This window comes from Mobula birostris, chromosome 6 (genome assembly GCF_030028105.1).
Source record: "Mobula birostris isolate sMobBir1 chromosome 6, sMobBir1.hap1, whole genome shotgun sequence".
Lineage (NCBI taxonomy): Eukaryota > Metazoa > Chordata > Chondrichthyes > Myliobatiformes > Myliobatidae > Mobula > Mobula birostris.
This window is the reverse complement of record NC_092375.1, coordinates 114,424,293-114,959,517: the sequence shown is the minus strand read 5'-3', so window position 1 is coordinate 114,959,517 and position 535,225 is coordinate 114,424,293. Positions and strand designations below refer to the sequence as shown.

General features: G+C 43.1%; 8 protein-coding genes across 21 annotated transcripts; 2 read left to right on the top strand and 6 right to left on the bottom strand.

The window, feature by feature from the left end:
- Positions 1-974: 974 nt before the first annotated feature.
- On the top strand, positions 975-37,428 carry ercc3 (excision repair cross-complementation group 3). Of its 3 annotated transcripts, none has more exons than XM_072261076.1 (15): positions 975-1,045; positions 14,546-14,754; positions 15,595-15,831; positions 17,200-17,249; positions 18,590-18,731; positions 20,096-20,263; positions 22,878-23,082; positions 23,897-24,211; positions 27,068-27,252; positions 27,920-28,122; positions 29,429-29,525; positions 31,916-32,033; positions 32,709-32,827; positions 33,718-33,867; positions 37,172-37,428. In XM_072261076.1, exons 2-15 carry the CDS (start codon positions 14,608-14,610, stop codon positions 37,295-37,297), a joined length of 2,262 nt encoding a protein of 753 aa, XP_072117177.1. In that variant the 5' UTR covers positions 975-1,045; positions 14,546-14,607; the 3' UTR covers positions 37,298-37,428. The 3 variants fall into 3 exon arrangements, with proteins under 3 accessions (XP_072117177.1, XP_072117176.1, XP_072117179.1); XM_072261075.1 differs by lacking the exon at positions 975-1,045 and adding an exon at positions 12,420-12,505; XM_072261078.1 differs by lacking the exons at positions 975-1,045; positions 31,916-32,033; positions 37,172-37,428 and adding an exon at positions 12,420-12,505 and having other exon boundaries at positions 33,718-33,807.
- A 4,664-nt stretch (positions 37,429-42,092) lies between these two features.
- Positions 42,093-62,819, bottom strand: pecr (peroxisomal trans-2-enoyl-CoA reductase). Its single transcript, XM_072261081.1, has 8 exons — positions 62,688-62,819; positions 61,941-62,074; positions 60,453-60,618; positions 58,798-58,879; positions 56,336-56,432; positions 50,012-50,122; positions 44,960-45,071; positions 42,093-42,564 (listed from the first exon to the last, which is right to left on the bottom strand). The coding sequence occupies exons 1-8, from the start codon at positions 62,806-62,808 to the stop codon at positions 42,476-42,478; spliced, it is 912 nt and encodes a 303-aa protein (XP_072117182.1). The 5' UTR covers positions 62,809-62,819; the 3' UTR covers positions 42,093-42,475.
- A 2,271-nt stretch (positions 62,820-65,090) lies between these two features.
- On the bottom strand, positions 65,091-130,894 carry LOC140199280 (glial fibrillary acidic protein-like). Its single transcript, XM_072261073.1, has 9 exons — positions 130,385-130,894; positions 119,232-119,292; positions 99,710-99,805; positions 85,054-85,212; positions 83,607-83,693; positions 69,458-69,651; positions 67,235-67,269; positions 65,684-65,748; positions 65,091-65,306 (listed from the first exon to the last, which is right to left on the bottom strand). Exons 1-9 carry the CDS (start codon positions 130,711-130,713, stop codon positions 65,271-65,273), a joined length of 1,062 nt encoding a protein of 353 aa, XP_072117174.1. The 5' UTR covers positions 130,714-130,894; the 3' UTR covers positions 65,091-65,270.
- Positions 130,895-134,267: 3,373 nt separating this feature from the next.
- Positions 134,268-165,548, bottom strand: LOC140199281 (peroxisomal trans-2-enoyl-CoA reductase-like). Of its 7 annotated transcripts, none has more exons than XR_011886391.1 (4): positions 164,688-165,548; positions 163,200-163,395; positions 155,844-155,925; positions 136,610-136,892 (listed from the first exon to the last, which is right to left on the bottom strand). XR_011886391.1 is itself a non-coding variant. In XM_072261074.1 (4 exons), exons 2-4 carry the CDS (start codon positions 163,351-163,353, stop codon positions 146,240-146,242), a joined length of 276 nt encoding a protein of 91 aa, XP_072117175.1. In that variant the 5' UTR covers positions 163,354-163,395; positions 164,688-165,548; the 3' UTR covers positions 146,160-146,239. The 7 variants fall into 7 exon arrangements, 1 of the variants encoding a protein (XP_072117175.1); XM_072261074.1 differs by lacking the exon at positions 136,610-136,892 and adding an exon at positions 146,160-146,279; XR_011886392.1 differs by lacking the exons at positions 136,610-136,892; positions 155,844-155,925 and adding an exon at positions 134,268-135,329.
- Positions 165,549-167,815: 2,267 nt separating this feature from the next.
- Positions 167,816-207,616, bottom strand: LOC140199870 (glial fibrillary acidic protein-like). The gene is made up of 9 exons (XM_072262381.1): positions 207,107-207,616; positions 205,555-205,615; positions 190,506-190,601; positions 183,030-183,188; positions 181,172-181,258; positions 172,350-172,543; positions 170,096-170,130; positions 168,425-168,489; positions 167,816-168,046 (listed from the first exon to the last, which is right to left on the bottom strand). Exons 1-9 carry the CDS (start codon positions 207,433-207,435, stop codon positions 168,011-168,013), a joined length of 1,062 nt encoding a protein of 353 aa, XP_072118482.1. The 5' UTR covers positions 207,436-207,616; the 3' UTR covers positions 167,816-168,010.
- A 522-nt stretch (positions 207,617-208,138) lies between these two features.
- LOC140199279 (ATP-binding cassette sub-family B member 6-like) lies at positions 208,139-473,223 on the top strand. 5 transcript variants are annotated; one of them, XM_072261069.1, is made up of 20 exons: positions 208,139-208,155; positions 237,175-237,706; positions 260,521-260,658; positions 276,691-276,877; positions 294,805-294,897; positions 296,821-297,013; positions 305,458-305,579; positions 318,983-319,092; positions 323,068-323,133; positions 331,744-331,869; positions 333,781-333,857; positions 337,141-337,204; positions 340,076-340,161; positions 358,034-358,091; positions 360,139-360,243; positions 404,976-405,150; positions 409,821-409,933; positions 411,785-411,879; positions 451,667-451,735; positions 469,312-473,223. In XM_072261069.1, the coding sequence occupies exons 2-20, from the start codon at positions 237,191-237,193 to the stop codon at positions 469,469-469,471; spliced, it is 2,553 nt and encodes an 850-aa protein (XP_072117170.1). In that variant the 5' UTR covers positions 208,139-208,155; positions 237,175-237,190; the 3' UTR covers positions 469,472-473,223. The 5 variants fall into 5 exon arrangements, with proteins under 5 accessions (XP_072117170.1, XP_072117171.1, XP_072117173.1 ...); XM_072261067.1 differs by lacking the exon at positions 208,139-208,155 and adding an exon at positions 232,218-232,518; XM_072261068.1 differs by lacking the exon at positions 208,139-208,155 and adding an exon at positions 234,485-234,500.
- A 6,218-nt stretch (positions 473,224-479,441) lies between these two features.
- Positions 479,442-509,612, bottom strand: LOC140199869 (uncharacterized). The gene is made up of 7 exons (XM_072262380.1): positions 507,861-509,612; positions 499,322-499,594; positions 493,207-493,377; positions 491,313-491,444; positions 489,431-489,603; positions 482,493-482,747; positions 479,442-480,759 (listed from the first exon to the last, which is right to left on the bottom strand). The coding sequence occupies exons 1-7, from the start codon at positions 508,267-508,269 to the stop codon at positions 480,559-480,561; spliced, it is 1,614 nt and encodes a 537-aa protein (XP_072118481.1). The 5' UTR covers positions 508,270-509,612; the 3' UTR covers positions 479,442-480,558.
- Positions 509,613-515,270: 5,658 nt separating this feature from the next.
- bcs1l (BC1 (ubiquinol-cytochrome c reductase) synthesis-like) lies at positions 515,271-533,350 on the bottom strand. 2 transcript variants are annotated; one of them, XM_072261065.1, is made up of 6 exons: positions 533,181-533,350; positions 530,009-530,203; positions 527,558-527,621; positions 525,320-525,489; positions 517,504-517,621; positions 515,271-515,628 (listed from the first exon to the last, which is right to left on the bottom strand). In XM_072261065.1, the coding sequence occupies exons 1-6, from the start codon at positions 533,272-533,274 to the stop codon at positions 515,376-515,378; spliced, it is 894 nt and encodes a 297-aa protein (XP_072117166.1). In that variant the 5' UTR covers positions 533,275-533,350; the 3' UTR covers positions 515,271-515,375. The 2 variants fall into 2 exon arrangements, with proteins under 2 accessions (XP_072117166.1, XP_072117167.1); XM_072261066.1 differs by having other exon boundaries at positions 530,009-530,199; positions 533,181-533,261.
- Between the last annotated feature and the right edge of the window lie 1,875 nt (positions 533,351-535,225).

Here is a 535,225-nt window from a genome sequence, read left to right as displayed (position 1 = left end):
GCCCAGTCCCATTGACCTGCACCTAGAATATAGTCCTCCACACCCCCATCCATGTAGCTTCAAAATTCTGTTCAATGTTGCAATCAAACCCACATCCACTACTTCTGCTGGCAGCTTGTTCCACACTTGCACCAGCTTCTGAGTGAAGATGTTCTCCCTCAGGTTCCCCTTAAACATTTCAGCTTTCACCCTTAACTCATGACTTCTAGTTTTAGTCAAACCCAATCTCAGTGGAAAAAGCTTGTTTAGATTTACCTCTCTCTGCCCCTCATAATTTTGTATACCTCTGTCAAATCTCCCCTCATTCTCCTGTGCTCCAAGGAGTAAAGTCCTAACCTGTTCAACCTTTCTCTATAACTCAGAGCCTCAAGTCCTGGCAACATCCTTATAAATTTTCTCTGCACTCTTTCAATCTTTCGGATCTCTTTCCTGTAGGTAAATGACCAGAACTGCACACAATACTCCAAATTACGCCTTACCAACATATTATACAATTTCAAAATAACATCCCAACCCCTGTACTCAATATTTTGATTTATGAAGGCCAATGTGCAAAAAGCTGTCTTTGCAACCCTATCTAACTGTGACACCACTTTCAAGGAATTATGGATCTGTATTCTCAGATCCCTCTGTACTTGTGCCTCTCATAATTTTGTATGCCTCTTTCAAATCTCCCCTCATTACTGGTGCATCTGTGGTATGTTTGACAATGCAGATTCATCTGATTACTCTTTTACTTTATGTGTTGACTGTTGAACAGCATCTTGTAGTGTTCCCTCATGCTGAGGAGTCAATATAATCTCCAAGAGTCTGTGCTGGTCCAAAGAGGTGACACTTTTCCTGGAGGAAATCTAAAGATCAAGCAGCATCTCTGGTGGAAGGAAATTGTCAGTGCTTCAGGTTGCAACCCAAGACTTCAACAGTTTCTCCCTCTGAAACCCAACTTCCTGCAGCTGCTTCTTGACCTGCTGAGTTCCTCAAGCAGACTGTGTGTGGCTCCAGATTCCAGTGCCTGGAGTATCTCATGGCTGTATTTCATGACAAGGTACTGACTTGTGGTTTTGTTTGCCTTCCCCTTGTTTGGGAATTGGTACCCTGATTTAGAACATAGAACTGTACAGCACAGCTCAGTGCATGTCATTCAGCCCATGATGTTGTGCTGACCTTGTAATCAACTCTAAGATCAATCAACCCTTTCCTCCCATATAGCCCTCCATTTTTCTATCACCCATGTGCCAATCTAAATGTCCCTAATCTATCTGCCTCTATCACCACTCGTGACACCCACCACTCTTTGTGTTAAAAACCTACCTCTGACAATCCCCTATACTTTTACTCCAATCGCCTTAAAATTATACCCTATGTATCAGCAATTCAGCCCTGGAAACTGGTCCCTGGCTGTCCACTTGATTTTTGCCTCTTATCTTGTACACCTCTGTTTCACCATCTCTCATCCTCATTTGCTCCAAAGAGAAAAGCCTTAGTTCTCTCAGTCTATCCTCATAAACCATGCTCTCCAATCTAGGCAGTATCCTGATAAATCTGTGCAACATCTTCTCTCAAGCTTCCACATCCTTCCTATGCTGAGGCAACCAGAACTGAACACAATACTCCAAGTGTGGTCTAACTAGGGTTTTATAGAGCGATAACATTACCTTGAGGCTCTCAAACTTATTCTTGTGACTATTGAAGGCCAAAACACCGTATGCCCTATCAACTTGTGCGGTAACATTGAGCTATTTATGTTCTTTTTGCCTCCTTTTCGTCCTAAAGATTGTGCAGTGGGAGTTCTGGAGGGTTATTGTCTATCTGGGAGGGTTTTGCAGATTGGAGTTGGGGCGATGAGGGTTGTATGTAGCAGTAGTTGGTTGTATTTCGGGTTAGTTGGGGTTTACATTCAATTTCAAGTTTGTCGCCTGACTGAACATATATACGACCAACTGAAACCGTGTTCCATAACAATGCTGCACCCACGAAACGTATATCACACAGCACAAAAGGCAAAATATTACCACAGATAAGTTAATAAAAATATAATTCAACAGGCATGTAGAATTATATTATCAGCTGTGACGTAATTGAGATGAATAGGGGGGGTAGGAGGATTGACCCTGTTGGGATCTTGCAATCATTAAGACAGCTGATTCCCTTCTCTTCCAAAACATTCCAGCTTAACTAGGTTTCCTTGAATTGTTTACTTCTCTGCACCCAACAACCCCCTGTCATACTCCCTCCACCCATGTTTAATTCAAACACTTAAATTTAATGCTATAAGAAAATAGCTTTTTTTTGTTGTTGGGAGGATAAAGTTTGCAATGAAGGCTGAGTGCATTTCTGGTATGGAAAGAGTTGCCCCTCCAAGGGAAGGACAGTTAATTGTGCCGTATCCTGGAGCCCAATTTGATTAGTGCACAGAAAAGTGTGTGTGTGTGTGTGTGTGTGTGTGTACACGTGTGTAACAGTACCGATGAAGACACTCAGCCCAAACCTTTGACTGTTTATTCATAGATGCTGCCTGACCTACTGAGTTCCTCCAGCATTTTGTGTGTGTTGCTCTAGATTTACAGCATCTGCAGAATCTCTTGTGTTTGTGTGTGTGTGAATGTGTATATGTGTGCGTGTTGTGTATGTCTGGAACTTACTGAGTGATCTCCATGTCTAATGACTAGAGTCCAAATGTCTCCATTCATTTAGTAGAGAGAGGATTCTTAGACAAGCCCTTGTTTAGCATGAGGGTGTGGCTCACAGTAATTCTTTTTGTTTTGTTCAGTATGGAGAGAAGTTTTGCCTCACGAGCCTGCGAATAAAACACAGGCTCAATCCAAATATTTCTTCTCTTGACAAGGTGTAGGACAGAAATGGATGGTCTGATACACGATGGCATTGAATGCTTCTTCGAGACCAGCTGTCAAACGCCACACATATACAGTGTCAGGCCAAAATCGTTGGCTGGTTGTACATTTTGACTGTATTACATTTAATTGTATAGGTGTATAAAATGTTTGGGATTTTTATTTGTAATTATTCCCGATTGTATTTACCCTCACTGCTATCTGGTTCTTTGTAAAAGAAAGCCATGTTTATATTCGGTTTGTTACCAATAATCCTGTTTCTATGAAATCTGTATATCGATGGTACGCGTTCTTGTTCCAGTCTGATTCTGCATGAGTTCAGTGGGACTAGTTCACAAGAGATTGCCTTTTATGTAGTCCGTGCTATTGGTTTGAAGTGCACAGATCGCTGCTCTGAACTGGATTCTTTCTAGGTCGGAGTCCATGGTATTCAGCACTTTGCAGATCGTTAATAAAACTATTTATTTCACAGCTTTCTGCATTTGTTTGCTTAATAAGACCATAAGACGTAGGAGCAGAATTAAGCTATTCAGCCCTTCGAGTCTGCTCTGCCATTCCATCATAGCTGATTTATTCTCCCTTTCAACCCAATTCTCCTGCCTTCTCCCTATAACCTTTGATGCCCTGACAATTCAAGAACCTATCAATTTGTGCTTTAAATATACCCAATGACTTGGCCTCCACAGCCGTCTGTGGCAATGAATTCCAAAGATTCCCCACATTCCGTCTTAATAGCTTTCCAGTTGTATGATCCTCTGGGTCGGTAAAGGATAACAGCAGGAGGCAGCAGCAACCACCAAGACTGCTGCATCTTTCATTTAGAACTGGTTCCATCCAAACTCCATCTGCTCTTGTTTCCCTAATCCGAACTCTTACAGAACATAGAACATCACAGCACAGCCCAGCCCAGGCCCTTGAGGCCGCGATGTGCCGACCTTTTAAACTACTCTAGTCAAGCAGCTAGAGTAGAGTAAATCTCTGCATCCTCTCTACAGCTTCCACATCCTCCCTATAATGTTAATACAGAACATAGAACATTACAGCATAGTACAGGCTCTTTGTCCATGATGTTATGTCAGTCTTTTAACCTACTCAAAGATAAATCCAACCCTTTCCTCCTCCATAACCCAACACTTTTCTATAATCCATGTGCCTATCTAAGAGTCTCTAAATGTCCCTAAGGTATGTGCCTCTACCTTCACCCCTGGCAATATGTTCCACACGCCCACCATTCTGTGTTTTAAAAAAAAGAACTACCTCTGACATCTCCCCAATACTTTACTCCCAACCTCCTTTAAATTATACCTCCTGGTATCAGCCATTTCTGCTCTGGGAAAAAGTCTCTGGCTATCCACTCGATCTATGCCTCTTATCATCTTATACAGCTCTATCAAATCACTTCTCATCCTCCTTTGCTCCAAAGAGAAGCCCTAGCTCATTCAACTTGTCCTCATAGGAAATGCCCTCTAATCCAGGCAACATCCTGGTAAATCTCCTCTGCACGCCCTCTAAAGATTCCACATCCTTCCTATAATGTTCTCAGTACTACTTATGTATTTATTTTCATGTGAAAAGTATGTCATCTTATGTACATTGGTTGTTTGTCAGTCATAGAACACAACAGCAAAGAAGCAGGCCCACCTAGTCGGTGCCAGACTATTTATCTGCCTAGTCCCATTGACCTGCACCCAGACCATAGTCCTCTATAACCCCTCCAATCCACTTACTTACCCAAACTTCTGTTAAATGTTGCAATTTAATCTGCGTCCACCACTTCCACTGGCAGCTCATTCCACACCCTCACCACCCTCCTCATTTTCCCTCTTAAACATTTCACCTTTTACCCTTAAACTATGATCTCTAGTTCTAGTTTTCACCTAACCTCTGGAAACAAACCCGCTTACATTTTCCCTGTCTATACCCCTTTATGTATACTTCTATCATTTCTCCCCTCATTCTCCTACACTGCTGCGAATAAAGTATTAACGTGTTCAATCTTCCACAGAAACTGCATTGTGGTGAACAGGAAGGCTCTTCAATGGGTAGTCAAAACTGCCCAACACATCACCGACACCATCTTACCTGCCGTCTGGGACATACATACAGAAAAGGGCCAGTAATGTTATGAAGGATCCCACCCACCCACCCTGCTGATGGACTGTTTGTCCCACTCCCACCAGGGAGGAGACCATGTAACATCCACGCCAGGACCACCAGACACAAAGACAGTTACTTTCCCCAAGATCAACCCCCCCCACCCACATCTCCATAACCCCAACCACCACTACTTCATCATATCCTGACAGAGTCGCCTTACGTACCGATACTCCTGTGCCTAGCATCAGTTTATTGACATACAATCAATGTATATAAGCTATCTTATGCATTTATATTTATCGTGTTTTTTTATTATTATGTTTTTGTGCTGCATTGGGTCCAGAGTAACAGTTATGTTGTTCTCCTTTACACTTGTGTACTGAAAATGACATTAAACAATCTTAACTCTTTCCCTATAACTCAGGTCCTCAAGTCCTGGCAACATCTTTGTCTTGTTTATGTATAGTTCTTCTTACTTCTATTGTATTTCTTTCTTTTCCTGTGAATGCCTGCAAGAAATTGAATCTCAGGGTAATATATTGTGTCATATACGTACTTCAATAATAAATTTACTTTGAATTTTGACTTCTAGTCCATTAGAAGTCCATGATCCCTGCTAGACTCCTAAGTAAAACCAGGCATCCTAGCTACTCTGCATTGACTTCCCGTGTCACCTAGAATTGATGTTGAAGTTCTCTTACTTGTTTTTAAAGCTCTCGGTGGTCTGGGGATCAGAGGACATCACGTTATCGTTTTCATTTTATAATCCTGCTCGAGCTCTCGGGTCTTCTTCTGCCGTACTCTTAAATTTAAATAATATCCCTCAATTTGTACCGCTGTACCGCTATTTGAACTATGTTCCTAATCTGTGGATTTTAATAGCTAAAACCAGGGGTCCCCAACCTTTTTTGCACTGCGGACTGGTTTAATATTAACAATATTCTTGCAGACCAGCCGACCGTTTTGGGGGGGTTAGGGTTGCTAACAGACAACAGTAGCTGTCAAATAAAACTATAAGGGATGCAGACTCAGTTGATACTTTTAAGCACTGGTTCAAAACCTATTTATTTAACCTTGCTTTTAACCAACATCGTTTTGCCTTTTATTTTCATGTTTGCACTTTATCCCATTATAAGGCACTACATCATTTATATGAAAAGTGCTCCATTAATGTTGTTGTTATTACTTTTTAACTGACCTCCAGCCTCAGCAGCACACAGGGGAGAACTCTGAATTCCCACTACTCTGTGAAGAGATGCTTCCTGGCAGTACTTCTGAATGGCCTGATGCTGACTTTAAGTCTACACTTTCTTGCTCTCAACTCCCTCCTCGAGTCATAGTCAGGTAGTACGGGAACAGGCCTTTTGGCTCAACTCGTCCATATTGACCAAGATGTCCATTAAAGCTGAAACCCATCTGACCATCTTTCGTCCAAATCCCTCTAAATCTTTCCTTAATGTGTACCTATCCATGTGCCTTTTAAGTGTTGTTAATGTACCTGCCTTAATGAGATTGGCAGCTCATTCTATATGTCTACTCCCCTGTGTGAAGAATTTGCCCCTCAGGTCTTGTTTAAATCTTTCCCCTTTCACCTTAAACTTATGCCATCTAGATTGTGATCCCCTTTCCCGGGGAAAAAGACTGTGTTCTTGCACCTTATCTATGCCCCTCGTGATTTTAAGTACCGCTATAAAGCTACTCCTCCAAGAAATGAAATCCAAGCTTGCCCCACCTCTTCCTAATAACTCAGGCCCACTTGTCCTGGCAACACTCTTGTAAACCCTCTTTGCACTCCTTCCAGCTTAATGACATCTTTATCTTTGTCACACGCACATCAAAAAACAGTGAAATACGACGTTTGCGTCAAACAATCATCACAGTCTAAGGATGTGTTGTGCCCCCAACTATCACCATGCTTCTGGCAGCAAGGTAGTACGTCCTCGACTTACTAACCCTAACCTGTACCCTTCTGCAAAGTGAAAGAAAACCAGAGCACCTGTTGGAAACTCGTACAGTCATGAAGAGAATATCCAAATTCCTTATGGACAGTGGCAGATATTGAACCCTGATTGCTGATACTGTAAACATTACACAAATCGCTATATTACTGTGCCATACCTTTCCTGCAACAAATTGAATAAATTTATATACAGTGTTCCTAACCATAAGAAATCCTCTCCCCCCTTTTAATTGTATTAGCCCCTTAAAACATCTTGGATACCTCAATAACTGCTGAATTCAGATATGGAATTCAAAGTTAACTTCAGCAACTGTTTTCTCCACAGGTGTAATTATTGCACCACTCCAATCTTTCCTGACTGACCTGTTGATTAATGTCCTACCTTTTATCATAAGTTCTCCCTGTGGCCAAGTGGTTTCATCCTGGTGCTCTGGACTCCTCCCACAGTCGAAAGACGCACAGGTTGGTAAATGAATTGGTCACTGTAAAGTGTCCTGTGATTATGGTAGGGTTAAATAGGTGGGTTGCTGGGTGGTGTAGCTCACTGGGTTGAAAGGTCTGTGCACTCCGTTTCGCAACATCAAATAAATAGAATTAGGCTATTCGGCCCATTGAGCCTTCTTCACCATTATGGCTGATTTATTTTCCCTCTCAACCCCATTCTTCTGCCTTTACCCCGTAACCATTGACACTCTTACTGATCAAGAACCTGTCAACCTCCGCTTTAAGTACACCCAACAAGTTGGCCTCCGCAGCCATCTGTGGCAATGAATTCCACAGATTCACAACCTTCTGGCTAAAGAAATTCTTTCTCATCTCCATTTTATTTCCCTGAGTGATCTCAACCAAGTCAACAGTGTACAAGTACAAAAGTATAACTGCAGTGTTGAATCATAGCAAGGAGGCAACTCTCACACACCTCAAGTATCTGCCTCACTTTCCCAGTTTCTGTTTACTGTAGTCACTGGGATATACTTTCTGCTTTGCATACAATCAAAAGTTACAGAGCATCAATTAGTTACATAGATACATAGCATCAGGTAAACAGCATTCACCAGATAAACAAATATAAATTATAAATTACAACATTTTACAAGAAAGTGACTGTGGGGCTAAGCACAGCTCCAAAGCGATATTCAAGTTTGCTGACAACACCACTGTTGTTCACTGAATCAAAGCTGGTGACAAATTGGCATTTAGGAGGGAGACCAAAAATCTGGTCTCGTTGTCCCGGCCACAACAAAAACTTCCCACTCAGTGTTAACGAAACCAAGTAGCTGATTATCGACTACAGGAGGAGGAAACCAGAGGTCCGTGAGCCAGTGCTCTTCAGGGGATCAGAGGTGGAGAGTGTCAGTAACTTTAAATTCCCCAACTGTACATAAATAATAGATATGAAAAACAAGACAAACTGTGCAAATACAAAATAAAATTAAATTTAGTCATAGGTAACAGTGAAAACAGATTTCTTGATTGTGAATCCATAACTTGTGGATTCAGTGTTGAGGCGAGTGAAGTTATCCACGCTGGTTTAGGAACCTGATAGTTGAAGGGAAGTAACTGTTCCTAACATGGTGGTGTGGGACTAAGGCTCGTGTACCTCCCTCCTGATGGCAGCAGTGAGAAGAGCGCCTAGCCTGGGTGGAGGGGGTCCCTGATGATGAATGCTAGTTTTTGTAGCAGCACTCCTTGTAGTTGTGTTCAATAGCAGGGAGTGCTTTTCCTGTGATGGACTGGGCTGTATCCACTAATATTTGTAAGCTTTTCTGTTCATGGACATTGGTGTTTCCATAACAGGCTGAAATCATTCCTAATCAAGAACATCTGCTTTAAAAATACTCAATGACTTGGCCTCCATAGCCATCTGTGACAATGAATTTCACAGATCCACCACCCTCTGGCTAAAGATATTCCTGCTCATCTCAGTTCGAGATGAACCTCCCTCTATTCTGAGACTGTGCCCACTAGCCCTAGACTCACTCATTATAGGAAACATTCTCTTTACATCCACTCTACTTCAATATTCAAAGCTTTCAATGCGATCTCTCCTCATTCTTCAAAACTGCAATGACTGCAGGACCAGAGCCATCACGTGCTCCTCATATGTTAATCCTTTCAATCACTGAAATCATTCTCGTGAACCTCCTCTGGACCCTCTCCAATGCCAGCACATCTTTTCTAAGATAAGGAGCCCAAAACTGCTCACAATACTCCAAGTGTGGTGTGACCAGTGCCTTATAAAGCCTTAGCATTACATACTTGTTCTTATATTCTAGTCCTCTAGAAATAAATGCTAATATTGCACTTGCCTTCCTTACCACTGAATCAACCTGCAGGTTAACCTTCAGGGAATCTTGCACAAGGACCCCAAGTTCCTCTGCACCTCTGATTTTTGAATGTTTTCCCTGTTTAGAAAAGTCTACACCTTTATTCTTCTGCCGAAGTGCGTACCGTACATTTCCCGACAGTATATTCCATCAGCCACTTCTTTGCCTATTCTCCTGATCTGTCTAAGTCCTCTGCAGACTCCCTCCTTCCTCAACACTATCTGTCCCTCCACTTACCTCTGTATCATCTGCAAACTTGGCCACAAAGCCATCAATTCTGAATAAACTTTTGGTTTCCATATTGATATTATTGGCTAGCTTCCCTTCATGTATTTTTTCTCTCCTTATGGCTTTTTTAGTTGCTTTCTGTTGGTTTTTAAAAGCTTCTCAGTCCCCTAACTTCCAACTAATTTTTGCTATATTTTATGCCCTCTCTTTTGCTTTAATGCTGTCTTTCATTTCCCTTGTAAGCAAGTTACCTCATCCTCCCTTTAGAATACCTCTTCATCTTTGGAATGTATCTATCCTGCATCTTCTGAATTGTTCCCAGAAGCTCCAACCGTTGCTGTTCTGCCGTCATCCCGCTAGTGTTCCCTTCCAATAAACTTTGGTCAGCTCCTCTTTCATGCCTCTGTAAATCCCTTTACTCCACTCTAATACTGATACTTCTGACTTTATCTTCTCTGTCTCTAACTGCAAAGGGTGTTCAATCATATTATGATTACTGATTCCCAAGGTTTCCTTTATCTTAAGCTCCCTAATCGAATCTAGTTCATTACACAACACCCAATCCAGAATAGATTTTCCCCTAGTGGACTCAACCCACACGGTGCTCTAAAAAGCCATCTCGTAGATATTCTACTAATTCCCTCTCTTGGGATCCAGCACCAACCTGATTTTCCCAATCTATGTGCATACTGAAACTCCCCATGACTATTGTAATATTGCTCTTTTTACATGCCTTTTGTCCTATTGTAATTTATAATCCACATCTTGGCTACTGTTTGAAGGCACATATCTAACTCACTTCAGGGTCTTTTTACCTTTGCAATTTTTAAATTCTATCCACAAGGATTCCACGTCTTCCAACCTTATGTCACCCTTAAGGATTTGATTTCATTTTTTTTAACCAACAGAGCCACCCCACTCCCTCTGCCTACCTGCCTATCCTTTTGATACAATGTGTATCCTTGGATGTTGAGTTCCCAACTATGATCATCTTTCAGCCACGACTCAGTGATGCCCACAATGTCATACCAGCCAATCTGAGACTGTGCTACAAGATCATCTACCTCATTCCATATTGTGTACATTCAAATATAACACCTTCAGTCCTGTATTCATCACCCATTTCAATTTTGCCTCATGTTACAATTTAACTCATTCCACTGACTGCAATTTTGCCCTATCATCTGCCTGTCTCAGCTTTCTCAGTCTCACTACAACAGCTTGTATACCAACTGCCCCATCCTCACCCCATCACTCCAGTTCCCATCCCTCTGCCAAATTAGTTTAAACTTTCCCCAACAGCTCATTGATTGATGCTGTTTTGTTTCTTTGTACCTACTGTGAATGCCCATCAGAAAATAAATCTTAGGGTAGGATATGACAATCTTGATAATAAATTTAATTTGAACTTTGAAATTTTGAAGAACACAATTAGAACAAAAACTCAAATACATTTTAGTGCAAGGTGATCAAAGTGGTCATAGCATTGTTGAAGTGTCATGCTTAGGGTTTTACCAGGTGGTTCAAGAATCAGATGGCTGAAGTAGCTGTTCTTAACACCACACACAAAAATGCTGGAGGACCTCAGCAGGCCAGGCAGCATCTATGGAAAAGAGTAAACAGTCGATGTTTCAGGCCGAGACCTTTCATCAGGACAGGAAAAAAAAGATGAGAAGTAGAGGAACAAGGTGGGGGAGGGGAGGAAGAAGTACAAGGTGATAGGTAAAACCAAGAGAGGGGAAGTTAGTTGGTGAAAGAAATAAAGGATGGAAAAAAGGGGGAATCCGAGACGAGAGGATAGAAGACCATGGAAGAAGGGGAAATAGAAGGAGCATCAGAGGGAGGTGATAGGGAGGGATGGAGATAAGGTGAGGGAGGGAAACTGGAATGGTGAAGAGGACAATTACCAGAACTTCGAGAAATCAATGTTCAACACATCTGAGTAGCCTCCAACCTGATGGTATGAACATCGATTTCTCAAAATTCCGATAATAGCCCCCCCCCACCTTTCATCATTCCCATTTCCCTCTCTCAGTTTACCTCCTTACCTGCCCTTCACCTCCCTCTGATGCTCTTCCCCCTTCCCTTTCCTCCATGGTATTCTACCCTCTCTCTGATCAGATGCCCCTTTTCATCAATCCTTTATCTCTGTCATCAACTAACTTCCCAGCTCTTTGCTTCACCCCTCTCCCGGTTTCACCTATCACCTACTACCTTGTAATTCTTCCTCTCCTCCCACCTTCTTACTCTGACTCCTCTTGTTTCTCCAGACCTGATGAAGGGTTTCGGTCCGATACGTCGACTGTTAACTCTTTTCTGTAGACGCTGCCTGGCCTGCTGAGTTCCTCCAGCATCTGCAGACTTTCTCATGTTTGCGTAGCTGTTCTTAGACCCGGCGATGAGGGACTTGAGGTTTTTGTAGCCCCTGCCCGATGGGAGCTGGGAAAAGATGCCATGAAATACGATTATAGGGAACGTGCTCCAGCGTCTTTACTTTCTAATGACGATAAGGGGGTTCGGCTTTCAATCTTTGACAGGTGAAGGCTCAACTCTGGAATGCTGCGTGAATCTGGAACATAACAGCCTTCGGGCCAGCTAGTCGTCCAGATCAACCACCACCCATTTACACTGATCCTATTTTATTCTCTGCACATTCTCATCAATCCCCTCCCCAGATTCTACCTATGCCCAAGGGACAATTTACAGCGGCCAAATAAACCACCAACAGGAGAGGGAGAAAGCTACTCATTCCACGCCGGAGTCCGGTACCGAACCTGCGGCATTGGCCTAGGATCCCTGCTACGCCATCTAGTATCGCGATGATATGCGCAGCCCACGGCCGAAGACAGTGGTGTTGTAGAGGCTACCGGCAACCGACGGCTTCGCACATGCTCAGAGACATAACAGCGGCTGCCGGCAGCAGAGGTTTGAGCATGCTCGATGGGTTTACCTCAACTACCGGCCGCTGAAGCGTCGCGCATGCGCGGTGGCTTTGCTGTGGTCGCCGGGCGCCATGGGCAAAAAAGACAAGGGGGAGCGAGGTGAGGTTCAGCGCCGTTTCCGCCGATAGCCCCCCATTGCCGTGTGCACAGCACCGAGCTCACAGACAGCCCCAGCCACGGTTCAGGGTCCGGGCCTCACCCCGGGTTTTTGCTCTGCGTACCCGGCCACAGGCTCCAGTCTCTGCCCAGCACCCGGCCTGTTCCCCACCCAACCCACGGTCTCAGTTGGGGTCTGGACCCGAAACCTCGACTGTCCGTTTCCCTTCATAGATCATAAACGCAAGAGATTCTGCAGGCGCTGGAAATCTTGAGCATCACACACAAAATGCTGGAGGAGCGCAGCAGGTCAGGCAGCATCTATGGATGAGAATAAACGTTGGACAATTCGGCCAAGCCCCCTTCGACCCCGGAGCCTCAAGCTGAAACGTCAACTACCCATTTCCTTCCGCGAGAGTTCCTCCAATGATTTGGGTGTTGGCCCGGGACTCATCCTGGTCCATGACCAACTCCATCCTCCTTCCCATTCCCCTGAAAGCCCCTTACTCCAACCTTTGTGGGCCTGACCCTAACCTCTCCGTTTCCCTGTCCTGATGTTGGTGTATTTGGAACAAGTAATGCCCCCTCATCCCTGAAGATTAATTTACAGGTTGAGGAAGGTAATGCAATGTTGCGTTCACTTCAAGAGGAGGAGGATATAAAAGCAAGGGTGTAAAGCTGAGGTTTTATAAGGCATTGGTCAGTCTACATTTGGAGTATTGTGAAGGGTTTTGAGCCCTTATCTAAGAAAGGATGTGCTGGCATTGGAGAGGGTCGGGAGGAGATTTACCAGAACGATCCTGGAATGAAAGGGTTAATGTTAGAGGTGCGTTTGTTGGTCACTGGAAGAAGAATGTGGGCAATCTCATTGATACCTACTGAATGGCGTGGATATTGATAGGATATTGCCTGCGGGGGGACAATCTAGGAACAGAGGGTGATGAATCTGGAATTTATTGGCATAGATGGCTGTAAGGCCATGTCATTGAGTATATTGAAAGCAGAGATGGATAGATTCTTAATTAATCATGGCGTCAATGATTGTGGGGAGAATGCAGCAAGCAGGGTTGAAAAGGAAAGTAAATCAGCCATGATGGAATGACAGCAGATTTGATGGGCTGAATGGCCCGATTCTAGTCCTATATCTTATGGTCTTCTAACTGATACCAGTGTTTTATTTAATCCATTGATGCAGTGTTTCGACCCAAAACGTTAACAATTTCTATCTTCCCACTGATACTGCTCAGCCCTCTGAGTCCCTCCAGCAGATTGTTTGTTACTCTAGGTTCCTATTCCAGATTTATTTAGTTGAACATAGAACAGTACAGGCCCTTCAACACATGATGTTATGCCGACCTCTTAACCTACACCAAGATCAATCTAACTCTTCCCTTACACATAACACTCCACTTTCTCTCATTCATGTGCCTATCGAAGAGTCTCTTAAATGCCCCTAATGTATCTGCCTCTATCATCACCCCTGGCAGGGTGTTCCACACACCCACCACACTGTGTAATGAAATTTACCTTTGACATCTCTCCTATACTTTCCTCCAATCACCTTAAAATTATGCCCCCTTGCATTAGCCATTTACCTCTCATCCTCCTTCACTCCAGAGAGAAAAACTCTAGCATACTCAACCTATCCTATTTAAATATCTCACCTACGATCCAGGTCTCTGAATCTCTCATTGTATAACACAATCACTGAGCCACAGTTCCTAGTGAAGTTGGATGATCTGTGGGTTAAAGTGGGCTTCCTGTCAGTCACCTTATGTACAGGCACTCTTGTACCTAGCATCACTTATACGTATGCAAGCTTATAGCGATTGTGTTTTTTAAAATTATTATTGTGTTATTTATTGTCTTTTTTGTGCTGCATCAGATCCAGAGTAACAATGATTTTGTTCTCCTTTACACCTGTGTACTGGAAATGACATTAAACAATCCTGATGAATCTTACTGAGTTAGCAGGGTAGGCATTTCGTGACAGTATGCACATGTTGTAAATCCATTACCGATTTTGTTCGATTATTTCCACAGACAAGAAGAAGTCGAAGAAGCGTCGTAATGACGATGAGGAGGAGGAGGACGAAGAGCTGGCTATGGGAGCAGACTCTGAGGAAGCAGTTCCCTCCGCTGCTGGCAAGCAAGTGGAACAGGCTGTGGTTAAGGAGGATGAGTATGGAGCCAAGGACTACAGGACCCAGATGACACTGAAGGATGATCACTCCTCTAGGCCTCTCTGGGTGGTAGGTCATGGCACAGGGTAAAGATTGACTGACTAATGTATCCAAGCTCAAGTGGTTATGGACTTAAGGGTAGCATGGTAATGTAACACCTTTTCGCATCTTGAAGGTTGCTCTCTCTTTGTGAACTCCTGGTGGAGTAGTGTGTTTGAAGGGATTAACAATTAAAGATTAGTTGTATTTGTAACATGTAGATTGAAACATCAAAACAATGAAATGCTTCCCTAAGACATAGGAGCAGAATGAGGCCATTCAGCCCATCGAATCTGCTCCACCTTTCTGTCATGGCTGATTTATTATGCCTCTCACCCCATTTTCCTGCCTTCTCCCTGTAACCTATGATGCCCTGACTAATGAAGAACCTATCAACCTTTGCTCTAAGTATACTCAATGACTTGGCCCTCACAGCCATCTTCCACAGATTTACCACCCTCTGGCTACATAAATTCCTTCTCATCTCTGTTCTAAAGGGACGTCCTTGTACCTTGAGGATGTGCCCTCTGCCTTCTGGGCCTAGACACCCTCACTATAAGAAACCTTGCCATGTCCAAGGATGTCTATCAAGTTACCTCTCATCCCTCTTTGCTCCAAAGGGAGAAGCCTGAGCTCGCTCAACCTTTCCTCATAAGACATACTCTAATACAGGCAGCATCCATGTAAATCTCCTTTGTACCCTCTCTAACACTTCCACATCCCCTACTGGACTAAATGCCTGCTTAGCCGTATCATTCCCCATCCATTTCTATGTTGATTTACATATTTTGCTTACCTTACTGCTTTACTGAACATTTTCTGCTTTTTTAAACTTTGAACTTACTGAAATGTTTTATTTCATGTCTACAGGCTCCTGATGGACACATTTTCCTTGAAGCCTTCTCTCCGATATATAAGTACGCACAGGACTTCCTGGTGGCCATTGCTGAGCCTGTTTGCAGACCAACGCACACCCATGAGTACAAACTGACTGCCTACTCTCTGTACGCGGCCGTAAGTGTCGGGCTACAGACGACTGACATCATCGAGTATCTGCAGAAATTGAGCAAGACGTCCATTCCCGATGGCATCTTGCAGTTCATTAAGGTAATGTTTTTCAAGACTTGTCCTTGTGGTGTAAGGGAACTTAAAGATTAAACAATTAACTTTGCTTGTCACACGTATATCGAAACATACAGGGAAATGTGTAATTTGCATCAACGGCTATCAGGGTCTGAGGATGTGCTGGCAGGTCGCCATGCTTCCAGAGCCAACATAGCATGCCCACAACTGACTAACCCTAGCCTTAACCATACATCTCTAGAATATGGGAGGGCACCAGAGCACCCACGCGGTCATGGGGAGAACGTACAAATTGCTGAGAGACAGTGGTGGGAATTGAACCCCTGATCACTGGCATTGTAAAGCGTTTCGCTAATTTCTGTGCTACTGTGCCGCTCATAAAGTTGTGCATTCGATAAAGTAATTAAGTTATTAAAAGGCAGAGCATTGAAATTGGCACTTCAACCCGTGAAGTCCACGTCAACCATCAAGCACCCATTTTCACACCAATCCCACTCCTTCCTATTTTATTCTCCCCTCATCAGCTCTTCTTCCCCCTCCCCCCTGCATTGTTGCTGTACTCGTTGTACCACCTCAATGCACTATATAATGATTTGATTTGTATTAACAGTGTGCAAGATAAGCTTTTCACTGTATCATGGTACATTTGACAATACAGACATTTAAGAGACTTTCAGATGGGCATATGGATGAAAGAAAATTAGAGGGTTCTGTGGGAGGGAGGAGTTTGTTTGATTTTAGGGCAGGTTAAAAGGTTGGCATAACATGGGAGCTGAAGGGCCTATACTGTGTAATCCTATTGTTATAAGACTATTGAATGGCCCTTAGTGCCATAAAATGTACTCTTAACCTCACAATCTACCTCACTATGATCTAGCACCATATTGTCTGCCCTTTCTCCATAACTAACACTTTATTCTGCATTGTTCTACCTCAATGCACTGTGTAATGATTTGATCTGTGTAAACAATATAGAAGACCAGCTTTTCACCATACCTCAGTGCATGTGATAACAATAAACCAATTCCACTTCCAGTCAACCCAGTTCCACCACTCTCAATGGCCAATTAACTGACCAACCCACTTGCCCTGGGTAAAAACACAAGTTTTCCACAAAGCCACACAAATAGAACAGAAATGTTCATTTTGTTTCAATATGTTCATAGTCTTGCTAAACCATAGCAATTAATGTTATGCAGGAAGGTTCAGGAATGGAATGGTTGAAGGGATGTAGCTGTTCTTGAACCTGGTGGTGTGGAATTTCAAGCATCTGTGATGGTATGGCTTGGGTGGTGGGGATCTTTGAAGGATGTTGCCTTCTTGAATGGAAAATAATTAAATTATCTTCAACTTAAAGTGAAATGTGTTTGAATATCGTCTTTGTTTCTGCAGCTCTGCACTGTTAGTTATGGGAAGTTGAAGTTGGTCCTTAAGCATAACAGGTAGGGAAACTGATCTTTGTGTTCTCTTTGATTGTTTAGTCAATGTGATCTTAATTTTTGAAGAAGTCAGAAGACACTCGGGGTTGGGATCTTGGGTCATTCCAAAGCACTTAACAAAGCAATTCAAGTTCCTCATAAATTTTCCCTCTCACCTTAAACCTTCTCATTCTTGATTGGCCAGTCCTTGGGGAAAAGGCTGACTCCATTCGCTGCATCTGTGCCCCTCATGATTTTATACACCTCTATAAGACATTACCCTTCTACATTCCAAGGAATAAAGTCCACCTTCTCAATTTCTCCCTACTCCTCTATCCCTGATGGCCCTGGTTGCGAGGGGTCCTTCAACCAGCAGGCACCTGAACCAGTGTGAGTAATCTCAACTCTGAACTGATTTCACAGCCTATGGACTCACTTTCAAAGACTCTGTGATTCTTTGAATATGACCCTGTTACATTGTATTTGTCCTACTGTGCATGCCTATTAAGAAAATGACTCTCAAAGTAGTATTTGGTGACATATACATAGTTTGATAATAAATTTACTTTGAACTTTGACTTAGATGAACGGCTGAGTTGGTGCTGTACGCAGCAGTGACATTCTGTGTTTTGACTGCTGTCCTGCAAGTACTTTGTGGAGAGCACTGCCAGGCGACGTCCCATTACTTGTCCTTTGTGGAAGAATTATTCCAAGCAAACACCTGCTCACCCCTATTAGAGTACTTCCCTTTTAGACTCCCAAGGAATAAAGTCCAAGGCTGCCCAGTGTCTTCCTGCTCCAACCTCTTATGTTCATGGTGACATAAGACCTAAGAGCAGTATTGGATCATTTGGCCCATTGAGTCTGCTCTGCCATTCCACATGGCTAATTCATTATCTCTATCAACTTCATTCTCCTGCCTTGTCCCTGTAACCTTTGATGCCCTTACTAATCAAGAACATTTCAACCTGCACTTTAAATATACCCAGTGATTTGACCTCCGCAACCGTCTGTGGCAATGAATTCCACAGCTCCACCATCCTCTGGCTATAGAAATTCCTCCTCATCTCTATTCTAAAGGGATATCCCTCTGTGCTCTCTTGGCATAGACTGTCTCACTATAGGAAACATCCTTTCCCCTCTATCTGGACTCTTCAGTATTCAATAGGATTCATTGAGAGTCCACCATTATTCCAAACTTCAGTAAGTACAGGCCCAGAGCCTTCAAATGCTCCTCGTGTGTTAATCCTTTCATCCTGGGATCTCTCCAAAGCCATCACAAGCTTTCAGACTGGGGGGCAGCTGGTCTGTTGCTCTACACTGTGGTGATGTTCTGTGATTTGAGTGCACTCCCGTTTCTGCAGGTACTTTGTGGAGAGCACGCACCCTGATGTGATTCAGAAGCTGCTGCAAGACAAGGTCATAAAGCAGTGCCGTCTGCGGACAACTGAAGGGGATGACACCGAGCTCATCATGGGCACCATCTCCAGTAAATCTGCCATGTTGGTAAGTCAGTGTCCTTAGCTTGGAGATGGAAATACAGCCCAGTCCATCATGCAAACGAGCCTCTGAAGGAGCTTTAAATTCCTTGGCATTAGAATATCAAAGGATCTGTCTTGGGGTCAGTGCAAAAGTGCCATCACAAAGAAGGCACACCAGCACCCCTACTTTTTCAGATGTTTGCATAGATTTGCTTGTCACCTAAAACCTTGACAGACTTCTACAGATAAGCAGTGGTGAGTATCCTGACTGATTGCGTCTCAGACTAGTATGGAAGCACTAATGTCCAGGAACGGAAATGGCTACAGAAAGTGATGGATAAAGCTGAGTCCATCAGAGGCAAAGCCCTCTCCAACATGGTGCACATTTACAAGGGCCGCTGCCACAAGAAAGCAGCATCCATCATCAAGGACCCCCCAAGCTCTTGTCTCGCTACCATCGGGCTAGAGGTATAGAAACCGTAGGTCCCAGGCAACCAGCTTCAGGAACAGTCATTACTCTGCAATTCGGGCTTCTGAACCAGTGTGGACATCTTCACTCACCACAGCTCTGGACTGATTCCACAACTCATGTTCTCAGTATTAATTTGTTTTTTGTACATTTGTTGTTTGTCTTTATTTTTTCTGTCATTACCTTGTACTACCTCAATGCACTGTGTAATGATTGGATCTGGATGAACAATATGCAAGACAAGCTTTTCACTGTATCTCGGTGCAGGTGACAATAATAAACCAACTCCAATTTCATATCCCACCGTAACAGGCTCTTTCTTGAATGGACCTGTTGTACACTGAAGATGGGCTCTTGATCTCCCAGTCAATTCCCCTCCATAGATGCTGCCTGACCTGCTAAATTCAAGTTTATTGTCATCTGACTGTGAATGCCACCAAATGAAACAATCTTCCTTCGGACCACAGTGCACCCACAGAACACGTATCACCCACAGCATATAAAACAAATTATTACCACAAATAAGTCAATAGAATTCAAATATGTCTGTAGTGCACAGCACAAATAAACAGTATAGTGAACAGTAAACAGCTCGCTGTCCTAATGATGAGATTTAAGCAGTGGCAGGGTATTCATTAGTCTCACAGTCTGAAGGAAGAGCTGGCAGGACTAGCCTTGAAGACTCTACCTCCTTCCTGCTGGTAGTGGGTCAAAGAGGTTGTGGGATGGGTGGTAGGGATCCTCAACAATGCTTTGGGTCCTTTGTCTACAGTGCTCCTGGTAAATATCACAAGTGGTAGGGGGAAGATCCTGGTGATCTTCTCGACTGTTTTTCCTCCGGCAATTTGTGTGTATTGGTCACGATTCAGTGTTCTGGAGTTTATTCCCTGGCTAGGTCACAAATGGTCGTCTTTCCACAGATGCCCAAATCCTCACAGAGTAATGGAGCGGCATCAACATCGCGGGGTGGAGAGCCTGTGCCCCTTAAGGCGGATGTCCCCACGGACCTGTTTGATTTCTACCAGCAGATGGACAAGGAGGAGGAAGAGGAGGAGGAGCTTCACACTGTCTCCTTTGAAGTCAAGCAGGTGACCATTTCCACTCATAAACCCAGCGGTTTGGGAGACACTTCGGAGCTCAGAGTGCTGAGAGTTTCACCACCATGTTTCACAATTACAGTTTGTGACTTAAAATTTAACTGAGAACTTTAGAAGCTGAGAGGTCTACAAACTTAGAATAGTACAGATCCTTTGATCCATGATGTAATCTACTCTATGATCAATCCAACTCTTTCCTCCCACATAGCCCTACATTTTTCTGTCATCCATGTGCCTAAAAGTCTGTTAAATATCCCTATCATTTCTGGCGCTCCACTTGATCGATGCTTCTTGTCATTTTGTACACCTTTATCAAGTCACCTCTCATCTTCCTTCTCTCCAAAGAGAAAAGCCCTAGTTTGCTCAGCCTGTCCATATAAAACATGCTGTCTAATCCAGAGATTACGCAGTGCCTATCAAAAATATTCAACTTCTTGGATGTTTTCATGTTTTTTTGTTTTACAACATTGAATCACAGTGGATTTAATTTGACGTTTTTGACACTGATCAGAAGTGATAAAGTGAAAACAAATCGCTACAGAGTGATCTAAATTAATTACAAATATAAAACACAAAATAATTGATTGCATAAATATTCACCTCCTTCAAGTCAGTATTTAGTAGATGCACCATTGGCAGCAATCACAGCTTTGAGTCTGTGTGGATAGGTCTCTATCGGTTTTGTATATCTGGACACTGCAATTTTTCCCCATTCTTTATAAAACTGCTCAAGCTCTGTCAGGTTGCATAGAGATTGTGAGTGAACAGCCCTTTTCAAGTCCAGCCACAAATTCTCAATTGGATTGAAATCTGGATTCTAACTTGGCCACTCCAGACATTAAGTTTGTTGTTTTTAAGCCATTCCTGTGTAGCTTTGGCTTTATGCTTGGGATCATTGTCTTGCTGGAAAACAAATCTTCTCCCAAGTCACAGTTCTCTTGCAGACTGCATCAGGTTTTCCTCCAGGATCTCCCTGTATTTTGCTGCATTCATTTTACCCTCTACCTTCAGAAGCCTTTCAGGGTCTGCTGTAGTGAACCATCCCTCACAGCATGATCCAGCCACTACCATGCTTCACGGTAGGGATGTTGTGTTTTTGATGATGTGCGGTGTTTGGCTTATGTTAAACATAGCATTTAGTTTGATGGCCAAAAAGCTCAATTTCATCAGACCATAGAACCTTCTTTCAGCTGACTTTAGAGTCTCCCACATGCCTTCTGGCAAACTCTAGCTGAGACTTCATGTGTGTTTTATTTCAACAGTGGCTTTCTCTTTGCCACTCTCCCATAAAGCTGTGACTGGTGAAGCACCCGGGCAACAGTTGTATGTGCAGTCTCTCCCATCTCAGCCACTGAAGCTTGTAACTCCTTCAGAGTTGTCATAGGTCTCTTCGCGGCCTCCCTCACCAGTCCCCTTTGTGCACAGTCACTCAGTTTTTGAGGACGGCTTGCTCTAGGCAGATATACAGTTGTACCATCTTCTTTCCATTTCTTGCTGATTGACTTAACTGTACTCCAAGGGACATTCAGTGACTTGGAACTTTTCTTGTATCCATCTCCTGACTTGTGCTATTCAATAACCTTTTTTGCAGAGTTGCTTGGAGTGTTCTTTTGTTTGCATGGTGAAGTTTTTGCCAGGATACTGACTCACCAGCAGTTGGACCTTCCAGCTACCTGTGTATTTTTGCTACAATCAATTGAAACACTTTGATTACACACAGGTCTGCAAAGTCAAATCTCCATTATGTGACTTCTGAAACCAGTGATGATTTGGTGTGTCATATCAAGGAGGGGGTATGAATACTTATGCAATCAATTCTTTTGTATTTTATATTTGTAATTAATTTAGATTACTTTGTAGAGATCTGTTTTCACTTTGACACGAAAGAGTCTTTTTCTGTGGATCAGTGTCAAAAAAGCCAAATTAAATCCACTGTGATTCAATGTTGTAAAACAATAAAACATGGAAACTTTTTATAGGCACTGTATGTCTATATGTCGTGAAATTTGTTGTTTTGTGGCAGCAGTACAGTACAAGACATAAGAATATCCTGATGAAGTCCAAAAAAGTCAGCTGTTTTTCCTTCGCTATAGATGCTGCCTAACCTGCTGAGTTCCTCCAGCATTTTGTGTGTGTTGCTCTGGATTTCCAGCATTTGCTGAATCTCTTCCTGTCACAGAAACAGGCCATTCGGCCCATCTAGTGTGTGCCAAACTATTAAACTGCCTAGTCCCATCGACTTGCACCCAGACCATAGCCCTTCATGCCCCCCCATTCCTGTACTTATCCAAACTTCTCTTATATGTTGAAGAATTTCTCTTAAATATTCCACTACCAGTTCATTCCACACTCTCACCACCCTTTGAGTGAGAATTCCCCCTCAAGTTCCCTTAAAACAGTTCACCTTTCACCCATGATCTGTAGTTTTAGTCTCACCCAACCTCAGCGGAAAAAGCCTGTTTGCACTTATCCTATCTATACCCCTCATAGTGTTTACGAAAATAGACAGATACTTTATTGATCCCAAAGGAAATAACTATAAATTACAATATAAATATTATTAAAGAGGAACAGTGCGGTGGTGTTGATGGATTGCCTCCCGCAGGAAATGATCGAGGAGCTGCAGAAGCGTTGCATTCAGATGGAGTACCCTTTGCTGGCGGAGTATGATTTCAGGAATGATACAGTCAACCCTGATGTTAACATTGACCTGAAGCCCACTGCTGTGCTGCGGCCCTACCAGGAAAAGAGCCTCCGGAAGATGTTTGGGAATGGCCGGGCCAGGTCGGGAGTTATTGTCCTTCCCTGCGGTAGGTGTCTGCAGTTAGATGTGATGAGAATTCCATACTTTAATGCTCAATCTTATGTGCGTTACAAGACTGCAGTCAGGAGTCCACTGTAGAGCACTTATCTGGAATGCCCCACCCTCAGTTCCTCTGCCACAGTATTACTCTCCCACTATACCACCGTTCCCACAGTGTGAAACTCCCTCTTACCTGTCCCTCCACAATGTAAACCTCCAGTGCTGACCTCCTCAGTACTGCCCTTTTTTTAAAAACAATATACAAATCTTTTTTTCAAATACAGAAGAAATACAAAAGTTAGGTATTACTAAACACAGTGATTTCAAATAAAAATAGTTATTACCTTCTATAATACTACTAAACACTTAGTGATTTCAAATTAAAATAGTTATTACTATCTATAATACTCTCAATTCCTGGGAGAGGGGCACTGTTCACAGAAATACCCTACTGTACCCATAATGATCACATGTTCCCTCTTCAAAGACACCCGGGCACAAATGTAGCCCTGGAAGAGGGGCAGATAGTCGGCTTGGGCAGAGCACTCGACAGCCCACTGCCTGGACCCTCGAATGGCCATCTTGACCTGAGAGACCTGCACCCCCACCCCCCTTACTGGGTGCTCATAAACCAGAAAGCAAGTGGCATTCCACAGTCAACCCGTCCAACCCTGGGGACTTGCTTTCTCAAAGCTGGTTGAGGGCATCCTCCCTCAACAGGGGAGAGTTCAGCTGCAGGACAGCCAGGGACATTTAGGAGGTTTAGATATGCACGTGGATAATGGAAGCTTTCTCCTTGTTGTTGGGTTTGGTTTCTCCAGGTGCTGGCAAGTCCTTGGTGGGTGTGACAGCTGCCTGCACTGTGCGGAAGCGATGTCTGGTGTTGTGTACGTCGGCCGTGTCTGTCGAGCAGTGGAAGTCGCAGTTCAAGATGTGGTCAACCATCGATGATAGCCAGATCTGCCGATTCACTTCGGACGCCAAAGATAAACCAATAGGCTGCTCCATCGCCATCAGCACCTACTCAATGCTGGGGCACACGACCAAGCGTTCATGGGAGGCCGAGAGGGTGATGGAATGGCTAAAGAGCCAGGAATGGGGGCTGATGCTGCTCGATGAGGTGCACACCATTCCCGGTAATGCTCACTGCTATGCCTGACAGACCAGCCCCTGCCGAAGTCAAGCTGATGATACTCAAATACTGAAAAGCCTAAATAGAGTGGACATGGAGAGATGTTTCCTGTAGTGGGGGAGAGGGCACAGCCTTGGAATAGAAGGACATTCCTTTAGAACAGAGATGAGAAATTTCCTTAGCCAGAGGATATTGAATCTATGGAACTGATTGCCAGAGATGGCTGTGGAGGCCAAGTCATTATGTATATTTAAAGCAGAGGTTGATAGGTTCTTGATTAGCAAGGAGGTCAAAACTTACAGGGAGAAGGCTGCTGAATGGTGTTGAGAGGGGTAATAAATCAGCCATGGTAGAATGATGGAGCAGACTTGATGGGCTGAGTGGCCTAATTCTCCTATGTCTTGAAATCAAATGGCACTGAATCAGAATCAGGTTTATCAGCACTGATGTATCTCCTGAAATTTGTTGCATTCGAACCTACATTCATCACTTCCGCTGGCATCTTGTTCCACATTCGCACATTCACTCCTTAAATATTTCACCTTTCTCCCTTAAACTATGACCTTCAGTTCTAGTTTCACCCAACCTCAGTGGAAAAAGCCTGCTTGCATGTACCCTATCCATACCCCTCATAATTTTTGTATACTTCTATCCAATCTCCTTCATTCTACGCTCCAGGCCATAAAGTCCTGACCTGTTCAACCTTTCCCTGTAGCTGAGGTCCTCAAGTTCTGGTAAATTTTCTCTGTACTGTTTTCACTGGTATTGATATTGTTCCTGTAGGTAGGTGACCAGAACTGCTGACAATATTCCACGTTTTGCCTCACCAAAGCAAATTACAATGTATTAAAAAATCAGTAAGGCAAAAATGGTTAACGTTCACAGGTTCATAGACTGTTGATAAATCTGATGGTGGAGGGGAAGAAGCTGTTCCTTTAAATGTTGTGTGCGTCTGCAGGCTCCTGTACCTCCTCCCTAATAATAGTATTAATGAGAAGAGGGCATGTCCTGGCTGGTGTGGGGCCTTAATGATGGCATCATCGTTTGAAGATGACCTCAATGATGAGAAGGCAGTGCCCATGACTGAGTTTACAATCCTCTACAGCTTTATCCAATCCTGTGCAATGGCGTCTCCATACCAGGTGGTGATGCAACCATTCCGAATCCTCTCCATGGTACATCTGTAAAAATTTGCTAGAGTCTTTGGTCACTTACCAATTCGCCTCAAACTCATGATGAATTGCAGCCGCTGGCATGCAATCTTGGTAACTGCATTAACATGTTGAGCCCATGATAGATGTTCAGAGATGTTGACATCCAGGAACTTGGAAGCTGCTCACCCTTTCCACTGCTGATTCCTTCAGGTGTGTATTCTCCCAACTTTCCCTTCCTGAAGTCCACAATAAGTTCTCTGGTCTTACTGACGCTGAGTGCAAGGTCGTTGTTGCGACACCACTCAACCAGCTGATCTGTCTCACTCCTGTATGCCTCCTGCTCACCATCTCAGATTTTGGGAACAGTTGTGTTATCACTGATGGCATATGACTCCACACAGTCATGGGCATTGTATGTCAATGTTAGACACTCAGTTGAGTAACAGAGAAAGACTTGATTGCCATGGGCATTACAGCTTGGGGCGATGGAGTTCAGAGTTCAGTCATCATGTCCTCTGTAAGGAGTTTGTAAGTCTTCCCCATGGAACTCGTGAGTTTTCTCTGGGTGCTCTGGTTTCCTTCCTCAGTCCAAAGACATACTGGTTACTAGGTTAATTGGTTATTGTAAATTGCACTGTGATTAGGCTAAGGTTTCATAGGTGGGTTGCTGGCAGCACAGTCAAAGGGAGGAAGGGCCTATTCCCTGCTGTATCTCTAAATAAAGTAAAATAATGCATGACAGTGTAGAATTGGTATTGGTTTATTACTGTCACTTGTATGAAGCTACAGTGAAATACTTGGCATTTATACTCTTCATACAGATCAGATCATTACACAGTCCATTGGGGGGTATAAGAAGGTAAAACAGTAATAATGCAGAATAGTGTTACAGTTACAGAGAAAGTGCTGTGCAGGCAAAAGTGGGGTAGTTGATGAGGTCTAGAGTCTACCTTATGTATAAGGGACCTTTCAATAGTGGGGAGAAAGTATTCCTGAACTTGGTGGCGGGTACTTTCAAGCGGAGACTCTCATCACTTAAGAATTGCCTCCATAAGCATTTGATGGAGTCACTGTGAATCAGGTTTGCTGGTACAGCTGAGTGTTTGGGAGTGCTGTATTACTAGATGCCCTGTAAGTTGATCTGTATCTAAGCAGGAAGAACCTGATGGTGTTTGGTCAGACAGTGTAGGGCGGGAAGGTAGTGTAGCGGCTAGCATGACACTGTTACAGTGCCAGCAACCTGTGTCCAATTCCTGCCACTATCTGTAAGGAGTTTGTATGTTCTCCCTGTGACTGCATGGGTTTCCTCCCATATTTCAAAGATGTACAGGTTAGTTTGTTTAGTTTGTTAATTGATCATGTGGGTGTAAATGGGCCGAGTGGTCTTATTGGCCTGAAAGGACCTGTTGCTGTTCTGTGTCTTCTGTTTGAATAGGCAAGACACAGTTGCCTGTGGACCAGGTGTTGGTAAAGGGGATTAATACAGATGCAGGCTTAATAGTGCCTGTGAAGATTTGCTCTGCATCTAACCAGGAAGCTTCTGATGGTGTTTGGTCACAGTGTAGAGGCAACTGTATTCTGTACCTAAAATATGGTGTCACCAACACAATGCTCCTTGTCGACTCTGTGTGGTCCGATTCTTTAGCATTGTGAAACATGTACTTGGTTGTGTCAGTGGCAGTGACCCAGTCCTGTGTTCTGTCCAGCGAAGATGTTCCGCCGTGTCCTCACCATCGTCCAGGCACATTGCAAGCTGGGGCTGACAGCCACCCTGGTCCGGGAAGATGACAAGATTGTGGACCTCAACTTCCTCATTGGGCCCAAGCTATTTGAGGCGAATTGGATGGAGCTTCAGAATAGTGGATACATCGCCAAGGTGCAGTGTGCCGAGGTGAGTCTTACACGGGGGATATCTGCACAGCCTTCCATTTCTCTTCCATCCACGTCCCTGTCTAAGAGTCTCTTGAATGTCCCTAATGTATCTGCCTCTCTCAGCACCATCCTTGGCAGTGCATTGCACACACCCACCACCCTCTATGTTATACTTTCCTCTGATCACCTTAAAATAATGCCCTCTCATATTTGCTGTTTACACACTGAGTAAAAGTCTCTGGCTATCCACTCTCTCTATGCCTGTTATACACCTCTGTCACGTCACCTCTTATCCTCCTTAGTTTCAAAGAGGAAGCTCCAACTTGCTCAACCGATCCTCTTAAGACATGGTTTCTCATCCAGGCAGCATCCTGGCAGATCTCCTCTGCACTCTCACTAAACCTTCCACATCTTTCCAATTTTAAGATTTTAAATAATGTTTAAGAATGACGTGATCAAAACTGAACACTATACTCTGAGTGTGGTCTCACCAGGGTTTTCTGAGCTGCAACATTGTGCTGTGGCTCTTAAGCTCAATCCCTGGCTAATGCCTTGGTAAGGTTCTCTCCCAGCACCAGTAAACGCCACATTTGCTTACTCTCTATGACATGCTGCTTGCCTTCAATGCATCTTGCTTCCAGGGAGAGATGCTCAAATGCCTTGGTAATCCCTGGTTTGTCATGCAGGTCTGGTGCCCGATGTCGCCAGAATTTTACCGAGAGTACGTTGCCATCAAGACGAAAAAGCGGATGCTGCTGTATGTGATGAATCCCAACAAGTTCAGAGCTTGTCAGTTCCTGATTCGCTTCCACGAGCGGAGGAGCGATAAGATCATCGTGTTTGCTGACAATGTGTTCGCACTGAAGGAGTACGCGATCAGGCTCAACAAGTAAGGCACAGAGATTCTCCAGATGCCGGAAATCCAGAGTAATACACACTGGGGGAACTCAGCAGGTCAAGCAGTGTCCATGGAGGGGAATAAAACATCAGTGTTTCAGACTGGAAAGGAAGGGGGCAGATCCAAAATAAGGTGGAGAGAGGGGGAGGAGGACTAGCTAGCAAGGTGTGACCGGGGAGGGGCAAAGAGGTGAAAAGGTGGGTGGTGATAGGTGGAATAGGGAAAAGGACTAAGGAAGAAGGAATCTGAAAGGAAAGTGGAGCATGGGTGAAAGGGAAGGAGGAAGGGAACCAGAGGGAAGTGATGGGCAGATGAGAAAAAGAGAAGGTGTGAGGGAGGAACCAGAATGGGGAATGATAAATGAGAGAAGGGGGAGGGGGAGAAATTGCCAAAATTAGAGAAATTGATGTCCATGCCATCAGGTTAGAGATGGAATATGAGGTGTTGCTCCTCCAACCTGAGCGTGGCCTCATTGTGGCAGTAGAAGTGGCCATGAACCAACATGTCGGAATGGGAATGGGAAGTAGAATTAAAATGGGTGCCCACCACAACAGCCCAGATGGAGTGAAGGTGTCCAATGAAGCGGTCCCCCAATCTATGTTGGGTCTCACTGATATTGCAGAGGTTGTACTGGTAGTAGATGACCCTGACAGACTTGCAGGAAAAGTACTGTGTAATGAGTAGGGCGTTTGCTGTCCCTTGTACACACCAGGGCTTTAGTGAAGCTGAGACTGATGACAGTGGGGTTGGTTACAGTAGGTGTTCGGATTTGACCGGTGCTTTTGGTGATGGTGAGGGCAGGGCGAGGTGCTGGGAAGGAAGGAAACTGTCTGAATGTATGAATATATACAGCAGCTCATAGAAAAAATACAGCACAGTTCAGACCCTTTGACTCACAATGTTGTGCTGACTTTTTTACCTAGGGGTAGATGTATTATGTTCATAAATTTTCAGTTGGGCACAAGGATGATAGAGAAATGGAATACTATGTAGGAGGGAAGGGTAAGATTGATCTTAGAGTAGGTTATAAAGTCACCATAACATTGTGGATTGAGGGCCTTTACTGTGCTGTAATGTTGTATGTTGAGAAATACTGCAAATGCTGGTTTACTTCAGCAACAAACAAAGTACTGAAGGGACTCAGTAAGTCAGGTGGCATCTGTGGAAATTCCTCCAGTATTTTGTGTGTGTTACCTTTTGAATTGGGCTGTTGTGTATAGTGGCTGGACTCCAGGATTATTGGAGTTAGGTTGAGTTTTTATGTAACACCGTTCATTGAGGGTTTCCTTCATTTCAGGCCATATATTTATGGTCCCACGTCCCAGGGAGAGAGGATGCAGATTCTCCAAAACTTTACTCACAACCCTAAGATCAACACCATTTTCATATCCAAGGTAAATGGAAATTGCTTTATTACCGTTACATGTACTAAAAAGCTTTTGTTTACATGCCATCCAGACAATCCATACATAAGAAAGCAGGCCATTGTCTATAACTCATGAGGAGACTTGGTCTGTCAGCAAAGACACTAGCAAGTTTCTGTAGATTTCGGTGCGGAACACTCTATCTGGTTGCATCACTGTCTGGTATGGAGGCACCAATGCACAGGATTGGAAAGAACTGCGGAGTGCTCACAGGCACTAGCCTCCCCTCACATCTTCAAATAGTGATGCCTCAGGGAGGCAGCGTCTATCATGAAAGACCCTCATCACCTAGCGTATGTCCTCTCCTCGTTGCTGCCATCAGGGAGGAGGTGCAGGAGCCTGAAGGTCCACAGTCAGCATTTTAGGACCAGCTTCTTCCCCTCTGCCATCAGATTTGGGAATGTTCCGTGAACACTACTTTGCTATTTGTGTTATATTTGGACTAATTTTTACTGGAAAAGCAATAACAGAGTGCAGAATAATGTGTTACAATTATAGAGAAAGTGCAGTGCGGGTGTCAAATATGGTATAAGGGCTACAGCAAGGTAGTTTGAGTTCTTCCACTCTACCTGCAGTCTGGATGAACAGAAGGATCTTGAGGTCCACAGCTATTAATCTCTCAAAGTTGCAATCCAAGTTGATAAGGGTGGTTAAGAAAGCGTATGGTGTGTGGTCTTTGCTAATCGACGGATTGAGTTTAAGAGGAGCTGGTAGTATTGCAGTATTGATAGGGCTATACAAAATTAAGAATGTGTGGGGTAGATGTGTGCAGCTTTTTTCCACTGAGGTTGGATGAGACTAGAGCTAGAGGTCATAGGTTTAGGGTGAAAGGTAAAATATTTAGGGGGAACTTCACTCAAAGGGTGGTGTGAGTGTGGAATGAGCTGCCAACAGAAGTGGTGGATCCAGGTTTGATTGCAGCATCTAAGAGAAGTTTTGTATAAGTACATGGATGGGAGGGTCATGGGGCATGTGGTTCAGGTGCGAGTCAATGGGACTAGGCAGACTAACACTTCGGCATGGACTTAGATGGGCTGAAGGGTCTGATTCAGTAGCGTCTATAAAACCCTGGTTAGACACACTTGGAAAATTGTATTCAGTTCTGGTCACCTTATTATAGGATGGATGTGGAGACTTTAGAGAGGGTGCGGAAGAGATTTTAGCGGCGTTCTGCCTGGATTAGAGAGCATGTCTTATGAGGATAGGCTGAGTGAGCTAAGGCTTTTCTCTTTAGAGTGAAGGAGGATAAGAGATGACTTAATAGAAGTGTATGAGAAGCATAGATTGAGTGGCTAGTCAGTCTTTTTCCCAGGGTGGCAATGGGAGAGGGCATAATTTTAAGGTGATTGGAAGAAAGTATGGGGGGGGTGGAATGTCAGAGGTAGTTTTTTTCTACACAGAGTGGAATGTGCTGCCAGAGGTGGTGGTAGAGGCAAATACATTAGGGAAGATACATAGGCACATGAATGAATGAAAAAAGGAGGGTTCTGCGAGGGAAGGGTTAGATTGATCTTTGATTAGGCTCAGAGGCTGACACAACATCGTGAAGGGCCCATATTGTGCTGTTCTGTTCTGTTCCAAGCATTCACTGTTATCAACCGTTAAAAAGGCGTATAGAAGCTGACTTGGTCGTACATATTCTCAAGCTTTTTATATCTTCTGCCTGATTGGAAAGATGGTGCGGCGAGAAGAGAGAATGACTGAGGTGAGAGGGGTTCTTGATAATATTGAGGGAGGGGAAGTTGGTGTTCGTTATGGAGAACTAGGAGGTTCAATAAAATGAGCTGTGTCAGTCTCAGGTGTGTTGTAAGTGGTGAAGTGAAGACACTCTAGAATCGAATTTAATATCACTGGCCTGTGCCATGAAATATGTTGTTTAGCGGCAGTAGTACATTGCAATACAGAATGATAGAAAAACACTGTACATTACAACAAGTATATCAAAAAAAATAGTGCAAAAAGAGGAAAAAGTAGTGAGCTGGTGTTCATAGGGTTATTGTCCGTTCAGAAATCTGATGGCAGAGGGAAGAAGCTGATCCTGAAATGTGTGTGTGACTTTGGGCTCCTGTACCACCACCTCGATGGTGGCAATGAGGAGGGCAGGTCCTTGCTGATGGACGTCTTTAATGATGGGTGCTGCATTTTTGAGGTATCGCCTTTTGAAGATGTCCTCAATGCTGAGGAAGCTAGTACTTGGGGAGGGGTGTGCAGGATGCAGTGTATGTATGTTGGCTGTGTGTGAGAGTGGGGCTGTTGTGTAGTGGTTGGAGCCAGGTCAACTGTTCTTTCACCTGGCTTGGGCTGCGGTCGGAGGGGCTGGGGAGAGAGGGTGGCAGAGCTGACACTCTGATTTCTGGCAGGTGGGTGACACCTCGTTCGATCTCCCCGAGGCCAACGTCTTGATCCAGATCTCCTCACATGGCGGTTCCCGAAGGCAGGAAGCCCAGCGACTGGGCAGGGTGCTGCGGGCAAAGAAAGGTGGGCGAGGGAGGCTGTGTGGTCGGGGAAATGGGGTTGGTGAGAGCGCTGGGGTGAGTGTGGTGGGTTAAAGACTGTGATGTGCTGAGACGGGAGGTTTTGTGTGGGGGTGGGTGAAGTGGAAATGGTGACGTGTGGGGAGACAGAGTGGAGTGAGGCATGGTGGTGGTAGAGTATGTGGGATGTGGAGAGGATGGTGCATATGTGGGTGGTTGGATGTGAAGAGGGTAATGTGTGGGGTTGAGTAGTTTGGTGTGGGAGGGGGCAGTATGTGGGGAGGACGGTGGCAAGTTGGGAAGGAGAATGGGTTGTAATGAGGGTTGGGTACATGAGAGTGGGGAGAGTGGGTTGTGGCGTTGGGGATGCAGAGTAGGGGTGAGGTTTAGAGAGGCTGTTGGGAGGGTGATGTGAGGTGTGAGGAAGTAGGATGTGTGGATGTTGGAGTATTTGAGTGTGGAGAGGGTGGTGTGTGGGGTATGTGCCGAGTCAGTTGTGGGGAAGGCGCACTCTTTCACAACTCTCCTCAATGGATTACTTCGATACCTTTCACCACTGGCCTCGAGTGGGATCATGTTGGAATCTGTTTCCGTGCTCTGATCCCAAAGCCTGAATGGGTTCTATCTCCCTCAACACAGACTCCAACTCTCAAATGTTTGGTCATTGCCTCTTTCACAGGAATGGTGGCTGAGGAGTACAATGCCTTCTTCTACTCACTGGTATCCCAGGATACCCAGGAGATGGCTTACTCTGCTAAAAGGCAAAGGTTCCTGGTGGACCAGGGCTACAGCTTTAAGGTAAGCTGCTCTGAGAGATGGGCAGTCACATTTAGAGTTTAGGAAGGGTTGTGGGGTTGGAATCTACTTTCCTCTTTCTTTTAATCGTTATGTATCTGAAAAAAGACTTGTGGTATCCGACTGGATAGCTTACCTCCATATTTCTTCTTTTCTCTCCTTACTGCTTTTTGTTGCCTTCTGTTGGTTTTTAAGAGCTTCCTAATGCTCTATCTTACAAATATTTTGCTATATTACATGCCCTCTCTTTTGCTTTTATGCTGTCTTTGATTTCCCTTGTCAGCTACAATTGCTTCATCCTCTCTTTAGAATACTTACTTCTTCATCTTTGGGATATATCTATCCTGCATATTCTGAATTGCCTTCAGAAACTCCAGATATGCTGTTTTGCTGTTTTGCTATCATCCCTGCTCGTGTCCCCTTCCAATCAACTTTGGCCAGCTCCTTTCTCATGCCTCTGTAAATCCCTTTCCTGATACATCCAATTTTAACTTCTACCCCTCAAACTGCATATTATGATCACTGCTTCCTTAAAGTTCCTTTACCTTAAGCTCCCTAATGGAATCTGGTTGATTACACAACATCCAATACAGAATTGCTTTTTCCCTAGTGTGCTCAACCTATTTATGGTAACGTATACATGTTTCAATAATAAATTTTACTTTGACTTTATTGTCTACCTGCATTGCACTTCCTCTGTTATTGTAACACTTTATTTTGCATTCTGCTGTTGTATTCCCGCGTACAATTTCAATGCACTGTTGTGATGAATTGATCTGAATGAATGGTATGCACACGGCCCTCTGCTGTATCTCTGGAACACAAGGGGCTTTATGCTTGTCCTTTGCCTGTCACCAATGGCCTAAGGCTGAACGAGAACCGTGTCTGTGCAGGTGATCACGAAGCTGGCCGGAATGGATGAGGAAGATCTGTCCTTTGGTACCAAGGAGGAGCAGCAACAACTACTGCAGAAGGTCCTTGCTGCCTCTGACCTAGACGCAGAGGAGGAGGTGGTGCTTGGGGAGTTCGGCTCCAAGGGGCAGGTAAGGAGTTCTGTTCCAAGCCCTGGGCTACTAAAGGGGATTGTGAAGCTACAGGAACAGCACAGAGGCACAGCGGGTGGTTGTGCTGCCTCGCCACACCAGAGAGTGAATTTTATTTCCCATTCTCGTTCCGACATGTTGGTATATGGCCACTACTGTCACAATGAGGCCACTCTCAGGTTGGAGGAGCAACACCTCATATTCGTCTGGGTAGCCTCCAGTCTGACACATGAACATTGATTTCTCAAACTTACGGTAATTTCTCCACTCCTCCCTCTTCTCTCTTTTTCCATTTCCATTCTGGCCCCCGTCTTATCCCTTCTCTTCTCCTCACCTGCCCATTACCTTTCTCTAGTGTCTCTCCTCCTTCCTTTTCTCCTATGGTCCACTCTCCTATCAGATTCCTCCTTCGGCCCTTTTTTTTTTCCACTTATTCCCTCCCTGCTTCTTATTTCATCCACCTTCCCCCTCACCTGTTACCTGCCAGCTTGTACTCTTTCCCTTCCCTCCATCTTTTAATTCTGGCTTCTGCTCCCTTTCTTTTCAGTCTTGATAAGACGGTAAGACATGGGAGCCATTTGGTCCAATGAGTCTGCTCTGCCATTTCATCATGGCTGATCCATTTCCCTATCAACCTCCACCGTAAATACACCCAATGACCTCCACAGCCTCCTGTGGCAATGAATTCCACAGATTCCACCCTCTGGCTAAAGAAATTCCTCAGTTCCTTACTAAATGGATATTTCTTTATTCTGAGGCTGTGCCCTCTGGTTCTAGTCTCCCCACCATAGAAAATATCTTCTCCACATCCACTCTATTGAGTGGTTTCACGTTCGATAGGTTTTATTGAGATCTCCCCTCATCTTCTAAATTCCAGCAATTACAGGCCCAGAGCCATCAAATGCTCTTTATATGATAATCCTTTTATTCCTGGAATCATTCTCGTGAACCTCCTCTGAATCCTCTGCAGTATCAGCACATCCTTTCTTAAATGAGAGACCCAAAACTGCTCACAGTACTTCAAGGCCTCATCAGCATTACATCCTTGCTTTTATATCCTAGTCCTTTCAAAATGAATGCTAACATTGCATTTGCCTTCCTCATCACCAATTCAACTTGCAAATTAGGGAATCCTGCACGAGGACTCCCAAGTTCCTTTGCACCTGGATTTTCGAATTTTCTCCCCATTTAGAAAATAGTCTACACTTTTATTCCTTCTATCAAAGTGCATGACCATCACTTCCTGATACTGTATTCCATCTGCTGCTTCTTTGCTCATTCTCCCAATCTGTCTTTTTGCAGCCTCCCTGCTTCCTCAACACTACCTGTCCCTTCATCTATCTTTGTTTCAACCGCAAACTTGGCTACAACTCCGTCAATTCCCTCATCCAAGTCATTAAAATACAATGTAAAAAGAAGCAGTCCCACCACCGACTCCTGTGGAACGCCACTAGTCAGTGGCAGCCAATCTTTGCCTCCTGCAATTCAGCCAATGCCCTATCCATTCTGTAATATCTTGGGTTCTTACCTTGTTTAAGCAGCTTCACATGCAGCATCTTGTCCAAGACCTTCTGAAAATCCAAGTACACAAAATTCACCAATTCTCCTTTGTCTCTCTTGCTCATTGCTTCCTTACAGAATTTCGACAGATTTATCAGGCAAGATTTTCCCTTGAGGAAATCATGCTGACTTTCGCGTATTTTATCATGTGCCTCCACATACCCCAAAATCACATCCTTAACAATCGACTCCAACATTTTCCCAACCACTGAGGTCAAGGCTAACTGGGCTTTAATTTCCTTTCTGCTGCGTCCCTTCCTTGTTGAAGGGTGGAGTGAAATGCTCAATTTTCCAATCCTCCTGAACCAGGATGCTTCCTACTGCTGCCTGTAAGGAGTTTGTATGTTCTCCCCATGATCATGTGGGTTTCCTCCGAGTGCTCCCATTTCCTTCCACTTTCCAGTGATATACGGGTTAGTAAGGTTTAGCAGGGTGTGGGCATGCTTTGTTGGAGCTGGGAGTGTGGCAACATGTGCGGGCTGCCCCCAGCACATCCTTGGACTGTGTTGGTTGTTGATGTGGACAATGTATTTTATTGTATGTTTTGATATTCATATAGTTATTGAGCACAGAAACAAGCCCTTTGGTCCACCTAGTTTGCCGAACTATTAATTTGCCTGGTCGCATTGACCTTCACCTGGACCATAGCCCTCTATACCCATCCATTACTTATCAGAACTTCTCTTGAACGTTGAGATTGAACCCACATCCACTGCTTCCACTGGCAGCTCATTCCACACATTCATTACCTCCTGAATGAAGAAGTTCCCCTTCAGATTCCCCTTAAACATTTCACCTTTCATCCTTTTAACCTCTAGTTCTAGTCTTAGTGTAGGCACGTGGCCAAGTGGTTAAGACTTTTGTCTAGTGATTTGAAAGTTGCCAGTTCGAGCCTTAGCTGAGGCAGCGTGTTGTGTCCTTGAGCAAGGCACTTAACCACACATTGCTCTATGTCTGTGTGAGGAGTGGCGTCCCACAGTCTTTCGTTCCGCACCTTGTAAGCCAAGAAAATGCCCAACGCTGGCCTCTTAGGCCTGAGTCAACGATCCCTCTCCTCCCTCTAGTCTCATCCAACCTCAGTGGGAAAATGCCTGCTTGCATTTTTCCACAGACGTGTCAAGTAAAGGTAACCTTTAAGATATTTAATCTTTAAATCTAAACTTGAGCCTGGGTTATTTCTATATATTTTAGTAAATAGCCAATGATGCCAACTGCTTGGGCATCATGGTAACGTAGTGGTTAGCGCTTCAATATTGCAGCCTGGGGCAACGGATTTCAGGGTTCAATTTGGACATTGTCTGTATGTCCTCCCCATGAACGTGTGGAGGGTGCTGTGGTTTCCTCCCACAGTCCAAAGTCATGCCAGTTAGTAGGTTAATTGGTCATTGTAAATTTTCTTGTGATTTGGCTGGGGTTAAATAGGTGGTTTCCTGGTGGCGTGGCTCAAAAGGCCAGAAGGGCCTGTTCCACACTGTATCTGTAAAAAAAATAAATAAAGTGAAAGGTAACAAGTTGGACTCAGGAGCAACAGCACACACAAAATGCTGGAGGACCTCAGCAGGCCAAGCAGCAGTTGTGATGAAGGGGCTTAGCACAAAATGTCGATGGTTTACTCTTTTACATAGATACTGCCTGGCCTGTTGAGTTCCTCCATTTTGTGTGTGTTGCTTTGGGTTTCAAATCAGCATCAGCAAATTTTTCTCTTGTTTAAGCTGGCTCTCACCCTGCTGTGTTGCCCCTGCAGGTGATGCGACGCGCTGGCACGATGAGCTCCATGTCAGGAGCGGACGACACCGTTTACCTGGAATACCAGCGGAGCAAGAGCCTGGGAAAGAACATCCATCCTCTCTTCAAACGCTTCAGGAAGTGAGCGCCGTGGGCCCACACTGCTGCTCGGGACTGTGGTTTTCACATTGAAAATACGCGGACAATGTTTGGGATATTTATTATCTTTGCTCTCAGTTGGAGAGATGTTGGAATAAATAATTATTTTCTTTTAAATGTCTATATAACCATATAACAATTACAGCACAGAAACAGGCCATCTCAGCCCTTCTAATCCATGCCAAACGTTTACTCTCACCTAGGCCCACTAACCTGCACTCAGCCCATAACCCTCCATTCCTTTCCTGTCCATATAGCTATCCAATTTTACTTTAAATGACAATATTGAACCAGCCTCAACCACTTATGCTGGAAGCTCGTTCCATGCAGCTACCACTCTCCGAGTAAAGAAGTTCCCCCTCATGTTGCCCCTAAACCTTTGCCCTTTAACTCTCAACTCATGTCCTCTTGTTTGAATCTCCCCCACTCTCAGTAGAAAAAGCCTATCCATGTTAACTCCATCTATCCCCCTCAAAATTTTAAATACCTCTATCAAGTCCCCCCTCAACCTTCTACGCTCCAAAGAATAAAGACCCAACTTGTTCAACCTTTCTCTGTAACTTTGGTGATGAAACCCAGGTAACATTCTAGTAAATCTTCTCCGTACTCTCTCTATTTTGTTGACATCTTTCCTATAATTTGGTGACCAAAACTGTACACAATACTCCAAATTTGGCCTCACCAATGTCTTGTACAATTTTAACATTACATCCCAACTCCTATACTCAATGCTCTGATTTATAAAGGCCAGCATACCAAAAGCTTTCTTCACCACCCTATCCATGTGAGATTCCACCTTCAGGAAACTATGCACCATTATTCCTAGCTCCCTCTGTTCTACTGCAATCTTCAATGCTCTACCACTTACCATGTATGCCCTATTTTGATTAGTCCTACCAAAATGTAGCACCTCATGTTTATCAGCATTAAACTCCATCTGCCATCTTTCAGCCCACTCTTCTAACTGTCCTAAATCTCTCCGCAACCTTTGAAAACCTACTTCATTATCCACAACTCCACCTATCTTAGTATCATCTGCATACTTACTTATCCAATTTACCACCCCATCATCCAGATCATTAATGTATATGACAAACAACATTGGACCCAGTACAGATCCCTGAGGCATACCACTAGTCACCGGCCTCCAACCTGACGAACAGTTATCTACCACTACTCTCTGGTGTCTCCCATCCAGCCACTGCTGAATCCATTTTACTACTTCAATATTAATACCTAACGGTTAAACCTTCCATGTGGAACCTTGTCAAAGGCCTTACTGAAGTCCATATAGACAACATCCACCACTTTACCCTCGTCAACTTTCCTAGTAACCTCTTCAAAAAATTAAATAAGATTTGTCGAGCATGACCTTCCACGCACAAATCCATGTTGACTGTTCCTAATCAGACCCTGTCTATCCAGATAATTATATATGCCATCTCTAAGAATACTTTCCATCAAATTACCCACCACTGACGTCAAACTCGCAGGCTGATAATTACTAGGTTTACTCTTAGAACCCTTTCTAAACAATGGAACAACATGAGCAATACGCCAATCCTCCGGCACCATCCCCGTTTCTAATGACATTTGAAATATTTCTGTCAGAGCCCCTGCTATTTCCCCACTAACTTCAAGGTCCCAGGGAATATCCTGTCAGGACCCTGAGACTTATTCACTTTTATATTCCTTAAAAGCACCAGTACTTTCTCTTCTTTAATCATCATAGTTTCCATAATTTCCCTACCTGTTTCCCTTACACAATTCAATATCCTTCTCCTTGGTGAATACCGAAGAAAAGAAATTGTTCAAAATCTCCCCCATCTCTTTTGGCTGCACACACAGCTGTCCACTCTGATTCCCTAAGGGACCAATTTTATCCCTCACTATCCTTTTGCTATCAATATAACTATGGAAACCCTTTGGATTTAGTTTCACCTTACTTGCCAAAGCAACCTTGTATCTTCTTTTAGCTTTTCTAATTTCTTTCTTAAGATTCTTTTTACATTCTTTATATTCCTCAAGCACCTCATTTACTCCATGTTGCCTATATTTATTGTAGATATCTCTCTTTTTCCAAACCAATATCTCTTGAAGACCATGGCTCTCTCTCAAACTTTTAACCTTTCCTTTCAACCTAACAGGAACATAAAGATTCTGTACCCTCAAAATTTCACCTTCAAATTACCTCCATTTCTCTACTACATCGTTCCCATAAAACAAATTGTCCAAATCCACTCCTTTTAAATCCTTTCGCATCTCCTTAAAGTTAGCCATTCTCCAATCAAAAATCTCAACCTGGGTCCAGACCTATCCTTCTCCATAATTATATTGAAACTAATGGCATTGTGATCACTGGACCTGAAGTGCTCCCCAACACAAACCTCTGTCACCTGATCTATCTCATTCCCTAACAGGAGATCCAACACTGCCCCTTCTCCAGTTGGTACCTCTATGTATTGCTGCAAAAAACTATCCTGCACACATTTTACAAACTCCAAACCATCCAGCCCTTTTACAGTATGGGCTTCCCAGTCTGTGTGTGGAAAATTAAAATCTCCCACAATCACAACCTTGTGCTTACTACAAATATCTGCTATCTCCTTATAAATTTGCTCCTCCAATTCTCGCTCCCCATTTGGTGGTCTATAATACATCCCCATAAGTGTTACTACACCTTTTCCATTCCTCAATTCCACCCAAATAGCCTCCCTAGACGAGCCTTCTAATCTATCCTGCCAGAGCACGGCTTTAATATTTTCTCTGACACGCAATGAAATCCAGGAATATTTAGTTGCCAATCACACCCGTCCTGTAACCATGTTTCACTAAGAGCTACCACATCATACTTCCATGTATCAATCCATGCTTTAAGCTCATCCACCTTTCTTATAATGCTCCTAGCATTAAAATAAATGCATTTAAGAAATTTTCCACTTACTGTCTGTTTATCACTAACGGTGCAAACAACTTTACTATTTTCTTTTTCTTCCTTCTCCCCTACATCTGTTCCTACACTGGTTACCCTCCCCCCTTGTATCTAGTTTAAATCCACTGGAGCCTCTCTAGCAAACCTACCTGCAAGAATATTTGTCCCCCTCCAGTTCAGATGTAAACCGTCCCACTGGAACAGGTCCCACCTTCCCTGGAAAACTGCCCAATTACCTATAAATCTGAAGCCCTCCCTCCTGCACCATGTCTTCAGCCACGTGTTGATCTGCGCTATCTTACTATTTCTAAACCCGCCTGCACGTGGCACTGGTAGCAATCCTGAGATTGCTATCCTGGAGGTCCTGTCCTTTAACTTGGCGCCTAACTTCCTAAACTCGCCTTTCAGGCCTTCCTCACTCTTCCTACCCACGTCATTGGTCCCTACATGGACCATGACATCCGGCTGCTCATCCTCCCTCTTGAGAAAACTGAGAACTCGATTCGAGATATCGCGGACCTTGGCACCAGGGAGGCAACGGACCATCCAGGATTCTCTATCTCTTCCACAGAACCTCTTACCTGTCCCCCTATCGAATCCCCTATCACTACTGCTCTCCTCTTCTCCCTCCTTCTTGGTGCCAGAGACGCGACCACTGCAACTTGTCCCTTTGTCCCTGGTATGTCGTACCCATCAACAGTATCCAAAATGATATACTTATTATTGGTGGGAATGGCCATGGGGTGCTCTGCTCATTCTGTGTATTCCCCTTCCCTCTCCTGACAGTCACCCAGCTACCTGTCTCCTGACTCCTAGGGGTGACTATCTCCCGAATGATCTGAAGTTCTTCCAGCTCCAGCTCCAGACAATGTCTGTCTATTACATTCAGAACAGTGAACAATACAGCACAGGGCAGGCCATTTGGCCCACAATGTTATGCCATTCCAGATGCTGATTTGCACTAAATATCCCCTCCTGCGTCGGGCAGATGGGGCTCTTCAGCCACGGTTGGCAGCTCATCTGGGAGAAGCTAATTGAACCTCTGCTGCCTTGCAGTTATACACTCATGGGGAAAGCTTTTGGAGTAAACCCTGAGGAAAAAAATCTGGAGCTGGAGGCCCTAAGGCAGTCCTACTTTGAGTTCAACACTGACTGACAATTGTTGTGACATTGCTGGTGCCAAACTGTTTTGATCTCCGAGGTTCCTTTGAATTCATCAGCTGTGTGGGGCGGTGGGGGCTGCCCAATGGGCAACAGCTAAGATTCAACATCCATGGTTGATGCTATCAGGGTCTCAGTACGCCTCCTATCATCTATATCCCTCCATTCCCTCCGTATTCACGTTATCTATCTAAGCCTCCTAACCTCCACCAGACCTCTACCCTTGATATCCCATTCCAGGTACCTACCAGTCTGTTTAAAAAAGAAATTCCCTTTACATCATCTTCAAACTCCCCACTTCTAACCTTAAAAATATGTCCTCTTGTAAGCATTTGACATTTCTACCCTGGGGAAAGATTCTGCCAGTCTGCTCTATATATGCCTCTCAGAACTTTAGAAACTTCTCCGGTCTCCCCTTTGGCCTCGAGTGCTCTAGAACAACCCAAGCTTGTCCAACCTCTTCCCCCTTCCTTCTGGAGGTGGATGGCTGACATGATCCGTCATACAGATGCAGAGACTCAGGTTCTTGAGAACCAATTCAATTATAAAATTTTCAGCTATCTGGGATCCATTTCTTGACTACCTGGACGAGGCCGGGGGCAGATGAACAATTTCCCCCCAGCTGATCTCTCACAGTCCGCATTCGAGACTTAATTTTGAGCACTCTGTACAACAGGCATCCCTCTAATGTTATGTCCCCTTTTTTTGGCTTATTTTATTTTTACACACGTCTGAGCTTACATGTTCCTGTTGATTTTGTTCTTTGAAAATAAAATATTTTTTAAAAAACCCACACCAATGAAAGCAAACATGCCATATGCCTTGCCCTCTTGTCTAGCCATTTGTCACTGGACTGTTCTTCCTGCCCTGTGACCATTTGGTGGGAATGTAGTCCACATTCAGAATCCAGGACAGGGTAAAGGGAACTTTGTTAAAGAGTCATCAACTGACTGGGCATTCATTTATTGGAAATAATTATCTTCAATCCATTCTCCAACCCCCAATCAATGCAATTACTGCAAAGTGATCACACTAAGAGTGTCGTCTGCCCTGTGGAAATTCCTTGCACTGCTACAGTTTTGAGGATGGTTTTCCAGAGAGGAAAGCAGCCATAAGTTCAGAATTCCTGCTTTCTGGAGCTGACGGCCAGCGGTCATGGTCTGAGGAAATGTAAACACAAAAATGAGAGCAGTTATAGAGTTGTACAGCAGGAAAACACCATTCAGCCCACCTCATCCATACTGATCAGTGGGCATCATCTGTGTTACTCCCACCTCCCAGCACTGGTATGTTCCATCCCTGGACGATTCCTTTACTTCTGTAGACATGTCATAGGGTCATACACACAGATACAGGCACTTCAGCTCAAGCCAATTTCCTGCAATCAGGTAATATCCCTCCATGTACCGATTCAAATGTTTTGTAACCACTTTCTCTGGTAACTCACTCCATATACACCCTCTGTATAAAAGTTACCTCTGAAATACGTATTAAGTCTTACCCCTTTCAACATAAAACAATGCCCCCTAGTTTTGGACTGTCCTACCCTGGGGAAAAGATTATTACTGTCAACCTTATCTATGCCTCTCAAATTTTTAAACATTTCTGTAAGGTCACCCTGCCTGCCAATCTCTCCCTATGAACTCAGGTCCTCTAGCCTGGCAACACCCTCAAAATCTTCTCTGCACTCTTTCCAGTTTAACCATGTTGTTCCTGTACAGAGTCACAAAAACTTGTACAAGGTACTCCAAGTGTGACCGCACCAATGACAACATAGGGTCTGGGCCCAAAATGTGGACTGTATTCCTCTCCATAGATGCTGCCTGCCTTGCTGAGTTCCTCCAGCATTTTGTGGGTTGCTCAAGACTTCCAGCACCTGCAGGATCTTTTGAATTTATAATGTCCCAACTCTCATAATGTCCTGAAACACCATCAGCAACTCTGCTTCCATCGTTCTCTCTGGCACCATGCTCCAGGCACTCACTCCTCTCTGGGTAAAGAAGGCTCAGATCTGCTCTATAACTCATTACCCCTTTCCTTAAATCTTCCCTAAATTGTTAAATTGGTGAAGAACTTCCACACCCAGTCCAAAGCCTCCACATCCTTTAATGTGGTGACCAGAACTGCATACATTACTCCATTTGTGACTGAACCAACACTTCCTGCAGCTGTGACACGCCTTCCCCACTATTATAGAACATTGCAGTATAGCGCAAGTCCTTCAGTTCATGGTGTGCTGACCTTTTAACCTACTCCAAGATCAATCTAACCCTCCTCTCCTCCATTTTTCTATCATCCACCTGCCTATCTAAGAGTCCTTAAATGTCCCTAATATATCTGCTTCTACTACCAAGCCCTGGCAGCAGGTTCCACCACCCACACTCTCTGTGTAAAAAAAACTTGCCTCTGACATCTCTCCTATATTTCTGTCAATCACATTATGCCTCATGTATTAACCAGTTGTGGCCTTGGAAAAAGTCTCTGCTGTCTGCTCGTTCTATGTCTATCATCTTGTACACCTCTATCACGTCACCTCTCATCCTCCTGCACACCAAAGAGAAAAGACCTAGCTTGCTCAGCCAATCCTGATGAGACAATCTAGACAGCATCCTGGTAAATCTCTGCACCCTCTGAAACTTCCACATCCTTCCTAAAATGAGGTGACCAGAACCAAACACAAGGTTCCAAGTGTAGTTTAAGCAGGGTTTTACATGGTTCTTGAACTCAATCCCCCCAACTATTGAAAGCCAACACCTCACATGCTGCCTTAAGGATGCTATCAACTTGCATGGCAACTTTGGAGGGATCCATGGACATGGGCCCCAAGATCCCTCTGTTCCTCACTAGTTGTCAACACTACTAAGAGCTCTGCCATTAACTCTGTATCTACCTTCAAGTTTGACCTTCCAAAGTGAATCACTACATACTTTTTGGCCCAACTCTGCATCCTGTCAATGTCCCACTGTAACCTACAATAATCTTCACTGCCCCCACCACCAACCTTTGTGTCATCTGCAAACTTACTAAGACACCCTTCCACTTTTTTCATGCAAGTGATTTATTAAAAATCACAAAGAGCAGGCGCCCCAGAACAGATCCGTGTGGTCACCAAGCTCCAGTCAGAAAAGGCTCCGTCTACTATCACTCTCTGCCCTCCGTGGACAAGCCAATTCTGTACTCACACAGCCACGTCTTCTGACTTCATGAATAAGCCAAACAAGGCAGATCTTGTTACCTCAGTAAAATCCATATACACCATGCCCACTGCTTGGCCTTCATTAACTTGTTTTGTCACATTTTCTCATAGAATTCAATCAGGCTCATGAGGCACAACCTGCCCCTCACAAAGCCATGTTGACTATCTCAAATCAGACTATGACCCGTAAACAATACTTCATTAGTGATGTAACTGATGCAATTATGGCATCATAACTAATACAGTCGTGATATGATTTTCCTATTTTTACACTGGAGAGCCTTCTGCTCTCCTGGTTGATGTACATGACTCAGGAGGGATGGGAGTCTCTGAAGAGGGTGAGAAAGCCGAATCCTTACCAGGAATCTCCCAGGGGCTCTGGTAGAGACTTTGTCCTGCATCAACCTTCACAGTCTCACCAGTGATGAAGGAGGCAGCCGGTGAAAGCAGGAAGCAAACAACAGGAGCGACCTGAAGTTGAGGAGAAGAGGTGGTCAGGGTTGTTGGTCAGCTGAAGGGTAGAGGATCAACTTTATTCACCACATAGGGTTACATGTATTCAGAATTTGCTGTAGTGTGCTGGTAAGAGCACAGTATGCAACAAAAAAACAGCAATTACAAAGAATTACATAAAACATAAACTTAAGAGGTTAAAGTATGGATAAAGTGTACTAAATTCACAAATACCAGCATGTATTTACAATGAAGACAGCGTGATAAAAAGTGGTTGAAAGTGTTTACAGTGCAGTGCAGTGATGGTAATAGAGGGGGTGGGGTGGCTAACTAAAATGGTTAACTAGATTAACTGCCTGGAGAAAGAAACTTTTAAAATACTGTGTAATTTTTGTTCCAACAGCCCAATAGCACTTTCTTTCAGGTTGTCACAGCTGGGGGGTTGGGAGTGGGGGTGGGGTAGCGGGGATGAGCTTCCATTACCTATTAAGTGTTCCCAATAGTGTGTCTCAGATAGCCTCTAACCACCAAGACCAGCTCACAGCCTTCACATGTGGCTAAGCCCAGTGGAACTCTTCCTACTGACAGGAGAAGAGGCAAAGGCAGGTTACTGGTGTCTTAAAACCAGTCACTCCAGCAAACAGGGCTCATCAGCCGTGGCTGGCAGCTCATCTAGAAGGAAAACTCTTGATCTCAAAACTCAGCTGCCTTGTGGCTCTGCCCACTCATGAGGAAGGCATCAGGAGTAAACCCTGAGGAAAAATCTAGAGCTGGAGTCACTAAGACAATCCTAGGTTGAGTTCAATGCTGACTGGCAACTCCCTTGATACCACTGGTGCCAAACAGTATCAGTCTCTGCCATTCTTTTGGATTCATCAGCTGTGTGGAGAGGGGGAGCCTGTTGTAGGGACAACACCTTGCTCTCCATATTGCACACTGGCTGATGGCACTGCAACTATAACGTAGACAGCTAGGACACAACATCCATGGCCGACCCTGACCAACGGAGGGATTTGTAGCATGCTCTGGAAGGGAGCTTTTGGAAAAGGCAGTTCGTAAGGTGGGTACTGAACCAGGCATGGGTTGACGTGAAAACCATCTGACAACCTGAAATCAGGACCCCTACACGTCTGCACAGTGTGATGCTTTATTATTTATTTATTCACTGGGTAGTGCCAACAGTTTATTGTAAAATTCTTCATTAAAAATGTTTTGTGATATCTGCCAGTGATATTAAACCTGGTACTGATTCTGATTCCAGGATCTGTCGGAACTGGGAAAGAGAGAAAGAATGATTCAAAAAATTAGCTTTATTTGTTAAATAAAGATAGTTAAAAAGATTAAAACATAGAGTGAAATGTGTAATTTGCATCAATTACCAATACCGTCCGGGAATTGTGCTGGGGACAGCCTGTAAGTGCTGCTACACTTCCAGCATGACCACAACTTATGAAGCTGTACACCTTTGGGATGAGGGAGGAATGTGGAGTACCCGAAGGAAACCCATCCGGTCACGGGGAGAAGTCTCCTCACAGTGTTGGAATTGAATCTGGATTGCTGGCACAACCGCTACACTACGGTTAAGGAGATGAAAAGGAGGGTATTAAGCAGATAATATTAGTTGTCTTTAAGAAGATCCAAAACATTGTACAGGTTAGGGTTAGTAAATTGTGAGCATGTTACATTGGCACTGGAAATGTGCTGACACTGGTGGGCAGCCACACACAGACTGCTTTGGTCACTGATGAAAACAACGCACATCACTATGTTTCAATGTAAGTGTAACAAATAAAGCTAACCTTTAATCTTTGCTTTTTTTTCAAACATACTGCTCCACCAAAAGTTTATGGTCAAAAACTGACCTTCAAGATGTGAAAAGGTGGATGTTGGCATTGAGGTTGAATCCCACCGGGACAGGCAGGATGGACTATGAGAGGGTGCAGAGGAGATTTACCAGGACGCTGCTTGGATTAGTGAGCATTTCTTATGAGGTTAGATTGAGTGAGCTAGGGCTTTTACCTTTGGAGTGAAGGAGGATTAGTGGTCTGCAAGATGATAAAGGGCATAGATTGAGTGGACAGCTATTGAATTTTTTCCCAGGGCAGAAATGGCAAATACCAGGGAGCATAATTTTAAGGTGGTTAGAGGGAAGTACAGGGGGATGTCACAGGTAGGTTTTTTAATACAGAGAGTGGTGGGTGCATGGAACTCACTGCCAGCAGTGGTGGTAGAAGCAGATACATTAGGGACATTTAAGTTCAAATTAATTATCGAAGTACATATGTAACTGTATACAACCCTGAGATTCATTTTCTTGCAGGCATTCACAGTAAATTCAAGAAACATGATAGATTCAGTGAAAGACCATACCCAACAGGACGGACAAAGAACCAATGTGCAAAAGATATCTGTGCAAATACAAAGGAAACAAAGAAATAATAGTAAGTAACCAAGCAATAAATATCGAGAACGAGATTAAAAGTCCTTGAAAGTGAGTCCATAGTTTGTGCAAACAGTTCAGTGATGTGAAAAGTTATCCCCAATGGTTCAAGAGTCCGATGGTTGAGGGGAAATAACTGTTCCTGGGACTGATGGTATGGGTCCTGAGGCTCCTGTCCCTTCTTCCTGATGGCAGCAGTGAGAAGAGATCATGGCCTTGATGGTGGATGCTGTTTTCCTGCTGTGCCTTCTTAATAATTGCACTTCCATGCTGGCCCCAGGACAGATCCTCTGAAATGTTAACACCAAGGAATTTAAAGTTGCTGACCCTCTCCACCTCTGATCCCCTATGAGGACTGGCTCATGGACCTCTGATTTCCTCCTCCTGTGGTCAATAATCAGCTCCTTGGTTTTGCTGACACTGAGTGAGAGGTTGTTATTGTGGCAACACTCAGCCAGGTTTTTGTCACCACCTTTGATTCGGCCAAACACAGTGATGTTGTCAGCAAATTTAAATATGGCACTGGAGCTGTACTTAGCCTCATAGTCATAAGTACTGTTGGCCAGAAACAATGACAGTCAATGAACAGGCTATTTTGTAAACTGTTCGATGAACTGATTTTTGCTCTGGGATAACTTAATCAGAGCAATTGAATGTGGACACAAGGAGTTTCAGCTAATGACCTGTTAAACCCGAGACCGTTCTCAGACAAGTATTTGTAAGAACCAATGAGGTGTCCCAGGTGGGTCAGGCAACCTTGAGCCAGAAGGATGAAAATGCATCATTTGAATTGATGAGGAACACTATAAGAGTTAGAAGCTTCAAATGCAAAGTGTTGACAACTCTCCAGAGAACAACCATTGTGGATGTGGATAACCTCACGGACCCTTAAGAGAATGAGTGGGACCATGAGGAATGCCTAGCCAGCGTAGACTCCTTTTCCCGGATAATACTTATTTTCTACATTGACAGTTCATGGAAGGCCAAGGTATCCCAGTACGTGTGCACACAGGTAGTTAATTTGTGAACCGAGATGCTTAGTAGGTGAGATAATAAAGGATACTTGTCAGAAATACAGATTCTCTCTGTGCCTCTCCGATCATTATTACTAAGGGGTAAATCCTTATAACAGTACAAAGTGAGTAGAGCATGGGGCTAAGCACACAGCCTTGTGATACGCCTGTGCTGATGGAGATCGTGGAGATGTTGTTGCCAATTTGAATTGACTTGGCCTGCAAGTGAGGAAACTGAGGATCCAATTGCACAAGAAGGTATTGAGAACAAGGTCTTGAAGCTCATTGATTAGTTTTGAAGGGATGATGATACTGAATGCTGAGCAGTAGTCAGTGAAGACCATTTGGACCTATTATTCTGGTAGGCAAATTGAAGTAGATTCAAGTCGCTTCTCAGGCAGGAGTTGATATATTTCATCACCAACCTCTCAAAGCACTTCATCACAGTGGATGTAGGTGCTACTGGACGATAGTTATTGAGGCAGGGTACCATGTTCTTCTGAGGCACCAGTAAAATTGAGGCCAGCTTGAAGCAGGTGGGTAGCTCAGAATGCTGAAGCATTCCAATCAGTTGATCAGCACAGGTCTTTAGTACTCCGGCAGGTACACTGTCTAGCCCAGATGCTTTCCATCGGCTCACCCTCTTAAAGGATGCTCTCAGACTGGCCTCAGAAACAGAAATCACAAGGTCATTGGGGGTTGTGGCAGTTTGTGCTTTCACATTTTGATGGTCAAAGCGAGCATAAACTGCATTGAACTCATCTGGGAGTGAAACCTTGTAACCAAAGTCACTTGGTTTCACTTTGAAGTAGGTGACGGCATTCAAAATATGCCTGAGCTGTTGAGTATCGTTCTGTGGTTCAAGTTTGGTCTGGAATGGCCACTTCACATGTGTGATGGCTTTCTGGAGATCATACCTGGACCTCTTGTATTTTACATGATCACCAGACCTGAAAGCCACGTATCTGGCCTTCAACAGATTGCGGATCTCATGGTTCATCCACAGCTCCTGGGTTAGGAAGACTCTGAATGATTTTGTGGGACATACTCACCTACGACTGTTTTTATAAAGTCTGTGACAACCATGCACGTCATATCCTCTGGGGACTTGAACAGAGCTCAGTCCACCAACTTGAAACAATCCCATAGCAGGTTCTTTGCCTCCAGCTGTCCTTATCCCTGGAGCCTTGCCCTTTAGTCTCTACCTATGTGCAGGTGGTAAGAGGAGGACTGTCAAATGATCAGATTTCCCAAAATGCGGTCTAGGGATTAAATGGTAGGCATTCCATATGGTAGCGTTGCAGCGGTCAAGTGTGTTAAGACAGGTGACACGGGTGATATTTAAGACACTTAGATGATAGAGAAAAGGAGGGCCATGTAGAGGAGAAGGGTTAGATTGACCTTGGAGAAGGTTAAAAGCTCAGCATAGCATCATGGGCCAACGGGATGTATTGTGTTGAAATGGTCACTCTGGCAACAGTACAGTCCAAATGGTGGGAGCTCACCTCCTCTGGAACACCCAGTCTCTTGGCAGGAATTCTTGGGACATAACTTCTGAACATTTGGGGTCCATGCTCCTTGTAGTTGGCCACAGCTGATTCTGAAAAAATCGTTCCCTGTGTAGCACAAAAAATGTTAAATATTCAGATGCTGAATTTAATTTAATAATTTAAAGGTTGGAATGAGGTGGTGGTGGAAGGGGAACTGAACTAACTCAATCGGGGTGACAGTAGCGTTACACTATTAGAGTGCCAGTGACCATTTCAATTCCCACCACTGTCTGTAAGGAGCTTGTACCATCTCCTCATGACCACCTGGGTTTCCACCGGATGCTAACAGAGATGGTGTGCAGGCATACTGCATACATCCAGGCTGAACACAACCCCTGAAAGCCTAACTCTCCTTTGTATAGACTTTCTCTCAACCAAGGTTACCAAAAATACCAACACGATGCAAACGAACTCCAGGGCAATACTTACAATCGTACACTTATTTTACAAATTGTCACATGTTGTTGGCCTTTACTCGTAGATTATGATTTGTACTTAAGTGATGGGATTGAGAAGTACACAAAGTTTCCAATAGTTCAATATTTTCTTCAGATACATAAAATGTAAAAGAGATGCGAGAGTGGATATTGGACTGCAGGAAAATGATGCTGGAGAGGTAGCAATGGGGAAAGAAGGAAATGATGGATGAACTAAATAAGTATTTTGCATCAGGCTTCATTGTGGAAGACATGAGCAGTAAGATGGAAGTCCAAAAGTGTCAGGGGCAGAAGTGTGTGAAGTGTGAAGTTGTCATTGCTAGGGAGAAGATTATTGGGAAACTGAAAGGTCTGAATGCGATCTGGACCAGATGGGATACACCCTGGGGTTCTGAGAATGGTAGCTGAAGAGATTGTGGAAGTATTAGTAATGATCTTTCATGAGTCACTGAATTCTGGAAAGGCTCTGGAGGACTGGAAAATTGCAAATGTCACTCCACTCTTTGACGGGAACATGCTGGAGTCGAACTTTAAGGATGTGATTTTGGTGTAGAGGAACATGATAAAATAGGCCATAGTCAGCATAGTTTCCTCTTGCCTGACAAATCTATTGGAATTATTTGGAGAAACGACAAGCAGAATAGACTAAGAAGAATTGGTGGGTGTTGTGTACTTGGATTTTCAGAAGGCCTTTGACAAGGTGCCACACATGAGGCTGTTTAAGAAGTTAAGAGCCCATGGTATTACAGGAAAGATACTAGCATGGCTAAAGCAGTGACTGATTGGCAGGAGGCAAAGAGTGGGAAGAAAGGGAGCCTATTCTGGTTGCTGCTGGTGACTAGTGGTGTTCCACAGGGGTCTGTGTAGGGAGCGCTTTTTATGTTATATGTCAATGACTTGGAATGTGGAATTGATGGCTTTGTTGTAAACTTTGGAGATGATACAGAGATAGGTGGAGGGGCAGGTAGCTTTAAAGAAGTAGAAAGGCTACAGAAAGACAAGAGAGATTAGGAGAATGAGCTAAAGTGACAGATGAAATACAAGTGTCAGGAAGTAGATGGTCATGCACTTTGGGAGAAAAAAATAAAAGGGTAAAAATCTGAGGTGCAAAGGCACTTGAGAATTTTTTGTGCAGGATTCCTTAAAGGCGAATTTGCAGGTTGAGTTGATGGTGATATTAACATTCATTTCAAGAGGACCAGAATATAAGAGTAAGGATGTAACACTGACACTTCATAAAGCACTGGTGAGGCCTCACTTGGACATTGGAGAGGGTTCAAAGGAGGTTTACGAAATTCTTGTCATATGAAGAGTGTTTAATGACTCCTGGCCTGTATTCATTGGAAATCAGAGGAATCAGGGGTGACCTAATTGAAACGTATCGAATGTTGAAAGGCCTTGTGAAAGTGAATGTGGAGACGATGTTTCCTATGCTGGGAGAGCCTAAGGCCAGAGGACACAGCCTCAGAATAGAGGGGCATCTTTTTAGAACAGAGGTGCGGAGGAATTTCTTTAGCCAGAGAAAGGTGAATTTGTGGAATTCATTGTCACGGGTGGCTGTGGAGGCCAAGTCTTCATGAATATTTAAGGCATAGGTTGATAGGTTCTTGATTAGTCAGGGCAGGAAGGGATTTGGGGAGAACGCAGAGACTGGGGTTGAGAGGGAAAATGGATCAGCCATGATGAAATGGAAAAAATAACCTAATTCTGCTCCTATATCCTATGGTTTTATTATGTACACAAATGGCATTTCTTTGTTTGAACTTCAGAGCAGTGTGGTGATAGGGACTGAGCTGTTCTCCTTGTGCCCAAGTAAAGTGTGATTGAGACATGAGTGCAAGTTGTCAGAGTCCAATTAACCAGCAATGACAACAGTTGTTCAAATAATCGTGAATTATTAAAACAAGCTCCTCAAAGGAAGTAGACATTGAAAACATAAGATGGGATGAAGAAACACAAAACACTCATTTGGTCAGTCACCGAGTACAAACTATTGAGGGTGACCTGCCAACAGAGAGCTGCCGGTGAATCTAAAGTTCAAAATTCAAAAGTATGTTTCTGTCACTATGTACTACTCTGAGATTCACTTTCTTGCAGGCATTCACAGTAGAACAAAGAAATACAATAGAATCAATGAAAAATTACACACAATCAAAGATTGACAAACAACCAATGAGCAAAGGATGAACTGCATATATAAGAAAACAGATAATAATAATCAAAAATAAATAATACTCAGAACATGAGTTGTCGAGTCCTTAAGTTGTGGAATCAGTGCAGTGTTGAGGAGAGTGAAGTTATCCATGCTGGTTCAGAAGCCTGGTGGCTGTAGGGCAATAACTGTTGTTGGGCCTGGTGATGAGGGACCCAAGGTCCCTGTATTTCCTGCCCAGTGGCAGTAGCTAGAAGTGATCATGCTGGGGGTCCTTGAAGATGGATGCTGCTTTCTTGTGGTTGTGCTGCTTGGAGACGTGCTCAGTAGTGGCGAGGGCTTTGCCTATGATGTGCTGGGATGTATCCACCACTTCTTGCTGGCTTTTCCATTCTTGGCCATCGGTATCTACCTGATCACCTGTATCCATCTGAGGAGATCAGACTTGCAGCTTGTCTCTGACCTACGCACTGCAGGTTGGGGATGATCCAGCTCATCAGCTGAATTTCTGCAGGGATGGAAAAGCCACCGACAACCTCAGAGCACAGTAGCATAGCAGTTTGTGTAACGATTGACAGCCCCAACAACACAAGTTCAATTCCTCCACTGACTGCATGCTCCTTGTGGCGTATCTGGTAGGGCTCTGAAAACCTGTGCCAATCAACTAGTGGCTGTGTTCGGAGACATTTTCAATCTCTCACTGCTGAAGTCAGAAGCTCCCACCTGCTTCAAAAAGGCAGCAACCATACCAGTGCCCAAGAGGAGCAGGGTGAACCGCCTTAATGACAATCGTCCAACAGCATTCACTACTACGGTACTTTGAGAGGTTGGTTATGGCTAAAATCAGCTGTCTAAGCAAGGACTTGGAACCACTGCAATTTGCCTTTTGCCACAGGAGGTCTCTGCATGTAGCCTTGAGTCACCTGGACAATGGTAATACCTAAATCGGGCGCTTTTTACTGATTACAGCTCAGCGTTCAATACACTCATTTCCTACAGTCTTGATCAAAAAGCTCCAAAACCTGGGCCTCTGTACTTTCCTCTGCAACTGGATCTTCACCTTCCTCATTGGAAGACCAGTCTGTGCAGATTGGAAATAACATCTCCACCTCACTGATAATCAGCACTGGTGCACGTCAAGGGTGTGTGCTTGGCCCACTGCTCTACTCGCTCTACTCCCACGACTGTGTGGCTGGGAGCAGCTCAAACGCCATCTATAAATTTGCTGATGAACACGTCTATCGTTGGCAGAATTCCAAGTGCTGACAGAAGGGCGTACAGGAACAAGACAGATCAGCTGGTAGAGTGGTGTCGCAGCAACACCCTTGCACTCAACATCAGTAAGACCAAAGAATTGACTGTGGACTTCAGAAAGGATAAGACAAAGGAACACATTTCAGTCCTCAACAAGAGATCAGAAGTGGAAAGGGTGAGCAGTTTCAAGTTCCTGGGCCCAACAGATCAATGCAGTTACAAAGAAGGCCTGACAGTGGCTATATTTCATGAGGAGTTTGAGGAGATTTGACATGTCACCAAAGAGACTCACAAATTTCTATCAATGTACTGTGGAGATCACTCTAACTGGCTGTATCACCGTCTGGTATGGGTGAGGGTGAAACTGCACAGAATTGAAATAAGTTGCAGAAATTTGTAAGCTCAGTCAGCTCCATCATGGGCACTAGCCTCCCCAATATCTAGGACATCTTCAAGGAGCAATGCCTCAGAAAGATGGCATCCATCATTAAGGACCCCCATCACCCAGGATTTCTCATTGCTATCATCAGGGAGGAGATACAGAAGCCCAAAGACACGGAGTCAACGATTCAGGAACAGCTTCTTCCCCTCTGCCATCAGATTTCTGAATGGACATTGAGCCCCTGAACACTACCTCACTACCTTTTTTCTCCCTTTTTGCACAACTTATTTAACTTTTATATATTCTTCTTACAGTAGTTCACAGTTTTTATTATAATGTATTGTAATGTACTGCTGCTGCATAACAAATTTTATGACCTATGCCAGTAATAATAAACCTGATTCTGATTGTGTGGGTTTCCTCCGGGTGTTCTGTTTTCCTGTCACATTTCAAAGACGTACAGATTCGGGCCAGTAACATGCTGTGTTGGTGCTGGAAGCACGGCATCACTTGCGTTCTGCTCCCAGCACATCCTCGAACTGTGTTGGTCACTGACGCAAATGACACATTTCACTATATGTTTCAATGCACGTGTAAAATAAAGATAAACTTATCTTAATGACAGCTTCTACCCTGCTGTTATAAAAGGAAGGGTGAGACTAGAACTGCAGGTCATAGGTTTAGGGTGAAAGGTGAAATATTTAAGGGAAACGTGAGCATGGTGAAAGTGTGAAACAAGCTGCCAGCGGAAGTCGTGGATGCAGGATTGATTTCAACACTTAAGAGAAGTTTGGATAAGTACGAGGATGGGAAGGAGATGGAGGGCTGCCTTGATGGGACCAGGCAGAATAATGGTTCGGCATAGACTAGAGGCCTGCTGTAGTGCTCTGTGTCTCCAGTGAATGGCCCCTGTTATGCTCTGTAACTCCAAAACATAAAACTAATCAAAAAAAAACACAATGCCAAGAATGTGTATACTCTAGTTTAGTCATTGTTACTTTTACAGAGGCACTCACACACGATGTGGTGATGTAATGACGTATGCCATTCATGTACTTTTACATATAACTCATAATGAATTATGTACACAACAAAGAATGCTGAATCAAACAATATATTTACAATATTATTCAAGTATTTATAGGCATCTGTTAGTCTCGTGAGACCATGGATTTGCGCCTTGGAAGGTTTCCAGAGCACAGACCTGGGCAAGGTTGTATGGAAGACTGGCAGTTGCCCACGCTGCAAGTCTCCCCTCTCCACGACACTGGTGTTGTAAAAGCTGTCTCATCAATTTGAAAGCTGTTGTAGGTGTCCAAAGCATCTTCACCAATTACGTGCAGAAAACTAGAACTTTCAATCTTTCATCAGCCCCTCCTGCTCTGCTGGCAGCCAAATATACACTGAATCACTGTTTGAAGTATTTCCAGTTATCCATTAGATTGCCGGTAAACTGCATAGGTGCCGAAGGACTTAGCTTATTCATGTCGGGAACTCTTGGCCTCTCTCCTGAATTTCTTGGTGAATCTGATGAACTTCAGGACAGAACGTGCTCTCTCGCCTCATTTGATTGCAGATTGCAAGGATGTACGGTTTTGTAGGTTAATTGGCCACATGGATATAATTGGGCAGCGTGGGCTTGTCGCGCTGGAAGGACCTGTTACTGTACTGATATTGACTGTCTGTTCAAGATTCCAGATTGTTTAATGTCATTTCTAGCACACAAGTGTAAAGGAGAACGAAATAATTATTACTCTGGATCCGGTAAAGCACAAATGCAAACACAGTTAGAAAAAGAATACAATAAGTAAAAAAAAAATCAATATAAATATGTAAATAGATTGATTCTATGTCCATAAAGTGATGCGAGGTACAGGAGTGTCTGGACATAAGGTGGCTCTGAGGTGTTGATCAGCTTTACTGCTTGGGGGAAGTAACTGTTTTTGAGTCTGGTGGACCTGGCATGGATGCTACGTGGATGGGAGTGGGACAAACAGTCCATGAGCAAGGCAGGGTGGGATTATCGCTCAGTAAATAAATAAATAAACACTCACAGGAGCCACTGAGTTCACCCGTACCCCACTGTCGGCCCACTCGATGGCCAGACTCTTGGTGAGGTTGTCCACAGCTGCTCTCGCTGCTCCTGTGTGTCTTGGGAAGAAAAAACAATAGTTAATATCAGCATCATGAAGGACAATCAACACCAGCACGGCCCGGCTTGAGGGGCGATCAACACCAGCACAGACCAGCACGAGGGACAATCAACTCCAGCACAGACCAGCACGAGTGGCGATCAACACCAGCACAGACCAGCTCGAGGGACGACCAACACCAGCACAGACCAGCACGAGGGACAATCAACACCAGCACAGACCAGCACGAGGGATGATCAACACCAGCACAGACCAGCACAAGGGATGGTCAACACCAGCACAGCCCAGCACAAGGGACGATCAACACCAGCACAGACCAGCACGAGGGACAATCAACACCAGCACACACCAGCACGAGGGGCGATCAACACCAGCACAGACCAGCACGAGGGATGGTCAACACCAGCACAGACCAGCACGAGTGGCGATCAACACCAGCACAGACTAGCATGAGGGACGATCAACTCCAGCACAGACCAGCACGAGTGGCGATCAACACCAGCACAGACCAGCACGAGGGATGGTCAAGACCAGCACGAGGGATGGTCAACACCAGCACAGACCAGCTCGAGGGATGATCAACACCAGCACAGACCAGCACGAGGGATGGTCGCTGTGAGCATTGGTTTCTCGGCTGTCCATGACTCACACCCTGGTCCTGATTCCACAGATGCATAGCTTCATAAATTGCATCCAGTTCAATATGCTTGTTAATAGAGGCTTCTGTTCAGAGACAATGAACAATGATGAAATAATGGTCACATTTGGTGTCACTGTATTCTTCAGGTCAATCGATCATAAACTGGCAAAAGAAATGATGTGACTTGCTGAACTTGTGCTTAACAATATACTTCAGATATAATGGACAACTCTTATGAACAGCTGAAAGGAACACTAATGGGATCTCCTATATCTGGTCTCATCACAGAAGCTGTTCTGCAAAATCTGGAGAGGACAGTATTACCAAAATTAGACCTCACCTATGGGTGCACTCTGTCAATGACACATTGGTCATATTCAAATGAAATCAAACAAAAGAGGTGCAAAACCCAATCAACAATGCATTCAACGGTATTAACTTCACCATGGCAGTCGGAGCAAACAGCCAACTCCCATTTCTAGACGTGCTGATCAGGAGGCATGCAGACAGAAGTTTCGAAACATCATTTTAGAGGAAGAAATGAATATGGACTAAATTGTCAATTGTCACAGCAATTGTCCCAATGGCCACAAACAAAATTGCATCCAAATGCTTTTCAACCGAGTGGAGCTCAAGAAGAAAGAAAAAAATCACCATTTCAAAGTACTCACATGCAATGGCTACCCAAAAAACTTCATCAGAAGGGGTCTCATCCAGAGAAACAAACTTTAACTCCAATTGAATAGACAAGAGAGAGGTTAACCCTACCCATGTATCAGGAATATTTCCAAAATGACGACAAGACTCCAACCACACAGAACAATGGTGGCACACAAGCCCAGCACAACCATCAGAACGCTCATCTCGAGATCCAAAGATCCAACAGTCCATGTTTTGAGAGCAAACGTAATATACCAAATCCAATGCGGAGACAGCCCCAAACACAGGGAGAAAACTACCCACAAGACTACATGAACATCAGCTAGCCGTAAAAAGACACGACCCTCTGTAGCTCATCTGAGTACATGTAGACCAAGAAGAACACAAGTTCATCTGGGAAACTACAAAAGTCTTGGCAGAAATAAAAAACAAGAAATCAAGAGAATTCATAGAAGACTGACTCTCAGTGTAAGACTCTATTAACAAGCGTATTGAACTGGTTGGAATTTACGAATCTATGCACCTGCTGGATCAGGGCTGAGGGGCGAGTCTTGGACACTCGAGGAACCAATGCTCACAACAACCGATAACCAGTGGCATGGGCCAGCAGAGTGGCTGGGACAGAACAGAGACGAGTGGCCAGTGTGACAACTAACCAAAGAGAACAACGAGTCGGACCAATATAAACACGAGCATTCAGCAGAAACAACACTCAACTGGGCACTGATGATGTCACCTCTACAGGTGATGAAACGTCTGCAACCCTAGCCAGGCTTGGTGCACAACCCCACAGACAAGCAGCCAAACCGAGCTACCAATCTTCTCTTATCAGGGTCTTGCCATTACTTGTGTCCTTCCCCTTTACATTAGATACCCCAGGCGCAATATTTCACATTTGGCCAGATTAAACCCCATGTCTGGAAGGAGGTAGAGTGAACCTACAGGTCGGAGACAGAGTTCCAAGTACACGGGGCACTGGGAGACATTGGTCCACATGCACAAGGAGCCGGGATGTAATCATCTCTCCCTGAACCACAGACCTTGGGAAGAAATGGACACTCACGATACTCCCGGGAATCCTTTCCACATGTCTGCCACAATGTTGACGATGGCCCCGCCATTCTCTTTCATCCAGGAGCAATATGCTGAAAGAGGAAAGGTGAGGGAGGGAGTGAGCATGGTGGGGGGATGAGGAAAGGAAGGAGGGGGAAACTGTTCCTGATCCAAAATTCCGACTTTAGTAGCTTGAGCTCTACCTGAGATAACACAGAGTTGTGGACACAGCTCAGCACATCACATAAACCAGCCTTCCTCCATGGAGTCTGTCTGCACTTCTCACTGCCTCAGTAAAGCAGCCAACATAATCTAAAACCCCACTGGCTCTGGACATTCTCACTTGTCTTGTCCCATCGGGCAGAATTTTTTTTCACGGTAAAAAGACTGTGTTTTCAGTGAGTAATGCACAAAATCAGATTCCAATCTAACAAATGACTTTTTTCTTACTGACGTATTGTTTCCTGTCCTTCTTCTTCACTCTCCTCACTCCTCTTGTTTTATCTTGGACTAGAAGCTCGCTCTGTCTTTTGATTTCCTCTCTTGTGAGAACACCATCGTTGCCGGTTATTATGTAGTCAAAGTCATCTTGCATATCATAACAGATGATACAAAAGCACATACCACCAGGCTTAAGGACAGCTTCCACCTCACTGTTATAAGACCACTGAATGATTCCCCAGTATGATGGGATGGACTCTGACCTCACAATCTACCTCATTATGACCTTGCACATTATCTGTCTGTACTGCATTGTTTCTGTAGCTGTTACGCTTTATTCTGCATTCTGTTACATCTCACACAAAGTGCTAGAGGAACTCAGCAGGTCAGGCAGCATCAGTGGAGATAAGGAATAAATAGTTTCCATCAGAGCTGCACTGAACATCAGTGAGACCAAACAACCAATTGTAGGCTTCAGAAAGGGCAAGATGAGGAAACACATACCGGTCCTCACCGAGGGATCAGAAGTGGAAAGGGTGAGCAATTTTAAGTTCCAGGGTGTCAACCTCTCTGAGGCTCAACATATCGATGCAGTTACAAAGAAGACCTCACAGCGGCTATATTTCATTTGGAGTTTCAGGGGGCTCGGCATGTCAGCAAAGACAGTTGCAAATTTCTACAGATGTACAGTGGAGAACATTCTAACTGGCCACATCTCCATCTGGTATGTGGGGAAGCACTGCACAGGATTGAAATAAGCTGCAGAAAGTTGTAAACTCAGTCAGACCCATCATGGGCGTGAGCCTTCCCAGCATCAAAGATACCTTCAAGGAGCAACGCCTCATAAAGGTGGCATCCATTATTAATGATCCCACCATCCAGACATGCCCTCTTCTCGTCACTACCATCAGAGAGGAGATACAAGAGCCTGAAGACCCACACTCAGCCTTTTCGGAACAGCTTCTACCCCTCTGCCATCAGATTTCTGATTGGTCCATGAACACTACCTCACCATTTTGTTCCCTTTTTACACTGTTTTTAAAATATGTTTTATTGTAACATATTAATTTTTTATGCATCACACTGTACTGCTGCCACAAAATAAGTTTCACATCACACGTCAGTGATAATAAATGTGATTCTAATTCTCCCCTCCTCCCTACCACTGAACTGACCACCCCCCGCTCCCCCTCCATACCCCTGTCCTCTTCCTGTTGTCTGTACCTTCTCGGCAGCAGAGGAACGTTCCCGTCAAGTTGGTGTCGATCACAGCGTTCCAGCCTTTGGTGGAGATGTGTTCAGCTGGACTGATGAACTGACCCCCTCCATTATTGACCAGGTAATCAATGCGACCATGGAACTCCAAGACCTTCTGCATCAAGTTCCTCACCTACCAAGAACAGGACACCAGGACAAGTGACTGCGGGCAGAGAATGGCTCAGTTAGACTACCACTGAGTATATTTACATGTTACCAAAAACTCTGATGAAATTCTACAGATGCACGGTGGAGAGTATCCTAACTTGTTGCATCACGACCTGGTATTGAAACACCAATGCCCAGGAATGGAAAGGGCTACAGTAAGTGGAGGACACAGCCCAATCCATCTCAGGCAGAACCCTCACAACACGAAGCACAATTACATGGAATGCTGCCACAAGAACGTAGCATCCATCATCAAAAACATCGACCATCCAGTCCATGCTCTCTTCTCACTGCTACCATTGGGCAGGAGGTACAGGAGTCTCAGATCACACATCACCGGGTTCAAGAACAACCATTACTCTATAACTATTAATCTCCTGTATGGAGAGCTTTACTCATAACCCTGAACTGCTTCTACAACCAAGGATTCACTTACAAGGACTCTACGACTGGTGTTCTCAGTATTATTGTTTCTTTTTATTTACACAACTTGTCTAATTTCCCAGGCTACAGCCTGGATTAGAGCATGTCTTATGAGGAAAGGTTGAGCAAGTTAGGAGTCTTCACTTTGGTACAAAGGAGGATGAGAGATGACTTAATAGAGGTGAAAATAATAAGAAGCGTAGATAGAGTGGACAGTCAGAGACTTTTTCCCAGGGCGGAAATGTATATGGGAAGGCATAATTTTAATGCAATTGAAGGAAAATATTGGGGATATGTCAGAGATAAGTTTCTTACACAGATAGAATGCTGGGTACATGGAACAGCCTGCCAGGGGTGGTGGTAGAGGCAGATACATTACGAGCATTTAAAAAACTCTTAGATGGGCACATGTATGATGGGAAAATGGAGGGCTATGTAAGACAGAAGGATGACGTTATTCTTAGATTAGCTTAAAAGGTTGGTACAACATCGTTGGCCAAAGGACCTGTACTGTGCTGTGCTGTAATGTTTGAAGTTTTATTTTGTCTTATTCTGCACCCTGGTTGCTTGTCAGTCTTTTTATGTATCATTTTTTTCATAAATTCCATTCTATTTCTTTCTTTTCCTATAAATGTCGACAAGGAAATGAATCTCAGTGGTGACATATACAGACTTTGATAATAAATTTACTTTGATCCAGCCATGTTTATGTCATGGCCAAAACAGCTCGCCAGTGCATCTATGTACATGTCAATGAACTGAATATCTGCACTGAGCATGATGCCAGTCCAGCTAATCCTGGTCCATATCCCTCCATTCCCTGCCTATCGATCATTGAGAACTGGAAACAATTGCAGTCCTTACGTCATCCTCCTTACGAATGTTACACTGAATCGGCGTCACTTTTGCAGGATTGGAGTCCACCAGTGCCGCTGAAAGTTGTTCTGCAGCTTCACGCAGTCGCTCGATTTTACGGGACGCAATCACAACATTACATTCTGGTCAATTTAAAAGGCAACAATTTACACCAGGACAGCCCAACAGGCAACATCACACTGGGCAACAGTTAAACTGAAGGAGGGGTGGTACTGAGGGAGGGGTAGTACTTCCCCTCAAGAGGGTATCTATCATTAAGGACCCTCACCATCCATGCCCTTTTCTCATTAGTATTATCAGGAAGATGGCAAAGGAGTCTGAAGACACACCCTGTACGTTTTAGAAACAGCTTCTTCTGTTATCAGATTTCTGAATGGTCCATAAGCACATCTGTTCCTCTTCTGCACTACAGTAAAATGTTACGCTAGTGATAGTAAAGCTGATTCTGACTGCCACACTGTGGGAGGGGCGGACCTAAGGGAGTGCCTCACCGCGAAGGGGGCAACAGTGAGGGAGCGCTGCACCGTGGGAAGGAGCTGAGGCCATGCCGCACCAAGAGGGGCGGTACTTAGGGAGTGTCACACACCATGGTAAGGGGCGGATATGAAGGACATCGCAACGTGGGAAAGGCGGTCATTAATTTCAGAGGTTAATAGGCACAGTTCAGGTGCTCCGACTCCAAGCCTCCCGCCTCCGGATTTGGGCCCTGGCTTCCCCAGGCTCTAGGGTTCGCACCTAGCGCCAACAGTTCGGCAGCCACGGCGGCGCCAATGCCGCTCCCTCCGCCGGTCACAACCGCCACCCGGTCCCGGAAAAGGGCCGCGCGGAACAGGCTTCGCGTCGCCATCTTGTACATCACGTGACGCTGTCATCTGACCGAGTCACGTGTGTTACCCAGACTTGGGCCATGACCTTCGACGGCGTTACGTATTGTTGGGGGATCTATTTCCTTTTTCTCGTCACAGGTCACTTCATAATTACGGATTCCCTCCGATGAGGTTCCAGGTCACCCTATAATTAGGGATTTATTCAAACATACATGATCATTCGTGAATACAGCTAAACGAAACAGCATAACTCCGGGGTCAGGACTTAAAAACACCAAAAGTCACAGTATCAAAAGCTTATGATCCCACTCCTGTTTATTGTCATAGTTCACTCTATACTTAGATTCCCTCCGATAAAGTCACAGGTCATTTTGGTTCCCTCTGGATAGGTTGACTAAGATGTGGCAAACTATACATGGAGACACGATACTGCAGTTGATGGAAACCAGCGCAAATTGCTGGAGGTGCTCAGAGGGTCAGGTAGCATCTGTGAAGGCACATGGACACAATGTTTCAATTTGAGACCTTTCATCTGGACTGAAAGATAGAGGGGAGATGGTCAGTATAAAGAGGTGAGGCAAGAGCTGGATCTGATAGATGGATCCAGGTGAGGAGGAGTGATACGTGGAAATGTAGAGGGTGGAAACAGTGACAGGGACTCGGAGGTGATAGTAGAGGCGACGAAGGTTCGCAGCTGATATAATCTGATAATAGGAAGTTCACTGGATTGATTTCTGTAAGAGACTGAATTTTGAACATTGAGAATGCCTCATATTGATACAATTCCGGGGGGGGGGGGTAATAGGGCAGATGCTGAAATGGCAGTGCAACACACAAAAAATGTTCCAGTCATTGTACCTGCATACAATGCTCCTTTGGTCAACATCTTCTGGATAGATCATTTCCTTTATGTCATTTATATTTGTTTCTTGTATTGAATGGGATTCTGGAACCTTTGGTGCCTGTGGTTTGCTGTTTAGAGATCGTTTGGGTGTTCTCCCACTCTGAACAGGAGGGGGGATTTGGGGGGTTCATTATCGTGCTGCCTTTCATTTCTTTCTTGGTTTCATGGTTACCCAGTGAACTGAAGAATTTCAGAGTTGTGTACATTGATAATAAATGAACTTGTGAAATTCCAGAGGAACAAAACATGCCAGGCAGCATTTATGTAAGGGAATAAAACAGTCGATGTTTCTGGCTGATACCCTTCATCAGGACTGGAAAGTAAGAGGGAAGAAGCCAGAATAAAAAGGTTGGGGAGGGGAAGGAGCACAAGGTAGAAGGTGACAGGTACAGCTGGATGGATGTGGGTGGGGGGATGAATTAAGAAGCTGGGAATTGCTGGGTGGAAAAGCTAAAGTGCTGGAGAAGGACGAATCTGATAGGAGAGAAGAGGAGATTGGTAGAAAGCAAAGGAAGTGTACCAGGGAGAGGTGAGAGGCAGGTGAGGAGAAGAGATAAGAGGCCAGGTGGGGCATAGAAGTGGGGGGGGGGGGAGAAATTACCTGAAGGAGAAATCGATGTTCATGCCATCAGGTTGGAGGCTACCTAGACGGAATAAGAGGTGTAGCTCCACCACCGAGGGTGGCCTCATTGTGGCAGAGGAGGCAGCCATGGACCGACATGTCAGAATGAGAACGGGGTAGGAATTACAATGGTTGGCACTCAGGAAATTCCACTTCTTGCAGATTGAGCGGAGGTGTTCGACAAAGCAGTTCCCCAATTTGTTTGATCTCAAGGTTGCATCGGGAATACTGGATACAGGAGATGATCCCAATTTGTAGATGAAGTGTTGCATCAACTGGGATAGCAGGACATTGTCTTGGCACAAAGGGGCACTCATTGACTGATGAGGAATTTCTTTTCTCAGAGGCACACAAACTTTGGAAATATTCTACCCTGGTGAGTTGTGGAGCAGTATTATTTAATAGATTCAGAAGCAAGGGAAGTACATTATAGATAGGTCAAAGGTCCAATCAGGTTTAAGGAGCATTGCAGTCCAATGAATGTTTCTCTATGGTCTACAGCATAAATTATGGGCATTTATTGAATTAAGAATCTGCTTTACCATTACCTGACATTTGTCGGAGTTTCATAGTCATAGAGCCCTAAGGCACAAGGTGGGGTAAAGGGTGGAAACACCAGTATTCAGCATACTCCAAACACGTGGCAATATTTGCCACCAGAAAGTCTGGAAGTTAAATTTTTGCTCAACTGCATCAAGTCAACTTTTGAAAATGTGTAAACAACATGAATGTATTGCTAGTAAGCACAAACAATAAAGCTCTTACATTAAATTTTATTTCCCAGATAATCCACGTGTGAAACAAGCAGAATTAGTGAACCTTCATACACGTTTACTAAAATAATGTAAATTGCAACATGTCATTTTTTTGGTGATGTGTTTAAGGCTTCGATCTCTTCTTATAGGTGAGAATGTTGAGTAGATGGGACTCCGATCTGCAGCCATTTTGTTTTCAACAGACCAGCTTTAGTCTTGATCCAGAGCACACAGATCTTCATTGTCCTACAGAAAATATTTTGATTGAATATACTATTAATAATCCAGTGATTCCCAAACATTTCTGGGTTATTGCCCCCTTAGCTCCCAAGACCACATTCCCAGCACCCTTCTCCTTTTCTAGCCATATATAAAAAATAAGACATTTTGATTTGCGCTGCAGTGAAAGACAAAAGGAACAATAATGTTCAATAAATCAAAGACTTTGATTCATAAAGACTCTGGAGCACACTGGCTGTTAACTTTCCTGACATGAGTATAGCTCAAAAACTGGATGCATCTTTGCAGGCAGATCTGTAGCCACACTAGAATTTACTAATCCCTTTCTTTAATAAATAAAATTTCTATCCCAGATTTTAAAATTCATGTATTATTAATCTTACCTCAGATTCCCTGTCTTCATCAGATGAAGATATTAGACATGTGTCATTTGTATCTCTTGCCTCTTCTAAAAGAAAAGCAATCCTTACTTTTTGGCTCAAATAAAACTTAATTACTTTTATAGAAATATGCATCTGGTTTCTGGATATAGATTTCAGACAGCCATCTTTGCCAAGAGTCATGCTATATGCTTTATGGATTTAAAAGTACTTCCAAGTTAAAATATTTGTTACTTTGTGACAATTCAATGGGGTGGAAATTCTTTCACACAGTGCAATGCTATATACAGTGGATTCTGGTTAATTGGGCCATTGGTTAATCAGAGCAGCTGCTTATTTGGGACAACCCTTACAGAACAAAAACAAATTGAGAAAATAGCTGGGATTTCCTTTTTTAAATTTGTGACACTATGCTACATAATTAAGACCGGAGGCTGTTGTCGAACAGTTCTAACTAGCATCTGTCATGTGCATTTGCATCCTGATACACTACACTGCTAAGAGTGAGCAGTTTATCATAGCATCAGATGTGCCTCTGTTTAAAGAGCAGTGATTTTTGTCACTGCTATTTGGCAAGAAATAAACAGTAAAACAATTCAGAACTGTTTTGCTCACTGCGATTTCAAGCATTCAGGCTTGGAGATGCCAGAAAAGGCTGGGAGTGAAAATTAAGTGAATTCACCAAGTTAGGAACTACAAAGAATTGAGGCATTGACAATCATCTTCAATGTTACAATGAAAATGAAGATTTGGAGGATACAGTTTTTGAAAGGGTTGTATGAAGGCAGTCCTGTATCTACATTAGGTGACTGCACTTTTTGTTCATTTACAGTCAAAAGAACATGGCAGTGTACACTGGATAAACTCATGTCAATAAACATTAAGAACTAATAGTTTTATAGAACTGTATTAGTACAGATAGTGTTCTAATTCATTCTGAACTTCATTTAAATACATATTTTGTTACTGTTAAATCGCAGTTTTGATTTTTATATACCTTTTTAAACTATTTCCATGAAACTTCAGCTAATTGGGGCAGCCGCTCAATTAGCCAAACTTTACAGGTCCTGATGTGTCCCAATTAACCAGAATCCACAGTATTGTAATGTGAATGTTGGAAGTATGACAGGTAAATTGCTGATGATGTAATCCATGTGGAAGGTTATCTAACATTGCAGCAGGATACAGATGAGATGGAAAGGTGGGCACTTCAATAAGCAAAGTACAGAACCTAACATAGGCAAATGGGATTAGTGTAGATAGATACATGGGTGTTGTGGGTTGAAGGGCCTGTTTCTGTACTGGTTACCTCTATGTTTTGTAGTGGGGAGAAAGGCTAAACATAATTTGAGTTCATGGGCAATGCAGCAAGGAAAAAGTTATGTGCGCATTACTCCTTATTCTGGATGTCACCATCATCTGTGCCATGCTGCTGCTTTCATCATCACAACTAGAATCTAGGTGAATCTCAGAAACATCTATCGCAAACAGAGAATACAAAGTTAGCACTGTCCATAATATTAACAACATCAAATGGACTAATAGTATACACACCTTTTTTAGTTATTGCTGGCTGAGACGAGTAGTCCCTGGAAAGCAATAATATAGTAATTTTTATTTACTTGTTTTATTTGATAAAATATCACTGATTTCTAAGTTTTGCTTTACTCCTTCAAATTGTTGCTTCATTACACCACAAGCAACTCTAACGATGTATCAGGTCTCTAGCTACCTAATTCCTCATCGGGGATAAACTATTAGGCCAATTTCTATTTTCACCACATACCCAGCAATATTAAGATTTTAAAAAAAAGAGTAAAGATTAGCTTTATTTGTCACATATACATCAATACATACAATGAAATGTATCATTTTGACCATTAGACATAGGAGCAGAAGTAGGCTATTTGGCTCATCAGTAATCTGCTCCACCATTTAATCATGGCTGATCCTTTCTTTACCCCTTCCTCAACCCCACTCCCCGTAATCTTTGATGCCACGGCCAATCAAGAACTTATCAATCTCCACCTTAAGTGCACCCAACGACCTGGCCTCCACAGCAGCCTGTGGTAACAAATTCACCACCCTCTGGCTAAAGAAATTTCTCAGCATCTGTTTTAAATGTGTGCCCCTCTATCCTGAGGTAGTGCCCTCTTGTCCTAGACTCCCCCACCATGGGAAACATCCTTTTCACATCTACTGTCTAGACCTTTCAACATTCCAAAGGTTTTAATGAGATTCCACCTCATCCTTCTAAATTCCAGTAAGTACATGCCCAGAGCTAAATGTTCCTTATTGGGATAACCCTTTCACCCCTGTGAACCACTTTTGAATCGTATCCAATGTCAGCATATCTTTTCTTTGATGAGGAGCCCAAAACTATTCACAATACTAAAGGTGAACCTTCACCTGTGCCTTATAAAGCCTCAGCATCACATTCCTGCTCTTTTATTCTGGACTTCTTGAAATGAACACTAACATGGCATTTGCCTTCCTCACCACTGACTAATCTTTAGAATGATCTGCACAAGGACTCCCAAGTCCCTTTGCATCTCAGATCTTTTGGGTTACTTGTATACCTTTTGGTCTTTCAGCTTTTTGAGCACCTTCTCCCTTGTAATAGTAACTGCACTCACTTCTCTTCCCTCATGGCCTTCAACACTTGGCACACTGCTAGTGTCTTCCACAGTGAAGACTGATTGCCTCATTTAGTTCATCTGCCATTTCCTTGTCCCCGTCATTACTTCTCCAGCCAACAGTTAGCAACTGTTTGCATCAGCAACCAGCGGTCTGAGGATTGCTGGGGCCAGCCTGCAAATGCTGCCATGCTTCCAGCACCAAAATCATATGCCCACAACTAATTAATCCTCACTGGTATATCTTTGGAATGTGGAAGGAAACCAGAGCACCCAGAGGAAACCCACATAGTCATGGAGAGAATATACAAATGCCTTACAGACAGTGGTGGGAACTGAACACTGATCACTCGTACTGTAATAGTGTTACGTTAACCACTACACTGCTATAGAGCACTGCAACTGGAATTTACTTGCATCTTTAAAGGTCCACAGCTTTCAACAAAAATATTAACCAATAAATTACATTTGATTAATTTTAATAAGTTCCAGTGTAGCTTCAGTTTCCACACATCACAAATAACCAGTCACTGGAGGTTTTCTGTAAACCCTCAGGGCTTCTTCGAAGGAAACTTTTGTCTCGTCTATTGGAGTAGGAAAAGGCCATATTGCCCTTGAGCCTGCCTCACTGTTCAGTGAGATCACCACTGACTTAATTTTGGCCTTTAACTCCACTTTCCTACCTGTTCCCATTAACCAGGGATTCCCTGTACTCCAAAATCCATCTGTCTCTGTCATGAATTTAGCTGCAGGGCAGTCAATCTATTGAATTCATTGCCACAGATGGCTGTGGAGGCCAGGTCATTGGGTATATTTAAAGTGGAGGTTGACAGGTTTTGATTAGTAAGGCTATCAAAGTTTATGGGGAGATGGCTGGAGAATCGGCCATGATGCAACAGCAGAGGAGACTCGATGAGCTGAATGGCTTCATTCTGCTCCTAAGCCTTATATACTCATTGGTTCGGTCTGAACAAGTCTCTAGGATTAAGAAATTGAAAATATCACGAGCTGGGCTGTTCAGCAGTTTCTGATGTGTCCCGTATGTTTGTTTCAGATTACAGAGACTACTTTCACCGCTTCAAAGTAATGAAATAAATTGCAAATAATGCAGTTTCCTAGATCTGCTATGGATAGTACTGACCTTGCTTTCCGTTCCACTTGACCCAGTAAATTTTTGTAAGTGACAATCTCTTGCTCTAGCTGTGTCTTTATATTTAACAGTTCCTGATATTCATTTGTGTGACGGACAATCCTTTTCTCCAGAACCTTACTGCATTCTCTCTGTCTGAATATATCTTTGTCCTTTTCTAACAGCGAGTTCTTCATTAGTTCATCCTTTCAAGAAAATAACTTCATATTTAACAGCTGTAAACATGTTACACAGGTTAAAAGCTATGCTACATCTTATTAATCTCTGCAGAAAAAGAATAATTGAATACTACTGACAGAAAGAAACCAACATAGATGACTGGTTGAGTAGAACTTTGACAAAATGGAGACCTTGACAACAAGAATGCCTTATATTTATACATTGTCCATTTGAAATAGCCAAGGAGAATATCCAGGATTCTTTAGAGGGGCAGTATGAAACAAAATTTGCATTACATAAAGTTCATCAGTGCCTCCTCTTTCTGAGGCTGAAGAGAGTTGGACTACGCACATCTCTGTTGATGTCATTCTACAGGCATGCAGTACAGTATCCTAACAAACTGCATCACAGCTTGGTATGGAAACTGCACTGTGGCATACAGGAAGGCTCTACAACAGGTCGTCAAAACTGCCCAATGCAAGACCAGCCTACCCATCAACAAGGACGTGTATACAGTGAGATGACAGAAAAGGGCCAGTAACATCATGAAGGATCCCACCCACCCTGCTCATGGACTGTTTGTCCACTCCCACTAAGGAGGAGGATACGTAGCATCCACACCAGGACCACCAGATCAAACACAGTTAGTTTCCCCAAACAACAAGGCTGATCAACACCTCCACCCACTAACTCCCCTACCACTTCATTTCCTGTCAGTGATCTCATGTGTAACCTAGTGTCACTTTATAGACATTCAATCATTGTATACAAGCTGTCTGATGCATTTTTATTTATTGTGTTCTTTATTTTTGTGAATTTTGAGCTGCATTGGATCTGGAGTAACAAGTTTCATTCTCCTTTATGTTTGTACAGGAAATGACATAAGCAATCTTGAAAATATTATGGCAGATAACCAAAACTTCCGTCAACAAAAAACCTCCCACTCAATATCTGCAAGACCAAGGAACTGAATGTGACTTCATACTGGCAGAGTGCAGATAAACGTGAAGTTTTGGACTTTGGTAGGACCAACCAGGGTAGGTTTTACACAATGAATGGTAGGGCACTGACGACTATGGTAGAACAGAGAGATCTCGGAATACAGGTACATAGCTCATTGAAAGTAGCATCACAGGAAGATAGGGTCATAAAGAAAACTTTTGGCACATTGGCCTTCATAAATTAATGCACTGAGTTCAGAAGATGAGAGGTGATGTTGAAGTTGTACAGGACATTGGTGAGGCCTAATTTGGAATCTTGTGTGCAATTTTGGTCACCTATCTACAGGAAAGATATAAACAAGTTTGAAAGAGTCAGAGAAAATTTACAAGGATGTTGCCGGGACTGGAGGACCTGAATTATGAGGAAAGATTGAACAGGTTAAGACTGTATTCTTCAGAACGTAGAAGATTGAGAGGAGATTTGCTAAAGGTATACAAAATCATGTGGGGTATAGGTCGAGTAAATGCAAGGAGGCTTTTTCCATTGAAGTTGGGTGGGACTACAATCAGAAGTCATGACTTAAGGGTGAAAGGTGAGAAGTTTAAGACGAACATGAGGGGAAACTTCTTCATTCAGAGGGTTGTGAGAATGTCGAATGAGCTGCCAGTACAAGTGGTCCATATGAGCTCAATTTCAACATTTAAGAGAAGTTTGGATAGGTACATGGATAGTAGGGATATGGAGGGTGATGGCCCCAGTGCAGGTCATTGGGAATAAGCAGTATAAATGGTTTTGGAATGGACTTGATGGGCCAAAGGGTCTGTTTCTGTGCTGTACTTCTCTATGACTGTCTTCATCGAAAAGTCAGCAGTGGAAAGGGAGAGCAACTTTAAATTCCTAGGTTTCAACATCCCTGATGAGGAAATTTTGTGTGATCTACGGCTTTTCTCTTTGGAATGCAGAAGGACAAGAGCAGATTTAGACCATAAGACACAGAAGCAAAATTAGGCCATTCATCCCATGGAGTCAACTCCGCCATTTCATCACGGCTGCTCCTGGATCTCATTCAACCCTGTACGCCTGCTCTCTCATCATATCCCTTTTAATAGGGGTTGCGAACCTGTCAATCGCGATCGACCAGTTGATCTTTCAGACTTTCCCAGTAGATCCCGAAGAAAAATCAAAAATAAATACACAAATAGTGCTGTAATGTGAGCATTATAAAAGTAAGTAATACTAATTAGGATAATGGTAATATAGCAATATTTTCGCTAAAAAGCTGTTTTTAAAGAGAGATTGTTTCCGGGTTGCGGGGGTTTAGTTCCATTCTTTCTGCCCAGTGCACATGTGTGCAGTTCCCCCCGCCATGCACCGCATTTTCAGCGTAGCCTGTGCTGCAAAGTGACCAAACAGATTAGATAAGAGTACTGACTGTCGCAAACATCAATATACGGCAGTGTCCCCACCCTCCGGGCCGCGAAGCATGCAGTGGTGCAGCGGTAGTCGGAATGCACACAGCACATTTTTAAGAAAAAAAGCTGAAATAAACAAGCTAATTAATTAGGTGCTGCCCAGCACATAAATGCCGGCTCAGATCAGAGGCGACGTAATCGGCAATCGCTCGTGAGATCCTGATAGCATAGCGGAAGCTCTACGAAAGAAGGTGAAAACACAAATTTCATCCAGAATGGGAAGAGGAATTTTTATTTACCTTGGTGAAAGACAAGCATGTATGTATGTTGTGCCATCAAACACAAGCACTGACTAAAAGATGGAATCTGGAGCGGCACCGCAACACCAACCACCAGGAATTTAAAGACACCTACTCCCCAAAGAGCACAATTTGTGCCTGGAAAGTTTGAGCTGAAATTGGGGTTGAGGGCCCAGCAATCGTTTTTCACAAAACATGCTGCTTAAAATAAGGTTGCTATTGAAGCATCGTTTTGTGTAAGTCACCTTTTGGCTAAACACAAGAAGCCTTTTACAGATGGTGATTTATTCAAGGAAGCAATGGTCATTACCGCAGAGACTGTTTTTAATGACTTTAAAAACAAAAATGGCATCACAACCGCAATATGTAATATACTGCTTGGCCCTGCAACAGTGACAAGGAGGGTAGAGTCACCATCAGAGGACGTGAATATTTTTCACTACAGTTCGATGAATCCCTGGATGTAATGCAAACAGCTCAGCTTGTTGTATTTGTCAGAATGGCTTTCCAGAATTTTACAACAAAGGAGGGCTTCCTCACTCTTTTGCAATTAAAGGAAAGAACGAGAGGTGAGGATATTTACAATGAGTTTAAAAAAAAGTCCGTGAAAATGACATCCCCATTCATAAACTGGTGGCAATTACTACTGACGGGGCTGAGCAATGCGCAGTGTCGCGTTGGTTTTATACCACCAGAAGTCCGTGCCTACTTCGGGTCAACTTATCTATGTGAAATTGCATTTTCACATATGAAAATTATTAAATCTAAGTACAGGTGCTGATTTACTAACAGACACCTCAGTAGGGTTACCAACTTTCTCACTCCCAAATAACGGACAAAAGTAGCAGTCAAATCCCGGGACGATTGTGTCTACCCCGAGAAAGACTACCATGACCATGAAGCCTTGCGCAGGCACCTGTGTGCGCATGCGCGTACGTGCCGATTTCTTTTCTTTACCCCACCAAATCGGTTTTGGCTTAATTTTTACTATTTCTACTTTATATAGGCTGTGTATTTATCATATAATTCCTGCTTTTACTATAAGTTAGTGTTATTTTAGGTTTTATGTGTTATTTGGTATGATTTGGTAGGTTATTTTTTTGGGTCTGGGAGCACTCAATTTTTTTCCATATAAATTAATGGTAATTGCTTCTTTGGCGTAAAGCATTTCGGCACAAAAGGTTTTATAGGAATGTTCTACCTTAGCGGGGGGAATACGGGACAGTCAGCAAACCTACACCTCACAGACTGTCTCAGACTGGCTGGCTGTAGTTATGAGCCAAATTTCAGGGAACTAGCAGAAAGTATTCAGCCCCAGTCATCACACTGAGTACAACAGTCAATTTTTATTCATTTATTTTTTGTTGAAATAAAATTAAATAATGAAACTTAGAATTAAAGGTGTGAAGTATTGTAATATCCTTAAAGAAAGACAGCTATGGCCTGTTTGATATGCTAGTTACAGTGTTTTCTTGTTTGAATTAATTTGAAAGTTTGCCAAAGGTATTTTGTGCAATTCAAATACAATTCGCCCAAATAAAAGGCCTCAAATTGGAAGTACAAACTGAGCTGCCTTTTCTCTAAACGATTTAGTAGGTAGATTTTGTCTTTCACTGAGGTCGAGGTAGGGGATCTTCTGCTTAAAAAGGTTGGTGACCACTACCTTTTAATATGCCCATGCACTTGGCCTCCACCGCAGTCTGTGGTACAGCATTCCACAGATTCACCACTCTGACCAAAAAATTCCTCCTTACTTGTGTTCTAAAAGGTCACCCCTCAATTTTGAGGCTGTGCCCTTTAGTCCTGGATACCCCCACCAGAGGAAACATCCTCCTCACATCCACTTTATCTATCCCTTTCATTATTCGGTAGGTTTCAGTGAGATCACCGCATTCTTCTAAATTCCAGTGAGTACAAGCCCAAATCTGCCAAATGGTCCTCATATGTTAACCCTTTCATTCCTGGAATCCTTGTGAACCTCCTCTTGACTCTCTCCAATGACAATGCACATTATCTCCTTGCTTTTATAATTCTATTCCCCTTAAAATAAATGCCAACATTTCATTTGCCTTCTTTACCAAACTCAACCTGTGAACTAACCTTCCTGGAATCTTGCATGAGGACTCCCAAGTCCTTTTGCACCTATGCCGTTTGAATTTTCTCCCCATTTCGATAATAGTCTGCACTATTGTCCCTTTTACCAAAATGCATTATCATACATTTCCGAACACTGTATTCCATCTGCCACTTTTGCCATTCTTCCAATTTGTCTTGGTCCTAATGGAATCGCATTGCTTCCTCAGCACTACTTACCCATCCCCCTATCTTCATATCATCTGCAAACTTTGCCACAAAGCCATCAATTCCACTGTCTCAATCATTGACAAACAACGTGAAAAGAAGTGGTCCCAATACTGACCCCTAAGGAACACCACTCTTCACTGGCAGCCAACCAGAAAAGGCCCCCTTTATTCCCACTTGCTGCCTACTCTATCAGCCATTCCTCTATCCATGCCACTATATTTCCCGTAACGCCACAGGATTTTATCTTATTAAGCAGCCTCATGTGACGCACCTTATCAAATGCCTTCTGAAAATTGAAGTAAATGATATCCACTGTCTCTCCTTTATCTACCCTGCTTGTTACTTCCTTGAATAATTCTAACAGATTTGTCAAGCAAGTTTTCCCTTCACAGAAACCACGCTGACTTTGACTTATCTGATCATTAGTCTCCAAGTACCCCAAAAGCTCACCCTTAATAATGGAATCCAACACTTTCCGAACCACTGAGGTTAGGCCAACTGGCGTATAATTTCCGTTCCTTTTGTTTTCCTCGCTTCTAAAGAGTTGAATGACGTGCAATTTTCCAGTCCTCTGAGACCATGGCAGAATCAGGTGATTCTTGAAAGATCATGCCCAATGCATCTGTTATCTCTTCAGGAATCTCCTTCAGAACTCTGGGATGTGGTCCAGTTGGGCCAGCTGACTCACCCACCTTAAGACCTTTGAGTTTGCCCCGCCATATTCCTTTGTAATAGCAATGGCACTCACTCTTACTCCCTGACGCTTACGGGCCTCTAGAATACAGCTAGTATCTTTCACAAAGTACTTAAAGTTCATCTGCCATTTCTTTGTCCCCCATTACTACCCCACCAGCATCATTTTCAGTGGTCCAACATCAACTCTCACCTCCCTTTGATTCGTTATATAACTGAAAAGACGTTTAGTAAACTGCTTTATATTATCACCTAGTTTGCCCTCATTTCATCTTTTCCCTTCTTGTAGCTTTTTAGTTGCCTTTTGTTGGATTTAGAAGCTACCCAATCATCCAACTTCCAACTCACTTTTGCTACCTTATATGCCTTTTCCTTGGCTTTCACACAGTCCTTAACTTCCCTTGTCAGCCATGGTTGCATACCCCTGCCATTTGAAAACTTTTCTGTGGGATATATCTGTCCTGCACCTTGTGAACTATTCCCAGAAACTTCAGCCACCTGTGTTCTGCTGTCATCCCCACCAGTATCCCCCTCTAATCAACCTGGGCAAGCTCCTCTCATGCTTCTATAATTCCCTTCATTCCATTGCGATACCGATAGACGTGACTTATGCTTCTCCCTCTCAAATTGCAGTATAATTTCAATCATGCATGCTATGATCACTGCCTAAGGCTTCCTTTACGTTAAGCTGACTAATAAAATCTGGGTTATCACACAACACCCAATCTAAGATGCCTTTCTCCTAATAGGCTCGGGCACAAGCTGCTCCAAAAAGCTATTTCGTGGCCATTCAACAAATTCCCTCTTCCCATCTGACACCAACCTGATTTTCCCAATCTCCTTGCATATTGAAATCCCCATTACAATTACCCTAGTACATGCCTTTTCCAGCTCCCTTTGCAATCTCAACTCCACATCCTGGCTACTATTTGGAAGCCTACATATGATTCCCATAATTTTTTTTTTTTTTTATATAAAAAACTTTGCAGTTTCTTAGCTCCACAAACAATGATTCAACATTCTCTGACCCTATGTCACCTCCTTCTAAAAATGCAATTCCACCTCTTACCAACAGAGCCACCCTACTGCCTATGTCTTCCTACCTGTCCTTTTGATACAAAGTATATCCTTTGATGTTAAACTCCCAATTATGACATTATTTCAGCCATGACTCAGTGATGCGCACAACTTCATACTGACCAATCTTTAATTGTGCCACGAGTTCATCCACCTTATTCTGAATTTGATAGATAAGATGATTGAGAGGCATATATAGAGTGGACAGCCAGAGACTTTTTCCACAGGCTGGCAATGCCTAATACAAGAGGGCATACTTTCAAGTGATTGGAGGAAAGTATGGGGGAGATGCAAGAGTAAGTACATGGAAGTAATAAAACACATTAATGAAGGTAGAGCTGTGGATATAGTGTATATGGATTTCAGTAAGGCATTTGATAAGGTTGCCCATGCAAGTCTCCTTCAGAAAGTAAGGGGGCATTGGATCCAAGGAGACCTTTCAGTAAATGGAACCACCATGCTGTGCCTCCTGCATACAAACAGATCCTGAAACAGTAGGATCCAGTACAGAAAGTCCTACAATACTGGTCTGAAGAAGTAGATGAGCTTCTATATATAGGCTGAGTCAGTAGACCGGTCTATGTTCAAAAATTCAACTACTGGCCGAGATGAGTACATCTCCACCATCACAGATGCATCAGCAAGTGTACTGAGGCACGTATACCAAAAAGTCCTTACTGTTCTAGGTCTGCAGCATTCAAATTAGGTGACCAACCTTTGCAAGAAATTGAGATATGACCTCTGGAAAGTTATCAGGGATGCCAAGGGGCAGTATCAAGCCAGCAGTCAGTTATGGCAGGTTTACATCTACAATAGGCATCATCACTAACAATTGCACTTCCTCTCCTGGTGACCTTAACGCATTCTATGCAGGTTTCGATAGACGGGGATTGGTATGTCACCATCCACCCAATAGCCTCCAAGACACTTGGACCCACCGTCAAGGATGTAAACATTAGATCAGTCTTCCAAAGAGTGAGCCCACAGGACTCATCTGGACTGGACACTGTCCCTGACCATATCCTTAGATCCTGTGCAGATCAACTGGAGAGAGTACATACAGACATTTTTAACTTCTCCCTGCTTCAACCTGTGGTCCCCTCCTGTCTTAGCGCCACTATTATCCCCGTACCCAAGAAAAACAAGGTTAATGTGCCTTAATGACTACCGCCTACTGACCCTGATATCCACCATTATGAAATGCTTCAAGAGGCTGGACATGGCATGCATTAACTCTAGCCTCTAAGGCAATCTGACCCACTGCAATTCACCTATCACTGAAACAGGTCTACAGTGATGGCATTTCCCTTGCCCTACACTAATCTGAAGCATTTAGACAATAAAGAAAAATACAGTAGACTGTCCATTGACTACAGCTCTGCCTTCAATACTATACTTCCAAGCAAACATCTCACCAAACTCTGGACCCTGGGTGTCAACACCTCTGCTGAAACTGTAACCTTCACATCTGACCAAAAGACTACAAGAATAGTATGGATAGGCAGCAACACCTCCACCATGATCATCCTCAACACTGGCATCCCACAAGGTTGGACCTGTGCACTCTCTGACTATATAGCCAAATTCTGCTTTTACACTTATTTTAGATATGGCTCACTACAATAGTAGACAATGTCAAAGTACGGAAAGAAGATAGAGAGCCTAGCGACATGGTGTCATGTTAACAACCTTTCCCTCATTGTCAGCAAAATAAGAGAGCTGGTCATTGACTTTAGAAAGGCATGCTCCTGTCTGCATCAATGGTGTTGAGGTCAAGAGTGTTGGGAGTTACAAGTTCCTAGGAATGAACATCACCAAAAGCCTGTCACCCATGTAGATGCCATGGCCAAGGAAGCTTCTATTTCCTCAGGAGACTAAAGAAATTTGGTGTGTTCCCATCAACCCTGAATTTTTATCAATGCACCACAGAAGCACCCTATCTGGAAATATCATAGCTTGGTATGGTAATTGCTCTGCATGTGACCGCAAGAAACTGCAAAGAGTTATGGATACGACTCAGTGCATCAGAATCTAGCCACCCCTCCATCAGCTCCGTTTAGAGTTCTTGCTTCTTCCATAAAACAGCCAGCATATTCAAAGACCTTACCCACACAGGCCACTCTTCTTCTCTCTCCCCCATTGGGCAGAAGATAAAGGCCTGAAAGCACGTACCACCAGGAAAAGGACAGCTGCAGCTGTTATAAGACTACTGAATGGTTACCTATTATGCCAAGATGGACTCTTGACCTCATATTCTACCTCATTATGACTTTGCACCTTATTGTATACCTGCACTGTACATTCTCTAACAGTTTATTCTGCATTCTGTGATTGTTTTCCCTTGTACTACCTCAATACACTGTAATAAATTGATCAGTATGAACAGTATGCGACAGGCTTTTCACTGTATTTCAGGACGTGATAATGACAAATGGGTGACACGGTAGTATAGCGGTGCCAGTGACAGATTCAATTCTGATGCTGTCTGGAAGGAATTTGTGGCTGTGTAGGTTTCCTCCAGCTGCTCCATTCTCCTCCCATATTCCAAAGATGTACGGGTTAGTAGGTCACGAGGTAAGTCACATGGGGTAGCATGGGATTGTTTGGCTGGAAGGACCATACTTCTAAATAAACCATCACCATCCAGGACATGCCCCCTCCTCATTAGCGAGGAGATACAGGAACCTGAATGTCCAAACTCTTAACCATATAACAATTACAGCACGGAAACAGGCCATCTCAGCCCTTCTAGTCCGTGCCGAACTCTTACTCTCACCTAGTCCCACCGACCTGCACTCAGCCCATAACCCTCTGTTCCTTTCCTGTCCATATAGCTGTCCAGTTTAACTTTAAACAACATCATCGAACCTGCCTCAACCACTTCTGCTGGAAGCTCGTTCCACACAGTCACCACTCTGAGCAAAGAAGTCCCCCCTCATGTTACCCCTAAACTTTTGCCCTTTAACTCTCAACTCATGTCCTCTTGTTTGAATCTCCCTCATTCTTAATGGAAAAAGCCTATCCACGTCAACTCTATCTATCCCTCTCATAATCTTAAATACCTCTATCAAGTCCCCCCTCAACCTTCTACATTCCGAAGAATAAAGACCCAACTTGTTCAACCTTTCTCTGTAACTTAGGTGCTGAAACCCAGGTAACATTCTAGTAAACTTTCTCTGTACTAGAGATCTTGTTGACACCTTTCCTACAATTTAGTGACCAAAACTGTACACAATACTCCAAATTTGGCCTCACCAATGCCTTGTACAATTTCAACATTGCATCCCAACTCCTATACTCAATGCTCTGAATTATAAAGGCCAGCATACCAAAAGCTTTCTTCACCACCCTATCCACATGAGATTCCACCTTCAGGGAACTATGCACCATTATTCCTAGATCCCTCTGTTCTACTGCATTCTTCAATGCCCTACCATTTACCATGTATGTCCTATTTTGATTAGTCCTACCAAAGTGTTGTACCTCACATTTATCAGCATTAAGTTCCATCTGCCATCTTTCAGCCCACTCTTGTAACTGGCCTAAATCTTTCTGCAAGCTTTGAAAACCTACTTCATTATCCACAACTCCACCTATCTTAGTATCATCTGCATACTTACTAATCCAATTTACCACCCCATCATCCAGATCATTAATGTACAGGTGTCCCCCGCTTCTCAAACGTTCGCTTTACGAAACCTCACTGTTACGAAAGATCTACATTAGTACCCTGTTTTCGCTTTCAGGTGTTTTCACTGTTACGAAGAAAGGCAGCGCTCGTTAAAAAATCAGCGTGCGATAAACGGCAGCGCGCGCCCCGAGCAGCTGCTCTTCCCCGGATTCGGAACAGCATTGCTTTAATACGTTGCACTGAGCAGCCGTTAGCAAGATGAGTTCTAAGTGTCGGAAAAGCCTGAAAGAGTAAGGGTGTTTCACTTAGCGTAAAACTAGACATAATTAAGCGTTTCGACCGTGGTGAACGAAGGACAAAGTGAGTTTGGCTTGTGGAAGTTAACTAAGATGATGTTGAAGAGGTTTTGGCATCCCATGACCAAGAACTGATAGATGAAGAGCTGATGCAATTGGAAGAGGAAAGGGTAACAATCGAAACCGAATGCAGAAAGTGAAGCAACTGCGTGAGATTTTTGCTGCAATGATAAAGTACGACTTTAATTTTGAAAGGGTACGTAGGTTTAGGGGATATTTGCAGGATGGTTTGAGTGCTTACAAACAACTGTTTGATAGAAAGATGTGCGAGGCTCAGCAGTCAAGCAAGCCTTCCACATCAGCCACAGCAGACGACGAACCTCGACCTTCAACATCGAGGCGGGCAGTCATAGGAGAAGATGAGCTGCCTGCCCTGATCGACAATGGCATGACACCCCTGTGTCCCACCACCCCAACACCCAGGCCGCAGACAGATACTGTACCAATTCGCGGAGAATGCAGCAGTAGCCAGGAGGCACACAGCACATCTTTAAGAAAAAAGCTGAAATAAACATGCTAATTAATTAGGTGCCGCCTAGCACATAATTGTCGGCCCAGATCAGAGGCGACGCAATCGGCAATCGCCTCTGATCTGCCTAATTAATTAGCATATTTATTTCGGCTTTTTTCTTAAAGATGTGTTGTGTGCCTCCTGGCTTCGCTGCGTTCTTCGCGGCAATGTATCGGGTCAGCGGCCCAGAGGGTGGGGGCCACTGCACCACCCAGCCTGCGACGACTCAGTCTAACACACCATCATCAGTGTGCTCAGTGCTGTTTTCCCAATTCCAGTAAGTGATACTACACTGTACACACATTATTTCTACTTTATATAGGCTGTGTATTTTTACGTGTTATTTGGTAGATTTGGCAGCTTCATAGTTTAAAGGTTACTGGAGAGCGCGTTTATGCCAACAGCACTTGCGTGAGATTTTCGCTACGGAGATCTGAGCAGGCAATCGTTGTAGAGAAGAATTTCTACTTTATATAGGCTGTGTATTTATCATATCATTCCTGCTTTTACTATATGTTACTGTTATTTTAGGTTTTATGTGTTATTTGGCATGATTTGGTAGGTTATTTTGGGGTCTGCAAACGCTCACAAAATTTTCCCATATAAATAAATGGTAACTGCTTCTTTGCTTTACGACATTTTGGCTTACGAACCGTTTCATAGGAACGCTCTACCTTCGGATGGAGGGGGAAACCTGTATATGACAAATAACATTGGACCCAGTACAGATCCCTGAGGCACACCGCTAGTCACCAGCCTCCAATCTGACAGTTTTCTACCACCACTCTCTGGTGTCTCCCATCCAGCCACTGCTGAATCCACTTTACCACTTCAATATTAATACCTAATGATTGAACCTTCCGTGTGGAACCTTGTCAAAGGCCTTACTGAAGTCCATATAGACAACATCCACTGCTTAACCCTCGTCAACATTCCTAGTAACCTCTTCAAAAAATTTCAATTATGATTTACCAAATATGACCTTCCACACACAAATCCATGTTGACTGTTCCTAATCAGACCCTGTCTATCCAGATAATTATATATACCATCTCTAAGAATACTTTCCATTAATTTACCCACCACTGATGTCAAACTCACAGGCCGATAATTGCCCCCTCATATCCAGTATCTTCAAGAACAGCTTGTTCCCTTCCACCATTAGATTTTCCAGCGATCCATGAACACAAACTTTTAAGTTACTTTTCAGTTGCATTATTTAATTTTGTAATTGATAGATTTTTGTCTTTTTGCAAACAAATTCATGTCACATGTCAGTGATAATAAAGAGGTATATTTTCAGGCTGACTGAAGGCATTGCTGATAAATATACCAATAAGCAGAGGTCAGAGAATGGCATTTTCAATAGAGTATAAAGACATGCCTTGACTTAATTTTTACTCAGTATCTCCAGCTATAAATACATACAATGGAGGATGGTGGTGAGATAGACCTGGGGTTTGTCAGTGGAAATATCAAGATTATTGCATTCACACAATATTGTTGAAGGGAAACACGTAAGAAATTAAAAAGAAATGAAGGATTGATTCTGGGAAAACATGAGAGATAATATACACACAGGAAAAGCATGAGGAATAAGAACAGCAGTAGATCTTATGACCCACTAGCTCTGTTCTACCTTTCAGTAAGATCAGTGATTTGGATTTGGACTTCCATTTTCCCCACCAGTTCCTATAACCCTCAATTACTGTGTTCCCTTTCAGATGCAGCCTTCAATACATTCAGTGACTCAAGCTCCACAGTTCTTTGTGGAATTCCACAGTTTGGGAATTCCAAAATATCTGAAAAAAAAATTTTCAATCTCCATCTTACAGCCTGCTCATTACTTCAGAACTGCTCGTTACTTCGGATATACCACAAGGGGAAGTGTCTTTTCAATATTTACTTTGTCAAACCCCGTAAGAATCATTTATTTAGAGATATAGCACAGAACATGCCCTTTTGGCCCAAAGAGCCACACTGCCCAGCAACCCACCTAATCGCAGGACAATTTACGGTGACCAAGTAACCTACTAAACTGGAACATCTTCGGACTGTGGGATGAAACTGAAGCAACTGGAGGAAACTCACATGATTTACGGGGAGGACGTACAAACTCCTGACAGAATCCTACATATTTCAATACGTTCACCTCTCACTTTTTTCCTCCAAAGGGTTTAGGACCAATATGCATTAATCCTTCATCCCAGGAATCAACACAGTGATCTTCCCTGTACTACCGTCAATGCTAGCACAAGCTTCTTTATATTTGGAAAGCAAAACTATATATTACTCCAGGTGTGTTCTTACTAGCAGCCTGTACAGATCAATAAAAACTTCCCTGCGGCTTTTCTGCTCTCCCTCACCATTAAGGTCAACATTTCAGGTTCCTTAATAATGAAGATGCATGAAACTGCAGATGCTGGAATCTGGAGCAATAAACAATCTGCTGGAAGACTCAGCAGGTCAAGCAGCATCTGTGGGAGGGAAGGCTTTGTCAATGTTTTAGGTTGAAACCCTGCACTTGGACTGAGAAATCCATACCACAAATATCACTAGTTTATTGCAGGCAGCCTTCTTTCGGGTCAGTAATACAGTTTGTTACTGAATCCAAATTCCAGGTCAAGAAGCCAAAAAAAAGAGAAATTCAACCAAAATATTTTCTTTAATTCAGCCATGTTGCAGTAGGGTTTCCAGCTATAAATTAAGAAAATTAATCAGGATATAGGTGAAATAACAACTGATAAGATACTTACTTTTAATTTTAGTTCATTCATTTCTTTACGATAGCATTCTAGGTCCTTCTTGGCATTTTCCAATGCCCTAGTACTGGCTTCCTCAAACTGTGAAAGTGACAAAAGTGAATTAGACACATGCCTGGAAAAGTGCATTCAATGTATGACAACACAAACATTAAAAAAAAAAAAAAAAAAAAAAAAAAAAATCGCCAAATGTTTATGAACACAAGAGACTCCACAGATGCTGGCGTTCCAGAGCAACACACACAAAATGCTGGAGGAACTCAGCACTTCAAGCAGCATCTACAGAAATGAATAAACAGATGATGTTTTAGGCTGAAAACCTTCATAACTGTAATATGAAACTAGGATTGCTACCTGGGGCATCAATGTTTTTGGACTCTCATTTTGACTGTCTGATTAGGTATTAATCTTCTTACTCAACAACTCAGCTGTATGTGTTTGATTGTATTGCTCGGATTTCCAACACAGTACAACCTCATCTTACATTGGTAGGACAGAAAAACTACCAGAGGGACTTAGCAGTCAAGCAGCATCTGTGGAGGAAAAGGGGTGGTCAATGTTTTGGGTGCTGATGTGGGGACTTGGCCTGAAACACTGACTACCCTTTTGCCTCCACACCCAGTTCCCACATTACTTCCCTTCTGTGCTCTCGATTTCAGCAGCTGTGGTCCAGTGTCGCTCATACTGACTAGGGACCAGTATGAGCACGGACAGTGCAGGGAATCAGGGTCAGGTTAGCCTTTAAGGGCAGGGATGAGAGAGAATTAGAGATCAGGAGCAGTAACTGAAGAGCCAGGGGCTGAAGTGACCTTCCATGCACATGTGAAAGCACCCCTTAATATCCCCCAGCCATTCCAGCTCCATGAATACCTTATGGTGGAAGGTGAACACATGACCAAGACAACCTCCATCTGGCTTGAGCAGTATATGAGTGACCAGTGATCTTACTTCACCAAAAGAACGCAAGTCTTAGAGTCCAGGGTCAAGGACTGGAGGTCAGAGGCTGCCTGTCCTGGGGATGAAGGCCTGTCTGTGTGTTTGAGTGCATGGGTAACTGGGTGGGAAGCTGGGAAAGAAACTTGTTTTGCTGCTTTGTGCTCTAGATTCTGGCCTCTTCCTTCGTTCCCAGTCCCGATGAAGTGCCTCGGACCAATGAGTCAACCCTTTCCATAGGTGCAGCAGACCTGCTGAGTTGCTCCAGTGCAGGGAGCCACAGTAGCGTAGTAGTTAGCACAACACTATTACAGCTCAGGGAGTCGGGGTTCGGAGTTCAATTCTGGTGCCATCTATAAAGTGTTTATATCTCCTCCTTTTTCCCTTCTTTCCTCAGCATCTTTGGATTTTAACAGTTGCTGTGGTTGCTAAGGAGTGTATTACTGATAGCCAATAATTGCATAAGGTATCTTACAAGAACATTGCAATGATTATGATCCAAATATACCTTTTGCTTATATTTGTCCATATTCTCTTTATTTCCCTTCGCAAGCTCTTCATGTTCAGCATGAATCACTTTAAGAGCTTGTTCTAGATCTGCCTTGTGTGTCTCTCCCTGTTCAAGGCTTTGCATGTGCTCTACCTTCTTCTGCCAATAAATGTGTTCCTGTGAAACAAAATATGTATATACAATCAAGGTCCATATTGGCTGATTGACATAGCTCATTGTTACTCACCTGGCTGCTTGGTTGAACATGAAACAATCTTAAATACAAAATTAATACACAAACAAAGATTTGTTTCAGATTTAATTTACTTAGCCTAATTTCATTTAAAAATTTCAAAATATCTGACGACTATCTAAACTAGAAACCCATCCCATTTATCACCTTCTGAAAACTAATTGTGCTTTCAATTTACTTTTAATGACATTGAATTTATACTCATGGTCACAGAATTATGCAGTCACACAGCAGTGAAACAGGCTCTTTCACCCACTTTATCTGTGCCAGTATGACATATTTATCTATATTGACCGTCTCCTGGCAACTCAAAGTTCAAAGGAAATTTTTATTATCAGAGTACATACATGTCACCACCTACAACCCTGAGATTCTTTTGTGTGGGCACATTCAGCACATGTATAGAACAGTATCTAAACTGTAAACTTCAGGAACTGCTAACTGTAAACAAACTGCAAATGCAGATACAAATAAATAGTAATAAATAATGAACGTGAAATAACAATATAACAGGGTCAAATGAGTCCTTAAATTAATGCAGCTATTCCCTTCTGTTCAAGAGCCTGATGGTTGAGGGTAAGATTGCAGAGAGACATTGATAGGATGCAGAAGTGGGCTGAGAAGTGGCAGATGGAGTTCAACCCGGAGAAGTGTGAGGTGGTACACTTTGGAAGGACAAACTCCAAGGCAGAGTACAAAGTAAATGGCAGGATACTTGGTAGTGTGGAGGAGCAGAGGGATCTGGGGGTACATGTCCACAGATCCCTTAAAGTTGCCTCACAGGTGGATAGAAACATAGAAAATAGGTGCAGGAGTAGGCCATTCGGCCCTTCGAGCCTGCACCGCCATTTATTATGATCATGGCTGATCATCCAACTCAGAACTCCGCCCCAGCCTTCCCTCCATATCCCCTGACCCCCGTAGCCACAAGGGCCATATCTAACTCCCTCTTAAATAAAGCCAATGAACCGGCCTCAACTGTTTCCTGTGGCAGAGAATTCCACAGATTCACCACTCTCTGTGTGAAGAAGTTTTTTCCTAATCTCGGTCCTAAAAGGCTTCCCCTCTATCCTCAAACTGTGGTCCCTCGTTCTGGACTTCCCCAACATCGGGAACAATCTTCCTGCATCTAGCCTGTCCAATCCCTTTAGGATCTTATACGTTTCAATCAGATCCCCCCTCAATCTTCTAAATTCCAACGAGTACAAGCCCAGTTCATCCAGTCTTTCTTCATATGAAAGTCCTGCCATCCCAGGAATCAATCTGGTGAACCTTCTTTGTACTCCCTCAATGGCAAGGATGTCTTTCCTCAGATTAGGAGACCAAAACTGCACACAATACTCCAGGTGTGGTCTCACCAAGGCCTTGTACAACTGCAGTAGTACCTCCCTGCTCCTGTACTCAAATCCTCTCGCTATAAATGCCAGCATACCATTTGCCTTTTTCACCACCTGCTGTACCTGCATGCCCACTTTCAATGACTGGTGTATAATGACACTCAGGTCTCGGTGCACCTCCCCTTTTCCTAATCGGCCACCATTCAGATAATAATCTGTTTTCCTATTTTTGCCACCGAAGTGGATAACTTCACATTTATCCACATTAAATTGCATCTGCCATGAATTTGCCCACTCACCCAACCTATCCAAGTCACCCTGCATCCTCTTAGCATCCTCCTCACAGCTAACACTGCCACCCAGCTTCGTGTCATCCGCAAACTTGGAGATGCTGCATTTAATTCCCTCATCCAAGTCATTAATATATATTGTAAACAACTGGGGTCCCAGCACTGAGCCTTGCGGTACCCCACTAGTCACCGCCTGCCATTCTGAAAAGGTCCCGTTTATTCCCACTCTTTGCTTCCTGTCTGCTAACCAACTCTCCACCCACACCAATACCTTACCCCCAATACCGTGTGCTTTAAGTTTGCACACTAATCTCCTGTGTGGGACCTTATCAAAAGCCTTCTGAAAATCCAAATATACCACATCCACTGGTTCTCCCCTATCCACTCTACTAGTTACATCCTCAAAAAATTCTATGAGATTCGTCAGACATGATTTTCCTTTCACAAATCCATGCTGACTTTGTCCGATCATTTCACCGCTTTCCAAATGTGCTGTTATCACATCCTTGATAACTGACTCCAGCAGTTTCCCCACCACCGACGTTAGGCTAACCGGTCTATAATTCCCCGGTTTCTCTCTCCCTCCTTTTTTAAAAAGTGGAGTTACATTAGCCACCCTCCAATCCTCAGGAACTAGTCCAGAATTTAACGAGTTTTGAAAAATTATCACTAATGCATCCACTATTTCTTGGGCTACTTCCTTAAGCACCCTGGGATGCAGACCATCTGGCCCTGGGGATTTATCTGCCTTCAATCCCTTCAATTTACCTAACACCACTTCCCTACTAACATGTATTTCGCTCAGTTCCTCCATCTCACTGGACCCTCTGTCCCCTACTATTTCTGGAAGATTATTTATGTCCTCCTTAGTGAAGACAGAACCAAAGTAATTATTCAATTGGTCTGCCATGTCCTTGCTCCCCATAATCAATTCACCTGTTTCTGTCTGCAGGGGACCTACATTAGTCTTTACCAGTCTTTTCCTTTTTACATATCTATAAAAGCTTTTACAGTCCATTTTTATGTTTCCTGCCAGTTTTCTCTCATAATTTTTTTTCCCCTTCCTAATTAAGCTCTTTGTCCTCCTCTGCTGAACTCTGAATTTCTCCCAGTCCTCAGGTGAGCCACTTTCTCTGGCTAATTTGTATGCTTCTTCTTTGGAATTGATACTATCCCTAATTTCTCTTGTCAGCCACGGGTGCACTACCTTCCTTGATTTATTCTTTTGCCAAACTGGGATGAACAATTGTTGTAGTTCATCCATGCAACCTTTAAATGCTTGCCATTGCATATCCACCGTCAATCCTTTAAGTGTCAGTTAAGAAAGGGTAGTTAAGAATGCTTATGGGGTGTTAGCTTTCATAAGTCGAGGGATAGAGTTTAAGAGTCGCGATGTAATGATGCAGCTCTATAAAACTCTGGTTAGGCCACACTTGGAGTACTGTGACCAGTTCTGGTCACCTCACTATAAGAAGGATGTGGAAGCATTGGAAAAGGTACGGAGGAGATTTACCAGGATGCTGCCTGGTTTAGAAAGTATGCATTATGATCAGAGATTAAGGGAGCTAGGGCTTTACTCTTTGGAGAGAAGGAGGATGAAAGGAGACATGATAGAGGTGTACAAGATAATAAGAGGAATAGATAGAGTGGATAGCCAGCGCCTCTTCCCCAGGGCACCACTGCTCAATACAAGAGGACATGGCTTTCAGGTAAGGGGTGGGAAGTTCAAGGGGGATATTAGAGGAAGGTTTTTTACTCAGAGAGTGGTTGGTGCGTGGAATGCACTGCCTGAGTCAGTGGTGGAGGCAGATACACTAGTGAAGTTTAAGAGACTACTAGACAGGTATATGGAGGAATCTAAGGTGGGGGCTTATATGGGAGGCAGGGTTTGAGGGTCGGCACAACATTGTGGGCCGAAGGGCCTGTATTGTGCTGTACTATTCTATGTTCTATGCAAGTAACTGTCCTTGAACCTGGTGATGCAAGTCCTGAGGAACCTGTAACTTTTACCTGATGGCAGCAGTGAGAAAAGAGCTTGGCCTGGGTACAGAGGATCTTTGATGTTGGATGCTGTTTCTCTATGTCTGTATTGGTCCATTCCACTGCCACCCCCACTCCCCCAATAGCATTTTGACGTTTCATGTGTTCATCTACCTACCTTCCTTTCAGAAAATCCAAACTCCTACCTCCCTCTACAAGCAAAAGCTTTGTGTCTCTCCTCTATTATTTACAGTGAATTTATACCTGTACTAGTGATTACCAAATCATAAAATGCAGAAATAGGTCTTCTGATGGTAATAGGTCCTACCTATTTCCTTTATATACACCACTCATCGCAATTAAATCTCTCCTCAGTCTCCATAGTTTCAAAGAAAACAATTTTAGTTTAACAATCTTCCCTTGTACAGTAGTAAGGCAACATGCTGTATACCTTCTTTCCTGCACACAGTCACCAGAACAGCACTCCAGTTATCTAGTGTTGTACAGAGTTCTAACATCCTCCCTGCTCAAATATCCTTTCCTTGCGTGTTCAGGAAAGATTCAAGAGTGTTTAAATATGGGACCCTTCATGTGGTCACTGGACCTATTCCAGCACCTTTCTGCACATCAGTGCCTATAAAAAGTAGACATCGCCTCTTCAAAGTTTTTGTGTATTATTGGCTCTCAATATTGAATCAGTGGCTTAATTCCTTTCTTGATACTGATCAGAAATAGGCACTTTTGTGTCAAAGTGAAACATCGCCAAAAAATTATCTAAATTAATTACAAATAAGCAATCAATTATTTTGTGTTTTATAAGTATTTACCCCCTTCAAGTCAGTATTTAGTAAATGCACCTTTGGCAGCAATTACGGCTTCAAGTCTGTGTTGATAGGCCTTTATCAGCTTTGCGCATCTGGACACTGCAATATTTCCCCAGTCTTGTTTACAAAACTGCTCAAGTTCTGTCAGATTGCGTGGGGATCATGAGTGAACAGTCCTTTTTCCAAGTCCAGCCACAAATTTTCAATTAGATTGAGGTCTGGCCTCTGATTTGGCCACTCCAGGACATTTATTTTGATGTTTTTAAGCCATTCCTGTGTAGCTTTGGCTTTATGCTTGGAGTCATTGTCTTGCTGGAAAACAAATCTTCTACCAAGTTGCAGTTCTCTCACAGACTACATCAGATGTTCCTCCAGGATTGCCCTGTATTTTGTTGCATTCATTTTATCTTTTATCTTCCCAAGCCTTCCAGAACCTGCTGCAGTGAAGCATCCCCGCAACATGGTGCAGCCACTACCATGCTTCACAGCAGTGATGGTGTGATTCCGATGATGTGTGGTGTTTAGCGTTTAATCTGATGGCAAAAAAGCTGAATTTTGGCTTCATCAGACGATAGAACCTTCTAGCTGACTTCACTCTCCCACATGCCTTCTGGCAAACTCTAACAGTGGCTTTCCCTTTGCCACTCTCTCAGAGCTGCAACTGGTGCAGCTCTTGAGCAAGTTGGTGTCTGCACAGTCTCTCCCATCTCAGCCAGTGAAGCTTGCAACTCCTCCTGAGTTGTCATAGGCCTCTTGGTGGCCCTCCTCACTAATTCCCTTCTTACCCAGTCACTCAGTTTTTGAGAACAGTTTGCTCTGGGCAGATTTACAGCTATGCCATATTCTTTCCATTTCTTGATGAATGCTGTAACTGTACTCCAAGGGATACTCCGTGACCTGGAAATTTTCTTGTATCCATCTCATGACTTGTGCTTTTCAATAACCTTTCCATGGAGTTTCTTGGGGTGTTCTTTCGTCTTCATGGCGTAGTTTTTCCCCAGGATACTGACTCACCTGCAGTTTGACCTTCCAGGTACAGGCGTATTTTTACCACAATTAATTGAAACACCCTGACTGCACATGGTGATCTCCATTTATGATTATATGACTTCTAAAACCAATTGGGTGCACCAGTGATGATTTGGTGTGTCATATTAAGGGGTGGGGGGGGGGGAGAAGGAAAGAGAATGAATACTTATGCATCAATTATTGTTTTATATCTGTATTTAGATTACTTTATAGAGATCTGTTTTCACTTTGGCACAAGAGTCTTTTTCTGCTTATCAGTGTCAAAAAAACCAAATTAAATCCACTGTGATTCAATGTTGTTAAACAATAAAATGTTACAGCTATACAAGACTTTGGTCAGACCCCACTTGGAGTACTGTGTTCAGTTCTGGTCACCTCACTACAGGAACATAGAATAATACAGCACAGTGCAGGCCCTTTGGCCCACAATATTGTGCCAACCCTCAAACCCTGCCTCCCATATAAACCCCCACCTTAAATTTCTCCATATACCTGTCTAGTAGTCTCTAAAGCTTCACTAGTGTTATCTGCCTCCACCACCAACTTGGGCAGTGAATTCCACGCACCAACCACTGAGTAAAAAAACCTTCCTCTAATATCCCCCTTGAACTTCCCACCCCTTACCTGAAAGCCATGTCCTCTTGCTTTGAGCAGTGGTGCCCTGGGGAAGAGGTGCTGGCTAACCACTCTATCTATTCCTCTTATTATCTTGTACACCTCTATCCTCCTTCTCATCCTCCTTCTCTCCAAAGAGTAAAGTCCTAGCTCCCTTAATCTCTGATCATAATGCATACTCTCTAAACCAGGCAGCATCCTGGTAAATCTCCTCTGAACGCTTTCCAATGCTTCCACATCCTTCCTGTAGTGAGGCAACTAGAACTGGACACAGTACTCCAAGTGTGGCCTAACCAGAGTTTTATAGAGCTGCATCATTACATCGCGACTCTTAAACTGTATCCCTCGACTTATGAAAGCTAACACCCCATAAGCTTTCTTAACTACCCTATCCACCTATGAGGCAACTTTCAGGGATCTGTGGACATGTACCCCCAGACCCCTCTGCTCCTCCACACTACCAAGTATCCTGCCATTTACTTTGTACTCTGCCTTGGAGTTTGTCCTTCCAAAGTGTACTACTTCACACTTCTCCGGGTTGAACTCTATCTGCCACCTCTCAGCCCACTTCTGCATCCTATCAATGTCTCTCTGCAATCTTTGACAATCTTCTACACTATCTACAACACCACCAACCTTTGTTTCGTCTGCAAACTTGCCAACCCACCCTTCTACCCCCACATCCAGGTCATTAATAAAAATCACGAAAAGTAGAGGTCCTGGAACAGATCCTTGTGGGACACCACTAGTCACAATCCTCCAATCTGAATGTACTCCCTCCACCATGACCCTCTGCTTTCTGCAGACAAGCCAATTCTGAATCCACCTGGCCAAACTTCCCTGGATCCCATGCCTTCTGACTCTCTGAATAAGCCTACCATGTGGAACCTTGTCAAATGCCTTACTAAAATCCATATAGATCACATCCACTGCACTACCCTCATCTATGTGCCTGGTCACCTCCTCAAAGAACTCTATCAGACTTGTTAGACACTATCTGCCCCTCATAAAGCCATGCTGACTGTCCCTGATCAGACCATGATTCTCTAAATGCCCAGGGATCCTATCTCTAAGAATCTCTAAGGAAGGATCTGGATAGAATGCAGAGGAGATTTACAAGGATGTTGCCTGGATTGGAGGGCGTACCTTGTGAGAATAGGTTGAGTGTAGTTGTCTTTTCTCCTTGGAGCAATGGAGGATGAGAAGTGACTTGATAAGGGTGTATAAGATGATGAGAAGCATTGATCATGTGGATAGCCAGAGGCTTTTTCCCCAGGGCTGAAGTGGCTAACACGAAGGGGCATATTTCAACGGCTGTGTGCCCAGAGACTCCAGACCTTTGGGCACAGAGCTCAAAAAAAGCAACTTAACTGACTTCTAACATCGGAAACCAATGACTTGTTTGTTAGGTCTTGCCACTCGCTGTGAAAACAGAGACATCTCATTCTCCCTTATTAGGGAGAGAGAGGGAGAGCCTGTGGTATGTCGAAGGCCGGGTGAGCAATGTAGTCTTTGGAGTAACTGCAAATCTGTGTCTTTACTGTTGTTTTGCTCATGTTTGAGTGCTCAGTGGCAGGTGCCGATGCTTTCCTTTTGCTGGTAGTGGGGGGGGGGGGGGATTGTTGCTTGCTGCCACTTACGCGCAGGAGGGAGGGGAGCTGGGGGGCGGACTTTGAAGTTCTAACATTTAACTGTTGTACATTCTTTGGGGCACTGTTTTCATGAATGGATGCAAAGTAAAAGTACAGGATGTTTATTGTATCCATTTCTCTGACATCAAATGTGCTTTTGAAACCTTTGATAAGAGTTTGTGCAAGATATGCACTCCAAGGAGTTTGAAATGCTCACAGTTTGCACATCTCTTGTGTATTTTATCTATTTTACTGACTTATTCTACCTTTAAAGAGCTGTAGGCAACACTGGAACAGAAGGAAATAGGAATACACGTAGATCAAGGTCTTCTCAAGCCTTTTGGGTGGATACTTGCTCTTAATGGCCAAGTCATAGTCATACTTTACTGATCCCGGGGGAAAATGGATTTTCGTTACAGTTGCTCCATAAATAATAAATAGTAATAAAACCATAAATAGTTAAATAGTAATGTGTAAATTATGCCAGGGAATAAGTCCAGGACCAGCCTATTGGCTCAGGGTGTCTGACCCTCCAAGGGAGGAGTTGTAAAGTTTGATAGCCACAGGCAGGAATGACTTCCTATGACGCTCTGTGTTGCATCTCGGTGGAATGAGTCTCTGGCTGAATGTACTCCTGTGTCCAACCAGTCCATTATGTAGTGCATGGGAGACATTGTCCAAGATGGCATGCAACTTGGACAGCATCCTCTTTTCAGACACCACGGTGAGAGAGTCCAGTTCCATCCCCACAACATCACTGGCCTTATGAATGAGTTTGTTGATTCTGTTGGTGTCTGCTAGCCTCAGCCTGCTGCCCCATCACACAACAGCAAACATGATAGCATTGGCCACCACAGACTCGTAGAACATCCTCAGCATCGTCCGGCAGATGTTAAAGGACCTCAGTCTCCTCAGGAAATAGAGACGGCTCTGACCCTTCTTGTAGACAGCCTCAGTGTTCTTTGACCAGTCCAGTTTATTGTCATTTCGTATCCCCAGGTATTTGTAATCCTCCACCATGTCCACCCTGACCCCTTGGATGGAAACAGGGGTCACCGGTACCTTAGTTCTCCTCAGGTCTACCACCAGCTCCTTAGCCTTTTTCCACATTAAGCTGCAGATAATTCTGCTCACACTATGTGACAAAGTTTCCTACCGTAGCCCTGTTCTCAGCCTCATCTCCCTTGTTGATGCATCCAACTATCGCAGAGTCATCAGAAAACTTCTGAAGATGACAAGACTCTGTGCGGTAGTTGAAGTCCGAGGTGTAAATGGTGAAGAGAAAGGGAGACAAGACAGTCCCCTGTGGAGCCCCAGTGCTGCTGATCGCTCTGTTGGACAAACACTGTTGCAAGCACATGAACTGTGGTCTGCCAGTCAGGTAATCAAGAATCCATGACACCAGGAAAACATCGACCTGCATCGCTGTCAGCTTCTCCCCCAGCAGAGCAGGGCGGATGGTGTTGAACGCACTGGAGAAGTCAAAAAACATGACCCTCACAGTGCTCGCTGGCTTGTCCAGGTGGGCGTAGACACAGTTCAGCAGGTAGACGATGGCATCCTCAACTCCTAGTCGGGGCTGGTAGACGAACTGGAGGGGATCTAAGTGTGGCCTGACCATAGGCCAGAGCAACTCCATAACAAGTCTCTCCAGGGTCTTCATGATGTGGGAGGTCAATGCCACCGGTCTGTAGTCATTGAGGCCGCTGGGGTGCGGTGTCTTCAGCACAGGGACGAGGCAGGACGTCTTCCACAGCACAGGAACCCTCCGGAGCCTCAGGCTCAGGTTGAGTACATGGCGAAGTACTCCACATAGCTGAGGGGCACAGGCTTTGAGCACGCTGGTACTGACACCATCCGGTCCTGCAGCCTTGCTTGGGTTGAGACGTTTCAGCTGTCTTTAGAAGAGCAGAAAACAACAGCAGGGAGGCCATATCAGTAATTTTATGAAATGTGAGTTCAAGTCGATTGTCAAGGCTGTTGATCTAGATGGAAAATGCACAAGCTAGCGTTGTTTTCTTCAGAATAAAGGAGAATGAAACATTGAAAATTTCCCACACAGTTGGACATTTTACCCTCTGACTAAGTCACTAACACCTCTTTGTATTCACTTTAAAGTACTTTTTAAATATTCGAGTACAAAAGTGGACCTGTCATTTTACAGTTATAAAGGACTTTGGTGAGACCTCACCTTCAGTTCTGTGCTTGGATAGCTGGCAGTTGGGATGGGAATTAGAGTGATAGGACAGAGACTGGGATAGTTGGTGTAACGGGAGATACAGCCAGTAGAGAAACAGTCAAGTCGGACAGGAAGCGGATAGGGCATAAATGGGTCTACTTTAATGCTAGTATCAGGAACAAGAGTGCCGAATCTAGAGCATAGATCAGTACATGGAACTGCGCATGGTTCACATACTTGGCTGTCACGAGTACAGGAATGGCTGCTAGAAATTCCAGGGTCCAGATGTTTCAAAGGCAATGGGGGGGGGGGGGAGGCAAAAAAGTTGGGGGGGGGAGAAAAAAAAGAAGTGGCATTGCTCATCAGATATAATATCACAGCTGAAGAAAGTGAGGACATTCTGAAGGGATCATCTATTCAGTAAGTTTAAATGGAAGTCAGAAACAGGAAGAGAGCAATTATTCTTTTGGGATTATTCTGTAGAACTGTCAATAACAACAGAAACATTAAGAACAGATTGAGGGGCAGATTTTGGCAGGTCCCGCTGAGGGGTCTCAGCCCGAAATATATTCCAATACAGGTTTCCCCCACCATCCGAAGGTAGAGCGTTCTTATGAAACGGTTCATAAGCCGAAATGTCATAAAGCGAAGAAGCAATTACCATTTATATGGGAAAATCTTGTGAGCGTTTGCAGACCGAAAAATAACCTACCAAATCATGCCAAACAACACATAAAACCTAAAATAACAGTAACACATAGTAAAAGCAGGAATGATATGATAAATACACAGCCTATATAAAGTAGAAATACTTTTCCACAATCATGACTGCACTGTTCTCTGTAGCGAAAATCTCACACAAGCGCTGTCGGCAAAAACACGCGCAAGCGCTCTCCAGTAACCTTTAAGCTATGAAGCTGCCAAATCATACCAAATAACACGTAAAAATACACAGCCGATATAAAGTAGAAATAATGTATGAACAGTGTAGTATCACTTACTGGAATTGGGAAAACAGCACTGAGCACACTGATGATGGTGTGTTAGACTGAGTCGTTGGAGTTTGGGTGGTGCAGTGGCCCCCACCCTCCAGGCTGCTGACTGAGACATTGATGCGAAGAACGCAGGGGTCCAGCAGTAGCCGGGAGGTACACAACACATCTTTAAGAAAAAAGCTGAAACAAACATGCTAATTAATTAGGTGCCACCCGTAATTGTCGGCCCAGATCAGTGCTGATTTCCGATTGCGTTGTCTCTGATCTGGGCCGACAATTACGTGTCGGCAGCACCTAATTAATTAGCATGTTTATTTCAGCTTTTTTTCTTAAAGATGTGTTGTGTGCCTCCCGGCTACCTTTGCATTCTCCACGCATCGGTACAGTTCCTGTCCGTGGCCTGAGTGTTGGGGTGGTGGGACACTGTTTCCATTAGAGCAGGCAGCTCATCTTCTCCTATGACTGCCTGCCTCGATGTCGAAGGTCAAGGTCTGTCGTCTGCTGTGGCTGATGTGGAAGGCTTGCTTGACTGCTAGCCTCGCGCATTTTTCTATCACACAGTTCTTTAATAAGGGCTCAAACCATCCTGCAAACATCCCCTAAACCGACATACCCTTTCAAAATTAAAGTCGTACTTTATCATTACTCATTTGGTTTCGACTGTTATCCTTTTTTCTTCCAATTGCATCAGCTCTTCATCTGTCAGATCTTGGTGATGGGATGCCAAAACCTCTTCATCATCATGTTCGTCAGCTTCCACAAGCCAAACTCACGCTGTCCTTACTTCGTTCACCAAGATCAAAACGCTTAATTATGTCTAGTTTTACTGTAAGTGTAACACCCTTATGAGCTCTTTCAGGCTTTTCCGATACCATAGAACTCATCTTGCAAATGGCTGCTCACAGGCTCGTGTTAAAGCAATGCAGTTCCAAATCCAGGGGAAACCGGCTGCTCGGAGCACGCTGCCTTATATCGCGTGCTGATTTTTTTCGTAACAGTGAAAACACCTTCTGAAAGCAAAAATAGGGTACTAATGTAGGTCTTCCGTAACAGTGAGGTTTCATAAAGCGAACATTCGAAAAGCGGGGGGCACCTGCATGCCACACAATTTGATAGGGTGGTTAAGGCGGCTTCTGGTGTGTTGGCTTTCAATAGTTGGAGGACTGAGCTCAAGAGCTACAAGGTAAGGTTGCAGCTCTATTACATTTGGTCTAACCAGTTTTAGAGTATTGTGTTCAGTAGCCTCATTATAGGATGTGGAAGCTTTAGAGTGGGTGCAAAGGTTTATCAGGATTCTGCCTGGATTAGAAAGCACGTCTTTTGAAGAAAGGGTGAGCAAGTTAGGACTTTTCTTTGGAGGATAGGAGGATGAGAGGTGACTTGATAGGGGTGTACAAGATGTTAAGAGGCATTTTTTTTTTTATATAAAAAGAATGGACAGCCAGCACCTTCCCCCACCAAAAGAAATGGCTAATACAAAGGGACATGATTTTAAGGTGATTGGAGTAAAGTACAAGGGGAATATCAGAGGTAACTTTTTTTAATACACAAAGTGGGTGCATAGAACATTCAGGACCAACCAGTTAACAGCCTTGGGTGATGGTACACAGAGGAGCTGAGAGACACCAAGAGGGTTCAAGAGACAAGAGAACAGATCAGCAGAGGTCTGATGTCTGTTGACAAGTGTGGCTTGCCTGGCAAGTTGAAGTTGTGGTGCTTGCAGCACGGACTGATGCCACGGATAATGTGGCCACTAACTGTCTATGAAGTGGCAATGTCCCATGTTGAGGCAATGGAATGGAAGATCAACAAGTATGTGAAGTGGCTTGGAGTACCGAGCAGCCTCACCAATGTTGCAATCCACAGTACCCAGACAAAGCTTACCATCCCAGTGCAATCCCTTGTTGAGGAGGTCAAGGTAGCCAAGGTAAGATCATTCTTGATGCTTCGAGACTCAAAAGACCCTGTCATCAAGAACACCCAGCCGGATGTGAGATCAGGCAGGAAGTGGTCAGTCCGTGTAGCAGTTGACGAGGCAGAATCTAGATTGAAGCACAAGGAGACGGTTGGGGCTATCCAGCTAGGCCGCCAGGGACTTGGATGGACAAGCCACAAGTGGTGGTCATTTTCTACAGGTAAGGAGCACCGTGAGCTTGAAACACAAGAAATACGAGAGGTAGAAGAGGGGAAGAGGTTAACTAAAACAGCTGGCCTGGCCAAATAAGGGGCTTGGACCCGGTGGGAAAGTGTTGAACAATGACATCTATCTTGGAATGTTCTGTGGCAGATGGAACCGCTCCGCATTTCTTTTCTATGCAGAGCAGCGTAAGATCTGCTCCCAACACCTGCCAACCTCAGCACCTGGTATGAAGATAAGACAGACAGGTGTGCTGCTTGTGGCGAGAAGGGAACACTTCAACATATCTTGAGTGCACGCAGAGTCAATCTTTCCAGTGGCATGTACACTTGGAGACATAACAACGTTCTCAAAGTTGTAACAGAAGCGGTTGAGCAGAGAGTACCGCAGCACAACTTATCTCATGCCCCATGCTGCACAGAATGTCGCATATCATTTGTAAAAAGAAGGCTCCAAGTCAAGGGTGTACAGCGCAGGCTCACGATCAAGCATACTTTCTTCAGCCAACGATTGGTGTGTCAAGGCTGACCTGGACGGGAAAGGCAGTTTCCCGGAGCAAATAGCTTTCACCACATTGCATCCAGATATAATCGTATGGTCTGACACCAGTAGAGAAGTGGTTATTGGTGAACTCACAGTCCCCTGGGAAGACAACATCGATGAAGCCCATGAGCACAAGTTAACCAAGTATGCAGAATTAAGATCAGAGTGCAGAGACAGAGGGTGGAAGGTCTTATGCTATCCATTCGAAGTAGGCTGCCGTGGGTTTATTGCATTCACTCTCCAGAAGTGGCTGAGTGACCTTGGCTTCACTAGAAGAGAGATCAAGTCAACCAGCAGGGCTGTAGCTGAGGCAGCAGAGAAAGGATCAGCATGGGTATGGACCAAGTATGTCCAGAGGGGCAGATAGTCAGACAGTGTATACATCTTTTGCAAACCCTTCAGTAGTTGCATAGACACCTGAAGAGCAGACTATCTGTTGGATGAAAGCGACCAACAACTCTGATAGAGGCAGATGCCAAGTTTTTAAGCTCACCAGTGGGAGGTAGTGCTTTAGCTGCTGGCCCACCACCTTGAGGGAGTCTTGATCATAAGCGGGCCGAAACTCCTGAAGACAGGTGGCAGATCAACTGATGATCCCACTGGTGATAGCACAGGACAGTTAACATCTAAGTCCACATGTATTCTGTAACTCTGTTGCCGGGGTGGTGGTAAGAGACTGATACATTAATGGCATTTAAGAGGCTCTTAGATAGCAACATGGATGAAAAATAAGTGGAGAACAATGTGGGATGGCATTTAAGAACAGTACAACATTGTGGATGAAAAGCCTGTACGTTTCTATGTATATGATTTAGCACATGTCCTTAATACTCAGAAGCCACTTTCTTCTTTTGTACTCACCTGATCACGTATGTCTTCTAACTGAGATAACTGTATTTCAGTAAGCTTAACCTTACGTTGAAGTTTATCCAACGCAACATTGGTTTCATCAGTTTTCTGAAAGTCCAAATTTATAATAACAGTTCAGTTCACTTCAACTAAAAGACAACAAAGCTAAAATTAAAACATTTATGCAAAGGAGGTTTACTAGGATGGTGTTAACAGCTATGGTGTTAATTTTCTGTCTTTGCAAAATAAATATTTTAATTATAGAGATAAGATCTGTAAATTATTTGAGATGATTCAATTCTAGAAATTTGATCTAAGACCAGCCCTTCTGGACAAGAAGTGTGGGATACACACAAACAGAAATAGGGCTAAAGGCACTTAAGAGAAACTTTCATTGGTTTGTGGTTGTTGTGTTTTATACTGTTGTGTTTAGTGGTAATATCTCTTTGGAGCTGGCAGAAGCCACGGAGAATAATGTGCTGGATGTGGAGTCTCATGGGGTGGTAGGCAAGGACAAGGGGTACTCTGCCTGTTATGGGAGCTAGAAGATGGCAGAGGAAGTAAAAACTCTGTTCTTTGAAGGAGGACCTCTCAGATGTTCTGGAATGAGAAACCTCATCCTAAAATGTGTCAGAGATGGAGGAACAGAGAAAAGGAAATATCATTTTTATAAAGAAACAGTGTGGGAAGAGGTAGAGACAAGATTTTTTATAAAGGATACAATTAGACAGCTTGTCACCAGAGATGAAATCAGAGAAATCGAGAAAGGGGAGAGAAGTGCCTAAGAGGAACAAAATAAATTTGAGGGTAGGGTGGAAAATAGAGTCAAAGTTGATGAAATTTACAAGCTCGGCATGGGTACAGGAAGCAGCAGTTGTTGATGTAGCACAGGAACAGCTGGGGAGCATTCCCTATGTAGATTTGGAACATACACTGTTCCACATAGCTGATGCAAAGGTACATGTAGCTGGGGCCTTGCAGGTGCCCACGGCTACACCTTGGGTTTGAAGAAAGTGCAAGGAGCAAAAGTGAAATTGTTGAGTATGTGGAATAGTTCTGCCAAATGTAGAAGGCTGGTGGTGGAAGGGGAGTCTGGTTAGGTCTGTTGTCTCTTTTAATTTTCCTTAAGTATTTCATATTCTCCTTAGATCTATTTGGAAATGTTAAAGACTTTTTTTCCATATTTAGAATGCCAGATTTTTTGGAAACCAAAGCATGACAAGTTATTATATTACTTAAACATAGAAGTATGGAGTAAATGTTCACTCAACATCTAACGGGCACTAAAAATTCACCATCATTTAAAACCAAATCTACTTAAATTATTTACCCTGATCGACCCATCTACATTCTGCATTATAGGATACGAGAAATTTAATAATCTTCGCTTAAAATGAAATGTTTTGTAGTTTGTTTTTAAAAAGAATTAAATCAGCTTCCCACCAGCTTTTCCTGACTGAAAACAGGACCAATTCGTTCCAATACAACTCCAATGTTTGCCAGTTTCATTTTTGCTCTGCATTGTCAATGTGCTGAGCTTTTTAAAAATACATCCACAAAAAGTCCATGCCTACAAGCAGCAAGACCACAAGACACAGGAGCAGAATTAGATCATTTGGCCAATTGAGTCTGCTCTGACATTTCATCATGGCTGATCCATTGCCCCTTCAACCCCATTTCTCCTGCCTTCTCCATGTAACCTTTCACGCCCTGACTAATCAAGAGCCCATCAACTTACACCTTAAGTACACCCAATGACCTGGCCTTCACAGCTTCATGTGGCAACAAATTCCAGATTCACCACCCACTGACTAAAGAAATCCCTCATCTCCATTCTAAATGGATGGCCCTCTATTTTGAGTCTGTGCCCTCTGGTCCAAGGCTCTCCCATTATAGGAAACGTCCTTTCCACATCCACTCTAAGCTTTTCAACATATTATAGGTTTCAATGTGATTCCACTCCCTCCCCTTCTAAACTCCAATGAGCATAGGCCTGGAACGATCAAACACTCATCCTACAATAAGCCTTTCATTTCTAGAATCCTTCTCGTGAACCTCCTCTGAACCCTCTCCAATGTCAGCACATCCTTTCTTAGATAAGGGCCCAAAACTATTCAATACTTTAAGTAATGGCTCACAAGTCTCTTATAAAGCCTCAGCATTACATCCTTGCTTTTATATTCTAGTCCTCTGAAAATGAATGATAACATTGCATTTGCCTTCCTCACCACTGACTCAATCTGCAAGTTAACCTTTAGGGAATCCTGCATGGTGTCTCCCAAATCCCTTTGCACCTTAGGTTTTTGAATTTTCTCCCCATTTAGAAAACGATCTACACTTTTATTCCTTCTACCAAAGTGATGACCGTACACTTCCTGACACTGTACCATCTACCACTTCTTTTGCCTATTCTTCTAATCTGTCTAAATCCTTCTGCTGCCTCCCTGTTTCCTCAACACTATCTGACCCTCCACCTACCTCTGTACCATTCACAAACTTAGCCACAAAGCCATCAATTCCATTATCCAAATTATTGACATACAGCATAAAAAGAACCGGTCCCAAAACTGACCCCTGCGAAATACCACTAGTCACTGACAGCCAATAAGAACAGGTTTCACTTATTCCCGCTCTTTGTCTGTTAATCAGCCAATGCTCTATCCAGACTAGTACCTTTCCTACAATACCATGGGCTATAACCCTAACACTTGCTAACCAACTCATGTATGACCTTAAGGACTTCTGAAAGTTCAAGTACACAACATCCACCAATTCTCCTTTGTTTATCCTGCTTCTTATTTCCTCAAAGAATTCCAACAGATTTGTCAGGCAAGATTAAGGAAACCATGCTGACTTTGGCCTACTTTTATCATGTGCTTCCAAGTGCCCTGAAACTACTTTCACAATCAACTTCAACATCTTCCCAACCACTGAGGTCAGGCTAAATGGCCACGTCTCATATTGTGGCCATCACTGAGACATGGCTAAAGGATGCATGTCTCTGGGAGCTGAACGTCCAAGGATACACGGTTTATCGGTAGGATAGGAAGGTAGGCAGAGGGGGAGGTGTGGCTTTATTGGTAAGAAATGATATTAAATCATTAGAAAGAGGTGATATAGGATCGGAAGGTGCAGAATCTTTATGGGTTGAGCTAAGAAATCGCAGGGGTACAAGGACCCTGATGGCAGTTATTTATAGGCCTCCAAACAGATGCAGTGATGTGGACTACAAATTACAACAGGAAATAGAAAAGGCTTGTCAGAAGGGCAGTGTTGTAATAATTGTGGGGGATTTTAACATGTGAGTGGATTGGGAAAATCAGGTCGGCACTGGATCTCAAGAAAGAGAATTTGCAGAATGTCTGCGAGATGGCTTTTTAGAACAGCTTGTCATTGAGCCCACTAGGGGATCGGCTGTACTGGATTGGGTATTGTGTAATGAACCAGAGGTGATTAGAGGGATTGAGGTGAAGGAACCCTTAGGAGACAGTGATCATAACATGATTAAATTCACTGTGAAATTTGAAAACGAGAAGCTGAAATCTGATGAGTCGATATTTCAGTGGAGTAAAGGAAATTACAGTGGTATGGGAGAGGAACTGGCCAAAGTTGACTGGAGAGGGACACTGGCGGGAAAGACGGCAGAGCAGCAGTGGCTGGAGTTTATGCCATAAGTGAGGAAGGTGCAAGACAGGTATATTCCAAAAAAGAAGAAATTTTCGAATGGAAAAAGGATGCAACCGTGGTTGACAAGAGAAGTCAAAGCCAAGGTTAAAGCAAAGGAGAGGGCATACGAGGAAGCAAAAATTAGTGGGAAGACAAGAGGATTGGGAAGTTTTTAAAAGCTTACAAAAGGAAACTAAGAAGGTCATTAAGAGGGAAAAGATTAACTATGGAAGGAAGCTAGCAAATAATATCAAAGAGGATGCTAAAAGCTTTTCCAAGTATATGAAGAGTAAAATGCAGGTGACAGTAGGTATAATACCAACAGAAAATGATGCTGGAGAAATTGTAACGGGAGATAAGGAGATGGCAGAGGAACTGAACTAGTACCTTGCATCAGTCTTCACTGAGGAAGACATCAGCAGTATACCACACACTCAAGGGTGGCAGAGAAGAGGAGTGTGCGCAGTCACAATTACGACAGAGAAAGTACTCAGGAAGCTGAATAGTCTGAAGGTAGATAAATTTCCCGGACCAGATGGAATGCGCCCTCATGTTCTGAAGGAAGCAGCTGTGGAGATTGCGGAGGCATTAGCGATGATCTTTCAAAAGTCGATAGATACTGGCATGGTTCCAGAGGACTGGAAGATTGCAAATGTCACACCGCTATTTAGGAAGGGAGCAAGGAAGCAAAAAGGAAATTATAGACCTCTTAGCTTGATATCAGTGGTTGGGAAGTTGTTGGGAGTCGATTGTCAAGGATGAGGTTACGGAGTACCTGGAGGCATATGACAAGATAGGCAGAACTCAGCATGGATTCCTTAAAGGAAAATCCTGCCTGACAAACCTATTACAATTTTTTGAGGAAATTACAAGTAGGCTAGACAAGGGAGATGCAGTGGATGTTCTATATATAGATTTTCAGAAGGCCTTTGACAAGGTGCCACACGAGGCTACTTAACAAGATAAGAGCCCATGGAATTATGGGAAAGTTACATACGTGGATAGAGCATTGGCTGATTGGCAGGAAACAGAGTGGGAATAAAGGGATCCTATTCTGGTTGGCTGCCAGTTCAGTGGTGTTCCACAGGGGTCCGTGTTGGGGCCGCTTCTTTTTACATTGTACATCAATGATTTGGATTATGGAATAGATGGCTTTGTGGCTAAGTTTGCTGACGATACGAAGATACGTGGAGGGGCCGGTAGTACTGAGGAAACGGAGAGTCTGCGGAGAGACTTGGATAGATTGGAAGAATGGGCAAAGAAGTGGTAAATGAAATACAATGTTGGAAAGTGTATGGTTATGCACTTTGGCAGAAGAAATAAACAGGCAGACTATTATTTAAATGGGGAAAGAATTCAAAGTTCTGAGATGCAATGGGACTTGGGAGTCCTCATACAGGATACCCTAAAGGTTAACCTCCAGGTTCAGTCGGTGGTGAATAAGGCGAATACAATGTTGGCATTCATTTCTAGAGGAATACAGTTTAGGAGCAGGGATGTGATGTTGAGGCTCTATAAGGTGCTGGTGAGACCTCACTTGGAGTACTGTGGGCAGTTTTGGTCTCGTTATTTAAGGATGTGCTGACATTGGAGAGGGTACAGAGAAGATTCACTACAATGATTCCAGGAATGAGAGGGTTAACATATGAGGAACGTTTGTCTGCTCTTGGACTGTATTCCTTGGAGTTTAGAAGAATGAGGGGAGACCTCATAGAAACATTTCGAATGTTGAAAGGCATGGACAGAGTGAATATGGCAAAGTTGTTTCCCCATGAAGGGGGAGTCTAGTACGAGAGGGCATGACTTAAAGATTGAACAGGGCCCATTCAGAACAGAAATGCAAAGAATTTTTTTTTTTTTTTTTAAAAATAAGTCAGGGGGTGGTGAATCTATGGAATTTGTTGCCATGGGCAGCAGTGGAGGCCAAGTCATTGGGTATATTTAAGGCAGAGATTGATAGGTATCTGAGTAGCCAGGGCATCAAAAGTTATGGTGAGAAGGCGGGGGAGTGGGACTAAATGGGAAAATGGATCAGCTCATGATAAAATGGCGGAGCAGACTCGATGGGCCGAATGGCCGACTTCTGCTCCTTTGTCTTATGGTCTTATAATTGCCTTTCTTTTGCTTCCCGCCCTACTTGAAAAGTCAAGAGACATTTGCAATTTTCCAATCCTCCAGAAGCACGCTAGAGTCTATAGATTCTTGAAAGATCATTACTAATGCCTTCACCATCTCTTTAGCTACTTCTTTCGGAACCCTGGGGTGCAGTCCATCTGGTCCAAATGACTTCAGACCTTCCAGTTTCCAGAGCACCCTCTCCCTAGAAATAGCAACAGTGCCCCGACACTCTCAAACCTCCAGCATTCTACTAGTGTCTTCCACAGTGAAGACTGATGGAAAACACTTACTCAGTTTGTCTGCCATTTCTTTGTCCTCCATTATGACTTCTCCAGTGTCATTTTCCAGTAGTCCAATATCTACTTTCACCTCTGTTTTACTCTTTACCATATATACCTGAAAAAACCTTTGGTATCCTCTTTGAAATAATTGGCCAGCTTACCATCACATTTCATCTTTTCCATCCTTATGTTTTTTTTTAAAAAAGTTGCCTTCTGTTAGTTTTTTAAAAGCTTCTCAATCCTCCAACTTTCCACTAAGTTCTGCTCTATTATATGCTCTCTCTCTCGTTCTCATGTTGGCTTTGATTTCTATTGTCAGCCATAGTTGCATCATCCTGCCTTTACAATACATCTTCTTTGGGATTTATCTATCCTGCACCTTCTGAATTTCTCTCAGAAACTCCACCCAGTACTGCTCTGCCTTCATCTCCACTAGAGTAATCTAGTTAGTCCCATTCCCCTCAGCTATTTCCATATCCTTGCAAATCTATTTCCCTCAACAGCTTATTCAATTTTCCATTAGAATTACTGGTCATCGCCACTCTTGCAGATGGTATATTCTAGACCATTATCATCTTATTTTCATCATACGTCAATTCTTTATCATTCAAAATTTTCACCTGGTGTCTCCAAGCCTTTCACAATCTAACTGAAACAAGCTTACACCGTCTATCCTACCCAAACCATTCCAGGTAAAGCTGCAATTTATTTGAATTTATGTGCATTCATTGTGGGCTTCTCTATGCTGGTCATAATTTGCAACATGGAAATAGGCCTTTTGACACAATTTATAAAATGCCAGCTAAGTGCCTAACCCCATTTATGTGTTTGATCCACATACCTCTAAGCCTTTCCTATCCACGTATCAGTCCAAAGCTCTTTTAGATGCAATTGTTTTTGCCTCTACCACTTCTTCCCGCAGCTCATTCCATATACCCACCAGGTCGAATCAAAGGTGGTGACAAGTTGGCATATAGGAGAGAGAATGAAAATCTCGCTGAATGGTACCACAACAACCCTTCATTCATTATTGACAAAAGGAACAAATCAGAGGTTCATGAACAAGGGATCATTAGGGGATCAAAGATGGAAAGGATTAGTATCTAATTTCCTGGGACCAACATTTTAATGCCAGTACAAAGAAGGCAAGACAGCAATTCCACTTTCTTTGATTTTTTTCCCCACAGATTCAGCACACTATCTAAAACTGTGACAGAGTTCTATAGATGCACAGTAGAGAGTATCCGGACATGTTGCATCACAGCCTGGTATGGAAACACTAATACCCTATAACGGAAAAGTCTATAAAAAGTGGTGGATAGAGTCCTATCACAGGAAAGGCCTTTGCCACCATTGAGCATATCTACAAAGAGCAATGCCACATGAAAACAGCATCCAGGTCATGCTCTCTTCTCACTGCAGTCATCGGGAAGGAGGTACAGGAGCTGGAGATCCCACACCACCAGTTTCAGGAACAGTTATTAGTTATTACCTTTCAACCATCAGGCTCTTAAACATGGACAACTTCACTCACAACACTGAACTAATCACTGACCACAACCTATGGATCATTTTCAAGGACTCAATAACTCATATTCTTGGTATTACTTATTTGTTATTACAGTATCTTTTTTTTGTATTTGCACAGTTTCCCTTCTTTTGCACATTGGTTGCTCATCAGTCTTTGCGTGCAGATCTTCACTCATTCTATAATATTCCTTTGTTCTGGAGAACCTATGGAATTCATTGCAAAGATCAAGTGAAGGTTGATAGGTTCCTGCCTGGGAACATGTCTTTGCCGCCAGCTTGTATCACATGGCCTCTAAATTCATTTTCATGTTTCTCCATTTGGACCCTCTGAGGACCCCAGGTACCCACATTCACCTGACAGTTTCTCCCACCACATTCTACATGCCACACTTTCTACCATGAGGTACCTGGTGTCCCTATCCCAGTCACTTCCAAAACTGTGATTCTCTCTCCACTGCCTCTAATGGACCCATCCACTACTTTATTCTCCACCAGATCACTGTCAATCGTCAATTCTATGACTTTTTCCACGTCCTGCAAGGATCAGAAGATTGCTTGTCTACAGACCACAGAACCTGCTGTCTCCAATGCTGGCAGCCCCAGACGTCTCCAGACCACGATCCATGCTGCTGACCACAACCACTCAAATGATCCAGAGCACATTCAGAACCCAGACTCTCAGGTCCCACCACCAGCTCTTGGGTCCTTGGAGACTCCATCTTCCTCTCACCCCACTATCCCTGAGCACCCAAAACCTTCCTTTTCCTCAGAAAGTACCAACCCCCTTCCCACCTCCAATTCCAGCTCTCATCAGTGCCAGGTCTTCACCATTACCTCTGCCCTTCCCCTCTCTGAAGCAGAACTTTCTGTCCTCAGTAAGGGCCTCACCTTTGTCCCTCTGCGCCCACACCTCAGTGAGTTCCTTCCACTGCCTCCATCTCTGAGCTTATTTCTTTAGCAAGGACTCCCCATCCTACACCGATGACCCCTTCTCCCGTCTTCAACCTTCCTCCTCCTGGACACCCCGCAATGGTCTTCTGCCTCTCGACCTTTTCACTGTCAACTGCTAACAGGACATCAACTGTCGACTTCAACACTCCCCTCTCCCATTCCAACCTCACTCCTTCCGAAAGCTCTCTTCTCCACGCCTGTCGCACCAATCCTAACATCACCATCAAACTCGCAGATAAAGGGGGTGCTGTAGTAGTCTGTCAATCTGACCTCTACTCTGCTGAGGCCCAGTGACAACTCTCGGACACCTACTCTTACTTACCCCTCAAATAGGATCCCACTAAGGAGCACCAGGCCATCATCTCCCACACTATCACTTACCTTATTAGTTCTGAGGATCTCCCATCCACTGCCACCAACCTCAGTTCCCGCACCTTGCATCTCCTGTTTCTACCTCCTACCTGAGATCTGCAAACCCGCTTCTATATGTAGATCCATTCTTTCAGCTTGTTACTGCCCCACTAAACTCATATCTGCATACCTCGACTGTTTTATCCCTGCCAAGTTCAGTCCCTTCCTAGCTACATCCTAGCTACTTCCTAGCTTTACATGCTCTGGTTCTTTTCAATGATTTTAAGTTCCCTGGCCCCCATCATCTTATTTTCACTGTGGATGTTCAGTCCCTATATACCTCCACCATCAAGAAGGCCTCAAAACTATCATTTATTTCTGGATACCAGACCCAATCAGTTCCCTTCCACCACCACTCTCCTCCATCTAGCAGAACTTGTCCTAACTCTTAATTCATCCTTTGGCTCTTCCGAGTTACTTCAAACAAAAGGTGTAGCCATGGGTACTCACATGGGTCCCAGCTATGCCTGCCTTTTTGTCAGCTATGTGGAACAGTCTATGTTCCAAGCCTACACTGGTGTCTGTCCCCCACTTTTCCTACGCTATATCAACTACTGCATTGGTGCTGCTTCCTACACCCATGAAGAACTTATGACTTCAACTTTGCCTGTAACTTCCACCCAGCCTCAAGTTTAATTGGTCCATTTCTGACACTTCCCCCCCTCTATCTCCATCTCACTGTCTCTATCTCTGGCGACAGCTTATCTACTGATGTCTATTATAAACCCACAGACTCTCATAGCTACCTGGTCTATACCCATTCCTACCTTGTCACTTGTAAAAACGCCATCCCCTTCTCTCAATTCCTGTTTCCGCTGAATCTGCTCTCATGATAAGGCCTTCCATTCCAAAATGAAGACGATGTCCTCCTTTTTCAAAGAAAGCAGCTTCCATTCCTCCACCAACACTGGCCTCAACCGCATCTCTATTTCACATGTCTGCTCTCACCCCATCCTCCCACCACCCTACCAAGGATAGGATTCCTCTTGTCCTTACCTACCACCCCACCAGCACATAATTTTCCACAACTTCCACCATCTCCAGCAGGGATCCGGGGATCTCATGATCTCATCTCACACCCCCAGCCCAGTTTGCTTTTTGCAGTGATTGCTCCCTATGCAACTCCCTTGTCCATATGTCCCTTCCCACTGATCTCCCTCCTGGTACTTATCCTTGCAAGCAGAACAAGTGCTACACCTGCTCCTACACCTCCTCCCTCACTACTATTCAGGGCCCCAAACAGTCCTTCCAGGTGAGGTGACACTTTATGTCAGAGTCTGTTGGAGTCACCTACTGCATCCAGTGCTCCTGGTGTGGCCTCTTGTATTTCAGTGAGTCGCAGTGCAGATTGGGAGACTGTTTCACTGAGCATCTACCTCCATCAGCCAGAAGTGGGATTGCCCAGTGGCCACCCAATTTAATTCCACTAACCATTCTGATACGTCAATCCATGGCCTCCTCTACTGTCATGATGAGGCTACACTTGGGCTGGAGGAACAACACTATTCCTTCTGGGTAGCCTCCAATCTGATGGCATGAACATCGATTTCTTGAACTTCTGGTAATGCGCCCCCCCCCCCACCTCCTTTGCCATTCCCCAATCCCTTTTCTCACTCTCACCTTAACTCCTTGCCTGCCCATCACCTCCCACTGGTGCTCCTCCTCCACTCTTCCTTTCTTCCATGGCCTTCTGTCCTCTTCCATCAGACTCCCCCTTTTCCAGCCCTATATCTCTTTCACCAATCAACTTCCCATCTCTTTACTTCATCCCTCTCCCTCCCAGTTTCACATATCACCTTGTGTTTCTCTCCCTCCCCCCACCTTCTATACCCACCCCTCACCTTTCTGTCTCCAGTCCTGCTGAATAGTCTTGGCCTGAAATGTCGACTGTACTTTTTTTCCCCACATAGATGCTGCCTGGCCCGTTGAGTTCCTCTAGCATTGAGTGTGTTGCTTTGATTTCCAGTATCTTCAGATTTTCCTTTGTTTGTTGATAGGTGAGTAAGTAAGGGTGTCAAAAGTTACAGGGAGAAGGCCAGGGAATGGATTAAAGAGGGATAATAAATCATCCATGATGGAATGGCAGAGCAGGCTCGACAGGGTGAATGATCTAATTCTGCACCTATATCTTGTAGTCTTATGGAGTGCCTACAAGAAAATGAACCTCAGGATAGTATTTGGTGATATATACACACTTTGATAATAAAGTTACTTTGCATTTTGAAATATAATCTAAGATAGAATTGATATGGGAGGTGAGGGGAGTAATGAATTAAAAGTATTGTATATGGATGCACGGAGTATAAGAAATAAAGTGGATGAGCTTGAGGCACAGTTGGAAATTGGTAAGTATGATGTTGTGGGAATAACAGAGACATGGCTTCAAGTGGACAAGGCCTGGGAAATGAATATTCAAGGGTATACGTCCTATCGAAAGGACCGACTGATGGGCAGAGGGGTTGGGGTGGCTCTGTTGGTGAGGAATGATATTCAGTCCCTTGCGAGGTGGGACATAGAATCAGGAGAGGTAGAGTCAGTATGGATAGAACTTAGAAATTCTAAGGGTAGGAAGACCCTAATGGGAGTTAGCTACAGGCCCCCAAACAGTAGTCTGGATGTAGGGTATAAGTTAAATCAAGAGTCAAAATTGGCAAGTAGCAAAGGTAATGCTACAGTTGTTATGGGGGATTTCAACATGCAGGTAGACTGGAGGAATCAGGCTGGTACTGGACCCCAAGAAAGGGAGTTTGTGGAGCCCCTCCGAGATGGATTCTTAGAACAGCTTGTACTGGAGCCTACCAGAGAGAGCGCAATTCTAGATTTAGTATTGTGCAATGAACCGGATTTGATCAGGGACCTCGAGGTAAAGGAGCCATTAGGAGGTAGTGACCATAATATGATAAGTTTTCATCTACAATTTGAGAGGGCGAAGGGAAACTCAGAAGTGTAAGTATTATAGTTGAACAAGGGGAACTATGGTGCTACGAGGGAGGGGCTGGCCAAAGTTCAATGGAACAATACCCTAGCAGGGATGACAGTGGAACAGCAACGGCAAGTGCTTCTGGGAATAATGCAGAAGGTGCAGGATCAGTTCGTTCCAAAGAGGAAGAAAGATCCTAAGGGGAGTAAGGGGAGGCCGTGGCTGACAAGGGAAGTAATGGACAGTATAAAAATAAAAAAGTAGTACAACATAGCAAAGGCGAGTGGGAAGCCTGAGGATTGGGAAACTTAAAGAGCAACAGAAGGTAACTAAAAAGGCAATACGCGGAGAAAAAAAAGAGGTACGAAGGTGAACTAGCCAAGAATATAAAGGAGGATAGTAAAAGCTTCTTCAGGTATGTGAAAAGGAAAAAAATAGTTAAGACCAAAATTGGCCCCTTGAGGGCAGAAACGAGTGAATAGCAGATGAGTTGAACAGGTACTTCGGATCTGTCTTCACTAGGGAAGACACGAACAATCTCTCAGATATAATAGTGGCCAAAGGATCTAGGGTAATGGATGAACTGAAGGAAATTTATATTAGGCAGGAAATGGTGTTGGATAGACTGTTGGGTCTGAAGGCCAAGTCCCCAGGACCTGATGGTCTGCATCCCAGGGTACTTAAGGAGGTGGCTTTAGAAATCATGGATGCATCGGTAATCATTTTCCAATGTTCTATAGATTCAGGATCAGTTCCTGTGGACTGGAGGGTGGCTAATGTTGCCCCTCTCTTCAAGGGAGGAAGAGAGAAAACAGGGAATTATAGACCGGTTAGCCTGACGTTAGTGGTGGGAAAGATGCTGGAGTCAATTATAAAAGATGAAATTACAACCCATTTGGATAGCAGTAACAGGATCGGTCCGAGTCAGCATGGATTTACGAAGGGGAAATCGCGCTTGATAATCTTCTGGAATTTTTTGAGGATGTAACTATGAAAATGGACAAGGGAGAGAGAGCGGATGTAGTGTACCTGAACTTTCAGAAAGCCTTTGATAAGGTCCCACGTAGGAGATTAGTGGGCAAAATTAGGGCACATGATATTGGGGGCAGAGTACTGACATGGATTGAAAATTGGCTGGCTGACAGGAAACAGAGTAGCGATTAATGGGTCCCTTTCAGAATGGCAGGCGGTCACCGGTGGGGTACTGCAGGGTTCAGTGCTGGGACCGCAGCTGTTTACAATATACATTAATGATTTAGATGAGGGAATTAAAAGTAACATTAGCAAATTTGCTGATGACACAAAGCTGGGTGGCAGTGTGAAATGTGAGGAGAATGTTACGAGAATGCAGGGTGACTTGGACAGGCTGCGTGAGTGGGCAGATGCATGGCAGATGTAGTTTATGTGGATAAATGTGAGGTTATCCACCTTGGTGGTAAGAACAGGAAGGCAGATTATTATCTAAATGGAGTCAACTTAGGAAAAGGGGAAGTACAATGAGATCTAGGTGTTCTTGTACATCAGTCACTGAAAGCAAGCATGCAAGTACAGCAGGCAGTGAAGAAAGCTAATGGCATGTTGGCCTTCATAACAAGGGGAATTGAGTATAAGAGCAAAGAGGTCCTTCTGCACCTGTACAGGGCCCTGGTGAGACCACACCTGGAGTACTGTGTGCAGTTTTGGTCTCCAAATTTGAGGAAGGACATTCTTGCTATTGAGGGAGTGCAGCAAAGGTTCACAAGGTTAATTCCCGGGACGGCGGGACTGTCATATGTCGAAAGATTGGAGCAACTGGGCTTGTATACTCTGGAATTTAGAAGGCTGAGAGGGGATCTTATTGAAACATATAAGATCATTAAAGGATTGGACGCACTGGAGGCAGGAAGCATGTTCCCGCTGATGGGTGAGTCCAGAACCAGAGGCCACAGTTTAAGAAAAAGGCGTAGGCCATTTAGAATGGAGTTGAGGAAAAACTTTTTCACCCAGAGAGTGGTGGATATATGGAATGCTCTGCCCCAGAATGCTGCGGAGGCCAAGTCTCTGGATGCTCTCAAGAAAGATGGATAGAGCTCTTAAAGGTAGCGGAATCAAAGATTATGGGGATAAGGCAGGAACTGCATACTGATTGTGGATGATCGGCCATGATCACAGTGACTGTCCGTGCTGGCTCGAATGGCCGAATGGCCTACTCCTGCACCTATTGTCTATTGTAGTAGAGTTTTTCAGACCTTTGAGACAAGTTTCTCATAAGGCAGATCAGATGTCCAGGTATCTCCAATTTCTTTAATGATTTTCCATAGTTTATTATGGTCCACATTGTCAAAGGCTTCAGAGAAGTCAATAAGACAAATATGTTTCTGGCATTCCCTTGATTTCTCCATTATCCAGCGTAGGTTAGCAATTTGGTGCCTTGTGCTCCTGCCTCTTCTAAAACCAGCTCCTACACCTGGCAGTTCTCGTTCCATATATTGCTGGAGTCTTGCTTGCATGATCTTCAGCATTACCTTGCTAACATGTGAAATTAGTGAAATTGTTTGGTAATTTGAACATTCCTTAACATTTTCCCTTTTGGGAATTGGGATAAACTGGTCTTTTCCAGTCTAAAAGCCAATGTTGGGTTTTCCAGATCTGCTGGGAAATTGCATACAACAGTTAGAACTGAACATGGAACTACAAACTGGTCAAAGCAACACACATCAAAGTTGCTGGTGAACGCAGCAGGCCAGGCAGCATCTCTAGGAAGAGGTACAGTCGACGTTTCAGGCAGAGACCCTTCGTCAGGACTAACTGAAGGAAGAGTGAGTAAGAGATTTGAAAGTTGGAGGGGGAGGGGGAGATCCAAAATGATAGGAGAAGACAGGAGGGGGAGCTGGACAGGTGATTGGCAAAAGGGATACGAGAGGATCATGGGACAGGAGGTCCAGGAAGAAAGACGGGGGGGAGAACCCAGAGGATGGGCAAGGGGTATATTCAGAGGGACAGAGGGAGAAAAAGGAGAGTGAGAGAAAGAATGTGTGTATAAGTAACAGATGGGGTACGAGGGGGAGGTGGGGCATTAGCAGAAGTTAGAGAAGTCGATGTTCATGCCATCAGGTTGGAGGCTACCCAGACGGAATATAAGGTGTTGTTCCTTCAACCTGAGCGTGGCTTCATCTTTACAGTAGAGGAGGCCGTGGATAGACATGTCAGAATGGGAATGGGATGTGGAATTAAAATGTGTGGCCACTGGGAGATCCTGCTTTCTCTGGCGGACAGAGCGTAGGTGTTCAGCAAAGCGGTCTCCCAGTCTGCGTTGGGTCTCGCCAATATATAAAAGGCCACATCAGGAGCACCGGACGCAGTATATCACCCCAGCCGACTCACAGGTGAAGTGTCGCCTCACCTGGAAGGACTGTTTGGGGCCCTGAATGGTGGTAAGGGAGGAAGTGTAAGGGCATATGTAGCACTTGTTCCGCTTACACGGATAAGTGCCAGGAGGGAGATCAGTGGGGAGGGATGGGGGGGGGGGGGGAAACGAATGGACAAGGGAGTCGCGTAGGGAGTGATCCCTGCGGAATGCGGGGGGGGGGGGGAGGGAAAGATGTGCTTAGTGGCGGGATCCCGTTGGAGGTGGCGGAAGTTACGGAGAATAATATGTTGGACCCGGAGGCTGTGGGGTGGTAGGTGAGGACCAGGGGAACCCTATTCCTAGTGGGGTGGCGGGAAGATTGAGTGAGAGCAGATGTACGTGAAATGGGGGAGATGCGTTTAAGAGCAGAGTTGATGGTGGAGGAAGGGAAGCCCCTTTCTTTAAAAAAGGAAGACATCTCCCTCGTCCTGGAATGAAAAGCCTCATCCTGAGAGCAAATGCGGCGGAGACGGAGGAATTACGAGAAGGGGATGGCGTTTTTGCAAGAGACAGGGTGAGAAGAGGAATAGTCCAGATAGCTGTGAGAGTCAGTAGGCTTATAGTAGACATCAGTGGATAAACTGTCTCCAGAGACAGAAAGATCTAGAAAGGGGAGGGAGGTGTCAGAAATGGACCAGGTAAACTTGAGGGCAGGGTGAAAGTTGGAGGCAAAGTTAATGAAGTCAACGAGCTCTGCATGCGTGCAGGAAGCAGCGCCAATGCAGTCGTCGATGTAGCGAAGGAAAAGTGGGGGACAGATACCAGAATAGGCACGGAACATAGATTGTTCCACAAACCCAACAAAAAGGCAGGCATAGCTAGGACCCATACGGGTGCCCATAGTTACACCTTTAGTTTGGAGGAAGTGGGAGGAACCAAAGGAGAAATTATTAAGAGTAAGGACTAATTCCACTAGACAGAGCAGAGTGGTGGTAGAGGGGAACTGATTAGGTCTGGAATCCAAAAAGAAGCAGAGAGCTTTGAGACCTTCCTGATGGGGAATGGAAGTATATAGGGACTGGACATCCATGGTGAAAATAAAGCGGTGGGGGCCAGGGAACTTAAAATCATCGAAAAGTTTAAGAGCATGAGAAGTGTCACGAACATAGGTAGGAAGGGATTGAACAAGGGGGGATAAAATCGTGTCGAGGTATGCAGAAACTAGTCCGGTGGGGCAGGAGCAAGCTGAGACAATAGGTCGGCCAGGACAGGCAGGTTTGTGGATCTTGGGTAGGAGGTAGAAGCGGGAAGTGCGAGGTGTGGGAACTATAAGGTTGGTAGCAGTGGATGGGAGATCCCCAGTGGATAAAGTCGGTGATGGTGTGGGAGACAATGGCCTGGTGCTCCTTAGTGGGGTCACTATCGAAGGGTAAATAAGAGGAGGTATCCGCGAGTTGTCGCTGTGCCTCGGCAAGGTAGAGGTCAGTACGCCAGACTACAACAGCACCCCCCTTATCAGTGAGTTTAATAATAAGGTTAGGATTCGTGTGGAGGGAGTGGAGAGCAGAGCGTTCCAAAGGAGTAAGGTTGGAATGGGGACAAGGTGCGGTGAAGTCGAGACGGTTGATGTCCCATCGGCAGTTAGCGATAAAGAGATCCAGAGCAGGCAGAAGACCAGAGCGGGGTGTCCATGAAGAAGAGGAGGGTTGAAGACGGGAGAAGGGGTTGAAGACGGGAGAAGGGGTCATTGGTGGGGGTGGAAGAGTCCTTGCCGAAGAAGTAGGCTCGGAGACGGAGAAAGAAGAGTTCCACATCATGGCGAATGCGGAACTCGCTGAGGTGTGGGCGAAGGAGGACAAAGGTGAGGCCCTTACTGAGGACAGAGCGTTCTGCCTCCGACAGTTGAAGGTCGGAGGGGATGGTAAAGACCCGGCACGGATGAGAGCTGGGATCAGAGGGGGGGAGGGGGGAGGCTGGTGGTGTCAGTGGAGAGGGGAGGGTTGGGGTGAGAGGAAGATGGAGCCTCTGAGGACCCAGGAGCTGACGATGGGATCTGAAGGAGATGGGAAACTGGTCAAAGATTGGGAAAGGAGTACAACAAGGCTCATACTGTCACCCTACTTTATTTATCTAGATGCTGAGGAATGCTGGTCCAGTGGACTCAAATGTTTGAATCAAAATTGCCGCACAAAATATTAACAACCTCAGATATGCAGATGACACTACTCTCATGGCTGAAAGTGAGGAGGATCTGAGGAAGCTTCTAATCAAAGTGAAAGAAGTGCAAAACTTGGCTTGTTGCTCAATATTAAGAAAACCAAGATTATGTCGACCAGCCCTACTAACTCCGTGGTAATAAATGGAAAGGAAGTGGAAGCAGTGACAGATTTTGTCTTCCTTGGTCCAAAGATTTCTATACATGGTAACTGCAGCCACAAAATTAAACAGCGCTTACTTCTCTTCTGGGTAGGGCAACAATGGCAAATTTAGATAAAATACTGAGGAGCAGAGAGATAACATTGTCTATGGAGATCCATATAGTCAAATCTATGGCATTTCCCATTGGGAAATATGGCTGCAAGATGGACTAATTAGGAAGACTGAATACAAAAGATTCAATGTCTGAACTTGGATGCTGGAGCAAAGTGTTAAGACTTCATTGGGCAGCAAGATCCAACAAGTCAATACTTGAAGAAATGCAGCCAGACTGCTCACTACGGCTTGATTATGAGACAAAAGCTCAAATATTTTGGCCACATCCTGAGAAGACAGGATTACCTGGAGAAGACTCTCAAGTTAGGTAAAACAAGGTAAAAGAAGGAAAGGATGACAGAGGCTACAATGGACAGATAATATTAATCAGACAATGCGAATGACCTTGGGGTATCTTAGAGAGGCAGTTTCCAACAAGATGGCTTGGTGTGCAGGAGTTCATGAGGTCACGAAGAGTCGGACTCGACTTAACGACTGAACAACAAAAAGAGTTTTTCCAAGTTCAGGCAAGAATCTGATGGAAGTGGGCAAGAAGCTGTTGTTGAACCTTGACATTGCCTCTTGTGGATGTACTCAGTGGTAGTGAGAGCTATACCCATGATGGAAATGGCCAAGTCAACTGCTCTGTAGCCTCTTGCATTTCCATACATTGGATTTGTAATGCTTTCTATTGTACAGCTCTAGAAGTTTGTCAGATTCTTCAATGACATATCGAATCTCCGGGACACACTGGGCACCTCTCTTTTTCCCCCCACACTGCATCTATATGTTGGGCATAGGATAGGTCCTCAAGAGCTTGTAAAGGAGAGCAGTGATAGGGTAAGCTTTGTGAGGACATGGCACTAAAGTTGAGTGTGTGTGTAAGGTTAACGCAAAGGACAAGGAAATCATCAAGTTTAGGGTGAAGATTGGGAGAATGAGCAAGTAAGTGGCAGATGGAATATAGTGTAGAGAAGTGCATGAAAATACTAAGTAGTGAAGGGCTTAGATTGGGAGAATGAGCTAAGACATGGCAGATGGAATATAGTGTAGGGATGTGTACGATCATGCACTTTGGTAGAAGGAATAAAAATGTAGACTATTTGCTAAATGAGAAGAAAAATCCAGAAATCAGAGGTGAAAAGGGACTTGGGAGTGTTTGTGCAAGATTCCCTAAAGGTTAACTTGCATGATAAATCTGTGGTAAGGATAGAAAATACAATGTTAGCATTCATTTTGAGAGGACTAGAACATAAGAGCAAAGATGTAATGCAAGGCTTTATAAAGTACTGGTGAGGACAAACGGAGTACTGTGTGCAGTTTTGGGCCCCATTTCTAAGAAAAGATGTGCTGGTATTGAAGATGGTCCAGAGCAGGTTCACAAGAATGATTCTGGGGGTGAAAGGGTTAATAGATGAGAAGCACTTGATGGCTCTGGATCTGTGCTCGCAGGAATTTATAAGAATTTGGGCGGGGGGAGGTTCTCATTGAAACCTATCAAACATTGAAATGCCTAGAGTGGATGTGAAAAGGATGTTTCCTACAGTGAGCGAGTCAAGGGCCAGAGACAACAGCCTCACAAAAGAGGGACGTCCCTTTAGAACAGAGATAAGGAAATCCTTTTGCCAGGGAGTGGTAAATCTGTGGAATGCATTGCCATGGATGGCCAAGTCACTGAGTATTTTTAAAGTGGAGGTTAATATGTTCTTTATTATTCAGGGGACGTCAAATGTTATGAGGAGATGGCAGGAGAATGGGGATGAGAAGGATAATAAATTAACCATGAAGGATTGGCAGAGCAGACTCGATGGGCTGAGTGGCCTAATTCAGCTCCTATATATTAGAGAATGTACTTGCCTTTCTTAAATCTTCGTAATCTTTTTCAGCTTCCTTTCTTAGTTGAATTTCTTTTTCTAATCTGCAATAAGAATGAAGTTACAAAATAGTACAAGTACTGAAAATCTGAAAGAAAAATAGAAAATTTTGGAAATATTAATTAGACTACTCAGCATCAGTGGAGTTTTTTGGCTCAATGAGATTTTATCTTAACTGTAAGTCTGTTTCTCTCTTCACCAATGCTGTTTGACCTGCAAAGCATTTTCTGTTTTGTGTTTTATTTTTGTTTGTCTACATTATGTAAATTATCCATATCTAGTATTTTTAAAGAAATATATAAAATGTTACTAAAAAATATACTATATTATTTCAACATCCAAGCAAAATCAAGGTTATTGTCATAGGCATATATAGGGTGTAACGGCCAAGAAATTAGCTTTTTGCAGCAAGGCTGATCAACACTTCTACCCACTACACCACCCCACCTCTCATCCAATCACCACTACTTTATCATTTCCTATCAGAGTCTTCAACATTAATGAATACTTGGCTTCAGTATTCTCCAGTGAAAAGAACCTTGGTAATTGTGGGGATAAATTACAGCGAACTGAAATGCTTGAGCATATAGACATTTTATGAGGATGAGCTGCAGCTTTTGAAAGGTATTAACTTAAATAAGTCACCGGGACTGGACAAGACATACCCCAGGCTTCTGTGGGAAGCAAGGGAGGAGATTGCTGAGCCTCTGACAATGACCTTTGCATCATCAATAGGGACAGGAGAACTACCAGAGGATTGGAGGGTTGCAAATGTTGTTCCCTTATTCAAGAAAGGGAGTAGAGATAACACAAGAAATTATAGACCAGTAAGTCTTACTTCAATGGTAGGCAAGTTGTTGAAGATCTTGAGAGGCAGGATTTATGAGCATTTGGAGAGATAATCTGATTTGAGATAGTCAGCATGGCTTTGTCAAGGGCAGGTCGTGCCTTATGAGCTTGATTGAATTCATTGAGGATGTAGCAAAACACATTGAAGGTGGAGCAGTAGATGTAGTGTATATGGATTTCAGTAAGGCATTCAATAATGCAAGGCTTATTCAGAAAGTGCGATCCAAGGGGACCTTGCTTTCTGGATCCAGAATCGACTTGCCCACAGAAGGCAAAGGGTGGTTGTAGATGGTTCATATTCTGCATGGTGGTCAGTGACCCATGGTGTTCTGCAGGGATCTGTTCTGGGACCCCTGCACTTTGTGATTTTTATAAATGACCTGATGAGGAAGTAGAAGGGTGGGTTGGTAAGTTTGCTGATGATACAAAAGTTAGGGGTGTTGTGGAGAGTTGTAAGAAGTTACAGTGGGACATTGATAGGATGCAGAACTGGGCTGAGAGGTAGCAGAAGGAGATCAACCCAGATAAGTGTGAAGTGGTTTACTTTCATAGGTCAAGTTTGAAAACAGAATAATTTTAATGGTAAGACTTGGCAGTGTGGAGGATCAGAGAGATTTTGGGGTCTATGTCCATAGGACACTCAAAGCTGCTGCTCAGGTTGACAGTGTTGTTAAGAAGGGATATTGTATGTTGACCTTTAACCGTGGGATTGAGTTCAGGAGCCATGAGGTAATGTTACAGTTACACAAGACCTTGGTCAGACCCCTCATGGAGTGCTGTGTTCAATTCTGGTCGATTCACTGCAGGAAGGATGTGGATACTATAGAGAGTGTGCAGAAGATATTTACAAGGATGTTGCCTGGATTGGAGAGCATGCCTTATGAGAATAGGTTGAGTGAACTTGGCCTTTTCTCCTTGCAGCGATACAGGATGAGATATGTACAAGATGATGAAAGGCATAGATAGTGTGGATAGCCAAAGGCTTTTTCCCCAGGGCTTGAATGGCTAACATGAGGGGACATAATTTTAAGGTGCTTGGAAGTAGGTATGGGTGGACATCAGACAGAGTGGTGGGTGTGTGGAATGTACTGCCAGCGATGGTTGTAGAGGCGGATACAATAGGATCTTTCAAGAGATTCTTAGATAGGTACACGAAGCTTAGAAAAAAAAGTGCTATGTGGTAGGGAAATTCTAGGCAGTTTCTAGAATAGGTTACATGGTCAGCACAGCATTGCGGGCATAATGAGCTGTAGATTTCTAGGTTCTAGTCACCTATGTACAGACATTCCAGTGCCTAGCATCACTTTAAGTACATACCATTAATATAAGCTATATATTCATATATTATCATGTTCTTTATCTAATTGTGTTTTTTTGTGATGCATCAGATCTGGAATAACAATAATTTTGTTCTCTTCCACTAAAAAATCTGTAGATGATGAAAATCCAAGACAGACACAGACAGACACAATGCTGGAGGAACTCAGATGGCCAGGCAGCATCTATGGAAATGAATTCAATGTTTCAGGATGAGACCCTTCATTAGGTTTGAGGGAAGAGGGAAGATGGGGGGGGATGAAGGGAAGGAGGCTAGCTGGAAAGTGATAGGTAAAGCCAGGTGTGTGGGAAAGGTCAAGGGCTGGAGAAGGAATCTGATAGGAGAGGAGAATGGACCATGGGAGAAAGGGAAGGAGGAAGGGTCCTAGAATGAGGTGATAGGCAGGTGAAAAGGGGTAAAAGGTTTAGAGTGGGGTGGGGGATTTCTTTACCAGGACAAGAAATCACAATTCATGCCATTAGTTGGAGACTACCCAGAATACAAGGTGATGCTCCTCCATCCTGAGGGTGGCCTCAACTTGCCACACAAAGCGGCCATGGACCAATATGTCAGAACAACAATGAGAATCAGAATCAAAATGTTTGGCCACTGGCAAGTCCAGCTTGTGGAGGATGGTGCGGAGGTGCCCAATTTATGGTGGGGTTCACTAATGTAGAGGCCGCATCGAGAGCACTGGACACAATAGATGATCCCAGCAGGTTTGTAGGTGAAGTGTTGCTCAGCTGGAAGGATTATTTGGGGCCCTGAATGGAGGTGAGGGAGGTGGTGTATGGGCAGGTTTAGCACTTCAGTGACTTGCCGGGAAGGGAGTTTAGTAGGGAGGGATGAGTGAATAAAGGAATTGCAGAGGGAGTGATCCCTGCAGGAAGCAGGGATGGGGGGGGGAGGGGGGAGTTGAAAGGTAAAGCAAAGTTTAGTAGTAGGATCCCTTTTAAGATGGTGAAAGCCGTGGAGGATAATGTGTCGTTTGCAGAGGCTGATGGGGGTGGTGGGCAAGGGCAAGAGGAACTCTATCACTATTAAGGCAGCAGGAAGATGGGGAGAGCACGGATATATAGGAAATGGAGGAGATGTGGGTGAGGGAAGCAGCAACAGTAGAGGGAGATAATCCCTGTTTCTTAAAGGAGAACATTTCTGATGTCCTGGAATGGGAACATATGCGGCAGAGGTGAAGAAACTGAGAAAAGGTAATAGCATTTTTACAGGAGATAGGGTGGAAAGAGGTACAGTTGAGATAACAGTGGGAACCAGTAGGTTTGTCTCCAGAGATCAAGAAAGAGAAGGGAGGTGTGGACCAAGTGAATTTCAGGGCAGGGTGGAAGTTAGAGGCAAAATTGATAAAATTGATGAGCTCAGCATGGGCACCAATGCAGTCGTCAATGTAGCGGGAAGAGTTGGAGAGTATAACCAGGAAAGGCTTCAAACATGGGCAGTTCTATGTCACCAACAAAGAGGCAGGCATAGCTGGGATCCATGCAAGTGCCCACAGCTACCTCTCGAGTTTGGAGAAAGTGGGTGGAGCTGAAGGAAAAATTGTCCAGGGTGACGATCAGTTCTGCCACAAGAAGGGCGGCGGCGGTGGAGTGGGATTAGTTGGTTCTTTTGTCAAGAAAGCAGCAGAGGTCTTTGAGGCCTTTTTGATTGGGGGGAGATAGAGGTATATAGGGACTGTACATCCATGGTGAAGATGAGGCAGTCAGGGCCAGGAAATTTAAAGTTACTGAGGATTTTGAGGGCATGAGAAGTGTTGCAGATATGGCTGAAAAGGGACTGAACTGGATGGGGGGGGGTAGAATGGGATCAAGCTATGAGATTGGGAAGCTTTTAAAAACCAAAAGAAGACAATTAAACAAAGTTATTAAGGTTCAGATGGAAGACAAAAGTAAGCTAGCCAATAGTAACAATAAAGAGGCTACCAGAAGTTTCTTCAGATACATAAAGTGTGAAAGAGAGGCGAGAGTAGATATTGGAATGCTCAAAAATAATGCTGGAGAGGTAATAATAACAGACAATGAAATAGTGGACAAACTAAGTATTTCAGACACAAGTAGTATGGTAAAAGTTCCAGGTGTCCGGGGGAATAAAGTGTATGAAGTTACCATTACTATAGAGAAGGTTCTTGGGAAATTGAAAGGTCTGAAGTCACTTGAACCAGATGGTGCACACCCCAGGGTTCTGAAAAAGGTGGCTGAAGAATTGTGGAAGCATTATTAATTATCTTTCAAGAATAACTAGATTCTGGAATTGTTCCAGAAGACTGGAAAATTGCAAATATCACTCCATTCTTCAAGAAGTGAGAAAGGCAGAAGAAAGGAAACTATAGGCCAGTTAGTCTGACCTCAGTGGTTGGGAAGAATTTGGAGTTTATTATTAAGGATGAGGTCTCAGGGTACTTGGAGGCACATAATAAAAGAAGCCATAGTCAACATGGTTTCCACAAAGGGAAAATATTTCCTGACAAATCTATTGGAATTCTTTGAAGTAGTAACAAGCAGGATAGACAAAGAAGAATCAGTTGATGTTGTGCACTTGGATTTTGTTACATGCCTCAAGGAGATCTGGGATTTTTTTTGTGAGAATGATGTAATGGTCTTTTGGAGGTCACCTGATGTAATTTTCCCGCTGATGTGAGGTCATGTGATGACATGCGCACCACGGGTATACAAGGGTAGACCCCAGATGACGCAGTTAGTTTTTAGTTTGTAGATTTCCAGGTAGAACGTGCTGTGTCTCCGTTTCCGTTGCGTATTTGTTTTTATGATGCAGTTTCATTTTTTAAATCGGAGGGTTGCCTTCTATTGCAAGATGCAATATTATTGGACTGGAAATTTTTGCTAGATGTGCTGATTTATCCTGTTCCAGCAGTAGAAGGGAGAGTGAAGACTTTATCGAAGTACAGGACCAAAGGATTGAGAGGAGTCGGTATTGTTCGGCAGTTTAACAAAGGATCGACCTTACTCAGTCTTCGTTGAAGGAGTAGCGACCTGCATCGAGGTAACTCTTGCCAAAAGAGCAAAGAGTTCATGAAAAGGTTGGCTCTCTTTAAAAGAAATTAAGGTCAGTTGTGTTACACTGTTTATTTACTGCATCGTGAATCCTGTGGACAGAACCAGCAGAAAAGTCGCGTCTATGAAGAAATCCTTCTCCAGAGAAGTCTCTCCCAATTGAACATATAAATCTGTTGGACTTTCAAACTTACCATTTTAAAAACTATATCTGACTTTATCGCTTTAAGAACTGTTTTCGCATTTAACGCTTCAAGATCCAGTGCCGAGTGACGATTTGTTGAACGGCTGCATAACGGTTAACTTCCGGTTGAAGTTTTCATTTGTTTTTTTTATCGTTTATCCGTGTTTAATAAATGTTTGGTTGTTTTTATATAACCTGTCTCGATTGATATCCATTGTTGCCGGTTACGTAACAATTTTCAGAAGGCCTTTGACAAGCTGCCACACGAGGCTGCTCAACAAGCTATGAGCCCATGGTATTACAGGAAAGATTCTGGCATGGATAAAGCAGTGGCTGATTGGCAGGATGCAAAGAGTGAGAATAAAGGGAGCCTTTTCTGACTGGCTGCCGGCAAAAAGCAGCATTCTTCAGGGATTTGTGTTGGGACCAATTCCTTTTATTTGGATGATGAAATTGATGGCTTTGTTGCAAAGTTTGCAGATGATATGAAGATAGGTGGAGGACCAGGTAATTTGAGCAAGTAGAGAGGCACAGAAGAACATATATTAGGAGAATAGGCAACAAAAAAAGAGAAATGGAATACAGTGCAAGGTCATGCACTTTGTAGAAGAAATGCAAGGTTCACTATTTCTAAATAGAGGGAAAATAGAAAAAACTAGGTGCAAAGGGAATTGGGAGTCTTTGTGCAGCATTCCCTAAAGGTTAATTTGCAGGTTGAATCTGTGATGAGGAAGCCAAATGTAATGTCAGCATTCACTTCAAGAGGACTAGAATATAAAAGCAAGGATGTAATGTTGAAGCTTTATAAAGCACCGGTGAGGCCTCACTTGTGAGCAGGTTTGGGCCCTTTACTTAGAAAGAATTTGCTGAAACCAAACAGAGTTCAAAGGAAATTCACAAAAATGATTAAGGATTGAATGGCTTATCTTATGAAGAACTTTTGATAGCTCTGGGTGTGTATTCACTAGAATTCAGAAGAATGAGGGGGTGACCTCATCGAATGGCGAAAGGCTCTGATAGAGTGGATGCGGAGAGGATGTTTCCTATGGTGGGAGTCCAAGACCAGAGGACACAACATCAGAAGAGAGGGGCGTCCTTTTAGAACTGAGATGAGAAGGAATTCTTTACCCAGAGTGTGGTGAATCCATGGAATTCTCTGTTACAGGCAGCAGTGAAGGCCAAGTCGTTATGTATATTTAAGGCAGAGGATGATAGATTCGTGATTGGCTGGGGCAAAGACAGGAGATTAGGACTGAGAGAAAAATTGGATCAGCTAGGATGAAAGGATGGAACAGACTCAATGGGCCAAATGGCCTAATTCTGCTTCTATACCTTATGGTCTTATGGACCCAAGTTCAGTGGGGCAGGAGCAGCAGAGACAATGGGTCACCCTGGACAGTCTGGTATGTGGATATTGGGTAGGAGGTAGAAGCAATCAGTCAGAAGTTAGGGAATTATGACTTTGGTGGCAATGTATGGGAGTTTTCCGCAGTTGATGAGGTCAGTGATGGTTAAGGAGACAGTTTTCTGATCCTCTGGAGTGGGGTCCTCTTTAAGGGGTAGGTATGAAGTGGTGTCTGAGAGTTGCTGCTTGGCCTCAGCAAGGTAGAGGTTAGTGCACCATACTCCAAACCATCCCCTTTGTCTCCAGGTTTGATGGTAAGGTCGGGATTGGTGTGGAGAGGACAGAGGGCAGTGCATTCAGAGGGGGTAAGGTTGGAGAAGAGAGAAGGCCTGAATAGACAATAGGTGCAGGAGTAGGGCATTTGGCCCTTCGAGCCAGCACCGCCATTCACTGTGATCATGGCTGATCATCCACAGTCAGTACACCGTTCTTGCCTTCTCCCCATATCCCTTGACTCCACTATCATTAAAAGCTCTATCTAACTCTTTCTTGAAAGCATCCAGAGAATTGGCCTCCACTACCTTCTGAGGCAGAGCATTCTACAGATCCACAACTCTCTGGGTGAAAAAGTTTTTCCTCAACTCCGTTCTAACTGGCCTACCCCTTATTCTCAAATTGTGGCATCTGGTTCTGGACTCACCCAACATTGGGAATATGTTTCCTGCCTCTAGCGTGTCCAATCCCTTAATAATCTTATATGTTTCAATCAGATCCCCTCTCATCCTTATAAATTCCAGTGTATACAAGCCCAGTCGCTCCAATCTTTCAACATATGACAGTCCCGCCATCCAGGGAATTAACCTTGTGAACCTCCGCTGCACTCCCTCAATAGCAAGAATGTCCTTCCTCAAATTTGGAGACCAAAACTGTACACAATACTCCAGGTGTGGTCTCACCAGGGCACTGTACAACTGCAGAAGGACCTCTTTGCTCCTATACCCAACTCCCCTTGTTGTGAAGGCCAACATGCCATTAGCTTTCTTCACTGCCTGCTGTACCTGCATGCTTACTTTCAGTGACTGGTGAACAAGGACACCAAGATCTCGTTGTACTTCCCCTTTTCCTAACTTGACACTATTCAAATAGTAATCTGCCTTCCTGTTCTTGCCACCAAAGTGGATAACCTCACACTTATCCATATTAAACTGCATCTACCATGCATCTGCCCACTCACCCAACCTGTCTAAGTCATCCTGCATTATCTCAACATCCTCCGCACATTTCACACTGCCACCCAGCATTGTCTCATCTGCAAATTTGCTAATGTTACTTTTAATCCCTTCAACTAAATCATTAATGTATATTGTAAATAGCTGCGGTCCCAGCACCAAGCCTTGCGGTACCCCACTAGTCACCACCTGCCATTCTTAAAGGGACCTGTTAATCCCCACTCTTTGTTTCCTGTCTGCCAACCAATTTACGATCCATGTCAGTACCCTACCCCCAATACCATGTGCTCTAATTTTACCCACTAATCTCTTATGTGGGACCTTATCAAAGGCTTTCTGAAAGTCCAGGTACACTACATCCACTGGCTCTCCCTTGTCCATTTTTATAGTTACATCCTCAAAAACTTCCAGAAGATTAGTCAAGCATGACTTCCGCTTTGTAAATCAATGCTGACTCGGACCGATCCTGTTACTGCTATCCAAATGTGCCGCTATTTCATCCTTTATAATTGGTTCCAGCATCTTCCCCACCACTGATGTCAGGTTAACTGGTCTATAATTCCCTGCTTTCTCTCTCCCTCCTTTCTTAAAAAGTGGGATAACATTAGTTACCCTCCAGTCCTCAGGAATTGATCCTGAATCTATAGAACATTGGAAAATAATTACCAATGCATCCATGATTTCTAGAGCCACCTCCTTAAGTACCCTGGGGTGCAGACCATCAGGCCCTAGGGATTTATCAGCCTTCAGTCCCATCAGTCTATCCAACACCATTTTCTGTCTAATGTGAATCTCCTTCAGTTCCTCCGTTACCTAGGTCCTCCGGCCACTATTACATCTGGGAGATTGTTTCTGTCTTCCCTAGTGAAGACAGATTCAAAGTACCTATTCAACTCGTTTGCCATTTCCTTGTTCCCCATAATAAATTCACCCATTTCTGTCTTCAAGGGCCCAACTTTAACAAATTTTTTCCTTTTCACATACCTAAAGCAGCTTTTACTATCCTCCTTTATATTATTGGCCAGCTTACCTTCATACCTCATCTCCCCCCGCCCCCCACTGCCTTTTTTAGTTATCTTCTGTTGCTCCTTAAAAGGGAATGAGGAAAGGTGCAGCTGACTCGTACCGTTTCCTCGCAGCCCGGTAGTTGGGGATCGCTACTCTAATCCTTCTTTCTAACTCAACCACCATTCCCAGTAATATCCTTAAACCTTTCCTACATCCTTTCCAGCTTAATGATATCCTTATTATAACTAGGTGAACAGAACTGCCTGCAATACTCTCAGTGCGGTCTCACCAATCACTTATATACAGGTTGTCCAACTTGTACTCAACATAATGATTGATGAAGATAACATGCCAAAAGCCTTTACTGGCCTGCCTACCTTTGCTGCCACACTGTTCCTATTTTAAGTGACCTTACCAAGAGCTTGCTGAAGTCCATCTACCCTCCTCCATACCCTTTATCACCTCTTCATGAAGATCAAATTTCTGATACTCAAATTTCCTAGGCAGAAAGCCATGCTGACTATTCTTAATTGGTCCTTGCCTTTCCAAATGCTGTGAGAGATCCCATTCAGTAACTTCCCCAACACTGCTGTTAGGCTCACTGGCCTGTACTTCCCCAACTTGTTCTTGCATCCATTATCAAATAAAAGCACTGCATTAGCATCCTCCAGTCTTCTGTATCTTCTTAATGGCTAAAGCCGAAGGAGGTGCATAGAGGTGATAGGGGTGCCAAGATAAGAGGCATTGAGCAAGTAGACAGTCAGAGACTTATTCCAAGAGTGGAAATGGCAAATACAAGATGGCATAATTTTAAGTTGATTGAAGGTAAGTATTGGGGGGGGGGGCAAGAGTCAGAGTAAGTGTTTTCTTTTTGAAGTCCTGGAGTGGTTGTTGGTGGTAGAGGAAGATACATTAGGGGCATTTAAGAAATTTTTCAACAGGCACATAGATGAGACAAAAAAAAAATGAAGAGCTATGCAGGAGGGAAGAGTTAGATTGACCTTAGAGTACTTTATACATGGTTAACAGGCTAGTAGGTTAACAGATCAGTGTAACATTGTGAGCCAAAGAACCTGTACTATGCTGTAGTGTTCTGTTCTAGTTATTTGGAGAATAATTGCAAAAAAAGCTGCAAACACAGTCTTTGTCCTCAAAACACCAAACTAACACACAAGTGCAGCAGGTAATGGAAAAGAAAGTTTGTTTTTCCAAAGAGCCTGAAACATGAAATTAGGGAAGTCTTACTGCAACTGTTCAAGGCACTGCTGAAAAAGCATCTCAGGTAACGCATCTTTGCCAATGAGAAACACATTAAGTAAACGCTCCCATATCCCAAACTCTTTCAGCTGTGTCTTGAGAGGTTCACCAAAAGCACCCGTCAGGCAGCCTGCAACATTATGGCTGTGATCAATGTGATTTAACAGAATACAAGATGAATAAATAAAGGTACCTTCCAGACCACTGAAAGTGATGGACATAAATGCTAACCTGATAATCAGAAACAAGGAAGACAATGAACAGTTCACAACATTTTGCATGGGGATTGGTTTAAGGCATGTAGTTAAAAATCAGCAGTTACAATTTGAAGTTGGTAACAGGGTGAGATTGGAGTTAGGATTAATGTTTGGAGGTGGTGGAAGACTGAGGTCAGGGTCAAAGGTCAGTTATAGTTATTGTAATATGGTACAGAAGCAGATCCTCAGTCCGATTCCTCTATGCCAACCAAGGTTCCCAGCCAATCTAATCCTATTTGCTTAGGTTTTGGCCAATAACCTTCCATGCCTTTTCTATGCATACAGCCCATCCAAGTGTCTTTTATTTTACCTTCTTCTGGCAGCTTGCTCCATAGACCAAATTGCCTCTCAGATCCCTCTCAAATCTTCCCTCGTCACGTTAAACCTCAGCTTCTCCCCCACAACCTCATGTAAACCCTCTCTACGGTCATCCCACCCTTTTATCTCCTACACCTAGGAACAATTAATGAAAGTTATATACTTCTAGAAGGTCCCCACCCCGAGCCTCCAACATTTCAAGGAATGATGTCTTCAAAGAAGTTTTACGAAGTCGCGCCCCCTCTCCATCGCTTCAAATAATGAAGGCCCAGCCTGGCCAGCCCCTCCCTATATCCAGGCTCAGTTTGATGAGAGTTGAGGGGGAAATGAAAGCGATGTCCTCACCTTTTCTTGTATTTCTCCTTGTCTGCCTTGAGGCAGTTGAGCTCCTTCTGCTGCTCCTCCAGCCGGCACTTGAGGTCGTTCCTCGCCTTCTGGAAGATGGCCTCGGAGCGGCCAGGTTGGTCCTTCTCGGCGTTGCTGAGCTCGGCCAGCAGCTCCTTGTTGCGGCGCAAAAGGCAGAGGACAGTGCTGTTGATGTATTTGGCGAAGCGGTCGTTGAGGTCCTTGAAGCGCTCCTTGCCCTCCTCAAGGCCATCGTGGAGCTCCTTCTCCAACTGTTCGCCGGTGCGGTCGGGGTAGGTGGCGACGGCCCGCTGGCAGGACTGGTGCATGTCTGAGCCGGGGTGAAGCCCTTCCTCCGGGATCGGGGCTGATCTGGCGTTAAGAGGCGAGGGCGAGCAGCAGGACTCGGTACAAACACCCGCTCACACACTCACCACACCGCACACTGACCGGTATCGACAGCGGCCGTTTATTTCCGTCGGTTAAACGCTGACGCCACAATTGCCCTTTCTTCCCGGCCCCGCCCACCCCGTCCCGTTCAACGGTAAACAGGCCCCGCGCGCCCAACTGACGGCCACGCTCCCCAGGCGCGAGGGCACCGCGTGGCGCCCCACCTTCCCCGAGGGCGCATGCGCACACCAGAACTCGGTGCCGGAGGAGAGCTGCGGTTCAGTTGGAAATAAAAATAAGAGTCGACGTTTCGTGCGTGAAACAGCGACTATTTATTCCTTTATATGAATGCTGCCTAACCTACTGAGTTCCTCCAACATTTTGTGTTTGTGTGTTGCTCTGGATTTCCAGCATCTACAAAAATATCTGTTGTTTTCAACCCGGTCCCCCTCTCCCGCCAGCAGGTGAAGTGAGAACTCCTGCGCACGCGCACGTCACCACTGACGGCCTCTTCTCGCGCCGGCGCGGGAAGCGAGCTCACACCCTGCGCACGCGCACATCGCTCCTCTCCCGCGCCATTGCTTTACCCGTCAAATAGATGAGTCTTGGTTCTTGGTTCCTGATCCTCCAAAATACTCCGCATGGAATTTAAACTGGAAGTGGCGGAGGGTGAGCTTAAGAAGGAGATTCTTGAAGAAGAAAAGCTGCCTTAAATTTAATTGGGTTTGGTTGTGTGACTGTTTTAGGATTGAGATTATTGCATGCTTTAATTGTGCGGGGGAAAATGAATTGCTGTACACATCTGACTTGGTAGTTAGTATTTAAAATTGAGTTGAGTGCCCTCGTCTGCTCCTAATAGGTTTGGGTTTGATGTGGGATTGGTAGTCTATGTCAAGTTGATCATTTAACATTTTGTAAAAATAGGTCAGACGGTGTGCTTCACGTCTATCTTGGACAGAGTTCCACTTTAATGAATTTAAAAGTTGAGTAACACTCGCTTCCCTCTCATAGGTATTTGTGACAAATCAGGCTGCCTGTCTTTGGACTCGCTCGATGGAAGTAGGTGTTTTTGTTTGTGTATGGGTCCCATGCAGCAACTGCATATTCCAAATGTGGCCTAACAATGGTGAGGTAACTTCTCCTTAATGGAAGCTGAACAATGATGAAAATTGCATCCCAAATAATTTAGGACTTCTGTTGCATTCACTGTTGCATGATGCGTCTGACTATTCCAGCTAGATCATTCTTGATTTTGATATCAAGATACCTGATATGTTTGGTTTCTTCAAGGGTGACAACTAAGATTTTATATGATGTTTTACCTGGTTATCTCTTCCTGGTGACACACATGGTTTCATATTTGGAAAGATTGAACTGCATGCCCCATTGTTGAGACCACTCAACCATACTATCAAGATCTTTTTGGAGAGCATATTCGTCATCAGTTGACTTAATTGGCTGGTATATCAAACAATCATCAGCAAAAAGTCTGGTCATGCTTGTGACTTTTTCATGGATGTCATTAATGTAAAGTAAAAACAAATGTTTATTTGTTAAAAATAAATAAAAACATTTATTGTCCACAAAACACTGAACACAAAGCGCGGTAAAACTACTTTACCTCATTACGTATCATCTGATTGCTTCTCGGCCTTTTGGCTAAGATTGAGTGTTCTTTATCGGAATGTAGCGATTCTCAGTGTTAAAAGACAGCTGACCGCAGGCCCATGATTGTTGTTCGGTAAGCCTGGACCACTGGGTCAGTATCAGTATCTTGGTTGGCTACCGTGCCAGCATAGTCGACCCCTATGTGTATGGCCTCAGTGACTGGCCATGAGAGCCATGGCATTATTTTCCCCCATGATATGTTGTATATCAGTTGTGAACTCTGATATGAAGGCCAGTTGGCATTGCTGCCATGCAGACCAGTGGTCTGATAGTTTGGCCATTGCCTGCATAAGGGGTTTGTGGTCAACGAACGCTGTGAAATGCTGACCATCGGAAAGAAAACGTAAATGGCAGACAGCTAGATAGACACAGAGAAACTCAAGGTCAAACATGCTGTACTTTGTTTTGGGGGTGAGCTACTGCCTGAAGAAAGTGAGCAGCTGCCACGGCCCTCCTACCAACTGTTCATGCACAACACCCAGAGCGTTGTCTGAAGCCTCAGTAGTAATGCTTGTGGGTGCATTAGGGAGTGGATGCGCCAGTAGGGTCATGTTGGAAAGAGCTTTTTCGGTATCACAAATGCCATGGTCATGCCTACTGAGCAGTGAAGCACGTGATTAGGGGTATTGCCTTAAACGTACTATACAGGTGACATCTGGGAATTCACCCAGCAGTCGAGCAAACTCACATGCAGTGGTACATGCACTAGACAGAATCATTGTGGGGAACTTACTGTTGAGCAGGATGACGACCCAAACTCCTTAATGTCCACAAGCCAGCAGTTCTTAAGATCAACAAATAGTCCTTGGGCACACAGGAAATCTGCGCTGACCGAGGTCTGGCCACTTTAGTCAGGATAAAGTCACGTGTAACATCGCCCACTGAAGCAGAGTATCACCCATTGTGTCCCATAAGTCTGAATCCTGCTTCTGTTTGTGTCCTACAGTGAGCCTTCTCATCAGCAGCCGATGCTGGCAGCACACTCACTTGAGCATCTGTGTCACACAGGAAGTGTCGACCTGAAAGGGAGTCCGTAATGAATAGTAGATGACCCAAGCAGCTGGAACCCACGGTGTTCACAGACCTCTGATGTCCCGATGTGCTGGCACTGTCGAAGCTGCATGGCAGTCGGCACTTCCTAGCATTCATACCAAAGTGAATGTGGTAAAAAATCAGACCAGGCGACATCTGTTTTGCAGCCTTGGGAGCCTTGTTGACTGAGTTTATCAAGGTAGGGTAAGGAGGAGGAATGATGCACCACTGCACTGGCTGGGTGTAGACTATCAACCATTTTAGCAAGCTCCCTATGGTCCTTCATGGGTGCATTAGCGAAGGCATTTGCTGCATGAAGAGTTCTTTAAAAATAAAACAAGGATGGTGATTTCCCACGAGAGACAGCATGTGGCCCAATAACTTCAATGGTTTAGCATCGTCGAGGCTGGGCAAGGACAGCAACAATTTGGTGCGCTCAGACTCTGATAGTCCAAAAGTCTGGAAAAGGTGAGTTTTCAGTGATTGATATTTATCATGTTCAGGTGGATGTAGGCTCACCACTCCCACAGCCGTGGAGTTGCTGAGTGATGCTACGTACCACATAGAAATATTTAGTATTATTGGTGTGATTTCTCACAGCGTGAATTGGGCCTCATCTTTTAGAAACCAACCAATGCCATTGTGCTTCCAAAATTCTGGCAATTTCAAAATGACTGCATCGGCTGACATGTTCAATAACTCTGGAATCATCCTAGAGCTTCGGGTTACCAGTGTAGGTTTTCACAAATAAAACAACAAGGCGTTTTATATTTAAGAAAAACTGTATCGACTCATTTATTGTACTCAACCACAAAAGACAAAGCGTGGTAACAGTATATTACATCAGACCAGCCTCTTAAAGTGAACCCTTGATCGATGTTAGTGGTTGTGAATTATGTATATTTCCACCAATTACATTACCCGACAACATAACCGCAATTATTTTCCTAAAGTGCTCTAATATTATATTGTGAATTCCCATCGTGAATCATTGCTTAGACCATTATTTCGGGATTCCCATAGCATGTTCTGATCGGTGGTGCTGGCTCAGAATTGTTTTTTTTTAATCACTGACATATATCAGGATCTGAATCACTGGCATATATCGTGAAATCTGTTGTTTTGTGGCAGCAGTACTTAATAAAATATACTGTACATTATAATATGATTGGAAACAAATTAAATACGTATTGCAAAAAGAAGTGGAAAAGAAGAATGATGTTGTGTTCATGGATTCATTGTTCATTCAGAAATCTGATGGTGGATGGGACGAAGCTGTTTGTGAAGCTTTGAGTGTGTGTCTTCAGGTTCCTGTACCTCCTCCTTGATGGTAGCAATGAGAAGCAGTCATGTCCTGGGTGATGGGGATCCTTAATGATGGATGCCGTCTTCTTGAGGCATCATCTTTTGAAGGTGTGCTTGATGAAATGTGTTGTTTTGTGGCAGCAGACAAGTGCCATACATAAAGCAAGAAAGCAAAAGAGAAATAACAAAATAATGGGTTCATGGTTTGTTCAGTAATCTGACAGTAGAAGGGAAGGAGCTGTGCCTAAAATGTTGAGTACTGTATGTATCTTCAGGCTCCTGTATCTCCTTCCTGGTGGTAGCAATGAACAGAATGCATGTTCCGGAAGGTGAATGTCGTCAGTGATGGATGCCGCCTTTTTGAGGTGTGGCCTTCTGTAGATGTCCTCGATGCCAGGGAGGGTTGTGCCCATGATGGAGCTGAATGAGTTTACAACTGTCTGCAGCTTCCGATATTTGTGCATTATCAAGGAAATTACCAGGGCTGGAGGACCTGATTTGTAAGGAGATGCTGGATAGGCTGTCACCTTTGTCCTTGGAATGTAAGAGGCTGAAAGGTGACCGAATGGAGAGATAGAAAATAATGAGGGGCTTAGATATGGTGGATGGTAGTATGTTCCATTCCTTCCCCCCACCCCCACTATATTGGTGTAGAAGGGTCTAAAACTACAAGGCAAAAATATAGGATGAGAGGGGAAATACAGTGCCAATAAAAAGTATTCACTGCCCTCCCCCCCCCCCCCCGGAAGTCTTCATGTTTTATTGTTTCACAACATTGAATCACAGTGGATTTAATTTGGCTTTTTTGACAGTGATCAAAAGAAAAAGACTTTTTCATGTCAAAGTGAAAACAGATTGCTACAAAGTAATCTAAATTAAAAATATAAACACAAAATAATTGATTGCATAAGTATTTACCCCCTTTGATGTGAGAAACCAAATCAGCACTGGTGCAGCCAATTGGTTTTAGAAGTTGCATAATTGGTTAAATGGAGATCAACTGTGTGCAGTCAAGGTATTTCAATTGATTGTAGTAAAAATACACCTGGATCTGGCAAAAAAGACAAAAGAACACTCCAAGCAATTCTGTGAAAAGGCAGGAGATGGATATTGTAATAAATTTAGACCAATTTGAACAAATGTGTTTTCACTTTGATTCAAGTCTTTTCTGTTGACAATGTCAAAAAAAAAGCCAAGTTCAATCCACTGTGATTCAATGTTGTAAAATAAAATCTGAAAATTTCTGGTGGGGGGGGCACGCGTGGAGTGAATACTTTTTATAGGCACTGTATTTATAAGGGTCTTGAAGGGGAATATGGAACAAGCTGCCAGTGGAAACTGTACACTGTAGAAGTGGGTACAACTATATTGTTTAAAAAGCATTTAGATAGGTACATGGATAAGAATGTTTAGAGGGATATCAGCCAAACACAGGCAAAAGGGAACAGCTCAAGTAGACATGTTGGTTGGCATGGACAAATTGGCCAAAGGGCCTATGACTCGTCACTCCACGTCTCGTTTCTGCCCAGTACACTTGTTCAACTAGCTTAAATGCTGAGTGTTTGCAGCATTTTCCATATTTATTTCAATTCCTATGAATCTTTTATCATTTATTTCTGGAGTCACAACGACTTCTCTTCCAGATAGGTCAATCATAAAGAAAATCATCCCTCTTCAGCATAATTCATGTTTATCACTTTTACTTTCTCATCAGAATCAGGTTTATTATCACTGACATAGATCATGAACTTTGTTTTGCAGCAATAATATAGTGCAATACATTTTTAAAAAATATAATATATATAAATGATTAATACAAAAATGAGAGCAAAATAGTGAGGTAGTGTTCATGGGTTGGTTCATTGTCCATTCAGAAATCTGATGGCAGAATGGAACAGCTGTTCCTAAAACATTGAGTATGTATCTTCAGGCCTTGTACCTTCTCCCTAAGAATGAGGGCATGTCTGGGGATCCAGATCTATGGACTCAATTTGGTTCGGAATGCTGTTGCTTGCTACTATTGTTTGTATAATGCGTGTTTTTTCTCTGTTCATTGGGTGTTGGTCTTTCTTTTTTTAATTGGGTTCTTTTGGATTTCTTGCTGAGTGGCTGCCTGTAAGCAGACAAATGTCAAGGTTGTATAATTTGTACATACTTTCATAATAAATATACTTTAAACTTTTGAACTCTGAGATCCTGTCCTTTAGAATCCCCTCCAATAATTTTCCCACCGCTGACGTTGGGCTCATTAGCCATAGTTCCCTGGCTTCTCTTTGTGCCCTTTTTAAATAAAGGCACAACATTTGGCCTCCAGTTCTTGAATATCTTATCTTTGGCTAGGGGTGAAGCAAATATCGTTACAGTTCTTCCCGAACTTCCTGCAATGTCCATGAATACACTTGATAAGACACCAGGGATTTATCCATCTTTGTATGCCACAAAATCAAATTTCAAAGTAAATTTATTATCCAGATACATACTGTATATGTCATAGTAAATACAAAGAAATGCAATAGAATCAATGAAAAACTACGCACAAAGATGGACAATCAATGTGCAAAAGACAAATTCTGCAAGTGCAAAAAGAAAAACTAATACTAGATACATAAACAATAAATGGTATTAAGAACATGAGTTGTTTGAAAGTGAGTTGATAGGTTGTGGAATCGGTTCAGTATTGGGCTGAGTGAAGTTATCCATGCAGGTTCAGGAGTCTGATGGTTGAGGGGTAAAACTGGTGTGCGGACCACCGACTGTTGAAAACTTCAGGGTAAATTCTAGATCTAGGTCGAGGCATGTTCGAGGAGAAGTGGTAGAAGTCTGAGATGGAGTTGAAGTGAGTGGAGTGGAGAAAAGTCGTAGTGGAGGAGTTTCAGAGCCCGTCCACCTAGACTGAGAGCGATGTTTGATCGATCTAAATGCTGTGCAGATTTGGAAAGGTTGGGTACGGGCCAACACGTGGTGACGGGATCTAGGCCCAGAGTGTATCGATGCGACAGTGCCTGGGTTTTAGAGCAAGGAATAAGCCGCTGTTTGGATGATGTAAACCCCAGGCTGAATGGATTGAAAAGGCAGGGTGTTGAGACCAAAAGTGAAGGTTGGATCAGTTCTGCTAGCTGCTCTGAGGTTTGCTCTGCTCTTGGCTGTGCTGAGGCTGTAGGCCTGTTCCAGCTGCTCCAGGCTTCGTGTCTGTTGGCTCCGCAACATTTTGTGCCAGTAAGCACAAGGGTCTTTGTTGGATTTTTTTACAATGGGTTTTTTTGAGTTTCTTGATTTGTGGCTGCCTGTAAGGAGACGAATCTCATGTTTGTATAATGTATACATACTTTGTACTTTGAACTTTAGATTTTTTTGATTAGATTATGAGGACACACAGTCCTCTTTTATTGTCATTTGGTAATGCATGCATTAAGAACTGATACAATGTTCCTCCAGAATGATATCAGAAACACAAGAGAAACCAAAACTTAAAAAACTGACAAAAACCACATAATTATAACATAGTTACAACAGTGCAAAACAATACCATAATTTAATAGAAGAACAGACCATGGGCACGGTAAAAAAAAAAGTCTGAAAGCCTCTCGGAAGTCCCATTATCTCATGCTGATGGTAGAAGGAAGAGAAACTCTCTTCCTGCCATGAGCTTCCAGCGCCGCAAACTTGCCGATGCAGCACCCTGGAAGCACCCGACCACAGCCGACTCTTGAGTCCATCCAAAAACTTCAAGCCTCCGACCAGCCCTCCGACACCGAACACCATCTCTACCGAGCACTTCGACCCTGGCCCCGGCAACAGGCAATAGGCAAAGCCGAGGATTTGGGGCTTTCCCCTCCAGAGATTCTTGGTGGCACAGTAGCAGCAGCAGCAAAGCAGGCATTTCAGAAGTTTCTCCAGATGCTCTTCCATGCTTCTCATGGCTGTCTCCATTAAATCAGGATTGTGCATGGCATCCTACTTACAAATACGATATCATTTCGGAGTGGCCGCTTTTAAAGTGACAAGAGGGAAATTAGATGACCTATCAGACTTAAAAATCGATTTAAGTTCCCAGAGCCTGATGAGATGAACTCATCAAACTTTTGAACTCTGAGATCCTGTCCTTAAGAATCCCCTCCAATAACTTTCCCACCTCTGACGTTAGGCTCATTAGCCATAGTTCCCTGGCTTTTCTTTGTGCCCTTTTTAAATAAAGGCTCAACATCAGGCCTCCAGTTCTTGAATACCTTATCTTTGGCTAAAGATGAAGCAAATATCCTTATAGTTCTTCCCTAACTTCCTACAATGTCCATGAATACACTTGATCAGACACCAGGGATTTATCCATCTTTGTATGCCACAAAATCAAAGTTCAAAGTAAATTTATTATCCAGATACGTACTGTATATGTCATAGTAAATACGAAGAAATGCAATAGAATCAAGGAAAACTACGCACAAAGATGGACAATCAATGTGCAAAAGACAAATTCTGCAAGTGCAAAAAGAAAAACTAATAATAAATGATATTAAGAACATGAGCTGTTTGAAAGTGAGTTCATAGTTTGTGGAATCAGTTCAGTATTGGGCTGAGTGAAGTTATCCATGCAGGTTCAGGAGTCTGATGGTTGAGGGGTAAAACTGGTGCGGGGACCACCAACTGTTGAAAAATTCAGGGTAAGTTCTAGATCTAGGTCGAGGCATGTTCGAGGAGAAGTGGTAGAAGTCTGAGATGGCGTTGAAGTGAGTGGAGTGGAGAAAAGTCGTAGTGGAGGAGTTTCAGAGCCCGTCCACCTAGACTGAGAGCGATGTTTGATCGATCTAAATGCTGGGCAGATTTGGAAAGGTTGGGTACGGGCCAGAACGTGGTGATGGGATCCAGGCCCAGAGTGTATCGATGCGACAGTGCCTGGGTTTTAGAGCAAGGAATAAGCCGCTGTTTGGATGATGTAAACCCCAGGCTGAATGGATTGAAAAGGCGGGGTGTTGAGACCAAAAGCAAAGGTTGGATCAGTTCAGCTAGCTGCTCTGAGGTTTGCTCTGCTCTTGGCTGTGCTGAGGCTGTAGGCCTGTTCCAGCTGCTCCAGGCTTCGTGTCTGTTGGCTCCGCAACATTTTGTGCCACTAAGCACATGGGTCTTTGTTGGATTTTTTTACAATGGGTTTTTTGGGTTTCTTGAGTTGTGGCTGCCTGTTAGCAGATGAATCTCAAGTTTGTATAATGTATACCTACTTTGTACTTTAAGCTTTAAAGAGACAAGAGGGAAATTAGATGACCTATTAGACTTAAAAATGGATTTAAGTTCCCAGAGCCTGATGAGATGTACCCTGGAGGCTATGAAAGTTAAAGGAGGAGATTGCTAAGGCCCTGACAGATTTTTTTTTACCTTTGTTAGCTACAGATGAGATGCTAGATGAAGAAAATAAAGTAAATGTGGTATAAATCTTCAAGAAAGCTAGTAAGGATAAGCCAGGTAATTACAGGCCTGCACATTTAACATCAATGATAGCGAAGTTAATGGACATCATTCTGAGAAGCAGGACTGATCTATACTTGGAAGAGCAGGGATATAACTAAGATGGTTTAAAGCTGTTGCATTTTTTGTTTTACAGAGACTCAGACGTCCTCTGCCTTTCCAGATATAGTGATACAGCTCATTGGCCTCAGAATTCACCACCAAGATAGGACTGCTAAATCTTTCAAAAGCTGAGGAGGTGGAGTATGCTTTATGATCAATTCTTTGTGGTATACAAATGTGGTAGTGCTGTCCCAGTCCTGATCACCCTACCTGGAACATCTTGCGATCAAATGTCATCTATTTTATCTGCCATAGGAGTTTTAACTGGCTTGAAAAAGTCTATAAATAATTATTACCAACCTGCCACTTATGGAACCAGAGGAACCACACACTGGACCACTGTTATACTAGCACCAAGAGCATTTACCGGGCCATCCCACACCCATGTTTTTGAAAGTCTGATCACCTGTACTTCTACTCCCTGAGTACAGGCAGAGACTGAAGACTGCATCAACGATAGTGAGGACCAAGAAGGTATGGACAAGGGAGGCGCAGGAGCACTTATAGGACTGCTTTGAGTCAGTGGACTGGACTTTACTTGGGGATTAATCCTCAAGTCTGAATGAGCACACCACAGTTATTACTGACTTCATTAAAACCTACGTGGATGAGTGTGTGCCTATGTGAATGTAGTGCCCATACCCGAATCGAAAGCTGTGGATGAACCAGGAGGTTTGTCATCTGCTGAGGACCAGATCTGTGGTATTCAAGTCTGGGGATCCAAGAAAAGACCAGGTACAACTTGTAGAGGGCTATCTGAAGTGCAAAGGAACAGATCCGAATGAGGTTAGGGGCAGAATTGGATGTGCATTAACTCTGGCAGGGTTCACTGGCCATTACTTTTAACAAAGCAAAGCCTAATGTTGTGAATGGCAGTGATGCTCCATGAGTTAAATACCTTTTATGCATGCTTTGAAAGGAAGAATAAAACTAGTTATGAGGATCCTTGTAGCTCCTGGTGACCATGTGATCTCTGTCTCTGATGCCAACATCAGATTGTCTTTCAAGAGGGCAAACCCTTGCAAGGCGACAGGCCATGATGGAGTCCCTGAAAGGTAAAAGTTGTGTCAACCAATTGGTGGGTGTGTTCAAAAACGCTTTCCAATCTCTCATTGCTCCAGACGGAAGTTCCTATCTGCTTCAAAAGGGCACAATCATACCAGTGCTCAAGAAGTGCAGGGTGAGCTACCTTAACGACTATTGTACAGTAGCACTAACTTCTGTGGTGATGAAGTGGTTTGAGACGTTGGTTATGGTTTGTTACATACCTCAAGGAGATCTTGTGACTTTCTTGTGAGAATGATGGAATGGTCTTTTGGAGGTCACCTGATGTAATTTTCCCGCCGATGTGAGGTCATGTGATGACATGTTCACCACGGGTATAAAAGGGAAGACCTCTGGTGACGCAGTTGGTTTTCCAGCTAGAACATTCATCGGTGTCTCCGTTCCGTTGCATATATGTTTTATGACGCAGTTTCATTTTTAAAACGGAGTGTTACGTTCCGTTGCAAGGTACAATAGTGCTGGACTGGCAATTTCTGCTAGATTTGTTGATGTACCTTTTCAGTAGTATTGGAGAGTGAAGACTTTATCGAAGTTCAGGACCTGAAGGATTAAGAGAAGTTGGTATCTTTCGGAAGTTTAATAAAGGATCGACCTCATTGAGTCTTTGTTGAAGAAGTAGCGACCTGCATTAAAGATAACTCTTGCCAAAACAACAAGGTAGTTCATGCAGGATTTGCTCTCAAGAAATTAAGGTCAGTTGTTTCAAGCCGTTTATTTCCTTCCTCGTGAATCCTTTGGACAGAACCAGCAGGGAAGTTGCATCTATGAAGAAATCCTTCTCCAGAGAAGTCTCTCCCAAATGAATGTATAAATCCGTTGGACTTTCGAATTTACCATTTTAAGAGCTGTATTTGACTTTACCACTTTAATAACTGTTTTCAAATTTATCGCTTTAAGAACCAGTACCGAATGACGATTTGTTGAACGGCCGCATAGCAGTTAACTTTCGGTTAAGGTTTTCGTTTGTTTTTTGTTTATCCGTGTTTAATAAATGTTTGGTTGGTTTTATATAACCTGACTCGATTGATATTCATTGTTGCCGGTTACGTAACAGGTTAGAATCAACTCCTGTCTCAGCAAGGACCTGGACCCACTGCAAATTGCCTATCACCACAATAGGTCTACAATAGAAGTGATCTCATTGGCTCTTCACATGCCTTAGATCACCTGGACAATACTAATACTTGTGTCACAATGCTGTTTATTGATTACCAATCAGTGTTGAAGACAAAGATTCCTACAGTTATGATCAAAAGGATCCAAAACCTGGGCCTTTGTACCTCCCAATGCAACTGGATCCTCTACTTCCTCGATGGAAGACCACAGTCTATGGGTTGGAAAAAACATCTCCGCCTCACTGACAATGAAAACTGGCACACCTCAGGGATCTGTGCTTAGTCCACTGCTCTGCTCTCTACATGCATGACTTTGGCGAGGCACAGCTCAAACACCATCTATGACTTTGCTGACGGCACAACTACTGTTGGCAGAATTTCAGACGGTGATGAGAAGGTGTACAGGAGTGAGATGTATCAGCTAATTGAGTGGTGTCACAGAAACAACCTTGCATTCAATGTCAGTAAGACTAAAGAACTGATGGTGGACTTCAGAAAGGGTAAGACAAGAGAACACACACCAGTCCTCATCGAGGGATCAGAAGTGGAAAAAGTGAGAAATTTCAAGTTCCTGGATCAACAAGGATCTATCTTGTGCCCAACATATTGATGCAGTTACAAAGAAGACACGACAGTGGCTATATTTCATTGGGAGTTTTAAGAATTTGGTATGTCACCAAAGATATACCAAATTTCTACAGATGTACTATGGAGAGCATCCTAACTGGCTGCTTCACCGTCTGGTGTTAGGGAGGAGTGCTACAGCACAGGATTGAAATAAGCTGCAGAAAGTTGTGAACTCAGTCAGCTCCATCATGGGCACTAGCCTCCGTAACATCCAGGACATCTTCAAGGAGCGATGCCTCAAGGCAGCATCCATCATTAAGGACTCCCATCACCCAGAATATGCCTCCTTCTCATTGTTCCCATCCAGGAGGAGGTACAGAAGCGGACCGGTTTTATATTAACAATATTCTTGCGGACCGGCCGACGGGTGGTGGGGGGGGTGTAGAGTTGCCAACGTACAAGAGTAGCAGTCAAATACATTGTGTTTACCCCAGGAAAGACTACAATGACCTTGAAGCCTTACACGGGTACCCTTGTGCGCATGCGTGTACGTGCTGATTTTTTTTTCCTACACATCATTTTTGGCAATTCTGTTCAGGGGAGGGGGTTGTTAATCACAACCGGAATATAGGTGATAAGTGGCTAATACACTCAATTTCGTTTCTAAAAGGGTTTATCTAACGAATTTAATATTAAACACAGCGCATATTTTCCTCACATGAATATAGTGATAAGTCAATGATTATGGGAGCTTAAAGTAAGTGTTGAACGAACTTCCAGTAGAAATGGTAGAGGCAGGTTCGATATTATCATTTAAAGAAAAATTGGATAGGTATATGGACAGGAAAGGAATGGAGGGTTGTGGGCTGAGTGCAGGTCGGTGGGACTAGGTGAGAGTAACGTTCGGGACAAACTAGAAGGGCTGAGATCGCCTGTTTCTGTGCTGTAATTGTTATATGGCTATACAAGCCACTTATAAGTCAATAGCATCATTACATTTAAGTTAAGTTTGGATATTAAACACACATTTTCCCTGTATGAACATATAAAATCATTGCAACACACCAATATCGCTGAATCAGTGGGAGCCCTGGGCTTGTTTCCCTGCAACAAGTGGGAGACAGCGATACTCGAAGGGGGTTCCTTATGTCCAGTCTATTCCGCGATTTAGTTTTCGTTGCATTCATTACAGAGATATGTTGGAAATGGAAGCAATGCTTTCAGTGCTTTTGTGGCTATCTCACGATATTCAGCCTGACTTTGATCCAGAATGCCGGCAGGGATGTTATGTCAAACATACTTTTCAGCCCGCCATCATTTGCAAGCTCGAGGAGTTGATCTCCTTCCCACGCTGACATGGAAGACATGTGTGTAATGACCTTGCGTGTTTTCAAGCTCAACAGTGCATGACAGGGTGTGAGGAAAGGTGCAGTTGACTCATATCACCAAATCATATTGTTTCCTCGCGGCCCAGTAGCACATGCTTTGCGGCCAGGTAGTTGGTGACCGCTGCATTACATATTTAATTTAATTTTTTCCATATATATTATAAATAAATAAACTCCAATCAACTGATTGGATGTCATTTCGAAAACTGGTTTGTGATGCAGGGAAGAAATCTCGTTGCTGATTGGCTGTGTGGTGAACCCCATGCATTGTGGTCAGAAATTTTGCCCGTACCATCTCATAAATAGAATCAGGGTCTATATTTTTGTTTACAGAGTGTTTGTGGAAAACCATGCTTCTAGAGATTTTCTTGCATGTTCACTTGTTCCATGCCTTTTACTGATGCCCAGTCAAATTTGTACCCCTCTTGATCTTCATGGATATAGACTAAGGAGAGTTGATCATGTTGCTTTACAGCCAGTTGGTGTTCATGGATCCTTGTGGATAGTTTTCTCCCAGTTTGGCTGACAGAATATTTACTGCAGTCCCCAAATTGCATTTTGTAGACCACATTGATCTTGTCTAATAGCTTAGTTCATTCTTTTGGTCTGCAAAGTGCTCTTCTCAATGTTGCTGTTGGCTTGTGTGCAACTGAAATTCTATGTTCTTGGAGCAGTCAGGCTGTAATTTCTGAGATATTTTGAATGTGTGGATGGAAGACTTGTTTGATCACTTCTTGGTTAGTGCGTTGTCAACCTCGTAGGCATAGTCGTATCAATTTCAGCTGGTATCCATTTCATGACAATAAGGAGATGTTTCTCCTCTTTGCCCTTTAGTTCTGCTGTGCTGTACTGTGTCTCTGCTCCTTGGAACAAAGTTTGATACAGCTCTTGTGTGCATTTGGGTGGTTGCTGTGATAATATAGGGTTGAAATTTTTGTTCCAACAGCCCAATAGTGCTTTCCTTCAGGTTGTCGTGGTTGGGGGGGGGGGGGAGTAGCGTGGATGAGCTTCCATTATCTATTAAAAGTTCCCAATAGTGTGTGTCTCAGTTAGCCTCTGACCACCAAGTCCAGCTCACAGCCTTCACATGTGGCTAAGCCCAGTGGAACTCTTCCTACTGACAGGAGAAGAGGCAAAGGCAGGTTACTGGTGTCTTAAAACTAGTCACTCCAGCAAATGGGGCTCATCAGCTGTGGCTGGCAGCTCATCTAGAAGGAAAACTCTTGATCTCAAAACTCAGCTGCCTTGTGGCTCTGCCCACTCATGAGGAAGGCATCAGGAGTAAACCCTGAGGAAAAATCTAGAGCTGGAGTCACTAAGACAATCCTAGGTTGAGTTCAATGCTGACTGGCAACTCCCTTGATACCACTGGTGCCAAACAGTATCAGTCTCTGCCATTCTTTTGGATTCATCAGCTGTGTGGAGAGGGGGAGCCTGTTGTAGGGACAACACCTCGCTCTCCATATTGCACACTGGCTGATGGCACTGCAACTATAACGTAGACAGCTAGGACACAACATCCATGGCCGACCCTGACCAACGGAGGGATTTGTAGCATGCTCTGGAAGGGAGCTTTTGGAAAAGGCAGTTCGTAAGGTGGGTACTGAACCAGGCATGGGTTGACGTGAAAACCATCTGACAACCTGAAATCAGGACCCCTACACGTCTACACAGTGTGATGCTTTATTATTTATTTATTCACTGGGTAGTGCCAACAGTTTATTGTAAAATTCTTCATTAAAAATGTTTTGTGATATCTGCCAGTGATATTAAACCTGGTACTGATTCTGATTCCAGGATCTGTCAGAACTGGGAAAGAGAGAAAGAATGATTCAAAAAATTAGCTTTATTTGTTAAATAAAGATAGTTAAAAAGATTAAAACATAGAGTGAAATGTGTAATTTGCATCAATTACCAATACTGTCCGGGAATTGTGCTGGGGACAGCCTGTAAGTGCTGCTACACTTCCAGCATGACCACAACTTATGAAGCTGTACACCTTTGGGATGAGGGAGGAATGTGGAGTACCCGAAGGAAACCCATCCGGTCACGGGGAGAAGTCTCCTCACAGTGTTGGAATTGAATCTGGATTGCTGGCACAACCGCTACACTACGGTTAAGGAGATGAAAAGGAGGGTATTAAGCAGATAATATTAGTTGTCTTTAAGAAGATCCAAAACATTGTACAGGTTAGGGTTAGTAAATTGTGAGCATGTTACATTGGCACTGGAAATGTGCTGACACTGGTGGGCAGCCACACACAGACTGCTTTGGTCACTGATGAAAACAACGCACATCACTATGTTTCAATGTAAGTGTAACAAATAAAGCTAACCTTTAATCTTTGCTTTTTTTTCAAACATACTGCTCCACCAAAAGTTTATGGTCAAAAACTGACCTTCAAGATGTGAAAAGGTGGATGTTGGCATTGAGGTTGAATCCCACCGGGACAGGCAGGATGGACTATGAGAGGGTGCAGAGGAGATTTACCAGGACGCTGCTTGGATTAGTGAGCATTTCTTATGGGGTTAGATTGAGTGAGCTAGGGCTTTTACCTTTGGAGTGAAGGAGGATTAGTGGTCTGCAAGATGATAAAGGGCATAGATTGAGTGGACAGCTATTGAATTTTTTCCCAGGGCAGAAATGGCAAATACCAGGGAGCATAATTTTAAGGTGATTAGAGGGAAGTACAGGGGGATGTCACAGGTAGGTTTTTTAATACAGAGAGTGGTGGGTGCATGGAACTCACTGCCAGCAGTGGTGGTAGAGGCAGATACATTAGGGACATTTAAGTTCAAATTAATTATCGAAGTACATATGTAACTGTATACAACCCTGAGATTCATTTTCTTGCAGGCATTCACAGTAAATTCGAGAAACATGATAGATTCAGTGAAAGACCATACCCAACAGGACGGACAAAGAACCAATGTGCAAAAGATATCTGTGCAAATACAAAGGAAACAAAGAAATAATAGTAAGTAACCAAGCAATAAATATCGAGAACGAGATTAAAAGTCCTTGAAAGTGAGTCCATAGTTTGTGCAAACAGTTCAGTGATGTGAAAAGTTATCCCCAATGGTTCAAGAGTCCGATGGTTGAGGGGAAATAACTGTTCCTGGGACTGATGGTATGGGTCCTGAGGCTCCTGTCCCTTCTTCCTGATGGCAGCAGTGAGAAGAGATCATGGCCTTGATGATGGATGCTGTTTTCCTGCTGTACCTTCTTAATAATTGCACTTCCATGCTGGCCCCAGGACAGATCCTCTGAAATGTTAACACCAAGGAATTTAAAGTTGCTGACCCTCTCCACCTCTGATCCCCTATGAGGACTGGCTCATGGACCTCTGATTTCCTCCTCCTGTGGTCAATAATCAGCTCCTTGGTTTTGCTGACACTGAGTGAGAGGTTGTTATTGTGGCAACACTCAGCCAGGTTTTTGTCACCACCTTTGATTCGGCCAAACACAGTGATGTTGTCAGCAAATTTAAATATGGCACTGGAGCTGTACTTAGCCTCATAGTCATAAGTACTGTTGGCCAGAAACAATGACAGTCAATGAACAGGCCATTTTGTAAACTGTTCGATGAACTGATTTTTGCTCTGGGATAACTTAATCGGAGCAATTGAATGTGGACACAAGGAGTTTCAGCTAATGACCTGTTAAACCCGAGACCGTTCTCAGACAAGTATTTGTAAGAACCAATGAGGTGTCCCAGGTGGGTCAGGCAACCTTGAGCCAGAAGGATGAAAATGCATTATTTGAATTGATGAGGAACACTATAAGAGTTAGAAGCTTCAAATGCAAAGTGTTGACAACTCTCCAGAGAACAACCATTGTGGATGTGGATAACCTCACGGACCCTTAAGAGAATGAGTGGGACCATGAGGAATGCCTAGCCAGCGTAGACTCCTTTTCCCGGATAATACTTATTTTCTACATTGACAGTTCATGGAAGGCCAAGGTATCCCAGTACGTGTGCACACAGGTAGTTAATTTGTGAACCGAGATGCTTAATAGGTGAGATAATAAAGGATACTTGTCAGAAATACAGATTCTCTCTGTACCTCTCTGATCATTATTACGTAGAAACATAGAAAATAAGTGCAGCAGTAGGCCATTCGGCCCTTCGAGCCTGCACCACATTTCAGTATGATCATGGCTGATCATCCAACTCAGAACCCTGCACCTGCCTTCTCTCCATACCCCCTGATACCTTTAGCCACAAGGGCCATATCTAACTCCCTCTTAAATATAGCCAATGAACTGGCCTCAACTGTTTCCTGTGACAGAGAATTCCACAAATTCACCACTCTCTGTGTGAAGAAGTTTTTCCTCATCTCGGTCCTAAAAGGCTTCCCCTTTATCCTTAAACTGTGACCCCTCGTTCTGGACTTCCCCAACATCGGGAACAATCTTCCTGCGTCTAGCCTGTCCAATCGCTTTAGGATTTTATATGTTTCAATAAGATCCCCCCTCAATCTTCTAAATTCCAGCGAGTATAAGCGTAGTCGATCCAGTCTTTGATCATATGAAAGTCCTGCCATCCCAGGAATTAATCTGGTGAACCTTCTTTGTACTCCCTCTATGGCAAGAATGCCTTTCCTCAGATTAGGGGACCAAAACTGCACACAATACTCCAGGTGTGGTCTCACCAAGGCCTTGTACAACTGCAGTAGTACCTCCATGCTCCTGTACTCGAATCCTCTTGCTGTGAATGCCAGCATACCATTCGCCTTTTTCACCGCCTGCTGTACCTGCATGCCCACTTTCAATGACTGGTGTATAATGACACCCAGGTCTCATTGCACCTCCCCTTTTCCTAATCGGCCACCATTCAGATAATAATCTGTTTTCCTGTTTTTGCCACCAAAGTGGATAACCTCACATTTATCCACACTAAATTGCATCTGCCATGAATTTGGCCAATCACCTAACCTATCCAAGTCACCCTGCATCCTCTTAGCATCCTTCTCACAGCTAACACTGCCGCCTAGCTTCGTGTCAACTGCAAACTTGGAGATGCTGCATTTAATTCCCTCATCTAAGTCATAAATATATATTGTAAACAACTGGGGTCCCAGCACTGAGCCTTGCGGTACCCCACTAGTCACTGCCTGCCATTCTGAAAAGGTCCCGTTTATTCCCACTCTTTGCTTCCTGTCTGCCAACCAATTCTCTATCCACATCAACACCATACCCACAATACCATGTGCTTTAAGTTTGCACACTAATCTCCTGTGTGGGACCTTATCAAAAGCCTTTTGAAAATCCAAATATACCACATCCACTGGTTCTCCCCTATCCACTCTACCAGTTACATCCTCAAAAAATTCTTTGAGATTCGTCAAGACACAATTTTCCTTTCACAAACCCATGCTGACTTTGTCCGATGATTTCACCGCTTTCCAAATGTGCTGTTATCACATCCTTGATAACTGACTCTAGCATATTCCCCACCACCGATGTTAGGCTAACCAGTCTATAATTCCCTGGTTTCTCTCTCCCTCCTTTTTTAAAAAGCGGGGTTACATTAGCCACCCTCCAATCCTCAGGAACTAGTCCAGAATCTAAAGAGTTTTGAAAAATTATCACTAATGCATCCACTATTTCTTGGGCTACTTCCTTAAGCACTCTGGGATGCAGACCATCTGACCCTGGGGATTTATCTGCCTTTAATCCCTTCAATTTACCTAACACCACTTCCCTACTAACATGTATTTCCCTCAGTTCCTCCATCTCACTAGACCCTCAGTCCCCTACTATTTCCAGAAGATTAATTATGTCCTCTTTAGTGAAGACAGAACCAAAGTAGTTATTCAATTGGTCTGCCATGTCCTTGTTCCCCATGATCAATTCACCTGTTTCTGACTGTAAGGGACCTACATTTGTCTTAACCAATCTTTTTTCTTTTCACATATCTATAAAAGCTTTTACAGTCAGTTTTTATGGTCCCTGCCAGCTTTCTCTCATAATCTTTTTTCCCCTTTCCTAATTAAGCCCTTTGTCCTCCTCTGCTGGACTCTGAATTTCTCCCAGTCCTCAGGTGAGCCACTTTTCCAGCTAATTTGTATGTTTCTTCTTTGGAATTGATACTGTCCCTAATTTCCCTTGTCAGCCACGGGTGTACTACCTTCCCTGGTTTATTCTTTTGCCAAACTGGGATGAACAATTGTTGTAGTTCATCCATGTGATCTTTAAAAGCTTGCCATTGCATATCCCCCGTCAATCCTTTAAGTGTCATTTGCCAGTCTATTTTTGCTAATTCACATCTCATACCTTCAAAGTTACCCTTCTTTAAGTTCAGAACCTTCCTAACTGGGGTAAATCCTTATAACGGTACAAAGTGAGTAGAGCATGGGGCTAAGCACACAGCCTTGTGATACGTCTGTGCTGATGGAGATCGTGGAGATGTTGTTGCCAATCTGAATTGACTTGGCCTGCAAGTGAGGAAACTGAGGATCCAATTGCACAAGAAGGTATTGAGAACAAGGTCTTGAAGCTCATTGATTAGTTTTGAAGGGATGATGATACTGAATGCTGAGCAGTAGTCAGTGAAGACCATTTGGACCTATTATTCTGGTAGGCAAATTGAAGTAGATTCAAGTCGCTTCTCAGGCAGGAGTTGATATATTTCATCACCAACCTCTCAAAGCACTTCATCACAGTGGATGTAGGTGCTACTGGACGATAGTTATTAAGGCAGGGTACCATGTTCTTCTGAGGCACCAGTAAAATTGAGGCCAGCTTGAAGCAGGTGGGTAGCTCAGAATGCTGAAGCATTCCAATCAGTTGATCAGCACAGGTCTTTAGTACTCCGGCAGGTACACTGTCTAGCCCAGATGCTTTCCATCGGCTCACCCTCTTAAAGGATGCTCTCAGACTGGCCTCAGAAACAGAAATCACAAGGTCATTGGGGGTTGTGGCAGTTTGTGCTTTCACATTTTGATGGTCAAAACGAGCATAAACTGCATTGAACTCATCTGGGAGTGAAACCTTGTAACCAAAGTCACCTGGTTTCACTTTGAAGGAAGTGATGGCATTCAAAAACTGTCTGAGCTGTTGAATATCCTTCTGTGATTCAAGTTTGGTCTGGAATTGCCACTTCAGATGTGTGATGACTGCCTACCTGCTCTGCACTTACTCTGTAACTATAACACTTAATTCAGTGCTGTTATTGATTTACCTTGTTCTCCCTCAATGCACTGTAGTGAAATAATCTGGTCAGAAGGCATGCAAGACAAAATGTATGTTGGTACATGTAATAATAATAAACCAATCTACAGCCAGCAGAGAGGCAGGAAACCACACACAGATGGGTGTGAGGGAGCAGGCAAGTAGATGGTTGTATTCATAAAAACAAGAGCTTCTGCAGATGCTGGAAATCTGGAGCAATACACACTAAATGCTGGAGAAACTTAGCAGGTCAGGCAGCATCTATGCAGGGGAATAAACAGTTGACATTTTGTGCTGAAACTCTTCATGGATGTACTTCATGTGGATGGCATGGTAGTGTAGGGATCAGCATAACACTACTACAGTGCCAGAAACCCGACTTCATTTCCTGATGCTGTCTGTGAGGAGTTTGTAAATGTTATGCCTGTTCACAATTAAGACAGACTTAGCATTTGTTTGTGCTGGAATATTTTAATACTGAACTGCTATTCAACACTGAATGCTCACTGCCATAGCTTCCAGTTCCAGGTGAACCACCCACATTGCATACTGGGAACTGAAGTTCCTTATTATACATGCATAATAACACATCCTCCCACTTTAAACGAAAACATACACAATACCCTGTCCTCATAAATCTGTAAGGAACAATAATCCTTTCCAACAAAGACATCTACATTAACTTCAATTGTAATGAGCAAAGTCCCTTATCTACTCATCAGTTTTCAATCATTCTCTGAGGTGATTTAATGGTCCTTTTTAGTCTGCTATTCATTTCCACAGGTATATTGCTTTCATATGTTGTGTTAATAAGTGTCCTTCTGAGAACTCTGATCAACATGTTCATTTCTCACACCTGCTGGCCCCTGTGATGTACTGACAGGTGGCAGGTTGGAGCTTGTGGTTGTAGATCCAGAGGGTTCCTGCTCAGAGGTATCCTCGCTTCGTCTGGATCTGCTCAAACGTGGAGCAACTTCCTCTTGCACTTGTCCTTGGCAGAATCGTGATCTCAGATTCATACTTGACCTCCAGGCTTCAGGACTGGAAGGCTTTTCACAATATTGTCATGATACTGTTTCTGTTTTTCTTTCACTTTCACTGTAAGTAGTTTGACCTTGTGTGCTCCTTTACGTGTCAACAGGTTTTGGTACACTGGAAGGTTAGTAAGTATGCATCAACCCATCGGCATTTGGGAGCTGGTGAAAGGTCATTCTGCAGTGGCACACTTCTGTAAATCATTAGACTCTCGTCCATCTGGCACTTGCTTCATGAGACCTTTCACTACCTTGACCGAACTCTCTGCTAGGCCTTTAGATTCTGGGTGATGTGGGCATGAGGTTACTGTATATGTTGAAACTCCCAATCATTGGCTAACGACTCAAATTCACAACTCGACAATTGTGGACCATTGTCTGATACCATCTCACACGGAACTCCATACCTCACAAACACAATTTCTAGGAAGGTGATAACCACTTTGCTGGATGTTGATTGCAGTGTTGTGACCTCTGGGTGATTGGAAAAGTAGTCTGTTACAACAATATGACTCTTCTCATTACAAACCAACAAATCCAGTCCAACTTTGAAGTACGGCCTATCTGGTACAGGGTGAGGTGTAAGCAGTTCTGCTTGCTGCTCTGGTCTGTAGGTAAGGCGTATTTCACATGAAGCAGATGGCTGGTTGATGTCTTGGTTCATTCTTGGCCAGTACATCACTTCATGAGATCTACGTTCACATTTTTCCTCACCAAGATGCCCTTCATGTATCTTCTGGAGCATTTATTTATCTTCTTTCTATATTATTGAAGTACTGCTGCTAAGTTAACAAATTTCACCACACAAGCTGGTGATAATAAACCTGATTCTGATTCCCTTGCCTAGTGGCACTGGAATCACAAACCTGTGCCCTTTTGAAGACCGTATCTTCCACTACTGACAGTTCAGCCCGTACACCTTTCCGGATCCAAAGAGTTCTGCACGGGCTCTTCCGTTATGGTTCTTTTCAGTGTATGGAAAGTCTTCTTGCTCGTGAGACCAAATCCAGTCATTTCGCTGCTCAAGGACTGACCTCAGTGGTGCTGACACAGACGACATTCAGGGGTGCATTTAGCCAGGGATGTTGCCACCCCCCAAGAAACATCTCACCTCCTCTTTGTTTCGGGGCCGCTCCCGGTTTTCAATGGCTGATGTCTTTCTTGGATCAGGTTTCACTCCCTCTTCTGATATGAGATCTCCAATGAAAGTCAGTGCCTTAACACCAAACTCACATTTCTCTTCATTTAATTTCAAATTGACATTCCCTGTCACGTCAGGCACCTGTTTCAGTTGTGCATCATGTTCATCCTTGGTGATTCCCCTGGATGACATCACCAGTCATGTTCTGACATTAGGTTTGCCCTCAAAATTCATGTGGATGTTTTTATGGAACACTTCTGGATTGGACAGAATGCCATACGGTAGCCAAAGAAAGTGGTATCTTCCCTGTAGCGTGTTAAAAGTACACAGTCGCGAACTTACCTCGTCAAGCATCATCTGCCAAAACCAAAAGGATGTGTTGAGTTTGCTAAACCACTTGGCACCTGCAAACCAGGACGTGATCTTCACCAGTGCTGGCAATTTATAAAGGCTCTCCCTTGATGGCTTTATTGAGATCTCTTGGGTCCAGACGTATTCACAATGCTCCATTTTTCTTTTGCACAATGACCAGAGATCTCAACCAATCTGTTGGTTCTTCAGTTTTCTATGTGATAGTTATCTCTCACATGCATGCTAGTTCTTGTTTAAGTTTGTTTCCAAGTGCAAACAGAACTTTCCTGCATGCATGGATAACAGGAGCCACTGTCTCATCTATATGATTTTTGTGTACACCAGGTAAGCATCTGAGCCCCTCAAAAGTATTTGCATACTCTTTCATGAGTGTTGGTTGGTCATCTTTAGTCTGTGAAATAGCAGATGGAGATTAACCCAGATAAATGTGAGGTATTGCACCTTGTTAGGGCAAATGCAAGGACAGTGTTGCTGAGCAGAGAGGTCTTGGGATCCAAGTTCATAGCTAAAGTGGTTCAGAAGGCTTAAGGAATGCTTGCTTTTAGTAGTCGAGGCATTGAGTTCAAAAGTCAGGAGGTTATTTTGCAACTTTATAAAACTCTGGTCAGGCCACATTCCATATAGTTCTGGTTGCCCCACTACAGGAAAGATGTTGAAGTCTTGGACAGGGTGTAGAAGAGGTTTACCAGGACGCTGCCTGGTTTAGAGGGCATGTGCTATCAGGAGAGACTGGGTCAGCTTGGGCTGTTTTCTCTGGAGCACCAGAGGCTGAGGGGAGATCTGACAGAGATTTACAAGATTATGAGAGGCATAGATAGAGTAACAGAGAATACCTGTTTCCCAGCGTTGAAATATCTAATAGCAAAGGGCATGCATTGAAGATGAGAGAGTGTAGGTTCAAGGGGGCTGTGAGGGGTAAGCTTTTTTACTCAGAGAGTCGTGAATGCCTGGAACGTGCTGCCTGGTATGGTGGTAGAGGCAAATATGTTAGACATTCGGATAAGTACATGGAATATGGAGGGTTATGCACAAGGTGCAGGTAGCAGGGAGTAGTGTTTGGGTGTTTTTGATTTGCTTTTTAGCTGGTTTGGAATAGCCTGTTCCTGTGCTGTACTGTTCTATGTTCTGTTTTTGGAAAGCATCTACCTCCACATTTGCTGTATGATAACCGATAACCAGTGGTATGGGCCAGCAGAGTGGCTGGGACTGAACAGAGAAGAGTGGCCAGTGTGACAACTAACCAAAGAGAACAATGAGTCAGACCAATATAAACACGAACATTCAGCAGAAACAACACTCAACTGGGCACTGATGATGTCACCTCTACAGGTGATGAAACGTCTGCAACCCTAGCCCAGGCTTTGGTGCACAACCCCACAGACAAGCAGCCAAACCAAGCTACCAATCTTCTCTTACCAGGGTCTTGCCTTTACTTGTGTCCTTCCCCTTTACATTAGATACCCCAGGTGCAATATTTCACATTTGGCCAGATCAAACCCCATGTCTGGAAGGAGGTAGAGTGAACCTACAGGTCGGAGACAGAGATCCAAGTACACAGGGCACTGGGAGACATTGGTCCACATGCACAAGGAGCCGGGGTGTAATCATCTCTCCCTGAACCACAGGCCTTGGGAAGAAATGGACACTCACGATACTCCCGGGAATCCTTTCCACATGTCTGCCACAATGTTGACGATGGCCCCGCCATTCTCCTTTATCCAGGAACAACATGCTGAAAGAGGAAAGGTGAGGGAGAGAGTGAGCATGGTGGGGGGATGAGGAAAGGAAGGAGGGGGAAGCTGTTCCTGATCCAAAATTCCGACTTTAGTAGCTTGAGCTCTACCTGAGATAACACAGAGTTGTGGACACAGCTCAGCACATCACATAAACCAGCCTTCCTCCATGGAGTCTGTCTGCACTTCTCACTGCCTCAGTAAAGCAGCCAACATAATCTAAAACCCCACTGGCTCTGGACATTCTCACTTGTCTTGTCCCATCGGGCAGAATTTTTTTCCAAAAATATACTTTATTTTGTAATATTTCTGGATAAAGTTATTTACAAAAAACATTCATTGACTCTGAGTCCTTATTCAATAAATAAAGTTATATAATGCTTTGACTCTCAGTCCTTATTCAAAATAAAGATGTTTACGATAAATCATTCGTTGACTCTCAAATCTTAATCAAGAATAAAACTTATTTACAATAAAAAGCCGGGCGTTGACTCTCATTTCTTTACCGAAGTTCCTTTACGGTCTATAAATTTCCACACTTCCTGCCACTCTTGTGGCACCATGTTGATTCATCAGACAGATTTTTTTCCCCAAAAATATACTTCATTCAGAAATATCACTCAATAAAGTTATTTACATAAAAACCATATGTTGACTCTCAGTCCTTATACAAATTAAAGATGTTTACAATAAAGCATTCGTTGACTCTCAAACTTTAGTCAAGAATAAAGCTTATTTACAATAAAAATATTTACAACAAAAGGCCGGGTGTTGACTCTCCTTTCTTTACCGAAGTTCCTTTACGGTCTATACCTTTCCACATTTCTTGCCATTCCTGTGGCACGATGTAGATTCATCTATCCACATCGCTGATGAGGGGTATACTCCTCCCCACCCGACCCCTCCCACTCCCGCGGGCAACGAACCTTAAACTGTGGACCTTCCCCAACGGGCCTTTGTGGTGGCTGCACCAAGTTTGAGTGCATCCCTCAGCACGTATTCCTATAGTCATAGTCATACTTTATTGATCCCGGGGGAAATTGGTTTTTGTTACAGTTGCACCATAAATAGTAATAGAACCAGAAATAGTTAAATAGTAATATGTAAATTATGCCAGTAAATTATGAAATAAGTCCAGGACCAGCCTATTGGCTCAGGGTATCTGACCCTCCAAGGGAGGAGTTGTAAAGTATGATGGCCACAGGCAGGAATGACTTCCTATGACACTCTGTGTTGCATCTCGGTGGAATGAGTCTCTGGCTGAATGTACTCCTGTGCCCACCCAGTACATTATGTAGTGGATGGGAAACATTGACCAAGATGGCATGCAACTTAGACAGCATCCTCTTTTCAGACACCGTGAATTCCTGCAGGCCTGAATGTGCCAGCCGGCAGCACTCAGCCACGGACATCTCCATGTGCTGGCAGACCACCAAGTTTCGGGCTGACTAAAGAGTGTCTTTCATCGAGTTGATGATCTGCCAGCAGCACCGGATGTTGGTCTCTGTGTGTGTCCCCGGGAACAGCCCGTAAATCAGGGAGTCCTTGGTTACGCAGGTGCTGGGCATGAACCTCGACACCGTACCTTCCATCTCCCTCCACACCTTCGCGAACCCACAGTGTGCAAAGAGGCGAGTCTCTGACTCCGCCTCACTGCAGTCCTCCCGTGGGCAGCGGGGTGTGGAGACGACGTTCCGGGCGTACAGGAGGGATCTGACAAGGAGGGCCCCTCTCACCGCCAGCCAGGCGAGGTCTTGGTGCCTGTCGGTGAGGTCTGGCGATGAGGCAATTTGCCAGATGTACTGCATGGTCTGCTCAGGGAACTACCCCACTGTGTCCATCTCGTCCTTCTGCAGCGCCTGCAGGACATTACATGCCGACCATCGTCTGATGGCCTTGTGGTCAAAGGCATTGACCTGGCAGAACTTTTCTACGAAGGACAGGTATGGCAGTGATGACCAGCTGACAGGGATATTGCACGGGAAGGGGGCCAGACCCACCCTTCGCAGCCAGGGCAACAGGTAGAACCTAGACACACAGAAGTACTTAGTGCCCACGTAGCTGGGATTCATGCACAACCTGATGCAGCCACACATGAAGCTGGCCATCAGGGTGAGGGCGACATCGGGGACGTTCTTGCCCCCATTGTCCAGGGACTAGTGCATGACGGTCTGTCTGACCTCCATCCTTGAGCCCCAGACGATTCTGAAGACAGGTTGGGAGATTTCCGAGCTGCAGGAGCGGGAGACGGGCCACACCTGCACCAAGTACAGCAGCCCTGAGAGTACCTCACACCTGATGACCAGGTTCTTGCCGGTTATTGACAGGGAGCGCCCTCCCCACAGTCCCAGTTTCTGTTTCACCTCGGCAGTCTGCCCCAGCCAGTTCTTATTGCACACCTCGGCCCCTCCGAACCAGATCCCCAACACCTTCATGTGTTCGGACCTGATGGTGAAGAGGACACCGGATCGGTCGAGCCAGTTCTCGAAGAGCATGGCTTCACACTTCGTGCGGTTGACCCTGGCCCCCGACGCCAGCTCGAACCGTTCGCTGATGCCAATAAGTCTGCAAACCGACCTCCAATCAGAGCAAAAGACGGTGATGTCGTCCATGTACAGGGAGGTTTTCACTTGGGTCCCTCCACTGCCTGGCAGCGTTACTCCTCTTATGCCCTCATCCTTCGTGATGGCTTTGGCAAAGGGTTCTAAGCAGCACACGAATAAGACGGGAGAGAGGACAGCCCTGCCTGACTCCAGACCTGATGGGGAAGCTAGCTGTTTCCCACCCATTGACCTGGACTGCACTACAGATGTCTGTGTGGAGCAGTCTGATTCAATTCCAGATTCCCTCCCCAAAACCCATTTTGGAGAGTACGTCCGCTATGTATGTGTGCTATATCCTGTCGAAGGCTTTCTCCTGGTCCAAGCTGACCAGGCAGGTGTCCACCCCCCTGTCATGCACGTAGGCGATGGTGTCCCTCAGCAGCGCGAGGCTGTCCAAGATCCTCCTGCCCGGTACAGCACAGGTTTGGTCCGGGTGGATCACCAGTGCCAGAGCAGACGTGACCCATTGGCGATAGCCTTGGACAGGATCTTGTAGTCAATATACAGGAGAGAGATGGGCCTCCAATTCCTAATGTCCTCCTTTTCCCTCTTCTGCTTGTAGATGAGGGTGATGATGCCCTTCCTCATGGACTCTGACATGCAGCCGGCCAGAAGCATAGCGTTGTACACTTCCAGCAGATCAGGGCCCATCCAGTTCCACAAGGCCAAATACAACTCGACCGGTGAGCCGTCGCTTCCAGGAGTCTTATTCAACTCAAAGGAACAGACGGAGCCTGTCAGCTCGTCCAGGGTCAGTGGCTGATCCTGACTCTCCCGCGTGCCGTCATCTAAGAACTGCATGATAGACGACAGGAAGTTAGGATTATGAAGACACGTAGTTCTCTTTTATTATCATTTAGTAATGCATGCATTAAGAAATGATACATTATTTCCTCTGGTGTGATATCACAAAATACAGGACAGACCAAGACTGAAAAACTGACAAAACCACATAATTATAACATATAGTTACAATAGTGCAACAATACCATAAACCTGATGAAGAAGTCCGTTAGCACAGTAAAGTTAAAAGTTTCTCAAATGTCCCACATCTCACGCAGACGGGAGAAGGAAGAAAAACTCTCCCTGCCATGCCGACCACAATCCAAATCTGAATTATCCGAAAACTTCGAGCTCTGATCAGCTCTCCGACACCGAGTACTGAGCGCCATCTCTCTGAACGATTCGACCTCCTGCTCGGTCGCCAAAAGCAGGCAAGGCCGGGGATTTTGAGGCCTACCCTCTGAAAGCTTCCCAACCACACAGTAACGACAGCAGCGAACGGGCGTTTCAGAAATTTCTCCAGATGTTCCTCTGTGCTTTCACGTCCATTCTCCATCAAGTCTGTGGCCTTTCCATCATAGTCTGGCATTGAAGGACTTGCAGGTCCTCAATATGTCCGTCTGAGCCGTCCTCTTCCATCAGGTTGTGGATCACAGAGCTCCCCCGTGCACCTTCTGGAAGAAGAAGCGTGAGCACGTCTCGTCCTGCTCTACGGTTTGGACCCTTGGTTGAAAGATGATCTTGGAGAATTCGGAGGGGAAGGGTCGGGCTTGCCGGCCCTTCACCTCCCGTAATTCCTCCCTGACATCCACCCCCTTCGACTGCAGAAGGAGGAGTTGCTGCAACTCAGTCTGGAGTTTACACAGTTCCTTCTGCTCCTGCCTTGCTTCCTGGATACCCTTGCGTATGAAGAACCTCTTGATGTTCTCCTTGGTGGCTTCCCACCAGAGAGCCGGGGAATCAAATGCGCTTTCAAGGTTCTCCAATTTGTGTACGCCTTCTCTAGTTCCTTAATATTCTCTGGGGTCAGCAGCTTAACGTTCAGCTTCCACGTCCCCCTGCCTGCCTTCCGGTCCTCCCGTAAGTGACAGGTGGCTCTCAGAAGGCAGTGGTCAGAGAAGAACACCGGCGTGACGTTGGTGGATCTGACCGTGAGGGACTCTGAGAGGAAGAGGAAGAGGAAGTCGATCTGGGAGCGGGATGAGCCGTCCGATCGTGTCCAGGCGGCTTGTGGCTGTGCTCCACCTGTGGGGGTGCCGAAGGCGTCGCGCAGCTTGGCTGTCTTCACCGTTTCCATCAGGAGTCTGGAGGTACCGTCCCGCCTGCCGTCGGCACTGCCGGATCGTCCAGCCGCACCAATGGTGCAGTTGAAGTCTCCAGCCAGAACGACCAGCTGGGACAGTCACCAGCAGCGGTGGAGCCGCTCGAGGACGGCCCGCCGCTCGCTCCGCACACGGGGAAGGCGTACACTTTGATCAGCCAGAGCGGAGTGCCCCGGTATTTGACGTCTGCTACCAGGAGGTGCCCCGCAACCACCTATTTAACTTGGGCGATTGAGAAGTTGCCTCCCCGTAGCAGAATCCCCAGGCCAGAAGCACGGCAATCATTGCCCCCTGACCACACCGACAAACCCTGGGACCACCTCCGGTAGTTGTGGGGATGCGGCAGATCGCACTCTTGGAGGAAGGTCACGTCGGCGTTCACAGTGTTCAAGTATTGGAGCGCGCTGACGCAACGCCCAGTACTCTTCACACTGCGAACGTTTAACGTCCGTCACCCGATCTTCGTCCTCACCTCCGCCGTCTTGAGCCCTCATGCCCACAGTCCTGGTGAAGTCTTCCACCTGCTGAGGGCTCAGGTACTGCGAGTAGTCCTCACCAGAGAGAGGCAGTACCGGTTCGACACCTAAAGGGACCTCCGGGGCTGCCTCTCCATCTGGCTGCAGGCCACCAGAAGTGTTACTGCTCCCGGATTCCCGGAGCTGAGGGGCGATTCTGATCTCCACCTCCTGCGTCTGGGGGATGGACAGTAGACCTTCAGTGTTCCCTTGACTCTCCTCCGCCCAATTAACCCGCCTCTTCCTCTGTTGGGGCTGCTGGTCACCTCCATCGCCCTCCTCCTCCAAGGACAGGAGCCCAGAGGATGTGTTATAATCTACCACCTTGAAGCCACAGCATTCTGGTAGCACCTTGCGAATAAAGGTCTCCCTACTGAAACCGTTGCCTTCCTTCAGATCCCGAACACTCAAGCGTACTGTGTTCTTGATCCCAGCCCCACGAACCGAAGGGCTGGTCGCTCCACTCTTCTTCTTCCCTGATTCGCTGGTCTCTCCAATGTTCTTCTTTCCTGATTCGCTGGTCTCTCCAGCATTCTTCATTCCTGATTCGCAGGTCACCCCAGCTCTCTTCCCTGATTCGCTGGTCTCTCCATCTGTCTTCCCTGATTCGCTGGTCTCTCCATCTGCCTTCCCTGATTTGCTGTTCTCGCCAGCTCTCTTCGCTGATTCGCTGGTCTCTCCAGCTGTCTTCCCTGATTCGCTGGTCTCGCCAGCTCTCTTCCCCGATTCACTGTTTTCGCCAGCTCTCTTCCCTGATTTGCTGGTCTCCCCAGCCGCCTTCTTTTCCGATGCGCTGTTCTCACCAGCCATCTCCTTTTCCATCTCTGTTGTTCGGTTGCGAGCCAATCCACACCAGGCTCCACCCCTGTGTCAGCGCGAGACCTGCTCCTCAGCCAACGATTGCTGTGTTCTGAGAAGAACACTGGGGATCGCTACGTTCCGATAAAGAACACTCGATCTTAGCCAAAAGGTCGAGAAGAGATCAGACAGATGATACAAAATCACATACCACCAGGCTTAAGGGCTGCTTCTATTTCACTGTTATAAGACCACTGAATGATTCTCAGTATGATGGGATGGACTCTGACCTCACAATCTACCTCATTATGACCTTGCACATTACCTGTCTGTACTGCATTGTTTCTGTAGCTGTTACGCTTTATTCTGCATTCTGTTGCATCTCACACAAGGTGCTAGAGGAACTCAGCTGGTCAGGCAGCATCAGTGGAGATAAGGAATAAATAGCTTCCATCAGAGCTGCACTGAACATCAGTGAGACCAAACAACCAATTGTAAACTTCAGAAAGGGCAAGATGAGGAAACACATACCAATCCTCACCGAGGGATCAGAAGTGGAAAGGGTGAGCAATTTTAAGTTCCAGGATGTCAACCTCTCTGAGGCTCAACATATCGATGCAGTTACAAAGAAGACCTGACAGCGGCTATATTTCATTCGGAGTTTCAGGGGGCTTGGCATGTCAGCAAAGACAGTTGCAAAGTTCTACAGATGTACAGTGGAGAACATTCTAACTGGCCACATCTCCATCTGGTATGTGGGGAAGCACTGCACAGGATTGAAATAAGCTGCAGAAAGTTGTAAACTCAGTCAGACCCATCATGGGCATGAGCCTTCCCAGCATCCAAGATACCTTCAAGGAGCAATGCCTCATAAAAGTGGCATCCATTATTAATGATTCCACCATCCAGACATGCCCTCTTCTCGTCACTACCATCAGAGAGGAGATACAAGAGCCTGAAGACCCACACTCAGCCTTCTAGGAACAGCTTCTCCCCCTCTGCCATCAGATTTCTGATTGGTCCATGAACACTACCTCACCATTTTGTTCCCTTTTTACACTGTTTTTAAAATATGTTTTATTGTAACATATTAATTTTTTATGCATCACACTGTACTGCTGCCACAAAACAAGTTTCACATCACACGTCAGTGATAATAAATGTGATTCTAATTCTCCCCTCCTCCCCACCACTGAACTGACCACCCCCCCACTCCCCCTCCGTACCCCTGTCCTCTTCCTGTTGTCTGTACCTTCTCGGCAGCAGAGGAGCGTTCCCGTCAAGTTGGTGTCGATCACAGCGTTCCAGCCTTTGGTGGAGATGTGTTCAGCTGGACTGATGAACTGACCCCCTCCATTATTGACCAGGTAATCAATCTGACCATGGAACTCCAAGACCTTCTGCATCAAGTTCCTCACCTACCAAGAACAGGACACCAGGGCAAGTGACTGCGGGCAGAGAATGGCTCAGTTAGACTACCACTGAGTATATTTACATGTTACCAAAAACTCTGATGAAATTCTACAGATGCACGGTGGAGAGTATCCTAACTTGTTGCATCACGACCTGGTATTGAAACACCAATGCCCAGGAATGGAAAGGGCTACAGTAAGTGGAGGACACAGCCCAATCCATCTCAGGCAGAACCCTCGCAACACGAAGCACAATTACATGGAATGCTGCCACAAGAACGTAGCATCCATCATCAAAAACATCGACCATCCAGTCCATGCTCTCTTCTCACTGCTACCATTGGGCAGGAGGTACAGGAGTCTCAGATCACACATCACCGGGTTCAAGAACAACCATTACTCTATAACTATTAATCTCCTGTATGGAGAGCTTTACTCATAACCCTGAACTGCTTCTACAACCAAGGATTCACTTACAAGGACTCTACGACTGGTGTTCTCAGTATTATTGTTTCTTTTTATTTACACAACTTGTCTAATTTCCCAGGCTACAGCCTGGATTAGAGCATGTCTTATGAGGAAAGGTTGAGCAAGCTAGGAGTCTTCACTTTGGTACAAAGGAGGATGAGAGATGACTTAATAGAGGTGAAAATAATAAGAAGCGTAGATAGAGTGGACAGTCAGAGACTTTTTCCCAGGGCGGAAATGTATATGGGAAGGCATAATTTTAATGCAATTGAAGGAAAATATTGGGGATATGTCAGAGATAAGTTCCTCACACAGATAGAATGCTGGGTACATGGAACAGCCTGCCAGGGGTGGTGGTAGAGGCAGATACATTACGAGCATTTAAAAAACTCTTAGATGGGCACATGTATGATGGGAAAATGGAGGGCTATGTAAGACAGAAGGATGACGTTATTCTTAGATTAGCTTAAAAGGTTGGTACAACATCGTTGGCCAAAGGACCTGTACTGTGCTGTGCTGTAATGTTTGAAGTTTTATTTTGTCTTATTCTGCACCCTGGTTGCTTGTCAGTCTTTTTATGTATCATTTTTTTCATAAATTCCATTCTATTTCTTTCTTTTCCTATAAATGTCGACAAGGAAATGAATCTCAGTGGTGACATATACAGACTTTGATAATAAATTTACTTTGATCCAGCCATGTTTATGTCATGGCCAAAACAGCTCGCCAGTGCATCTATGTATATGTCAATGAACTGAATATCTGCACTGAGCATGATGCCAGTCCAGCTAATCCTGGTCCATATCCCTCCATTCCCTGCCTATCGATCATTGAGAACTGGAAACAATTGCAGTCCTTACGTCATCCTCCTTACGAATGTTACACTGAATCGGCGTCACTTTTGCAGGATTGGAGTCCACCAGTGCCGCTGAAAGTTGTTCTGCAGCTTCACGCAGTCACTCGATTTTACGGGATGCAATCACATTACATTCTGGTCAATTTAAAAGGCAACAATTTACACCAGGACAGCCCAACAGGCAACATCACACTGGGCAACAGTTAAACTGAAGGAGGGGTGGTACTGAGGGAGGGGTAGTACTTCCCCTCAAGAGGGTATCTATCATTAAGGACCCTCACCATCCATGCCCTTTTCTCATTAGTATTATCAGGAAGATGGCAAAGGAGTCTGAAGACACACCCTGTACGTTTTAGAAACAGCTTCTTCTGTTATCAGATTTCTGAATGGTCCATAAGCACATCTGTTCCTCTTCTGCACTACAGTAAAATGTTACGCTAGTGATAGTAAAGCTGATTCTGACTGCCACACTGTGGGAGGGGCGGACCTAAGGGAGTGCCTCACCGCGAAGGGGGCAACAGTGAGGGAGCGCTGCACCGTGGGAAGGAGCTGAGGCCATGCCGCACCAAGAGGGGCGGTACTTAGGGAGTGTCACACACCATGGTAAGGGGCGGATATGAAGGACATCGCAACGTGGGAAAGGCGGTCATTAATTTCAGAGGTTAATAGCCACAGTTCAGGAGCTCCGATTCCGAGCCTCCATCAGACTCCCGCCTCCGGATTTGGGCCCTGGCTTCCGCAAGCTCTAGGGTTCGCACCTAGCGCCAACAGTTCGGCAGCCACGGCGGCGCCAATGCCGCTCCCTCCGCCGGTTACGACCGCAACCCGGTCCCGGAAAAGGGCCGCGCGGAACAGGCTTCGCGCCGCCATCTTGTACATCACGTGACGCTGTCATCTGACCGAGTCACGTGTTACCCAGACTTGGGCCATTACCTTCGATGGCGTTACGTGTTGTTGGGGATCTATTTCCTTTTTCTCGTCACAGGTCACTTCATAATTAGGGATTCATTCAACCATGCATGATCATTCGTGAATACAGCTAAACGAAACAGCATAACTCCGGGGTCAGGGCTTAAAAACACCAAAAGTCACAGTATCAAAAGCTTATGATCCCACTCCTGTTTATTGTCATAGTTCACTCTATACTTAGATTCCCTCCGATAAAGTCACAGGTCATTTTGGTTCCCTCTGGATAGGTTGACTAAGATGTGGCAAACTATAGATGGAGACACGATACTGCAGTTGATGGAAACCAGCGCAAATTGCTGGAGGTGCTCAGAGGGTCAGGTAGCATCTGTGAAGGCACATGGACACAATGTTTCAATTTGAGACCTTTCATCTGGACTGAAAGATAGAGGAGAGATGGTCAGTATAAAGAGGTGAGGGGAAACGGTGAGGCAAGAGCTGGATCTGATAGATGGATCCAGGTGAGGAGGAGTGATACGTGGAAATGTAGAGGGTGGAAACAGTGACAGGGACTCGGAGGTGATAGTAGAGGCGACGAAGGTTCGTAGCTGATATAATCTGATAATAGGAAGTTCACTGGATTGATTTCTGGAAGAGGAAACTGAATTTTGAAGATTGAGAATGCCTTATATTGATACAATTCTGGGAGCAGGTGGTCACAGGGCAGATGCTGAGATAGAGAATCTAGAAATGGCAGTGCAACACACAAAAAATGTTCCAGTCATTGTACCTGCATACAATGCTCCTTTGGTCAACATCTTCTGGATAGATCACTTCCTTTATGTTGTTTATATTTGTTTCTTGTCTTGAATGGGATTCTGGAGCCTTTGGTGCCTGTGGTTTGCTTTTTAGAGTTCATTTGGGTGTTCTCCCACTCTGAACAGGAAGGAGGGATTTGGGGGGTTCATTATTGTGCTGCCTTTCATTTCTTTCTTATTTTCATGGTTACCCAGGGAATTGAAGAATTTCAGAGTTGTGTACATTGATAATAAGTGAACCTGTGAAATTCCAGAGGAACTCAACAGGCCAGGCAGCATTTATGTAAGGGAATAAAACAGTCGACGTTTCTGGCTGATACCCTTCATCAGGACTGGAAAGTAAGAGGGAAGAAGCCAGAATGAAAAGGTTGGAGAGGGGAAGGAGCACAAGGTAGAAGGTGACAGGTACAGCTGGATGGATGTGGGTGGGGGGATGAATTAAGAAGCTGCGAATTGCTGGGTGGAAAAGGTAAAGGGCTGGAGAGGGAGGAATCTGATAGCAGAGAAGAGGAGATCAGTAGAAAGCAAAGGAAGCATACCAGGGAGAGGTGATGGGCAGGTGAGAAGAGGTTTGAGGCCAGAGTGGGCATAGAAGCGGGGGGGGAATTACCTGAAGGAGAATGGATGTTCATGCCATCAGGTTGGAGGCTACCTAGACGGAATAAGAGGTGTTGCTCCACCACTCTGAGGGTGGCCTCATTGTGGCAGAGGAGGCGGCCATGGACCGACATGTCAGAATGAGAACAGGGGTTGGAATTACAATGGCTCGCATCCAGAAAATTCGACTTCTTGCAGATTGAGCGGCAGTGTTGAACAAAGCAGTTCCCTAATTTGTTTGACCTCGAGGTTGCATTGGGAATACTGGATACAGGAGATGATCCCAATTTGTAGATGAAGTGTTGCATCAACTGGAATAGCAGGACATTGTCCTGGCACAAAGGGGCACTCATTGACTGATGAGGAATTTCTTTTCTCAGAGGCACACAAACTTTGGAAATATTCTACCCTGGTGAGTTGTGGAGCATTATTATTTAATAGATTCAGAAGCAAGGGAAGTACATTATAGATAGGTCAAAGGTCCAATCAGGTTTAAGGAGCATTGCAGTCCAATGAATGTTTCTCTATGGTCTACAGCATAAATTATGGGCATTTATTGAATTAAGAATCTGCTTTACCATTACCTGACATTTGTCGGAGTTTCATAGTCATAGAGCCCTGAAGCACAAGGTGGGGTAAAGGGTGGAAACAACAACAGTCTGTATACTCCCAACACGTGGCAATGTTTGCCACCAGAAAGTCTGGAAGTTAAATTTTTGCTCAACTGCATCAAGTCAACTTTTGAAAATGTATAAACAACATGAATGTATTTCTAGTAAGCACAAACAATAAAGCTTAAAAGGCACTTACATTAAATTTTATTTCCCAATCCACATGTGAAACAAGCAGAATTAGTGAACTTTCATACACGTTTACTAAAATAATGTAAATTGCAACATGTCATTTTTTTGGTGATGTGTTTAAGGCTTCGATCTCTTCTTATAGGTGAGAATGTTGAGTAGATGGGACTCCGATCTGCAGCCATTTTGTTTTCAACAGACCAGCTTTAGTCTTGATCCAGAGCACACAGATCTTCATTGTCCTACAGAAAATAATTTGATTGAAGATACTATTAATAATCTAGTGATTCCCAAACATTTCTGGGTTATTGCCCCCTTAGCTCCCAAGACCACATTCCCAGCACCCTTCTCCTTTTCTAGTCATATATAAAAAATAAGAAATATTGATTTGCGATGCACAGTGACAGACAAAAAGAACAAAAAGGTTCAATAAATCATAAAGACTTTGATTCATAAAGACTCTGGAGCACACTGGCTGTTAACTTTCCTGACATGAGTTATAGCTCAAAAACTGGATGTACTTTTGCAGTCAGATCTGTAGCCACACTAGAATTTACTAATCCCTTTAAGAAATAAAATTTCTATCCCAAATTTTAAAATTCATGTATTATTAATCTTACCTCAGATTCCCTGTCTTCATCAGATGAAGATATTAGACATGTGTCATTTGTATCTCTTGCCTCTTCTAAAAGAAAAGCAATCATTACTTTTTGGGTCAAATAAAACTTATTTACTTTTATACAAATATGCATCTGGTTTCTGGATATAGATTTCAGACAGCTATCTTTGCCAAGAGTCATGCTATATGCTTTATGGATTTAAAAAGTACTTCCAAGTTAAAATGTTTGTTACTTTGTGACAATTCAATGGGGTGGAAATTCTTCCACACAGTGCAATGCTATATACAATGGACTCTGGTTAATTGGGCCATTGGTTAATCTGAGCAGCTGCTTATTTGGGACAACCCTTACAGAACAAAAACAAATTGAGAAAATAGCTGGGATTTCCTTTTTAAAATTTGTGACACTATGCCACATAATTGAGACCGGAGGCTGTTGTCGAACAGTTCTAACTAGCATCCGTCATGTGCATTTGCATCCTGATACACTACACTGCTTAGAGTGAGCAGTTTATCATAGCATCAGATGTGCCTCTGTTTAAAGAGCAGTGATTTTTGTCACTGCTATTTGGCGAGAAATAAACAGTAAAACAATTCAGAACTGTTTTGCTCACTGCGATTTCAAGCATTCAGGCTTGGAGATGCCAGAAAAGGCTGGGAGTGAAAATTAAGAGATTTCAACAAGTTAGCAACTACAAAGAATTAAGGCATCTTGAATGTTACAATTGTCATGCGGGTGAGAAACTGCTAGAAAATTCAGCAATCTAATGAACAAGGAGGCAATTAAAAGAGAGAGAGGACTCTGACTTTGTTTTGATAACACTTAATTGTGACCTTGAGAGAGAAAGAGAGAGAACAGCGCCAGCTGAGACACGAGCTGGGAAGTCACCATGGTAACAGCTCAGAGCAGTTGAGCTAATGGACAGTTGGAATTTCGGATGGATTATAAAAGTTGATCCTTTTGTCTGATAATACAGAGGAGACAACACGGGAGAACTGCAGAATTGCTGATAGTTTTATAGTACTGTAGTAGTACAAGTAGTGTTCTAATTTGTTCTGAATTTCATTTAAATACATAATTTGTTAGTTAACTCACAGTTTCTATTTTTATATACCTTTTTAAACTATTTCCATGAAACTTCAGCTAATTGGGGCAGCCGCTCAATTAGCCAAACTTTACAGGTCCTGATGTGTCCCAATTAACCAGAATCCACAGTATTGTAATGTGAATGTTGGAAGTATGACAGGTAAATTGCTGATGATGTAATCCATGTGGAAGGTTATCTAACATTGCAGCAGGATACAGATGAGATGGAAAGGTGGGCACTTCAATAAGCAAAGTACAGAACCTAACATAGGCAAATGGGATTAGTGTAGATAGATACATGGGTGTTGTGGGTTGAAGGGCCTGTTTCTGTACTGGTTACCTCTATGTTTTGTAGTGGGGAGAAAGGCTAAACATAATTTGAGTTCATGGGCAATGCAGCAAGGAAAAAGTTATGTGCGCATTACTCCTTATTCTGGATGTCACCATCATCTGTGCCATGCTGCTGCTTTCATCATCACAACTAGAATCTAGGTGAATCTCAGAAACATCTATCGCAAACAGAGAATACAAAGTTAGCACTGTCCATAATATTAACAACATCAAATGGACTAATGGTATACACACCTTTTTTAGTTATTGCTGGCTGAGATGAGTAGTCCCTGGAAAGCAATAATATAGTAATTTTTATTTACTTGTTTTATTTGATAAAATATCACTGATTTCTAAGTTTTGCTTTACTCCTTCGAACTGTTGCTTCATTACACCACAAGCAACTCTAACGATTTATCAGGTCTGTAGCTACCTAATTCCTCATCGGGGATAAACTATTAGGCCAATTTCTATTTTCCCCACATTCCCAGCAATATAAAGGTTTTAAAAAGAGTAAAGATTAGCTTTATTTGTCACATATACATCAATACATACAATGAAATGCATTATTTAGACCATTAGACAGAGGAGCAGAATTAGGCTATTTGGCTCATCAGTAATCTGCTCCACCATTTAATCATGGCTGATCCTTTCTTTCCCCCCTCCTCAGCCCCACTCCCTGTAATCTTTGATACTGTGGCCAATCAAGAATTTATCAATCTCCACCTTAAATGCACCCAACAACCTGGCCTCCACAGCAGCCTGTGGTAACAAATTCCACAAATTCACCACCCTCTCGCTAAAGAAATTTCTCAGCATCTGTTTTAAATTGATGTCCCTCTATCCTGAGGCTGTGCCCTCTTGTCCTAGACTCCCACACCATGGGAAATATCCTTTTCACATCTACTGTCTAGGCCTTTCAACATTTCAAAGGATTCAATGAGATTCCACCTCATCCTTCTAAATTCCAGCAAGTGCATGCCCAGACCAGATGTTCCTTGTATGGTAACCCTTTCACTCCTGGAATCACCTGTGAACCACTTCTGAATCCTCTCCAATGTCAGCACATCTTTTCTTTGAGGAGGAGCCCAAAACAATTCACAATACTAAAGGTGAACCCTCACCTGTGCCTTATAAAGCCTCAGCATCACATTCCTGCTCTTTTATTCTAGACTTCTTGAAATGAACGCTAACATTGCATTTGCCTTCCCCACCACTGACTAAATCTGCAAGTTAATCTTTAGGGTGTTCTGCACAAGGACTCCCAAGTCCCTTTGCATCTCAGATTTTTGGGTTACTTGTATACCTTCCGGTCTTTCAGCTTTTTCAGCACCTTCTCCTTGCAATAGTAACTGCACTCACTTCTCTTCCCTCATGGCCTTCAACACTTGGCACACTGCTAGTGTCTTCCACAGTGAAGACTGATTGCCTCATTTAGTTCATCTGCCATCTCCTTGTCCCCATCATTACTCCTCCAGCCAACAGTTAGCAACTGTTTGCATCAGCAATCAACAGTCTGAGGATTGCTGGGGCCAACTTGCAAATGTTGCCATGCTTCCAGCACCAAAATCGTATGCCCACAACTTATTAATCCTCACTGGTATATCTTTGGAATGTGGAAGGAAACCAGAGCACCAAGAGGAAACCCACGCAGTCATGGAGAGAATATACAAATGCCTTACAGACAGTGGTGGGAATTGAACACTGAACACTCGTGCTGTAATAGTGTTACGTTAACCACTACACTGCTATAGAGCACTGCAACTGGAGTTTACTTGCATTTTTAAAGGTCCACAGCTTTCAACAAAAATATTAACCAATAAGTTACATTTGATTAATTTTAATAAGTTCCAGTGTAGCTTCAGTTTCCACACATCCCAAATAACCAGTCACTGGAAGTTTTCTGTAAACCCAATGGACTCAGGGCTTCTTCAAAGGAAACCTTTGTCTCGTCTATTGGAGTAGGAAAAGGCCATATTGCCCTTGAGCCTGCCTCACTGTTCAGTGAGATCACCACTGACTTAATTTTGGCCTTTAACTCCACTTTCCTACCTGTTCCCATTAACTAGGGATTCCCTGTACTCCAAAATCCATCTGTCTCCGTCATGAATCTAGCTGCAGGGTAGTGAATCCATTGAATTCATTGCCATAGATGGCTGTGGAGGCCAAGTCAGTGGGTATATTTAAAGCGGAGGTTGATAGGTTTTGATTAGTAAGACTGTCAAAGGTATGGGGAGAAGGCTGGAGAATCGGCCATGATGCAACAGCAGAGGGGACTCGATGAGCTGAATGGCTTCGTTCTGCTCCTATGCCTTATATACTCATTGGTTCGGTCTGAACAAGTCTCTAGGATAAAGAAATTGAAAATATCACGAACTGGGCTGTTCAGCAGTTTCTGATGTCTTCCGTATGTTTGTTTCAGATTACAGAGACTACTTTCACCACTTCAAAGTAATGAAATAAATTGCAAATAATGCAGTTTTCTAGATCTGCTATGGATAGTACTGACCTTGCTTTCCGTTCCACTTGACCCAGTAAATTTTTGTAAGTGACAATCTCTTGCTCTAGCTGTGTCTTTATATTTAACAGTTCCTGATATTCATTTGTGTGACGGACAATCCTTTTCTCCAGAACCTTACTGCATTCTCTCTGTCTGAATATATCTTTGTCCTTTTCTAACAGCGAGTTCTTCATTAGTTCATCCTTTCAAGAAAATAACTTCATATTTAACAGCTGTAAACATGTTACACAGGTTAAAAGCTATGCTATATCTTATTAATCTCTGCAGAAAAAGAATAATTGAATACTACTGACAGAAAGAAACCAACATAGATGACTGGTTGAGTAGAACTTAGACAAAATGAAGACCTTGAGAACAAGAATGCCTTATATTTATACATTGTCCATTTGAAATAGCCAAGAAAAATATCTAGGATTCTTTAGAGGAGTACTATGAAACAAAATGTGCATTACATAAAGTTCATCAGTGCCTCCTCTTTCGGAGGCTGAAGAGAGTTGGACTACGCACATCTCTGTTGATGTCATTCTACAGGCATGCAGTACTGTATCCTAACAAACTGCATCACAGCTTGGTATGGAAACTGCACTGTGGCATACAGGAAGGCTCTACAACATGATGTCAAAACTGCCCAATGCAAGACCAGCCTACCCATCATCAAGGACGTGTATACAGTGAGGTGACAGAAAAGGGCCAGTAACATCATGAAGGATCCCACCCACCCTGTTCATGGACTGTTTGTCCACTCCCACTAAGGAGGAGGATACGTAGCATCCACACCAGGACCACCAGATCAAACACAGTTAGTTTCCCCAAACAACAAGGCTGATCAACACCTCCACCCACTAACTCCCCTACCACTTCATTTCCCATCAGTCATCTTATGTATAACCTAGTGTCACTTTATAGACATTCAATCATTGTATACAAGCTGTCTGATGCATTTTTATTTATTGTGTTATTATTTTTGTGACTATTGTGCTGCATTGGATCTGGGAACAAGTTTCATTCTCCTTTATGTTTGTGTACAGGAAACGACATAAACAATCTTGAACAAAATATTATGGCAGATGATCAAAATTTATGTCAACAAAAACCTCCCACTCAATATCTGCAAGTCCAAGGAACTGAATGTGACTTCACACTGGCAGAGTGCAGACAAACGTGAAGTTTTGGACTTTGGTAGGACCAACCAGGGTAGGTTTTACACAATGAATGGTAGGGCACTGAGGACTATGGTAGAACAGAGAAATCTCGGAATACAGGTACATAGCTCATTGAAAGTAGCATCACAGGAAGATAGGGTCATAAAGAAAGCTTTTGGCACATTGGCCTTCATAAATTAATGCACTGAGTTCAGAAGATGAGAGGTGATGTTGAAGTTGTACAGGACATTGGTGAGGCCTAATTTCGAATCTTGTGTGCAGTTTTGGTCACCTATCTACAGGAAAGATATAAACAAGTTTGAAAGAGTCAGAGGAAATTTACAAAGATGTTGCCGGGACTGGAGGACCTGAATTATAAGGAAAGATTGAACAGATTAAGACTAAAATAAGACTATATTCTTTAGAATGTAGAAGATTGAGAGGAGATTTGATTGAGGTATACAAAATCATGAGGGGTAGAGGTCGAGTAAATGCAAGCAGGCTTTTTCCACTGAAGTTGGGTGGGACTACAACCAGAAGTCATGACTTAAGGGTGAAAGGTGAGAAGTTTAAGAGGGACAAGAGGGGAAACTTCTTCATTCAGAGGGTTATGAGAGTGTGGAATGAGCTGCCAGCACAAGTGGTCCATGTGAACTCAATTTCAACATTTAAGAGAAGTTTGGATAGGTACATGGATAGTAGGGATATGGAGGGTGATGGCCCCTGTGCAGGTCATTGGGAGTAGACTGTATAAATGGTTTTGGAATGGACTCAATGGGCCAAAGGGCCTGTTTCTGTGCTGTACTTCTCTACGACTGTCTTCATCTAGAAGTCAGCAGTGGAGAGGGAGAGTGACTTCAAATTCCTAGGTTTCAACATCCCTGATGAGGAAAGTTTGTGTGATCTCGGGCTTTTCTCTTTGGAATGCAGAAGGACAAGAGCAGATTTAGACCATAAAACAAAGAAGCAAACATCATTTCATCACGGCTGCTCCTGGATCTCATTCAACCCTGTACACCTGCTCTCTCATATCCCTTGATGCCCTGACCAATCAGGAATCTATCAACTTTTGCTTTGAATATACCTATGAACTTGGCCTCCACCTCAGTCTGTGGCACAGCATTCCACAGAGTCACCACTCTCTGACCAAAAAATTCCTCCTTCCTTATGTTTTAAAAGGTCGCCCCTCAATTTTGAGGCTGTGCCCTTTAGTTCTGGATACCCCCACCAGAGGAAACATCCTCCTCACATCCACTTTATCTATTCCTTTCATTATTCGGTAGGCTTCAATGAGATCACCCGCATTCTTCTAAATTCCAGTGAGTACAAGCCCAAATCTGCCAAATGTTCTTCATATGTTAACCCTTTCATTCCTGGAATCCTTGTGAACCTCCTCTTGACTCTCTCCAATGACAATGCACATTATCTCCTTGCTTTTATAATTCTATTCCCCTTAAAATAAATGCCAACATTTCATTTGCCTTCTTTACCAAACTCAACCTGTGAACTAACCTTCCTGGAATCTTGCATGAGGACTCCCAAGTCCTTTTGCACCTATGACGTTTGAATTTTCTCCCCATTTCGATAATAGTCTGCACTACTGTCCCTTTTACCAAAATGCATTATCATACATTTCCGAACACTGTATTCCATCTGCCACTTTTGCCATTCTTCCAATTTGTCTAGGTCCTAATGGAATCGCATTGCTTCCTCAGCACTACTTACCCATCCCCCTATCTTCATATCATCTGCAAACTTTGCCACAAAGCCATCAATTCCAGTGTCTAAATCAATGACAAACAATGTGAAAAGAAGTGGTCCCAATACTGACCCCTGAGGAACACCACTCTTCACTGGCAGCCAACCAGAAAAGGCCCCCTTTATTCCCACTTGCTGCCTACTCTATCAGCCATTCCTCTAGCCATGCCACTATATTTCCCGTAACGCCACAGAATTTTATCTTATTAAGCAGCCTCATGTGAGGCACCTTATCAAATGCCTTCTGAAAATCTAAGTAAATGATATCTATTGTCTTTCCTTTATCTACCCTGCTGGTTACTTCCTGAAATAATTCCAAATGGATTTGTCAAGCAAGTTTTCCCTTTGCAAAAACCATGCTGACTTTGACTTATTTTATCATTAGTCTCCAAGTACTTCCAAATCTCATCCTTAATAATGGAATCCAACACTTTCCTAACCACTGAGGTTAGGCTAATTGGCCTATAATTTCCGCTCTTTTTGTCTTTCTCGCTTATTAAAGAGTTGAATGACCTGTGCAATTTTCCAGTCCTCCGAGTCCATGACAGAATCAGGTGATTCTTGAAAGATCATGCCCAATGCATCTGTTATCTCTTCAGGAATCTCCTTCAGAACTCTGGGATGTGGTCCATTTGGGCCAGCTGACTTACCCACCTTAAGACCTTTGAGTTTGCCCCGCCATATTCCTTTGTAATAGCAATGGCACTCACTCTTACTCCCTGACGCTTACGGGCCTCTAGAATACAGCTAGTATCTTTCACAAAGTACTTAAAGTTCATCTGCCATTTCTTTGTCCCCCATTACTACCCCACCAGCATCACTTTCAGTGGTCCAACATCAACTCTCACCTCCCTTTGATTCGTTATATAACTGAAAAGACATTTAGTAAACTGCTTTAAATTATCACCTAGTTTGCCCTCATTTCATCTTTTCCCTTGTAGCTTTTTAGTTGCCTTTTGTTGGATTTAGAAGCTACCCAATCATCCAACTTCCAACTCACTTTTGCTACCTTACATGCCTTTTCCTTGGCTTTCACACAGTCCTTAACTTCCCTTGTCAGCCATGGTTGCATACCCCTGCCATTTGAAAACTTTTCTGTGGGACATATCTGTCCTGCACCTTGTGAACTATTCCCAGAAACTTCAGCCACCTGTGTTCTGCTGTCATCCCCACCAGTATCCCCCTCTAATCAACCTGAGCAAGCTCCTCTCATGCTTCTATAATTCCCTTCATTCCATTGCGATACCGATAGATGTGACTTATGCTTCTCCCTCTCAAATTGCAGTATGATTTCAATCATGCATGCTATGATCACTGCCTAAGGCTTCCTTTACGTTAAGCTGACTAATAAAATCTGGGTTATTACACAACATCCAATCTAAGATGCCTTTCTCCTAATAGGCTCGGGCACAAGCTGCTCCAAAAAGCTATTTCGTGGCCATTCAACAAATTCCCTCTTGCCATCCGACACCAACCTGATTTTCCCCAAATCTCCTTGCATATTGAAGTCCCCATTACAATTGCCCTAGTACATGCCTTTTCCAGCTCCCTTTGCAATCTCAACTCCACATCCTGGCTACTATTTGGAGGCCTACATATGATTCCCATAATTTTTTTTTAAGCTTTGCAGTTTCTTGGCTTCACAAACAATGATTCAACATTCTCTGACCCTATGTCACCACCTTCTAAAAATGCAATTCCATCTCTTACCAACAGAGCTACCCCACTGCCTATGTCTTCCTACCTGTCCTTTTGATACAAAGTATATACTTTGATGTTAAACTCCCAATTATGACATTATTTCAGCCATGACTCAGTGATGCCCACAACTTCATACTGACTAATCTTTAATTGTGCCACAACTTCATCCACCTTATTCTGAATTTGGTAGATAAGATGATTAAGAGGCATATATAGAGTGGACAGCCAGAGACTTTTTCCACAGGCTGGCAATGCCTAATACAAGAGGGCATACTTTCAAGTGATTGGAGGAAAGTATGGGGGAGATGCAAGAGTAAGTACATGGAAGTAATAAAACACATTGATGAAGGTAGAGCTGTGGATATAGTGTATATGGATTTCAGTAAGGCATTTGATAAAGTTCCCCATGCCAGGCTCCTTCAGAAAGTAAGGGGGCATGGGATCCAAGGAGACCTTTCAGTAAATGGAACCACCATGCTGTGCCTCCTGCATACACACAGATCCTGAAACAGTAGGATCCAGTGCAGAAAGCTCTTACAGTGCTGGTCTGAAGAAGCAGATGAGCTTCTACATGAAGGCTGAGTCAGTAGACTGGCCTATGTTCGAAGGTTCAACTACTGGCCGAGATGAGTACGTCACCACCATCACAGATGCATCAGCAAGTGTACTGAGGCACGTATACTAAAAGGAACAACGCAGATGTTTCATTCCTTACTGTTCTAGGTCTGCAGCATTCAAAGTTACGTGACCAACCTTTGCAAGAAATCGAGATATGACCTCCAGAAAGTTATCAGGAATGCCAAGGGACAGTATCAGGCCAGCAGTCAGTTGTGGCAGGCTTACTTCTACTTTGTACAATAGGCATCATCACGAACAATTGTGCTTCCCCTCCTGGTGACCTTAGACCATTCTATGCAGGTTTCGATAGACGGGGATTGGTATGTCACCATCCACCCAATAGCCTCCAAGACACTTGGACCCACCGTCAAGGTTGCAAACATTAGATCAGTCTTCCAAAGAGTGAGCCCACAGGAATCATCTGGACTGGACACTGTCCCTGACCATGTCCTTAGATCCTATGCAGATCAACGTGAGAGAGTACTTGTGGACATTTTTAACTTCTCCCTGCTTCATCCTGTGGTTCTCTCCTGATTTAGCGCCACTATTATCCCCGTACCCAAAAAACACAAGGTTAATGTGCCTTAATGACTACCGCCTACTGACCCTGATATCCACCATTATGAAATGCTTCAAGATGCTGGACATGGCATGCACTAACTCTAGCGTCCAAGGCAACCTGACCCACTGCAATTCACCTATCACTGAAACAGGACTACAGTGATGCCATTTCACTTGCCCTACACTAATCTGAGGGATTTGTACAATGAAAAATACAGTAGATTGTTTATTGACTACAGCTCCACCCTCAATTATATATTTCCAAGCAAACTTCTCACCAAACTCTGGACCCTGCATGTCAACACCTCTGCTGAAACTGGAACCTTCACATCTGACCAGACTACAAGAACAGTAAGAATAGGCAGCAACACCTCCACCATGATCATCCTCAACACTGGCATCCCACAAGGTTGCACCTGCGCACCCTCTGACTGCATAGCCAAATTCTGCTTTTACACTGTTATTTTAGATATAGCTCACTACAATGGTAGACAATGTCAAAGTACACTGTCTACCATTGTAGCCATGGCCAAGAAAGCTTCTATTTCCAGAGGAGGCTAAAGAAATTTGGTGTGTTCCCATCAACCTTAATTTTTATCAATGCACGACAAAAGCACTCTATCTGGAAATATCATAGCTTGGTATGGCAACTGCTCTGCATGTAACCGCAAGAAACTGCAGAGTTATGGATACGACTCAGTGCATCAGAATCCAGCCACCCCTCCATGAACTCCATCTAGAGTTCCTGCTTCCTCCGTAATGCCGCCAGCATATTCAAAGACATTACCCACAAAAGCCACTCTTCTTCCCTCTCCTATTGGGCAGAATATAAAGGCCTGAAAGCACGTACCACCAGGAAAAGGACAGCTTCAACTGTTATAAGACTACTGAATGGTTACCTATTATACCAAGATGGACTCGACCTCATATTTTACCTCATTATGACTTTGCACCTTATCGTATACCTGCACTGTACGTTCTCTAACTGTAACAGTTTATTCTGCATTCTGTAATTGTTTTCCCTTGTATTAACTTAATACACTGTAATAAATTGATCAGTATGAACAGTATGCGACAGGCTTTTCACTGTATTTCAGGACATGATATTGACAAATGGGTGACACGGTAGTATAGCGGTGCCAGTGACAGATTCAATTCTGATGCTGTCTGGAAGGAATTTCTGGCTGTGTAGGTTTCCTCCGGTTGCTCCATTCTCCTCCCATATTCCAAAGATGTATGAGTTAGTAGGTCACATGAGGTACTGGGGCAGCATGGGATTGTTTGGCTGGAAGGACCTGTCACTGTGCCATACTTCTAAATAAACCATCACCATCCAGGACATGCCCCCTTCTCATTAGGGAGGAGATACAGGAGCCTGAATGCCCAAACTCAACAGTTCAAGAACAGCTTGTTCCCTTCCACCATTAGATTTTCCAGCGATGCATGAACACAAACTTTTAAGTTACTTTTCAGTTGCATTATTTAATTTTGTAATTGATAGATTTTTGTCTTTTTGCAAACAAATTCATGTCACATGTCAGTGATAATAAAGAGGTATATTTTCAGGCTGACTGAAGGCATTGCTGATAAATATACCAATAAGCAGAGGTCAGAGAATGGCATTTTCAATAGAGTATAAAGACATGCCTTGACTTAATTTTTACTCAGTATCTCCAGCTATAAATACATACAGTGGAGGATGGTGCTGAGATAGACCTGGGGTTTGTCAGTGGAAATATCAAGATTATTGCATTCACAGAATATTGTTGAAGGGCAACATGTAAGGAATTAAAAAGAAATGAAGGATTGATTCTGGAAAAAGCATGAGGAATAGGAACAGCAATAGATCTTATGACCCACTAGATCTGTTCTACCTGTCAGTAAGGTTGTCAGTAAGATTTGGATTTAGACTTCTGTTTTCCACACCAGTCCCTATAACCCTCAATTACTGTGTTCCCTTTCAGATGCAGCCTTCAATACATTCAGTGACTCAAGCTCCACAGTTCTTTGTGGAATTCCATTGTTTGGGAATTCCAAAATATCTGAAAGAAAAAAATTTTAATCTCTGTTTTACAACCTGCTCATTACTTCAAAACTGCTCATTACTTCGGATATACCACAAGGGGAAGTGTCTTTTCAATATTTACTTTGTCAAACCCCGTAAGAATCATTTATTTAGAAATATAGCACAGAGCATGCCCTTTTGGCCCAAAGAGCCACACTGCCCAGCAACCCACCTAATCACAGAACAATTTACGGTGACCAAGTAACCTACTAAACTGGAACATCTTTGGATTGTGGGAGGAAACTGGAGCGACTGGATGAAACTCACATGATTCACGGGGAGGACGTACAAACTCCTGATAGAATCTTACATATTTCAATACGTCCACCTCCCATTTTTTTTTCCTCCAAAGGGTTTAGGACCAATATGCATTAATCCTTCATCCCAGGAATCAACTCAGTGAACCTTCTCTGTACTACCATCAATGCTAGCACAAGCTTCCTTATATTTGGAAAGCAAAACTATATATATATTACTCCAGATGTGTTCTGACTAGCAGCCTGTACAGATCAATAAAAACTTCCCTACTGCTTTTCTGCTCTCCCTCACCATAAAGGTCAACATTTCAGTTTCCTTACTAATCAAGATGCATGAAACTTCAGATGCTGGAATCTGGAGCAATAAACAATCTGCTGGAAGACTCAGCAGGTCGAGCGGCATCTGTAGGAGGGAAGGATTTGTTAATGTTTTAGGTTGAAACCTTGTACTTGGACTGAGAGTGGAGAAATTCATACCACAAATATCACTAGTTCATTGCAGGCAGCCTTCTTTCGGGTCAGTAATTCAGTTTGTTACTGAACCCAAATTCTAGGTCAAGAAGCCAAAATAAGAGAAATTCTACCAAAATACGAGAAATTCCACCAAAATATTTTCTTTTATTCAGCCATGTTGCAGTAGGGTTTCTAGCTATAAATTAAGAAAATTAATCAGGATATAGATGAAATAACAACTGATAAGATACTTACTTTTAATTTTAGTTCATTCATTTCTTTAAGATAACATTCTAGTTCCTTCTTGGCATTTTCTAGTGCCCTGGTGCTGGCTTCCTCAAACTGTGAAAGTGACAAAAGTGAATTAGACACATGCCTGGAAAAGTGCATTCAATGTATGACAACACAAACATAAAAATCGCCAAATGTTTATGAACACAAGAGACCCGGCAGATGCTGGAGATCCAAAGCAACACACACTAAATGCTGGAGGAACTCAGCACATCAAGCAGCATCTATAGAAATGAATAAACAGCTGACATTTCAGGCTGAAAACTTTCATAACCGTAATATGAAACTAGGTTTGCTACCTGGGGCATCAATGTTTTTGGCCTCTCATTCTAACTGTCTGATCAGTTATTAATCTTCTTACACAACAACACAGCTATGTGTGTCTGATTGTATAGCTGGATTTCCAACACAGTACAACCTCATCTTACATTGGTAGGACAGAAAAACTACCAGAGGGACTTAGCAGTCAAGCAGCATCTGTGGAGGAAAAGGGGTGGTCAATGTTTTGGGTGCTGATGTGGGGACTTGGCCTGAAACACTGACTACCCTTTTGCCTCCACACCCAGTTCCCACATTACTTCCCTTCTGTGCTCTCGATTTCAGCAGCTGCAGTCCAGTGTCGCTCATACTGACTAGGGACCAGTATGAGCACGGACAGTGCAGGGAATCAGGGTCAGGTTAGCCTTTAAGGGCAGGGATGAGAGAGAATTAGAGATCAGGAGCAGTAACTGAAGAGCCAGGGGCTGGAGTGACCTTCCATGCACATGTGAAAGCACCCCTTAATATCCCCCAGCCATTCCAGCTCCATGAATACCTTATGGTGGAAGGTGAACACATGACCAAGACAACCTCCATCTGGCTTGAGCAGTATATGAGTGACCAGTGATCTTACTTCACCAAAAGAACGCAAGTCTTAAGAGTCCAGGGTCAAGAACTGGAGGTCAGAGGCTGCCTGTCCTGGGGATGAAGGCCTGTCTGTGTGTTTGAGTGAATAGGTAACTGGGTGGAAAGGTGGGAAATAAACTTGTTTTGCTGCTTTGTGCTCTAGATTCTGGCTTCTTCCTTCGTTCCCAGTCCTGATGAAGGGTCTCGGACCAACGAGTCAACCCTTTCCATAGGTGTAGCAGACCTGCTGAGTTGCTCCAGTGCAGGGTGCCACAGTAGTGCAGCAGTTAGCACAACACCATCACAGCTCAGGGAGTCAGGGTTTGGAGTTCAATTCCAGTGCCGTCTGTAAAGTGTTTGTCCTCCCTATGAACTGTGTGGGTTTTCTCTGGGTGCTCTGATTACTTCCACAGTTCAAAGATGTAGTGGTTAGTAGGTTAATTAGTCACTGTAAATTGTTCTGTAACTAGGCTAGGGTTAAATAGGTAGGGTGCTGGGTAGCACGGCTCATTGAACTGGAAGAGCATTGCATCACTAAAATAAAACATAACATTTTAAAAGTTTGTTATTGTTGCTTGTGTTATTTTGCTGAACACTGTGGGCATGCTACATTGGTGCTAGAATTCATGTCAACACTTGTGGGCTGACCTCTGCACATCTTTAGGCTGTGTTAGTTTTGAGTACAAATAATACATTTCACTGTATGTTTCGATGTATACGTGACAAATAAACGTGAATTTGAAACATTTGTGAGGGACTGGGTATAGGAACATGGCATATGAGGCAGGAAAGTCATGAGCCCTTGCTTTTTCCCTTCTTTCCTTAACAGCTTTCGATTTTAACAGTTGCTGTAGTTGCTAAGGAGCGTATTATTGATAGCCAGTAATTGCATAAAGTATCTTACAAGAACATTGCAATGATTATGATCCAAATATACCTTTTGCTTATACTTGTCTATATTCTCTTTATTTCTCTTTGCAAGCTCTTCATGTTCAGAATGAATCTCTTTTAGAGCTTGTTCTAGATCTGCCTTGTGCATGTCTCCCTGTTCAAGGCTTTGCATGTGCTCTACCTTCTTCTGCCAATAAATGCATTCCTGTGAAACAAAATACGTATACAGAATCAAGGTCCATAATGGCTGCTTGACATAGCTCATTGTCACTCACCCAGCTGCTTGGTTGAACATGAAACAATCTTAAGTACAAAGTAAACAGACAAATGAAGATTTGTTTAAACTTTAATTTACTTAGCCTAATTTCATTTTAAATTTCCAAAATATCTGACAACTTTCTAAACTAGAAACCCATCCCATTTATCACCTTTCAAAAACTAATTGTGCTTTCAATTTACTTTTAATGACTTTGAATTTATACTCATGGTCACAGAATTATGCAGTCACACAGCAGTGAAACAGGCTCTTTCACCCACTTTATCTGTGCCAGTATCACATATTTATCTATATTGACCCCGTTTCCTGGCAATTCAAAGATCAAAGCAAATTTTATTATCAGAGTACATACATGTCACCACATACAACTCAGAGACTCTTTTTCTGTGGGCACACTCAGCACATCTATAGAACAGTATCTAAACTGTAAACTTCAGGAACTGTTAACTGTAAACAAACTGCAAATGCAGATACAAATAAATAGTAATAAATAATGAACATGAAATAACAATATAACAGGGTCAAATGAGTCCTTAAATTAATGCAGCTATTTATTCCCTTCTGTTCAAGAGCCTGATGGTTGAGGGTAAGTAACTGTCCTTGAACCTGGTGATGAAAGTCCTGAGGCACCTGATGGCAGCAGTGAGAAAAGAGCATGGCCTGGGTACAGAAGATCTTTGATGTCGGATGCTGTTTCTCTATCTCTGTATTGGTCCATTACACTGCCACCCCCCCCCACAGCATTTTGACGTTTCAAGTGTTCATCTACCTACCTTCCTTTCAGATAATAAATTCCAAACTCCTACCTCCCTCCAGAGGTAAAAGCTTTCCTTGTTTCTTCTCTAATCCTATCTACAGTGAATTTATACCTGTACTTGTGGTTACCAAATCATAAGATGCAGAAATAGGTCTTCTGATGGTAATAGGTACTTCCTATTTACTTTATATACACCACTCATCTCAATTAAATCTTTCCTCAGTCTCCATAGTTTCAAAGAAAACAATTCTAGTTTAACAATCTTCCCTTGTACAGTAGTAAGGCAACATGCTGTATACATTCTTTCCTGCACATGGTCACCAGAACAGCACTCCAGTTATCTAGTGTTGTACAGAGTTCTAACTTATCCTCCCTGCTCAAATGTCCTTTCCTTGAATGTTCAGGAAAGATTCAAGAGTGTTTAAATATGGGACCCTTCATGTGGTCACTGGCCCTATTCCAGCACCTTTCTGCACATCAGTGCCTATAAAAAGTAGACATCGCCTCTTCAAAGTTTTCGTGTATTATTGATTCTCAATATTGAATCAGTGGCTTAATTTCTTTTTTGATACTGATCAGAAATAGGCACTTTTGTGTCAAAGTGAAACATCTCCAAAATATAATCTAAATTAATTACAAATATGCAATCAATTATTTTGCGTTTTGTAAGTATTTACCCCCTTCAAGTCAGTATTTAGTAAATGCGCCTTTGGCAGCAATTACAGCTTCAAGTCTGTGCTGATAGGTCTTTGTCAGCTTTGCACATCTGGACACTGCAATATTTCCCCAGTCTTGTTTACAAAACTGCTCAAGCTCTGTCAGATTGCGTGGGGATCATGAATGAACAGTCCTTTTTCAAGTCCAGCCACAAATTTTTGTTTAGATTGAGGTCTGGCCTCTGATTTGGCCACTCCAGGACATTTATTTTGATGTTTTTAAGCCATTCCTGTGTAGTTCTGGCTTTATGCTTGGGGTCATTGTCTTGCTGGAAAACAAATCTTCTACCAAGTTGCAGTTCTCTTGCAGACTACATCAGGTTTTCCTCCAGAATTGCCCTGTGATTTTGTTGCATTCATTTTATCTTTTACCTTCCCAAGCCTTCCAGGGTCTGCTGCAGTGAAGCATCCCCGCAACATGGTGCAGCCACTACCATGCTTCACAGCAGTGATGGTGTGATTCCGATGATGTGTGGTGTTTAGCCTTTAATCTGATGGCAAAAAAGCTGAATTTTGGCTTCATCAGACGATAGAACCTTCTAGCTGACTTCACTCTCCCACATGCCTTCTGGCAAACTCTAACAGTGGTTTTCCCTTTGCCACTCTCTCATAGAGCTGCAACTGGTGCAGCTCTTGAGCAAGTTGGTGTCTGCACAGTCTCTTCCATCTCAGCCAGTGAAGCTTGCAACTCCTCCTGAGTTGTCATAGGCCTCTTGGTGGCCTTCCTCACTAATTCCCTTCTTACCCAGTCACTCAGTTTTTGAGAACAGTTTGCTCTGGGCAGATTTACAGCTATGCCATATTCTTTCCATTTCTTGATGAATGCTGTAACTGTACTCCAAGGGATACTCCGTGACCTGGAAATTTTCTTGTATCCATCTCATGACTTGTGCTTTTCAATAACCTTTCCATGGAGTTTCTTGGGGTGTTCTTTCGTCTTCATGGTGTAGTTTTTCCCAGGATACTGACTCACCTGCAGTTTGACCTTCCAGGTACAGGCGTATTTTTTACCACAATTACAGGTTTCCCCCGCCATCCTATGAAACGGTTCGTAAGCCGGAAAGTCGTAAAGCGAAGAAGCAATTACCATTTATTTATATGGGAAAATTTTGTGAGCGTTCGCAGACCCAAAAATAACCTACCAAATCATGCCAAATAGCACATAAAACCTAAAATAACAGTAAAATATAGTAAAAGCAGAAATATGATAAATACACAGCCTATAAAAAGTAGAAATACTTTTCCATAATCATTGCCTGCACTGTCGTCCATAGCGAAAATCTCAAGCAAGCGCCGTCGGCAGAAAATCTCACGCAAGCGCTGTCAGCAAAAACACTCTCTCCATTAACCTTTAAGTTATCAAGCTGCCAAATCATACCAAATAACACGTAAAAATACACAGCCGATATAAAATAGAAATAATGTATGTACAGTGTAGTATCACTTACGGGAATCGGGAAATCAGCACAGAGCACACTGATGATGGTGTGTTAGGCTGAGTCGTTGCAGGTTGGAGTGGTGTAGTCGCCCTCACCCTCCGGGCAGCGAATCAATACCGATTCGTGAAGCATGCAGGGGTACAGCGGTAGCCGGGATGCACCCAACACATCTTGAAGAAAAAAGCCGAAATAAACATGCTAATTAATTTCATGTTGGGCGGCACCTAATTAATTAGCATGTTTATTTTGGCTTTTTTCTTAAAGATGTGCTGCGTGCCTCCCGGCTACCGCTGCATTCTCCCCAAATCGGTATCTGTCCATGGCCTGGGGGTTGGGGTGGTGGAACACTGGGGTGTCATCTCATCGTCCTCTGTTTCCATTAGGGCAGGCAGCTCATCTTCTCCTGACTACCTGCCTCGATGTCGAAGGTCGAGGTCCGTCGTCTGCTGTGGCTGATGTGGAAGGCTTGCTTGACTGCTGAGCCTTGTGCATTTTTCTATTGTACAGTTGTTTGTAAGCACTCAAACCATCCTGCAAATATCCCCTAAACCTATGTACCCTTTCAAAATTAAAGTCGTACTTTATCATTGCAGCGAAAATCTCACGCAGTTGCTTCACGTTCAATTCGCTACTGCATTCGGTTTCGATTGTTATCCTTTCCTCTTCCAATTGCATCAGCTCTTCATATATCAGTTCCTGGTCATGGGATGCCAAAACCTCTTCAACATCATCTTTGTCAACTTCCACAAGCCAAACTCACTTTGTCCTTACTTCGTTCACCACGATCAAAGCGCTTAATTATGTCTAGTTTTACACTAAGTGTAACACCCGTATGAGCTCTTTCAGGCTTTTCCGATACCTTAGAACTCATCTTGCAAACGGCTGCTCACAGGCACGTGTTAAAGCAATGCCGGCGAGAATAAATCCGGGGGAGAGCGCCTGCTCGGGGCGCGCGCTGCCTTTTATCATGCGCTGATTTTTTTCGAAACAGTGAAAACACCTTCTGTTAGTGAAAACAGAGAACTAATGTAGGTCTTTCGTAACAGTGAGGTTTCGTAAAGCGAACGTTCGAAAAGCGGGGGACACCTGTAATTGAAACACCCTGACTGCACGTTTTTCTCCATTTATGATTATATGACTTCCAAAACCAATTGGCTGCACCAGTGATGATTTGGTGTGCCATATTAAGGGTGGGGGGGGGGGAAGGAAAGAGAATGAAAACTTATGCGATCAATTATTTTGTTTTATATTTGTAATTAATTTAGATTACTTTGTAGAGAATTGTTTTCACTCTTTGACACGAAGGAGTCTTTCTGTTGATTATAAAAAACAAATTATATCCACTGTGATTCAATGTTGTTGAACAATAAGATGTTACAGCTATACAAGACCTTGGTCAGACCCCACTTGGAGTACTGTATTCAGTTCTGGTCACCTCACTACAGGAAGGATGTGGATACTATTGAAAGAGTGCAGAGGAGATTTACAAGGATGTTCAGTTCAGTTCTCATTTATTGTCATTTAGAAATGCATGCATTAAAAAAAATGATACAACGTTCCTCCAGAATATCACAAGAAAACACAGGACAAACCAAGACTAAAATGGACAAAACCACGTAATTATAACATATAGTTACAACAGTGCAAAGCAATACCATAATTTGATAAAGAGTAGACCATGGGCATGGTAAAAGGAAGTCTCAACGTCCCAATAGACTCATCATCCCACGCAGGCGGCAGAAGGGAGGAACTCTCCCCGCCCTGAACCTCCAAGCGCCACCAACTCCCCAATGCAGCACTATTGGAAGCACCCAACCACAGCGGACTGAGTCCGTCCGAAAACTTCAAGCCTCCGACCAGCCCCTCTGAGCACCATCCTCTGCCGAGCGCTTTGACCCCGCCCCAGCCGCCAAGCAACAAGCAAAGCCGAGAACTCAGGGCTTTCTCCTCCGTAGATTCTGGACCACACAGTAGCAGCAGCTGCGAAGCAGGTATGGATGTTGCCTGGATTGGAGGGTGTACCTTGTGAGAATAGGTTGAGTGTAGTTGGCCTTTTCTCCTTGAAGCGACAGAGGATGAGAGGTGACCTGATAAGGGTATATAAGATGATGAGGAGCATTGATCGTGTGGATAGCCAGAGGCTTTTTCCCAGGGCTGAAATGGCTAACACGAAGGGGCATAGTTTCTACGGCTGTGTGCCCAGTGACTCCAGACCTTTGGGTACAGAGCTCGAAAAAAACAACGTAACTGAGTTTTAACATTGGAAATCAATGACTTGTTTGTTAGGTCTTGCCACTTGCTGTGAAAACAGAGATATCTCATTCTCCCTTATTAGGGAGAGAGATGGAGAGCCTGTGGTATGTTGAATGCCGGGTGAGCAATGTAGTCTTTGGGGTAACTGCAAGTCTGTGTCTTTATTGTAGTTTTGCTCATGCTTGAGTGCTTAGTCGCAGGTGCTGATGCTTTATTTTGCTGGTGGTGATGGTGGGGGGAGTTGTTGCTTGCTGCCACTTACTCACGGGAGGGGAGCTGGGGGGGGGGGACTTTGAGGTTCGAACATTTAACTGTTGTCCATTCTTTGGGGCACTCTGTTCATGAATGGATGCAAAGTAAAAGCATTTCAGGATCTTTATTGTAAACATTTCTGACAGCAAATGTACCTTTGAAACCTTTGATAAGCCAAAGAGCAGAAAACAACAGCAGGGAGGCCATATTAGTAATTTTATGAAATGTGAGACAAGACGACTGTCAAGGCTGTTGATCTAGATGGAAGATGCACAAGTTAGCGTTGTTTTCTTCAGAATAAAGGAGACAAACACTGAAAATTTACAACACAGTCTGATATTTTACCCTCTACGTCACTAACACCTCTATGTATTCACTCCAAAGTACTTTTTAAATATTTGAGTACAAAAGAGGACATGTCATGTTACAGCTATAAAGGACGTTGGTGAGATCCCACCTGGAGTTCTCTGCTTGGATTTGGTTGCCATACTATAGGAAGGATGTGATTAAGCAGGGGAAGGTACAGAAGAAATTTACAAGGATATTGTTAGAACAGGAGAACTTGGATAATGAGTGGTGACTGGATAGACTGGAACTGTTCTCCCTGGAGCTAAGTTGGCAGTCGGGATGGGAATCAAAGTGATAGGTCAGAGGCTGGGATAGTTGGTGTAATGGTAGATACAGCCAGCAGAGAAACAGTGAGGTCGAATAGGAAGTGGATAGGGCATAAATGGGTCTACTTTAATGCAAGTAGTGTCAGGAACAAGAGTGCTGAATCTAGAGCATAGATCAGTACACGGAACTACGCATGGTTCACGTACTTGGCTGTCACAAGTACAGGAATGGCTGCTAGGTATTCCAAGGTCCAGGTGTTTCATAGGCAATGGGAAGGAAGGCAAAAGAAGTGGGGCGGCAGGGAAGAAAGTAGTGGCATTGCTAATCAGATATAATATCACAGCTGAAGAAAGTGAGGACATCCTGAAGGGATCATCTATTCAGTCAGTTTAAATGGAAGTCAGAAACAGGAAGGGAGCAATTATTCTTTTGGGATTATTCTATAGAACTGTCAGTAACAACAGAAACATTAAGGAACAGATTGAGGATTTCGGCAGGTCCCGCTGAGGGGTCTCAGCCTGAAATATATTCCAAAATGCCACACAATTTGATAGGGTGGTTAAGAAGGCCTCTGGTGTGTTGGCCTTCGATAGTTGGAGGACGGAGCTCAAGAGCTACAAGGCAAGGTTGCAGTTCTATTAAGTTTGGTCTAACCAGTTTCAGAGTATTGTGTTCAGTAGCCTCATTACAGGATGTGGCAGCTTTAGAGTGGGTGCAAAGGAGGTTTATCAGGATGCTGCCTGGATTAGAAAGCATGTCTGTTGAAGAAAGGGTGAGCAAGCTAGGACTTTTCTTTGGAGGATAGGAGGATGGGAGGTGACTTGATTCGGGTGTATAAGATGTGAAGAGGCATTTTTTAGAATGGACAGCCAGCATCTTTCCCCACCCCCATAAGTGGCTAATACGAGGGGGCATGATTTTAAGGTGATTGGAGTAAAGTACAAGAGGAATGTCAGAGGTAACTTTTTTTTTTATATATATACACAAAGCAGGTGCATAGAACATGATGCCGGGGAGGTGGTAGAGACTGATACATTAATGGCATTTAAGAGTTTCTTAAGATAGCGATATGGATGATAAAAAGTGGAGAACAATGTGGCAGGGCATTTAAGAATGGTACAATATTGTGGGATGAAAGGCCTGTACTGTTCTAAGTATATGATTTAGCACGTCCTTAAAATATTCAGAAGCCACTTTCTTCTTTTGTACTCACCTGATCACGTATGGCTTCTAACTGAGATAACTGTATTTCAGTAAGCTTAACCTTACGTTGAAGTTTATCCAACGCAACACTGGTTTCATCAGTTTTCTGAAAGTTCAAATTTATAGTATCAGTTCAATTCAACGAAAAGAACAAAGCTAAAAGAGAACAAAGACAGAAACAGCTATGGTGTTAATTTTCTGTCTCTGCAAAATAAATGTTAATTATAGAGACAAGATCTGTAAATTATTTCAGACGGTTAAGTGCTGGAAATTTGATCCAAGACCAGCCCCTTCTGGACAAGAAGTGTGGACAACACACAAACAGAAATAGGCTAAAAGCACTTAAGAGAAACTTTCATTGGTTTGTGGTTGTTGTGTTTTATGCTTGTGGTGAAGGAAAGACGTGTTCAGTGGTAAGATCCCATTGGAGATGGCAGAAGCCTCGGAGAATAATGGAGCTAGAAGATGGCGGAGGAAGTAAAAACTCTGTTCTTTGAAGGAGGACATCTCAGATGGTCTGGAATGGGAAGCCTCATCCTAAGATGTGTCAGAGATGCAGGAACAGAGAAAAGGAAATAGCATTTTTGAAAAGCAACAGTGTGGGAAGAGGTACAGTCAAGAGTTTTTATAAAGGATACAATTAGACAGCTTGTTACCAGAGATGAAGTCAGAGAAATCGAGAAAGGGGACAGAAGTGCCTGAGAGGGACAAAATAAATTTGAGGGTAGGGTGGAAGATAGAGTAAAAGTTGGTGAAATTTATAAGCTCAGCATGGGTACAGGAAGCAACAGTTGTTGATGTAGTACAGGAAGAGCTTGGGAGCATTCCCTATATAGGTTTGGAACATACACTGTTCCACATAGCTGATGAAAAGGTAGGTGTAGCTGGACCCTTGCAGGTGCCCACGGCTACATCATGGGTTTGAAGAAAGTGCGAGGAGCAAAAGTGAAATTGTTGAGTATGAGGAAGAGTTCTGCCAGATGTACAAGGGTGGTGGTGGAGGAGATCTAGTTTGGTCTGTGGTCTGTTGTCTCTTTTAATTTTCCTTAAGTATTTCATATCCTCCTTAGATCTATCTGGAAATGCTAGATTTTTTTTCCATATTTAGAAAGCCAGATTTTTAGGAAACTGAAGCATAACAAGTTATTGAATTACTTAAACATTGAGGCATGGAGTAAATGCTCACTCAACATCTAACAGGCACTAAATATTAACCATCACTTAAAACCAAATCTACTTAAATTGTTTATTCTGATTGTTTATTCTGCACTATAGGATACAAGAAACTTTATAATCTTTGTTAAAAATCAAATGTTTTGTAGTCACATGGTTTGTTTTTAAAAAAAAGAGTTAAATCAGCTTCCTCCCAGCATTTCCTAACTGAAAACAGGACCAATTCGTTTACAACTCCAATGTTTGCCAGTTTCATTTTTGCTTTGCATTGCCAATGTGCTGAGCTTTTTTTAAAAAACACATCCACCTGAAGTCCATGCCTACAAGCAGTAAGACCGCAAGACATAGGAGCAGAATTAGACCATTCGGCCAATTGAGTCTGCTCCGACATTTCATCATGGCCCCTTCAACCCCATTTCTCCTGCCTTCTCCATGTAACCTTTCACGCCCTGACTAATCAAGAGCCCATCAACTTACACCTTAAATACACCCAATGACCTGGCCTTCACAGCCTCATGTGGCAACAAATTCCAGATTCACTACCCACTGACTAAAGAAATTCCTCATTTCCATTCTAATTGGATGTCCCTCTATTTTGAGTTTGTGCCCTCTTAGGGCTCTCCCATTATAGGACCACAACCTATGGATCATTTTCAAGCGTAAACACGAGGAATTCTGCAGATGCTGGAAATTCAAGCAACTCAAAGTTGCTAGTGAACGTAGCAGGCCAGGCAGCAGCTCTAGGAAGAGGTACAGTCGACGTTTCGGGCCGAGACCCTTTGTCAGGACTAACTGAAGGAAGAGCTAGTAAGAGATTTAAAAGTGGGAGGGGGAGATCCAAAATGATAGAAGACATGAGGGGGAGGGATGGAGCCAAGAGCTGGACAGCTGATTGGCAAAAGGGATACGAGAGGATCATGGGACAGGAGGCCCAGGGAGAAGGAAAGGGGGGGGAAGAGGAGAAATACCCAGAGGATGGGCAAGGGGTATAGTCAGAGGGAGAAAAAGGAGAGAGAGAGGCACAGAGGGAGAAAAGGGAGAGACGGGGGGGGGGGAAGAGAGACAGAGAGACAGAGAAAATAAATAAAGGATGGGGTATGAAGGGGAGGTGGGGCATTAGCAGAAGTTAGAGAAGTCAATGTTCATGCCATTAGGTTGGAGGCTACCCAGACGGAATATAAAGGGTTGTTCCTCCAACCCGAGTGTGGCATCATCTTTACAGTAGAGGAGGCCGTGGATAGACATATCAGAATGGGAATGGGATGTGGAAGTAAAATGTGTGGCCACGAGGAGATCCTGCTTTCTCTGGCAGACAGAGCGTAGGTGTTCAGCAAAACGATCTCCCAGTCTGCATCGGGTCTCGCCAATATATATAAGGCCACATCGGGAGCACCGGACACAGTATATCACCCCAGCCGACTCACAGGTGAAGTGTCGCCTCACCTGGAAGGACTGTCTGGGGCCCTGAATGGTGGTAAGGGAGGAAGTGTAAGGGCATGTGTAGCACTTGTTCCGCTTACAAGGATAAGTGCCAGGAGGGAGATCAGTGGGGAGGGATGGGGGGGGGGGGGGGGAGAGAATGGACAAGGGAGTTGCGTACGGAGCGATCCCTGCGGAAAGCTGGGGGGGGGGGAAGGAGGGAAAGATGTGCTTAGTGGTGGAATCCTGTTGGAGGTGGCGGAAGTTACGGAGAATATGTTGGACCCGGAGGCTGGTGGGGTGGTAGGTGAGGACCAGGGGAACCCTATTCCTAGTGGGGTGACGGGAGGATGGAGTGATAGCAGGTGTGTGTGAAATGGGGGAGATGCATTTGAGAGCAGAGTTGATGGTGGAGGAAGGGAAGCCCCTTTCTTTAAAAAAGGAAGACATCTCCCTCGTCCTGGAATGAAAAGCCTCATCCTGAGAGCAGATGCGGCAGAGACGAAGGAATTGCGAGAAGGGGATGGCATTTTTGAAAGAGACAGGGTGAGAAGAGGAATAATCCAGATAGCTGTGAGAGTCATTGGGCTTATAGTAGACATCAGTAGATAAGCTGTCTCCAGAGATAGAGACAGAAAGATCTAGAAAGGGGAGGGAGGTGTCGGAAATGGACCAGGTAAACTTGAGGGCAGGGTGAAAGTTGGAGGCAAAGTTAATGAAGTCAACGAGCTCAGCATGCGTGCAGGAAGCAGCGCCAATGCAGTCGTCGATGTAGTGAAGAAAAAGTGGGGGACAGATACCAGAATAGATTTGGAACATAGATTGTTCCACAAAGCCAACGAAAAGGCAGGCATAGCTGGGACCCATATGGGTGCCCATAGCTACACCTTTAGTTTGGAGGAAGTGGGAGGAGCCAAAGGAGAAATTATTAAGAGTAAGGACTAATTCCACTAGACAGAGCAGAGTGGTGGTAGAGGAGAACTGATTAGGTCTGGAATCCAAAAAGTAGCAGAGAGCTTTGAGACCTTCCTGATGGGGGATGCAAGTATATAGGGACTGGACATCCATGGTGAAAATAAAGTGGTGGGGGCTAGGGAACTTAAAATCATCGAAAAGTTTAAGAGCATGAGAAGTGTCACGAACATAGATAGGAAGGGATTGAACAAGGGGGGATAGAACCGTGTCGAGGTATGCAGAAACAAGTTCGGTGGGGCAGGAGCAAGCTGAGACAATAGGTCTACCAGGACAGGCAGGTTTGTGGATCTTGGGTAGGAGGTAGAAACGGGAAGTGTGAGGTGTGGGAACTACAAGGTTGGTAGCAGTGGATAAGAGATCCCCTGAGCGGATAAAGTCAGTGATGGTGTGGGAGACAACGGCCTGGTGCTCCTTAGTGGGGTCAGGATCGAGGGGTAAATAAGAGGAGGTATCCGCGAGTTGTCACTGTGCCTCGGCAGGGTAGAGGTCAGTATGGCAGACTACAACAGCAACCCCCTTATCAGCGGGTTTAATAGTAAGGTTAGGATTAGTGCAGAGGGAGTGGAGAGCAGACCGTTCGAAAGGAGTAAGGTTGGAATGGGAACAAGGTGCGGTGAAGTCGAGACGGTTGATGTCCCGTCGGCAGTTAGCAATAAAGAGACCCAGAGCAGGCAGAAAACCAGAGCGGAGTGTCCATGAAGAGGAGGAGGGTTGAAGACGAGAGAAGGGGTCATTAGTGGGGGTGGGAGAGTCCTTGCCAAAGAAGTAGGCTCGGAGACGGAGGAAGAAGAGTTCTGCATCATGGTGAATGCGGAACTCGCTGAGGTGTGGGCGAAGGGGGACAAAGGTGAGGCCCTTACTGAGGACAGAGCGTTCTGCCTCAGACAGTTGAAGGTCGGAGGGGATGGTAAAGACCCAGCACGGATGAGAGCTGGGATCGGGGGGTGGGGGGGGGAGGGGGGAGGCTGGGGGTGTCAGTGAAGAGGGGAGGATTGGGGTGAGAGGAAGATGGAACCTCTGAGGGCCCAGGAGCTGACGGTGGGATCTGAGGGAGACGGGGCTGCAGAGTGGTGGTGGGAGAAGGGGAGACGGGAGTCACAATAGCAGCACATAAAGATCCGGCCTGGAGTTCAAGGCTGGAGTCACAGTTGGTGGTTGCAATCATTTTCAAGCACTCAATAACTCATATTCTCGGTATTACTTATTCGTTATTACAGTATCTGTTTCTTTGTATTTGCATAGTTTCTCTTCTCTTGCACATTGGTTGCTCATCATCTTTGTGTGCAGATCTCCATTGATTCTATTATATTTCTTCATTCTGGAGAACCTATGGAATTCATTGCAAAGATCAAGTGAAGGTTGATAGGTTCCTGCCTGGGAACATGTCTTCGCTGCCAGCTTGGCTTCCAGATTCATCTTCAAGTTTCTCCATTTGCACCCTTTGAGGACTCCAGTATCCACATTCAAGTGACAGTTTCTCCCACTGCTTCTCCCACCATGTTCTACATGCCACACTTTCTACCACGAGGAGGTACCTGGTGTCCCTATCCCAATTACTTCCACAAATGTGATTCTTTCTCCGCTGCCTCTAATGGACCTGTCCACTACTTTATCCTCCGCCAGATCACTTTCAATCGCCAATTCTGACTTTTTCACGTTCTGCAAGGATCACAGAACCTGCTGTCTCCAACGCCCGCAGGCCCAGATGTCTCCAGACCACAATCCATGCTGCCGACCACAATCACTCAAATGATCCAGAGCAGATTCAAAACCCAGACTCTCAGGTCCCACCACCAGCTCTTGGGTCCTTGGAGACTCCATTTTCCTCTCACCCCACAATCCCTGAGCACCCAAAACCTTCCTTTTCCTGAGAAGGTGTCAACCCCCTTCCCCCCTCCGATCCCAGTTCTCATCCGTGCCGGGTCTTCACCATTACCTCCGACCTTCCCCTCTCTGAAGCAGAACATTCTGTCCTCAGTAAGGGCCTCACTTTTGTCCCTCTGCACCCACACCTCAGCGAGTTATTTCCACTGCCTCCATCTCTGAGCTTATTTCTTTAGCAAGGACTCCCCACCCTGCACCAATGACCCCTTCCCCTGTCTTCAACCCTCCTCCTCCTGGACATCCTGCTCTGCTCTTCTGCCTGCTCTGAACCTTTTCATTGCCGACTGCTAACCGGACATCAACTGTTGACTTCAACACTCCCCTCTCCAATTCCAACCTCACTCCTTCTGAAAGCTCTGTTCTCCACTTCTGTCGCACCAATTCTAGCATCTCCATCAAACTCGCAGATAAAGGGGGTGCTGTAGTAGTCTGGCAGTCTGACCTCTACCATGCTAAGCAGGGACAGCGCTAAGGTGGTGCTAGTTGGGGCTATAGCCCCAGCAGAAATTGCAATAGCCCCACCATAGCACAACCAAGTAATTAACTGCAGCTGCTTTGCTTTCTCTGTATAGTTTTGAACACAGCTTGTTTCTCCAGCTAATCTAGTGAAACAGCGCCCCCAATTACCATAGCATCCATGCAGCAATAAAGTTATAAACTGTCAGATCCACTACACTTCTGCTTATTCGTTCGTTGTCGATGTCTTGCCATTGCTGTCCTTAGATCAGTTAAGCTGATCTAAGATCACTTAAGGTGGTGATGTCACTCACTCTCACTCATGCGAGAGATTGACAGTATACATGCAGGCGCAGATCCGGGGTCTCGCGAGACTAACGGATGCCACGCACGCACATTGTGCTTTTACAAGCTAGCGTCGACCTGGCACGTGGATTATTCTGGCCGGCGTGAAAAATGGATTGATTTTTAGTCAGCAAACGACCTCATCCACAGGAATCAGTGGTGTCTCAGCCTGAGCATGTCTTAATTTATAGTGACATGCAGAAAGAAGTAAGTGGGGATGAGGACGACAGCAGTTCATCGAAGGAGTGTGAGGGCGAAGTAGAGAAACAAGAAGTGGAGCCGGATTCAGAACAGAACTTGAATGAAGCTGCTCTTAGTGCGAGTGGGAATACTGTTAGCGATGTTAGCCAGCAGCCTGAGGAAGGACCCTGTCGGCCAGCATTGAAAAAGTACCCTTCGCAATCAGCAAAGGAGTTTTATTCGTGTCTGGTTTGACCTGTATCCTGGCTGGAATATTCAATCACAAAAGATGCTACATTCTGCTTCGCATGCAGGCATTTCCTGTGTGGAGGACATGGGTTCCATTCTACCTTCACTGTCACCGGTTACCACAACTGGCAGAAAGCTACAACAGCTTTCAAAACCCACCATGTAAGTGCAGCTCATAAGTTTGCGATGGAGGCATGGGCCGAGTTCAGATTGAGAAAACAAGACGGTTCAAGATTGGGAAATATGCTTGATAAAGGACACGCAACGATTGTCCAAGAAAATCGTGAGTATATGAGAGCAGTAGTTGAGTCTCTACGCTATACTGTGTGCAAAGGCATTGCCCAGCGAGGACACCGGAAGAATAATAGATCTGGCAATAGGGGAAACTTTGTTGAGTCGCTCAGTGTAATTGGGAAGTTTGATAAGACTGTAGCTCAAAAAAATAGAGGACAATCCTGAAAATGCAAGAAACACCCATGACGATATCCAAAATGGAATTATGGGTATTATGGCAGATATGGTCAGATGTCAAATAAGTGCAGAAATCAAGGAGGCTGGATATTTTGCCATCATGGTAGATGGAAGTAAAGACTTGAGTAAAAAGGAGCAAATATCAGTGGTGGTGCGGTATCTGAATAACAAAACAGTGCTTGAAGAATTCTTGCATTTCACTCCAGCAGCAGGGTTGGATGCAGAGTCGCTTCTTAAAAGCATCGAACAGACACTCGCCCAGTGTGTTATTGATAAGAACGCGTGTTTAGGTCAGTGTCATGACGGGGTGGTAGTGATATCCAGGTGCAATAACAGGGTACAAGAGAGGTTCAGGAAAGAGGTCCCACAGTCTGTAACACTAACAGACACACACACACACAGTTTTTTAAAACTGTGCAGTTGCTTTACAACTTCTTTTCAAACTCCGTTGCCCATGATCTTTTCATGAAGAAACAGAGAGAACTGGAATCAACTGCACAGCCTGTGGAGTTGAAGAAATTGTCAGATACATGCTGGGCATGGCAGTATACAGCTTTGTGGGCTATAAGGAAATCACTCCCTGCCATTCTAGCTACACTACAAGATATTATGGGTCAACCAAATGCACGGAGGAAAACTGAGGCCAGAGCTGTAAATGGACTGATTGACGAGCAGTTTGCTTTACTTCTCACTCTGTTTGAGGATTTATTCCGAGTCACCAAGTTCATGTCAGACCAGCTACAATCTCCCAGTTTGGAGCTTTCATCCGCTGTGGACTTGGCTCAGTCTGTTATCTATGCATTCTCAGCAAAACGGGGAGAGGAATCATGGAGTGAAATTCAGACAAGAGCTAGGGACCTGTGCGTCAAGGCCGGTATACAGAGCAGACCACATGAAAGGAGACAGGCCCAGCCACCCCACCGCCTACACGATTTTGTTGTTAAGACCCAAACTGAACACACACCTGTCACATCCTCTGATGACCTTCACAACCACTGTTTCTATCCAGTTATAGACAGACTTCTGACTGAAATGAAAAGACGGTTCTCAGTTGAGACTGGCAGCGTTCTGACTGAAGTCTCAGCATTGAGTCCCAAACACAAGTTCTTTCTAGACAAGAACAGTATTGGGCCATTGGCCAAAGACAATGGAGTAACTGAAGTGAACCTGACTGCAGAGCTACATCAGGTTCAGCATCTGCTGGAAACAAAACAAAAGCAGGGACAGACAGTGAATGACACAGTGGAATTTCTAGCTCTAATGAGACCCTACCGCGATGCATTTATAGATTTATACAAACTAATCTGCATATCACTGACTCTGCCTGTTACATCTGCCTCATGCAAACGGAGTTTCTCTTGCCTCAGATGCTTCAAAAACTACTTAAGGAATAGCAGCAACGATGCTTGGAACAGCAACTTGGCTCTGTTGGCCATAAACAGCCGGAGGACCAAAGTACTTGACATCCAGAAAATCATTGATGCTTTCGCCACCAATCACAACAACAGACGGATTGTGCTTCTTTGAAAACATTAATGGTGAGTGCAGTTGAATTTTTAAAAATTTGGGCCAAGACTAATGCTGATTATTGTTATTATTTTGTGGTGGATACCCCATAGTCCTTGTTTCCTGCAAATCCTAAAATAATTACATTTACTGCTATTAAGCCTACTGGTTTTGCTTAGACTTCCACGCGGTGATTCTGTTGATTTTTGTTTTAAATTCAATAGCCGAATTAATTGAGGTATTGCATGGTCAGAGTACAATTTGTCCAACTCCTGGTAAAGCCTTGCATTGTTGTTTGCCTTATCTGACTTTAATAACAGTGTATCTTTTGGTATTACTGTCTATGTAATGCGAATAGCAGTGGGTTCGTTTTGTGTTTTTCAGTTGAAAAGCATGCATTTGACGCTGATTGCAGGACTGGTGCGTGATTCACATTGTCAGCTGTTGCTCGGATGCTCTGTTTGTTTTTTTTGTTTATGCTCCGTGTAGCCCAGGTTGTCTCCGATGCCATTGACACTGTAACAGTTCACTTCTATATTAGATCTATCAATTGCTGTTGCTTGTGAGTTAACAGAGGCATTTATAGTAGGCACATAATGCTTGAAACTGACTTATTAACGCCTCGCGCCTGGCCTTGCGAATACATATTACCATACAGTGCATCCCTCAGCACCATCACTGAATAATTCAGCCCCTCCATAGCACCAGCAAGAAAAAATCTCTGGCGCCGCCACTGGTGCTAAGGCCCAGCGACAACTCTCCGACACCTCCTCTTACTTATCCTTCGAAAAGGATCCCACTGAGGAGCACCAGGCCATCGTCTCCCACACCATCACTTACCTTATTAGCTCTGAGGTTCTCCCATCCACTGCCACCAACCTCATAGTTGCCACACCCTGCAACTCCTGTTTCTACCTCCTACCCAAGATCCGCAAACCTGCTTCTATAAGTAGATCCATTGCTTCAGCTTGTTACTGCCCCACTGAACTCATATCTGCATACCTTGACTGTTTTATCCCTGCCGAGTTCAGTCCCTTCCTAGCTACATCCGTGACACTTTACAGGCTCTGGTTCTTTTCAATGATTTCAAGTTCCCTGGCCCCCATCATCTTATTTTCATTGTGGATGTTCAGTCCCTATATACCTCCATCCCCCATCAAGAAGGTCTCAAAGCTATCATTTATTGCTGGACACCAGACCCAATCAGTTCCCCTCCACCACAAATCTCCTCCATCTAGTGGAACATGTCCTCACTCTTAATATTTCCTTTGACTCTTCCAAGTTACTTCAAACAAAAGGTGTAGCCATCGGCACTCACATGGGCCCCAGCTTTGCCTGCCTTTTTGTCAGCTATGTGGAACAGTCTATGTTCCAAACCTATACTGGTGTCTGTCCCCCACTTTTCCTATGCTATATCAACGACTGCACTGGTGCTGCTTCCTGCACCCATGCAGAACTTGCTGACTTCATCAACTTTGCCTGTAACCTCCACCCAGCCTCAAATTTACTTGGTCCATTTCTGACACCTCCCTCTCCTTTATCCATCTCACTGTCTCTATCTCTGGTGACAGCTTATCTACTGATGTCTATTACAAACTCACAGACTCTCATAGCTACCTGGTCTATACCCATTCCGACCTTGTCACTTGTATATATATATATAAATAAAAAAAAAACACTTTTCTCAATTCCTCTGTTCCCACAAATCAGCTCCCAGGATGAGGCCTTTCATTCCAAAACGAAGGCGATGTCCTCCTTTTTCAAAGAAAGCCGCTTCCGTTCCTCCACCAACACTGGCCTCAACCGCATCTCTATTTTACACATGTGCTCTCACCCCATCCTCCCACCATCCTACCAAGGATAGGATTCCTCTTGTCCTTACCTACCACCCCACCAGCACATAATGTTCCACAACTTCCACCATCTCCAACAGGGATCCAGGGATCTCATCTCACACCCCCCCCCCACCTCCTCCCCCCCCCCAGTTTCTGCTTTTCGCAGGGATTGTACCCTATGAAACTCCCTTGTCCATATGTCCCTTCCCACTGATCTCCCTCCTAGCACTTATTCTTGCAAGCAGAACAAGTGCTACACCTGCTCCTACACCTCCTCCCTCACTACTATTCAGGGCCCCAAACAGTCCATCCAGGTGAGGTGACACTTGTGTGAGAGTCTGTTGAGGTCATCTGCTGCATCCAGTGCTCCTGGTGTGGACTCTTGTACTTCAGTGAGTCCCGGTGTAGATTGGGAGACTGTTTCGCTGAGCACCTACCTCCATCAGCCAGAAGTGGGATTGCCCAGTGGCCACCCAATTGAATTCCACTAACCATTCTGATACGTCAATCCATGGCCTCCTCTACTGTCATGATGAGGTTACACTTGGGCTGGAGGAACAAATGACATTCCTTCTGGGTAGCCTCCAATCTGATGGCATGAACATCGATTTCTTGAACTTCTGGTACTGCACCCCCACCCCCCACCTCCTTCACCATTTCCCATCCCCTTTTCTCACTCTCACCTTTACTCCTTGCCTGCCCATCACATCCTGCTGGTGCTCCTCCCCCCTCTTCCTTTCTTCCATGGCCTTCTGTCCTCTTCCATCAGACCCCCCCCTTTTCCAGCCTGATATCGCTTTCACCAATTTCCCAGCTCTTTACTTCATTCCTCCCCCTCCCAGTTTCACCTATCACCTTGTGTTTCTCTCCCTCCCCCCCACCTTCTATACCCACCCCTCATCTTTTTTTCCTCCAGTCCTGCCGAATGGTCTCAGCCTGAAATGTCGACTGTACTTTTTAATCCCCATAGATGCTGCCTGGCCTGCTGAGTTCCTCCAGCATTGTGTGTGTTGTTTGATTTCTAGTATCCGCAGACTGTCCCGTATTTGTCAATAGGTGAGTAAGTAAGGGTGTCAAAAGTTACAGGGAGAAGGCCAGGGAATGGATTAAAGAGGGATAACAAATCATCCATGATGGAATGGCAGAGCAGGCTTGACAGGGTGAATGATCTAATTCTGCACCTATATCTTGTAGTCTTATGGAGTGCCTACAAGAAAATGAACCTCCGGATAGTATTTGGTGATATATACACACTTTAATAAATTTGCTTTGCACTTTGAACTATAGTCTCAGGTAGTAGAGTTTTTAAGTTCTTCGTACAAGTTTCTCATAAGGCAGATCAGATGTCCAGGTATTTCCATTTCTTTAATGATTTGCCATAGTTTATTATGGTCCACACTGTCAAAGGCTTCAGAATAGTCAATAAAACAAATACTTTTCTGGCATTCCCTCGATTTCTCCATTATCCAGTGTAGCTAAGCAATTTGGTCTTTTGTGCTCCTGCCTCTTCTAAAACCAGCTTCTACATCTGGCAGTTCTCGTTCCATATATTGCTGGAGTCTTGCTTACATGACCTTTAGCATTACCTTGCTAACATGTGAAATTAGTGAAATTGTTTGGCAATTTGAACATTCCTTAACATTTTCCTTTTTGGGAATTGGGATATAAACTGTTCTTTTCCAGTCTAAAGGCCAATGTTGGGCTTTCCAGATCTGCTGGCAAATTGCATGCAACATTTAGAACTGAACGTGGAACTACAAACTGGTCCAAGATTGGGAAAGGAGTACAAGGCTCATACTGTCACCCTACTTATTTATCGATATGCTGAACACATCACAAGGAATGCTGGTCCAGTGGACTCAAATGTTTGAATCAAATTTGCCGCACAAAATATTAACAACCTCAGATATGCAGATGACACTACTCTAATGGCTGAAAGTGAGGAGGATCTGAGGAAGCTTCTAATCAAAGTGAAAGAAGTGCAAAACCTGGCTTGTTGCTCAATATTAAGAAAACCAAGATTATGTCGACCAGCCCTACTAACTCTGTGGTAATAAATGGAAAGGAAGTGGAAGCAGTGACAGATTTTGTCTTCCTTGGTCCAAAGATTTCTATACATGGTAACTGCAGCCACAAAATTAAACAGCGCTTACTTCCCTTCTGGGTAGGGCAACAATGGCAAATTTAGATAAAATACTGAGGAGCAGAGACATAACATTGTCTATGGAGATCCATATAGTCAAATCTATGGCATTTCCCATTGGGAAATATGGCTGCAAGATGGACTAATTAGGAAGACTGAATACAAAAGATTCAATGTCTGAACTTGGATGCTGGAGCAAAGTGTTCAGACTTCATTGGGCAGCAAGATCCAACAAGTCAATACTTGAAGAAATGCAGCCAGACTGCTCACTACGGCTTGATTATGAGACAAAACCTCAAATATTTTGGCCACATCCTGAGAAGACAGGATTACCTGGAGAAGACTCTCAAGTTAGGTAAAACAAGGTAAAAGAAGGAAAGGATGACAGAGGCTACAATGGACAGATAATATTAATCAGACAATGCGAATGACCTTGGGGTATCTTAGAGAGGCAGTTTCCAACAAGATGGCTTGGTGTGCAGGAGTTCATGAGGTCACGAAGAGTCGGACTCGACTTAACGACTGAACAACAAAAAGAGTTTTTCCAAGTTCAGGCAAGAATCTGATGGAAGTGGGCAAGAAGCTGTTGTTGAACCTTGACATTGCCTCTTGTGGATGTACTCAGTGGTAGTGAGAGCTATACCCATGATGGAAATGGCCAAGTCAACTGCTCTGTAGCCTCTTGCATTTCCATACATTGGATTTGTAATGCTTTCTATTGTACAGCTCTAGAAGTTTCTCATATTCCTCAATGACATATCGAATCTCCGGGACACACTGGGCACCTCTCTTTTTCCCCCACATTGCATCTATGTGCTGGGAATAGGATAGGTCCTCAAGAGCTTGTAAAGGACAGCAGTTCTCGGGTAAGCTTCGTGAGGACATGGCATTAAAGTTGAGTGTGTGCAAGGTTAATGCAAAGGACCAGGAAAACATCAAGTTTAAGGTGAAGATTGGGAGAATGAGCTAAGACATGGCAGATGGAATATAGTGTAGGGATGTGTACGATCATGCTCTTTGGTAGAAGGAATAAAAATGTAGACTATTTTCTAAATGAGAAGAAAAATCCAGAAATTAGAGGCGAAAAGGGACTTGAGAGTGTTTGTGCAAGATTCCCTAAAGGTTAACTTGCATGATGAATCTGTGGTAAGGATAGCAAACAATATGTTAGCATTCATTTTGAGAGGACTAGAACATAAGAGCAAGGATGTAGTGCAAGGCTTTATAAGGTACTGGTGAGGCCAAACAGAATATTGTGAACAGTTTTGGGACCCATTTTGTAGAAAAGATGTGCTGACATTGAAGAGGGTCCAGAGCAGGTTCACAAGAATGATTCTGGGAGTGAAAGGGTTAATGGATGAGCAGCACTTGATGGCTCTGGATCTGTGCTCGCACGAATTTATAAGGGGGGGGGTCTCATTAAAACCTATCAAATATTGAAAGGCCTAGAGTGGATGTAAAGAGGATGTTTCCTACAGTGAGCGAGTCAAGGGCCAGAGACAACAGCCTCAAAATAGAGGGACGTCCCTTTAGAACAGAGATAAGGAATTCCTTTTGCCAGGGAGTGGTAATCTGTGGAATGCATTGCCATGTGTATGGGGTCTCTTCTTTGTATGTTAAATTTAAAACGGCTTCTTTGTTATGTTACTCTTTTAAATTGCTGCGTATGTGGATTAAAATGGCTTCTTTGTTATGTTAAATGCTGAGAAAGTCTCTAGCTAGACATTTGCTTGGGTTAATACAGACAGCAGGGTGCTATTAGCCAATGGGTGGTTATATATCGTTTTGTTTTTGGGTGATAATGCTGTCTCATATGACTGTGGACGGGGTTTTTGGCGGGGAGTCGGAGGAGAGACGAGGAGGACGGCGGACGTGCGGAAAGGCTCCGATCGATCACTCTGGGTGGTCCCGCGCCGCGAGTCGACCGGGTCCGGGTGGTCATCAGGAATTGACTGAACTCCAACTTGTGCATAAAGAACTTAAACTTTGATAAGTCTGGTGCCTCCTTTTTCCATTACTTCTATTTCTGCATCGAACTAACATTAATTTCATAGAATTAGTAATATCTATAAAGTGTACTTGGTAAAACGTACTGTGTGTGCTGGCTGATGATTGATGTTTGGGATTGATTCCAGTGGCATTGGTACAGCAACCGACCCAGCGGGAAACGTTCAGGCCGGTGCCGGGTCGGATTTCCCCTAGACATATACGAGCCAATATAGCAGAGCGTTACACATGGATGGCCAAGTCATTGAGTGTTTTTAAAGTGAGGGTTAATATGTTCTTAATTACTCAACGCATTAAAGGTTATGAGGAGATGGCAGGAGAAAAGGGATGAGAAGGATAATAAATTAGCCATGAAGAGCAGACTCGATGGGCTGAGTGGCCTAATTCTGCTCCTATATATTAGAGAATGTACTTGCCTTTCTTAAATCTTCATAATCTTTTTCAGCTTCCTTTCTTAATTGTATTTCTTTTTCCAATCTACAATAAGAATAAAGTTACAAAATAGTACAAGTACTGAAAATCTGAAAATATAGAAAATTTTGAAAATATTAATTAGACTAATCAGTATCAGTGGAGTTTTCTGGCTCAATGTTTTTATCGTAACTACAAGTCTGTTTCTCTCTTTACCAATGCTGCTTGACCTGCAAAGCATTTTCTGTTTTGTGTTTTATTATTGTATGTCTACTTTATGTAAATTATACACATCAGGTTTTTTAATATATAAAATGTTACTAAAAATATTTAGCAAGCAAAATCAGTAAATATGATTTTAATGCATACAATTAATTAAATAATACTATTTATTGATCTTGCTGGCACATGCAGTATTAAATAGGACCTGATGAGTTTTGACTATACAACTTCCTAAATAATCTCCCAGCAAAATAACTAGTCAAATATTCATAACATGAATATGCCATGACATCACTAAGACTTTCACTACTTACTGAATTGAAGATGTTTGTTTTGAGTAGTAACGACAGCTTGGAGGACATTTAAATACTGATGTTTCTGTGAAATCAACACATCTACTATTACTTAAAACCAAATATGGCAGCATTGTACATTTGATTGGATCACTTAATTCTGGGGTTGCTTAGCACTACCACCTACATGCTGTTTCGAATATTTAGTATTCATATGGTTCAAGTTAGTTTAAGTTCAAGGTTATTGTCATAGGCATATATAGGGTATAATGGCCAAGAAATTAGCTTTTTGCAGCAAGGCTGATCAACACTTCTACCCATTCACCCACCTCACTACACCACCACCACCACCACCCCTTTGCCATTGAGAAACACATTAAGTTAACGCTTCCATGTCCCAAACTCTTCCAGCTGTGTCTTGAGAGGTTCGCCAAAAGCTCCCGTCAGGCAGCCTGCAACATTATGGCTGTGATCAATGTGATTTAACAGAGTAATACAAGATGAATAAAAAAAGATACCATCCAGACCACTGAAATTGGTTGAAATAAATGCTAACCTGATAATCAGAAACAAGGCAGGCAATGAACAGTTGCCCCTCAGCCCGATTCCTCTATGCCTACCAAGATTCCCATCCAATCTAATCCTATTTGTCTCGGTTTTGGCCAATAACCTTCCATGCCTTTTCTATGTCTTTTATTTTACCTTCTTCTGGCAGCTTGCTCCATAGACCAAATTGCCTCTCAGATCCCTCTCAAATCTTCCCTCGTCACGTTAAACCTCAGCTTCTCCCCCACAACCTCATGGAAACCCTCTCTACGGTCATCCCACCCCTTTATCTCCTACACCTAGGAACAATTAATGAAAGTTATATCCCCACCCCGAGCCTCCAACATTTCAAGGAATGATGTCTTCAAAGAAGTTTTACGAAGTCGCGCCCCCTCTCCATCGCTTCAAATAATGAAGGCCCAGCCTGGCCAGCCCCTCCCTATAACCAGGCTCAGTTTGATGAGAGTTGAGGGGGAAATGAAAGCGATGTCCTCACCTTTTCTTGTATTTCTCCTTGTCTGCCTTGAGGCAGTTGAGCTCCTTCTGCTGCTCCTCCAGCCGGCACTTGAGGTCGTTCCTCGCCTTCTGGAAGATGGCCTCGGAGCGGCCAGGTTGGTCCTTCTCGGCGTTGCTGAGCTCGGCCAGCAGCTCCTTGTTGCGGCACAGAAGGCAGAGGACAGTGCTGTTGATGTGCTTGGCGAAGCGGTCGTTGAGGTCCTTGAAGCGCTCCTTGCCCTCCTCAAGGTCATCGTAGAGCTCCTTCTCCAACTGTTCGCCGGTGCGGTCGGGGTAGGTGGCGACGGCCCGCTGGCAGGACTGGTGCATGTCTGAGCCGGGGTGAAGCCCTTCCTCCGGGATCGGGGCTGATCTGGCGTTAAGAGGCGAGGGCGAGCAGCAGGACTCGGTACAAACACCCGCTCACACACTCACCACACCGCACACTGACCGGTATCGACAGCGGCCGTTTATTTCCGTCGGTTAAACGCTGACGCCACAATTGCCCTTTCTTCCCGGCCCCGCCCACCCCGTCCCGTTCAACGGTAAACAGGCCCCGCGCGCCCAACTGACGGCCACGCTCCCCAGGCGCGAGGGCACCGCGTGGCGCCCCACCTTCCCCGAGGGCGCATGCGCACACCAGAACTCGGTGCCATACAAACGCAGCCGTTCAGATGGAAATGAAAAAAAAGTCGACGTTTCGTGCGTGAAACAGCGACTATTTATTCCTTTATGTGAATGATGCCTAACCTACTGAGTTCCTCCAACATCTAGTATCTGTGGGTTACTCTGGATTTCCAACATCTACAAAAATATCTGGAGTTTTCCACCCAGCCTCCTTCTGCCGCCGGCACGTGAAGTGAGAACTGCTGCGCACGCGCACATCACCATTGACGCCCTCTTCTCGCGCCGGCGCGGGAAGCGAGCTCGCACCCTGCGCACGCCTCTCCTCTTCCGCGCCCAATGCTTTACCCGTCAAATAGACGAGTCGTCGTGTCTTGTGCGGTTTGAACTGTTGGGCTCTTACTGCAGTCATTGCAATAGCGCTGGGTAAGCTTTTTAAATTATTTTCGTTAATTCGAGTCCATCACCAAGGTGGGGTGAAAGCCAGAGTCTGATGACATTGTTGGTTTTCGCAAATAAAAACAACATGAGGTGTTTTATATTTAAGAAAAACCGTAACGACTCATTTATTGTACACCAAACACAAAGCGCAGTAAAAGCACTTTACCTCATTATGTCATCGCGTCAGACCAGCATCTTAAAGTAAACCCCAACTCGATGTGGGTGGCTGTGAATTTTGTACGCTCCACCAATTACATTACCCTACACAGCACACCCCCAAGAATTCTCTCAAACCAACATTGTGAGCCTGTCTGGAGCTCGGACGAGATGCCCGGCCCGGCTTCTGTGTTCCATGGGTGGAGGAACAGCAGAGGTGCCTGGACGACGGAATCCTCCAAATCTTGGTGGACCGGTTTAAGGCGAGCTACCGAAATACATTCAGGTTTACCCTTATATATGATAAAAGTCTTTTTTCCCGTTCCAAAACGCAGAAGAGGCCAACATAACAGAGGCTAAGGGAATGTTGCTGTGCGTCATGGTGAACGAAAACAAACAAGACAGATTATAGGTATACAGGAACCCAAAAGTGCTGTGTGCCATGAAGGGAGGAGCAAAGGAATTGGATTTACTGAGGAGAGTGACAGGCTGCCTGGTCGTGGTATCAGGAATAAAATCACCTGACACTTCTAATGGCTGCCCATATACCAACTCAGCCACAGAAGACTGCAGATCTTCTTTTGGAGCAGTTCTGAGCCGCAGCAGGACGCATGGGAGACTATCATGCCTACACTGATCGGTCAGGGAAACCCTCAGCAGCCTTTAAGGAGCGGTGAAACCGCTCACATAGGCTATTGGACTGCAGGTGATACGCTGTGTTGTGATGTAGCCTAACGCCTAGGTTCTGGTATATCAGATGCCTGAAATGAATTGGGGACTGTGGACAGAGGAAATATCAGATGGGGTGCCAAACCAAGCAGCCCAGGTGCTGATTAAAGCCCAAGCCCGGTTTGCAGCCGTTCTCAGCGATGGAGCGATGTCCCCTGGCTACCTGGTGGTATGGTCCACAATGGTGAGTTGCGTGAAACAGCAAGAGGGAGGGAAGAGTAATGACTGCTTAATCGTAGGATTTATATTTAAAATAGAAAATTTGGCTAGTTTACAGGTAGAGAAGCTCCTAATAACGAACTTAAGTAAAATTGTTTCACAGCTTTCAATTCCAGATCAACCCATGGTGGTCGTTCATTTTTATCGGTCCAATATAACCAAGAACACGCATAGCGTATATTAATCGCCCAATAATACATTCTTAAATTAGGCAAAGCAAGACCTACATCCTTTTTTATTTTTTGTAAATGACATTTTCCGATTCTTGGTCTTTTATTATTCCAAACAAAAGATGAAATAATAGAATCAACCTGATCAAAAAACTTCTTAGTTAAAAACATAGGAATATTTTGAAATACACATAAAATTTTTGGTAAGATCATTTTAACTGCATGAATTCGATCAACTAACGAAAGTGTAAGAGGATTCCATCTAGAAAATAATTGCTTCATAAAATCCACTAAGAGAACTAAATTAGCTCTATAAATGTCTCCATAATTTTTAGTGGTGATAATACTTAAAAGAATCCGTAAGTTTAAAAGGAACATCATCATATATAAAAGCAGAATAATCTGAAGGAAATAATTTACTTTTATGCAGGTTTAATTTATATCCTGAAAACTTGCCAAATTCATTCAATAATTAAAATAAACTGGGAATAGATTCTTCAGGATTCGAAACATAAACTATGAGATCATCAGCATAAAAGGAAATCTTTTGAATAGTTCCATTTATGGAAATTCCTTGAATATCCTTAGCTTCACAAAGTGCAATCGCCAAAGGTTCCAGCACCAAATTAAGTAACAAAGGACTTAACGGAATCCTTGTCTCGTACCCTGCGAAAGTCGAGAAAAGAGGGATCTAGTTATTACTAATCACAGTGGCAATAGGGTTTTTATATTTCATTCTAATCCACTTATTAAAATTAGTACCAAAGCTAAATTTCTATAAAACGTTAAATAAGTATTTCCATTCAACTCTATCAAATGCCTTTTCAGTGTCAAGAGAAACAACACATTGGGGAGTTTTCGAGAGGGATGAGTATATAAAATTTAACAGTCTCCGAGTGTTAGAAAAAGAATAACAGCCTTTTATAAAACCTGCTTGGTCCTGAGAAATAATTATAGCTAGTATATTCTCCAACCGATGAGCCATTATTTCTGAAAGAATTTTGGCATCTACATTTAATAATGAGATAGGTCTATATGAAGCACAATCCGTAAGGTCTTTAGCTTTCTTAAGAATTAAAGAAATAGAAGCTTCATAAAATGTAGAAGGTAACTCTCCTAACAAAAAAGAATCTTTAAGCATTTCCAACATATAAGGAGTAAGCAAATTTTCAATTTTTTTTATAAAATTCTACAGAAAAACCATCCAGTCCAGGAGCTTTACCAGATTGCATTGAAAAAATAGCTTTCTGAATTTCTCTTTCAGTAAAAGGAGTATGAAGAATTTGTTGATCTTCAACAGATATTCTAGGAAAATCAATCTTTTATAAAAAGGCATTCATTTTAGAGGGATCAGCTGGAAACTGAGATTTATAGAGTTCACTGTAATAGTCTTGAAAAATTTTATTAATATCTTCATAATTACAAGCTAAACTACCATCTCCCTTACGAATTTTCAAAATTTGTCTTTTAGCTCTAACTGCTAAATTTGGTACCAGTTTCGTAAGTTTTTTAATCTTAAAAAATTTAACCTTAGTTAATTTATCGAAACTATTTACTTAAACCTTCACTTAGTGATCCTATCCTTTCTCTTTGGAGGAATTTATTCCTTTATGGATTTGTTTCAAGAAGGCCGATTGATGTCCTTTGAGAAATTACTAACTAAATACTCTCTTTCACACTCACACTTTTTGCAATATCTTCAGGTCAGACATTTTTTACAAGAATATATAAGTAATTTTCCATATATACAAGATTCTGACCTGTCAGACATAATTTTAAAAATGAACCCTTTAGTGAAAGGTTTTATTGCGAAAATTTATAATTTACAATTACAAAAGGATAATTATCCTCTATTTAAGATTAAGCAAGATTGGGAAAGAGAGCTCAACATGACCTTGATAATAGAGGATTGGTTGCGAATTTTGAAGTTGGTTAACTCTTCTTCGATTTGTGCCAGTCATTCTCTAATTCAATTTAAAATTGTGCATCGTTATTATTTGACAAAGGAGAGACTGTCTAAAATATTTCCTAATGTTAATAGTCAGCGTGATAGTGTAAAACTGAGATAGCTACATTGACACACATTTTGGTTCTATTCCGTTCTGTATTGAAACAGTTTTGGAAATCTATTTTTTCTACAATTTCTAAAGCTTTAAAAATTAATTTACAACCTAATAAATTGACAGCTTTGTTTGGTATAATTCCTCAATATATTCATGGTATTTCTATATCAGACCAACATGTAATTGCATTTGTTACATTATTGGCTAGAAGGGCTATTTTATTAAAATGGAAAGATGCCTCTGCTCCTACTTTGATACAATGGTTCTCTCAGGTGATGCTATGTCTTAGTTTGGAAAAAATCAGAAGTTGAACTTTTGATCCTCGATTTGACTTTGAGAAAAGGTGGGGCTCTTTTGCCTGTTACTATCATTTGATTTGAGTAAATTAAGATGGTCCCCTTCTGATTCTTGGGTAAATGGATTTGGTTGGCGGATTGATGTCTTTTTTAATGGAAGCTTGTATGGCATATAGCTCCGGGTTTCTGCTCCAAATTGTTTTTTTTTCCTCGTTTTTTTTTTTGCTAGCTGGGTTTTTTTGTTTTAGTTAGTAGGGGTTCTTTTTTCCAAAAAAAATAGCTTTAACTTTTTATTATTATTATTATTATTATTGATATACTGTTTAGCTTGGTTAATAGTTTGACTCTTATTATACATATTGATATATTGACTTGATTATTTCAATGTATTTTTTGTTGTCGATTTTCAATAATAGTTAATAAAAAGATTTTAAAATGAAAATGAAAAAAAAGAGGGAGGGAAGAGGACCAACTGTCGCTCAGGGACCACGAAAGGTGTCAGTGACACCTAAACATGATGGTAAATTTTTGCCCCCCCCCCCCCCCCCGCAATCTACAAAGGCTGCAGTCCACTCTGCATGTAATTTATAAAGCTGTGCCACACAAACTTTAGTACAACCAGTTTCTGTGAGACCTTCCAGCCCGGATGCAAGAAGCGATGTATGGAGTCAGAAACAATCCACTTCCAGTTTGTGGGCACTATGTGGGGAGGGCAACCGGTTGAGAGATCGCACAGGAGAGAAACCCGAGCTTTCCCGAACTTAAAGTCAGCTGACCGCAGGCCCATGATTGTTGCTTGGTAAGCCTGAACCTCTGGGTCAGTATCAGTATCTTGGTTGGCTACCGTGCCAGCATAGTCGACCCCTATGTGTATGGCCTCAGTGACTGGCCATGAGAGCCATGGCATTATTTTCCCCCATGATATATTGTATATCAGTTGTGAACTCTGATATGAAGGCTAGTTGGCATTGCTGCCATGCAGACCAGTGGTCTGATAGTTTGGCCATTGCCTGCATAAGGGGTTTGTGGTCAACGAACGCTGTGAAATGCTGACCATCGGAAAGAAAACGTAAATGGCAGACAGCTAGATAGACACAGAGAAACTCAAGGTCAAACATGCTGTACTTTGTTTTGGGGGTGAGCTACTGCCTGAAGAAAGTGAGCAGCTGCCATGGCCCTCCTACCAACTGTTCATGCACAACACCCAGAGCATTGTCTGAAGCCTCAGTAGTAATGCTTGTGGGTGCATTGAGGAGTGGGTGCGCCAGTAGGGTCATGTTGGAAAGAGCTTTCTTGGTATCACAAATGCCCTGGTCATGCCTACTGAGCAGTGAAGCATGTGATTAGGGGTATTGCCTTAAACGCACTATACAGCGGAACCACATGTTTGGCTGCTCGTGGAATGAAGTGGTGATAGAAATTCACAATGCCTAAAAGCTCCTGAAGTTCTTTCAGTAGTGTGGGGTAGTGGGAAATCCATAATAGTGGCTACTTTTGATGGGAGGGATTTCGCACATTCTGTGGAGATGCAATGGCCCAGGAAGTCAATGGCTGGCAACCCAAACTGGAGTTCAACAGGGTTAATAATCAACCCATGTGACTTAAGTGCTCAAAAAGCGTGCGGAGATGAGATACGTGTTTGGATTTGGATGCACTGGCAACAAGTATGTCATGCAGGTAAACAAAAAGAAAATCTAAGCCTTTTAATACAGAGTATATTAGCTGTTGGAAAGTTTGTGCTGCATTTTTCAGCCCCAATGGCATGCATGGAAACTCAAAGAGGCTAAATGGGGTTACTACGGTCGTTTTGGGGATGTCCTCTTAGTGCACAGGCACCTGATGGTAGCCCCAAACTAGATCAACTCTGGAAAAAAAAATTAACATTCTGGCTAAATGTGCCAAAAAAAACTTAGATGTGTGGAACCAGGTAAGATCAGGGGTGATGACCCCGTTAACACATCGGTAATCATCACATGGGTGGCAACCACCATCGGACTTAGGGACCATATGGAGGGGCGAAGCCCAGGACTGTTCGACTGGCGTACAATGTCAAGTCTTTACATATTGGCAAACTCAGCTTTTGCGGTTGCCAACTTTTCAGGGCCAGTCTATGGGCATGGGCATGGACTGGCGGGCCCTTCGTGAAAATCTGGTGTTCAACCCCATGTTTTGTGACTGTAGTGGAGAATGTGGGCTTGGTGACATCTGGGAATTCACCCAGCAGTCGAGTAAGCTCACATGCAGTCGTAAATGCGCTAGACAGAATCGTGGGGAACTTACTGTTGAGCAGGGAATCAACCCAAACTCCTTAATGTCCACAAGCCAGCAGTTCTTAAGATCAACAAATACTCCTTGGGCACACAGGAAATCTGCGCTGACCGAGGTCTGGCCACTTTAGTCAGGATAAAGTCACGTGTAACATCGCCCACTGAAGCAGAGTATCACCCATTGTGTCCCATAAGTCTGGATCCTGCTTCTGTTTGTGTCCTACAGTGAGCCTTCTCATCAGCAGCCGATGCTGGCAGCACACTCACTTGAGCATCTGTGTCACACAGGAAGTGTCGACCTGAAAGGGAGTCCGTAATGAATAGTAGATGACCCAAGCAGCTGGAACCCACGGTGTTCACAGACCTCTGATGTCCCGATGTGCTGGCACTGTCGAAGCTGCATGGCAGTCGGCACTTCCTAGCATTCATACCAAAGTGAATGTGGTAAAAAATCAGACCAGGCGACATCTGTTTTGCAGCCTTGGGAGCCTTGTTGACTGAGTTTATCAAGGTAGGGTAAGGAGGAGGAATGATGCACCACTGCACTGGCTGGGTGTAGACTATCAACCATTTTAGCAAGCTCCCTATAGTCCTTCATGGGTGCATTAGCGAAGGCATTTGCTGCATGAAGAGTTCTTTAAAAATAAAACAAGGATGGTGATTTCCCACGAGAGACAGCATGTGGCCCAATAACTTCAATGGTTTAGCATCGTCGAGGCTGGGCAAGGACAGCAACAATTTGGTGCGCTCAGACTCTGATAGTCCAAAAGTCTGGAAAAGGTGAGTTTTCAGTGATTGATATTTATCATGTTCAGGTGGATGTAGGCTCACCACTCCCACAGCCGTGGAGTTGCTGAGTGATGCTATGTACCACATAGAAATATTTAGTATTATTGGTGTGATTTCTCACAGCGTGAATTGGGCCTCATCTTGTAGAAACCAACCAATGCCATTGTGCTTCCAAAATTCTGGCAATTTCAAAATGACTGCATCGGCTGACATGTTCAATAACTCTGGAATCATCCTAGAGCTTCGGGTTACCAGTGTAGGTTTTCACAAATAAAACAACAAGGCGTTTTATATTTAAGAAAAACTGTATCGACTCATTTATTGTACTCAACCACTGAAGACAAAGCGTGGTAACAGTATATTACATCAGACCAGCCTCTTAAAGTGAACCCTTGATCAATGTTAGTGGTTGTGAATTATGTATATTTCCACCAATTACATTACCCGACAACATAACCGCAATTATTTTCCTAAAGTGCTCTAATATTATATTGTGAATTCCCATCGTGAATCATTGCTTAGACCATTATTTCGGGATTCCCATAGCATGTTCTGATCGGTGGTGCTGGCTCAGAATTGTTTTTTTTAATCACTGACATATATCAGGATCTGAATCACTGGCATATATCGTGAAATCTGTTGTTTTGTGGCAGCAGTACTTAATAAAATATACTGTACATTATAATATGATTGGAAACAAATTAAATACGTATTGCAAAAAGAAGTGGAAAAGAAGAATGATGTTGTGTTCATGGATTCATTGTTCATTCAGAAATCTGATGGTGGATGGGACGAAGCTGTTTGTGAAGCTTTGAGTGTGTGTCTTCAGGTTCCCGTACCTCCTCCTTGATGGTAGCAATGAGAAGCAGTCATGTCCTGGGTGATGGGGATCCTTAATGATGGATGCCGTCTTCTTGAGGCATCATCTTTTGAAGGTGTGCTTGATGAAATGTGTTGTTTTGTGGCAGCAGACAAGTGCCATACATAAAGCAAGAAAGCAAAAGAGAAATAACAAAATAATGGGTTCATGGTTTGTTCAGTAATCTGACAGTAGAAGGGAAGGAGCTGTTCCTAAAATGTTGAGTACTGTATGTATCTTCAGGCTCCTGTATCTCCTTCCTGGTGGTAGCAATGAACAGAATGCATGTTCCGGAAGGTGAATGTCGTCAGTGATGGATGCCGCCTTTTTGAGGTGTGGCCTTCTGTAGATGTCCTCGATGCCAGGGAGGGTTGTGCCCATGATTGAGCTGAATGAGTTTACAACTGTCTGCAGCTTCCGATATTTGTGCATTATCAAGGATATTACCAGGGCTGGAGGACCTGATTTGTAAGGAGATGCTGGATAGGCTGTCACCTTTGTCCTTGGAATGTAAGAGGCTGAAAGGTGACCGAATGGAGAGATAGAAAATAATGAGGGGCTTAGATATGGTGGATGGTAGTATGTTCCATTCCTTCCCCCCACCCCCACTATATTGGTGTAGAAGGGTCTAAAACTACAAGGCAAAAATATAGGATGAGAGGGGAAATACAGTGCCAATAAAAAGTATTCACTGCCCCCCCCCCCCCGGAAGTCTTCATGTTTTATTGTTTCACAACATTGAATCACAGTGGATTTAATTTGGCTTTTTTGACAGTGATCAAAAGAAAAAGACTTTTTCATGTCAAAGTGAAAACAGATTGCTACAAAGTAATCTAAATTAATTAAAAATATAAACACAAAATAATTGATTGCATAAGTATTTACCCCCTTTGATGTGAGAAACCAAATCAGCACTGGTGCAGCCAATTGATTTTAGAAGTTGCATAATTGGTTAAATGGAGATCAACTGTGTGCAGTCAAGGTTTTTCAATTGATTGTAGTAAAAATACACCTGGATCTGGCAAAAAAGACAAAAGAACACTCCAAGCAATTCTGTGAAAAGGTTATTGAAAAGGCAGGAGATGGATATTGTAATAAATTTAGACCAATTTGAACAAATGTGTTTTCACTTTGATTCAAGTCTTTTCTGTTGACAATGTCAAAAAAAAAAGCCAAGTTCAATCCACTGTGATTCAATGTTGTAAAATAAAATCTGAAAATTTCTGGTGGGGGGGCACGCGTGGAGTGAATACTTTTTATAGGCACTGTATTTATAAGGGTCTTGAAGGGGAATATGGAACAAGCTGCCAGTGGAAACTGTACACTGTAGAAGTGGGTACAACTATATTGTTTAAAAAGCATTTAGATAGGTACATGGATAAGAATGTTTAGAGGGATATCAGCCAAACACAGGCAAAAGGGAACAGCTCAAGTAGACATGTTGGTTGGCATGGACAAATTGGCCAAAGGGCCTATGACTCGTCACTCCACGTCTCGTTTCTGCCCAGTACACTTGTTCAACTAGCTTAAATGCTGAGTGTTTGCAGCATTTTCTATATTTATTTCGATTCCTATGAATCTTTTATCATTTATTTCTGGAGTCACAACAACTTCTCTTCCAGATAGGTCAATCATAAAGAAAATCATCCCTCTTCAGCATAATTCATGTTTATCACTTTTACTTTCTCATCAGAATCAGGTTTATTATCACTGACATAGATCATGAACTTTGTTTTGCAGCAATAATATAGTGCAATACATTTTTAAAAAATATATCTACTATATATAAATGATTAATACAAAAATGAGAGCAAAATAGTGAGATAGTGTTCATGGGTTGGTTCATTGTCCATTCAGAAATCTGATGGCAGAATGGAACAGCTGTTCCTAAAACATTGAGTATGTACCTTCAGGCCTTGTACCTTCTCCCTGAGAATGAGGGCATGTCTGGGGATCCAGATCTATGGACTCAATTTGGTTTGGAATGCTGTTGCTTGCTACTATTGTTTGTATAATGCGTGTTTTTTCTCTGTTCATTGGGTGTTGGTCTTTCTTTTTTTAATTGGGTTCTTTTGGATTTCTTGCTGAGTGGCTGCCTGTAAGCAGACAAATGTCAAGGTTGTATAATTTGTACATACTTTCATAATAAATATACTTTAAACTTTTGAACTCTGAGATCCTGTCCTTAAGAATCCCCTCCAATAATTTTTCCACCACTGACATTGGGCTCATTAGCCATAGTTCCCTGGCTTCTCTTTGTGCCCTTTTTAAATAAAGGCACAACATTTGGCCTCCAGTTCTTGAATATCTTATCTTTGGCTAGGGGTGAAGCAAATATCGTTACAGTTCTTCCCGAACTTCCTACAATGTCCATGAATACACTTGATAAGACACCAGGGATTTATCCATCTTTGTATGCCACAAAATCAAATTTCAAATTAAATTTATTATCCAGATACATACTGTATGTGTCATAATAAATAAAAAGAAACACAATAGAATCAAGGAAAAACTACGCACAAAGATGGACAATCAATGTGCAAAAGACAAATTCTGCAAGTGCAAATAGAAAAACTAATACTAGATACATAAACAATAAATGGTATTAAGAACATGAGTTGTTTGAAAGTGAGTTCATAGGTTGTGGAATCAGTTCAGTATTGGGCTGAGTGAAGTTATCCATGCAGGTTCAGGAGTCTGATGGTTGAGGGGTAAAACTGGTGCGGGGACCACCAACTGTTGAAAAATTCAGGGTAAGTTCTAGATCTAGGTCGAGGCAGGTTGGAGGAGAAGTGGTAGAAGTCTGAGATGGCGTTGAAGTGAGTGGAGTGGAGAAAAGTCGTAGTGGAGGAGTTTCAGAGCCCGTCCACCTAGACTGAGAGCGATGTTTGATCGATCTAAATGCTGGGCAGATTTGGAAAGGTTGGGTACGGGCCAGAACGTGGTGATGGGATCCAGGCCCAGAGTGTATCGATGCGACAGTGCCTGGGTTTTAGAGTAAGGAATAAGCCGCTGTTTGGATGATGTAAACCCCAGGCTGAATGGATTGAAAAGGCAGGGTGTTGAGACCAAAAGCGAAGGTTGGATCAGTTCTGCTAGCTGCTCTGAGGTTTGCTCTGCTCTTGGCTGTGCTGAGGCTGTCGGCCTGTTCCAGCTGCTCCAGGCTTCGTGTCTGTTGGCTCCGCAACATTTTGTGCCACTAAGCACATGGGTCTTTGTTGGATTTTTTTTAAATGGGTTTTTTTGAATTTCTTGATTTGTGGCTGCCTGTAAGGAGACGAATCTCAGGTTTGTATAATGTATACATACTTTGTACTTTGAACTTTAGATTTTTTTGATTAGATTATGAGGACACGCAGTCCTCTATTATTGTCATTTGGTAATGCATGCTTTAAGAACTGATACAATGTTCCTCCAGAATGATATCACAGAAACACAAGAGAAATCAAAACTTAAAAAACTGACAAAAACCACATAATTATAACATATAGTTACAACACTGCAAAACAATACCGTAATTTAATAGAAGAACAGACCATGGGCATGGTAAAAAAAAAAGTCTGAAAGCCTCTCGGAAGTCCCATTATCTCATGCTGATGGTAGAAGGAAGAGAAACTCTCTTCCTGCCATGAGCTTCCAGCGCCGCAAACTTGCCGGTGCAGCACCCTGGAAGCACCCGACCACAGCCGACTCTTGAGTCCATCCAAAAACTTCGAGCCTCCGACACCGAACACCATCTCTACTGAGCGCTTCGACCCTGGCCCCGGCAACAGGCAATAAGCAAAGCCGAGGATTTGGGGCTTTCCCCTCCGGAGATTCTTGGTGGCACAGTAGCAGCAGCAGCAAATCGGGCATTTCAGAAGTTTCTCCAGATGCTCTTCCATGCTTCTCATGGCTGTCTCCATCAAATCAGGATTGTGCATGGCATCCTACTTACAAATACGATATCATTTCTGAGTGGCCGCTTTTAAAGCGACAAGAGGGAAATTAGATGACCTATCAGACTTAAAAGTCGATTTAAGTTCCCAGAGCCTGATGAGATGTACCCTGGAGGCTATGAAAGTTAAAGGAGGAGATTGCAAAGGTCCTGACAGATTTTTTTTTTCACTTTTACTAGCTACAGATGAGATGCCAGATGAACAAAATAAAGTAAATGTGGTATAATTCTTCAAGAAAGCTAGTAAGGATATGCCAGGTAATTACAGGCCTGCACATTTAACATCAATGATAGCGAAGTTATTGGACATCATTCTGAGAAGCAGGACTGATCTAAGAGGAAGGATTTAACTAAGATGGTTTAAGGCTGTTGCATTTTTTGTTCTCCGGAGACCCTGAGATGACCTCTGCCTTTCCAGATACAATGATACAGCTCGTTGTCTTCAGAATTCACCACCACAGAGTCTTTCAAAAGCAGAGGAGGTGGAGTATGCTTTATGATCAATTCCTTGTGGTATACAAATGTGGTTGTGCTGTTCCAGTCCTAATCCCCCTACCTGGAACATCTTGTGATCAAATGTCATCTATTTTATCTGCCGTAGGAGTGTTAACTGGCTTGAAAAAGTCTCTAAATGATTATTACCAACCTGCCACTTATGGAACCAGAGGAACCAATACACTGGACCACTGTTATACTAGCATCAAGAGCATTTACTGTCCCATCCCACACCCATGTTTTTGAAAGTCTGATCACCTGTACTTCTACTCCCTGAGTACAGGCAGAGACTGAAGACTGCATCAACAATAGTGAGGACCAAGAAGGTGTGGACAAGAGAGGCACTGGAGCACTTACAGGACTGCTTTGAGTCAGTGGAGTTGACTTTACTTGGGGATTAGTCTTCAAGTCTAAATGAGCATGCCACAGTTGTTACTGACTTCATTAAAACCTACGTGGATGAGTGTGTGTCTATGTGAATGTAGTGTACATGCCCGAATCGAAAGCTGTGGATGAACCAGGAGGTTTGTCATCTGCTAAGGACTAGATCTGTGGTATTCAAGTCTGGGGATCCAGGACAGGACCAGGTACAACTTGCACAGGGCTATCTGAAGAGCAAAGGAACATTTCCAGATGAGGTTAGGGGCAGAATTGGATGCACATTAACTCTGGCAGGGTTTACTGGCCATTACTTTTTACAGAGCAAAGCCTAATGTTGTGAATGGCAGTGATGCTCCATGAGTTAAATACCTTTCATGCATGCTTTGAAAGGGAGAATAAAAATAGTTATGAGGATCCTTGTAGCTCCTGGTGACCATGTGATCTCTGTCTTAGATGCCAACATCAGATTGTCTTTCAAGAGGGTGAACCCTTGCAAGGCGTCAGGCCCTGATGGAGTACCTGAAAGGTAAAAGTTGTGTCAACCAGTTGGTGGGTGTGTTCAAAGACGCTTTTCAATGTCTCATTGCTCCAGACAGAAGTTCCAATCTGCTTCAAAAGGACATAATCATACCAGTGCCCAAGAAGAGCAGGGTGAGCTACCTTAACGACTATTGTATCGTAGCACTAACTTCTGTGGTGATGAACTGGTTTGAGAGGTTGGTCATGGTTAGAATCAACTCCTGTCTCAGCAAGGACCTGGACCCACTGCAAATTGCCTATCAACACAATAGGTCTACAACAGAAGTGATCTCACTGGCTCTTCACACGGCCTTAGATCACCTGGACGATACTAATACTTGTGTCAGAATGCTGTTTATTGACTACTGATCAGTGTTGAACACAAAGATTCCGACAGTACGGATTCATAACCTGGGCCTTTGTACCTCCCAATGCAACTAAATCCTCTACTTCCTCGATGGAAGACCACAGTCTGTGGGTTGGAAATAACATCTCCACCTCACTGACAATCAACACTGGCGCACCTCAGGGATGTGTGCTTAATCCACTGCTCTACTCTCTACATGCATGACTGTGGCGAGGTACAACTCAAACACCATCTATGACTTTGGTGATGGTACAACTACTGTCGGTAGAATTTCAGACGGTGATGAGAAGGTGTACAGGAGTGGGATGTATCAGCTAATTGAATGTTGTCACAGAAACAACCTTGCACTCAACATCAGTAAGACTAAAGAACTGATGGTGGACTTCAGAAAGGGTAAGACAAGAGAACACACAACAGTCCTCATCGAGGGATCAGAAGTGGGAAAAGTGAGAAATTTCAAGTTCCTGGATCAACGAGGATCTATCTTGTGCCAAGCATATTGATGCAGTTACAAAGACGACACGACAGTGGCTATATTTCATTGGGAGTTTGAAGAATTTGGTATGTCACCAAAGATATACCGAATGTACTGTGGAGAGCATTCTAACTGGCTGCTTCACCGTCTGGTGTTAGGGAGGGGTGCTACTGCACAGGATTGAAATAAGCTGCAGAAAGTTGTAACTCAGTCAGCTCCATCATGGGCACTAGCCTCAGTAGCATCCAGGATATCTTGAAGGAGCGATGCCTCAAGACAGCATCCATCATTAAGGACTCCCATCACCCAGAATATGCCCTCTTCTCATTGTTACCATCAGGGAGGAGGTACAGAAGCCTGAAGGCACACACTGAACCATTCAGGAATAGCTTCCTCCCCTCTGCCGTAAGATTTCTGAGTGCATATTGAACCCAAGAACACTACCTCTCTACTTTTTTTGCATTACATTTAATTTAACTTTTTCCATATATATAAATAAATAATGTCATTTTGGAAACTCATTTGTGATGCGGCGAAGAAATCTCGTTGCTGGTTGGCTGTGTGGTGAACCCCATGCATTGTGGTCAGAAATTTTGCCCGCACCATCTCATAAATAGGATCAGGGTCTATATTTTTGTTTACAGAGTGTTTGTGGAAAACCATGCTTCTAGGGATTTTCTTGCATGTTCACTTGTTCCATGCCTTTTACTGATGCCCAGTCAAATTTGTACCCCTCTTGATCTTCATGGATATAGACTAAGGAGAGTTGATCATGTTGCTTTACAGCCAGTTGGTGTTCATGGATCCTTATGGATAGTTTTCTCCCAGTTTGGCTGACATGGTATTTACTGCAGTCCCCAAATTGCATTTTGTAGACCACATTGATCTTGTCTAATAGCTTAGTTCGTTCTTTTGGTCTGCAGAGTACTCTCCTCAATGTTGCTGTTGGCTTGTGTGCAACTGAAATTCTATGTTCTTGGAGCAGTCAGGCTGTAATTTCTGAGATATTTTGAATGTGTGGAAGGACAACCTTTTTGGTCACTTCTTGGTTGGTGCGTTGTCAACCTCGCAGGCATATTCACATGAAGTTCAGCTGGTATCCATTTCATGTGAATACTTTAAGGAGATGTTTCTCCTCTGTATCCTTTAGTTCTGCTGTGCTATACTGTGTCTCTGCTCCTTGGAGCAAAGTTTGATACAGCTCTTGTTGTGTGCATTTGGGAGGTTGCTGTGATAATATAGGATCTCTTCTCCGTGGATCACTTGTGGCGGAGAAGCTTCTGTGGTCCTGTGATCCCAACAGCAATGCCTTCTAGAGCTATGCTCCTGGTAGGGTCACCCATGGCGGTAAGGTTGAGGGTGAGGTCCGTGACAAAGAACAGTCCAACCAAGACCTCAACGGTGGAACAGGCGGATGAAGTTACTTTGAACTCAACGGCTGTGACAGCAGATGAAGGCTGCAACAAATCCATCAGCTCCAATCGTCGTGGTTTCCATGCCATTGGAATCGGTTGATTTGTGAAGCATCGTGTGCTTCTTGGAGTGCAACATCAAGTACACGTTAAACAAATACACGCACTGGCGTCTTCGCTCTGTGGGCCTCTTCTTCAGAATGAAGACCATCATCCTCGACCTCAAGGGATAACCATGACGACGACGAATTTCGGATCTGATCTGTATCTTGCAGACCAAAAGAGCGAACCATGCTATTAGACAAGACCAAGATAGTCTACAAAATCCAGTGCGGGGCTGCAGCAAATATTACGTCGGCCAGACTGGAAGAAAACCATATACTAGGGTTCTTGAACATCAAAAGCAACGCACACAAATTGATGAAGGAACTCAGCAGGTCAGACAGCATCTATAGAAAAGAGTAAACAGTCAACATTTTGGACCACAAACCTTCATCAGGACTGAGAAGGAAGGGGGAAGTTGCCAGAATAAAAGGGGGCGGGTGGAAGGGAACAATGCTAGCTGGTGGGTGATAGGTGGATCCAGGTGGGAGGGAAAGGTCAAGGGCTGGAGTAGAAAAATCTGATAGAGGAGAGTGGATGATAGGAGAAAAGGAAGGAGAAGGGAACCCGGGGGAAGTAATAGGTAGGTAATAGAAGTAAAAAGTCTGAGTGGGGAATAGTGGGGGGGGGGTAGTTTTGTTCACCAGGAGATATCAATATTCATAACATTAGGTTAGAGAGTACCTGGACAAAGTATAAGGTGTTGCTCCACTTGAGGGGGCGGGGCTCATCTTGACACAGAGGAAGCCATGGATTGACACGTTGGAGCAGGAGTGGGAATCAGACAAAGGAGCAGTGGAGGAGCAGCCCCTGTGGAAAGCGGGGGCTGGGGGGAAGAGATAAAGATATGTTTAGTGGAGATGGCGGACATTGTGGAGGATAAAGTGTTGTATGCGGAGGCTGATGGGGGAAGTATGACTTTTCAAAAGTGATGGGTTGCACCTGAACCTGAGGGGGACCAATCTCCTCGAGGGCAGGTTTGTTGGAGCTGTTGGAAAGGGTTTAAACTAACTTGGTAGGGGGGTGGGAACTGAATGAACGGATTCAGGAAAGGATGGATGGTAAAAAAGTGAAGATAGCGTGCAGTCAGATTGTCAGGAAGGGCAGGCAGTTGATGGGACTTAGTTGCAGCCAAGAGGCTGAGTATCAGATCATTAGGGATGCAGAGTCAGAAAAGATAGCAAATACAGTACTCAAGGTGTTGTATCTAAATGCATGTAGTATAAGAAATAAGGTGAATGATCTTGTTACAATATTACAGATTGCCGGGTATGATGTTGTGGCCATCACTGAATCGTGGCTGAAGGATGGTTGTAGTTGGGAGCTGAATGTCCAAGGTTACACATTATATTGGAGGGATAGGAAGGTAGGCAGGTGGGGTGGTGTGGCTCTACTGGTAAAGAATGGCATCAAATCAGTAGAAAGATGTGACATAGGATCAGAAGATGTTGAATTCTTGTTGATTGAGTTAAGAAACTGCAAGGGTAAAAGGACATCGATGGCAGTTATATACAGGCCTCCCAATAGTGACCACGGGTTACAACAGGACATAGAAAAGGCGAGTGAAAAGGGCAATATTATGGTAGTCATGGGAGATTTTAACATGCAGGTTGATTGGGAAAATCCGGTTGGTAATAGATCTCAAGAGAGTGAGTTTATTGAATGCCTAAGAGATAGCTTTTTAGAGCAGTTTGTTGTTGAGCCTACTAGGGGATCTGCTGTCCTGGATTGGGTGTTATGTAACAAACCGGAGGCGATTAGGGAGCTTAAGGTAAAAGAACCTTTGGGAACCAGTGATCACGATATGATTGTGTTCAACTTGAAATTTGATAGGGAGAAAGTAGTCTGATGTAGCATTATTTCAGTTGAGTAAGGGAAATTACAGTGATATGAGAGGAATTGGCCAAAGTAAATTGGTAGGACCTGCTGGCAGGGATGTTAGCAGAACAGCAATGGTATGCGTTTCTGGGGAAAATGAGGAAGGTGCAGGACGTGTATTCCAAAAATGAAGAAATAGTCAAATTGTAAAATAGTACAACTGTGGCTGACAAGGGAAGTCAAAGCTATTGTAAAAGCAAAAGAAAGGGCATACAATAAAGCAAAAATTAGTGGGAAGGTAGAGGAATGGGAGTTTTTATAAACCTGCAGAGAGCAACTAAAAAATCATTAGGAGGGAAAAGATGAAATGTGAAAACAAGCTAGCAAATAATACCAAAGTGGATAGTAGAAGTTTTTTTCAAGTATGTTTAAAGATAAAAGAGAAAGGAGAGTGGATATGGGACCGCTAGAAAATGAGGTAGGAGAAATAATAACGGAGGACAAGGAGACGGCTGATGAACCAAATAAGTATTTTGCGTCAGTCTTCATTGTGAAAGACACTAGCAGTATGCTTGATGTTGTAGTGTGTGAAGGATGAAAAATGGGTGCAGTTACTGTTACAAGAGAGAAGGTGCTCAAAAAGCTGAAAGACCTAAAGGTACAAAAGTCCCCCGGACCAGAGGAACTGCACCCTAGGGTTCTGAAAGAGGTAGTGTTAAGAGATTGTGATGGCATTAGAAATGATCTTTCAAAAATCGTTGTTCTCTGGCATGGTGCCAGAGGATTGGAAAATTGCAAATGTTACCTCACTCTTTAAGAAAGGAGAAAGGCAGCAGAAAGAAAATTATAACCAGATAGCCTGACCTCAGTGGTTGGGAAGATGTTGTAGTCAATTATTAAGGATGAGGTGATGGAGTACTTGGGGACACAGGACAAGATGGTTCAAAGTCAGCATGGTTTCCTTCAGGGAAAATCCTGCCTGACGAACCTTTTGTAATTCTTTGAGGAGGTTACTAATAGGATAGATAAAGGGGATGTAGTGGATGTTGGATATTTGGATTTTCGGAAGGCTTTTGACAAGGTGCCACACATGAGGCTGCTTACCAAATTAAGAGCCCATGGTATTACATGGTTAGAGCATTGGCTGATTGGTAGGAGGCAGCGAGTGGGAATAAAAAGATCCTTTTCTTGTTGACTGCCAGTGACTAGTGGTGTTCCACGGGGGTTGATGTTGGGACTGCTTTTTATTCTGTACATAAATGATTTAGATGATTGAATAGATGGGTTTATTGCCAAGTTTGCAGATGATATGAAGATTGGTGGAGGTAGTGTTGAGGAAACAGGTAGGATGCAGAAAGACTTAGATTAGGAGAATGGGGAAGAAAATGGCAAATGCATTTTCCAACATTGTATTTCATGTGCGGACAATTTTCTAAAATGGGAAGAAAATCCAGGAATCTGAGATGTAGAGGGACTTGGAAGTCCTTGTGCAGAACACCCTGAAGGTTAACTTGCAGGTTGAGTCGGTGGCGAGGAAGGCAAATGCCATGCTAGCATTCATTTCAAGAGGTCCAGAATACAAGAGCAGGGATGTGATGCTGAGGCTTTATAAGGCACTGGTGAGGCTTCACCTTGAGTATTATGAACAGTTTTGGGCCCTTCATCTTAGAAAAGATGTGCTGGCATTGGAGGAGGTTCACAAGGATGATTCCTGGAATGAAAGGGTTATCATACAAGGAACATTTGATGGCTCTGGGTCTGTACTTGCTGGAATTCAGAAGGATGAGGGGGAATCTCATTGAAACCTTTCGAATGTTGAAAGCCCTAGACAGAGTAGATGTGGAAAGGATGTTTCCCATGGTGGGAGAGTTTAGGACAAGAGGGCACAGCCTCAGGATAGAGGAGCACCCTTTCAAAACAGAGATGCGGAGAAATTTCTTTAACCAAAGGACAGTGAATTTGTGGAATTTGTTGCTACATGCAGCTGTGGAGGTCAGGTCGTTGGGTGTATTTAGGGCAGAGAGTAATATGTTCTTGATTAGACGTGGTATCAAAGGTTACAGGGAGAAGGTCGGGAGCTGGGGTTGAGGAGGAGATAGGGAAAAAAAGGATCAGCCATGATTGAATGGCGGAACAGACTCGATGGGCCAGGTGGCCTAATTCTGTTCCTATCTTATGGTTTTATAGAGTTTTGAATTGTCTTCTTGTTTAGAAAATTGTCTATACCTTTATTCCTTCTACCAAAGTGCATGACCATACACTTCCCTCCACTATTTTCCATCTGCCACTTTTTTGCCCATTCTCTTAACCTGTCTAAGTCCTTCTGCAGATCTCCTGCTTCCTCAACACTACCTGCCCCTCCACCTATCTTTATATCATCTGCAAACTTGGTCTCAAAGCCATCAATTTCATTATCTAAATCGTTGACATTTAATGTGAAAAGAAGCAGTCCCAATACTGTACCAATCTCTGAGGAACAACATTTGTCACCGACAGTCAACCAGAAAAGACCTCGTTTATTCTGACTTTTTGCCTCCCACCAGTCAGCCAATCTCCTGTAAATACTAGTATTTTTCCTGGAATACCATGGCCCTTGTGTTGTTAAGCAGCCTCACGCACAGCACCTTGTCAAAAGCCTTCTGAAAATCCAAGTAAACAACAAACACAGACTCTCCTTTGTCTATCTTGTCCATTATTTCATCAAAGAATTCCAACCGATTAGTCAGGCAAGCTTGTCCCTTAAGGAAACAATGTTGACTTTGGCCTACTTTATCATGTGCCTCCAAGTGCCCTGACACCTCATCTTTAATAATGGATTCCAACACTTTTCCAACACCTTCCCTACCACTGACATCAGGCTAACTGGCCTATGATTTCCTCTCTTCTGCCTCCCTCCCTTATTAAAGAGTGGAGTGACATTTGCAATTTTCCAGTTCTCCAGAACAATTCCAGAATCTGGTGATTCTTGAAAGATCATTACTAATGCCTCTACAATCTCTTCAGCTACCTCGTTCAGAATCCTGGGGTGTAGTCCATCTGGTCCAGGTGACTTAGCTACCTTCAGACCTTTTAGCTTCCCAAGCACCTTCTTAGTAATAGCAACTACGCTCACTTCTGCCCCCTGATACTCTTGAATTTCTAACCTACTGCTTGTGTCTTCCACAGTGAAGACTGACACAAAATACTTATTAAGTTTGGTCCCTATTTCTTTGTCCCCCATTATTACCTTTCTAGCATCATTTCCCAGCAGTCCAATATTCATTCTCGCCTCTCTTTTACTGTTTATATATCTGAAAAGACTTCTAGTATCCTTTTTATATTATTGGTTAGCGTACCTTCATATTTCATCTTTTCCTCTTCTTATGTATTTTTTCAATGCTTTCTATTAGTTTATAAAAACTTCCCAACCCTCTGAGCTCCCATTAATGTTTGCTATATCGTATTCCCTATCTTTTGCTTTTATGCCATCTTTGACTTCCCTTGTCAGCAATGGTTGCCTCATCCGTTTAGAATACTTATTTGTCTTTGGAGTCTTATCTATCCCATGCCTTCCAAGTTGCCCCAGAGTCTCCAGCCATTGTTATTCTGCCATCATCCCTACTAGTGTCCCCTTCAAATCGACATAATTCCCTTTACTCCACTTACCTCCTCACTCACCTCCATTCAGGCCCCCAGACAGTCCTTCCAAGTGAGGCAACATTTTGCCTACAAATCTGTTGTGGTTATCTACTGTATCCAGTGCACTTGTTGCAGCCTCTGTGTATTTAATATTTAACTAATGTTTGAGTATATATATAATATGAAAAGTATCCACCCCCTTGTGAGTTTTCATGTATCATTGTTTTACAAGATTGAATTACAGTGGCTTTAATTTGTTTTTTGTGAAAAAGACTTTTTCATGTTAAGGTGAAAACAGATTTCTATGAAGTGATCTAAATTAGTTACAAATATAAAGCACAAAATAATTGATAGCATAATTGTTCACCCCCTTCAAGTCAGTATTTCGTAGATGCACCTGTGGCAGCAATTACAGTCTTGTGTCTGTGTGGATAGGTCTCTATCAGCTTTGCACTTTGGACTACAAGTTTTCCCCATTCTTTGCAAAACTGCTCAGCTCTGTCAGATTGCATGAGGATCATGAGTGAACAGCCCTTTTTCAGGTCCAGCCACAAATTCTCAATTAGATTGAAGTTTGGACTCTGACTTGGCCACTCCAGGATATTTATTTTGTTGTTTTCAAGCCATACTTGTGTAGCTTTGGCTTTATGCTTGGGGTCATTGTCTTGCAGGAAAACGAATCTTCTCCCTAGTTGCAGTTCATCAGGTTTTTCTCCAGGATTTCCCTGTATCTTGCTGCGTTAATTTTACCCTCTACCTTCACAAGCCTTTCAGGGCCTGCTGCAGTGAAGCATCCCCGCAGCATGATGCAGCCACCACCATTCTTCACAATAGGGATGGGGTGCTTTTGATGATGTGCACTGTTTGGTTTATGCTAAACACAGCATTTAGTTTGATTGCCAAAAAGCTCAATCTTGGTTTCCATCAGACCAGAGAACCTTCCTCCAGCTGACTTCAGAGTACCCCACATGCCTCTGGCAAACTTTAGCCGAGACTTCATGTGAGTTTTTTTTCCAACAGTGGTTTTCTCTTTGCCACTCTCCCATAAAGCTACGACTGGTGAAGCACCCAGGCAACAGTTGTATGTGTAGTCTCTCCCACCTCAGCCACTGAAGCTTGTAACCCCTCCAGAGTTGTCTTAAGTCTCCTGGTGGCCTTCCTCACTAGTCCCCTTCTTGTTCGATCAGAATCAGGTTTATTATCACCACCATGTGATGTAAAATTTGTTAACTTTGCAGCAGCAGTTCAATGCAATACATAATCTAGCAGAGAGAAAAAAATAAAATAAAACATAATAAATAAACAAGTAAATCAATTATGTATATTGAATAGATTTTTAAAAATGTGCAAAAAACAGTAATGCTTAAAACAGTAATATTTTTTTAAAAAGTGAGGTAGTGGCCAAAGCTTCAATGTCTTTTTAGGAATCAGATGCAGAGGGGAAGAAACTGTTTCTGAATCGTTGAGTGTGTGCCTTCAGGCTTCTGTATCTCCTACCTGATGGTAACAGTGAGAAAAAGGGCATGCCCTGGGTGCTGAGGTCCTTAATAATGGACACAGCCTTTCTGAGACACCGCTCCCTAAAGATGTCTCAGTTTTTGAGGATGGCCTGCTCTAGGCAGATTTACAGCCGTGCCAAATTCTTTCCATTTCTTGCTGATTGACTTATTTGTACTTCAAGGGATACTTAGTGACTTTTTTAGATTAGATTATGAGAACACTCGGTCCTCTTTTATTGTCATTTAGAAATGCATACATGCATTAAGAAATGATACAATATTTCTCCAGAGTGATAGCACAGAAAACAAGACAGGCCAAAGACTAACACTGACAGAACCACATAATTATAACATATAGTTACAGCAGTGCAAAACAATACCATAATTTGATAAAGAACAGAACATGGGCACAGTAAAAAAAAGTCTCAAAGTCCCGAGTCGATCGACTCCCGAGTCCCCGATAGCAGGCGGCAAAAGGAAGAAACTCCCTGCCATAAACCTCCAGGCACCGTCAACTTGCCGATACCTTGGAAGCAGCCGACCCCAGCCGACACTGAGTCCGTCCATCTGAAAACTTCGAGCCTCCGACTAGCCCATCCAATACAGCCTCCCGAGCGCCTTTGACCTCTCCCCAGCCGCTGAAACACGCAAAGCCAAGGATTTCGGGGCCTTCAGCTCCGGAGATTCTGGTTACCACACAGTAGCAGCGGCAGCGAAGCAGGCGTTTCAGAAGTTTTCCAGATGTTCCACTGTGCTTTCACGTCTGTCTCCATCAAATCAGAATTGTGCATGGACCCCTACTTGACAGATAACAGATATCATCACCGAAGTGGCCGTGCACGCTGTCGTCGCGCTGCCATCTTCTCCCCACTCCCGGAAATTTTCTTGTAACCATTTCCTGACTTGTGCTTTTCAGTATCCTTTTCAGAGTTACTTGGAGTGTTCTTTTGTCTTCATGATGTAGTTTTTGTCAGGATACAGACTCACCAGCAGTTGGACCTTCCAGATACAGGTGTATTTTTACTAAAATCAATTGAAAAACTTTGACTGCACACAGTGATCTCCATTTAACTAATTATGTGACTTCTAAAACCAATTGGCTACATCAGTGATGATTTGGTGTTGGGGCTGAATACTTATGCAATCAATTATTTTGTGTTTTATATTTGTAATTAATTTAGATCACTTTGTAGAGATCTGTTTTCACTTTGACATGAAAGTGTCTTCTTCTGTTGATCAGTGTCAAAAAAAGCCAAATTAAATCCACTGTGATTCAATGTAAAATAATAAAACATGAAAACTTTCTCTGTGTTTGTGTGATTTATGCATCCATTATCACGCTACCATGTGACACGTGGGCGTCTTGCTTGAGGAAAACACTAAGTTAGACTCACGTTTCGGACTGCCATGTCTTCCTTTGAATTAGTTTATTGTTTTGAAGTTACAAAACACAAGTTACCTATATATTAGTGAAACCCGACAGATTTGGGGTCTGTTTTGTCGAATACTTTCACTCTGTCTACGACTTAAGACTTAGAAGCAGAATTAGGCCATTCAGTCTCCATTAAGTCTACTCTGCCATTCCATCATAGCTGATTTATTATCCCTCTCAACCCTATTATCCCGCCTTTTCTCTGTAACCGTTGACGCCCTGACTAATCAAGAACCTTAAATATACCCAATGAGTTGGCCTCCATAGCTCTTAAAGGTCGTTTAAATGCCTCGGTCCGAAATGTCGACTGTTTATTCCCCTCCAGTGAAATTGTCTGATCTGCCGAGTTCCTCCAGCATTTTGTGTGTAATATTCAAGAACAGTTGATTGGTTAAACAGATTTGAAAGCCTTGAGCATTTTGGCGGCGCTTGATATGTTGCAGGTCGGAAGTTTATTCCAGTGGCATTCCTGCGCGATGTTCAACAGAGTTCTACAGCAAAGCCTGAGATAGCGTTCGTATAACCGAGCCACCGTAGAATTCTAGGGCGATTAGATATTGAAGTCGAAATGCTAGCTGTGTGAAGCCGTAGATGCAAGAGATTTTGCAGATGCTGGAAATCTCGAGCAACGTTCACACACAATGTTGGATTTCATGTGAGCTGGCTGAAGCGCTGTTTTATTGAGTGTGTCGCTCCTAGTGTTTAACCCTTCCCATGTTTTCAGAGCGAGCGAATGTGAAATAAGGTGAGTAAAATCGTATGTGTTGGAGATAGTAGAGCTGGGGTTGTGACACTGTCCTCATTTTCTTCGAAGTACTGTTCGACTCTGCATTTCTGAATTTAAAATTAGATTCAGAATCAGGTTTAATATCACTAGCATAGATGAAATTTGTTTTGCGATAGCGGTGCGGTGCAGTGCAATACGCAGTTTTTAAAAACAAAATTACAATAAGCAATTAATATATAAATTAAATAAGTAGTACAAGAATAGAGCAAAAAAGAAATAATATAGTGTACATACACAGTAAGGGAGTTTAAACTTGAAGCGACTGCACTGGGTTCTGTACACTTGTCTCAGCTGTTTTGACATTGACACCACTGTACTAAGCATGAGATCTTATGTAAAGCGTCAAGTGTATAATAATCAAATGTGCAATGTCATGGAACCGAACTTCAGAATATTTTCTGGGACCCATGTGACTGATGGCCTGATTTATCAGTCAGTACATTGGTAATGCTGTCTGGTAACCCAGATTAAAAATTCTTTCTTGCCTGGCCCTATCCTGTCTGCTCTTGATCTCTACTCTGTGACCTTCTTAATCTTTATGTTGCTTTTTATCATTTTCCCCATTTTTCCAGTACCTTGGCTGCACCCTTGAACCTGATTAACAGCTGCATGTCTGATGTGTTTGTATCAATGTTAATTGCAGGCCCAGTAAACATTCATTTCGTACACTAAAGCACATAGAACAGTACAGGTCCTTGTGCCCACGATGTTGTGCATTAGGTTTAATCCACTCCAAGATCCCTCCTACAGAGCCCTCCATTTTTCTTACATGCATGTACTTATCTAAGAGTTTCTTAAATGCACCTACTGTTTCTGCCTCTACCACCACCCCTGGCAGAGCGTTGCACACATCCACCACTTTTTTTTTTAAAGAAGCTACCTCTGACATCCCCCCCCCCTCCATACTTTCCTCCAAACAGCTTGTATTGGCCATTTGGATGGTTTTTCATAGAACCATGTCCTTTGGCCACAAAGTGGTGTCCACTTTTTAAACTGCTCTTAGATCGATCTAACCCTTCCTTTCTACATGATCCTCCACTTTTCTATCATCCATGTGTCTGTCTAAGAGTTTCTTAAACACCTCTAATGCAATCGCCTCTGCCACCACCAACCACTCTCAGTATTTTAAAAAAAACTAATAATAACACCCCCTGTACATTTTATTTCAAAGTTAATTTATTATCAAAGTTACCATACACTACCATGAGATTTGCTTTCTTGCAGGCATTCACGGTAGTGGGTATACTTGAAGCAGAGGATAGTTGGTTTTAGATTAGTAAAGGCCTCAAAGGTTATGGGGGTAAGGCAAGAGAATGAGGTTTTGAGGTACAGTATTATAAATCAGCCATCATTGAATGGCAGAGCAGACTTGATGGGCTGAAGAGCCTCATTCTGCCCCTATGTCTTATGGTCTAGTACAAAGAAATAAAATAGAATTAAAGAAAAACTACACACGAAAACGGACAATCAGTGTGCAAATATGCTCAAAAAAAAATAAATAAATGTTGCCTGAAGAAGGGTCTCAGCTGAAACATCGACTGTTCATTTCCATAGGTGCTGCCTAACCTGCTGTGTTTTTCCAGCACTTTTTGTGTGTTACTGTAAATTTCCAGCATCTGCAGAACTACTTGTGTTCGTGAATAAATAATACAGAGAATGTGAGTTGCAGAGTCATTGAAAGTAAGGTGGAAATGTGGATAGCTATCCATTTGAGCTTCTTCAATGTATGTCAATTTTTTAAACTGCAGAGCTTGTATCAAAAGAAGAGGCTGTTAACAGGTAAAGGGACGTTGGGTTACTGGGGAATTTTAGTGGGGTAGGATGAGTTTAGGACCTACATGTTCCTCGTAGTGTGCAGGGCGAGGCTAGCAGGATAAAAGAACCCTGACTGATGAGGAATATAGACTCTCTGGTTGGGAAGAAGAAAGAGCAAGTGTCAGGTATAGTAATCTGGCATCTAATAATTTAAGGAGTGTTAGAAATGTAGGAGGCCATGTGGGAAACAAGGGAAGAAACTTCAGAGGAGCTGGCAGAGATTTTTTTAGTTTTATTAGCCACAGGTGAAGTACTGGAAGACTGCAGAGAGAGAACTTGGTTCATGGCCACATTTCTGACAGGCATTCAGTTTACAAGAATGGAACCCTGCTGTAACCTGGGGATGACCTATAGTTGGTTTATTTCAAATTCAGAAGCATATGGTTGGGGAATTGAAATTAAAGCAAATAATTGTCTTTTTAAAAGAAAGCAATCTAGTTTTAGAAAAGTAATTAGTTATCCTCATCTGATTCACTAATGTTGTGCAGGAAAGGATGCTTTGCTTCTTATCAGGTCTTTCCTGAATTTGACTCCAGGCCCACTGGTGTGGTGACTTAAGCTACCTCTATGCACTATTTCTTATGCACTATCTCTTATGCACTATTTATTTACGTTATTTTAAAAATGTATTTCTTATTGTCATAGTTATTTATTGTGTATGCAATATACTGCTGCTGCAAAACAAATTTCATGACATATGCTAGTGATATTTAAAAATAATTCTGACTCTGAAACTTAAAACAAAACCAGAAGATGTTAGTAATAAATTAAGAAAATTAAAATGTAAATTTTTAAAAAATGAACAACAATGCTGAGCACTGAAGGAGTTTTAAAACTCATCAAGGTTGACAGAAAAGTGGATTAAATCCCAGAAGTAGTTGAGGCAAGTACAATAATATCACTCGGGGAGAAATTGGGTAGGTACATTTAAGGGCGGAGCTTGGAGAGACATGGGTTGAGCTCAAGAAATTAGGGTCAGCTGGGTGGGCTCTGACTGGCATGGACTTGTTGGGCTGAAGGGCCTGTGTTCAAGATTCAAGATTGCTAAATGTCATTCCCAGTACATGTGTAAAGGAGAACAAAATATTTGTAATTTGGATCCAATGCAGCACAAAAAAAATTAAAATAAGACAGAACACAATAATTTAAAAAAACAATGATTATCAATACATGAGATGCACAAGATATTACTCTGACTCAAAATAAACAGGCTGAAAGCCAGCAAGAAATACACAGAGAGAGATTTTACAGAGAACAAGAGAAAATGAGGTGTGTCAGTTAAATATGGGCCCCATGGAGCTGGGAGAAATAATATTGAGGTATGATGAAAGGAATGGTCAAAATGTTAAATATCAAATGTTATCACTGTTACAGTAGCAGGTGCAATGCACTGTGGGAGAGAGGGAGCAAAGGTCTAAAGAGTGATAATATGAAATAGTCGTAATGAAGTTGAAGTTTGTGAGATGTTTATGTGGTTAAGAGGTACCTAATCTTCTGGATGTGTTTTTGGGAACAAGCAATCTCAGGAGGTATACGAATAGGACAGGAAAGTATATACAAGTTTATCCATGATTTGTTGAATTAGTGGATCAGGATTTAGAAGGCAACTGACCTATTTCCATTTTGACATGTTGGTCTACGGCTCCCTCTACTGCCACGATGAGGTCACTGTCAGGTTGGAGGAGCAACACCTCATATTCCATCGGAGTAGCCTCCAAATAGCTTGCAGTAATTTCACCTCCCCCCTTCCATTCTCCATTTTTCCATCATGCAACCTCACCCACCCACTTTCCCCTTCACCTGGTCTCACTCATCATTTGCCAACTTTCCCCATTTTCCTCACCATCTTATTCTGGCTTCTTCCCCCTTTTCCAGTGCTGTTGAACAGTTTCAGCCTGAAATGTCAACCGTTATTCCCCTCCATAAATCCTGCCTGACCTGCTGAGTTCTCTAGTATTTTGTGTGTATTGCTCTGAATTTCCAGCCTCTGTAGAATCTCTTGTGTTTGTGATCTATTTCTTATGTTCTTGGATTTCATTACACTTAAATTTTAGACTTGTGCCACAAGTTTGCACCCAGGGTTATGAATTGTTGTAGAGAAATAATTGGTTATGGTAACAATAGCATACAAAGTGTTCACAGATGAATGTTTGTTGAGTTAGCACTGTATATGCACTCAGTGTGTACTTTATTAGTTCCCTCCTGTACTTTAAATAAAGTGGCCACTGTGTAGTTTGTGGTCATTTACTGCTGGTTTGTGGTTCGACATGTGCATTCAGTGAAGCTCTTCTGCACACCACTGTTGTAATGCATGGTTATTTGAGTTACTTTCACCTTCCTGTCAGCTTGAACCTTTCTGGCCATTCTCCTTTGACCTCTCTCATTAACGAGGAGTTTTTACCCATAGAATTGACGCTCACTGGATTTTTTTTTTTTGTTTTTACATACTATTCTCCGTAAACTCTGGAGACTGTTGTGTGTGAAAATCCCAGGAGATCAGCAGCTTCTGAGATACTGAAACCACTCTATCTAGCACCAACAATCATTCCACGATCAAAGTCTCTTAGTTCACATTTCCTCCCCATTGTGATGTTGGGTCTGAACAAGAACTGAACTTGTTGACTATATCTTCTTTTTTTCATGGATTGATTTGCTGCCACTTGATTGGTTGATTAGATATTTGCATTAATGAGCTGCTGTACTGGTATACTTAATAAAGTGGCCAGTAAGTGTATAAGTTATTGACTGTAGCAATTACTCTTAGTTTCTGAGATTCTGATCTTGTTCTTTTATTTACAGCTGTCCGATTGAAACAATGGTCGTTCTTGAAGGTTACTGCGAAGGCAACGCCTCCTTATCCAAAATATGGATTCAACGTGGATTATTCCCATGTTTTTATTTTACACTCGTCCCAACAGTACTTTTGAGCATTGCCTTTCTCCTTGGTGCACTGCAGTGTGCTTGTTACAATATGTATGGGACTACAATGGAGCCAAAGTACATACCTCGCTCTCGTCTCTTCCTCCTTCAGTTGTTCCTAACAATAACCATGCTGCTGCAGTTTGGAACCTACATCCTTTGGCAAACCTTTGGCTTGGGCATAATCTATGGATACACGATTCTATATTCGTGCCTATCTCCAGCTGGATGGGTGTGCACCATCTTACTACTGCACCTGGAGCGCAGCAGGGTGATGGTGCGGGACAGAACACGTGGCCATGGTACCATCCTGCTGCTCTTCTGGGCTTTGGGATTTGCAGCGGAGAATCTGGCATTTGTGTCATGGAAAAGTCCTCTATGGTGGTGGTCACTGGACAGTACTGACCATAAGGTACGTTAGAACATCGTGCATGAAACATAGACCAGTACTGTACAGGAACTGGCCCTTCGGCCCACTATATTGTGCTGAACCAATTAAATTAGTAGTCAAATAACCAACTAAACTAATCTCTTCTGCCTACACAATGTCCATATCCTTCCATTTTCCTCGCACTTATGAATCATCCATGCCAGGACCGCCAAACTTAAAAGCAGTTACTTTCCTAAGCAGTATGGTTGATCAACACCTCCACCTATTAACTGTACCACTACTTTATTATTTCTTTATGATTTTGCCAAGCATCACTTTATTGACATACAATGAATCTATGTATATAGGCTGTCTTATGTATTTACATTTAATGTGTTTGTTAATTATTTTGTGCTCTTTATCCTTTGTAGTCTTTTGGGGGCTGCATCAGATTGGGAGTAACAATTATTTCTTTCTCCTTTACACTTTTATCCTGGAAATTGCAGGAAGCAATCTTGAAAAGTCCCAAATGTATCTGCCTCTACCACCACAGGTAGTGAACTTCCACCACGCCCTGTATGTTTGGGGGGGAGGGGGACCCTTGAAAAAAGATGCTGTCTGTCTACGCTGTCTGTGCTTCTCATAATCCTATAAACCTCTATCAGATCTCCCCTCAGCCTCCACTTCTCCAGAGAATACAATCCAAGTTTGTCCTTGCCCTCTAATCCAGGCAAACCTCTCCAAAGCCTCAACATCCTTTCTATAATAGCACCATTGTTTAATATTAAGGTAGAGGTGAATTGTGTATTTACATTATGCTCAGCAAAATTCTTCACAGAGCCACAGAAGATTAAGTGCTGAGACACTCGTAATTTGGGTATTTATTAAGATTGATGGTACCCACCCACTTTCTCCCTCACCTGATTTTTACCTATGGCCTCCAGTTTGTACTCCTATTCCTTCCCCACATCTTATTCTGGCTTTTCGCCCTTCCTTTCCACCCCTGATGAATGATCTTGGCTCGATGAGTACTTTATGTGTTGGTCTGTACCCATGCTGTATTGTGTTATCACTCTACAGCATAACCACATCTTTGCTAGTGCTGTCCTTTTGTTCCTGTTTGATTCCATCGGGGAGATGTAAAAGTGGTTGACGTAACCACTATTGTCAGCTCAGCATACAAAATACTTGGGGAGCTCAAGTTCGAGTTCAAGTTTATTGTCATCTGACTGTACATATACAATCAAGTGCTCCTCCAGACCAAGGTGCACCCACAAAACATATATCACACACAGCACATAAACCAAACTATTATAAGTACTTGAATAAAACATAATTCAAAATGCATGCAGTGCACATGTGACAAGAATACACATAGATAAAGATGTTAGCTGTCTTGGGCTGGCACCAGTGGGATCAGCAGTTGGTCTGCCACCTGTCTTCAGGTGAGAGAGAGATAAGGAAAACAATGGAGCAGCATTTGGAGATGTTAATGAAGGGAAAGAGAGCTGTCAAGATCGGCTCCCCCTTTGAACCCTGAACTGTTTGAAGTGATGGACAGGCAATACCCCAGCAGGGGGATAAAAAGGGACAGGTTCGCTAAGGCAGGACACACACGACACCTGAGGTAACGAGACCCTGGAAGCGGTGCGTCTCTCACAAGTCGGTGGGAAGTTTTGGAAGGCCAGTTGCGGGACCAGGCCATAGACGCACAGGGTGGAAAGGCACGATCGGCGGGAACCTGGTGTGTGTCCACCCTTGCCTGGGTGCCAGGTTCACCGCAGAGAAACAATCGTATCTGGAAACGGAGGGGGTCACGGTCGGTGACCTCAGATGACATCACAAAGGACTCACCCAAAAGCTGACTGCGAAGGTCTGTGTGGAAGCCTTGAATGTTCATTCGTTTTGCGCTCTCTCTCCTTCCCCCCCACTGTCCATCGCCACGGCAGCGATTACTCTGAACTGAACTAAGTTGAACTGAACTTTGCGTCACTTTGAAACTGGTCATTTACCCCTGGACAACGATAGAGCTTGATTGATCCTGTTATCTTAATTCTGTGTACATGTATGTTTATCATTGCTGAACTGTTGCATTCATTATCCTTTTGATTAGAGTACTGTGTTGCTTGTTTCTTTAATAAAACTTTCTTAGTTCTAGTAATCCAGACTCCAACTGAGTGATCCATTTCTGCTGGTTTGGCAACCCAGTTACGGGGTACGTAACACACAGCAAACTAAGCAATACAGTAAATGACTCGCTGTCCTGGTGACAAGACCTTGGTGGTGACAAGGTATTCATTAGTCTCAGTCTGAGGGAAGAAGCTATTACCCAGTCTGGCAGTCCTAGTCCTGAAGCTTCTGTACCTCGTTCCTGACAGTAGTGGATCAGAGATTGTGGAATGGGTGTTGGGGATCCTCAACAGTGCTTTGGGCTCTTTGTCTGCGACACTCCCAGTGAATGTCACAAATAGTGGGGAGGGTGACTCAGCAAGTCAGGCAGCTGGTGCTGTCAAGCAATGTGCGATCTGCTATGCTGCTGTGCCACTAGGCTACATTTTTTAAAAATCAATCTTCAGTATCACGATAGTGAAAGTTTTTTATCTTCAAGAATCTGGACATATAGGTGGGAAGCTGATGAGCTTGACTGAGTTTAGGATGAAGTATTTTTCATAAGGACAAGACTAGAGAGTCATAGAAAACTACAGCACAGAAACAGGCCCTTCAACCAATTCAGTCTGTGTCAATTTTTTTGATCTGTTCAGTGCCCTCGTCCTGCCCCTGGACCAAGCCCTCCATACCTCTCCCATCCAAATTTCAAATAAATTTATTATCAAAGTACATTTATGTAATCATATACAACCCCAAGCATACTCAATAAATCCAATAACCATAATAGAATCAATGAAAGATCACACCAGCAGGGTGGACGACCAGTGTGCAAAAGACAACAAACTGTGCAAATATAAAAAGAAAGGGAAAAAAATATATATTGAGAACATGAGATGAACAGTCTTTGGTAATGAGACCGTAGGTTGTGGTAAAAATTCAGTGATGGGGCAAGTGAAGTTATTCCCTCTGGTTCAGGAACCTAATGGTTGAGGGTAATAACTGTTCCTGAACCTGGTGGTGTGAGTCTTGAGGCTGTTGTACCTTATTTCTGATGGCAACAATGAGAAGAAAGTGTGATCTGGGTGGTGGGGGTCACTGACAATGGGTGCTATTTTCCTGCATCAGTGCTCTGTGTAGATGTGATCAGTGGTGGGGAGGGCTTTACCCATAATGGACTGAACTATATCCCCTACTTTTTGCAGGATCCTCCGTGCAAGGGCTTGGGTATTTCCATACCAGTCTGTGATGCAGCCAGTCAATCTACTCCTCACCGCACATCTATAGAAGTTTTGTCAAAGTTATAGATGTCATGCCAAATCTTCACAAACTCCGAAGGGAGTAATACCTCCATGTACTTCTCTTACGTGCTGAAATCAAATCTGCATCCACTACTTCCACTGGGAACTCATTCCACACTCTCACCACCCTCTGAGTGAAGAGGTTACCCCTCATGGTTCCCTTAAACACTTCACTGTTCACCCTTAATCCATGACCTCTAGTTCAAGCTTCATCCAACCTCAGTGGAAAAAGCCTGCTTGGATTTACTCTATCTATACTCCTCGTGTACTTACTTGCTGCTTGTTATGCCATTGGCGTTTAAGGCAGCAATGAAAGTCCTCTATCTATGTCTATCCATACAGTCGCACACAGATATAGAAGGATTGCTGTTTCTGTAACAATATTTTTTTTTCTGGTCAGGATTGTTAACCCTGAACTGAACCCCCTAACCTAAAGGACAGGTGGGCCACTCTTAGTCTGGGCTCTATCCTTTGACCAGTTTGGTATGGGTGGCCCTACCACTAGCTGAAACACAAGGCCCCGACTCCATCCAACATAGCCCAGATCATTGAGGCACACAGGCCTCCAAACCCCACGACGAGATTGAGGTCCTCTTGGAGGCCTTGTGTACAGTACAGATAAATCTTAGTATTTGACTTGTTTTGCATTTTTCACTGCTGCTTACAAGACACTTCCTGTGCAATTTACAGTATCATTGTGTAAACTGCATACTGTTATTGCTTTTCCTTTTGTATCATCTCAGTGTACTTGTGTTTGGAATGATCTCTCTGGATGGAATGCAAAATAAGCCTTATTTCTGTATCTCAGCACATGTGACAACCGCTACAATTTACAGCCTCATCTGTAAGATTGGAGATCGAATCCTGCCACTGTCCGTAAGGAATTTTTATACTCTTCCCCTGACTACATGGGTTTCTTCTGTGTGCTCTGGTTTCTTCTCACATTTCAAAGATGTATGATTAGGGTTGGTTGTGGACGTGCTATGGCAGTGCTGAAAGCATGGCGACACTTGCCCAACTCAATCCTCGCTGATTTGATTTGACACAGATGACACTTTGCACTGTACATTTTGATGTAAATGTGATAAATCAAGTTAATTTTTAATCCTTTAGCCTTTTGCCAACTAATGAGTCATTTCCGGATCTGTCTGATGGTATTGCTTTTGTTTTCTGATGCAATCTTTCTGAAGATGTGTAAGTGCCCTGAACTTGTGTTTCAGCAATGATTCAGCAGTATTACAACTGCTCTAACAACTCTGTAGTCTTATTGTGGCATCCAAATGGCGTTGCTGAGTCATTGTTGTCTCAGGTTGTAGCTTTTAGATATCAAATTATTGTTACATAAGTTAAATTATTTCAAAAGTTGAATATCTATTTGAAAAGCTATTGAAAGAGCAAGGGAGTGAAGAGCTGAGATAAAGTGGGTAAGAATATAAGAAACAGAAGTAGGAATTGGCAGTTCAGCCTCTGGACATGCTCTGCCATTCATAAGCTTTAATATCACTGGCATATGTCATGAAATTTGTAGTTCTTGGTAGCAATATACAATTTTAAAAAACTAAATTACTGTCCCGGTAGACCCATAGTTTCTGCCTGCTCCTGTCCCACCGAACTTGTATCTGCCTACCTGGACTCCATTTTGTCACCCATAGTTCAGTCCCTCCCCACCTACATCCGGGATACATCCCATGCCCTCCACCTCTTCAATAACTTCCAGTTCCCCGGTCCCGACCGCTTCATTTTCACTATGGATGTCCAATCCTTATACACCTCCACTCCCCATCAAAAAAAGCCCTCCGCTACTTTCTGGACAGTAGACTTCACCAGTTCCCCACCACCACTACCCTCCTCTGGTTGGCAGAACTTAATAACTTCTCTTTTGGCTCTTCCCACTTTCTTCAGACCAGGGGTGTAGCTACGAGCACTCGCATGGGCCCCACTTAAGCCTGCCTCTTCGTTGGTTATGTGGAACAGTCTGTGCTCCAAATCTGTTCAGGTACTGCTCCCCAACTTTTCCTTCGCTACATTGATGACTACATTGGTGCTGCTTCCTGCACCCATGCTGAGCTCATCAATTTAATCGACTTTACTTCAAACTTCCACCTAGCCCTCAAATTCACTTGGTCTATCTCGGACACTTCTCTCCCTTTTCTCGATCTCTTGGTCTCCATCTCTGGAGACAGACTGTCCACTGACATCTTCTACAAGCCTACTGACTCTCATAACTACCTCGACTATACCTCTTCCCACCCTCCCACATGCAAAAATGCCATTCCCTATTCCCAGTTCCTCTGACTCCGCTGCATCTGCTCCCAGGATGAGGCTTTCTGTTCCAGGACATCTCAAATGTCCTCTTTAAGGATCGTAGTTTCCCTTCTACCGTCATGTATGATGCCCTCACCCGCATCTCCTCCATTTCCCGCACTTCAGCCCTCACCCCATCCTCCCGCCACCACAACAGGGACAGAGTTCCCCTTGTCCTCACCTACCACCCCACCAGCTGCTGGATCCAGCACATTATCCTCTGCAGCTCCTGCCACCTTCAACAGGACCCCACCACTAAGCACATCTTTCCCTCTCCACTCCTCTCTGCTTTCCGCAGGGATCAGTCCCTCCACGACTCCCTGAATCACACGTCCCTCCCCACGGATCTCCCACCCAGCACTTACTTCTGTAAGCTAAGTGCTACACCTGTCCCTACACCTCCTCTCTTGCCACCATTCAGGGCCCCAAACAGTCCTTCCAGGCGAGGCAACACTTCACTTGTGAGTCTGTTGGGGTCATCTATTGCATCCGGTGCTCCCGGTGCGGGCTCCTCTACATTGGTGAAACCCAACGCAGATTGAGGGATCGCTTTGTCGAGTACCTCCGCTCCGTCCACCACAACTGACAGGATCTCCCGGTTGCCACCCACTTCAACTCTGCTTCCCATTCCAATTCGGGTATGTCTATACATGGCCTCCTCTACTGCCATGATGAGGCTAAACTCAGGTTGGAGGAGCAATACCTCATATATCTCTAGGTAGTCTCCAACTTGGTATGAACATAGAATTCTCCAACTTCTGGTAATTCCCTCCCCCTCCCTTCCCCTATCCCTATTTCACTCTGCCCCCTCCCCCAGCTGCCTATCACCTCCCTCATGGTTCTGCCTCCTACTAGTACCAATTGTGTTTTCCCCTATTCCTTCTTTACCTTTCCTGCCTATCACCTCCCTGCTTCCCCTCCCCCACCCCTTTATCTTTCCCCTTGCTGGTTTTTCACCTGGAACCTACCAGCTTTCTCCTTCCCACCCTCCCCCCACCTTCTTTATAGGGCCTCTGCCTCTTCCCTCTTCAGTCCTGACGAAGGGTTCCGGCCCGAAACGTTGACTGATCATTTCCACAGATGCTGCCCGACCTGCTGAGTTCCTCCAGTGTGTTGTGGTTTCATCTATCACCTTTTAACTAGTCCTTCCTTCCCATTCCTGAAGAAAAGTCTTGGCCCAAAATGTCGACTGTTTATTCATTTCCATAGATGCTGCATCTTCTGTGAGTTGCTCAGAATTTCTGAAAAATCTGTTGGTGGATTATCTGAGTTTTACCAAATTCAGTTCCAGTAAGTCGCTATTTTTGGAGAATGAACTTTTATAAACAGGTAATGTAATATTGGCTCTAAATGGCTTCAGTTTGAATGTCATGTAAACAAGGGTGTAGTAAACTCATGATTTGGCGGAGGTCCGGTATTATTCCTGCAAGTTGTGTAATCTTTTTGTTTCAAAGTAAATTTATTATCAAAGTATGTATACTTTATACATCTTTGAGATTCAGTTTATTGCAGCACCCACAGGAAAGCAAAGAAATACAATAGAGTCCATGAATAAACCAAAGAACGACATACATTTTAGTGGATCAATGTGACAAGTGAACCAATGAAATGTCTTGATCTCTTTTTCCAGAGATTACAATCCTCTATAGGCTGACCAATATTTTCTTTGTAATACACTGTTCCTCCTTGCACTTCTCTTGAAACAGGCAGGAGCATCCTTTTTGAAGATGTGGGTGCAGAAAATGACTTGACATGATTCATGAGGACAATTTCTTCATTTTAACTCCTCTTTGAAATACACTTAGTGGCCACTTTACTAGGTACCTCCTGTACCTAATAAAGTGGCCACTGAGTGTATGTTTGTGGTCTTCTGCTGCTGTAGCCCATCTGCTTCAAGGTTTGATGTCTTGTAATTTTAGAGATGCTCTTCTGCACAGCACTATTGCAATACCTGGTTATTCGACTTATTGTTGCTTTCTTATCAGCTTGAACCATTCTGGCTATCCTCCTCTGATGAGATGTTTCTGCAATTCACTGGAATTTTTTTTGCTTTTTGCACTACTCCCTGTAAACTCAAGAGACTGTTGTGTGTGAAAATCCCAGAAGATCCAGTTTAAAATGGTGCTGATGAAGCTCTGAGACTACTTGCTGGTGGCCGCTGTCACTTTCTTACAAGCAATCTTTTTCTGATGAAAGGCAAAATAATGGATGATTAGACAAAAAATCTGGAGAAAATAGACAAGCAGAAAGTTAATGAATAGAACAGTGACTGTAATCCAAAATTGCAATAGATGGTATCTGAAAAAAATACAATGATCTGAGTAAATATGGAACATTTGCCCAAGTAGAGTAATAAACCTAAATAGATTATATAAAGTAACATATGTTCTATGATCTATAGTCAGTCAGGTCACTTGCGTTAAAGATAATTTTTAGGTTACTAAAAGGACGTGTTTCTGTTAATGGGAGAGTCATTGAGCCTAGGATGACGCCATTTGGCCTGTCTAGGCTGTGCTAAACTATTTATCTGCCTAGTCCCATCGACCTGCACCCAGACCTTAGCCCTCCATACCTCTCCCATCCATGTACCTATCTAAATTTCTCTTAAGCGTTGCAATCAAACTCACATCCACCACTTCCACTGGTAGCTCGTTCCACATTTTCAGCACCCTCTGAGTGAAGAAGTTCCCACTCGTGTTCCCCTTAAACATTTCACCTTTCACCCTTGACCCATGACTTCTAGTTCTAATCTCACTCAACCTCAGTAGAAAAAGCCTGCTTGCATTTACCCTAACTGTACACCTCATGTGTGTACTTGCCTACTGCCTGTTATGCTGCTGGCGTTTAGGGCAGCAATGAAGGTCCTCCATCTATGTCTATCCATACAGTTGCAAACAGATATAAAAGATTCTTCATTGCTGTTTCTGTAACAATTTGTTTTTACCAGTCAGGGTTGTTGGCCCTGAGCTGAACCCCCCAAACCTGGAGGACCAGTGGACCACTCTTTGTTTAGCCTCTACTTTTTGACAGTTTGGCATGGGTGGCCCTAGCAAGAGCCAAAGCATCGAGCCCCGACTCCAGCCATCATAGCTCTCCAGGTCATTGAGCCACATGGGCCTCCAAACCCCACGACAAGGTTGTGGTCCTCTTTGAGGCTTTTTGTACAGTACAGATAAATCTTAGTACTTGACTTGTTTTGCATTGTTCACTGCTGCTTACAAGGCACTTCCTGTGCAATGTACAGTATCATTGTATAAACTGCATACTGTTATTGCTTTTCCTTTTGTATCATCTCAGTGTACTTGTGTTTGGAGTGATCTCTCTGGATGGAATGCAAAGTAAGCCTTATTTCTGTATCTGTACGATCGGATGGAATCCTGCCACTGTCCGTAAAGAATTTGTACACTGTCCCTGTGACTACGTGGATTTCTTCTGTGTGCTCTGGTTTCCTCTCATATTCTAAAGATGTACAATTAGGGTTGGTTGTGGACATGCTATGTTGGTGCCAGAAGCATGGCTACACTTGCCCTGCTCAATCCTCACTGATTTGATTTGACACAAATAACACTTTTCACAGTACATTTTGATGTAAATGTGATAAATAAAGTTAATCTTTAATTTTTAAACACTCTGCCAACTAATGAGTCCTCTCCGAATCTGTCTGATGGTATTGCTTTTGTTTTCCGATGCAATCTTTCTGAGGACGTGAAAGTGCCCTGAACTTTTGTTTCAGCAATGATTCAGCATTATTACAACTGTTCTAGCAACTCTGATGTAATCTTATTGTGGCAGCCAAATGGCATTGCTGAGTCATTGTTGTCTCAGGTTGTAGCTTTTAGATATCAAATTATTGTTACATAAGTTAAATTATTTAGAAAATTGAATATGTATTTGAAAAGTTGTTGAAAGAGTAGAGGAGTGAGGAGCTGAGATAAAGAGGGTAAGAATATGAGAATCAAGTAGCAATTAGCAGTTCAGCCTCTGGACATGCTCTGCCATTCTTTTTTTCAGCTTTAATATCACTGGCATATGCTGTGAAATTTGTAGTTTTTGAGAGTAGTGCAGTGCAGTATACAATTTGAAAAGCTATAAGTTATAAGAAGTGTACAAGTAGATCATTATAAATCGTTCTGTGATTGGACTCTACTTAAATTCAAAGATTCAAGATTCAAAAAACTTTTATTGTCATTCTAAGTGCACATCAGCTCTGCAGGGCAGAATGAGACAGCATTTCTTGGGAGCAGTGCAATCATAACATAACAAACGCAACACTAAATAATAAACATAACAATAAATAGTAAAACACAACAGCCACATGTCAGTTAAAATCAAGTTATAAGTGTCCAGTGCTAGTTAAAAGTGTCCAAAGCAGAGTCAGGTGGAGCAGCTATTTAGCAGTCTGACTGCCTGTGGGAGGAAGCTGTTTAGTAGCCTTGTGGTTTTAGTTTTGATGCTCCTGTAACATTTGCCTGATGGCAGAAGAACAAAACAGTTCATGGAGAGGGTGTGAGGGGTCTTTAATGATGTACCGTGTCTTCTGGAGGCGGGTGGGTTGTTGGCAGTGGGACTTATTAGGCTGGAAAGCCTGTTCACCCTGCATCTCTAAATAAACAAAGAAATAAATGAAATAAATAAAATAAATAGTGCAAATAAAAAGTGAGGTAATGTACGTGGTTTCATTGTCCATTCAGAAATCTGGTGGAGAGGGGAAGAAACTGTTTCTGAAACATTGCTTGTGTGTCTTCAGGCTCCTGTCCCTCCTCTCGTGGTAGCAATGAGAAGAGGGTATTCCCTTGGTGATGGTGGGCCTTAATGATGGATGCTGCCTTCTTGAGGTATCACCTTCTGAAGATGTCCTAGTAACCTAGGACCTAGATGTTCTAGTACCTTCTGTACCTAGTAAACTGGCCACTGAGTATATGTTCATGGTCTTCTGCTGCTGTAGCCCATTCATTTCAAGATTTGATGTATTGTACATTTAGAGATACTCTTCTATGCACCACTATTGTAACACATGGTTATTTGACTTACCGTCACTTTTTTGTCAGTTTGAACCAGTCTGGCCATTCTCCTCTGACAAGACAGTTTTGCCATTAGAACTGCCGTTCACTGGATTTTTTTTTCTTTGCTTTTTTCACCATCCCCTGTAAACTCTAGGGACTGTTGTGTGTGAAAATCCCAGATTAAGATGGTGCTGGTGAAGCTCTACGACTACTTGCTGGTGCCAAATAAAACAGAAAAAAAAACTAAATATTTTATTATTCACACTTTTTCTGGTACATGATTACTACAAACAATAGCGTGTAACTTCCCTGTCAGAATTGGGCTTTAGAACTGCCTGGCATTTTTGGAATGTGAACTGAAGTCTCGAAGGCACAGGACAGTTGCAGCGTGGGGTAGTCCAGGCCAGAGAGCAGACAGTAAGCCAATATATGGCCATTGCTGGAGCAGACTTGATGCCAAGATTTTGTTTTGTGGCTGCCTGTAAGGAGGTGAATTTCAAGGTTGTATAAAGTATACATAATTTGATAATATACTTTGAACTTAGAGTTCCTCAAATCACCCTATCTGTCACTAACAATTATTCCATGGTCAAAGTCACTTAGATCCCATTTCTTCCCTATTCGGATGTTTGGTCTGAACAACAACAGAACCTCTTGACCATATCTGCATGATTTTATGTTTCGAGTTGCTGCCACTGATATTTGCATTAACGAATAGGTGTACCTAATAAAGTGGCCACTGAGGTTATAGCTTGTAAGAAAGTAACAATCTTTTCCTGATGATAAAAAGCAAAACAGTGGATGATTAAACTAAAAATCTGGAGAAAATTAGACAATCAGAAAGCTAATGAAAGGGGCAGTGACTGTAATCTAGAATTTCAATAGATGGTATCTGAAATAAAATGATTTGAATAAACGTGGAAAATTTGCCCAAGTAAAGTGATAAGTAAAAAGTCAAAGTAATAGTAGAGTAATAAGCCAAAGGGTGGTGAATTTTTGGAATTTATTGCCAAAGGCAGCTGTGGAGGCCAGGTCATTGCGTGTATTTGAGGCAGAGATTGGACATGGCAGCAAAAGTTAGGGGAGGAAGGCCGGGAACTGGGGTTGAGGAGGAGATAGAAAAAAAGGATCAGCCATGATTGAATGCCAGAGCAGACTTGATGGTCCAGATGGCCTAATTCTACTCTTATGGTCTAAATAGATTAAATAAAGTAATATATTCTATGTTCTATAATCAGTCAGGTCACTTATGCTAAAGATTTTTAGGTTACTAAAAAGGACGTAGAGAGGATGTTTCTGTCAGTGGGAGAGTTATTAAGTCATAGAACACTGCAGCATAGAATCACACCCTTTGGCCTGTCTAGTCTCTGCCCAACTATTAATCTGTCTAGTCCCATCAACCTGCACCTGTACCATACCCCTCCATACCTCTTCCATCCATGTACCTGTCCAAATTTCTCTTAAATGTTGCAATCGAACCCACATCTATCACTTCCGCTGGCAGCTTTCTCAGCCAACCTCAGTGGAAAAAGCCTGCTTGCATTTACCTTGTCTATACTCCTCATTGTATTGTATACCTCAGGAAAATTTATTCGTATTCTTCAATGTTCTGGGAAATGAAGTCCTAACCTATTGAACCTTTCCCTGTAACTCGGGCCCTCGAGTCCTGCAATCCATTGACATCTTTCCTGTATGTAGGTGGCCAACGTTGCACACAATACTCCAAATCACCAATATCTTACACAATTTCAACAATACATACCAACTCCTATACTCAGTAATTTGATTTATGATGACCAATATGCCCAAAGCTCTCTTTACAACTCCAACTACCTGTGATGACAGTTTCAAGGAGCTATGGAATAGTATTCCCAGATCCCTGTGTTCTACAGCACTCCTCTGTGCCCTACCACTCACCATGTTAGTCCTATCCTGGTTTGTCTTTCCAAAGTGGATATTGGATCTGAGGGCACAGCCTCATAATAAAGGGATGTCTCTTTAAAACTGAGATGAGGGACAATTTCTTCAGTCAGAAGGTGGTGGAGCTGTAAAATTCGTTGCATAGTCTGCTTTGGATGTCAAGACATTGGGTTCATTTCAGTCAGCAGTTGATAGAGAATTAAAGTTACAGGGAGAAGACAAGGGAATGCGTTTCAGAAAATAAAAATCTGTCATCATTAAATGTTGGAGCAGACTTGGTGGGCCAATGGCTTAATTATGCCTCTATACGAGGGATAGGTAACCTTAAGCACAAATGATTTTCTAGCATGTGTTATTCATTAATTTGAGGCAAAACATAACTAGATGTATTTAAATGGATAATTCCCATATTTCAAGTTTATTATGGCATTTATCTGGCCCACCGTCCGTTCATTAATACGCGATCCAGCCCACAGAGGCTAAAAAGTTGCCGACCCCTGTTCTATATCTTATGCTCCTATGAAGTAGTAATAGGGTAGTCATGTGTGGGCACGTGGCCAAGTGGTTAAGGTATTGGACTAGCTACCTGAAGGTCGTGAGTTCGAGCCGCAGCTGAGGGAACGTGTTGTGTCCTTGAGCAAGGCACTTAATCACACATTGCTCTGCGACGACACTGGTGCCAAGCTGTATGGGTCCTAATGCCCTTCCCTCAGACAACATTGGTGTCATGGAGAGGGGAGACTTGCAGCATAGGCAACTGCTGGTCTTCCATACAACCTTGCCCAGGCCTGTGCCCTGGAGAGTGAAGACTAATGGATGCCTTTATTCTTTATTTAGTGTAGTCATTCAAACCAGTATGATGTGGGTTCTCTTTTGATGGGTCCTTAGGTGGCTGAGAGGCCTACCCAGGATCCACGTATTCTGGTGCAGTGTGGGCAAGAATAAATGGTGCTTGTGGTTAGTAGTCGGGTCTTTTGGTTGTTCGGTCTCTACTTTCACAACTGCCACTTGTTCTCCGCAGCATAGCAGAGGTCATTCTCATGTAGTGCAGCTCCCTCCTGAACAGATTTCCTCTGAGTGTATCTACTGAGTGCAATGTCTTCCAGTTTTTTAGCTGTAATGTTGAATTTCTTTAGGCTGGTTTTGATGTTATCTTTGAAAGGTTTACTTTGCGTACCAGGGCTCAGTGACCTTCCTTTAACTGGGGGTAAAGGATCTATTTGGGAGATGTGAGTTAGGCATTTGGATAACAGATCTATCCACTGGAGCAACACACATCAAAGTTGCTGGTGAACGCAGCAGGCCAGGCAGCATCTGTAGGAAGAGGTGCAGTCGACGTTTCAGGCCGAGACCCTTTGTCAGGACTAACTGAAGGAAGAGTGAGTAAGGGATTTGAAAGTTGGAGGGGGAGATCCAAAATGATAGGAGAAGACAAGAGGGGGAGGGATGGAGCCAAGAGCTGGACAGGTGATTGGCAAAAGGGGATACGAGAGGATCATGGGACAGGAGGTCTGGGAAGAAAGACAAGGAGGGGGGGGGGACCCAGAGGATGGACAAGAGGTATATTCAGAGGGACAGAGGGAGAAAAAGGAGAGTGAGAGAAAGAATGTGTGCATAAAAATAAGTAACAGATGGGGTACGAGGGGGAGGTGGGGCCTAGCGGAAGTTAGAGAAGTCAACGTTCATGCCATCAGGTTGGAGGCTACCCAGACGGAATATAAGGTGTTGTTCCTCCAACCTGAGTGTGGCTTCATCTTTACAGTAGAGGAGGCCGTGGATAGACATGTCAGAATGGGAATGGGATGTGGAATTAAAATGTGTGGCCACTGGGAGATCCTGCTTTCTCTGGCGGACAGAGCGTAGATGTTCAGCAAAGCAGTCTCCCAGTCTGCGTCGGGTCTCGCCAATATATAAAAGGCCACATCGGGAGCACCGGATGCAGTATATCACCCCAGTCAACTCACAGGTGAAGTGTTGCCTCACCTGGAAGGACTGTTTGGGGCCCTGAATGGTGGTAAGGGAGGAAGTGTAAGGGCATGTGTAACACTTGTTCCGCTTACACGGATAAGTGCCAGGAGGGAGATCAGTGGGGAGGGATAGGGGGGACGAATGGACAAGGGACTTGTGTAGGGAGCGATCCCTGCGGAATGCGGGTGGGGGGGGAGGGAAAGATGTGCTTAGTGGTGGGATCCCGTTGAAGGTGGCGGAAGTTACGGAGAATAATATGTTGGACCCGGAGGCTGGTGGGGTGGTAGGTGAGGACCAGGGGAACCCTATTCCTAGTGGGGTGGCGGGAGGATGGAGTGAGAGCAGATGTACGTGAAATGGGGGAGATGTGTTTAAGAGCATAGTTGATAGTGGAGGAAGGGAAGCCCCTTTCTTTAAAAAATGAAGACATCTCCCTCGTCCTAGAATGAAAAGCCTCATCCTGAGAGCAGATCCACTGGAGTTGGTGTTGCTTCATTGTGGTGGAGATGCTGTTCATGTTGGCCGCCTCCAGTACACTGGTGTAGTGAGTCTGTCCTGCCAACATATGAAATGAAAACAGATTTCTGTATTGGAAGACTGCCTTGGGCTTGGGAGTATTTTTGGAGAGGGAGACAGGATGAGTAACTTCTGTAGAGTGAGAAACAAAGTTACCTATAATTACCTAGCATATAAAAGCATACATTTCAGGTGAGGGGGGTAATTTCAAAGGAGATATTGGGGCAAGTTCCACCCACACACACACATTATGGTGTAGGCAGAGGAGATTAGTTGGGTTGCCCATTTGATTACTAATTTAATACTTTGGCACAACATTATGGGCTGAAGGGCCTATTCCTGTTCTGTTCGATGTTTTAATAATAACAACACAACAACTTTATTTGTATAGCACCTTTCATACGTTAAGGTTCAGGCTTAAAATGCTTTACGTAGATTGTAAAGATGAATAAATCTATATATTACTAAAACTCTCATGCTCTGCCTGTTTGTGACCTCCAATTAGCGCAAACGGTGCATTACAGCGGCACTCTTTTTTGGCTAAATCGAATTAAAATGTGCTAACTTACAGAATGCAGGCAAAGTTCAGGGTTATATATTTGTATAAAATTGCTCATTTGCAAAAATCAACAGGCTCCCTTTTAACCCGAGAGCCAATCCGCTATCATGGAAATCGGGACGCGACAACCTGACGCATGCGCACAGCCGGCCTCAGCAGCGACACCTACCGGAGCAAAAGGGCAGGGCAGCTCTATTTCGAGGGGTCACATTCTGCTAATCACCATCAGCATGTGCAAGATTGGGACAGATCTAACTGCCACCCATCAATAAGAGATAATTAAATCTTATTGTAATGACGTACTTCGAGACACCCATAAAACCCTTTGCTACAGTCAATGGACAGCGGTGACTATATCACGTTCGCTTAGGAGAGCGCCAACAACATTATCAGCATCCTTTGGTGTTACTGCTTCGTATCTTCTATCCAACATTAGGATTAAAAAAAAATGGTCAGCCTAATTATGTCGCGTGGAAAGGGAAGGGGGACATTATGGTCAAGAGATGACGCCAAACATCGTCGGGAAGTGGCAAGGAGAGGGAGAGAACAAGAATCAGATGAGGCCAGGGCCGCACGACTCCAGGATCAAAGAGTCAGGACGAAAAAAGATGAGAGAAGAAGAGACAGAGGAGGAGAGGCCTGCACGTATCCAGGATCAGAGACAAACAACAAACAGCTGAAGAGGTGGGGGATGAAAGGGCTGCACGTCTCCAGAATGACAACGAGAGGCACAAGGGTGGCAGAGAAACCAGAAATGATGCCATCAAAAGTGTCCTTTGTTAAATGAGGAGCAGCTATATTTGCTTTGCTGTGCGTCGTTCTTCTTTAATAAACTGAGGTTTTCTACTTCAGTTTCCAAAGCAAAGCGATACCGGTAGCATTCAGGAAAATTTAATGTTCCTTCTGGTCACATCAGACTGCACTACCCTTCTCTCAAAGGGTGCCCCAGCGGGTCACCCCGTTGTCTAGTATAGTCATAAAAATATGAGACAAAGTTAAAAGACCAACATTGTATGGAATACAGTGTAATCATATCTGCCAAATTATATAAATGTAATCAATATCAACAGGCATTAAGTAATCCAATAAGTAGGTCTATTAAAAAAAAATTAGGTTTTAAGAAATGTTTTGAAACATTCTACAGTACTAGCCTGACATCAAAAGAGTATTCCAGATTTTTGGTGCATAAGAGTTAATAATATTTATTAATAACTGCACAATACAGTAAACTAAGTGACGATAAATCAAACAGGTTAGCAAGAATTTTATATATATATATATATATATGTGTGTGTGTGTGTGTATATATGTGTGTGTGTATGTGTATATATGTAAGTAAATCAGGAAGTGTAGAAAAATATGTATGAAAAGCCAAGCTTCTTTAAGTCTAGGGGTAAAAAGATACAGTCTTATGATGTTGATTAAACTTCAGTTTAGTTCAGTTTGTGGTATGTAGTTGAATAGCGATAGAGAGAGAGAGTGAATTGAGTCTTCAGGTGAGCTGCTGTTGTCGATTTCCTCGTCCTCCGTAATCCTTCACAAGTCACTGACTGTGACTTAACAAGAAAGGGGACCATACTTCGGTGTGGTTGAGCTGTCTACCCAGGCCAGGGTCGGATACATGGACAACTCCCCATTGGTCTTGCCTTTGAATTTTCACTGGCAGAGCAATTGGGATCAATCCGCCTGATTGATCCTCCAAAACCCACTTTCTCTGCGGGCACAACAATGCTCACTCAGTGTCCAGATCATGTGCTGAGGTCTGTACCATCTGACCTCCTATTTATTTCCCCGTGCTGAGCATCACCTGTCATTCAAAGAGTCTCTCCTTCCTTTGTCTGTAAAGGAATGCGAGCAGGCAACAAGTCCTTGGAAGTAACATCAATAATGTGCTGTTAGTCACCATAGCAACCTTCGAGCTGCTCAGTTTTCATCTCCAAAGTAAAACTCCAAAGTTAACTCCCGTGACAGTCAATCTTTGTCTCTCTCGCTCTCTCTCTTTTCCACACAAACTATCAATGATAAATGACTCTTTCTATCTCTCTTCAAACAGTTAATAGGGGCACTCCTGGATCCCCTCACACTACCAAACTGCATCATCTTTTTATTTTTGTTTAGAGAGATAGTGTGGAACAGGTCCGTCAGGCCTAATGAAATACACTGCCCAGCAACCCAATTATTTAACATTAACCTAATCACAGGACAATTTACAATGACCAATTAACCTACTAACCCACCCATCTTGGAATGTGGGAGGAAACCAGAGCACCTGGAGGAAATCTCAGGGTTCACTGGGAGGAACGTACACATTCCTTACAGATAACATCAGCATTCAACTCCAAACTCTACACGAAGATGTAATAGCATCGCGCTAACTGCTATGCTGACCTGGCACCCTGTATCTTGTCTTTCTCTATGTTTGCCCATTCTGCTAACCTATTTGTATTCCACTGTAATTTATCAATGCCCTTCTTGCTGTTCGCAATCTAGTTAAATTTTATGCGATCTGCAAAAATAGAAACTGTTTTGCTCCAAAAAATTGAGGTCATTATTTAAAAATAAATCCAATAGATCATGAAAATAACAAGGGTGTAATGCTGAGGCTTTATAAGGCATTATTCAGACCATGCTTGGAGTATTGTGAAAAGTTTTAGGCCCCTTATCTAAGAAAAGATGTGTTGAAATTGGAAAGGATCCAGAGGAGGTTCACGAAAATGATTCTGGGAATGAAAGGGTTATTATATGAGGAGCATTTGATGGCTATGGGCCTGTAATCGCTGGAATTCAGAAAACTAGAGGGGCAATTGATCTCATTGCAACTAATCAAATGTTAAAGGCCTTGGTAGAATGGATGTAGAGAGGATGTTTCCTATAGTGGGTAAGTCTAGGATCAGATGACACAGCCTTAGAATAGAGTGATGTCTAGTTAGAACAGAGATGAGGAGGAATTTCTTTAGCCAGAGGAATTCAAAGTGGAGGTTGATAGGTTCTTGATTAGTAAAGGTTCTGGGGAGAAGGCAGATGAATGAGGTTGAGGGAGTTAATGAATCAGCCATGATAGAATAGCAGAACAGACTCAATGGGCTGAATGGCTTAATTCTGTTCTTGTGTCTTATGCTGTTATGACTTAAAAGTAATATATTGGGAAATATGTAATGAAAGGTGACTTGATAGAGATGTGCAAGTTGATAAGTGACATAGATAGAGTAGTGAGCCTGAGACGTTTTCCCGGGGCAGAAATGGCTAATCCAAGGGGACATAACTTTTAAGGTGCTTGGAGGAAAATGTTCGGGGTGGGCATGGTTGTCAGATGTAAGTTCTTTACACAGATAGTAGTGGGTGCATGGATTGCCTGTCAGGAGTGGTGATAGAGACATACATTAGCGACATTTAAGGAACTCTTAGATAGGCATGTGAGTGATAGATTGTGGACTTCAGAAAGGTGCAGGCTGTCCTCTTCCTACTGCATATCAGAGGCTTCTCCTTGGAGAGTCAGGAGCATCACATTTCTTGGGGTGCATATCACAGATGATCGCTCCTGGTCCCTTAACACCGGCTCTTTAGTCAAGAGCGCCTCCACTTCCTGAGGAGATTGAGAGGAGTGAGACTAACCACATTCTGCCATCAAGAGTGTCCTGTACAGCTGTATCACTGTTCAGTATGGGAATTGCAAGGCATCTGACTGTAAGTCCCTGCAACACATTGTGAGGACTGCTGAGAGAATCTTCAGGATCTCTTCTGCTTCCCCCTTCCCCCAGCCAGGACATATACCAGAAGCACTGCGTCACAGAGTCCTCATCATTATCAACTACAGCCACGCCGGTCCCCCCCATCCCCGCCACCACCCATCTGTCTCACAATCTCCTTTACCTCCTATGGCCAGGCAGAAGGTTCCACAACATAAGAACAAGGACTCTTAGGTTGGGTAACTACTTCTTTCCCCAGGCTTTGAGACCTCTGAACACCCTGTTATCACACAGTGTACGTTATTTATGACAGTGCCAGTAGCAGTGTACTGTTGTATATTCAATTGTACATCTACAAAGTACTTTTTTTATTATTTGTTAATATTACTGTGTTAACATTATTTTAATGTGCCGTATGTGGTATATGTACAGTGTTTTACACCTTGGCCCCAGAGAAATTTTGTTTAAATGGTAGTTTGGCTTTTTTGTACCTTTTTAACTATATCCATGAAACTTTAGCTAATTGGGATAGCCGCTGAATTGGGACAAAATGTACTGGTCCTGATGTGTCCCAATTAATCGTAATCCATTGTATATGGTAAATGGTAATAGTTACATAGAAGGGTAAAAGATATATGCAGCATTCTGTAAAAGCCCAGCAAATATTTCTGTATTAGACCATAAGATATAGGAGCAGAAGTAAGCCATTTGGCCCATCGAGTCTGCTGTGCCATTCAATCATGGGCTGATCCAATTCTTCTAGTCATCCCCCACTTCCCTGCTTTCACCCCATACCCTTTGATGCCCTGGCTAATCAAGAACCTATCTAACTTTAAATACACCCAGTGACTTGGCCTCCACTGCTGCTCATGACAACAAATTCCACAGATCTACCACCCTCTGACTAAAGTAATTTCTCTGCATCTCAGTTCTAAAAGGACATCCTTCAATCCTGAAGTCATGCCCTCGTGTCCTAGAATCCCCTACCATAGGAAATAACTTTGCCATATCTAATCTGTTCAGGCCTTTTAACATTCAGAATATTTCTATGAGATACCCCCTCATTCTCCTGAACTCCAGGGAATACAGCCCAAGAGCTGCCAAACGTTCCTCATATGGTAACCCTTTAATTCCTGGAATCATTCTTGTGAATTTTCTCTGAACCCTCTCCAATGTCATTATATTCTTTCTAAAATAAGGAGCCCAAAACTGCACACAATACTCCAAGTGTGATCTCTCTAGTGCCTTACAGAGCCTCAACATCACACCCCGCTCTTATATTCTATACCTCTAGAAATGCATGCCAACATTGCATTTGCCTTCTTCACAACCAACTCAACCTGGAGGTTAACCTTTAGGGTATCTTGCACAAGGACTCCCAAGTCCCTTTGCCTCTCGACATTTTGAATTCTCTCCCCATCTAAATAATAGTCTGCCTGTTTATTTCTTCCACCAAAGTGCATGACCATACACTTTCCAACATTGTATTTCATTTACCACTCCTTTGCCCATTCCCCTAAACTATCTAAGTCTCTCTGCAGGCTCTCTATTTCCTCAACACTACCGGCTCCTCCCCCTATCTTTGTACTATCGGCAAATTTAGCCACAAATCCATTAATGCCATAGTCCAAATCATTGACACACATCATAAAAAGCAGTGGTCCCAACACCGACCCTGGTGGAACTCCACTGGTAACTGGTAGCCAGACAGAATAGGATCCCTTTATTCCCACTCTCTTTTTTCTGCCAACCAGCCAATGCTCCACCCACGCTAGTAACTTCCCTATAATTCCATGGGCTGTTATCTTGCTAAGCAGCCTCATGTGCGGCACCTTGTCAGAGGACTTCTGAAAATCCAAGTACACCAGGTCTACTGCATCTCCTTTGTCTACCCTGCTTGTAATTTCCTCAAAGAATTGCAGTAGGTTTGTCAGGCAGGATTTTCCTTTCAGGAAACCATGCTGGCTTTGGCCTATCTTGTCATGTGCCTCCAGTACTCCGTAACTTCATACCTAACAATCGATTCCAACAACTTTCCAACTACTGATGTCAGGCTAACAGGTCCATAGTTTCCTTTCTGCTGCCTCCCACCCTTCTTAAATAGCGGAGTAACATTTGTAATTTTCCAATCATCCGGTATAATGCCAGAATCTATCGGTTCTTGAAAGATCATCGTTAATGCCTCCGCAATCTCTCCATCTACTTCCTTCAGAACCTGAGGGTGCATTCCGTCAGGTTCAGGAGATTTATCCACCTTCAGACCATTAAGCTTCCTGAGCACCTTCTCAGTCATAATTTTCACTGCACAAACTTCACTTCCCTGACACTCTTGAATGTCCGGTATACTGCAGATGTCTTCCACTGTGAAGACTGATGCAAAATACGCATTCAGTTCCTCTGCCATATCTGTATCTCTCATTATAATATCTCCAGCGTCATTTTGTATTGGTCCTATATCAACCCTTGACTCTCTTTTACCCTTTACATACTTAAAAAAAGCTTTTAGTATCTTCTTTGATATTAGTCACCAGCTTTTCCTTCCGAATGATCTTCTTAGTTTCCTTCTGTAAGTTTTTAAAAGCTCCCCAATCCTCTATCTTCCCACTAGCTCTGGCTTCCTTGTCAGTAATGGTAGTGTTCTTCTTCCCTTTGAAAATTTCTTCTTATTTGGAATATATCTGTCTTGTACTTCCCTCATTTTTCGCAGAAATTCCAGCCATTGCTGCTCTGCTGTCTATTCTGCAAGTGTCCTTTTCCAGTCAACCTCGGCCACTTCCCCTCTTATGCCATTGTAATTTCCTTTATTCCACTGAAATACCAACACATTGGATTTTATTTTTTCCCTCTCAAATTTCAATGTGAACTCGGTCATATTGTGATCACTGTTCCGTAAGGGTTCCTTAACCTTAAGCTCTCTTATCATCTCTGGATCATTGCACAACACCCAATTCAGCACAGCTGATCCCCTAGTGGGCTCAACAACAAGCTGTTCTAAAAAGCTATCCCTTAGACATTCTATGAATTCTCTCTCTTGAGGTCCAGTACTGACCTGGTTTTCCCAATCCACTCTCATGTTAAAATCTCCAATGATTATCATGATATTGACTTTCTCACATGCCTCTTCTATCTCCTACTGTAATTTGTAATCCACATCCTGGCTGCTGTTTGGAGGCCTGTATACAACTGCCATTAGGGTCCTTTTACTCTTGCCATTTCTTAACTCAACCCATAGAGACTCTACACCTCGCAATCCTATGTTATCTCTTTCCAATGATTTAATATTATTTCTTATACACAGAGCCACACCACTCCCTCTGCCTACTAACCTATCTTTCTGATATACCGTATATCCTTGGACATTCAGCTCCCAATGGCAGCCATCCTTTAGCCAAATTTCAGAGATGGCCACAACGTATTGATGTCTGGTTCAGCTGCTGTTGACCATTCTGTTATTATACAATGATTACTACTTGCTATTATTTCTGTTTTCCAGGTACACTTTGGTCTGTGGATGGTGCGATACATCTGTACGTTTCTGTTGTTTATCCTTGGGATAAAAGCCCCTGGTTTGCCTCGAAAACCCTACATGATGATCATTAATGAGGATGAACGAGATGTTGAATGCAGTCAGGTACGTGGATACTTCAAAGGGAGTATGGATTTGTTTTGCAGTTAGTCAAAACCTTGGAACAAAGCAATATGAGGAATAAAAACTGTCTGGATAACCAAAGGGAATCTTCCTCACCTTTCATTAGTCTGAAAAGATGGGATCAGAATTAGGTTTATTATTACTGAAATATGTCAGGAAATTTATTGCTTTGTGGTAGCATTAAGTACAAGGACTAAAATTACTGCAAGTTACTACGATAAAGAAATAGTGCCAAAGATGAATAACGAGGTGGGGTTCATGGACAGCTCAGAAATCTGATGATGGAGGGGAGGAAGGTATTCCTGAAGATTTGAGTGTGGTTTCAGGCTCCTGTACCACCTGCCTGATGGTGTTAACATAGTGCTAGTGAAGAAGAGGGCATGGATCCCAGGTGGTGAGTGTCTTTAAGGATGACTGCTGCCTTCTTGAGGCATTGACTTACGAAGATGTCCTCGATGGTGTGGAGAGTTGTATCTGTGGTGGAGATGAATGAGTCTACAACCCTCTGTAGCTTCTTGCAATCCTATGCATTGGCCCCTCCATACCAAACAGTGATGTAACCAGTCAGAATGCTCTCCATGGTACATCTGTAGAAACTTGCTATTTGCTAGAGTCTTTGGTGACATACCAAATCTCCTCAAAATCCTAATGAAGTAGAGCAGCTGGTCTTCCCTCTTCGTGATTGCACCAATGTGTTGGGGTTGGGATAGATCTTCAGAGATGTTGACGCCCAGGAACTTGAAGCTGCTCACCCTTTCCACTGCTGATCCCTCAATGAGGACTAGTGTATGTTCCCTCGGCTTCCCCTTCCTGAGGTATAATCAATTCCTTGGTTTAATGTCTTGCTGAAGAATTCAGAAGCTGTTTGTCACTACCAAATAATCTTTAGCAGTGGTGTGTTGGGATGTGATGTGGATGAGCAATATCAAGGTGTGACTGTAGAAGTAACTTTGAACTAGAAAACTCCCTTTGAAAATATCAATAACCACCCTTCTTCTAAGATAAATACTGAAATACGAAGCATACAGAGTAGCAACCAGCTTTCAATCATTGACACCTCACGTTTTGCCTGGGTAGTTTAAACCCAATGGTACGAACATTAAACATTCTCCTTTCAGGTAAAGAGCCTTCTGTGCTTTTTTTTTAATCTCCCACCTCCTCACCTCTTGTATTCCAATCCAACCTTCTGGTCCTTTTTATTCCCCCCCACAACCCCTCTTGGTTTCAAAGTTCAACATAAATTTATCAAAGTATGTACTACTATATATACGTATGAAATCCCTTGGTTTCATTGGCTGCGTAAGTCTAGGGAAGACAACCTCCAACCCCGCCAACCTCTTGAGATGGAGGCAGTCTCCCACCCCAAACTCATGTTTGTGTGATGTTCTACCCTGTTATAAATTAGTGCCATGAAATAACATAGTTAAGAAATATGAAATATGCATACGTTTAAAGGAATTTATATTTATGAATCTTAACTTAACTAAAAGGTTAGTAAAGAATAACAAAAAGAAAAGGGCCCATTCTAATTCAACAGTCAGATGTGTACAAGTTGGAGCTCATCTTGAACTTCTCTGTCACTCATGTGCTGGGCCCTCGGTCAGTGTGAATGCCCACACCATCTACTGCATGTCGCTCGCAATCCATCTTGAACAAGCGAGTCTCCCACCAGATCGTATGCTACAACCCATTCTCCCCAGCATCTTCTCTTTTCATCTCCCCCCGAACCAAAAGCCCAAGACCAACCTTATTGTCCCTCACCAAGAAGAACCTCTCGCTGATCGGATGGAACACATTCCACATCATCCCCTATCTTCAACAATAGCCCAAACAAGTTGCTCTTACAGAACTGCCAAAATAAAATACATACAGCATAAAGTGAAATGCCTACAGCATAACAGTAAAAATAAGAACCAGAGCATTACATGTAACCAAATACTACCCTGAGCAAATTTGTACAGATGTGCTGTGGAGCGCATTCTCGCTGATTGCATCACTGCACAGGATTGGAAAAAGCCACAGAAAGTTGTAAACTCAGCCACCTCCATCATGGGCACTAGCCTCCCCAGCATCGAGAACATCTTGAGAACACAATGCCTGAAAATGGTGTCATCCATCATTAGGGAATCCCATCACCCAGAACATGCCCTCTGCTCATTGCTACCATCAAAAGAGAAGTACAGGAGGCTGAAGACACATACTCAATGTTTCATGAACAGCTTCTTCCCCTCCACCATCAGATTTTTTGAATGGACAAAGAACCCATGAATACTACCTCACATTTTTTTTCCTTTTTTTTGCTCTCTTTTTTGCATTACTTTTTATATATATATTGTTGTACTTTATTGTTTTTTAAAATAATGTATATTGACAAGTACTGCTGCTGCAAAACAACACATTTCACGACATATGCCAGTAATATTAAACCTGATTCTGATTCTGAGATTCATTTTCTTGTGGGCATTCACTAAGAAGTACAATACAATCAATGAAAACTATACACAAAGATATAGAATCAATGTGTAAAAGACAAACTGCAAATACAAAAGAAACAAATATCAATAATAAGTAATAAACAATATTGAGAACTAGTTGTAGAGTCCTTGATGGTAAGTCTGTAGGTTGTAGAATCAGTTTTGAGTTGAGATGAGTGAAGTTATCCACACTGGTTCAGGAGCCTGATGGTTGAAGGGTAATAACTGTTCCTGAACCTATTGGTATGGGACCTAAGATACTTCCCAATGGCAGTAATAAGAAGCATGCATGATGGAGGACCCCAATGATGGATGCTGCTTTCTTGAAGCAGCATTCCTTGTGGATGTGCTCAGTGGTGGTGATAGGTTTACTTCACTTATGACCGGATCTCCCCCTCCCTCATCTAATTCTGTCTGCCCTTCACCTCTTCTTTAATTGTCCCATTATCACCTTCCTTACTTATCACTGGTAACCTTTGTGTTCCTACATATCTGCCTCTTAACTCTCTCCACCTTCGCCATCCCCTTCTGGCTCCATCTGGCTTTTGCAGGACTAGTGGTCAGGTGAATGGGTTTGTGTGTTAAGGCCTGAACTATTCACTTGTTAACATTTTAAATAGTTGGATAGAAAGGTACAAATCCTAATTTATCAATCACACAAAAGTAGGCGATTTTTGTACATAGCAGACATAACAGCGAAATACTGGAGATAATTATAGAACTGTAGTGAAAGAACAAAATACCTTTGTTCAATACAGATGGTTCATAGGCTTCGGTAAGACTATAAAACACGAGCAGAATTAGATCATTCAGCACATTGAGTCTGCTCCATTATTCGATCATGGCTGATTTATTTTCCCTCTCAACCCCATTCCCTTTCTTCCCCTGTAACCTTACTAATCAAGAACCTATTAGCTTCCACTTTAAATATACTCAATGACTTGGCCTCCACAGCTGGCTGTGGTAATGAATTCCACAGATTCACCCCTCTCTGACTAACAAAATTCCTCCTCATCTTTGTTCTAAAAGACCATCCTTGTATTCTGAGGACGCGCCCTCTGGTCCTGCTCTTCCACAAGAGGAAACATCCTCTTCACATCCTTTCTATCTGGACCTTTCAATGATTGATAGATTTCAGTGAGATCCCCCTCATTCCTCTGAACTCAGAGGAATGCTGTTCCAAATCCATCAAAAACTCCTCATATATTAACCTTTTCATTCCTGGGTTCATTCTAGTAAATCTCTGGACCTTCTCCACTGCCGGCAAATACTTTCTTTGATAGGAAGCTGAAAACTGCTCACAATACTCCAAGTGCAGGCTGGCCAGTGTCTTACAAAGCCTCAGCTTTACATCCTTGCTTTTAGATTCTTTTCCTCTTGAAATGTATGCTAACATTGCATTTGCTTCAGTGTTGGTTTGTATATTATCTAGAAACAACAACTTTAATCTCGCATCCTCTCAAACATTCAGGTTTCATAATTCCGTCAGTTACATTGTTAGACTTAACAACTCAACTTTAGGGATATCGCTTATTGCAAGTATTTTCTAGGCTGCAATAACTCATAGCAACTCTATACAAAATACTACATCTTGAACATGTTATGTTGCATACATGGGACATGATTGGTTAAATTTCACCCGATAAACGGGTTGTGGTGTTCTATACTTCTAGGTTTATACTGTACCACAGTCCAGAAACAGGCCATTCAGCCCATCAAGTCCATGCCAAACTGCTATTCTTCCAAATCCTATTGACCTGCACATTGACCATAATCCTCCTTACCCCTTCCATACATGTACTTACCCATACTTCTCGTTAATTTTGCAATTGAACCTGCATCCACCACTTCTGCTTTCAGCTTGTTGATCACTCTCACCACCCTTTGAGTGACGAGGATCTCCCTTATGTTCCCCTTCAATATTCCACTCTTAACCTATGACCTCTTCTAGTCTCACTGAACCTCAGTGGAAAAAGCCTGCATGTATTTACCCTATCTGTGCCCCTCATAATTTTGTATACCTCTATCATATCTCCCCTCATTCTGCTACGTTCCAGAGAATAAAATCCTAACCTATTCAACCTTTCCCTATAATTCAATTACTAGCAGCATCCTTGTAATTTTTTTCAGCACTCCTTTCAATCCTATTGAGTTCTTTCCTGTTGGTAGGTGACTGGAACTGCACATATTGCTCTAAATTTGGCCTCACCAATGTCCTATACAACTTCAACATAACATAAGAATTTCTGTACACAGTGCTCTCATTTATGAAGGCTATTGTGCCAAAAGATCTCTTTACACCCCTACCCATGTTGGTCCTACCGAAGTGCAACACCTCACTTGTCTGCATTAAATTCCATCTGCCATTTTTCCAGCTGGTCCAGATCTCGCTGCAAGCTTTTGATAGCCTTCCTCACTGTCACTATGCTCCCAGTCTTGGTGTCCTCCGCAAATGCTGATCCAGCTTACCACATTATCATCCAAATCATTAATATAAATGACAAACAGATGATGTAGACAAAACAAATGACAAACAAGACCTTGTGAAGACATTGTTAAGGTTTATACACAGTTTAGTTTTAGTTTTGTGCCTGTGGTAGTAGTCCAGGTTACAGAAGGTACCCAGTGATTGAGTTTTGTGTCAGATTTGAGCTCTTGATCTACAAACACCTTTTTCCTCACCAACCACAGGTTGTCTTGATGCATTGAAGGTGATGGTGAATTTAAACTGATGTCTGACTTTGGGAGGGTTGGCTCTTGGGTTTGAGAAGTAGTCCCTGTTTATCATGGGGACTACTAGTTGGTAAAGGACCATAAAAATGAAAGATTCTGCAGATGCTGGAAATCTTGAGCAAAACTAAAGTTCAAATTTCAATTCCAATGTCATCTGTAAGGGTTCTGTACATCCACACGGTGGAATGTGTGGGTCTTCTCTGGGTCCTCTGATTTCATAGAAACATAGAAATCTACAGCACATTACAGGCCTTTTGGCCCACAATGTTGTGCCGACCATGTAACCTAGTGCGGTCTGACCAATGACTTACAAAGCTTCAACATTACAGCTTTGCTTTGATATTCTGGTCCTCTTGAATTGAATCTTAACATTGAATTTTAACATTGAATTTTCCTTTCTTACTACCAACACCAATGTGCTGTTTGTTATAAGACTTCATCCCCTTACAAAAATAGACTTGCAGTCCGTTTGTCCTCCTAATTACGTGTTACCTTTTGAATAATCTGATAAATTGACGTGTACTGGTTTGCAAAGAAAGTTTTCCACTGTATCTCGGTACAAGTGACATGTACATTGACATTCCAGTTCCACTTCCGAAACTGAGAACAGTTTGTTCTTTCAAATGCTTGTAAAACAAATTGTTTACTGGTTTGAATAGGGGCAGAAACGAACATTATTTTTCAATTTTGTCCCTAAATATTTGATTTATTTTAATAGTATTGATTGAGGGATAAACATTAAGATATTGGAGTGAACCACCCTGTTCCTTTCCAGAGAATCTTTTGCAAAACAAGCCTCAATTCAACATTTCATTTAAACTCTCAGTGCCACTATGTGACTGTCATCCTGGATTATGGTCGAGTCTGTGGAATAAGGCTTGAAATTACAACATTCAGGGCAATACTTAGTGAAACATGAGTGATACTAAAATGTTAAAATGGTTTAATTTGATTTTTAAAAATTTCCCTTTATTGATAGTTTATTTGCTGAAACTACTTGAACTGCTTCTGAGTACGGTAGCAAATCTCATTAGTAAATAAAAAAGAAACAAGCTGCAGATGCTGGAAATCCGAGTAAAAGGTAAATTACTCAAAGCACTCGGTGATTTAGACAGTATTTGCTGGCACTATTTAGATGGTTGCAAGAAGATGTGATGGCACTTTAGGATACAGTGCCAGTAATCACCAATTGATGTTGGATTCCCTCTGCAGTCTGTAAAGACTTTGTCTGCACTCCCTTTGACTGTGTGGATTTCCTCCGGGTGCTCCAGTTTCCTCCCACATTCCAAAGACTTAGGGTTATGTTTAGCATTAGTAAGTTGTGGGCATGCTATGTTTGCAGCAGAATTGTGCAAACATATAGGGTGCCCCTAGGCTAATACTCGCTGATTTGATTTGATTTGACGCCGCATTTCACTGTAAGTTTTGATATGCATGTGACAAATAAAGCTAATTTTTAATCTTTTTAATCAATGATAATCTCTGCTCAATATTACCATGGGACGTAAGAAAATTGTTTAGAAGATTATTGCCAATTTGGGCATACTCTCAGAAAGGTTTGCAGTTTCTGCTCTGAGCTGAGCTCTTTTCAAAATAAAAGTTTAAATGAAACAGTTTGGAAAAGTCAAATTGTAAGGTTTGTCTTGTAACCACTGAGACAGATTGTGGAATAGGGAGGGCTGTTGTTGGTCAGCCTTTCTTGTTACTTTTGCACCAAATAATACAGTTAGCTTTTTAATTTATTTTCTCTTCCTCCTGACATTTGGTCTTTTAGCACAGGGAAAGCTGTGCTGCCTGAAGTCATTTCGTAAAGGAAGTGGACGAAAAGGTAGGGTAGTGTAGTAGTTAGCATAACCCTAATGCAATGCCAGTGATCAGAGTTCAATTTCTGCTACTTTCTATGAAGAATTTGCACGTTCTCACTGTGGTCACATGGGTGAGTTTCCTCCCACATTCCAAAGATACTGTATTTGGGTTAGCTTTCATAAGTTGTGAGCACTGAAAGTATGGAAACACTTGTGAGCTTCCCCTGGCTAGTTCTTGGAATGTGTTGGTCCTTGGTGCAAAATGCCACATTTCACTGTATGCTTTGATGTAAATGTGACAATAAAGCTAATCTGATCAAAGCATTCAGGCTGAGGAAAGTTGTAGAGGTAGACTTCCAGGTACCAAGTGTGAGTATTCAGTATCAAAATTCTAGCAAACAGAGAAATTCCACCACCTATATCAAAAGCATAAATATAAGGAGACAAAACAAAGAAAACGCTTTGAGTTTTGCACATAGCCTAAGAAATAAATTGTCCAAAATTGCAAGCATCTATATCAATGTTTAGCAATGTCTAAATCCCTCTGCTCATCAAGACTTTTAAAATTCTTGCCCTTAATAGTGTATTGTCTCTTTACATTTTCAGAATTATCCTTGATTCAGATTTCCAACATCTATTGAGTTCCGTCTTTGAGTCCAATATGTTCTATTGATTTTCATACTCCTGGTCTTCCCTCATTCTATCATGAACAGCAACTTCCCTTCAACATTCAGTTTTTGAACCAAATGGCAAAACACTAATCTCTACACTTTGATAACTTTGCACTAAAATTAACTATTTTTGTTCTAATTGTAATTAAACTGTATTGTAAATAAGTTTTTCATTGCATCTGTACTTGTGCATTTGACAATGAACATGCCTTTGAAATTGATCACTGGCCAGAATGCTCTCCATTCTTCAGAGTATTTCCAGCATGCCACTTTTGATATCATGCAAAACCAATCTTGCAGCAAGAGAATTTCGAAGAGAGCAAAGCTGACTAAGAGCAGAACTCTGCCTACTTTAAAATAAATGAGTTTACGAATAATTACAGCAAGGTAAAGGTTTCTCATAGCTGAAGTGAGACCTGCTTTTCTAATGCAGTAAGATTGTTAACAAAAAATGCTGTCTTATAAAAATTAAGATAGTGAAGAGCTGGCATATCAAGATAATTGAATTCCTTAACCCTCATATTTTTCCCTTTCATTACTTTCCTACATAGAGCTTAAACACCAAAATAAGATGTTTTGCCCAATGGGAACTATGCTGGCATAGGTCTAACTTCAACTACTTCCATTCTACTTTATTGAATCCTATCATCATATTTTTTTTATTCTGATCGCTATGTAGCATACATTCCTCTCAACCATTCTTTATTAAGGACAAAAAATATTGGTGTTGAGACACAGTTTTCACTCTTGAGTAACAGCTTTGTTTATTTTCTTCTTGCGGTTGCATCTACACTTGCATAATTTAAGAATTGCCGTTTCTATTTCTTTCCATGTCCTTCACCCTTTATTCATTTTTTTAGAGATACAGCATGGTATCAGGTCCTTCCGGCCCAGTGAGCCCTCACTGCCCAATTAAACCTATGTGACCAATTAACCAATAAATAATTCATATGCCTTTGGAATCTGGGAGGAAACCCACGCGGTCAGGGGAGAACATACAAACTCCAGTTAGCAGCGGGAATTGAATCTGGGTTGCTGGTGCTGTAATAGCATTATGGCAACTGTACTGCTTGTACTCCTCACCAAGTTCATTGCTTCCTGAAAGTGGCTACACAGGTGGATCTAGTGATTAAGGCGGCTTAGGGATGCTTCCCTTTATTAATCAAGGCATTGAATTGAAAAGTCAGGAAGCTATGTTGCAGCTTTATCAAACTCTTAGGTTGTATCTGGAGTATTATAGTCGCATCATTATAGGAAGGGTGTCACTGATGAAGGTGATCTTTTACCTGAGAGTCATTTTTTTTCTTCAGTGTCCCCTTTGATTTTCTTTAACATCCAGTATTCCTGTCTTCAACATGCTCAGTATTTAGTTTTATTCTAGCTTTATGAAACTAGTTATGTCGTATCTGAAGTATTGCGTACAGTTCTGGTCACCCCAGATAGGAAGGATGTCAAGGGTTTGGGAAGGGTCCAGAAGTAGTTTTCCAGGATTTGTGTTTATCTTCCCTTCTACCCTTATATCATGTCAGTGCTACAAAAAATGCATGGCCATGTTAAATGATGATTAGTCTAAATGCCTCTGTTTTAGGCCTCCCTCTCTTCAGCTGTTCTAATGACATCAATGGAATGGTCAGGTCATCACATTGTCATTAGGCTTTCTGTTCATTTTACTGGTGGAGGATTGGTAAACTTGGTTGATCCAGAACTGTCCAGCCCCACAAAGCACTTTTTTTTCCAACTGAGTATGCAGAAGTACTGGTAGTCAGCTGACATTTTGCTTTCCCACAGTTGTGCCTCAGACACTATAGGATTTTCGGCTGAAGTGAACAACGTCTTCTCTCTGAGAGCAATTTCCCGTTCACAACATCACAACTGAGGGCAGAAACTTCTCCATGTCCAATGTGTAAGGGAAATCAAAGGAGATATAAAAACAAAAGAGGCCGTATAATATAGCAAAAATTAGTGGAACATTAGAGGATTGGGAAGCTTTTAAAAACCAATAGAAGGCAACTGAAGGCAAAAGAAGAGAAAAGATAGAAAAATGAAGGTAAGCTCGCAAATGATATGAAAGGGGATACCTAAAGTTTTTTTCAGATACATAAAAAGTAAAAAAAAAAAAGGGTGGAAGTGGATGTCAGACTGCTAGAAAATGTACTGATGAGGTAGTAATGCGGGCAAAGAAATGGCAGATGATCTTAAATATTTTGTGTTGGTCTTCACAGTAGAAGATACTAGCAGTATGTCAGAAATTCAAGAGTGTCAGAGGGCAGTAGTGAGTGCAGTTGCTATTACCAAGGAGAAGGTGCTTGGGAAGCTGAAAGGTCTGAAGGTAGGTAAGTCACCTGGACCAGATGGTGTACACCCTAGGGTTCTGAAAGAGATAATGTTCTTTCAAGAATCAATAGATTCTGGAATGGTTCCAGAGGAATGGAAAATTGCAAATGAAAACTCCACTCTTTAAGAAGGAAGGGAAGTGGAAGAAAGGAAATTGTAAGTCAGTTAGCTTGACTTCAAGGTTGGGAAGATGTTGGAGTCCATTATTAATGATGAGATTTCAGGGTAGTTAGAGGCACATGATAATATAGGCTAAAGTCAGCATTGTTTCCTTATGGGGAAATCTTGTCTGGCAAATCTGTTGGAATTCTTTGAAGAAGTAATAGGCAGGATAGACAAGAGTCAATGGATGTTGTTTACTCAGATTTTCAGAAGGCCTTTGATAGGGTTTTGCACAAGAGAGCTCATGGTATGGCAGGAAAGATGCTAGCATGGATAGAAGATTGCCTGAATAACCGGAGGCAAAGAGTGAGAATAGAGGGGATCTTTTCTGGTTGTCTGCATGTGACTAGTGCTCTGCAGGGCTCAGTGTTGGGACCACTTCTTTTCACGCTATATGTCAATGATTTAGACAACGGAAATGATGGCCTTGTGGTCGAGTTTGCAGACAATTCAAAGATGGGTGGAAGGGCAGGTAGTGTTGAGAAAGCAGGGAGTTTGCAGGAGGACTTTGATTTGGAGAATGAGCACAGAAGTGGCAAATAGGATATAGTGTAGAGAAGCATATGGTCGTCCACTTTGATAGAAGGAATAAAGGCATAGACTATTTTCTAAATGTGGAGAAAATTCAAGAATCAGAGGTGCAAAGGGACTTTGAAGTCCTTGTGCAGGATTCCCTAAAGGTTAGTTTGCAAATTGAGATGGTGGTAAGGAAGGCAAATGCAATGTTAGCATTCATTTTGAGAGGACTAGAATATCAAAACAAAGATGTGGTGCTAAGCCTTTATAAGACATTGGTCAGACCACACTTAGATTATTGTGAGCATTTTTGGGTCCCTTACCAAAGGCATTGGAGAAGTTCCAGAGGAGGTTCTCATAAATGATTTTGGGAATGGCAGCATTAACATATGAGGGGTGGTTAATAATTCTGGGCCTGTTCTTGCTGGGTTTAGAAGAATGAGGGGTGATCTCATTGAAATCTATCGAACATTAAAAGGCCAAGATAGAGTGGATGTGGAGAGGATGTTTCTTGTACTGGGTGACATAGGGCACAGCTTCAAACAGAGGGCTGTTCATTTAGGACAGAGATGAGGAAGAATTTCTTTAGTCGATAGTAGTTAATTTATGGAATTCGTTGCCACAGACAGTGAAAATTACAGTTTCTTGATTAATCAGGGCACCAAAGGTTATGGGGAAAAGGCAAGCGAATGGTGTTGAGAGGGATAATAAATTAGCCATGATGGCATGGTTGAGTGGACTTGATAGCAGAATGGCCTAATTCTGCTCCTATGTCTTAATGGTCTTATGATTTAATGACACTATTGTTGTTGGACAAATCACATGTAGTGATGAGTCAGCTTACCTTATTGATATGGAACACCTGATGAAGTAGTACTGCAGCATAACCACTCAATTAACGTCCGCAAAATTAAAGGGCTGATAATTGACGTCAGGATGAGGAAGGTGGGCGTATGTGTGCCAGTATACAGAGAGTGGTGGTTGTGAGAGGTGGACACAGACACTTAGATAGGCACATGGATGATAGAAAAATGAAGGGCTATGTCGGAGGGAAAACTTAGATTGATCTTAGAGTAGATTAAAAGGACAGCACAGCATCTTAGGCCGAAGGGCTGGTACTGTGAAAATGAGTTTTAGTTGTTTCCAAACTAAAGGTGTAGCCATGGGCATCCATATGGGTCCCAGCTATGCCTGCCTTTTTGTTGGCTATGTGGAACAGTCTATGTTCCAAGCCTATACTGGTATCTGTCCCCCACCTTTCCTTCACTACATCGACGACTGCATTGGCACTGCTTCCTGCACACATGCTGAGCTCGTTGACTTCATTAACTTTGCCTCCAACTTTCACCCTGCCCTCAAGTTTACCTGATCCATTTCTGACACCTTCCTCCCCTTTCTTGATCTTTCTGTCTCTTCTATCTCTGGAGACAGCTTATCTACTGATGTCTACTATAAGCCTACGGACTCTCACAGCTACCTGGACCATTCCTCTTCCCACTCTGTCTCTTGCAAAAATGCCATCCCCTTCTCGCAATTCCTCCGTCTCCGCCGCATCTGCTCTCAGGATGAGGCTTTTCATTCCTGGACGAGGCTTTTCATTCCAGGGCGAAGGAGATGTCCTTTTTTTAAAGAAAGGGGCTTCCCTTTCTCCACCATCAACTCTGCTCTCAAACGCATCTCTCCTATTCCACGCACATCGGCTCTCACCCCATCCTCCGGCCACCCCACTAGGAATAGAGTTCCCCTTGTCCTCACCTACCACTCTACCAGCCTCCGGGTCCAACATATTATTCTCCGTAACTTCCGCCACCTCCAATGGGATCCCACCACTAAGCACATGTTTCCCTCCCCCCCCCCACCTCTGCTTTCCGTAGGGATTGCTCCCTACGCGACTCCCTTGTCCATTCGTCCCCCCATCCCTTCCCACCGATCTCCCTCCCGGCACTTATCCTTGTAAGCGGAACAAGTGCTACACATGCCCTTACACTTCCTCCCTCACCACCATTCAGGGCCCCAGACAGTCCTACCAGGTGAGGCAACACTTCACTTGTGAGTTGGCTGGGGTGATATACTGTGTCCGGTGCTCCCGATGCGGCCTTCTATATATTGGCGAGACCTGACGCAGGCTGGGAGACCGTTTCGCTGAACACCTACGCTCTGTCTGCCAGAGAAAGCAGGATCTCCCAATGACCACACATTTTAATTCCACGTCCCGTTTCCATTCTGATATGTCTATCCATGGCCTCCTCTACTGTCAAGATGAAGCCGCACTCAGATTGGAGGAACAACACCTTATATTCTGTCTGGGTAGCCTCCAACCTGATGGCATGAACATTGACTTCTCTAACTTCCGCTAATGCCCCACCTCCCCCTCATACCCCATCCGTTATTTATTTATTATTATTAAATTTTTTTCTCTCTCTTTTTCTCCCTCTGTCCCTCTCAGTATACTCCCTGCCCATCCTCTGGGCTTCCCCCCTCCCCCTTTCTTTCTCCCTGGGCCTCCTGTCCCATGATCTTCTCATATCCCTTTTGCCAATCAACTCTCCAGCTCTTGTCTCCATCCCTCCCCCTCCTGTCTTCTCCTATCATTTTGGATCTCCCCCTCCCCCTCCCACTTTCAAATCTCTTACTAGCTCTTCCTTCAGTTAGTCCTGACGAAGGGTCTCGGCCTGAAACGTCGACTGTACCTCTTTCTTTAGATGCTGCCTGGCCTGCTGCGTTCACCAGCAATTTTTATGTGTGTTACAACACATTTCAATGTTTCGATATACACATGATAAATAAATGAACTTGAATCTGATAAAATAAAACTTGTAGCAGGCAAGAAAGTTCAAAGTTGAAAGTAAATTTAGTATCAAAGTACGTATATGTCACATATAGTCACTCTGAGTTTCATTTTCTTGGAGGCATTCACAATAGAACAAAGAAATACAATAGAATTAATGAAGAGCTACACACTAACAAAGACTGACAAACACCCAATGTGCAAACACAAAAGAAAAATAATTATAATAAATAAGTAAATAAATAATACTGAGAACATAAGTTGTAGAGTCCTTGAAAGTGAGTCGTCGTGGAACCAGTCCAGAGTTGAGGTTATCCACACTGGTTCAGAAGCCTGATGGTTGTAGGCTAAAAAACTATTCCTTAACCTAGTGATGTGGTACCTAAGGCTCCTGTACCACCTCCTCGATGGCAGCAGTTAAACCCAAGAATTTTGGAGCACGTTCCCTAGCACATCCTTCAATTGTGTTGGTTGTTAATACAGGTCATCTTTCAATGTATGTGTGATAAATAAATGAAATTGAATCAGATAGAAGAAAAGGTTACAGAAAGAAAGTCTGTTTTTTACCCATCAAATCAATACCAAAAGATGTAGGAGCAGAAGTAGACCATTTGGCCCAACGAGTCTGCTCTGTTATTCCATCACTCTCAACCCTCTTGCCTTTTTCCTATAATCGGTGACACCCTAACTAATCAAGAACCTGTCAGCCTCTACTTTAAATATACTCCAAAGCTGTCTATGCCAGTGAATTCCATAGATTCACCACCCTCTGGCTAAAGAAATTCCTCTTCATCTCTGTTCTAAAGGGACATCCTTCTATTCTGAGGCTGTGTCCTCTGGTCTTAGACTCTCCCACTATTGGAAACATCCTCTCCACGTCTACTTTATTTAGGCCTTTCAATATTTGATAGGTTTCAATGAGATTTCCCCCCTCCCTTTCGGTTTTCTAAACTCCAGTGAGTACAGGCCCAAACCATCAAACACTCCTTGTACAATATCCCTTTCATTTCCAGAATCATCCCTGTGAACCTCCTCTGGACCCTCAATGCCGGCACATCCTTCCTTAGATAAGGGGCCTGAAGTGGCTTACAATACTCCAAATGTCACCTGACCTGTGCTGTCTATACAAGAGTGATCCGTCTGATCTAGTTCCCCACCCTCTCCCCTTGGCTCTTGGTATTTGGATGCAAAATTTCATTGTCTCACAGCTCCACGAGACAGATTCAAATTCACTTATTTATTGCACATTCCTCGAAGTGGTGTCACAGGTAGATAGGGTCATAAAGAAGGCTTTTGGTACGTTGGCCTTTATAAATCGAAGTGTTGAGTATAAGAGTTGGAATGTTATGGTGAGGTTGTATAAGGCATTGATGAGGCTGAATTTAGATTACTGTGTGCAGTTTTGGACACAAAATTACAGGAAAGATATTGATAAGGTTGAAAGAGTGCAGAGAAGGTTTACAAGGACGTTGCTGGGACTTGAGAAACTGAGTTACAGAGAAAGGTTGACTAGGTTAGGACTTTGTTCCCCCTGAAGCGTAGAAGAATGAGGGGAGATTTCATAGAGGTATATAAAATTATGATGGGTATAGATGGAGTGAATGCAAGCAGGCTTTTTCCACTGGGGGAGGAAAAAAAACAGAGGACATGGGTTAAGGGTGAAGGGGGAAAAGTTTAAAGGGAACATTAGAGGGGGCTTCTTCACACAGAGTGATGGGAGTGTGGAATGAGCTGCCAGATGAAGTGGTAAATGCGGGCTCACCTTTAACATTCAAGAAAAACTTGGATGAGAGGCGAATGGAGGGATATGGTCCAGGTGCAGGTCAGTGGGACGAGGCGGAAAAATAGTTTGGCACAGCCAAGAAGGGCCAGAAGGCCTGTTTCTGTGCTGTAATGTTCTATGGTTCTAACCTACGAGTATGCTCGGGGCAGCTTACAAATGTCACCATACATTCCTGATCTTCCTAAGTAAAAGAAATAATTTCACTTTTGAAGCATGCTGATAACATAAATATAGATATAAGGGATTCTGCGGATGCTGGAAATCTAGAACAACAACACAAAATGCTGGAGGATAAAATAACAATGTCTCATTGTTTCAACCTTAAATAAGTAACTCTTTCCCAAGTTGCTAATTGGATAACCGTCTCATCGTACACAACAACTAGAACTTGAGACCATAGGTTAAGGGTGAAAGGTGAAATATTTAATATGAGGAGGAACTTCGTTCAGAGGTTGGGGTGAGTATGAAATGAGCTGTCAGAGAACTTGGGATGTGGGTTCAATTTCAACATTTAAGAGAAGTTTGGATAAGTACGTGGATGAGAGGGTATGGAAGGACACTGTCAGGTGCAGGTTGATGGGACTAGGCAGAATAATAGTTGAGCATATACTAGATGGGCCAAAAGACCGTTTTCTGTGGTGTGGTGTTCACTGACTTGATTTATTGCTTATCTAATATAGTAATCTGATAAACCTTTTGTTTAGCTTTTGTTTCCTACATTTAATCATCTCTACGTTTTCCTTTCCAGCCTCTCTTAAATCAGAACAACAATCAGTCCACCTGGAAAGATTTTCCTAAGAAGGTGCAGTTGCTGATACCATACATGTGGCCCAAAGGAAGCCTCTTGCTGCAGTTTTTCGTTCTGTTATGCCTTCTGCTCCTTGCAGTTGAACGAGTCATCAATGTTTTTGTGCCCATCTACTATAAAAACATCGGTAAGTTTTTAAAAAATGCACAAACTTCTTTGACCATCGTTCCGCGTTGGTTCTTGCACTAGGCAGAATGGTGGAAGGGGAGGGGAGGAGATTGAAACACTGGAGATGAAAATATTCTCTACAGTGTGTAAACATGATAGTAATCCCTGATAGATCAATCTGGGGGTGGGCTTGGGGAACAAGATAGTCTGTCGTATCTGATGATGACAGGAAACCTGGCGGAGAGTTTTTTTTAAATAGGAAAAGATGTTGCACTGGAACAGTTTCACTCTCTTGACTTCGGAAGGCTGGGTCCAGTGGTATGAATAGTCTTCACAAACTGGGATCATCCTTGGTTGCAGTGGATGACAGGACTACTTCTGTGCCTTGTCATGTCCTTCACTCACCTCAAAACATTGCAGAATCACCTTCCTGGCTGTTGGATCTCACCTGTCCAGTCTGCTGGAGCTGACTGTGCATGCTAGGACAGACATGTCCCTATCTCACTAGGGTATGAGGCCCATTGGCTACCCTCACCTGGTTTATACTGTTTGCCGAGGTGTGTAGCAGGGTGTGGCCACTGTTGCATGCAAATAGATACTTGGAGGTGAGAGCTAATTTCCAGTGAGGACCAGAAGTGAGTGAGCTGCCGCAGATTGAACACGGCAAGCCCCTTCACTGGAGGTGCTGCCCCGCCCTGGACACCCCGTATGCCCCTGGGGTACAAGATAGAACTGGAATAAAACTCTTTGCTGTTCACTGAACTGATACCACAATTTGTGGATTCACTTTCACAGACTCTACAATTCATGTTCTCAGTATTATTTATTACTTATCTAATATTATTATTTTGTTTTTCTTTCTGTGTTTGCACAATCTGTATTGTCTTTAGCACATTGGTTGTTTGTCTATCTTTGTTTATAAACCTTATAAACTTTTCATTAATTCTATTGTGTTTCTTTGTATTTACTATGAATACCCAAAAGAAAATGAATCTCAGGGTTGTACATGGTGACATATATATATCTCGATAATAAATTTGCTTTGAAATTTGAATTTTGATGGAAATGAAATTTCTAATAAAGCTGCCTCTGTATAATTCAAATAGCCTGGAAAGCTTTTCTAGACCTGCCCTGATTTAAACCTAAGCGATATTGTTAACTGGGTTTTAGTAACTGGAGATTATGATATTGATAATTTGGCTTATTATTGTCACATACACTCAGTGGCCACTTTAGGTGCACCTGTACATGTGCTCGTTAATGCAAATATCTAATCAGCCAATCATGTGGCAGCAACTCTATGCATAAAAGCATGCAGACATGGTCAAGAGGTTCAGTTGTTCAAACCACACATCAGAATGGGGGAAGAAAAGTGATCTAAGTGACCTTGACCATGGAATGATTGTTAGTTGAAACTGCTGATCACTTGAGATTTTCTCACACAGCAATCTCTAGAGTTTACAGAAAATAGTGCGAGAAACAAAAAAAAATCCATTGAGCAGCAGTTCTGTGGGTAAAAACACATTTTAAATGAGAGAGGCCAGAGGAGAATGGCCAGACTGTTCAAGCTGACAGGAAAGTGATAATAACTGAAATAACTACACGTTACAACAGTGGTGCGTGGAAGAGCATCTCTGAATGCACAACATGTTGAGCCTTGAGGTGGGTGGGCTACAACAGCAGAAGATGACACCAGTTTCTACTCCTGTACCTAATAAGTGGCCAAAGTATAGATCCTTACAGATCATTTGATCACATCAATGCGTTGAAGTAGTTCAAGGTAAAACAATTACAGAATGTAGAATAAAGTCAGCAAGAAATGCAGAATGCAGTCCTGATGAAAGGTCTCAGCTGAAATGTTTATTCCACTCCAGAGATGCTGCCTGACCTGTTGAGTTTCTCTAGCACATTGTGCATTTTACTGCAGAATAAACTGCTGTAGTTACAGAGAAAGTGTAGTGCAGGCAGACGAGGTGTAAGGTTACAACAAGGTAGATTGTGAGTTCAAGAGTCCATCTTATCATACTAGGGATCATTGAATAGTCTTAGAAAACAGCAGGCTAGAAGCCATCCTTGATGGTGGGATATGCTTTTGTTCTTCTGCCTGATGGGAGGGATAAAAAGAGAGAATATCTGGAGTGAGTGGTGTTTTGGAAGCAAAAGGTGGGAATAATCAGAATCAGGTTTATTATCACCGGCATATGACGTGAAATTTGTTAACTTAGCAACAGTTCAATGCAGTGCATAATATAGAAGAAAAAATAAAATAATAAATTACAGTATGCATATATTGAATAGCTTAAAAATCATGCAAAAATACAGAAATACTGTATATTTTTAAAAAGTGAGATAGTGTCCAAGGGTTCAATGTCCATTTAGGAATTGGATGGTGGAGGGGAAGAAGCTGTTCCTGAATTGCTGATTGTGTGCCTTCAGGCTTCTGTACCTCCTACCTGATGGCAACAGTGAGAAAAGGGCGTGTCCTGGGTACTGGAGGTCCTTAATAATGGACGCTGCCTTTCTGAGACACCGCTTCCTGAAGATGTCCTGGGTACTTTGTAGGTTAGTATCCAAGATGACTAGATTTACAACCCTCTGCAGCTTCTTTTGGTCCTGTGCAGTAGCACCCCCCCCCCACAATACCAGACAGTGATGCAGCCTGTCAGAATGCTCTCCACGATACATCTATTGATGTTTTTGAGTGTATTTGTCGATGTGCCAAATCTTTTCAAACTCCTAATGAAGTATAGCCACTGTCTTGCCTTCTTTATAACTGCATCGATATGTTGGGACCAGGTTAGATCTTCAGAGATCTTGACACCCAGGAACTTGAAACTGCTCGCTCTCTCCACTTCTGATCCCTCTTTGAAGATTGGTATGTGCTCCTTCTAAGGGGGCCTTTTCTGGTTGGCTGTCGGTGAATAGTGGTGTTCCACAGGGGATGTTCAGTCGTGTTGTTCATGTTATATGTGAATGAACTACGTTTGTAGATGATGGATTTGATGGCTTTCTGGCCAAGTCGATATGAAGAGAGGTGAAAGAACAGATAGTGGTGGGGAGTTTGCAGAAAGACTTGCATAGATTAGAAGAATGGGCAAGGAAGTGGCATCTGGAATATAGTGTAGGGAAATGTATGGTTTTGTACTTTGTAGAAGAAATAAAGGCATGGACTATTTTTAAACAAGAAGTAAATTCAAGAAATTGGAGATGCAAAGGGACTTGATAGTCCTGGTGTAAGATTCCCTAATGTTAATTTGCAAGTTGAGTGAATGGTAAAGAAGGCAAATGGAATATTAGCATTCATTTTGAGAATATAAAAGCAAAGATGTATTGCTGAGGCTTTATAAAGTGTTGGTTAGATGGCATTTGGAATATTGTAAGAAATTTGGGGCCCCTTATTTAAGAAAGGATATGTGACATTTGAGACGGAAAATAATTCAGCCATGATTGAGTGGCAGAGAGCCTTGATTGGCCAGATGGCTCAATTCTACTCCTATGTCTTATCTTTTAAAATATGTTTGATCAATTTTCATTTTTATTTGTTAGATCTTATTGTGCACATTAGTGGCTGCTCAGTGAAAAATAGTTCAAATTTTCTTTAATAGGTGGAAGATACTTTGGAAAATCTCGAGGTTGTTAAAAGTGCCATAGAAGTACAAATTATTTTTCCTTCCAGTAGTTAATTGGGTAGAAACTGTCCTATTTGGAAAGGGTGAGAAGGTCTAAATTGCATCCACAAACACAGAGAGGCAGGGATGACATGCAAATTTGTGAAGTGTACCATATTCTTCTGGCTCCAGAATGTGGTGACACTTGCAGATAGCCCCCAGCACACAAGACCATCAGACATTGGAGCAGAATTAGGTCATTTAGCCCATCGAGTCTGCTCACCAGTTCATTGTGGCTCATTTATTATCCCTCTCAGCTCCATTCTCCAACTTTCTCCCCTGTAACCTTTGACACCTTGACTAATCAAGAGCCTATCGGCTTGTGCTTTATGTATATCCACTTGATTTCCACAGTCTTAGGTTAACAACACAAATGACACTTTTCACTGTATGTTTCAATGTTTATGTGATAAATACATGAATTAGAAGTAGTTTAGATACATTTAAGATTAAAGGGAGAAATGAATTTGATGGAGTGAGGTCAGGAATAACAGGAGGAAGTGAGTGTTGGATATATACAGTAGTTTGACATTGATAATTTGAGCTAAATGGCAGTCTCTGTGCTGTAAATCATATGTGGTTCTGCATTGTCTTTTTGTCGCAATAAACTAGACCACATTCTCTTGTGAGTGGCACATAACATACTGGTTAGCGTAATTCTATTACAGAACCAGTGACTAGAGTTCATTTCCTGCTGCTGTCTGTAAAGAGTGGGTATGCTTTCCCTGTGACTGTGTGACTTTCCTATAGTGCTCCAGTTTCCTCCCACATTCCAAAGATGTATGGGTTAGGGTTAGTAAGTTGTGGACATCAATGTTGGTGCTGGAAGCATGGTGATACTTGTAGGTTGCCCCTAGCACATCTTCAAACTGTGTTGGTTGTTGATGCAAAATAATGCATTTCACTGTATGTTTCGATGTACATTTGATAAAGCTAAGCTGGAAAAGCAGTGTTGGAGAGCTTTCTTGCGGTGCTACTGTCTCAGCCAGGAGGGGGCAGTCCTGACTGGTCAAACCCATGTTCCAACATAAGTGATTCAGCAAGAAACTACCTTTCAGTTCACATTCACAAAACATATCAAGGATTCAAAAAAAATAAAAATAATCATTGGCATAGATAGAGTGGACAGCCAGAGACTTCTTCCCAGCACAGAAATGGCTAATACGAGGGGGCATAATTTAAAGGTGATTGGAGGAAAATATAGGGGGTGTTATGTTTTGTAACTCCAAAGCATAAAAGCTAATTGAAAGGAAACATGGAGTTGGGAACGTGGGTCTAATTTGTTTTTACTTCAATCGAGGCATGTACATATGATGTGCTGACTTGATGTTGTAGGCCATTCATACACTTCGTATATATAACCATAATGAATCAGAATCAGGTTTATTATCACTGGCATGTGACATGAAATTTGTTAACTTAGCAGCAGCAGTTCAATGTAGTACGTAATCTAGCAGAGAAAAAAAAATAAAATATAATAAATAAAGAAGTATTGTGGAATGAATGAATTATTTAAACAAAGACTGCTTCATCAAACAGTATATTTACAATATTACTCAAATATTACTGAAATATTAAATACACAGCACTCCTCCCTGCTTAGCTATAAACTCTACCTCAATATAGAATGCATCTCAACTTGTGCACATATATGCTGTATGTAATGTATACTATATAATACAACTACTATATAGATATCCACAGCATAGTAAATTTTAAATTGCCCCATTCAAGCCTGAAGATTCAATCACTGTGGATGATTTCTTACCCTTATAAGATAATGGCTTTCCTGACAAGGGTGGGAATCACTCTGCTTGGCTGGTGAGACTTGTGGCTGTGAAGCAATCTGAGGTTCTGGGGCCGCCTTGTAGTGTTTGTAGGAGTTGACTCTGAGACTGCAGGAAGTGGTTCTGACAGCTCTGGTTAACTTTCTTTGCTTAAAAAATCGACTCAGCTCTCCTTAATTGACTGATGTGTTGTCTCAAGATGATATCAGATGCAATCTCCACTGTGTAGGAGAGTGGTCCAGTTCTGTCCTTAATTTGCTTTCAGTTAACTTTATTGCAGGGGATGTGGCATGCAAATGGTGGAGGGATCTCCAATCAAGTTGTAGTTGTCTCAGCCACTCAAACCCCAACAATGCTGACCCTCCTGTTTTTACTACATACATGCCAAGTGTAGCTTGTTAATGTATTTCACTGCTACAAATGTTATTTCCACAAGAGTTATCTTTTCTTCAGTCTAAGTTCTTAGTTGGATATCTGCGGTCTTCAGTTCCGTATGTTTCAGACATATTTTGTGGAGTGAATGAAGCATCTGAGCCTGTGTCCAATTCCATTTTAATTAATTTACTGTTCACTTCTGGTGTAAGCCATATTGCTTGTTTTCGTTAGTCATATTGTTAGCTTACACATTGTAAATCTCAAGGCTATTCAGTTCTGTATCACTCTCATTGTTATTAGAGTTTACATCAACAGCGTGCAGATTAGTGTTCTTTTTGAAACTGCAGGTTGACTTTGTAGCTTTTTCTCTGCCCAATGAAGTCCATTTATTCTTGTCTGCCCGACATGCTCTTTGTTTGTGTCATACTTTGTTACATTCTCTGTAAGTTTCACCTTAAAACCTGCTTTAGTCTGGTGTATGTGAGCACCTGTCACAATGGTAATACAGTTTGTTTGGCCAGGCCGGTTTCTGGTTTGGTGTTGCAGTTTTGTTCACACTCAGTTTCATTCGTGCATCACCATCTGGTATGGGGGGGGGGGGGAGGGAGCACTACTGCACAGGATCAAAGTAAGCTGCGGAGAGTTGTAAATGTATTCAGCTCCATCATGCGCGCTAGCCTCTGTAGTATCCAGGACATCTTCAAGGAGCAATGCCTCAAGAAGGCAACATCCATCATTAAGGACTCCAATCATCCAAGTCATGCTTTGTTCTCATTGCTACCATCAGGAAAGAGATACAGAAGTTTGAAGGCACACACTCAGTGATTCAGGAATAGCTTCGTTCCCTCTCATCAGATACCTGAGTGGACTTTGAACCCATGAACACTACCTCACTCCTTTTTTTGTTGTCTATTTTTGACTACTTATTTAAAAAAAAAATATATTTACTGCAATTCAGTTTTTCCTCTATTATTATGTATTGCATTGTACTGCTGCTGCAAAGACAACAAACTTCACGACATATACCAGTGATATTAAATCTGATTCTGATATGTGAGTCCTTTCCACGAAGGTAACACAATTTGTTCGGCTAGGCCAGTTTCTGTTTTGATGTTGCAATTGTTTGCACACTTACTTTCATTACTGACTACAACTCAATTGTATCTCTGTCTGTTTCCATTGATACAGGTATTTCAAATGCTCTTTTAAATAGGAGTTGTGCTTCCATTAGGACCTGTTTTTTGAATGTTTTCTAGTAAGATTTCCATAGACTAAACTATCTCTCAGTGCATCCTTAAGCCCTTTACTAAACTCTCAATATTCAGACAACTTCTTCAATTCAGCCACGTATGCTGAAATGGACTCCCCTTCCTTTTGCTTCTGCTTATGAAACCTAAAGCATTCTGCAATTAACAATGGCTTTGGTTCTAAATGCTGCTGCATTACTTTCACAATATCAGCAAAGCTTATTTCGGTTGGAGCTATTAAACTTCCAAGCAACCTATATGCCTTTAAGCAAAACAGGTACTCATTTTTCACTGGCTATTTCATTTGCTTTAAAATACTACTCAATTTACTCAGTATACAAGATCCAGTTATCACCCATGCAATTGAACACATCAATTTTCCAATGTAGCTATCCATTTCTGCTTTTCAAAAAAAAATTATGATTATTAACACCAGGTACTCAAATGTTTGTGAACCTATGAATTTGTCTGTTTTCTGCCTTTTTTTAAACTTCACTGTTTCTAACTGCACTTCAATAGGTAGGTAGTCGTCTCAGGTTCGCTTAAAACTTCCTTGTCTCCACTGTTATGTTTTGTAACTCCAAAACATAAAAACTAATTGAAAGGAGATATGGAGCCAGGGATAGGAGCTTAACTTCGTTTTTACTTTAAGCGAGGCTGTTCATATGATGTGCTGATGTGATGATGTATTTCATTCATGCATTTCGTACGTATAACCAAAGTGAATTATTTAAAGAATGCTTAATCAAACAATATATTTACAATATTACTCAAATATTAAATACATAATGGGGGGAGATATACAAAGGGTGGTGAGTTCATGTAATGCACTGCCAGGGGTGATGGTAGAGGCAGATACATTAGGGGTATGGGTAGGTACATGCGTGATAGAAAAATAGAGGGCAAAGTGGGAAGGAAGAATTGTTTATTTAGAAATATAGCTCAGATCAGGACCTTCCAGCTCAATGAGCTATACTACCCAGCAAGCCAGCTATTTAACCCTAGCCCAATCACATCACACTTTACAATGACCAATAAATCTACTAGTTGGTATGACTTTGGAATGTGGGAGGAAACTGAAGCACTTGGAGGAAACCTAAGTGGTCATGGGGAGAACATATGAGTTCTTTACAGACAGCAGTGGGAATTGAATTTGAGTCACTGGCACTGCAATAGCGTAATGCCAGCTGCTGCACTACAATGTTGCTACCGTGCTGTAATGTTCTATGTTTTAAGTTCTAAACTTTGTACTTGGAAAGTTTGAATCTTTCTGTGACAAGTAAAACCATATTAAACTAATAATGTAAAACAGTACACATAATAGATTTATCAAGAACATTTGCATTTGAATAACACTATCACAACCTCTGGGCTTTTCAAAGAACTCATAGCTAATTGAGTGTTATGAAAGTAACTTGTCATGTAGGAGTTTCATAAACCTGACTACACTGAGCAAAGTTCCTCAGTTAGCAATGTGAATGGGTCATCTGTTTTAGGTGAAAATTAACAAATCACAGATGCTAAAAAAAAGAAGAAAATTCTGGAAATGCTTAACAGGTCAAACAGCATCTGTGGAAAGAGAAACAGTTAATGTTTCAGGTCAGAGCCCTTCATGTTCAGGAATGGTTATTACCCTTCGACCATCAGGCTCCTGAACAAATGTGGATAACTTTACTCACCTCAGCACTGAACTGATACCCACAACCCATGGACTCGCTTTCAAGGACTCTACAAATCATGTTCTCAATGTTGTTTATTTATTTACTCAGTGTTATTATTTTCTAAGTGTTTTTCTCTTTTCTATTTGAACAGTTTGTTGTCTTTTGCACAGTGGTTGTTTGTCTTGTGTACAGTTTATATTTATTTTATTTATTTAATGGCACAGCGCAGTACAGGCCCTTCTGGCCCAGTGAACCACTCTGCTCAGCAACCCACCCATTTAACTCTAGCTTGATCACAGAACAATTTCCAATGACCAATTAATCTACTAAACACCTTTGGTCTGTGGGAAGAAACCAGAGCACTCAGAGGAAGCCCACACAGTCACAGAGAGAGGTACAAACTCCTTACGGGTACCTGAATTGAACTGTGAACTCCGCTGGCCTTAGCTGCGCTACCGTGATACAACAGATTAATTGATTCTGTTGTGTTTCTTTGTATTTATGTTGAGTGCCCACAAGAAAATGAATTTCAGGCCAGCATATGGTGACATATATGTACTTTGATATTAAATTTACTTTGAACTTTGAGAGTGTACTTTGAACATCACAGTTCTGAGCTGTTTCTCTTTACACAGAAGTGTAAGGCGTGCTAAATGTCTTCAGCATGTGAGTTCCTCCAGCATTTTGTGTCGTTCCAGATTTCCAGCATCTGCAAGATCTCTTGTGTTTATGTTTCCAGTAATTTCTGTTTTTTGAGTAATTTCTGGTTTTATTTTAAAGGGTGCATATTGATTACAACATTGTGAAGAGGTCCCTGCTCATTAGGAGTACCACGGAATCCTTTATACCCATCAGAAAGGGAGACAGGGCCTTGGTTTAATGTTTTAACCAAGACAACAAATCTGAGGGTGAAGAACTGGTTCTTGGGTATCAGCTTAGATTTTGTGATGATTCAGGCCTCATTGTAGAAAATGAAGAGTTTTCAGGAGGGCTTCCAACCAGGTTCAAGATCAAATTTATTGTCATTCAACCTTACAGCTACATAAAATAATGTTCATCAGTGACCAAGGTACAAAACATATATCACAAACAGCACAGAAGATATTAACAGATAAAAGAAGTATTCTGTCAATGTGCAAGTTCACATAAAGTGCCTGTACTACATATGGTTAAATATACAATAATATTACAGCTCCTAACACTGTTAGAAATGGTGTTTCTAACAGTGATAGTATCAAAGTATACTGAACGTATCAAAGCCTGGCGGAAGAAACTGTTACTCAGCCCAACCATCCTTATTCTTCTACTGAGGTACCAGTGCTTTCTAATCTAGGCAGGATCCTGGTAAATCTCCTCTACATCCTCTTTAAAACTTTCACATCTTCCTATAATGAGGCAACCAGAACTGAACAATCTATTCCAAGTGTAGTTTAACCAGAATTTTTTTAGAGTTACAACATTACCTCTTGTACTCAATCCCCTGATTAATGAAGGACAACACACCATATTCAAATCTGCAAAGATTCAAAGTACATTTATTAACAAAGTATGTGTAAATGATACGTCTCTGAGATTTGTCCTCCCGCTGGCAGCCACAAAACAAAACATCACCATGGAACTTGTTCAAGAAAATATCAAACACCCAATGCATGAAAAAAGAACAAATTGTGCAAATGGCAAAATGAGAGCAAGCAACACATGGAATATCAAACATCAAACCAGGAGTCCAGTTCAGTGCTGTATGCTAGTCCACTGCATGGCTACGTTCTCTTTACCAACCTATCAACTTGAGTGGCAACTTTGAGGAGATAGTTTTAATTAGACAGGGATAGTTAATATGTGGAATTCACTGCCAGTGGAGGTGAGGGGGGTTTAAGAGATATTTAGACAAACAGCTGGCAAAGTATGGAGGGGGCTGTGTGGACAAATGGCAGAAATTTGACATGGACATGCTGGGCTGAATGGCCCGTTTCTGTGTTGTATAGCTCCGAGTTTAGTAAGTTAATTAAGCCCATCCTCCCTACCGGGGCATAGGCTGCCAAGAGTTTAGTTAGTTAATTAAGCCCATCCTCCCTACCGGGGCATAGGCTGCCAAGTTCTCTGTCCTGCATTTGTCTTTCAGATTTTCTGCAGATGTAGCCCATCTTCGAAGATCCTTCCTCTCTCAATGATGAAGTTTTTGGAGCTTCTTTTGGCGTTTCTGTAGCTCTTGGTTTTTAAGGGTTGGGATGGCTAGCCTCATGCCCGACTCTCCTTTTTTCACAGCCAGCCTTGAGGCTGTCATTGACACAGCCTCAGAATAGAAGGATGTCCCTTTAGAACAGAGATGAGGAGGAATTTCTTTAGCCTGAGGGTGGTACATCTGTGGAATTCATTGCCATAGACAGCTGCAGAGGGATATTTAAAACGGAGGTTGATAGGTTCTTGATTAGTAAAGGTAGTAAATGTTACAGGGAGACGGCAGGAGAATGGGCTTGAGAGGGATAATAAATCCACCATGATGGAGTGATGGAGCAGACCCAATGGGCTGAATGGCCTAATTCTGCTCCTGTGTCATTTGGATTGTAATGAGTGACATTATTGTTTCTTGTGAAAGCAGTGCAAGCTGCATTCTGCAATCTGATCCTGGATAATGTGTGTACGGCTTTTCACATGGATACTAGTTATACTTGCCTCTCCCATCCAGTTCTCGAGACATCAAACATCTTGATTGTGGGATTTCTCAAGCTTTTTGCAGCAGTACTCACATCGACTCTGTCAGACCCTGAGGAAAACTCATTGATTTTTCTCTTCTTTTTAAACAAAATGCTTGCCGCTTGCCCTCTTCCCTGAACCAGTTTTGAAGGATATCAAAAGAGCCTGTGAGCTGGGCCCTATGAGAAATGTGTTGGCGCCACATTAAAGAGACGGAGTTAAATGCCATCTTTTCAACACTCCATGACCTACGGGGGGTGAGGTCATCTTTCTTGCCAGTTAAGATTAGGGGCAGCGGTCCTCGAACAAAAGCAATGCCAAGCTGGTTTCCTTGCTGAGACAGTGCTGCTTTTGTCTCCATGTGTAGACTAGTGCCAAAGGGAGATTGCCGAGGGTTGGAGACTGACGTGGGACGTGTTTTTACTTTGTTTCTCAATCTGCAGCTGCAGTGAAAAGGGAACAGTGGCTTGCGAAGGAGGGATGAAGTTCCGAAAGATTGTCAAGAGCTCAGATCGGCTCTCACCAGTCCTTTGTGTGGGGGCAGGGGGACTGGGTGAAGAAAATGGAGGATTGTTTCTGCAGAGTGGTGGCACTGATACTGTAAGAATTCTATCTCACAGGAGTAAAAACAGAAAATGTGGAAATACTCAGGAGGTCAAGTAGCATCAAGGGATATTTTGGTTAATATTTCAGATTTTACTTTCCTCAGCTCAACACTGAACTAACTCCTCTACCAATGGATTCACTTTCAAGGACTCTACAATTCACGTTCTCAATTTTATGTGTTTATTATCGATCTATCTGTGTATTGATTTATTCTTTGTTTCTTCTGCATTTGCACAATTTGACTTCCTTTCCACATTAGTTATGTGAGTCTTTGTGTGTAGTTTTTAATTTATTGTACTGTGAATGCTGGCAAGAAAATGAATTTCAGGATAGTATATGGTGGCATATACGTACATACTTTGATAATAAATTTACTTTGAACTTGGAAAAATCCCTTGTCAAAACTGAGAGAGGCTAATAATAAACAAGAGATTTTTCAGATGCTGAAAATCTTGAACACACACAGTGCTGAGGATCTCAGCAAGTCAGGTAGCAACAATGAGAGAGGAGTAAAGAGTCAATACTTAGGGCTGAGACCCTTCATTAGGATTGGAGAGAAACCAAGTTTATCAGTCAAAGCAGTCAAAGTAAATTTATTATTAAGGCATGTATCTGTCACCACACACTACCTTGAGCTTCATTTTCTCACAAGCATTTACAGGACTAGAATATAAAAGCAAGGATGTAATGTTGACGCTTTATAAAGCCTCACTTTGGAGTATTGTAAGCAGTTTTAGGCCCCTTATCTAAGAAAGAATGTGCTGAAATTCTAGAGGGTTCAAAGGAAATTCATGTAAATGATTCTGGGATTGAAAGGCTTGCTATATGAGGAGCGTTTGATGGCGCTGGGCTTGCATTCACTGGAATTTAGAAGAATGAGGGGTGACTAATTGAAACATATCGAATGTTGAAAAGCCTTGGTAAGAGTGGATGTGGAGAGGACGTTTCCTTTGGTGGTAGAGTCTAAAACCAGAGGATACAGCCTCCGAATAGAGGGGTGTCCTATTAGAATGGAGATGAGGAAGAATTTCTTTAGCCAGAGAATGGTAAATCTGTGGAATTCATCACAGATGGCTGTGGAGGCAAACCCTGTATGTATATTTAAGGCATAGGTTGATAGATTCTTGATTGGTCAGGGCATGAAGGGATCGGGGAGAAGGCAGGAGATTGGGGCTAAGGGGGAAAGTGGATTAGTCTTGATGAAATGGCAGAGCAGACTTGATGGGCCAAATGGCCTAATTCTGCTCCGATATCTTATGGTCTTGAAATAAAGAAATACAATTGAATGTATGAAAAACTATATTTAAACAAATTCACACGAACAACCTATGTTCAAAAGAAGAAGAACTCTGTAAGTAAATAAATATAATAGATAGATAGATAAACATCATTAATAATGAGTTGTAAAGAGTCCTTGAAAGTGAGTTCATAGATTTTGGAATCAGTTCAGAGTGGAGGCACGTTGGTTTATGAGCCTGATGGTTGAAGGGTAATAATTGTTCCAGAACTTGGTAATGTGGGACCTCCTGCTCAATGGTGATAATGAGACGAGAGCATGGCCTGGATGGTTGGGATCCTTAATGATAGATGTTGTTTCTTTTGTGGTAAATGTGCTCTGTGGTAGGGAAGGCTTTGCCTGTGATGGACTGGGCTGTATCCATCACTTCCTATAGACCTTTCAGTTCCTGAGCTTAAACAACAGGAATTCTGCAGATGCTGGAAATTCAAGCAACACACATAAAAGTTGCTGGTGAACGCAGCAGGCCAGGCAGCATCTCTAGGAAGAGGTGCAGTCGACGTTTCAGGCCGAGACCCTTCGTCAGGACCTGAGCTTTTCAGTTACAGAGAATGTCAGAAGGACAGATAGGATAAAGGTAATATCACTGAGTGGTCAGGCCAGTGTTTCCATGGGTATAAGCTGTAGAGATCACATTGCCAATGGGTTAATTGGGATATTTAGAGAGATTGGGGTGGGGGAGCAGAAACTGAGCCAGAAGTATGAAAATGTTTATCCAAGATAGTTCACTTTTTCTGAAAAAAACTAGCAACAGCACAGAATGTACACTGAGTGGTCATTTTATTAGGTATACCTGTACACCTGTTTGTTAATGCAAATATCTAATCAGAAAATCAAGTGTCTGACTGTGAAATGATGGTTGGTGCCAGACAGGGTGGTTTGAGTATCCCTGAAAGTGTTGATCTCCTGGGATTTTTGCGTATACCAGTCTCTAGAACTTACAAAGAATGGTGTGAAAAATGAAAAAAAAAATCCACTGAGTGGCAGTTCTGTGGGCAAAAATGCTTTGTTAATGAGAGTCATCAGAGGAGAATGGCCAGACTGGTTCAAGCTGACAGGAAGGCAACAGTAACTCAAATAACTATGCTTTACAACAATGGTGAGCAGAAGAGCATCCCTAAACACACAACATTTTGAACCTTGAAGTGGATGGGCTACAGTAGCAGAAGATCACGACATACACTCAGTAGCCAATTTATTAGACACAAGAGTCACTTTTGAGGATTATTCATTTACCTTATTATTTTCATGATTTGTCATCTTTTCACATTATGTGTTTGTCAGACTTTCTTATGTATAGTTTTTCATAAATTCTATTGAATTTCTTTATTTTCCTGTGAATGCTGGCAAGAAAATGAATCTCAAGGTAGTAAAATTACTGCCTATTAAAATAATAAAATTACTTTGTACTTTGACAGCTTGTTTCTGTCAGAATGACATGGAAGTGTGGCAAAATTTATTTTACCTCCTATACTACTAACATATCTACGAGGGGTGATTGATAAGTTCGTGGCCTAAGGTAGAAGGAGTCAATTTCAGAAAACCTAGCACATTTATTTTTCAACATAGTCCCCTCCTACATGTACACACTTAGTCCAGCAGTCGTGGAGCATACGGATCCCTTCTTTGTAGAGGTGGTCCACAGCAGGGGTGATTGATAAATTTGTGGCCTTAGGTAGAAGGAGATGAGTTATACAGCTCTCGTTACATGCACGTGCAGTTCAACCCTTTGAGTGAAAATGCAGAAAGTTTGAAATTAATAACTCAGCTTCTTCTACCTTAGGCCATGAACTGTGGACCACTTCTGGAGGTCCAAGACACTGACTTCTACAAAGAAGGGATCCGTATGCTCCACAACTGCTGGACTAAGTGTGAAAATGTAGGAAAAATAAATGTGCTAGGTTTTCTAAAATTGACTCCTTCTACCTTAGGCCATGAACTTATCAATCATCCCTCATATTACACCTGAAAGCATTGCTGTCCTAGCTGTGGCATTGTCTGCATATTCCTCATTGAATCCACGGAATTGCAATGCAAAGTTGATTCATAAGACAGAAGCAGACTTGGGTCATTCAGCCCATTCATCATAGCTGATTTATTATCCCACTCAACCCCATTCTCCCACTCAACTCCATTCTCCCACCTTCTCCGTTTAACCTTTGACACCTTACTCATCAAGAACATAGCACCCCCTGCTTTAAATATACCCAATGAATTGCCCTCTACAGCTATCTGAGGCAATGAATTCCGCACACACTGGCTAAGAAATTCCTCCTCATCTTTGTTCTTAAGGGATTTCCTTCTATTCTGAGGCTGTGCCCTCTGGTCAATATTCAATGGGTTTCATTGAGGTCTCCCCTCATTCTACTAAATTCGAGTGATTACAGGCCTAGAGGGACTGTCCATGAAGATGATACTTAGCTATTATTCACTGGTCATTCCTCTGTAGCCTGATCTCTCAATGTTTATAGTTCAAGTTCAAGTTCTATTTTATAGTCATCAGCCTGTTCATATATACAGTCAAACAAAGCGACATTCCTCCAGACCACGGTGCACCCACGTAGCATATATCATACACAGTGCATAAAGTAAAAATATTACCACAAATAAGTTAATAATATTAAATATAAAATGCATGTAGTGCACAGCACAGGTAGACAGTAAACAGCTTGCAGTCCTCATCATGAGACCTTGGTGGTGGCAGAGTTTTCATTAGTCTCATTGGCTGAGAGAAGAAGCTGTTACCCAGTCTGCCAGTACTAGTGTTGATGCTCTTATACCTCCTTCCTGACAGTAGTGCGTCAGAGGAATTGTAGGATGAATGGTAGGGATTGCCAATAATGTAGCGGACCCTTTGTATACAACGCTGCTGGTAAATGTTACAAAAAGGGGGAAGGGATACCCTAATAATCCTCTCAGTAGTTTTTTACTATGCTCTGTAGGGTCTTGCAGTCACATGCCTTACAGCTTCTGTATCACACAATGATGCACCCAGACAGAATGTTCTCAATGGTGCTCCTGTAGAAAATTGTTAGAATGGTGACAGGGAGCCTTGCACATCTCAATCTCCTCTGCAAGTGTAGACACTGCTGTGTTGCCATGATTAATGAGGAGGTGTTGTGGGTCCAAGTTGGATCATCCATTAAAGAATAGAAGGTCTAGAATGATTAAACATACCAGGCTAACTCATTCATTTTTGTCACTTGTGGCATAGCAACATAATGTTTAGTATAATGCTATTACAGCGCCATCAACCTGGCTTCAATTCCTGCCATCGTCTGAAAAGAGTTTGTATGTTCTCCTTGTGGCCAGGTGAATTTCCTCCTAGTACTTCAGTTTCCTCCCACATTCCAAAGACGTACGGGTTAGGTTTAGTAAGTTATGGACATGCTATGTTGGTGCTGGAAGCATGGCGACACTTGTGGGATGCTCCCAGCACATCCTCAGACTGTGTTGGTCAGTGACATAAACAGTGTATTTCACTGTATCTTTCGATGCACGTGTGATAGATCAAGCTGATCTTCAATGTAATCTTCAGAATCAGGCTTAAATTACTGCTATATGTCATGAAATTTGTTTTGTGGCTGCAGTACAATGAAATACATAAAAATCTATAAATTACAATTAGAAATATATACAGTATGCATAAAATGAGAGGAAAAAAAGTGAGGTCATGTTCATGGGTTAATTGTTTGTTCAGAAGTCTGATAGTGGAGGGGAAGAAGCTGTTGCTAAAATGCTGAGTATGGATTCAGGCTCCTATACTACCTCCCTGATGGTAGTAATGAGAAGAGGACTTGCCCTGGGTGGTGGGGATCCTTAGTGATAGAACTGCTCCGCTCTTTACAAGCACAACCAAAGTAGAGTTGAGTTTTTTTTAAATCAGTGACACAGTCTCTGGTCCTTCTCCTTCTGGACATGGAGCTCTGCTGGCGGTGGAGACTGCCGCAGATTCTCCATGATAATCGTATTAATGAACTCTTAAAATGAAACTTGAAATTGCTCTGGTGTTCTTAATATTTTCACGATAGTGGCGATAGGCAAATTGCTGTGGGTCCAGATTCTAGCCATGACCAACCTCTCAAAGCATTTTATCACTGTAGATGTGAGTGCTACTGGACAATAGACGTTATGGCAGCTTACATTGCTCTTCATGGACACTGGTATAATTGTTGCCCTTTTGAAATAGGTGGGAACTTCTGACCATAGCAATGAGAGATTGAAAATGTCTTTGAATACTCCCATCTGTTGGTTGACACAAGTTTTCAGAGCCTTACCAGGTACTCTATTGGGGTCCATTGCCTTATGAGGGTTCGCCTGTTGGCCTCTGAGCACAGGGTCATCAGATGCTGCAGGGATCCTCATAGCTGTGGTTTTATTCCCTTTCACAGTGTGCATAGAAGCTCTTGAGCTTGTCTGGGAGTGAAGCATCACTGACACTCATGATGATGGGTTTTGCTTTGTTGGAAGTAATAGCCAGCAAACCCTGGCAGAATTCACGTGCATCCAACAGCATTTAACCTCTTAGTTCTTGAAATAGACCTCACAATTCATACCTGGTTTTATGGGACTTGCATCAACACACTAATGCATACCTCTTTTGTTCCACAGTGAATGAACTGAGTGACCAAGCCCCATGGAAAACTCTAGCCACAACTGTCTGCTTGTATGTCTTCCTTAAGTTCCTACAGGGTGGTGGCACAGGTAAGAGATTGACCTTAGGAACATAAATTTCAATCTGTGATAAATCGAACAGATAGTGACATCAATGTCCCCAACTGAAGGCTGTGATACTCTGGAATTCTCTCCTTTACCTTGTTGATTTTGTTTAAAACATACATGTTTCTGCAGAGAAGGATCAGAGTCAAAGATCAGGCTTCTCTTTCAACACCTCTTCCTCATGAGCACTTTACAATACAATTGTAATGGGGACTTCAATATGCAAGGGGATTGGGAAAATCAGGTTGATGTCAGATCACAACAGAGGGAACACCTTTTAGAGTAGCTTGTGCTTGAGCCTATTCGGGGAAAGACTATTTTAGATTGGGTGTTGTGTAATAATCCAGATTTTATTAGGGAGCTTAAGGTTAAGCAACCCCTAGGAGTCAGTGATCATAATATGATTGACGTAAACACGAGGAATTCTGCAGATGCTGGAAATTCAAACAACACACATCAAATTTGCTGGTGAACGCAGCAGGCCAGGCAGCCTCTCGAGGAATAGGTACAGTTGACGTTTCGGACCGAGATCCTTCATCAGGACTAACTGAAGGAAGAGCTAGTAAGAGATTTGAAAGTGGGAGGGGGAGGGATGGAGCCAAGAGCTGGACAGGTGATTGGCAAAAGGGATATGAGAGGATAATGGGACAGGAGGTCCAGGGAGAAGGAAAAGGGGGAGGGGGGGGAAACCCAGAAGATGGGCAAGGGGTATAGTCTGAGAGACAGAGAGAGAAAAAGGAGAGAGAGAGAAAGAATGTGTGTATGTAAAAAAATAACGGAAGGGGTACGAGGGGGAGGTGGGGCATTAGCGGAAATTAGAGAAGTCAATGTTCGTGCCATCAGGTTGGAGGCTGCCCAGACGGAATATAAAGTGTTGTTCCTCCAGCCTGAGTGTGGCTTCATCTTTACAGTAGAGGAGACTGTGGATAGACATATCAGAATGGGAATGGGATGTGGAATTAAAATGTGTGGCCACTGGGAGATCCTGCTTTCTCTGGTGGACAGAGCGTAGGTGTTCAGCAAAACGATCTCCCAGTCTGCGTCGGGTCTCGCCAATATATAGAAGGCCACATTGGGAGCACCGGACGCAGTATATCACCCCAGCCAACTCACAGGTGAAGTGTTGCCTCACCTGGAAGGACTGTCTGGGGCCCTGAATGGTGGTAAGGGAGGAAGTGTAAGGGCATGTGTAGCACTTGTTCCGCTTGTTCCTTGTAAGACGCAGATTGGGGGACTGCTTTGTTGAGCACCTCCACTCCATCTGCCACAACAGACAGGATCTCCCGGTAGCCACCCACTTCAACTCTGCTTCCCATTCCCATTCAGATATGTCCATACGTGGCCTCCTCTGCTGCCATGATGAGGCTAAACGCAGGTTGGAGGAGCAACACCTCATATACCGTCTAGGTAGTCTCCAGCCCCTTGGTATGAACATAGAGTTCTCCAACTTCCGGTAATTTCCTCCCCCTCCCTTCCTCTATCCCTATTTCACATCACTGCCCTCATAGTTCCGCCTCCTTCTACTACTACTTTGCATTGTTCTCCTGCCAATCACCTCCCTGCTTCCCCTCCCCCACCACTTTGTCTTTAAAATTACTGTTTTTTTCAACTACCAGCATTCTTCAAACCCTCCCCAAAGTTCTTCCTTCAGTCCTGACGAAGGGTTTTGGCCCGAAACGTCGACTAATCTTTTCAACTGATGCTGACTGACCTGCTGAGTTCCTCCAGCGCATTGTGAGTGTTCCTTTGACAACAGCATCTGCAGGTTATTTTGTGTTTCTGGGGAAAAAAGTCTGGCTGTCCGTTCTACAGTATCTCGGCCTCTTATCATTTTGTTCACCTCTATAATTACCGGATAAATGAGAGCAAACTGCAGTTTATGCATAACTTACGATTGTTTCTGTTCAGGTGCATCTGGCTTTGTAAACAACTTACGATCCTTTATGTGGACTAAAGTCCAGCAATACACCAGCCGACACGTTCAGGTTGCACTTTTTGCTCACCTTCATTCTCTTTCACTTCGCTGGCATCTTGGCAGGAAGACTGGAGAAGTTCTCCGCAGTGTGGATCGTGGAACCAACAGTATTAACACCTTACTAAGGTACTTAAGATGATGAGAAAGGATATTCTTCAATTATAGTGATGATTCAGCCAAGATTTATGAGCCTGATATTCAAAGTTAAAAGTAAATTTATTATCAAAGTACTTATACATCACTATATGCTACCCTGAGATTCAATTTCTTGCAGGTATTCACTGTAAATACAAAGAAGCACAGTAGAATCAATAAAAGAAACCTAGGGGAAAAGGTGGGCAAACAGCCAATGTGCAAAAGACAACACACTATGCAAATACAAAAAAAATTTTAAAAAACAAAATAATAATAAATAAGCAATAAATATTGAGAACATGTGTTGTAGAGTCCTTGAAAGTGAGTCCAAAGGTTGTGGAATCAGTTCAGTGTTGGATGAGTGAAGTCATCATACTGGTTCAAGAGCCTAACGGTTGAAGGGCAATAACTGTTCCTGAACCTGGTGGTGTGGGACCTGAGGCTCCTGTACCACCTTTTGATGGCAGCAGAGAGAAGAGACCATGGGCTGGATGGTGAGGGTCATAGTTCCCTCTAAGCTGTGCGCGTGTGCGTGCGCACACACATTTTTCAACCAGCGCACAAAGGAAATTAATGTGCGCTCAAAAGGTTAATTACCTAAAATAATGTAGTAGTTAATAATTATACTTATTGAAAAGAATCTTTTAGCTAATTGTTTCTGTTAACTAGTTAGTCGGTTTTTCAAATACCACAATGCACATCACTAATTTATATCACCTCACCGTTCCTGTTCCGGTTTGTATAGCTGCATCGCGGCAGCAGCCATGTTTGGCAGACAGTGTTCATATCTTAAAGTTTACAAAGATCTGTTTCAAATCCTGTAGATAGCTTACTAAGTTTTTATTGGAAAAAATATTGATTCACTATGTCGAATTCAAAAGAAGCGAAGGGCGTGAAGTGCAAAAGAACTGCAAATTTGTTTAAAGTTGAATGGCTTAACAAAATAGTAGAAACTGCTACACCAAAAGCTCATGAGGTCATGAACGTTCAGCTACGAGAAATATTTATGTATGATTCGGAAACTGGAGTTACCGGTTTGTATTGTCGAGATGCGAAAGTTGCTGGAGAATTTGCTAGTGGAAAGATGTGGGATGATATTTGGAAACTTGACTTTTCGAAGTGTCATTTGGCAAGTAAATCGCATTTGGACAGTGTACAAAAGCTCAGGCAACAGAACCCATCATTACCCGTTAAAGGAGTGCTACGCATGTTACGGTTGAGTGCAGATGAGTGAGAGTGAAAACAATCAAACCCAGAGAAGATCAAAATTCAGGGGCAAGAATGGTCAGCTTTTGATTTCTCCGCAATTGTAGATTGTGACTTCACATTTGGCGATGAACAAGTTAATGCCTTATTTCTAAAATATCATGAATTTCTAGCTGAAAATATTGTAATAGTTAAACAGTTTAATGATTTCAAATTTTCCGTGCAAGAAAAAATTAAATCCAAACCGATTTCAAATTTTGCTCAAATGGTGGCATTTGTACTTCAAAATGAACAGTTTTGCGACCTTGCACAGTTGATGGGCATTGGGGGAACCTTTTTTGTGCCTAGTGCGGACTGTGAACGAGGTTTTAGCCTAATGAATCAACTCAAAAACTAGCTGAGAAACTGTTTAGGTGATTGTCATTTGTATATGTTAATGAGAATCAAAAGCTATCAATGGGATAGAACGCAAACATGAGGAAATCTGTAGATGCTGGAAATTTAAGCCACACACATCAAAGTTGTTGGTGAATGCAGCAGGCCAGGCTGCATCTCTAGGAAGAGGTACAGTTGATGTTTCGGGTCTTGGCCGGAAACGTCGGCTGTACCTCTTCCTAGAGATGCTGCCTGGCCTGCTGCGTTCACCAGCAACGATGGGATAGAAGTTCTATTAGTCGAGATAGAGTTTACAAAGAATGGGTAAATGCCAAAGACAGGAGAGAGAGAAAATAACTGAGTGACTTAAATATTGATAAAAATTAAGTATGATGGCATGAACATTGACTTCTCCAACTTCTGCTAATGCCCCTCCTCCCCTTCGTACCCCATCCCTTATTTATTTATCTATCTATCTATTAATTATTATTATGACTTTTTCTTTCCCCTTTTTTTTCTCTCTCTCTTTCTCCCTCTGTCCCTCTCACTATAGCTCCTTGTCCGTCCTCTGGGCTTCCCCCCACCTTTCTTTCTTCCTAGGCCTCCCGTCCCATGATCCTCTCCCTTCTCCAGCCTCGTATCCCTTTTGCCAATCAACTTTCCAGCTCTTAGCTCCATCCCTCCCCCTCCTGTCTTCTCCTATCATTTTGGATCTTCCCCTCCCCCTCCCACTTTCAAATCCCTTACTATCTCTTCTTTCAGTTACAGTAGTCCTGACGAAGGGTCTTGGCCCGAAACGTCGACTGTACCTCTTCCTATAGATGCTGCCTGGCCTGCTGTGTTCACCAGCATTTCTTGTGTGTGTGACCTAAATATGTATGTTATTTTGTTGTTATTCTGTGCAGTTTTTTGTCAAATATTTTGTAAACCTACATAAACTGTCCCATGTGTGTATTCAGTGCGCACATACTTCTGTCACAGGAAAAAAAAATTGCACAATTTAAGATTTTTGCGCACACTGACTACTAAAAATTAGAGGGAACATTGATGAGGGTCCTTGATGATGGATGCTGCTTTCCTGTGACAGTGCTCTTTGTAAATGTACTCAATGGTGGGAAGGGCTTTACCTATGATGGACTAAGCTGCATCTACTACTTCCTGTAGGATTTTCTGTTCAAAGGCATTGGTATTTGACTGCGCTGTGATGCAACCAGTCAGTATACTCTCCACCCTACATCTATAAAAGTTTGTCAAAGTTTTAGATGACGTGAATCTTCATAAACTTCTAAGAAAGTAAAGACACTGCAATGCCTTCTTTGTAATGACATTAGAGTGTTGTTATCCAGGAGCAACTTTATTCGCCATATACATGTGTTAACGATTTGCTGTGGGGTGTTGCCGTGACACGAAATTAAAGAGGAGCATTTGATGGCTCTGGGCCTGTAGTCATTGGAGTTTAAAAGAATGAGAGGGGGTCTCATTGAAATCTATTGGATATTGAAAGACCCAGATAGAGTAGACATGGAGAGGATGTTTCCAGTAGTGGGGGAGTCTAGTACCAGAGGTCACAGCCTCAGAATAGAGGGGTGTCCCTTTAGACCAGAGATGAGGAGGAATTTCTTTAGCCAGAGGGTGGTACAACTGTGGAATTCATTGCCACAGATGGCTGGGGAGGCCAGGTCATTGGGTATCTTTAAGGTGGAGATTGCTAGGTTCTTGATTAGTAAGGGTGTCAAAGGTTACAAGGAGAAGGCAGGAGAATAGAGTTGAGATGGAACCTAAATCTGCCAAGAAGGAATGGTGGATTGGCCAAATTCTGCTCACGTCTTAAAAAAGAGCATTAAACAATTATAAGGAATAAAGAATCACATAAAATAAGGTACAGATCTGGAATAAAATGTCCATAAATACATAAATACCGGCATGTATTTACAATGTAAACAGCATGATAAAAAGTGGTTTAAAGTGTTTATAGTGCAATGAATTGATGGGGGTAATAGATGGAAGGGGGTAAGGAAAAGGGCGTACTACAATGTTGATCAGATTAATTGCTTGGGGGAAGAAATATTTAAGATGGTATGAAATTTTAATATTAATAGCCCTATACCATTTCAGAAAAGGGAGCTTTTTGGAATGACTTAGACTTGGTTGGTAATGTCTAATTTTGCACAAAACTGCAAGCGTTTCTAAGAGCCAATAAGTTTTAAAATTGTAGAGGAAGATCCCACAATAATTCCTTTGTGTTTTTTGAGAAATCTGTTTCTGAATGGCTGCACAACAGGGATAGTCAAGATGAAAGGAAGAACAATTTTTATTAATTATAGTTCGTTTAGTGTGAAAGTTTTAGAACATTTAAGATATTTAGATTTTATTTAAAATTTTGTAAATATTATTTGCTTTACTTTTAGTTTTTGTCCTTCTGATCGTCAAATAAATTTAAGAAAACTTTTGGTTAGGCTGAATAGCTGAATTATGTCCTATGTCTTACGGTCTAATAGTTTTAACATGGAAAAGTACAGCACAGTACAGGCTCTTCAGCCCACAATGTTGTGCCAACCTTTTATCCTACTCTAAGATCTAACCCTTCCCTCCTACGTAGTCCTCCATTTTCTTATCATCTATGTGCCAATCCAAGAGGTTTCCCTCGCCATCCGAAGGTAGAGCGTTCCTATGAAACGGTTCGTAAGCCAAAATATCATAAAGTGAAGAAGCAATTACCATTTATTTATATGGGAAAATTTTGTGAGCATTCGCAGACCCAAAAATAACCTACCAAATCATGCCAAATAACACATAAAACCTAAAATAACAGTAACATATAGTAAAAGCAGGAATGATATGATAAATACACAGCCTATATAAAGTAGAAATACTTCTCCACAATCGTTACTGAACTGTTCTCCGTAGCGAAAATCTCACACAAGCGCTGTCGGCAGAAAATCTCACGCAAGCACTGTTGGCAAAAACACTCTCTCAAGTAACCTTTAAGCTATGAAGCTGCCAAATCATACCAAATAACACGTAAAAATACACAGCCTATATAGAGTAGAAATAATGTATGTACAGTGTAGTATCACCTACGGGAATCGGGAAGACAGCGCCGAGCACACTGATGATGGTGTGTTAGACTGAGTCGTCACAGGTTGGGATGGTGCAGTGGCCCCCACCCTCCAGGCCGCCAAGCAATACATTGCCGCGAAGCATGCAGGAATGCTGCGGTAACCGGGAGGCACACGGCACATCTTTAAGAAGAAAGCCAAAACAAACATGCTAATTAATTAGGTGCCACCCGACACGTAATTGTCGGCCCAGATCAGTGCCGATTTCCGATTGCGTTGCCTCTGATCTGGGCCGACAATTACGTGTCGGCAGCACCTAATTAATTAGCATGTTTACTTCGGCTTTTTTCTTAAAGATGTGCTGTGTGCCTCCCGGCTACTGCTGCATTCTCCGCGAATCAGTACAGTGTCTGTCCGTGGCCTGGGTGTTGGGGTGGTGGGACACTGGGGTGTCATCTTGTCGTCTGTTTCCATTGGAGCAGGCAGCTCACCTTCTCCTATGACTGCTTGCCTCAATGTCGAAGGTCGAGGTTTGTCGTCTGCTGTGGCTGATGTGGAAGGTCTTGCTTGACTGCTGAGCCTCGCGCATTTTTCTATCACACAGTTCTTTGTAAGGACTCAAACCATCCTGCAAATATCTCCTAAACCAACGTACCCTTTCATAATTAAAGTCGTACTTTACCATTACTCATTTGGTTTCGATTGTTATCCTTTTTTCTTCGAATTGCATCTGCTCTTCATCTGTCAGTTCTTGGTCATGGGATGCCAAAAGCTCTTCAACATCATGTTCGTCAGCTTCCACAAGCCAAACTCTCATTGTCCTTACTTCATTCACCACGATCGAAATGCTTAATTATGTCTAGTTTTACACTAAGTGTAACACCCTTACGAGCTCTTTCAGGCTTTTCCGATACCTTAGAGCTCATCTTGCAAACAGCTGCTCACAGGTACGTGTTAAAGCACTGCCGGTGAGAATCCGGGGAGAGTGGCTGCTCGGGGCGCGCGACACACTGGCTTTTATCACGTGCTGATTTTTTTGCACGCTGCTTTTTTTTGTAACAGTGAAAACACTTCTGAAAGCGTAAACAGGGTACTAATGTAGGTCTTTCGTAACAGTGAGATTTCGTAAAGTGAATGTTTGAAAAGCGGGGGACACCTGTACTTAATTCTTAAATGCCCCTAACGTATCTGCCTCTACCCCAACCCCTGCCAGAACGCTCCACACACCTACCACTCTGTGTAAACAAAAATCTACTTCTGACATCCCCTCCTCTGCTTTCTTCCAGTCACCTTAAAATTATGTCTCCTTGTTTTAGCCATTTCCATCCTAGGAAAAAGCCTCTGGCTATCCGGTCTATCTAAGCCTCTTATTGTCTTGTACATTTCTATCAAGTCATTTCTTATGCTTTTTTGCTCCCAAAAAAAAAGCCCTAGCTCATGACACATGCTCTCTAATCCAGGAATCATCCTGGTAAATATCCTCTGCACCCTCCCCGAAGGTTCCACATCCTTTGCAATAATGAGTTGACCAGGTCTGAACACAATATTCCAAGTTTGGTCAAACCAGAGCTGTGACATTACCTTGTGAGACTTTTGAATTGAATCCCCTAATTAATGAAAGGTAAAATGCCATATGCCTTCTTAACCACCCTATCAACTTGCATGACAACTTTGAGGGATCTGTGGATGTATTCTTTGCTTCATTTTATTTGGTTTTATACTTGTGATAGAAAATAAGTTTAAGAAAATGGACAAGTTTTACTGTCAGTTAATAGTTTTGAAATAGAGCTATTGTTCCTTTAAATTTGTTGGTGTTATCATATCAGAGGATCTGCCCTTGGACCAGTTGTAAGGGCCATCTCAAAAAAGGCACAACAGCACCGCTACTTAGAAGTTTGTGTGGATTTGATAGTTAACCAAAAATTTTGCCAAACATCTATGGATACACAGTGGAGCGTATACTGACTGGTTGCATCATGGCCTGGTATGGAAACATGTCCAAGAACGGAAAAGTCTACAGAAAGTGATGGACTCAACCCAGTCCATCACAGGTAAAGCCCTGCCCACCATTGAGCACATTTACATGGACTGCTGCCACAAGAAAGCAGCATCTATTATCAAGGACCTCTGACATCCAGGCCATGCTTTCTTCTCACTACTACCATTGGGTAGGAGATAGAGAAGCCTTGGGCCCCACACCAGCAGGTTCAGGAACAGTTATTACACTACAACCATCAGGCTCCTGAACCAGCCTGGATAACTTCACTCACCTCAACTTGGAACTGATTCTACAATCTACAACTCACTTTCAACTCAAGTTCTCAGTATTAATTTTTTTATTTGTACAGTTTGTCTTATTTTGCACATTGATTGTTTGTCTTTGTTTGTCAAAGTTAAAGTAAATTTATTATCGAAGTACATAAGTACAAATTACATAGTATCAAAGGATTCAATTCCTTGCAGGCTTTTATAGGAAAATAAAGAAATACAAGAGAATTTATGAAAAAACTATACTTAACAAAGACTGACAAACAACCGATGTACCAAAGGAGATGAACTGTGTAAATAATAAATAAATAATACTGAGAACATGAGTTGTAGACTTCTTACAAATGAGTCTGTAACTTGTGGAATTAGTTCAATGTTGAGGTGAGTGAAGTTATTCACACCAGTTTAGGAGGCTAATTGTTGAGGGGTAATATCTGTTCTTGAACCTGGTGGTGTGGGTCCAAAGGCCCTGGTACCCCTTACCCGTTGTCAGCAGCAAGAAGAGGTAATGCTTTCTTGTAAGGTGTTTGGTCAGACCACACTTGGAGTACTGTGAGCAGTTTTGGGCCCCATATCAAAAAAAAGATGTACTGGCATTAGAGAGGGTCCAGATGACATTTATAAGAATGATCCCAGTATTGAAAGAGTTAATAAATGGCCTAATTCTTCTCCTGTGTCTTCTGGACAGATGTTCCCCTTAATGTAGTCAACCTTGATTCGTCCTTGTCTTCGTTTTGCCCTGTTCTTGTGTTATCTCATCATCAAACCACTCTCCCTCCTCTCTCACTGTCGCCTGTCTATATTCATTGATTATGGATAAGTCTGTGTGGTTGCTATTCTACACACTGCAAATAAACTTTAAAGTAAAAGCACACCTTTTTCGTACCTGATGTGCTTGTTTTAAAAAGCTACAATATTATCAGAGATCTGTTTGAAATCATATTGCTGAACAGAAACCAGTGCTTCTCTTCCCCATTGGGCAGAAGATACAAAAGCCTGAGTGATGTAGCCCCAGGCTCAAGGGTAACTTCTTTCCCAATGTTATCAAACTCTTGTTGTATAAGAAGGACTCTTGGCCTTACAATGTACCTTGTTATGATGTTGCACTTTATTGTTTACCTATACTATAGTTTTTCGGTACACTTTATTCTGTATTGTTATTACTTTACCTTACTCCAGCATTTGTTATGTATGAACAGTATGCAGGACCAGCTTTTCACGGTACCTTGGTATGTGTGACAATAATAAACCAAACCAAACCAAACCAAACTGTTTGCAACAATTATGTTTAATTTAGCATTTGTATTCAGCACAGACGTCACAAGCTAAAAAGTCTGTTCTTCTGCTGTAGTGTTCTTTGCTTTTTGTAGAGGCAGTTAATCCAAATGTGTCCAAGCTGCAAACTCCTTTGTATCTCTCTTTACTGATGTTCGGTTAAGATAATACTTTGCTGAGTATTTCCAGTAGTTTGTATCCTTCTAAAGGTTCTAATTTTGCTTCATTTAATAAATAAATCTTATTTTCCAGCTACATCATCTTCAGCATCTTCCCAACGATTGCTGACATTGTCATTGCCATCATTTACTTCAGTATCAATTTCAATGCCTGGTTTGGACTCATTGTCTTTGTTTGTATGGTGTTCTACTTGAGTAAGTATCCTATCATGTAATTTTTCCTGTACAATTTGAGTACTAAGTGTTGCTGATTGTTTTAAACGGTTACAATAGGATAGATAGGCCATAATGAGGCCACTCTCAGGTTGGAGGAAGACCTCTACATTCCATCTGGATAGCCTCCAAGCTGGTGGCATGACATTGATTTCTCTAACATCACGTAATTATTTCCCCTCCCCCTTCCCTCTTTTTTCATTCCCCATTCTGGCTCCCCTCTTGCCCCTTCTCTTCCCCTCTTGCTCCTTCTCCTTACCTTTCTCCCATGGTCCACTATCCTCTCCAATCAGATTCTTTCTTCTCCAACTCTTTACCTTTTCCCAGCTTCTTACTTCATCCCCCGCACTCACCCACCTGGCTTCACCTATCACCTTCCAACTTGTCCTTCTTCCCCTCACCCCACCTTCTTATTCTGGCTTCTTCCCCCTTCCTTGCCAGTCCCGATGAAGGGTCTCAGCCTGAAACATGGACTGTTTATTCCTTTCTATAGATGCTGCCTGACCTGCTGAGTTCCTTCAGTATTGTGAGTGTGTTAGTCTGGATTCCAGCAACTGCAGAATATCTTGTGTTATACAATTACGAAAAGCATAGATAGGGTATGTAGTTGGTCTTTTTCCCATCATAGGGTTATCAAAAACAAGTGGGTATAGTGTAGATTTAAGGTGAGAGGTGGAGATTTAAACGTGACAATCAGGATTTTTTTTTTTTTACACGGAGTGGTTGATGCTAGAGAAAGTAGTGAAATCGGATATAATTACACAATCAAATGTAAGTACATTTGAAAATGCAAGACATAATTAGGTACCTCCTCCACCTAATAAAGTGGCCACTGAGTATATGTTTATGGTATTCTGCTGCTGTAAACAATCCACTTCAAAGCTGAATGTGTTGTGTGTTCAGAGATGCTCTTCTGCATGCCACTGTTATAACATGTAGTTATCTGAGTTATTGTCACCTTCCTGTAAGCTTGAACCAGTCCGGCCATTCTTCTCTGACATCTCTCATTAACAAGGCATTTTCACCCACAGAACTGCAGCACATTGAATGTTGTTTGTTTTTCAAAAGTTCAAAGTAAATTTGTTATCAAACGACAAACATGTCCCTGTATACAACCCTGAGATTCATTTTCTTGTGGGCATACTCAATAAATACATAGAATAATAACTATAACAAAATCAATGAAAGACCGCATTAACACTTCATCCAACCAGCATGCAAAAGACAACGAACTGTGCAAATGCAAAAAGAAAGAAATAATAAATAAACATTAAATATTAATGAAGGGTCCTTGAAAGTGAGTCCATAAGTTGTGGGAACATTGAATGCCGTTATCCCCTTTGCGTCAAGAGCCTGATGGTTGAGGGGTAGTAACTGTTCCTGAACCTGGTGCTGTGAGTCCTGAGACTCCTGTACCACCTTCCTATTGGCAACAGAGAGAAGAGACTGTGTCCTGGGTGATGGGGTCCCTGACGATGATGCTGCTTTTCTGTGACAGTGTTTCAATTAGATCTGCTCAATGGTGGGGAGAGCCTTACCTGTGATGGACTGGCTTGTATCCACTACTTTTTGTATGACTTTACATTCAAGGGCATTGGTGTTTCCATACCAGGCTGTGATGCAGCCAGTCAAAATACTCTCCATTACACATCTATAGAAATTTGCTGATGTTTTAGATTTCATGCTGAATCTTTGCAAACTTCTAAGGAGGCAGAAGCACTGCAGTGCTTCCTTTGCAATTGCACATATGTGCTGGGCCCCGGACAGGTACTCTGAAATAATAATGCTGAGGAACTAAAAGTTGCTGGCCCTCCCCATACTAGACAGTGATGCAGCCTGTCAGAGTGCTCTTCATGGTACATCTATGGAAGTTTTTGAGTATTTTAGATTAGATTAGATTATGAGGACACTCAGTCCTCGTTTATTGTCACTTAGAATGCATGCATTAAGAAATGATACAATGTTCCTCCAGTATGATATCACAGAAACACAGGACAGACCAAAACTAAAACTGACAAAAACCACATAATTATAACATATAGTTACAACAGTGCAAAACAATACCGTAATTTGATAAAGAGCAGACCATGGGCACGGTAAAGAAAAGTCTCAAAGTCCCGAAAGCCCATCATCTCACGCAGACAGTAGAAGGGAGAAACTCTCCCTGCCATGAGCCTCCAGCTCCGCAAACTTGCTGATGCAGCACCCCGGAAGCACCTGACCACAGCCGACTCTGAGTCCGTCCGAAAACTTCGAGCTTCTGACCAGCCCTCCAACACCGAGCACTATCTCTGCCGAGCGCTTTGACCCCGCCCCGGCCGCCGAGCAACAAGCAAAGCCGAGGACTCGGGGCCTTCCCCTCCTGAGATTCAGTATCACACAGTAACAGCGGCAGTGAAACAGCTATTTCAGAAGTTTCACCAGATGTTCCTCCACGCTGTCATGTCTGTCTCCATCAAATCAGGATTGTGCACGGCACCCTACTTGACAGATGGCAGATATTAATCACCAGAGTGGCTGCTGCGCGCTGCGTCGCACCGCCATCTTCTCCTCCTCCATTTAAACCATTTTTGTATGTCTCCATTTTTGTTGACATACCAAATCTCTTCAAACTCCTAATGAAGTATAGTCGCTGTCTTCCCTTCTTTATAGCTGTATTGATATGTTAGAACTAGGTTAGATCCTCAGAAATTTTGACACCCAGGAACTTGAAACTGTTCACTCTCTCCACTTCTAATCCCTCTATGTGTTTCTTTGTTTTACCCTTCCTGAAGTCCACTATCAGCTCTTTGGTCTTACTGACGTTGAGTGCAAGGTTGTTGCTATGACACCACTCGGCTAGTTGGTATATCTCACTCCTGTACCCCCTCTCATCTCCATCTGAGATTTTACCAACAATTGTGTCATCAGCAAATTTATAGATGATATTTGAGCTATACCTAGCCACACAGTCATGGGTATAGAGAGAGTAGAGCAGTGGGCTGAGCACACCCCCCTGAGGTGCACCAGTGTGATCATCAGCGAGGAGGAGATGTTATCACCAATCTGCACAGATTATGGTCTTCCAGTTAGGAAGTTGAGGATCCAGTTGCAGAGGGAGATTCTGTAACTTATCGATCATGATTGTGGGACTGATGGTGTTAAATGCTGAGCTGTAGTCGGTGAACAGCAAATTGAGAATCCAATTGCAAAAGGTATTGAGGGCAAGCTCTTGGAGCTTATTGATTATCTTTAAGGGGATTTTAGTATTGAATACTGAGCTATAGTCAATAAAAAGCATCCTGAAATGTGCATCTTTGCTGTCCAGAGTTCAGGGTTGAGTGAAGAGCCAATGAGATGGCATCTGATGTGGATTTGTTGATTTGAAATTTAACCAATTTCCCCCGGGATCAATAAAGTATGACTATGATCCGATAGGCAAATTGGAACAGATCCAAGTCGCTTCTCAGGCAGGATTTGATATGTTTCATCACCAACCTCTCAAAACACTTCATCACAGTGGATGTAAGTGCTACTGGATGATAGTCATTGAGGGAGGTCACCGTGTTCTTCTTACGCACCGATATAATTGAAGCCTGCTTGACGCAGTTGGGTACCTCATGCTGCAAAGCAAAAGGTAAAAAATCTGAGTGAACACTCCATCCTGCTGATCAGCACAGGTCTTTAGTACTTCCCCAGGTACCCCATCTGGGCCGGATGCTTTTCATGGGTTCACACTCCTGAAGGCTGCTTGCAATTCCACCTCTGAGACTGAAATCACTAGATTATCGGGGGTTATGGGAGTTCATGATTTGATGGTCAATGCAAGCATACAAGCCAATGATCTCATCTGGAAGTGATGCCCTATTGTCACCTATGTCACTTGATTTATGAGGTGGTGGCATTCAAGCCCTGCCACAAACATCAAGCATCCTTTATTGATTCAAGTTTAGTCAGGAATTGCCACTTGCGATCCGTACCTGGACCTCTTGTAACTTTCTTGGTCACCAGACTTGAATGCCTCTGACCTGGCCCTCAGCAGATTGTGGAACTCATGGTTCATCCAGGGTTTCTGATGGGGGAAGACGTTGAAGGATTTTGTGGGGACATACTTGTCCACTACTGTTTTAATTAAGTCCATGACAACTATGGTGTATTCATTCAGATACACAGATGAGCACTTGAACACAGCCCAGCCCAGTGACTCAAAGCAATCCCATAGCTGCTCCTCCACCTCTCGTGACCATCTCTTTGCTCTAATCTCTGGAGCCTTTGCTCTTTAGCCTCTGCCTGTATGCAGGTAGGAAAGGTAGTTTTGCACCATTCTCTGTAAACTCTAGAAACTGTTGTGTTTGAAAATCCCAGGAGATCAGCAGTTTCTGAGATACTCAACCCATCCCGTCTGGCACCAACAATCAAAGTACCTTAGATCATATTTCTTCCCCGTTCTGAAGTTTGGTTTGATCAATAACTGAACTTCTTTACCATGTCTGCATGCTCTTATGCATTGAATTGCAGCCACATGATTCACTGACTAGATACTTGCATTAACAAGCAAATGTACCTGAGTGGCTACTGAGTATAGAACAATTCAGTCCTAATGTGGGCAAATGAAATTAGTGTAGTTGAGGCAAATATGTCAGCAGAGAAGTTGTGGACTGAGTGTTCTTCCTGTTTATCTGCTGGATGTCTCAATGATTTAGAAATATCAAGGTATTTAAAGGATCGAATATTTGTCATATACAGGTACACATTTGAGGAATTTGCTGTTGTGTGTTGGCATGACATGCAACAAAAATCAACAACATACAACAATTATAAAGAATAAAGAATTATTAGAGGATAAAGTATGGATATGGAATAAAATGTGCATAAATGCCAGCTGCTGGTGTCTAAATGGCTAAAGATTTAAAGATTAGTTTTATTTGTCACACATACATTGAATCATCAAACCATCAGTGAAATGCACTGTTTGTATCAATGACCATTACATTCCAAGGATGTGCTGGGGCAGTCCACAAGTGTCGCCATACGTCTGGTGCCAAAATAGCACGCCACAGCACGTTAACTGTAACGTACATCTTTAGCATGTGGGAGGAAACCGGAGCACATGGAGAAAATTCACGCAGTCATGGGGAGAACGTACAAAGTCCTTACAGACTGGTGATGTGAACCCAGGTCACTGGCACTGTAAAGCGTTACGGTAACCACTACACTACTGTGCAGCCCTGCTACTGTGCCACTCATCGTCTTTTCTAACTGATAATAGCTACAACAACTAAAAACATAAATACAAGAGGTTCTGTAGATGTTGGAAATCCAGAGCAATGCACGTAAAATGGTGGGGGAGCTCAGCAGATCAGGCAGCATCTACAGAGGTGAATAAACAGTTGACTTTTTGGGCTGAGACACTTCATCAGGATGGAAGTATACAACCTTTTAGAATGTCTAAAAGACATCAGGATTTAATGGAACATTTCCATGGTGATAAAATCAAGCACTTGCACTTGAGAAAGCCCAGTTCCTTAGTTCCTTTCCCTAGCAGCCAGGCTGATCAAAACCTCAACCCATTATCCACCTCTCCACGCATCCCCACCACCACTATCATTTCCTGCCAGTCACCTTATGTACAGACACACTTGTGCCTAGCATCACTTCATGTTCATACCATGAATTCCTTTATATATTATCTTGTGTATTTATATTTATTGTGTTTTTTTATTGCTACGTTCTTCATCTTACTATATTTTTATTTGCTGCCTTGGATCCAGAGTAACATTATTCTGTTCTCCTTTAAACTTAATGTATTAGAAATGACATTAATCAAACTGGAATCAAAGGCTCACTTATTATCAAAACATGATCCATATACAACTCTGAAATATGTCTTCTCTAGATAGCCACAAAACAAGAAGGAACATGAAAGTCATTCAGAGAGAAATATCAAACCACCCCCCTACACAAAAAAGAATGGTATCCCAATCATCAACCTCCAAACCCTCCTCGAATCTTGAATGTAATTGCACCGAGCCATAGCCTATAACCCTATTGTAATTAGTTATTAATCTTCAACCTGAGATCAGAGTGCTCCTGCTGTAGCACATAAAAAATGTTGCCTTAGCTTGGGAGTCTCTGCAATTCTACATGTGGAATTGAATCACCTTGTTAATCAAAAGCATCTTGTTCCTTGCATTTTTACCCGGAATGTTTATAATGGAACAATAGGGGCGGTTAACATAATGCTTTTGCAGTGCCAGCGATCTATGTACAATTTCCACTGCAAGGAGTACTTTGGTTTCCTCCCACATTCCAAAGATGTATGTGTTTGGGTTGGTAAGTAGTGGGTATGCCTTGTATGCATCAGAAACATGATGACACTTGCGGACTGCCCCAGCACATCACTGGGCTGTATTGGTTATTAACACAAATGACACATTTCACTGTATGTAGCAAGTACAAGCAACTAATAAAGTTGATCTTTCATCTTTTGTGGTTAACATAACACAATAATAACGCCAGTGACCTGGGTTTAATTCTTGCTGCTGCCTGTAAGGGGCTTGCATGTCCTCCCTGTGGCCACATGGGTTTCCTCCAGGTTTTCTTTTTCCTCCCATATTCCAAAACGTACAGGTTATGAGGTCAATTGGTCACATGGGTGTGATTGGAGTGGCATGGGCTCGTTGGGCCAGAAGAGCCTGCTACCCTGCTGTTCTTTAAGTAATTAACATTGTTGAGGGAGCCTTTTCAAGATGTTGATTTTAGTGGTTTATTATTAGGATTTATTATTCATCTCAAACTGCTTTTGGGAAAGTGATAGAAAGCCATTGCCTTCTGAGGAAGGTGGTCCAAAAGTTGGGAGTGTGGGTTGGAGGAGATCTGGGACTTGGATCAAGTACTGATGACAGAGACAGAATATCTCCATGTTAGGATGGTATGGTATTGTTGAGGTGAGTGAAGTAATCCATGTTGATTCAGGACCCTGATGAGTGAGGGGTAATGACTGTTTCTGAACCTGGTGGTATGAGTCCTGAGGCTTCTGTGTCCTCTATTTCCTCCTACATTCCAAAGACATATGTCTTATGGTTAGTAAGCTGTGGGAATGCTATATTGATGCAAAAACTGTGACAATTCTTGCAGGCTGGCTACCGTCGCTGATGTGATTTGACACAAACAATGCATTTCACCTTTGTTTCGATGTGCATGTGCAAAAATAAAGCCAATCTTTGTTTTTTATTTAACCCACCTGTTCTGAGAGTGTTTGGAGTGTTTCTGAGAGTCACTGGAAGTAGAGGGCTTTGCCACTTTAAGAGATACTAGACGGTAACTGTTTCTGTCCCATTAAGGACATGTGATGCTGAATTGATGTGTGTTTGTCGGCAGCACAACGCAATCTCCAGCTTTTAAAGTGGTCTCATCTTACATCACTCAGAGCGGAAAAAATGCTTTCTGATGATAATTAAATCCTGTGTTCTTGGGAGAGAACCTGTTCAGATGAAACCTAAAGAGCTACCTCGGGGCTTTTCCATGTAATCGAACATCACTCCCTTTGTTAGAGAGGCCAGCTGTTTGGCTTTAATGTCTGTGATTCAGGAAACATGAAAGAGAGCCATTCCACCTCTTATTGACCAAGAGCTGAAACCAGAGAATATAACTTGTTCCCCACAGTAGGTAATTGAGGGGGTTGTGCTGAGCCACACTTTCCTGTATTGGTAATGTCTGATATGAAAGAACTGATTGTCAAGAGAGGCATTGCGGGAGCAGTAAACTGACACTTCGCTGCATTGTTAATAGTAGCAAACAAGAACTGAATGAGTGCCTGACTTGGCTTCTGTTTAGGAACATAGAGATTGCTAGAATTGATAGGCAGATCCACTTCCACTCAGCGGCCACTTTATTAGGTACCTTATGAACTATCTAAAGAGACATTCTAAGAAAGTTGACTTTCTTATGTTCTTATTAATTTCTAATCCATGGGCTCTACTCAAAGAATACCACCCACCCAGCTCTTGGACTGTTTGTCTCACTTCCATTAGTGAGGAGGCTATGTAGCATGCATGCTAAGACCACCAGACTCAAAAATAGTTACTTTCCCTAAGCAGTAAGTCTGATGAACACCTAAATGCGCTAACCCAACTTTCCCCCACCACCACTACTTTATCATTTCCTGTCAATTACCTTATGTACAGACACTCCTGTGCCTAGCGTCACATTATGGACGTACATGAGAAAATCTGCAGATGTTGGAAATCCACAAATTGATGGAGGAATTCAGCTGGTCAGGCAGCACCTATGGAAAAGAATAAAAAGTCGACATTTTGGGCCATGACCTTTCTTCAGGACCTGATGCTTGTATGTAAGATGCTGCTTGACCTGCTGAGTTCTTCCAGCATTTTGTGTGAGTTGCTATGTATATAAGCCATCCTATGCATTTATACTTATTGTGTTTCTTTTATTATTGTGTTCTTTATCTTTTTTGTGCTGCATGAGATCTAGGGTAACAATTATTTTGTTCTCCTTTACACCTGTGTACTGGAAATGACATTAAACAATCTTGAGTCTTGAAAGTCAAAGTTGAGTGTTTTGTTATTACCCTACAACCATCAGGCTCCTGAACTGGCATGGATAACTTCACTCACCCCAACTCTGAACTGATTCCACATCTTATGGACTCGCTCTCAAGGACCCTACAATTTATGTTCTCAATATTATCTGTATATTTATTTTATTTGCGCAAATTGTCTTTTGCATCTTTTTTCAGTCTTTATATATAGTTTTTCCAAAATTCTATTGTATTCCTTTATTTTCCTGTAAATGCCTAGAAAAATTGAATGTTAAGGTAGTATATTATGACATATATGTACTTTGGTAATAAATTAACTTTGACTTTGAGTAATGTCATATACACAAGTACATGTATGCACAGGTGCAATGAAAAACTTACATGCAGGCATATAACATCATGTAAAGATTTAAGATTAGCTTTATTGCTCACATGTATCTCTTGTACCTAATAAAGTGGCCACTGAGTGTATGTTCATGGCCCTCTGCTACTGTAGCTCGTCCACTTGAAAGTTCAATGTGTTGTGTATTCAGAGATGTTGTAATGCATAATTATTTCAGTTAATGTCGCCTTCCTGTCAGCTTGAACCAGTCTGTCTATTCTCCTCTCACCTCTCTCATTAACAAGGCATTTTTGCCCACAGAACTGCCACCCACTAGGTGTTTTTTGTTTCTTGCCCCATTCTCTGTAAACTGTAGAGACTGTTGTGTATGAAAATTTCAGGACATCAGTAGTTTTTGAGAGGCACAACCCACCCTGTCGCACCCACCATCATTTAATGGTCAAAATCACTTAGATCATATTTCTTCCCCATTCAGATGTTTGGTCTGAGCAACAACTGAACCTCTTGATTCTGACCAGCTGCAAAGGAACTTGGGAGTCCTTGTGCAAGATTCCCTAGAGGTTAACTTGCAGGTTCAGTCGGTGGTGAGGAAGGCAAGTGCAATGTTAACGTTCATTTCAAGAGGACTAGAATATAAAATCAAGAATGTAATTCTGAGGCTTTATAACACATTAATCAGACCAAACGGAGTATTTTGAGGCACTTTGGGTCCCTTATCTAAGAAAATGTGCTAGCATTGGAGAAGGTCCAGAGGAGGTTCACAAGAATGATCCCAGGAATGAAAGGATTATTGTATGAGGAGTGCCTGATGGCTTTGGACCTGTACTTGCTGAAGTTTTGAAGAATGAGGCAGGAGAATCTCATTGAAACCTAGTGAATATTGAAAGGCCTAGATAGAGTGGAGGTGAAGAGCATGTTTCCTATGGTAGGAGAGTCTAAGACCAGAGGACACTGTCTCGGAATAGAGGGATGTCCATTTAGGACAGAGATGAGGAGGAATTTCTTTAGCGCGAAAGGGTGGTGAAACTGTGGACAATTGCCACAGACAGCTGTGGAGGCAAGATCATTAAGTATATTTAAAGCAGAAGTTGATAGGTTCTTGATTAGTCATGGTGTCAAAGTTTACAGGGAGAAGGCAAGAGAATGGGGTAATAAATCAGCCATGATGGAATGGCCAGGCCAAATGGCCTAATCCTGCTCTTATATCTTATGGTCTTATGTCTGCACGCTTTTATGCGTTGACTTGCTGCCATGCGATTAACTGATTAGATATTTGCATTAACATGCAGGTCTATAGGTATACCTAATAAATTAACCACTGAATATGGTTCTGCTACTATCTAACCATAGATAATCCAGTAATGGTTAACTATGTGCTCAATCTGTATTGAAGAAGTAGTACTTGGAGATTTGTGCTAAGAATATTTTCTAAGGGAAAGATACTTGAATAAGACCATCAGACATAGGAGCCAAATTAGGCCATTCAGTTCACTGAGTCTGCACTGCCACTTGATCATGGCTGGTTTATTTTCCCTCTCAACCCTATTCTCCTGCCTTGTCCCCAAAACCTTTAACGCTCTTAGTTAACAAATGAAAAGTCCTAGATTTGCCTGAAATGTTACCTGATTCGGACTTTACAAATGTTGCCTCGCCTGCTGAGTATTTCCTGTATTTTAATCTACATTCAGTGGATGGAGCAGCATTGTTCAGAGAAAATCATTGTTGACATTCTGAGTTAATACCCTGCTTCAGGACAGTTTATTTACCTTAGAGATGCTGCTCAACCCTCTGAATTCCTGCAGCAGATTGTTTGTTCTTCCATATACTAGTGTTTGCAGACTCCTGTGTCTCATTTTTTGTCTTTACATCAGATTTCCAAAAGCTGAAGGTATTTTAATTTCCAATCTTTCCCTTTTTAGATGAATAGTTTATTTTCCTTGTTCTGTAATTTGTTTATTTAAGTTTTTCCTTAAGGTGAAAATATTAAGTGAAGAAGCATTTTTCCATCTCCTCAACAGAAGAATCAAGCTCTAATAAATTGGTGGCATAGCAGGCTAATGTACTAGAATATGTTGAGGATAGTTAAGTATCTGGGGTTGGAGGAGATGTACCTTAGGTTACTTCGGGAAATGAGGGATGAGTGTACTAGGGTGTTGATGATGCTCTTTGTGTCCTCCGTCAAATGAGGAGCGTTTGATGGCTCACTGGAATTTAGAAGAATGAGGGGTGACCTAATTGAAACTTATCAAATGTTGAACAGCTCGATATGGTGGATGCGGAGAGGATATTTCCTATGGCGGGGGAAGTCTAAGACCAGAGGACACAGCCTCAGACGAAAGGGGCATCCATTTAGAATGGAGATGCGGAGGAATTTCTTTAGTCAGAGAGTGGTGAATCTGTGGAATTGTTGCCACAGGTGACTGTGGAGGCCAAGTCATTGAGTATATTTAAGACAGAGTTTGATAGATTTTTGAGTGGTCAGAGCATGAAGGGATACGGGGAGAATGCAGGAGATTAGGGCTGAGAGGGAAATGAATCAGCCATGATAAAATGGCAAATTAGACTTGATGGGCCAAGTGGCCTAATTTGCTCCTATATCTTATGGTCTGATTTGGAAAAGCATAATCTTTATAGCTTTGTGATAGGCAGGTCGTTCCTAATGAGGCTACTCAAGTTTTCTGAGGTGAATGAACAAATTGGTGACAGTCTGGTGGTGGATATAGTGTATATGGATTTTAGTAAGGCATTTGACAAGGTTCCCCATGGGTAGACTTGTTCAGAAAGCCATGAGCATGGGATCCATGGAGACTTGGTTGTGTGCATTTGGAATTGGCTTGATCACAGAGAGCAGAGGGTGGTAGTAGAGGGAAGTAATTCTACCTGGAGGTTGGTGAGCAGTGGTGTCCTGCAAGGATCTGTTCAGGGAACACTGCTCTTTATGATTTTTATAAATAACTTGGATGAGGAAGTGGAGGATAGGTTAGTAAGTTTGTAGATGACACGAAGGTTGGTGGTATTGTGGATAGTGTAGAGGGTTGTAATAGAATATAACGGGACATTGATTGGATGCAGAGCTGGGTGGAGAAGTGGCAGATGTTCAATCGAGAAAAGCTGTGAAGTGATTCACTTTGAAAGGTTAAATTTGAAGGTGGAGTACAAGGTTAATAGCAGAGTTCTTGAGTGTGGAAGAACAGAGGGATCTCGGATCCAAGTCCAAAGATCCCTCAAAGTTGGTGCGCAAGTTGATAGGTTGTTAAGATGGATGGCTTTTGGTGTATTGGCCTTCATTAATCAGGGGATTGAGTTCAAGAGCCATGAGGTAATGTTGTACCTTTATAAAACTCTGGTTAGACCATATTTGGAATTTTGTGTTCAGTTCTGGTTGCCTCATTATAGGAAGGATGTGGAAGCTTTAGAGCGGGTGTGGAGGAGACTTACCAGAATGCTGTCTGGCTTAAAGAACATGCCATATGAGGAAAGGCTGAGCGACTTGTGGCTTTTCTCTTTGGAGTGATGGAGGATGAGTGGTAACTCGATAGTGGGTAGTGTAGCAGTTAGCGCAACACTTTACAATGCCAGCTGTAAAATCAGGGTTTGATTTCCATTACTGTCTGCATGGAGATTTTACTTTCTTCCCATGACCACGTGGATTTCCTCTGGGTGTTCCAGTTTCCTCCCACATTCCAAAAGGATGTACGGTTATGGTTAGTGAGTTGTGGATATACTAGGCTGACACTGCTCTGCCTAGTACAATCCTTGCTCATTTCATTTGACACAATGCAGCACATTTCATTGTATGCTTCGGTATAACGTGACAAATCAGAATCAGGTTTAATATCACTGGCATATGTTGTGACTTTTTTTGTTTTGCAGCAAAAAACTCAATTACAGTGAGAAGTATAAATACAAAAAATTAAATTAGATAAGTAGTGAAAAAGAGAGGATAAAATACTGAGGTAGTGTTCACGGATTCATTGTCCATTCAGATATCTGATGGCAGAAGGGAAGAAGCTGTCCCTGAAATGTTGAGTGTGAGTCTTCAGGCTCCTGTACTTCCTCCTTGATGGTAGCAATGAGAAGATGGTAACTTCCTCAAAAAACTCTATAAGATTGGTTAGACACGGTCTACCATGTACAAAGCCATGTTGACTATCCCTAATCAGTCCCTGTCTATCAAAATACTACCAGTGTATGTGCAGTCTCTTAGAATACATTTCAATAACTTACCCACTACTGATGCCAGGCTCACTAATTTCCTCCTATGCTTTAGTATTAGCCATTTCCCACCCTATGACATGTGACAAATAGAGCTAATCCTTAATCTTCATCTACTCCAGATGAAGGATGTGAACAATCTTTCAGGAGTGTTTCCCCTGATGTGAATGGTAGCTGGTTGAGAATGCTATCTTGATTTCCACTCAGTGTAGCCGTTATAATGACTTTGGGTTTTATTTATATAAGCTGTATCATTGTTTCATGCTGTTACTTTTTTCTGGTCTGCAGCTGCAACCATTCTGATAGCTGAATGGAGGACGAAGTACAGGAGAGAAATGAACACCAGGGATAACGAGGCAAAGGCTAAGGCCGTTGACTCCTTGCTCAACTTTGAAACGGTAATGTTGATTTTCTGAGGTCATTACTCTTCTCACATCAGACACCTGCTAAAGTGAACAGCAGGTGAAAGAATGGAGCAACTCATGCAAAATGGTGGAGGAACACAGCACGTCAGGCAGGATCTATGGAGAGGAATAAACAGTTGATGTTTCAGGTCGAGACCCTTGTTCAGAACAGGAAAGGAAGGGGACAGAATTAGAATCAGAATTAGGTTTATTATTACTAACATATGTTTCGAAATTCATTGTTTTGTGACTGTAGTACAGTGCCATACATAAAATGTACTATAACGTAATAAAAAAAAATGTAAAATTAAATAAATTAAACCAAGACCTAGACCCAGGGGGAAGCTGGGTATACCTGGCAAGCAGCCAGACCCACCCACCTTTCCCCTCATTTGGTTTCACCTATCACCTATCAATTTGTACTCTTCCCCCCACCCACCCCCCGCACCCATTGCTTCGACCTCTTGTTTCTTCTTTCTTCTTTCCCCTTCCTTTTCAGTCCTCATGAACGGTCTCAACCTGAGACTTCGGCTGTTTATTTCCCTCCATAGATGCTGCCTGATTTGCATTTTGTTTATGTAACTTCAGATTTCCGGCGTCAGCAGAATCTCATGTGTCTAGGTTGAAGGATTGTTCATGTGTGGATAGTGAACGGAGAGATACAAGATACACAGTTATTAGCAGGGATAAAGAGAAGGTGCCTTGCTGGAGGTGGTGGGAGGGTAGAGGGGAGATGTTATATGATTGCTGAAGAAAAATGTATTAATTGATATGAGAGATTACTTTCCCACATGTTTGATAAGTTTTTTTTACTTTGTTGATTTGTGGCCAGTCTGATTGCAACAATGCTTCAATTTTATGTCTTTCACTAAGAAAAAAATAAAATTAAAATCATATCCATTTTACCTCCCTCAATTTTGACATACCAATGTACTTCATAGCTAATGAAAGTCAAAATAAGATTTATAATTAAAGTACGTATGCATTACCATATTATGTGCATGTTGCTCAGAATAAAAAGACATCCATTTAGATGAAGATGAGGAGGAATTTCTTTAGCCAGAGGGTGGTAAATCTGTGGAATTCTGATATACCCAAGTATATTTAAAATGGAGGTTGATAGGTTCTTGATTAGTAAGGGTGTCAATGGTTATGAGGGAAAGACAGGAGAGTGGGGTTGAGAGGGAAAATAAATCAGCCATGATGGAATGGTGGAGTGACTTGATGGGCCAAATGGCCTAACTCTGCTCTTAGAAGAACTTTGAAAGTATACGTAATATTAGTATGCAGAAAACAGCACAGCAAACTTCCACAACTATACATGTAATACTGACCATGCAACCTGTTTCTTTGCATGTTAATTGGGCAATAAACGCCATCAGAATCAGAATCCCATTTAATCTCACTGATGTATTGTGAAATTTGTTGTTTTGTGGCAGCAGTGAAGCGCTCTACATAAGCAACTATAAATTACAATAAGAAACATATATATAATTAAATTAAATAATTAGTTCAAGAAGAGAGCAGAAATAGTGAGGTACTGTTCATGTGTTGATTCATTGTCCGTTCAGATATCTGATGGCAGAGGGGAAGAAAAATATTTATTTTATTTAGAGATACAGTGCAAAATAGGCCATTCTGGCCCTTTGAGCTGCACCACCCCGCAATCTCCCCGACAACCTGGATTTAATAACCTAATCATGACCAATTAACCTACCAATACGTCTTTGGACTGTGGGAGGAAAGCAGAGGACTTGGCGAAAATACACACATTCCACAGGGAAGACGTACAGACTCCTTAAGGACGGCACTGAAATTGAACTCCGTACTCTGACAACCCGAGCTTGTAATAGCATTGTACTAAGCTCAATGCTACCGTGACATAGATGAAGCTGTAGCTAAAACGTTGAGTGTGTCTTCAGGCTCTAGTATCTCCTACTTGATGATGGCAATGTGAAGAGAGGATTTCCTGGGTGATGGGGTCGATAATGAAAGATGCCTCCTCTTTGAGGCGTCACCTTTTGAAGATGCCCTTGATGGTGGGGAGACTAGTGCCCATGATGGAGCTGGCTGAGTTTGCAACTTCAGCACCTTTTTCTGATACTTGTAATAAACAACTATACAACCTGTTTCATTGCATGTTAATTGGGGCAATAAATGTGAGGTAATTTATAAAATATATTGGGGCAAGAATAGCAGAGAGAAACTTTTCCGTTGGTCAGATAAAGGTAGGGTTCTTTTATGCCCATCGTAGGTACACTCAATGATCACTTTATTAAGTACAGGATGTATGTTCATGGTCTGCTGCTGTCAGCCATCCGCTTGAAGGTTTGATGTGTTGTGCATTCAGAGATGCTCTCCTGCACATCACTGTTGTAATGCATGGTTATTTGAGTTCTGAGATACTCACACCATCCCATCTGACACCAACAGTTATTCCATGGTTAGAGTCACTTAGATCACATTTCTTCCCCATTCTGATGTTTGGTCTGAACAACAACTGAACTTCTTGACCATGTCTGCAGGCTTTTATGCATCGAGTTGCTGCCACGTGATTGGGACACATCAGGACCAATACATTTTGGCCCATTAAGCCACTGCCCCAATTAGCTGAAGTTTCATGGAAATAGTTAAAAAGTGATAAAAAAGACAAACTACCAAATAACTGATTAACAATAATGTATTTAAACAAAATAGTTAACAAATTTGAACACTACCAATACTACCACAGTACTATGAAACTGTGTATTAGTTTGTAATAGTTATTGACAGGAATTCATCCAGTGTATGCTGCCATGTTCTTTTGATTAACTGTAAATAAACAAAATCAGGGTAATTTTTTTGGCTAGTGTCAGATCTTTTCATGGCATCTGAGCAAGGGTCTGAAATTTTTTTCAAGTCAAAATAGAAAACAACATCATCAAAAATCACTGCTTTTTGAATTGGCATCTGCTAGCCCAAATGGATAACATAACACAAGCACACAACTGATGCTATATAGAAACTGTTCACTCTAAGCATGGTGTAGTGTCTAATGGCCACACAAATACACACAGCTGATGTTCGTTAGAAACTGTTCAGCACCAGTGTCCTTATCCCAATTGAGCAGCGTCATGTCCCAAATAAACAAAGGGAACCCTGACTATTTTCTCAATTTGTTTTTGTTCTTTAAGAGTTGCCCAAATAAGTGGCTGCTCTGATTTAACTGATGGCCCAATTAGCTGGAATCCACGATATTAGGAAATTGCTGTGATGTGTTGGTCGGGACACGACCTGCAATGAAAAGCAACAACGTTCAACAATGATACAGAATAAAGTGTTATATAAAAATAAAGTTAGAAGCACAAATATGGAATCAAATGTGCATAAACACATAGATACCAGCATGTATTTAAAATGTAAGCAGCAATATTAACAGCATTATAAAAAGTCTACTGTAAATGCAAAAGTCTGGTACTTGATATGCTGTCTTGAAATGGCCTTATTCTGGGAATTGTTCCAGGTCTGAAGAATGGGTGCGATACCACAGTGAGATAAGACAGTACATGAATCTAATTTTCCTTTTTCTCAGCCTGGACACATACACACTGACATTTTAGAGTGCTGAAATTTATATTGGTAATCACCTGACTGCATCGAACAAATGCACTTGTATCTTTGTTTACAGCTGCAGACTTAAGTATTGCTGCCAAAATGCAGGAGGAACTTAGCAGGTCAGGCAGCATTTATTGGAAAGGAACAAAGAGTTGACATCTTGGGCCACCTGTTTGAGCATTAGAAGATTCTGATGAAGGGTCTCAGCCTGTACTGTCGATTCTTTATTCCTTTCCATAGATGCTACCTGGCCTGAGTTGTTCCAGCATTTTCTGTGTGTTGCTCTGGAGTAACAGCATCTGTAGAATCTCTTGTGTTGCAGATTTACCTGTTGTGTTTCTCAAACGTGTGCTGACTACCCTCCTTTTCCTTCAGGTGAAGTATTACAATGCTGAGAGTTACGAGGTGAATCGTTTCAATGATGCCATACTGAAGTATCAGGTAAGAACATCAGGAAGAGCACATCAGAGTCATGACAATTCATAAAACAGTTCAGCTTCTCAATTGGATTAACCATGGTTTAATAACAATTAGTCAAAACTTCCTAATACATCATCTGCACCAGCCTACCTGCCATACACCACTGTGCAACACCAAATGGGTGTTGGATTCCTGAACAGACGTCAGGTAACCACTCTGCCCTCCCCATCATGTTCAACACGGGTGTTGCTGAACCCGCTGCTGTACACTCTGCTCACACACGACTGCACGGCCAAATACCCAAGTAATCACATTGTTAAGTTCGCCAATAACACAACATTGGTGGGTCTCATCACCAACAACGATGAGATGGCCTACAGAGAGAAGGTGGAATATCTTAGGGCCTGGTGCCACACAAATAACTTCTTCCTTAATGTCAAAAGATGAAGGAGATTGTTATCAACTTAAAAAGAATTCACTCCACTCACGCACCTCTTTACATCAGTGGCACAGCAGTAGAAGTTGTCAGCAGTTTCACACTTCTGGGTGTGCACATATCTCACAGCCTCTTAAGGTCCCAGAACACATTCTACACAATCAAGAAAGCTAACCAATGCCTCTACTTTCTGAGGAGGATGAAGGGAGCTGGGCTATGCACATCTATACTCACATCCTTTTACAGACTGCCCAATGCATCGCTGGCATCAGCCTACCAGCCATTATGAACATACAGAAAAGTGCTGGGAAAGAGCCAGTAACATCATGAAGGATCCCACCCACCCTGTTCATGGACTGTTTGTCCCACTCCCAGCACGGGAGAGGCTACACAACATGTACAGCAGGACCACCTGATTCAAAAACGGTTACTTTCCCCAAGCAGTAAGACTGATCAACACCTCCATCCACTAACCCACCCCACAACTCCCCCCATCACTACTCATTTACCATTTCCTGTCAGTCACGTTATGTACAGACACACCTGTATACTTTATGGACATACAATCAACCTATCTATATAAGGTATCTTATGTATTTATATTTATTGCATCTTTTATTATTGTGTTATTTATCTTACTGTGTTATTTGTGCTGCATGGGATCCGGAGTAACAATTATTTTATTCTCCTTTACACTTGTGTACTGGAAATTACATTAACCATCTTGAATCTTGAAATAATGGCCAAACCCCAAGCTTCTTGCATCCATATCGGCACTTGTTCCGGCTCCTAGTGTAGAGAGCCACAGAGCACCCATCATGCAGGTTGCATCTGTCACATGAGGCCTTCCATTGGTCGGGGTCGAACGTGGATGTTGCGTATCAGCTGTCTGTGTTGTTGGTGCAGCATTGTCAGTCAATACGCAAACCAGTACCCAAGCCACGGCAGGATGATAAGCTGTTGTCCACACAGAAGGCTCCCTCTCTCCATGCAACTGATAGATCCAAAGGAATGGCAGAGACCGATACAGTTTGGCACCGGTGGCATCGCAGAAATTTCCAGGCAGCATTGAGTTCAACATAAGACTGCCTTAGGGACTCCAGCTCCAGATTTTTCCTCAGGATTTACTCCCAAAGCCTGCGCTATGAGTTGGTATAGCCGCAAGGCAGCGGAGGTTTGAGATCAGCTTTTTCCTTCTGCCACACTGGAGCTTTGAAAGTTAAAAAATAATTTCATTTGGAGTTGCAATATTCCACAGGGATTTGATAGAATAGGTGCTGAGGGATGCTTCTACAGACTAGAAATTTCAGATGAGGAGCACAGTTTCGGGATAGGGGTTTGGACATTTAATTTCAAAGTTCAAATTACGTTTATTATCAAAATACATATATGGTCATTATATACTATCCTAAGATTCATTTTCTTGCAGGAATTCACAGCAGGTACAAAGAAATACAATAGAATCAATGAAAATCTACACACACACACACACACACACACACACACACACACACACACACACACACACACAAAAATGTACAAAAGAAGATATACTGTGCAAATACAAAAAGAAGACAATAATAATAAATAAATATATAAATAATATTGAGAACATGGGGAGTAGAGTCCTTGAAAATGGATCCATAGGTTTGTGGAAGTCAGTTCAGTGTTGAGGTGAATGAAGTCATCCATGTTAGTTCAGGGGCCTGTTGACTGAATGGTAATAATTGCTCCTGAACCTAATGGTGTTGGACCTAATGGTGTTGGACCTAAGGCCGGAAGCTTAGGTTTCTCACTTAATTTAGGGCTGAGAAGAAATGAAGCTTTTGTTTTCACTTCAAAGGCTAAACACCTTTGTAAATTTCTACCCCAGATGACTGTTTACAGACATGGAGCATATTCATCCTTAGAGTGGTTAGTTAATTGTACACTAAAGGAATCGTGGAACATTGAGAAAAGACGAGCAAGGAACTAGAGCATAGAACATAAAACCATACAGCACAGAACTGGCCTTTAGGCCCGCAATGCTGTGCCAACTTTTTAACCTACTCCAAGATCAATCTAACCCTTTCCTCCCATGTAACCCAACATTTTCTTTCATTCATGCACCTATCTAAGAGTCTCTTAAATGTCCCTAATATATCTGTCTCTACCACCTTCCCTGGTTCTACGCACCTACCAGTTTCTGTACAAGAAACTTACCTCTGACATCCCCTCTATGCTCTCCTCCAATCACCTTAAAATCACTGCGACATATTAGCTTTTTCTGCCCCAGGAAAAAGGTGCTTGCTGCCCACTCTGTCTATGCATCTTATCATTTTATGCACTTCTACAAAGTTACCTCTCATCCTCCTCCTCTCCAGAGAGAAAGGATAAAGAGCTAGGTAAGGGCATGTCGTTGTGTTTGAAAATGAAGGAGCCAGTGTAAAGAGCTGTACATCCTCCTATTACTTGTTCTTGAGTGCCCCCCGCCCCCCCCCCCACAGCCACCTGGAACAGTCCGACCATCTTTCAATCTTTCATTATTTCTGCTTCCCAAGTATAGCCTGGTCATTAAATGTGTGAAACCCACAATGAACACTATTAAGATCTGGCTGGAGGGTGCTGACTCTGCTCTTCAGCACCAATTCCAGCACACAGACTGGAGTGTGTTTGCTGCCCATGCCACCACAGACTCTCAGATTAACATTGACTTATATACCAACTCTGTCCTTGAGCATATCAACAAGTGTGTAGATAGAGTGACATCACAAAAACAAATAAAAGTTTTCCCCAATCAGAAACCATGGATGAACAGAGAAGTTCGCCTCCTGCTCAAAGCCAGAGATTCAGCCTTCAGGTCTGGAGACTGGGAGGCTTACAGCTCAGCCAGGGCCAACCTGAGGAGGGGAATCTCTCAGGCTAAACACATACACAATCAGAGAATCGAGGAGCATTTCAACTCCTCGGACCCCCAGCGCATTTGGCATGGCATACAGGACAATACAGACTTCAAATCACCTAGTACTGTGCCCCCTTCCAGCTCTGCTTCCCTCCCTGATGAGCTCAATTGCTTCTATGCTCGCTTTGACCGAGAGAACAAGGAGGTCACCCTCAGAGTGGATCTCCCACTTGGTGAATTGCCTCTCTCACTTTCCACCTCCGATGTTTGCGCCACCCTGAGCAGGGTGAATGTACAGAAGGCTGCTGGTCTGGATGGAATACCTGGCTATGTGCTCAGAGTCAGTGCAGGACAGTTGGCCGGGGTCTTCACGGACATCTTTAGTCTGTCCCTGGCCTGGGCAGTTGTCCCCACAAGCTTCAAGATCACCACCATCGTGCTAGTGCCGAAGCATTCCACTGCCATGGGCCTGAATGACTTCCACCCAGTTGCAATCACCCCCATCATTGCAAAAGTGCTTTGAGAGACTGGTTCTATCACATCTGAAATCCTGTCTGCCCACTACCCCGGACCCCCATCAATTTGTCTATTGCACCAGCAGGTCAACAGAGGATGCCATCTCCATGGTACTTCACTCTGCCCTGACCCACCTGGGCAGCCCCAACTCTTACGTCAGAATGCTGTTCATTGACTTTAGTTTGGCATTCAGTACTGTGATCCCCTCCAAGCTGATCGCCAAACTTCACCAGCTTGGTATCAGCTCATCCCTCTGCAACTGGACCTTGGACTTTCTGACTAACTGACCCCAATCAGTTAAGTTAGACAACCTCTCCTTCTCCACTCTCGCCCTGAACACCGGCGTGCCTCAAGGCTGTGTGCTGAGACCTCTTCTGTACTCCCTTTTCACCTATGACTGCATTCCTGTACATGGTTCTAACTCCATAATCAAGTTCGCAGACAACACCATGGTGGTTGGCCTGATCAGAGGGGATGATGAGACGGCCTACAGGGATGAGGTCCAGCACCTGGCCGCATGGTGTGCCGACAGCAACCTGGCCCTTGACACCCAGAAGACCAAGGAGATAATGGTGTACTTCAGGCATGCTAGGAGCCACACTAACATCCCCATCTACATCAACGGAACTGTAGTGGAGCATGTATCAAGCTTCAAATTCCTTGGTGTCCACATTTTTGAGGATCTCACCTGGTCCCTGAACTCCTCCATCCTGATCAAAAAGGTGCAACAGTGCCTTTATTTCCTGCGGAGCATCAAGAAAGCTCACCTCTGTCCCAGGATACTGACGGACTTTTACCGCTGTACCATTGAGAGCATACTCACCAACTGTATCTCAGTGTGGTATGGCAATTGTCCCATATCAGACCACAAAGCACTCCAGCATGTGGTGAAAACTGCCCAGCGGATTATCGACACCCAATTGCCCACCATTGAGAACATCTACCATAAACGCTGCCTGGGGAGGGCAAAAAGCATTATCAAGGATGCATCTCACCCTAACCATGGACTTTTTACTCTCCTCCCATCCAGTAGGCGCTACAGGAGCCTCCACTCCCGCACCAGCAGGCACAGGGAGAGCTTCTTCCCTGAGGCTATGACCCTGCTTAACCTCACATCATAGCGCTAAGCAGTATTGCACCCATATTGTACTGTCTCAGTACTTTTATATTTGTGTGCTGTAGCACTTACTTTTTATTCGCATTTATTTTCTAAGTAACACTGTTCTTTGCATTTCTGGTTAGATGCTAACTGCATTTCATTGGCTTTGTATCTGTACTCGGCACAATGACAATAAAGTTGAATTTAATCTTTATATCAGTTGTGATTATTGATACTGGTTAGTCAGACAGCAAAGCAGCACAGAAACAGACCCTTTGGCCCAACTAGTTCATTCCAAACTATTATTCTGCCTAGTTCCATTAACCCACACCTGGACCATATCTCTCTATACCCTTCCAATCCGTGTACCTAACCAAACTTCTCTTAAATGTTGACATCAAACCCACATCCATCACTTCCACTGGCAGCACCGTCTGAGTAAAGAAGTTCCCCCTCAAACATTTTACCTTTCACCTGTGACCTTTGACCTCTAATTCTAATTTCACCCAACTGCAAATTTCCCATTCTCTCTATTTATTACTCTGCCTACCAATATTAGAAACCATTTTTTAATAAATCTGGTATAACTCTAATCACATACATAAAGTAGTGTGATCACTCAGGTTGAGTATGATGTTCTCCTAGGGAGTTATCTATTGGTAGGTTCTCAGGTGGTTCTAGAGGGCAATCTGGGATCCACCTATTCTGGGCAAGAGTAAGTGACAGTTGTAGTTTGAGGTCGGGTCTTTTAGTTGTTCAGTCTCTCCTTTCACAGCTGCCACTTGTTCCCATGTATGAACGAGGGAACAGATTTCCTCCAGGTGCATCTATTGAGTGCAGTGTCTTCCCAGTTTTAGATGTAAAGCTGAGTTTCTTCAGGCTGATTTTGATGCTATCTTCAAAATGATTCCTTTGCCAATTGAAACAACTTTAATCAAGCAAGCAACACACACAAAAAATGCTGGTGAATGCAGCAGGCCAGGCAGCATCTATAGGAAGAGGTACGGTCGACGATTTGGGCCAGGACCCTTCGTCACGACTAACTTCTTTCAGTTCGTCCTCACGAAGGGTCCCGGCCCAAAACGCCGACTGTACCTCTTCCTATAGATGCTACCTGGCCTGCTGCGTTCCACCAGCATTTTTTTTGTGTGTGTGTGTTGCTTGAATTTCCAGCAACTGCAGATTTCCTCTTGTCTGCGTTAATCAAGCAAGGATTGAATTACCTTTCATATAAAATATTTTACTTCAGTGGAACACTGAAGATTTTTAAATGCATTCAGTGACCACTTTTTAGATACCATCTATGCCTAATAAAGTTGCCACTGAGTGTATGTCCATTTTTTTCTTCAGCTGTAGCTCATCCTCTTTATTCATAGATGCATTCATAGATAACATGTGGCTACTTGATTTACTGTTGCCTTTGTGTCAGCTTGAATTAGTCTGGCCATTCTCCTCTGATCTCCTTCATTAGCAAGGCGTCTTCATCCACCGAACTTCCACTCACTGGATTTTTTTTTTATTTTCTGCACAATTCTTTGTAAACTTTAGAGACTAGTAATGATATGGAAGATGAATATTAAGAAACAGGACTGGAATGCAATTCTTGCAGGAAGTGGGGTGGGAGGAAATCTAGTAGCTGTGAGACCATGGAAGTCATGGTGGATACAGAAAACAATCCAAGCGCCAGATTATTCCAGTTGTGAGTTTAACACCTATTGTTATGTCTTATTCATTCATTCTTATTGTGGATCTGAAATTGTCATCAGTACTTTTCAATATTTCTTCTGTTTGATAAACCAACCCACGAACACTACCACAGTATATTTTTGCTCTCTTTGTCAAAGTTCAAAGTAAATTTATTATCAAAGTGCACAAATGTCACCATATATAACCATGAGATCCATGAGATTCTTGCAGACATACTCAATAAATCCATAATGGAATAATAACCATAATAGAACCAATGAAAGACCACGCCAACTTGGGCATTCAACCAGTGTGCAAAAGACAACTAACTGCAAATACAAAAAGACTTAATTAACAATAATAAAGAACCAATTAGAAGTCAAGAAATGAGATGAGTCCTTGAAAGTGAGTACATAGATTGCGGGAACATTTTAATGATGGGGCAAGTGAAGTTCAGTGAAGTATCCCATTTGGTTCAAGAGCCTTATGGTTGAGGGGTAATAATTATTCCTGAGCCTCATGGTGTGAATCTTGAGGCCCTTGTACCTTCTTCCTGATGACAGCAGTGAGAAGAAAGTATGTTCTGAATGGTGAGGGTCTCTGATGATGGATGCTGTTTCCCTCCAAGAATGCTTCATATAGATGTGCTCAATGGTGGGGAGGGTTTTATCGGTGATGGACTGGGCTGTATGCACTTTTTTTTTGTAGGATTTTCTGTTCAAGGGCATTGGTGTTTCCATACCAGGCTGTGATGCAGCCAGTCAATTTACTCCCCGTTACTACAGAAGTTTGTCAACATTTTAGATGTCATGCAAATCTTCACAAACTCCTAAGGAAATAGAGGCACTGCCCTGCTTTCTTCATAACTGCATTTATGTGCTGGGCCCAGAAAGGTCTTTCGAAATAATAACACCGAGGAATTTAAAGTTGCTGACCCTCCCCACCTCTGATCCTCCTCCTGAAGTCAATAATCAGCCCCTTGGTCTTGCTGACATTGAGTAAGAGGTTGTTGTTATGGCACAACTCAGCTAGATTTTCAATCTCCCTCCTATATGCTAATTTGTCACCACTTTTCATTTGGCCAAAAACAATGGTGTCGTCAGTAAACTTGAATATGGCATTGGAACTCTGCTTAGCCACATGGTCATAAGTGTAAAGTGGTTAGAACAAGGGGCTAAGCACAGAGCCTTGTGGTGCACCTGTGCTGTTGGAGATTGTGAAGGAGATGTTGTTGCCAATTTGAATAGACTGAGGTCTGCAAGAGGAAATCGAGGATTCAATTGCACAATGAGGTATTGAGGCAAAAATCTTGAAGCTTACTGATTAGTTTTGAGGGGATGATGGACTGCTTTTTGCACAACTTATATAATTTGATTTTTTATATACACATACTGTATACTTATTATAATTTATGGTTTATTTTATGTATTGCTGCCACAAAACAACAAATTTCACGACATATGTCAGAGATAATAAACCTGATTCTGATTCTGACTTCATTCTGAATTGCTGCAACACACACAAAATGCTGGAGGAGCTCAGCAGGTCTGGCAGCATCTGTGGAGAGGAATAAACGGTCAACGTTTCAGGCCGAGACCCTTCATCAGGATCCTTTAATGTTTAAAAAGGTGCATCCATCATTAAGGACCCCCATCACCCAGGTCATGCTTTCTTCTCATCGCTATCAACAGGGAAGAGATAAAGGAGCCTGAAGAGACACACTCAATGTTTTAGGGATAGCTTCTTCTCCGCCATCAGAATTCTGAAAGGACAATGAACCCATGACACCACCTCACTACTTTAGCTTTGTTTTTGCACTATTTATTTATATATATATTTCTTACTGTAATTTATAGTTTAGTTGCAATGTACTGCTGCCACAAAACAACAAATTTCATGACATAAGCCAGTGATATGAAACCTGATTCTGATCTATTGTAATAGTTGATTTATTCAATCTTATTGTGGATCTGAGTTTGCCATCAATACTTTTCAATATTACTTTTTGTTTAGGTGGCAGAATGGAAAACAATTGCAAGTCTCCCAGTCTTAAACCAAACTCAGAACACGATCATTAGTCTCGGGCTGCTCACTGGATCACTGCTCTGTGCCTACTTTGTCACTGAGAAAAAGCTTCAGGTAAATGGTGTCCTACTGAGAGTGTCCATGGAATCTGTGGGCACTTCATGCCATCATGATCATGCTAGCATAAAGAATACTCCTGATTAATCCTAAACACAAGAGATTCTGCAGGTGCTGGAAATCACCCACCAAGTGCTGGAGGAACTCAGCAGGTCAGGCAGCATCAATGGAGAGGAATAAGTCATCAACATTACAGGCTGAGACTGGTAATTCACTGCTTAGGATGGTGCAGTAGCATAGCAGTTAGTATTACACTATTATAGCACCAACGACCTGAGTTCAATTCCTACCACTGTCTGTAAGGAGTTTGTATTTTTACCCCATGACCACTGTGGATGCTCCAGTTTCCTCCCACATTCCGAAGATGTACAGGCTAGTACATTAATTGATCACAAGGGTGTATTTGGGCAGTGTGGGCTTGTTGGGCCAGAAGGGTCTGCTACCGTGCTGTATCTCTAAATAAAATAAACTCTTTATCAGATGCTACCTGACTTACTGAGTTCCTTCGGAACTTTATGTGTATTATAGATTAATCCTCTTTTTCAGCTTGAGGCTTTATAAGGCATTGGTCAGGCCGCACCTGGAGTATTGTGAGCAGTTTTGTGCCCCTTACCTAAGAAAAGATATGCTGGCTTTGGAGAAGGTCCAGAGGAGGTTCACAAGAATGATTCTGGGAATGAAAGGGTTAATGTATGAGGAGCATTTGATGGCTCTGGGCTTGCACTAACTGGAGTTTAGAAGGATGATGGGGGGGAGCTTATTGAAACCTATTGAATATTGAAAGGCCTAGACAGAGTACATGTGGAGAGGATGTTTCCTTTAATGAGGGAGTCTGGAATCAGGGCACAGTCTCAAAATACAAGGATGTCCCTTAGAACAGAGGTGAGGAATTTCTCTAGCCAAACGGTACAGCAATTCTAAGAGCTATCTGATTTATTTCTATTCCCTCATGCCTCCACTATGCCCTGTAAATTCCTCTTATCAAATATACACTCAGTAGCCAATTTATTAGTTACCTCGAGTACCTGATAAGGTGGCCACTGAGTGTATTTACAATATAATCTGTAAAGTTAACAGCACTATTAAAAAGTCAACCATATATACAAAAGCCTGTGCTTGATATGCCTTCTTGACATTGCCTTATTCAGGAAATTGTTCTATGTCTGAGAATGGGCATGTTACAACAGTGAGGTGTGACTCTGTATGAATCTAATTTTCCTCCTTCATCTATAAGAGTGGGCATGGAGAGGATGTTTCCTATATGGGGTAGTCTTAAGACCAGAGGGCACAGACTCAGAATAGAAGGGCACTCCTTTAGATCAGAGACGCGGGGGACTTTCTTCAGCCAGAGGGTGGTGAATCTGTGGAATTCACTGCCAAAGTTGGCTGTGGAAGCCAAGTCATGGAATGTATTTAAAGTGGGATTTGATACGTTCTTGATCAGTGAGGGTGTCAAAAGTTATGGAGAGAAGGCAGGAGAATGGAGTTGAGAGGGATAATAAATCAGCCATGATGGAATGGTGGCACTGAATCGATGGGCTGAATGGCCTAATTCTGCTCCTATAGCTTGTCTTTCAGCCTGTAGTCATGTAGGTTACAAATCAAAGTGTTCATTCATATAGTTATATGGTGTGGGTCTGCCTTCCACTACCTTTTCTAGCAATGAATTGTGCTCCCTTGTCATTCCCTGTATGAAAACATTTCTACTCAATTCCCTTCTAACTCATTCAAAGTTCAAAATAAATTTATTATCAAAGTACATATATGTCACCATATTCAACCCTGAGATTCATTTCCTGGCGGGCATACTCAATAAATCCATTAACCATAAAAGAATCAATGAAAGACCACACCATCAGGGCAGACAACCATTTGAAATAATTGTATTTCCTTGTCTTATCTGTGCAGGTTGGCGATTTTGTCCTTTTTGGGACATATATCATTCAGCTTTACACGCCACTTTACTGGTTTGGGACATATTACAGGTAAGTGGTATGGTTTTTAACCTTTTATCTCAAGGACCCCTCCTTCCTTTATTCCATTACTTTTTACTGCCACATAGAGTCATAGAACACAATAGCACAGAAACAGGCCCTTGGGCCTGTCGAGTCTGTACAAAACTATTATTCTGCCTAGTCCCATTGGTCTTATGATGAAGTCCTGATGAAGAGTTTTGGTCCGAAACGTCGGCTCTTTATTCCTCACCATACCTGACCCTTCAGCATTTTATGTGTGAGTTACTGACTGTGGACTCTGTGTTCTGCACCATCAAAGTGGTCTCCCAGCAAACTCCAACTTGGTAAAGAAAGTGGAGAAACTGTTAAGAAGTACAATGAATTGATCTCCTCACTGGTGAATTATGATAGTCTGTAGAATACATTTGGACTTGTGCCCAGAGAGAGACTTTTTTTTTGTTTATTTCATTATTAATGGGATGCTCTTTCAGAAGCAGATGTGTTCACCATCTCTCCTTCTGGTCTGTATTCACAGCCACGGGCGTGGATGGGGGTTGTAATCATCAGGTTTTTTTTTATTACTGATGTACAGTACTATGCAAAAGTCTTAGCCACATGTAAAAAAAGTTTGTGAAGCAAAGGTGCTTCCAAAAATAATGAAGTATAAAGTTTTTAAATATCAAAAGGAATTATAAAGAGCAGCAAATTAAATCAGTGTTTGGTGTAACCACCCTTTTCCTGTAAAACTAAATCAGTTCTCTTAGGTACACTGTCACTTAGTTCTATAAGAAAATTGGCTGGTAGATTGTTCCAAGCATCTTGGAGAACTTGTCACAGATCTTCTGCAGACTTTGGCTGTCTTGCTTGCTTCTGTCACTCCAGGTAATCCCAGACAGCCTCGATGATATTGAGATCAGGGCTCCGAGGAGGCCATGCCATTTGTTGCAGAACTCCTTCTTTTCACTGAAGATAGTTCTTTATGACCTTGACCCTGTGTTTGGGGTTATTGTCCTACTGCAGAATCCACAAAAACAAAACAGTGCCCCAAAGAATGATTGACAGTAAAAACGTTTGAATCTCAAAGCCCCCCCCACTCCACTCCCTCACGCACATGCAGCAGCAAAACATTGAACCTCATCCTCCCCCATTTACTTCACCAAAAAGCATCAGAACCCTTTGCCCACGAAGCAAGCAATTGCAAAGCCCCCAAGAAAGACCATGATCTGCAGTACAACAACAACGAATCATTCACCTGACAATTCAACATGCCTCAGGCACTCTCTCTCCCCCTAATAAAGAGGCAGAGAGGTGTCACTCAGCAAAAGGGGAGATATAAACAAAACAACTCAGTGACTTATGGTGTTAAAGTCTGCCATGTCACTTTTTACTGGGTTCTGTGACTCAAGAATCGGCAACAAGCTCCTCCACCAATGAAAGAGAGAGAGAGCGTGTGATTCGCTAAGCACAGGGCTGATCTGCTGTTCTTGATGTTCCATTTTCTCCCACAATGCTTCAGTCAGCATAGAATCAGCTCATCCCCAGGGCTACAAAGCCTTGGAATCCCCGAAGGTGCATTCGTGACCTTGGGATATCGAAAAATGGCCGGTCGGTGAGACCCTAGAATGGGAACTAACAACATAAAGAATCAAAGTTTAAGTGCAGCTCTGGGTCAGGGTCTTCGACAGAACCCCATCCACATTGCAAAGGAAAAAGAGAGACGTTAAAGGAAGAAATTAAGCTGCTTCTGCAGTCACGCTCGAAGAAGTCACTGTCCAGCACCATCATAGCTCCACCCAGATCTTGACCAATTTATTTGTTTTTATAATCTTTGCTAATTCTTGCACTGTACATCTGCAAAACAACAAATCTCAGTCAGTGATGATAAATCTGATTCTGAAGCTGGGAGAGTCATGGAACACTGTCTGCTTGCTCTCTTAACAGTTGCTTAAAAGTTTGATACCCTGCAGGTCAAAGAAGCCAGCTACATTGGCACTTCATCAAAACTCTCATTCCCCCCGCCACTGACAATTCTCTCAATTATTCTCTGCTTCTGAGATAGTAGAGGCTAGAGAATATATAAGTACGATAGTTAAATATTTGAAAGATGGTCATGGGGAACTAGCACAGAAGAGTTGAGGCCAACATAGACCAGCCATGTTTATACTGAATGTTGAGACAGGCTTGAGAGGTCAAGTGGCCCTAAATCTTAACTTTTTTTCCACTCCATTGATACTGCCTAACCTGATGAGTTTGTTTTAAAGTTTAAAGATTAGCTTTATTTGTCACATGTACATTGAAACATACAGTAAAATGTGTTGTTTGTGTCAGCGATCAACACAATCCAAGGATGTGTTGAGAGCAATCTGCAAATGTCGGCGTGTTTCCGGCACCAACATAACATGTCCATAATTCACTAAACCGAACCCTTTGAGATGGGGAAGAAACTGGAGCACTGAGATGAAACCTGCATGATTAGATTAGATTAGATTATGAGGACATGCAGTCCTCTTTTATTGTCATTTAGTAATGCATGCATTAAGAAATGATACAATGTTCCTCCAGTGTGATATCACAGAAACACAAGCCAGACCAAGACTGAAAAACTGACAAAAACCACAATTATAACATATAGTTACAACAGTGCAAGCAATACCGTAATTTGATGAAGACCAGACCATGGGCACAGTAAAAAAAAAAAGTCTCAAAGTCTCTCGAAAGTCCCATCATCTCACGCAGACGGGAGAAGGAAGAAAACTCTCCCTGCCATGAGCTTCCAGCGCCGCAAACTTGGCATCCTGGAAGCACCCAACCACAGTCCGACTCTGAGTCCGTCCGAAAACTTCGAGCCTCCGACCAGCCCTCTGACACTGAGCACCATCTCTGTCGAGTGCTTTGACCCCAGCCCAGCCACCGGCAACAGGCAAAGCCGAGGATTTGGGGCCTTCCCCTCCGGAGATTCTCGATCGTACAGTAGCAGCAGCAGCGAACCGGGCATTTCAGAAGTTTCTTCAGATGTTCCTCTGTGCTTCTCTCGTCTGTGTCCATCAAATCAGAATTGTGCACGGCATCCTACTTACAAATACGATATCATTCACTGGAGAGGCTGCCCGCGCTGCGTCGCACCGCCATCTTCTCCTCCCTCCAAATGGTCACAGGGAGACTGTACAAACTTCTTATAGACGGTAGCAGAAATTGAAGCCTGATCTTCTGATCACTGGCACTGTAATTTGCTATGCAAACTGCCACATTAATCTACTGCTTCCTGGTACTTTGATTTTAAAAGTAGAATTGTCTCACCTTTGTTTTCCTACAGGATGATCCAGAGTTCATTCATAGACATGGAGAATATGTTTGATCTATTCAAAGAGAGCCAGGAGGTGGGTAGTTTTTTTTCATCTTCAATTAATAATCTGCTTTTAAGAGCCAGCCCAAATGTAAATTTGGTCTATTGCCGTCAAATGTAAAGTACCTAGTGAAAAGCTTAGTTTTGCATGACATCCATGCAGATCATTTCATCACAACAGTGCTTTGAGCTGGAACGTGGAAAAACGATAGCAATTTATAATAATGTTTAAGGGGAACATCACACAGAGAGTGGTGAGAGTATGAAATGAGCTGCTAGTGGAAGTGGCAGATCTGGGTTCCAATTCAACACTTAAGAGAAATTTGGATAGGTACATGGATGGGAGGGATATGGAGCGCTGTGAAGCAGGTACTGGTTGATGGGACGAAGCAGGTTAATAGTTTGGCATGGACTATCTGTGCTGCAATGTTCTATGATTGTGTGATCCTCAGCAGTGTGGATGCCTTCACTCACCTCAACTCTGAACTGATTCCAGGACCTATGGACCTACTTCAAAGGACGCTGCAACTCATGTTCTCAGTATAATCTATCTATATAGGTGGAGAGGGTCAGCAACTTTAAATTCTTTGGTGTTATCATTTTAGAGGCTCTGCCTTGGGCCCAATATGTAAGTGCCATTACGAAAAAAACATGGCAGCGCCTCTACTTCCATAGAAGTTTGTGAAGATTCGGCATGTCATCTAAAACTTGTGTGTTAGAGAGTATATTGACTAGTTGCATTATGGCTTGGTATGGAAACACCAATGCCCTTGAATAGAAAATCTTGCAGAAAGTAGTGGATATGGTCCAGTCCATCAGGGGTAAAGCCCTTCCCACTGTTAAGTACACCTACACAAAGTGTTGTCACAAGAAAGCAGCATCCATCATCAAGGACTCCCAACACCCAGGCCGTGCTCTCTTCTCACTGCTGACCTCAGGAAGGATGTACAGGAGTCGAAGGACCCATACCACCAGGTTCTAGAACAATTATTATCCCTCAACTATCAGGCTCCTGAACCAGAGAAGATAACTTCACTCAACTTCACTCACCCCATCACTGAACTGTTCCCAAAACCTATGGACTCATTTTCAAGGATTATTCATCTCATATTCTCAATATTTATTGCTCATTTATTGATTATTTTTTCTTCTCTTTTGCATTTGCAGAGTTTGTTGTCTTTGCACATTGGTTGTTTGACTGTGTGTTGAGTGCAGTTTTTCATTGATTCTATTGTGTTTCTTGGATTTACTGTGTATGCCTGCAAAAAATGAATCTTAGTGTTGTATATGAAGGTGTGTAGTTTGATAAAACCTTTACTTTGAACTTTGAACTATCCATCAGTCTGTCTATCCGGCTGTCCATCTATCGATCCATCCATTTATTTATTTCGATTTATTTATTTATTTATCTGCACAGTTTGTCTTCTTTTGCATATTAGTTGCTTGTCAATCTTTGTATGTGGTTTTTCATTGATTCTATTGTATTTCTCTGAACTTCTGTGAATGACTGGAAGAAACTGAATTTCAGGGTAGTATATAGTGATATTTAGATTACATTAGATTAGATTCAACTTTATTGTCATTGTGCCAAGTACAGATACAAAGCCAATGAAAATGCAGTTAGCATCTAACCAGAAATGCAAAGAATAGTGTTATTTACAAAGTAATTACGAATAAAAAGTAGTGCTACAGCACATAAATATAAAAGTACTGAGACAGTACAATATGGGTACAATACTGCTTAGCGCTGTGATGTGAGGTTCAGTAGGGTCACAGCCTCAGGGAAGAAGCTCTTCCTGTGCCTGCTGGTGCGGGAGCGGAGGCTCCTGTAGCACCTACCGGATGGGAGGAGAGTAAAAATCCATGGTTAGGGTGAGATGCATTCTTTGCATTTACATTCTTTGTTAATAAATTTAATTTGAAGTTTGAACTTTGAATGCAAAATCAATGCTGTAAAAGATGAGAGGCATAAATAAGATGGACGGTAATAGTATTTTTCCCAGGGTAGAGAAGTCCAAAGTTTGGTGACATAGTTTTAGAGTGAGAGGGGAGAGATTTAAAAGGGAACTGAGGGACACTTTTTTCACCCAGTAGTGTCATAGGCATGTGGAATGAGCTACCAGAGGAAGTGGTTGACGCAGGTACATTAGTATCAATTAAAAAGTACATGGGGGAGTAGGGCTTAGAGGATTATGGGCTGAATGCAGGAAGTTTGGACTAGTTGGATGGGCACTGTGGTTGCCATGGACTGGTTGGACCGAAGGGCCTGTGTTTGTGTTTTATTACTTTATGACTCTAACAAAGTCATAGTGGGTAGCATGGTAGTGTAGCAGTTAACACCAAGTTTCATAGCACCAGCGGTAAGATCAGTATTCCATTCCACGCTATCTGTACGGAGTTTGTACATTCTCCCCATGACTGCATGGCTTTCCTCTGGGTGCTGCAGTTTCCTCTCGCATTCCAAAAGATGTACAGGTTAGGGTTAGTGAGTTGTGGGGATACTACGTTCACTCTGGAAGTATGGCTACACTTGTGTACCGTTCAGCATAATTCTCACTGATTTCACTTGGTACAAAATGGGCATTTCACAGTTTTGTTTTACATGTGACAAATAAAGCTAATCTTTAAAGTGTTACAGATAGAGAGAGAGTGCAGTACAGGCAGACAATGAAGTGCAAGGCCACAACAAAGTAAATTGTGAAATCAAAAGTCCATCTTATTGTATGAGAGGACCTTACAGGAGTCTGAAAACAGTAGAGTAGAAGCTATCTTTGAGCCTGGTGGTGCGTGCTTTCAGGCATTTGTATCTTCTGCTAAATGAAGGTGGGCAGGAGAGAACAGATGACAAAGTGAATAATATTTCAAAAGAACGGTAAACTGAAAATGATTACTACATATCTTGCAGGTTACTGATGATATCAATGCAGCAAATCTTGACTTCAGAGTCGGAAAAGTGGAGTTTGACGAGGTTTATTTCAGTTACGTTGATGGGTATGTAAAATAATCATGTGAATGAAGGTGTGAAGTTGAAGATTCTCAAAAAGGGGTACAAAAATAGTCTGCAACTGCTAATGGAATGTTGGGTCTTTACCTTATGTGTTCTGGAATACAATGGGGATGAAATTATTCTTTAACTATTTCAAAGGCTTGCTCAGACCCCATCTGGAACATAGAACACAACGGTACAGCACAAGAACAGGCTCTTTGGCCCACAGTGTGGTGCCCAACCAAGTGGTTTACTGAACCAAACTAATAGCTTCTGCCTACATAATGTCCATAACCATCCATTCCTGCAAATTCCATACCACCACAAAACATAGGAGCAGAATTAGGCCATTTGGCCCCTCGAGTCTGCTCTGCCATTCCATCATGGCTGATATATTATCCCTTTCAACGCAGTCTCTTGACTTCTCTATGTAACCTTTGATACCCTAACTAATTAAGAACCTATCAACCTCCACTTGAAATGTACCCAATGACTTGGCCTCCACAGCCGTCCATGGCAATAAATTCAAAGGTTCATTTATTATCAACGTGTACAAGTCTGAAATTCTTCAATTTTCCTGATGGCCATGAAACCAAGAAAAAAAAGAAAGGCAGCACAACCATCAATCCCAAATCCCACCTCCCCGCAAAAAAAACAAACAAAAAAGGTGCAGGCACATCATCCCCCAAATCCCACCTCCTGCATAAAAACCAAACAAAACCGATCAGGCGCATTGACCCTCAAATCCCCCTCCCTGCAACAAAAAAGGATCAGGCACATTGATCTTCAAATCCACAGATTCACTGCCCTTCTCATCTCTGTTCTCAAGAGTAGTCCCTCTAATTTGAGGCTGTGTCAGTGATATTGATACCCGATTCTGATTCTGAATATTAGGAACAGGAACATGTTATTCAGCAGGTGCCATCTAATTGAGTTGTGATTAATCCACAAAAGGCCGATACATCGTCTTTGATGCACCTAACTATGAGAAAGTACTTATAAATCTTGTAAAGTTCTGTTGACCAATATGATCTGTAACCTCCTTTATGTGGAAAAATAGGGCTTACTACTTCACTCCAAATTACACGTCAAAGTTGCTGGTGAACGCAACAGGCCAGGCAGCATCTCTAGGAAGAGGTACAGTTGACGCTTCAGGCCGAGACCCTTCATCAGGACCGAAACGTTGACTGTACCTCTTCCTAGAGATGCTGCCTGGCCTGCTGCATTCACCAGCAACTTCGATGTGTGTTACTTGAATTTCCAGCATCTGCAGAATTCCTCGTGTTTGCGTTTTTAATTTCACTCCAAAATAACTTAGTTCCATTTTTAAGATTACATTTTATGAGATAAGCTTTATTTGTCACATGTACATCGAAACATACAGTGAAAGGCATAGTTCGCATCAACAACCAATGTAGTCCAAGGATGCGCTGAGGGTAGCCCACAAGTGTCGCCATACTTTCAGTGCTAAAATAGCGTGCCCACAACTTACAAACCCAACCTATATGTCTTTGGAATGTGGGAGGAAACCAGAACACCCAGAGGAAACCCACATAGTCACAGGGAGATAATGGCAGGAATTGAACCTGGAGCATTGACACTGTAGCGCATTGCACTAACCTCTATGCTGTCGTGCTGCCCTTTTCAGAACTCCTCACCAGATCAGATAATTCCACCATACGTAGTCTATTAAATTCATTTAGTATTTTAAATACCTCAGTTAACCTATATCCTATAGTCAATAGATTGGATATCAATTTTTTTTCAAATGTAATACAAGCAAAGCTACACCTTCCCCGAACCAAAGAGACTTTCTCTTGTCTGAAGGGTCAAGTATTTTTTTGAGAGAGTAGTTGGTGTCAGGAATGTGCTGCCAGATGTGATGGTGGAAGCAAATATTCAACAGGCTCCTAGAAAGGCACGTATGTGGAGCATTTCATTTTGAGCAGACTAGAATATAAAAGCAAGAATGTAATGCTGAAGCTTTATAAGGTTAGGCTGCACCAGGGGTATTGTGAGCAGTTTCGGGCTCCTTATGTAAGAAGATGTGCTGGCATGGAAGAGGGTTCAGAGAAGGCTCACGAGAATGACACCGGGAACAAAAGGGTTAATGTATGAGGAGTATTTGATTGCTCTAGGCCTGTACTTGCTGTAGTTTAGAAGAATGAGGAGTGGATTTCATTGAAGCTAATTGAATATTGAAAGACCTAGATAGAGTGGGTGTGAAGACAAAGTTTCCTGTAGTCTTGGACCAGAGGATACAGCCTCAGAATAGAGGGATGTCCATTTAGAACAGAGATGAGGATGAATTTCTTTAGCAAGAAGGTGGTGAATATGTGGAATTCATTGCCACAGAAGCCAAGTAATTGGGTACGCTTGAAGTGGAGGTTGATAGATTCTTAACCAATTAACCTACTAACCCATACGTGTTTGGAACATGGGAGGAAGCTGCAGCATCCAGAGGAAACCAACAGGTTCATGGGAAAAACATACACACTCCTTACAGACAGAAACAGGAACTGAACCTGGGCTGCAGGCACTGTAAAGCATTGCATTAACTACTGCTCCACCAAGCTGCCCATAAAGCAGCTGTTCCTATATCATTAATTGTGTGTCTTCAGGCTCCTGTACGTCCTCCCTGATGGCAGTAATGAAATGTCCAGGATGGTGGGTTTCATCAATGATGAATTTAGATCACAGTAGACTAACATGGCAAAATCAACTTTTTATTTTGCCTTCTTTTTCATCTCCTCAAACCACAATCTCCTCAATCGTGACCTGGTTGTACCCTGGTCCAAGCCCCTTCCGTAGGTAACACTAGATTTGACGCACAGCTTCATCCCCTCCGCCATCATATTTCTCAATGGTCAATAAACACATGCTAAAGCAGAGGTTGACGGGTTGACCTAAGCAGTATTTTAACAAAGGAGTGGCTGATAGAGAAGAGGATGTTTGTGGGAGAATAATTTCCGATTTGAACATCTGGGCTGCCAATGGATTAAAATGTAAATTCTGAGGTGGTCAAGGCCAGAATTGCAGGAATCCTGGAAGCTTATAGGACCAAAAGGAAGTAGAGGAATAAGGAAAGAAAAAAGTTGCCATAATCTCATAGGGTGGTGCAGCACTGTTGTACAACACATCCATTCTGAACATTTGTCTATCAGAATCAGTTTTAATATCACTGACATGAAATTTGAATGTTGTGAAATTTGTTTTCCTGGCAGCAGCACCTAAAGTACACTAATGAAAGAAACTAGAAATTACAAGAAAAATGTGTGTGTGTGTGTGTGTGTGTGTGTGTGTGTATAAAAGTGTATTTAAGCATGTGTATTTTTATATATCACCGCAATACTATAAAACTGTAATAGTTCATAATACCTATCAACAGAGAAATTCATCCGTGTCAAGTTCTTTTGACTGTAAATGAACAAAATCAGTGCAGATAAGAACTACCTTCCTACAATGCTGTTGACGATTGCATCCTCCAAATCTTCATTTTCATTTAAGATGATTGTCTATACCTTCAATTTCTTCATAAGTTCTAACTTGTTGAAGTAGTGAAATCATTCCATTTTCACTCCGCGCCATTTCTGGCACCTCCAAGCCTGAATGCTTGAAAATGCAGTGAGCAAAACTGTTCTGAATTGTCGTACTGCTTATTTCTCACCAACTATCAATGACAAAGATCTCTGCTTTTTGAACACAAACACATGTAACTGAGAGAGCAAAAATAGTGAGGTAGTGTACATGGATTCATTGTCCATTCAGAAATCTGAGGGCAGAGGGGAAAATGTTGAGTGTGTGTTTTCAGGCTCCTGTAACTTCTCCTTTAGGGTAGCAATGAGGAAGGGGCGTGTCTTGGGTGATGGGGGTTCTTAATAATGGATGCTGCCTTTTTGAGTCATCGCCTTTTGAAGATGTTTCGATGCTGGGGAGGTTAGTGCACGTGATGGGGCTGGCTGAGTTTGCAACTTTCTGCAGCTTTTTCCGATCCTGTGGCTTCTCCATACCAGATGGTGATGCAATCAGTTGAAATGCTTTCCATGGTAATCTGTAGAAATACACTAATCTTAAAAAGGATCTAGTGCTTTCCTAGTGTGTGTGAGGAATAAACTCTTCTCGGGCTTCCAGCCAGGTGCAGATATCTTTTTTTTAACCAACATCACAATGACAAACTCTGCCATCTTCATTAGGGATGATGCTTGGGCATCATCCATGTTGAAGGAGCACAGAAGCTGTACCTGCATCAAGGAGCATAGAAGGTGCATCCATTTGGGTTATCCGGAGAAATCGACAGTAGCAGAATATTGCATTCGCAATGGCCATAGGGTGGACTTCGATGGCAGAAAACTACTGTGCCGTGCCAATGGCTTTTGAGACAGCCTGGTGATGGAAGCCATGGAAGTAAAACTAGAAGAAAAGAATTTTAACAAAGATGAAGGTAAGAACTGGAATTTGATTGTTAACAAGGTGGGACAGTGGAAACTTGATTGGATGAAGTTCAACCAATCAGGAGGTTCCGACTGTGAGGGTACAAATACCACCAGGCAAGATGTGCACAGGCATTATCGCTGATGGAAATGGTAGAGTTTGTCATCGAAACATCGATTAAAATTGATACCTGTCTGGAAGCCCAAGAAGAGTTTATTCATATAGTAATCTTGTTTGCCCACATTGCAACCATATCTTTCTATTCCTTCCTATTTAAGTGCCTTTCTAAATGCTTCTTAATAAAAATATGGTGTCAAATATCGCACCTCTTCTGGCAGCAGGTTCTAGATATCAACCGCACTGTAAATAAAACTTAGTCCTCTTTAAATCTCCTACTTCTCACATTAAAACTATGCCTCTTGCTCTTACCCACTACTATGAGAAAAAGATTTTGACTATCAGCACTATCTGTGCCTCTCATAATCTGTATTACATCATCAAGGTAGGTCAATTGAGTTTCTCAAAAGCAGAGATGGAGCTGTATGCTTCATGATCAACTTCTCATGGTGTACAAATGTGTTAGTGACATCTCAATATTGCTCAACAGGACCTGGAATACCTCGCAATAAAATTCCGGTCATTTTACCTGCAGTGGTAGATTTCGGCGATCTTTTTGGTAGCGGTTAACATTCCACATCAGGCTTATATCAAATGGGTTCTAGACGAACTGAGCGGTATAATCAACAGACATGAAACAGCACATCCTGATGCCTTCCCCATCATTTTGGGGATTTTAACCGTCAGCTTGATAAAGTCACTAAATAATTATTATCAACAAATCATCTGTAGTACCAGAGGAAACAGCACACTAGACCACTGTTACACTAAGTTCAGGAGTGCCTACCATGCTATTGCATGCCCACACTTCAGAAAGTCTGAAAACCTGGCTGTACTTCTACTCCCAGAGTATAAGCAGAGATTGAAGACTGCAGCACCAGTGGTGAGGACCAAGAAGGTATGGGATCAGGGAGGCACAGGAGCGCTTACAGGACTGCGTTGAATCAGTGGACTGGACTGTGTTCAAGGGATCATCTTCAAGCCTGGATTCCCAAACCAAAATCCGTGGATGAACCAGGAGGTTCATAATCTTCTGAGGGCTAGATCAGTGGCATTTAAGTCTGGTGGTCCAGGTCTGTTTAAGAAAAGCAGGGATGACTTGCAAAGGGCTATTTCAAAAGCCAAGAAACAATTCTGGGAGAGGTTAGAGGCGACATCAGATCCACGGTAACTCTGGCAGGTTTTGCAGGCCATTACTTCCTACAAAGCAAAACCCAACATCATGAATGGCAGTGATGCTTCACTACCACACGTGCTCAGTGCCTTTTATGCTTACTTTGAAAGGGAGAATAAAACCACAACTATGAGGATTCCTGCAGTATCCAAATACCCTGTGATCTCTGTCCTACTGCTCTACTCTCTACACTCACGACTGTGTGGCTAGGCATAGCTCAAACAGCATTTATAAATTTGCCGATGATACAACTATTGTTCACAGAATTTCAGATGGTGATGAAAGGGCATCTAGGTGCAAGATAATCCAGTTAGTTGAGCAGTGTTGCAGCAACAACCTTGCACTCAACCTCTGCAAGACCGAAAAGCTGACTGTGGACTTCAGCAAGAGTAAGACGAGGGAACACAAATCAATCCTTATAGAGGATCAGAAGTGGAGAGAGTGAGCAATTTCAAGTTCCTGGGTGTTAGTTTCTCTGAAGACCTAACCTGGACTCAACATATAGCAGCTAAAAAGAAGGCAAGACAGTGGCTATATTTCAATACCGATCTATTAAGAGCAAAAGGATAGTGAGGGACAAAATTGATCCTCTGGAAGATCAGACTGATAATATATGCATGGAGCCAAAGGAGAAGGGAGAAGATCTTAAATGGCTTTTTGCATCTGTATTTACTCAGGAGGCAGACAAAGAGTCTATATATGTGAGGAAGTGCAGCAGCGAGGTCATGGACCCTATGCAAATTACAGAGGACAAGGTGTTCGCTGTCTTGAGGCAAATTAGGGTGGATAAAACCCCAAGGCCTGACAAGATGCTCCCTTGTACCTTGTGGGAGGCTTGTTCAGAAATTGCAGGGACCCTAGCAAAGATATTTAAAACATCCTTAGTGACAGGTGAGGTGCCGGAGAATTGGAGAATAGCTAATGTTGTTCTGTTGTTTCAGAAAGGCTCTAAGAATAAACCAGGAAATTATAAGTCAGTGAGCTTGACATCAGTAGTGGAAAAGTTATTGGAAGGTATTCTAAAGGACAGGATATATAAGAATTTGGATAGATAGGGACTGGTTAGGGATAGTCAACTTGGCTTTGTGTGTGGTAAGTCATGTCTAACCAATCTCATAGTTTTTTGAAGAAGTTGCCAGGAAAGTTGATGAAGGCAAGGCAGTGGAAGTTGCATACATGTACTTTAGTAAGGCCTTTCACAAGGTCCCGCATGGGAGATTGGTTCAGTCGCTTGGCATTCAAGATGAGGTAGTAAGTTAGGTTAGACATTGGCTTCATGAAAGAAGGGTGGTCAAAAATGGCATTATAGGAAAAGCGGATGATATTGCTGAAGGTGAGGTAGCTGGTTTCCAAACAGAAGCAATATATAGTGTGGAGAGGTTGTTGATAGAGTTGCAATGTAAAAGGCGGACAAAGTCAAAAAGAGGGAATAGAGTACTGAAGGTATTGTAATTGAATACGAGCAGTTTATGGAATAATAGACAATAGGTGCAGGAGTAGGCCATTCGGCCCTTCAAGCCAGCACCGCCATTCACTGTGATCATGGCTGATCATCCACAATCAATATCCAGTTCCTGCCTTATCCCCATAACCTTTGATTCCGCTATCTTTGAGAGCTCTATCCATCTCTTTCTTGAAAGCATAGATGAACTTGCAGCACAGTTGCAGGTTGGCAGGTATTGTGTTGCAGGCATCACTGAATCATGGCTGAAAGAAGATTATAGCTGGGAGCTTAATGTCCAAGGATACATATTGTATTGAAAGGACAGGTAGGAAGGTAGAGGGACGCCATTGCTCTGTTGGTTAAAAAATGAAATCAAATCATTACAAAGAGGTGACATAGGGTCGGAAGATGTTGAATCATTGTGGATAGAGCTCAGGAACTGCAAAGGTAAAAAGACCCTGATGGAAATTGTATACAGAGCCCCAAATAGTATTAAGGATGTGGCCTACAAATTACAGTGGGAGATAGCAAATGCATGCCAATGGGCAATGTTTCAATGGTTATGGGGGACTTCAATATGCAAGTAGATTGGGAAAATTAGGTTGATGCTGGATTCCAGGAGGGGGAATTTCTAGAGTGCCTACGAGATGGCTTTTTAGGGCAGCTCATGGTTGAGCCCACTAGGGGATCAGCTATTCTGGATTGAGTGTTGTGCAATGAACCAGAATTGATTAGAGAGCTGAAGGTAAAAGAACCCTCATAATGTGATCAAATTTATCCTGAAATTTGAGAAGGAAAAGCTAAAGTCAGATGTACCAGTATTACAGTGGAGTAAAAGGAATTACAGAAGCATTAGAAAGGAGTTGGCCAGAATTGATTGGAAAAGAACACTAGCAGGGATGACAGCAGAGCAGCAATGGCTGGAATTTCTGGAAGCAATTCCGAAGGCACAGGATATATACATCCCAAAGAGGACGAAGTATTCTGAAGGAAAGTTAACACAACCTTGGCTAGCAAGGGAAGTCAGAACCAACATAAAAGCCAAGGAGAAGGCACAAATGAAGCAGAAACTAGAGAGAAGGTACAGGATTCAGAAACTTCTAAAAACCAACAGAAGGCAACTAAAAAATCATTAAGAAGGTAAAGATAGAATGCAAAAGTAAGTTAGCCAATAATATTAAAGAGGATACCAGAAGTTTCTTTAGCTACATAAAGTGAAAAGAAAGGTGAGAGTGGATATCAGACTGCTGGAAAATGATGCTGAAGAGGTAGTAATGGGGAACAACAAAATGGCGGATGAACTGAATAAGTATTTTGAGTCAGTCTTCACTGTAGAAGTTCCAGGTATTAGGAGTCTTGAAGTGTGTGAAGTTACCATAACTACAGAGAAGGTTCTTGGGAAAGTGAAAGGTCTGAAGGTAGGTAAGTCACCTGGACTAGATGGTGTACACCCCAGGATTCTGAAAGAGGTGTCTGAGGAGATTGTGGAGGCATTAGTAATGATCATTCAAGAATCACTAGATTCTGGAATGGTTACGCAAGACTGGAAAATTGTAAATGACACGCCACCCTTAAAGAAGGGAGAGAGCAGACAAAAAGAAACTATCAGCCAATTAGTCTGACCTCAGTAGCTGGGAAGATGTTGGAGTTGACTATTAAGGATGAGGTCTCAAGGTTCTTGGAGGCACATGATAAAACAGGCTGTAGTCAGTATGGTTTGCTCAAGAGAAAATCTTGCCTGATAAATCTGTTGGAATTCTTTGAAGAAATAAGAAGCAGGATAGACAAAGGAAAATCGGTTGATTTTGTGCACTTGGATTTTCAGATGGCCTTTGACAAGGTGCCACACATGAGGCTGCTTAACAAACTACAAGCCCATGGTATTATAGGAAAGGTTTTAGCATGGATAAAGCAGTGGCTGATTGGCAGGAGGCAAAGAGTAGAAATAAAGGGAGCCTTTTCTGGTTGGCTGCCAGTGACTAGCGGTGTTCCACAAGGGTCTGTGTTGGGACCGATTCTTTTTATGTTATATGTCAATGACTTGGATGATGGAATTGATGGCTTTGTTGCAAAGTTTGCAGATGATATGACAATAAGTGGAGGGGCAAGTAGTTTTGAGGAAGTAGAGAGGCGTACTGGAGCAAGATATACCATCTTGTGGAGTGGTGTTGCAGCAAGAATCTTGCACTCAACGTCCGTAAGATGAAAGACCTGAAGAGCTGAATGTGGACTTCAGGATGGGTAAAATGAAGGAACACATTGAAGGATCAGAAGTGGAGACAGTGAGCAGTTTCAAGTTCCTGGGTGTCAAGATTTCTAAGGACCTAACTTGGTCCCAGCATATCGATGCCCCTATAAAGAAGGCAAGACAGCAACTATACTTCATTAGGAGTTTGAAGAGATTTGGTATGTCAACAAAAACACTCAAAAACTTCTATAGATGTGCTGTGGAGGGCATTCTGACAGGCTGCATCACTGTCTGGTATGGGGGGGGGGCTACTGCACAGGACGTACACATATACTGTAATTGATTTACTTATTTGTTTTTATTTTTATTTTTTTCTATATTATGTATTGTATTGAACTGCTGCTGCTGTTAACAAATTTCACGACACATGCCGCTGATAATAAACGTGATTCTGAGGAGGTTTGTGAAAATGATTCCAGGATTGAATGGCTTGTCATATGAAGAGCGTTTGATGGCTCTGGGCCTGTATTCACTAGAATTCAGAAAAATGAAGGATGACCTCATTGAAGCTTATCGAATGATGAAAGGCCTTGATAGTGTGGATGTGGAGAGGATGTTTGCTGTGGTGGGGAGTCTAAGACTAGAGGACACAGCCTCAGAATAGAGGAGCATCCTTTTAGAACGGAGATGAGGAATTTATTTAGCCTGAGAGTGGTGAATCTGAGGAATTCTTTGCCACAATCGGCTGTGGAAGCTAAATCTTTATGGATATTTAAGGCAGAGGTTGATAGGTTCTTGATTGGTCAGGGCATGAAGAGATACAGGAAGAAGGCTGGAGATTGGGGCTGAGAGGAAAATTGGATTAGCCATGATGAAATGGCAGAGCAGATTCGGTGAGCCAGATGGCCTAATTTTGCTCCTATCTTATAGTCTTATGGTTACCTCTCTGACTGGAGGCCTGTGACTAGTGGTGTGCCACAGAGATTGGTGCTGTGTCCATTGTTGTTTGACATCTATATCAGTGATATGGATGATAATGTTGTAAACTGGATCAGCAAATCTGCAGATGGCTCTTCGATTTGGAGTGTTGTGGACAATGAGGAAGACTATCAAAGCTAACCAACAGGATCTGGATGAGCTAGAAAAATGGGCTGAAAAATTGCAGATGAAATTTAATGCAGACAGGTGTGAGGTGTTGCACTTTGGAAGGACCAGTCAGGGTAGGTCTTACACAGTGAGCAGTAGGGCACTGAGGATTGTGGTAGGACAGAGGGATCGAGGAATACAGATTCATAATTCCTTGAAAGTGGCATCACAGGTAGATAGGTTTATAAAGAAAGTTTTTGGCACATTGGCCTTCATAAATCAATATATTGAGTACAGGAGTTGGGATGTTATGTTGAAGTTGTATAAGACATTAGAATATTGTGTGCAGTTTCGGTCACCTACCTACAGGAAAGATGTAAATAAGATTGAAATAGTGCAGAGAAAATTTACAAGGATGTTTTTGGGTCTTGAGGAACTGAATTATAGGGAAAAGTTGAATAGGTTAAGACTTTATTTCTTACAATATAGAAGATTGAGGAGAGATTTGATAGAAACATTATGAGGGGTATAGATAGGATAAATACAAACAGGCTTTTTTCCATTGAGGTTAGGACCGGCTAGATCTGGAGTTCATGGGTTAAGGGTGAAATGTGAAATGTTTAAAGGGAACGTGAGGGGGATCTTCCTCATTCAGAGGGTGGTGAGAGTATGGGACAATCTGCCAGAGCAAGTGGTGCATGCGGGGTCGATTTAATCATTTAAGAAAAATTTGCATGGGCACATGGTTGAGAGGTGTATGGAGGACTATGATCTGGATGCAAGTTGATGGGACTAGGCAGATTAATAGTTTGGCACAAGCTAGATGGGCCGAAGGGCCAGTTTCTGTGCTTTTGTGTTCTCTGACGACCAATACTAGTACAGTACAGTATAAATGCTATCAGTACAAAACAGTAAGTTCTTTCGTTCAGTAGCACTTACAAACACAGTGACGAAGTGCTTTGAGAGAGTGGTGATGAAACATATCAACTCCTGCCTGAGAAGTGACTTGGATCCACTCCAGTTTTCCTACCATTACCACAGGTCAATACCAGATGCCATTTCATTTGGTATTCATTCAACCCTGGAACATCTGGACAGCAAAGATGTATGCATCAGGTTGCTTTTCATTGACTACAGCTTGGAATTCAAAACTATCATCCCCTCAAAACTAATCAATAAGCTTGAAGGTCTTGGTTTCAATACCTCCTTGTGCAACTGGATTCTGCATTTCCTCACTTGCAGGCTCCAGTCAGTTTGGATTGGCAACGACATCTCCTGCATGATCTCCTTCAGCACAGGCGCACCACAGGCTCTACTCACTTTACACTTATGACTGTGTGGTTGAGCACAGCTCAAAATCAGAATCAGATTTAATATCACTGGCCTTTGTCATGAAATTTGTTGTTATGTGGTAGCAGTACATTGCAAAACATAAAAACTGTAAATTATGGTAAGAAGCATATATATATCTAAAGGTTAATTAAAATAAGCAGTGCAAAAAGATAAATAAAAAGTAGCGAGGTGGCGTTTATGGGTTCAATGTCCATTCAGAAATCTGATTGCAGAGGGAAAGCAGCTAAATTGTTGAGTTTGCACCTTCAGGCTCCTGTACCTCCTCTCTGATAGTAGTAATGTGAAGAGGGCATGTCCTGGGTGATGGGGGTCCTTAATGAGGGATACCTCCTTTTTGAGGCATCGTCCCTTGAAGATATCCTGGATGCTGGGGAGGCTAGTGGCCACAATAGAGTTGGCCGAGTTTACAACTTTCTGGAGCTTATTTCGATCCAATGCCTTATTTGTTTACTTTTGTTGTTGGCTGAATAAAAGGTGATAATGAATCAGCATATAGGAGGGAAATTGAATGGTGCCGTAGCAACACCTTCTCTGTCAATGCCAGCAAGACCAAGGAGCTAATTATTGACTTTAGTAGGAAACTGGAGGTCCATGAGTTGTTCTCATCAGGGGGTCAGAGAAGGAGATGGTCAGCAACTTTAAATTCCTCAGTGTTATCATTTCAGAGGATCAGTCCTGGGCCCAGCACCTAAGTGCCATTACAAAGAAAGCATGGCAGCACCTCTACTTACTTAGAAGTTTGTGAAGATTTGGCAAATCATCTAAAACTTTGACAGACTTCTATAGATATGTGGTAGAGTGTATATATGTGTGGTTATATCACATTCTGGTATGAAAGCACCAATATCCTTGTATGGAAAAGCTCACAAAAAGTTGTGGATATGGCCCAGCCTATCAAGGGCAAAGCCTCCCAACCATTGAGCACATCTGCATGTTGCAGGAAAGCAGCATATATCATCAAGGACTTCTCACCTTCCAGACCATGCCCTCTTCTCACTACTACTGTCAGGAAGAAAGCACAGGAGCCTCAGCACCCACACCATCAGGTTTGTAATAGCCCTCAACCATCAGGGTCTTAAACCACAGGCAATAACTTCGCTAGCCCCATCACTGAACTTCTCCCACGCCCATGGACTCACCTTCAAGGACTCTTCATCTCATGGTTTTGATATTTATTGCTTTTTTTTTCTTTTGTATTTGCACAGTTTAATGTCTTTTGCACATTGGTTGTTTGTCCTTTAGGGTACAGTCTTTCAATGATTTTATTGTGTTTCTTGGATTTGCTGAGTATGCCCACAAGAAAACAAATCTCAGGGTTGGGTATGCTGACGTGTATGTACTTTAATAAGAAATTTTGATTTTGATAATCAAAATGAAACTGAAACTTGGATTTTGATAAAACTGTGTATTAGTTCCTAATAGTTATCATCCATTATCTGCACCTCATGCCAATAGTGGACTGCCTTCATTGCCTTCCTGAATGAAGTAGTGATTTTAAAAAATTCTTTTAAATTTGGTGTCCATTAGCCTAAGTGAATAACATAACAATCACATGCAACTATTCACTCGAAGCACAGTGTAGTGTCTAATAGCCACATAATTGCACTTGAAGAATTAAATAGAAGCTGTTTGGCAACAGTTTCCTGTCCCAATTAAAAGTCGTAATGTCCCAAATAAGTGATGAAAATGCTAACTGTTTTCTTGATTAACCGATGGCCTAATTAACTGTAATCCACTGTATTTCAATCAGGTATCCTTCACTCCACGGAAAAGCAAGCCCAGCCTATAGCTAATGTCCATGTACCATGTAGGCAGCACAGTAGTGAAAAAACTCTTTACATCACCAGCGATCAGCAAGGATTCAATTTCTGCAGCTGTGTGTAAGAAGTTTGTAATGCTCTCCCCATTACCGTGTTGGTTTCCTTGGGGTGCTCCAGTTTCCTCCACATTCCAAAGATGTACAGGTTAGGGTTAGTAAGTTGGTGGACTGTTGTGTTGGCACTGGAAGCATGGAGACACTCGTGGGCTGCCCCCACCACATACTCATACTGTGTTGGTTGTTGACACAAATGGTACTTTCCACTATATGTTGCGAGCACAGTACATGTGACAAATAAAGCTAATCTAGTCCTCCAATCCAGGCAGCATCCTGGTAAATCCCCTCTGCACTGTCTCCAGCACAATTACTTACTGTAGTGCGGTGACCTGAACAGCGCACTGTAACTGGAGTCTGGTCTCACCACAGCTGACACATAAACTGAAAATACTGGGATTTCTCAGCAGGTCTGGCAGCAGCAGAATCTCAGCTTCTGCAGTTTTTAGATTTCTATTATATTATGCAGTTGGAAGGTGGCACCAATTCACCATGATCACAGTGAATGGCAGTGCTGCCTCGAAGGGTCAAATGGCCTACTCCTGCACCTATTGCCTATGTCTATTGTCACTCTATGAGCAAATACACTAGATCTAAGCTAGTGTTGGAAGAAAAGCCACACAGATCAGATACACCAAAAGATTTTGCAGATGCTGTAAATCAATTGCAAAATGCTGGAGGAACTCAGCAGATCAGGCAGCATCCATGGAAATGCTGGGTTTCAGCTGAGACCCTTCATCAGGACTAGAAAGGAAAGGGGAAGATGCCAGAATAAGAAGGTGGGGGGAGGAGAAGGAAGTCAAGCTAGAATGTGATAGGTGAAGCCAGGTGGGTGGGGAGAGGGAATGAAGTAAGAAATTGGGTGGTGATAGGTGGAAAAGGTGAAAGGCTGGAGAAGGAATCTGATAAGAGAGGAGAGTGGACCATGGGAGACAGGGAAGGAGAAGAGGTAAAAGGCCAGAGTGGGGAATTGAAAAAGAGGGAAGGGAGAGTAAAAAAATTATTGGATGTTTGAGTAATCGATGTTCATGCCATCAGGTTGGAGACTACCTAGACAGAATATGAGGTGTTGCTCCTCCAACCTGAGAGTGGCTTTATCATGGCAGAAGAGGAAGTCATGGGCCGATATGTCAAAATGGGAATGGAGATAGAATTTGAAATAATGGCCACCTGGAAACTTCACATTTTGCAGACAGAGCAGTCCCCAGTCTATGCCAGGTGTCACCAATGGGTCAGATATGAAGAGGCTGCTGACAATGGAATAAGACACAATAAAATACAGCACTCTGTGAAAATTAGCAGCAACATTTTGTCTTGAATCAGAGTCAGAATTAGGTTTATTGTCACTAGCATATGTTGTGAAATTTGTTAACTTAATGGCAGCAGTACAATGCAACACATGATAGTAGAGAGAAAATAAATAAATAAACCTATTACAATTAGTGTGTATATATATGTATATTAAATAATTAAATTGAAAATAGTGCAAAAACAAAAATAATATTCAATACAAAAAAAGTGAGGTAGTGTTTATGGGTTCAATTTAGGAATCAGCAGAGGGGTTGAAGCTGTTCCTGAATTGCTGAGTGTGTACCTTCATGCTTCTGTACCTCCTTCCTGAGGGTAACAATGAGAAGAGGGCATGTCCTGAATGATGGGGGTCCTTAATGGATGCTGCCTTTCTGAGGCACTGCTCCTTGAAGATGTCTTGGATACCATGGAGGCTAGTACCCAAGATGGAGCTGACTAGTTTTACCACTTCCTGGGTTTTCTTCCAATCCTGTGCAGTAGCAACCCCCCCTCCCATACCAGACAGTAATTTAGCCTGTCAAAATGCACTCCACTGTACATCTGTAGAAGTTTTCGAGTGCTTTAGGTGACAAACCAAATCTCAAACTCCGAATGAAATATAGCCACTGTCTTACCTTTTTTGTAGCTGTATCGATGTTGGGGCCAGGTCAAAACTTGGAGATCTTGACACCCAGGAACTAGAAATTGATCATTCTCTCCACTTCTGATCTCTGTATGAGGTCTAGTTCATGTTCCCTCATCTTACTCCTCCTGAAATCCACAATCAGCTCTTAGGACTTACTGACATCGAGTGCAAGATTGTTGCTGTGACACCACTCAGCTAACTCCTATACACCCTCTGATCTCCATCTGTGATTATGCCAAAAATGGTTGAATCATCAGCAAATTTATAGATGACATTATGGCTATACCTAGCCACACAGTCATGGGTACAGAGAGAGTAGAGCAGTGGGATAAGCACATAGCTAGTGTTGATTGTCAGCGAGGAGGAGATATTATTACTATTCTGCACAGATTGTGGTTTTCCGATTAGGAAGTCGAGGATCCAATTGCAGAGGAAGATACAGAGGCCCAGGTTCTGTAGCTTAGCTATAGTCAACAAACAGCATCCTGACATAGGTGTTTGTATTGTCCAGGTGATGTGTGATGAGGCTTTGAGGTTGCATCTGCCATAGACCTATTGTAGGGATAGGCAAATTACAGTGGGTCCAGGTCTTTGCTGAGGCAGGAGTTGATTCCAGCCATGACCAATCATTCAAAGCATTTCATCACTGTAGATATGCCCACCTATCTACACGTCCACACTTTATGCTTAAAGAGCTAAAGATTAAAGATCACCTTTATTTGTTAAATGTACATTGAAGCTTGAAACATGCTGGGAAATGCGTAGTTTGTGTCAAATCAAATCAGCAGGGATTATGCTGGGCAGCCTGCAAGTGTCACCATGCTTCCAACATAGAACACTCACAATTCACTAATCCTAATCTGTGCGTCTTTTTTTGGAAATGTGAGGAAACCGGAGCAGCCAGAGGAAACACACACATTCACAGGGAGAACATACAAACTCCTTACAGAGAGCAGTGGGAATTGAACCCCAATCACTGATCACTGGGGCTGTAAAGCAAAGTGCTCACTGCTGATTCCCAGCTTTGCTTTAGTATCCAAGTACATCAGATGAATTGATGCTTGCTCTCAGAGGTATGATCGTAGAGTAGAACAGCACGAAAACTCACTCAGCTGTGCGTGCATTGCATTTGCCTTCCTTACTACCACTTCAACTGGAAAGTCAACCTTCAGGGAAAATCTGCACGAGGACTCCCAAGTCCCTTTGCACTTATAATTTCTGATTTCACTCCCCATTTAGAAAATGGTCTATACATTTATGTCTTCTACTAATACACATGGCCAGACTCTTCCCACATGTGTTGTGCTGGATGGGCAATATCCACAACTCTAGGTACCTCAAAAAGACTCTAGGAAATTGTGATTATTTTTAATAAATTAGTTTGGCTGAAAGATTTAAACTATGATAGTTTGAAGTTGGAGGGATTATACTGTAGGTTTACAAAAATAATGGCATTTGATGATATTATAGAGTCACAGAGCACTGCGGCACAGAAACAGGCCCTTTGGCCCATCTAGACTGTGCTGAACTATTATTCTGCTTAGCCCTATCAACCAGCACCTGGACCATAGTCCTCAATACCCCTTTTATCCATTTTCTTATCTAAACTTCTCTTAAATATTGAAATCAAACCCACATCCATCACTTTAGCTGGCAGCTTATTCCACACACTCACCACACTCTGAGTGAAGAAGTTCACCCTCATGTTCCCCTTAAACATTTCCCCTTTCACCCTTAACCCATAGTTGTAGTCTCACCCGTCCTCAGTGGGAAAAGCTTGCTTACATCTACCCTATCTATATCCTCATAATTTTATATACATTTATTAAATCTCTCCCTCATTCAATCTTTCATTATAAAACAGGTCCTCAAGTCCCATCAAAGTCCTTGTAAATTTTTTCTGTAGTCTTTCAATCTTATTGATATCTTTCCTGCCTATGAGTGACTTGAACTGCACGCAATAATTTTATTAATATTAATATTGGAAAATTAGGTTTAGGTTAATTTGTTTAATATTGGAAAATGATATTTAAAGAGTGTCTTTGGTGCCATTGATAAAATTTGCTGCTCCTCTCTTGGACAATATTTCACAAGTAAAGCAGTGTAGAAATGTACATGATTTTCAATTCTAATCTCTCCTAATCATCATAAAAACAGTTTCCTCTGTTTGAAGCTGTTGAGTGATGGATGCCTGTAAGGATTGCAAATGCTAAGATTCTTTAAATAGAGCTTACACTTCTACTTACACTTTTATTTTGTAACTTCTCTGTTGCAGTAAAGAAATCTTGAAAGGCATAACATTCTCTGTTCAGCCGGGACAAACAATGGCCCTGGTAAGTTTACTACAGTGCGCTAACAGTGCATTTTATTTTTTTCAGACAGTAAAGTCACACTGTGGCAAGAATTCACAAACCCAAAAAGGTATTGGGAGTCACATGACCCACCAAAGTGGCGGGAAGGGTGCACACCATAACTTGCCCAAGTGGACTGCCAACTTGTTAACGGTAGTACTGTTAATTGATATCAGAATAGAGTTAGCTGAACTGATTCACCCATGGCTAGGCAACCATCATCACCATAAAGACTGCAAGGATTTAGAGAGAATTTCTCCAGGAAATATCAAGTGAAACTCCACCGTAGAGGGTGTCAAGCCCAGCTGCAAAAGGAGCAGGGTTGAGCATGGGGTGAGCAGCCCCCATCCTGTCAAAATCCAGAGCTACAGAACCACCAACAGAAGTTCCAGAAACCTCATCCCTTGGAGAGGAAGGATCTTCAAAGATGGGCTACACTTGGAGATAACTTGAAAGACTGGTCCAGAACAAAGGGCTCTAGTGAGGTGCTGTTGGCAGCCTACACCCCAATCAAGGTGACGGGCTCAAGAAGAAGAATGACGAATGAGTAATAATTATGATCGTGCCAATTTTTAGAGATATTGTAAGGTTGTTATAGCTGGGGGTGGTAATGAAAACAGTCTCCTACTGCCTATTAAATGCTCCCAGTGGTGTGTGCCTCAAGTAGCCTCTGACAACCAAGTCCAGCTCCTGGCCTTCACAAGTGGCTTAACTACTAAGCCAGGTGGAACCATTTCTACTGACAGAAGAAGGGGCAAAGGCAGGTTGCTGGCTCCTTAGAACCAGTTGCTTCAGACAGATGGGGCTTGTCAGCCATGATTGGCAGCTCACCTTGGAGAAGGAAATCTCTGATCTCAAACCTCTACTGTCTTGTGGCTATACCCACCCATGGGGAAGGCTTCGGGAGTAAACCCTGGGGGGACAATCCGGAGCTGGAGTCCCAAAGGCAGACTTACATTGAGTTCATTGCTGACTGGCAACTCCTGCGATGCTGCTAGTACCAAACTGTATCGGACTCTGCTCTTCCTTTGGGTTCATCAGATGCATGGAGAGTGGGAGCTTGCTACATGGACAACAGCTTGTTCTCTATATCGTACTGGGCAGGCTTGCGTGTCTAGACAGCTAGGATGTAATATCCATGGTCAACTCTGACTGACAGAGGCCCTCACTCACTCATTCACTGAATGAATTACATTTTTTAAAAGAATAGTAAAATGGTATTTGTGCCCCGTTAGGCTAATGGGAAAAATCTTCTTTTTACACAAAACATTTTATAACAACTGTATATTAAACAATATTATATTAAGGGCCCTTACCACCCAGAATATGCCCTCTGCTCATTACTACTATCAAGAAGGAAGTACAGAAGTGTGAAGAAACACACTCAACATTAAGACAATGAACCCATGAAGTCTATCTCATAATTTGCTCTCTTTTTGCACTACTAATTTAATTTTTTATATATATTTCTTATTATAATTTATAGTATATTTATGAATTGTACTGCTTCTGCAAAACAGTGATAATAAATGTAATTCCGTTTCTGATTCTGAAAACGCAAGAGATTCTGCAGATGCTGGAAATCTTTGGAATTAAAATCAGATTTATTATCACTGACATATGTTGTGAAATTTGTTGTTTTGCAACAGCAGTGCAGTACGTAAGAAAGTTGTAAATTACAATAAGAAATATATATGAATTTAAATTAAATAAGTAATGAAAAATGAGAGTGAAAATAGTGAGGTAGTGTTCATGGGTTTCTGAAGCATTGAGAAATTAGTGGCAGAGGGGAAGAAGCTGTTCCTAAATTGATGAGTGTGTCTTCAGGTTCCTGTACCTCCTCCCTGATGGTGACAATGAGAAGAGGGCATATCCTGGGTCTTGAACAACTCACACAAAATGCTGGAGGAACACAGCAAGTCAGAGTATGATTCTAAATATCATGGGAATACTGCTTACTTGTAGATGATGTAGCAGTGGCTATTCTAGGCATTGAATTAACAATTTTATGTCTTGATATTTTTTTCAGGTTGGTCCGTCGGGCTCAGGAAAAAGCACCATCATCCGGCTCCTCTTCCGGTTTTATGACCTCAACGGAGGTTGCATCAAAGTTGATGGTCAAGACATCTCAAAGGTAAAAGTGCGACTTCAATTCAGGGATCTGGATAAAACACGAAGCTGCTGTCTGGATCTGAGAGCATGGTGTATGAGGCAAGGTTGAGCAAGCTAGGGGTTTCCTCTTTGGAGCGAAGGAGGATGAGAAACTACTTAATAGAGGTGTACAAGATGATAAGGAGCATGATAGAGTGGACAAGCCAGAGACTTTTTCCCCAGGGTGGAAATGGTAAATAGAAGAGGGAATAATTTTAAGGGTATTGGAAGAAAGTGTAGGTGGGGTGTCAGAGGTCAAGTTCTTTTACATAGAGAGTAGTGGGTGCATAGAAAATGCAGCCGGGGTGGTAGTAGAGGCAGATACTTTGGGGACATTTAAGACACTATTAGATAGCTACATGGATGAAGGAAAAAATGGAGGGCTATGTGGAAGAGGAGTGTTAGATTGATTTTAGAGTAGGTTAAAGTACAACATTGTGGCCTATACTCTGCTGTAATATTCCAGGTTCTATATTCTACGTTCTATGCTGGAATTGTAGTTTGTTCCAATGTAAATGAAATAAAGCTCCATGACCCTGTTTCACCTTTTAGTAATACCAGTAATGAACTGCTTTTAGCTTCAACCGCAGTTTCCTACCAGATACCCCAATTTGACTTCATTTGAGATTTTAAAAGATATCTAAGAGGCATCTTTTCACCCAAACAGTGATCAGTATATCGCTGTTCAGAGGGAGCTGCCAGAGGAAATGGTTGAGGCTGGTATAATAGTATCACTTAAGAAGGACTTGGATGGATAAATGTTACGTTCTGTAGGGGACACATCAAAGAGCAGCAGGTACGTGGAACCAGGGGTGGTGGCTGTACTGGTGCTGTATTGCCCTATGGATTTTATAATAATGGGAGGTAGTGGGTCTAGAAATGGGGTGGGATTTGCTGTGGTTGGTGGAAGAGATGAGAAGGGAACCTCTTTGAGGAAGATAGCCTGACAGGCTGGGGCTCAATTGTCTGTTTAAAAGCTGCTCCCGTTTTTGATTGTCAGCCTCACATATATGCAAGTTAGTTTTTATGCATTCAAGTTCCATTGTGTGTTGTATATCAATTGGCATCCTTGTCCATGTGTAGTGATCTACAAAGATCGGAAGTCAAAAGTATTTTGGCTATATCATTTAGTTAAAATTCATTCAGTTTGCATTTCAGGTTCTGCAATCTTCCTTGAAATATTTAGGCATCGGATTAGGAAATGACTCATTCTGTCCTGGGTTTTAAGGTATTAGTTTTACATGTACAGTGAAACATCGAAGCATACAGTGAAATGTGTCGTCTGCATCAACTACCAACACAGTCCAGTGATGTGCTGGGTACGACCCGCAAATGTCGACATAGTATGCCCAAACTTACTGACTGTAACCTGTACGTCTTTGGACTGTCAGAGGAAACCAAAGAACCTGGAGGAAACTTGTGTGATCACGGGCATAACATACTTACTCCTTATAGACAACAGTGGGAATTGAACCCGGGTCACTTGTGCTGTGACGCTAACCACCATGCTACCACTCCACTATTTACCTCCCTGGTCAATAAAATATAGGAGCAGGATAATGAGTAATCACTGCCACTTAATGAAATGGTTCATCATTCTGTAGCTCAGCAATTTCCTGTCCAGTTCCCATCTCCTTTCGATCTAATCTAACCTTACGGCTTCATCAGATTTCAACACCACACATTCTGTGACAGAATCCAGATCATTACGCACAATTGGCTAGAAGACTGGGCCATTGAGAAGATTGGCTGAAATGGAGACTTCAGAATCTGAATGAGGTTTATTATCCTTGGCATATACTGTGAAATTTGTTATTTTGCGGCAGCAGTACAGTGCAAAACATAAATATGCTGTAAATTGCAATAAGAAATATATATAAAATATTAAATTGAATATATTTCTTATGTATCGCACTGTACTGCTGCCACCAAACAACATTTCACAGCATACTGCATGGCAGTGATAATTCGAGATTTAAGATTGTTTAATGTAATTTCCAGTACACGTGTGCAGATGAGAACGAAATAATTGTTACTCCAGATCTGATGCAGCATACAAAAAATATGATAAGATAAAGAACAGAATATAAAAAACACAAATATGAATATATAAGATAAAGTGACACTGGATGCAGGAGTATCTGTTATAAAATGACTGACAAGAAATGATAAGGTAGTGGTGGTAGGTGGTGTGGGTTAGTGGGATGTGGTGTTGATCAGCCTTACTGCTTGGGGAGAATAACTGTTTTTGAGTCAAGTGGTCCTGGTATGGATGCTATGTAGCCTCCTCCCTGATGGGAGTGGGACAAGCAGTCCATGAGCAGGGTGGGTGGCATCCTTCATGATGTTACTGTCCCTTTTAAAGCACCTTGATCCTGATTCTGATATATGTGTATAAAGCTTTGAGGGAGGATGAGTAAACAGGATTTATAATGTAGTCTTCATAGAGGCCACTTTATTAGGTATTGTCGCCTCTTGGTGTAGCAAACAATGCTGATAACGCTTTTTTAAAAAAAACAAATTGGTTCTGCTTCAACTGGAAAACTGCATCCAATTGTAGTCATTCATTTCAACCCACTCTGTAAAGCTCTTGTTAACTTCTTACCTAGTTTCTTCCTTGAACCAATTTTGTGCTTCTCTAGTTCTGTGCCCCTTAATCTCCTCCACTAATCTCTTGCATGGTATGTAGTCAAACTTCTTAATAACATCCATACATACTCCATTTCCCTACTCTCTGTGTCTATTAATTATATCTTCAAAGATTTGTATGTGGCTGCATAGTAATATGTACCAAATACAAGTGCCTCTTTTTAAAATCTGTTCTGGCTATTTCTAACTATTTGATCTTTAACTAGATACATGGGAATTTCATTTTTAATTAACTAATTTTATCCACCGCAGATGTTAAACTGGCTTTGCTTTAATTACCCGGATTAGTCCTGTCTCCCTTTTTAATAAAGGTATCATATTGGCCATTCTCCAGTTCACCAGTATGCAATAGACCTTCAAGTAGAATTTTGAAGGCCTTGGTAATGTCAAATTTGACTACTTTTGAAGTAAAAAAGGATGTATCCTGTTGAGAACTGATGTTTTGTCTTCTTCAGTGTATACAAAGTTTTCCTTCAATAAGATCATTCATCACCTGCAATACCTTTAGTAAATATTGATGAACGTTTAAAGGACTCTCACCACCCAGGACATGCCCTCTTCTCGTTGCTACCATGAGTGAGGAGCTTCAGGAGCCTGAAGACATTTTAGAAACAGTTTCTTCTCCTCCACCGTCTGATTGTTCAAAGTAAATTTATTATCAAAGTACATATATGTCACTATATGCAACCCTGAGATTCATTTTCTTGTGGGCATTCACAGTAGAACAAAGAAATACAACAGAATCAGTGAAAAACTACACACAAAACCTGACAAACAACCAGTATACAAAAGAAGACAAACTGTGCCAATAATAAGCAAATACAGGTCGACCTTCACTAATCCGTCTATCTGTAATCCGGTTCCTTTGGTAATCCGGCACTGATTATGCTTAAAGTGATCCTTCTGTAATTCGGCATTTTCACTAATCCGGCACTCCTCAGGTCCCAATGGTGCCGGATTAGTGATGGCTGACCTATACATAAATAAATGGATAGATTCTGCATTGTCCATGAACCAATGAATTCTACCTCACTATTTTGCTCTCATTTTGCACTTATTATTTGTTTTTTAAATATATTCTTATTTTAATTTTTATGTAGTGTGCTGTACTGCTGCCACAAAACAACAAATTTCACAACATTTGCCAATCATAATAAACCTGATTCTGAAAATTTGCTAACAGTACTTGGGGTAGGAGGGGGGAGTGAAAAAATTCAGGAGATATGTTTAGTGCAAAAGGCAGAAATGAGGCTGATGATAATATATTTTGGTGGGGATTTGAGGACAGGGTGCATGACTGGAGGAATATTGGAATAAGGACATGGATATTTATGTAGATCTCTAAAGATGCCAGATTGGGGTGAGAGAATATTTCAAAACTACATGGGATTCTGGTCTGTGTGAGGTGTAGAATAATAAAGTGAAGAAGTTATGCTACATCATTGGGGAACATGGTGGCATAAAAAGTAGCGTAACGCTTTACCATACCAGCGACTCAGATTCTTTCCCACCGCTGTCTGTAAGGAACTTGTATGTTCTCTTCATGACTGTGTGGGTTTCCTCCAGGTGCTCTGGTTTCCTCCCACATTCCAAAAATGTATAGGTTAGGGTTAGTAAGTTGTGAGTATGCTATATTGGCACTAGAAATGTGGCGACATTTGCAGCCTAACCCTAGCACATCCTTCAAATTATGCCCCCTCATTTATGATGATTGACAAAAGAACCAAAACCCATTGAAAGTTTCTGCAAAGTATTTACTTTTCTCATCCCTGTCTCTTCCTGATATTCTTCAGAATTCTTCAAGATCTTCACCCTTCTCTTTCTTTAAATCTTTTTATTGAATAAGTATACAAAAAGGTAAGCCATATAGGCACTAATACACTGTTAGAATATAATAAAATTACAGGAGATATTAATACAAAAAAAATACAAACAATGTAATTTAAACATAATGTACCAAGGTAACATAATAGTATACTAATTTTTATATATAGCAATAGAGAAAAGGAAAAAAAAAACCCAAAAAAAAAACCCACCGTGCAACTAACTAAAGCAAAGCAAAGCAATGGGCTAACTTGAAACCAAACAGAGTTAAAAAACTTAAAATCACGTCCTCAATCCCGACCTCCATTAAAAACAGTAAAAAAAAACAAGAAGGGTATATATTACATTAAATGAAAATATTGAATAAAAGATCTCCAGGTCTGTTCAAATTTAAATGAAGAGTCATAAAGATTGCTTCTATTTTTCTCCAAATTCAAGCATAATATCGTCTGAGAAAACCAAAAAAAGGTAGTTGGAGCATTAAGCTCTTTCCAATGTTGTAAAATACATCTTTTCGTCGTTAAAGTAAGAAATGCAATCATTCTACGGGCTGAAGGAGAAAGATTACTGGAAATTTTAGGTAGTCCAAAGATAGCAGTAATAGGGTGAGGAGAGATATCTATATTCAATACCTTGGAAATAATATTAAAAATGTCTCTCCAAAAAGTTTCCAGAGTAGGACAAGACCAAAACATATGAGTTAAAGAAGCTATCTGCCCCGGACATCTATCACAAAAAGGATTAATATGAGAATAAAAGCGAGCTAATTTATCTTTGGACATATGTGCTCTATGAACAACTTTAAATTGAATTAGGGAATGTTTAGCACAGATAGAGGAAGTATTGACTAATTGTAAAATCTGCCCCCAGTCATCCACGGAAATAATAGATCCCAATTCTTGTTCCCAATCTGACCTAATCTTATCAAATGGAGCTTTCCTAAGTTTCATAATAATATTATAAATAATAGCCGATGCACCTTTCTGACATGAATTAAGGTTAATTATAGTATTTAAAATGTATGTAGGAGGAAGCATTGGAAAGAAAGAAAGTATAGTACTTAGGAAATTTCTAACTTGTAGATATCTAAAAAAAATGTATTCTTGATAAATTATATTTATTAGATAATTGTTCAAAAGACATAAGGGAACCATCTAAAAATAAATCCAAAAACCGTGAAATACCCTTAGTCTTCCAAATTTGAAAAGCACGATCCGTAAAAGAGGGAGGAAAAAATATGTTACCTAAAATAGGAATCGCTAGCCCAAATTGGTTAAGATCAAAAAATTTTCTGAATTGAAACCAAATACGTAAGGTATATTTAACTATCGGGTTAGACACCTGTTTAAGGCGTTTCAAATCAAAAGGAAGAGAGGAACCTAAAATAGAGCCAAGTGTATACCCCTGAACAGATTGTAATTCCAATGCTACCCATTTAGGAATGGATAGTATATCCTGGTCAAGTAACCAAAATTTCATATGTCAAATATTAATTGCCCAATAATAAAATCTAAAGTTAGGTAATGCTAAGCCTCCATCTCTCTTAGCTTTATGTAAATGTATTTTACCCAGTCTCGAGTTTTTATTTTGCCAAATAAATGAAGAAATTTTGGAGTCAACTTTATCAAAAAAAGATTTTGGAACAAAAATTGGTAATGCCTGAAATATATATAAAAATTTTGGCAAAAAAAACATCTTAACTGCATTAATACGACCAATCAAAGTTAAATATAAAGGAAACCATTTAGATGAAAGTTGAATAATATGGTCAATTAAGGGTAAAAAGTTAATCTTAAATAAATCTTTATATTTACAAGTAATTTTAATCCCAAGATATGAAAAATAATTATTAATCAATTTAAAAGGAAAGTTATGATACAAGGGAAGTTGTTTATTAATTGGGTAAAGTTCACTCTTACTAAGATTTAATTTATAACCTGAAAAAAGACCAAATTGTGCTAATAGCTCTAAAACAGCAGGGATGGATTTTTGGGGATTAGAAATATATAAAAGTAAGTCATCAGCATAGAGTGATATTTTATGGGATTTTAAGCCCCGAGTTATCCCAGTAATATTTGGAGATTCTCGAATGGCAATTGCAAGAGGTTCTAATGCAATATCAAATAATAAAGGACTAAGAGGACACCCTTGTCGAGTACCTCGAAAAAGAGGGAAAAAAGGTGAGCTTAAAGAGTTAGTACGGACCGAGGCCACAGGAGAATGATATAACAATTTAATATAGGATATAAATTTCGAGCTAAAATTAAACATTTCAAGCACCTTAAATAAATAAGGTCATTCTACTCTATCAAAAGCTTTCTCAGCATCTAAAGAGATAACACACTCAGGAACATTTTGTGAGGGGGTATAAACAATATTTAACAGTGTGCGAATGTTATAAAAAGAGTAACGACCTTTAATAAAACCCGTTTGGTCTTCCGAAATAATAAAAGGAAGTACTTTTTCTAATCTATTTGCTAATAACTTAGAAAAAACTTTAGAATCAACATTTAATAAAGATATTGGTCTATAAGATGCACATTGAGCAGGATCTTTATCCTTCTTTAATATTAGAGAGATTGACGCTCTATTGAAAGATTCAGGAAGTTTACCAAGTTTTAATGAAGCCTGAAAAACCCTACAGAGCCAAGGGATTAATGAAGGTGCGAAACATTTATAAAATTCTACGGTAAACCCATCAGGGCCAGGAGCTTTCCCCAAATTCATAGAGAAAATAACATTCTTAATCTCATCCGTGGTAATGGGAATATCTAACATAGAAGACATATCCTGTGAAATCTCAGGGAAGTCTAGATTATCTAAAAAATCATTCATATATTTAGAATCTCGAGGAGACTCTGATTGATATAAGGAAGAATAAAAATCACAGGAAGTTTGATTAATCCCCACATGGTCAAGTATCAGTTGGTCATTTTGGTTATAAGTCTGATTAATTTGAGATTTAGCATAATTAGACTTCAGTTGATTAGCCAACAGTTTGCCAATTTTGTCACTGTGTACATAAAATTCACTTCTTGTTTTCTTTAATTGGTTTACAATCGAGGACGAAAGTAATAAACTGTGTTTCATTTGAAGTTCAGTTCTTTGTTTATATAACTCCTCAGAAGGAGCTATAACATATTTCTTATCAATTTCCTTAATCTTGTCCACGATTACCAACTCCTCCTGCTTCAGCTTCTTCCTCAAAGCAGCAGAATACGAGATAATCTGACCACGAATATAAGCTTTAAAAGTATCCCAAAGAATGTTCACAGAAATATCCTCTGTATAGTTAATTGTAAAAAAAAGATCAATCGGTTCATTCATAAAGTTAACAAAGTCCGAGTCCTGAAGCAACAAGGAATTAAAACGCCATTGTCTATTATTTTGTGTATTGGCCTGAATTTTAATAGAAAGCTTAAGTGGAGCATGATCCGAAATGGTTATAGAGTCATAATCACATTTAATCACTGAAGAAATAAGACGAGAATCAATAAAGAAATAATCAATTCTTGAATAGGAATGGTGAACATGTGAAAAAAAAGAAAAATCTTTTTCCTGAGGATGAAAAAAACGCCAAATGTCCGTCAACCCAGAATCAGAGAGGAATGAATTAATCAAAGTTGCAGATTTATTAGGTAGAGTCCGTAGAGGAGCCGAACGGTCCAAAGCTGGAGTTAAACAGGTATTAAGATCTCTGCCCCAGATCAATGAAAACTCATTCAAATTCGGGAACTGATTGAATAATGATTTATAGAATTCCGGACAGTCCATATTAGGAGCATAAACATTAACCAAAACTACCTTTTTATTAAATAGTAGACCACTAACCAATAGAAATCTACCATTCGGATCAGAAATAATATCATGTTGTATAAAAGTAACTGAGGAGTCTATAAAAATAGAGACGCCTCGAATCTTAGCATTGGAGTTCCACCCTTCTCAACACTGAACTATTCACGACCTATGGATCCGCTTTCTAGGATTCAACAGCTCATGTCCTCAATATTATTTATCTACAGTTTATCTTATTGGTTGTTTGTCCGTCTTTGTGTGTGTGTACTTTTTCATTGATTCTTTTGTATTTCTTTGCCCTACTGTGAATGCCTGCAAGAAAATGAATCTCGGGGAAGTACATGGTGATATAAATGTACATTGATAATAAATTTATTTTTAAATTTGAACTTTGATCTTAATCTATCAGAAGTTTAACTCAATATGGAAGTGGTACCGAAAGGAAAGCAAATTCGAGAACAATAATTTTTTTTTAAAAATCTAAAGATGTTGGAAATAAAATAACTAACAGAAGCATTTAGTAGTTCAAGTAGCATGTGTAGAAGGTGAAACAGTTTTAACATTTGAGTCTGAAACTGAGAAAGAGAGAAAGCAGGTTTTCAAATTCTTTCTCAAAGGTCCTTTCTCAAAGATCTATTCTTCATGAGATTATTTCTCAAAGATCTTTTCTTACAGATCCTTTTACAAAGATCCATTCTTTATGAGATTCTTTCTCAAAGATTGTTTCTTAAAGGTCTTTTCTCAGAGATCTTTTTAAAGATCCTTTAACATTCAAAGTAAATTTATTATCAAAGTGCATATATGTCACCATATACAACCCTGAGATTCGTTTTCTTGCGGCCATATTCAATAAGTTCAAAAACCTTAATAGAATCATTGAAAGACTGCACCAAACAGGGTGGATAACCATTGTGGAAAAGGCAACGAACTGTGCAAATACAGAAGAGAAGTAATAATAATAATACATAAATAAGCAATAAACATCTGAGAACATTAGATGAAGAGTCCTTGAAACTGAGTCCATTGATTGTGGGACTGTTCAGTTCGGATAAGTTAATATACTTTATTAAGATCTTTATTAAAGAATATTTCTTATCCTTCAATAAAGATCCTTTATCAGAACTGAGAAAGTGTGGCGCGTGGCCAAGTGGTTAGGGTGTTGAACTAGCAATCTGAAGGTCGTGGGTTCGAGCCTCGGCCAGGGCAGCGTGTGTGTCTTTGAGCAAGGCACTTAACCGCACAATGCTCCAGTCTACCCAGCTGAGAATGGGTACCGGCAAAAATGCTGGGGGTTAACCTCATGATAGACTGGCGTCCTATCCGGGGGGGGGGGGGTCTCTCAGTGGCTTCACACCATGGAAACTGGCATAAGCACCGGCCTGATGGGCCACAAGGCTCCTGACAGACTTTAATTAATCAGAACTGAGAAAACGAGTTCTCAGTAGCTGAGAAGGTGGAAGAGCAGGAGTTAGAACAAAGGGAATACCTCTGATAGGGCGAGACCAAATGATTTCATGTAGTAGTTAACAGTAGCAGTTAGGATCCCGTTGCCTGTGTAATGTGTTGCTAACAGCAAAGCTAGTCAAGAAAAAAATCAAGAAAATGGCTTGGGAGAGTCTCTCTTGATTCATTCTCCTCTCACTGCAGGGGTATGGGAGTGCTAGGAAACACTCCCATAATAAACCTGATACTGAAAATTTGCTAATAGTACTTGGGGCAGGAGGGGGGAGTGGCACTAGTCCCACACCATCAGGTTCAGGAATAGGTACTACCCTTCAATCTTCAGGCTGAAGCTGCGTGGGTAACTTCACTCACCTGAACACTGTAGTGATCACTGAATACAACCTATGGACTGACTCACTTTCAAGAACAATACAATCTCAGTTTTGTTTATTTATTTATCATTATTATTATTGTGTTTTCACAGTTTGCACATTAGTTACTTGTCAGTTTTTGTTGTGTGTGGTTTTTCAAGTTTGGGGACTCTGCAGCTCATGTTCTATGTTTTTATTCTTTACACGATTTGTTCTCTTGCAGATTGCATGTTTCTTGGTCTTTGTTGTGTTTGGTTTTTCATGGATTCTATTACGTTTCTTGTTTTGTGGCTGCCTGCACAAAGATGAATCTCATGGTTGTATATTGTATACATACTTTGATAATATATTTATTTTGAACTTTGAACTTTCCTTGAGAAGTTGCTTGGAAGAAGCACTGGTACTTTCCTTGAGAAGTTGCTTGGAAGAAGCACTGGTACATGAATAGAAAAAGAAAAGAAAAAAGACCTTAAGACCATAAGCTATAGGAGCAGAATTAGGCAACTTGGCCCATTGAGTCTGCTGTGCCATTTCATCATAGTTGATACAACCACATCCTCATGTCTTCTTCCCATAGCATAGTAGTTAACACAACGCTATTACAGCTGGGGATGTTCTGGAATTTAAAATTAAGTTTTCTCCATCTGTAAGGAGTTTGTACATTCTCCCCGTGACCGCAGAGGTTTCCTCGATTACTCCGGTCTCCTACCACAGATGTAGGGGTTAATAGGTTAATTAGTCATTGCAAATTGTCCTGTGTTTAGGCTAGTACTAAATAAGTGGGTTGCTGGATGATGCAGCACATTGGACTAGAAGGGCCTGTTCCGTGCTTTATCAATCAAACTGTCAATCAATAAACTAATGAATGAATATATTAATAACAACCTATCAACCTCAACTTAAAATATACCCAACGACTTGGCCTCCACACCTGTCTGTGGCAATGAATTCTACAGGTTCACCATCCTCTGGCTAAAGGAAGTCCTCTTCATCTCTGTTCTAAAGGGACATCCTTGTATTCTGAGGCTGTGCCCTCTGGTCCTAGACTCCCCCACTATAGGAAACATCCTCTCTGTATCCACTCTATCTAAGCTTTTCAGTATTCAGTAGCTTTCAATGATACTCTTCCTCATTCTTCTATACTCCAGGTATACAGGCCCAGAGCCATCAAATGCTTCTCATACCCTGTCATTAACTCTGTCATTTCTGGAATCATTCACGTGAACTCCTCTGGATGCTCTCCCATCCCAGCACATCCTTTCTTAGATAAGGGACCCAAGACTGCTTACAATACTCCAGGTGTGGTCTGACCAATGACTTACAAAGCCTCAGCATTTCATCCTTGATTTTATATTCTAGTCCTCTTGAAATGATTGCTATCATTGCATTTGGCTTCCTTACCACCAACTCAACCTGCAAGTTAACCTTTAGGGAATCCGGCACAAGAACTCCCAAGTCCCTAGGGCAGCTCTGATTTCTGAATTTTTTCCTCCTTTAGAAAATAGTCTGCAGCTTTATTCCTTCTACCAAAGTGCATGACCATGCACCTCCTTACATTATATTCCACCTAACAACAGACATCAAAGTTGCTGGTGAACACAGCAGGCCAGGCAGCATCTCTAGGAAGAGGTTATATTCCACCTGCCACTTCTTTGTACTAATCTGTCCACGTCTTTCTGCAGCCTGCCTGCTTTCTCAACACTACCTGTCCCTCTACCTATCTTTGGATCCATCTGCAAACTTGGCCACAAAGCCATCAATTCTGTCATCCAAATCATTGACATATTACGTGAAAAGAAGGGATTCCAACACCGATCCATACGGAACACTACTACTCACCAGCAACCAACCAGAAAGGGCTCCCTTTGTTTCTACTCTTTTCCTCCTGCCTGTCAGCCAATCTTCTAAAGGTGGAGTACTGTCACATCCTGGTAATCAAAGGGTTAATTTGATTGATGAAGCTGTTCAGGTTGGTGGTTTCCCTGTTTACTCAGTGGGTTTGTAGATGATAATGTAAACTGCACCAACGTTTGATGTCGAGATGGGGATTAAACAGCCGCTCTTGGATGAATGTGCCAATGGGTTCCTGTCCACAGATGTTTATGCATTTGGGATCACAGGAAGTCCTGATGCGAGCTGGTAAACTCTGCATTCAATCCTTTTATTTGTTTAGCCTTTGGATAAAAGACGCCACATGTGTAACTGGAGCGACTTTGTGTTTTTAATGTTGGGACCATTTAATCTGCTTCCAAACCTCAGTCATTTTCTCTTTGAATCAGCCTGACGTTTGGTGCCTAACAACAGGCACTTAATTAACCAAAGACAACACCTCGCAGTGGAGGTATCTTGCTGAGAATCATGTCACTCCCCACTAATCTGAATAGACTTAAAATCTTCTAATCCTTTTTATTGAGCCATTTTATACACCATTGAACTGAAGCACAGAAGGATTCCATTCAGCTTGTCATGCCTGGAGCATCTCTTTGATTACGCCGTCCATGTAATCCCATTCCCCCTGTTCTTCCCCCGTGGTTTTGCATCTTTTTTCCCCCCTTCAACCATTGATCCTATTCCTATTTACTATTGAATCTCTTCCCCCTACTCTTTCAGGCGATGGTTTAAAGGTGCAATAGAACATTGTTCTATTGCCAGTGTGAATAGTCTAAGCAAAAATGATTAACTTTATTAATCACATTCAAGACTGAAGATTGAAGATTCAGGATTGTTAAATGTTATTTCCAGTATTCAAGTATAAAGGAGAATGTAATAATTGTTACTCTAGATCCGATGCAACACAAAAAAAATCACTATAAGATAAAGAACATCACAATAAAAAAACACAATATGCATAAAGTAGCTTACGTACATTGATTGTATGTACATGTACATAAGGTGACACAAGGCACAGGAGTGTCTGTACACAAGGTGACTGTCACAGGAAATGATGAAACATGTACATCAAAACAGTGAATTGTGTTAGGTGCATCAAATAAAATCACCCAAGATTGCTCTAGAGGCAGCCCACAAGTGTCACCACACTTCTGGCGCCAATGTAGCTTCTCCACAATTTCCTCATCCTAAGCCGTACATCCTTGGAATGTGGGAGGAAAATGGAGCACCCAGAGGAAACCCATGCGATCATGGGGAGAACATACAAACTCCTTACGGACAGCAATGGGAATCACACCCCAATCGGTGGTTGCTGATGCTGTAAAGCGATTGCACTAACAGTTTCGCTACTGTGCCACAAGTACAGTAGTATAGAAATTCTTGTGGAAAATCTCTATTACCCCCACCTCTCATCACCAACAACGATAAAACGCCCTACAAAGGGGAAGTGGAAGAACTCGAGGACTGGTGCCAGTCAAATAACCTCTTCTTTAATGTCAACAAGACAAAGGGGATGGTTATCAACTTGAGGAGAAATTGCACCATTTTCTCCCCTCTTTGGCAGCACAGCAGAGGAAACCACAAGAAGCTTAAAATTGCTGGGAGTGCACGTCTCGCACAACCTCTTATAGTCCCCGACTAACACCTCTACTTTCTGATGAGGCTATATCATTCTGGTTTAAGATGGCACTGGAGAACCTCTGCGACTTCTGGCTGGTGGCTAACAAAACAAGGATAGCAACTAAATACTTTGTTACCCACACTTTTTCTGGTAAATGATTGTCACAAGTAATAGTCTGTAATTTCCCTTTGAACTTGGAGGCAATTCGATGTGCCAGAACCAAGGGAAGGTGAGGCGATGGGCGTGTTGCTGAGAGCGTGGAAGAACATGAATGATCAGGCATGGGCCAAATCAAAGCCATGGAGTCCAGGTGCCAGACGCAACTAAGCATAATGTGCAGACAGAGATTTACAAGCTGAATCGAAGCGATGAAGTCCGGCGTATCCAAGTGGCAGAACGTGTTCTTCGGATGGAGAGTTAAGCGCTGGGCCAGATTGAAAAGGTCAAGGTGTCAGAAAGGTTAGGGTGTCGGGGCCTGAGCTGAGGTATGGGCCAATTAAGATGGCTGCTCCACTGCGTTTATTTGGTTCTGTGCTGAACTATGGGACCCTCTTGAGGACTTAAGTTCAGAAACACTACTTGCTTGCAGTTACCTTTTGCATGATGTATATATTTTTTGTTTGCCTGTTAGGAAATGAATCTCAAGGTTGTATAATGTATACAATACTTTGATAATAAATGTACTTTGAACTTTGAGAGCAGGACTTTACACATCTATACTCATGTCATTGTACAGATGTGCAGGAGAGAGCATCCTACCAAACTGCATCACTGCATGGGATGGAAAATGCACTGTGGCAGCCAGTAAGGCTCTACAAGTCAAAACTGCCCAAAGTATCACTGGCACCAGCTTACATGCCATCAAAGACATTTGCAGTTGCAAGAAAAAGTTTGTGAATCCTCTGCTATTACCTGGTTTTCTGTATTAATTACTCATAAAATGTAGTCTGATCTTCATCTAATTCACAATCTATCTGCCTAAACTAATAACACACAAACAATTGTACTTTTCATGTCCTTATTGAACACATTGTTTACTTATTCACAGTCCAGGCTGGAAAAAGTATGTGAACCCTTGTATTTAAGAACTGTTAGAACCTCCTTTAGCAGCAATAACCTCTACCAAATGTTTCCTGTAGCTGCTAATCGGTGTTGCACAATGGCGAGGAGGAATTTGAGACCATCTCTCCATATAAAACTGTTTCAGTTCATCAATATTTCTGTGATGCCTTGCATGAACAGCCCTCTTCAGGTCATGCCACAGTATCTCAATTGGGTTAAGGTCTGCACTCAACTTGGCCATTCCAAAACAACATTTTCTTATTTTTAAACCATTCTGTTGCTGATTTACTCTTGTGTTTTGGATCATTGTCTATTGCATCATCCAACTTCTATTAAGCTTTAGGTGACGGACACTGCCCTGACATTCTCCTGTAAAATGTCTTGATACAGTTTTGAATTCATTGTTCCCTCAACGATTGCAAGCTGTCCAGACCCTGAGGCAGCAAAGCAGCCCCAGCCTCCTTCCACCATGCCTCATTAGGATTTGGTGTTGGTGTGAAGTGCCCTTTTACCTCCAAACATGGCAATGTGCATTTCTGCCATAAAGTTCAAGCATTGTGGAACATCCAGGTGGTCTTTTGCAAACTTGAGATGTGCAGCAATGATTTTTTTTGGAGAGCAGTGGTGTCCTTCAACAAACACCTTTCTTGTTTAGTGTTTTTCTCATAGTGGACACATGAACAGAGACTTTAGCAAATGCTAGAGATTTCATCAGGTCTTTTGCTGTTACCCTTAGGTTCTTTTCAACTTCTTCAGCATTGCACGTTGTGCTTTTGTGTGATCTTTACAGGATGCCCACTCCTCGGGAGAGTAGCAACAGTAATGAGTTTCCTCCATTTGTAGACAATTTATCTTACTGTAGACTGATGAACACTCAGGTCTTTAGAAATGATTTTGTAGCCTTTTCCAGTTTCATGCATCTCTACAATTCTTCTTTTAAGGTCCTTTGAAGCTTGATTTGATCGAGGCATGGTGCACATAAGCAGATCTTTCTTCAGAGAAGTAGGCTCTGTCAGTAACCTGACTCTGTGTGACTTTTTTATAGAGCAGGGCACCTCTACAACCCACACCTCTAATCTCACCTCATTGATTGAAACATCTGACTCCAAATAGCTTTTGTAGAAGGCATTACCCCAGAGGTTCACATTTTTTGTAAACCTTTGCAACTGTATACAGAAAGGTGCTGGAAAAGGACCAGTGATGTTGTGAAGGATCCTACCCACCCTGCTCATGGACTGTTTGTCCCACTCCCATCAGGACCACCAGTCTCAAAAACAGTTACTTTCCCAAGTAGTAAGGCTGATCAACACCTCAACCCACTAAACCACCCTCAGCCACCACTACTTTATCGTTTCCTATTAGTCACTTTACGTACAGACACTCATGTGCTTAGCCTCACTTTATGTACATTAAGATTAAATAATCTTAATTAGATTAAATAATCTTGAACCTCCAACGGTCTGTTTGGTTCAGATTTGGATCAGTTTATTGTCATATACATTGTTGAAGTGAAATTCCTTGCTCACACAAGGCTCACCAAGTAAATGGTATAGATATTAATCATTAATACAGCAAGTATAAAACAACAGAACTGTGCAGAGTGTAAAGCAGCGCAGAAAGAAATGCTAAAGTAATAATGGAACAGGTAGAACTAAGGGTACGAGAGTCCTGATGAAGAGTCTCAGCCCAAAATGTCAACTCATTATTCCCCTCCATAGATGCTGCTTGATCTAAGCTTCTCCAGCGTTGTGTGCATGTTACACTGGCTTTCTAGCATCTGTAGAATTTCCTGTGTTTAGGGTTGAAGAATGAGGCAGCAATACCAGGAAGGGAATGTGAAAGAGACGAATGGTTCAGTAGTCTGATGGCAGTGGGAAGAAGCTGTTCTTGAGTCTGGTCATCTGGGCTTCCAAATTCCTGTACCTTCTCCCAAAAGGTAGAAGGGAGTAAAGGGAATGGTCTGGGTGGCAGGTATCCTTGGCAATGCTATTAGCCTAATTGATGCAGTACACTGTAGAAGACAGTAGCAGTATGGTGGGAAGTTCCAGGTGTCAGGGGTCATGAAGTGTGTAAAGTTAGCATTACTAGAAACTAAGATCTTGAGAAACTGAAATGTCTGAAGTAGTTGAGTCATCTGGACCAGATGGTGTAGACCCCAGGGTTCTAAAAGAGGTGGCTGAAGAGATTGTGGAGGCATTAGTAATAATCTTTAAAGAATTACAAGATTCTGGAAAGACTCTGGAAGACAGGAAAATTACAAATGTCACTCCACTCTTCAAGAATGGATAGAGGCAGAAGAAAGGAAACTATAGGCCAGAAGTCTGACCTCAGTGGTTGGGAAGATGTTGGAGTTCGTGATTAAAGGATGAGGTTTCAGAGTACTTGGAGGCACATGATAAAATAAGCCATAGTAGCCATGGTTTCCTCAAGGGAAAATCTTGCCTGACAAATCTGTTGGAATTATTTGAAGAAATAACAAGCAGGATAGTCAAAGGAGAATCGGTTGATGTTGTGTACTTGAATTGCCAGAAGGCCTTAGAGAATATGGCACACATGAGACTGCTTAACAAGCTATGAGCCTATGATATTACAGGAAAGATTCTAGCATGGATAAAGCAGTGGTTGATTGGCAGGAGGCAAAAAATTGGAATAAAGGGAGCCTTTTCTGGTTGACTGCTGGTGACTAGTGGTATTCCACAGTGGTTTGTGTTGGGACCGATCTTTTTATGTTATATATCAGTGATTTGGATGATGCAATTGTTGGCTTTGTTGCAAAGGTTGAAGACACTATGAAGATGTGGAGGGGCAGATAGTTTTAAAGAAGTAAAGAAGCTATAAAAGAGCTTAGACAAATTAGGAGAATGGGCAAAGAAATGGCAGATGGAATACAGTGTCGGGAAGCATATGGTCATGCACGTTGGAAGAAGAAATGAAAGGGTTGACTATTTTCTAAATGGAGAAAAAATACAGAAAATTGAGGCACAGGTGGACTTGGGAGTCCTTGTGCAGGATTCCCCAAAGGTTAATTTGCAGATTGAGTCTGTGGTGAGGAAGGCAAATGCGATATTAGCATTCATTTCAAGGGGGCCAGAAAATAACAGCAAGGATGTAATGTTGAGACTTTATAAAGCACAGGTGAGGCCTCACTTGGAGTATTGTGAGCTATTTTCAGCCCTTTATCTTAGAAAGGATGTGTTGAAACTGGAGAAGGTTCAAAGGAGTTTCACGAAAATGATTCCAGGATTGAATGGCTTATTATACGAAAAGCGTTTGATGGCTTTGGGCCTGTATTCACTGGAATTCAGAAGAATGAGGGGTAACATCATTGAAATATATCAAATGGTGAAAGACCTTGATAGAGTGGATTTGGAGAGGATCTTTCCTATGATGGGAAAGATAAGACCAGAGGACATAACCTCAGAATAGAGGAGTGATCTTTTAGCATGGAAATGAAGAGTATCCTTAGCCAGGTAGTGGTGAATCTGTGGAATTCTTTGCTACAGACAGCAGTGGAGGCCAAGTCTTTATGTATATTTAAGGCGTAGGTTGATGGATTCTTAAAAACGCAAACAGGAGGAAATCTGCAGATGCTGGAAATTCAAGAAACACACAAAAAAAATGCTGATGAATGCAGCAGGCTAGGCGGCGTCTATAGGAAGAGGTACAGTCAGTGTTTCGGGCTTTCAGTTAGTCTTGACGAAGGGTCTCGGCCCGAAAGTGTTTATGACAGCTACTAACGTGCCCTCTTCATGATTATATAAGTGTGTTGGGCCCAGGATAGATCCAGAATGCTGTCAATGCATATCCAGTAACCTTTTGACCACTATTAGATTCCCAATGTGATTTCTCAAGAACACAAATCAAATTTGTCATATTTCTTCATAAGATTGAAATTGGTGTCTTATTTATATTTGAAATGCAGCATGGAACAGGCCCTTCTGTCCCAATGAGCCGCACCATCCAGCAAATCACCTATCTGACCCTAACCTAATCACAGGACAATATATAGTGATCAATTAATCTACTAACCTGTATGTCTTCGGAATGTAGGAGGAAATCAGAGCACCAGGAGGAAACTCAGTCATTAGTGGAGAGGAACACACAAACTTCTTGGAGGTGCTGTTGGAATTGAACTCTGAACTCTGATACCCTGAACTGTAATAGCATCGTTTTAACTGCTACTCTACCATGGTGTCCTTATTACAGGAGAACTAAAAACAATAAAGTAGCCACTACCTCACTATTTTCTTCCTTTTTACGCAATTTTTTGATTTTTTTTACCTATGCACTAAGTGACCACTTTATTAGGTACATCTGTACACCTGCTTGTTAATGAAAGTATCTAATCATTTGGCAGCAACTCAATGCATGAAAGCATGCAGACACAGTCACAAGGTTCAGTTGTTGTTCAGGCCAAACATTAAAATGGGGAAGAAATGTGATCTAAGTGACTTTGATCATGGAATGATTGTTGGTGCCAGACAGGGTGGTTTGAGTATTTCAGAAACTGCTGATCTCCTGGAATTTTCACACACAACAGTGTCTAGAGTTTACTGTGAAAGGTGCGCAAAAACAAAAAGATCCAGTGAATAGCAGTTCTGTGGGTGAATTGCCTTGTTAATGAGAGAGGTCAGAGAATAGCCAGACTGATTCAAGCTGACAGGAAAGTGACAGTAACTTAAATAACCATGCATTACAACAGTGGTAAGCAGAAAAGCATCTCTAAATATACAGTACAACACGTTGAACCTTGATTTGGATGGGCTACAGAAACAGAGGGCCACAAACATATTCTTAGTGACCACTTTATTAGGTACAGGAGGTACTCATAAAGGGTCCACTGAGTGTAGAGTCATAGAGTCAAACAGTACAGAAAAGGCCCGTAGGCACAACTCATCCTAGTTGACCATGGTGCCCATCAATAAAGTAGCCACTAAGTGTATTTCTTATTGTAACTTATCTGCATACTTTTATGCATTGAGTTGCTGCGACATGATTGGCTGCTTAGATAGTTGCATTAGCGAGCAGGTGTGCCTAATCAAGTGGCCACTGAGTATAAATTTCTTATTGTAACATAATCACTTTTTAATATATTGCATTGTACTGCTGTTGCAAAACAACAAATTTCACGACATTTGTCAGCGATATTCAACCTGATTCTGACCACTCAAGATAGTGTGGGGTGGAATACCTCCCTCCCTCCCTCTCTCCCTCTCTCCATCTCTCCATCTCTCCCTCTCTCTATCTCTCCCTCTCTCCCTCTCTCTATCTCTCCCTCTCTCTCTCTCCCTCTCTTTTTTCTCTCTCTCTTTTCTCTCTCTCTCAGCAGATGTTTAATTGGTTGCTTATGTTAGGTTGTGTTTCATTAGTGTTTCTGTTTTTTTAATGTAAAATGTGGGTTTATTTATTGGAAGATGAAAGGGCAGCAGGAATGTGAGCTTTGGTCAGTGCTGTGAAATGCTTTATTTTCCCCTTTTGAAAAGCTGTACCAAAGGAATCATTTCCCTATCTGGTATGCATTACTCTAGCTATGGACTTGAAAGGAGAAACACACAGGCACAGACAATTTTAAATTTCCTCAACATCGTGGTTGTAGTCCTGTCTGTTTATGTCTGTCTCAAACAAAGGCTAGTAAAAGTAATTGGGCTAAATGAACAAATTACTGCCATTTACATTCCTGAGCTTATTCCTTAAACAAGCAGTACCAGAATCAGAATCAGGTTTAATATCACTGATATAGGTCATGACATCTGTTGTTTTGTGGCAGCAGTACAGAGCAATATGTTTAAAGAAGTATAAATATATTTTAAAAATTAAATTAAGTAAGTAGTGCTGAAAGAGCAAAAATAGGTAATCTTCATGGGTTGGTTCACTAACTGCACAGAAATCTGATGGCGGAGGGGTAGAAGATGTTCCTAAAACATTGGGTATGTGTCTTCAGACTCCTATACCTTCTCTTTGATGGTAGCAATGAGAAAAGGACATGTCCTGGATAATAAGGCTCCTTAGTGATGGATGCCACTTTTTGAGGCATTACCTTTTCAAAATGTCCTCGATGCTGGGAAGGCAAGAGCCCATGACGGAGCTTGCTGAGTTTAGAAATCTCTGCAACTTTTTTCTGATCCTATACAGTGGTCCCTTCATACCAGACAGTAATGCCACAAGTTAGGATACTCACCATGATACCATAAAACATGGGAGCAGAATTAGACCATTTAGCCCATCGAGTCTGCTCTGCTATTCCATCATGACTTGATTTATTATCCGTCTACCCCATTCTCCTGCCTTCTCTCCGTAACCTTTACTGATCAAGAAACTATCAACCTTCATTTTAAATATACCAAAAGCTTGGCCTCCACAACCACCTATGCCAATGAATTCCACAGATTCACCACCCTCTATTGAAAGAAATTATTTCTCATCTCTGTTCTAAAGGGATGTCCTTGTATTCTGAGGCTGTGTCCTCCAGTCGTAGACTCCCCCACATAGGAAACATCCTCTCCATGTCCATTCTAAGGAGAAAGGAGGAAAGTTAGTTACATACAGAGTCGTATCTCACTGTTGTAACATACCTATTCTCAAACATGGATAATTTCTAGAATCAGGCAATTTTAAGAAGGTATATCAACCACAGGCTTTTGCATATATGGTAGATTTTTTTATAATGCTGTTAACATTGCAATTTACATTGTAAATACACTCAGTGTGCACCTTATTAGGTACAGGATGTACCTATTAAAGTAGCCCTTGAGTATACATGTTGATATTTATGGGCGGTGCCTTGAAAAAGCACTCAGCCCCCAACCCTTTGTTCACATAAATGAGTAATTCAGAATTTATATTTGTGAATCACATGGTCCTTTTTTTCACAGTGGAGCCCAAAAAACAGGGAAAATTATAAAGCATGAAAAACTACAATTTCAAAAATAAAATGTTAGCAGTTCAAAAGTATTCATCCCCCCCCCCCCTTTTGCTTAGTACGTAGTTGAACACTTCTCGCAGCTATTGGATAAGTATTAGTTTTGCACAATGTGATGGAGCAAGATATCCCTATTCCTCCTTGCAAAATTGCTCAAGCTGTGCCAGGTTAGTTGGAGAGTGGCAGCAACCTTCAGGTCTTGCTAGAGATGTTCAGTCAGGTTAAGTAAGGTCAGGACTCTGATGAGCCACTCAAGGACATCGATTTTCTTCATTTGAAGCCACTCCATCGTTGGTCTGGCAGTGTGCTTTGAGTTGTCCTGCTGAAAGATGAACTTCCTACCCAGTTTAAGTTTTCTGTCTGAGGCTAATGAGTTTTTATACAGGATCTCTCTGTATTTAGCAACGTTCATCTTCTCATCAATCCTGACCAGATTTCCAGTCACTGCTGCTGAAAAGCATTCCCATGGAATGATGTTACTTCCACCATACTTTACAGTAGGTGTGGTGTTACCTGGCTGATGTGCAGTATTAGATTTATGCCACATGCCGTTATTTGTTCTACCAGAGTGCATGCCCATACTCTTCCCTACACTATATTCTATCTGCCACTTATTTGCCCATTCTCTTCATCTATCTAAGTACTTCTGCAGACTCCCTGCTTTTTCAGCACTACCTGCCCCTCCACCTATCTTCGTGTCATCTGCAAACTTAGCCACAACACCATCAATTCCATCATTCAAATCACTGACATATAATGTGAAAAGAAGCAGTGTGCCAACACCGACCCCTGCAAAACACCACTAGGTACTGACAGCCAATCAGAAAAGATTTCAAAAGTACATTTAATGTCAGAGAAACGTGTACAATATACATCCTGAAATGTTTTTTCTTCGCAACCATCCACGAAAACAGAGGAGTGCCTCCAAAGAATGAATGACAGTTAAATGTTAGAACCCCAAAGTCCCCTCCCTCCTGTGCATAAGCAGCAGCAAGCAATGATCCCCCCTCCCCCCATCTACAAAAAAAAGCATTGGCACCCACCATCGAGCACTCAAGCGTGCAGCAAAGCAACAGCAAAGACACAGACTTGCAGTACCCCAAAGACTACTCATTCACCTGCTATTCAACATACCATAGGCTCCCTCTCTCTCCCTAATAAGGGAGAAAGGGATGTCTCCATTTCACAGCGAGGGGGGACACATAACAAACAGCTAGCTGGTTTACCATGTTAAAAGTCCATTGCATCACTTTTTCCAAGCTCTGTGCCCAAAGATCTCAGGTCTCTGGGCACACAGCCATAGATCTTCTGACTCCCACGACTCACCGATCTGCTGGGACACCAACCTTCTATCTGTCTCCAGAGCCATGAGACCTCGGCCCTCCGAAGGTGAGCTGAGCTCTTAGGATATGCCCTTGGCGTATCGAATAACGGCCAGTCATGAAACCCCCAGAGCGGATCCCATTCCTGCAAAGAACCGAAGTCAGTGTGTAACTCCAGGTCAGGGTCTTCAAAAGAACCCTGAAAGGGAAAAATAGAGATATTAAAAATGGAAATAAAGCTGTTTCCAAAGATGCAAGCAAAGGAGTCGCTGTTAGGTGCCATTGTCTCCTCCTAAGCTCCGCCTCCTTTTAAAAGGCCCTCTTTATTCCCTCTCTTTGTCTCCTGCCAGTCAGCCAATCTTCTATCCATGCTAGTATCTTTCCTGTAATACTATGGGCTCTTGTTAAGCAGCCTCATGTGCAATATCTTATCAAAGGCCTGTCAAGAACCTAAGTAAACAACATCCACTAACTCTTCTTTATCTCTCCTGGCTGTTATTTCCTCAATGAATTCCAACAGATTTGTCAGGCAAGATTTTCCCTTAAGGAGATGATGCCGACTTTGGCCTATTTTATCATGTGCCTCCAAGTACCACGAAACCTCATCCTTAAAAATGATCTCCAACATCTTCCCAACCACTCAAGTCAGGCTAATTGGCCTATAATTTCCTTTCTTCTGTCTCCCTTATTTCTTAAACAATGGAGTGCCATTTGCTATTTTCCAGTCCTCCAGAACCATACCAGAATCCATTGATTCTTGAACGATCAATATTACTTCCTCCACAATCTCTTCAGCTATCTCCTTCAGAACCTTGGACTGTAACCCATCTGGTCCAGTTGACTTAACTACCCTCAGACCTTTTAGCTTCTCAAGTACCTTCTCATTAATAATAGCAACTACACTTCCGTCCTCTGACACTCTTGAATTTCTGACATACTGTTAGTTTCTTCCACACAAAATGCTTATTAACTTTGTCCACCATTTCTTTATCCCCCATTACTATCCACTCTTTCACTTTTAATATATATTGAAAAACTTTTAGTATCCCCTTTTATATTTTTGGCTATTTTTCTTTCGTATTTCATCTTTTCTTTTCTTATGGCTTTTATCGTTGCCTTTGTTGGTTTTTAAAAACTTCTTAATCCTCCAACCCACTAATTTTTGCTGTATTATATATCCTCACTTTTGCATTTATGCTATCTTTGACTTCCCTTGCCAGCCACAGTTGCCTTCTTACTTTAGAATACTTCTTCATCTTTAGGATGTCTCTATCCTGCCCCTTCCGAATTGCTCCCAGAAACTCCAGCCGTTGCTGTGACGCCATCATCCCTGCTAGTATCCCCTTCCAATCAACCTTGGCCAGGTCCTCTCTCATGCCTCTAATTCCTTTTACTCCATTGTAATACTGATAGATCTGACTTTACCTCAAGCTAGAGGGTGAATCCTATCATATTATGATCACTGTTTCCCTTTCCTTAAGCACCCTTATCAAATCTGGTTCATTCATTACACAACACCCAGTCCAGAATTGCCATTCCTGTGGGCTTAATCACAATCTGCTCTAAAAAGCCATCTTGTATGCATTCTATAAGTTCCCTCTCTTTAGGATCCAGCGCCAATCTGATTTTCCCAATTTACCTGCAAATTGAAATCCCCTATGACTATTGTAGCAATGCCCTTTTTACATTCCTTTTTCTATCTCCCCTTGTAATTTGTATCCCACATCCTGGCTTTCTGTTCGGAGGCCCATATTTAACTCCCATCAGGGTATTTTTACACTTGCAGATACTTAACTGTATGCACAAGAATTCTACATCTTCTGATCCTATGTCACCTCCTCCTAAGGATTTTATTCCATTTGTTACCAACAGAGCCACCCCTCTGCCTACCTGCCTGTCCTTTCAATAGAATGTGTGTCTTTGAATGTTAATCTCCCAACTATGATCTTTTCACCCATGACTCAGAGATGCTGACAACATCATACCTGCCAATCTCTAACTACGCTATCAGATCATCTAGCTGATTCTGTATACTGCATGCATTCAAATCTAACACCTTCAGTCGTGTCTATCACCCTTTTCAATGTTGTCCCCATGTTACAATTCAACTCACCCCAGTGACAGCAATTTTGCCCTGTCAGCTACCTGTCCTTCCTCACAGTCTCATTGCACACTGCATCTGCTTGTATAACAATTGCTCCATCCTCAGCCCTATCAATCCTGTTTCAATCCCTCTGTCAAATTAGTTAAAACCCTCTCCAACAGCTCTAGAAAACCTGCCTGCAAGTAAATTGGTCCCCCTCAGGTTCAGGTATAGCCTGTCTTTGTTTGTACTGATCATACTTTCCCCAGCAGAGATCACAATGATCCAGAAATCTGAAACCCTGCCCCCTGCACCAATTCCTCAGTCACATATTCATCTGCCAAATATCCTATTCTTTCTATTCCTGCTTTCATCTTTCCACCTAACTCCTTATATACTGTCTTCGGGACCTCCTCCCTTTTCCTACCTATGTTGTTGGCACCAATATGTACCACAATTTCTGGCTGTTCCCCCTCCCCCCTTAGAATGCTGTGGACCCAATCCGAGACATCCCTGACCCTGGTATCTGGGAGGCAAAATGCCATCTGGGAGCCTTTGTCACATCCACAGAATCTCCTGTTTGCTCCTCTAACTATGGAATCCCCTATCACTAATGCACTGTCGTTCTCCCCACTTCCCTTCTGAACCACAAAGCCAAACTCTGCCAGAGTTCCGGTTTCTCATGGTAGATTATCCCACCGGAGATCCGTAGTGGTACAGTATAGTCATTATTGAGGAGGAATAGCCACAGAAGTACTCTGCACTAGCTGCCTGTTCCCTTTCTCTCTCCTGAAAGTCACCCAGGTGCCAGCCTCCTGCAGCTTAAGAAGGACTACCCCCCCCTGTAGCTTCTGTTGATCACCTCTTCATTCTCCCATATGAGCTGAAGGACATCAAGGTGCATCTCCAGCTGTTTAATACAGTCTCTGAGAAGCTGCATCCTGATACACTTCGTGCAAGTGTAGTTATCACGGATGCTGGAAAATAAATCTCAAGATAGTATATGGTGACATACAGTCAGTGACCACTTTACTGGGTACAGGAGCAAAATCTCATGTGGTCCTCTGCTGCTGTGACCCATCCACTTAAAGGTGCAGTGTGTTTTGCATTAAGAGATGCTTTTCTGCACACTACTGTTGTAACGCATGGTTATTTCAGTCACTGTCACCTTTCTGTCAGTTTTAACCAGTCTGGCCATTCTCCCCTGATCTCTCTCACTAACAAGGCATTTTTGCCCACAGAACTGCTGCTCACTAGATTTTTTTTTTGTTTTAAGCTTTTTGCAGCATTCTTTCTAGAGACTGTTGCACATGAAAATCCCAGGAGATCAGCAGTTTCTGAGCTACTCAAGCCACCCCACCTGGCATCAACAATCATTCGACAGTCAAAATCACTTGGATCACATTCCTTCCCCATTCTGATACTTTGTCCAAACCTCTTGACCATCTCTGCATGGTTTTATGCACTGAGTTGCTGCCACATCAAGTCAAGTCAAGTTTATTGTCGTTTAACTATATATATGTAATACCACCAAATGAAGTGTGTCTCCAGACCAGGGTGTAAAGCACAGTAGTACACATATAACACTCAATAACTTAGGAAAGTAAGAAATAAATCTACAAATACATTATGCATAAATAAACAAGGTAAATTGCATAAATTAAAAATTGTAGGGTTCGGTACAAATTATCTGTGACACTTCAAATGTGATGTGGCAGGGTGTTCAGAAGCCTAATGGCCTGAGGGAAGGAGCTGTTTCCCATCCTGACCGTTCTTGTCTTTATGCATCTTAGCCTCCTGCCTGATGATAGAATGTCAGACGATGCTGGATGGATGGGTTAGATCCTTGACAATACTAACGGCCCTGCGTATTCAGCACTCTTGATAAATGTCCACGATGGATAGTAGGGAGATCTCTGTAACCTTCTCGGCATCCTCACTGTCATTTGTAGGAACTTACAGCCGGGTCCTCTGCTGCTCCCATATCAGATGGAGATGCAGCTTACCAGGACCCTCTCAATGATGATCTTGGGAAACTCAGTTAAGATTGGAACAGGAGGGGGAGCCTCACTTGCCTGAATCACCTCAGGAAGAGAGCCACTGCTGTGCCTTTTATTCAGGGAAGTGATATTGAGGGACCAGGTGAGGTCATCTGTGATGTGAATTCCCAGGAACTTGGTGCACTTAGCTCTCTCTATGAAGGAGCCATGTATGCACAGAGGGGAATGGTTCTTCTTCACCTTCCTAAAGTCTACATTCATTTCATTGGTCCCCTACATTTTCAAACTTAGAGTGCCGCATGATTAGATATTTACATTAATGAGCAGGTGTGCAAGTGTACCTAATAACATAGTCACTGTTTGTATACGTAGCTTAATAATAAATTAACTTTGAAGTTTGAACACACAGTTTCCATTCTTTCAATATTCCTCTTACCACCTTGCCTAACACTGAAATTGCATTCCTAGCTTTAGCCAAAATGTTCACTCATCCTCGATCTTCTTCTTCATCTTGGCTCCCACCCCTCCCACACAATTTCTTCTCAAAATTAATTATAAAGGACTCCTGTGATCCAATATCAGACTCTACCTGCTACTAATGTTATTCAACATTAACATGCAGAGTCTCTTTAGGTGTTCACTGACTTGATCTTCACTAGAAGAATGAAGATCAGATTTCTTGCCATTCTGCCTGGTGTCTAAAATCTTGAATCTTCACTGTGGCTTAAATCTGGATCTTTCATTAACTATCAATTATCACTCATTCCTTCATTTTAGCTGATATGGGAATTGGCAAATTCAGATCTCTTGTTTATCAAAGTCAAAGTAAATTTATTGTCAAAGTCATACGTGTTACCATATACTACCTTGAGTCATTTTCTTGCAAGCATTTACAAGAAAATGAAGAAATACAGTAGAATGTATGAAAAGCAATACATAAACAAAGACTGACAAAAAGAAACAATGTGCAAAAGAAGACAAATTGTGCGAATAAAAAATAAATAATGATGAGAACATGAGTTGTAGACTCATGAGTTGTACGGTCCTTGACAGTGAGTCTATAGGTTGTGGAATCAGTTCAGAGTTGAGAGGAGTGAAGTTATTATCCACACTGGTTTGCGAGCCTGATGGTGGAAGGCTAATAACTGTTCCTGAACCTGGTAGTGAGGGTCTTGAAGCTCTGTTTATTATATGTTCTTCCCTTTTGTGTCTCCTACAAAATCCCATTTTGACTCGAGCACTGTTTCTACATTTGGACAATACCTCTCTCATATAGAAGAGAAAGCGCCTGTACATTTATAGCAGTTATCTTAACCCAGATTATTTATATCAGACAATATGCATTGTTCTGCTGTTAGTTGGTTGTGTAAAAAAATGTTGTCCTGAATTTTTTTTCTTGGTTAGTGATACGGATCCAGTCTAGTTTATGAGCTAGAGTCTCTGAAGTAGATACCTAGTTGTATAGTCTATGTCCCTTTGATCCTTATCCATTTTTATCGATGCACATAGAAAGCATCCTACCCTGATACATCACAGCTTGGTACAGTAACTGCTCTGCCCATGACCACAAGAAACTGCAGAGTTATGGAACACAGCTCAGCACATCACGGAAACCAGCCTCCCCTCTATCTACACTTCTCATTGCCTCAGTAAACAGCCACCATAATCAAAGACCTCATCCACCTCAGACATTCCCTCTTCTCCCCTCTCTCATCAGGCAGAAGATACAAAAGTCTAAAACTACATACCAACACACTCACAGATAGCATCTACCCCACTGCTGTAAGACTGTTGAACAGTTCTGTAGCATGATACGATGGGCCTTTGACCTCACAATCTACCTCGTTATGAGCTTGCACATTATTATCTACCTGCACTGCACTGTTGCAATGAAATCATCTGTATGAACAGTGTGCAAGACAAGTTTTCACTGTACCTCGGTATTTGTGACAGTAACAAAAACCAATTTCTGTCGCAGAGCAATTGAGTGGTAAAGAGGTAGAAAGAACAAATCCAGAACATAGGAGTCATGGTCTCAGTGTAAATAATTGGACACAAGTGGTCTCTTTATTACAGCAGTAACCATCAGGCTCCTGAACCAGCTGGATATCTTCACTCACCTCAACTCTGAACTGATTCCGTAAACTATGAACTCAATTTCAAAGACTCTACATCTCATGTTCTCAGTAATGGTTATTTACTATATATTATTATTATTATTATTATTATTTGCACAACTTGTCTACATCTTGCACATTGGTTGTCCATTTTTGTGTAGTTTTTCAATTATTCTATTGTATTTCTTTGTTCTATTGTGAATGCCTGTAAGAAAATGAATTTCAAGGTAATATATGATGACATATATGTACATACTTTGATAATAAATTTACTTTCAATTTTGAACATACTGTTTCGATTAGGTATATTGCAGTACCTCCTTTTGCCACCTTATCAAACTCATGAACTGCTTTGACTGCTTTAGCCAAGATGTTTATTCATCCCCTGATCTTTTCCCTCACCTTGGCTCCCACCCACCCCTTCCATTCTGTTTCTTCTCAAAATCAATTGTAAAGGACTCTCTTAATCCAATATCAGACTCTAACCAATTTTGCTACTGGTAGTATTAATGAGCACAGTCTCTTTAGGTATTCACTCATTTGATCTTCACTGGAAAGATGAAAATCAGGTTTCTCTCCATTCTGTCTGGTCTCTAAAATCTTGAAACCTCATGGTGGCTAAAATCTGGATCTTCTGTTAACTATTGCTTTCTTTTAGCTCATATGTGGTACCCCATTGCTAAATTTAGATTCCTTGCTTATCAAAGTCAAGGTATATTTATTGTCAGAGTATATATATGTTACCATATAGAAGTTCATAGTTCCAAGTAAATTTATTATAAAAGTACATAGGGTATATGTCACATATGCAACCTTGAGATTCATTTTCTTGCAGCTATTTACAGGTAAATAAAGAAAGGGTCTAAATAATGATGATCTAAATAATTAACCATAGTTTAGTTAGTAAAGATCTCTGATTCTCTGTGGTCAATAGATTGTTAACTGGAGGGAGAGGCAGGGCAGGAGGTAGGAGAACAGCTCTTATCTTTTTGATTGTCGAGAAAGCACTAGGAGCATTATTGCCGCCTTGTGCCTTCATGTCATGATATTGATTGTGGGGTAGGGGGAGGGTTGGTGAGGGTGGGAGCGGGTAAGCCCGAGGCCCCTGACAATGGCGTGACCTTTCCAGCACGATGCTTCAAAGCACAGGATAGCAGCCCATCAGGAAGCGTAGTAAGATCAAAGGTAATTCTCACAGACTGAAGCCAAGTTGATTGCTAAGAGATCAAAGCATGGGGAAGGAGGAGTGGGGGAGCTGGGAGGAGTGCAGTACATCTGAGGTAATTGATTCCATTACTCTAACCAAATCATGAAACATCTAAGTGGATACTGGAGCCCAGAAAAATTAAATTCACTTGGGTGGAGCTTTCGTGCTTATGGTCAACAATGAATAAGGTTTAAGTGGTGATGAGAATAGGGAAGGAGCCATCATTAGCTGGCAGTGCAGAATGAGGGGATTGAAGATAGAATCAGGGTGCCACAGTAGCGTAGCAATCAGCGCAACGCTGTTACAACTCGGGATGTCAGAGTTTGGAGTTCAGTTCTGGCATCTTCTGTAAGCAAGTTTGTATGTTCCTACCCACGTGTGTGTGGGTTTCCTCCAGGTGCTTTGATTTCTTCCCACATAGCAAAGATGTACTGGTTGTAGACTGGCCTGTGATTAGGCTAGGGGTAAATAAGTGAGTTGCTGAACAGTGCAGCTCGTTGCACCAGAAGGGCCTGTTCCATGCTGTATCTCAAAATAAAAAAAAAATAAATAAATCAGAATCAGGCTTAATGTTACAAGCATATGTCATGAAATGTGTTGTTCTGTGGCAGCAGTACATTGCAATGTATAATAATAAAAAACTACAAATTACAATAAGAAAAAATATCTAGATATAAAAGAAGGAGAGCAAAAAAGAAAAAAGAAACTAGTGAGGTAGCGTACATGGGTTCATGGTTCATTCAGAAATCTGATGGTGGAGGGAAAGAAGCTGTTCCTAAAATGTTGAGTGAGTGTCTTCAGGCTCCTATACCTCTTCCTTGATGTTTGCAATAAGAAGAGGGCATGTCTTGGGTATAGGGGTCCTTAAAGGTGGATGCTGTCTTTTTTAGGACATCGCCTTATGACGATATCCTCAGTGCTAGGACGACTACTGCTCATGATGGCCGAGTTTACAATTTTCTGCTGATTTTTCCGATTTTATGCAGTGGCCCCTCCATACTAGACCAGTTAGAATGCTCTCCTTGGTACATTTGCAGAAATTTGCTAAAATACCAAGTCTCCACAAACTCCTAATGAAATATAGCCATTGTTGTAATGTTTTGCAATTGTATCAATTGTAATTGATCTTTGTAATTGTAACAATATGCTGGGCCCAGGATAGATCTTCAGAGATGTTGATACCCAGGAGTTTGAAATTGCTCTCTCTTTCCACTTCTGACCCCTTGATGAGAACTGGTGTGTGTTCCCTCGACTTCCCCTTCCTGAAGTCCACAATTAGTTCCTTGGTCTAACTGACATTGAGTCCAATGGTTTCCATGTTAGAATGAACAATAAAAATCACGCAGCACAAGCTTGACTAGAGGCCTTAGGAATGGTAGAATAGATAAATGACCCTTGCAGATTACATCCTTTCAAACTTATAAAAACTGATTCAGAGCTGTTAATTGAAAGAGACTTGAAATCCAGACAGTTGTTAACTAATTTCAACAATTAAAATTAGAATTCCAATTGATTGCCTTCACCCACAATGGCATATAAATTGTATAGTAGTGTAGCGGTTAGCACAATTGCTTTGCAGTGCCAGCAACCACCAATCAGGCTTGGCAATATACTGTGAGTCAGTATGGTGTGAGACTGAAGATGGAGGCTGCAAACTCCTTACAGACAGTGGCGGAATGATACCTAGGTCGCTGTTGTTGTGAACTGTTACGCTAACTGCTACACCACCACCTTAAGAGGATGAAGGCAATGGGAACTCCTCCATCTGTAGTCTCACACATTCTCCAGTATATTTATAGTTATTGTGTCCTACCGAAGGGTTTCGGCCTGAAACATCGACTGTACTCTTTTCCTAGATACTGCCTGGTCTGCTGAGTTCCTCCAGCATTTTGTGTGTGTCGCTCAGATTTCCAGCATCTACAGATTTTCTCCTGTTTATATTTACTGTGTTATTGTTTATTATTGTGTTTTTCATCTTATTGTGTTTTTTTGTGCTGCTTCGGAGCTGGAGTAACAATTATTTTGTTCTCTTTTACACACGTGTACTGGAAATGACATTAAGCAATCTTGAATCAGCACATTGCCAGCCTTTCATTTTGTTGTGACTGAATCCTGAAATTCCTTCCCCAACAGCATTATGGAAGTGCCTTCTCCAGAAGGACTGCAGCAGTACTAGAGATGGTTCACCGCCATCTTCTCAAGGATTGTTAGAATGGGCAGTGAATACTGGCTTGTCAGTGATCTCGAGAAGCTGCCACCACCTCCCTCCTAGCAATGGGCTAGTATCTGAAGGGGAAGTTCAGCCCATCATGGATCTTGAGTTCCCTTCTCTGCTGAACTATCTATCATTATTCACTGGAATGTAGGAAAGAATCTGAGCTGTAAAGATTTTTAAAAATTAGCTCTATTTGTCACTACATTCTAAGGAATAAAGTCCTTACTATTCAATCTTTTAACTCAGTGTTCAAGTCCTGGCAACTCATTGTAAATTTTCTCTGCACCCTTTTAATCTTATCAATAGCTTTCCTGTAGAAAAGTGACCAGAAGTGCACACAATACTCCAAATTTGGCCTCACCAGCAACACTTGTGCAGATAGAAAATGTTCTGGGTATTTTTTTTAATGTGGTTGATATCTAACAAGCTTAAACTTATATGAAATACACTGTTTATATGTTCATTGAAAGCATTGTTTGTGTTAACGAACAACCAATACAGTCAGAGGCTGTGCTGGGGGCAGCCCACAAGTTGGCAGCACCAACATAGCATGCCCAGAACTTACTAACCCTGACCCATACGTCTTTGGAATGTGGGAACAAGCCGGAACATCTGGAGGAATCACACAGGGTCACACAGGACAATGTACAAGTTCCTTACCGAAGTGTAATTGAACTTAGTGCACTGGCGCTGTAAAATGTTGTACTAACCACAGTGCTATCCTACCACCCCAACTCTAGACTTCTAGTCACCCCAATCACCTTTAATCAGTGAACCTGTATCCCAGGAGAGGATGAAATTTGATCACATTACGTCTGTTCAGCTTTACTCCATCTCATTAACTACAAAGTGGCCTTCACATGAAACATCTGTGTTTCTTGGCACCACATGCCTGGCTGATTGAAATTAAAACCAACTAACCTTTCCTTGTATATACCATAAACAGTGTATTTCATAGAAGTTTAAAATTGTTGGAAATCAAACACATAAAAGAACATCCAAACCATCCTATCTGTACCATTTGTGCTCGTGAGGCCTAATTTGGAGTATTGTGTGCCGTTCTGGTCACCTACCTGCAGGAGTGATATTAATAAGATTGAAAGAGTGCAGTCTTTCTTCGTGTACTTCACATCATAGAACATGGAACAGCACAGCACAGGAAAAGGTCCTTTGATCCATGATGTCTATGCTGAATGAGATGCTGAATTAAACTAAATCTCTCTTGTATGTATGTACATGATCCATATTCCTCGATTCCCTACTTTTTCATGTGTCTATCTAACAGCTTCTTAAACGACGCTATCATATCCTCTCCGTTGGACAGGAACTAATCTCCATAACAAAACGGAAATTGTTTGACCCCTGCTAGCTCCATTCCGGAACCAAAATCCTTCCAACCTTGGTCAGCGATTTACAATTGATGTTCTTTGAAGATGCACTCACGTGAGAAGCTTCCAGATCATTAATACCTTCATTGAGTTATACAAGAGAATGGATTCAAGACAAAAATCCTTAACCAACTACTCCCACTGTTCAATATTCTTGCAGTTAAGATTTATGAGAAGGGTCTGATCTCAATGTGATACATTCTATATCTCTGGAACCAGCTCTTAACCAGGGCAGTTCCTTAGTGGTGTATCTACTGCGGCATGGGAAAATCTTCGTGTATGGATGTAACAACTAACTTGAATGTTGTTTTGTATTTGTACCTTCCCAGTAGCTCCCTGCAGCAACACGCACAAAATGCTGGAGGAACTCAGCAGGTCAGGTAACATGTATGGAGGGGAATAAACAGTCGACATTTCAGGGCAAGACGCTTCATCAGGACTGGAAAGGAAGGGGGAAGAAGCCAGAATAAAAATGTGGGGAGAGGAGAAGGGGTACAAGCTAGAAGGTCTGGGTGAACACATGGCCAAAGACTCAGAGAGCAGCAGAGATCAAGGAGAGGGAGCAGGAAGAGAGGATCTCACTGAACACCCATCAAAGAGAAGGTTTAAGCTTCTTCAGGGGAGGCATACTTCGAAGAGACTTTGTAGTGGAGCAGGAAATCATAAACACAAGGGATTCTGCAGATGCTGGGAATCCAGAGCAACACACACACACACACACACACACACACACAAAATGCTGGAGGAACTCAGCAGGTCAGGCAGCACCTATGAGGGGAATAAAGACCTGAAGCCCTTCATCAGGACTGGAAAAGAAGGGGGCAGAAGCCAGAATAAGGAGGTGGAGGGAAGGTGGGTGGGTTCGTATGGACAGAGAGGGCAGCAGGTAAGAGAAGGTCTCACTGAGCTCAAGTCAGGTTTATTGTCATTTAACTTTGTACATGTATATCGTCAAACAAGACGTTTCTCTGAACCAGGGTGTAAAGCACAGTAGTACATGTAACACACAATAATTTAGGAAAGTAAGGATAAAATCTACATATGAATAGCACATAAATAAAGTGCATAAATTAAATATTGTAAGGTACAGAGCAGATTAACCAGTGACACTTTGAATGTGATGTGGCAGGGATTCAGAAGCCTAATGGCCTGAGGGAAGAAACTTTCCCATTCTGATCGTTTTTGTTTATATGTATTGGAATCTTCTGCCTGATGGTAGAAAGTCAAAGAGGATGCTCTCTCACTGAAGCTCCCTGCAGCAAACTTTCCCTGCACTGATTCTCTTTCTTTGAAGCTGCACTGATCGCTCTAGTGGACCAGAGTCTGTCCCCAGATTACCATTCCTTTCATGTCCTTCCCTCACATGGGACTTATTACCAAGAGCCTTTTCTGCCTGTGCCCGAGGCTTGCACAGGGTTGATCACAGAACTGTGAGCAGCTGCCAGCATCTGGATGGATTGAGATGCAATTTAAAAAAAAACTGACCTGACACCTTGTCTCCTTGATGTTAATCTTGGCGAACAGCACAAAGTGGCCGTTTGCGTATATGTTTGATGTATACCTGACACTGACGTCCATATGCTGCAAAGCTCTTGCAAATGATTCCAGCTTTCTTTTTATTATTATTTTTAAATTATTTTTTAAATAGAATACAAGAGCAAGGATGTAATTCTGAGGCTTTATAAGGAATTAGTCAGACTGCACTTGGAGTATTGTAAGCAGTTTTGGGCACATTATCCAAGGAAGGATCTGCTGACACTGGAGAAGGACAAGAGGAGATTCATGAGAAATATCCTGGGATTAAAAAGGTTATACTACGAGGAGTGTTAATGGGTCTGGGCCTGTACTCACTGGAGTTTAGAAGAATGAGGGGGATCTCATTGAAACCTATTGAATATTTAAAGACCAAGATAGAGTGGATGTGGAGAAGCTGTTTCCTATGGTGGAGGAGTCTAGAACAAGAGAGCACAGCCTCAGAATAGAAGGATGTCCCTTTAGAACAGAAATGAGGAGGAATTAAACAGAGGTTGGAATTCATTTCACAGACAGCTGTACAGGTCAAAATCATTGAGTATATTTAAAGCAGAGGTTGATATATTCTTGATGTTTAAAAAAGTCAAAGGTAATGGAAGAAGACAGGAGACGGGTTGAGAGGGTTAATAAATCAGCATGAAGGAATGATGGAGCAGACTTGATGGGCTGAATGGCTTAATTCTGTTCCTTTATCTTATGGTCTATCTGCTTCATATACTCCCAACCCACCCACTCCCTCTGTAGAACTATCAGCTGGAGGAGAAAAAATTCAATCCCCCTTATTCCAAACATTTAAAAAGGTCCTGTATATATTGAACTTAACACTCTGGTTAGACCACACTTGGAGTATTGTGTTCAGTTCTGGTCACCTCATTATAGGAGGATGTGGAAGCTTTATAGAGGCTGTAGAAGAAATTTACCCGGATGCTGCCTGGATTAGAGAGCATGTCTTACCATGATAGATTAAGCGAGCTAGGGGTTTTCTCTTTGGAGAGAAGGAGGATGAGAGTCAGCATGATAGAGGAGGGCAACTTTACTTCTGAAATTTTATTTAGGGATACAGCGCAGAATAGGCCCTTCCGGCCTTCGAGCCATGCTACCCTGGAAACCCCCAACAATATCAATGTAACCCTATCCTAATCATGGGATAATTTACAATGACCAATTAACCTACATGGTATGTCTTTGGACTGTGGGAGGAAACCAGAGCACCTGGAGAAAACCCACACATTCCACGGGAAGGACGTACAGAGACTCCTTACAGAGGAGCTGGGATTGCTGAACGCTTGAGTGCTCGGTAGAGGGTGCTGATGCTTTTTTACTGGTCGGGTTGGGGGTGGGGGTCATTGCCTTGCTGCTGCTTGTGCATGGGAGGTGGGGGGGTGCGAGGCTTTGGGGTTCTAATATTTTGACTGTCATTCATTCTTTGGGGCCTTCTTTGTTTTCATGGGGGTCTGCAAAGAAAAAGACTTTCAGTATGTATATTGTTTACATTTCTCTGACATTAAATGCACCTATTGAAACTCCAGACTCTGAAGCCCCAAGATGATAAAAGGCGTAGACTGAGTGGACATCCAGAGTCTTTTTCCCAAGGCAGATATGCTAATACCAAGGGGCATAACTTTTAAGTATGGGATGTCAGAGTTAAGTTGTTTTCACTGAGAGTGGGATGGCAGAAGAGGCAGAAACATTAGGAGCATTTAAGAAGCTCTTAGAGAGGTACATGAATGAATGAAAAATTCAGGATAATGTGAGAAGGAAGGGTTAAATTGATCTTGGAATAGGATAAAGGGTTATCAGAACATTGTGAGCTGAAGGGCTTGTATTGTGCTATAGTGTTCTATGCTCTATGTAACTGGCTGCTTGGCCAGCTCCCTCTCAGTGTTAATGCCAAGCGAAAGTCTCTTCCCACATCTTCGAAGCTCCTTCATCCTGTCCTGCTGTTTCTTTTTTGGGTATTATTTAGCTTTTTCATTAAACTTCTTCCATTTAGTCAGCCAGTGACTCTCATGAGGGCCACATCATTAGCAAAGGCCAAGAAAGTGCAAAAGCCAATATGACTGCATTGAAACCATACCTGCTCTTATCCAATGATTGTAACAAAATGTCCACCATGATGTTACACAGAATCCTGTTCAAGGAGTCAGAAGTTGAGAGGGTCAGTAACTTTAAGTTTCTTAGCATTATCATATCAGAGGATCTGTCCTTATACCACCATGTAGGTGCCATTACAAAGAAGGCTCAATAACGCCTCTACTTTCTTCATGGTTTGCGTAGATTTATCATGTCATCCAAAACTGACAAACTTCTATAGATACACAGTAGAAAATATCTTACCTGGTTGCATCATGGCCTGGTATGGAAACACATTTGTCCAAGAACGGAAAAGCCAACAAAAAGTAGTGGATATGGTCCAGTCCATCACAGGAAAAACCTTCTCCACCATTGAACACATCTACAAAGCATGCTACAACAAAAAAGCATCATCCATCATCAAGAACCCCTACCATCCAGGCCATGCCTTCTTCTCACTGCTGCTATTGGGCAGGAGGTACAGGAGCCTCAGGTCCCACACCACCAATTTCAGGAACAGTTGTTACCCTTCAACCATCAAGCTCCTGAAGCTGTGTGGATAATTTCATTTACCTCAACACTAAACTGATTCCACAAACTGTGGAACACAGACAAAATACTGGAGGCACTTAGCAGGACAGGCAGCATCTAGGAATAGAGTAAACAGTCAACGTTTCGGGCCGAGAGTCATCATCAGGACTGAATGAAGGGCCTTGGCCCAAAACGTCGGTTGTTTACCTTTTCCATAGATGTTGCCTGCCCTGCTGAGTTCCTTCAACACTTACATTTTGTGTGTGTTGCTTGGATTTCCAGCAGCTGCTGATTTCCTTGTCTTTGCGTTACCACAAACTATGGACTCACCTTCAAGGACTCTTGTTCTCAGTATTATTTATTTACTTTTTTATTATTATTAATTTTTTTTTGTATTTGCAGAGTTTGTCTTTTGCACATTTGTTGTTTGTCAGTTTTCGTGGATAGCTTTTCATATCATCAATAAAAAATGATTGATTCTACTATATTTCTTTGTTTTACTGCAAATGTCTGCAATAAAATGAATTTCAGGGTAGTATATGGTGACATATATGTACTTTGATAATAAATTTATTTTGAAATTTGAACTTTAGGATCGGGGAAAATGAGTTACGTGCTTTACCCCTCTTAAAATAAGGATTAGCCGACCTTGTCATTCTCAAGAAGAGTGCAAGAGTCCACATGTACATCTAAAATGAGGCTCAAAAAATGGGCACAAAACCCCATTCAGCCCAAGGCTTTAACAGTAAGCCTATGGCTGACACGGTATCTCTAACACACCTGTTTTAAAATTGAAAGTGAACAGTCTAGCGTTCTTACTTGGCATGTTCTTCAATTAACAACTTTCATCCCCTTTCCCATCCTTTAGCCTCAGGACTAAGATCTCACACCTGACTTTCTAACTTAATGGGAGAACAAAAGAAAGGCAATTCTGTATTTATCAGCCATGATGGAATGCTGGAGCAGACTTGATGGCCAAATGGCCTAGTTTTGTTCCTGTGTCCTAGGGTCTTATGGTCTTATATTTAGAAGCCAGAGCATACCCAGAGAGAGAGAAATAACACCATAAGATAGAGGAGCAGAATTAGGCCATTCGGTTTATTAAGTATGCTCCGTCGTTCCATCATGGCTGATCTATTATCCCTCTTAACCCTATTCCCCTGCCTTCTTCCTGTAACCTTTGACACTTACTAATCAAGAACCTATGAACCTCCACTTAAAATATACCCAGTGACTGTGTGTGGAAATGAATTCAGAATCAGAATCAGGGGTAATATCATTGGCATATGTCGTGAAATTAGTTGTCTTTGCACCAGCAGTACAATATAATACATAATAATAGAAAAAATGTGAATTACTGTAAGTATATATTAAATAGTTAAATTAAATACATAGTGCAAAAATAGAAATTGAAAAGTTCAAAGTAAAAATTATCAGAGCACATACATGTCATCACATACAACCCTGAGATTCTTTTTTCTGCGTAAATCGTGGTAAATCTATAGAGCAGTGACTGTAAACCTTAAACTGTACAAATGCAGATAATAAATAAACAACAATAAATAAAAAGCATGAAATAACAATATAGGAGAGTCCTTAAATGAATGTAGTTATCTCCTTTTGTTCAAGAGCCTGATGGTTTAGCAGTAGTAACTGTTCTTGAACCTATTAGTGCAAGTCCTGTGGCACCTGTACCTTCTACCTGATGGTAGCAGCGAGAAAAGAGCATGGCTTGGGTGGTGAGGATCTTTGATGACGGATACTGCTTTTCTTTGGCAATGTTTCATGTAGACGTGCTCAGTGATTTGGGAGGGTTTTACCCATGATGTATTGGGCCGAATCCACTAACTTTTGTAAGATTTTCTGCTTAGAAGCATTGGTATTCACATATCAGGCTATGATGCAGTAAGTCGATACACTTTCCACCACACATCTATAGAAGTTTCCCAAGGTTTTTAATGACATGCAGAATTTCCGCTGCAGTAGGGTAGTGTTCATGGGTTCAATATCCATTCAGAAATCAGATGGCAGAGGGGAAGATGTTCCTGAGTTGTTTAGTGTGTGCCTTCAGGCTTCTGTACCATCTTCCTGATGATGGCAATGAGAACGAGGCATGACCTGGTGATGTGGGTCCTTAATGATGTTTTTGAAGCTTCGCTCCTTGAAGATGTCCTGGATACGACGGAGGCAATTGCCCATGATGGAGTTGACTAAGTTAACAAATCTCTGCAGCTTATTTCAATCCTGTGCAGTAACCCCCCCCCCCACCATACCAGATGGTGGAGTGTCATTGGTGACATACCAAATCTCCTCAAACTCCTAGTTAAATATAGTCAATATTGTATCTTCTTTGTAGCTGCATCAATATGTTGGGTCCACGATAGATCCTCAGAGATATTGACACCCAGGAACTTGAAATTGCTTGCTCTTTCCAATTCAGATTCCTCAATGAGGACTGGCGTGTGTTCCCTTGTATTATCCTTTCTAAAGACCACTATCAGTCTTACTGACGTTGAGTGTAAGGTTGTTGTGCAACACCACCCAACCAGCTGATCTATCTCACTCCTGTACACCCTCTCATCTCCATCTGAAATTCTGCCAACAATAGTTGTATCATCATCAAATTTATAGATGGTATTTGAGCTGTGCCTAGCCACACAGTCATGGGTGCAGAGAGAGTAGAGCAGTGGGCCAAGTACAGATCACCGAGGTGCGCCAGTGTTGATCGTCCAATCAGCACAGATTGGGTCTTCCACTTAGGACGTTGAAGATCCATTTACAGAGGGAGGTACAGAGGTCCAAGTTCTGGAGCTTTTCGATCAGAACTGTAGGAATGATTGTATGAAACACTGAGCTGTAGTCAAAGAAACAGCTTTCTGACAAAGGTATTTGTATTGTCCAGGTGATCCAATGCTGCATAAAAAGCCAATGCAATCACATCTGCCGTAAGCCTATTGTGGCGATAGGCAAATTGCAGTGGGTCCAGGTCCTTCCAGAGATAGGGGTTAGTTCTAGCTGTAACCAACCTCTCAAAGCACTTCATCACCATAGATGTGAGTTTCAGTAGTCGTTAAGGCAGCTCACACTACTCTTCTTGGGCACTGGTATAATTGTTGCCCTTTTGAAGCAGGTGGGAACTTTCGACTGTAGCAATGAGAGATTGAAAATATCTTTGAACAGCTCTGCCAATTGGATGGCACAGGTTTTCAGAGCGATGCCAGGTACTCCTTCGGGGCCTATCGCCTTGTGAGGGTTCACCATCTTGACTGAATACCTGATGTTGACCTCCAAGACAGAGATCACAGGGATCCTCACAGTTGTAGTTTTATTCTCCCTTTCAAAGTGTGCATAAAAGATGTTGAGTTCATTCGAGGAGTGAAGCATCACAGCCATTCATGATGTTAGGTTTCACTTTGTAGGAAGTAATGGCCTACAAAGCCTGCCAGAGTTGATGTGCATCCAATTCCGCCTTCAATCTTGTTTGAACTTGTTCCTTCGCTCTCGAGATAGCCCTCTGCAAGCTGTACCTGTTTTTTTTGTACAGACCTGGGTTGCCAGACTTGAATACCATAGGTCTCACCCTCAGCAGACTATAAACCTCCTGGTTCATCCACAGTTTTTGATTTAGGTATGTACAGTATGTTCTCGTAGGCACACACTCATCCATACCGGTTTTAATGAAGTCAGTGACAGCTGTGGTGTACTCATTCAAACTTGAAAATGAATCCCTGAATACAGTCCAGTGCACTGATTCAAAGTGGTCCAATAAGTACTCCTGTACTTCCCTTGTCCATATTTTCTTGGTCCTCACTACCGGTGCTGCAGTGTGAGCGTGGCATAGTATGATAAGTGCTCTTGATGGTGGTATAACCAGTGTGTTGGTTCCTCTGGTACCACAAGTGATATGTTGGTAATAATTATTTGGAGACTTTTAAAATCCTCCAAAGCTGGAAAAGCTGGCCTGGTTAAAATCCTCCAAAATGATAGAGAAGGCATCAGGATGTTCTGTTTCATGCTTGTTTATTACGTTGCTCAGTTCGTCTACAGCCTGTTTGACACTACCAAGGTGGGACGTTCACTGCTACCAAGGTAATCACTGAAATCTCCTGCAGCAGATAAAATAAATGACACTTGATCGCGAGATGTTCCAGGTTGGGTGAGTAGGTCTGGGACAGCACCTACACCACAAGGGTTTGATCATAAAGCATACTCTACCTACTCTGCCTCTGAAAGGCTCAACAGTCCTACATTGGTAGTGTATTGTGAACCCATCAAGCTATATTGCTGCGTCCAGGATGGTGAGGGCAACCAAGATTCCGTGAAACAAAAAATGCAGCAGCTTTTAATGTCTCTCTGATGCAGCAATCTACCTATGAGATCTTCAGTTTTATTTACCAGATACTATATGTTTGCCAGCAAGATGGTCAGTATTGGAAGTCGAAAGCCATGCTTCCTTAGACAAATTTTTAAACCAGAGCGACATCCTCTCTTCCACTGCCTTAAAGGAAAACCACGCTGGTGACCAGAGTCCATTCAAATTCCGTCGACTTTGAGTAGATATAGATTTTTAAATCATTTTAAAATGATATTAGTAGCTGTATAGACCTTTGATTTAATTGTGGTTCTCAGCTGCAGCAGTCTGAAGGGGGAATATTTGACGGTTTCCATCGGAGCTGCTCGCACGAGTTGCCTTCTTGATGTCACCCCGGAAGTAGAGAATTCCACAGATTCACCACCCTGTAACTAAAGGAATCTCTACTCATCTCTGCTGTAAAGGAACGTCCTTCTATTCTGAGGCTGTGCCCTCCAGTCCTAGACTCCCCCACTGTAGGAAACATCCTGTCCACATCCATCAAGGCTTTCACTATTTGATAGGTTTCAATGGGATCACCCCTTGTTCTTCTGAACTCCAGTGAATACATGTCCAGAGCCATCAAATGCTCCTCAAGTGCCCCTTTCCATCCTGGGATCATTACCGTAAATCTCCTCTTTCATAGATATGGAGCCCAAAACTGCTCAAGGTGCTCCTAATGGAGTCTGATCAATGCCTTATTGCAGCATTACATCTTTTTATATTCTAGTGCTAACGTTGCTTTTGCCTTCCTTACAACGATTTAAGCTGCAAATTAACCTTGAGGAAATCCTACACCAGGACTCAACAAACCTGTTTGCACCTCCGGTTTCTGAATTTGTTCCCTGTTTATGACAGATGGCAATAGACCCAGCAATCAAACCTGAGACCTTGGTCTCAGTAGCACTGTCACATGCTATTTTCACCTGTAGCTGCTATACCTACTCAACTAGTCAGAGATATAAACCCATTCATTTATAGCGTATTATAAGCTTTGGTGAAAGGTCAAGTCCTATTAGTTAAAATGCTGTAGGAAAATAGGCTGCCAGCTTCCTATAATAGTAACTACATAAAATATCAATTGCCTGGAAAACACTTAAATATTATCTTTATTTATCTTATGTACATATATAGCTAGTGTGCCCAAGACCTATGCACAGTACCGGTTTTGTCAATGTGGAGTGGAGAGAGAGTTTGTAAATCTGGCAGGAGCAAAGGATGTTGGGAATGGTGAGGGTGAAATGCAACAGGAGGGATATGGGTCGGGTGGCAGAGAAGAAGTGTCAGGAGTAGATACATCCAGCCCTGAAACACCAGGCAAGGTGTGTGTATGTATATATATATATATATATATATATATATATATACACATACACACACACATATGTACACACATACATACACACACCCCCCCGCCAAGACTTTTGCACAGTACTGTACATCGAAGCATACTGTGAAATGCATCGTTTCCATCAATGATCAACAAATTGGAGGATGTGCTGGGGACAGCCTGCAAGTGTCACCATGCTTTCTGTGCCAGCTTAGCAAGCCCACAACTTACAAACCCTAACCTGTACATCTTTGGAATGTGGGAGGAAATCGGAGCACCCGGAGGGGTGTTTTAGGAACACCTTCTTCACCCTGCCCCTCCCCTCACCCTCCTAGCCATCAGATTTCTGAGTGGTGCATGAAACCACAAATACTATTTTGCTCTCTTTTTTCACTAATTATTTGTGTATTTTTATTTATTGTAGTTTATAGTATATGTTAATGTATTGCAATATACTGCTGCCACAAAACAACAAATTTCATGATGTACAGTATGTCAGTGATAATAAACTTGATTCTGATTCTGAAACCCACGAAGTCACAGAGAGAACATACAAACTGCATACAGAGAACAGCAGGAAATGAACCAGCATTAACACTGAACTGATCTTTGAACACAACCTATGGACTCATTTTCAAGAACTCATGGTCTCAGTATTATATATTTACTGATTAATTATTCCCAATAGTTGTTTTGTTTTTGCACATTAGTTGTTTGTCAGTCCTTGTCTGTCTGTAGTTTCTCATTGATTCTATTGTATTTCTTTGTTCAACTGTGAATGACTGCAAGAAAATGAGAAAGAATATACATTGAGAATAAATTGTACTTTGAACTTTGAACTGATCACTGCAAGGCATCATGAGATGGCGAAAGACCCGAAAGGAAAATGTTTTACTTGTCTCTTGGCGTTGCAAGCAGTCCTGATTTGGTTAATGTAATGCTGACTGAGGTCCTAAGGTTTCTTCTGAAGATCTCCATATCTGTTTGGCAGGTGAAGCAGCACTCTTTGCGTTCACACATTGGGGTAGTGCCACAAGACACCGTCCTCTTCAACGACAACATTAGGAACAACATTCGGTATGGCAGAGTGACTGCCAGCGATGAGGAGGTGGAAGAGGCCTCTCGAGCAGCCGATATTCATGAACGAATTATCACATTTCCTGAAGGTACTGATCTGTATTTTTGATGTGTTTAATCAGGAGATGGTCTTTTAAAGCCTATGATTAAAGGTTTAAAACATTTGGAACTGGCATCCTATGTCCACAAAATCATCAGATTACTGCATGTTTACTTGCAGGCATGTTATTGCTATCACTATATGCTAGCAAGCATTCTTCAGAATTAGAATAAACTTTATCACTGACTTATATGTCATGAAATCTGCTGTATTGCAGCTGCAGTAGAGCCCAATACATACAAAAGGATTAGTATGTGTTACAATAAGAAATATAAAAAAGTAAATAAGCAATATAAAAAAAGATTTTTAAATCTCTTAGCTTTAAAAAAAAAATTAAATAAGTAGTGCAAAAGTAGAGCAAAATGGTGAGGTAGTATTCATGGACCATTCTGAAATCTGATGGCGAAAGGGTAGAAGTTTTTCTTAAAATGTTGAGTGTGTGTCTTCAGGCTCCTGTATCTCCTCCCTGATGGTAGTGATAAGAAGAGGTCATGACCTGGATGGTAAAGGTCCTTAATAATGTATGCCACCTTTTTGAGGCATTGCCTTTTGAAGGTGTCCTCATTGGTGGGGAGGCTAGTGCCTAAGATGGAGCAGGTTCAATTTACAAGCTTCTGCAGCTTTTTCCGATTCCATGCATTGCCCCCCCCCCCCACTCCAGAGGATGATGCAACTTTCTGCATCTGTACATCTGGAGTCTTTGGTGACATACCAAATCTGCTCAAACTCCTAATGAAATATAGCTGCTGTCATGAATGGAACTTTGAGTGTGTTCTTCAGCAGTCTTTAATTGCCATGCCATTCTCTGGGTCCTCGTCCCTGATTAGCTGAATAGATGCGTCACCCACAAATGAAAATGGCACATCGCCCTGTAACTGAGAACTAAGTCACAGGCTTGACTGCTGGGTCTGTTCCCCTCTCTTTCTGGAGACTGATTTCTAAGCCTATTCTGGCCTCTAAACGTTAACAGTGGTCACTCACCTATTGACCCTCTACTTTTGGAACTGCATTTTAATGGCACCGAACCATTTGACAGGCAGGCCACCAATATGTCTCAGATATCAGACAAATCTAAGTCCTGAGGCATGCAAAGTGTTGGACTCTTGGGCCTCACAGTCTATCTCATCATGATCTTGCACCCAGGGAGTCTGCAGAAGACCTCCAACAGATTGGTAGAATAGGCAAAGACATGGCAGATAGAATATAGTGTAGGGAAGTGTGTGATCATGCACCTTAGTAGAAGGAATAAAGATGTAGACTATTTTCTAAATGGGGAGAATATTCAAAAATCAGGTGCAAAGAGACTTGGGAGTCAAGGTTAACTTGCAGGTTGAGTCGGTGGTATGGAACGCAAATGTAATGTTAGCATTCATTTTGAAAGGACTAGAATATAAAAGCAAGGATGTAATTCTGAAGCTTTATAAGGCATTGGTCAGTCTGCACTTGGAGTATTGAGAGCAGTTTTGGGCTCCTTAAAAAAAAAATTCTGGTATTGGAGAAGGTCCAGAAGAGGTTCATGAGAATGATTCCAGGAATGAAAGGGTTAACATATGAGGGGTGGTTGACAGCTTTGGGCCTGTACTTGCTGGAGTTTGAAAGAATGAAGGGTGATCACATTGAAACCGATTGAAAGGCCTGGATGTGGAAAGGATATTTCCTACAGTAGCAGAGTCTAGGACCAGAGGGCACAGCCTCAGAATAGAGGGATGTCCATTTAAAATGGAGATGAGGAGGAATTTCTTTAGCCAGAGGGTGATGAATCTGTGGAATTCATTGCCACAAAGACTGTGGAGGCCAAATCATTGGGGAGCTTGATAGGTTCTTGATTAGTAAGGATGTCAGAGGTTAAGAGGAGAAAGCAGGAGAATGGTGTTGAGAGGGATAATAAATCAGCCATGATGGAATAATGGGACAGTCTCAATGGGCTAAATGGCCTACTCTGCTCGTATGTTTTATTGTCTTATGTATTCTACTCACCTAGTGGGAGTAGAATAGGGGGCTGAGGGCACAACCTTGCTTTCTCTTCCCCTCCATCGGGCAGAAGATACAAAAACCTAGAAGCATGTACCACCAGGCACAAGGACAGCTTCCACCCCACTGTTATCCGATACCTGAACAGACCCCTTGTACAATAAGATGGACTCTTTGTCTCACAATCTATCTTGTCATGATTTTGCACATTAGCAATTACGTGCACTCTCTTGGTAGCTTTTACACTTTATTCTTCATTGTTATTGTTTTACTTTCTTCTAGCTCAATGCACTATGTAATGATTTGACCTGTATGAACTGCATACAAGATAAGATTTTCACAGTTTTTTGATACATGTGACAATAACAAACCAATACCAATGCAAGTCTGAGCCTGGGGCCAAGGACTGGTGGCCAGAGGTGGTCGTGTGTGTGTGTGTGTGTGTGTGTGTGAGAGAGAGAGAGAGAGTTAGGTGGAAAGGCATTTGTTTTGCTGTTGCGTTCTTGTTCTGTCATTGTTGTTGTTGTTGTTCTGCTGAACACTGATGGTATGTTATGTTGGAGCCAGAATGTGTGGCGATACTTATCAGTAAGATTGAAAGAGTGCAGAGGAAGTTTACAAGGATGTTACTGGGACTTGAGGACCTGAGTTATCAGGAATGGTTGAATAAATTAGGACTTTATTCCCTAGAGTATAGGAGATTAACAGGATATTTGATAGAGCTATATAAATTTATAAGGATAGGTGGAGTAAATGCAAGCAGACTTTTTTCCCACTGAAATTGGGCGTGACTGGAACTAGAGGTCATGGGTTAAGGGTGAAAGGTGAAATGTCGAAAGAGAACATGAGGGGGAACCTCTTCACTCGGGGTGGTGAGAGTGTGGAATGAGTGCGGAAGTGGTGGATGTGGGGTTGTTTTCAACATTTAAGAGAAGCTTGCATAAGAACATGGATGGGAGGGATATGGAGATTTATGGTCAGATACTGGTCAATAGGACCAGGCAGAAAAATAGTTTAGCAGAGACTAGATGAGCCAAAGGGCTTGTTTCTGTGTTGGAGTACTCTGTGACTTGCAGGCTGACCACTTGGTTGTGTTAATTGCTAGCACAAATAACACATTTCACTGTTTCAATTGAACTTTTTGCTGTTGGACTCCGGCCATATTCCACCGAGATACAACACTGGGCGTCATCGGAGGTTGTTCCTGCCTGTGGCCATCGAACTTTGCAGCTCCTCCCGTGGAGGGTCAGACACCCTGAGCCATTAGGCTGGTCCTGGACTTATTTCCATCTGCCATAGTTTGCATATTGTTGTTTGATTGTTTGTGGTTTTTGTATTTCTATATTTATGCTCTATTCTTGGTTGGTGCAGCTGTAACGAAACTCAGTTTCCCTCAGGATCAATAAAGTATGTCTATGTGATAAATAACTCTGAATCTGATGTTTGGGTAAATTAGATTAGAACTCTTTAGGGTCAGCACAAATGACCATGAATTTTATGTTTGTAAGCCATCTTGGCTTACATCTCCACAAAGCAGAAACATCTCCACGTTTCTCTATCCCAAAAAACCTACTTCATTTGCCACTTGATGCTTCTACCTTTGTCTCAGTGTTAATTGCTTTGCTTGTTTATGCTCCTGTGCACTTGTTCTTGCAGAAACATAGCTCCAGGACAACATCCCATGCACCATCAATCTTCAGGCCATGACACTCAGGCACTTGTGCTAATATTAGTTTATTGTGACAGTATGTGCTATTGGAATTATATGTGCAATGTGTGGCTGTACATACTGTATTGTTTACTGTTGTCCTGGATGTTTCATGTATATGGTTGAATGACAATTAAAATTGAACTTGAACTATAAAGTGACCTTGGATACCCAGTACCTTATATAGGCACTATATAAATGCAGACTTTTGTATAGTTTAGTGTACAAATTGCATAGGTTTTCTGTAGCCATTTGAATGTTTGAGATACAAATTATGACTCACCATGTCTTAAAAGATAGAGGTTAAAAAGAATAGCTTAATTTGTCACATGTACATCAAAACATATAGTTGTGCATATCACATCAATCTTCCTATGAAGATGTGTAGCAGGAGGCACTTCATTTCTTCACATGCTTTCTCAGGTTACCATTAAGTGGGCTGACAGGCTGGACATCTAAGTGTATGCCTTTTCACTTCACACAAAAGAACATCTTGAAAAATCCACTTATTCAGATGTGTCCTTTTAACAATTCCTTATCTGTGCCTTTATAAATACTAATTTATTTCTCAAGAAAATTTTCCAATAATTTTCCCTTTAATGATATTAGCGTTTGTGCCCTGTTATTGCCTGATTCTCTTCTCCCTTGTTAAAGATTAACTTTATTTGTCACATGTACATCAAAACATACAGTGAAATGTTTCATTGGTGTCATTGACCAACACAGTCTGTCTGAAGAGGTGCTGGGGGCAGCCCACAGGTCACCATGCTTCTGACATCAACATAGCATGCCCATGACTTACTACCCCTAACCTGTAAGTCTTTGGGAGGAAACTGGAGCACCTGGAGGAAACCACATGACCAGGTGGAGGACATACAAACTCCTTACAGACAGTGGCGCTGTGAAGTGTTATTATCACGGCTGCATTACTGTGCCACTCTAGAAGGGCACTTACAAACTCCATCTGTTCTTATACTCAGGTTACGATACACAAGTGGGTGAGAGAGGCCTAAAGCTCAGTGGAGGAGAGAAGCAGCGAGTGGCAATTGCCAGAACAATCCTGAAGGCACCTCAAATCATTCTTTTGGATGAGGTAGGTAAGAAGGAAAAGTACAAATTGTTCAATACCTGAGAGGTGACAGGCACAGACGTTGTCTGGAATGCTCAAACCAATAAGATTCATAGAGCAATACAGCACGTTACAGGCCCTTCAGTCCAAGGAATCCATGCTGACCACGGTGCCCACCCACCTATCCCCAATTTTCTGTATATGCTTGCCTCTCCATGTACCTGTCCAAGTGTTTCTTAAATGATAGCATTGTCCTCTGGCAGCTCGTTCCATGCTCTCACCTCCCTCTGCATGAAGAAGTTACCCCTTATGTCCTATAAAACTTTCCCTTCACCTTACACTTATGAACCCCAGTTGTGGACTTCTCTACCCTGGGGAAAAGACTGTTACTACCCATCTTCTCAGTACTAAAGCTAACAGAGTTGAGTTAAAAGCTGTCACAACCACAACTGTAAATGAATCTAGACTCAAAAGGTAGTGTTCACAGACATCATAGGCAAAGCACATCTACATGGATCACTGCCACAATAAAGTAGCATCCATCATCAAACACCCTGGGTTACCATCCAGGCCATGCTCTCTTCTCACTACTACCATTGGGAAGGAAGTACAGGAAGCCTTAGGTCCCATACCACCAGGTTCATGAACAGTTATACCCTTTTAGCCATCGGGCTCCAGAAGTAGCGTGGATAACTTCAGTCGTCTCAATTCTGAACTGATTCTACACTCTATGGATTCATCTTCAATAACTCAACAACTCATGTTCTTGTATTTTTTAATCTATTTATTTGTTTGTTTATATTTGCACATTCAGTCTTTTGCACATTAGTTGCTTTTCATTGAATGCCTGCAAGAAAATGAATTTTAAGTTAGTAAATGATGACATATATGTACTCTGATAATAAATTTACTTTGAACTTTGTTTTACAAAGGAGAGGTCCAGTAAGCTTTGAAACAGATTGATGAAGTTATATCATTTTTTTGGGGGGGTCAGTAAAATGAATCTCTATCTTCAAGCTGTAATTAAAGAAGAATGTCTGATACTAACAATGATAAAGATAAAGGAAAAGGAAATGTTCAGGATTCTGAGATCTTTGCCAGCCCAGATAAAATGTTTTCTAGATCTTCAGAGAAACACAGGCAGAAATATAAGCTCTGACTTTTGTTTTTCAATCCTCTCTGGCGATGGGCATAATACCAGAGGACCAGAAGATTAAAACTTGGAATCATTGTTTAAGAATAGCACTAAATACATTAGGGCAGCATGGTAGTGTAGCAGTTAGCGTAATGCGTTACAGTATGAGTGATTGGGGTTCAATTTCTGATTGAAAGATTAATTTCTGATTCCTGATGAAGGGTCACAGCCTGAAACATCGACTGTTTATTCCTTTCCATAGATGCTGCCTGACTTGCTGAGTTCCTCCAGCATTTTGTGTGTATTATAATGTTTTTTTTCCTGCCAGTATAGTCATGGTGTAAAATATCATAAACTTCTGAGTCTTCTTCATCACTTTAACTTCTTTGTCATTTTGATGTTACTTTCCAATGAATATTAACCATTAACCCACCCCTCCACACACCACACCACCACTACTTTATCATTTTCTGTCATAGTCACCTTATGTACAGACACCCTTGTGCCTAGCATCACTTTATGGACATACAATCAATGTATATAAGCTATCTTATGTATTTATATTTATTATTGTATTCTTTATCTTATGGTGCTTTGTTTATGCTTCATCAGATCCAGGGTAAAAATTATTTTGTTCTCCTTTACACTTGTATATTGGAAATGGCATGAAACAACCTTGAATCTTGATATTTTGATGTTATTTTTGATGTTTACCATGCCCTTTTCTTGTGTTTGTATAGGCTACATCTGCACTTGACACACAAACTGAAAGGAATATTCAAGCGTCGCTTGCCAAAGTGTGTGCTAACAGGACCACAATCATTGTGGCTCACAGGTAAGTGCTGCAAGAAAGACTGAATCAAAATTTATGCTGATATGTTTCTAGCTAAACTCTAATATTGTGCCCATTGCTTTGACTAAGTCTGAAACAAAAAAAGCTTCTGTTTTCGAATGTGCAGCACAGTCCTGTTCCAAATTTCCTACCATATGTGTTTAAAAATACAAACAGAAACTGACTGGAGGCCTGTGACTGACTAGTGGTGTGATTTAGGGATTGGTGCTGGTATGGGAGTTGCGGCAAGGTATGGGTTAGCATAATCAAAGTTCAAATTACATTATCAAAGTACATTTATATCACCATATACTACCCTGAGATTTATTTTCTTGTGGTTATCACAATAAATACAAAGAAGCACAATAGAATCAATGAAAATTTGCACACAGTTGGACAAACAACAATGTGCAAAAGACAACAAATTGTACAAATACAAAAAGAAAAAAGAAGGAACAAAATAAGAATAATAAATAAATAAATGTTGAGAACATGAGTTTAGAGCACTTGAAAGTGAGTTCACAGGCCCAGGCAAGGATGAGTTACAGATTGAGTGCAGACAGCCCTGGCAAGAAAGGTCTTTGAAGAGCAGTTTCTCTGCACAGCAGGGGTGCCAGAGCCATTTCACTTACTGGAGACAAGATAAGAATGTACCAGAAGGATTCAGGGAGCACGCACCAACTAAGGGAGAATTGTTTACTAATTTTAAAGTATCATCCATTATCAGTTTGTAGTTTCTGTTGACTTCTAGCACCTATATTGTGAATAGCGATTGATCTTATAAGTAAGGAATTCGAACATACACAGTTTACCAAATGACCAATATCCATAAAAGCCTGTCAATGCTGTATAAAAATTACATTTCTCTGTTCAGAATTCAGAACAGTGTGGCGAAAGGGACCATGTTGTACTCCTTAGGCCCAAAAAAAATAAAGTATGATTGAGGAATGAGTGCTCAGAGTCATATGTTCAGAGTCCAGTTAATCTGCAACGACACTGGGTCTGTTGTTGTTTGTCATATAGGTTAATTTTTTTCACTGAAGTTGGACAAGACTAGAACTAGAGGTCATGGGTTAATGGTGAAAGGTGAAATGTGGAAGGGGAACATGAGGGGGAACCTCTTCACTCAGAGTTATTGTTTGTCATGTATATTAATGATTTTAAAAAAGCTCTAAGAATTAGCCAGGAAATTATAGGCCAGTGAGACTAACATCAGTAGTGGGTAAATTATTGGAAGGTATTCTAAGGGATCAGATATACAAGTCTTTGAATAGACAGGGACTGATTAGGAATAGTCGATATGGCTTTGTGCATGGTAGGTTGGGAGTGGGAAGAATTGTGATCTAAGTGATGCTGACCACGGAATGATTGTTGATGCCAGAAGGGGTGGTTTGAGTATCTCAGAAACTGCTAATCTCCTGGGATTTTCACACACAACAGTCTATGATTCCTGAAGGTTGTCCTAGCTGGGGGCGGCAGAGAGGATTAGTTCCCACTGCCTATTAAATGCTCCCAATGGTGTGCGTTTCAGATAGCCTCTGACATCCAAGTCCATCAGCCATCATGTGTAGCTTAGCTACTAAGCCTGGTGGAACCATTTCTATTGACAGAAGGGGTAAAGGTCAGTTACTGGCACCTTAAAGCCATTCGCTTCGGGCAGATGAGGCTCCTCAGCCACGGTTGGCAGCTCATCTAGGAGAAGGTAAACTCTAATCAAAATCAAACATATGCTGCCTTGCAGCTGTTCCTTGCACTCATGAAGAAGGCTTCAGGAGTAAACCCCTCAGAAAAATCTGCAGCTGATTTTGCTAAGGCAGTCCTACATTGAGTTGCAACTCCTGTGATGCCACTGTATCAGTCTCTGCTGTTCCTTTGGAGTCATCAGCTGTGTGGAGAGTAGGAGCCTGCTGCATGGGCAACAGCTTGCTCTCCATATCGTACTCCTCTGGCTTGCTTATCACGTAGACAGCTACAACGCAATATCCATGGTCAACCCCGACTAGTGGAGGGCCTCAATGACAGTCTCTAGAGTTTACAGAGAATGGTGCAAAAAACAAAAATAACATCCAGTGAGCTGCAGTTCTCTGAGGGAAAATGCCTTGTTATCGACAGAGGTCACAGGAGAATGGCTAGACTTGTTCAAGCTGACAGAAAGGCGACAGTAACTCAAGTAACCACACATTACAACGGTGGTGTGCAGAAGAGCATTTCTGAATGCACAGTAGGTCAAACTTTGAAGTGGATAGACTACAGCAGTAGATGACTATGAGCATACAGAAGAAATACATTCACTGGCCATTTTATTAATTACCTCCTGTACCTAATAAAGTGGCCACTGAGTGTATGTACGTGGTGTGTGTGTGATGGGTATCATGGCTTTGACTTTGATGTGTGACTTTAGTTTGTGTGCAAGAAATTCCCATAAACAATGTGATATTGACCAGATTACAAGTTCTCGCAGAGTTGATTAAGGGTAAATATTGTCCAGGATTCCAGGGTGAATTGCTTCCCCCTCATCTCTTCTGACTGAATAGTACTCACTCAGGTATAGACTGGGCTTTTAGCCTGGAGTTTGTATTCAAGATGAGAGGGGGGTAATTTCAAACAAGATAGGAGGGACAAGTTTTTTGTAGAGAATGGTGGGTTCCTGGTATGCACTCCTGGGGTGGCAGTAGAGACAAACATTAGAGGCTTTTAAGAGACATTTAGATACGTACATGAATGTGAGGAAAATGGAAGGATATGGAAATTATGTAGGCAGAAGAGATTAGTTATGTATTTGATTACTAATTTAACTGATTAGGCACAACATTGTGGGCTGAAGGGCCTGTTTCTGAGCTGGCTGTTCTATATTCTATGTTCTATGTAAGTTTCAGGAATAAGAACTTTAGTGGGAAATCTAAATAAAACCTTTGGACAACTGTGAACCTTTAAGAATTGACCGTGTGGTGTTAAACTTATCGAAAAAATTTCCTACTAAAGTGGTTCTTGGCTTCAAAATAAAAGGAACGTTCAAAAACTAAAAGCAGTCCTAAATGGGCATCATGTTGTTTGTTCTTGGGCTGCACAACCATTGTGGCAGTGTTTGCATGCCTGATAGCATGATTGGCAGTGGTGAGCTCAACACCCTATATGCTCACTTTAAAAGGGAGAGTAACTAAACCTGTGTCACTCCTCATAGCAATTCTGTCTTGGAGGCAGATGTCACAACGTGCTTCAAGAGGGTGAACCATCGCAAGGCATCAGGTAGTGTACTTGACAAGATACCGAATTTCTGTGCTGACCAACTAAGTGGAGTGTACTTCAGCCTCTCACTACTACAGTCAGAAATTTCAACCTGCTTCTGAAGTACATCAATCATACGAGTGCCCAAGAAGAGCAGGGTGAGCTGCCTCAATGACTATGACCTAATAGCACTCACATCTACTGTGATGAAGTGCTTTGAGTGGGTGGTCATAGCCAGAATTAACTCCTGCCTGAGCAGGGACCTGGACACACTGCAATTTGTCTATCACCACAATAGATCTATAGCGGATGGTTCTCCACTCTGCCTTGGATCACCTAGACAACAGCAAACATCTCAACACCTGCAATACTGTGCAGAAGTCTTAGGCACTTGTAAAAAAAAAACTCCATAAAGTAAAGATACTTCCAAAATTAATGAAATGAGGAGTTTCTAAATATCAAAAAATGTACTACAAAAGAGCAGTAAACAGTAAAAAAAAACACTAAATCACATCAATATTTAGTGTGCCCAACCTTTGCTTTAAAACTGCATCGATCCTCTTAGGTACACCATTGTGCAGTTTTATTTTTTAAAAATTGGCTGGTAGGAGAACTTGCTACAATTCTTCTGAAGACTTTGGCTGTCTTGCTTCTGTCTCTCCACATTATCCCAGACAGCCTCGATGATGTTGAGATCAGAGCTCCGTGGAGAGCATGCCATCTGAAACCATATGAAAAAATCTAGGGTGCCAAAGACTTTTGCACAGTATTGTACGTCAGACTACTATTTAGTGATTACAGCTCAGCATTCTGCTCCATCATCTTCTCTGTACTAATCAACGAGCTTCAAAACCTGGCCCTGTGTACCTCCCTCAGAACTGGATTCTCATTTCCTTATTGAAAGACCACAGTCAGTGCAATTGGAAATATCATCTCCTCCTTGCTGACTTTCAACACTGACGCACCTCAAGAATGCATGCTTAGCCCACTGCTCTGCTCTCTCTGCACCCTCAAAGACACACCTCAAAGGCCATCTGTAAATTCACTGAAGGCACCACAGTTGTTGGCAGAAACTCAGATGGTGATGAGGGAGCGTACAAGGGTGAGATAGGTCAGCTGGATGAGATGTGTTGCAACAATGGCCTTGCATTTAAAGTCAGTAAGACCAAGAAATTGTTTGTGGACTTCAGGAGGGGGAAATTGGGGGTCCTGAATAAAGGATTGGTAGTGTAAAGGGTGAGCAGCTTCAAGTTCTTGTGCATCAACATCTCAGAGGACCTATATTGTTCCAATCACAAAGAAGGCAAACAAACCTCTACTTGTTGGGAGTTTGAGGAGTTTTGGTATGTCATCAAAAAGACTCTTGCAAATTTCTACAGGCATCACCATTGCGCAGGATTGGAAAAGGCTGCCAAGGTTTGTAAACTCAGCCAGCACCATCATGGGCACTCTCCTCCCCATCATCAAGGACATCTTCAAAACGTGATGCCTCAAGAAGGCAACATCCATCATTAAGGACCTCTATCACCCAGGACATGCCCTCTTCTTATTTGTACCATCAGGGAGGAGGTCAAGGTTCTGAATACACATACTGAACATGTTAGGAACAGCTTCTTCCTGTCTGCCACCAGATTTCTGAATGACCCATTTTATTTCTCTTTTGCATGATTTATTTAATTTTTGGAACATAGTAAGTTTTTTTAATTTATTGTACTGTACTGCTGCTGGAAAACAACTGCCATGGTGGCATAGTGGCTAGCACAATGCTATCACGGCTCAGGGTGTCGCAGTTCAGAGTTCAATCCCAGCAACCTCGGTAAGGAGTCTCTGTATGCCCTCCCCGTGAAAAACGTGAGTTTTCTCTGGCTCCTTCAGTTTTCTCTCACAGTCCAAAGATGTACTAGGCAGGTTAATTGTAAATCGTCCTGTGATTGGGTTAGGGTTATATTGGGGTTGTCAGGGATTGCTGGGCTGTGCAGCTCTAAGGGCCAGGAGGGCCTACTCCGTGCTGTATCTCTAAATAAAGGAAAAGCAGAATTTCATGACATACTGTATGTAATAATAAACTTGATTCAGATGCTGATTCTTAATGTGATCAGCAGTAAGAATGCTGATCACACTCTGTTCCACATTAGGAAACAACATTTTATTTTATTTAGGGATACAGCACAATAACATGCCCTTTCGACCCAACGAGCCCTTGCTGCCTAATTACACCCATGTGACCAATTAACCTACTGACCAACATGTCTTTGGAATGTGGAAGGGGACTGGAGCACCCAGAGGAAATTCACGTAGTCATGGGAAGAATGTACAAACTCCTTACAGACAGCGGAGGTAATTGAGCCCGGGTTGCCGGTGCTGTAAAGTGTTACGCTAGCCACCACAAAAATTAAGAACAGAAATCCGTGTCAGTGAAAAGGCGAAGTGGCCGACCATTTTCTAAAAGTCATTAGTGGATTAGTTGTACACTTAGAGCAGTCCACAATTTTCTTGGTTTTTCGTCTGATAGCAGTATACAATTTAGCAAATTGAGCTTCAGACCTCGCCGTGTGGGTTTGCACTTGCAATATCCATGTTCAAAGCTCAAAGTAAATTTTACTATCAAAGTATGTATTTGTCACTATATACTACCCTCAGATACATTTCCTTGCAGGCATTTGCATTGGAACAATAGAATCAGTGAAAAACTACACACAAAGACAGACAAACAACAGATGTGCAAATGAAAACAAACTGCGCAAACACAATAAATAAGTGAACAAACAAATAAATAATGTTGAGGAAATGAGTCCTTGAAAGTGAGTCTGAGATTGTGGATTCAGTTCAGTGTTGAGGTGAGTGAAGTCATCCACACTGGTTCAAGAGCCTGATGGTTGTAAGGCAATACTGTTCCTGAACCTCATGGCATGGGACCAAAACTCTTATACCTCCTTCTGATGGCAGCAACCAGAAGAGACCATATCATACATGGTGGGGGTACTTGATGATGAATGGTAATTTCTTGTGGAAGCACTGCTTATAGGGAGTTTGTCTATGATGGAATGGACTGTGTTGGTGGTCCACTGATGCACACTGTTAAACCAAAAATTCTGATTTTAGGGAGAATGGACGTGAAAGCACAGAGGAGCATCTGGAGAAATTTCTGAAACGCCCGTTTGCTGCTGTCGTTACTGTGTGGTCGGGAATCTTTCGGAGGGTAGGCCTCAAAATCCCCGGCCTTGCCTGCTTTTGGCAACCGAGAAGGAGGTTGAATCGTTAAGACAGAGATGGCGCTCAGTACTTGGTGTCGGAGAGCTGATCAGAGCTCGAAGTTTTCGGATGACTCAGAGTCAGATTGTGGTCGGCATGGCAGGGAGAGTTTTTCTTCCTTCTCCCGTCTGCTTGAGATGTGGGACATTTGAGAAACTTTGAACTTTACTGTGCTCGCAGACTTCTTCATCAAGTTATGGTATTGTGAACTGTTGTAACTATATGTTATAATTATGTGGTTTTGTCAGTTTTTTCAGTCTTGGTCTGTCCTGTGTTTTGTGATATGCATGTATTACTAAATGACAATAAAAGAGGGCTACATGTCTTCATAATCTAAAAGGTGAAAGTGGTGAAAATCTCAGGAGAACCCCCCAAATCAACAGGTATCTCTTGGATAAATTTATTGTAGCTGTTGTCTATGTTACTTCACCTTAGAAAAACTAAGACGTAGAGAGGGTGTTTCCTATAGCGGGAATCTAACACCACAGGGCACAGCCTCAGAGTACAAGAACAGAGATGAGAATGAATTTCTCATTACTTGGGTGAAATTTCAGCATTCAAACGATGTTTTGATAAGCAGATTGATGGGGGGGGGGTGGTATAGAGGGCTATCGTCCAGAGACTAGGCAGAGTAGTAGTTCGGCATGGACCAGATGGGCCGAAGGGCCTGTTTCTTTGCTGTAGTGTTTTATGACTCTATGACTCTAGAACTAGCCAGTTCTAAGATCAACTGGAAAGGGTGATTATTTGAAATGGTTCAAGACAGGGTTGTGTTCTGAAAGGTGTTACGTCTTGGCTGGAAGCTGAGTTGACCTAGCAAAAATTGAAAGGACTGGATAAAGTGGATGTGGAGAGGATGTTTCATATAGTGGGAGAGGCTTAAGGAGGACCAAAGAGCACGACCTCAGAATACAAAGACGTTCCTTTAGAACAGAAATGAGGAGGGATTTCTTTAGCCAGAGGGTGGTGAATCTGAAATTCATTGACACAGACATCTGTAGAGACCAAGTTACTGGGTATATTTAAAGCAGAAGTTGATAGGTTCTTGATTGGTAAGGGCGTCAAAGGTTTTGGAGGAAAGGCAGGAGAATGGGATTGAGAGGGATAATAAGTCAGCCATAATGGAATGGTGGAGCAGATTCGATGGGCTGATGGCCTAATTCAGCTCCTACGTTTTATGGTCTAAACCCAGGAATGACTTCTGCTGTTTGTGTAGTCAGTTCTATGTTCAGGAAATCTTTGGTTCCATGAGAACAGCTGGCCTGGGTTTTGACCTTGTAGCATTTATCAGGTACCAGTAAGTCCACGTTCCATCTGTTTATTCCAGATGGAAGCATTTGTTTCACTCTGCCTTGATCATGCCACGCCCCATATTGATCCAATCAACGTTACAGAGACTGATGAAAGGTGCCGACTGTTTTTAAGCCATAATTGACCGTGTGCGAAGCAGATGTTTCTGAGATCGCATCATTCCAGACATTTCCTTGACTAGACCATTCACAAACTGCTGTCAATAACTTAAAAACATCACGCACAACTAGTGTTAAGATTGAATTTTGAGGTGAAGTACTCAAAAAATAACCTTAGCACAAGTTATGTGTGGTGTTTTTAAGATACACAATAGTGTTAAAATAGTCAACAATGTTTTAGAAAGGTATATAGAACATATAACAATACCGCACAGTGCAGGCCCTTCAGCCGACAATGTTGTGCCAATCTTGTAACCTACTCTAAGATCATTTTCATCCTTCCCTCCAACATAGCCCACCACTTTTCTATCACCCACGTGCTTATCTAAGAGCTTCTTAAAAGCCCCTAATATATCTGCCTCTACCACCACTCCTGGGTGTGTTCCATGCATGTATCTGTCTCTGTGAAAAAACCTACCTCTGACATCCTCCCTGGTTTGATTCGGGTCTGTCCACAATCAGCCAAAACATATTTCATATAATTCATGTGTCTTGAAGGTCTTATTCAATAGATTTCAGCCCATAAGCTGATACGTTATTGCACTGTTCAGTGAGTGACACCGTTGGGAAGAAATAGTTTTACCTTCCCATTCTCATGAATCACAGGCAGCAGTGTTCCACCTTGAGATTCCAGTGATAAAACAATTAGCCTTCTGTATTAGAGTATGTATATTATCACCATATACCACTCTGAGATTCCTTTACTTGCAGATATTCACAGTAGAACAAAAAAAAAGATTCAATGGGAAATTACACATAAGCAAAGACTGAGAAACAGCCAGTGTGCAAAAGAAGACAAACTGTGCAAAAGTAAAACACCAATAATAAATAATACTGAAGACATGGGTTGTAGAGTCCTTGAAACTGAGCCCATAGGTTATGGAATTTGTTCAGTGTTGAACTGAGTGAAGTTATCCACGCTGGTTCAGGAGCCTGTTGGTTCAAGGGTAATAAGTTCCTGTATCTGATGGCTCCTGAATGTCCTGTCTGATGGTAGCAACAAGAAGTGAGTATGGCCTGGACTGTGGGGATCTTTGACGATGGATGCTGCTTTCTTGCGGCAGAGCTCCTTGTAGATGTGCTCAACGGTGGGGAGGGCTTTAACTGTGATGGACTGGGCTGTATCCTGCTCCTGGGCATTGGGTTTCCATACCATGCCGTGATGCCATTACCTAGGATACTCTCCAACATGCATCTATAGAAGTTTGTCAAAGTTTTTGATGATATGCCAAATCAATGCAAGCTTCTAAGAAAGTAGAGGTGCTGTTGTGCCTTCTTTGTAATAGCTGTTATGGTAGAGTGTAGAGCAGGGTGGTAAAGAAGGCACGTGACATACTTGCCTTCATCTGTTGGAGTGTTGAATATAAACGTCAGGAAATCATGTTGCAGCTGTTTAAAACTTTAATTTGGTCACATTTTGGAGTATCGTATACAGTCCTAGTCACTGCACGTGCAGCTTTGGGGAAGGTGCAGAAGAGGTACACCAGGCTGTTGCCTGGATTAGAGAGTACCAGCTATAAGGAATTAGGACATAGAACATAGATCATTACAGCACAGTACAGGCCCTATGGCTCACAATGTTGTGCCAGTCTTTTAATCTACTCTAACATTAAGCTAACCCTTCCCTCCTATATAATCCTCCATTTTTCATCATCCATGAGCCTATCCAAGAGTCTTTTAAACGCCCCTAATGTAATATCTGTTAGAGAATCTTGTATTGTTTTAAGATCATAAGACATAGGAGCAGAATTAGACCATCCAGACCATCAAGGCTGCTCCATGAATCTGTCATGGCTATTTATTATCCCTCTAAACTCCAGCCTCCTGCCTTCTCTCCATAATGTTTTATAGGCATCCGTTAGTCTCGTGTTGGCGTGTGACCAAGTGGTTAAGGCGTTGGTCTAGTGATTTGAAGGTCGCTAGTTCCAGCCTTGGCTGAGGCAGCGTGTGTGTCCTTGAGCAAGGCGCTTAACCACACATTGCTCTGTGACAACACTGGTGCCAAGCTGTATGGGTCCTAGTGCCCTTCTCTTGGACAACATCGGTGGCAGCATGGAGGGGGTAGACTTGCAGCATGGGCAGCTGCTGGTCTTCCATACAACCTTGCCCAGGCCTGCGCCCTGGAAACTTTCCAAGGCGCAAATCCATGGTCTCATGAGACTAATGGATGCCTATGAGAGTCTCGTGAGACCATGGATTTGCGCCTTGGAAGGTTTCCAGGGCGCAGGCCTGTGCAAGGTTGTATGGAAAACCGGCAGTTGCCCATGCTGCAAGTCTCCCCCCTCCACACCACCGATGTTGTCCAAGGGAAGGGCACTAGGGCCGATACAGCTTAGCACCGATGTCATCGCAGAGTAATGTGTGGTTAAGTGCCTTGCTCAAGGACACAATACGCTGCCTCAGCTGAGGCTCAAACTAGCGACCTTCAGATCACTAGACCGATGCCTTAACCAATTGGCCACGCGCCAACATAATGTTTGACGGTCTTAGTAATCAACAATCTATCAACCTTCGCATTAAATATATCAATGACTTGGCCTTCACAGCCGTCAGTGGCAATGAATCCACGGATTCACCACCCTCTAACCCTCTAACTAAAGAAATTTCTCTTTACCTCTGTTCTAAATGGACCTTTCTAGACCTTTCAGTGTTCGATAGGTTTCACTGAGAACCCCCCCCCCCACCCATCCCTCATTCTTCTAAACTCCAGTGTGTATAGGCCGAGAGCCATTAAAAGTTTCTCATACGGTACGTTAAACCTTCCATTCTCTGAGTTATTCTTGAGAACCTCCTCTGGCCCCTCTCCAATGCCAACTCATCTTTTCTTAGCTAAACCACCCAAAACTGTTCATGATATTCTAAGTGTGGTCTGACCAATGCCTTATAAATCCTCAGCATTACATTATTGCTTTTACAGTATGTACAGTACTAGACCTCTCAAAATGAATGCTGCATTACATTTGCCTTCTTTACCAACCTGCAAGTCAACCTTTAGGAAATCCTGCTTGAAGACTTCCCAAGTCCCTTTGCACATCTGATTTCTGAATTTTCTCCCTATTTAGAAAATAGTCTACATCTTTATTCTTTCTACCAAAGTTATGACCATACACTTCCTTACACTATATTTCATCTACCACTTCTTTGCCCATTCTCTTAATCTGTCTAATTCCTTCTCCAGACTCCCTGCTTCCTCAACACTACCTGTCCCTCCACCTATTTTTGTTCATCATTCAAATCATTGACATATAACTTGAAAAGAAGTGGTCCGAACACTGATCTGTGCAGAACACCACTAGTCAGCAGCAGACAACAAGAAAAGACCCCCTTTATTCTCAACCTTTGCCTCCTGCCAGTCAGTCAATATTCTATCCATGCTAGTATATTTCCTGTAATACCATGGACTCTTATCTTGTTTGGCAGCCTCATGTGCAGGCCATGTCAAAATGTTTCTGAAATTCCGAGTAAAACAATGAAGATTAGGGACTGAGTCAGGGCCAGAAGTTGAGCATTGGTCAGGGACAGGGCTTGCGTTAATGTTATCAGTTGAAGTATGAGTCAGGATTTAGTGTTAGGGACGGGTTAGTTCCACAGGTCAGCTGTAGGCAATGAAAGGCATTTAGAGTTAGAGATTAGGGTTAGTTTAACAGGTTACAGCTCTGATCAGAGATAGGGTTAGATTTAGATTATGAAGACACATAGTCCTCTTTTATTGTCATTTAGTAATGCATGCATTAAGAAATAATACAATATTTCCTCCGGTGTGATATCACAAAACACAGGACAGACCAAGACTGAAAAAACTGACAAAACCGCATAATTATAACATATACAAACGTTTGTAGTTACAACAGTGCAACAATACCATAACTTGATGAAGAAGTCCATGAGCACAGTAAAGTTCAAAGTCTCTCAAATGTCCCACATCTCACGCAGACGGGAGAAGGAAGAAAAACTCTCCCTGCCATGCCGACCACAGTCCGACTCTGAGTCATCCGAAAACTTCGAGCTCTGATCAGCTCTCTGACACCGAGTACTGAGTGCTATCTCTGTCCGAACGATTTGACCTCCTTCTTGGTCGCCAAGAGCAGGCAAGGCTGGGGATTTTGAGGCCTACCCTCCAAAAGACTCCTGACCACGCAGTAACGACAGCAGCGAACGAGCGTTTCAGAAATTTCTCCAGATGTTTCTCTGTGCTTTCGCGTCCATTCTCCATCAAATCAGAATTGTCCACGGCCCCTATTTAACAAATACTTAGTGCTTAGAGATTGGGGCAATGGTTGCAGGTTGAGGCTTAGGTGAGGGACAGAAATTTTTTATTATGACTTGAGAACTAAGCATTTCTATTATGAATGAGTGGGTGCTGGATCTACCCTTTTGCTTATAACCTGTGGTATCATACAGTCTGATCTCCTGTCTCATTCTCTGCAACTTCACTGTTACACATGTGTTCCATTGTTACATTAATGACCATTCAGAAAAATGCTTAATTACCTGCAAATGCCCTTTGAAACGTCCCGCGTTTGGGAATGATGCCTTAGAATTGCCGATCTCTGACTCTCTCTGTCTATGTCAGTTTCACTCTGTCTGTCTCTTCCCCCGCCTCTCTACATCTCCCTCCTTCTGAGGTGGATTCCCCTTTTGGTTATAGGCAACGAGCTTGATTCTGTTTTAGAGAAAGCTGTTCCCCTCCCCTCTGGGTCTTGATGAGGTCACACTGTCAGGTATGAAACCATTGTGACATTGCTTGGTGTTGTCAAGGTGTCGATTGTTGTCATTTTGTATATACTGTCTTCATGGTTACCTGATCTACCAGACACATTCTGTTCCTTGTTGGCTTCTATTAGTCTCTACTGGGAGGCCAGCAAGCACGCCTGTGTGAACATTTTATTTTCCTTGAATCTGTCCCCTTGCCCTTTCATTGTCGAGATGAATGTATCAGTGCACTTGCATATTTTTTATGGGGTGAGAAATTTATTTGACCAACCTATTGCATTCCATTTAAACTGGCAGTTTACAACCTACAAAAGCCCAGATCTCCTGAGAGTGAGAGACATGGAAAGTCAGGATTAGCATGTGATTCAAGCAGAGGCTGTGGTATCCAGAGACTCAGACACTCAGGGTCAGAAAGATGGAGCTTCCCAAAAACCAGGTGGAAAGTAATGTCTCAAACAAGAGAAAGTCTGCAGATGCTGGAGATCCAAGCAACACACCCACAAAATGCTGGAGGAACTCAGCAGGTCAGGCAGCATCTATGGAAAAAAGCATAGTTCACATTTTGGGCTGAGACCCTTCGGCAGGACTGGAGAGAAAAAGCTGAGTAGATTTAAAAGGTAGGGGGAGGGATGAGGTAAAGAACTGGGAAGTTGATTGGTGAAAGAGATATAGGGCTGGAGAAGGCGGAATCTGATAGAAGAGGACAGAAGGCCATGGAAGAAAGAAAAGGGAGGAGGAGCACCAGAGTGAGGTGATGAGTGGGCAAGGAGATAAGGTGAGAGAGGGAAAAGGGGATGGGGAAAGGTAAAAGGGAGGGGGAAATGTCTCATTGCTTGCACTGCACTTGTTGGACAAGAATGAAGATGGCAGCCCACCTTTAGCCCAGTTGTGGGCATTTCTGTTGAGTGCTGTGTTACCTATTCAGAGCCATTCCTGGAAGAGCAGCGGTTTGTTTTAGATCTCAAGTCCCTCTCAGATGCAGAAGCTGAGGGCATTTCTGCCACCACTCCCTACCAGGCTGAGAAAACATACCACAGATCCACAGATTTACTCCCACCTTACGCAGGAGACTGTTTTCAATTTACTCTCTCCCCCAACACCTTCTGCAGTCAGGAATCAAGCTTTCCTATCAATCGAGGAAGGAGGGCAGTGTCCAAGACGCATCCTCCAGCCATTGTGGCTTTCTTTCAACACACCTCAGTGCGTTTTAAATCCTGGAAGGCTGGCATGTGTAACCCACTGTAGCAACAGCTGACAAAAAGGACTTAAAGCTTTCTCACCCTTCAAGCTTAGCTAGTAGAGTTGCCTTAATATAAATAATTTTACTGTAAATAATTTTGTTGAACATAATTATTAATGTATCACTATACTAAATAATTTCAATATAAAATATTGATAAAGTAATTGCCCTTTGGCGAAGGCGTGAATTGATAGATGTTTTTTAGTGTGGTTTTGTCATTGACATGTTTACTGAGATACAGTAAAAAGCTTTTGTTTGGTTTGCCATCCAAACAGATCATTCCATACATAAGTACATCAAGGCAGCAAAAAGAAAATGAAATGCAGAGAAAATGCAGTGCACTACAGGTCAATAAGCAAAGTGCAAGGACCACGTCGGGGTAGATTGGGAGATCAAAATTCATCTTTTAGCGTATGAGGTTTATTCAAGATTCTGATAACAGTGAATTAGAAGCAGTCCTTGAGTCTAGTGATATGTGTCTTAAAGCTTTTATAAACCTACCAGATAGGAGAGGGAAGAACAGAGAATGATTGGGCTGAGAGCGGTCTTTGATCATGTTGGCTGCTTTCTTGAGGCATTGGGAAGTGCGGACAGAGTCAGAGGAAGGGAGGCTGTTTTTTTGTGAAGGACTGGGCTGTGTTCATAATTCTCTGCAGTATCTTGGACTCTGGTGCTGAGTAATTGCCATACCAAGACGTGATGCATTCATACAGAATATCTTCTATGTTGCATCAGTGAAAATTGGTGAGAGTCTTTGAGGTTGAACTGGATTTCCTTAGCCTTCAGAGAAAGTAGACATCAGTGCACTTTCTTGGCTGTAAAATCAATGTGGCTGGACCAGCAGAAAGTGTTGGTCTCAGGTTGAAGCTCTCAACTAGCTCTGCCCTCTTTACAAAATTATGAGGGGCATAAATAAGGTACACAGTCAGAACTTTTCCCTGCAGGTAGAAAATATCTAAAACCAATGGATAGATAAGCGTTAGAGGGTATCTGAGGTTTTCACCTATGGAGCAGGTAGTGGGGTTAAGTACTGTCATGTAAAGTACATAGAGGAGCTCTTGAATAGCCAAGTTGCAGACCAAGTGCTGGTAACTGAGATTAGTTCAAGATGTCACCAATAAGTGGCTAGCCCTTTGTGTGCAGCTCCGATGGGAATCGTCGTATATTCCCGTTTAGGACAACTGTAGCTGAAATCCACAGTCACAGCCAGGGGTACTTCAGTAAGCAACATCGTTCTTCACCATTCTCCACAAAGATGAGACAGTTCAGCTGTTTAAAGACAGAGGAGATGGAGTATGCTTTATGATTAACTCATTGTGGTGCACAGATGTGGCAGTTCTGTCTCAATCCTGCTTACCTGACATGGAACATCTAGCAGTCAAATGTTGTCCATTTTATCTGCTGAGGGTGTTTTCTGCCATCATGCTGGTAGTGGTGTATATTCCACCTCTGGACAACATCAGGCAGGCACTTGAGGGGTTGAGCATCATAATCAGCAGACACGAAACAGCATACCCTGATGCCTTCCCTATAATAGTGGGGAATTTCAACCAAGCTAGCTTGAAGAAGTCTCTAAATAGCTACCATCAACATATTACCTGTGGAACCAGAGAAATCACTTGACCACTGTTATCTATCTATCTATCTATCTCTCTCTCTCTCTCTCTCTCTCTCTCTCTCTCTCTCTCTCTCTCTCCCCCCCCCCCTCCCTCTCCCCCCCCCCTTGAATGGATACCACCATCAGGAACACCATCCCATACCCACACTTTGGAAAGTCCGATCACCTGGGTGTACAGCTATTCTATAAGCAAAGACTGAAGACTGCAACACCAGTGGTGAGGACCAAGAAGGTATGCTCAAGGGAGGCAGAGTAGTAGTACAGGACTGCTTTGAGTCAGGGGAATGGATAATATTCAGGAATTCATCATCAAATCTGAACATGCCACAATTGTCATCGACTTCATCAAGACCTGTGTGGATGAGTGTGTGCCTTTGAGAACGTACCAAACATACCCAAGCCAAAAGCCGTGGATGAACCATAGTCTCTTGAGAGCTAGATCTGCAGCAAAGACTGATGATCCAGAACTATACAAGAAGTCTGGGTATGGCCTACGGAAGGCTATTTTAAGAGGGTGAAAGCAATTCTGATCGAGATTAGAGTTGTAATTGGATGCATGTTAGCTCTGGCAGGGTTTGCAGGCCATTGCTTCTTAAAAAGCGAAGCCAAACATCATGAATGGCTGTGATTCTTCACTCCTGGATGGGCTCAAGGCATTTTATGTACACTTTGAAAAGGAGAATAAAACTACACCTATGAGAATCCCTACAGTATCTGGTGACCCTGTGATCTCTGTCTTGAAGGCTCACATCAGAACCATCTCAAAACATCAAACCCCAATGGTGTCCCTGGTAGGGCTCTGAAAACCTGTACCAACAACTGGTGGAGTGTTTGAGGACATCTTGAATCTCTCACTACTACAGTAGGAGGTTCCCACCTTCTTTAAAAGGGCAGCAATCATTTCAGTGCCCAAGAAGAGCAGGGTGAGCTGCCTCAATGACTTATCGCCCTCTCACATCTAATGTGATAAAATATTTTAAGAAGTTGGCCATGGCTAGAATCAGCTCCTACCTAAGCAAGAACCTGGACCTGCTGCAATTTGTCTGTCTCCACAATAGGTCTACGGTGGATGAAATCTCACTGGCTCTTCACTTGGCCTTGGATCACCTGGAAAATTTTGCTACCCACGTCAGGCTGCTGTTTATGGATTACAGCTCAGCATTCAACACAACCATATCATCAGTTCTAGGCAACAAGCTCCAAGACCTGGGCCACTGTACCTCCCTCTGCAACTGATCTTTAACTTCCTTACCGGGAGACCACAGTCTGTGTGGATGGGAAATCACACCTCTTTCTCACTGACAGTTAACCCAGGCGCACTACAAGGATATGTGCTTAGCCCACTACTCTGCTCTCTGTTGTTGTTGTTGAGTACCATTGACTCATGGTGACCCTATGGATAGTGTAGTCATCCATGGGGTTTTCGTGGCAAGATACAGAAGTAGATTGTCAGGCCTTTCTTTCGCACTGCTGCCCAGGTTGGAACACGGCGGATATGAACTCAGGACCATCTACCTTGAAGTCCAGTGCTAATGCCACTACACCATGGCTAGGCACAGCTCAAACACCATCTATACATTTGCCAATGACACAACTATTGTTGACTGAATTTCAGATGGTGACAAGGAGGCGTACAGGACTGAGGTAGATCAGCTGGTTGAGTGGTGTATCAACAACAACCTTGCACCCTATATTTGTAAGACCAAGGAATTGATTATGGACTCAGGAAGAAGTTGTTGAGGGAACACACACCAATCCTCATTGAGGGATCAGCAGTGGAAAGGGTGAGCAGTTTCAAGTTCCTGAGTGACACCCCTGAAGATCTATCTTAGGCCCAGCATATTGATGCAGTTACAAAGAAAGCATGACAGTGGCTATATTTCATTAAGCATTTGAGAAGACTTGGTATGTCACAAGACACTGGCAAATTTCTACTGATATACCATGGAGAACATTCTAACTGGTTGCATCACTGTCTGGTACAGAGGGGCCATTACACGGGATAAGAAAAAACTGCAGAAACTTGTAAACTCGGCCAGCTCCATCGTGGACACTAGCATTCCCAGCATCGAGGACACCTTCAAATCACGATGCTTCAAAGAAGTGGCAACCATCATTAAGGACCCCCATCTCCAGGACGTACCCTCTTCTCATTGCTTTCATCAGGGAAGAAGCTGTTCCTGAAACACTGAGTGTGTGTCTTCATGCTGAAGACACACACCCAACATGTCAGGAACAGCTTCCTCTCCTCCACCATCAGGTTTCTGAATGGGCAATAAACCCATGAACACTGCCTCACTAATTTTTTTCTTCCTTTCTTTTTGGACTACCTAATTTAATTTATTATTCTATATACACAGTTCGTTCATTCATTATGTACAGTGTTGTTTGACATAGCCGATCATGGTCGTTCCATGACCATGGTTGTTCATGGCAAATTTTCCTACAGAAATGATTTGCCATCGCCTTCTTCTGGGCAATGTCTTTACAAGACGGGTGACCCCAGCCATTACCGATACTCTTCAGAGATTGTCTACCTGGCGTCAGTGGTCACATAAGCAGGGCTTGTGATATGCACCAGCTGCTCATATGACCGCCACCTGCTCCCATGGCTTCATGTGACCCTGATCTGGAGGCTAAGCAGGTGCTACACCTTGCCCAAGGGTGATCTACAGGCTAGTAGAGGGAAGGAGTGCTTTACTCCTCCTTTGGTAGAGACATATCTCCACCCTGCCACCCATAATACATTCCTTATTGTAATTTATAGTTCTTTTATTATTATGTTTTGCAATATACAGCTGCCACAAAAAAAACAAATTTCATGACATATGTCAGTGATATTAAATCTGTTGCTGGTGTTGTGGACTACTTGAAGGTTCGCATGGACAAAGCTTGCAAAGTGTCTGTTCTGTGCTGCTTGACTCTTGGTATGGGAAGCAATTTCCTTTTAGGACAGTTTATAGTTCTCTGTGTTTGAAGTTTAAAGTGAACTCTGTTCCACAAAGCAGCAAATACAGAAAATGATGAAAATATATTGTGTGATGTTCTGGTCGCCCCATTATAGGAAGTCTGTGGAGGCTTCGGAGAGGGTACAGAAGAGATTCACCTGTTTGCTATCTGGATTGAAGAGTATTAAATATAAGGAGAGGTGGAACAAACTTGGATCCTATTATCTGACCTGTCAGAGGTCGAGGGGAGATCTGATAAAGGTTTATAAAAGTATATGAGGCCTAGATAGGGTAGAGAGTCTCTTTCCCTAGGATAAAGATGTCAGATACTAAAGTCTTCCTGAAAACAGACTGCAGGGAGTTATGAAGTTGAGAAGCAGGACCACAAAGATAGTAATGTCGGGATTACTGTCTGTGCCACGTGACAGTGTATAGGAATAGAATGAGGTGGAGGATAAATGCGTGGCTGGGGGATTGGAGCAGGGGGCAGGGAATCAGATTTCTGGATCATTGGGACCTCTTTTGGGGCAGATGTGACCTGTACAAAAAGGACTGGTTGCACTTGAATCCCAGGGGGACCAATATCCTGGTGGGGAGGTTTGCTAAACTAGGATTGCTGGGGGTGGGAACCAAACTGGAAAAAAGGGCAATTAGCTCACAAATAGAGAAAGCTTGAAGACAGTGCAAGAGGGAGGATAGGCCGGTGATAGAGTAGGGACGTGCTCAGACCGATGGTTTGAGATGCGTCTATTTTAATGCAAGAAGCAGCATAAACAAAGCGGATGAGCTTAGAGTGTGGATCAGTACTTGGAGCTATGATGTTGTGGCCATTACAGAGACTTGGATGACTCAGGAGCAGGAATGGTTACTTCAAGTGCCAGGCTTTAGATGTTTCAGAAAGGACAGGGAGGGAGGCAAAAAAGGTGGGAGCGTGGCACTGTTAATCAGGGATAGTTGTCATGGCTGCAGAAAAGGAGGAAGTCATGCAGGGGTTGTCTATGGGTGGAAGTTAGGAATAGGAAGGGGTCAATAACTCTACTGGGTGTTTTTTTATAGACCACCCAATAGTAACAGGGACATCGAGGAGCAGATAGTGAGACAGATTCTGGAAAGGTGTAATTATAACAGGGTTGTTGTGGTGAGAGTTTTTTATTTCCCAAATAACGATTGGCATGTCCCTAGAGCAAGGGATTTAGATGGGGTGGAATTTGTAAGGTGTGTTCAGGAAGGTTTCTTGACACAATATGTAGATAAGCTTACAAGAGGAGAGGCGGTACTTGATCTGGTATTGGGAAATGAACCTGGTCAGGTGTCAGATCTCTCAGTGGGAGAGCTTTTTGGAGATAGTGATCACAATTTTATCGCCTTTACCATAGCATTAGAGAGGGATAGGAATAGACAAGTTAGGAAAATGCTTAATTGGAGTAGGGAAATATGAGGCTATCAGGTAGGAACTTGGAAGCATAAATTGGGAACAGATGTTCTCAGGGAAATGTAAGGAAGAAACGTGGCAAATGTTCAGGGGATATTTGCATGGAGTTCTGCATAGGTACGTTCCAATGAGACAGGGAAAGGATGGTAAGGTACAGGAACCATGGTGTACAAAGGCTGTTGTAAATCTAGTCAAGAAGAAAAGAAGAGCTTACGAAAAGTTCAAAAAACTAGCTAATGATAGAGATCTAGAAGATTATAAGGCTAGCAGGAAGGAGTTTAAGAAGGAAATTAGGAGAGCCAGAAGGGACCATGAGAAGGCCTTGGCGGACAGGATTAAGGAAAATCCCAAGGCACTCTACAAATATGTGAAGAGCAAGAGGATAAGATGTGAGAGAATAGGACCAATCAAGTGTGACAGTGGAAGAGTATGTATGGAACCGGAGGGGATAGCAGAAGAGGATATGCTGGAGCTTTTGGAAAGCATCAAGTTGGGTAAGTCACCGGGACCGGACAGGATGTACCTCAGTCTACTGTGGGAGGTGAGGGAGGAGAATGCTGAGCCTTTGGTGATGATCTTTGCATCATCAATGGGGATGGGAGAAGTTCCGAAAGATTGGAGGGTAGCGGATGTTGTTCCCTTATTCAAGAAGGGAGTAGAGATAGCTCAGGAAGTTATAGACCAGTGAGTCTTACTTCAGTGGTTGGTAAGTTGATGGAAAAGATCCTGAGATGCAGGATTTATGAACATTTGGACAGGCGTAATATGATTAGGAATAGTCAGCATGGCTTTGTCAAAAGCAGGTCGTGCCTTACGAGCCTGATTGAATTTTTTGAGGATGTGACTAAACACATTGATGAAGGTAGAGTCGAGATGTAGTGTATATGGATTTCAGCAAGGCATTTGATAAGGTACCCCATGCAAGGCCTATTGAGAAAGTAAAGAGGCATGGGATCCAAGGGGACTTTGCTTTGTGGATCCAGAACTGGCTTGCCCACAGAAGGCAAAGCATGGTTGTAGACAGGTCATATTCTGCAAGGAGGTCAGTGACCAGTGGTGTGCCTCAGAGATCTGTTCTGAGACCCCTATTCTTCATGATTTTTATAAATGACCTGGATGAGGAAGTGGAGGGATGGGGTAGTAAATTGCTGATGACACAAAGGTTGGGGGTGTTGTGGATAGTGTGGAGGGCTGTCTGAGGTTACAGCGGGACATTGATAGGATGGAAAACTGGGCTGAGAAGTGGCAGATGGAGTTCAACCCAGGTAAATGTGAGATGGTTCATTTTGGTAGGTCAAATATGATGGCGGAATATAGTATTAATGGTGAGACTCTTGGCATTGTGGAAGATCAGAGGGAACTTGGGGTCCGAGTCCATAGGACACTCAAAGCTGCTGCGCAGGTTGACTCTGTGGTTAAGAAGGCATACGGTGCATTGGCCTTCATCAATCATGGGATTGAGTTTAAGAGCCGAGAGGTAATGTTGCAGCTAAATAGGACCCTGGTCGGACCCCACTTGGAGTTCTGGTTGCCTCACTATAGGAAGGATGTGGAAACCATAGAAAGGCTGCAGAGGAGATTTACAAGGATGTTGCCTGGATTGGGGAGATTGCCTTCTGAGAATAGGTGTAGGGAGCAGGGTTTCAGATTTCAGGATAGTTGGGACCTCTTCTGGGGCAGGTGGGACCTGTACAGGAGAGACGGGTTACACCTGAACTACAGGGAGACCAATATCCTTTCAGGGAGGTTTGTTAATGCTATTGGGGGGGCTTTAAACTAGATTTGCAAGGGGATGGGAACCACAGTACCAGAGCTGACAGTGTGGCTGGGGTGAAAATAAATGATGTTAAAAGTTCAAGGAAATCCACTAATAGAAAGGTTGTGAGTGGTGGTAAAATTCTTCTGAGGTGTATATATTTCAATGCTAGGAGTATTGCGGGGAAGCCGGATGAGTTGAGGGCGTGGATTGACACATGGAATTATGACGTTGTAGCAATTAGTGAAACTTGGCTACAGGAGGGGCAGGACTGGCAGCTTAATATTCCAGGGTTCCGATGTTTCAGATGTGATCGAGGCAGAGGAATGAAAGGTGGGGGAGTGGCATTGCTTGTTAGGGAAAATATTACAGCAGTGCTCAGGCAGGACAGATTAGAGCCCTTGTGGGTGGAGCTGAGAAACGGGAAGGGTATGGCCACATTAGTGGGATTGTATTACAGACCACCCAATAGTCAAAGAGAATTGGAAGTGCAAATCTGCAGAGAGATAGCAGGCAACCGCAGGAAACATAAAGTTGTGGTGGTAGGGGATTTTAATTTTCCATATATTGATTGGGTCTCCCATACTGTTAGGGGTCTAGATGGTTTAGAGTTTGTAAAATGTGTTCAGGAAAGTTTTCTAAATCAATATATAGAGGGACCAACTAGAGGGGATGCAATATTGGATCTCCTGTTAGGAAACGAGGTAGGACAAGTGACAGAAGTCTGTGTAGGGGAGCACTTTGGTTCCAGTGATCATAACACCATTAGTTTCAACTTGATCATGGACAGGGATAGATCTGGTCCTAGGGTTGAGGTTCTTAACTGGAAGAAGGCCAAATTTGAAGAAATGAGAAAGGAACTAAAAAGCGTGGATTGAGACAGGTTGTTCTCTGGCAAGGATGTGATCGGTAGGTGGGAAGCCTTCAAAGTAGAAATTTTGAGAGTGCAGAATTTGTATGTTCCTGCAAGGTGAATAGGAATAAGGAATCTTGGTTCTCAAGGGATATTGCAACTCTGATAAAGAAGAAGAGGGAGTTATATGACATGTATAGGAAGCAGGGAGTAAATAAGTTGCTTGAGGAGTATAAGAAGTGCAAGAAAATATTTAAGAAGGAAATCAGGAGGGCTAAAAGAAGACATGAGGTTGCCTTGGCAGACGAAGGATAATCCAAAGAGCTTTTACAGGTATATTAAGAGCAAAAAGGATTGTAAGGGATAAAATAGGTCCTCTTGAAGGTCAGAGTGGTCGGCTATGTGCGGAACCAAAGGAAATGGGGGAGATCTTAAATAGGTTTTTTGCATCTGTGTTTACTAAGGAAACTGGCATGAAGTCTATGGAATTAAGGGAAACAAGTAGTGAGATCATGGAAACTGTACAGGTCGAAAAGGAGGAAGTCCTTGCTGTCTTGAGGAAAATTAAAGTGGATAAATCCCCAGGACCTGACAGAGTGTTCCCTCGAACCTTGAAGGAGACTAGTGTTGAAATTGCAGGGGCCCTGGCTGAAATATTTAAAATGTTGCTGTCTACAGGTGAGGTGCCGGAGGATTGGAGAGTGGCTCATGTTGTTCCGTTGTTTAAAAAAGGATCGAAAGGTAATCCGGGAAATTATAGGCCAGTAAGTTTAACATCGGTAGTAGGTAAGTTATTGGAGGGAGTACTAAGAGACAGAATCTACAAGCATTTGGATAGACTGGGACTTATTAGGGAGAGTCAACATGGTTTTGTGCGTGGTAGGTCATGTTTGACCAATCTATTGGAGTTTTTCGAGGAGGTTACCAGGAAAGTGGATGAAGGGAAGGCAGTGGATATTGTCTACATGGACTTCAGTAAGGCCTTTGACAAGGTCCCGCATGGGAGGTTAGTTAGGAAAATTCAGTCGCTAGGTATACATGGAGAGGTGGTAAATTGGATTAGACATTGGCTCGATGGAAGAAGCCAGAGAGTGGTGGTAGAGAATTGCTTCTCTTAGTGGAGGCCTGTGACTAGTGATGTGCCACAGGAATCAGTGCTGGGTCCATTGTTATTTGTCATCTATATCAATGATCTGGATGATAATGTGGTAAATTGGATCAGCAAGTTTGCTGATGATACAAAGATTGGAGGTGTAGTAGACAGTGAGGAAGGTTTTCAGAGCCTGCAGAGGGACTTGGACCAGCTGGAAAAATGGGCTAAAAAATGGCAGATGGAGTTTAATACTGACAAGTGTGAGGTATTGCACGTTGGAAGGACAAACCAACGTCGAACATACAGGGTTAATGGTAAGGCACTGAGGAGTGCAGTGGAACAGAGAGATCTGGGAATACAGGTACAAAATTCCCTAAAAGTGGCGTCACAGTTAGATAGGGTCGTAAAGAGAGCTTTTGGTACATTGGCCTTTATTAATCAAAGTATTGAGTATAAGAGCTGGAATGTTATGATGAGGTTGTATAAGGCATTGGTGAGGCTGAATCTGGAGTATTGTGTTCAGTTTTGGTCACCAAATTACAGGAAGGATATAAATAAGGTTGAAAGAGTGCAGAGAAGGTTTACAAGGATGTTGCCGGGACTTGAGAAACTCAGTTACAGAGAAAGGTTGAATAGGTTGGGACTTTATTCCCTGGAGCGTAGAAGAATGAGGGGAGATTTGATAGAAGTATATAAAATTATGATGGGTATAGATAGAGTGAATGCAAGCAGGCTTTTTCCACTGAGGCAAGGGGAGAACAAAACCAGAGAACATGGGTTAAGGGTGAGGGGGGAAAAGTTTAAAGGGAACATTAGAGGGGACTTCTTTACACAGAGAGTGGTGGGAGTATGGAATGAGCTGCCAGACGAGGTGGTAAATACGGGTTCTTTTTTAACATTTAAGAATAAATTGGACAGATACATGGATGGGAGATGCATGGAGGGATATGGTCCGTGTGCAGGTCAGTGGGACTAGGCAGAAAATAGTTTGGCACAGCCAAGAAGGGCCAAAAGGCCTGTTTCTGTGCTGTAGTTTCTATGGTTTCTATGGTTGAGTGAACTCGGCCTTTTCTCCTTGGAGCAACGGCAGGTGAGAGGTGATCTGATAGAGGTGTACAAGATGATGAGAGGCATTGATCGTGTGGCTAGTCAGAGGCTTTTTCCCAGGGCTGAAATGGCTAGCATGAGAGGGCACAGTTTTAAGGTGCTTGGAAGCAGATACAGAGGAGATGCCAGGGGTAAGTTTTTTTACGCAGAGAGTGGTGAATGTGTGGAATGGGCTGCTGGCGACAGTGGTGGAGGCGGATACTATAGGGTCTATTTAAGAGACTCCTGGATAGGTACATGGAACTTAGAAAAATAGAGGGCTATGGGTAACTCTAGGTAATTTCTAAGGGAAGGATATGTTCGACACAGCTTTGTGGGCTGAAGGGTCTGTATTGTGCTGTAGGTTTCCTATGTTTCTAAATACTTCCCTTCCCTCGCTCTCCTGATGGCTCTGTGGCAGACCGCAAACTAGTCCTACTGCCTCATGCTCTTCCTGCAGTGGGATTAGTTTGGGGAGGACACAGGACTCTAGGGAGAGTACAGGGCAGTAAGATTAATTTGAGGACAGACAGTTCTCTAGGGAGAGGATGGGGAAAGGGAATTAGTTTTGGATATAATACAAAGTTGTGGAGAGAGAATAGGGGAGTACTATTAGTCTGAATACAATGATAGAATAGATGGAAGATAGTACAGGGTGGTGAGATTAGTTTGGGGGCTGACAGATTGCTTTGGAAATAGAGCTGGACACTGTCATTATTTAGACACTAACGTAGTGCTGTGGGGAGAGGTGGGCAGTGGCATGTGTTTGAGTTCTGAAACTGCTGCCTGGGGAGTGAAGGTGTGTGGTATCGGTGGAGAGAGAGAGCAGGGAAATGCGATTGGTTTGGGGACTGACACAGATCTTTGGGGAGAGAGTACGATGTTGGGATTGATTTGGCAACTGTCACCAGGTTTTAGGGAAAGACGGGCCTGTGGGATTAGTATGGGCTAGAAGGAGAATGTGGGTGTGTGTGTGAGCTTTGAGGCTGACTGAAGGCTGTTGGGAGAGAGTGGACCAGTGGGATTAATTTACAAACTGACGCAGTGCTTCGTGAAGAGGGCAAGCCAGTGGAAATACTTCCAGGGCTCATACAGGGATGGAAGGAGAGTGAGAGGATGAGTAAGCTTGGGCGCTGACACATGGCTGTTGGAGAGAGCAGGCTTCTGATATCCACCTGGGACTGAGATTGACTCAGGGATGTGGGTTAGAGTGAGGCAGGAAAGTAGAGCTACTAGGATCTGATGTTTCAATCCCTATGGTAAGTCGGCACTCTTGATGTTGGCAGTGGGCTTGGAGTGGTGACAAGGAGGGAGGGTAGGTACGACATCGGGGTCATCAGGTGGGCACCCTCCTTCTTTGACATTTCATTGATAAGCCCACGACGTCTCCAGAGGTCTCAACGGTGCTACCTGGCGTCCCAGATACACCCCCCTCAGTTCCATACTCTCCTGTCTTCATCTTGCAGCCCAGTTGTTGTCTTTCCTTTTAATCCAAATCCAATTGCTGCTTTCTTCTGCTGCATTTGACAAGGACTTGTTTGCTTGTTGGAGGGAGTGACCCCTCACCCCCATCTTCTTCAATAGACTGGTCGTAGATGTAGCAACGAATCCCCTGCATCCCACTTCTACAGGGAAAATCTTGGTCTTCCAGCCATTCTGGGCATCTTCAGTTGCCAGTTCAGAGTACTTGATCCTTTACTTCTCATAAGCTTCTTCGACACCATCTTCCCATGGTACTGTCAATTCCACAACATATGCCAGCATGGCTGTTGTGGACCACAGGACCATGTCTGGCCGGAGTATTGTAGCCGCAATGTCTGGGGAAAACACAAGCTTTTTTTCCAAGTCCATATCCATTTTCCAATCCTGAGCAACCTACAGAATGCTTACATCTTTTGATGTTTTATGGTGCTCTGGAGGTTGGCCTGCTGGTTAGTTTGAGGACTGACACAGAGTAAGTTCCTGTGTCTGATTTCAGGCAGAGTGCAGAGTTCTGAAGGAGTATTCTGAGTTCTGGTTTCTGGATAAGTGAGAAGGTAGGAAAAGGGGGTTGAGAAGGATAATAAATCAGCCATGATGGAATGGCAGAGCCGAATTGATTGGCTGGATGGCATAATTCTGCTCCTATGTCTTATGGTCTAAGTTAAATTCTTATCCCTTTCTGAACTTTTTGTCTTTGTATTTGTTCTGGAGACTTACGACACCCCTCCTGCACTTTCCTTCCCTTTTACTTTATCCTTACTTTTCCAAACAGTTGAACATACTATTCAACCCATCCCACTGACTGCAATTTTGCCCCATCATCTTCCTATCCTTCCTCAGTCTCACTACACACTGTATCTACTTGTATACCAATTGTCTCATTCTCTGCCCTATCACCACAGTCTGCCAAATCGTCCTGATCTTACCCACACCAGCTCGTTACTTCCCTTGAGATCCTGCTTTTCAGCTCTCTACCTAACTCTCTCCACTCTTTCTTCAGGACCTCCTCCTTTTTCCTACAATGTGTACCACAACTTCAGGCTGCTCGCCTTCCACATTTAGAATGCTGTGGACTTGATCTGACACAATCCTGACCCTGGCACCTGGGCGGCAACATACCATCTGTGTGTCTCTTTCATGTCCACGGAATATCCTGTCTGTTTCTCTAACTATTGAATCCCCCCTCCCTTCTGAGCCACAGAGCCAAACTCAGACCTGGTCGCCGCAGCTTTCCCTGGTAGGGCATCCCCACAATAATATCCAAAGTGGTATACTTATTATTGAGATAAATGACCACAGGGGTACTCTGCACTGGCTGCTTATTTCCTTTCCTTCTCCTGACAGTCACCCAGCTACCTGCCTCCTACAATTTAGGGGTGACTACCTCCCTGTAGCTCCTATCTGGACCTTTCAGCATTTGGTAGATAATCTCACCTTGCAGCCAAGATGTAACACTTCTCAGGACACAACCCTGACTTCAGCCATTTCAAATAATTACACTTTCCAGTTTATCTCAGTACTGGTCAGTTCTATGAAATATTATCAACCACGAATGGTAACTCCACTTATTTTATTTGGAGATACAGCGTGGTGGCAGGCGCTGTCCAATTACATCTATGTGACCAATTATCCTACTAACCTGTGTGTCTTTGCAACATGAGAGGAAACCAGAGCACCTGGAAGAAACTCACACGGTCCTGGGGAGAACATAGTCCTTACAGACAGTGGCAGAAATTGAACCAGGATCACGAGTGGTAATAGTGTTATGCTAACTACTACGTTACCATGCCATCCCAAAGAGGGATCGTTTCTCTTGCTCCCTCTCCACAGATGCTGCCTGACTTCTGTATGAGTCAAAAGTCATCCAGCTGCAGCTCCAGTTCCCTTACATGGTTTTTATGCAGATGTACTACAATAAAAAGCTTGTCTTGCATAGTATCCATGTAGCTGGACCTGCATGAACGCTATGCAAAACAAGCTTTTTATTGTACCTTGCTACGTGTGACAATAGTAACCAATTTACCAGTGACTTTATACACCTCTACAAAGTCACTCCACATTCCCCTATGTGCCAAGAAAGACCCTCCCTTCATAACTCAGTCCCTCAAGTCGCTCACAGAAAGCTTTGCCCTCATTCCATTGTAGTGGGGTTTTGCAAGCAAGCATTCACTTTATGACTCCCTAGTCTACTCCCACTCACCTTCTTATAGCTCTTTCCCATTAATGCCCTCTCACCTCTTCCCAATATCCCATCCCACTATCCAGGGACCTGAACATTACTTCCATGTGAAGCAGTGATTCACCCATATTTTATCCAATCTTGTCCATTGCATTTGATGTTCACTGTGGTCCTCCCTCCAATGGAGAAGCCAAACACACATTGGGGAATGACTGCCATGAAGCCTGCTTTCAGTCCATGGGAGAGACATGATCCTTTGCATTGCCTGTTCAAAACTCAGGGCTCAACCTTGAGCTGAACAATTCCAGATGGAAGCATTTCCAGTTTATCTCCGAACTGGGCAGTTGCAATGTAAGAGCAGGAAACCATGGAAACGTTTATCACAGCACATAGGGGTATGGGGATGGGGTACTGCTGGTGATGCCCCGAGTCACTGGTTCCAGGTGAGGGGGTAGATGGGAAGGGGGAATGAAACGAGGAGCTAGAAAGTGATAGGTGGAAAAGGTAAAGAACAGAAAGAGAAGGAATCTGATAGGAGAGGTGAGTGGACCATGCAAGAGGAGGGACACAAGGTGAAGAGAAGAGAAGGGGTGAGATAGGTGCTAAAATGGGGAATGGAAAAAGAGAGAAGAGGAGGAAGAGAAATTTCTTGAAGTTGGAGAAATCGATGTCCATGCGATCAGGTTGGAGGCTACCTAGATGGAATATGAGGTGTTGCTTCTCCAAGCTGAGAGTAGCCTTATTGTAACAGTAGAGGAGGCCATGGACTGACATTTCGGAATGGAAGATTGTTTCCATGCTTGAGCCTAGAACCCGTGCCATGGTCTGTGCACTGGGGCTTGAACCCACAATTTTTGGCCCTGAGCCACAGCTGTTCTTTCTCTCCTATCATAGGGAAACAGAGTTTGTAAATAATATCAGCTGTTCATAGATAAATTCTATCATCAAGGACTCCCACCACTCAGGCCATGCTCTCTTCTCACTCCTGCCATTAGGAAGGAGATACAGGAGCCTTAGGTCCCACATCATCAGGTTCAGGAACAGTTTTTACCCTACAGCCATCAGGATCCTGAATCAGCATGGGTCACTTCACTCATCACGACACTGAATTGATTTCACAACCTACAGAATCACATTAAAGGGCTCTACAATTCATGTTCTCGGTATTTTTTTGTACAATTTGTCTTCTTTTGCACATTGGTTCATCGTCAGTCTTTTTTTATTTTTTTTTGTTAATTCTATTGCATTTCTTTATTTTCCTGTAAATGCTTGCAAGAAAATGAATCTGGATAATTTGATAATTTTGAACTTTGAACTATTTACTTGCATCAGCAGTTTCAGAAGCTATGACCATATACACCGTGCACTCTGTACAGCTATTACCCATCAATGCTCATAAGAATCATGCCATTTACTGTATATTTCCCTCTAACATTTGACCACCCAGAGCACAACCCCTCACACATACTTTGATAATAAATTTTACTTTGACTTTGAGTTTACTTTGCAAGTTAGATATGGAGGGATTGTTATTCATTCAAAAGAGGTAATATCCTTTTAAAATCTTCATCTAAGTAAGCTAGGTTTCTTTCAGTTGTAAGTAGTCGTAACCTTCTTGCACCCAGTGTCAGTAAGACCAAGGAATTAATTATGGATTTCAGGAAGGGGAAGTCAAGGAAACACACACCAGTCCTCATCGAGGGATCAGCAGTGGAAGGGGCCGTTAAGGACCCCATCACCGAGGACATGCTCTCTTCACATTGCTAACATCAATGAGGAGGTACAGGAACCAAAAGAAGCACACTCAACATTTTAAGAACATCTTCCCCACTGCCATTAGATTTCTGAATGGGCAATGAACCCATGAACGTTACCTCAGTACTTTTTGTCCTCTTTTCACTATCTGTTTTATTTATATATATATATAGTATAGTAATTTATAGTTTTTTATTATGTATCGCACTAATCTGTTGTCACCAAAACAACATATTCCAGTGATATTAAATCTGATTCTGATTCTGAACTCTGTGTTTTCCTGCAGACAGAGCTTTTACAGTGTGTATGTGGCCGTGGCTGCTCCCCAGAGAGCCCTCTGGGGTTAATAGTGTCTTTTTCTCCATAACTAATTTCTGAATGAACAAAGACTCAGGAGCCAGCAGTGGAATCCTTCCTGCCCTCTTTGTGATAACGTTGTAAATACATATCCTGCCCTTTGATCACCCACTAAATGTCCGTCAAATACTTTGATCCTCAGTCCTACAGAGCTGTAAAGCAGTGCCCCCACCCACTTTTTTGATGTGGGCAGGGTCTGTTTATGAGGAGTGTGTGTGAGATTGAGAAATGAACAGGCATTTGGGGCAGGCATCCACCACTTCCCACCAGGCACAAGTGGAAGAGAAAAAGATAATAGAAACCATTTTGAATGACTTTTGGCAGAAAGATGTTTTCAATCGATTGATCTTTTTGAAGTCTAGCAGTTCCAGCTGGTGGGTGTGCCATTTGCCACATGCTCCATACACTGATTTCCTGTTTCCGTCAAGTATGTGGCTGCAAAGGATTGGAAATGGAAAGGGCGGTCCATATCTTAAATGAAAGGCCGAGTGGGAATCTGAAACAGATTAACCTCCACTGGACTGTTCTGTGAATAGACTTTGGGATCCAGCTAAAGGCTTTGGATGACTCAAATATTCTTTGGATTAGAAATGGTGATGATATGAGCTGGGGCTTTTCTCTCTGGAGTGAAGGAGGATGAGAGGTGTCTTAATAGAAGTGTACAAGATGGTAAGAAGCATTGATAGAATGGATAGCCAGAGACTTTTTCCCGGGATGGAAGTGGCTAATACGAAGGGAGCATAATTTTAATATGATTGGAGGGATAAGGGGGGATGTCAGAGGTAGGTTTTTTACACAGGGAGCGGTGGGTGTGTGGAATGCCCTGCCAGGGTTGGTGGTAGAGGCAAATACATTAGGGTCATTTAAGAGACTCTTAGATAGGCACGTGGATGATAGAAAAGTGGAGGGCTATGTGGGAGAGAAGGCTTTGATTGATCTTGGAGTAGGTTAAGAGGTCAGCACAATATTGTGGGCTGAAGGGCCTATACTGTGCTGTACTGTTCGACATTCAGTGTTCAACGTTCATTGCAGGGGTGTGGCTAGTGTAGATGGAAGGGTGGATTCAGGAGTTGCAAAGGGAATGATTTCTTTGAGATTTTGAAAAGATGAGACAGAAGGATGGATTTTGTGGTGTTATCTTTGGAGTTGTTTGGTGAAAGACCTGAAACATTATTTTTGATCCTCTTTCCACAGTTATTTCTAGACCTGCTGAGTATTTCCCGCATTTTCTGTTTTTATTCATAATTTGAGGGTTTGTAGATTTTTATTTTTATTTTTAGGAAGTATCATAAAGTAATGGTAGTAGTATGATCACTCGAGTCGAGTAAGATTAGATTAGATTAGATTATGAGGACACGCAGTCCTCTTTTATTGTCATTTAGTAATGCATGCATTAAGAAATGATACAATATTCCTCCGGTCTGATATCACAGAAACACAGGACAGACCAAGACTGACAAACTAACAAAAACCACATAATTATAACATATAGTTACAACAGTGCAACAATACCATAACTTGATGAAGAACAGGCCATGGTACAATAAAAAAGTTCAAAGTCTCTCGAATGTCCCACATCTCACGCAGACAGAAGAAGGAAGAAAACTCTCCCTGCCATGCCCGACCACAGTCCGACTCTGAGTCGTCCGAAAACTTTGAGCCTCCGATCAGCCCTCCGACACTGAGTACGGAGCACCATCTCTATCCGAACACTTCGATCTCAGCCTCGGTCGCCAGCAGCAGGCAAAGCCGGGGCTTTTGGGGCCTTCCCTCCGGAGATTCTCGATCGCACAGTAACAGCGAACCAGCATTTCAGAAATTTCTCCAGATGTTCCTCTGTGCTTTCACGTCTGTCTCTTTCAAATCAGAATTGTCCATGGCCCCTATTTAACAGATACGACATCATTTCACCGGAGAGCTGCGGGCACTGCGTCGCGCTGCCATCTTCTCCTCCCACCTGCCATCTTCTCCTAAGGGGTTGAGCAGTCTACCTGTGTGTGACTTTGTTTAACTTGGGGAGACTGACGCACAGGCAGTCACCATATGGTCCTTGACAGATCAGGGTCAGAATCCAGTGGCATGGAATGCAAGACGAATGGGGACGATTCACTGCTGCAGTCTTCCTTTACATTCACTGTTGTGATGTGTCATCATCTTCTGACAACTCCACCACTGAAGTCTTGGTTGGATCGCTCTTTGTGTGCAACTGCCTCTCCCCCAACCTTACCAACATAATATACCAATATGTGTAATATGCCCTGTCCTGTTAAGGCAAGCATGTCATATGCCTTCTTCACCACCCTGTGTACCTGTGTTGTCACTTTCACATAGCTAGTTCTTTTCAAGTTTTTTCTGTTTATCAACCTGCTCATTTCAACCCCCCCCCACCCACTTCTCTCTTTTTTCATTCCCTATTTTTGCTGTTTGCTTACCCTTCTCCTTCCCTGTCCAACACCTCTCTCTAGTACTCCTCTTCCTTCAATTTTTCCCATGGTCCACTCTCCTCAGTTGTCAGATTTATTCCTCTTTAGCCCTTTACCTCTTCCATGCAGCTTCTTACTTCATTCCCCCTCCCCCACCCACCCTCTTCCCCCTCACCTGGTCCCACCCATCACCTGCCAGCTTGTACTCCTTCCCCTCCCCTCACTTTCTTATTCTAGCTTCTTGCCCCTTCCTTTCCAGTCCTGATGAAGGGACTTGGGTCAAAAAGTTGACTGTTCTATTCCCCTCCATAGATGCTCCCTGACCTGCTGAGTTCCTCCAGCATTTTGTGTGTTACTATTTACCGCATATGTCCTGCCTCCCAAATGCATGATCTTGCACTTAATGGGACTAAATTCTTATCAGTCAATGTTCTCCCCAAATTTCCATCTCGTCTATATCCTGCTGTGTCCTTAGACAACCCTCGTCACCATTCACAATATCAACAAATTTCACAACGCTCAGTGGCCACTTTATTAGGTACGTCCTCGATGCTGCCTGACCTGCTGAGTTCCTCCGCCATTTTGTATGTGTTTCTCTGGATAGCCAGCATCTGCAGAATCTCTTGTGTTTCTGATACTACTTTCAACTGTATTGACTGCATCAAGTGTATAAGGGGTCAGAAACATCTTGAAGGATCCCACCCACCTTGCTCATATCCCAGTCTCATCAGGAAGGAAACTACATAGCATCCACACCTGGACCACCAAACTCAAAAAACAGTTACTTTCCCCAAACAATAAAGCTGATCAACACCTCCACTCACTAACCCATTTTACCACACCCACAACCACCACTACTTTATCGTTTCCTGTCAGTCACCTTGTGTAGAGACACTCCTAGCATCACTTTATGGACATACAATCAATCTATGTATACAGTATAAGCTATCTTATGTATTTATATTTATTGTGTTTTTTCCTATTATTGTGTTCTTTATCTTATTGTGCATTTTTTTTTTGTGCTGCATTGAGTCCGGAGTAACAATTATTTCATTCTCCTTTACACTTGTGTAATGGAAATGACATTAAAAATTTTGAATCTTGAATCTTGAAGTGGAAATATTAATATTAATAATTGTTTTGGTTACAGTATTAAAAAGGGGTGCTGCGGTTGTGTAGCAGTTAGCATGCCACTGTTACAACTTGGGCCATTCTGGAGTTTGGAGTTTAATTCTGGCACCACTTGTACATTCTCGCCATGAACCACATGGGTTTCCTTCCAGTGCTCTGGTTTCCTCTCTCAGTCCAAAAACATATGGGATTAGTAGATAAATTGGGTATTGTAAATTGTCCTGTAATTAGGCTAGGATTAAATTGGGGGATTGCTGGGCAAGACAGCTCAAAGGTCCAGAAGAACCTGTTCTGCACGGTATTTCTAAATTAAATAAATAATTGATCTTCAAGTTATGCTGCTGGCTTTATCTCTAAACCAGTGTTGTTGGCTGGCTACAACATCCACTGCTGGCTTTATCTCTAAACCTGTTATCTCTGTTGGCTGGATACAACATCAGTTCCCTGTCACACTTTCTTTCTATGTGAGGCCAGAACATAATCCTCACTCTTTAGAGAACTCTGCTATAGTGGAAATCGTCCCAGTGAGAATAATCGGCTAATGGATTGAAAGTGTTAATTTCCTCAGCTATAAACACTTCAAATGTGAGGCTAATTTACCTCAGCCTTTGAGTGAGTTCAATAGTAAGTGCGTTAACCTAATTAAGGGGTGGGGAACAGGATTCAGTGACCAGTCAGTTAGTGAAGGCCAGAGACCCAGAACAAGTGTGTGGCTGGGATACCCTGCATTCCAGAAATGACTCCTTCCCCACCCCCAGCCTCAGTGAAAGGTACAATTAACTGGATTGCTCTTGTTCAAGACATTCCTAAGATTAATTATGTTCTGCTGTGTACTCTCAGTGATTTTTGAATAGAACCGAAAAAATCTAAGTGCCTAACTTCACATTTCCCTTGCTTTTTATTAAAAAAACCCGAGATTTAATTTACCACATGCATTGGAATGTCTATTTTTTAATTATTTAATTTAGAGATACAGCACGGTATCAGGCTATGCTGTCTTCTTGCAGCTGCCATCGGGAAGGTAGAGGAGTCTCTGGACTCACACCACTAGGTTCAGGAACAGTTATTACCCCTCAACCATCAGGCTCCTGAAGCAGAGGGGATAACTTCACTCAACTTCATTTGCCCCAACAGTGAAATGCTTCCACAATCTGTGGCATTTTCAAGGACTCTTCCTCTCATGTTCTCAATACCTGTTGTTTATTTATTTATTTATTATTATCTGCTTCTTTTTGTATTAGCACAGTTTGTTGCCTTTTGCACACTGGTTGATGCCCAAGTTGGTGCAGGACGTCTTTCATTGATTCTAATTATGGTTATTATTCTATTATAGATTTATTGAGTACACCTGCAAGAAAAAGAATCTCAGGGTTCCACGTGGTGATGATATGTACTTTGATAATAAATTTACTTTGAACTTTAAACGAGCCTGAGCCACCCAGTTAACACGTGTGACCAATTAACCTCTATGTCTTTAGAGTGTAGAAGGAAACTGGAGCACCCGGAGGAAACCCATATGGTCATGGGGAGAGCATACAAATTCCTTACAGACAGTGGCGTCAATTGAACCCAGGTCTCTGGTGCTGTTAAGCATTATGCTAACCACTAGACTATCATGTTGCCAATTTACTTGAGCATTGTGGGTAATAATAATATTACTTAAGATGCTCACTAAATAATATTGTTAGTATCTCTGTTCTCCAGTTTTCCTCAGATTTACTTCCAACCAACAATATTTCAAATCTCTCCTGAGAGCATTTTAAACATGGTCTTCAGTGTCTGTTTCACAGGCTGATCTTAGTTCTTAAAATGCGCACAGGGTTTAGGAAACAAGAGATTGACGTGTATTCAAGGGTAAAGTAGCATCGTCAAAGACCCCCACCAGCCAGGCATAGTAATACTGGGCAAGGAACAGAAGAAAGCTGTAGTAATAGGTGTGGCAGTCCCGAATGACAGTAACATCAGGAAGAAAGAATATGAGAAGCTGGAGAAATACCAGGGCTTGAAAGAGTAGATAGAAAGGATTTGGAAGGTTAAAGCCAGAGTAATCCTGGTGGTGATAGGAGCACTTGGAGCTGTGACAGCTGGACTGGGAGAGTCATTCCTACAACTCCCAGGAACAACATCTGAGATCTCAGTCCAGAAGAGCACACTTCTAGGAACAGCAAAGATACTGTGTCAAGCCCTCAAACTCCCAGACCTCTGGTAGAGGACCTGACGTTGAGGGAAAAATAACATACACCCATCCATAAGGGGTGAGCAAAATATATATTTTAAAATAAATAAATAATCAGGCAGAGGTAAAGGAGCCTCAGATCCTAAATAGTTATTACCCTGTATCCATCGGGCTTCTGAACCGGTGTAGATAACTTCACTCATCTCAAACGCTAAACTGATTCCACAATCTGTAAATTCAATTTCATGGAATCTACACCTCATGTTCTCAGTATTATTTATCTACTTATTTATTTTTTTTATTTGCACAGTTTGTCTTCTTTTGCACATTGGTTGTTTGTCAATATTCAGGCACGGTTTTTCATGAATTCCAATACTTTTCTTTATTTTCCTGTAAATGCCTGCAAAGAAAAAGAATCTTAAGATAGTACAGTATATGGTGACATACATATTTCATAAAAAATTTTGAATTTGCCTGAAGTAATTTATAAGACTGTTATTAAGAATTCTAGACTATATTAAATGTCACCAGTTGTGAAAAATTAAATTCAGATACTTAATAAAGTTTAAACGGTGAATAAAGCATCAGTAATGCTAGTGGATGTGAAAGTTCAGAACTAGAACGAGTAATACAATATACAGATATTTAATTTTCAAATTGGGCATGGAATGCAAAGTCAAGGTACTGTAGCTTTACTAATCCTCTGTGAACCCAAATTAGGCCTCAGCTAGAAGGAAATAGAGGTTGCTGGCAGTATTAAGCAGAACTGGAAGCGTTGTGGGCAGGGAAAGTCCAGGTTAGTGTTCCAGGACAGTGACTTCAACTAGAATGTTGTGGTCAGTTTGAAGCATTACCCTTGGTCAGGTTTACTAGGACCTAAGTGAGCATGTAGAAGAGACTTGATGGAATTGTACCAAAAATGAGGAGTTTCCTTCACGGTGATACACTAGAAAAAGGTCATTATCCTTGTAGGAAAAGATTGTGAGGAAGTTAATCAGAGCTTTCAAAAACAGATTTGGATTCAAATTTATCACACATACATGGAAACATACAATAAAATGTGTTGTTTACATTAACAACCAACACACCTAGGGATGTGCGGGGGACAGCCCGCAAATGTCGCCACATATTCTAGCACCAGCATAGCCTGCCCACCATGTTCAGCAGAACAACACAGAACAAAACAATAGCTCCCTCTTTCTCTCATGCACACATGGACAGTGTTCTAACTCCAGGACAGTCCTCCAGTCTCCTGACTTAGGTCATCAGGCTCCAACTTTCAGACTTCTGATCAACATTCAGACTTCAGTCTTCAGCTTCAACACCCGGAACAGCAGAGGACAGCACCCCAAACTCTAGGTGCGCTGACTGACTAGCCCTCGTGCCTCCTTATTTCTCCTCTCACATGGACAACAGATCTCGGGACACACCGACTAGGACAGCCTGACATCCACGGATGTCTTAGTCACCCACCCACGTTGCCAGCCTCCGAGTGCAGAGCGGAGGCCTGGAATCTGGATGGCCTCCATCATCTGCCTGTGTTGCTGGATTTCAAACGCAAGGCAGAGGATTGATCTCTAACTTCCTCATGGGTCTGTCTGTAAACCCTAACCGGACCCCTAACTCCCCTCTTCGTTCCCCAAAGCCATCCCAGCGAACCTGAACAACAACTATGTCTGAGCCATGATATCGATAGAGGCCTTAGCTCAGTGCTATCTTGAGCTTTTCAAAGAGTGAATGAGGAGAAAGACCATCTCCAACAGTTTGTGTGTGTTGCTGGGGAAAATTCAGCTCCAGCTGAAACATCTTGCTCATCAGGCCATGGGCAGCTATGGTACTGTTGTGTTTTTCCTGTGATATCCTCCATTCTTAAAGTCCCTCAGTCCTCTAAAAACAGACCAGGTTGTCTTTTGACCTACTTCATGCTATTTTCTTTAACAATGCTCCCTAATAGTGGATACCAAATATCTGTTGATATTGTGTGTAGTAGTACTATTTTTTGCTCTTATTTGTAAATGATGCTATCTCGTGCTTGAGCCTTTTTCCTTTGAACAATTGGCTGGGTCAGTTTTATCATTATACTTCTTTCAAGGTACCTTCTGATGATTTATAGAACCATAGAACACTACAGCACAGAAAACAGGCCATTCAGCCCTTCTAGTCTGCGCCAAAACATTATTCCGCTGGTGCCATTGACCTGCATCTAGTCCATAACCCTCCAGACCTCTCCCATCTTTGTACCTATCCAATTTATTCTTAAAACCCAGAATGAATGCTAGGCTCACTCAACTGCTACTCCTCAAGCGTTCAGTTGTCTTTTTAATGATATATGCTCTCTTAATAATTTCTAATCCTTGGGCTTTACTCCAAGTCATTTATTGTTATTACCCTTCAACCATCAGACTCCTGAACTGGCGTGGCTAACTTCACTCATCTCAGCTCTGAAATGATTCAAGCAACCTACGGACTCACAATTCAAGGACCCTACAATTCATAGTCTCAGTATTATTTATTTAGTTTACATTTTTATTTGCTCCATTTGTCTCCTTTTGCACATTAGATATTTGTCAGTCTTTATTTAGTTCATAATTACTTAGACCATTTCTTTATTTTCCTGAAAAAGCCTTCAAGAAAATGAATCTCAAGGTAGTATATCGTGACATACACATATCTACGTTGATGATGAATTTACTGTGACTTTGTTTTTGACTATTGTAATTTGATCAAGTGCATGTACAGTATGCACAGCTGCAATGAAAAACTTACTTGCAGGCATTCAGCATCATGTAAAGATTAAAGGCAAGCTTTATTTCTCACATGTATAGCGAAGCATACAGTGAATGCGTCATTTGCATCGATGTCCAACACAGACCGAGGATGTGCTGGGGACAGCCCAAAAGTGTCACTGTGCTTCCAATGCCAACATAGCATGCCCACAACTTACTAACCTGTACGTCTTTGGAATGCGGGAGAAAACCGGAACATCCAGAGCAAATCCGCACAGTCGTGGAGAGAATGTACAAATTCTTTACAGACAGCAGTAATTGAACCCGGGTCTCTGACACCACAACTATTATGCTGGTTCAGGAACGATTATCACCCTACAACCATCAATCAGGCTCCTGAATTTAGAGTAGATAACTTCACTCACTTCAACTCTGAACTGATTCCATAACCTAAGGACTCACTTTCAAGGACTCTACAACTGGTGTTCTCAATAATATCTATTTATTTATTTTTTTTAGTATTTGCATAGTTGTCTTCTTTTGCACATTGGTTGCTTTTTTGTGTGGAGTTTTTCATTGATTCTGTTCTATTTCTGTGTTCTACTATGAATGCCTGCAAGACGATAAATCTCAAGATAGTACGTATATGGTGACATATACCTTCTTTGATAATAAATTTACTGTGAACTTTTTAAACTTTGATTAAGTAATTTTAAAACTTACAAAATGATTGATGAAATATGGGTTTTGTAAATAAGTATAGGAATGATGGTGTGTACTGAATACAGGTCTGTGGATTGTGGGCAGAGGTTTGTGAGTGGCCTGCTATCTCTATATTGCAAAGGAAAACACTTTAACAATTTTCCTTTCTTTCAGATTGTCAACTGTAATCAACGCGGATCAGATTCTCGTGCTTCGGGATGGAGAGATCGTAGAGAGGGGAAGGTATGCATCCCATTGTCAGGAACTTTCCAATAGATTTTATCACCTACATTTGTCCTATATATTAATGATCTGGATGCTGGGGTGGTAAATTGGATTAGTAAGTATGCAGATGATACTAAGATAGGTGGAATTGTGGATAATGAAGTAGGCTTTCAAAGCTTGCAGAGAGATCTAGACCAGTTAGAAGAGTGGGCTGAAAGATGGCAGATGGAGTTTAATGCTGATAAATGTGAGGTGCTACATTTTGGTAGGACTAATCAAAATAGGACATACATGGTAAATGGTAGGCCATTGAAGAATGCAGTAGAACAAAGGGATCTAGGAATAATGGTGCATAGTTCCCTGAAGGTGGAATCTCATGTGGATAGGGTGGTGAAGAAAGCTTTTGGTATGCTGGCCTTTATTAATCAGAGCATTGAGTATAGGAATTGGGATGTAATGTTGAAATTGTACAAGGCATTGGTAAGGCCAAATTTGGAGTATTGTGTACAGTTCTGGTCACTGAATTATAGGAAAGATGTCAACAAAATTGAGAGAGTACAGAGAAGATTTACTAGAATGTTACCTGGGTTTCATCTCCTAAATTACAGAGAAAGATTGAACAAGTTGGGTCTTTATTCTTTGGAGCGTAGAAGGTTGAGGGGGGACTTGATAGAGGTATTTAAAATTATGAGGGGGATAGATAGAGTTGACGTGAACAGGCTTTTTCCATTGAGAGTGGGGGAGGTTCAAACAAGAGGACATGAGTTGAGAGTTAAAAGGCAAAAGTTTAGGGGTAACATGAGGGGGAACTTCTTTACTCAGAGAGTGGTAGCTGTGTGGAACAAGCTGCCAGCAGAAGTGGTTGAGGCAGGTTTGATGTTGTCATTTAAAGTTAAATTGGATAGATATATGGACAGGAAAGGAATGGAGGGTTATGGGCTGAGTGCAGGTTGGTGGGACTAGGTGGGAGTAAGAGTTCGGCACGGACTAGAAGGGCTGAGATGGCCTGTTTCAGTGCTGTAATTGTTATATGGTTACGTTTAATCTTTAAAATAAAATATCTTCCAAAGGATTTATAAACAGTAACTACACACTACTACTACTACTACGTCGACTCAGGCCTAGGGGGCCGGCGTCGGGCACGATGACAGACTCTCCACTTCTGCCTCTCCCTCATCAGTGTGTTCAGTGCATCTACATTAGCCGCACTGCTGTCTTCTAGGAGCGTGTTGACCATAGTCTTGGGAGGGTGCCCAGAGTTCATCCTCCCGTGCTTGGGCTCCCATATGATGACTAGGCTGGTAGGTAGCTCAGGGTGGCGTAGACAGTGCCCCGTTAGTTGCAGTCTTCTCGCCTCGATTTTAGTGGTAAGCATCGGTAGGTTGCTATAGAGCTGGACGCTCGTCATGTGCTGTTGCCAACGAACGTCAAGAACCATCCAGAGCATTTGTATATAGCAACCATCTAGAGACTTTCGCATGGTCTTGGTGAGTGTCCACGTCTCACGTCCGTACATGAGAATGGACTCTATGACTGCTATGAAAATCCTCTTTTTAAGCCCTCTGGTTAGGTTCGACTTCCAGATTTCCTTCATGTTGTTCATAGCCCTCCACGCCAGCGCCTTCTGTATAAAGGCATAACTACACAAAACTGTTGAAATTATCTCAGACATTGGTGAGGCCTAATTTGGAATATTGTGTGCAGTTCTGCTCACCGACTTACAGGAAGATAACAATGAGATTGAAAGCTTACAGGGAAAATTTACAAATATGTTGCTAGGGCTTGAGAACCTAAGTTATAAGGAAAAGTTGAATAGGTTAGGAATTTATTCCCCAGAGTGCAAGAGAATGAGGGGAGGTTTGATAGAGGTATACAAAATTATGAGGGGAGTAGGTGTGGTAAATGCAAGCAGGCTTTTTCCACTGAGGTTGGGTGAGACTAAAACAAGAGGTCATGGGTTAAGGGTGAAAGGTGAAATAATTAAGGGGAACCTGAAGCGGAACTTCTTCCAGTCAGAGGGGATGAGAGTGTGGAATATGTTGCCAGTGGAAGTGGTGGCTGTGGGTTTAATTGAAACATTTAAGAGAAGCTTTGCTAGATACATGGCTGGGAAGGATATGGAGGGCTATATTCTAGGTGCAGTTTGATGGGATTAGGCAGATTAGATGTGCCAAAGGGCCTATTTCTGTGCTTGTAGTGTTCTATGACTGTACACAGACCTGGTGAGATCGATACATCAGTCTAGGGCCTGTGCCAATAATGTATAGAGTCATAGATTAATACAACACAGAAATTCAGACAGCTTTTTCTCCTAGGGAAAGGGTTATCAAAAACTAGAAGGCATAGGTTTAAGATGAGAGGGGTGAGATTTAAAGGTACCTGAGGGGTAACTTCTTCACACAAAGGATGATGTGTATATGGAGCGAGATGCTAAAGAGTGATTCAGGCAGAAAGACCTAGATAGAGTACACTTGGAGAGGATATTTCCTGTAGTGGAAGAGTCTCAGATCAGAACGGACAGCCTCAGGATCCTTTGAAACATCCCTTTAGTATAGAGATGAGGAGGAATTTCTTTAGCCAGAGAGTGGTGACAACTATGGGTATATTTAAGGCAGTGGTTGATAGATTCTTGATAAGTAAGAGGGTCAAAGATTATGGGGAGAAGGCAGGAGAATAGGGTTGAAAGGGGTAATATATCAACCATGCTAGAATGGCGAAGCAGACTCGATGGACCGAATGGCCTAATTTTGCTCCTATGTATTATGCTCTTCTGGTATAATAATATTTATAAGATATTTGGACAAGCATAGGGATAGGAATATGGGCCAAATGCTGGTAAATGTAGAACTACTGTAGCTTCTTGTAATCATAAAAACCTCCATCAGATTTCCCCTCAACTCCTCGATCATCAGGATCCTGAAACAAAGGGGATAACCTCACTCAACTTTGCTCACACCATCATTGAACTGTTCCCACAACCTAAGGACTCACTTTCAAGGACTGTTTCTCTCATGTTCTCGATACTTACTGCTCTTTTATTTAGTATTATTATTTTGTTTTTTATTTATTTATTTTTGTATTTGCACAGTTTGTTGTCTTTTGCACATTGGTTGTTTGTCCATCTTTTTGTGTGCTGTCTTTCATTGTTTTTTATTTTATTTTAGAGATATCATGTGGAATCGGCCCTTCAAGCTGCACCACCCAGCAATCTCTGACAAACCCCAATTTAACCCCAGCCTAATCATGGGACAATTTATAATGACCAATTAACCTACTAACTGGTTTGTCTTTGGACTGTGGGTGGAAACCAGAGCACCCAGAGACAACCCATGCATTCCATGGGAAGAATTTTCAGACTTCTTACCAGAGGACAATGGGATTGAACTCCAAACTCTAACGCTCCGAGCTCTAATAGTGTCGCGCTAACTACTACGCTACCAAGGCACCCATGTACTGTGTTTCTTTGTAAATACTGTGAATGGCCGCAAGAAAATTTGGCAAAAGAATAAATCAAGGAAGGTAGTGCACCCGTGGCTGACAAGAGAAATTAGGGATAGTATCAATTCCAAAGAAGCAGCATACAAATTAGCCAGAGAAAGTGGCTCACCTGAGGACTGGGAGAAATTCAGAGTTCAGCAGAGGAGGGCAAAGGGCTTAATTAGGAAGGGGAAAAAAGATTATGAGAGAAAACTGGCAGGGAACATAAAAACTGACTGTAAAAGCTCTTATAGGTATGTAAAAAGGAAAAGACTGGTAAAGACAAATGTAGGTCCCCTACAGACAGAAACAGGTGAATTGATTATGGGGAGCAAGGACATGGCAGACCAATTGAGTAATTACTTTGATTCTGTCTTCACTAAGGAGGACATAAATAATCTTCCAGAAATAGTAGGGGACAGAGGGTCCAGTGAGATGGAGGAACTGAGCGAAATACTTGTTAGTAGGGAAGTGGTGTTAGGTAAATTGAAGGGATTGAAGGCAGATAAATCCCCAGGGCCAGATGGTCTGCATCCTAGAGTGCTTAAGGAAGTAGCCCAAGAAATAGTGGATGCATTAGTGATAATTCTTCAAAACTCATTAGATTCTGGACTAGTTCCTGAGGATTGGAGGGTGGCTAATGTAACCCCACTTTTTAAAAAAGGAGGGAGAGAGAAACCGGGGAATTATAGACCGGTTAGCCTAATGTCGGTGGTGGGGAAACTGCTGGAGTCAGTTATCAAAGATGTGATAGCAGCACATTTGGAAAGCGGTGAAATCATCGGACAAAGTCAGCATGGATTTGTGAAGGGAAAATCATGTCTGACGAATCTCATTGAATTTTTTGAGGATGTAACTAGTAGAGTGGATAGGGGAGAACCAGTGGATGTGGTATATTTGGATTTTCAAAAGGCTTTTGACAAGGTCCCACACAGGAGATTAGTGTGCAACCTTAAAGCACATGGTATTGGGGGTAAGGTATTGATGTGGGTGGAGAGTTGGTTAGCAGACAGGAAGCAAAGAGTGGGAATAAACGGGGCCTTTTCAGAATGGCAGGCGGTGACTAGTGGGGTACCGCAAGGCTCAGTGCTGGGAGCCCAGTTGTTTACAATATACATTAATGACTTGGATGAGGGAATTAAATGCAGCATCTCCAAGTTTGCGGATGACACGAAGCTGGGTGGCAGTGTTAGCTGTGAGGAGGATGCTAAGAGGATGCAGAGTGACTTGGATAGGTTGGGTGAGTGGGCAAATTCATGGCAGATGCAATTTAATGTGGATAAATGTGAAGTTATCCACTTTGGTAGCAAAAATAGGAAAACAGATTATTATCTGAATGGTGGCCGATTAGGAAAAGGGGAGGTGCAATGAGACCTGGGCGTCATTATACACCAGTCATTGAAAGTGGGCATGCAGGTACAGCAGGCGGTGAAAAAGGCGAATGGTATGCTGGCATTTATAGCGAGAGGATTTGAGTACAGGAGCAGGGAGGTACTACTGCAGTTGTACAAGGCCTTGGTGAGACCACACCTGGAGTATTGTGTGCAGTTTTGGTCCCCTAATCTGAGGAAAGACATCCTTGCCATAGAGAGAGTACAAAGAAGGTTCACCAGATTGATTCCTGGGATGGCAGGACTTTCATATGAAGAAAGACTGGATGAACTGGGCTTGTACGCGTTGGAATTTAGAAGATTGAGGGGGGATCTGATTGAAACGTATAAAATCCTAAAGGGATTGGACAGGCTAGATGCAGGAAGATTGTTCCCGATGTTGGGGAAGTCCAGAACAAGGGGTCACAGTTTGAGGATAAAGGGGAAGCCTTTTAGGACCGAGATTAGGAAAAACTTCTTCACTCAGAGAGTGGTGAATCTGTGGAATTCTCTGCCACAGGAAGCAGTTGAGGCCAGTTCATTGGCTATATTTAAGAGGGAGTTAGATATGGCTCTTGTGGCTACGGGGATCAGGGGGTATGGAGGGAAGGCTGGGGCAGGGTTCTGAGTTGGATGATCAGCCATGATCATAATAAATGGTGGTGCAGGCTCGAAGGGCCGAATGGCCTACTCCTGCACCTATTTTCTATGTTTCTATGTTTCTAAAATGAATCTCAGGGTTGTATATGGTGACATATATGTACTTCGATCATAAATTTACTTTGAACCCAATCTCCATTCTCCAGAGAAAACAACCTAAGCTTGTCTAACCTCTCCTTATACCACAATAGACCAAATCCAGTTGCAATTTCTTTGTTCTTCCACTTAGCCTGTCACAACCCCAATTTAATGTTTGTTCCCCTCATTCTGCATCTTTGATGAATGTTGTAACCCAGCTGGGATCGAAGCTCTGTTCCTGCAGAATTCCACTAAACATAGCCTGCCAAACTGAGAAAAATCAAACCTTTGCTTTCTGTCTGTTAACCAGTACATAATCAGTCCCAGTACATTACCCCAAATTTCATGTGCTCTAACCTAGGGGCTACACAGTAGGGTAGTGGTTAGCATAACACTATTACAGTACCGGTGCCCCGGGTTCAATTTCTGCTGCTGATTGTAAGGAGGTTGTGCATTCTCCCCATGACTGTGTGGGCTTCCTCTGGTTGCTCAGTTTCCTCCCACAGTTGCAAAAACGTACAGGTTAGTAGGCTAATTGGTCACATGGGAGTAATTGGGTGGCACAGGCTCATTGGGCCAGAAGGGTTGAACCTGTTACTGTGCTGTACCTCGAAATAAACGTAATAAAGCTTATAAAGTTCCAAACACAGCATATTCACTAGTTCCTCCTTATCTGTTCTTTAAGTCAAATTATCACAGAACTTGTCAAACATGATATACTGTAGAACAATACAGCATAGTACAGGTTCTTCTGCCAATGATCTTGTGCCAAACATTTAACATACTCCAAAATCAATCTTCCTTCCCAGGTAGCCCTCCATTTTTCTATCATCCATGTGCCTCTCTAAGTCTTTTAAACGCCCCTAATGTATCTACCTTTGCCACCCTTGGCAGCACATTCCATGTATGTACCACTCTCTGTATAAAAAAACTTAACTCTGACATCCTCCAATCACCTTAAAATTATGCCTTAGGGAAAAATCTCCGGATAGCCACACAGGAAACTGAGGAGATGATAGAAAGGGGCTACAGGGAGGAAGTCACCCCCAAGTTGCAGGAGGCAGATAAATGGGGGAAGAGGAAAGGAAAATTTTCAGCTAGTACATTGTGACCATTCCCCTCAATAATAAATATACCGGTTTGGATTCTGTTGAGGTGGTCAACCTATAGGGGGGGGGAGGTGTTGGAGGGGGAGAGGGAGCCACATTGGCCAGGAATCTGGCACTGTGGCTCAGAAGGGAAAGGGGAGGAGAAGAATGCACTAGTGATAAGGAATTCCATAGATAGAGGAGTAGACACAAGGCTCTATGGATGTGATAGAGATACAGTGGCATGCAAAAGTTTGGGCACCCCTGGTCAAAATTTCTGTTACTGTGAATAGTTAAGTGAGTAGAAGATGAACTGATCTCCAAAAGTCATAAAGTTAAAGGTGAAACATTCTTTTCAACATTTTAAGCAAGATGAGTGTATTATTTTTGTTTTGCACAATTTTAGAGTGGAAAAAAAGGAAAGGAGCGCCATGCAAAAGTTTGGGTACCCCAAGAGATTTGAGCTCTCAGATAACTTTTACCAAGGTCTCAGACCTTAATTCACTTGTTAAGGCTATGGCTTGTTCACAATCATCATTAGGAAAGGCCAGTTGATGCAAATTTCAAAGCTTTATAAATACCCTGACTCCTCAAACCTTGTCCCAACAATCAGCAGCCATGGGCTCCTCTAAGCAGCTGCCTAGCACTCTGAAAATTAAAATAATTGATGCCCACAAAGCAGGAGAAGGCTATAAGAAGATAGCAAAGCATTTTCAGGTAGCCGTTTCCTCAGTTCGTAATGTAATTAAGAAATGGCAGTTAACAGGAACGGTAGAAGTCAAGTTGAGGCCTGGAAGACCAAGAAAACTTTCCGAGAGCAATCCATAGGATTGCTAGAAAGGTAAATCAAAACCCCTGCTTGACTGCAAAAGACCTTCAGGAAGATTTAGCAGACTCTGGAGTAGTGGTGCACTGTTCTACTGTGCAGTGACACCTGCACAAATATGACCTTCATGGAAGAGTCATCAGAAGAAAGCCTTTCCTGTGTCCTCACCACAAAATTCAGCGTTAGAAGTTTGCAAAGGAACATCTAAACAAGCCTGATGCATTTTGGAAACAAGTCCTGTGGACTGATGAAGTTAAAATAGAACGTTTTGGCCGCAATGAGCAAGCGTATGTTTGGAGAAAAAAGGGTGTAAAATTTCATCAAAAGAACACCTCTCCAACTGTTAAGCATGGGGGTGGATCGATCATGCTTTGGGCTTGTGTTGCAGCCAGTGGCACGGGGTACATTTACTGGTAGAGGGAAGAATGAATTCAATTAAATACCAGCAAATTCTGGAAGCAAACATCACACCGTCTGTAAAAAAGCTGAAGATGAAAAGAGGATGGCTTCTACAACAGGATAATGATCCTAAACACACCTCAAACTCCACAATGGACTACCTCAAGAGGTGCAAGCTGAAGGTTTTGCCATGGTCCTCAGTCCCCTGACCTAAACATCATCGAAAATCTGTGGATAGACCTCAAAAGAGCAGTGCATGCAAGACGGCCCAAGAATCTCACAGAACTAGAAGCCTTTTGCAAGGAAGAATGGGTGAAAATCCCCCAAACAAGAATTGAAAGACTTAGCTGGCTACAGAAAGCATTTACAAGCTGTGATACTTGCCAAAGGGGGTGTTACTAAGTACTGACCATGCAAGGTGCCCAAACTTTTGCTTCGGGCCCTTTTCCTTTTTTTGTTATTTTGAAACTGTAAAAGATGCAAATAAAAAAGTAATCTTGCTTAAAATATGAAAGAAATGTGTCATCTTTAACTTTATGCCTTTTGGAAATTAGGTCATCTTTTACTTGCTTAGCTATTCACAGTAACAGAAATTTTGACCAGGGGTGCCCAAACTTTTGTATGCCACTGTACCTGGATAATATGTTGCCTCCCAGGTGCCAGGTACATCTTGGATCGAGTCCACGATGTTGTAAAGGGAAGGGGAAGCAGCCAGAAGTCCTGGTACATATTGCCACCAATGGCATACGAGGGGTGATTGATAAGTTCATGGCCTAAGGTAGAAGGAGATGAGTTATTAACTTCAAACTGTCTGCATTTTCACTCAAAGAGTTGAACTTCACATGCAGGTAACAAGAGCTGTATAACTCATCTCCTACCTTAGGCCACGAACTTATCAATCACCCCAGTTGTGGACCACCTGGAGATCCAAGATGCTCTCATTACATGCATGGCTGAGAAACTGGTGCAGGGAGCAGGGTCTCAGATTCCTGGATCATTGGGATCTCTTCTGGGGAAGGTATGACCTGTACAGAAGGGATGGGTTACACCTGAACCTGAGGGAGACCAATATCCTTGCAGGCAGGTTTGCCTAAGCTTTTGGGGAGCCTTTAAATTAATTTGGCAAGGGAATGGAAAACTGAATGTTAGGACTGAGGATGGTTTACAAGCAGAGGCAGTATGCAGTAAGACTGTCAGGAAGGATTGGCAGATGATAGTGCAAAATTGCAGTCAGTGAGATAAGTTACAGTGTAACAGGAACAAAATAGAAAAGGGTGACGCATATAAGACTGAAGGTAGGATACTCGGATGCATCACTGGGTTGTGGCTGAAAGAAGCTGATAGTTTGGAGCTTAACATCCAAGGATACACATTGTATTAAAATGACAGGCAGCTAGGCAGAGAAGGTTGGGTGGCTCTATTGATAAAAAATAAAATCAAATTCTTAGAAAGAGGTAACATGATCAGAAGATGTAGAATCCTTGAGGGTAGAGTTAAGAAACTGCAAGGGTAAAAAGACCTTAATGGGAGTTATATACAGGCCTCCAAACAGTACCCAGGATGTTGACTACAAATTACAACAAGAGATAGAAAGGGCATGTCAAAAGGGCAATGTTATGATAGTCACGGAGGATTTCTATATAAAGATAGATTGGGAAAATCAAGTTGGTGCTGGATTGCAAGAGAGGGAATTTGTAGAATGCCTGTGAGATAAGTTTTAAAGAATAACTTGTGGTTAAGCCCACTAGGGGATCGGCTATTCTGAATTGGGTGTTGTGTAATGAAGCGGATTTGATTAGGGAGCTTAAGGTAAAGGAACCCTTTGGAGACAGTGATTATAATATGATAGAATTCACCCTGAAGTTTGAGAGGGATAAAGTCAGATGTATCAGGATTACAATGGAGTAAAGAGAATTACAGAGGCATAAGAGAGAAGCTGGTTGATTGGAAGGAAACTCTAGCAGCAATGATGGCAGAGCAGCAATGGCTATATTTTCTGGCGGCAATTTGGAAGGTGTAGGATAGATACATCCCAAAGAAGAAGTATTCTAAAAGCAACCGTGGCTGACAAGGGAAGTCAAAGCCAAGATAAAAAACAAAAGAGAGGGGATATAATAGAGCAAAAAGTTTGGGAAGTTTGAGGATTGGGAACTTTTAAAAACCAACAGAAGGCAACTAAAAAAGCCATAAAGAGAGAAAAGATGAAATTTGAAGGAAAGGTGGCCAGTAATATAAAAGAGGATACAAAAAGTTGTTTCAGATATATAAAGAGTAAAAGAGAGATAAGAGTGGATATCAGACCCCTGGAAAATGATACTAGAGAGGTAGTAGCTGGGGACAAGGAAATAACAGATGAACTGAAAAAGTATTTTCCATCTGTCTTCACTGTGGAAGACACTAGCAGTATGCCAGGAGTTCAAAAGTGTCAGGGGCAGAGTGAGTGTTACTAGGGAGAAGGTGCTTGGGAAACCGAAAGGTCTGAAGGTAGATAAGTCACCTGGACCAGATGGACTACACCCCAGGGTTCTTAAAGAGGTGGCTGAAAAGATTGTAGAGACATTAGTAATGATCTTTCAAGAATCAATCAATTCTGGTATAGTTCTGAAGGCCTGGAAAATTGCAAATGTCACTCCACTCTTCAAGGGAGAGAGGCAGACGAAAGGAAATTATAGCCAGTTAGCCTGACCTCAGTGGTTGAGAAGATGTTGGAGTTGATTGTTAAGGGTGTGATTCAGCGTACTTGCAGGCGTGATAAAATAGGCCAAAGTCATCGTGGTTTTCTAAAGGGGAAATTTACCTGACAAAATTGTTGGAATTCTTTCACAAAATAAAAAGCAACATAGACAAAGGAGAATCGGTGGATATTATGTACTTCAGAAGGCCATTGACAGGGTGCCACGTGAGGCTGCTTAACATGGTAAATAAAGGAAAGCTTTTCTGATTGGCTGCCAGTGACCTGTGGTGTTTTACAGGGGTTGGTGTTGGCACTGCCTCTTTTTATGTTGTATGTCAATGATTTGGATTATGTAATTGATGGCTTTGTGGCCAAGTTTGCTGACTATATGAAGATAGGTGGAGCAGTTGGCAGCAGGGAGGCTGCAGAAGGACTAAAACAGATTAGGAGAATTGGAAAGAAGTAGCAGATGGAATACAGTGTTGGGAAATGTATGGTCATGCACTTTGGTAGAAGGAATAAAAACATAAACTATCTTCTAAACGGGGAGAGAATTCAAAACTTAGAGGTACAAGGTGATTTGGGAGTCCTCATACAGGATTCCCTAAAGGCTAATTTGCAGGTTGAATTGATGGTGAGGAAGGCAGATGTGATGTTAACATTCATTCGAGAGGACTAGAACATAAAAGCAACTATAATGCTGACATTTTACAAGGCACTGATGGAGGCTTCATTTGGAGTATTTTCAGCAGTTTTGGGCCCCTTATTAAGAAAGGATGTGCTGACATTGGAGAGGGTTCAGAGGAGGTACAGGAGAATGATTCCAGGAATAAAAGGCTTATTGTATTAGAAATGTTTGATGGCTCTGTGCTTGTACTCGCTGGAATCTAGAAGATGAGGGGGGATTTCGTTGAAACCCATCAATACGGAAGGCCTAGATAGAGGGGATGTGACAGGATGTTTCCTATGGTGGGCGTCTAGGACCAGAAGGCACAGCCTCAGAATAGAGTGACGGTCATTTAGAACAGAGATGAGGAGGAATTTCTTTAGCCAGTGGGTGGTGAATCTGTGGAATTTGTTGTCACAGGCAGCTGTGGAGGCCAAGTCATTGGGTGCATTTAAGGCGAAGGTTAATAGGTTCTTGATTAGTCAGGGTGTGTAAGGTTATGGGGAGAAGGCAGGAGAATGGGATTAAGAGGAAAATGGATCAGCCATGATGAAATGACAGAGCAGACGATGGGCTGAATAGCCTAATTCTGCCCCTATGTCATGGTATTATGGTCTTGTGATCCATGCCTCTTATCATCTTATTTTCCTCTAACAAGTCATCTCTCATTTTCCTTAGCTCCAATCAAAAAAGCCCTAACTCGCTCAACCTATCATTAAACATGCTGTCCATCCAATCCAGGGACCAACACACCATACACTCTCTTAACCACCCTATAAACTTCCATGTTAACTTTGAGGGATCTGTGGACATGAACCTCAAGATCTGTTCCTCCACACTGCTAGGAGTCCTGCCATTAACCTTGTACTTTCAGTTAACATTTCAGACTGAGACCCTTCATCAGGACTTTTCATAACCTGATGAAGGCTCTCGTCCCAAAACATCAGATCTTTATTCCTCTCCATAGATGCTGGCTGACCTGCTGAGTTCCTCCAGCATTTTGAGTTTGTGTTACTGTGGAATTCCAGCAACTTCAGAATTTCTCGTGTTGTACATTTTAGCAAGGGTGATACCTCAAAAAGGAGGCATCCATCATTAAGGATTCCCATCACTAAGACATGCCATCTTCTCATTGCTACCATCAGGGAGGAGGTACAGGAGCCTGAAGACACATTCAGTGTTTTAGGAACAGCTTCAACCCCTCCACCATCAGATTTCTGAACCAACAATGAACCACCCATGAAAACAACAAACTTTACAACATATGTCAGTGATTCTGATTCTGATTTTCTCTCCCACTCTCTGTAGTTTTCTCTCTCCTTCCTGAGGTATAACAGGCAGTAGCATCATTAAAAGTGCAAAAAGTTGGGGAAGATGACGCCAGAGCTGAAAGGTTCTCACTGCTACACATGGACTTTTTTTCTTCACTTGAAGGAGAACTTAAACATGTAGTTTGTTAGGAAAGGAAAAGATGATTCCATTTTCAGGTTTTCAATCTCTGGAAACTAGGGTTGTAAAATAATCATGAATAAATCCAAGAGGAGATAAGGACCATAAGGCCGTAAGATATAGGAGCAGAATTAGTCCATTTGGCCCATGGAGTCTGCTCTGCCATTCCATTCAGGTTGATTTGTTTTCCCGAAATAATACTCAGCAAAGTGACCTGAAACATCGACAGTTCATTTCCACCTGCAGGTGCTGCTCGACTTACCTAGTTTCTCCAGCAAATTGTTTGTTGGTACATAGATAGGACTTTCTCCCACAAACAAGTATGACTCAAAAACCTCAAATGCTATTGAGGGGAATTTGGGAAAATACAAGAAGGAAAACAGAATAGAATGATATGCTGGTAGGGTGAGGGAAGAGGACTGGAAGGTTATTTGGAGTGTGAATCTCTGGGCAAATATCTCTCCTGTTGCAGACTCAACATAATTCCTTAAATGCGAGGTTAAAGGGAAATTAACCTTCAGAATTATGAGAGGTTTGATTTTGTTTTGGTTCCAAGAATCATATAGCTGGGAGTTGGTTCTTTTAGAGTTCAGTAACAGTCATAAGATCAAGTTTAACCCCCTCCCAAATCCTTCCCCAATAAGGTACATGAATCCTATATTGTGATTGTATTGCATGTCCCTTCCGTCAATGGTTTACAGAGGTTACCCTTCACACCACAGTTGTACTTCCTAGTCCCCTCTGGAATTCCTTAGCTCTTTATCTCTGCTGAATAGCTTTAGGAATGTCATGTTTCCTGCTGCTTTCAAAGGCCTGCCTACCCCTGAGACTGAGGATTTAGTTCCTTCCTGTTTCAGGCCCTTATTTCATCAGATAGATCATTATCCTTCCCTTCACAATCTTAATGGATTTAGTATTTACTTTTGCATGCTGTGCAGAAAGTAAACTTCACACTTGGGTTAATGTCATTCACAGATTGACCGAGGCTTGAGTTGCCGGGGAGCCTGAGGGAAACTCCTTCCACCCTCTGCATGCATTCTGCACATCTCTCACTCTCTCTCACAAGAGGTCTGCAGATGCTATAAATCCAGAGCAACTTACATTAAAATGTTGGAGGAACACTCTATGGAATAAACAGTCAATGTTTTGAGCCGAGATCCTTCATCAGGGCAGTTGGAGTCCTGATTTGCTGCCTGACCTGCTGAGTTCCTTCAGCATTTTATGTGTCTTATTCTCATGTTTTCTCTCTTTCTTGCTCTCGTCCACTCTCCCGAATTCCCCAGCATAGCGGAAGTTTGCTTATTTATTTAGAAATACAGCGTGGAACTGCAACGAGCCACCCACTGATTTAACCCAAGCCTAGTCACAGAGCAAATTACGACTATTCAGCCTGCTAACTTAGAGTGTGAGAGGAAACCAGAGCACTTGGAGGAAACCCACACACACACAGGAAGGAATGTACAATTGTGCGTACAGAGGACGCTGGAATTGAATTCCAAACTCCGACACCCCGAGCTGTAATAGCATCATGCTAACCGCTATGCTATGGTGGCACGCTAAATTATAGTTTCTCTGTTAGTTTTAGATTCATTGAAAGTTAACACTGCAAATATTATTTTCGTCTATGCCTGGGAAATGAACAGGCAATGTTTTGGGTCGGGACCCCTCATCGAGACTGGTCCAAACAAAGGGTCTCAACTTGAAACATCAATTCCATTACCCTTCACAGATAATGCCTTGACCCACTGAGTTCCTCCAGAGTCTTATGTGCTTCTCCAGATTGCAGCATAAACTGGATTAGGGGCACAACCCTCCCATCAGCATCCAGGACATGTCCTCTTCTCGTTACTACCATCAGGGAGGAGGTACCCTAAAGACCTACACTCAATGATGCCGAAACAGCTTCTGAGTGGTCCAAAAACTCATGAACACAAACTCGTTTTTCTTTATTTTTGCACTGCTTAGCTTTTCTTTATATAGTTTTATGTATTTGCACTGTACTGCTGCTGCAAAACAACAAGATTGACATCATGTAAATCAAAATAATTCTGATTCTGTTCTACAGGCTCTTTTGTCTGTTATTATTTCTTTCTGCACTGGTCTCAAAGCTGATGACACCTTCCAGAAGCTGATAATTATACTTTTAGCAGTATACTTTCAGCACTGCAGTTTGAGATTCAGTACAACATAAAGCATGAAATCTTTTACATAGTTTTGGTGAAGACCTACATAGAACATAACTTGGCAATGGACGGTTCCAAGCCTGGCTGTGAAAGGACGGGAAATGGGCATGGAGCAAGCAACCCAATCCTGTAAAAACCCAAAGCTATAGAAACTCCAAAGACCTCATCCCTGGGAGAGCAGGATCTTTGCCTAGAAGATATATGAAGTTGTGAAGTGAAAAAGGAAGCCACGGGGCTTTGGCCCAGGACAGAGGACTCTGGTGAGCTGCTGTCAGCGGCCTCTGTCTCAGGAGGGGTAATGGGCTTAAGCCCAACTAATCTTACATAGAACAGAGAACAAGCTGGCCATTCATGGGTCCAGACAGTGGGCAATTGAGGGCTGTGCCTGAGCCAACTGCCTGCCTACCTCCTGGGATTATGTGCTTGCCTAGTACACCTGGAGAAGGAGCACACAGTCTTTATGAGTACGATGAGAGATTTCAGAACCAGGTTTATTATCACCGGCATGTGTCATGAAATTTGTTAACTTAGCAGCAGCAGTTCAATGTAATACATAATATAGAATAAGAAGGGGAAAAAAAATAAATATATCAATTACAGTCTACGTATATTGAATAAATTAAAAAGCGTGAAAAAAGCAGAAATAATATGTATTTAAAAAGTGAGGTAGTGTTTACACAGATTCAATGTCCATTTAGGAATTGGATAGCAGAGGGGAAGAAGCTGTTCTTGAATCGCTGAGTGTGTGCCTTCAGGTTTCTGTACCTCCTACCTGATGGCAACAGTGAGAAAAGGGTATGCCCTGGGTGCTGGATGTCCTTAATAATGGACGCTGCCTTTCTGAGACATCGCTCCTTGAGGATGTCCTGGGCACTTTGTAGCCTAGTACCCAAGATGGAGCCGACTAAATTTACAACCCTCTGCAGCTTCTTTCGGTCCTGTGCAGTAGCCCCCCCGCCCCCATACCAGATAGTGATGCAGCCTGTCAGAATGCTCTCCATGGTACATCTATAGAAGTTTTTGAGTGTATTTGTCGACATACCAAATCTCTTCAAACTCCAAATGATGTCTTGACTTCTTCATAACTGCATCAATATGTTAGGACTAGGTTAGGTCCTCAGAGATCTTGACACCCAGGAACTTGAAACTGCTCACTCTCTCCACTTCTGATCCCTCTATGAGTACCGGCCCTTCGGCCCACCTTTTAACCTTCTCTAAGATCAATCTAACCCCTTCCTTCCCACGGAGGCCTCCATTTTTCTTTCATCCTGTATAAGAATCTCTTAAATGTCTCTGATGTGTCTGTCACCACCATTGCAGTGTGATCCATGCACTCACCGCTCCCTGTAAAACAAAACTACCACTGACATTTTCCCTGTATTTTTATCTAATCATCTTAAAATTATGCCCCCTTCGTATTGGCCATTTCAGCCCCGGGAAAAAGTCACCGGCTGTCCACTTGATATATGCCTCTTATCATAATGTACATCTATATGAAGTCACCTATCAAGTCACATTAGGGTCATTTAAGAGAAAAGCCCTAGCTTGCTCAACCTCATAAGACACGCTCTCTAATCCAGGCAGCATCCTGGTAAATCTCCTCTGTACCCTCTCTAAACCTTCCAAATGAACAGAATTCTCCAAGTGTGGACCAAGCAGGCCTTTAGAGAGTTTTATACTTCTGAGCATTTTACCTGAATGGTGCATTCCACAAGTACAGGACTTGATTGTTATTGACTTGAAAAATTGGACTGGATTATATTTTGAATTAGAACGAGAGGTCATGGGTTAAGGGTGAAAGGTGAAATGTTTTAAGAGGAACCTGAAGGAGAACTAATTCACTACAAAGGGTGGTGAGAGTGTGGAAGTAGTGAATGCAGACATCCCACCCTGCAAAAACTCATTTCAGGGAGGTAGCACCATCAATTTGCGGGAGACTCCCGGAACTTCTGGGAGAGGTGGGATGTCTGCAATAGAGTAGCTCCTTAGCAGCTAGCCAGTTAGTTTAAATGACGTTAGCTATGCTAATGAATGAATGACACCTGCTAAACTCACCTCAACACGTCTTACAGTCTTAACCCACCATGGGCAATAGAAAAGTCACTGTTGCAAACAGTGCAGCGAGCAACACTGTCATTATTTTTGACCTCTATTAGGCAGGGGTACACTTTAGTGTAGTCTGGGGTGACGTACGTTTTATATTTTCATTTTTTGGAACACTCTTCCATGGCACGCACACTCTCTCGTGTGCTGTCTCTGTCTCTGTCTCGTGGTCACTCTTGTCTCTCGTGCGCTCTCGTGGTCGCTGTCGCGCTCGCCCTCTCTCGCTCTCGTGGTCTCTCTTGCACTTGCTCTTTCTCACACTCTGTCGCTCGCTCGCTGACTGTCAAAAAGATTGATTTCCGGGACGTATATAATTTGCGGGCATCAGGGAGCCACTATTAATATGCAGGAGACTCCCGGAACTTCCGGGAGAGGTGGGATGTCTGTGAATGCGGGTTTGATTTCAACATTTAAGAGAAACTTGGATAGGGACATGGGCTGGAGAGGCTATGTTCCAGGTGCAGATCGATGGGACTGGGGAGATTAATAGTTTGGCATGGACCAATGGGCTTGTTCTCTAGTGTTCTATGACTCTAGGATTGTAAATCAAATCTACAGCTCTTTGACTCAGAATTGGATACCATTCCAACCCTAATTGTTTATGTCCGTTTTTGTTTCAGGCACGAGGCATTACTGGATAAAGGGGGAGTTTATGCTGAAATGTGGATGAAACAGCAGCAGTCTGAGGCATCTGACTCATCATCTGACACTGAAGCCAAAGACAAGAGCACTGAGAAACTACAGCCTCCTGGCAGCAAGAAGGGCCAGAGGTCCCACTAGCTACTAAGCAGAGATTTAACCGGGAATCAGATGAAAGTTGATTGAACAGCATTGATGTTGTGAATGTACTGAGTTTGTACTGAACATTATATCTCATGATTGTTCCAGAACATTCTACAGATCAGATTCCCACAGTATCTAGTCATCCTTAATGAAAAAGGAAAATTGCCAATGATTTATAGTTTCTTCTAAAGACCATAAAACCATAAGACATAGTAGCAGAACTAGTCCATCTGTCCCATTTAGTCTACTCCCATCTTGGCTGATTTATTATCCCTCTCTTACTTGTTACATACACCTGTTAGGGTGCATTCTCCAGTTACCTTATAAGGTAACCGTAGCCTTCAGCCAGGAGCAGATGTCATCAGGTGGTTCCCAACCTTCACCGAGTGTTTCGACACTTAACCACGACACTCTCCAGTTGGTAGACCGGCAGTGGTGGCCAAATCACTGCCCGTCTGCTCCTGGCTTCCAGCTCCCCTCCTCTCGCCTACTCCAAATCCAATAAGAAGCTCATTCTGCCTCTTCCCCCATCCTACGAGCTGCTTGTTTTTTGCTGCTTTCGTCCAGGCCCAGATCTGACAACAACAGCCATGCTGATTTGGCTGGGAAACCTCTGCAGTCGATTTCCACAGGGAACAACCATGCCTGCCATCCCTTGTCTTTACACTCCTGCAGTAAGGCTGGTACTTCAAGGCCTTTCTCTCGTGGGCCTCTTCCCATCCCTCCTCCCATGGCACAGTCAACTCAACCAAAATGATTTTCTTGTTTTCCGTTGACCACAGTACAATGTCCGGGCATAGGGTTGTGTGCATCACATCCGGGAACTACAGCCTCCTTCCCACATCGACCCTCATCTCCCAGGACCCGGCCGTTAGCAGCAGATTGGGCTTTGGTTGTTTGGTTACGAAAGGCCTGGCTCCCTCTTTGATGAAGGTGATGGCCTTCCTCAAATCTGTGCCAGCCGTCTTCTTCTTGCATCTCTCCCGCTCTAGTGTGTCAGCAAGAACCAGAAGGACCTTATCATGGCGCCACCTATACCGTCCTTGAGTTAGAGCTGTTTTACACCCGGGCAGTATATGAGCCAGTGTCCCCTTTTGACTACAGAGCTTACAGTTCGGGTCCTCTCTCATCCCACATGTGTACAGATGTAATGGTGAAGGAAGGGTGTCATACATGGATCGCAAGAGGAAGGAAATACAGAAGAGCTCCAGTCTCCATAACTCTGCCCATGAGATCTTGCTCTTAGGCAGATCCCATTTTGTCCAGGCACCCTGGGGCCCTTGTTCCACTGCCTTTGAAATCCGCTTCTCTTCCTCATGGATCCGTACTTCTGCCTGTATCATGTCTCACCTGTTCCTTATGCTTGCGTTTCCCCACTTCTGGAAGTGAATTGAGCCGAGGCCTTGCCACCCGATGCAGGGGTTGCTGATGATATCTCGCAGCTTCAGAGAACACACTGCCTCCTCCACAGCTGTGTTGGCTGCCCACTTGCGCCCAGATCTGGTTGTAACGCCTGCTTGCTTTACCAAGATGTCATTAGAATCTCTCAAGCTCAACCACATTCTCCTGTCTTTTCCCTGTAACGTTGATGCGTTGAGTCCAACAACCTTTGCCCAATATACCCAATGACTTGGCCTCTACAGTCTGTGGCAATGAATTCCACAAATTCACCACCTCTGGCTAAAGAAACTCCTCCTCATCTCTGTTCTGAAGGGGCATCCTTTAATTCTGAGGCTGTGCCCTCTGGTCTTAAACTCCACAACTATAGGAAACATCCTCTCCACATTCACTCTTTTGAGGCCTTTCAGTATTCAATAGGTTTCAATTATATCCACACCACCCCCCAACCCTCACATTCTTCTAAACTCCAGTGAGTACAAGCCAAGAGCCATCAAGTGCTCCTCATACTCTAACCCTTTCATTCTCTGGACCCTCTGTAATGCTAGCTTATCCTTTCATAGATAGGGAGCTACTCACATAGCCCTCCATACCTCTTCTGTCCATGTACTTAACCAAACTTCTCTTAGAAGTTCCCTGTCAGGTTCCTCTGAAATATTTCATCTTTCTCCTTTAACTCACAGATTCACCAGCTTTTTCCTCAGTAGAAAAAGCCTGCTTGCATTCACCCTATCTGTATCCCTTATAATTTTGTCTACCTCATTCTGCTACACTCCTACTACTACGTCAACACAGGCCTAGGGTGTCTCCTACACACCAGGGAATAAAATCCTAACATATTCAACTTTTTCCTTTAACTCAGGTCCTCAAGTCCTGGCAACATCCTTGTAAATTTTCTGTACATCCTTTCAATCTTATTGATATCTTTCTTTTAGGATGGTGACCAGAACTCCATACAATACTCTTAAATTTGGCCTTACCAACATTTCATATAACTTCAACATAATATTGTGGATAAATATCATCCATGGAGAGCTCTGCTACTCGATTCATGGCTGTAGAGTCATTTGAGAAACCAATGAATTTTAGTTCAGCAGACTCTTCCATATGTCCGTGTGAATCTAGGTTTTGTGGACTAGTCATCAGAGTGAGACTGGAATGCACAATCATTTAATTTGGTGTTTTCACTGACCTGCTAAAACACTTAGAAACACTTTGCCCTTGTTGTAAAATTAGACATGGCAATAAGAACCTTAGAAATGAAGGCAGTTGAAGACCATTTGGCCCCTTGTGTTGCTGCACAATTTAGTAAGATTATAAACACAAGAAATTCTGAAGATGCTGGAAATCCTGAGCAACACACACAAAATGCTGGAGGAACTCAGCTGGTCAAGCAGCATCTATACCATGGAGGGGAATAAACAGTTGAAGTTATGAGCCAAGGCTGGAAAGGAAGGGGTGGAAGCTAGGATAAGAAGGTGGGGAAGAGGAGTACATGCTGGCAGGTGATAGGTGAGACACGATAGGGATAAAGTGAGAAGCTGGAAGGTGATAAGTGGAAGAGGTAAAGTGCCAAAGAAGAAGGAATCTGACAGGGGAGGAGAGGGGACAATGCGAGAAATGGAAGGGGGGGGCACCGGAGGGAGGTGATGGGCAGGTGAGGGAAAGAGAAGGGTTAAGAGGATAGCCAGTATGGGGAGCGGAACAAGAAGGGGGAGAGGGGAGAAATTACCTAAAATTAGAGAAATCTAGCACACACTGTAAATTATATCAGTTCAATGAGGAAAAGCTGAAATCATGATTACCTTTGTATTTTCCTGATATTCTGTTTCATAGGCAAGTAGTATACTCAAGATACTTTCATACTTCCGGGGCTATTATCTCCACGTACCTCGTTCTTCTAGTCTCTGCAGCTACAGTGTGCATACCATTCCTCATCCGACTATAACACTATAATATAACGTTAGAACCTCTTGTTATTCTTGGCCCAGGGGGCTGTTGTCTCAGGTGGAATGTTCAACAATGAGTCTCAGCATCATCGATCTGCAGCTGCCTTGAAATTATACAAGTTCAGGGATATCCACTTCAGCATCTAGATCCTCAGTTTATCATTGGATAGCCATCCCTTCCACAAGGCAGCACTCCCTGGGTAGTCTGGATTGTCGAACCAGTTTGATCATATCCTGCTTTGTCCCACAGCGTTCTGACCCAGACAAGACTGCTACCAAATGAGCTTTCAGTTGTGTGTCAGTTCTTGGGATGCTTGGTGTGTTTTCTGTTTATGGGAATGTATTTATTTTTGGAAAATGGATGTGTTAATAATTAACTATGTAAAAGATGTTTTTTTCTGAGATACTGTTTCTTTAGATATTCATTACAAACGCTGTTACCTCTACATACCCCCATGATTCACCCCTTGTTTGCTCAATGACAAGTGAACAAGAGATTCAGCAGATGCTGGAAATCCAGAGTAACACACACGAAATGCTGGAGGAACTCAGCAGCTCAGGCAGCAACTACTGTATGGAAAGGAATAAAGAGTTGATGTTTCAGGCCAAGACCCAAAACGTGGAGTCCTGATGAAGTGTCTCGGTCCAAAATGTCACCTCTTTATTCTTTATGATAAATGCTGCCTGATCTGCTGAGTTCCATAGAACATAGAATAGTACAGCACAGTACAGGCCCTTCGGCCCACAATGTTGTGCCGACCCTCAAACCCTGCCTCCCATATAAGCCCCCACCTTAGATTCCTCCATATACCTGTCTAGTAGTCTCTTAAACTTCACTAGTGTATCTGCCCCCACCACTGACTCAGGCAGTGCATTCCACGCACCAACCACTCTCTGAGTAAAAAACCTTCCTCTAATATCCCCCTTGAACTTCCCACCCCTTACCTTAAAGCCATGTCTTCTTGTATTGAGCAGTGGTGCCCTGGGGAAGAGGCAGTGGCTATCCACTCTATCTATTCCTCTTATTATCTTGTACACCTCTATCATGTCTCCTCTCATCCTCCTTCTCTCCAAAGAGTAAAGCCCTAGCTCCCTTAATCTCTGATCATAATGCATACTTTCTAAACCAGGCAGCATCCTGGTAAATCTCCTCTGTACCCTTTCCAATGCTTCCACATCCTTCCTATGGTGAGGTGACCAGAACTGGACACAATACTCCAAGTGTGGCCTAACCAGAGTTTTATAGAGCTGCATCATTACATCGCGACTCTTAAACTCTATCCCTCGACTTATGAAAGCTAACACCCCATAAGCCTTCTTAACTACCCTATCCACCTGTGAGGCAACTTTCAGGGATCTGTGGGCATGTACCCCGAGATCCCTCTGCTTCTCCACACTACCAAGTATCCTGCCATTTACTTTGTACTCTGCCTTGGAGTTTGTCCTTCCAAAGTGTACCACCTCACACTTCTCCGGGTTGAACTCCATCTGCCACTTCTCAGCCCACTTCTGCATCCTATCAATGTCTCTCTGCAATCTTTGAAAATCCTCTACACTATCCACAACACCACCAACCTTTGCGTCGTCTGCAAACTTGCCAACCCACCCTTCTACCCCCACATCCAGGTCGTTAATAAAAATCATGAAAAGTAGAGGTCCCAGAACAGATCCTTGTGGGACATCACTAGTCACAATCCTCCAATCTGAATGTACTCCCTCCACCACCACCCTCTGCCTTCTGCAGGCAAGCCAATTCTGAATCCACCTGGCCAAACTTCCCTGGATCCCATGCCTTCTAACTTTCTGAATAAGCCTACCGTGTGGAACCTTGTCAAATGCCTTACTAAAATCCATATAGATCACATCCACTGCACTACCCTCATCTATATGCCTGGTCACCTCCTCAAAGAACTCTATCAGGCTTGTTAGACACGATCTGCCCTTCACAAAGCCATGCTGACTGTCCCTGATCAGACCATGATTCTCTAAATGCCTATAGATCCTATCTCTAAGAATCTTTTCCAACAGCTTTCCCACCACAGACGTAAGGCTCACTGGTCTATAATTACCCGGACTATCCCTACTACCTTTTTTGAACAAGGGAACAACATTCGCCTCCCTCCAATCCTCCGGTACCATTCCCGTGGACAACGAAGACATAAAGATCCTAGCCAGAGGCTCAGCAATCTCTTCTCTTGCCTCGTGGAGCAGCCTGGGGAATATTCCGTCAGGCCCCGGGGACTTATCAGTCCTAATGTATTTTAACAACTCCAACACCTCCTCTCCCTTAATATCAGCACGCTCCAGAACATCAACCTCACTCATATTGTCCTCACCATCATCAAGTTCCCTCTCATTGGTGAATACCGAAGAGAAGTATTCATTGAGGACCTCGCTCACTTCCACAGCCTCCAGGCACATCTTCCCACCTTTATCTCTAATCGGTCCTACCTTCACTCCTGTCATCCTTTTTTTCTTCACATAATTGAAGAATGCCTTGGGGTTTTCCTTTACCCTACTCGCCAAGGCCTTCTCATGCCCCCCTTCTTGCTCTTCTCAGCCCCTTCTTAAGCTCCTTTCTTGCTTCCCTATATTCCTCAATAGACCCAGCTGATCCTTGCTTCCTAAATCTCATGTATACTGCCTTCTTCCTCCTGACTAGATTTTCCACCTCACTTGTCACCCATGGTTCCTTCACCCTACCATTCTTTATCTTCCTCACCAGGACAAATGTATCCCTAACATCCTGCAAGAGATCTCTAAACATCGACCACATGTCCATAGTACATTTCCCTGCAAAAACATTATCCCAATTCACACCCGCAAGTTCTAGCCTTATAGCCTCATAATTTGCCTTTCCCCAATTAAAAATTTTCCTGTCCTCTTTGATTCTATCGTTTCCATGATAATTATAAAGGCCAGGGAGCAGTGGTCACTGTCCCCCAGATGCTCACCCACTGAGAGATCTGTGACCTGACCTGATTCATTACCTAATACTAGATCTAGTATGGCATTCCTCCTGGTTGGCCTGTCCACGTACTGTGACAGGAATCCATCCTGGACACACTTAACAAATTGTGCCCCATCTAAACCCTTGGAATTAATCAGGTGCCAATCAATATTAGGGAAGTTAAAGTCACCCATGATAACAACCCTGTTATTTTTGCACCTTTCCAAAATCTGCCTTCCAATCTGCTCCTCTGTATCTCTGCTGCTACCAGGGGGCCTATAGAATACCCCCAGTAGAGTAACTGCTCCCTTCCTGTTCCTGACTTCCACCCATATTGACTCAAAAGAGGATCCTGCTACATTACCCACCCTTTCTGTAGCTGTAATAGTATCCCTGACCAGTAATGCCACCCCTCCTCCCCTTTTTCCGCCCTCTCTATCCCTTTTAAAGCACTGAAATCCAGGAGTATTGAGAATCCATTCCTGCCCTGGTGCCAGCCAAGTCTCTGTAATGGCCACTACATCATAATTCCATGTATGTACCCAAGCTCTCAGTTCATCATCTTTGTTCCTGATGCTTCTTGCATTGAGGTACACACATTTCAGCCCTTCTACCTTACTGTCTCTACACCGTTTATTCTGCTTCTCTTTCCTGAAAGCCTCTCTGTATGTTAGATCTGTCTTTACTCCATGCACTTCTTTCACTGCTCTATCGCTGTGGGTCCCATCCCCCTTGCAAATTAGTTTAAACCCTCCCGAACCATGCCAGCAAACCCACCTGCAAGGATATTGCTCCCCCTCGAGTTCAGGTGCAACCTATCCAATCTGCACAGGTCCCACCTTCCCCAGAAGAGATCCCAATGATCTAAAAATCTAAAATCCTGCTCCCTGCACCAACTCCTCGGCCACGCATTCAACTGCCATCTCCTCCAATTCTTACCATCTCTGTCACGTAGCACTGACAGCAATCCTGAGAACGTCACCCTTGAGGTCCTGTTCTTCAGCCTTCTGCCTAATTCCTGAAACTCACACTTCAGGACCTCATCCCTCTTCCTGCCTATGTCGTTGGTCCCAACATGTATCACGACTTTTGGTTGCTTTCCCTCTCATACCAGGATGTTGTGCACCCGGTCAGAGACATCCCGGACCCTGGCACCCGGGAGGCAACAAACCATGCGGGTGTCCTTTTCACATTCCTCCAGCATTTTGTGTGTGTTATGTTGCATGTATCAAGTACAGTGAAGTTGTATGAGAAATCTTGCTCTTTGGAGGCTCATTAAATGAAATAGTTCCTCTCTACAACCGTAAAATGCAACCAGTGGAGTTAAACCGTCCATCACGGGACAGAAGGAGATTCAAGTCCTCCAAGTTTGTGAAGGAAGTGAAAACTAATGGTGTCTGTAGAGTCCCTACAGTTTTTAAATATCTATGATATGAAGTGATTGTCTGTTCATTTAGTAATAAAGTTATTGGTTTTAAACCAGGTGGGAGATATCACTTACACACAAGAGATTTCACATAGGCTGGAAATCTAGAGTAACACACACACAATGCTGGAGGAACTCAGCAGCTCAGGCAGTATCTATGAATGGGAATATAGAGAGTTAACATTTCGGGCTGAGAGCTTCCATCAAAACACTTTGGGAGTCATCAGGGGATTTCACTTACTATGATATGAATTGGTTTATTATTGTCACATGTACTGAGCTTCAGTAAAAAAAAACTATTTTGCATGGTGTCCATACAGATCAACTGGCAATTGCGGTAGAAGAAGGGAAAAGCAACCAAAGTTTGCAGAATAAAGTTACTGAGAAAGTGCAGTGAAGGTGGAGAATTTCAATATTTAGGTGGATTGGGAAAATCAGATTTTTATGCATTGGACTGTACTGCTGCTGCAAAACAACAAATTTCAGGACACATGACATGTATCATGCAATGTTTTACAGCATAGGTGACCTGGATTCATTTTCCACTGCAGTTTGCAAGGATTTTGCATGTTCTCCCTGTGACCGTGTGGGTTTCCTTCAGATGTTCCAGTTTCCTCCCACATTCCAGAGATGTACAGGTTAGGGTTAGTAAGTTGTGGGCTTGCAATGTTGGCATCAAAGCGTGTAACAGACCACTCCTCACAGACCTGAGGACAGAACAGCAGACACAGGCAACAGGAGGACCATTGGGGTGCTATGGTAGTTAGCGGTCAGTGCAATGCCATTATGGCTTGTGGTGTCTGAGTTCTATGCTGGCACCATCTGTAAGAAATTTGTATGCCCTTCCCGTGAGTATGTGGGTCTTCTCCAGGTGCTTCGGTTTTCTCCCACAGTCCAAAACTTACCATTTAAAAGGTTAATTGGTCATTGTAAATTGTTCCGTGATTCGTTATCGTTAAATAGGTGGATTCTGGGCAGTGCGGCTTGTTGGGCCAGAGGACCAGTTCCGTGCTGTATCTCTAAATAAATACTAGATTAAGTAAGGCAGAATGTTCAATTCCCACTTCCGAGAGTTGTGCACGGAATCGGCTCACGCTACAGTGTGGAGCAGGGAGTACTGTGTTTCTGAGGGGAGCTTATGCAGAATTATTGCTGCTCATGGGATCCAGCACTACAAAAAGTTCTGGAAATTATGAATTCCCTTCTGTGTTGAATTGTAGTTTTACAGCATTTTTATATTAAAAGGTGTTATGTAAATGCAACATAGCCGCACTGCTGAAATCTACTTTTTTACAGTGAACCAATCAGCAATTTCCTGATCACCATTACTGATACAACTTTTTAATGCAAATAGTTTCTCAAATTGACTTTACATTTGAACTATGGCTCAGGCCTGTGCATAACTGTCTAGTAATGCAATATATCCTATCAGATAGGCGCAGCAGTGACTACTGTGATGGTGTACAGTGACCACATGGGTTTCCTCTGGGTACTCCGGTTTCCACTGACATCCCAAAGACATAAAGGTTAGGGTTAGTGAGTTATGGGCATGCTATGTTGCTGTTTGAGGCAATACAACACTTGCCCCTAGAACATCCTTGACGCTATTGGTTGTTGACCCAAAACAATGATGGTCACTGTATACTTTGACGTACATGTGACAAATAAAGTTAATTATTCAAAGTTATGTTCCAGAGCTGTGAGGTAACATGTTTAAGTTCAAGTTTAATTTTCATTCAACCACACACACACGAATACATCCAAATGAAACAGCATTCCTCTGAGGCCAAGGTGCAAAGCACAGAAACAACAGTCACACACAGCACCTATAACGCATATAATTACGATAGAAGAAAAACATAGTCACAAAAATAAAATAATATAACCCAAGTTCCTGAGTCTCATGTCCTGTAGATTGCTGGTACATAGATGTTCCACTAACCTCTGCAAAATAATAAACAGGTAAATGGAGTGTGTTGAAGGAACTGTTGTTATGTGAGATGAGTTACCTTGAAGTGTTCCTTCTGAGTGATGCTTTTCAAGATTCAAGTTTGAAACATTCTTCAGTACATGAGTGTAAAGGGAACAAAATGATTGTTACTCTGGATTCGATGCAGCATTAAAAACACAATAAGCATAACAAACAGAATAAATATAAATATAAAAGCAATCCTATAAGACAATAAAAAAACACAATTAGCAAAAAGACTGTTCACTGTTATTTTCATACAAAAGTTACTTTATTATAAATATATACAGTCACTTACAATCGAACGAATAGCATCTAGAGTTAGCATAAATAGGGTAGCCACACTGCACTGTGAACAGAGGATTCCTCTCCAGAGACCTCAGCCATGCATGTTCCTACAATTATTTACAGATCCTAACTCACACTGTGCTCTTCATTTTCAGTAGGTGAACAGTTCTGCTGTGCATTGTGGGCATGCTAAGCTGACGCTATAATGTGTGGCGACACTGGCAGGCTGCCCCATCACACCCTCAGGTTGCGCTGATTGTTAACGCAAACAGCACATTTCACTGTGTGTTTCCATGTACACATGATAAAGACACTTGAATCTTGTCAGGACTTGTGGACCTGAGTTATAGGGAAAGGTTGAACAGGTTCGGACTTTATTCCCTGGAGTGTATGAAAGTGAGGAGAGATTCGATGGAGACATACAAAATTATGAATGGTATAGATAGCATAAATGCAAGCACTCTTTTCCCACTGAGGTTGACTAGGACTAGAACTAGAGGTCATAGAGTCAAAGGTGAAATATTTAAGGGAAATTTGAGGGTGATCTTCACTCAGAGGGTGGTGTGAGTGTGGAACGAGCTGCCAGTGGAAGTAGTGGATTCGGGTTCGATTGCAACATTTAAGAGAAGTTTGGATAAGTACTTGGAGCGAGAGGTGAGACAGGCTATTGTCCAGGGAAGAAAGAAGCTCATTTTGCTGTGGTTTCGTTCCTGTTGTTGTGTTGTTGTTTTGCGTGCATTGTTCTGATGAACATTGTGGGCATGTTATTTTGGTGCCAGAATTCATGGGTGACACTTAGGTTGTGATGCATTTCACTGTATGTTTCAATATACAGGTGACAAACAAATCTGTATCTGAACTGGAATCTAAAGTACCACATCCTGAGTTGGAGTGAAGGAACTCAGGGACGAAGAAGAAATCAAGTAACCATTGTTCATTACAGCAAGATCTGTGCTGGTCAATACATTGAAAGTAAACAGAATCTTTTAATATGATCACTTCCCAGAAGGGAATGTTTAAAATATTCATGGTGTTAAAACCTTGCTCAATGACTTAAATCTGTGCTCTGAACAGTACAGTGTGTGAGGGAACAATATGGAGCAGTTAGTGTGGGAGATCTTTCCTCTGGATAGTCTGGTACCACACCGCAGTTGGCAGGTTTTGGCAACCCATGTATTCACGCTTCACCTCTTGTGGCGTCAGCGGTGGGTTGTTGTAGCAAGGCCCTCCATAGATGGTGCTGTTCATGAGGCCAGGAGTGGCCTCAACTATCCCAAGGGTTGAGGAGGCAGTCCAGGCGAGATTCTGTGAAATAATCCAAAAATGGTAGGTTCAGGGTGAAGTCCAGCAACTCAACAGCAATTTGCATTTCTGTAGCACCCTCACATTGCATATCTGTGGAATTCATTGCCACAGACGAATGTGGAGGCCAAGTCATTGGGTATATTTAAAGCAGAAGTTGATAGGTTCCTAATTAGTAAGGGTGCCAAAAGTTATGGGGAGAAGGCAGGAGAATGGGGTTGAGAGGGATAATAAATCAGCCATTATAGAATGGTGGAGAAAATTTGATGGGCCAAATGGCCCAATTCTACTCCTTTGTCTTTTGGTCAAATGTCCAAGAGGAGCATTATCAGATAAAAATAGTACTGAAGTTAATTGGGCAAAGGTGTGACACAGTGGATAGAGCCACTGTCTCACAGCTCCAGTGACCCAGGTTCAGTTAAGACCACTACCGACGTCTGTGGAGTTTGCACGATCTCCCTGTGACCGCATGGGTTCCCCCAGGTGCTCCGGTTTCCACCCATGGGTTAATCGGTCACTGTAAGTTGGGTAAGGTGTAGAATCTTGGAGGGGGCGCTATTTAGAAGAAAAATGGCTGCCGTTGATGGCTAGCACACTTAGTGGGCCAAGAGGCCCATTTCCATGCTGTATGGCTTTGGAATTGGTTGGTTACACTAATAAGCTTCTCGAAGAAAAAAAAATGGGAGGGAGGGGAGATCAGCCAAGGAATTATCGACCTTAGAGTCTTCAACGGATTGACTATCAATGATCATTACAGACTTCATTTAGCTAGAACAAGGGAAAACAGTAACAGATGCAGAATAAGGTGTTACAGTTACAGAGAGAGAGCAGTGCAGGTAGAAAATAAGGCGGAAGATCATAATAAGATCAAGAATCCAACTTGTCATACTAGGGAATTCAATAGTCTTATAACAGTTGGGTGGAAGTTGTTCTCGAGTCTGGTGGCATGTGCTTTCAGGCTTTTGTATCTTCCCGATGGGAGGCAGGAGAAGAGAGAACGTGTGGGGGAATGGGGTCTTTGATTAACTCAATGGCAGTACCCACTGTAAGGACATTCCTCTGGTGAAGGAAGCTCTGTCACAGAGGTTGATCCTACACCAACTTGCAGTACAAGGAGCCACACACACACAAAATGTTGGAGGAACTCAGCAGGTCAGACAGCCTCTATGGCGGAGAATAAACAGTCAACATTTCAGGTTGAGATCTTTTATCAGGACTGGAAAGGAAGGGGGAAGAAACCAGAATAAGAATGTGAGGGGATGAAAAGGAGTACAAACTGGCAGGTGAAGGGTGAGATCAGGTGGGGGGGAAGGTGGGTGGTTGAGGGCGAGGGGATGAAGTGAGAAGCTGAGAGGTGGGAGGTGGAAAGGGTAAAGGGCTGAAGAAGAATATCAACTGGACCATAGAAGAAAGGGAAGGAGGAAGGACAGCAGAGGTAAATGTTGGGCACGTGAAGGAGTTGAGGGGAGCCAGAAAGTGGAATAGAAAAGAAGAGAGGGAAGAGGGAGAAATTTGCAGAAGTTAGAAAAATAAATGTTCACACCGTCGGGTTGTTGGATGATAATGTCGAAGTTTCGGGCCTGGAAAAGAAGGGGACAGAAGCCAGAATAAGGCGGCGGGGAGAGGGAAGGAGCTGTTCCTGAGTACAGAGGAGGCAGAGGACAGGTCTTCAATTTAGGAAGGCGAGGACCGGTGTTTTGTTAAAAGATGTATAGTTTGCAGTGATCTCAACTGACCTTCACAATGTAATCACTGAGGCACTGATCTGGTTGAAGTTCTGTCCAGAATTCGGTAAAGCTGGAAGCCCAGGTAAACTCTGAACCCCTGCTATTGCTGATCAGGACAACATTTGGATGTTTGGTGGATGCCAGGAGTTTCTTCATCAGTGTCCCTGAGTAACTTTGATCAATAAACATGAACACTCTGTGCGCCTTGCACCCTTCGAGGTCAGTCAACAGCTCTCCCACAGTGTAACGCTCCTTCTGGTCAGCCTGAGAAATCGAATCACACACTGTGTAACTCAACATCACTGTTGCTCTCCTTACTGATATTTTTTCATAGAACATAGAACGGGACAGAACCTTACAGGCCCTTTGGCCCACAATGTTGTGCTGACCTATATAAACTTACTCTATGATCAATCTCACCCTTCCCTCTTACACATAGATCATAGAACATTACAGCATAGTACAGTGTCTTTGGCCCACAACATTGTGCTGAGCTTTTTACCTCCTCAAACATCAATCTAACACTTCCCTTCCATATAACTCTCTATTTTTCTAACATCCATGTGCCCATGTGTCTAAGAATCTCTTAAATGTCCCCAATGTACCCTTCCTTGGGTGTGACAGCTGTTAATGCAAATGACACATTTTACTGTGTGTTTTGATGTACATGTAATAAATAAATATAAATCTGAATCCAAATTTGCTTCTACCACCACACCTAGCAATGTAGTCCATGCATCATGTACTTTACAGCACCAGTGATCGGCCCGGGGGGGGGGGGGGGGTCAATTCTGGCTGCTGTCTGTAAGGAATTGTATGGTCTCCCCAAGATTATGTGGTTTCCTCCGGGTGCTCTAGTTTCCTCCCACATTCCAAAAATGTGGGTTAGGGTTAGTGAGCTGTGGGCATGCTTTGCTGGTGCAAGAAGCATAGCGACAGTTGCGGGCTGCCCCAACACATCCTTGGACTATGTTTGTCATTTATGCAAACAACGAATTTCATTGTATGTTTTGATGTTTGCATAAAGCCATAAGACACTGGAGCAGAATTAGTCCATTCAGCCCATGGAGTCTGCTCCATCATCATGGCTGATTTAACCCCATTCTCCTGCCCTCTCCACCATAACATTTGATACTCTGATTAATCAAAAACCGCCTTAAATATACCCAGTGACGTGGCCTGCACAGTTATCCATGGCAATGAATTCCACAGATTCCTCACACTCTGGCTAAAGGGGTTTTTCCTTATCTCTGTTCTAAATGGACACCCCTCAATTCTAAGGCTGTGCCCTCTGTCCTAGGCTCCACCAATATAGCAAACATACTCTGCCCATCTACTCTACGAGGGGTGATTGATAAGTTCGTGGTCTAAGGTAGAAGGAGTCAATTTTAGAAAACCTAGCACATTTATTTTAACTACATTTACACACTTAGTCCAGCGGTCGTGGAGCATACGGATCCCTTCTTTGTAGAAGTCGTCGTCTTGGACCTCCAGAAGTGGTCCATAGCAAGGGTGATTGATAAGTTCATGGCCTAAGATAGACAGAGATGAGTTATTAACTTCAAACTTTCTGCATTTTCACTCAGAGTTGAACTGCACGTGCATATAACAAGAGCTATATAACTAATCTCCTTCTACCTTAGGCCACAAACTTATCAATCACCCCTGCTGTGGACCACCTGGAGGTCCAAGACACTCTTGTTACATGCACGTGCAGTTCAACTCTTTGATAATGCAGAAAGTTTGAAGTTAATAACTCATCTCCTTCTACCTTAGACCACAACCTTATCAATCACCCCTGCTGTGGACCACTTCTACAAAGAAGGGATCCGTATGCTCCACGACCACTGGACTAAGTGGGTACATGTAGGAGGGGACTATGTTGAAAAATAAATGTGCTAGGTTTTCTAAAATTGACTCCTTCTACCTTAGGCCACAGACTTATCAATCACCCCTTGTATCTAGGCCTTCCAATATTCAAGAAGTTTCAATGAGATGCGCCCTTCTTTCTTCTAAACTCCAGTGAGTACAGGCCCAGAGCCATCAGACAACCTTCATATGTTAGCCCTTTCATTCCTGGGATCTTTTTTGTGAACCTCCTCTGGACCCTATCCAATACCAGCACATTTTGGTAATTTGATAAGGTACCCCATGCAAGGCCTATTGAGAAAGTAAGGAGGCATGGGATCCAAGGAGACGATGCTTTGTGGATCCAGAACTGGCTTGCCTACAGAAGGCAAAGAATGGTTGTAGATGGGTCATATTCTGTATGGAGGTTGGTGACCAGTGGTGTGCCTCAGGGATCTGTTCTGGGACCCCTACTTTTCGTGATTTTTATAAATGACCTGGATGAGGAAGTGGGGGATGGGTTGGTAACCTTGCTGATGACTCAAAGGTTGGAGGTATTGTGGATAGTGTGGAGGGCTGTCAGAGGTTACAGTGGGACATTGATAGGATGCAAAACTGGGCTGAGAAGTGGCAGATGGAGTTCAACCCAGATAAGTGTGAAGTGGTTCATTTTGGTAGGTCAAATATGATGGCAGAATATAGTATTAATGGTAAGACTCTTGGCAGTGTGGAGGATCAGAGGGATCTTGAGGTCCGAGTCCATAGGCCACTCAAAGCTGCTACACAGGTTGACTCTGTGGTTAAGAAGGCATACGGTGCATTGGCCTTCATCAATCGTGGGATTGAGTTTAAGAGTGGAGAGGTAACGTTGCAACTATATAGGACCCTGGTCAGACCTCACTTGAGGTACTGTGCACAATTCTGGTTGCCTCACTATAGGAAGGGTGTGGAAACCATAGAAAGGGTGCAGACGAGATTTACAAGGATGTTGCCTGGATTGGGGAGCATGCCTTATGAGAATAGGTTGAGTGAACTTGGCCTTTTCTCCTTGGAGCGATGGAGGATGAGAGGTGACTTGATAGAGGTGTACAAAATAATGAGAGGCATTGATCGTGTGGATAGTCAGAGGCTTTTTCCCAGGGCTGAAATGGCTAGCATGAGAGGGCATAGTTTTAAGGTACTTGGAAGCAGATACAGAGGAGATGTCAGGGGTAAATTTTTTACGCAGAGAGTGGTGAATGCAGGGAATGGGCTGCCGGCAGCGGCGGCAGTGGAGGTGGAAACGATAGGGTCTTTTAAGAGACTCCTGGATGGCTACATGGAGTTCAGAAAAATAGAGGGCTATGGGTAAAGCCTAGGTAGTTCTAAGGTAGGGACATGTTCAGCACAGCTTTGAGGGCCGAAGGCCTGTATTGTGCTGTATGTTTTCTATGTTTCTATCTTTTCTTAGATAAGGGGCCCAAAACTGCTGACAATACTCCAACTGCAGTCTGACCAATGTCTTATAAAGCCTTAGCATTACATCTTTGCTTTTGTATTCTAGTCCTCTCAAAATGAATGCTAATATTGCATTTGCCTTCCTTAACACTGACTCAACCTGCAAATTAATCTTTAGGGAATCTTGCATAAAGTCTCCCAAGTCCCCTTGCATCTCAGATTTTTGAATTTTCTCCCCTTTTAAAAAACAGTCCACACCTTTATTCCTTCTGCCAAAGTGCAAGACCATGCACTTTCCTATATTTTATTCCATCTGTCACTTCTTTTACCCATTCCCCCAATCTGTCCAAGTCCTTCTGGGGACATTCTGCTTTCTCGACGCTACCTGCCCTTCTACCTATCTTTTATTGTCCACCAACTTGGCCACAAAGCCAACAATTCCTTTATCCACTGATACAGAAAATGAAAAGAAGCAGTCCCAACCACCAACCCCTGTGGCACACCACTAGTCGTCAGCAGCCAACCAGAAAAGATGCCCTTTATTCCCACTCTTTGTATCCTGCCAGTTAGCCAATCTTCTACCCATGCTAGTACCTTTCCCGCAATACCATGGGCTCTTAGCTTGTTAAGCAACCTCATGTGCAGTACCTCGTCAAAGACCTGTCAAATATCTAAGTAAACAACTGACACTCCTTTGTCTCTCCTGGCTGTTATTTCCTCAAAGAATTCCAACAGATTTGTCAGGCGTTATTTCCCCTTTAGAAAACCATGCAGATTTTGGCCTATTTTATCATGTGTCTCCAAGTACCCCGAAACCTCATCTTCAATAATGGACTCCAACATGTTTCCAGCCACTGAGGTCAGGCTAACTGGCCTATAATTTTCTTTCTTCCTCCCTTCCTTCTTAAAGAGTGGAGTGACATTTGAAATTCTCCAGTCCTTTGGAACCATTCCAGAATCTAGTGATTTTTGATAGATCATTACTGATGCCTCCACAATCTCTTCAGCCACCTCTTTCAGAACCCTGGGCTGTAGTCCATCGGGCTCAGGTGACTAATCTACTTCAGACCTTTCAGCTTCCCAAGCACCTTCTCCTTAGTAATAATGACACTCACTTCTGCCCCCTGACACTCTCAAATTTCTGGCCATCTGCTAGTGTCTTCCACAGTGAAGACTGATGCAGAACACTTATTAAATTCGTCTGCCATTTCTTTGTTGCCCATTACTGTTTCTTCAATGTCATTTTCCAGGGTCAGATATCCACTAGTCCCTTTTTAACTCTTAATATATCTGAGAAAACATTTTGTACCAACTTTTATATTATTGTCTAGCTTTCCTTCATATTTCATCAGTCTCTCTTTATGGCTTTTTTTTCCAGTTGTTTTTAAAAGCTTCACAATCCTGTACCTTCCCACTAATTTTTTGTTATATGCCCTATCTTTTGCTTTTATGCTGACTTTGACTTCCCCTTGTCAGCCATGGTTGCCTCAACCTTCTTTTAGAATACTTCTACACCTTTGGGATGTATCTTCCCTGTGCCTTCTGAACTGCCCCCAGAAACACCATCCATTGCTGTTCTGTTGTCATTTGTACTGGGCACGTGGCCAAGTGGTTAAGGCGTTCATCTAGTGATTTGAAAGTTGCTAGTTCGAGCCTCAGCTGTGGCAGCATGTTTGTGTCCTTGAGCAAGGCACTTAACCACACATTGCTCTAGTGTCTGTGCGAGGAGTGGCGCCCCACACAGACTTCCAATCTGTGCCTCGTAAGGCATGAAAATGCCCAACACAGGCCTCTCGTGGTCTTAGTCGACGTTCCCTCCCCTGTCATCCCTGCTAGTGTTCCCATCCAATTAACTTAGGCCAGCTCCTCTCTCATGCCTCTGTAATTCCCTTTACTCCATTGTAATACTGATACATTCAATTTCAACTGCTCCCTCTCAAACTGCAGGGTGAAATCTATCATATTACGATCACTGTCTCCTAAGGGTTCCTTCACCTTAAGCTCCCAAATCAAATCTGGTTCATTACACAACACCTAATCCAGAATTGCCATTCTCCTAGCAGGCTCAACCACAAGCTGCTCTAAAAAGCCAACTCATAGGCATTCTATAAGTTCCCTCTCTTGGGATCCAGCACCAACCTGATTTTCCAAATCTAGCTGCATATTGAAATCCCCCATAATTATTGTAACATTGCCTTTTTTACGTGACATTTCTATCTTCCGTTGCAATTTGTAGCCCACATCCTGGCAAGTACATGACTCCCATCAAGGTCTTTTTACCCTTGCAGTTTCTTAACTCTACTCACAAGGATTCTATGTTATCTCTTTCTAAGGATTTGATCTCATTATTTACCAACAGAGCCACGCCACCTCCTCTGCCTACACGCCTGTCTTTTCAATACAATGTGTATCCTTGGATGTTAAGCTCCCAAATATGATCTTCCTTCAGCCATGACTCAGAGATGCCTACAACATCATACTTGCCAATCTCTAACTGCATTATGAGATCATCTACCTTATTCTGTATACTGCGTGCGTTCAAATATAATATCTTCAGTCCTGTGTTCATCACCCTTATTGGTTTTGGCCTCCTGTTTTACTTTAACCCATCCCACCGATCATAAATTTGCCTTATCATCTCTTTGTCCTTCTTCATGGTCTTACTACACACTGTATCTAGTTGTATACCAGCTGCCCCCTCCTCAGCCCTATCATTCCAGTTCCCATCCCCCTGACAAATTAGTTTAAACCTTCCCCAACAGCTTAGGTGTAACTCTCCCCACCAGGTGTTACCCATCCTTTTTGTTCAGATCATATCTTCCCCAGAGAGATCCCAATAATGCAGAAATCTGAAACCCTTTCCCCTGCATTTATTCTTCAGCCAAGCATTCATCTGCCAAATTGTCCTATTCTTACCCCCACTGGCACGGGGCACAGGCTGCAATCCACAGATTACTGCCTTGGGGGCCCTGCTTTTCAGTTTTCTGACTATATTCTCTCTTTAAGACCTCCTCCTTTTCCCTACCTATATTGTTGGTATCAATATGTCCCACAGCTTCCGGCTGTTCTCTTCCTCCTTTTAGAACGGTCTGGACCCAATCCGAGACGTCCCTGTCCCAGCCACCTGGGAGGCAACATAGCATCCGGGTGTCGCTTTCACACCCATCGAATCTACCTTCTGCTCCTCTAATTATGGAATCCACTATCACTGCTGCAGTGCTTTTCTTCCCACTTCCCACTTGAGACTCAGTGCCAGAGACTTGGTTGCTTGCAACTTTCCACTGGTAGGTTGTCCCCCCAACAGTATCCACAGAGGTATACTAATTATTGAGGGGAATGGTTACGGGGGAACTCTGCACTGGCTGCCTATTCCCTTTCCCTCTCCTGACAGTCACCCAGCTACCTGCCTCCTGGAACCTAAGGGTGACTACCTCCCTGTAACTCCTATCTATCACCTCTTCATTTTCCCGTATGAGCTGAAGGTCAACCAGATGTAGCTCCGGTCCCTTAACACGTTCTCTAAGGAGCTGCAGCCCGATAAACTTCATGCAGATGTAGCTATCAGGGAGATGTACACGTGACAAACACAGCTAAGCTTTAAATCTTCAGAGTGGTTTAGTACGAGTGGGCCCTCCTCCTGGTTCTGAGGTTCTGATACCCACTATCCCATTGTTGTTGACATCCCAGAGCAGCATGGTGCCATCGTTCCTCGTAGGGCTGTTCAGATAGAGGACCAGGGAGTCAGCGCAGTTGACGGCGCGGCAGATGTACGCGATGTGGCTCCTGATCATCACCTTCTCTGTGGCCGGGTAGATGCCCTCGGTCTCTTCGCCCACTGCAACAGAGACAGAACTCAACTTTCTGAGCGGCACAAGTGCATCAAGCCTGCCTGGGTTAGAGAGCATGTTTTATGGGGGGAGGCAGAGCGAGCAAAGAAGGATGAGAAGTGACTTACTTTCTTTTCCATGTACCAGACCAAATGGTTTTAAAAGTACTTGTACCTCCTTACATAGAACATTACAGCACAGTACAACCCCTTCAGAAGTTGTGCCAACTTTTTAACCTACTAACCCTTCCCTCCTACATAACACTCCATTTTTCTATCATCTATATTCCTATCTAAGAGTCTCATAAATGGCCCTAATGTATCTGCCTCGTGTAAAATCACCTACCTCTGACATCGCCTCTATACTTTCCTCCGGTCACTACCACTTCCTCAGGCATCTCGTTTTACCCTTGGAATATTGTGATTATTTCTGGTTGCCTCATTATAGGAAGGACCTGGAAGCTTTAGAGATGGTACAGAGGGTATTTACTGAGACACTGACGGATTAAAGAGCATGTCTCATCAGGATAGGCTTAGTAAGCTAGGGCTTTTCTCTGTGGAACAAATGAGGATGAGAGGTGAACACAGAGATTTGCTGTTGCTAGAAATCCAGAGTAATACTGTACACACAAAATGCTGGAGGAACTCAGTAGGTCAGGCAGTGTCTATGGAAAGGAATAGACAGTCGACGTTTCAGGCCAAGACCCTTCATCAAGACTGGTTAAGGGTCTTGGCCCAAAACATTAATGATTTATTCTCTTCCGTAGATGCTGCCTGTCCTGCTGAGTTCCTCCGGCAGGTTTTACTGTATGTGTTACTACAGAGGATGAGAGGTGACCTGCTGGAGATGTACCAGATGATAAGAGGCACCGATCGAGTGGACAGCCAGACTCTTTCCCGGGGAGGAAATGGCTAATACGAGAAGGCATCATTTTAAAGTGATTGAAGGAAAGTATGGGGGAGGGGGGGTGGATATTAGAGGTACAGTAGGGTTTTTACACAGAGAGTTGTGGGTGTGTGGAACACCCTAGCAGGGGTGGTGGTAGAGGCAAATACATCAGGAACTTTTAAGAGACTCTTAGAAAGGTAAGTGGATGATAGAAAAGTGATGTGCTACGTGGGATTGATCTTGCAGTAGGTTAAAGGCTGAAAGGCCTGCACTGTGCTGTAATGTTCCATATACCCATCACCCTCTGCATGAGAAGTGTTTCTCAGGTCCCCTTTAAATTTATCCCTCTGACTTTAAATCTACGTTGTCTGGTTCTGGGTTCCCCTACCCTGGGGGAAAGACTGTGACCATTCACCTTACTTACGTCCCTGATGATTTCATAGACCTCTGAGCTTCGTTTGCTCTTGGGAAAACAATCCCAGCCTATCCAGTCTCTCCTTAGAATTCAAACCCTCCAGTCATGGTAGTATCTTCATGAACCTTTTCCGCACCCACTCTAGCAGAGTCACATCCTTCCTAGACACAAGATTCTGCAGAAGCTGGAAGTCTTGAGCAACACACACAAAATGCTGAAGTCAGGCAGCATTTATGGAGAAGAATAACCAGTCAGTGTTTGTGGGCTTGATGGAGGCCTGATGAAGGGTCTTGGCTGAAGATGTCAACAGTTTATTCCTCTCCATAGATGCTGCCCGACTTGCTGAGTTCCTCCCGTGCTTTGTGTGTGTTACTCACATCCTTCCTGTCGCTGGCTGACTAATGTTCCTGTTACCTGGGAGCTGTCCATCTCCTGCAAAGAAGGTCTTGATGTTCTCCGATCGGAAGCCATTTCTGCGTAGCATTCGATAGAAATGCATCACATTGTCGACGTGCCTCTGGTACGTGAGGTGCTCCTTCCACCCTCCTGAAAGGCAATGAGTAGGAAGAGAAAGTGGACAAGTCAGTCGACGTCCCTCTCGGGACTCTCATCCAGCCCAGGATATAGAGGGTCAGCCAAGACTCACTGAGTGACCATCCCCTGTCTCATTGTAAATTCAGAACATCAGATCAAAAAATGACACTGACCTCCAGGCAGAATTTGCTCCATATACCACCACCCAGTGCCGCCTGTGGGCAAGCCTATTCTGAATCCACGCAGACTGGTTTCCCTGGATCTCATGGCACCTGACTTTCTGAATGACTTACCATGGGGAACCTTATCAAACTCCTTACTAAAATCCATATACACCACATCCACTGCTCTACCTTCATCAAAGTGCTTTGTCACATCCTCACAGAATTCAATCAGACTCGTGAGGCATGGCCTGTCCGTCACAACGCCATGCTGACTATCCCTAATCAGACTATGTTTCCCCAAACGCTTGTAAATCTTGTCTCTAAGAATCTTCTCCAATAGTTTGACCACCACTGAAGTAAGACTCACTGCTCTATAATTCACAGGGTTATCCCTACTCCTTTTCTTGAATAAAGGAATAAGATTTGCCACCCTTGTATCTACTGGGACCAGTGAGGATGCAAAGATCATTGCCAAAGATGAAGCCATCTCTCCTTAAGCTCCTTCCTAGCTACCTTACAACTCTCTAGAGCCTTTTCTGATCCTTGCTTCCAAAACCTTAAGTATGTTTCCTTCTTCCTGTGCTTCCATATCAGTACCTCTAACTTTATTCCTAGATAATTCTTTATTCTTTAAAATTGATGAATGCTTTATTTGTTGCCTGTCGTGCCAACACAGCAAATTCCTAATATCTTTAATGTGGCAAATGAAGTTGATCCTTGATCCTTAATCCTCTTGACTAGATACTCCACATGTCTTATCAGTCACATTTCCTTCTCCCTGCCTCGATGGGACAAAACTATCCAGAACTCCATGCAAGTGTACCCTAAACAACCTCCATATTTCCATTGTGCACTTCCCCGAGAACACACATTCCGAGTGTACGCTCCCAGGTTCCTGCCTAATAGCACGGTAATTCGCCCTCCCCCAGTTAAATACTTTCCCATACCACCTGCTCCTATCCCTGTGCAAGGCCACGTAAAGGTCAGGGAGTTGTGGTCACTGTCTCCAGAACGCTCACCAATCTGTATCTGGAAGGAGCTGCCAAAGGAAGAAATTGAGGCAGGTAATAAAGTACTCAAGTACATGGATAGGAAGAGCTTAGAGGGAGATGTGCCAAATGCAGGTGGATGGGACTAGCTCAGATGGGCATCTTGGTTGGCATGGTCTGGACGGGCCGAAGGGCCTACTCCTGGGCTGTATGTCTCTATGACCATAAGCTGCAGGGTAGCTGTGGAAGTGGAATGGGATCATTTTTATTTTTATTTAGTGATATTGCATGGAACAGGCCCTTCCAGCTCAGTGAGCACCACCTAGCCTCCTAGCAACCTACTTCTTTAACCCTAGCCTCATCATGGGACAATTTACAATGACCAATTGACCTACTAACTGGTACGTCTTTGGACTGTGGAAGGAAACCAGGGCACCCAGAGGAAACCCACATGCACACGGGAAGAACACAAAACTTTCTTACAGATAACGCTGGAAGTGAACTCCAAACTCCAAAACCCTGAGCTGTTACACCACCGTGGATTGATGGGGTCACTGTGTCGTCACTCTCACATTTCCCCCGCCCCCCCCAAACCCTGCGCTTTCTCTCTCTCCCTCTCACCTGAGAAGAGTATGCCATGGTCGCACGTCTGGTACATGCGGCAGGATTTCTGGGACCGCAACTGTTGCCGATGACAGCGCCGGGTGTTTTTGTTCAGCTCACAGTCAGCGGTGGCAGGGTTGGGGCTGCTGATCACCAGAGGCCGGGGGCAAGGTGCGAAGCCCTTCTGTTCTACAAGGAGAAAGCAAATAGCACATTGGCCTTCATTAGTCGGGGGGGGTGGCAGGTGAGCTCAAGAGGCAATGTTGCAGCTCTATAAAACCACGCTTGGAAAACTGTGCTCCATTCTGGTTGCTCGTTATAGAAAGGACGTGGAAGCTTTAGGTGGAGATATACCTCTATCTAAGGAGGTGTAAAGCGCTCTTTCCCTCTGCTAGTCTGCAGGTCAACCTTGGGCAAGGTGTAGCACCTGCTTAGCCCCCCCCCGATCAGGGTCACATGGAGCCATGGGAGCAGGTGGTGGATGGTCGTATGTGCAGCTGGTGCAGATCACGTCCTAGTTATCTGATCACTGGCACCAGGCAGACAATCTCTGAAGAGTATTGATAATGGCTGGGGTTCACCCGTCTTGTAAAAACACTGCCCAGAAGGTGGCAATGGCAAACCACATCTGTAGAAAAATTTTCCAAGAACAATCATAGTCACGGATAAGACCACGATCGCCCACATCACACGGCATGCACATAATGACCATGACAATAATGTGGAGGCTTTAGAGAGGGTGCAGAGGAGATTTACCAGGATGCTGCCTGGATTGGAGAGCATGTCCTACGAAGAACAGTTGAGTGAGCCAAGACTTTTTTCTTTGGAGCAAAGCAGGTTGAGAAGCGACTTGATAGAGATGTACAAGATGATGAGGCATAGATAGAGTAGACAGCCAGAGGCCTTTTTCCCAAGGTGACAATGGCTAATGTGAGTAGGCATAATTTTAAGAAGATGTCAGAGGTAGGTTTTTTTACCTAGAGGGTGGTGAGTGTGTGGAATGCCATGCCAGGGGTGGTGTTAGGGGCAGACACATTAGGGGCATTTAAGAGACTCTTAGATGGGCACACAGATGAAAGAAAAATGAACGGTTACATAGGAAGGAAGGGTGAGATTGATCTTAGAGCAGATTAAAGTATTGGCACATTGTTCTGTTCTATGTTCCATGTTAGTCCCAGACACATCCAAGTAATTCCTATGAACCTGCATGGATTCTCAAGGAGGGGAACAGGGAAGTCCTTGATCAGAAGAACTCAAAAGTGTTCACGTCACTAGTATGTTGGATTTTTCCTACAATGCACTACGATCCTGTCACACGTGTTGTAGATTATTTACTCCAGAGATGAAGGGAAGTCCTTTCAGTCAAAGGATTAGTCATCTTTTTGCTCACAACGATAATGACTGGGGTTTCTCTCATTTTACGACATTGAGGGAAGCCACTGATGCTGAAGAAAGTTTCATAGAAGATGGGCAGAAAAATGACAGATGGAATTTAATGCTGACAAGTGTGAGGTCCACTTTGGGAGGACAATCCAGGGCAGGACTTGCATGTTGAGCAGTAGGGCACTGAGAAGTGCAGCAGACCAGAGGAATCTGAGAATACTGATCCATAATTCCTTGAAAGTGGCATCACAGGTAGATGGGGTCATAAGGAAAGCTTCTGCCACATTTGGCCTTCATAAATCAAAGTATTGAGTACAGGAGTTGGGACGTTATGTTGAAGTTGTATAAAACGTTGGTGAGGCCTAATTTGGAGTATTGTGTGTTGACATGGTCACCCACATACAGGAAAGATATCAATAAGATTGAAAGGGGACAGAGAAAATTTGCAAGGATATCGTCACGACTCGAGGACCTGAGTTATAGGGAAAGGTTGAATAGGTTAGGGCTTTATACCCTGGAGCCTATGAGAATGAGGGGAGATTTGACAGCAGTGTGCAAAATTTACGAGGGTATAGATAGGGTGAACGCAAGCAGGATTTTCCTGGGTGAGACTAGAACTAGAGACATGGGTTAAGGGTGTAGGGTGAAATGTTTAAGGTGGACCTGAGGGGATATACTTCACTCAGAGGGTGGTGTGAGTGTGGAACGAGCTGCTGGCAAAAGTTCAAGATGCAGGTCTGATTGTAACATTTAATAGAAGTTTGTATAGGTACATGGATGTGAGGTGTACGGTGGGCTTTAGTACCGGTGTAAATTTATAGGACTAGGAAGAAGAACAGTTTGACCCGGACTAGGTGGGCTGAAGGGCTTGTTTCTTGGCTGTAGTTCTCTATGACTCGATAGACGATGACAAGGTTACACTTGAAGTCTTTGTATAGGCTGATGTACCACATGTGTGGAATTCCCATAAGCACGCAGGCTATGTAGGACTGAAGGACCAAGGAGCAGTTTGTTACATGAATAGTTTCTTACCGAGGTTGCTCTTAACATAGAAACTTGCAAAGGATATCTACAATGTCAATGGAATGGGATGATTGATCCAAAAGTTTCTCAAAGGGTGTTCTATAAGCTATAATCCAGTGATAAACCTGCTGGAACTAATAAATTATAAAGTCTTTTGACTAGGAAACATCTGTTTTATGTAACGTGACATCTTAATTCCATTTATAATAAGGAGAATAAAATGAGAGGAGCAGAAGGCTGCAGATACAACAAACAATCTTCTGGAAGAACACAGTTGCTCAGGCAGCATCCGTGGGAGAAGACAACCCGAAACATCAACAATTTCTTCTCCCCTGACAGATACACAGATCGGGAAAAGCTGCAGGCTCAGTCAGCTCCATCATGGTGACTCGCCTCCCCAGCAGTCATGACATCGTCAAAAGGTGACGCCTCGAAAAGGCCGCCTCCATCATCGAGGACATCCTCTTCTCGTCAGGGAGAGGTACTGAAGCCTGAAGACACACGCTCAACATTTCAGGAACAGCTTCTTCCTCTCCACCATCAAATTTCTGAATGGACAATGTACCCATTAAAACTACCTCACTAATTTTTTTCTTTTTTTTTGCTCTTTCTTTGCATTTATTTTATATATATTTACATATACTCACCCATGCACACACAGGCACACACACACACACACATATATATATAATAATTAGTGCAAAAATATATTACTGTAAATTGTTGTTCTTTAAAATTATGTATTGTACTGTACTGCTGCCACAAAATAACATATTTCGCAATATTTCGCAACGTATGCCAGTGGTATTAAACCTGTTTTTGATTCTGAGATACTGTTGGGCCCGTGGAATTCTTCCAGCTGATGGTGTGTTGTTCCTGATCCTCGACCACAGTTTAGAGTTCAAGTCAAAAGCCAAATGATTGAGGATCAGGAAAATGTGGCTTGCATAAAGATAATTTTAACCCAATTTTGCGCTCTGTTTCATACCTCCCAGTCAGTACAACATTTTCTCCTTCCTGGTCACTTTGGTCAAAAGTTACTCAATCCACTTTCGGATAAAACGTTGTTCAAATAATTGAAGCTAGGGTTCATCAGAGGGATTTTAGTATAATAAAGTTTTCTGAGATTAATGAAACGAGAAAGAAATCTTATTAGAAAACCTAGAGGAAGTTTTACTCTGCATCTGTGCTTCCTCTGCCTTGGGAGTGTGTGATGGGACAGTGTGGAGGGAGCTTCACTCTGTGTCTGACCCTGGGAGTGTGTGATGGGACAGTACAGAGGGAGCTTCACTCTGTGTCTGACCCTGGGAGTGTGTGATGGGATTGTGTAGAGGGAGCTTCACTCTGTGTCTGACCCCAGGAGTGTGTGATGAGACAGGGTAGAGGGAGCTTCACTCTGTGTCTGACCCTGGGAGTGTGTGATGGGACAGTGTAGAGGGAGCTTCACTCTGTGTCTGACGCTGGGAGTGTGTGATGGGACGGTGTAGAGGGAGCTTCACTCTGTGTCTGACCCTGGAAGTGTGTGATGGGACGGTGTAGAGGGAGCTTCACTCTGTGTCTGACCCTGGGAGTGTGTGATGGGACGGTGTAGAGGGAGCTTCACTCTGTGTCTGACCCTGGGAGTGTGTGATGGGACAGTGTAGAGGGAGCTTCACTCTGTGTCTGACCCTGGGAGTGTGTGATGGGATGGAGTAGAGGGAGCTTCACTCTGTGTCTGACGCTGGGAGTGTGTGATGGGACAGGGTAGAGGGAGCTTCACTCTGTGTGTGACCCTGGGAGTGTGTGATGGGATGGTGTAGAGGGAGCTTCACTCTGTGTCTGACCCCGGGAGTGTGAGATGGGAGGGTGTAGATGGAGCTTCACTCTGTGTCTGACCCCAGGAGGGTGTGATGAGACAGGGTAGAGGGAACTTCACTCTGTGTCTGACCCTGGGAGTGTGTGATGGGACGGTGTAGAGGGAGCTTCACTCTGTGTCTGACCCCGGGAGTGTGAGATGGGAGGGTGTAGATGGAGCTTCACTCTGTGCCTGACCCTGGGAGTGTGTGATTGGACGGTGTAGAGGGAGCTTCACTCTGTGTCTGACCCTGGGAGTGTGTGATGGGACAGTACAGAGGGAGCTTCACTCTGTGTCTGACCCTGGGAGTGTGTGATGGGACAGTGTAGAGGGAGCTTCACTCTGTGTCTGACCCTGGGAGTGTGTGATGGGACAGGGTAGAGGGAGCTTCACTCTGTGTCTGACCCCGGGAGTGTGTGATGGGACGGTGTAGAGGGAGCTTCATTCTGTGTCTGACCCTGGGAGTGTGTGATGGGACAGTGTAGAGGGAGCTTCACTCTGTGTGTGACCCTGGGAGTGTGTGACGGGATGGTGTAGAGGGAGCTTCACTCTGTGTCTGACGCTGGGAGTGTGTGATGGGATTGTGTAGAGGGAGCTTCACTCTGTGTCTGACCCCAGGAGTGTGTGATGAGACAGGGTAGAGGGAGCTTCACTCTGTGTCTGACGCTGGGAGTGTGTGATGGGACAGTGTAGAGGGAGCTTCACTCTGTGTCTGACGCTGGGAGTGTGTGATGGGACGGTGTAGAGGGAGCTTCACTCTGTGTCTGACCCTGGAAGTGTGTGATGGGACGGTGTAGAGGGAGCTTCACTCTGTGTCTGACGCTGGGAGTGTGTGATGGGATGGAGTAGAGGGAGCTTCACTCTGTGTCTGACGCTGGGAGTGTGTGATGGGACAGGGTAGAGGGAGCTTCACTCTGTGTGTGACCCTGGGAGTGTGTGATGGGATGGTGTAGAGGGAGCTTCACTCTGTGTCTGACCCCGGGAGTGTGAGATGGGAGGGTGTAGATGGAGCTTCACTCTGTGTCTGACCCCAGGAGGGTGTGATGAGACAGGGTAGAGGGAACTTCACTCTGTGTCTGACCCTGGGAGTGTGTGATGTAGAGGGAGCTTCACTCTGTGTCTGACCCCGGGAGTGTGAGATGGGAGGGTGTAGATGGAGCTTCACTCTGTGCCTGACCCTGGGAGTGTGTGATTGGACGGTGTAGAGGGAGCTTCACTCTGTGTCTGACCCCGGGAGTGTGTGATTGGACGGTGTAGAGGGAGCTTCACTCTGTGTCTGACCCTGGGAGTGTGATGGGACGGTGTAGAGGGAGCTTCATTCTGTGTCTGACCCCGGGAGTGTGTGATGAGATGGTGTAGAGGGAGCTTCATTCTGTGTCTGACCCTGGGAGTGTGTGATGGGACAGTGTAGAGAGAGCTTCACTCTGTGTCTGACCCTGGGAGTGTGTGATGGGATGGTGTAGAGGGAGCTTCACTCTGTGTCTGACCCCGGGAGTGTGTGATGGGATGGTGTAGAGGGAGTTTCACTCTGTGTCTGACCCTGGGAGTGCGTGATGGGACAGTGTAGAGGGAGCTTCACTATGTGTCTGACCCTGGGAGTGTGTGATAGGATGGTGTAGAGGGAGCTTCACTCTGTGTCTGACCCTGGGAGTGTGTGTTGGGACAGTGTAGAGGGAGCTTCACTATGTGTCTGACCCTGGGAGTGTGTGATGGGAAAATGTAGAGGGAGCTTCACTCTGTGTCTGACTCTGGGAGTGTGTGATGGGACAGTGTAGAGCTATCCCTGCCCTGTGAATGTGACATGCAATGTAAGAAGAGTTTTACGTTAAGCGGTGCTTTCACAAGAATTGAGCGCTCGTTGTGGCCGCGGTCTGAGATCTTGTTGACACCAACCTACACAGCGGAGTCTCTGCTCTTTGTTTTCGTCCTTCTGTCCCACCACCAAAGGCACAAAATGTATTTCACACAGACCCTCAAGGCGCTCTTCCCTGCGGGACCGGGGCCCAGCGCTGCCAGCCTCTCTCTTCCGGCGACTGCTGGCCACTCGGCCCCTCGGCCGCCTCCTGGCTCGCTCCGTGGTGTTCGGTCGCTCAGCGCGTCCACTCCTTCTCTTCAGCAAGTTCTCACAGCGGCTCTTCAGGGCTAGCGTCATGCACTCGTGGTTACCTGGGCAACAGAGCACAGTCGTTAGGGAGGGTACTTGTTTGTTTAGTTCCTGTAACTCACTGCACTGCTGCCACAAATTACTTTGGCCTTCACAGGATGAAACGGTGGTTGGTTAAGAAGGGATATGGTATGTTTGTCTTTATTAGTCAGGCAATGAGTTCAAAGTCAGGAAGTTAGGTTGCGGCCACATTTGGAGTATTGTATGCAGTTCTGGTCTCCCCATTATAGGAAGGATGTCGAGGCTGCCTGGATTCGAGGGCATGAGCTACTATGAGAGTTTGGACAAACTTGGGTTGTTTTCTCTGGAGCTGCAGAAGCTAAGTGGAGATCTGATAGAGGTTTGGAGTAGACAGACGGTACATTTTTCCCAGGGTCAAAATGTCTAACACCAGAGGGCATGCGTTTAAGGTGAGAGGGGGTAATTCCAAAGAAGATGTGAGGGACAAGTGTTATTTTTACACAGAGAGTCGCGAGTGCCTGGAATGTGCTGCTGGAGTGGTGATGGAGGGAGAAATGTAAGAGACTTTTAAAGAGGGGTTTAGGTAGGCACCTCTCCCCGTAATTCAGTCCCTGAAGTCCTGGCAACATCCACTCTTTCTGTAAAAAACCCTACCCCTCAGGTTATAATGGCTTCCTCCTATGTAGTTTAAACCTCTTCCCTCGTTTTTAATACACTTACCAGAGTAAAAAAAGATACCGTCTATCCTATCTTCAAATGGAGGGAATGCTACACCTGCCCATTCACCTCCTCCCTCACCTCCATTCAGGGCCCCAAACAGTCCTTCCAGGTGAGGCAACACTTCTGCAGATCTGATGGGGTCATCTACTCTTTCCGATGCTCCCAATGTGGCCTCCTCTATCTGACATAGATTGGGGGACTGCTTTGTCAATCACCTTCGCTACATCCGCAAAAAGGCAGGATTTCCCAGTGACCAACCACTTAAATTCTCCATTCCCATTCCGACAAGCCAGTCCATGGCTTCCTCTACTGTCACGAAGAGGACACTCTCACGTTAGAGGAGCAACACCTCATATTCTGTCTAGGGAGCCTCCAACCTAATGGCATGAACATCGATTTCTCCAAATTCCAGTAATTTCTTCCCCTCCCCCTTCCTGCTTGTCCAATTTCCCCACTCTGGCCTCCCTCGTACCTCTTTGCCTCAACTATATAATACCTCTGTCTAGTGCCCCTCCTCCTTCCCTTTCCCCCATGGGCCACTCTCCTCTCCCTATCAGATTCCTTCTTCTCCAGCCCTTTTCCACCTACCGCCTCCCAGTTTCTCACTTCATCCCCTCCCCCACTCACCTGGCTTGACCTATCACCTTCTAGCTTGTACTCTTCCCCTCCCCACCTCCTTATTCTGGCTTCTTCCCCCGTCCTTTCAGCACTGGTGAAGGGTCTCGGCCTGAATCGTCGACTGCTTAACTCACCTCCATAGATGCTGCCTGACCTGCTGAATTCCCCACACTTTGTGTGTGTTGCCGGCACCTAAGGTCCAGGGAACTTGGAAAAAATTTGATGAAGCTGTTATCGTGGCTCATCTACTCGGTTCCAACTCAGGTTCATTCAGCTGCCGGAAAACAGACGTAGCCTGACATGATAACAGGCTAGGTGGAGCAAATCCTGATCTCACAGTTGGCGCAGTAAAGTGTTACATTAACTGCTACTCCACTGTGCAAATAGACTAGCGTCATTGGGAATCATGGTTGGTATGGACGTGTTGGTGCGAGGGGCCTGTTTCCCTGATCTATGATTCTATGACAACCAATAAACAGCACAGAGAAAAGACCAAAGCAACTTCTAGCAAATAACTAAATACAACATTAATCAATACATTTAACCAGGACCGGGAAAGAGGAGACTGAGACGTGCAAGGCTCCCCGCACCCGTTCTGACAACTTTCTACAGGAGCACCATCAAGTGTGTCCTGTCTGGCTACATCATTGTGTGGTACGGAAACTGTAAGGTATCAGACTGCAAGACCCTACAGAGGGTAGTAAGAACCAATGGGGAAATCACTGGGGTTTCCCTCCCGTATTTGCGACGTTTACCAGGAGCGTTGTATATGAAGGGCTGAAGGCTTTGTTGAAGATCATTGCCACCACCCCCCTACCACAATCTCAGGAAGGAGGTACAGGAACATCAGGATTAGGACTGCCAGACAGGGTAACGGCTTCTTCCCCTGGGCTGAGAGACTAACGAATACCCTGTCACCACTTAGATCTTGTCACTAGGACAGCCAGCTGTTTACTGTTTACCTGTGCTGTGCACTCACTACAGGCATTTTGAGTTATACACTCAAGTGACAATAATCTTGATCTTGAGATGAGTAACAATTTAAATCAGAATCGGGTTTACCGGACGTGGTGAAATTCATTGTTTTGTGGCAGCAGCACAGTGCAGTAACAAAACAAATCTAGTAAGTGGAGCCGAAGACAAATATTGATGCCGTGCTCGTGGGCCATTCAGAAATCTGACGGTGGAGGGGAAGAAATGTGAAAGTGGAGAATGCGATTCGGAGAGCCGGATCAGGGTCAGGAGGTTGGAGGCAGAGGCCCAGTGATGGCTTGTCCAGTTGTGGTGAGATGGAGGGAGGGAGGGAGGGAGGAACAGGGTTTGCTGTGGCATTGTTGTTGTTCTGCTGAATATTGCGGGCATGCTATGTTGGCACAGGAATGTGGGACTGCCCCAGCTTATTTCATGGGGTGTGTTGGTCATTAATGCAAACAACGTATTTAATTGTACATTTTGATGTACATATGATAAACAAATCTGAATCTGAATCTATTCCTAACACCGATGGCTAAAATCATTGGGATAAGGGGGGGGGGGGTTAATTTCAAAGGGGGTGTGAGGGACAAGTATTTTTACACAGAGAGTGGTGGGGGCCTGGAATGTGTTGCCTGGGGTGATGGTTGAGGCAGATACATTAGGGACCTTTAAAAGATGTTCAGGTCAGTACATGAATGTGAGGAATATGGAAGGATATGGACATTGTGTAGGCAGAAGGGGTTAGTTTAGTTAGCCATTTGGTTGGTGCAGCATATCGTTTTGGGCTGAAGGGCCTGTTTCTGAGTTGTACTGTGCTGTGTTCTATCACAGGACCAAACGGCACACAGCTTCATGGAACCAGACATAAAGGTGTGCCGTACGCAGAGGAACACACCCTAACGCACGTACACGTTAAACAGGCTCTGCAGAACCAGCTTCGACGCTGGCTCACACAGAGGGTCAGGTGCAGTGACCGACGGGAGCCGTCCTGTCCTGGGTCTGTGCCAGGCAAAGAGGGGCAACTCTGAGTCAGAGGCCCCTGCAGTCACAAAGCTTCTGTCCTCTGTCAACGTACTAATTGAATGTGTGAGGATTTCCTTCTGCACTGCAGCTCAGGCAGAGTTCCTGTCCCCACTCTGATCGGGAGAAAGCTGCAGAGGGTTATAGACTCGGGCTCCATCGCGGGCACAACCCTCCCCTCACACAGATCTTTAAAAGGTGACGCCTCAGGAAGGCAGCACCCATCCTGAAGGACCCTCACCACCTACGACATGCCTGTTTCTGATTTCTGTTATCAGGGAGGAGATACCGCAGCCTGAAGACACACACTCAATGTTTCAGGAACAGCTTCTCCCCCTCTGCCATCAGATTTCCGAATGGCCCGCGAACACTGCCTCATCTTCTTGCTCTCTTTCTGCACTACTTGGATATTTTTTAATATATTGTAACTTTTTACATCATGCACTGTACAAAACAACAAATTTCACAACATATGTCAGTGACATCAAATCGGATTCTGATTCCGAGTTCAGAGTAAATTTATTATCAAAATACATGTAGTACGTCACTATATACTTACCACCCTGAGGTTCACTTTCTTGCAGGCATTCACAGTAGAACAAAAATACAATAGAATCAATGAAAAACTACACACAAACACTGACAAACAACCAATGTAAAAAAGAAAACAGATTATGCAAGTAGTGATAATAAATAAATAAATAACGCCGCATCTATGGAAGGGAATAAGCAGTCAACGTTTCGGACTGAGACCTTTATGAATCCTGATGAAGGGTCTCGGTCCCAAACATCATCTGTTTATTCTCCTCCATAGATGCTGCCTGACTTGCAGAGTTCCTCCAGGACTTTGCCTGTTACTTGAGGCTGCATGGTAGCGTAGTGATTAATGTAACACTTTCGGCGCCAGCGAACTGGGTTCATTTCCCACCAGCGCTGCTCCCCGGTGACCCTTAGATGCCCAGCTCACCAGCAGCCTATCCAATGGAAACAGTGGCCAAAGACAACAGACTGGAACCTGCCTCCCCCGAGTCAGAAAGCCTCTCTTTCCCAAACCCTCTGTCCTGGAGTCCGTCTGCTGGAACTGGCAGGGGGAGATTCGCTCTGGTCTTTGGGTACAGCAGTCCCAGGTGAAGAGAGTGCTTGGCTCACAGATACAGGAACAACAAATGTATCCCAGCCAGAGAACAGGCAAGGAGTGGAAAAGCAACAAGCAGGCCCCTTGACCCCACCCATGGGTACTCTGGCATCCTACTTACCACAGCACATGAAGCCATTCAGCCCAGGCTGCCTCCCAGTACTGCAATACCATCATCTCCTCCCTCATCCCACACTCATCTCAGAACACCGAACACAGAACATTACAGCACAGTACAGGCCATTCGGCCCACGATATTGTGTTGACCTTTTAACCAACTCTAAGATCAATCTAATCCTTCCCTCCCACATAGCCCTCCATTTCTTTTCATGCATGTGCCTATCCAAGAGTCCCTTAAATGCCTCTAACGTATCTGTCGCTACCACCACACCTAGCAGCGCGTACACACACCCACTACTGTGTGTAAAAAACCCTGCCTCTGGCAAACCCACTATATTTTCCTCTGATCTCTTTAAAATTATACCCTCTTGTAGTAGACATTTCCACCCTGGGAAGAAGTCTCTGGCTGTCCACTCAATCCATGCCTCTTATCATCTTGTACTCCTCTATCTAGTCACCTCTCATTCTTCTTTGCTCCAAAGAGGGAAGCCCCAGCTCACTCAGCCTGTCCTCATAAGCCATGCTCTCTAATCCAGGTAGCAACCCTGGTAAATCTCTGTACTCTCTCTAAAATTTCCAGATTTTCTCTCACAGCCTTATCAACATCCTCTCCCCTCCACACTCGCCCTATTTGATTCTTCAACCCCTCACCTACACACCAGGGGCAACCATAGCTGCTAATTAACCCATCAGCTCTGCATCTCGACAGAATGTGGGAGCAAACCTCAGCACCCATGGGAAACGAGAAGAATGTACAAACTCCACAGTCCCAAGGTCAGGATCGAACCTGGGTCTCTGGAGCTGTGAGCCAGCCTCTCTATCTGCCAAGCCATTGTGTGTTTTGACACTTTTCATCTTCACGTTTCAACAGAGTGAAATTGGAATTTCCTGTTCCCTCTCTCCACATACACCCATCACTGTACTTTTGGCTCTTAGACATTTATTTTTAAACATTGTTTTTGGAGGTTTACAAAGTTATGAGAGGTTATAGAACTTTATTCCCTGGAACGTAGGAGAATGAGAGGAGATTTGATAGAGGTATACAAAATTATAGGGGTATATATAAGATAAATGCAAGCAGGCATTTTCCCCTGAGGTTGGGTGAGACTAGAATTAGAGGTCATGGATTAAGGGTGAAAGCTGAAATGTTTAAGGGGAACACAAGGGGAAGTTTGCACTCTGGGAGTAGTGAGATTGTGGAACAATCTGCCAGCAGTGTGGGTTTGATTTCAACATTTAAGAGAAATTTGTATAGGTACAATGATGGGAGGGGTATGGAGGATGATAGGACTGGACAGAATAATAATTTGACATGGACTAGATGGGCTGACAGGCCTGTTTCAGTGCTGTAGTGCTCTATGACTTTATGACATTTATCTGTTGCCCTCTTCTGGGTCCTTTCCACCAAACCCCACTGGTTACTGGTTAATCCCCAACCACAAGTCTTCCAACATGGTGGACGTGTTGGCACCGGAATGTGTGGCGACTCTTGCCGGCTGCCCCCAGTAATCCTTAAATTGTGTTGGCTGTGAATGCAAACAATGCATTTCACTGTGTGTTTCCATGCACATCTGATAAATAATTCGGAATCTGAATCGCAGCAAAGACCATTTAACAATAACTTGTATTTATGTAGCAACTTTAAATCTAGATGCTCTCCCCTCCCCTCTCCTGTTGGACAGGAGATACAAAAGCCTGAAAGCACATATAACCAGGCTCAATGACTGTGGTTGTGAGACTACTGAATGGTTCTCTAGAAAGCTAAGATGGACTCCTGACCTCACAATTTATCTTGTTACAATCTCGCTCCTTACTGTCTATCAGCAGCACTGCACTTTCTCTGTGGCTGTCACACTTAATTCTGCAGTGTTATTCTACCTTGCTCTACCTCAATGCACTGAGAAACGATCTGATCTGTATGGACAGGATGCAAGACAAGCTTTTCACTGCATCATGGTACATGTGACAATAATAAACCAATTTACCAAATTACAGTAAAACGTCCCAAGATAATTATCCTGGAGATGTTGTTTGACACACATTTCAAACCTGGTTACTGAGACAAATGTTTGAAGCCTTGGGCAAAGAGACATTGCACGAGTATCCTACAGGGAGAGAGGTGGAGAGTTTTACTGAAGAAATCCCTGACTAGAAGTCCAGCACAGTGGGTAGTAAATCTGTTTCACAGCTCTAGAGACCCGGGTTCAATCCCATCACCAACACTGTGTGTGTGTGTGAGTGTGTGTGTGTGTGTGTGTGTGTGTGTGTGTGTGTGTGTGTGTGTGTGAGCGTGTGTGTGTGTGTGTGTGTGTGTGTGTGAGTGTGTGTGTGAGAGTGTGTGGAGTTTGTATATTCTCCCTGTGACCATGTGGGTTTAGATCATAAGGCAAAGGAGCAGAATTAGGCCATCTGGCCCATCGAGTTTGCTCTGCCATTGCATCATGCCTAAATTCTAATGTGTTTGCTTTGTGGCTGCCTGCAAGAAGATGAATCTCAAGGTTGTATATTGTATACATACTTTGATAGCAAACGTACTTTGAACTTTGATTTATCATCCCACCCCTTTTAACCCCATTCTTCCGCCTTCTCCCCGTAACATTTACTGCCCTGACTTATCAAGAATCTATCAACCTCCACTTTAAAAATACCCAATGAATTGGCCTCCACAGATGTCCGCGGCAATGAATTCCACGGCTTCACTGAGATCTGGCTAAAGAAATACACCCTTCATAGGATCATTCATAGGATCCTTCTTGTGACCCTCTCAATGCCAGCCCATCCTTTCTTAGATGAGGCACAAAATTGCTCACAATACTCCAAATGTGGCCTGAGCAACATCTCCCAAGTGCTCCGGTTTCCTCCTGCTTTCCAAAGACGATGGGTCAGTCGGTCACTCTAATTACCCCTGGGCTGTGGGTGAAGGTCAGGAGAATTTGTCAGCTGCTCAAGTCCATCTGTGCAGAAGTGGGATGAAGAACTTATCTGCAGCAGCTCTGCAGGCACCGAGCATCAGATAAGTTCGCAACAGAAACAGAGACTAAACAAACTGACAGAGGTGTACAAAATGATAAGAGGCACTGACTGAGTGGACAGCAGGGACTTTTTCCCAGGGCAGAAATGGCTAATACCAGGGGGCATCATTTTAAGGTGATTTGAGGGAAGTATAGGGGACGTCAGAGGTAAGTTTCATTTACACAGAGAGGGGTGGGTGTGTGGGACACCCTGCCAGGGTGGCAGATACATTAGGGACATTTTAAAAACAGTTAGATAGGTACCATGGATGGTAGAAAAAATTGAGATCAACGTAGGAGGGAAAGGTTAGACTGATCTTGGAGAGGGTTAAAAGGCTGGTGCAACATTGTGGGCTGAAGGGCCTGTACTGTTCTATGTCCTAAACATTCATCATACACAACTTTTACAAGAGAAAAACATGATTAGAACAAAAGTAAAGAGTGGATTGGTGGGTTAACCTGCCAGTGTGTACCTAAGTGGAAAAATCCTGGGGAATAAAATTGTTCGACATGAATTGGCAGAGAACAGACCATTCAGCACGATGAAATATGAGGTTCGTCAGGGCAGGACGGCAACGCAGAGAGGGTATGAGGTGAGAATTGCACAGTTCGGGTGGGGAGGGGGATGGTTGACATTGACGATGTGGTGGGGGAGGAAGGGAGGGGTGGCGTGTTCGTGGATGCGGGAGGGTGTGCCGCTGTCCTTACCTAAGTAAAGTCCGTCGCGTGCCCCACAACGCCGCTCGTTCACGCTGAAGTCGACGAAGAAGACAGTGAGGGGGTGTCCGAAGCTGAGCTCAGGGCTGGGGTCCAGGGTGAGGACGGCATCGTGGGCTGACCCCAGGCTAAGGCCGGAGTCTGGCAGGACGGTCAGCAGCTTCTCGCCAGCCCGGGGTTCCGCCGCGTACACTGCCACCTCCGTCTGCGGCACCTCAGCCAGGCGACGGCACTCCGCCTCTGACAGGAAGGAGGCCCTCTGGCACAAGGAGCCCCGCAGGTATCCCAGCCCGGCCGTCGACCAGCGGTGCAGCCGTGCGGCCTTGAACTGCGACCCCTCGCTGCTCCGCACCTCCACCAGGACTGCTGCGCAGAATAACCATTCCCAGCATCGGCACATGGTCGGGCAGCGCTGGCAACCTGGAATCCCGGGCTCGGATCTAGCTGGGGACGCGGAGAGGCCAGCAGGTCACAACAGCGCAGTGTGGCGCATTTGGGGCGGTCTTGCTCACACCCGCGCCCCTTCTCTCTCTCTCCCCTCGCGGTGGCTGCAGGAGGGACTGAGCTGCAGAGGTGACTGATTCTGAGATGTGTGGGAGCTGCTGTGTGAGAGTGCAGGTTTGGAAACTCAATCCCACCCTCCAGAGACTGACATCGGAAGAGGGCGGGACTCAGGATTCGGCTCTGCTCCCACGGACTTCCCAGAACAAGGGCACAGTCACCCCACTCTCGGGAAGAGGGAGACAGCGAGAGAGAGACAGAGACAGAGACAAAGAGGGAGAGAGAGAGACAGCGAGAGTGACAGAAAGAAAGCGAGAGAGGGAGAGAGACAGAGAGAGAGAGAGGAAGAGAGTATGTGATAGTGCAGGAGGGTGGTGGTGAAAGAGAGTGAGACTGTCAAGACAGTTTCTGGTAGAGGGAGCGGGATTTACAGTGAGTCTGACAGAGAAATGGATAATCCACTGTGGATTCCTCACAAGAGTCAAAGAGGCGGGTGAGAGGGAGAAGAGGAAAGACAGAGTGAGAGAGGAAGAAAGACAATGTGACAGGGAGAGGGAAGGAGAGACAGAGAAAGTCAGAGAGAGAGGGTGGCAGACAAGAGATCAAAAGGGAGCGTGTGGGGGAAAGAGAGGTGAAAGAGTGAGATTGCCCAGACGGTTTTCTCTTAGAGAGAATGTCGTTTACAGTGTCTGAGAGAGAGAACTGGAGGATCCCCTGTGGATTGACGGAGTTCCTCACACAAGTCAGGGAGAGAGGGGGAGGGGGGTCGGAGAAGGGCTTAGACAGAGAGACAGAGAGAGAGAACATGAAAAGAGAGACAGAGATAGCGATCAAATGAGATTCTGAGAGAGAGGGAAAGAGTGTGTGAGAGGAGGAATTAGAGAGATATGAGAGAGAGAGAGAGAGAAAGATTGTCGAGGCAGTTTTCTCTCAGGGAGAATGACATTAACAGTGTCTTGGAGAGGGAAAAATGTAGAATTCCCTGTGGATTGAGAGGGAGATCAGAAGTCAGAGAAATGGGGGAGGGGCAGGGGAAAAGGGGTGAGACAGAAAGAAGGAAAGTGTGAGAGTAAGAGGCAAAGGGAAACAGAGAAAGGCAGAATGAGGAGGAGACAGATTAAGAGTGAGTGTGAGAAAGAGGAGAGGGAGAGAGGGGGAGAGAAAGGGGAAAAGGGAGAGAGAGAGAGGGGGGAGAGAGGGGGAAGAGAAGGGGGGAGAGAGGGAGGGAAAGAGAAACACTGTCAAGGCAGTTTTCTGTTAGAGGTAGTACAGTCTACGTGTCCCAGAAAGAGAAATGGAGAATCCCCTGTGGATTTTGAGAGTTCCTCTCGAGTCAGAGAGGGGAGGGAGGGAAGGAGGGAGGGGGATGGAGGGGAGAGAGACAGGAAAAGGAAGAGAGACAGAGATTAAAACGGATTGTGTGTGAGTGTGAGAGATTCAGACAGAGGAGGAGAGGGGGAGGAAAGGGAAGGAAAGGAAGGGAGACAGATCAAAACATTGTGTGAGAGAAAGAGAGAGAAGAGAGGCAGAAGGAGAAAGGGGGAGAAATAGAAACAGAGAGGGAGAGACACAGAGAAAGGGACAGAGCCGGACAGAGAGGGAAAGAAAATCAGGGAGACAGACGCAGCGAGTGCATCACTCACACAATTACTATGATGGAGAGAGAGGAGGGGAGAGGAATGGGGCCTTCAATGTGGGTGTTGACATCAAGGAAACAGGCACCTGGGTATATTCTCCGACAATTGCCACTAGGTCAGAGGTTGGGAAGATTTTGGCACTGACGAGACAATGACTTTAATTTCCCATTAACTGAGGGAGACCTCTGTTCCTGTTTAGAATGCGGCCCAGCTAAGGGTGAGGGTGATGAAGAGGAGAGGGCAATGGGGTCGAAGTGGTGAGGGTATTGGGGAAGAGGGAAGATGATGGGTAGTGTGAGGTTGCTGGGAAGGATGAGGGTGAGGGTATGAGAATAATTGGGTGTGCAAGGGTGAAGTTGTTGTGGAGGGTGGTGGGGATGAGGGGGAGGGAGGTAGGTGAGATAAGGTAATGAAGGGTGTGAGGGTGGGGGGGTGAACTCTGCGGAGGGTGAGGGTAGCAGAGGGTGGAAGGGCGAGAGCAGGAGGGAGGGTGGCGAGAGATGAGGGTGAGGGAGTGGGTGGTAGGGAGCAAGGGGTTGAAGGGTGAGGCTGTTGGGGATGGGTCTGTGGTCATTGACGGTGATTGCCAGTGGTGTTACTCTGCACCCGGGTGTGGGTCCGATCACACATCCAACCCTGGGACCCACAGGAACACTGAGGGGCTACATTCTTGGAACTTAATGGGAATGTATCAGGATGAGAAAGGTTTCTGAGGATTGAGGGAACCTACAGAAAGGATGTTATCCCGGGGACACAACAGAACAAAGGGAAGTTGACAGGGCACCCGTCTTCACTGGGAGAGCAGGAGGACATTTCATGAACCACTTTAAACCCACTGGAGGGTTTTGTCATGATGGGTACAGGGAAGGTGCTTCCCCAGTTGGGAATCTGACACCACGATCCCAGTCTCAGGATAAAGAAACTGTCAGCTGTTTGGGACTGAGATGAGAGGAGACCGCTTCATTCAGAAAGTGGTGGATAGTTGGAATTCCCTAGCCTAGTGGCATGTGGTGTCTCGCCACTGAGTTGAATACAGAAGTACATCAAACACAGACCAGTGCAGCACAGGAACAGCCCCTTCAGCCCACAATGTTGTGCCAAATTAGTTAAGATAATGACCTCTAATTAAAACAATCCCTACTGCCCAAACGAGTCTAGATCGCTCCATTCTCTGCACATTCATGTGCCTGTCTGAGAACTTCTGATATGGAGCCCCACCACCACACTTGTAAGTGCATTCCAGGCACCCCCCCTCACTGCGTAAAAAAAACCCTACATAATATTAGATCTTTGAACCATCAAGGGGAAGGGTACTGGCTGTGTCCGCTATCTGTGAGTATATATGTACACTCAGTGGCCACTCCTGTACCTAAGTGCACATTCATGGTCCTCTCCCACCCAGCTTGTTACTACACATGAAGGGGCTGCATTGGGTGGGAAAGCCCCTCAAACAATGAAAGAGTCATCACTTCAAGGGGCCATGTGGCTATGTTTGTTTCAACTCAAGGATCAACTTCCTTCGCCGTATAACATTTACATGCACTGGGAATGTATTGTGGTGTGTTGGTCACAGTGCGACATGCAACAAAAGAATAAAGAATTATATAAGTTAGAAGTTAAAATATGGATATGGAAATACTTAAAACAGCAGCATGCGTTTGCAATAGTGTGGCACTTGTGGCCAAGTGGTTAGGGCATTGGACTAGCAATCTGAAGGTCATGGGTTCGAGCCTCGCCCAGGGCAGCGTGTGTGCCCTTTAGCAGGGCACTTAACCACACAATGCTCCAGTCTACCCAGCTGAGAATGGGTACTGGCAAAAATGCTGGGGGTTAACCTTGCGATAGACTGGCGTCCTATCTTGGGGAGGGAGTCTCTCACTCTCAGTCGCTTCACGCCACGGAAACCGGCATAAGCACCAGCCTGTTGAGCCTATAAGGCTTGGGACAGACTTTAACTTAAATGTGTTTACAATGTAAACAGCATTATAGAGAGTAATTTAAAGTGTTTACTATTACAAGGGTAATAGTTAGAGGGGAGTGGGCTAATTAGAATGGTTGATCAGATAACTGACTGGGGAAGAAACTTTTAAGATGACGTGAAGTTTTTGTTTAAATAGTCCGATAACATTTTCCAGAAAGGAGTTTTTGGAAAAGGCACAGTTTGCTAGGTGTGTTGTGATTTTTTTCCTGCCCATTTCTTTGTCCTGGACACATACAAGTTCTGCCGTGGTGGTAGACTGCAGTCAATGATCTTTACTGCTGACCTGACAGCTAGCTGTAGTTCCTGTGTATTGTATTCATTTATTTAGAGATACAGTATGGTAACAGGCTCTTCGGCCCATTGAGTCCACACTGCCCAATTATACCCGTATGATCAATTCACCTACTAACCCGTACACCTTTGGAATGTGTGAGAAAACTCAAAAGGTATAGACTCCTTTGTAGACAGCGGTGGGAAGAGAATGCTGTGCCAAACCAGACAGTAAAGGCTGATGTGAGGATGCCCTCTATGAAGGCAGTGTAGAAATGCACCAATATGTTCTGGAGAGGATGGAAACTGCCTTTTTCTCTTTACATTTGTGGACAGTACATTCAGTATTGGAAACTTTAGAGATCGTGGTAGATCTCAGAACTTCCCTGTATTAAACTCATGAAGTCAATCTGACCATCTCTTTCAGACTTTATTCTTGCTAAAAAAATAAACAGCACAAAAATAAAACCTTTAAAGTCTACACTACTGAATGTGCAGACAACGAACGAGTGTAAGGGTTTCATTTTTATGTACGAAGCCACACTGCTTGCTGCTTGCAGAATAGACATTGTGGGTTTACATACAAACGTAACAGGTGGCAGGGTAGTGCAGTGGTTAGTCTGACGCTTTACAGAGCCAGCCAGCAGAAGACCGAGGTTCAATTCCCACCTCTGTCTGTAAGCAGTTTGTGTGTTCTCCCCACGACCGTGTGGGTTTCCTCCCATGTCAGCAAAGACTCTTGCAAATTTCTACAGCTGTTTGCTGGAGAGAGTTCTAACTGGTTCCATCACTGCCTGGTGTGCAGGCCAGGCAACGTCTATGGAAAGGAATGTAAAGTCAATATTTCAGGCTGAGACCCTCCATCAGGACTGGAAAGGAAACATCAAAGCCTGACTTTCTGTGTTCCTCCAGTATTTTGTGTTACTTTGGATTTCCAGCATCTGTAAGGTCTCCTGTGTCTCTGAAAACTACTTCAATACTTATTTTGTTTTGTACTATTAAGTTATTGTTGTAAGTTATAATAGTTATATGTCTCTACCTTGTTTTACTGCCACAAAACAACAGTCAGCGACAATAAGCCTGATGCTGACATCTGCAAGGAACAGCATCCATCAAGGACCCCCACCATCCAGGCCATGCTCTCTTCTCGCTGCTACCATCAGGCAGGGGGTACAGGAGACTCAGGTCCCACACCACCAGGTTCAGGAACCAGCATGGATAACCTCACTCGTCACAACTCTGAACTGATTCCACGATCTACAGACTCACTTTCAAAGCCTCTGCAACCCATGTTCTCAGTATTAGTTATTTACTTATTTGCACAATTTGTCTTCTTTTGCACAATCTTTATGTATAGTTTTAATTCTACTGTATTTCTCAACTTCTGTAAATGCCTGCAGGAAAATGAATCTCAGGTGGTGACATTGATAACACACACTTTGATAATAAATGTACTTTGGTTCTGGTTCTGACTCAGTTCAAGTCAGACCGGACTGCTTCGATCACTCAGGATTTGAGCTCCACCCTGAGGAAGGTTGCCCTCAGTGTATTTTCCACACCACACAGCAAATAACTCCGACTTTCTCCCTGCTTCTGTCTTCTCCACATGCTCTCTCTTTCAACTGATTTTTCTTTCCAGCATGCTTATGTAGTGGTTAACGCATCACTTTACAGCCCCAGGGTTAGTAAGTTGTGGACTCGCTACGTTGGCGCCAGAAGCGTGGCAATACTTGCGGGCTGTCCCCAGCACGTCCTCGGACTGTATTGGTCATTAACACAAATCATGCTATCATGCTTCTACTGTATGCTTTGGTACACATGAGAAATAAAGCTCATCCCTCTGTCCCACCCTACACCCAGTACGCCACAACTGTTCCCTCTCACTGATCTCATTCTCATTTAAAACTTCCTCTTGTATCTGTAACGATCACAGATCAATGGGTATAAAAAACATTCACCCAAGTCCATCTTTTCACCCTCTTGCCAGTGAAAACTTCCCTTAAATTTCTTAGAACATTGGCTGAGTGGATTCAGAATTTGCTTGCCCACAGAAGACAGAGGGTGATTGTAGATCGTGTATTCTGCCCAGAGGTTAGTAACCAGTGGTGTTCCACAGGGATTTGTTCTGGGACCCCTGCCCTTTCTGATTTTTATAAATATCTTGGAAGAGGAAGAGGAAGGGTGGGTGAGTAAGTCTGAGACGATGAAAAGGCTAGTGGAGTTGTAAATCGTGTGGAGGGTTGTCGTAGGTTACAATAGTACATTGACGGGATGCAGAGCTGCACTGAGAAGTGGCAGATGGAGTTCAACCTGCAGAAGTGTGAAGTGATTCACTTTTGGAAAGTCAAATTTAAAGGCAGAATACAGGATTAGTGGCAGGATTCTTGGCAGTGTGGAGGAACAGGGGGATCTTGGGGTACACATCCATTGATCCCTCAAAGTTGCCGTGCAAGTTAATAAGGTTGTTTGGAAGGCATATAGTGTGTTGACCTTTAATAGTCGATGGATTGAATTCAAGGGCCATGAGTTAATGTGGCAGTTATATTAAACCCTCATTTGATCATACTTGGAGTACTGTATTTATTTCTGGTTGTCTCATTATAAGATGGATGTGAAAGCTTTGCAGAGAGTGCACAGAGGAAATTTATCAGATGAAAATAGGCATAGATTGAGTGGACAGCCAGAGACTTTTTCCAAGGTCATAAATGGTTAATGCAAGGGGGCATAATGTTAATGTGTTTGGAGGAAAGTATAGGGGGATGTCAGAGGTAATATTTGTTTTACACAAGGAGTGGTAAGTGTAAAGAATGCACTACCAGGCGTTGTGGGAGAGGCAGATACATTTGGGGCATTTAAGAGACTTTAAGATAGGCACATGGATGAAAGAAAAATGGAGGGTTATGTGGGAGGGAAGGGTTACAGTAGGTTAGACAACATCAGCACAACATTGTGGGCGAAAGGGCTTGTACTGTGCTATGTCCCACCCCAGCTCAACACACCAAGCACCGTGAATAAAAACTTATATGAGGTTTTATTATAAATATAGTCAAGTCCTCAGTTCGAAAGCCTCCGGTCCCCACCTCCTCCCCAGGGCGGTGCCTCCTGCTGTCCCAGCCTTTACTGACTGATCTCCTGGATGTTCTCGATGGCTCGAAGGGGCTCCAGCTTGAAGAGCAGGAAGTGTCCCTGCACTTGAGCGGCACTGATGCTGTCCGAGACAGCCAGCGCCCTGTCGGCAAACTGCTCCGCCAGCGCCGCCGGTTGTTCGGGGTAGAACCGCTGGAACATCTGGCACAGCTGCCAGTGGGAGCAGTAGCCGATAAACTGCTTGCAGTCCACACGGCCTGGCCGGATCAGAGCTGGGTCCAACCTGTGCAGGGAACAGAGTGGTGGTCATTACAGCAGTCCATGGCTCCCTCAAAGGCCACACAAGTAAATTCGGGATAATCGGTACATCCAAAAAAAATGTTTTAGAGTAATAGAGCACTACAGCACATAAGCAGGCCCTCTGGTGACCGTACCCCTCCCATTCATGTATTTATCCTAAGTTCTCTCAAACGTTGCATCAAACCCTCATCCATCGCTTCCGATGGCAGCTTGCTCCACAGTCACACCACCCTCTGACTGAATAAGTTCCCCCTCATGTTCCCCTTAAGTGTTTCACCTTTCAACCTTGAACCATGACCTTTGTTCTAGTCTCACCCAACCTCAATGAAAAAGGCCTGCTTGTATTTACTCTATCTAAACCACTCATAATTTTATATACCACTATCAAACCACTCCTCATTTTCCTATGCTCCAGGGAATAATGTCAACCTTTCTCTATAACTCATGTCCTCAAAACCTGGCAACAACTTTGCAAATTTTCTCTGCACTCTTTCAATTTTATTGGTATCTTTCCTGTAGGTAGGTGATCAGAAGTGCACACAATACATCAATTAAACCTCATCAACATCTTATACAATTTCAATGTAACTTCCCAACTCCTGTACTCAGTACTTTGACGTATGAAGGTTGATATGCCGAAAGCTCTCTCTCTGACGTGTGACACAACTTTCAAGGGATCATGGATTTGTATTTGCAGATACCTGAAGTACTCTACAGGGAGGATGGGGCAATGGTGATGTCAAACACATCTCATAAAAGCAAAAAAGGGCATACAATATAGCAAGAATTAGGGGGAAGCCAGGGGATTGGGAACCTTTTAAAAACAAATAGAAAAGCAACTAAAAAAAGTAATAAGGTAAGAAAACATGAGGTCAAGAGTCCATCTTACCATAGTAGGGAACCATTCAATAGTCTTATAACTAGAATACCATAATAACTACATTCCATCCATAACAAGGGGAGAGATAACACCACAACATATGGAAGGAATTGGAGGAAAAATTTTTTCATCCAAAGTGGTGAGTTTTTGGAATTCTCTACTCGAGATATAGATAGATTTTTAAAGTTCAAAGTAAATTTATTATATCAGTATGTATGTCACACATTTTCTTGCAGGCAATCACAACAGAACAAAGAAATACAACAGAACAGCGGACAATCAACCAATGCAAAAAGAGAAAATGCAAATGGAAAAAAAATAAATAAACAAATAGAGATAAATAGATAAAGAAAGAAAGAAAAGAACGTGAGTTGTAGAGCTCTTGAAAGTGAGTCTGCAGGTTGTGGAATCAGTTCAGAGTTGAGGTGAGTGAAGTTACCCACACTGGTTCAGGAGCCTGGTTACAGGGTAATAACCGTACCTGAACCTGGTGGTGTGTGACCTGAGGTGAGTGTATCCACACTGGTTCAGGGGCCTGGTTGCAGGGTAATAACTATTCCTGAACCTGGTGGTGTGTGACCTGAGGCTCTTGTACCTTCTTCCCGATGGCAGCAGTGAGAATACAGCACGGCCTGGATGGTGAGGTTCCTTGATGATAGATACTGCTTTCTTGTGGCAGTGCTACTTGCAGAGATGCTTAATGACTGGGAGGGCTTTGCCTGTGGTGGATTTTTGAACGGTAATGTAAAGTCCAGAGATATGGTGTAACTGGAGAAAGGTGGCACTGGGGTAAATGTTCAGTCATGGTCCTGCTAAATGCGGGGCCCAAAGTGCTGATGAGTGCAGAGGGCCCGAGCTCGATGGGGAGAGCAGTTCACGTGGGCTGTGGTGCTCTGAGTACACACGGAGACTTGTAATTCCAACCCCTGCACCTGCCCCAGCCGTCCCCGAGGCGGGCATGCTGATTCCAGCTGTTACCTGTCCAAGTGGTTCGTGGTCATGAACACCAGTCGTGCCTCGGTTGACGCAACACCATCCAGTGCGTTCAGCAGGCCGCTGAAGGTCAGGCGTCCCATCCCCTGGTACACGGTGGGGTCTGTAAACACAAAGCAGACAGCATGGAGAGGTGCAGCTCGACGCATTTTCTTAGAGTCAGTTTATTGTCACTGAGATTTGCTGTTTTGTGACAATATATTAAAAACACTACATGTGCTGCTCAGACATATAAAGACTAAATGAGCAGTGAAAAGGAGAGCAAATAGTCAGGTAGTGTTCATGGGATCATGACGGCAGAGGGAATGCTGTTCCTAAAACTTTGAGTATGGGTCTTCAAGCCCCTGGTGGTAGTAGCGAGAAGAGGGAATGCACTGGATAATGAACGATGGATGTTGCTTACTTGAGACATAGAACATAGAAGAGTACAGCTCAGGAACAGGCCCGTCAACCCACAGTGTTAACCATATAACAATTACAGCACGAAAATAGGTCATCTCGGCCCTTCTAGTCCGTGCTGAATGCTTACGCTCACCTAGCCCCACCGACCTGCACTCAGCCCATAACCCTCCATTCCTTTCCTGTCCATATAGCTGTCCAATTTTACTTTAAATGACAATATCGAACCTGCCTTTACCACGTCTGCTGGAAGCTTGTTCCACACAGCTACCACCCTCTGAGTAAAGAAGTTCCCCCTCATGTTACCCCTAAACTTTTGCCCCCAACTCTCAACTCATGTCCTCTTGTTTGAATCTTCCCCATTCTCAATGGAAAAAGCCTATCCACGTCAACTCTATCAATCCCCCTCATAATTTTAAATACCTCTATTAAGTCCCCCCTCAACCGTCTACGCTCCAAAGAATAAAGACCCAACTTGTTCAACCCTTCTCTGTAACTTAGGTGATGAAACCCAGGTAACATTCTAGTAAACCTTCTCTGTACTCTCTCTATTTTGTTGACATCTTTCCTATAATTCGGTGACCAGAACTGTAAAATGTTGTGCCAAACCAATTAAACTAGTAATCAAATAGCTAACTAATCCCTTCTGCCCATATCCCTCCATTTTCCTCACATTCACGTGCCTATCTAAAAGTTTCTTAAAAGTCTCTAATGTTTCTGCCTCTACTGTCGCCCCATACACCCACCACTCCCTGTTTAAAAAAACTTGCCTCTCACATCTCCTTTGAAAATATCCTCTCTCAACTTATGGACACAGTATATGACCCCAAAGTGTCACCTCACCTGGAAGAAGCTCTGAATGGTAACAAAGGAGGTGTAGCATTTGTTCTGCTTGCAAGGATAAGTGCCAGGAGGGAGATCAGTGGGGAGGGGTCAGTGGACAAGGGAGTTGCATAGGGAGCAATCCCTGCAGAAATATGGAGGAATTTAAGGTGGGGGGGTGTTATATGGGAGGCAGGGCATAAGGGTCGGCACAACATTGTGGGCTGAAGGGCCTGTACTGTGTTGTACTATTCTATGTTCTATGTTAACTTAAATGCATGCTTTCTGGTATTAGACATTTCAACCTTGGGAAAAAGATACTATCTTTCTACTCTGCCTATGCCTCTCATAATCTTATAAACCTCTATCAGATTTCCCCTCAGCTTCTGATGCTCCAGTGAAAACAACACAAGTTTGTCCAACCTCTTGTTATAGCACACATTTCCTAATCCTGGCAGCATCCTGGTAAACCGCTTCTATACCCTCTGCAAAGCCTGACATCCTTCCTATAATGGGATAACCAGAACTGTATGCAATACCCCAGATGCGGCCTAACTAGAGTTTTATAAAGCTGCAACAGAACTTCCTGACACAACGAATAAAGGCAATCATGCCATAAGCCTTCTTAACCATCCTATCAAACTGTGTAGCCACTTTCAAGGAGTAATGAACTTGGCCCCCAAGATCCCTCTGCTCATAACACTGTTCAAGATCTTGCCCTTAACAGTGTACGATCTCTTTGCATTTTCGCTGCCAAGGTGCAACACCTCACATCTGGCCATTTCTTCACCTGTCTATATCCCGTTGTATTATCAGTCTTCTACCACCACCAATCTTTGTATTATCTGCAAACTTACCAGTTCAAATTTAATTATCATTCAGCCATACATGAATACAGCCAAACTACCATGAAATGTGCTACTCTGGGGCCAAAGTGCAAAACACAGTACCAACAGTCACAAACAAGAGAAGCTGCAGATGCTGGAAATCGAGCAACACACACACAATGCTGGGGGGCCTCAGCAGGTCAGGCAGCAGCTAGGAAGAGTACTGTCGACGTTTCAGGCCGAAACCCTTCAGCAGGACTGGGGAAAAAAAGCTGAGTAGTAGATTTAAAAGATGCGGGCAGGGGAGAGAGAAACACAAGGTGATAGGTGAAACTGGAAGGGGGAGGGATGAGGTAAAGAACTGGGAAGTAAATTGGTGAAAGAGACAGGAGGCCATTGAAGAAAGAAAAGGGGAGAAGCACCAGAGGGAAGTAACACACATCAAAGTTGCTGGTGAACGCAGCAGGCCAGGCAGCATCTCTAGGAAGAGGTACTGTCCACGTTTCAGGCCGAGACCCTTCGTCAGAACTAACTGAAGGAAGAGCTAGTAAAAGATTTGAAAGTGGGGGGGGGGAGATCCAAAATGATAGGAGAAGACAGGAGGAGGAGGGATGCAGCCAAGAGCTGGACAGGTGATTGGCAAAAGGGATATGAGAGGATCATGGGACAGGAGGCCTAGGGAGAAGGAAAGGGGGAGGGGGGAAAACCCAGAGGATGGGCAAGGGGTATAGTGAGAGGGACAGAGGGAGAAAAAGGAGAGAGAGATAAAGAATGTGTGTATAAAAATAAATAAATAATGGATGGGAAACGAGGGGGAGGTGGGGCATTAGCGGAAGTTAGAGAAGTCAATGTTCATGTCATCAGGTTGGAGGCTACCCAAATGGAATACAAGGTGTTTTTCCTCCAACCTAATTGTGGCCTCGTTACGACAGTGGAGGAGGCCATGAATAGATATATCGGATTGGGAATGGGAAGTAGAATTACAATGGCTGGCCACTGGGAGATTCTGCTTTCTCAGGCAGACGAAGCTCAGCGAAGTGGCCTCCAAATCTACGTTGGGTCTCACCGGTATACAGAAGGCCACACTGGGAGCACTGGACACAGAAAATGACCCCAAAAGACTCACAGATGAAGTGTCACCTCACCTGGAAGAAGCCCTGAATGGTAGTGAAGGAGGAGGTGTAGCATTTGTTCAGCTTGCAAGGATAAGTGCCAGGAGGGAGATCAGTGGGGAGGGATGGGGGGTACGAATGGACAAGGGAGTCGCATAGGGAGCAATCCCTGTGGAAAGCAGAAAGTGGGGGGAGGGAAAGATGAGCTCGGTGGTGGGATCCCACTGGAGATGAATCCAACAGTCACAGACAGCTCATCTTACTGGAACCACAAGGACGACCATTTACACCCATCTACATTTTCATCCAGATCATTTATATACAACACAAACAGAGCTCCCAGTACAGATCGCTGCGGAATACCACTAATCACAGATGTTCAGATTGAGTAAGTCTCTTTAATCACTACCCTCTCTTCTATAGGCAAGTCAGTTCTGAATCCAGACAGCCATGCATCTTCTGGATGAGCCTCCCATGAAGGACCTTGTCAAACCTCTTACTAAAATCCATGTAGACAATATTTACAGCTCTACCTTCATCAGTCATCCTTGTCACCTTGCCAAAGAACTCTGTCAAGGTAGTAAGAAGCTATTTGTCCCGCACAGAGCTATGCTGGCTCTCGCTAATCAGGGCATGGTTTTCCAAAAGCTCATAAACCCTATCCCTAAGAATTCTCTCCAGTAACTTCCTTAACACTGATGCCAGACTCATCGTTCTATGGTTTCCAGGATTATCCCTGGTTGCCTTTTTGAATAATGGAACATTAGCTACTCGCCAGTGCTTTGGGACCTCATCTCTGGTTACGGAGGACACAAAGATACTGGTCAAGGCTCCAGAAATCTCTTCTCTTGCCTCTCCCAATAAACTGGGTATATCCCACCAGGCCCTGGGTACTATTCCATTTTAATGCTCTTTAAGAAACCCAATGTTATCTACTCCTTTACTTTGACATACCCTAGCATATGAATAGGCTCACCAATGAGCTCCCTATCTTCCACATCCTCCTCTTTAATAAATACTGATGTAAAGTACTCACTAAGGATCTTACCCATATCCTCCGCATCCAAGCAAATGTCCCCTCACGTTATTCTTGAGTGGTCTGCTGTGACTAGCGGTGTTCCACAGTATGTGTTAGGACTGCTTCTTCTTAAGTTGTACATCAGTGATTTGGCTGATGAAAGTTTGTGGACAATACGAAGACAGGGGGTGTTGATGAAGCAGAGAGGTTGCAAAGGGACTTAGACAGATCAGCAGAACGAGCAAAGAGGTAGCAAATGGAACACAATGTGGGAAGTTATGGTCATGCACTTTGGTAGATGCAATAAAATCATAGACTATTTTCTAAATAGGAAGAAATTTCAAAAATCCAAGGTGCTAAGGGATTTGGGAGTCCTTGTGCAGGATTCGTTGAAGGTTCATTTGCAGGTTGATTGATAGTGAGGAAGGCGGATGGGATGTTGGCATTCATTTCTAGAGGACTAGAGTATAAAAACAAGGATGTTATGGTGAGGCCTCACTTGGAGCATCGTGAGCAGCTTTGGGCCCCTTATTTAAGAAAGGATGTGCTGACAATGGAGAGGGTCCAGAGGAGGTTCACAGGAATGAAAGGGGTATCAAATGAGCAGAAGAATGAGGTTTACATAGACTGGATGTGGACAAGATGCTTCCTTTGTAGGGGAGTCTAAGGCCAGAGGGCAGAGCTCCAAAATAGAGGGATGCCCATTTAGAACAGAGAGGAGGAGGAATTTCTTCAGCAAGAGGGTGCTGAATCTATGGAATTCATTGCCACAGGCCGCTGTGGAGCCAAGACACTGGGTGCATTTAAGGCAGGGGCTAGCAGGTTCTTGATGAGCCAGGAAGTGAAAGGTTATAGGGAGAAGGCAGGAGACCGAGGTTAAGAGGGAGGTGGTGGAGCAGACACGATGGCTCAATGGCCTAATTCTGCTCCTAGATTTTATGGTCCAACCCTGCTGCTCTTGAGGTATGTACAGAATGTCTTGAGATTCTCTTTAATCCTGCTTACCAAGGACTTCTCATGGTCCCTCCTGGCTTTCGGAATTCTGTTCTTAAGTTCTTTTCTGGCTCCTTTATAATCCTCAGGGGCTCTGATTCTAGCTTCCGAAGCTTTACATGTTTTTCCTTTATCTTCTTGACTAAATTCATCACCTCTCTCGACATCCAAGGTTCTCTTACCTTGCCATCTTGTCTTTCCTTCTGACTGGAACATACCTGTCCTGTACTCTTTAAACACCCTCCACATGTCAGATGTTCCCAATTAACTCTCTCTATTTCCCACCTAATGCTCGCGTAATTTGCCTTGCTCCAATTTAATACTCTCACACAAGGCCCATACTTATTCTTATCTATGGCTATCTTAAAACTTAAGGAGATGTGGTCACTGTTTGTTAACTGTTCACCCACTGAAAGGTTGGTCACCTGGCCAGGTTCTTTACCCAACACCAGGTCCAGCACAACCTCTCCCTTTTGTTGGATTATCTCTATATTGATTTATGAAACCCTCCTGGACGCACCTAACAAACTCTACCCCATCTAAACCTCTTGCACTCAGAAAGTCCCAGTCTATATTAGTGAAGTTGAAATCCCGATTTATACAACTTTATTGTTTTTACGCCTTTCCTTAATCTGCCTGCATATCTGTACATCAATGTCCCAGTGGCTACTGGGGGAGGGGAGTCTGTAGTATAATCCCTGAGTGATTGTACCTTTCCTATATTTGAGCTCTACCCATAAAGACTCAGTGGATGAGGCTCCATTATGTTCCCTCTGAGTGGAGCTGTGGGATTATCTTCAATCAGTAGTGCAACCTCCCCACCTCTTTTACCGCCTGATCTTTTCTAAAACATTGAAACTCTGGGACATTAAGCACCCTTCTTGTCTGGAAGCAGTCCAGAGATTACTACGTTGGATGTTCTCTCTTCAGCACCTTTTCTAAAGCCCTATACTCACTGTGCAGGACCTCTTCCCCGTTTCTACTTAAATCATCACAACCTCTGGGTGCTCACCCTCCCTCTCAGAGACAACATGGACTCTTACCACCTGGGCACCGTGACACAAAATCTCCCATCTGCTCCCCCCCAGCTATCGAGTCTCCTATCAGTATTGTTCTTCCTTTCCTCCTGAGCCTCAGAGCTGGCCTGGCTGCTGCTGCTGTGCCCCGATAGGTCATCCCCCAGCAGTATCCGAAGGGGTAATCTCATTGCTGAGGGGAAAGGCCACAGGGGTACCCTGCACTGACTCCTGACTCCCCTTACTTCTCTTGGTGGTCACCCATCTACTACCTGAAGCTTGTGTAAAAGTTTCATCTATTAGGTTTTCAGCCTCCAGGTTTTAAATCCAGCTCCAGTTACTGATCTTGTCAGTCATGAGTCAAAGTTGGAAGCACTTCCTGCAGACATAGTCATTACATATCCTGCAATCCCACATCTTTAAAGGAGGAGTATATTCCACTGCATTAACTACCAACCTGCCTGTTCTCGCCTAAACCTGACCACACTAACACTGGCCCTCTCTAACAATCAACTGAGGTATCATCTTCTGTAGGTATTCTCAATGGTGGAGAAGCTAGTGCCCATGATGGATTTGGCTGAGTGTATAACTCTCTGCAGCTTATTCCAATCCTATGCAGCTGCCCCTCCAGACAGTGATGCAACCAGTTAGAATGCCCCGCACAGTACATCAGCACCCATTCTCAGTTCTCAGGAGGTAAAGGAGGTTCAGTTTGTCACTGAACGCTTCAACAAACCTCCACAGATGTAATCATGTTTATCTTCACTGACTTATTTGGCATATTATTTTGCAGCAGTAATACAGTGCAAAGATGTAAAATTACTATAAATTATAGGCTGAGTCTAACCCTCTGCAGCTTTTTCCGATCCTGTACATTGGCACAGACAGTGATGCAGCCAGTCAGAATGCTCTCCACAGGAATATGCAACAGGCAAGGGGTTTGCAGTATTGATCTTCAGTCATCAAGGAACCAAGTTCAAGGACTGCAGTTCCATAAAACTCCGGTTAGATCACACTTAAGAGTTTTATGTTCAAGACCTTTTAACCTACTCCAAGATCAACACATGGCCCTCCATTTTCTTTTTCATTCATGTGCCTATCTAAGAGTTTCATAAATATCCCTAATGTATCTGTCTCTGCTACTTGTGGTCAGTTGAGTTACTGTCGCCTTCCTGTCAGCTGGAACCAGTCTGGCCACTCTTCTCTGACCTCTCTCAACAGCAAAGTGTTTTTGCCCACTGAACTGGATGCTTTTGTTTTTCACATCATTCTCTGCAAACTCTAGAAACTGTTGTGCATGAAAATCCCAGGAGATCAGCAGTTTCTGAGATACTCAAACCACCCTGTCTGGCACCAACAATCATTCCACGGTCAAAATCACTTCGATCACATTTCCTCCCCATTCTGATGTTTGGTCTGAAAACAACTATACAACAACCTTTGACGTTATCTGCATGGTTTTATGCATTGAATTGCTGCTAAATGATTGGCTGATTAGATATTTGCATTGATGACTGGGGGGGGAGAGAGAAGGGAGGAAGAGGAGGGGGAGAGGGGGAAAGAAAGACGGTGGCAAAATGACAGCAGAAATGACTGTGTGGTAACAGCACTCACTTTCTTTGGCAAGGTCTCGGCTGACGAAGGCAGCGTCCACATCCTCCAGGAGAATGATGCTCTGTTGTGGGGCCACACTCAGAAGGTAGTTGAGTCGGTCATCAGTGAGGCTGCGGTCACTCAGGCTCATCAGGCAGATGCTATACTCCAGCTGGCCTGCCAGGGCAGTGCTGAAGTGACAGCGGGGAGAGAACAGTAGGCATCAGCTTGGAGGTAGCTTCACCCGTGCGATCAGCCAACATAGACAAAGGCTGAGATGTCTAACAGTCTGGTCTCCTGTGACTCTGAGACAATGGATGTACTTAACTAGGACAGCGGTGGGGATATGGTGAGACAACAGACACTGCAGCAACACATAAGAAGTTGTAAGAACTCAGGGGGTGAGGCAGCATCTGTGGAAAGAAATGGACAGTTTGGACATCATCCCTTCCTGATGAAGGGTCTCAATCTGAAAGGTCAACCATCATTTCCCACCACAGGTGCTGCCCAACCCACTGAGTTCCTCCAATGCTATGTGTGTTGATCAAAATCTACTGGACGCAGTTCAATTAGCATGATTTCTCTCTCTCTGTAACCACTTCCCTCTGTCCTTTTCCCCTTATGCCACAGGCTCTATCTTCCAGTGAAATATCTTCAATGAAAGATATGCCCATTTCTTTCCCCTCCCTGCCCTTCACCCACACACTCCTCCCTCTGGTTCCCCTCAACTCCTTCCCATTCCTCCGTGGACCACTGTCCTCTCTTATCAGATTCCATCTTCTTCATTCCTTTGTACTTTCATTTATCACTTTCCAGCTTTTTACTTCATTCCCCCTCTCCCTTTCCTCACCTCCCTTTCACACCCCTCACATGGATCTACCCGTCACAAAAGCAGCTCTTGCTCCACCCCTTCCCCCACCTACTTATACTGATCATCAACCCCCCCCCCTTTCCTTTCCAATCCAGATGAAAGGTCTCAACCAGAAACATCAACTGTCTATTCCCCTTAACGGATGCTGCCTGACCTGCTGCGTTCCTCCAGCATTTTGTGTGTTGATACTGCTTAGTACGAACAAGACAACTAATAACTCCAGACCCACTCCACACAAGAAAGGACATAAAATATTACCCTCCTTACAAATCAAACCAACAGAGAAACTCAGGACTAGATTAATTTCTCTGGAGAATTAAATTCCTTATAGTATCTTACACTTTACATGATAGCTCTGTTTGCACAACTACAAACACAAGAGATTCTACAGATGTAGGAAATCCAGAGTAACACACACACACAATGTGCTAGAGGAACTCAGCAGGTCAGGCAAAATCTGTAGAAATGAATAGATTCAACTCTTCAGGCCGAGGCCCTTCATCAGGACTGGAAAGGAAGGGGGAAGAAACTCAGAGTAAGGTGGGGAGAAGGGAAACAGTACAAGAGATAGGTGATAGGTGAGGGGGAAGGTAGGTAAGAGAGGGAGAAGAAGATAAAGTAGGAAGCTGGGAAGGGATAGATGTTTGAGAGGCAAAGGGCTGATGAGAGTGGACTACGGGAGAAAGTGAAGGAGGCGGGGCACTAGAGGGAAGTGGTGGGAATGTGAGGAGAAAAGGAGGGTTGAGAGGGGAGCTAGAATAGGAAACAGAAAAGAGAGAAGCGGGGGAGAAGCAATTACAGGAAACTAGAGAAATCGACGTTCACGCTGAAGTTTGGAGGCTACCCAGACAAATATGAAATGTTGCTCCTCCAACCCGAGAGTGGCCTCATCATGGTAGTAGAGGAGGACATTGAATGATATGTTGGAATGGGAATGGGGTTTGGAATTAAACTGTTTGGTTACCGGCAATCCTCCCTGTTGTGGTGTGGTGGAGGTTCACACTCTATGCGCGCGGGTACGCGGGTGGGAGGGAGCAATGTAGCTTGTTTTGCTGGTGTTGCTTTGTCGCTTGGTGTGGTCGAGTTGTTCTGCTGAGCACGGTGGACATGCTACGTTTGCGCAGGAATGTGTGGTGACACTTGTGGGCTGCTCCCAGCACATCCCCAGGCTGTGTTGGTCAAGGATACAAATGACACATTTCACTATATGTCTCATTGTATGCGTGATCAATAATCTGAACTACCGAGGCTTTGAATATGAAACTCCATTGTTTGCTGGAGTGGATTCATCAGCGCACTGAACTTATGTTCTACCATCATACTGAGATTGCTGGAGACGGTATAGTTCTCCTTGTAATCAATCCCGTCCACAGCCATGAAGTACTCACATAAAACTGCTCTTCCCGCATCCCGGAGGTCCGTACAGTAGGTAACCACGTCGGTATGGAATCCCTGAGGAAAGCAAGGGGCAGAGACAGCACTCTGCGTTAGGTACAGCCTTCTATTTTCTACAAATAGACAAACAGACCTGGAACTGGAAGACTGTGCACGTGCATGGGACAAGGCTTATTTGACGTTGTGTGCTGTTGCGGCATGCTACATCGCCATATTGTGTGGCAACACCTGCAGGCTGCCCCCAGCACATCCTTAGGTTGTGTGGATTGTTAATGCAAACAACTGTACATTTTGATGTACTGTATATATGATAAATAAATCTGAATCTGATTGGGGTTGAAATGCTGCCATTGTGGGTAAGGAGCTGTATGTCTGCCTTGTGACTGTGTGGGTTTCCTCCGGGTGATCTGGTTTCCTCCCACATTCAAGGGCCGTACAGGTCAGGGTTAGTGCGCTACGGGCGTGCTAGGTTGGTGCCGGAATGTACGGTGGCACTTGCGGGCTGCCTCCAACACACCCTCGGACTATGCTGGTTGTTGAGGCACACGACGCATTTCACTATCTTTCGATGTACACGTGACAAATAAATTGAATCTTGAATCTTATCCGTCATAAAAAATACAAAGGAAGAAATAGTGAATAAAAATAGTTCACATTCATGGTCCATACTTCCAGTGCAAACTTTAAAGAGAAAACACACACACAAAATGCTGAAGGGACTCAGTGGATCCAGCAGCATCAGCAGAATAAACAGTCGGTGTTTCGGGCCGAGACCCTTCATCAGGACTGGAAAGGAAGGGGAAAGGAACCCAGAACAAGGTGGAGGGAGGGGAAGGAATACAAGCTGGCTGGCAGGTCACAGGTGAGGGGGTTCGAAGTTCAAAGTTGGGAGGTGATAGGTGGAAGAGGTAAAGAGCTGAAGAAGGAGAATCTGATAGGAGTGGACAGTGGACCGTGTGAGAAAGAAAAAGAGGAGGGGGACCAGACGGAGGTTATGGGGAGATGAGGAGAAACAAAGGTGTAGGAGGGGAGCCAGAAGGGGTCATTGAAAAAGAGATAAGGAAGGAGGAGGGAGAAATACTGGAAGTTAGAGAAATCAAATTTCATGTCATCAGCTTGGCGGCTGCCTAGACAAATATGCGATGTAGCTCTGCAACCTGAATGTGGTCTCTTCTTCACAGTGGGCCATAAACACAGAAGCAAAGTTAAGCCATTTGGCCCAATGAGTCCATTCTTCTGCCTTCTCCCTGTAACCTCTACACTCTTACTAGTCAAGAACCTATCACCCTCTGCATATACCTAGTAGCGGAGGCTATGGACAGACATGTCCCACTCCTGTACTCAATGCCCTGACCAAGCAGGCCGATCAGTTCAAAACATGCAGACCCTTCAGAGCACCTAGTAACATTTCATATAATGCTCATCATCTTCAGGTAAGCTTTGAAGTAAATGTCAGAAAGGCATGACAAGTCAGTCAGCGTCTGGTGAGAGCAAAATGGTTAATGTTCCAAGTTGAAGCCCTTTCAGATGAGTGTTTTTATTGGACTTGGGTTGTGTACTGATGGAAAATAAATCGGCCACAATGGAATTTTGGAGCAGACTCGATGGACTGAATGGCCTACTTCTGCTCCTTTGTATTATGGTCTGTTGATGTCTGGGCTGGGAGCTGTGTTTTCTGCCCTGCATGCTCCAAGCCACAACTAATGGTCAGTTTTCATTTTTTACTAATCCTGTTCCCTTGACACACCAACCCCAGCCCCCGTGATAACATCATCAATCTGATTCATACCCTCTCGAGAAGAAAGGAACCTCTAATCACTTTAAAATTATGTCCCCTCATATTAACCATTTCTACCCTGGGAAAAAGTCACTCACTGTCCACTGCATCATGCCTCTTATCATCTCATACAGCTCTATCAAATCACGTCTTGTCCTCCTTCACTCCAGAGAGAAAAGCCCTAGCTCACTCTAACTTTACTCAAAAGACGTGCTCTCCAATCCAGGCAGCATCCTGGTAAATCTCCTCTGCACCCACTCTAAAGCTTCCACATACTTCCTATAATGAGGCAACCAGAACTGAACACAATATTCCAAGTAAGAACCTTCACCAATGGTTAATACAAGGGGGCATAATGTTAAGGAGTTTAGAGGAAAGTATAGTGGGGATGTCAGAGATAGTTTTATTTTAGAGTGCTGGGAGTGTGGAATGCGCTGCCAGGGGTGGTGGTAGAGGCGGATATATTAGGGAAATTTAAGAAACCCTTAGGTATGCACGTGGATTATAGAAAAATGGAGGACTATGTGGGAAGGAAGGGTTATGCTCTTGGAGTAGGTTAAAGAGTTGGCAAGACATCGTAGGCTGAAGGGCCTGTACTGTACTGCAGTGTTCTGTGCTCTGCGTAGCTGCAATAACAGACGAATGAACCAGCGCTCCTGTCCCTTACCTCGGTCTGTGTACCATTTGGGGTTCCCAATGAAATCCTTCACGTCTTGGATGATCTTTTCTGAGATCCCTCCGTCCAGCACAACGGAGCTAAGAGGCCGCCGGCGCCTCGGAAATCCAAACAGCCTCCATTCCGATCCCACTGCTGTGTACATCACTGTTTTCCCGACTTGCTGCTTGAAGGCCAGCTCTCTGGCTGATGTAAGGTGGTGGGGAAGAGGGGAAGAGAAAGACCACGTTAAGTTCCCCATCAAGTTGATAGGGTCATAAAGAGTGTTTCTGGCACATTGGCTGTCATAAAATCAGAGTACTGAGTACAGGAGCTGCGATGTTATGTTGAAGTTGTATAAGACATTGGTGAGGTCAAGAGAGGAGCATTGTGTGCAGTTCTGGTCACCTTTTAGTGATAGACCAAGTCAACTGCACTGCTCCAAAGAGCGCCATAGGAGGTCATTCTTACCCTTGGCCATTAGGCTCGATAATGAGTCAACCTATATCCGGGGAAATGATGACACCCCCCCCCCCCACCGTTTGAGGCAACTTGTATTTTATTCTTTCCTACTTCTCTTCTAATATTTGAGTATCTGTGCACTTGTAATGCTACTGTGACACTGTAATTTCCTTTAAAGTATCTATCTATCTACTTACAGGAAATGTATCAATAAAATTGAAAGAGCACAGAGAGAATTTACAAGAATGTAATCAGGACACGAGCACTGGAGTTACAGGGAAATGTTGAATAGGTCAGCACTTTGTTCCTGGCGTATCAGAGAGTGAATTTGATAGGGGTTTACAAAATAAAGAGGGGTATAGATAGGGTAAATGCAAGCAAGCTTTTTCCACTGAGCTTAGGTAAGACTAGAACTAGAGATCATGGGTCAATGGTGAAAGGTGAAATCTTTTGGAGAACATGAAGGTCAGAGGGTGGTAAGAGTCTGGAACGAGCTGCCAGCTGAAGTGGTGGAATCTGGCGAGTTTCAACACTTAAGAGAAATTTGGATAGGTGCATGGACGAGAGTGTAGTGGAGGACCATGGTCGAGGTGTGAGTCGATGGGAATAGGCAGAGTAACAGTTTGGCACAGACTAGATGGGCCAAAGGGCCTGTTTCTGTGCCTCAGTGTTCTCTGGCTGTCAAATTAAAAACCTGAGAATTAGGAGGAGGCCATTCAGACCTCTGAGTATGTTCCTCCATTCAACAAGATTGTACGGTGCTGAGTCTGTGGTAGGGAAGGCCAATGCAATACTAGCACTGATTTAGAGAGGACTAGAACATGAAAGCAAGGATGTAAAGCTGAAGCTTTATAAGGCATTGGTCAGACCACATTTGGAGTATTACGAGCGGTTTTCGGCCCAATATCTAAGAAAGGATGCGCTGGCTTCGGAGAGGGTTTAGGAAAGAGAGTGGTGAATCTGTGGAATTCATCGCCACAGACAGCAAGTCACTAAAAGCACAGGTTGATAGGTTCTTGACTAGTAAGGGCATCAAAGGTTACGGGGAGAAGGCAAGAGCTATGATCGAAGGGTGAAGCAGACTCGATGGGCCGAACGGCCCAATTATGCTCTTAAGACCTTATGGTCTTAAGGCTGATCTCCTTTAAATACTTTCTCCATTTCTGCACTGAGTTTCCCCACACCCCACTCCACGGTAGAGGACTTCAAAGGTTCACCATCCCTGAGGAAAGCATTTCTCCCCATCTCAGTCCTAAACGGCTGACCCCTCATTCTGAGTAGGTAAACCCTAGTTCGAGACTCCTCGAGCCAAGGGAAACATCCTCTCTGCATCCCCCTGATGAGCCCCGTCAGAATTTTCCAAGTTTCAACGAACACGTAACATCACAGCACAGTACAGGCCCTCCATCTGAACTGTTAGCGGACTCCAGCATCAATCTAACCCTTCTCTCCCACATAGCCCTCCATTTTTCTTTCTTCTGTGTGTCGTTCTAAGAGTTTCTTAAGTGTCCCTAATATATCTGTGTCTACCACCACCCCTGGCTGGGTGTTCCATCTCAGACACTCCCCCTGTACTTTCCTCGAACCAGCTTAAAATTATGCCCTCTCATATTAGCTGTTTCCGCCCTGTCGAACAGTACTTGGCCGTCCACTTAATCTTTACCTCTTATCATCTTGTGCACCTCTCATTCTCCTTCACTCTAGCTCCCTCATAAGACATGCTTTCTGATCCAGGCAGCCTTCCAGTACCTCTCCTTGGCCCCCACCCTAAAGCTTCAACATCCTTCCGAGAACAAGATGACCAGAACTGAACACAATGTGGTAAACAGCAAGTCTACGATATATCAAACACAACAGGTTTCAGGGAGCTTGTGAGATGGTGAAGTCCCTTCCTGTCAGCGAGGATCAGAGCCAGGCATCTCTGGATCGGAGGACTGGTCGGTGTTCAGGTGGAGTGCAGACAGGCGCTGGTCAGCGTTGGACAGGGGCATTACTGAGGGGTGAGGGTTCTGAGGGGGAGAGAATGACTGAGAATGAGGTAAAGAGACAGTGATTGGGGGGAAGAGAGGAGTGACTGGTGGGGTGGAGAGATGGGGAGGGGATAAAGGAGTGACTGCTGGGGGGGAGGAAGAGAGAAGTGATAGGTGAGGGTGGGTCAGTGATCAGGGGAGAGTGACTGAGGGAGTGGTCACTGATCAGGTGGGGAGCTGAGAGATTGGTCAGTTGGGGTGAGTCAGTGGCTGGGCAGGGAAGTTACTAAGGGGTAACTCAGGGGGACTGGGGGAGGGGATCACAGAAGGGGTGGGTTGGTGACTGAGTGGGTAAGTGACCAAGGGGAGAGGCATTTTGGGGGCAAAGGGGGAGAGAGTGACGAGGTGGGGGACTGACCCTGGGAGAGTGAAGTGGGGGGGAAGCGGGGGAAGGGGCGAGTCAGTGACAGGGTGGGGGAATGACCCTGGGAGAGCGATGCGGGGGGGAGGTAGGGGAAGGGGGCGAGTCAGTGACAGGGTGGGAAAGTCACCGAAGGACCGAGGGTAGAGAGTGACTGGATAGGGGATAGGGAAGTGATCAAGGGGAGAGTAACCAGGGTAACCAGGCGGGGGGGGGGGTGGAGAGCGACAGAGGGGTGAGTTTGTGACCAGCTGAAAGAGGGTACAGATGAGGGGGAGGGAGGGGAGAGAGTGACAGTGAATTAATGGCGATAGGGTCCATTGTTACAAACCTTCGGTCAGTATGTCCTGGAAGATGTGGCGGTTGGTGCCCAGTGAGGTTAAGGTGACCGTCTCCCACGGGATGCCTGTATTCAGGTCAACCATCTGCTTCTCGCGGTTCCTCTCCACACGGAGCCATTTCCCGCTGTACCTGCGACGACACAGAACAGCCCAGTGTTGGTCGACCTCCTCCTCTGCAACTGACCTTCGGGCACAGAAACAGCCCAATCCTGGAGCCCACACTCACAGCCACAGGCCAGCCCCGGGGTACAGATCAGGGAGAGGATCTTCACCCTTCCCCCATGCTGACAGGAACACAATCTCACCCCTGGAGCGGGGACGCCAAGGATTCAAATCGCATGCAGAGTCCCAGCGATCCAGCCCAAGCTGATACTCACCGTGCAGTTCGGAAGGGACGCCACTCTCTGGAAGGAGCTGGACTGCTGTGCAAGATTAAATTTGGGGCAGCACAGCAGAGTAGTGGTTAGCATGATGATCAGCCACTCAGGTTCAAACCCCACCGGCCTGTAAGAAGTTTGTATATTTTCCCTATGAGCACATGGGCTTCCTCTCACAGTGCAAAACATATGTGTTAGTTGGTTAATTGTTCATGTGAGTGTAACTGGGTGGCGGGGACTTGTTGGGCCAGAAGGACCTGTTACCATGCCGGATCTCTAGACAAGTACAATGAAAAATCTGAACTTGGTTGGGTCTGGCAAGATCCCAAAACCAGCTGTTCTGGGTATTTATTGCTGCTCCCATCGACATCACAATCAAACAATAAATTTCACAATATACTGTATGTCAGTGAAAATAAACCTGATTCTGATTCCGTCTGTTAAACAAGGGACAATACAGCACAGCACAGGCCCTTCGGCCCACAATGTAGTGCCCACCTTTTAACCGATTGTAAGGTCAGTCTAACCTTTCTGTCCTCACAGCCCTGCATTTTTCTAGCATCCATGTGTCTATCTAAGAGTCTCTTAACGTCCCGAATGTATCTGCCTTTATCACCACCCCTGGCAGCGTGTTCCACACACCCTGTATAAAAACTTACTTCTGACACAGCCCTTTTAAACTTTCCTCCAAACACCTTAAAATTATGCCCCTTTGCATTCACCTTTTCTGTCCTGGGAAAAGGTCACTGAATAAACACTTGATCTATTATTACCATGAACAGCTCTGTCAAGTTACCTGTCATCGTCCTTCACTCCAGAGAGAAAAGACTTCACTTGGTTCGGGATAGAGAGTTGTGGGCATGGGGCCACATCGAAAGCATGGGGGCTGCTTGCTGGCCAGCACAATCCTACCTGACATGATGTGATGCAAACAACACATTTCACTGTGTGTTTCGATGTAGAGGTGACAAATAATGCTAATCTTTCAATACATCATAAAGCACATTTCAGCCACATTTTTACATTGGAGATTTAGACTGTCCTCATAAGACATGCTCTCCGATCCAGGTAAATCTCCTCTTATCCTCGCTAAAGCTTCCACATGCTTCTTATAATGGGGGACCAGAACTGAACCAGGGCCGTTTCACCAGGGTTTTACACAGGGTTGCAGCAATATCCCATTGCTCTTGAACTCAATCTCCTGATTAATGAAGGCCAGCAAACCATACAACTTCTTAACCACCTCATCAACCTGCACACCAACTTCGAGGATCTACGAATGTGCACCCCAAGATCCCTCTGTTCCTCCACGCTGCCAAGAATCCTGCCAATAACCCCATACTTTGCCTTCCAGGGGTATCTCTAGTTATTTTTAATAACTCATTATACTGCTCTGTGCAGCTCAAGCTGTGCATTCTGGAGGAGATAGGGGCACAGGAATGCAGAGGCACTCACACATAGAACAGTACAGCACACAAACAGCCCTTCAGCCCACAATGTTGTGTCAAACCAATTAAATTAATAATCAAATGGCCAACTAAACGAATCCCTTCTGCCTACACAATGTCCAGATCCTTCCACTTTCCTCACATTCATGTGCCTATCTAAACGTCTCTTAATGTAGCTGCCTCTACCACCTCTCAAGATAAAAAAAAACC

Bases quoted from the DNA above. Each gene is read 5' to 3' on its own strand.
- ercc3 (XM_072261075.1), top strand. From the start codon at position 12,478: ATGGGCAAAAAAGACAAGGGGGAGCGAG. The intron at 18,732-20,095 runs GTAAGTCAGTGT...GTCTTTCCACAG, and splicing joins CCAGTAAATCTGCCATGTTG to ATGCCCAAATCCTCACAGAG. The intron at 20,264-22,877 runs GTGACCATTTCC...TGCCTCCCGCAG, and splicing joins TCTCCTTTGAAGTCAAGCAG to GAAATGATCGAGGAGCTGCA.
- pecr (XM_072261081.1), bottom strand. From the start codon at position 62,808: ATGTACAAGATGGCGACGCGAAGCCTGTTCCGCGCGGCCCTTTTCCGG. The intron at 56,433-58,797 runs GTGAGTGTCCAT...TTTCTTCCCAAG, and splicing joins AAAGGATTCCCGGGAGTATC to ACACACAGGAGCAGCGAGAG. The intron at 50,123-56,335 runs GTGAGTGTTTAT...TGTGCTACACAG, and splicing joins GGGTGAACTCAGTGGCTCCT to GGAACGATTTTTTCAGAATC.
- LOC140199280 (XM_072261073.1), bottom strand. From the start codon at position 130,713: ATGCACCAGTCCTGCCAGCGGGCCGTCGCCACCTACCCCGACCGCACC. The intron at 119,293-130,384 runs GTGAGGACATCG...TTCTTATTGCAG, and splicing joins AAGGAGAAATACAAGAAAAG to ATTAGAAAAAGAAATTCAAC. The intron at 83,694-85,053 runs GTATATTTGGAT...TCACTTTCACAG, and splicing joins TGGACAAATATAAGCAAAAG to TTTGAGGAAGCCAGTACTAG.
- LOC140199281 (XM_072261074.1), bottom strand. From the start codon at position 163,353: ATGCAGAAGGTCTTGGAGTTCCATGGTCAGATTGATTACCTGGTCAAT. The intron at 155,926-163,199 runs GTACAGACAACA...TTCCTCTTTCAG, and splicing joins GCTCCTCTGCTGCCGAGAAG to CATGTTGTTCCTGGATAAAG. The intron at 146,280-155,843 runs GTGAGTGTCCAT...TCTCTTTCCCAG, and splicing joins AAAGGATTCCCGGGAGTATC to TTCTGACAGATCCTGGAATC.
- LOC140199870 (XM_072262381.1), bottom strand. From the start codon at position 207,435: ATGCACCAGTCCTGCCAGCGGGCCGTCGCCACCTACCCCGACCGCACC. The intron at 183,189-190,505 runs GTGAGTACAAAA...TTTGTTTCACAG, and splicing joins TAGAAGCCATACGTGATCAG to GAATGCATTTATTGGCAGAA. The intron at 172,544-181,171 runs GTAAGTATCTTA...TTTTCTTGAAAG, and splicing joins TGAATGAACTAAAATTAAAA to GATGAACTAATGAAGAACTC.
- LOC140199279 (XM_072261069.1), top strand. From the start codon at position 237,191: ATGGTCGTTCTTGAAGGTTACTGCGAAGGCAACGCCTCCTTATCCAAA. The intron at 305,580-318,982 runs GTAAGTATCCTA...TCTGGTCTGCAG, and splicing joins TTGTATGGTGTTCTACTTGA to CTGCAACCATTCTGATAGCT. The intron at 331,870-333,780 runs GTAAATGGTGTC...TTATCTGTGCAG, and splicing joins TCACTGAGAAAAAGCTTCAG to GTTGGCGATTTTGTCCTTTT.
- LOC140199869 (XM_072262380.1), bottom strand. From the start codon at position 508,269: ATGTGCCGATGCTGGGAATGGTTATTCTGCGCAGCAGTCCTGGTGGAG. The intron at 491,445-493,206 runs GTGAGAGGGAGA...ATTGCCTTTCAG, and splicing joins CCATGGCATACTCTTCTCAG to GAGGGTGGAAGGAGCACCTC. The intron at 482,748-489,430 runs GTGGGTATCAGA...TCGATTTCTCAG, and splicing joins ATGTCAACAACAATGGGATA to GCTGACCAGAAGGAGCGTTA.
- bcs1l (XM_072261065.1), bottom strand. From the start codon at position 533,274: ATGGTTGACCTGAATACAGGCATCCCGTGGGAGACGGTCACCTTAACC. The intron at 525,490-527,557 runs GTGAGTACTTCA...CTGTCACTTCAG, and splicing joins TGCGGGAAGAGCAGTTTTAT to CACTGCCCTGGCAGGCCAGC. The intron at 515,629-517,503 runs GTAACAGCTGGA...TTCCCTGCACAG, and splicing joins ACCACGAACCACTTGGACAG to GTTGGACCCAGCTCTGATCC.